The 576,716-nt window shown below is 39.0% G+C and overlaps 4 protein-coding genes across 11 annotated transcripts; 2 read left to right on the forward strand and 2 right to left on the reverse strand.

The window, feature by feature from the left end:
* Positions 1-55,776: 55,776 nt before the first annotated feature.
* Positions 55,777-184,374, reverse strand: LOC136857228 (1-acyl-sn-glycerol-3-phosphate acyltransferase gamma). Of its 5 annotated transcripts, none has more exons than XM_067135707.2 (8): positions 184,290-184,374; positions 170,460-170,654; positions 141,862-142,034; positions 130,793-130,954; positions 125,654-125,844; positions 113,797-113,938; positions 81,754-81,973; positions 55,777-57,120 (listed from the first exon to the last, which is right to left on the reverse strand). In XM_067135707.2, exons 2-8 carry the CDS (start codon positions 170,641-170,643, stop codon positions 56,936-56,938), a joined length of 1,257 nt encoding a protein of 418 aa, XP_066991808.2. In that variant the 5' UTR covers positions 170,644-170,654; positions 184,290-184,374; the 3' UTR covers positions 55,777-56,935. The 5 variants fall into 5 exon arrangements, with proteins under 5 accessions (XP_066991808.2, XP_066991804.2, XP_066991806.2 ...); XM_067135703.2 differs by lacking the exon at positions 184,290-184,374 and adding an exon at positions 184,088-184,248; XM_067135705.2 differs by lacking the exon at positions 184,290-184,374 and adding an exon at positions 183,870-184,015.
* Positions 61,868-69,191, forward strand: LOC137500362 (uncharacterized). The gene is made up of 4 exons (XM_068227142.1): positions 61,868-61,979; positions 62,080-62,211; positions 68,743-68,954; positions 69,044-69,191. The coding sequence occupies exons 1-4, from the start codon at positions 61,910-61,912 to the stop codon at positions 69,152-69,154; spliced, it is 525 nt and encodes a 174-aa protein (XP_068083243.1). The 5' UTR covers positions 61,868-61,909; the 3' UTR covers positions 69,155-69,191.
* Positions 184,320-336,270, forward strand: TyrRS (Tyrosyl-tRNA synthetase). Of its 4 annotated transcripts, none has more exons than XM_067135700.2 (12): positions 184,322-184,415; positions 219,743-220,022; positions 225,016-225,231; positions 225,471-225,646; positions 238,014-238,135; positions 260,572-260,712; positions 284,364-284,549; positions 291,112-291,327; positions 291,900-292,016; positions 323,966-324,116; positions 327,018-327,156; positions 332,959-336,270. In XM_067135700.2, exons 2-12 carry the CDS (start codon positions 219,771-219,773, stop codon positions 333,067-333,069), a joined length of 1,827 nt encoding a protein of 608 aa, XP_066991801.1. In that variant the 5' UTR covers positions 184,322-184,415; positions 219,743-219,770; the 3' UTR covers positions 333,070-336,270. The 4 variants fall into 4 exon arrangements, with proteins under 4 accessions (XP_066991802.1, XP_066991801.1, XP_066991803.1 ...); XM_067135699.2 differs by having other exon boundaries at positions 184,367-184,505; XM_067135701.2 differs by lacking the exon at positions 219,743-220,022 and having other exon boundaries at positions 184,320-184,415.
* Positions 336,271-343,513: 7,243 nt separating this feature from the next.
* Positions 343,514-471,246, reverse strand: LOC136883154 (sperm-associated antigen 6). Its single transcript, XM_068225097.1, has 10 exons — positions 471,116-471,246; positions 460,097-460,353; positions 431,191-431,586; positions 424,109-424,282; positions 423,871-424,023; positions 405,636-405,782; positions 392,879-393,037; positions 367,571-367,716; positions 354,882-355,046; positions 343,514-343,885 (listed from the first exon to the last, which is right to left on the reverse strand). The coding sequence occupies exons 1-10, from the start codon at positions 471,138-471,140 to the stop codon at positions 343,831-343,833; spliced, it is 1,677 nt and encodes a 558-aa protein (XP_068081198.1). The 5' UTR covers positions 471,141-471,246; the 3' UTR covers positions 343,514-343,830.
* Between the last annotated feature and the right edge of the window lie 105,470 nt (positions 471,247-576,716).

Here is a 576,716-nt window from a genome sequence, read left to right on the forward strand (position 1 = left end):
ACAGTTGAACACTGTGCTCCATTGTGGATGAGAGTCCTAACGTAAAGAAGAAACACTCAAGCTCAATACATCTTTTGAAAACCCTCTCTTGGTGCATAAGAACTACTCCACTATACTGGCTCCCAATATTCTGCCACATAGCACCACCTGGATTAAAAAGACCAGATCCACTGTTAAAGGAATATTTGAAAATAATCCATCCATGCCGACATTTCCTGTTTGACAATAAACTGGCTTTGTTCCAGAAATCAACCTCTTTACCTAGCCCGACATCTTGCTGATAGTAACTTCAGCACTGATGTCAAATGGCATGACATCTGGAGTAAGAATGGTCTTGCTAAAGTATGTGACCTTATCAACCCTGCAAAAAAAACCCAAGGGGTTTTACTCCCACAATGTGAGTGGATGTGATCGAGACTCTTTCAAACAGGCCACTGAGGATGTGCTTACTACCTGCACAAATAGGGTAAGCAGTCAATCCCAGGCTGCGATTGTGGAGCATCAAAGCAAACCATCCAACATCATCGTTGAGTGCAAACTGAGAGCCTACTTGGGTGATATGAGTGATTTTTTTTTTAGTGCTACACTGTCGGATCTTGATTGGATAACTGGACTGGACATTAGAATATAAAAATTATTTGTTAAATAATGCAGTGATTATAACTCATATCATTTTTAGGAAACAAACTGGAAAAGTCAAGGTTTGACTGTGAATACTCCATACACAGTAAATCCTAGTTCTCCGAATTAGGAATTGCATTGCTTGAATTGCTAACCAACTGACAAAAAAGAAAGTCTTGCCTACTGCACTGTGCCATCATGTGGTGTGTTTCAGGCACGCTGAAGTATGTTAATGTTAATTATGCCAACTGGATGGTTCACAATCAACTACATTATATATAATTATTGCAATTGGACAATTTACCCAATTTGAGGCACACACAGCAGTATTCCATCCATCCCAAAATTACATGCTAAAAAAAAATATCTGAGCAACCAATAACTGCAACAAGTCTTAAGTTACCCAATTTAAAAGCCTAAGTTACAACTAAAATAATGCAAGGCCTCAAAAGATAATGTGGGATCCTGTCACACCAGCAGTCAACAATGATAAAGGTCACAACAACATAAGATTAAGTCATGTGATTTGCTGACAATGCATCCTTACACATTACATATATGTCCTCTGTAAAAAGCTGGAACTAATACAAAAACACACATTATCTGTCTTTATATTTCCACTTTGAATTTATCATACACTTACACATATATTTTTATTTTTTGTACATTAGAAAAAAATCCTCTGAGCTTTGATAAACTAATTGTGATATGCTTCCTGTATTGTTCACACTGAAAATAGTAGTACACAAGAAATTAAATAATACTCAGTTTGAAAAATACTGGACTTGCCTAGAAGCTTACTTTGCAGTCAGTGATGTAATAGCAGGAACAAAAGAGGTTATAGCTTGAAATGTTCAAGAGGTCAATTATTTATTACATACAATTTTACATTTAATGTTAGTGTTACTACATCCAGATAAAACAATTCCAATCCTTTCTCAATACTGCAACAAGCTCAACCATCAGCCTCAATACATATACCAACTAAGGTAGAATTTTAATTATTGAAAATGAAACTAGTACTGATTTTTAATTGCCTAGTGTTACTTTAGTGTGCAACAATAAAGAGATCAAGCAAAGCTGACAGAATATTTTACAGTAACAGGGCTTTTTTCTTAAATGTAAGTTTACCAGAACTCTTATCATCTAGTTTCAAGGCACAAGAAAATCAAAATAAACCAAGTCTTTGAAACTCTCATTCTTTTACTTTTGACAAATGGATGTTATATACTGTTCAAGAAATGAAAAGAAAACACAAATGCACAGGTGAAAAAAAGGTTAAAAATACCTTTATTTTCACAATACAGTAGCTTCCAAATTATGCTCATCACCCTGGTGTTGCCATCTTCACGAGTTCACTTTTACTCTGCGTCTGTTGCTGGAAGATTGCCTTTTAGGAATCAGAAACTGACGTATGGTAAAGGTTAAAAAATTTGTAGAGATGGCCCAACCAATTTGATTAATTATATTTATAAAATATTCATTTAGGCACCACTGGAGTCCTAAAAGTTTACTGGAATTCATTCCAGACAGTTCTGGAAAAAAAGCCCTGCACAATACTAACCCTGACACTGATTTAGTCTATCTGACTGACATGCATTTTACACGATGAATAACAGTATAAACATCATATGGGAGCAACCACATTAATTGTATTCAATGTTACTCTATGAATAACTATGTCTAATGTAAGATAGGATATTTCTAAACAGAAAAGTGTAGTTAAATCATCTGGGCTATAGAAACAGAGCCAAACATCTATAATGAAGCAAATAATACCAAAATATAAATTGAGATATAAAAATAATCCTGTTTCATGACACTACTGGAAAATGGTTTGAAGATATAAGGTACCTGTCAATGATGGTATTAAAAAATATTAATAATTTGGGGAGGTTAGTTATTTCACTAAATCGCCTAAGCCCAATGGCAAGGTAGGTACTCCAGGATACAGGTCAAGAGCCTGTTATGGCTGAACAGTATCAACTCAGCAGTGTTCAGAATTTTAATGAAATATGTTAGCACTAACAGAAGGGGCACAAATAACTCAAATACTGATCCCTATGATATTTCAGCAATAATATAAAAAATTACTGCACTGAAAAACCAATTTGAACTAAAGAGACCATAGAGTTAGAAAATAATTAATAATCATCAGTGGAAAATCATATTCAAAAGGTGGTGGCTTACGTATAGTATTTCCATGAATTATTCTCTATTTTGAGCATGATGGTGGGTTCAAACACTTTCTTACACACTAAGCCCTGCACAATGTAAATACCTTGCTCTGATAAATGAAAAAGATCTCGAACTTTTAAAAACTTAAAAAAAAAAATGTATCTGACCTTACATTCATTAATTCGTAATGAAAGTTCAAATATTCAACATTTTCTCAACTTTCCACATTACTGAACCAAAAATGTTAATTCTTTCACTGCAATTATCTCATTCATGCAAAAAAGTATACTTAATGCAGCAGAGCTCAAGAATTTTTCTTCGAACTATAGAATTTCCATCACTACTATATTTTGGGCCGATGTATGAATCATTGATTGTAGGTTCTGGATAACTGTAGCATTACTGTATTATGAAACACTCCAATTTACAGTAGTTATTCCATTTAAAGTACTGCTGAGAGCAGCTATAATTTAAAAGCTTGTGTATTCATAACTTTCTCTTGAGACATTTATGATTATCTGCAGGCAACAAAAACCAGAAGGGATGGATTAAATCAACAGTTACATAATATGTTGTTCCCAACTTGTTTTAATGGTTACAGACATCTTTGAGTGTGTCTGGCAATCACTGAAATATGTATGAGAGAGAGAGAGAGAGAGAGAGAGAGAGAGAGAGATGTATGTGTGTTATGTGCGAAGCAATAGAGTTTATATAATATGACAAGGTAGATTTCTTTCTGATCCTCCATCTGTTACAATATCAGAAAGTTTTTGAGGAGCATGTATAATTGTACACCATACCAGGCAGTGGCAGTTGGTGATAATTTAGCTCATGGTGACGACGACAATAATAATAATGGAGCTAAATTCTACCAATTGTATTATGATTCATTGTACTTGCATTATTGGTTATCAACAGACAGTTCCCTAGTAAATGACTTTGAAATACAGTGCACATCACTCAAAGTGATACTCTCCTTCACATTTCAGTCATCACCCAATTGGTCAAGCTGAGAAATAGTTGGACGTACAAAATAAATTTGCACTATCAGACCTGGTGTTTACAATATTAAGTTAACCAATTACCTTGTTTGTATGATATACACAGGCCTATAATATATACATGTAAAATGAAAATATGCCTACTGCATTTCAAGTTAAAATTATTGTCTGAATTTAGTCTACCATGATGGCTTGATTAAAATGTATGATAATTGAAATCCATGCACTATGTATCAGTTTAGCACTTTGTACATAATGTTTAATTTTGGTATGGGCCTACCTAACTTCACTTTCATTTTATCATCATAGGATAATACCGTATAGAAATTGAACTTGTAAGACTAGTGTCTACCAAATTAATAATGAAAAACAAATTAGAAATGCATACGAATCGCATTGCTGTGACCAGGAGGCACTGTTACACACTACTGCCTGAGCACGAGCTCTACAGGCAAGGGTGCATATGCGCCAATACTTTCTTGCCATGCCAGAGATATCAGACAGCATATCTGTAGTCGCAGTCGCTCGAGTGAGAACTGTTGTGTAGGGAAGCTGTTACTGAAGTTTTCTCTCTGCTGTTCAACAAAATGTTGTATACATTTTAGTTCCAAAGGGGGACGAGCGTTGCTTTACGTCCGTAGGTGAAACCTTAAATTACCCTACACGTGTCCCCCGGGTGGTGCTAAGAAAGCAACGGCGAAGAGATGCGATCGAACTGTCTGAAAAGACCTCTCGGTCATAATGCACAGAGTAATGAAGAAATCGGTCCTTATCAGGACCCGGAAGCCTATAGCCGAAAAATCGGACCTTCAATTCGAATATGCCATCTTAACATCGAAGGCATCAGCAGAGCAAAATGCGAGTGTCTAGCTAAAATTCTGAAAGGTCAACAGATTGATGTCATTGCGCTACAAGAAACTCATACAGCCAATGAAATGCAACTAAGAACAAGAGGCAAGATCCCAGGCTTCAAGTTAGTGGCTCACAATAATCACGAGATGTATGGCTTAGCTACCTATGTGAGAAACAATATTACTAACTACGCAGTAGTCGACTGTAGCTCAAGTGATGACATTTTCACTGTCACAATTAAAATCAATAATCTAACGATAATGAATGTATATAAGCCACCAAACACAATGTGGCCCACTCCTCCTCTACCATCCTTACAACACCCAACCGTAATCATAGGGGACTTCAACAGTCATCACACATGTTGGGGCTATCAACAAAATGATCTAAATGGGGAGGCAATTGTTGACTGGATGGATATGGAAAATCTTAAACTAATCTATGATGCTAAAGAAAAAGGAACCTTCTTCTCTGCCCGATGGGGTAAGGAATACACTCCAGATCTTTCCTTCATAACCCAATCCCCAAACTCTCCAAACCAGATACTTCGCTCAGTTCTCAACAGTTTCTCTCATAGTCAACACCGGCCTGTCATACTCCACATTGGCATGTATATTCCTGTCATTCGATCTTATCCGAAACCTAGATGGAACTTTAAAAAGGCTAATTGGAAAAAATTTAAAGAACAAACTGATGCAAATATAAGATGGATTAAGCCAACCTTTAATAACTATGACAGATTTGTTGGAGTTATAAAAGGTGCTGCTCGGCGCTGCATTCCAAGAGGATGCCGTAAAGAATATATTCCTGGATGGACTGCAGAGAGCGAGAGCCTTCTTAAGGAATTTGAGGAAAATGGCAACAATGAAACAGCCACAAAACTTATTCAATCACTGAATGACAATAGAAAACAAATTTGGAACGACACTGTGTCATCTCTTGATTTTACCCACTCAAGTAGAAAGGCCTGGTCTCTCATTAGAAAGCTTGACTCATCAAAGCCAGCTGGCAGGCAGAAGCTGAGTGTTAACATTAATGATCTAGCCAAACACATGATCTCTATCTCAAAGATCAATAGAGATAAACAAGTTGTAAGGGAAATCCGGTCAGCACTGAAACATAAAAGGCAATTAGCAAAACAACAGTCATCCCAATTCTCTTGTCCTTTCACAAGAGAGGAAACCCTAGAAGGCATCAAGAACATAAAATCCGGGAAAGCAGCAGGTATAGACGGCATCTATCCTGAATTCCTGCAACAATCACTTGGCTCACCAAATTCTTCTCCAATATTTTGGAGACAGGTAACCTTTCTTCACTATTCAAGAAGACCAAAGTAATATCGATCTTGAAACCCAACAAAGACCCTCTGAGAGTGGAAAGCTACAGACCCATTGCACTGCTAAGTGTTACTCTAAAGCTCCTGGAAAGACTAATATACAATAGGATCTCAGAAACCATCAATAATCTCCTTCCCACAGAACAAGCTGGCTTCAGACCTGGAAGAAATTGCGCTGACCAAATTTTTGCATTGACCTCTCATATTGAAAATGGATTTGAGAATCGGAAGATTAGTATGGCTGTCTTCTTAGACTTATCAGCAGCCTATGATACTGTCTGGCGAGAAGGGCTTCTGCTAAAACTTATCTCTGCCATCCCCTGTGTCAAGCTTACTAATCTCATTGGCAATATGATTAGCAACAGAAACTTTCAGATCTTTTCGGATGATGCAGTAAGCAAAACCTACAAACTGAATGATGGACTTCCACAAGGATCTGTTCTGGCACCCTTACTTTTCAACCTCTATACTGCTGACTTACCAGCAACTAAGTCCAGGAAATTTATTTACGCAGATGATATACTACTGGTTAGCCAAACACCAAGTTTTCCAGAAGCTGAACAAATTCTTACAGCAGATCTAGAAAAGCTAGATACATACTTCCAAAAGTGGTGTCTCCGTCCAAATCTCCAAAAGACTGTTATATCTGTGTTTCATCTCAGAAATAAATTTGCCAACTACAAGCCTTCAATAACATTCAGAAATCAATCCTTACAACACTGTCCCTTCCCAAAATATTTAGGTGTCACATTAGACAGATCCCTAACATATAAACATCATATTAACAACACAGCCGCCAAGATTCAAAGTCGGAATAATATTCTTCAAAAATTAGCCGGCACATCTTGGGGCGCAAACAACCAAGTGTTGAGATCTACTGCTCTAGCTCTTTGCTATTCAGTTGCTGAATACTGCGCTTCAATTTGGCTGAACAGTGCTCATACTGCGAAGATTGATGCTCAACTAAATCAAACAATGCGCATCATAACCGGTTGTATTCGCTCTACAAACGTGGCCTGGCTGCCTACACTCAGTAATATTCCTCCGCCTTGCTCAAGAAGGTCTGAAGCTCTTCTAAAACTGTGGAAGAAGACCAGCCAGGACTCCAACCTCCCCGTTCACCAGGATATTACTCAACCTGCCCCTCCTCGACTTAAGTCTAGATCTCCACCCTGGCGCACTGCACTTACACTGGAAGAATCTGGGTTCTCCATCACGAACGCCTGGTTACACCAATGGCAGCAGTCTTCTGTTCGCAATCAACATCTTATGACTCTACCTCATGTTCAACCTCCTGGATTCCATCTACCCAGACGTCAATGGAGGACTCTAAACAGGATAAGAGTCAATCAAGGAAGATGCGGCTATACGCTTTATAAATGGGGCTGGCAGAAGTCTTCTGGGTGTGATTGTGGAGCTACCTCACAGACCATCCACCACGTAATTGCCGAGTGTCCACGGAGAGCATTTCAAGGTCCTTTGGAGGACATTCATAACGCAACTGAGGAGGCCTTGAAATGGATCAATGGACTTGATTTGGAACTATAGGCTTCTGCTTGTATATATTGTGTATATATTGTATACTTATTTATATAATCTATCTGTGCACATCATACGATAAATAATAAATAAGTTCCAAAAGACTACTTTCTTTACTTCTGCATGAATCTAGGGAGTGACTTGTCACCATGACACTATCCCTAGTGCTTGCCCCTGATAGCAGATCACTTCAAGACTTGTAAATTCAAGGCAGATTAAACCGATCGAAGGATCTCAAGATAGGTTGTTTCTTGCTGCAACCTTCAGACAAGCTAGGTGTTTCTTGTAAAAAAACCATATTATTCAATTATTTATTTATTCATAATTCTCAATTTATGGGTTTCCAAAGGACAAAGTATACCACAGATCAAAGGTAAAATATTCTCAAATTCGAACTGCCATTATTAGAGAAGTCTTCCTCGTGGACAGACGTGTTTCCTCTTCTGAAGACTCGGAGGAACGTCTCTACAAAATATGAAGAATATCTCCTAGTTTTGACATTGCAAAAGCTACATTATAATGTCTGTCTTACTACACTACATAACTCAGGAGAAATTACATTATAAATTTAAAAAGATAAAAAATTTGGCCTAGACATTTATTGCTAGATGTAAAGACTATTCCTTTGAAGTTGAAGAGAGCCTCTTAAGGCTAATACATTATTTCCAAGATGAAAAGGAGAAGAAAATTGTTGAAATAATTTTGGCATGGAAAACCACAACCCATTAGCAGTCCAATGACTATGATACACTTTAAATTGTATGCGGGTGTGAAAAGGTCTGCAGTTGGTTCATAAATTTCTTTCTTGGCAGACTACTGTCGACAGGTTTATATGCGCTTCAAAGCGCACTGTGGGATCAATGATATAACAGACTCTTTGGACTTGATCAACGACTACTATTATGTCCACTCTTTGTGTACTACAGTTTTAAGCTACATGGTTTCGGCCTCACTATAGTGTCTGCAATGGTTGCCATCTTCACGTCTGCCATGGACAGTCCTCGGTGGAGCTATATTTACATGTTATAATTCTCATATTTTGGTCTGTATTGAAATGTACAATGAAGTCAAATAAATATTAAAGTTTATTTATTCCACCTATTCAATACATAAATAGAGATTTTAATTAAGAATTAAATCTTGAATAAAATTATAGGGACATGTTTTGCCATTTTGAACTTCTTACACCTTCTCTTGTCTCCAGCCATTTGTTTGCACTGGTGCATTCCTGATAGAGAGCCACATCTTTTCCATAGGTTTGCAATTGGCACCATTTTTTGTCATCTTCAGGTCTTAGGATTGGAGGTCTTGACATTTGTGACATCAATGATACATAACTGATAAACTTTTGTTTTTTTGTCCACTTCTAAGTCTCTGATTTTATTATGTATTTAATGTTTGATTTGGACAGTATGTTACTAGAATTATGCTGCTTGAACAAAATATTCTATTGCAACTTGTAGTATAACCCTAGTCCTTAATATTGTATCTGGTGTATCAATAAGAAGCTGTAAGATTTCTTTACAGGTATATTTTATCATTCTGGCCTAGGTTACAAAACATTACTTTTTGGAATTTTAAGTTTATTAACATTTTGAAAAACACATAAAACAGATAAAGTACCCAGATTTTTAAAGAGCACTTCTAGAGAAAAGATCTTTCAGGTCATTAGCCATCTTACCCTCATCTAAAATCAACTTATCAGAAAAATCAATCCCTAGGTAGTGAATTTGCTCATATAACTGCAAAGAGCATATCTTAATCTTTGGGTTGATGTATAACGGTCAGCTATTAAGTTTTCTATTGATTATGTTTATTATATAATAATTTAGTGTGGCTATTTCTAGCAGAGTGCAGCCCTTGTAAGGCAGACCCTCCGATGAGGGTGGGCGGCATCTGTCATGTGTAGGTAACTGCGTGTTATTGTGGTAGAGGATAGTGGTTATGTGTGGTGTGGGAGTTGCAGGGATGTTGGAGACAGCACAAACACCAAGCCCCTGAGCCACTGGAATTAACCAATGAAGGGACCCTCTGAACCGAAAGCCAGTATGCTGACCATTCAGCCAACGAGTTGGACAAGGTTAAATTAATTCCTTGGAAACAATGAATTGCCATACTTGTAAGGGTTGTAGCATTTTCTTTGTTTTTTCCTATGATTACTGTGTTGTGTTTAAAACAAAGTACTGTGATTTTTGGAAGACCTTCCATTACTTCATAGCCATATTTTTGAGCAATGGTGTCTTGGAGATAATTCCTCTAATATGATATCTGTGGATAAGTTATGAAGTATGAAAATACAGTTTTTCATTTTCTTGCCTGTTTAAAAAGCATGGGGGAAGGATTGTCAAACAAGGATGAGTAATTACATGTCATTGTCTCCTAGAAATTTAGATTATTATTCTACACACTACAATCAGGATTCTTTTCATAAATATTAATTTCCTTGAACTCCACTCCTTTATCAGTTAGACCACAAGAAAATTGTGATATTGAAGAGTAACATAATGGACTGGTATTTGTTCACTGTATTTTTCTGCATTACTAGTTTATTAGTTAACTGAAAACTTTCTTTGTGAATTATGGTCTCAAATAAAAATTAGCTGTTAAGTTTTTGAAATAAAGTACAGTGAAACCTGTTGAGAGATCACCCCCTCTTAAAGACAGATTATTAAAGGAACCAACTTAAAATCCCATACAGAACTTTTTTTTTTAAACCAACCATTACTAGGCATTTTCTTTGTCTAACTTCTTTTGAAGGATCAGTTCTCAGTGAAATTTGGAGGAGTATAACATGCAACTTATGACTGGCAAGTCCTTGCCAAGTTCGTGAAGAGATGAGAGATACACTATCACAGTTTTGTTGTGTTGTGTAGTGTAAGAGTCTACATTCCATATCTGCATGAGTAATCGACAAAGTAGGACATACCTAATGAACTCAGGAATTCCCATGATCGTTGTTTTTCAGAATTAACCGTTGGGAACAGTTTTAAAAGCAAGGGCGAGAGGGTGTACATCATAATTCATTTCTTGCGATGTGCTGTGATGGTAGAGATGTCTAGGAATGTGAGAAGCATGTTATCTCTTTAAGATCACATAAAAATTATCCATGATAGCGGAAATGGAGTTATCAGAAAAGAAATCGGCCAAAAAACTGAAATGTAGCAGAACTCAGATCAATTCCATTTTGAAATTGAAAGAGCATTTAAAATGTGTGGACAATTTGAAAAATGAAATAGATTTTTTCCTTTTTACTAGTGGTTTAACATCGTACTAACACACTGGAAGTTTTTGTTGACAAGGATGAGAAAGGCCATGGCCTTAATTAAGGAACAGTCCCAACATTTGTCTGATGTGAAAAATGGGAAACTACAGAAAAGCATCTTTAGGCCTGCCGATGGTGGGATTCGAACCCACCATCTCCCAAATGCATTGAAATTGTTACAAAAATGTTAATGAAATGAAACAAAGTTCAATTTTTGAATTTTTTTTAAGGAAAAGGTTAAGTACAAAGTTTTTACTAGTTTGTATATTGGAGTAAAGTACTGTAGAGTAAAAGTAGAGTGCATTAAACTATACTTTAAGTCACTTACATTTTGCTTCCAAAATAAAAAAATAAAAAATTGGCACTGAACCCTTTTAAGTGACCACCCCTCTAGAAAATAATTTCTTCCTGAACAGTGAATGGTTGCTCAATACTGGTTTCACTAAATTCCATTAATTTCTTCTTTCTATATAATGTAGTAAATTTATGTACTTTAGTAGGTATTGCTGGTTTCAGCTCCTTACTGCAAATTTGTAATCAACATGTCAGTTTCTTTGAAAATCTTTCATTTAATAATTCACCAGAAAAAACCTAGAACAGATATTTTAATGGTATAATACCCTGTACAAAGCATATCTTGTACCTCTCTTAACTTTATGAACCGGAAGCAACACTGACTGGACCTGCCAACATTTGTCTCCAGGAAACTTACAAAAAGACAAGAAAGGATGCAAAAGAAACGAAGACAGCAACTTGGATTGGAAAGGAACCTCACTGTTACATTAGAACTGAAGAAATTGTTATGGTTTGGTCATGTGAAGAGAATGGCTATAAAATAGGGAGGATCCCGTGAAAATACTTTGAACAGACTGCCACAAGCAAAAGACCTAGATAAAGACTTTGAGAAAAACAAATATTACAAAGTCAGTGAAAAGCAATGTGTGAGAGTCATGATGTAATGTATCAACAACTGTGAATGGCCAGAACAAACTAGATGAGGTTACTGTATAACTACACCTGGCTTGCTGGAGCAATGAAGCGATGATTACCACCATAAAAATAAACAATTCAACACATTCCAAAACAATGGCAACATACATACATGCATACATAATCATTATAGACCATTATGCCTTTCAGCGTTCGGTCTGCAAGCCTCTGTGAATTTACTGAATGTCGCCACAATCTTCTATTTGTAACTAGTGCTCCAGCTTCATTTAGTTCTATACCTCTTTATCTTTAAATCATTAGAGATTGAGTCTAACCATTGTCGTCTTGGTCTCCCTCTACTTCTCTTACCCTCCATTATTCTCCTAGGTAACCTATCCCCCTCCATTCGCCTCACATGACTCCATCACCAAAGCCGGTTTATGCATACAGCTTATCCCTGGAGTTGATTCCTAATTTAGCCTTAATTTCTTAATTCCAAGTACTCTCCTGCCACTGTCCCACCTATTTGTACCAGCAATCATTCTCGTTATTTTCATGTCTGTTACTTCTAACTTATGAATAAGATATCCCGAGTCCACCCAGCTTTCATTCCTGTAAAGCAAAGTTGGTCTGAAAACAGACCGATGTAAAGACAGTTTCGTCTGGGAGCTGACTTCCTTCTTACAGAATACCGTTGATCGCAATTGAGAGCTAACTGCATAAGCTTCGCTTCACCTTGATTCAATCTCTTACTATACTACCATATTTGGAGAATACACAACCTAAATACTTGAAATGATCTATCTGGTCCAGCTTTCTATTCACAAGCAGACATTCAATTCTCTTGGATTTCTTACCTACTGACATGAATTTAGTCTTCAAAAGGCTAATTTTCATACCATACTCATTGCAGCTATTTTCAAATTCCAGGATATTAGACTGCAAGCTTTCAGCACAATTTGCCATTAAGACCAAGTCTTCAGCATAGGCCACATATGACCACCACATAACTGAATGCCTTCCTGCCACTTTATACCTGTCAGCAGATGATCCATATAAACTATGAACAACAAAGGTGAACCCCTGTAAGTACCCTGAACCAAGAAGTCATTCTACCATCAATTCTCACTGCAGCCCAATTGTCAACATAAATGCCTTTCATTAATCTACCTTTAATCCCATAGTCCCGCAGTATGGCAAACATCTTTTCCCATGTACCCTGTCACATGCTTTCTCTACATTAGTGATGGGCGGTCTGAGACGAGGTCTCAAGATTTCTCGAGAGTAGTGCAGGCACTATTTCTCGTGAGAAATTTCGAGAGATCTCAAGAGCGTTGTCCCTGCATTGTGTGGCAAGCAGCATGTTGTAAGCCTACAGGTAGACAGAGCTGAATGTTGTTTGTGCCGAGTATGCGAATAGCAAACCACGCGCCTTCTCCATTCTGTTAATATGTGTCAGCAAGCAACTACAGTGTTAATTTTTACCAAGGTCTATTTTGATGCAGTATAACATAATTCCATTCTGACATTGTATGCTGTGATAAGTACACGAATGGATAGGCTAAGAACAGAAACTGACGGCTTTCTAGGTACACCTGCCTGGATACTAGAGGCGTGCATTATTCAAACTCGAGACTAGGCAAGATGTGCCTTGCTGCATATGTAACCACCATTACGCATGAGTGGAATGTGTGATCTGAAATGCCTGAGTTTGCTCCAATTCTTTTGACAGGTAGGTGTACATCGTTATCAGACCCCACATTCAATATCATATGACCACCGCTTGTGTTTACTGATATTTTGGTGACTAAGGAAATAATTTGAGTCATAATTAGGTACTTCAGCATAGGACGGAGCAATGTGTAATTGTGTCTAGTTGTACGCGACAACTTGAAGACTATGTCCGAAGCGCGTCGCGGCTGTCTGTTATTTTGAAGAGGTGCCACATTGCAAGCCCGCTGTGTTTGTTCAAGAGAAGTAAAATATGTTGGCAGAAATATTTCTGGGATGATCTGGCACTTTATAACACATACTAACAATGAAGGGTAATCGTCACAAAATACCTCTGGCCCAGTCTGCATCACAAGAAATTACCCTGTCGACAACAACTGCGAAGTATCCAGGTAGGTGTACATCCTATCTATATTCATTCACAAATTATACAGGGTTATTCAGCTAAGATGTCCACCCGAAATACGATAAGCCGTGAACAGTTTAAGATACTGACATTCTGTTTTCATTTTTGTTAACGGTATTAAGGGGTTCATAGTTGAACCTGCAGTACTTTTCCAGGCTTTTGACAAAATTTATTGGCTTAAGTGTTTCCATATGAGAATGTTATTTCATGCAATAACTGCTGATGATATATTATCAAGTTTACACTCGTAGTTACTGGGATGTTGCACAACTCATAGCACAGGAGAATCGGTCTCGAGATCTGTGACGTCAGTCTCAAGAATTTTGAGCGAGTGTGTTGCTCATCACTACTCTAGATCTACGAAACACAAACAAAACTGTATATTCCTCTCGTAGCATTTTTCAGTTACCTGGTGCATAATGAAAATCTGATCCTGACAGCTCCTCTGTGGTCTGAAACCACACTGGTTTTCATCCAACTTCCTCTCAACCACTGATTGCACCCTCCCTTCCAAGATGCCTGTGAATACTTTGCCTGGTATACTAATCAGTGAGATACCTTGATACTTATTGCAATTCTTCTTGTTCCTTTGCTAGAGTAGCTAAAATTCTTACTGAAAACAGTATAGTTCCTTACATTTGCAAAGTAAGAGTAACAAATTTTAATTAAAGGATTCCCTTTACATTGCTCTTGAATATTGATGGCTAACAAGCCTGCCTGAGAAGCATTATGAATAATATCTATATTATCACAGCAATATACAAACATGAAAATGAACTTTATGAATTCATGCAATGACAATGATGTATTAATAATTGTGCAGCCTAATTGGGCAGATAGATATTCGACTTAATTGTGCAGATGAGGTGATACGAGGTGATACCATGAGGTGGTACCATTTTGGTGGCCTGTGTATCACTTTCACGGTTCTGATTGCACCTATATAGCAGTGAAGCAGAACTTGATCAGATGGTTTCTAGGACTGTAGAATTTTGTAAGGTAGACATGGAGACAGCACCAGATTAGCATACCAATAATTTTGATAAAAAGTGCCAATGATAATTCCCTCCCCTTCAAAGAAAAACCCGTAATTAATTCATGGAATAATTTTACCTATACCACTTAACTGTTTAATAAATTCAAGTTGCTAATTAGTACTAACAATAATTTCTTTAAGAATCAGGGAAAGTGTTGCAAAAATTAGTTTCTAAGAATAATCTTATTTGCTTTACATCCCACTAACTACTTTATTTTTATTTTTATGGTTTTCGGAGATGCTGAGGTGCCAGAATTTAGTTCTTCAGGAGTTCTTTTACGTGCCAGTAAATCTACCGACAAGAGGCTGACATATCTGAGCACCTTCAAATACCACCAGACAGAGACAGGATCAAACCTGAAAAGTAAGGGTCAGAAGGCCAGCGCCTCAACCGTTTGAGCCACTCAGCCTGGCAAAAATTAGATTCTATCATGCGCACTCACCAATCAAGTCTTTACACATCCAAAATCAATCTGATCACCCTATTCATACCCTAAAGATGAAATTTTAAAGTTCAAGTAGAGACAAATATAAAATAAAGTGGCATTTGCACACAATATCATCAGTAACATCCAGGCTGTCTAAGCCACAAAAGAACTTTCATGCTGTTCGCTAAACAATATTTTTTCCAGACTGACTACAGAAATAATGCCTTGACAAAGTAAATTATGAAAACACTATTTGAAAGCAAGTCACTAATTTCTCTGAATTTCACAGTAGCATGATGTTTATCATTTTATTAATAACAATGGATAACACCCACCCCACCACCATGGCCAGCAAGTATATGGAGGGCTGCAGTTCACAATCTCAGATGAAAGTTTTATAAAATTTTTGTTTCTTAGAATATTTCCAGGTACAGTACATCATTGGTATTCTTGGCATAGAAAATGGAATGGTACAGCAATCTCAAAAAGTCAAGAGCATTAGGGTGGAAAGTAATACCGAAAACAACTGATACTTATAAGCCTACGTATTTATGTAATTAACAAACTAATTACTTTCCACCTCTAAGGCACTTCTCTTTTTAAACAAGTGTAATTCCATCATTCCACAATATAAACAGAAATTCTGAAGCAGATACATGAGTTTGATGGAATCCCCAACAAGTGAAATGATCTGACATCAGTACAGAAAGACAAAGATTGCAAGAATAATATTTTGTACATACAGGAGTAAATACCCTGCATTTTACACAAGTAGTAAATATCAAATAAAACAGTCTCCTTAGTACAACAAAGAAGTTTACTATCTTCAATGGAATTATTTTAAAAAATGGCATATACTTTTCCAGGTACAGTATGATATCAGCTATCCTCAGCATCAGATAGACATTGCCATAGGTATTTCTTCAAAGATTCATGTAAGTTACAAGAACATTTATATTATCTTTCCTAAACTTGGAACAATGTATGCATAAAACCAACAATGCAACCATGAACATTTCTGATAATGACTGGTTTTAAACTTAAGTTTAATCAGAAATTTAAACACCGACCAAGTTATATTATTTCAAGTTGTATATTATTATTTTACAAACTCCATTATCTTATTCTTTTTATATAAAAATACAGTGGTGACCAAGAGAAACAATCTCTTATCAGAAAACAATAAAATACTGGATAATACTTTTTTTTCTTATCTCTCAGCAGATACTCCATAAGTACCGTACTTAAAATCCAATATGCAAAACGAGCTCTTAAAATTGAATTAAAATAAACAGTTAATTTGACATTAAAAGGAAAATAAACCCAAGCAATAGTTTGGAGACCATTTTAAAACACAAGTGAACAATCAACTGATAGGGCACTTATAGATTTCAGTCATTTAATAACCTGCATGTATGTGCAAACTGTATTCAGTGAACGAGTTCCTACATGACACTAATAACAGAAATGTTTAAAAAAAATGCTATTTGTTTTATGTCGCACGGATGCAGAGGGTCTTATGTTGATGACTCAACTGGTTTCAGTGCATTTCAAGTCCTATTCAACTAAAGAATAACACAAACTTACTGGATAACTATGTACTCTTTTAGTACTTAGAAATAAAAACCTGTAATATAATTATCACTACAGTTATGGAGAAATAAACTGCTTTATTTATCAGTTAAAACAGTTTTTGGATCACTGTTGGATAAGAAATTGATGTAGACAAGGACAGGATTATCATTTGAGTACAGACAGTACAAATGCTGATTAATGTTCACATTTAAGAGGCTTAGTATCAAGATCATTAAGGCACAATGAAGAAAAGTACTCAGCCTTTGAAAACAGAGCTGTTGAGAAAATATGAAGGATCATCTAGAGCGAAAGATGGAAATGGAAGGCAACCTAGCTGCTTAGAACCTGATAGCATCCAAAATGGGGGGAAAAAAAAAAAAGTAGACCAAGGTCACTTGAATACAAAAACATACAAGATGATCCTAACACTTAGACATCCATATTTCGATGCAGACCTTGTCCACGACTATGAAATAATTCTTTATGAAACGCTACAGCATGATCACTTTTTTTTTTTTTGATTTGTTGTTCTATTATGTTTCTGTTCATATATGCAGCTGTTATTTCAGTGAGTTTGTATATCTAATCAGGCGCATTGCGGCTGATGTGATATTTGTATATGGCTAAACAATAGGTTGTCTTTACCTTTATCATTTCATAAAGGATCCCAACACTAAAAAGGGGTATAGAATACTGTGATTACCACAAACATCTTTGTGATAGTAAACCCCTGGTATGGAAAAGCAGACTTGCATGTAACATATTCTTACCTATAGTCCGTCTCACCATGTTTGAGAGTCGGGGTATACAATATTTTCTAGGTTTGGTTTTAGTATAACACACTCCCTATATAAACATCTGTACAAAAGTTAACGTACCGAGCTTGATAGCTGCAGTCGCTTAAGTGCGGCCAGAATCCAGTAATCGGGAGATAGTGGGTTCGAGCCCCAATGTCGGCAGCCCTGAAGATGGTTTTCCGTGGTTTCCCATTTTCACACCAGGCAAATGCTGGGGCTGTACCTTAATTAAGGCCACGGCTGCTTCCTTCCAATTCCTAGGCCTTTCCATTCCTATCGTCGCCATAAGACATATCTGTGTCGGTGCGACGTAAAGCAAAAAAAAAAAAAAGTAAAGTTAACATACCAGGCGAGTTGGCCGTGCGGTCAGGGGCATGCGGCTGTGAGCTTCCATCCGGGAGATAGTGGGTTTGAATCCCACTGTCGGCAGCCCTGAAGATGGTTTTCCGTAGTTTCCCATTTTCACACCAGGCAAATTAAGGCCACGGCTGCTTTTTTCCAACTTCTAGGCCTTTCCTATCCCATCATCGCCATAAGACCTATCTGTGTTGGTGCGACGTAAAGCAACTAACAAAAAAGAAATGTTAACGTGGGCCAATGACCTTACATGTTAGGTCCCTTTAAACCACAAGCATCATCATCATCAAAACTTAACGTTGCTGAACTTACATAGTTTAGAAGAAATTTAACAAGCCTAACATATGATTCTCTTGCTTGTTATTAGCAATATAATTTGAATATTCCTTATTCTTCCCACATGTATATACAAATATGTTACATCTCCCAGACATAGGGAGGCAAGTCACCTGACGGAAGAGTTCGCAGAAAGCAATGATCAGTTTTGCTAACATTGCTCCTTGAGCCCAGCTGCTCAACGATTGCTGGTCCAAAGCACGTGTCCACTTTACTTGTCTGCTTGTTCTAAGTTTATTGCGAATAAAAATTATAGACAGCGTTTATCATTTATACTGTTTAATTGCTTTTTAATGCATGATCAATTATCTATTTTTGGATTTGTTGTTCTATTGTTTCTGTTCACATAGGCAGCTGTTATTTCAGCGAGTTTGTATATCTAATCAGGCGCATTGTGGCTGGTGTGATATTTGTATATGGCTAAACAACAGGTTGTCTTTACTTTCAGTCCGGTCTAGAAAGTCAAGAATAACGATTGAGAGGATTAGTTGTGCTGACCACATGACACCTCATAATCCTCATAATCTGCAGGCCTTCAGACTGAGCAGCAGTTGCTTAGTAGGCCATGGCCCTTAGGGGCTGTTGTGCTATGCGGTTTGGTTTTTGGTTTTACCTTCAGTCTCTCTGCTAAAAGCCTCACTGCGGAAAATCAAATCGTTCTATCTCCTCAGTGATTAAAAAAATTATTGTAATAATGAGGATTATTGCTCAAGCGAAATAGTCTAATGAATGAAAGAGAAATGTTTTGGAACATGTAGTATTTCAGAATACACGTGCTTACGATTGCTTTCTTTGACTCTCAAACATGAGGAGACAGACTGTACAGACATTAAACAATGGCTGTAGATGACTAACTTCATGGCTCTTCTTCATTTGATGGGTTAAGTTTTAAAGTAGATGGAACAGAATAACTATCTACTGTACAAACCCTAAAACTGCCATCAGTCCCACTCAGAACAGCTGCAGCTTATAAGAAAAATGGATAGGGATGAAATAAATAAGAACCGTGTATGCCTACAGAGCAATCAAGGCAGTCTCTATGCAGCAGCAGTTGATTTATAAGTTTTATATTTGTACACCTTATTAGACCAGGTTACAGTCTGTAGTCAGCCAGCCCTCCCACTATATGGGTAGGGTATTTTCAGCCAGCATACTTTAGTAGGGAGACCCTGCCATGGAGGGATTCAACTAAAATAATGCGCTTTATGCAACAAAAATCTTCCAAATTCATTTTATAATACCACTGAAAAATCAAGAAAGTGAAACTGCAGTGGTAGGATATATTAAATGAAATTTAAATATAACTTAAAATTACTTACTATGCTCTGAAGGTGGAATTAAGTAAATGGTAGTTTCCTCAGTATAAAATATACAGATTACCAGGATTGTTAAGACAAGGAAAATATTACATTTTGATGATAAAGAAGGAAAATCTTCTGAAATGTACATATCTCTATAATAATCTTTCTTCTCTTAGCTTTCTTTTATTTTATAGAAATAGTCTGAGGTGGTGATGGGCAGTCTGAGATGGGGTCTCAAGATATCCTACGAGAAATCTGAGAGATCTTGAGAGCGTTATCCCCACAGTGTGCGGCGAGCAACGTGTCGTAGGCCTACAGATAGGTATACGGAGCTGAATGATATTTATGCCAAGTATGTAAACAGCCAATCACAGGCCTTCTCCATTCCGTAAATACGTGTCAACAAGCGACTAGGCCATTCATTTCTTTAATTTCTACCAAGGTCTATTTTGAGGCAGTATAACAATTGTTGACTGAATACAAAAACCGAGATAAGTGCCAAAACAATCAAATTCCATTTTATTGCTAAAACTTGGGCTATGTGCCTATGCCTGTAAGATAAAAACTGGGCTGTGTGATATTCAGTCTGCAAGTAGTTCAAACTTTAGCCACAAGAATTCGCCTGGGTCTAAGTGCCATCTGCTGTGTATCAAAATCTGGGCTATGTTGCTTTTTTCTTTTTTTTTTTGCTAGTGGCTTTACGTCGCAGACACAGATAGGTCTTATGGTGACGATGGGATAGTAAAGGGCTAGGAGTTAGAAGGAAGTGGCTGTGGCCTTAATTAAGGTACAGCCCCAGCATTTGCCTGGTGTGAAACTGGGAAACCATGGAAAACCATCTTCAGGGTTGCTGACAGTGGGATTTGAACCCACTATCTCCCGGATGCAAGCTCTCACAGCTGCGCGCCCCTAACCACACGGCCAACTCGCCCGATCCCGAGCTATGTGCCAAGCGCCATGTGACTGGTTTGATATAGATGTTGATTCCCATAGGGAATCTGAAATATTTGTCCTGAATGAGTAAATTTATAATACCAATATAAATGGTCCGTTATTGGACATTATAAATTTTCCAGCTAACTCATTCTTGGTTGCCAGCGTTTCGCCCTCGTGTGCTCGGGTGGGCTCATCAGTTGGCACCCAGCACACCCACCAATACGCCGGCTAGTGCATACCGTGGAGGCCACTGCGAAGGGTAACTGGAGCCACCGGCAATGCCAATGCACTAAGAGACTTTGTCTCATAACTAAAAATTGATGCCTGCTTGGCCATCAGATGATATAGATGTTGATTCCCATAGGGAATCTGAAATATTTGTCCTGAATGAGTAAATTTATAATACCAATATAAATGGTCCGTTATTGGACATTATAAATTTTCCAGCTAACTCATTCTTGGTTGCCAGCGTTTCGCCCTCGTGTGCTCGGGTGGGCTCATCAGTTGGCACCCAGCACACCCACCAATACGCCGGCTAGTGCATACCGTGGAGGCCACTGCGTAGGCTAACTGGAGCCACCGGCAGTGCCAATGCACTAAGAGACTTTGTCTCATAACTAAAAATTGATGCCTGCTTGGCCATCAGATGATATAGATGTTGATTCCCATAGGGAATCTGAAATATTTGTCCTGAATGAGTAAATTTATAATACCAATATAAATGGTCCGTTATTGGACATTATAAATTTTCCAGCTAACTCATTCTTGGTTGCCAGCGTTTCGCCCTCGTGTGCTCGGGTGGGCTCATCAGTTGGCACCCAGCACACCCACCAATACGCCGGCTAGTGCATACCGTGGAGGCCACTGCGTAGGCTAACTGGAGCCACCGGCAGTGCCAATGCACTAAGAGACTTTGTCTCATAACTAAAAATTGATGCCTGCTTGGCCATCAGATGATATAGATGTTGATTCCCATAGGGAATCTGAAATATTTGTCCTGAATGAGTAAATTTATAATACCAATATAAATGGTCCGTTATTGGACATTATAAATTTTCCAGCTAACTCATTCTTGGTTGCCAGCGTTTCGCCCTCGTGTGCTCGGGTGGGCTCATCAGTTGGCACCCAGCACACCCACCAATACGCCGGCTAGTGCATACCGTGGAGGCCACTGCGTAGGCTAACTGGAGCCACCGGCAGTGCCAATGCACTAAGAGACTTTGTCTCATAACTAAAAATTGATGCCTGCTTGGCCATCAGATGATATAGATGTTGATTCCCATAGGGAATCTGAAATATTTGTCCTGAATGAGTAAATTTATAATACCAATATAAATGGTCCGTTATTGGACATTATAAATTTTCCAGCTAACTCATTCTTGGTTGCCAGCGTTTCGCCCTCGTGTGCTCGGGTGGGCTCATCAGTTGGCACCCAGCACACCCACCAATACCCCGGCTAGTGCATACCGTGGAGGCCACTGCGTAGGCTAACTGGAGCCACCGGCAGTGCCAATGCACTAAGAGACTTTGTCTCATAACTAAAAATTGATGCCTGCTTGGCCATCAGATGATATAGATGTTGATTCCCATAGGGAATCTGAAATATTTGTCCTGAATGAGTAAATTTATAATACCAATATAAATGGTCCGTTATTGGACATTATAAATTTTCCAGCTAACTCATTCTTGGTTGCCAGCGTTTCGCCCTCGTGTGCTCGGGTGGGCTCATCAGTTGGCACCCAGCACACCCACCAATACGCCGGCTAGTGCATACCGTGGAGGCCACTGCGTAGGCTAACTGGAGCCACCGGCAGTGCCATTTATATTGGTATTATAAATTTACTCATTCAGGACAAATATTTCAGATTCCCTATGGGAATCAACATCTATATCATCTGATGGCCAAGCAGGCATCAATTTTTAGTTATGAGACAAAGTCTCTTAGTGCATTGGCACTGCCGGTGGCTCCAGTTAGCCTACGCAGTGGCCTCCACGGTATGCACTAGCCGGCGTATTGGTGGGTGTGCTGGGTGCCAACTGATGAGCCCACCCGAGCACACGAGGGCGAAACGCTGGCAACCAAGAATGAGTTAGCTGGAAAATTTATAATGTCCAATAACGGACCATTTATATTGGTATTATAAATTTACTCATTCAGGACAAATATTTCAGATTCCCTATGGGAATCAACATCTATATCATCTGATGGCCAAGCAGGCATCAATTTTTAGTTATGAGACAAAGTCTCTTAGTGCATTGGCACTGCCGGTGGCTCCAGTTAGCCTACGCAGTGGCCTCCACGGTATGCACTAGCCGGCGTATTGGTGGGTGTGCTGGGTGCCAACTGATGAGCCCACCCGAGCACACGAGGGCGAAACGCTGGCAACCAAGAATGAGTTAGCTGGAAAATTTATAATGTCCAATAACGGACCATTTATATTGGTATTATAAATTTACTCATTCAGGACAAATATTTCAGATTCCCTATGGGAATCAACATCTATATCATCTGATGGCCAAGCAGGCATCAATTTTTAGTTATGAGACAAAGTCTCTTAGTGCATTGGCATTGCCGGTGGCTCCAGTTAGCCTACGCAGTGGCCTCCACGGTATGCACTAGCCGGCGTATTGGTGGGTGCGCTGGGTGCCAACTGATGAGCCCACCCGAGCACACGAGGGCGAAACGCTGGCAACCAAGAATGAGTTAGCTGGAAAATTTATAATGTCCAATAACGGACCATTTATATTGGTATTATAAATTTACTCATTCAGGACAAATATTTCAGATTCCCTATGGGAATCAACATCTATATCATCTGATGGCCAAGCAGGCATCAATTTTTAGTTATGAGACAAAGTCTCTTAGTGCATTGGCACTGCCGGTGGCTCCAGTTAGCCTACGCAGTGGCCTCCACGGTATGCACTAGCCGGCGTATTGGTGGGTGTGCTGGGTGCCAACTGATGAGCCCACCCGAGCACACGAGGGCGAAACGCTGGTAACCAAGAATGAGTTAGCTGGAAAATTTATAATGTCCAATAACGGACCATTTATATTGGTATTATAAATTTACTCATTCAGGACAAATATTTCAGATTCCCTATGGGAATCAACATCTATATCATCTGATGGCCAAGCAGGCATCAATTTTTAGTTATGAGACAAAGTCTCTTAGTGCATTGGCACTGCCGGTGGCTCCAGTTAGCCTACGCAGTGGCCTCCACGGTATGCACTAGCCGGCGTATTGGTGGGTGTGCTGGGTGCCAACTGATGAGCCCACCCGAGCACACGAGGGCGAAACGCTGGCAACCAAGAATGAGTTAGCTGGAAAATTTATAATGTCCAATAACGGACCATTTATATTGGTATTATGTGACTGGTTTTGTAGTTACTTGGACAAATTCATATTTAATGGGATTCTTAGGTGTTAGTGACTTTAAACGTAGGCGACATGGTTCGTACACAGCTCCAGAAGAAAGTTTTCGGCAGGCAACTTTTTACTTTTCACTTCCTAGATGGCTAAGGGGAACACACACAGGTATGTAAAAGAACATTCCTTGAAGTTCACGGTATCACGAAGTGAAGAGTCGAAACCCTAGTTGCAGCAAAAAAAAGCGGGGTGACTTTACCTATATTGAACGTAGGTAACAAAACTAAAGAAAATACACTGCTCAAGATGTAAAGCTAACATTTGATTAATCGTCGCCATAAGACCTATCTGAGTCGGTGCAACGTAAAGCAAAAAAAAAATAGATCATATTGAAAGTGTATCGAAAGAAGAAACCCACTTTACCAGGGCCAGGAGTTCAATTTGTTTTTAAGTGACGACTTGAACTGTAACAAGTTGCATACAGCTTTTAGAGAACTTCATCATGATACTACAGTTCAGTACCGGTTTTACATAGAAACAGGGAGAAAATACTTTCCAAACCTAAGATTTTGGAAACTGAGAAAGACACGTGTAACATGTGAGGTTTGTTAAACAAAATACAAAATGACCAGCAGAACAAAGAACTAGACCAAACCTCACTGGAAATTCACCATAGGAAAGCAGAGCAAGCCAGAAAAATGGTGAAATTAGATCACAAAGAATCAGCTGCTCCCGTAAGTGATACCTGTACAATTTCAGTCGACTTGCAGCAAGTGTTTTCTTTACCAATATTAACCCACTGCCAAATGTATTACTTATGAAAGTTGTGTTGTTTTAATCTGGGTTTGCACATGGCTGACAACAATCAAGGATTTATATTTATTTGGGATGAGGGTCTGAATGGCCAGGGAGGCAATGAAATTGCCAGTTGCATATTCATAGGCATTAAAAGTAACATAACAAACATGAAAAAAATAACCGTTGGAGCGACAGTCATGGGGGCCAAAATAAGAATAATATGCTATTGTTTCTTTGGATATATTTGGTTTCTAAGAATTATCCCTTTCAGACCGTGTACGCACAATTGTCTGGGTTCGTATTTTATTTATCCCTGACCGTATTTGACATTTTTTCGGCGCTAGACCAGACTGCAGTGATTATGCAGGGCACGTGGCGTGTTTTTCAATTGTTTTTAGTATGCGCTTGACCACCAGGGCGAAGGAAGAAGAGTTTAAAAAACACAGTTGATCGGCGAGATGGCGGGAAGCAGTAGTGCCAAAAGTAAGTATTCATTTATTTATTTATTTATTTATTGCGTTTATATTAATCTAGAAGTACACCTCCAGTTTTCTTTCAGGTCTGAAAGGGCAAAGCTGATGAGGTTCAAAATAAGTATGTTGTCAAGAAAACGAGTTGAGAAATGTGAGGTGCCCTTGGATGTTGTCAGACTTTTCTGTACTGCTTGCACAAAAAAAAAAAAAAAAAAAAAGCATTTATAACAACTTTGCTGGATGAAGAAAATTTTTATGACCAACGCAGCAACTAAAATTTACCTTAATACAACAACTTAAGAAATTTCTAAGGTTGTTTGGGTCAAAGTCACCAAGAAAAATCTAAGAACCATATACACAAAACTTTCAATGATTTTGAACTTCGCGCAAAAACAAAAGTGTTTAAAAAAGGGATAAGGAATGAAACTATAAAAAACTTTGAACTGCCATGGTTGGGAATGACATCAAGATAGAAGCCTGAAAAGAAGGAAGATCTGAAAAAGATGACTCCATACCTAAAGGAAGAAAACAAACCATTTTACAATGAACTACCACATTAGGCATGGTTTGAAGAACACTGTTATTAAAATTTTCAATATTTGTATAATAATTATTATAGCCTAAAGAAAAGTACTGTACACTACATTATTTTCAAATTAATTATTAATTTTTCAACAACAAAGTTTTCAAGAACACTATTTTTTACTTAGGGCCTATTAAGACTTGAGTACTTGTTTTTTATGTTTTATGAATAAAATTCATTTTAAAAATGTCTCCTTTCTTTACTGAAATGATATCCATAACCTGTTGTTTGCTAACTATGCTCTTATAAATTTTGCCTTTTATTATTGTAATGCTTTAGGGCACTAAGCCCAGTTTTAAGGGAAAAGGAGTTGGAACATATCTCATTATATAAAACGTTCAGACAAAAGAGGTAATTACATGAACAATATTCCTTGGGTAAAATAAGCTTTCATAAGTGTTTATAATGTAAGTGCTTCTGACTTTTTAATGCTGTTTTGGAAGAAAAATAGAAAACTGTTTCTGTTTATCTCAGAATTTAGAATTTAGCACTTAGCTCGGATTTTGTATTCAGTCGACAATTATAAAGGATATGCATTTTGGCATTGTATGCAGCGGCAAGTGCAGAAATGAGTAAGCTAAGTAGAGAAACTGACGGCTACTGTACGTGTTGATCGTAATCACTCATAATTTATCAGACTCCATATTCAATAACCATTTGACCAGTGCTTGTGTTTACAGACATTACGGCGACGAATGAAATAATTCCTTAAATTGTTATAGGGTATTCACATCACAATTAGGTACTTCGGTATATGACTGTGCAATATGTACTTGTGTCTATTGTACACGACAACTTCAAGACAATGTCTGAAACGCAATGTAATTCTTGGATGTGGGATTATTTTGAAGAGATGCAACATAGCACAGCCCACTGTGTTGTTTGTTCAAAGGAAGTAAAATACGTCAGCAGAAATACTTCTGGGATGATCTGGCACTTAAAAACCATTATCACTGAAGGAGAATCATCAGAGAACACCTCTGACCTGGTCTGCATCACAAGAAGCTACCCTGTTGACAATAATTGCGAGGTATCCCGGTAGGTGTACATCCTATCTTCAATTATTAACTAATTATACAAGGTTATTCAGCTAAGATGTCCACCTCAAATAACTCTCGAACCATATAAGATACTGATATTCTGATTTCATTTTCATTCATGGTATTAAGGTGCTCCCAATTGAACATGCAGTACTTTCCCAGAATTTTGATAAAATTTATCAGCATGCACATTTCCATCTGAGAATGCTATTTCACACAATAACTGCTAATGATACACTATCAAGCTTATGCTCATAGTTAATGTGACGTCACACGGATCAAAGCAATGGAGAAATGGTCTGGAGATCTGCGACATTATTCTCAAGAGTCTCGAGCGAGAACATTACCTGTAACTAGTCTGAGGTGATATACTGAATATTCTTCAGGTAGGCAGAAATCTAGTGATAAAACTTGCATTAAAATGCTGGTTTTATTGAAAGTACCAACACAAAATTCTTCTCTGAATATCTACTTATGAATTATACCTTGGATCAACAGATCACAATAATTGGAAGACCACTGGGGAAAATCCACAAAAATTCTAGTTAATACATTGAATTTAATACAGTGTAACCTGAATCTCCCCACGATATTCTAGCCAATCTTGTCAAAAACAAAGGTACAGTAAATTCAAATAAATTTAGTCACAAAATTCTGTGATTTCCAATAAGGGTAAACCTTTCACTCTCCACCCATAGGGTTGTTATAGCCTAAATTCTTCTGGAACAGTACTGATTACGATCAGCTGTCCCGGAGTCTCTAAAGTGCTCTTTGGAATATATAAATGCCCTAGACTTGATCAAAATTGAAAATAAATACCAGTTTTTGCTCCATGCAATGCAACTTTAAAACGTTACCATGAATTTATGCACATCTCCTGATTGTATTAATGAATGTTGAAATTTCCTCACCTGAGACTAGGAGTCGCCTTTTTCGACTGTAGCTCAATTTGTTCTATGTCTCCCAGGGACTAATGCTTTGGATGAGTGTGTCTTCGCTTGCAAATGTATTTTTGTGTGACAAAAGGAACACAGCTAGATAACGACATGATTATTTAAAACTTATTTTTTAGCCTTGTTATGAGAGCAATTTTAAGAAAAGATTCTACAGGACAAAAGATACTTTATGAAATCCAGTTTCAGCAGTACTCCTATTGAAAAAAATTAAAAGACAAAGATAAGTCCAGTCCTTCTTTGCTCTCACCAACAAAGTAAGAGTGTTTCCCTGCAGTTATTGTTGTTATTATTATTACTGGTATTAAGTTACTGAAATATTAAGTGTTGAGGAAAAAGTTATTTAAATTATCTATAGGATACTGGATACCCATCAGTTCCACTTACACATTTTTTTCTCATTAAACAAAAGTATTTTTACATGTCCTGGATTTTGACCATTTTAATATACCAACCCTATCCCCCAGCACTGCTGCCTCCTACCCCTCCAGTTCGTCTAAACTGAAATTGCAATTATTTATTTCCTTTTTGCAATCGGCTTAACGTCGCACCAACACAGATAGGTCTTATGGCGACGATAGGATAGGAAAGGCCTAGGAGCAGGAAGGAAGCGGCCGTGACCTTAAGGTACAGCCCCAGCATTTGCCTGGTGTGAAAAAGGGAAACCACGGAAACCCATCTTCAGGTCTACCAACAGTGGGGCTCGAACCCACTATCTGGCGGATGCAAGATCACAGCTGCGCGCCCCTAACCGCACGGCCAACTCGCCCGGTAAACTGAAATTGGAAGTGAACAGTAATATCCAAACGAGACTTATACAGAACTTCAACTCTTACCATTAGAATCAAACAGACGATACAGATTTATTTCTAAGCCAAAGTAAAACATCAGGATCCACTAAGAACACATATATCTGATATATTTTGTTGACAGACGGATCCACTATCCATTAATATTTTATAAACTCCACATTATTTTATTCTTTTTATATAAAAATACAGCAGTGGACTCAAGTTATCTTATAAATTAGAAGTAACAGACATGAAAGTAGCAAGAATGATTGTTGGTACTAAGAAACGAGAATAATAGCACAAGGGTATTTGGAATAAGGAGATAAAGGGTAAGTTAGGATTCAACTCTACAGATGAAGTTATGCTTACAAACCAGTGTCTGTGGGAATCATGTGGAGTGAATGGGGAATGATAAATTACCTACGAGAATAATGGACTCTGCCATGGAGGGTAGTATTTACTTTGCCGATTCATACATTTATGTTAAATATTTTTATATAAAGTTGGCACATTTTCTCTTGTCCAATTATTTTTCTGGTATTCTGAGCTAGGCACACACGTAATTCTGGTATGAAGGTAACATTTTCTTGAATTCAATTTTTTCTGTATTTGATGTATGTGTATCATTACAGGAGTAGTAATCAACAAGACCTCTGATAAAGAGCAATGATCTAATGCCTGTTATTAATGATTCACCCCAAAACCACCAAACATACTCCATGAAGTCATTATATACCGGCATATAAAATAAGAGTTTTGTCTGTACATTGCTCAGAATTTGAAAAGAAAGGTATTCCTGTATTGGTCATGTCCACAGCAACAAGGAAATGCACTTTTTACTTTTCCGTAATTTCTGTCTGTCTGTCTGTCTGTCTGTATGTACACGCATCATGAGAAAACGGCTGAAGAGAATTTAATGAAATTCAGTATGAAAAGTCTGCTACAATCTAGGCTATAAATCATTTTATTCACGCTCAGTGAAATGGTAGTTTAGGGGAAAGCCTAAAATTTAATTCTCAAATATTTATATTATTAGTGGTCCTATCGACAAACACTATATACAATGATAAGATATCTATTAGGTTCAACCTTTTCAATACTAAGTCTGTATATATATTCGATATAATCATCGCCATAAGACCTATCTGTTGGTGTGACGTAAAGCCAATTGTAAAAAAAAGAAAAAGAAAAAACTATATAATTAAAGTTATACTGTATTACATTTTTACCATACCAGCTATGATAACAGAGATAGTCATGAATTTATATTTTTGTTGCCAAGTCCATATCAATGCCAAGCCACCAGAAAATGGGTTAACAGAATTTAATGAAAATCGGTATATAGAGTCGGGGAATAAGAAACTACAAGCAAAGCTATAAACAATTTTATTCACCTTGGATGAAATTGTAGTTTAGGGGAAGGTGCCTATATTTAATTTTTAAATACCTATATTATTGGTCCTATCGAAAAGTACTACATATCAAAAGTTACAGAGAATACAATTGCCGATTATTTATGTCTTATTCAGTTTTACCGTGCTGACTTTGATAAGAGTGGTATTTCAGAGTGGGAATAAAACTAAATGTGAAGGCCTACAATATCGAAAACACATAACAATGATCAACAATAACATTACATTGACCATTGTTTGTAGTGATGTTCTTTGTCTCCTATGCTGATACTCAACTCTGACTGATGGGATTACTGCTGCGTACCGAGTATAACAGCCTGGCTGAATATTGGCGGGAAAGAGCTGGGGAGTTAGAAAACTTTCTTCTTTACTATGCCATTCCTCAGGTTCATACATTTTCTAATATTGCTGGTACGTAACACAATGGTTCATCATAGTATTCCAGCTATTCGACCTCTACTCTGACATGTTTTGAATGAGCAGTGTGCACACGTAAGGTAGAGGATCACTTATGACCTGGTCTAGAATTACACATTTAGGCCTATTCCAAATTATAGCACCGCAATTAACTAAGTGACTCAAAATTCAACCCTGAAAAGAGCCATTTCTTAAGAAAAGCTTCTTCCTCTTCACGTTTATTAAATTCTACATTTATTTTATTCCAAATCAAGAGTGAAGAGGGGGTTTCTCCTCTGGCTTGAAGGAACATTTGCTTCCAAGAAAGATTTTTCCACCGCCAGTGTAGTGAACTGAGATTTTCTGGCTCATCGGGTACTCCTAGGAAACAGATTAGTAAAAGGGCATAGTTTTTGCCCTGGTATTCTCCACTATTAGATCCCCGCCCCACTGAAAAAAAGACAAATAGTGTTCATGGATCACAGCTGTTCACGGCTTGGTCATTCCAGCTCTGGAACTTTGGACTGTTAGATCGACAGGGTAGTACTGTTCGTTAAAAGTGAGAAAATCTGTGGTTTTTCATTTGATAGAGTATTTCATATGAAAGCATTGCTTTTAATCATGCCACTCCTACTGACATCATTGTAATGACCTATGTTCATTTCAGTTGAGAAACCACTAAGACAGTCTTTCTGAGGATTTAACAAGGCAGGTGGGGAGTGAGTGTCTGCCATTATAATGAAAACTCCCCAACCTGATTGTGACTGATGATAGGCAAGCAGGCCTTCCATTACAATGAAAATTCCCTAACCCAGTCTTCATATGAGAAGAGACGTTTGGTGACTTTCCCATCGCATTTCTAGGGTTTTTAAGAACTATGCAACTTTAATACAATATTGCTCACAATCTGTGCACTACCTAACCTAGAATTCTGTATACAATGTAGAATTCTGTAGCGAAGCACAGGTTCATCAGCTAGTATACTAATAAGATGATCCTGTTTTAACCAATGCTCCTTGCCAAGAATAAAATACGTTTGGAAGTTCTACAATTCCGTCTATATTCTCTGCATATAAATTACAAAATGTACTAAAATGCATGAACAGAACTTCATTCTATACTTGATAGCTATAAATAAATTGCATTTTATTTTGTAAAATTCTTATCCTCAGTTATGTTTCCACACATCTCTGAACTTTGGTATCTCAAAATGATAATGTCATGTCCCACTAACTACTATTATGGTTTATGGACATGATGTGGTGCTGGAAATGTTGTCTCCGAGTTCCTTTATATGACTACAAGGAGCATGTTTTAGCAACAAAATACAACTTGACTGAGCCATAATCTAACCCACCACCTTGGACTCAGAAAACCAATGTCCTGCCAACTGAGTGTCCACCTCTGTAGTGTAATGATCAGTGCTATTAGCTGCTGTTCTCGGGTCTGCATTTGATTCCTGGTACTGTCGGAAATTTAAGATCAGCAAGAGGGCTGGTATATGGTACATGCAACTCACCTTTATGGATGGTGTGCCTGAAAAAAGCTGCACCACCTTGGAATGAGGACACAAATTTACATTTACATGTCACCATCTGAGCCAATCAACTTGGTGTCTCGAAATCTCACACAGCAAGTTTTTCCCTACTGTATATTAAGATTTTATTTATGCATAGGCTATATGTTAGGGTGCATATGAATTGGAACACACTTTCATTTCCCTGTTGAGTGTTCAACTGTAATGGATTTTTATCTTTTCCAAGCACCTAATTTCTCAGTTTCCTTCATCATACCTGACAATTATATCCATAATAATAATGTCCTTTGAACATTGTCAAAAGCATCCTGCAATAGCTTTCACTGATTACATAAGACAGTTATAACTTCATTTTTGAATTATAAATTTGTTAATTTCACTATGACCATTTCCCGTTTACTTGAATACCACACTTCCACAACACAGATATTGTATACATAAAGAATAATGAAACTGAACTGTAATGTAATTTAATATGACGACACCCATTTAATACAAGATAAAAACATTTCTGGTGGATAAGAGTTATAATATTCTTTGAACACAGTTTTTTACACAAGGGATACTGTTTGGTTGCACAGTATTTGGAAGCTCCCAACAATATGTCTTCCTTCTCCAGGAAATTAGTTACATATTTCATATATAACTTAGCTAAAATTTAATCTAAGACAGCACAGGTACATCTACTATAGTTTTTGTACCAGGGGTAAACCTTCTCCGGCCAGTTAAACTGCGTGCCTTCTATAAGGACATCTATATAATCTAACTAGAACTGATGTAGTAATAGATAGTTTGGTTTTCAATTGTTAGATGTTTCTACTATAGGTTTAATCGCTCCATTTTGTGGGGTAAACTACAATAATTAATCCATAAAGAAATTTGTATTTTGGAGGTTTTTCAACCTGGTTCTTAGGATTGTTTTTTTTTTTTTTTTTTTTAATATGTATTAAAGTTGTCAACTTTCCTGCAGCTTCCTTCTTCAACAGCTATCAACCAATTAGAAATTTGTAAATATTTTCACTAGCCAATTAAAATGGGGGTGTGAACATCCAGCCTATCTCTAAAGAGTTCTGGAAATTATGAAAGCTGGGCACTTTAGGGCTGTATCGTCATCTTCATCGCTCCAGTTTAGCGAGTGCGGCATGTTCTTCGGCGGCAGGGGTCGCAGGTCGGCGTTCAGAAGGCCCAGCAACTCAAGATAATGGTAGAATTTTTTAAATATATGACAGCTCTATCAGATAGTTTGAGGGGAAGGTTTCAAAGCTCTTTTATCTATACTAACATATAAAGAGGTAAAGTTTGTTTGTATGTAATGGCTAATCTCAGGAACTATTGGACCGATTCTAAAAATTCTTTTACTAATGTAAATATTCATTATCCGTGACGGACATGGGTTGTATTTTTTTCAAAACAAATTGAGGCGGGGGGCACAGGGGAATATATAAAAATAATAGACTAATATAGGCAAAATATCAAATTTGCTGTACAAAGATGAGACAGAGCTCAATTTAAGCCTCTTGATGCAAAGGCCCCAAAACCAACCGTTATGGAGATATTGGCACCAAACTACCCCTGCTCTAGGAATCTGATAAAGAAATGAACTGTTGTAACCATGGCAATGTCAGCTCCAGGATTCTACAGCAGCGATATTATCTACAATATATCACAAAAACCTAACATGTTACAGATATAAAAATTGGTATTTGGAATCTCCTTTAAAAATAAATGAACACAAATTTTGTTTTCAAAAAATCCACTTAAGGGGTGGGGGTGAAAATTGAGGAAGGAGTTTAATTCTTTATAAGAGGATACATATATCTGAGAAACTTAAGATGTTACAATTGGCACTTGGAATCTCCTTTAAAAATAAATGAACACACTTTTTATGGAAAATCCACTTAAGGGGGTGAAAAGAATAAAAAAGCGGGTGAATTATTAAAATAAGTATCTTCTACTTCTACCGCTTTGCCCACATCTGTGGGGTCGTGGGTGCGAACATGTGGACTTCACTGTTTTACGGCTGGATGCCCTTCCTGACGCAACTCTATGTGTAACGATGTAATTACTATTGCATGTTCCTGTTGTGGTTGGTGATGTGGTGTGTTGAGTGAATATGGAGAGGAGAGTGTTGGGACAAACAAAAACAGTCTGTCCTCGAGCCAGAAGATTTAATCGCACATGATTAAAATCCCTGACCCAGCCCGGAATCGAACCCGGAACTCTGTGAACCGAAGGCCTCAATGTTGACCACTCAGCCAATGAGTGAGGCAGTTTTTGAAATTAGTCTTATCTACAATATATCTCATAAACTTAACATGTTACAGACGTAAAAATTTGTATTTGTAATCTCCTTTTTGTTTTTGGAAAATCAACTTAAGCTGGAGATCAAAAATAAGTGAAGGAGTTGAGTTCTCTTTATTCTAAACCTGGTGATTTAAATGTAAAATTTTTGGCGAGTCTAAGAACTCCGTTTTACTCCCTACTGGGAAATATGTAATGTAAGGGAACAAAGAGTGATTACCCTCTTGATTCCCATTCAACTTGGTATGGGGAGACTGAAGTTTCTTATCCTCTAAAATTCTTAAGGTATTTAATATTTCTCTTTTAGTCACCTAGGAGTAGAATAGGCTTAGTCTCTGTATCTTTGGGCCATAAACCCCATTAGGGTTTTAAAAACTTCTAGAAGGATGGTGGTGGTGGTGGTGAATTTTGTTTTAAGAGGAAGTGCAACGAGGTAATCATCCTCTTCTAGAAGGAGTGCAAGTGTTTCACCTCCTAGTCTTCTGTTCATGGCCAGTCATGTTCAACTCTTTCTTTTTACATTAAGGCCATTTAGTATGGGCACTCACTGCCCCTGTATATGTTTCGAGAACAGAAAATGAAAAACTGTTGAGCACAAGATGAGCCCAAAACAGGGCTAAGTGACTGTAAATATCTTAATTGAAGAGTGTCAGGTATAACATTGTGTACTGTATAAAAATTATGCCTCTGGGAGACTGGACTGTAATAACTTTTGAGTTCAGACTCCTAGGTTATGTAGATTAGTGGAGCAAACATGTTCTTATAAAATAGTGTACCTGTTCAAGAGTGATAATGTTCATCCCCTTGTATATTATGTTGATAATTCTCTAAAGTTTTGTACCTGATGTTTTGGACTTTTAAGTCATTGTTGTTGGAGCTGACGAGCTTGTTATAAGTTATTGGTCATTCAGATCTATATATATATATATATATTTTTTGCTTTACGTCGCACCGACACAGATAGGTCTTATGGAGACGATGGGACAGGGAAGGGCTAGGAGTGGGAAGGAAGCGGCCGTGGCCTTAATTAAGGTACAGTCCCAGCATTTGCCTAATGTGAATCATTCAGATCTAGTTATCACATTTTAAATTTAGAAAAAAAGGAAAGAATTAACATTTCGAATTTTGTTGTGTTAACTTATGCTCTAGTTAATTCACCCCGGCAGCTTCTTACTCCTCTGTGATCCAGGATATTCCTGTAACAAGTGATAGCAGAGCGTGTTCAATGGGCCTGGACAAAGCCCCTTTTGACAGCTTTCCTTAAAATTTGAAACTGAACACTGGAAATTTTTCGGTTTTTCCAAATTTTGACAAAATCTTTTTTTTCATCCTGTCTAGTTCTAGAGAAGTTATGGCTCCTTGGTATTTGCGCAAGAAAGAAATTTATGAACTAGCTTTTAGAAAGTTTCAGACTGGTGGCACGGTTGTAACAGATGCATAGAGACACAAAGATTCTTTGGATTTACCTATTACTATTCCTGTGTATGGAGAGAAGGAAGTTGGTGATGCTTTATCAATGACCACCACTAACATTGCAGACCTTGTTTCTGTTTTGAGTGTCTTTGAAGGACGTGAGCCCCCTGGTAACCAGCTTGAATGTGTTCAGGCTAGACTATTTCATTTCTATAACAGAGTAGAGGATTTATTGTCTCTTAAAATCAGTGATGAACATTCCAGTATGGCCAACTCCTTGGCTGAAGGCATTTCCGAGCTGTCCAGTAAAGTTAATCAATTGTCTGGGTCTGCGAGTGGGAAGAATGACTCTGCTGCCCCATTACATGTCAATATGGAAGGGGATCTGAACAAGTCCTCAGACAGTGGCGAATCAGTCTAGCAACAATAAGCTTCTGGCCCATGCGAACAAATTGTAAACCTAGTTGGCAATCCCTATCATCATTGCCATTTTTCATTAGTAATGCAGCTTTCGATTCCCCCCCCCCAAACCCCGGCTGCCCCTCCGATAATATCCACAAGTTGTAGCAGCTTACCCCAGCCATTAGCCATTTTACTTATTAAAGCGATTGCTAGATTTTCAGTTAACTCAACTAATGATGTAATAGCATTCCTAAGATTTCTAGTAGAATTTCAGGATCATGCCATGGTGCTTGCCCTCTTACATTCACAAATCTTGCAGATCATTTACCCTTACACTGTTTGGGTTCTATCAGATAAAGTTTTTAAGGCAATATCGGAAAGGGGTTCCATCGAAACCTTCCATGCCCTTTATCCCCAATTCAAAAATACTACTTCCGAGTCCAAAGGCTAGATTAAAACCTAGCAGACTTTATGCAGGATATTAAGTTTTATACTAGAGTTTTTGCCTTGCACTATTCTGAAGGTCAAATTGTACAAATCATCATTGAAGGGATCTCGCCATCTTGTAGATCATACTTGTGTTTCGCTACCCGTCTGCAAATGTTCAGGGATTTTAAGGCCATGTCAGTATCGGCAGAAGGAGTGAAATATGCAGATACTTGAATGGAAAATTCTAAATTCCCATGGAGGGAATTAGATATTTTTCACCAATAGAGCAGATACTCTACGAGTCGCTCGAGAACCACCACCATTTTCTAATATCTCTCTACCATCCCCTCGCCGAACCTTCTCTCCCCACAAATGTTATGCGTGGAGGTCGGTGGACCATCTAAGAAATAAGTGTCCTCTATTAAATACCAACAGACTTAAAAATGGAGAGTCATCTTCTCAAGGGTGTTTCAAATGCAGATTTTATTCACACAGCTGACTAAGAACTGTAACTCATCAAATACTACACCTTGTTCTACTTCGGGTTCTACCTCTGCTAATCTCAGCAATAGAAAATGACAAGGGTGCCTGGCTGAGTCCTCGCCCCTACCTGCATCTCAAGCCTCAGCCCAGTTTAAGTCTGTCATCGTATGTTTCAAGGAGGGAAGATCACTTAAGACCATCTTTGAAGGTCCCAAAGAGTGGCTCAAGATTGCCTCTGATACTCCAGGTTTTGTTCCATTCCTCAAAATTGAAATAAACAATGAACCTGTTACTGCCCTCTTAGATTCAGGAACTGTTGGCTCTATTATTTCAGGAGAATGGTATTCCAAGCTGAAGTACTGTTGTAAATTTCCTGAATATGTTTCTTCTGTAAAGTGTGTTTTGGCTAACTCTTCTCCCCTAGAAGTTTTAGGATTTATCCATGCCAAAATTTGTACAGTGGAACCTTGGATTGTGAGCATAATTCATTCCGGCAACATGCTTGTAATCCAAAGTGCTCGTATATCAAAGCAACTTTTCCCATAAGAAGCAATTGAAACGCAGATGATTCGTCCACAACACAAAAATATTTATTCGGATACCATTTCTAAAACAAAATATAACGTAAAATAAATTAAAGTGCACTTCTCCTTACAACAGAATCATTGTTGGTGAGATGACATGAGAAGAGTTAGTGTGTGGCACGAATTTTACGAACGGAATCACTGCTATCCGTTGGCTCACTGGAATTTTCTTTTCGTGCAAATTTAACGAAGAACCTGTCCAATGACTGTTGCTTTTGCCTCTTTTTGAGGATTTTACGAGAATATGACATTGTATTGTCATTGAACCGATTCATCGCTCGCACTACTACAGACTTATTCCGGTGGACAGCCTTATTCAGGTGGTGTTTTTCTAAAAAAAATTTTGTTTCCCCACATTTTGCACTTCTCCTGAATCTCAGTTGAAGTGAGAGATTCCACTGACTTTTACTCCTCCTCTTCCCTGGACGAAATCTCAATAACTTCCTCCTGTTCACGATGCAGGTCCATCAGTTCGTTGATGATCAGTTACTGGCTATATTCTTCCACCAGCTCTTGAATGTCCACGACATTCACCTCCACCTCCATGGTCTTCCGTAAGGACACAGTATCATTGACAATCGGGGGCTCATTGTCACCAACAATTCCCTCAAAGTCACGTCCAAGAACACAGTCAGGCCACAGCTTTTCCCAAGCGGAACAGAGTTCTCTTGGTGACTCCATCCCCGGCTTTATCGATGATCTTCAGGCAGTTCATGATGGGGAAATGATTTCTCCCTAAATCTCGGAGGGTAAGGTTTGTTTCTTTGGTCACTTCGAAGCATCGCTGAAATAGTGCTTTGGTGTATAGCTTCTCGAAGTTCGAAATGACTTGCTGATCCATAGGCTGGAGTGGTGGAGTGGTGTTGGGAGGAAGGAACTTAACCTTAACAAACTTGAATTCCTCCGGTAAGTCGTCCTCAAGGCCTAGGGGATGAGCAGGAGCATTGTCCATAAACAGCAAGAATTTCAGGGGCAGATTATGTTCTGAAAGGTATTTCTTCACTTCAGGACCAAAGACCTCGTTCAACCATTCAACAAACGAACAGGGGAGGGGAAAACATAGGCACACGTGACGCTCGTATTGCGGAACCTCACTCGCTTATCAAGTTACAATTTATTTAAAATGTTTGCTCGTCTTGCAAAACACTCGTAGACCAAGGTACTCTCATTCCGAGGTTTCACTGTATTTCAAAATATATGTGGAAATGTAAGTTATTTCTTGCTAAAAGTTTATCATGCCCTGTGATAGTAGGGGCAGATTTCATGTCACATTCCGGTATCGTGCTCAATCTTCAAAGTAAATCCTGCACATTCAAATTTAGAAGTAATTTCCACATACCTCTTTTGAAATGTAATTCTGTAGCATCATCTATTATTTCGCCTGCCGAGAGTGAGATGTCGTTAGACCTTAGGCACCTACCCGAGGATCAAGCTAGTTGCGTTTGTAAATTATGTCAGTCATTTTCCGACGTGTTTTCGGGAAATCTTGGTGCAACTAACTTAATTGAATACAAGATCAAGGTTACGGATTCGGTCCCCGTAAGATGTTCTCCATACTGGCTACCTCCACCTAAAATGAAGGAAATCATAGACCAAATGCTGAGGGAGAGTATCATTCGATCCTCCAAGTTGGCATATTCTTCACCCATTCTTCTGGTGCCAAAACTTCAAGGCGGCTTCAGCCCAGTAATTGATTACAGGGCATTAAATCATAAGGTTGTTCTACAATCAGTACCCCTTCCCAACTTGAATTCATGTTTTTCTTGGTTTCGTACGGCTAAGTTCTTCACCATCTTAACTCTTAACCAAGCCTATAATCAGATACCTCTGGCGGAAGGATCAAAACACCTGACTGCTTTCGCTACTGACTGGAATTTTGTATGTATACAACCGCATGCCTTTCAGGCTCCCCACGGGCGCAGCGGTTCTCACCAGGCTATTAGATAGGGTCTTCTCCAATATTAAATTTGAATATCTGTACCATTATCTAATGATATTTTCTCTGAGACTTTTGAAGAACACTTAGCTCATCTAGAGGAAGCTCTAAAACACTTTAGTAAAGCTGGATTGACGGTCTTGTTGTTAAAGGTATCGTTTGCTAAACCATCTATGTCCTTGGGGCATATTGTGTCACCTGATGGAGTTTCCGTTGATCATTCCAGAGCACATGCAATCTGTAACTTCAAGCCTCCCAATAGTGTTAAAGGGGTTGTTAGATTCATTGGCATGGTGAACTTCGCTAATAGGGCGGCACCCTTCCTTCTCCGCAGGGAAAGTGTCAAGTTTGAATAGGCGCCATTAGCTCTGTGTAACGCCCCGGTCTTGGCCAGATTTCTCCAAGAAGTTCATTATACAGAAGCCTCTTCATCTGTGGTCGCTGCGGTTCTCCTTCAGGAATCTGAACTCTGAAAGCGGCCAATTGCCTATGCGTCTAGAACCTTGTAACCTCAAGAGGCCAAGTACTCTATAAAAATTATTTGCCTTGGAAAAAATCAGTCTTTACCTTGAGCATGCTCAATTCGAATTAGAGACCGACAATTAGGCTCTGAGCTGGGTTTTGGCTAGGCTCCGTCGTACCGGGCGCATTGCCTGATGGGCAATTAGGATTTCAGCTGTTCATTTTGATGTGCGACATATCCGAGGATTCGAGAATGTAGTCACAGATGACTTAAACCGAATGTTTTCCAGTGTTTCTAACTCTGTTGATCCGGAGGAAAGACCTTCACCTTCTATTTCCACACCTCCTAGCGTAAGTGCCATTTTGACTGATGACATGCTATAGCAAAATACCAACGTGAAGATTCGCTGCTGGCTCCCATTATGGAACCCCTATCTTCTGGGGAACATGTCGTCCCTTATATTTTGAGGAATGGAGTCCTGTGTTGCCCTTTGAGGCACGATCAGAAGATGAAAACTGTTGTTCATGAGACGCGATTAGGGGGAGATCTAGGACGGATAGGCAGGATTGGGGAACTAGTTAAAGCATGCAAGTCTTGTTTGATTAGCAAGTCCACATTGTCTACTAAGGAAGGGTTATTGTCATCACACCAAGCATCTCGCCCTATGGAGTGACTGTACATAGATTACATCGGACCCTTCTCTCAATCTAAAGGGATTGGGAATAAATTCATTCTTGTGTGTGTGGATGGTTGCACACGGTTCTCATGGTTGTTTCCGACTAGGCTTGCCACTGCTCAGTCCAGTATTTCTTGTCTCAATACTATTTTTGCATCTCTTGGACCCTGTCAATGTATTGTTTCTGATAACGCTAAGGTAGTGATGGGCAGTCTGAGATGAGGTCTCGAGATTTCTCGAGACTAGCACAGGCATTATTTCTCGCGAGAAATTTCGAGAGCGTTGTCTCCACAATGTGCGGCGAGCAGCGTGTCTTAGGCCTGCAGATAGTCGGAGCTGAATGTTGTTTGTTCCGAATATGCGAATAGCCAACCACGGGCCTTCTCATTTTCGTAAATACGTGTCAACAAGAGACTAGGGCGTTCATTTATACCGAGGTCTATTTTGACGAAGTATAACATAATTATAAAGGATACGCATTCGGGCATTGTATGCACTGGTAGGTACACGAATGAGTGGTTTAAGTACAGAACCTGATGGCTACTGTAGGTACACGTAACTGGATACTAGAGGCGTGCCTTATTCGAACTTAAGACGAGGCAAGATGCGATATGCAACCACCATTACGCATGAGTGGAATGTGCAATCTAAATTGCTATAGATTATTTGCGTCATAATTAGGTAGGTACTTCGATATATGACGGTGCAATGTGAACTGTGTCGAATTGTACGCGACAACTTGAAGACGATGTCTGAAACGCAACGTAAGTCGTGGATGTCGGTTATTTTTAAGAGATGTCACATAGCACAGCCCACTGTGTTGCTTATTCAAAAGAAGTAAAATACATCGGCAGAAATACTTCTTGGATGATCTGGCACTTACAAACGCATAATATCAATGAAGAGAAATAGTCACAGAACACCTCCGGCCCGGTCTGAACCACAAGAAACTACCCTGCCGACAACGATTGTGAGGCATCCAGGTAGGATTACTTCCTAATAACAATTATTAACAAATTATACGGGTTATTCAGCTAAGAAGTCCATCTGACATAACTCGTGAACAGTTTAAGATACTGGCATTCTGTATTCACTTTCGTTAATGGTAAGGAAATCATAGTTCAACATACAGTGCTTTCATAGGATTTTGACAAAATTTATCGTCACACACGTTTCCATGTGAGAACAGCTGCTGATAACTATCAAGCTTACACTCGTAGTTACTGGGACGTCGCACAGCTCGCAGCACACGAGAATCGGTCTCGAGAGCGTTGCCCATCACCCCTGTTACACGTTCCACTCATGTGTAACGGGGGTTGCATATGTAGCAAAGCACATCTTCCCCGTCTCAGGTTCAAATAATGCACGCCTCTAGTATCCAAGTAGGTGTACATCCTATTTACAGTTATTCACAAATTATGCATGTTTATTCACCTAAGATGTCCACCCCAAGTAAAGTCGTGAACAGTTTAAGATACTGACATTCTGTTTCCACTTTAGTTAATGGTATTAAGGGGATCATAGTTGAACATGCAGTACTTTTCCAGGGTTTTGACAAAATGTATTGGCTCACACGTTTTCATAAGAGAACGTTATTTCACTCAATAACTGCCAACGATATACTATCAAGTTTTCAGTTGTAGTTACTGGTACGTCGCACAGCTTGCGCTACAGGAGGATTGGTCTTGGGATTCTCGCGAGAGTCTCGGGATCTGCGATGTCAGTCTCGAGAGTCTCAAGCGAGAGCGTTGCCCATCACTACGCTAAGGCATTCACCTCTCATTTATTTCGTAAGTTCTGTTTCGATCTCTCTATCTCACGTCATGATATCCGCGTACTTCCCACAGCCATTTCTAGCTGAGTGGGGTCATCATAATCTTCAATTTGCCCTTACTGCTTTCCACGACAAAGACCATTCTTGTTGGGACACTTCCTTACACTGGTTTACCTTAGCCTTTAACTCTGCTGTTCATGAGTCCCACAAATTTTCTCCAAGTTCTGTTATGTTTTTGTCCCAAATACTACTTTGTCAAATTTGTGGGCTATCAACGAGCTTTTGCCAGAGACAACAGATCCAGAGAACATTCAACATTTATGGAGAAAAGTTAGAAATAACCTTAAGGCCTCTCCTCTGAGCGTAAACTGAGGTATAAGAGTGGACAAAGACCCACCAATTTAGAAGCTGGAGATCAGGTTGTGGTTAAAAATGTTGTTCCCACGGGCAAGCTTGCCCCCAGATTTCATGGACCTCTAATTATTCTTGATTTTCTTACGCCTGCCACCTTCTTGGTGAGTAAGCCGAAAGAATTTTTAGGGTTCACCAGTCTCTAGTAAAACCTGTGTGAAGGCCTTTGCTTTTTCATTATATGCCACCAAGTGATGATGTTGATTTAATTAAATTTCTTTCCTTAGCATCTTATTAGTTCAAGTTTTATGTAAGCAAAGTAAGAATAAGGAGGCCTTCTTCCCCTTTTGGTTCTGAAAAGTTTTAAGTATTTAAGTTATATCCTAAGTTAACTTTCATTTTTTGTTAAAATCCTTTTGTCAAAACCTTCCCTTCGATAATTTCATTTCCATTCTGCCAAAACGGCCCCTGCCTTTAAACCTGAGTCAGAAACTCCGTGCACTTATCCTCCAAGGTCCCAACCTTACCCGCATCACATGTAACACATTTGTGAATCAGTTACTGTTCAATGTTACAGTGCCCTACTTTCACCTGAGATCACATTGTGTCAACCTATGAGAGATGCCGGCGCAGGGTATAGGCCCGCCTTGTTCCAGCATCGACTCCAACTGAACTGCCTCCTTGGGGCTGTCATCATTGGGAGTAGCTTGGAAGCTGAACTCCAACTGCCCACTCTATCCTTGGGCCGAACAATGCTACGTGGTCCTTGGTGACTATCGCCTTGGCTGCTCCCCTAAATATATGAAAGGATGGTATCTCAGGGTACCATGGGGATCCGGGCGACCCCATCCTGGCATCGGCGGTGGTGGCCACTCTTGCCGCCAACTCTGGGTGCAACAGCCTGGACTTCTACTACTTCGTAAACACCATCAAAACTACCTTACTTATATATAAAAATAAAAAAATTAGAATCGACACTCTTAAGATATACTCCAATATACGTTTTTCTCAAAATTTATGTATTGCAAGATTCAAGATTTCAAGTTGCTCATACTGTTGTAAAACCTTAGGGGGTGGAGGTCTGTACCGCGGGTACACCTTCTACAGCTAGTTAAACTGCGCACCTTCTATAAGGTGATCTATGTAATCCAACTTGAACTGATGTAATAATAAATACTTAGATTTTCAATTCTTAGATGTCTCTACTATAGGTTTAATTGCTCCATCTTGTGGGGTAAACTACAATTAATCCATAAAGAAATTTGTATTGAGGTTTTTCAACCTGGTTCCTAGGATTGTTTTTTTTTATGTATCAAAGTTGTCAACTTTCCTGCTGCTTCCTTCTTCAATACCTATCAACCAACCAAAAATTTGTATTTTCACTAGCCAATTAAAATTGGGGGTGTGTACAAACATCCAGCCTATCTCTAAAGAGTTCTGGAAGCTTCCCATCGAAATATTATAAACACTGGGCACTTTACGGCTATATCGTCATCTTGATCGCTCGCGTTTATCAAGTGTGTGATTTTTGGGGACAGGGCCCACAGGTCGAAGTTTGAAAGGCCCAGCAACTCAAGGTAATGGCAGAATTTTCTTAACATGTGATAGCTCTGACAGATAGCTTGAGGGGAAGGTTTCAAAGCTCTTATTTTATGTAAGATTTCTGAACCTGGTACTTTAAAAGTAAAATTTTTGGCCAGTCTAAGGACTCTGTTTTACTCCCTACTGGGAAATATGTAATGTAAGGGAACAAAGAGTGATTAACCTCTGTTGATTCCTATTCAACTTTGTATGGAGTGACCAAAGTTTCTTATCCTCTAAAATTCTAAACACTCTTTTGGTATTTAATGTTTCTCTTTTAGTCACTCCCGTGTAGAATAGGCTTAGCCTCTGTATCTTTGGGCCATACGCCCCATTAGGATTTTAAAAACTTCTAGAAGTAGTGCAAGTGTTTCGCCTCCTAGCTTTTTGTTCATGGCCAATCATTGCCCCTGTTTATGTTTTGGAAACAGAAAATGAAAAATTGTTGAGCAAAAGATGAGCCCAAAACAGGGCTAAGTGACTGTAAATACCTAAGTTGAAGAGTGTCAGATATAACCTTGTGCACTGTAAGAAAACTATGCCTCTGAGAGGCTGGACTGTATTAACTTTGGTGCTCAGACTCCTAGGCTATGTAGATTAGTGGAGCAAACATGCTCTTAGAAAATAGTGTACCTGTTCAAGAGCTATAATGCTCATACCCTTGTATATTATGTTGATAATTCTCTCAAGTTTCATACCTGATGTTTTGGACTTTAAGTCATTGTTGTTGGAGCTGACAAGCTTGTTATAAGTTGTTATTGGTCATTCAGATCTAGCTATCAAATTTTAAATTTAAAAAATAGGAAAGAATTAACATTTCGAATTTTGCTGTGTTAATTTATGCACTAGTTAATTCCTTGTCTGCCCATTCACCCCAACAGCTTCTTACTCCTCTGTGATCCACAATATTCCCGTAACAGTTTTTAATGCAGTCTTTTAGTTTCAAAAAAGTTTACTTTCATGGCATGTTGAAGACAGTAAGTTTTGAGTTTAAAAGTCAGTTTCAAATAAGATGTATAAACGTGAAATATTACAATTAACCCACAGTCATTTGCAACCTAATTCAAAATGTCAAAACTTATCAAGATATGAGGTCCTACAGATCAGCACGTTCAGGTAAGGATGATTGTAATTTATAAGCTTCAAATCCATATTGATAAATTCACACAAAATAAATTATTATTATTATTATTACTATTATTATTATTAAAGGTACAGGTCCGGTTTCGACCCTAACAGGTCATCCTCAGCTGGACATACATGTACATAACACATCGTACAATTGCAAACATTACCATATTTAGAAAGGAATATCATGTGACGGTAGCATGTCAGGTTGTACTCATGAGTAGGGCATTCGTCAAATTGCGCATCTGAGAAAAGTGAATATTTCTAAACTTAAAACTAACTTATAAGTGTTCATAAAATAAAAACATGTGCGTAAAACACTTCAATGCTTGTTTTTATTTTATGAACACTTATAAGTTAGTTTTAAGTTTAGAAATATTCACTTTTCTCAGATGCGCAATTTGACGAATGCCCTACTCATGAGTACAACCTGACATGCTACCGTCACATGATATTCCTTTCTAAATATGGTAATGTTTGCAATTGTACGATGTGTTATATGTACATGTATGTCCAGCTGAGGATGACCCGTCAGGGTCGAAACCGGTCCTGTACCTTTAATAATAATAATAATAATAATAAAAATAAAAAACAAGTATTGATTAGGTGGAGCTCTTCTCTCTTTACATTTGTCAGCTAAGGATGAACTATACAGTTGTAATCCCAGTCTCTTACATGCAGGAAAAGCAAAGAATAAATTATATCCATAACCAAATTAAATGAATGTATCATCCACACTTTAACTCACTAAACTACCAATCACCACACAAACTGGCAACAGTGAATACATCCCTCCACATAGGGTTGACGTTAGGAGGGTCATCCAGCCGTAAAACAGCCAAGTCCACGTGTAGGACACAGTTCGTACCCGCGACCCCACTAGCGCGTAAGAACAGAGGAAGAAGTAGAAGATGCAGGAAATTTAAAACTATGTATAATAATAATAATAATAATAATAACAATAATAATAACAATAATAATAATAATAATAATAACAACAACAACATAACCTCAGCTTCTGTGTGCAGGCATTGTGATCTATCTAGGCTGCTTGCTCGTCAATTTTGATGTTCTGTTTTACTCTACCAAATAGCAAAGTAAACAGAATTTCTCTTGGGCTTTCACTACTGAGTTTTACCTAATTAATTCTGTTGGGTTAAGACCAAATGTGTCATCAGAGATCTTCAACATGCCGACACTGAAAGACATGGAGTATTGAATTGACCTTTCTCCGCCCTTAAAAAAATCTGACTACCACTGCTGGGTTTGAACTTGTGATCTTGGAATCCAAAGGCCAGCACTCTTTTGCTGATCCACTGTATTAAAAAATGTTAAATGATGAACTCTTTTCAGTAAAACACAAATTTTATAGAGAGTACTCTATGTTACAATTATAAGGTAATAAAGCATAATGATCACAAACTTTAAATTCAGACTGCTTCAGTAAGTCAAAAACCAGCCTCTGTATAGAAACAAAATTTTCACAGCTGCTAAAATCAAATGAATGCTTTGGATAACTGAATCAACACTGGGCACATATCAGTGAGAGAACATCTTATATAGCAACTTACCATTGTAGCTATCTAAAAATAAACAACTGATGAATAGGGCATAAATTTCCTTACTTAAATTACACATCACAAACAAACAAAAACACAAAAGTAAAATTATATATCAATCTCCAACAACAGAAAAATATTGTAACAAATACTAAGATATTGAGCTAAGTGACAAGTAACAATTTGTTATTCCTAAATTAAAATAAGGATATAATATAAGAGTGAGAAAAATAAATTCTTTTCACTTGGAAGAAATGCAACACTACAGTATCCACCCCCCACCCCCACCCCAGAAAACAGGTATGTTCAGAATTCAAAACATACTAGTACTCATGATTTAACATTCAGCTGGCACTATTAGAAATAATGAAGATATCTAATCTTACTCCCATACAAAGGGAAGTTTAATAATGGTGTGAAGATTCTTCTTCTTTCTTCGAATGGGCCAACTAAGGACCACAATGTTCAACTTTTCTGCATGGAGAGGGACTTTATATTTGCCCAATACTCGCACATTCTCTGGCTATGCTTCTCTCTTCTTTCCTTTGTCCAAAGAGCACCTCTTTTCTACATGATGGTCTGTCCTGTAACGTCTTGTTTGATTATTATTTGTAAATATTATTAATAATGTATGTATTTAAAAATTCTAATCTTAAGTAACTCAAATAAGTAATTACTCAATTGTAAAAGATAGGCCACAAGTAAAATTTACATCACTGTAATTTCCAAGAAAACTTCAGTCATAGGCTTTTATCGTAACATCTATTGAATTTTAATCCAAAACATCAGGACAAGCACTACTGTCATAACACAGCCAAGAAGCCATGTTCAGTGATAAGTTTCACAGAGAAAATCTTCAGTCATAAAATCTGAACGTTTTTACCATAGCAGCCTACAGGTTGACCACTGTTAGCACTGTTGACAAACTTTATCGTTAAAATGACATTATGATAGTAAAACATGCGTTTGAAGCAGTGTTAACGAAGCAAAGTGACATCCGCGATGAGCATGGTGAAATAGTTGTGGAGGCATCTGCAGAACAGCCACCAGTGAAATCAACATAAAATCTCTCAGCTGAACTTGGCATATAAGACATATACCATTTTGACCACTGTCTTAACGAATTGAGTGGTGCCGCTATCTGCACTTGGCACCTTGCTTCTTCAAAGATTTCAAGAATCCATTGGGAAAGTGATTACAATAACAACATGTTTACAAAAGAGTGGGCAATTTACCAAAGTTACAAAAATAGAATCTCTCTATTTTAGGCTAAGGACAGTCCCGATTTCTTGCAGAAAACTGAGAAGATCCATCATATTTAAAAATATATAGGGGCCAGAAAGACTGCAAACTACATTTTGGACCACATTTGTTCGATGGGCCTATTAATGAGCTGCCACAATGGCTCTATCCACTGCTCATAGCAACCAGAATAGCAGATACGATAATCCTTTGCATCTTTTGCTATTAGGGTTCAACGATGCTTTAATGATTTATTTCCAGATACGTGGACTGAGGGAGGATAAATGCAGTATGGGTCCCCAAGACATGGCCATGAACAGACTTGTGCACTGCAGACAAAGTTTTATGGGGTTTTATTAAATCTGTGAACAGTGCTACTAACAATGGATAGTGACATCATATTCAGTTGTGTTATGATAATGCTCATTTTAACATTCTGGATAAATAGTGTCAGCGTGTTATGATATAAAGCAAATGACTATCTGTATTACTTATGGAATAACGGTAATGCCATAGCACCACTTATAGCTCATTTTCTATCCATTTTCAAAGGCTAAGGGATATTTCAATAAATCCTCTTTCCATAACATCACCACTCTGATAAGAATTTATTTCTTACACTGCTATGCTCTGGCCTCCAGTGATGATAGCTTTCATTGGTCATGTGGCAAGATTGTCTCCCAACAGACTGACCAACTGCCTGTTCATATGGTGAAACAAGAAGGTCCATACAACACTGATGACAGAGTCTGAGGAGGGCATAAAAGAACAGGGGCTGATAGAATTGCAAAACTTTTTTTTTTGCTAGTTGCTTTACGTTGCACCAACACAGATAGGTCATATGGCAACGATGGGACTGGGAAGGGCTAGGAGTGGGAAGGAAGCGGCCGTGGCCTTAATTAAGGTACAGCCCCAGCATTTGCCTGGTGTGAAAATGGGAAACCAAGGAAAACCATCTTCACGGCTGCCGACAGTGGGGTTCGAACCTACTATCTTCCGAATACTGGATACTGATGTAGGATGCTAAAAGGTTTGTTTTTTTCACCTTAAACATCAGGACGCACTTGGTACTAAAATTTTTTTATCCTTGCACACCAAGCTGCTCTTGTGTAATTATGTATATATTTGTAATTCTCAACTGTTCAATTAGATAATGTAATTACTATACAGTTACCAACCATTGACATTAGTTTTTATTACAAGCATTTACGCTGAATGTTATAATGTAATTATTTTTAAAACTTTATCTCAACTGTTCAATTGAACAATGTAAATACTGTATAGTTACCAACCTTTGACATTAATTTTTGGTTACAAACATTGACGCCGAACACTACACCTTTTCTCCCTTAATTGTATAATGTAAATATTTTTAAACTTTTTATTTTCCTATGATTGCGTCAATTGTTTCTCCAGAGCACCACTGCCGAACTCTACTATGTTAATTTTATGCACTGGTGCTGACTTTTCATCTATAAACCTATATGTTCAACCATCACTTTTTTACAACTATTTCCCATACTTAATTTTTGTATGTGTATTAATAATATGTATTTATTTGTGCATGTCAACTACTAACCAGGTACCTGATTTTTTACCTTGAGGTGATAATTTGACTGATGATGCCCTCAATGAAGGGCGAAACATGTCTCAAGTGGAATCAATAATAAATTCCTAATTTATAAAATTTGTATGTATTAAGGTGAAAAAACAAACCTTTTAGCATCCTACATTCAGTATCTTCAATACGGAAACAATGATTTTTATCACTTGCAACTGGATACTGGCCGCACTTAAGCGAATACAGCTATCAAGCTCGGTGACTTGATAAACAGACAGGCTGTTAGATCCTGAAGAAATTCTAGGTTTTTAGAAAAAAACACTGTAGATAAAAGGCATTCCCTGGTCAGAGAAAGGAAGGAGCTACGTTGGGAGAAGATATGAAAATACTGGGCAAAATCAAAGCCTGACAGTTGAACAAGCGTGGACTCGAGCAGGTCTATTCAAAATAATAACAATAATAATAATTACACTAATATTACATAGCAAATTACACAATGAGTAGAACACTTCTTGTAACTCTAACCGAACCCTAAAACCCACCCACGAAACTGTAAACATGCCACAGATACCAACCTTCTAAACACTTTACCCAGAATACTGGTTTATACATAACTCAGTTCTGCATAATTCTGTTTTATGTAGAAATTTCTCCAGGTCTCAGCGAAATATAACTTAACAATATATTAATTATACCTCATTTGTACACAACTCATTTATAACTAATTTGGTGTTATACGCATACATTTTTGTTAAATGCAGTTCATTTGTACGTAACTAAGTTAAAATAATGTCACTAACATATGCATTTCCTCTGATCAAAACACAGGGGAATTAGAAACGTGATGCATTCGAGTCGGCATTGTTGGCAGCGGGAATAGTCTGAGGGATCCAGTGATCTAGCAAAGGTCGAGGAAAGGGACTAAGCAACAATTACTAAAAGAAAAAGGTTATTAGATACTTGGTTTGCATGAATCAGAGGCAACATAATGCCATAGACGTATGAATTTCCTGTTACTAAAATACAGGTGAATTAGAAATGCGATGCATTAGTCAGCACTGTAGACGGCAGGACATTAGTATCAGATATCGCAGGAGTGCGGCAGTCTAGCAAAGGTCATGGGAAGTAACCATTCAGCATAAAGCTAAAGTAGAAAAATTAGGAGACACGTGTTTGGGACATAAAAAACTAACTGCAAGCAGGTTACGAAAACAAAGCACATTAAAATGATGCACCGAGCCAACATTTGCTGTACTGAGTAATAAAAACCAAGGTTATATCAGTAGAAATTGTACGCTGGTGACAATCGGCCATGGAGAATGGAAAGAGAAAAGTTACAATGCTGGACGAGAAAGTAAAATTTATACGTGAAGTAGACAATAATCCACATAAAAACAAACAGCTGGAGATTAAGGAACTGCTTATACCTCACCTTGCAAAAATCAAGAATGCTGATTAATAATATTGCAAGTCTTTAATATTATTCCTGAAAACAGAAATTTAAAAAAATAATTATATAACATATCCAAACCCGATTTGTAGGCAACTCTTAACTATGCCTAAAATCTGCTCTTCACCTTGATATACGTACAATTCAGGTTCAACTGTAATGTGAAAACAAAATTGCAGCAAAATCCATAGGTACAGTTACAACACATGGATACTCATGTTCTCTGTACAGATTTTCGATAATTAGAACAAAAAGTTCTACAATTATAATTTAAAAATGCGAAGTTTACTTCCTTTTCTTAAAGAAAGTCACAGAAAGAAAGATAATGGTAACACCTTTCTCATTTGAGAACTGAAGACTTAATTGGGATCATTAAATCACAATATAACTGACACCTTTTAACTCATCGTGGCCATAAATATATGTGCGTTATAGGTTTCTTACAACTGCAGTCATTTATACAATGATAAAAAAGAGCAAATATTTATAAACAATAAATTCTTAAAATCAGAAGTGTTCCTTAAATTGATAGAAATTTGCAATTTATTTGTACATTGCATACCCATTCATATCTTACACCCCAGAAATATATAATTGTTATAACTTCATTATTTCTTTAATTCTGTAATTTTCTTTGTTACAGTATTTATCAAATCTGAATTTGGTTTAGTCAAAAGAAGGGTAAATGATCTTGTCTGTAATACTGATGACATTTCTAATTATTCTCACCTTTACTTTAAATATCTGAATCATTCAATTTAGAGGTCCAAAATTATAGAACCAGTGTAAAAAAAAAAGACAAATATGTATCAAAATGAGGAGTTTCTAAATAATGCAAATACTTATACATCTGCTTCTATGAACATTAACTAAGCGTTCCCCCCCCCTTATGAGCTACCATCACCCCTGACTTTTTTAAAAATTGTGCCATCAGTACACAAGGTAATAATATTAAGAGGTTTCTGAGCACACATTAGAGTACACAACTTATTTCTCTTCACAAAGTGGACTGCAGCTCACACTCAAACCTTGAGAATTACTGGAAAGACTTTTGTCTAGTGTTCTATAATATCATGACAAATTAAAACAAAATATTACAGATACTGTCACAAACTACATGCATATTATGTTGAAACATCAATAATTCCTTCAAGGAATGTAATATTTCAGTTACAATTTTGGTGAAAAATAACTATGTTAACAAACATTTTGTTAGATGGTCGCTATTCCTAGCACTCTAAATGAAATCAAGGAATTATTTGTATGGTACAGTCCAGCCTCATGCAGAAAGTACATTTCTAATTGCTAGCAGAGGTGAAATGTTAAATATTTCCAGTTAATCTTTTGGGGCATCTTTCATAATAAACATAAGGAGAAACTTTACAACAGAACACAGTTTTTCACAAAGCATTATATTCGTAAAGTCTTCAGTCCACGTTACACAGCTGTATGATAAGCTATAAATATTATTAGACCGGAAAGTATTGGAAAAACTATAACCATTGCATGCAAAAAGAATAGAGGTAGGAAAGAACTGCTGTGTAAATTGCTACATGAATGAAAACAGGTTGAATTTAAATGAAATTACTGTATATTTGAATATGCTTCGCACTGTGCTCTGTATACACGATACAGAACTTGTAATGGATATAAAATAATATTAAGAGGACAGAACAGCAAATTAAAATAAATAAGAAAAATGTATACAGTGTTGTTAAAGAGATTATTTCAATGTGTTTTCATGACAATAGCTGCTCCAGGAAAGCTTTTTAAAATGGTTCTGGTCATTAATTGAAATATCCCTTTTCTGCCACTACTATAATATTGCATTATTAAAGATGAGAAATGGATTCATGGCATACATATTAGACTAAATCTCTTCAAAACTTTTAAAGTAATTCTCTTGAATTTTATAAAGAACAGAAATGCAACTTTGGAAACAAAGTCATACTTCAACACAACTTTTTGACAGTGTATTGATAAAAAAATACTTAAAAAGTTCTCTCTTTTATATTACATTGGTATTAATATTACATATCAAACAACTTATTTCTTTTTGTGACAATGACAACAGTAAAGTTTTTCTCCAACTACAATATACACAGATTTCCTTTATGATTTTAAATTGCGAGATTAAGATAGGTTCCCAGGAATCAGAACCTTGCTGCTTTTGAAAACAATAAGATAACTCGCATGAAAAATAAATTAAGCTGAACTTTAAGTCACCTCATATATGTTACAAAAGAGATAACTTGAAATACTTATAATTCAAAAAGGACATATACTAAATTTCATCATTGGAGAGAACAGGAAATAGCCCGAAAATGTTGATCCTCTGACCCAGGTCCGTGAATAGAGTATTCCGAAGAATAGGAGAGCATTAATCTGTCAGAGACAGATATATGAAATTAGCAAGATGAGGCATCTATAGTGTTACGGGTGAAGCAAACTATTTGTAGCTGTTGTTTATGAATGAAAAATAATTGTATGCAGGCTGTGCTACTACTACTACTGTAGTCATAAACTCCTAAAGTTGCTTGTTTCTAGCAACAAAGTTGAATGGTGAGGTAGATGTTTTAAACAGTGATGCCTAATTAACATTCACTTCAATGAGGAGAATTCTGGGAAGGACGATGGGGAAAGTGTAATGATGCAGAAAATTGCTTGATCAAAACAATGCTTTGGTTATGAATTTTGATAGATAGGTTTAAGTTCTAATTTTTGAGCGAAAAAGAGATAATTGTATATTTATCCCAAGTGTAAAAAAACTAAACAAACAGAAAAAACCAGAAAAGCATACTAAGAAAATGTCTATACATTATAAGTATGAAATGACAGGAAAAAAGCCAACAGTAAAATTAAGTACTGAGGCAGAGAACTTTATTATTATTATTATTATTATTATTATTATTATTATTATTATTCAGATCCTGTATATATGGAGCCGCTCTGGAACATACAGTAGTTATAACATACATGTATTTAGAGATACTACTAGTATATCAAAACCAGCCATACAACAAATTAGACTCATGACTGTCTTCTGTATTACCGGTATTAAATAAATTTACTAAAACTAGCAGGAATTTCTACAGTGTGGCAAGTATAATTTATTTTAATGTAGCAATATACTGAATTAAGTAGTTTGCAATGTTTTGTTATTGATATTCTGGTCAGCTAGGCGATAGTTGAACGAACTAATACTCAGCAAGCAATGGCCACAAGATTCCATACATGGACTTAAGCATCATCCACACATTAACATTTGTGGCCTGGAAAAGGAAGGGGAATCTTGTCAGCTGTATTAGTCTCTCTGGGGAAAACATATCAAAATTGAGATTTAAAATGATGATTAAGGGTTTGCTAGTTTGCATTTCCATCGGTAACTTCCAACAGCAGTAAAGATCATTTAATGTATCCGTTTTCCTTTTTTTTAAAAATAAAATATGAAAGGAACTTATTGTCAATACAGCAATAAATTTCTTATTATAGCTGTTCTAATGATGATAACAGATCCATATTAAACCTCTCTTTCAAAAGGAGAATGTTCTAATCAATGATGATTAGGAACAGTTACAAATATATAAGAAAATAACTTCAATTAGTTTTCTCAGCTGATTGAATAAAGTGAAGAAAAGTTTCAGGTTAAATCATAAAAATGAGTGACAATGCCATAGGGGTTAGACATCAGCACATTTACAAAATTTTACTGCTAGAAAAAGGCTCTATAGACTGAACAAAACTCTACACCCTAACAATGTAACCTCTTTTAGGTAGAGAGACTGTATCAAATAGTCTGTAGTATAAGAAATCCAAAACTATGAATAAGACCACTATGAGAAAAAAAATATTGACTACATCAATCACTTAATACCTATTTTACACAGCTGCGTTTGAAAAGAAATCCTGAACCAAGCCCTTTCTTTTAAAGTACTTGTTTAATGTGATTTAGGTCTGGTAATCAAATGAAAATTGTATTATTGAAGAGACTGATCAGATGATATCCACCAAACGAGAGTCTTAAAATGAGACTGCAGTTCACATGAATTATGTTGTTTGTGTCAGTATTTGTGCTGAAGAACATATTCCATTTCTGCCAGGATATTCTCTCTAGCCAAGATTACATGCCTTTAAAAGCAGGTTGCTTACTGTATACTCATACAGACTTTACTCGCAGAATAAAAATACTTCAAAGATGGCAGAACACTGACCGTCTATACCATGGTTGTATCTAATTTGCATGTCATTACTTTCTTGAGGACACAAAATTTCCAGCAAGTATGTCATAATTAGGTATGGCATAATATACAGAACATAAAATAATGAAGAATCTATAAGCATACTAGTTTGAATTATGTTATGCACATTCTTTAAGTTAATCTATAACAAATGACTAGCAGATTAAATTACTTTTACTGTATCATGTGCATAAACATTTCAATCATTGTAAAAGGTGTTCAAAAAATATAGTTTGTCATACACAAAGGTTTATTAGAAATGGTCCCAAGTAATCTGAATATAGATCACTTTCTGTGCTACAATGGGTTGAACACAATTTTATGAATTCTTACTTGTACTAATATACAGTACCCATACATGAGCTCAGTTTTCCTTCTTTCCCACCTGTACCAGTTAATATCTGCAGAATTAAGTTAAATGATGTAATTATTGTTTGAGAGGCAAAACAATGAAACAGCCTCCAAATAAAAGATTTTAGAGAAAGAATATGTGATATTGTGACAGCAAACTTCTTGTCCACAAGTTCAGGAAAGACTTGAAATAACAAAAGTAAACAACGGGGAAAGAAAATTACCAGTCTAATATGCAACTGCAGTGTAGAGACGTTCAGTGAACCAACTACGTACACAGGCTACATATCCAGAATATAATTAATTTTAAATGCAAATATATAGCATCATGGAGTTTATGACAGTTCTGATTGATTTATTTTTAAATTCTAGAATGACTATATGCCTACAACAAACAATAGAAATTATGCTATACTCTATATCAGTAACCAATGTGTGAAAAATAGGTCACTTCTACCAGGCATTTTTCTGATCTTCATTTTATACTCCCAATTCCAAAAATAAAATAATAGCCTGGTATATTTAAGAATATACTCATACGTATGTTGGCAAGGACAACTAAAACAAATGAAAACAAACAAAACAACTATACATTAAAGAAAGAAAAAGATACGGAGTTTCAATGAAGACCCATGTTGGAACCTTTGCTGATCACTAGAACACATCTGGACTATTTCAAACTTTTTTTTAAACAATAAAGGCAATTCTAACAATATCAACAAAACACATGTTCAGTCAATTCATGACCTCTGGTCATTAACATACCTTTCTTTGGTAATAATTAATCCATGAAATACAAAAAGTAATATTGAAATCTAAACTTCCTTTATCATATACAGGTTCAACAAAAACTGATTTCTCCCTATAATGATTAACCTGAAGTACATTACTGTCTCCTCTTCAACACCATCTTTCAGCTTCAACACAGTACTTAAAATAAAGACATACAATCAGAGATATGTGCCAAGAAACAGTTGCAAATTGGCAGTAACTCTGTAACGTCCATAACACAGTCTCAGCTGCCGTGCAATAAATTTGTTTTAGTCAGCAGGTTTCTGGTTAATAGTTTCACCAACAGAGTTTGAACCAGCAGGCTTCCGGTCAGTGGTCGGTGTGGTGGCTGGTGTAGATGCTGGTGAACTTGCTGGTGTTGCAGTAGTTTTACCATACGAAGAAGCTTTACTGATCTTTGTCATGCCAATCATTTTTGACAGCAATACAAAAACTGCAACAAAGAAATACCATTAATCAACATTAATTAAGATAAAGTTGCCTCTATACTAAGTACTAGATAATATTATAATAGCGTCCGAACAATCACGGATCTTAAAAGTAAATTATTTGTCTACTAAAATGTCAACATCATTATGCTGTGTCTTTTTTTTCAAATTAGTTCTGATGTGTTGAAAATATGTTTTAACCAAAGTGTAAATCAAGCTGCTGCTTTCTCATCTATCAACATGCTTGGGGGACTGCAATTTCAAAACTACCCATGCTCTTTTGCATCACCTCTAGCACTAGCTTTCTGATGCCCTTGAAATACTCATATTCTGTAGCAATATTGTTGAAGCTCTGACACTGGCAGATGAATTATCATCTGCTGATTCCTTGGTCCTTTTATGTTTGGCAAAATTTCAGAAAAAATCCTATGATGTTTAATTCTTTAATTCTAATTGCTTGTATATTAATATAATACAGTACATCGAAGAACTAATTACTACTGGATTTACCGGGCGAGCTGGCCGTGCGGTTAGGAGCATGCAGCTGTGAGCTCGCATCTGGGAGATAATGGGTTCGAACCCCACTGTTGGCAGCCCTGAAGATGGTTTTCCGTGGTTTTCCATTTTCACACCAGGCAAATGCTGGGGCTGTACCTTAAGTCCACGGCCGCTTCCTTCCCATTCCTAGGCCATTCCTGTCCCACCGTCGCTATAAGACCTATCTGTGTTGGTGTGACGTAAAGCAACTAGCAAAAAAAAACTACTGGATTAACAATTAACAAACAACTCTTTTAAAAACGATGCAGTATTGCCAACACTTAGGCCTATGTTAAAATTTAAAAAATAAAATAAAAAACCATAAAGTCCACATCACCATGATGTATATAATATGATGGAAAGTCAGGAAGCAGTTATGGGACAATTCACATGGAGTGCTGTTTATTAAAAAAAGCCAAATTAACCTAGTGCCAGGTTAAGAGAGGTCATCGTGGTTACCTGCGGTTGTACTAATGCAACTGGCTTCAAACATTTCTAGTAATAACCAATAATTAATATTGATGGCTCACAAGGGGAACCTGCCAAGTATAACAACCCACTTTGCCAGAAACTTCGCTCAGTTAAAGAGGGGTCGAAATAAGTGAACACGTTTCAGCTTATCCATAGACACACTACCATTTCCGAGAAAATGACTGTCAAAATTTCCGACGTGCTTTATGTGCCTATTAGCGTGTAGCAAGTTGGACCGACCCAGTGGCTTTCTCTGCGGCTTCACATTTTTGCGTCCCGTGTTCAAATCCCGATGAAGTGTGGGATTTTTGTTTCATTTATTTACTTTTGTCCAGTGACGATTACTACACCAATGGTTTTGTTCAATGTATTTTAAAATTTCATTGCCCTTTTTCATCTATTACTGTTCTGCCTGGTAAATTAAATTTAAAACAACTGTTCTACACTCATTGCATAGCAAAGCGATATAATGACTAGATGTGATGCAATAAAAATCCATGCATTAATTCATAAACAATTGCAAGCTCCAGTTTTTGGAAAAATGATCTGTTACTGTGCGTGGTTTGTCGCAAACTTATTGCCAACATGTGAAATCTTCAGTAATGTTAACGACATTTCTTTCTGGAGTGACATTCCCACCCAGAAATGTAACTGTCAAACCTGTCTTTGTGTGATGCTCGTGTTGTGCAAAATTTCTATTTTGAATGTTTCTACGATGAGTATTGTCCAAAGGAATGCGCCATATCTCTCTGAAGCATTAACAACTCAACGTGGAGTGCCGTACACTGCACGCCGACTCCCAACGCCCTCTGTCATGGAGTGACGTACAATGCACCCACGTAATAGCTTCTGCTTTGTGCTTCTATCTAGCGAATAGTTCTTGAACTATTACAAATGATGTAAGATAAGAAGCATTGATCTTCTATTTGGTGTGTATACCTATCGAGTTTTTTATTATGTATATCGCATCTGAAAAAGCAACACGTTCTGTTGTTGATATCATGGCAGCTAAACATTTTCTGGTGACCGCAAATTCAAAAATGAACGATATTGTACCGAATGATGACACTGATGTTGCTTTTGATACGTGAGAAATTGATGCTGATGCTTGTCGTTTTAAGGGGCCTAACATCAAAGGTCATCGGCGTACGAAATGAAAGAACAAAAATTGCAAAGGCATCCACTGACCAAAATAAAAATAAAATATGGCATGAAGAATGAATGGATGGACAGGAACTCAACAAAACACAAAACAAACAAACAAAAACCAGTGGATCGGACTCAATACAGATCGAAAATAACATTATTACCGACCAAGGAACCACTTATAAAGCACAATGATGCTTGGTGTCTAAAGGGGGTGCAAAATCCACGTCTAAGGCCCCACAGAATGGTACATGTCGCGAGTAAAATAGAACCATGGTATGTGTCATGTTGGAGTATTAATCAGAAGTAGCGAAGACTCGCGGTGTTCCACAAAAGATGGTACTACTCACAAGTATTGCAATACGTACAAGTAACGCAGACCTATGGTGCGTCTCACACAATGGCCCAACTCGGAGTCAACGCAAACCGAGAAGGTTCCCCCACATAGGTGTACTAAACACGGGCGCCGGTATTCCCGTGGTGTTCCTCACATAGTGGGTACTAATCACAGGCAACGCAGACCCACGGTGCTGCTCATATAGTGGCACAACTCACAGGCTACGCCTAGACCCGCGGTGTTGCACACATGGGTACGACGCACGGGTACTGGAATCCACCAGGCCAGGCTTTTACTGCTACTAATCACAAACCTATTTCGTACCGAATTTAGTGGTACTACTCGCAAGTACAGGCAACCTATGGTGTTCCCCGCGTGATGGTTCGATTCAAAATTAGTTTCATGGTTCTAATTCAGTCAGCCCTTGGTCGCCCCTTATGACAGGCAGGGGAGACCGTGGGTGTATTCTACATGTGCGTCCCCCACCCGCAGGGGGTACGTGAGAAATTATCGTCCATAATGTTATTGATGGTGGGTTTGTGTGGAAAGACATGAATAATTACAGAGGGCAAAGGGACATGTTTATGGTAGATTATGGGCCTCAGAATGATGCAAAGAACTGCTTATATCAGTTTCAGTTGTTTTTTTACTGTCATGTTCGTAAAGATGGTAGTAGAACAGGCAGATATTTATGCTCAACATCACATGCGGTCACAAGCTATGTTATTTCCATTCCGATCGAGGGTAAATGTATGGGTCCCAATTACTGTGGAGGAAATGTATAGTCCCGGGCGTGTAAGGACGTACCCTACGGGTGCAACCTTACCCTTTCTCCCCTGTAATATCAAGGTATTGATTTATAGGTACTTTTCTTGCTGTTGGGTCTTTTTCAGTGTCGGTAACCATACAGTTTAGGGACCCTACTTGCCGATACGACGTCTTACTGTTACCGTTAATCTGGGACGTTGGCAACGTTCAGTCACTGTTCTAGCGTGAATTGCGTGTTGCCACCACATTGCCTTTAAAGTCACTAGCGATACATTTGCGAGAATATTTAAAGCATATTTTCTTTCTCTGTGGGATTGTAAATCTATTTGGCTAATACCAGGTAAGTAGAATTGTGGCATGTTCGGATAATGTATTTAATAACATAGTTTGTGTGAAATGATGATCACATCATTTTATTAATTACGTTCCTATTTCATCCCATACTTATACGAACAGAATTCGATTGGGATGTCTAAGAAGGAAGAAAAATCTGCAAAAACTCCTCCGAAAAGGAAACCAAGGTTACGTCCTTTACAAGCATCAGGTCAAGAAATGGTTGTACATTGCTACGAGCAATTGAAACAAGAAGACGACGAAGAAGGTATCAATGTACAATATAACTATTTATAATAGTTTATTTAAATCCGCCTTGATCAATACACTCATTAAATGAAAGAAACATTATTTATTAAACCATACATGTTTCGGGAAATCTCAACCATTCCCTTCATCAGTGGTTAGATCAAAGAAGGTATCAGTCGTAGTGATACGAAGCTAATGGCAAGAGTTGCATTATTAACTGGGGTAAGTGTTCGTTTTTATCTTGTTTCTATGATAAGTTTCTGGCATAATGACAATCAGTTGAAATGGAGCAGTATTTCATTCTGAACCTAACCTAACCTGATCATGTAGGCCTAGGCCTATACCATGTCTTGTGTCGACTTCGATACGGTTTGTAGACTTAACCTTTGTGTATTCATGTTGACTTACGGTATATGTGTATGTAATATATTTCTGTGTGTGTATTCTTACAGTGTAGTTTCGGTTTAGTCCGAAAAATAATAGGAAATTTCAAGAAGGGAGTTGAATTTTCTACACCAGGTAAACGCCGAAAGCGTGAACATCCAGTGACCGGCATAGACAGTTTTTCTAAGGAAGCGATAGCAAGGTTTATTTATGATAAATTACATAAAGGTAAGGTGACTTCATAAGGAATCTATTGCAACATTATTTATAGAAATTGGCACGCAGGTGAGATAAGCTCCCAGAAATGTTTTGTGCGTGTATTGTCATACAGCTCTTTTGAGTCCCTTGTAACTCTCTTTTTTCTTCCCACAGGAGAAGTCGTAACTGTAAGAAAGGTTTTCGACCACATGAAAGCAAATTATGACACTTATTTGTACAAGGGCTCCGAAACATCATTAAGAAGAATTTTGAAGGCCATGGGGTTTGTGTGGAGTAAAGGTGATCCCTATGCGTATGTTAGAGAAAATGAAGACATTTGTTTTAAGAGATCCTGTTTTCTGAGGGAATACATGCGTAATAAGGACAGTGAGAAACCAAAACCTGTTGTTTTCTTGGATGAGACTTGGATTTTTATGAATGGTGAATATATATGTTATATATTACATTTTATATAAAAAAATCTTGGAATAATTTATCTTCATCAGGTGTCTTTGGTTTCAATTGTGCATTTGTCTTTCAGGGTCACCCACATACTCCTGGAATAAACCACACAAATCTGGACATGATGTTCAAGGAGTAATTCGTCGACCTGTGTCTGAGGGAGGAAGACTGGTTATTGTTCATGCTGGAACGAAAGATGGCTTTGTACCTGGTATGTTCTTACTTTATTTTACTTCATTTTATTGTAGTGAGGTGATCTCTCTTTACATAGTTATGAGGGTATTTAGGGTTTGTAGTACAGATGTAGGGGGGGCACATAAGTCTCTGATAAGACCCCAACTTAAGTACAGTTCCTGTGTATGAGACCCTCACTGGGATTACTTGGTTTGAGAATTGGAAAAGTTCAAAAGACAGAAGCACGATTTGTTGTGGGTGATTTCTGACAAAAGAGTAGCGTTACAAAAATTTTGTCGGGTTTGGGCTGGGAAGACTTGGGTGAAAGGAGACAAGTTGCCGGACTAAGGGCCGGTTCTACCATCTGCTGGTAAAGTGGCTGGCAGCTGCCCGGGAGGTAAACTACCTGGAGGTGTAAATCGGCTGGTACTTTGGCTTGCGTCCAACCACCTCTGCGCAAGCGCTAGGTAGCTACCCGGAGCTAGACACCGATATACGAGGTTGGCTAGACTGATTTTCAGCGATTTCTCGCTTTCGAGTGTGGTGCTATCTATCGTCAGATGCATGAAACCCATTTCGATTGTCTTATTTCCCTGTGCTTGCGTCTGCTGATTATCACCAAAAAGCCTAATAAGCGGAGTCATAAGAGTTATGGACAACGATTCATGTCAAGCTTTCGTGATTTTAATCTATGATCGTCAATATCAATACCTAATTGGGATTAAAATCTCGAGATTACATTTTCTTACGCCAGTTATAACCTGTCATGCAAGGCAGCGTTTTTGAAGGGTATTCTCGTAGTAGACTGGTCAATCAAATCAATCAATACTGATCTGCATTTAGGGCAGTCGCCCAGGTGGCAGATTCCCTATCTGTTGCTTTCCTAGCCTTTTCCGAAATGATTTCAAAGAAATTGGAACTTTATTGAACATCTCCCTTGGTAAGTTATTCCAATCCCTAACTCCCCTTCCTATAAATGAATATTTGCCCCAGTTTGTCCTCTTGAATTCCAACTTTATCTTCATATTGTGATCTTTCCTACTTTTATAGACGCCATTCAAACCTATTCGTCTACTAATGTCATTCCACGCCATCTCTCCGCTGACAGCTCGGAACATACCACTTAGTCGAGCAGCTCGTCTTCTTTCTCTCAATTCTTCCCAACCCAAACATTGCAACATTTTTGTAATGCTACTCTTTTGTCGGAAATCACCCAGAACAAATCGAGCTGCTTTTCTTTGGATTTTTTCCAGTTCTTGAATCAGGTAATCCTGGTGAGGGTCCCATACACTGGAACCATACTCTAGTTGGGGTCTTACCAGAGACTTATATGCACTCTCCTTTACATCCTTACTACAACCCCTAAACACCCTCATAACCATGTGCAGAGATCGGTACCCTTTATTTACAATCCCATTTATGTGATTACCCCAGTGAAGATCTTTCCTTATATTAACACCTAGATACTTACAATGATCCCCGAAAGGAACTTTCACCCCATCAACGCAGTAATTAAAACTGAGAGGACTTTTCCTATTTGTGAAACTCACAACCTGACTTTTAGCCCCGTTTATCAACATACCATTGTCTGCTGTCCATCTCACAATATTTTCGAGGTCACGTTGCAGTTGCTCACAATCTTGTAACTTATTTATCACTCTATAGAGAATAACATCATCCGCAAAAAGCCTTACATCCGATTCCACTCCTTTACTCATATCATTTATATATATAAGAAAACAAAGGTCCGATAACACTGCCCTGAGGAACTCCCCTCTCAACTATTACAGGGTCAGACAAAGCTTCACCTACTCTAACTCTCTGAGATCTATTTTCTAGAAATATAGCAACCCATTCAGTCACTCTTTTGTCTAGTCCAATTGCACTCATTTTTGCCAGTAGTCTCCCATGATCCACCCTATCAAATGCTTTAGACATGTCAATCGCGATACAGTCCATTTGACCTCCAGAATCCAAGATATCTGCTATATCTTGCTGGAATCCCACAAGTTGAGCTTCAGTGGAATAACCTTTCCTAAAACCGAATTGCCTTCTATCGAACCAGTTATTAATTTCACAAACATGTCTAATATAATCAGAAAGAATGCCTTCCCAAAGCTTACATACAATGCATGTCAAACTTACTGGCCTGTAATTTTCAGCTTTATGTCTATCACCCTTTCCTTTATACACAGGGGCTACTATAGCAACTCTCCATTCATCTGGTATAGCTCCTTCGGCCAAACAATAATCAAATAAGTACTTCAGATATGGTACTATATCCCAACCCATTGTCTTTAGTATATCCCCAGAAATCTGATCAATTCCAGCCGCTTTTCTAGTTTTCAACTTTTGTATCTTATTGTAAATGTCATTGTTATCATATGTAAATTTTATTACTTCTTTGGCCTTAGTCTCTTCCTCTATCTCAACATTATCCTTGTAACCAACAATCTTTACATACTGCTGACTGAATACTTCTGCCTTTTGAAGATCCTCACATACACACTCCCCTTGTTCATTAATTATTCCTGGAATGTCCTTCTTGGAACCTGTTTCTGCCTTAAAATACCTATACATACCCTTCCATTTTTCACTAAAATTTGTATGACTTCCAATTATGCTTGCCGTCATGTTATCCTTAGCTGCCTTCTTTGCTAGATTCAATTTTCTAGTAAGTTCCTTCAATTTCTCCTTACTTCCACAGCCATTTCTAACTCTATTTCTTTCCAGTCTGCACCTCCTTCTTAGTCTCTTTATTTCTCTATTATAATAAGGTGGGTCTTTACCATTCCTTACCACCCTTAAAGGTACAAACCTGTTTTCGCATTCCTCAACAATTTCTTTAAACCCATCCCAGAGTCTGTTTACATTTTTATTTATCGTTTTCCACCGATCATAGTTACTTTTTAGAAACTGCCTCATACCTGCTTTATCAGCCATATGGTACTGCCTAACAGTCCTACTTTTAAGACCTTCCTTTCTATCACATTTATTTTTAACTACCACAAAAACAGCTTCATGATCACTAATACCATCTATGACTTCAGTTTCCCTATAGAGCTCATCTGGTTTTATCAGCACCACATCCAAAATATTTTTTCCCTCTGGTTGGTTCCATCACTTTCTGAATCAGCTGTCCTTCCCATATTAACTTATTTGCCATTTGTTGGTCATGCTTCCTGTCGTTCGCATTTCCTTCCCAATTTACATCTGGCAAATTCAGATCTCCTGCTACAATCACATTTCTTTCCATGTCGTTTCCCACATAGCTGACTATCCTATCAAATAATTCCGAATCCGCATCAGTGCTACCCTTTCCCGATCTGTACACTCCAAATATATCAAGTTGCCTATTATCTTTAGAAATGAGCCTTACACCTAGAATTTCATGTGTCTCATCTTTAACTTTTTCGTAGCTTACAAATTCTTCTTTCACAAGAATGAAAACTCCCCCTCCCACCTTTCCTATCCTATCTCTACGATACACACTCCAGTGCCGTGAGAAAATTTCTGCATCCATTATATCATTTCTCAGCCATGATTCAACTCCTATTACAATATCTGGTAAATATATATCTATTAAATTGCTTAATTCTATTCCTTTCTTTACAATACTTCTACAGTTCAACACTAACAATTTTATGTCATCCCTACTTGATTTCCAGTTCCCTGTTCCCTTATCACCGCTCCCTAGGCCATCCCGTTTCCCTGAATGTACCTCCCTATTACCCTTCCAAACAAATTTCCTAACTTATACGTACCACTGCGGTTTAAATGAAGGCCATCCGAGCGCAGATCCCTATCTCCTACCCACCCATTAGGATCTAGAAATTTCACTCCCAGTTTCCCACATACCCACTCCATAGTCTCATTTAAATCCCCAATCACCCTCCAGTCAGTATCCCTCCTACACAGTATTCCACTAATAACAATCTCCGCTTTCTTAAACTTCACCCGTGCTGCATTTACCAGATCCCACACATCTCCAACTATGTTGGTACTTATATCAGCTTGCCTTACGTTGTTGGTACCAACGTGAAACACTACCACCTTCTCCTTCCCCTCCTCCCTCTCTTCTACTTTCCTCAACATCTGCCTCAACCTAATTCCTGGATAACATTCTACCCTGGTTCCCTTTCCTCCACACACTTTCCCCACGTGTCTAACGATGGAATCCCCCATGACCAGAGCCTCAACCCTACCCACCTCATTTGATCCCCTCCCCTCCTGGTCAGCCCTATCTTTCCTGATAGCTGCAGAAGCTACTTCCTCCTCCCTTTTCTCCTTCCCATGACCCTGTTCCACCTGTCTTTTCCTATCCTCTACTCTACCGTTCCCTTTCCTACCTTTTCCCTTCCTCCTACTTCCATGCATCTCAGCAACAGTTCCCTGTCCCTCATCTTCCCTCGCTCCGTAATAGAAGGTACGCAGGTTTTCATCGTATTTCTAATTTACATTTTAAAGTGTATTTTCGTTCCCTGCCGTTGTTCTTAACTCTCTTTTACGCACTTCCATATACGTATATATACACACACATCTTCTGCAGGCTTCTGTGAATTGATTAAGTATCTCCGTGATGCTCTATTTGCAACTAGTTCTGTGACCTCGTTTAGTTCCAGATGCTTCCATTTATTGATAAAGCATTTCATTTTAATTTTTAACTTTATGAAGATAAAGTTGGAAGGTACTGTAAATGTAAAGAACTAATCGGGATAAATATCCATTTATAGGAAGAGGAATTCGGGAATGGAATAGTTTCCAATTTCTTCGAAATAATTTACAAGCCTATGTAAACAACTAATAGGGAATCTGCTACCTGGGCGACAGTCCTATGTGCTGTTAATCATAACATCACTTGCTATAGGTAGCATACATATAAAGCAATTTTCCTAGTAGACATAATATTGTGATAAGAACGTATGAAAAGAAGCATACAGATTAACACAACGCTAATAATGGAAATAAAAAAGATTCATCATAATAAAGACTCGAACCTACACACTTCGTATTACGAAGCGAATGTGTTAACCATTACGCTACAAAAACGCTTGGGTTAGGTAGGATACATACAGTAATATATATCTCGTGTCCGAAAACTGAAAAAGTAGAAAATTAAAGCCCATTTGAAATGATTTCTAAATAGATTTTGATTTTACGTCCTTTTAGAGTTTCTTTACGAAAGCTTGACGTATAAAATGTGTTCCCTGCGCTACCGATGCGAGAGGCAGGTGTGACCGTTGCAACTAAAGGGAAGCATTAATGTTCAAAATCCTGCAATACAATTATCGATCACTGTTACAGTATACTGCTTTTTTCAGTATACTAAGCTAATTTGAGTTGCATATCACCAGAAATACAGCTAATAATGTTCAGCTCTCAGAACTTACCCGGCAGGTAAAGTCTTATTGGGCCCTCGAAGTGGCCGAGAAATTACGCGCCGGGTAACGACGATTTATGCTGCCGATAGCGCTACCTGGGAGTGGTCGGACGGAAACATCCTTTTACGCGGAGGGCAAATTACGCGCACCTTTACCAGTAGGTGGTAGAACCGGCCCTAAGTGGTATCTTCCGAGCTGTCGGTGGATAGGTGGTGTGGAATGACATTGGTAGACGAATACGTTTCAGCGGTATTTTAAAAGTAGGTAAGATCACAGTACAGTGATAAAGTTGATGAAAAGTGGGGCAAATATTTAGTTTTTTTTAAGAAGGGAGTTAGGGATTGGAGTAATTTACCAAGGGAGATGTTCAATAAATTTCCAAATTCTTTGCAATTATTGAAGAAAATATTAGGCCTATCTCTGAAACTACATCTTCCACCTGGGCGACTGTCCTAAGTGCAGATCAGTGGTGACTGATTGATTGAAATTGACTGGCACTAGATCTGAAGTGGCATTATAACTTACCGCTCATTGAGCTCTGTACGTGGTTTTTTATTTTGACTTCTCCACTGTTTAGGGATCTCTTGGTTATTAAAAAGACTTGCAGGTATTCACTTTAGGCCAATGATTAACCTTAGGGAGGTACTTCAATCAAAACTTACTCAGTGTATTTTCATATAATATTACTGGATATTTGTATCAGTAAATTACTTGTATTGTAGGCCTATTTATTATGTTTATTCTGCATTCGACAATCTCCACCTGAATCAGTGCTTGATACCTGACTGTTAAACACCTTCCAAGCTTCTTTTTTCTTACTGCCTGATATAGGTTCAGTGTTCGCAGCAATTACATTTGTTCTAAGGTATTGAAATGGGTGTTTATACTTATATCTTTAATGCAAGTGATCGTGGACTTCTAATCCAGATATAGGCCTACTAATGGAGATACATTCATGAGAGATGTTACGATAAAGTAGTGTAAGTAGTAATTCATTGACTTCATCATCAGGTGACTTTGCTACATAGTAGTTGGTTTCACTTAAAATCAGACAGCTTTTTGTATCATTCAACAGAAATCACATTTTTTATTAATAGGCCTATCCTTGAAGAGGGGTGATCTCATATTTTTAGGGAATACTTTTTTTAGAAGAAATAACTTCATACTAAAACTGAAAATTCTTACAGGTGCTGATTTGATATTTGCTACAAACTTGAAGAGAAATCAGGATTACCATGGTGCTATGAACAGCGAGAAATTTCAGATGTGGGTGAAGACGCAATTAATCGTAGGATTAAGAAATATAGGACCCTGTGTTATTGTAATGGATAATGCACCATATCACTGTAAGCTTGTTGAGCATCAACCAACAACGAAATGGAGGAAGGATCAATTAGTGGTAATTATACTTAATTGAATATTTCCTTCTACTGAATGATGTTTAATGATGTTACAGAAATTAATTTTTATTTTTCCTTTAATTTACAGTCATGGTTAAGGCAGAATGGAGTTTCTCCACCAGAAAATGCTACAAAAGATGAGCTGCAAAGGTTGTGTAATATGAATCGAAGTCACTTAAAGAGGTACAGAAGCACGTAAACATAAGTTTAGATAATGTTGTTTACACTCGTGTATTTGACTTTCATGTATGCATAACAATATTTCTCTGTTTCTTTAAAACCAGGTACATTGTTGATGAGATGCATCACAGTGAAGGCCATACTGTCTTACGACTTCCTCCATACCACTCATTTTTCAATGCCATCGAATTTGTATGGTCTGTGGCAAAACAGTATTATAACAAAACAGTGGCTTCAAGACCTGGTCACGGATTGGACAGAGCTACAGCTGTGTGGAAAGAATCTCTTGATCAGGTAGGCCAAGTGGAAATGTTATTTATTGGATATAGGCAAGTGGAGTTTATAATGTACTTGTCAGGTTGTGATACTTCAATATATCTTATAGGTGACAGCAGAGATGTGGAGAAATGAAGTGAAACACACTGAGAAGAAGATTGTCGAGTTCTACAATAATGAGGTGAGAGGTCTTCCTGAAGTGGAGGAACTAGTCATTCATCATGGAAGCAGTGAATCAGAGGAGGAAGATGAAGATGATGAAGAAGAAGAAAGGGGAGAAGCCGAGGAGTTAGCTGTACCATTGTAAGAGCCATTCCATGAGATTAAGAATGTTATAACTTTGCTGGGAAATAATACATTTCTGATTGCCCCGTCCTTTCTGATATAATGAAGTTACATTTCAAAATTGTAGGAATTGTGTATCTACAAGTTACAGGGCGGTATAGATGTGCAGGTGGGGATCAGTGTCCAATCGGAGTGGAATTATCTAGAACTGCTGTGGCGCAATGTGAGGAGGAGCGGGCGAGGGGGGGGGGAGAGAGAGGGAGACAGCACTCTGTCACCAATACATGATGTAAACATTGTACACCTGTTAAAATACTGACATAACTCAAATTTTATACATTATCTAATAGTTTTCCACAGTTCTCTGAAAGTCACAACTCACATATACTATATATATATATATATATATAGAGAGAGAGAGAGAGAGAGAATTACATATAAAAATACCTGTGTCCACAATAAGTAGCCCACATATTAAATATAAATCAATTTGCTTTACGTCGCACCAACACAGATAGGTCTTATGGCGACAAAGAGGATAGAAGAGATAGGAAAGGGCTAGAAGTGGGAAGGAAGCGGCCGTGGTCTTAATTAAGGTACAGCACAAGCATGTGTCTGGTGTGAAAATGGGAAACCACCTAAAACCATTTTAACGGCTGCCGACGGTAGGATTTGAACCCACCATTCCCCGAATGCAAGCTCATAGCTACGCGACCCTAAACGCACGGCCAGCTAACTCGGTCATCTTTGAAAATGGTCTTTTTCTATCAGCAGAGGCTTTTTTAAAATCGTCATATTTTGTATAGGCTACAGGAGATGTACAGTAGCCCACTGGTTTTCTGATTAAACATAATTTATTTAAGCTATTGCATCAGTCTACTTACATACTCATTGTCCACGTACATCGGTAACTTCGTGATTCGATTATTGAAGTATTGTGCAATGATGCGACATACAAACTAAGAGAATACCGAGTGGTTCTTCCAAATATAAAACAGACAATTTCGAGTGGTCATGAGCATGACTCATAGTCATAGGCTAGGCTAAATAATAATGTTATTGGCTTTATGTCCCACTATCAACTTTTAGGGTTTTTTTGAGACGTCGAGGTGCTGGAATTTAGTCCTGCAGGAGCTCTTTTATGTGTCAGTAAATCTACTGACACGAGGCTGAGCACCTTCAAATACCACCGCACTGAGCTCGGCCCTGCCAAGTTGAGTTCAGAAGGCCAGCGCCTCGACCGTCTGAGCCACTCAGCCAGGCGTGGAGGCTAGAGAGCTGAGTTTAAGTAATTGTCGAACGTCAACTAGTTATAAAGATACTGATTGATTAAACTAATACAGTAATTAGAATAACCTAATTGACTACCTACTTACAACCTAGGTACTTTGGAATTGTGTTCTATCTTTTTAACACTGCAAATAAATCCATGTATTGTTTAAAACTCCCTGTAAGAAGAGGACAGTGAATGCGAATAGGTATTATTTTCAAATGAGCTGAGCTCGAGAGTCCATTATAGCATACAATTTTTTCAGTGTACCATGACTCTGGATGTATTGCTTCAGAGGAAGTTCGGCTCCCCGCCAATGTCCAGTGTACCGATAATGAACCGTGTGTGTGTTGTGTCTCACCGATCCGTGACTGCGTACGATTCTTTCAGTGTGCCATGATTCACTGTGGCTCGCTGCAGCGAAAGCTCGACTCCCCGCCAGTGTCCAGTGTGCCTATAAGGAGCCGTGTGTGTCGTGTGGCTCACTGAGCCGTGATCGTGCATGATTTGTGTGCCGTGAGCTTGCCGTTCCTGTGAATCGATTCACTCGGACACTTGAATGAATCGATACACTGCTTCGAATCATGCACTCAGTAGCCTACACTAGTAGAGGTACATAGTACATTACCATTAAGATAGATAGCATTGCAAAGTAATTAGTCTTTACCATAATAATAATAATAATAATAATAATAATAATAATAATCGTATGGCCTCAGCTACCATGTGCAGACATTTCAAGTTGACGCCATCTGGCTGTCCGCTCGTCAATTTTGACGTTCCGTTATACTCTAGGCCCACTAGATGGCAGACCGAGTAAACCGAAACTCTCTTGGGCGTCTGTGGCTGAGATTTAATTAATTTTGTCGGGTAAACACCAAATGTGTCACCAGAGATCTTTTACATGCCGACATCGTACGACATGAAGTGTCGAATGGACTTTTTTCTGCTCTTCAAAAATCCGACTACCTCTGCCGGGTTTGAACCCGCTATCTTGGGATTCGGAGACCGTCACTCTACCACTGATCCACAGAGGCAGCTGTCTTTACCATGAAATACATCGTCGTCGTACATGACTGAATTACTATCAATATATCTTAGAGAAACTGTAATGTACATGAAACCGAAATTGAGTTTAATTTCCACGATACATTCTTCCTATATAAAGGAGACCATGTAGCGTATCCACCTTCACTTCAGCCACATAAATATTCAGCAAAAATTGCAAAATCACATTAAAGGACAAATACAATTTTTTAAGTAGAAATAGTCTGGAACATAGATTAGTGAGGTTGGACATCCTGCCCGTCATCATTCAGGAGTCGCTGTTGAACATACTGTACTTGTCAAAACTAGTAAGTTTCTATTTTACACAATAATAGTGAAATGTTGATGAAGACGACATACACCCAGCCCCTGTGCCAGAGAAATTAACCAACGGTGGTTCAAATTCCCCACTCTGTCGAGAATCAAACCCACACCCTGTGACCAAAGGCCAGCACGCTAACCATTTAGCCATGGGGCCAGACAATAATAGTGAAAAAGCATGTTCACTGCAGCTATTGTTGACTGGATATTTCTTCTCTTTAAAGAACAGTGAGTACCACGAATTAATATCCTGTTTTGTTGATTCCTGTAAACTTTGTATGTACGGTTTTGGTTCGCCAGTTCCTAGCGTATCTACTGAATGAAAACTTTGTAGACCAATGGATTCAGTTTTATGTTTATTGCCTTCAGTCATCACGACGGTTTTTTCAATGACAATAGTCGCTCAATTACAAATCCTGTCGAACCTAACCTAACCCTGCGACAATCTGTGGTTTTCGATGGATCACTACCTAACCGGTCATTATAATTTGTTTTTGGTGGATCACAACCAAACCTGTCCCTATCAGTGGTTTTCGGAAGAATACAGTGGTTTTGTCACAAGTCAATACAGACTCTTAAATCAATGTGTGAAAATGGGAAAGTGTAGAAAACCCTCTTCAGGAATGCCAATCTCGAAGTCCATAGTCTTTTTAGCGTTGTCACACAGCTGAAATTCACTTTAGAAGTAATTGTAAAAAGTCGTATATAGGCTCTACAGATACATAGTACATTACCAATTCCATCTCGATTGCTATGATACGCACACTGCATAGCAATTTCGCTCTATAGATAAATGATATAATAGTGAAAAAAATTTGTTTAAAAAAAAATATCTGTCTGGCATGAAGGTCCAGAAGGAAAATACTTTCATTGGAATTCTTATTTATGTGCTCACCACCCTAGTAGGTTTAAATAAACCTTATAAATACTTTGTAAGACCCATTCTCGAATATGGATCTGCATGTTGGTTTAATAAATTCCCTAGAGAAAGTTCAAAGAAGAGCGATGCGTTTCGTAACTGGGAATAGAAGGAATACCATTAATTGGGAAAGTCTTGAATCTAGAAGAACTAGAGCTCGCCTGTGTGGTCTTTATAAGAGCTATACGGGAAGGGCTGCTTGGAGTTGTATTAGGAATAGGTTAGAACCTCCCTCATACTTATCGAGAAATTATCATAAGCATAAAATTAGGGCCAGAAACCAGCATACGGATGTGGGCAAGTTTTCCTTCGTCAACAGGACCATAAGGGATTGGAATAAATTACCTGCGGCAGTCTTTGATAGATTCCCTTCTGGTATCGAGTCATTTAAGAAGACCATTTGTGTAAAATGAAAAGTAAAAGTTGTAAATTACGGGCACTGAATTTGTGATTTTCTGCTTGGTTTTGATTGTGAAACTGGGAGGCTTTTTCTTGTGGTATTCTCTTTCCAAGGAAGTGCTTGCTGTACTCATGTTTTTGTAATTGTTGTTGTTCTTGGTTAATTAACAATGTTTTTAACTTTATTTTATCATCACTTGTAATGTTAAGCTAGTAGTAAGCTCAATCTGTAGTTCTGTAAGCCACAGTGGCAAGTATTAGAAATAATTAAATTGTGTATGAAACTGTACATGATGCTGGATTTAGAATGACTAGTAGTATTTCTTGTAATATTTTTTTCCATGGAATTCCTTTTTGTACTTGAATTGTTGTAGTTGTTGGGTAGTATGATTTAACTTTATTATCACTTGTAGTGTTAAGCTAGTAGTAAGTTCAATCTATAGTATTGTAATTTGTAGTGTTAAGTACTGGAAATACTTAAGTTGTGTGTGAATATGTATATAATGACACTGGATTTAGAAAGTTAAATTGGTAGTATTTCTTGCTTGTTGTAATGTTGTTGTTGTAGGGTAATTACGGTTTAACTTCACTTTATTATCACTTATAATGTTAAGCTAGTAGTAAGGTCAACCTATAATATTGTAAGCCAAATTGTTAAGCACTGTAAATACTTAAGTTGTGTGTGAATTTGTATATGATGTTGCTCGATTTAGAATATTAAACTAGCAGTAATTCTTGTTATATTTTCCTTCCATATATCTGCTTCTTGTACTCTTGTTGTTTGTTTGTTTGTTTGTTTGTTTGTTTGTTGTAGTTTGTTAATTATGTTAACTTTATTATCACATTACTGTAAGTGACCGTTGCCACTGGGGTATTTCCCATTTGCAATTTATTAATAATAATAATAATAATAATAATGAGTGACAGGGGTTTAACGTAATTTGGAAGGAATGTTTTGCGTATGATAAATGAGTACCAGTTAACTATTGGGGGCAAAGGCGGTCATGCGTTGAGCTAACCACTCCACCCCACCCCACCAAGTGCCAACGTCATGGATAGTGGAAAAGCCTTCACCTTCCCCCCTTCCAATGGCTTTCATGGTTTGTACGGAGATGACTTTGCTTTTTGCTTTTTAAATATTAGTATTCATGTTTATTATGTTTGTTTATTCATACCCCTGCTTTGTAATTCAGTGACCATGGAATGGCTCTAAATGTTGTAAATTATATTTATATTTACTTGTATTTATTTCCTTTTTCCTTATTGCACACGTTTGTTGTTGTTATTATTATTACTACTACATATCGCTTAACATGTAAATAAACTAATATTTAATGCAGTAAATAATGCTTATCTCTTCGGATTCATTTCTTCGTTGCATATTCGTTTTGCTATGACAACATGACTTCTTTATGATATAAATAAATATAAAATAAAAGTATTTCTTCCCAAACATATTTGTTATACGTGCACCAATCAGAGAACCAACTAGGGAAGTACCTCTTACTAAGGTGCATAATGTTTTTGCATACATGTATAATTGAAGAATTGAAGATCCATATACAGATAAGTGGGTCGCCCATGTGGTAGGCCTATTACGCGTCATAGGAAACTGAGTGAACTGGCTGTGCAGTTTGATCACATTGCTGTGAGCTTGGTTTCAGGAGATGGTGATGTATTCGAACCCCACAGTCGGCAGGTCTGAAGTTTTTTTTTGCCCGTCATTTTCATTTCAGGCTAGTGCTGTGTCTGTACGCTTATTTACATTTTAAATCCTAGCCCTCTTTCCTATCCAATTCTTGCATCACAACCTGTCTTCCATGTGATTTAAGCCAATATATATGTAAAAATCTGGTAATGTTGTTTGACTCATAGTGCTCCTGTACATTGGTTTCCGTAATGTCGAAAGCTTGAGATACACCAACTTGTAAGCTGAAAATATGTTTAAAATGCCAAATGCCGAAAACCGTAAAAGTTCTTAGTGGGATGTAAAGCTGTTAGCATTATTATTAAAAGGAAGGACATATGTCTTATGTGGTAAGTCCTTGAACTTGCAGAAATCGCAATGAATTATACAATCTATATTCCCTCCCCCCTTCCTTTAAGAATGCAGTTATAGTAATGCATACATCAGAATAAAGGCAGGAAATGTTTAACATTAATTTAAGCGAGTGAAGGAGAGAATGTATGACTAGCTCAGGTTGGCGGATTCAAGTTCGGCGGTATTTGAAAGTGCTCAAATACTCCAGCCTCATGTCTAGATCTACTGGTACATAAAGAACTCTTGCGGGACGAAATACTGGCACCTCGGTGTATGTGAAAACGATAGAAGTAGATAGTAGAACTAATATTCAATTCTGCAGTGAGCTTGAAAGCTGACCTAATTTCCGTTCACGTAGCTTGGCACATTAGTATTCCTATATGTTTCCTGATAACCGTGAAGATATAACCAGCCTGCAGGCTGAAAATATGCCCAATCTCTCTCCTTAGGCTACTGGTTACCAGTATTGAAGAGAGAAGGAAATGTTCGCGCAAAAGAAAGGGAAGTCATTGGACTTTCGAAAATCACACTGCAAAGACTTATTAAACAAATTGCATCGTTTAACACGCCCCTCTTTTCAAGAATATGGTTATGGTACGCCTAATGCATATCAAAATAAAGACAGATATATGTAACATTAATTTGAGTGAGAAAGGGTGTTTATTTCCTTAATTTCTCACTGAGCGTGGAAGCCGACTTAATTATGAATATCTTGTTTTATTTCATCTTAACTTTTATAATTTACTAGGGTAGGGAAACATTTATTATCGGTGTTTACATTGAGGTTAGTTTGTTATGGTTATGTCTGGTGATTTTAATATGTAACCAGGCAGGTTGGCAGCAGTGATCAGCCATTACAAAAAAGAGAAAAGAAGAGCATCGGGCGGCGATATTTACTTTCTGGGGTATTTCGTTACGTGGCGATTACTATATGTAGTTTTTGCATTGTACATGTTAATGAGCATAGTACAGAAACCTATATTGAGATCATATTTCTCAAAAACCAGGAACTAGCTACACTTACATTTGGTTCAGTCACATTCCTTATTCTATTTGAAAGCATTACAAGATTTCTTCACTTCATTGATCTTAGGTAGTTGCAGTAACTTACTATGTTTGTGTGTTTATGCATTAATAACAAATTGAAAATTTTGGTAAAATTTATTGAACCGTTCATCCGTTTTGCCCATTTAACTAAAAGCCTGCACTCATAGCATGCTCGGTGATCTACTCCTCCCGCAGCACAGGGTAGCCAGGTAGTGAAAGTTTTCCCACACCGTGAGGTTAATATAAGAATGAACTTACAAATTATAAGAGAGTGTTCATCACCTGAAAGTAAACATACATTAAATTGTAGCTCAGAAAAGCAATTCAACTTGAAATATGTTTCCTACATAAAGTAGAATTATGATTTCCCAATATGATAAAATTTAAAGCAAAATTCTTGTATTTATTTTTGTAATTTTTTTTTAAAAGATGTTTACGACCATTAGAAACCACAATAAGCAACATTTACACATTTTAGAAGCTTTCTCTGCAGCCTAGTATCATTGCATTCTCTCCCCTCCCCACTCTCTCTCTCTCTCTCTCTCTCTCTCTCTCTCTGACACCTGTCTCCTTTCTGCTGTTCTTCACGAAAGCCCTTGAAGTTACTGATCCGGTGTCCGTACTTTGTTCTTTGTCTTCACAGCTTAGTCCAATTTTTTCAGATCCTTCCTGACCTCCCGAACCACTTATCACGTGTTAGGTCTATTATCAAGTATGGTAAAAATTTTCTTAGTCAACCACTGGTCTTCCATTCTAAATAGGTGGCCACAGAACTTGAGTCGTCGCTTCTTGACTGATTCCATCAGTTGTTCGGTTTTATGATATAGTTCCTCTCGTCCTCGCAACCTTTACTGGGTGGTAGAATAATACTCTGCCTATCGTAAGAGGCGACTAAAAGGAACCTCAGGGGCTCTCAACTTGGAAGCATGGGATGGCGACCACGGGGCCCTTAGCTGAGTTTTAACATTGCTTCCACTTGTGCCAGGCTCCTCACTTTCATCTATCCTATCCAACCTTCCTTGGTCAACTCTTGTTCTTTCTCAACCCCGACGGTGTTAAAGTACTGAAGGCCTAGGGAGTCTCACTTTCATGCCCTTAATGGCCCTTGTTTTCCTGTGGCCGATACCTTCATTTTTTGAAGTGTCAGATCCCTTCCACTTTTTCTCCGATTAGTGTTATATAGAGGATGGTTGCTTAGTTGTACTTCCTCTTAAAACAACTATCACCACCACCACTACCAGTCTAGCCACGATCTTTGGGCCCAGTATCTTTCGAAGGATTTTCTTCTCAAACTTCACACCTTCTTTCAGACCAGCCTTTCCAGTAACTCTGAGGCATTCCATAGAATCATTCGGGTTTAATCACCGTGTTGTAATGTCCGAGTTTAGCTTGCATTGAAATTGCCTTTTTCTTGTACACGTGTATTCTACGAAATGCTGCGGCCATCCTATCTCATCTACTGTTAGCTTCTCTTTAATTAGATCCCATCCGCAGTCACACCGAGATATCTGAAGCTGTTAACTCTTTCAATCTTACCATACCTTGTCTTTAGTTGTTGGGGAGCTGTAGGGACATTAGTCAAGTACTTTGTTTTTTCAAAGGTGGTCCTAAGCCCAGCCTTTTCAGCTTCTTGTGTCAGATTTATCTGTTCTACAGCTGTATCTGTGTTTCTACAAAGGATCACTAAATCATGAGCAAAAGATAGACAGTTTATCTTGACACAGTTCTTTGAACCTCCAATGTATACTTGGTTCATTAAACCTTTTTTGTTAACTTCTTTTTCCCATTCACAGATAACCTTCTCCAACATGCAGAGTCAGTGATAGTCCATTGCCCTGCCTTACTCCTGTTTTAATTTCAATCTCCTTGAAAAATTCACCCACGCATTTTACTTTAGAGTGAGTGAGAGTTGGGGTCTGCTTGATAATTGAATCTTATGCTTTCTGGAAATCTACAGAGAAGACTACCAGATCTTAGAGGTGTAACTTTACATGACTCTTTTCAAACTCCATAGCTGTTCAATGCATGATCTTCCTTTTTTGAAACCACCTTGGTATTCACCAAGTTGGTGATCCACTAGTCTGGTCTGAAGGGCTTTTGAGAGTATCTTATATGCTATAGGTAAAATACAGATGCCACGATAATTGCTGACATTGTTTCTTCACAGTTTTTGTGTAATGGGTGAATCAGTGCCATTTTCCACTCATCGGGGATGTTTTCAGTCTCCCAAATCTTTATCAATTCATGGACTAAAGCCTGGATGGTTATTTCTCCACCACTTTTCAGTATCTCCTGTTATGGAATCATCCCTTCCAGTTTTGTTGTTCTTCAGTTCCGTGACTATCTTCCGAATTTCATCTTTGTTTGGTGGGACTGAACTGGTTTCTTTGTTCTGGAAGAATTTTTGGCCATTTATCCCTGGTTCATCACAGTTGAACAGTTCATCAACATAGTTTGCTAGGATCTCACAGCTTTCTTTGTTGCTCACAACCAATACTCCAGCCTTTCTCTGAAAGTTTAAGCTTTGTGCCTGATAACCTTTCAAGTTCCGTCTGAAGGTCTTATAAAAGTTCTGACTTGTTTTTCTTGAATTCTGATTCAATGCCTCATATTTATTTCATTAATTTGTTTCTTTTGGCTTGTCTGAAGGTTTTAGCTGTCTGTTTCTGCACTTCTCTGTAAGTATCAAATTTATCCTTCGTTTTATCAGCATACCATGCTTTGAAGGCCACTGTTCTTTGATCTATAGCTGATCACAATCTTCTTCTTGTTTCTTCTTTTCTTCATGGGGCCTGTAAATATTAGTTCCTAATTAGCGTTGACCTCTAAGATCTTTTGCTACTATGTTTTTCCTTCATTCCCACCTAGATATACCTGCTCCCTTCACAAAATTGCAGGTTGTTATTGGATCTTCTTGGATTTATTCTCTCTCTTCACTTGGTAGTCCTAGATTGGAGAGTCTGATTCTACCCAGCGCCTCACATTCGAAAAGTATGTGTTCAGCCGATTCCTCTTCTTCATTGCATTTCCTACATATGTTGTCTCTTATTATAGTACTCCAATTCTATGTAGGTGTTTTTTCAGATGGCAGTGTCCTGTCAACATTCCTACTACCCATCTTATATTTTCTCTGCTGAATTTCAACAGTTCTTTAGTATGCTTCTTGTTTGGTCCTTTTATCAGTTCCTTTGCAAGCCTGCATCCTGGAGTATTTTTCCAGTTTTCCATTTGTTTATTTTGTACCCATTTCCCTATGTAGTATCGAGCTTGTTCATAGGAAATCCCGCATACAGGTTCTGGGCCTACAAAATGTGTTTCTATCCCTTTCCTGGCCAGTTTATCTACCTTTTCATTTCCTTCTATATCTGCATGCCCTGGTACCCATATTTTGACAATGTACTTTGAGAGCTTCAGGAGAAGTGAGTGGCAATACCAGACAATTCTGGATATTATGTGGACTGCCTCTAGTGCTTTAATGGCTGCTTGGCTGTCCGTAAAAATGAAAATTTTCTTATTCCTATGGTTCATTTTCAGATTTTCTTCAAGACATGTTGTGATAGCTATCATTTCAGCTTGAAAGACTGTAGTGTGTCTGCCCAGGCTCATCTGGATTAATCTCAGGTCTTCCCCCATTGACCCCTCCTCTTGGGCCATCCACAGTCTTTGAGCCATCAGTCCACCACACTATATCTTCTTTTTTCAGTATTCCATTTGTTGATATCCCAGTCTTCTTTTTTTATTATCTGGGTTTCAAATGTTTTTTTTAAGTTGTACTTTGATATCATATGATCAGAAGGCAAGTGTAGAACTTCCTCTGTTATTACTCTGTTAATTTTACCATGTCCTAGATTGGGTCTTTGTGCATTCCAGCACTCTGATTGTGCCAATCTATATGAACTCATTCTAGCCTGTCCTTTTATGAAACTGCATAAAGATGGGAGGTCTAGTAAAGTATTCAAGGCTTCTGTCGGTGTAGTTCTCATAGCCCTAGTTATGGCTATGCATGCCATTCTCTGTAGGCTATCCAATCTACTGCCAATTTTTCCTTGACTTACTTTCTGCCACCAGATGATTGCAGCATAGGCTATCAATGGTCTAATGATCATTGTGTATATCCACATTGCCATTGATGGTCTTAGGCCCCATGTCCTCCCAATGGCTCTTTTACATGCATACAGCAAGTTCTTGGCCCGGGTTATGTTCCTTTCTATCTATCACAATCTTCATTCCACCATTGTGTTTGCTTGCTCATCGAAATGGTGGCATTTTCCTTGCAGTATCAACCATATTTTTCTGGATTTCCTCCCAGGTTCCCATTTTTCTTTCTTGTAGAAGTTCTTGAAAACCACATTCATTTTGTAATAGCTTTTTATGGTCAATCTTTATTACCTTCTGTTTGTTTAGTCTTCTCTTATTTAATGGAAGAGGACTATATTTTATGCAGTTAAGAAGTGGTCCGAGTAAGGGTTAGCTACTTGCTGTACGTCTAGTACATTCATAATTTCTCTAATATTCCTCCGTGAGATTGCAACACGATCTAGGTGAAATTCACCAAAATTATCCAGAGGAGAGCGCCATGTTTTCTCTTTCTTGGGAAGTCTTTTGAAGTATGCAGACATAAGTTTATTTATTTACATTTTATGGCCTTCAATGGACCACTAAAGAAAATTTCATAAGAACTGGTTCTTCAGTTTTCTATCAGGCCAAAACTTCTTCATTCTTTCAGATCTTAACTTTCTTTCTTCACCTGAAATCAGCTGTCCCATTGTCCATCTGTTGATTTCTTTGCACCTGGTTTGTTTGAAAGTTTGTTGATGTTGGTCTATTTGTCTCTTTAAATCTTCTAATCTGTAGTTCTCTCATATCTTCCTCTATTTCTGTAATCCATCTAATGTTGATCTTACTGTTCCATAATTTTTCAAATACTTCTCCCAATGATCCTGTTATCTGATGTCCTAAGTATTGTATATTACTAAAATTTAAAAATTAAGAAAAAATGTAAAGACTACTTACAAATTGCTATTATAGCTACACCAATCGAGAAGTACACAGTGGAACCTGAGGTAAGCAGCCGGATCAAGTAGTACATGATTGGTACTAAGACTGCTATGCTCCACCCAGCTGTATTTAACAGGCTGAAATATCGCCGTGGCAAGCGAAATGGTTCCAAGCGTGGCACACCACTCTCCGCAAAGAAGTCACCAGTATGGTAGAAACTATCTGACATCCGGTCCTGAAAAGAGAATTTATAAAGAATCAATTAATTATTATTTAATTTCAAATATCCTTCTCTCAACAAATTCTAACACAAATGTTAATGAGGATTATATAAAAATGGTTTAAACTAATATTCGTTTAAAGTCAAAACTTTAAAGTTTAAATACAAATGACCTCTACAGTACTAGAGAAACAAAAAAATTTAAATATAGTGCACTCCCAATAATTCGTGATAATTATGCACAACAGACTTCTGAAGATTATAAAAAAAATCAGAAATTAACTGCAGTTTATTTTTTCTTCCTTCATTTAATGCCTTGTATTTGGTAGTCTCATAGGTTTGACAACTATGTTCTATATAATAACCCACAACTATTCTTCGTATTTATATCATCCTTCACTTGTGAAGAAAATAAATTTTAATATATGAAATCCTGCAAGATATCCTCCCTGCTACCTTGTCTGTAATGTGACATTTCATCCTGGAATGTAATTTGCTGTTAGCAGAATTCTCATCACAGTGAATGGAAATGTGAAGGCAAGGAGCTAACACAGAGGTCACACGATATATCATGTGGTGGTCGAGTTGACTGATAATTAGGTGTATGTCTAATTTAAATTAAACATTTTTTTACCAACGGATCTCTGGTAATGGGATCCCTGTAAAGTGTGAATGAGTTTCAAAGTTTGCAGTCAGTTAGAAATGATGTTATTTACTATTTCAGTGTGAATTTCAGGAATTTGGATAATGTAGTCTTCTTATCATGGAATATAGTCTTCATAAAGAAATAATACTGGATAGGAATGATTTTCTGAATTTAATTTACATGGATTAGAGTACATGTACTAAAGAAGTAGGGATCTTCAATATGTCAGAGAGAAAATTTAGAATGTCTTCACAAGGCACTCATGCAGATTTGTTATAGAATGGAATTTATGAATAATGCACAAAGACAATTCTTTGTGAAAATAAGGGATCTACGATAATACAGATATATGAGAATTAATGACGAGATATTAGTGTCTTCAAAATATGTCATGAATTATGCAGAGGTAATTTGATTACGATTATGTATGAGTCTTCAATATTAACAATAAGTATGATTGTATGTGGATAAGCGAGATGTGGATATAGTTTGCAAAATGTTTTCTTTATTGTGATACATGGGTGTATTCCATGTTATTAATGTAGTATACAGTGCAATTGAGTCATGCAATGTTTGTGTATCTATGGAGATCATTTGTACCTGTGACACAGTGAAACCTCAGTGTGTTCCTCATTACAAAATTTTCTTGCTTAGCACATACTAAATTTGAAGTCCCGATTTATGCCATATTTAATCTACATAAAAATACCTTGCTTCACAAATTTTTGCTTTACCGCTTAGTACGATCACATTTTTCATAGCCCTGAAAATGTTCTTTGTCATCCCTTGTGAAAGGAACATGATTTCCAACACAGATAAAAGCCCTCATCACAGGAGGCAGGTTGGTGAAAGTTGCATGAAAACAGGAAAAGGCCTTGAATTTCTGAACTTTACAGGGTAAAATACAACTTCGGGGAGCAAGCTGTTAGCCTTTAAAAAAAAAGATCAGTTATGATTGCCAGTTTTTAGTGATATTGCTGAATAACCCAGTAAGCCTGTTTGCGTTTGTATTTAAGATTCCATTCGGAAGTTAGAAATTAATTCTGATGAGTGATACAGTTAAGGGTAGTGAATATTTGCCCACCAGCCTTCGGGATGAGGTGACAAAGAAAGAAGATAGCCTACTTACGGATTACGAACATAATCGTGTGAAGTTGATTAGTGTGGTTCATATTTGTCTTGTGGTAGCCCAATTACAGATTCTGACATTGCTTACTAATGAAGACAAAATTAAAATCCAGGAAGTGGACAGGCATCCGCATGTTTTAGCGGTGGCGCATTTATTGAAACTTGCACCTCAAGTTTTGACTCTAGTCGATCAAAGTGTTATCTCATTCAAGGTGGCAGTCTGTCATTCTCTCGGACATGGCCGACTTTAACCTTCAAATGATTCGTTGTCAAACAGTGTGACCAGAAAACAATGCTTAAGAACCTACTGGTCCAAAATATAAGGTTTCAGCTGACATTTGTTTCAGAATGACTGATCTGCAATAATAGGCTGATACTTTTATGGGCACCAGTGCAAATGTTTTCATATTTGTAGTCTGGTGTTTTACACACCTTTTAGTACACTTATTTAATAAGGCCCACTGAAAAAAGGTTTTTGTGTTTGTTCTCTCATCTCTTTCATGTCTTAATACTCTCATCTTTAAAAAGGGTAGATAACCTATATATTTCACTGTACCCGTACACACACTACGCAAAATGCATGCATGCGGAAAAACATTGCGTTTCCATTTCCCTGTTGGATAGTTTTTATTTGCATATTCAATAGTACGTCTTCTCACCTACCACGTTCTGTTTCATTGCCCTTGCAGAAATGTCTTAATGAGGTTTTACTGTATTCTATTATGGTTGGACAGATGTTCATTCTTGAAGGTAACCCAGACTATGCAAGTGACGTGTGAAGATAAAGGGATCATCCTACAGGTGTACTAATTCACAATATGGAATATGATAGAGTTATCTAATATGTAATTCTACACTGAGAGGAATTTTCAGTATACTGTATTTGTATTTGGACACATAGTGTATGCTGACTGCAGATTGTCATATTTCACCTCTCTCTGATTGTGGAGACAAATTGCACATTATAAATCTCATTCCATAGGACTAGATAAATACACACAACACATCCCAGGATTTGTTCTCGTTACAATTTATTAAATTAAATGAAGTTAGCTGTACACAAAGAAAGTGTGGGTGGACAATGGTAATCTCACAATCAATTGCAAGGGTCTTGTTAAAAAGATAGACATTGACTCATTCATTGAACCACGATAGGTCGATCTTTGCCTAACAATGAACACAAGCAATATATATACATATTTTTAAATATATATATTTTTTATATGTAGTTCAGAACTTTTATACACTTGCATGGATTTGGAATTGAATATCTCATTAATTACTACTATAAAATCATATCAACACTTTTTTCAAATACAGCATCAATCCTAACAATAACAAAATCGTGCATGCTGTTGGTTGAGAACTGAATGTACAGTATATTATTCCCTTCATGAAGTACCACTTAAGGACAAACTGTTATTGTTTGGCGATTTCAATATTAGGAGTGATAATTGGCTGTGGGAAAATGTGATTGGCAAACATTGTATAGGAAAATGCATCACCAATGGGTTACTGCATATCGGCCTATGTGCTGAGCATGACCTGTTTGTGACCAATACTCAGTTCTGACTACCTAACCATTTTAAAACCATGTGGATTCACCCACACTCTAAAGAGAGGAACCTGCCAAGTTAAAAAGTCTGATTTGCTAGAAACTTCGCTCAGTGAAAGAGGTTGAAATAAGCGAACACTTTCTAGATTATCCGTAGACACTCAACTGTTTCCGACATTCTTTATGTGCCTACTAGTGCGAAGCATGTTCAAATGACGCGGTCTTTTGCCTCAACCTAACACTTTTGCGCCCCATGTTCAAATTCCGATGACCTTTTCTTCATTTCATTTATTTACTTCCATCCATTGACTATTACTACACGAATGGTTTTGTTCAATGTATTTTGAAATATTGTCTTTTTTGCCTATTAATGTTCTCTCTGGTTAAAGGAATTTTAAAACATTAATTACTGTTCTACACTCACTGCACAGCAAAGGGATATGACGACTAGACGCCATGCAATAAAACTCCACGCCTTAATTTATTCATAATTAAATGCATGCACCAGTTTTGGGAAAAATGATCCATTATACGTGGTTTGTCGGAAACTTATTGCCAACACGTGAAATGTAATGTTAATGAAGTTTCTTTTCTGAGTGACATTCCCATCCAGAAATGGGACTGTGGCAAACCCGCCTTTGCGTGATGCTCGAGGTGTGCGAAATTTCTATGTTTTGTATGTTTCTGGGACCAGTATCACCCAAGGGAATGCACTGTATCTCCCTGAAGCATTAATATGAGAATGAACTCACAAAACATTGTTTGTTTGTCCAACCCTTACCCTATTGCTCTACGGGGTCGGGTATGAGGTGAGATGAATATGTCGTGGCAGGTTTTTATGATCGGATGCCCTTCCTGACGTCAACCTCGATGCTTGCTGCTGATTATGATGCTTGTTGTTTTAAGGGGCCTAACATCTAGGTCATCGGCCCCTGATAATACGAAATGAGACGAAATGCCATGACAAAATAAAAATTCAAATCCTCCATTGACCAGAATTCAAAGCGCGAGGACGAAAAATGAACGGATGGATATGAAGTTACAATCAGTGGAGCGGACCCGCAATGCCTCAGTCTCAGAAACTGATGGAAAACAATAGTAATACCGACCAAGGGACTGCTTCTATAGCTCAATACTGAATCGACCAAGGGACTGCTTCTATAGCTCAATACTGAATCGATGATCCTTGCAAGTTAAAGGGGTCCAAAATATAGACCATCGGCCTCTCATAATAGTACTTATCGCTTGGAAAGTAGAAACATGGTATGTGACATGCTGCGGTACTAATCAAAAGTATCTTAGACTCGCGGTATTCCACACATTATGGTACTACTCACAGGTAATGAAATTTGCACATGTAATACAGACCTATGGTGTTTCACACATAGCGGCACCATTTACAGGCAACGCAAACCTATGGTGTTCATCACATAAGTGTACTAACCACAGGGACTCGTACTATCCCGTGGTGTTCCTTATATAGTGGGTACTAATCACAGGCAAGCCGCAACCCTGGTGTCGCTCATATAGTGCTACTAATCACAGGTACCGTAAAAGCCTGACCGCACGGTGCTCCCGATTGCTACTAATCACAAACCTATTTCGTACCTAACATAGTGGTACTACGTGCAAGTAATAGCGACCCATGGTGTTCCCCGCGTGGTGGTACTAATCACAAGTAGTTTCATGATTCCAATCCAATCATCCCTTGGTCGCCTCTTTTAGTCGCCTCTTACGCCAGGCAGGGGATACCGTGGGTGTATTCTTCGTCGGCGTCCCCCACCCACAGGGGTTTGTGTGTTTGGTCCGCGAGATGTATTTTATTTCCCTCAAGTCGGCCGGTAAGCCGGTTAGGACCCCCCTATCCGCCACCTGGGACGCGCCACGTGGGAGTATCACCTCTCCCCCTGCTACGCCAGCGTAGTAGGTTCGAGGACGTCAACCTCATCAGAGAAGTTAATGAGATGAAATGAGTAACGTAACATATATGATAGTACGGAGAGGGTGAAACCCTGTGCCGGCACATAGCCTACTCCTGTCGAATAGCACCAAGGGGTCTGCCCAAGGCTTAACGTCGCCATCCAACAGACGAATCACCATCAACAGTGTCATAGGCCTCACTCCATATGAGCACTGCAGAGAGGTTTGGAATTTAATCCAGGCTTTTGGCACGCAATCTAGTGATTAGAAATTACATACCACCACCTCTCCTACCCTGCCAGCCAACATTCTGATGGTGAACATTTTTTCGAACAATGGGACTCGAACTGGCTAACCACGTGTCAGACCATTTAGACTTCAGCGCCTTAATCATCACGGCCACAGGCAGGCTGAACTTACAAAACATTGTAATCCCTGAAAAATAACATGTACAGTATACATAATAAATCCATAACACTTATTGTGAAACAGAGTTGTAATTTTACAATCAACATAACACTCTTGTATCTATTAACTTGTTAAACATTCGTGTAATAATATTGTCAATGGACATAAGTAGATAAATGAAAAAGAAAATCTTCGAGAGTTTAATACAGTCATAAGTAGAGCCCGGAAGTTAGGCAAAATGCCTTTTTTATCTGACTGGATACACTGAAGAATCAGATAGAGATAAATATGTTTTCATGCATTTAGGAAGTGTAGAGACAATTTTTATTTTGCCTTTTTTGATCATTATGCACATTTTTTCTGCAATTTACATATTTTAAAAAGCACATAATGAATTTCCGTACATCGAAGACAAAAAAGTTGCATAAATGAAATTATATATTGCCGTCACAAATATCTATTTAGAATATTGTTCCCTGTAAATCGTTTATTTGTTTTCAGGCATTCGAAAGCTTTTCTCAACCCATTCATTTAACCTCTGTAAATAGCAGAACCTTCATTAGTGAAAGGAATGCACAAGCATAATGAATACCAGGAAAGAGAGGATGAAGGAAGTACGTCTCTTCTCCTTCCTCACACCCCTTTTGCTGGTATTCCCGATTTCGAAATGATAAGATAATGCAGAGGAAGGGAGGAAATCACTTCTGTCTAACAGGTCAAACATAAGAGAAGCCGTTAGTCTACTGCTGAACTTGTTAAAGGCAACTCGGGTGTTCGCGCTGACTTATTTATCATGCCAAAATTTTCATCGTTGCATGGTAAATTACATGGCTATGTTCGCGAATTTGGTTCAGATACACTTTCTACTGATGGAGCTATACTATTTTGCAAAATCTGAAAACTCTGTTAATCACGAAAAAAGTATTTTGTAACTCAACATTTTGCAACAACGAAACCTACGTCTAGGTTGAATATTGTTGGCCCTAATATCAGTTTAATATCAACAGCAGTTACAACATCCAGCAGGCAATCTCAAGTTTTCCCTGGATCCATGTTAAGCTTTCTTGAACTCCGGAATTCCGTTCTGGAAACTGGAAAATCAATCTCTCAGGACGTTTCTGCAGAAATACACTAAAGAAGTTCTGTCAGAATCCACATTAATTAAAACGTATTTGAATATCTCCTTTGAAGAGACCCTGCAAAGGATTCGAAGCAGAGTTGCAAAAAAGAAGATCTGGATCTCCATTGATGCAACTACGGATGCAATGGGACGTTACATGGACAACGTCATCATTGGAACTATGGAAGCAAAGCAAACTGACCTATCATCAGTATTTCTTTTGATGACAGAAGAGATGGAGAGAGCAAATGGTTCCACAATGGCACAGTTGTTCACAAATTCATTAATGTTATTCTGGCTGGATGGAATATGGCATGATGATGTCCTACTTTTTGTCACAGATGCAGCACCATACATGAAGAAAAAAAAAACAGCTACAGCCTTGAAAGTTCTCTTTCCTAAAATGCTCCACCTCACATGTCTAGCACATGTCACTGCACAGAATTGCTGAAGGGATAAGAAGTTTGTATCCTCATGTGGATAAGTTAGTTTCGAATACCAAGAAAACCTTCCTAAAATCACCCTCCCGAATCCGGGTTTTCAAGGACGTGGTACCATAGCTCCCTTTACCTCCACAGCCAGTTCTCAGCAGATGGGGAACCTGGATCTCAGCAGTCATATATTACAGCAACAATTTGGACAAGATACGTGAGGTACTTCATGCCGTATAAGTAGACGAAGTTGCTTCAATTCTCGAGGTAAAAGAGTTATTGGACCATGAAGAGCTCAGGAGTGATCTGGCATTTATAACAGCACATTGTAGTGTGATACCGGAAGCAATCTTGAAGTTGGAGAAAGATGATTCGCTGGTATCGTCTATGGCGATCTTCGAAGATGCAGTAAATCAACTGCTGCAAGCACCAGGAGAAAAAGGAAGCAGTGTTAGTCAAAAGTGAAAACGTGTTCCGAGTGGTAATGTGGACATTGAAAAAATGAACATTCGTGATGTTCTGAAAGGTAAAAATTCTGTTTTAACTGCCATGTGTCGTTCCAAAATAGCTTGTTTCAAATTTGAGCCAATCACTTCAGTGGAAGTCGAACGTTCCTTTTCCATGATGAAAAACATCCTTTCTGACAAGCGTCTGTCTAGGACAGTTGATACTTTGAAAAAGCACCTTGTTGTTGCTTGTGACCAAGGAGAGTAAGACTAAGTAGGCTAATTATGTGATAAATTGATAATAAAGAAATGAATGAGTATTTAAAATACATATTTTCATTAATAATGAGTGAGATTCCTCTCTGCTTTCACTCGTAATAAATGCCTATTTTAATTACAGTAGTGCCTATTTTCAGTATTTCAAGTGCCTTTTTGCCTGCCTATTTTAACCAAAAATAAATGCCTAACTTCCTGGCTCTAGTCATAAGTTATGAATTTCATTATGGTCCGTATTGACAATGTATCAGTATCGAAGGGTAGAAAAAGATCCACCTGTTCAATAGCATTTAATTAATGATATATTAATATTGGTACTAGTTTCAACCTTCCCATATTAGGTCATCTTCAACCATGATCAAAATTGGAAATAGCATATATATATATATATATATATGAGCTTCAATGAAATATTACAACTGGTATGTCTTAAGTAAAGTTTTAATCTAAAATAGTGTGGATGAAATGTCAGAAAACACAGTTAAAATTGGAATTAAAATAACTCAATTTAACTGTTGTGAATGGTGGTGTTGGACTATGCCGATGTCCTTATAATAGATAAGTATTGAGTCTTTAATATTGATCTTGGAGCTGATATTCATCGTTTGTGTGTATTGCGGACCCATTCAATCTATAAATTATGCCTTGTGTGTTGAGTCATCAGTCCATAGACTGGTTTGATGCAGCCCTCCATGCCACCCTATCCTGTGCTAACCTTTTCATTTCTACGCAACTATTGCATCCTACATCTGCTCTAATCTGTTTGTCATATTCATACCTTGGTCTACCCCTACCGTTCTTACCACCTACACTTCCTTCGAAAATCAACTGAACAAGTCCTGGGTGTCTTAAGATGTGTCCTATCATTCTATCTCTCCTTCTCGTCAAATTTAGCCAAATCGATCTCCTCTCACCAATTTGATTCAGTATCTCTTCATTCGTGATTCGATCTATCCATCTCACCTTCAGCATTCTTCTGTAACACCACATTTCAAAAGCTTCTATTCTCTTTCTTTCTGAGCTAGTTATCGTCCATGTTTCACTTCCATACAATGCCACGCTCCACACGAAAGTCTTCAAAAACATCTTTCTAATTCCGATATCAATGTTTGAAGTGCGCAAATTTCTTTTCTTAAGAAAGCTCTTCCTTGCTAGTGCTAGTCTGCATTTTATGTCCTCCTTACTTCTGCCATCGTTAGTTATTTTACTACCCAAGTAACAATATTCATCTACTTCCTTAAAGACTTTGTTTCCTAATCTAATATTTCCTACATCACCTGCCTTCGTTCGACTGCACTCCATTACTTTTGTTTTGGACTTATTTTCATCTTGTACTCCTTACCCAAGACTTCATCCATACCATTCAGCAACTTCGAGATCTTCTGCAGTCTCAGATAGAATGACAATATCATCGGCAAATCTCAAGGTTTTGATTTCCTCTCCTTGGACTGTGATTCCCTTTCCAAATTTCTCTTTGATTTCCTTTACTGCCTGTTCTGTGTAAACATTGAAAAGGAGAGGGGACAAACTGCAGCCTTGCCTCACTCCTTTCTGCATTGCTGCTTCTTTTTCAAAGCCCTCAATTCTTATCACTGCACACTGATTTTTATACAGGTTGTAGATAATTCTTCGTTCTCGGTATCTGATCCCTATCGTCTTCAGAATCATAAATAGCTTGTTCCAATCAACATTATTGAATGCCTTTTCTAGATCTACGAATGCCATGTACGTGGGCTTGTCCTTCTTGATTCGATCCTCTAAGAACAAACGTAAAGTCAGGATTGCTTCACGTGTTCCTACATTTCTTCTGAAGCCAAATTGATCTTCTCCCAACTGAGCTTCAACTTGTTTTTCCATTCTTCTGTAAATAATACGTGTTAAAATTTTGCAGGCATGAGATACTAAACTAATGGTGCGGTAGTTTTCACACCTGTCAGCACCGGCTTTCTTGGGAATAGGTATAACAACATTCTGCCGAAAATCGGATGGGACTTCTCCTGTCTCATACATCCTGCACACTAAATGAAATAACCTTACCATGCTGGTTTCTCCTAAGGCAGTCAGTAATTCAGAGGGAATATCAATTCCAGGTGCCTTGTTCCTATTTAGGTTACTCACAGCTCTGTCAAACTCTGACCTCAAAATTGGGTCTCCCATTTCATCAGCATCAACAGCCTCTTCATGTTCCAGAACCAAATTATCTACATCGTTACCTTGATACAACTGTTGGATATGCTCCTGCCATCTTTCTGCTTTGTCTTCTTTCCCTAGAAGTGGCTTTCCATCTGAGCTCTTAATATTCATGCACCTAGATTTCCTTTCTCCAAAGGTTTCCTTGATTTTCCTGTATGCAGCATCTACCTTTCCCAGGACCATACAGCCTTCGACATCCTTGCACTTCTCCTTCAGCCATTCTTCTTTAGCTACCTTGCACTTTCTATCCACTTGATTCTTTAATCGCCCGTATTCTTTTCTGCCCTCTTCATTTCTAGCATTCTTGTATTTTTGTCGTTCATCAATCAGGTCTAGTATCTCCTGAGTTATCCACTGATTCTTAGTTGATCTTTTCTTCCTTCCTAACATTTCTTCAGCAGACCTACTGACTTCACTTTTCATGACTCTCCACTCTTCCTCTATTGTGTTTCCTTCAGCCTTTTCATTTAGTCCTTGTGCAACATGTTCCTTGAAACAATCCCTCACACTCTTTTCTTTCAACTTGTCTAGATCCCATCTTTTTGCATTCTTTCCTTTCTTCAATTTCTTCAACTTCAGATGGCATTTCATGACCAACAAGTTGTGGTCTGAGTCCACGTCTGCTCCTGGGAAAGTTTTGCAATCCAACACCAGGTTTCTGAATCTCTGCCTGATCATAATGAAGTCTATTTGATACCTTCCAGTGTCTCCAGGTCTCGTCCACGTATACAGCCGTCGTTTGTGGTGTTTGAACCAAGTATTGGCAAGGACTAAATTATGATCAGTGCAGAATTCAACCAGCCGACTTCCTCTTTCATTCCTTTGTCCCAATCCAAATTCTCCTACTGTATTACCTTCTCTTCCTTGGCCTACCACTGCATTCCAGTCTCCCATCACAATTAGATTCTCGCCACCTTTTACGTATTGTATTAAATCTTCTCTCCTCATATATTCTTTCAATTTCTTCATCATCCGCTGAACTAGTAGGCATATAGACCTGCACTTTGTGGTGGGCATTGGTTTGGTGTATCTTGACGACAATCATTCTTTCACTATGCTGGTCGTAGTAGCTTATCCGCTGCCCTATTTTCTTATTCATTATTAAACCAACTCCTGCATTTCCCCTGTTTGATTTAGTGTTGATAATTCGGTAGTCGCCTGACCAAAAATCCTGTTCTTCCTGCCAACGTACTTCACTTATACCAACTACATCTAACTTTAGCCTATCCATCTCCCTTTTCAGATTCTCTAACCTACCACAACGATTCAAACTTCTAACATTCCACGCTCCGACTCACAGAATGTCAGTATCCATCTTCCTGATGATCGCCCCCTCTCATGTAGTCCCCACCCGGAGATCCGAATGGGGGACTAGTTTATCTCCGGAATATTTTACCCGGGAGGAAGCCATCATCAGTACATCAATCATACAGAGAGAGCTGCATGTCCTCGGGAGGTAGTTACGGCTGTAGTTTCCCGCTGCTTTCAGCCGTGTAGCAGTATCAACACAGCTAAGCCATGTTGAGTATTATTACAAGGCCGTATCAGTCAATCATCTAGACTGCCGCCCTTGCAACTACCGAAAGGCTGCTACCCCCCTTTCGATGAACCATTCGTTAGTCTGGTCTCTCAACAGATACCCATCCGATATGGTTGCACCTGCGGCTCGGCTATCTGCACCATTGGGACACGCAAGCCTCCTCACCGCGGCAAGGTCACATGGTTCGCAGAGGAGGAAATTATGCCTGAATTAATAGAATATATGATTAACAGTTTATATAGCTTTAAAGGGGATGTTCACTATTTGAATAAGTGACGTTCCCATCAGATGAAATGATCTTTGTTTGAATTCAGTGCCTGAAAAAGAAAAAATATTTGAAGTGAAATTTGAGAAAAGAAGTGAAGCTACAAGATCGAGAAATAATATACAGCTATACGAGACTCACTCCCCACGCTCATAATTTATGTGCTCTCGGCAGGGACATCAACACTAAACCGATTGCTAGGACGAGCATAGACAGAGCTTATGATGGCATGGGTTGGAGGAGGGATGTATGAAGAGAGGTGGGTGGGGGCAGGTAGGTGGGGATGAGTGGATCGGTGGACTTGACGTTGTCTTTTTTACGTTTATACTTTTCATATATGTGAATGACTATGTCAAACAGAATATTAGAATTTTCATACATATCCCTAATATTATAGTTAGGATTCAAGTACTGTTCTACAGGAATGTAACAGTTCTCCAATATGTTGAGCATGGTACCCTTTTTATCCACTTTCAATATGCTTAAATCTTGGCAAATTGATGTTAAACTATGCTTAAAGTCTGCCATGTGCTGTGCCATGGCAGAGAACCGACTGTATCTTAAAGTATTAACATGTCCCATGTATTTTATTGAAACACTACGGCCTGTTTGACCAACATGTTATTTTGCAGCTATTACACTATAGTATGTAGACACCTGATTGAGAAAATTTATTAGCTTAATAGTGTGTGTATTATAGAAATTGAAAAAAAAAAATTACTGTTATTAATTTTAAAAGCTATTTGTTGATTGATTTTCTTGAAAATATTAGCAATTTGATACATATTTGCACTAGTGAACGTACAAGAGGAATAAGTTTTTTTGTCTACTGATTATCTCTGGTTTAAGTGGAAATTTGAAATTTTTTGGTTGTATTGATGATCTTATAGACAAATTGTGCATTATACCCATTAGATTTAGCTATTGATCGTATAATTGTTGGACATGCTTATGAATGGTCGGTTGTGGAGAAAGCTCTTGCATTATTGCAATGATAAAGGAGTTGAAACTTATTGAAATTGTTTAATTTTGTGTGTGTGTGATCCATTTAATGCTATTTACATATTGGTGTTGACTGCTTGTTGGTAGAAATTGGAAGTAGTGATATTTATTTGAATTTTATATCAAGTAGTTCAGTTGGTGTTCAATAGATTACGTTTTCTAGGTTAAGTAGGCTAGTTAGGTGTATTTTGTTTTGAATGTAGGTTTGGGAAACAATTTAGGTAACATTTTTTTTTTTTTTTTTTTAAATCTGTAGGTTCGCTGATTTAATACTTACAAAGGCAAATTGTCATAAGGAGCTGTAACTTCTGCAGTTTTTCCGGGATTTCTTATAGATATCCGTTCAAACTATCATTAAGGCAATAATTTATTCAATTAAATAATGATACACCTGTAAACTTCAATTTTAAAAAATTAGGAGAGAATACACTGTATTTCACTGGATAATTACTCAACAGTCTTTGGATTGTTGACGATTGTTTGCTGCATTCCGACGAGATCAAAGAGTATATGGTAGTTGAGTAAGCGAATACAAGTATCAGCCGAATACTGTATTCCGATAATTTGTAGTTCTAAGTCACCGGCATACTTTGTACCTTCGTTCATTATCGAGTGAAAGTTAATAATCAAATTCCTATAACCCAATAATATTGTTCAAGTCCCTGGCGTAGTTTTGACAGAAGTTTTTCTTGCAGAGATTATTGTAGACCTCTTATTTTTCAGCATTTAAGGACACTTATTTTCCATCCTGCATAATAGGGAAAATAATAGTAATCCACCAGCCGCAAAATCATTAACGACATTACCGTTGAGAATTTTAGTGTAGATACATTAGATAGTATCTTGCCTGCTGTATTCATGTGTGTCCATTAGAGCATAGTAGGATAATATAGTACTAATAATAAGCTGTCTACGCATTTAGCTTTGTTGGTAATTTGAGTAGTTCATGCGAATTTCAAACTTGCAATTTTCATTTCTGTTTGTGCTTAGTAGTAACATATACTGTAGTAATTAGGATACGTCTGAATGTAGTTTAAAATTATTGTAGTGGATTGTAGTATCTTATTAGAAACTAGCGTGCTTATTCTATTATTGTAAAATATTTGTGTAGTATAGTAGAAGTGTCTGTAAAAACACTCTTGCCAGAATTCTGCTGTAATTAGAAGAGGCTTAACTGCAGTTTAGAATTGTGTAATTCTCGTGTATTCCTTTCGGTATTCAGTAACTAATGGCAGCTTTTATCCTGTTAGGGTGGTGTAAGATAAAAGTATAGTACGACTAGTATTTTAGTATATTAATGACCCTATTGTCGTGTGATCTTTGTGTACTATCCTTGACAATATTTCTTTCCTTTAATTTTTTTGCACATAAGTTATTGTATTTTTCCTTTTCTTTTAATTTAAGGACACTTATTCTCTGTTCCGCATAATAAGAAAAATAATAGTAATCCACCAGCTGCAAAATCATAACATTACAGTTGAGAATTTTAGTGGAGGCTAAGGAGTGCAAGTGTAGGAACTGTGGGTGTCACTGGGCGGAGTATGAGGGAGGAGTAATAATAATAATAATAATAATAATAATAATAATAAGAACAACGTTATTTGTTTTACATCCCACTAACTACTCTTATGGTTTTCGGAGACGCAGAGGTGCCGGAATTTAGTCCCACAAGAGTTCTTTTACGTGCAAGTAAATCTACCGACACGTGGCTGGCGTATTTGAGCACCTTCAAATACCAACGGACTGAGCCAGGATCGAACCTTCCAATTTGGGGTCAGAAGGCCAGCGCCTTACCGTCCGAGCCACTCAGCCCGGCTGAGGGAGGAGTTGGAGAATGAGGGAGATAATTAGGATTCTCTAAGACGGGAAGGAAGGTAGGCCTCCCTCAAACAATGTACAGGATACAGTAGGTGAAAAAGAGGGATGGGAAGGAAAGGGGAGAATTGCAGAAGACAGGTGGTGTAATGTTCTAAGGGGATGGAGATTGATAGGCTAAGGGTTCTATTCAGGATCAGAATTTAAGATAGGAGTTTGAGAAATTGATACGAGTCACTGCAGGCAGAACAGAGGGAAGATGAGGAAAAGGGAACTGTTGCTGAAAAATGTGGAAGTAAGAAGAAAAAAAAAGGCAGGAAAGGGAAATGTAGAGTAGAGGATAAGAAAAAGACAGGTGGAACAGGGACATGGGATGGAGACAAGGGAGGAGGAAGTAGCTTCTGCAGCTGTCAGGAAAGATAGGGCTGACTAGGAGGGGAGTGGATCAAATGAGGTGTATTGGTTTGAGGCTCTGGTCAAGGGGGATTCCACTGTTAGACATGTGGGGAAAGTGTGTGGAGTGAAGAGAACCAGGGTAGAGTGTTATCCAGGAATTAGGTTGAGGTAAATGTTGAGGAAAGTAGAAGAGAAGGAGGGAAAGGAGAATGTGGAAGTGTTTCACGTTGGAACCAACAACGTAAGCCAAGCTGGTATAAGTACCAACATAGTTGGGGATGTGTGGTATCTGGTAAATGCAGCATGGGTGGAGTTTAAGGAAGCAGAGATTGTTATCAGTGGAATACTGTGTAGGAGGGATACTGACTGGAAGGTGATTGGGAATTTAAATGAGATTATGGAGCGAGTATGTGGGAAACTGGAAGTGAGATTTCTAGATCCTAACGGGTGGATAGGTGATAGTAATCTGTGCTCAGATGGGCTTCACTTAAATCACAATGGTACGTACAAGTTAGGAAATTTGTTTAGAAGGGTTATACGGAGGTACATTCAGGGAAACGGGGTGGTCTAGGGAGCGGTGATAAGGGTATAGAGATCTGTAAGTCAAGTAGGGATGACATAAAAATGTTAGTGTTGAACTGTAGAAGTGTTGTAAAGAAAGGAATAGAATTAAGTAATTTAATAGATATATACTTACCCGATATTGTAAGAGGAGTTGAATCATGGCTGAGATATGATGGATGCAGAAATGTTCTCACGGAACTGGAGTGTGTATCATAGAGATAGGATAGGAATGGTAGCAGGGGGAGTGTTCATTCTGGTGAAAGAAGAATTTGTAAGCTACGAAAAAGTTCAAGATGACAAACCTGAAATTCTAGGTGTAAGGCTCATTTCTAAAGATATTAGGTTACTTGATGTCTTTGGAGTGTACAGACCAGGAAAGGGTAGCCCTGATGCTGGTTCAGAATTATTTGATAAGATTATCAGCTATGTGGGGAAACTACATGGAAAGGAATGCGATTGTAGCGGGAGATCTCAATTTACCAGATATCAATTGGAAAGGACACCTGATTCAGAAAGTGATGGAACCAACTAGAGAGAAGAATATTCTGGACGTGGTGCTGGTAAAACCAGATGAGTTCTATAGAGAAACTGAAGTAATAAATGGTATTAGTGATCACAAAGCTGTTTTTGTTGTAGTTAAAAATAAATGTGATAGAAAGGAAGGTCTTAAAAGTAGGTTTATTAGGCAGTACCATACGGCTGATAAAGCAGGAATGAGGGAGTTTTTAAAAAGTAACTATGATCGAAAGATAACAGTAAATACAAATGTAAACAGACTCTGGGATGGGTTTAAAGCAGTTGTTGAGGAATGTGAAAACAGGTTTGTACCTTTAAAGGTGGTAAGGAATGATATATACCCACTTTATTATAACAGAAATAAAGTGACTAAGGAGGTGCAGATTGGAAAGAAATGGTTAGAAATGGCTATGGAAGTAAGGAGAAATTGAAGGAACTTGCTAGGAAATTGAATCTAGTAAAGAAGTCAGCTAAGGATAACACGATAGCAAGCATAATTGGCTGTCATACAAATTTTAGTGAAAAATGGAATGGTATGTATAGGTACTCTAAGGCAGAAACAGGTTCCAAGGACATTCCAGGAATCATTAATGAACAAGGGGAGTGTGTAGGTGAGGATCTTCAAAATGCAGAAGTGTTCAGTCAGCAGTATGTAAAGATTGGTGCTTATATAAGGATAATGTCCAGACAGAGGAGGAGACTAATGCTAAAGAAGTATTAAAATTTGCATATGATAACAATGACATTTACAGTACAATAAGATACAAAATTTGAAAACTAGAAAAGCAGCTGGAATTGATAAGATTTCTGGGGATATACTGTACTAAAGACAATGGGTTAGGATATAGTACCATATCTGAAGGACTTATTTGATTATTGTTTGTTCGAAGGAGCTATACCAAATGAATGGACAGTTGCTATAGTAGCTCCTGTGTATAAAAGAAAGGGTGATAGGCATAAAGCTCAAAATTACAGGCTAGTCAGTTTGGCATGAATTGCATGTAAGCTTTGGGAAATCATTCCTTCTGATTATATTAGACATGTTTGCGAAATTAACCCTTAGCACTCTTGCGGTGGGCCATGCCCGACAACAAGAATATCCCGCATAGGTCCTATAATTTTCTTCCCTATGTAACTCCTTTGTCGGGTTACAGATGCACGAATTACAGGTACAGTAATCTACTGCCATCTTTCAACATCGATTTGAAGCCATGTATAACTATAATCTCTTTGAAATCAGGCTTTGTGGGCATTCTTTGAAGATCATGCAAGTTTGTAAATGGACGCTGTTTAGCAACATGCCGACGGTCGAGCAGAATGAGAAAGAAATAGCCACACTTTTAGATGAAAGCAACGATTGCAGCGACAGAGTAATTTTTCAATAAAGTGGTGAGGAAGATATTGCAGAACTACAGTCGACTGTGTTGGTAAGTTGAGTGATAAAGATCCCGATAATGAGGAAAGTATGCTAAACGGCAGTGCTGGTACCTCTACTAATGGCTGGAGGGAATACTGTAACACGGATTTGGGGACTTCAAAAGAACCCCATTCACAGGTACGTCAGGTTATAAGCCATCGCAAGGGACTAAACCGAAGAGTGAACTTTACCTTTTCCATTTATTCATGACTGACCAGTTATTTTATTACATGTAACTAATCTCATGTTCAGACCTGTATTGAAATTTGCTATAATTTGCATACAAATTATTTTTTATTTTTCTATTCCACCTTTTCAATACAATTTCAGCTCCCATACGCTATTATTCACGCAATAGCTGTTAACAACGCTACATCTCCAATTTGATTTGATAACGCTGTTAATAAACTCGCATTATAAGATTTAACATTTTGATAATAAATAACCAAACAATAAGAAACAAGACCTAATCCGTCTCATTCTAATAAAATTCTAATTAAATTTGGTCTAATTAAAAACATTATTGATAGAACGTTAATACCAAAATAATAAATCGATTAATAGTTAAATCACCATGTATATATTCATCGCTATAAAAAATTACTAAAGCTGAAAAAAATAATACAAACCCTACAAACAGAAGCGATATCCAATCAAACAATAAGGTCATGACAATTGAGCTTCTAGTCAAATTTAATACTTCTCACTCAACAAAAATCACTAAATCATATATAATAAAATCCCATTATAATTGAAATTATTACCACAACAAACAAAAATAGAAAACTCAAAAAACATACAATGACCATAAAATGGTTTAAAGTAGTTGCCTACATCATTGGAATCACAAACCAACATTTTTATATTAAACTATTTCAGCAGGCAATGGTATGATGATAAACGGGGTTAGAAGTCAGGTTGAGAGTTTCACAAATAGGAAAAGTCCTCTCAGTTTTAATTTGTATTGAAAAGGTGGAATAGAAAAATAAAAAATACAAATTTGTATGCAAATTATGACCAGTTATTGTCGGAAATTGTGTGCGACATTGGAAGTAAGCGGGGACATAAAAAAAAAAAAATTATTTGTTATGTACATTGGCGAGTAAAACTATTCTGACTGGATTGTTTTTATCAAGTTTTAAATATACTTCTCTCTCTCTCTCTCTCTCTCTCTCTCTCTCTCTCTCTCTCTCTCTCTCCCAAAAACGCTTATATTGGCCCGGGTTATGAGATATTAAATGGTCACTTTGTTAATGATCTCACCTGCCTATATTAATAGGCCTAGCAACCACCATGAATATTTCTTAACTAAAGTAAACTCATTTCCTCATTTTGAGGTGGTGCAGGGTTTTTTTAAAATTTATTATTTTTATTTTAGACAGGCCCCCCCCAGGGGTAGTCAGTTGCATGTACCATTTTTACTGAAAATAACCTTCCTGACATTCGGAAATCTCTGGCAATATGGTACGGGGAATCAAACTCAGGCTCCTGAGAACGGCAGCTAAATGTGCTAACCATTATGCTAGTGGACATTCTTAACTACAAAACACAGGCATATATCTTCGGCATTCAGGCAAAATTGACAAAGTCCATTTTTTACGAATTTGAGTTAAATGCACTATTGGGGTGAAGAAAACACATTCTACACAATGGCGTGGTTGTTATTATAATAGAATGAATCATTTTGGGGGTACGGGTACCCTACACTCTAATGTGAAATCCATTATTGAAGATTGACGTCCATGCAAAAGTGACTAAGAGGACTTAATTGTAATATTTAAATATTTCCTTCATAAATGTGTACACAGTTTAATCTAATACAAGTAATTATTCTTCTTCAATAATGGGATAATAACATTATGTACATTGTTCTGAATCCAGATGATTATAGGTTTTTAGGTTGTTATCTGTGTGATATAGGCAGAAACAAGGTGTTACACACAAAGCCTTTTCACAGTCAGGACACCAGTATGATTCCTTCCTCTTCCCTTGGGACTAACACACAACACACCTTCGGACAGGTTTTTACCTTGACGCTGTGCTGGAAATATCTTGCGGGAAGCAGCGGCTGAGGAGACGAGATGGCCTTAGCGATTTAGAAAGTCTATCCATAGTTGGTGACTATCTCACCAAGTGCCAATTGGAAACAGAGTCTCTGAAGTTTTCCGCCTTGTTTCTTGTAGAGGACATAGGAATTTTGGCAAACCATATCAATCAAGTATCGGAACATCTTTTGATAATACTTCCTGAGATGTTCGAACACTTTTATAAGCTGTGAAGTTGACTGTCATTCTTATCCACCCCTCCCATATTCTTATTATAGTCCAGGGCTACAACTGGTTTCTCAATAACTCCCTTTCTCGAGTTCATCTTCATGAAATCATCATGGAAAGTGCTTACAAGAGTGACATCACGCTTATCTTTCCACTTCATTATCATCTGTTTCTTTCGATAACCTGAAACTCTTTCGCCCTTCTGTAATTTTGTCTTCTTCACAAAGTCTGGAAACTCCTTTTTATTAGTCCTCATGGTATCTATAACATCAGATTTCCTTTCACAAAGCTTATCTACCAATGTCGGGCTAGTATACCAGTTATCAAGGTACAAACAATATCCCTTGTCTAGTAACTCATCACTGAGTTCAAGAACTATTCTCTCAGTTGTACTCTCTTGGATGGTTCTGACCATATAAAGTATTCTTACCAGTATACACAGCAAATTTCCAAACATATCCAGAACTACACTCACACAATTTGTAGAGTTTCATGCCAAATCTGCTGCGTTTCGAGGGTATGAACTGTACCCAGCTTAGTCGTCCTCTCCAGAGGAGAAGGGATTCATCAACACAAACATTTTGTTCAGGAATATAGATGGAGGAAAATTTATTTAGGAGATGGTCGAGGAATGGCTGCATTTCGTAGTTTCCTATTGTGGAGCTGAGGATCAAACTTGGAATTATCTACAAAGTGAAGAAATTTCAAAAACAGGTGGAATCTTTTTTTGGGTATAATTTTGGAGAAATAGGGAGTAGCTATACTTGCACGTTTTGTGAAGTAGAGACCATTTTCTGGTTCGTGAACAACACCCTGTAGAAGGAGAAGTCCAAGGAGAGTTTTCATTTCAGCAGCCTTTGTGTCTTTCCAGCTTCTCGCTTGGGATCGTGGTTTTAGGTTAGGGTTAGCAGCTAAAAATTGGCTAGCATACAAGTTAGTCTGTTCAGCTAATAACTGAAATATATCATCAGCTACGAACGCGCTGAAGTATTCTGCGACATTGTGCACGTCACTGAAGTCTATATTTCTATTTACACCCGCAAAAGCAAACGTTGGTCTTGGGGCACCATTCGCAATGAAGTGAGCAGGCTGAGTTACATTTTGAACGTCGTTCGCCTCACTTGGTTCGTCTGGAACAACTTCACTTTCACTTTCAGGATCACTTTCACTGTCGTCTTCGTCAGTATGAATCCACTCATCATCATCATCAGATAAAGAAGATACCTCATCATCACTCTCCGCTTCTAAAACTGTCGAAATACCCGCACAATCAAGCCGATCTACTTTATGTTTAGAAGCCATGCTTCGTGACATAAATGGCTGCACGGGAACTTCGTGCAAGGCACCAAAACAAATACATTTCACTAAGCTGTGACAGCTCTAAAAAACAATACACAGCGTGATCTCGTGGAAACGATATCAACTAATGCGATAGATTCCATGGACACACCATATGCCTTAACCCTCAAAATAAATACGTGATAAATTTTATGATTGACTAATGCCGTCATACCCACTGTAGAAGCCCAGGGCGAAAACCCATTTAAAACCCATTTATCTCAAAACTATGTTTTTTGGACTTAGTAACTTCTGCCAGAATGCCAACAATATACATGACTGATGCGTGCTTGCAATGCGCAGGTCGGACACGAAACTATTCACCTATGTGTGCGACGTCATCAGAGCTGTAGTACGCCTACACTATGGAGGCGGACATTTCGTAACTACGAAACACAAATGTACCGCATGACTTCGATGCATGTTTTCATTGGATTCACAATTACGTATTTATTTATTTTCCACCTAGTCGATACAATGATTGCTTAAGGCAATTTTTAATGGTCAAAAGTGGTACATTATCAACATCTTCAGCCACATAACACTGTTTAGATGAAAAATATATAAAATTGACAAAGTAATGCTTTAGAGGAAGTGTCCTTAAAATGAACATAAGATTGACAAGATTAAATCCTCTAAAGCATTACTTTGTCAATTTTATATATTTTTCATCTAAACAGTGTTATGTGGCTGAAGATGTTGATAATATACGAAACATGTACCACTTTTGACCATTAAAAATTGCCTTAAGCAATCATTGTATTGACTAGGTGGAAAATAAATAAATACTTAATTGTGAATCTATTGAAGTGCGATACGGACCATGACGCTGATTTTATGTAAAGCATGTTTTCATTGCGTGGGTCATATGGATTAAACTATTCACAAAGTTGTGCGATTTCATAGAGCTGCAGTAAGACTTGCGTCCGCTTCGAAGCGGGATTGTTGTTGTCCTCTGACGAATTACGCTGGGCGGTCTTGTATGCTATTTTTTTTTTTTTTCATTTTCTTTGTCTCAAACCAAGAGGGGGTCTAATACACAAGTAAATACAGTAATTGCAATTCGTTGGGATTTAGATTCCAATGTAAAATTGATATGTGGCTCTAGAGCCTTTAAATTATTTAAGGTAAAGGCCACATTTCCAGGATCTTGATTCAATACAGCCAGAACATCACCCACACAGCGAGCCCAGTAACATATTATTGAATGCGGCTTTGTGTAAGAGTTTTGTATATTCCAAAATATGTAGATACATTTCTGCCAAGGTCCACAGAGGCTGGCGACCCCATGGCCAAACTATTCTGTTGGTAAATAATAATATTATTAAAACAGAAGTAGTTGTTTAGGACCAATTTCAGAATGGACATAAATTCCTGGATTTCTTGTATGGATAAAGTACTATACATTTATTGTATATTATATCTATGGTTTTCTTTTACAGGGATACTCGTTCTTAATATTGTAAGAGTGGACTGTATGGTGAGGATGAACTTCAAAAATTTTCAGATTGTCAATTAACTCTAAAGTGTTTTTAATGGACTTTTCGGCTAGAAACCTGTAATTTTCCTTTAAAAACTGTTGTACTAATGATATATCTGATAGGGATGTCAGCCTTGTGGATCTAGGGTTGTGCTCTAGCTTTGGAGAGTCCTGGGTTCATACTGATTAGTGCTTTGTCACTTAGGAGGAAAGTTAAGACTTTTAAGCAGTTGTTTTAAGTTCTTTTGAATTTTAGTTGTATGACCTTTTTTGATAATGATGAAAGTTTTGTCGGAAAAAAAGTTTTTCGTTTTATTTATGCAATCCTCTTTACTCATGACGATTTGAACATGGGGAGTTAAAGTGCGCCACTGCATCAGTTGAACTTGTTATGCAACTAAAAGGCACATAAAGCACATCGGAAACTTCAACGGTCATTTTCTTGGAAACGGTTAAGTGTCTACCGATAAGATGAAACGTGTTTGCTTATTTTGGCCCCTCTTTCGCTGAGCAAAGTTTCTGGGAAATCTGCTTTATACACTTGGCGGGTTTCCTTCGTAAGCACTAGCATATTCTTTACAATGTCATCACCCAGCAATATGAAAAAAAAAAAAAAGATGTTTGGATCATCAAGACCACAAGAAATACTGTACTGATGACTGCTGGACAGATCACAAACTTCTGAATGCCAACTCAGAATCTCTTTCCATCTTAAATGGCCTCTAAATCGCTCAAGAGTGTCCAGAAGGAAGTTTGACATTCACAAACTTTAAAACTGATCCATTGCTACACAGTTCTAGAATGCGATCTCCGAGCGGCTGGCATCCAATCCAACTACCACAAATGCCACGGAGCAAGAACGGTCAACAATTCAAAATGCTCACCCTGAGTCAGCTAAGGAATCTATTGATTTTGAAGAAAAGATGATTCAAGACTTGTTTGAGGACAACAACGCCGAAATTATGAGCCTCATCAATGCCAAACATCTAGCTCATATCCCTTCAGCATCAATCCCCCAGGTTGAAGAAAGCCTATTTTCAAGATCTTAAACAGAAATGCCAAACTTGTCAAGGAAATGAACAACTGGTGGTAGCAGAAAGCTCAAGAACTTCAAAGGTTATCTGATGCCAAGGACCTGCAAAACTTCTATGTAGGGATTAAAGAACTACAGTATATGGATTAATTTGTTCTTCAATAGGAACTCTGTCAGCTGACAATGCTACAACCATTACTGATGGCAAGGGCATCTTGGATGCTGTAAACGACACTTCTCAATCTTAAATCTCAACTCTAGCACAGCTAAGGACTTTCTCCAAGATGTGCCACAACAGCCTTCACAGCTATGGATGGCAATGCCACCATTATACACAGAATTATGAGGCTCTTAAACTGAAACCCAGAAAAGCACCTGGACCTGAAAACATTCCAGTGGAGCTGATTCAAGGGAGAGGCTTATCCTTAAAGACAAGACTTTTCACACTAATCCTTTCAATATGACTTACTAAAAGGATTGAAGAATGCTACTATCATCTTATTGAAGAAAGAAGATCGCAGTATATGTGGCAACTATCGCTGTGTATCCCTATAGTTCATAGCTGCCAAACTTCTTGCAAGGGTTCTTAACCATCTAGAGGTTGTCTCTGAAAAGATACTCCCTGAGTCTCAATGCAGTTTCCGCTTCAAGATGCATAAATGTAATGATCATCTGTGGACAGCAACTCCTAGAAAAATGCAGAGAAGAGCAGCAGCATCTCTACTTAGTGTTTTATGATCTCAAAAAGGTCATTAACAGTCCCAAAGTTTGCTATGTGGGCAGTGTTGAGATTCTTTAGTCCCTCTGAATGCTTTATCAGTCCGGTTCGAGCCCTCTATGTATTGTCACGTTCTCCATCAGAAAAACACCTCTGATACTTTTTGTATCACAAATGGACTGAATCAAGGGTGTATACTTGGCCCAATGCATTTTGCTCTGTACATGGCTGCTATGCTTTCTGATTCATCATATAATAAGAACTTTATGGAAATCTCTTCGACTTGACTAGACTATTCACGTCACTTAACTCACGTGGCCAGAATAATAATATGGCATCAGCTACCATGTGCAAGCTTTTTAATGTGAGTCCACCTGGCTGCTTGCTTGCCAATTTCTATGTTCTGTTTTACTCTGGGCCTACTAGATGGCAGTGTAAACCAAATCTATCTTGGTAAGTCTACGGCTGAGTTTTAATGAACTTTTTTCATTCTGAAAAATTGAAGTAGTATCATTCCAGTGGTTTCTATGACAAATAGTTCAGTTTTCGTATTCAAACAGCATCAACTAACCTAACTCAACCTTTTATGTATCATGAAAACATATTTCAAGCGCTAGTAGAGTAATAATTAACTTTTCAACTATAAATCTACATGGAAACAGCCTTTCCAAAATTTAACCAGAAGCGAGAAAATACAGCGAAACCTCAGTGGGTTCCTCATGAAGACAATTTCTTGTTTAGCACGTCATAAATTCTACACCCCATTTAAAGTTTTATTAAATCTATATAAAGCTACTTCAGTTACAGTGTCACAAATGTTCACTTTTACCGCTTTTTCTTATCCCTGAAAATGTTCATCGTCCCTTGTGAAGGGAACATGATTTCCAACAGAGATTAGAGCCCTCGCCACCACAGGAGGCAGGTTAAGGAGAGTAGTGTGAAAAAGGGAAATGGCCTTGAATTCCTGAATTTTACAGGGTAAATTATACCTTTGGGAAGAAAGCCATTAGCGTCACGAAAGTTCAATTTTGCTCTCCAGTTTTCACTGATATTGCTGAATAACCCAGTGAGAGTCTGTTTTTGCTTGTATTTCACATTCCATTCAGAAGTCAGAAATTTATTCTGTGTTGAGTGATACAGTGAAAGTCAAAGTCATTCCCTCGCACATGGCAAAGTTTAACTTTCAAATAATTCATGGTCGAAGAGTGTGTCCAGAAAACAATGTTTAATAACCCACTGGTTCAAAGAAATCTAAGGCTTAAGGTGACATTTTATTTTAGAAAGAGTGTGATCTGCAATTATGTGCTGATTCTTAAGGGCCTCAGTGCAAATGTTTTTACATTTGTTGTCTGGTATTTTATGCACTTTTAATACACTGTTATTTAATAAGGCCCAGTGAAAAAGTTTTCGTATATATACTCGTCTTGCTTGTTGTTTTAAGGGGCCTAACATTGAAGGTCATCGGCCCGTTCTCTCGTCTTTTTCACGCCATTTAATACTCTCATATTTCACTGTATACGTACATATATGACGTAAAATGCACGTATGTCAGAAAAAAACCCCAAGTGTTTACATATCCCTGTTGGATAGTTTTTGTGCGTGTATTCAATAGTCCTTTTTCTTACTTAATACATTCTCTTTTCTTGTTCCCTGCAGAAATGAGGTTTTACTGAATAAACTAACCTCTGAAATCAGTCATCCACTCTGCACAATATTTTGCGATTATCATATAGCATACTTAATTTCAGTACATAACATTAAAAGTAAACAATTGTTTACTTCAGCCTTTATTTCTAACGAGTTAACTACTGCTATCGGCCATGTTATTTATGCATTTATTATGGAAGCATGTTCTCTTAAGTTTCAAATTGGGTTTATAGAAGAACAGCCAACGAGTATTACTAAGACTCCGGCATCGCCTTCGAATATAGATGAGAGCTCACTAGTGCACATAGTAAGAAAACTATACCGAAGATGATTGATCGCATTCAACATAATTGCTCGAGAGCATAAATATCAATAAATGACAAAAATAACATAGCTTAAGCGCTCATAACAACTGATGCATCAGTGATAGGGTTCTCGTTATAACCGAAGGATAACACATAGTATAAGATAGGAATTTTTAGGGGACAGAAAAAAACCTGTCGTTTCCATGGAGTTCTCGCTATATGCCAATACTCGCTATAGCGCACTTCTACTGTAATTGGTCCATTATTGAAAATGATACATTTTCCAGCCAACTCGTTCATTCCAAAAATGGACCAATGAGGATAATACCAAAAATAAGGTCTCGTGTTTTTTTATAAATAGAGAACTCTGTTCGTGTGGCTGTTGGTCACAATATTGTGAAGGGTGTTTTCCGTGCTCACATATAAACATGCGCACACCGCACTGAGGCACTCAGTCTTGGCTTGGCAGCCGTTGAGAATGGAGCTCCCATTGGATATTACTGTCAAGTACGAAGTGCGTGCAGTTATTTGGTTTTTGAACGCAAAAGGTACTGAACTGATTGAAATCCATCGCCAATTGACGGAAGTGTATGGCGAGTCTTGCATGGAAGTCAAAAATGGTCGTAAGTGGTGTAGAGAGTTTGCAGCCAGTCAGCTTGAAATTCACGTTGAACAAAGGAGCGGGAGACCGTCAATTTCCATCGAGACAGTCGTGAAAGTTGAGCAAATCGTGCATGAAGATTGGCGAATCACTCTGGATCATCTCTGCACTTTGGTTCCTGAGGTTTTCCGAAGCACTGTCACAGAATTTTAACGGAAAAGTTGAAATACCAGAAAGTGTGCGCAAGATGGGTGCCACGCATACTGACTGAAGACCACATGCGGCAACGAGTTGATTCTTCCCACACATTTCTTCAACGCTTTTGCAGCCGAACAGGACAACTTTTGGACTCAATTGTCACGGGTGACGAAACCTGGGCCTTCCGCTTTACACCTGACACCAAGCAACAATCATGCCAGTGGCGGCATCCCTCTTTGCCAAAGCCATGGAAATTCAAGCAAACACAGTCTGCCGGTAAAGTCATGACAACTGTGTTTTGGGATCGAAAAGGGGTATTTTTTAAAGATAAAAATTTCATTGTTTCGTATTGAAAAGTATCACAGTTAAAATTGAAATAATAAAAAATCTGATAAAGGCAACACTACTGTCATAATGGAAAAAACTGACTACTTAGATAAAACTAAATTTTTTCAATGACTCTTCTTTTCCTATAGTAAAAAAAGACCCAACCACGAAAATCCAACGCCTACTCAAACAAACTTTAAAAAACACTTCCTTTCTCCTCACAGATCAAGAAAAAGCTAAATTAATAAACATGAACCCAGGCCTACCCACTGTCAAAGCCCTCCCAAAAATTCACAAAACTAACATTCCCATCCGTCCAATAATCAATTACAGACCCAGTCCCCTATACAATACTTCTAAATTCAACCAAACATTTTTACTAAAAAACTATTGATTTTTATCCAACAAATCTATCAAAAACACTTCTGAACTAATCAACAAATTAAAGAACTTTGATATCCAACCAAATTTTTCTCTCCATTCTTTTGACATTGTAAACATGTACCCAAGTATTCCAATTTCCAAATTACTCCCCATAATAAACAACAACCTAAACAAATTCAGTAACCTGAGTAAACTTGAAATTCAAGACTTCATGTCTATTTTAAAATTGGTTCTCAACAATAATTATTTTACCTTTGATAACACCATTTATCAACAAGATGGCTTGGCTATGGGCTCACCAGCTTCAGGCATTCTTGCTGAAATTTACCTTGACTTCTTAGAAAACACAAAAATTAATGATAATTTCTCTAACATCATCTTTTGGGCCAGATTTGTCGATGACACATTAGTAATTTTAAATGAAGAATCAACCAACGCAGCCTCTACACTTCATCTCAACAACATAGACTCGCATTAAATTCACCCTCAAATCAGAAAACAACCAAACTCTTAATTTTCTAGACTTAACTATCACTAGACATCCTTCTTTACCTTACAAAATTTTCAGAAAACCTACCCAAACAGCAACTACAATACGACAAGATTATTCGCACCCTCAAGCACATAAACGCGCTACTTATAACAGCTTAATTTTTCGTGCCTTCAACACCCCTATGTCTAAAAAAGATTTAAATAATGAATTAAACACCATCCGTAACATCGCTAAATTCAATGGCTTTAACAACTCCTTCATAAACCGTATCATCAACAAATTCAAACACCGTCCTAAAACCACGTTACCTAAAGGCATAACAAAACCAACTGCATTTTCCACTTTCACTCAAGATGCTTATAAAATAACTAATGTTTGTTTAAAAAAAAAACATGAAAATTTCTTTTAGAACTAACAATAGAAATTTTGATATTTTACGCAACTCTAAATCACTAAATAAATCTACTACTTTTTCTAAATCTGGAGTATACAGATTCAAATGTAACAACTGCAGCTCCTCCTACATCGGCCAAACTGGCCGCAACTTCAATATCAGATACTCCGAATATATCAATGCTATTAAATACAACAGATTCTCCGCCATAGGACAACACATACAAGACTCCAAGCATAATTTCACCAATATTGAAAAAGACATGAAAATACTTAAAATAATTAACAAAGGCCCCCCTCTTAAACACTACTGAAAATTGCTTTATTCACCTTGACCAATACTTCAACCCTAATTTCAATTTAAACGACATTTCTGAAAAACCCAACATCCTTTTCAACTTCCTAATTCTTCTTCTCAAAAATTCTAAATTTCAAAACCCCAATTCTATTTTCCATGCCTTACAAAGTTCCTACCCACATTTTCTACCTCCAATAACTCACCCTAAACTACCCTTCCTTCATCTTCATATCTTATCCTTCCTCAACACTGTTTAACTTCAATCTCTTATTCTTCTCTTATTCCACTATTCCTCTTCCTCTAATTTCTCCTATCTTTTCTTTTCACCTAAAAAAAAAAAAGAACTGCCACCTTCATTTAGGTTCTTCTCATTCAAATTTAACTCTTGACTTGCGCCGACTTTGACTGCTTCAATCACGATCTGAATTTTTTAAATTTTAAATAATAGCGCACTGTGCATATGTTTTCATTTGTTTCCGGTATTGAGCTTTTCACTTTATTTTTTCTCTTCACAATTGTTTTTTCACGTCAACTGTTCCAAAAATTCTACAGGATCACAATTACTTATTCAATTATATTGAATTTTATTACATGTATCTATATATACCTACATTCCCGCAACCGAAACAAATACTGGATCTTTAAGCTATTCTTCATTTTACGTTGGCGTTTGAAACCACATTGCCTGATGTTGAATATATCGCGCTGATCACCGGGAACTGGCAAGTTACTTCAATTGATCTACTCATCTTCAGCTTCAGCACGACTATGGATCTTCATATGTGTTAAATTGTGTTATGACTTTGTGCCTAACAGTGTATACAAGCTAGCTCATTTACCGTTCTCCGCTTTTCATTATAAGACTTTGCCTAAAACTGCGTGTGCCATACTGCCGCTCAGAAAATTGCGCACCGTTTCTTGTAAGTGACTTACATTTTACTTCTGAATTTTGCAGTGTCTACCCCCGTCATTTTTTATATCGCCTCTTCTACTGATCCGGAGTGAACTTGATTTTTTATTTTATTTTTTCTATGCATTATTTTTCATGTTTTAATCAGCTGATGATGACCTGGACTAGGGTCAAAACCGGTACCACTTCTACTTATTATTAAATAAGAATGTAATCACTGCATTTCTTATTCTTTGGTATTGAATAGGTTGAACCTCTTTATTTATTATTTCAATTTTAACTAAGGGACATTGTTGGTCGACTTTATGCCCGCCGGGACCACAATTAACCCTGACAGGTACTATGAGACCCTGAAAAAACTCAGACGGGCAATTCAGAACTGGAGAAGAGGAATGTTCAGCAAGGGCGTAAACATTCTCCATGATAACGCTCGCCCGCACGTCGCCCAGCAAACCGTTGCTTTCCTGCAACAGTTCCAGTGGAACATCACCCACCGACCCACCCTATAGTCCCGACTTGTTGCCCAGTGACTATCACTTGTTCCCTAGTTGAAAGAACATTTGGCTGGAAAGCGATTCAGCACTGACGAGATGAAAGATGAGGTTCACAACTTCCTGAACAGCATGGCGGCGAGCTGGTATGACATGGGCATACAAAAACTGTCACAGCGTCTACAAAAACGCATCGACCGAAATGGTGATTATGTAGAAAAACAGCTAAATGTTCAAGCTGTAAAATGATGTAAATAATTGCAGAAATAAACAGGTCTATGTATTTATGTTGTTTGAGTCATCAGTCCATAGACTGGTTTGATGCAGCCCTCCATGCCACCCTATCCTGTGCTAACCTTTTCATTTCTACGTAACTATTGCATCCTACATCTGCTCTAATCTGTTTGTCATATTCATACCTTGGTCTACCCCTACCGTTCTTGCCACCTACACTTTCTTCAAAAACCAACTGAACAAGTCCTGGGTGTCTTAAGATGTGTCCCATCATTCTATCTCTTCTTCTCGTCAAATTTAGCCAAATCGATCTCCTCTCACCAATTCGATTCAGTATCTCTTCATTCGTGATTCGATCTATCCATCTCACCTTCAGCATTCTTCTGTAACACCACATTTCAAAAGCTTCTATTCTCTTTCTTTCTGAGCTAGTTATCGTCCATGTTTCACTTCCATACAATGCCACGCTCCACACAAAAGTCTTCAAAAACATCTTTCTAATTCCGATATCAATGTTTGAAATGAGCAAATTTCTTTTCTTAAGAAAGCTCTTCCTTGCTTGTGCTAGTCTGCATTTTATGTCCTCCTTACTTCTGCCATCGTTGGTTATTTTACTACCCAAGTAACAGTATTCATCTACTTCCTTTAAGACTTCGTTTCCTAATCTAATATTTCCTACATCACCTGCCTTCGTTTATTTATAAAAAAATAGGAGAGCTTATTTTTGGGATTACCTTCGTATATTGAAATTAAGTACTTTTACCTCATTGACCCAAAAAATGCCCAGCCGTGATATTCTTCTCCCAAGCATTTACATACCATTTCACTGCGGAAAGGACTTTCATCCTGTGGATGTTTTACTGTTGAAATTACAAATTTAACAAATGCAGTGCAGTAGAGCCTTGAATTAGGCCCAAAGAAAATTAATCACATGCAAATTATCAGGAGTTCACTGCATATCATTAGAAGAACATTAATATAAAAGTAATGCAGGCATAAGTATTTGCTGACCTTATCCGAGTAGGAAAGGAAATGAAAAATATGTACTGTCGGAAAAACAAACTAACTAGTACCAACCTTCCTCTCATACAGTTGATGTAGCCACTGTGCACACTCCTCATCCCCTTCTGGGACTTCACTCAATGGGATACGCTCAACAAACATGTGGGCCTCCACCTTCTTACCCATGAGCAAGTCATTAACAGTTGGCTCATGCTTCCTGTAGCAAGTAAAAAATTGACATTCATGAGGATATATCCACTTAATATAGTACAGTAGTATGTGGACAAAGCAGAAAAGCAACAGAGTTAATTTTTGGACAAAGCAGAAAAGCAACAGAGTTAATTATTAATAGCCCTTCAACTTAACAGTCACTTCCGTGAATATCAAATATCGCCATCATCTGGCTCGGTCCAGATTCAAATCTATAAAGTTTCTTCCAAACATCACAGCCCTTTGAGAAATCTCCAGATACAGCTAGGCGTTACTTGAGGAAATCTAAGCATGAAGACTGGATGAAGTTGAGTAAACAACTTTCTGCTGGTCACAACAGGACTGGGATGTGTGGAGATCACTAAACTGCTTATGAACAGGAGTCTGCAGGTCTACCATATTTACCCAATTGTAAGCCGACCTTTTCTTTTACAATTTTCTTGGTTCAAAAAATTACCCTCCCGCCGGCTTAGAATCGGTATCATTAACATGACCAGTAAAGTAGAAGACTCCCTTTATCAACACAATACAAAAAAAACTCTCAAAAGATAATGCCAAAAGCTGCCATAAGTAGGTTTTCAACATCACATAGATTCAAGCCCAGTTTCATCAACAGCTGTTAAATCATGTTGCTTGTTAACACCTGTTAAAATTTTAATGTGTCAAGACGTGGACAAGATGTGGCATTTCTTTTAAACTTTTTCCTGAGAAATGTTAGCACACACTTTAAGTCTTGCAAGGGATATGAACAGTGCGAATCTAAAAGGCAGTAGCAGAACCAACTGATTTTTGAAGGTGATCTAATGTGATTTTGACTTTGAATAAAGCTGTAAAACATGGTATATGAAATCAGCATAAACAGGCTATCTCAACACCTGAATCACAATCCCCAGCTAAGAATGGAAAATCAGCTTTTACAGACCTCTATTATCCTTCCCATGCTGTTCAAGAACCCTTTGTAACTTTCCTCCACTTCAAACTGTGCTCTGAAATGGGGAGTTATTAAATATTATACAATTGTTTATAGAACCTGGTCAGAATTACTCTGTGATTTGGAGGTTAGGATTATTAATCAAAAGAATATTAATTAAAAAGTCATCATCATCATCATCATCATCATTTTACAGTTCCAGATTCCTGCTACTGTTGGCGAGCCTCTTCTACTCTGTCTTATTGAGATATGTTCTGTTATTAACAATTTCCTCCTGTTTCCTTCCCCGATCTGCAATGTCCATCTTTATGATGACATCGATGGCCATCCAGTGGGTTCTTGGTCTTCCCACCATCTGTTTTTCTGCTACATGTCTCTCTAAGTAAATATCAGCTGTTTTTGTTGGTTCCATCCTCATTACCTGCTTAAACCACCTCAATCTGGACATGCTGACCTGATCTAACAATGTCTCAATCCCAGCTTCTTTTCTAAACTTGCCCAGTTTTGATTTTTGAATTGTAGACCTCGGGAACTTCATCTCAAATGTCTATAAACTTCATGAGTCATCCTTAGTGAAGGTGTAGGTTTCGATACCATACATTAAGATCAGTATGAAGTACTGACTGAACATCGCCAGCTTTGATTTTGTAGGTACTTTGGGATCATAGAGGAGTGTTCGTACTTGCTGGTAAAAGTGAGAGCTCTTCCTCACTCTACTTGCCACCTCCTTTGGGGCTAGTGTGCCTCCAGAAATTACACTGCTTAAGTGTATATAGTTTTCCACACTTTCCAGTTGATGGTTTCCTAGCATGATGTTTGCTGGTTGTCCACCTCTGTTTACTGCCATGACTACTATTTTGGCTTTGCTTATCTTGAGACTGAATTTCTGGAACTTAACCTTCCATTGACTGAGTACATTGTACTTATTCCTTAGTTTCTCCCCAGATCATATCATCAGCAAAAGCCACTACATTTAGTTCACCAGAGGTTTCTTGATGTTCTTCCTTATGTCATCCATGATGGTGATGATAAACCTTGCTGGACTCCACTTTTGGTCTGGAACCAGGATGAACGTCCGTCACCAAATCGCACACAGCTGGTACAGAGCTCATACAGCATCTGAACATTCCTCAGCATTCCCTCCGGCGCATTCCTCTTTCTCAGGCATTCCCAAATCTTCTCTTCCAATGCTGTAATGCGCCCTCTCATTATTCAGGGAAACTATAAACAGATCTTTGCCCTTCTCCCAATATTTCTCCATTAACATACAGACACTAAAGACAAGTTCTGTTGTGGACCTATTAGGCCTGAACCCATACTATTCCTCTTCTCACGGTGGCTCTAAAATGACTCTCAACCTCCTCTCGAAGATTTTCCCAAAATCTTAAGCCCACGAGAAAAGGAGCATTATTCCATGCATGTTGGGAGCATTTTCAGCAATTTCCTTTCATAAACAAGGAAATAACAATACCCTTGCTCCAATCAGCAGGTATCTTGTCATCCTTCCAAACTGCATTTAGACCGAGCTCGATAGCTGCAGTCGCTTAAGTGCGGCCAGTATCCAGTATTCGGGAGATAGTAGGTTCGAACCCCACTGTCGGCAGCCCTGAAAATGGTTTTCCGTGGTTTCCCCATTTTCACACCAGGCAAATGCTGGGGCTGTACCTTAAGGCCACAGCCGCTTCCTTACCACTCCTAGTCCTTTCCTGTCCCATCGTTGCCATAAGACGTATCTGTGTCGGTGCGACGTAAAGCAACTAGCAAAAAAAAAAAACCTGCATTGAGCACCCTGTGTAGCCACTGTAAACCGTAGACTCCAGTTGCTTTAACCATGTAAATGTTGACTTTGATTTCTAGGGATGTCAATGTTGACTTTGATTTCTTGGGATTTCCCTTTCAACATCTTAAGGGCTGCTTCTGTTTTCGCAAATGTAATGGGAGTTTCCTCTGTATAGGTTTCAACAGCAGGTTCTTTTGTTCTCTGATCTGCTTCTGTCCTGTTCAATAGGTGATCAAAACGATTCCTCAGAAACTCTCTGATGTCCTCTTCTTTCCTGGTCAGGCTTCCATTGGGATCTCCAATTGCTTTTATGGTTTCAACTGCGTTCTTTTTGTTTTTAATCCCTATGAACAATAGTTTCATATAGCAGTCTTCCTCCAGTTTTTGAGCAAAGTTCTCCCAGAATATTATCTTCTCTTGTAGTACTATTTTAACTCTCAGTTTGTCCCGGTAAACTTGCTCGAGGTCTCCAATCTTACTCTCATCCCTGATCTGTTTTGGTGTGGATTTCTCTCTACCTCATTCTTCATGTGATATGTTTCTTTCGTTTGAGGATCTTACGCTTTCATTCCATCAGTATGCGCACATCTTCCCACAAACCTCAACTGCTTCCTTTATCAGAGGTTTTTCTACCTCACCACACTTCACATCTGTAAGCAATTTTCTTATGCAGTCCTCTTTCCTATCTGTTGTAGTTTCCACACCTTAGGTAATTTCCTAGTTGATACACACTCACTGTAAAAAAAGAAAAAAAAAGAAAAAAAAGAAAAGTGAAACGTTGCACATTTCAGACAAAATTTAATGTCAGTCCATTTGAAGCCTTGTAAAAATAAAATATGACATTACAACAATATGACAATATATCACGAATTAATTAGCCCATTTGAGAAGTTTCAGCACAATAACTAATAAAGATTATTGACTGTGACATCACAACAGTCCACCAACATGAATTTGGATATGCTGAAACCTGGAACTTTACACCATTTCGTACGCAGTCCAGTTGCCCACATGTTTTCAACACATTTCCATTGCCTCAGTAACAGGTATTACCGCCTCTAGCTGCACTTACAGCTGTGATTTGATCAAGCATGCTCAGGATGCAATCTCGAATGTTCTCTTGAGGTACGAGCTCCCATTCTGCCTGAAGCGCAGCCCAAAGTTGAGCCAGTGTGTCAGGGGAACGATTCCTAGCACGTCCTCCAAGCATACCCCAGACATGCTGTATCGGTACTACAAGCAGGCCACACCATGCGCTCAATTCAGACTTCATCCACGTACTCACGTACACAAACGGCGAAGTGTGGATGTATTAAAGAAACAACTTAAAATACAGTGAAACTCCGTTAAGAAGTTTTTCTAGGGACAAAAAAAGACTTAAGTAGGAAACTTCTTAAAAGGGGTAATGCCCGAAAACTTATTCTGTACTTTGAAATACATGTGAAATACACAAAACAGATTTCCTTGTTTGTAAACAATACTGAAATAGGCTGATATATAAGAGCTGCTAAAAGAAAGCCACGATATAAATATTATATTATCATGACATGTATTTTTAGAGATAAAGTAAAATAACTGAACATACTGTAATATAAAAATACTTGATAAGAGAAGGGAACATATTACATAGGCCTACAACCTGTGACAAAGTTCGGTGAATGAAGTCAGAACGTTTGATCTGGCAACACTGGCGACACACAACTATGCACCTGCATAGCAGCAGGTTTTGATCACCTGCTTCCAACGTTGTTCAGTTGAGCGTCGTGTGTGTGTTGTGTAAGACCTGTTTTACAAAGTGCGTGTTTAGTGCATTGGTTCTGAACTGCGAACAGGAACATGAATGACCATAAGATCAAAGTAGAGTTTTGTTTTAAGCTTGGCAAGACACCGAAAGAAACGCATGCGATGCTGGTAAGTGTTTATGAAGTTCAGGCACTGTCCTATAAGTGTGTGTACGAGTGGTACGCCCGTTTTCGAGGAGGCCGGGAAAGTGTTTCAGACAACCCCCATAGCGGAAGACCAGCGACCGCCATCAGAGACGAAAACATTGAGAAGGCGAGGACATTAATCACAAACGATCGTCAATTAACTGTGCGCATGATAGCGGATGAACTGCAGATCAACCGTGAATCTGTGCGACAAATCGTTACCCAGAAGTTAGGGAAGAGGAAAACGAGTTCTCATCTTGTGCCACATCACTTGACTGACAATCAGAAGCAGGCACGTTTAAAGGCTTCACAGGATTTTGTCGAAACGGCGAATGCGACACCAAATTTCTTGAACTTATTCTCACTGAGGATGAAACCTGGTGTCTCAGGTACGACCCTGAAACGAAACTGCAAAGAATGGAATGGCGTTCTCTGGGATCCCCTAGCCACAAAAAGATCAGAGCCAGTCACGCATCAAAATGATGCTCATCACAAGGAATTTCCACCTGAGGGAACGATGTTGAATGCTGCAAGGTACAATGAAATTTTGACTTGTTTCATGAAACATCTACGCAGGGTATGACCCCAGTAGCACAATAAGGTTCATGGTTTTTTGTCCACGACAACGCTCTCCTACACACAGCCAATATTGTCAAACAGTTCATGGCAAAAAAGGGGGTGGTGCAACTTGAACATCCCCCATACTCGCCAGATCTCAATCCTCCAGACTTCTTTCTATCCCCACGACTCAAACTCGCTTTGAAAGGAAAGAGATTTGACGATATTCCTGACATCCAATGAAACGAGACGAGGCTTTTGAACACCATCCCAAAGGAAGCCTTCCTGCAAAGTTTCCAGGACATGTATCGCCGATCTCAGCAGTGCATAGTTATGGGAGGGGACTATTTCGAAGGAAAGTAAGGTCACTGTTGTGCACTGATCATCTATGTAGATAGTACAGGACTATTCACCGAACTTTATTGTCACAGGTCGTAAAACCTTGCACAAGAGTGTAAGAAGAAATACTAAGAACATCAAAACGGTACATGGTAACCGTACATCATGCAAATTCCAAACTGCATTAGACATTAAATACAACACAAGTCTAGGCTCCTACTTGGAAAAGAAATTGTCCAGGGTTGACTGTTTTATTGTTTTTACTGCTTTCTTGAAGTATAACCTCTCTATTTCCCACATTGCCTTCCATGTGTTCTGAGGTACACTAACTGAACCCTCCAAAAACCGCCTCAGTTTTTCAAGGCAGATGCTTGCCTCACTGCAAGATGGTCTTGGGGAATTCTCTTCCTCCACTTCTTCTTCTTCCTCCTCTTCAATCTCCTCATCTCCTGCCCGAATTTCCTTGCAGATCTCATCGATGGTCTGCTCCTCGCAAGTGATTACCATATTATCAATGGCAGTGAAGTCCTCAAAACTACTGGTAATCTCCATCTTCTCGTATAATTTTCCAGCACCCTGGCTCTTCATCACCAACTTCCATAACAATGCTGTTGGTATCACCATCAAAGCCTGCTTTCTTGAAGCAATTTGCTATTATTACAGGCTCCACTGAATCCCATGATGAGGCAATGAAATGCATTATGTCCAAAAGAGATGGTTTGTAGATGGGTTTGCCTGCTTCCATGCGTAGCAGCATACGATGCACAACTGATTTTCAATATCTCTGCTTCAATACCTTAATGATTCCTTGGTCCATGGGCTGTAGTACCGATGTAGTATTCGGTGGAAAAAATTCTACCTTGATGTTCCTTAAATGGGGCCCACCTTGGGATGAGCAGGGCAGTGGTCCATAAACACCACAATCTTCCTGTTCTGGCTCCCCATTTTGGTATCTAATGCCTGCATATACTCTTCAAACAGGAAACTTTTCATCCAAGCTGACTTGTTGCTGGTGTACTTGCACAGTAAAGTCCTGACATTTTTGAAACAACGGGCTTCCTAGACTTCCCTATCATCAGTAGAGGCAGTTTTTCACTTCCTTCCATATTAGCACCAACCAATACCACATCTCGCAATTTACTTAAAAAATTCATTCAGGCATTAAGGGGTTAATTTTCCCCTGTGGCAAGATTCTCCCTTCAAAACTAGAGATTTATCCAGAATAGCTGGTAAAAAAGTGAGATCTCAACGAGATTTAAAACGTTGCAAGGTTTGTAACTGTTTTTTTTTTTTTTTTTTTTTTTTTTTAGCAGGCAGAACTGTTTCCTTCCATGCTCCCCTTTCCTCCGCACTTACACTCTCTGCTTCACCACAAATTGTTTTGTAAAAGATATTGGCTTGATTTTTAAAGCGGTCCAGCCATCCATTCGACGCGCTTTAAGGGCATTACCAAAAATTCATAAACAAGAAATTCCTATTAGATGAATAGTTCATTTTAGAAATAGTTCAGTATACAAGACGGCCAAATTTATACAAAGATTTTTAAAAGAACACTACGTTTAATAGCCAGATGCACCTAATTAATACTACTGACTTTTGTAACAGAATCAAAAACATCAAGCTAACAGACAACTACATGATAAATAGTTTGGATATCAAAGATATGTACTCCAACATTCCTATTATAGATACTATAAAAACAGTAAGAAAGAATTTAATGCACACAGCACGTTAAGTAAGGTGGAAAGTGAAGAATTTTTAATATTACTAGAATTTACTTCGGAAAATAACAATTTAACTTTTGACAATGAAATTTACTAACAATCTAAAGGTCTAGCAATAGGTTCGCCGCCTTCAGGTCTTTTAGTGAACATATTCATGGATTACATGAAAAAAAAAAAAAAAAAAGTGGATAAAATAGATGGATTGATTACATGGTTAAGATACGTCTATGATATATTATCAATGAACAATTAGACTACACAACCCAGCATTTTCAATCTTTCCTTTTGCGGCAAGAGGTGTGATAGGTGATCTTAACTAATTTTGGGTCGCTTAACACGAATCCGTTGTCCGTTTCAACGTATCACGTCACGTTTTCTCGCAATGGATACTCCAGGAAATTTATTAATAGAATAACAAAATGAAAAATGAACCAAAACACAAATTCAGTTAAAGATCGAAAGGAGAAAAAGAAATCTGCAGTTCTAACTTTTTATAATAAGCACTCTTATAAATTTGATAAAATTTTCAGAAAAAGGAACATCAATGTCTGATACAAAACTGATAATACTAACATGATAATTTTCAATTCAGATAAAAATGAGAATAAATGTATATTTAATAAGTCAGTAATTTACAAATTGACATGCCAAACACGTAGCCAGCGATATATAGGAAGAAATAGTTTGGCTATAAGATACAAAGAACATGTAAATGCAGTCAAACATAAAAGATATTCGGCAATGGGAGAGCATATGGTTGAAAAGAATCATAAATTTACACTTTTCTAATGACATGGAATTAATACATTTGGCGAAACGGGAAAATTCATTAATGCTTTAGAAAGTTTAGAAATTTATCTTGCTAAAAAAAATACTTTGAATCAAGTTTAAATGAAACAAGAAGTACTGATGAAAACTCATTGTATAAACTAGCATTTATAATCATTTAAGAAAAAGAAAAGATCTTAAATTTATTTAGGTATTCCCATTCAACATCAAAAATATCAAAATTTTATGCAATAATTTTCATAATATTTCACTAACGTTTGGTTATTCATTCAAATGGTGAATTAGGCTATAATGCTTCTTTACATTGTGGGCTAAACAAAAGATAGTGCTATTTTGTTCTTATTCTTTGATATGACTTCAATGATGAAGGAAATGCATAAAGTTCCTGAAACATTTATGAATGAAAAAATAATTTTCAATTATTAAAAGTGTATTGACAAGGTGGACCCAACAAACTATTTTAAATAGTTTCTTTAATAGATTTAGACAAGTCAACACAGGATCAAATCAAATACCTATTATGGTTATGTTTATCAACAGAAGTGTGGTTGAGCATTGTCAAGCAACAGGATAAAGATCTTGCCAATGACAGGTGCAAAAGGCACCATGTGATCCATTTAAAATCTCCTCTATGTATTAATAGGTAGGCAGACTTTCATTCCCAACGAACACAAGCTTTGTAAGCACAATCGCAGAGCCTTCATTGAATGGTGTCCTTGCAGAGCAAGTACAGGGTGAATAATTTTCCCTGGACCTTCTCCATACTCTCCCTCTTCCATCCGGTTCTCTCAAACAGCATCTGGATTCAGCACTGAGCTCCACTGCTCCACAGTCCAGTTTCGATGGGCGCTGGCGAATTGCATCCGAGAGGCACGGTGCTCACGTGTAAGGCAAGGTTCTGTAGCGGGCCTTTTGGACTTTAAATACGCTTTGTACAACCTCCTCCTTACTGTCCTTTCACTGATGTTCGTGCCCCGTACTTGCTGCAAACGATTTCTGGCTTCCACAGCTGTTGTGTGTCCATCATGAAAAACTTGTATTAAGAGAAAGTGACCATCGCACTCAGTATTGCTTCTCCTACAAGCAGAATCTGGCTCCTGGTGTAAATATTGTCTTCTACTTATCTTTTAAGTTTTCTGTACATATTAGAATAAGACGTGCCTGTAACGTCTGCTACATAGCGTATACTGCACCCATCGTCCACTAATGCCATGCCCCTTGCTGCATTTTCAGGTGAAAGAGCCATTATGACCTGACTTAGAAGCAAGACACGCCACAATATCCACAAAAATGAACGGCACGAGAATTCAGAGCAATAAACCTTTAGAGAGCTATTCTTGTCCAAAGGCGGGAAATGGCAGTATCAGTGTTGTCATGATCATAATCTTTATCAATTATTGTGCTGAAACTTCTCGAATGGGCTACCATATAATCTCGAATACCATCCGCACTTTTTTCTCGAAAATATCGCTTCTAAAAATTGGGTGCAGGTCTTATTTAAGTCTTTCATTTTGCGGCGCGATACTTCACGCGTCTTAAGGAACATTACGTTTTTAGTGTACTTTAGTTTTAAGGGTTGGCACTAGATTCAACCAAATCTTCCGACAGCATTTATTTGACAATAACATATGGCTGTGTGTGTAACGTATTGTTCTCTCTTATGTCAATCAATCAATCAATCAATCAATCAATCAATCAATCAATACTGATCTGCATTTAGGGCAGTCGCCCAGGTGGCAGATTCCCTATCTGCTGTTTTCCTAGCCTTTTCCTAAACAATTTCAAAGAAACTGGAAATTTATTGAACATCTCCCTTGGGAAGTTCTTCCAATCCCTAACTCCCCTTCCTATAAATTAATATTTGCCCCAGTTTGTCCTCTTGAATTCCAACTTTATCTTCATATTGTGATCTTTCCTATTTTTATAAACGTCACGCAAACTTATTCGTCTACTAATGTCATTCCACGCCATCTCTCCGCTGACAGCTCGGAACATACCACTTACATGTTATAATTCTCATGTTTAGGTTCGTACTGAAATGTACAATGAAGTCAAATAAATATTAAAGTTTATTTATTCCACCTGTTCAATACATAAAAAAGATAATTTAAAAAAATTATAGGGACATGTTTCGCCCTTTAATTATGGGCATCTTCAGCCTTAATCTCAAACTGAAAGTTGATTAATCAGGTACCTGATTGTAATTAACTTGCATATGAATTTGAAGGAAATGTTGGAAATGTGCGAAATGGTTGACAATAGTTATGAAATTCTTAATATCAGGCCTTAATAAAGTCTAAAATACAAATATTTGTAAAATTATACACTTTCTTGAATGTAGTTAAGAAATTCTTGAAATGAGGCCTTAATGAAGTTTAAAATACAAGTAGTCGTGAGTTTATACACTAGAGGAAACTTTTGGATCTTAAACAGATTGAATGTGACTATAATAATCACATCAAGTGGGGTTTATAATAAATGTGAAGTGATAAAACTGTAGTTTTCTAGAAGCATGAGATAAGAAGAGTGCTTGAAGGTAAGTTGCTGTGTTAAATGTTAGCAGGAAGGAACGGCTGTAGTCTCTTGTGTAGAGTCGTAAGGGAAGTTTGGATTGAAGTCTGTAACAACAGGAGATTTACGTGTTAAAGAATGATTTTGAATGAAAGGAGAGAGTAAAGAGAAATCGAAGTGTGTAAAACCACTTACCTCTTTTTTAACGTTGAAACTGGTTGACGTAAAGAAGATTCGGAGAGAAAACGTTGTGTGTAATTTCTTTTATTTTCAATTGTAATAGTATTAAGTAGTTGCTATGGTAGCGTTGAAATGACTGATATTTAAGTTACTAGTGTTATAGATGATGTGAGATTAATGGAGGAGAGGGTCGAAGCGGTGTGCTAAGTTTATGTTATTGGCCGTGGCAGGTAATGGGAAATGAGTTCAATTCTTAGAACAATATTAAGAGAAACGATATCATCAGTATCAAGTGGAATTCAAATATAAGTTAGGACCAGTCTATAGTCTATTGTGAGGAGAAAAATTAGCCTTCCTCTTTAATTACGATGCGGGAGCGAGGGAAAGTGTGCCAGTAAACATCCAAAATTATAAAGTTCAATAAGGACTCAGTTAATTTCGCTAAAAGGTGTTCTGTAAATGGTTGATGGTATAAAAAAACAAACTGTAGCATTAATAGTTTGGTGAAGCAAAAGTTTAGTCCTTTCAGAGTACGCAAGAGTGAGGGAGAGTGTTTGATGGTAAGTAGGGTTTTTTTTTTTTTACAGAGATTTGCTTAGAAGTCTGCAAAAAGGAGGAGAATTTAGTATTAAAAGTATGAGATTATAGAGTTTAAAAAAAGTCACAGTCACTGGTTCCTCCCTAGTTTGTCGGGTCTGGTAAAAGTCACCCAACCCTCAGTCAAACAGTCTCAGCCGAAGTAGATGGAGACCCAGACTAAGGTGGTAGAAAATGATCAATCACAGTGTAATTAGAAGAAACCTGGATTGGAACACAGTTTAGCAGGAAGAATGGTGGTTAGATAGTGGAAGACAGAAAGGTGCCACAAACATTCCAACCTGGCAGGAGCTGGATGAGAGAAATGGAGATTCATAATCTACACACTAGTTTCTTATTGACCAAAACACCATTGTTTCAATATTACTTAATGGTTTATACTCACTTTTTAAAAACAAGCTGGACATCATAAATAGCACCAACTTTCTCTCGAAGAAATGGCATACTGTAAGTAAAACCTTTAGTTCGAGGTGTAAGGTGATGCTTCAATTCTGGCAGACCTTTCTCATGAGCAAACAGGCAACTTGCCTCATGCTTCTCTACTGTAAATCGTGTGCCTTCTGCCATTAACAGTAACTGGAAAACAAATAACATTACCATTTAAACATAAGACTGCTTAAGTTCTAAAACTCCACATATTCAATCAATATTGTACACTATCTGTCTGGATAGTCCAGGACTGATCTTTATAACAGATAAGTGGCACCATCTGTTAAACACAGAGGAATCGTATAGTGGGAACTTTCAGTTGAGTATGCATGTGGTCAAGTCAGTGTTTGTATTTCTTACATTGTTACAAAGTTGTGATAGAACAGAGAGCAGCATTAAATATTAATTTCAAAATGGTAAAACAGCAATGAGAATTTACATCTTCAGAAGTTGATGAAAATTGCTTATGGTGATAAGTAGAGCCAGGATTTTCAGGCAAATGGATGTTTTTAAATAAGCTGGTTACACTTCTCGAACTTTGCAAATGTTTGTTTTATGACAACGATTCCAAATAACCGTTCTTTTTCCGTGCATGTTTGCAGGTTTTGGTCTTTTTAAGAGAAAATGCATGCATAATGCATATTTTGAAGATTTTGGATTTAATAGCGAATATTTGGACGTTTATATCACATAATATGGCTTTTCTTCTGACTTCGGCGTATATATAATGTTAAGTTACATGATAGTGTCTTATTAATGTTGATTTGAAAAAAAAAAGACCATTTTTCCATGTTACATGTCTATTATTGATATACAGAAATAGAATGTATTCCATGACATCCTACATACCGTACAGATCTTATAATCCAATTTACCACCAATGAACTTAATGCCACTGATTAGACTTAATATCACTTAGCTGAATTAATATTTTCCGGTTTTAGGTCATAGACAGTTTTCCAGTAGATGCACAAGTGGAATTGAGCAAAAATAATCAGCAGCAAGACTTAATGTATATAAAATAAAATTTTGGTAAATTGCCTGCTGCAATAACAAAGTTGGTAGCTACAGGTCTATCCCTTGTCAAATATTCAGTTGTTATTGAAGACGTTCAAACGTGTCTTCAATCATCGCACGGAGAAGTAGCTGCGACAGCTAGAGGTAAGCAGAACAAAGCGACCCGTCAAGTCCTGATTTAGATTTCGTCAAGCTTATAAGATACATTTTGTGCGGTGAAAATGCAAAGGATTTACAATTTGACCTCGCGTTGTCCCGAATGTCTTCATTTAAGTATGCACCTGTCACTTGTGACGTAGAAAGATTATATTTTCTGTGTTTAAGAATGTACTGACAGATAAACGGATGAGCTTAAGTCAAGACAAGTTGGAAAAATTAGTTGTACAATGTTTCAAGAAGAACTAAAAATATAACCATGTGGAACTGAACTTTGATAGTGCATATTTTCCACGTTACTGTGCATGTTTTGCTATATGGTAGTGCATGAATGGATGCATATTTCGAGATTTGATAGTGCATGTAAATCTGGACTGTAGTGATAAGAGTTTATCATGTTTGAAAAAGTTTGAATGACAAGAGATTCAAAGAACCAAGTATCGCTTGAGATGGTGCAAGGTTGGAGCGCCCCACCATGAGTTCAACAGATGTGAATGTCTAAAGAATTCATGATCTCTTCGTCACTGATAGTCATGTTACCTACAGAATGATAGTAGAAATAGTAAACATTTCTAAAATAGTCGTTCATAACATTTTACACAGTGTTTTGTAAATAAAAAAGCAGTATGCAAAATTTTCTTCCTGCAGCTTCATTATCAAAGACAAGCATGACATAACATCTGTTGCAACTTGATTGAAATGGCTGATAACAGTTTCTTTCTAGGAAAAATAATTACAAGGGATGAATCATGGCATTTGCAATCACTACAAAACGGAAAAGTAATGAGTACTATAGTTGAGCAGTGATGAGCCAATGGAAATGCAAGAGATAAGTTGAAGACAAAGGTCATGTTAATTGCATATTTTGATGCAGAGTGCACGATTCACAAGGAATTTGTTCCCCGGAACAATAATGTATCTTCTCATTACTATTTGGGTATACCGGAATGCTTCAGCAACAGAATCTGATGAGTTCAATCACAACAGTGGACTGAGGACAATGTGCACCACCCAGGTGGCTGAAAATGTGGTGCAGTTTTAGGAACAAAAGCAAATCTCAATAATCCAGCATCTTCCACATTCACCAGATTTAACTACTTGTAATTTTTTCAGTTTACACAACTCAAGTTGTGCATGAAAGAATACCACAACAATATTAAAGACATAGACCAATGGGACATATGAAATGAAGAGGACTTCATCAGAATCATTTCCAAATAGTTCCCAATCCAGTTCAAGAGCAACTGAATTAGAGATAACTACCGTTCTGGCAAAATGATGCTGTGGTCGGCCTGGTAAATGCAACAGTACGGTGCAGCACGTTGACTGCAATGTCGCCCGACCTCGTACAGGTCGTGCAAGTTAACAGTTAACCACAAAATGGGCAAGACACGAGATATCTGCAGATTATTAGTGCCAGTCATATGGGTCATTTCATCTCCGAAGTCGCGCAAGCACTTGCCTTTCAATGGCCACCGTGTTAAGAGTGTTCCACAAGTATGTGGATTTGGGGAATACCAAGACCACTAAACTAAATTACCATAGAGTGTAACGTGCTGATGACAGTCACCATCTGCTAGCTTGGATTGTAAGAGGTGATGGACGGGCCTCGAGTGCAACTCTGACAAACCGGCAAGCTCGTTTCACATTGCACGAGGTTCATTTTGGTTCCTATTGAATTGGGACTGCTCCTTTGCATCTCACCTCAAGATATACCCTACAACTCTAATAATACTCAACCTTCGCTGTGGCCTTTTTTTTGAACAACAATTCCCTCTGCACACCTTCTACAACCTAACAGAAACTGGACTTTGTTTATAATCTGACTTAACCAATTTTAAATGTGCAACTTCGTCAACTAGAGCTGTTTTATTCTGTTTCAAGATAATAGTCGACTACTAATGTAATTTTAAAGATATCACTGTCACTGTTTATATAATTTTGTCACATTCAACTGTTCATATATTACCATTTTATATATATCATAGGTTATTTCAACTTTCATCTCACCGAATCACTCTGTTTTAGAAATATAGTTAACATTTGTCTTGGCTAGGCTGATGATGGTCCTTATAGGACCAAAACTAGTACCTTATAATATTGTAATACCGAGCTCGATAGCTGCAGTCGCTTAAGTGCGGCCAATATCCAGTATTCGGGAGATAGTAGGTTCGAACCCCACTGTCCACAGCCCTGAAGATGGTTTTCCGTGGTTTCCCATTTTCACACCAGGCAAATGCTGGGACTGTACCTTAATTAAGGCCACGGCCGCTTCCTTCCCACTCCTAGCCCTTCCCTGTCCCATCGTCGCCATAAGACCTATCTGTGTCGGTGCGACGTAAAGCAAAAAAAAAAAGTAATGATTTTATAAACATTGCATGATTGATATGTATTGAGAAGGTGGAAATAACAAGATTTAGCATTTACTTTATATGTATACCTTAAACAGCATTAATTCATTCACTTACCTAGCTGCCAATTTGATGGGGGTGGGGAATCTAACACTCATCTTACATAGCCATTTATTCAATGGTCTGATGCACTTTAAAAATAAAAATAGTCAAAGGCATTCCTTTTCAGTTTTGACTTTATAACAGTGAAGTTCTTTAATCTGTCGACACTAATTCAGGATAAATAAAATTACAAAAAAATAATTTTTTTTTCCAGGTATAATCTGTTATTAAATATTTTCTTTTTTCAGGCAGCTACGTTCAGTTATTAAATGTTCTCTTTACAGGTATTTTCTAATTTAATTTTTCATAAATTAGTTTTGACAGACTGAAGTACCTCACCATTATAGGCATTATGCAAGACGCTGAATTATCGATGATAAAAGCAAGTACTTTTGGTATAAAATTCAACAGATGGTGCTAATAGTCTTCGTGCTTTAAGCAAATCACTTGCAGTTCTATTTATGTTTTTTATTCATCGGGAATACCTGCTATATTTGAAGGTCCAACGCAGCTATACTTTTGATATTTCAATCAATGAAAATGGTCGCATATGAAGCTACAACTTAGAGAAAAGCAGAAGATATTCTATTGAATAGTAACTGAAGAAGTCTATAATGCTACTTTAAATTCTAGTGATTCTAGCGGTGTAGATACTTTGTCTATTCATAGTGATGTGGGCGATAAAAGCACGAGTGATGAAAAAATGTAAATACTGTGAGTGGTGAAGGCCCAGGAACCTTAAACAAAAAGCAGAAAATAGATGACCGGAAATACAACTGTTTGTCCATTGAAAAATATTCCATGAAAAGAGCAATTTACTGAAATTTCTGGGGTGAATTTCATTTTAGATAACATTGATCTGATGTGAAAAAATGTTTTAGGTAAGTTTATCGATGAAGACTTCTCGCAAAGCGTGTACAATGAGACAAACAAGTACGTGCACAGTGGTTCGAATTCTGACTTGGCCCACTTCTTCAGGCAGATTCCTCCTAACCCAGTGAACCAAAACCTCTGAAAGCAGTGTTGAGTGATTGCAGCAAACAAGACCGGTGCAAATAGGTGGCAGTGCGAAGAGTGCGAGGTAGCTTTTCACATGCCAGAATGCAGTACATGATCCTAATAAATCAAGGATGTCTAGATGTCCAGCCTTTCAACCCCAGCCAAAACCCATTACGAACCACAAAGGCATCCATGACCCCATAAATTACTGGAATAAAGTGAAGAGCATTCCCCACCCCACTCTCCCTTGAATAGTTCTCTCAATGAATGATGAAAGAGGCTAGATACCATGTGAATTTTCTGGTGAAAATTTCACTCCAGAATCAACAAGGATTTGAACCTCAACCATCTGGGTGGAACACCAGCAGCTAAGCCACTGTACTAATCATGTGCTTGGGAACAATCTGAAAAAACCTCTTCAATAAGTACACACAAGTTTTTTTTTTTTTTGTATATTATATAAGACTTACCCATATTGTATCTGGATATTCTACAAGTTCACGAATCTGCCGTCCAATAATTTCTTTATCTTTCTCCCAGCTACGTTCAAGGAATATGCTCTCTCCAAACTTCCATGCCCAACCCATAGTTGGAACATACTGAATTGATTTCTTGGCATACGTTTTGCAATTCTAGAACACACAACCAAAAATGTAGCAACAGTAGTTCAGGAATCATAACACAATTTAATGAACATGGAATGTGAATAGAACCTATATTGCAAAACTTATTGTGTTAACCAAGATTTGGATTGTGTTAAAAATGTTAATTTTTATAATTACTGAATTATAATTCACTTTTTTTGTTACAATATAATTGTAGCCTGTTAATTTTTAACATGATTACTGCTTTGATTCTTGTTTACCTACCAATCAACAGTTTCTACTGTATTATCAGACTACTACTCTCCACATCTTTGTCTCACCATAATCTGGACTTTCCTTTCACTTCCAGAGTTGTTTGGGTGGTCCTGATTTCTTCCATTATGTGTCCAGATCACCTGTCTTATCTGGATTTCATGGTTTAGCTAATTATCTTGTAACACCTGTATATATTTCTTGTTTCTGATCTTCCTATCATAATATGCACGAACTTCATATCTGTAACCTCCAATCTGCTGCTGTTCCCTACCACAATATTCCAAATTTCTGCTCCTACACAAGTCAAATAGGTCATGCAAAGAGGTTATTTGTATTCATTAGCACTTTATCTCACAACAGATCTCCAAAAAATACTTTCTAAGCTTGTTGTATCCAAGTGCTAATTTCTCCTTCTGTTCTTTCTGTTCTAATGTGTTCATTGTCCAGGTACACAAAGCTTTACATTTCATTTGTAGATTCTTCACTTATTGTTATTTCTATCTGTAATACCCTTCTCTTATGATTTTAATAGCTAATGTTTTGCAGCCGCTGATTTTGTTATTGACTTTGACTGCGCCCAAAAAACTTGTTGGGGGTAGAGCAATACAAAGCTCAATCTTTATAATTAAACAGAAAAGCTTTTTCTTATCCTCTAACAGGAGTATTCAAGGAGGCACATTTCTGTTTCATTATAAAGATTGAGCTGTTTATTGCTCTACCCCCAACAAGTTTTTTGGGGGCATTGACTCAACGCTCAGGAAAGTATAATCGTGTGAACTTTTGACATGCAGCTTGATACTGTGATTTTAGCCAAGGACATTCTAATAATTTTTATGTTTGGACAGACACCTACATTGATATCCTCTTTTTATAACTTGTAAGATCAATCAGGATCCTGATTTTTCACCATACAGGTTTGAGTTTGAGGCTGATGATGCCCTTAATACGGGCGAAACATGTCCCTTAACATTTTATAATAATATTTAATTTCTAAAAAAGATCTCTTTGCACTGAATAGGTGGATATTACAAAAATTATGTATTTACGTACATTTCAATACGGACCTAACATGAGAATTATAACGTGTAATGCACTTTGCTCGAGCAGTCTGTTCTTTTGCAACATATTCAGGGGAGAAATCACAACCAGAGTTAGTGCCCGCCATTTCTGCATCAGATTCAGAAGAGGGACAAATGTTCTGGACGCTGGGGTACTGGTGTATCAGGGCCATGAGGAACGGGTAAATTTGCAGATCGAATATTGCTTGGATACACAATGTTACCTTTGTTGCTGCTGTTAAATCCCTTCACATTCACAGAAGTAGCAGCAAGTACTGTGGTCTGGGGGTTCTCGCCACACCATTGGAATACCGAATGGCAATGCAGTTCGCTTACCGTTCACCCATTGCAGTAACTGCTCTATATAGGTTCTACAAGCCTTATGTGGTGCCCACGGCTTGTCTTGGCCTACAAGTTTCAAGCCAAATTAGGCATAGTAGGCATTTCTCACAAACTATTATACTGTGCTGCTGTCCTATTGGTACGAAACTTCCACATACATGGCAGAATGTATCTGAATTGTTCTTGTAGCCACGTCGTGGCATGTTGATAAATGTAAGTTCAATAGAAATATTAACACTATAGGCCTATATCACTCATATATAGAACACTTATGAAGACAAAAATCTCTTTTCACTAGCAAGCAAAACAACTCGGACTGTCGCGGATGAAGCAGAACGAGAGAATGACGCCACTCAGCCAAATCCGCGCATTGCCGGCTATGTTGTAAATAGTTGCTGGCTCTACAATCTGAGCGTGATAATACAGGATTACGAGATGGCTGGAGGACGTCGAATTAATAAAATGAAATAAATTAATAGAAGAATATGGAAATCTAAATTAAAGCAACACCCTTCCTAACAACATAAGTACATTTTTTTTACTTTACAAATGTAAAAATTGAGTGTATCCTCATAAGTCAGTACATAATTATATTCCATCATTAGATGGAGTAATCAAATTCAAATATGTTTTGGCTCGTTTGAGCCATCTTCAGTGAAAAAAAGGGGGTTTGAAATAATTTACGTAATACAAGCTAAAAAATGCCAAAAAACATAATGAAGGAACAAATGAAAAAACAAACGAGAGCCTAGATGGAAACAATCTTAGGTTAACACAGTTTTTAGTTTCAATTACTGTATGTTTTGTATTAACCCGTGTTTCACTGAATTTTATTGCAGTGAGTTGTTTTTTGCTCCACATGATGATGTAAATATAGTATATTGTGCTAATTTTGTTTCCATCGAGGCTCTCCTTTCTTTTTCCATTTGTTCCTTTATTATGTGTTTTAGCATTTTTTAGCTTGTATTATGTAAATTATTTCAACCTCCCCCCTCCCCCTTTTTCACTGAAGATTGCTCAAACGAGCCGAAACATGTTTGAATTTGATTACTCCATCTAATGGTGGAATATATGGTGTATTGACTTAGGAGGATACACCCAATTTTTACCTTTGTAAAGTGAAAACCGTCAATACGGAATGATTTTAATATCTTGTAAAAGACGTGCATGTAATGAAATAAATGTAATATAGGATTTTTGAGAAACTGTGATGTGATGGGAAAAAATTAACATCGGATCCTGATTCTGGATGCAGAAGTCATCCTAAAAAGCAATACAGGATGGTGGCAATGAAACCATCTCAGGACAGTGTAATCTACAGTTCAGTACATCCTCAAAAAAGTTAATGGGCACTGGTATAATAGGTTTCACTAGAATCTTGAAAGTACTTAACCTACAATTCTGTAATGTCATAATAGAAGTTGATGGACACTGGTAATAGTAATAGTGGATTTATTGAACGTCGCAGGCTTCCGCCCAATACATAGTTCAAATCCAAAATAGCCGAAGCAATATACCAAAAACCGACCAGTAATACCACTCTATACTTAAGTGCAATGAACAAACAGCAGAAGATATAAAATAAAGTAAAATAAAATTAACTGCAATCTGGCACAATACGCACTGTCAAATGGTCCACGGTCGATTCCCATCTGGAGATCCATTAGCCCTAGTAATGAATCAACTTGATGGACAAAAGAAACTGACATATACTCAAGTGCAATAAACAAATAGCAGAAGACATAAAATAAAGTAAAATAAAATAAAATGAATGGCAATCTGGCACTAGCACCTAAAGGGCACTGCCCTATTTTTCCTCTCATGACTGACACAGCAAGTCAATGCACATTCCATAATTGCCTATACACTCAAGACCTACAACTTGTTGTGCCAGTCATCACACTGCGTCAACTGCTGAGTCTGTGCCCAATATTTTACCCATGTCACCACGTTGACCATTGTTCTGCTTTCATGCTTTCACAATGACATCACTCTCCAACTTATCATATTACAGTATAAATATGTTTAATTCCAATGTCACTGTCTCCAAAACCTCCTCACACTTAACAATCCAAATCAACTTTATTTAAAATGACTCCATATAACACCCCACCGATTCTAATAACTCCTCTTACCAGTCAGATATTTGCCTACCCTACTCTATTCTACTTCCTGGTTAATAAAATCATTCTTACTTTCACTTGTAGTTCAAATCTACTTAACCATAATCACACCTAGCTAACAAGCACAATCCACAACCTAACAATTTCTACTTACTCTTAACAAGCCAGACAGTCTTTCCTTATTTACAATCACTCCAAATAACACCCCACCAACTCCACTATCCTTCCAACATACTTAACAACTGAATTCACTACACATTTCAAATCCAATTCACTCTGCATTTCAAATCCTCACAGCCACTATACCTTCCTCATTCTTAACCAACCAAACCATCTTTCCTTATATTACCACCATGTCTTCATCCACTGTTCCCTTACTTACTAACTTTACTTGACTTTTTACTTCTTGTTACTATGCCCTCATAATTTTTTTTTCATTCCCCACAGATCCCTTAAGCCCTGCTCCTCCCTTTGTTCATAAACAATTCTATTCTCTCCCTATCTGACCTTTCCTTTTCAGCCTGCACGTCCATTCCTTCACTGTGTTCACCTCTTTGCCTTTCCTCTTCCCTGGCTCTGTCCACAGCTGCTTCCCTACAAATTTCAATTCCCACCCTGTTGTTGATGGACACCAGTACAATAGGTCTTACTAGGATCTTGATTGTGTATAAGTAAAAACATAGTTGAAATATGGCTTGAGATGCGATCTCTTGTCTTAAAACTTTAAAATCATGTGTGGTAATATCTGAAAATCATCTCTTGAGCTGAACTAATTTCTTAAAGCTCTGTTATAATGCTCAAATGCAGTGTTACAAGGAGGTAAGTGGTTTATTACATTCTCTCATGGGCATGATATTGAGTACTGTCAATAGAATGTTTGTGTGACAAACACTATCACATCTCAAGCCATATTTTAACTATGTTTTTATCACTATCAATTGTCAATATGCACCATAATGAAATTCATATCCTATGTTATGGTTTTTCCTACACACAATTAAGATTTTAGTGAGACCTATTGAACCAGTGTCCAACTTTTATTATGACATTACAGAATTGTAGGTTAAGTACATTTAAGATTCAAGATTCTAGTGAGATCTATTATACCAGGGTCCATTAACTTTTATGAGGATATTACTGAACTGTAGATTATGTACCTTTAAGATTCAATCCACTGAAGATGACCCAAAATAGGGTCGAAACATGTATGGCTGATAATGTAGAAACAACATCTTCATAGATGAAGTAAATAATGTATTGAATAGGAGGACTCTATTAAACAATTATATTGTACAAATGTAAATAATGTTAATATTCAGATTTCTGCCATATTCTATCTTATAATTAATTTTTTAAAATCTAACTATGCAATTCAATATACCAGTATGTGCCTGCGGCTTTGCCCGCGTTAATTCAATCGCGTTAGATATTATGTTGTAAAAGTTGCTTGCTGATGATGCTGACAGATTCATTTCTTGGAGCAAAAATCGCTCTTCCACACAGCCATGAGTGATCGGTAAAATACTGTGCCCACGTATATTAAAAATTTCAGATCTCTATATCCCGTAGATTTGGATGGGCATCGCACACATATACAGACAATTCTGGATATCACAGACAGAATGAAAATGGCACCTTGACTGATATTTTTACAAAATTGGCTTAACGTCGCACCAACACAGGTAGGTTTTATGGCGATGATAGGATAGGAAAGGGCTAGGAGTTCGAAGGAAGCGGCCATGGCCTCAATTAAGGTACAACCCCAGCATTTGCCTGGTGTGAAAATCGAAAACCATGGAAAACCATCTTCAGGATGGAGTTCGAATCCACTATCTCCCAAATGCAAGTTCACAGATGCGCGCCCTTTCCGTATGGCCAGCTCCCTCAGTTTACTATTCCTTTTTTATCTATCTTATGAACTACAGTGAAACTCTGTTAAGAAGTTTTTCAAGGGACTGCAAAAAAAAAAAAAAAAAAAAAAAAAACTTAAGCAGGAAACTTCTTAAAAGGGGTAATGCCCAAAAACTTATTCTGTACTTTGAAATACATGTGAAAAACACAGCCAACAGATTTCCTTGTTTGTGAACAATACCGAAATAGGCCGATATATAAGAGCTGCTTACAGAAAGCCACAATATAAAAATTTGATTATCATGACAAAATTTTTAGAGATAAAGTAAAATAATTGAACATACCATATTATAAATACATTTGATAAGAGAAGGGAACATATTAAGTTATATAAAAACGTTGCAAGGTTTGATTATTTTAGCAGGCAGAACCATGTCCTTCCACACTTCCCTTTCTTCCGAACTTGCACTCTCTGCTTCGCAACAAATTGTTTTGTAAATGAAAACCAAAAACCCCATGGCACTACAGCCCTTGAAGAGCCTTGCCCTACCAAGCGACCGCTGCTCAGCCCGAAGGCCTGCAGATTACGAGGTGTCGTGTGGTCAGCACGACGAATCCTCTCGGCCGTTATTCTTGGCTTTTTAGACCGGGGCCGCTATCTCACCGTCAGATAGCTTCTCAATTCTAATCACGTAGGCTGAGTGGACCTCGAACCAGCCCCAGGTCCAGGTAAAGATCCCAGACCTGGCCGGGAATCGAACCCGGGGCCTCCGTGTAAGAGGCAGGCACGCTACCCCTACACCACGGGGCCAGCTTTGTAAACGATGCCGGCTCGATTTTTAAAGCGTTCCAGCCACCCGCTCAACGCGGTAAAAGGTACCCATAATTTGCATGAGGCTTTCTCCTGCACAATAGTCCCACTGAAAGGTATGTTTAAACTTCGCTGCTGTTTAAACCATATTAGCAGAACTTGTTCTATTTCATCGTACTTTTCAGATTTAACTTCCTTACAATTTGCTGAAGTATTCCCTGCAGAAGCAGAGATCTCTTCTTTCTTCGCTATAATACCGTTCAAAGTAGACGGCGGCATCCCCAGCTCCTTTGCCAAAGCAACACGAGAAATTGTAGATGACGCCACTTTCCTTATAATCTCCACTTTGTCTTTTATTGTTAGTGCCATTCGCTTGATCTCTTTCCTCTGAGTTGCGCTCATTTTCACTTAAAAAAAAAAAGCTTGTACGTTGATATTACAAGTACAACTAACTTCACCGACTCCTATTCATACTAATTACGACGCTACACTATGCTTGGCAATCCGTAGCTTAGGCTTACAAGAAGCAAAGACAAGACGTGTACTACAGTTTGTTAGCATGTGCTTTCTATCTTCCTCACACCCCTGACACCTGCTTCAAGGATAACGGCAGCAAATGGAAAATCTAGCAACATACTCGTCTTAGATTCTTAGAACCTAGGCCTAAATCGCCCCTGCATTCCTACTGGTTGTCACGGCAACGGGCGTAGTTTCTGGCTGTTTCACAAGTACCGCATTGCCAAGCCAGTATTGAGTTTATTTTCCCGCTTCAATCCTCTTCATGCTATAGGTAATAAAAAAAAGAAACACAGGTTCGAAGTTGCAGAAATTAGTGCATGGAAATGTATCTGGGGTATTACGTGGTAGAGATAAAGGCGCAGTAGCAACGCTAGCACATCTAAACGTAAACAGTTTCTTTCCCTGCGAGAATTTTATTTCATGTCTCCTCATCCTTGTGCTACATTCTAATAATGCGATGTAATAATTACGAGTGACACGATAATACAATGTTTAGCTCGTATAAAGGTAAAATTAAAAATAACTTTCAATTTTATGCCAACACGTGGTATTGCAGTGCCTGTGTGTGCCTCCCTCAACACCCAGTTGGCTATCAACATTCGTTCAACTTCGTAAACGATCGGGATCTTTCGGCCAGCTGTTTGGCGGCATGTGCATCAGCTGGCTGCTGGCAAATCGGCTGTTTCCTGCATAGAGTCGCGAAGTTGTTTTTATTCACCTCACTAATATTAGACACGGAAAATCTTATTAGTTTAGTTCAAAAACGTAATTTCCTCTACGGCAAGGCCCATAAGTATTATTGCAACAACGCAAGACAGAATGCCTGGAAGGAAATAAGCAAGGGAATGAAAAATCAGACAGGTTAGAATATTCAGTTTTGTGGTAGGTTAACAGTAATGTTGTGGACAAATGCACTTTATGGTTTTAAATTAATGTTTAGGCCACCTCGATTAATGACTTCACCCTGTCGCGGCCCGCAAATTACTGCATTAAAGTTTTATCAAATCATCCATTGCATACTTTATGTTTCTTACGTAGAATCCCGTTCGATTTTATTCCGCTAGATGGAACGGTGGAGTGGAAATTTTGACTGATGGGTTCGATTCGATTCCACAAGTCGAGAGTGAGCATCTGCTGTCCGTGTTGTCATAGCGTGACGTCATATGGCCGCGGCAGGCCCGCACATGTTCCGTGACACCAGACACACACCGCGAGCGCGCGAACGGTCTAACACAGGGTGCAACTTGCGGAGACTGGAGGGTTCTAACCATGGGCTGCTTTGAGCGGACGTTTTCTATCTCAAGGGGCTCTAAAATCTGAACTGTTTAAGCGGGAAATATATTTACAACAGAACACTTTAAACGGGGAAAAATATACATATATCTTAATGCAACTGATCAAGGGACCAAGAATATCACACTTCTTAGGTGGGAAAACTTCTTATGCAGGAACTTCTTAACTGAGTTTCACTGTATATGTTTCCTCTGAATAAAATAAAATATAAGATTGAGTTAGTTGAAAGAAAATACAGTTCACGTTTTATTGTTGGTATAGTGAAATCCTCGTATTCCCTGACATTTTAGTAAATGAAATGAATATCTGGTAAATAAATAATTAAAATGATTAAAAGTAGTATAAACTATTAATGAAAACTCGTATAAATATTCATCGGACAATATACATATCTTCAATACGGATAACAATGATTTTTATCACTTGCAATATGCATATGTTAAACATTTCAGATCTCTGCATGCTGTAGATTTTCCTGGGCATTGCACACATACAAATACTTCTGGATATTACGGACTGAATGTGGCTCTTTTGTGTCTGGGACTGAAAATGGCTCCTTGACTTCTGGTCTCTACATAATTTATGTACGCTGCCTAGCGACAGTGAATCTATGCATTTAATCTTGGTGACAGCATGTTGGATTGTCATATCCCAATACACGTTTTACAATGGTTTTTCGTTCGTAACTTACCAACGAAACCGAAAATGAAAATTCCGGCTTCGAGGTACATTTGGATGTATGTCTCAAGTATTATTACAATATTATAAGTCCACCTGTTCAATACAATACAATATGATCCACTATTTCATATGGTCAAATATTTTTTATACATAATACATAAAAGTCAAAAAATATTTGACCATATGAAATAGTGGATCATATTGTATTGTATTGAACAGGTGGACTTATAATATTGTAATAATACTTGAGACATACGTCAACTTCAATACGGAACCAAAATGAGAATAGTTACTTGTACATTTGGATTCCATTCCATCTACCTATGTTAAAAATTTCAGATCTCTGCGTGCTGTAGATTTGACTGGGCATCGCATGTGCATTGGCACACACTTCCTTTTATTATTATAGACTAGAACAAGCTTGATTATGTGTGATATCTGTGATTTTATAAGTTTGTTATGTTATGGCAATGAAGTGCTTTAGTGAGTAGTTCCTTTAAGGGTCACATGTAACTTATTCTATGGAAATAAAGTAATACTAATGTACTAGTTACTAGTAATTAGAAAGAAAATATTTTGAATGTTTTAACTCTATACGCAATTTGTATCAAACTAATATTCTGAAAGGATTTAGAAAAGGAAGATCACGCGCAGAACAAATATTTAACCCGAAGAGCATTCTCAGAATAGGAGCTTGGAGAAGCCAGAACACCGTGGTAATATTTGTTGATTTTAAGAGAGCATACGATTCAATTGATAGGCAGACGCTATTTAACGTCCTAGAGGAATTCGGAATTGACAGGAAAACAAGAATGTTAATAAAACAAACCCTGACAGAAACTTTCTCAAAAGTCAAATTCTTCGGTGAAATGTCTGAACCATTTGAAATAAAAATGGGAGTCAGACAAGGGGATGGCCTATCACCAATTCTCTTTAACAATGTTCTAGAAAAAAATCATTGGAACCTGGAAAAAGCTTTGGAAGTGAAAGGAATAAGGGGAATACATTTAGGGAGGAAAGAACAGAACTTAGAAATTATGCGTTTGGCTTTCGCAGATGAGCTTGCCCTCTTGGCTCACAACTGAGAAAATGCCCAAATTATGCTGAATACTCTACATGAGATCACTAAGAAAACTGGTCTCAAAGTCTCGTATGAAAAGACAGAATATATGGAATATGGACATCAAGGGGAGATACACTTAGAAGTGAAGCACGGAATTGTAAAAAGAACTGAGAAATTTAAATATCTAGGGGAAAGGATAGAACCTAATGGATTGGATAAAGAGGTGAATATGGAAAGAATTAGAAAACTAGAATTAGCTTACAGGTTAATCCACAACAGATATAACAAAAGAGCAGTATCTTACAAGGCAAAACTTACGACACTACAACACAGTGGTGAAACCAGAGGGAGTCTATGCTTCAGAGAACCTGATAATGAATAAAAAGAGAGTTTCAAGAACTCGAAAAAAAGGAGAGGAGAATCCTAAGGAAAATTTTAGGACCACGGAAGAATGCAGATGGAGAGTGTAGGAACTGAAAAAAATGATGATCTTTACAAATACACCAAAAAAATCACTGCCACCATGCGAAAGTGAAGCCTAAAATTCTATGGGCATCTAGAAAGAATGGATGAGAAACGGCTAAGAAAATATTCAAGTACATCACTGGACTGAAAGCTTTTGACGAAGTGGGTTGAAGAGGTAAGAAGAGATTAAGTAGAAATTGAACTTACAATGGAAATGATTCACCACAGAAAAGAATTCAGAAGCCGAGTGGACAGCATTAAAACATTCCAGGAGAAACCACCAAAATGTAGACCCAAATTGGTCATATCTGAGAAAGAAAAGAAGATTAGAAGTGAAAGGATGAGGAGGAGGAGGAGAAGGGGAGAAAGCCTTAGGTTCAATGCAGTCCATAGGCAGCCAAATTCAGAAACAAAAAGAAATATTCTGAAAACTGAACATATGCACATCACCATTATCAAAAAGAATGTCTTACCCCAAGTAATTTCACACGCTCACAGAAAACCCATCCAACAATCCAATCAACCTCATAACGATGATTCATAATAAGGTAACCGTGCTCCTTTCCATAATGTTTCTTGAAGTCATCCTTGTCTATATACAAATAGAGATCAGTGTCAGCCCACCACTCTGCCATGAACACAAGCTCTGAAACAGAATTGGAAAATTCTTGGACACAGTAACACACACAACACTTCAGAATAAATATTATAAACAGATTAATCACTAAATGTTAGGTTCTGCAGCTACTGAACTGAAGGACTTTCCTGTTTCTAGTAGAAAATTCAAGCCTGTACTCCAGAGAGATAAACACATTTCCAGGTAAACCTCCCAGCAATGTCTCCTAGGTTGAAACATACAATTTAGGAAGTTAGATCTTATAAATCTTATTACCTCGAATTACACGTAGGAGAGCTAGAGAGAAGAGATCATTGCCAGTGCCGAGGACCAACCCTTCAACCCTGATAAGTATGTTTACTTTCATAGTAAAATACCACAAAATAAGCAACATTTCCAAAATAGTTGTCTGAATGAACACTGCTATTGGCTGAAAGTAATTCACACTCCCAAAATCCAACAGATTGCATTACAAATTGGGAAACATTAAAAAATCCTGAACGATTAGCCCTAAGGTCTGACGAACAGTGTGAGGCCATGCTCCTTTCTAGAGACTCCCTACTAAGCACTTCAGGTGTTAGACCAATGAGTTTTGTCACTTGTCACGACATGCACAGACCAATAGAGAGCACTTTAGTAACAGCTTGCAGCATTATACAAACGACTCAGTAAGGTGCTAATAATAAGAGATCGTCCTCTGTGCCCAGTGCAGCATACACTCGCGATGCTAGCCAGGGGATAATAGTGAAGTTCTACTCATTTACACAACATTTTTGTTTAGTTTACAGATTTCATCTCAAAATTGGAGAGGTGAACAAATTCACTTAAGATGTGTATTCTCTACTACAGTAGTATAGTAAGGAAATCAAAACAAGGAGTAGCAAAGCTAATGAAGGAAGTCGGCAATAGTGATCAGCAGGAAAACAAGTTATCCTTCCAGGCCAATTTTGATGTATAGGAATTGAAAAGCTGAGTAAGACTCTTAATACCTTATGCATGAGGTGGCATTTACAAACATGAAAGTAGTGGGAGTGATAGCAATGCACACTAGTGTAAACAACAGTTGATTATCCCAATATTTAAGTTCCATAAAACAACCACCATCATCAATACAGATTTTACAATTTCGGTGAAAAGGGGCATAGAACCACAAGAGCAAATCTGCACCGTTCGGAGCAAATACAGAGTTTTAGAGGCATTTACTTAGTGTAAAATACATCTAAAATACCTCAGCTTATTCAACTATGTTTTACACCCACAGTGGGTTTGAGAGCTGTGATAAGTGATAAATTGTAAAATTTATTAAGTGTACAAATAGATGTGATATTCTTGATTTCTAGGCTCAGGGAAAAATGAAGGCTGAGAAGGCTCAATATAATACACAGTTCAAAAAAATTAGGGGAACATGTTTTTGAACGTATGCCATGCTCCACAAAACAATACCTCACACCAAGGTATATTACCAACTAAACCTTTATTCTTTACCGTTGAAGTATACAAAAGAACATTGATGGATTCATGTTCATTTTCAGAACACAAACCAAAATGTCCAAATAGAGGCGAAAACAAAGTAATAAAAGTCCTTCAGGGTGGATTTTTATCACAGCTGGAGAGCTTCAGTATGATGCATGTCCTCCACAAGCATTTATCATACCTTGGCACCTACGTGGCATGCTCCGTATAAGTCAACTGAGGTCACGTTGCGGTATCGGGTCCCATTCTTCAATGAGAGCCTGTTCAAGGTCCTGGAGAGTCTGTAGTGGAACAGGACGCCCGCAAACACTTCTGTCAAGCCTATTCCACACATGCTCAATGGGATTAAGGTCGGGACTCACTGTTGACCATTCCATCTCTTGAATGTCCAGTTCTCACAAGACAGCTCTGGTGATGCATGCTACATGACACCTGGCCAACACTGTGTGCAGCAACCAACACATGCTGTAGCAGTATCTGCTCGATGTACCCTGCAGTAGTAAGATTACCACGGACGATGACAAGATCCGTAAGGCCATCAATACTGATGACACCCCTCACCATCACAGAACCTTGTCCGAATCGGTCGCCTTCCTGGACAACATTTGGCATGCACTGCTCATTACCACGTCTCCATACACATTGACGTCCATCACGCTGTGTCACGGGAAATCTGGACTCGTCTGTGAACAACACAGGTCTCTACTGGCGAAGTTGCCAGTTGACGTGGGTACGGGCAAACAGAAGGAGAGTTGTGCGATGTTGCTGCATTAAACAGGGCACTCGAACAGGACGTCTGGGTCATAAGGACACTTCTCTCAACCTGTTCCTTACTGTTTGGTCAGGCACCATGACTCGAATGACCCTCCTGAGGTCTTGCAGTTCTCTGTCATCCTGTGGGGTTGTCAAGCGTCCACGACCTTGTTAAACTGTCCTTGTGAACTGGCCTGTCTCAATGTAGTGATTCCACAAGCGTTGAATAACTGACGGAGAGACAATGAGATCCACAGCAACACGACGAAAAGTCCATCCTTCCTGGATCAAAGTGACGGCCCTTGTGACTTGAACCTCATTAAGATGTCTCATGGAATGTGCTGGTTTATGTACAACATGCTCAAACGACCACAGTAGTGTGTGCACCTCACGACGACATACGGACGCACCGCTATTCACATTGTTTTGAGGGGTCACTTGAAAGTTTAATGCATGGCTATGCCTACAGATGAAGTATAACTTCGATTTGACATACCCTGAGTAGCTAAGGACTTAAGGTATGCTGTACGACCAGTGCAACGCCATCTACCAAATTAACGTTCACATACCAGATGTTACAAAACATGTTCCCCTAATTTTTTTGAACTGTGTATATATAAATCAGGATTGTAGGAAAAACAAGGAGTAATATGACTAACCTACAGACCCCTTTAATAAGATGTGACCAGGTGTGAGAATGTCAGATAAGATTTCAAGTACATTAGTTGGGGTGGTGGCTGATGGTTAATGTTTTAAGAGGAAGTACAACTGAGCAACCATCCTCTATTAATACTAATCAGAAGTAAAAATGGAAGGGATCCAAAACTTCAAAAAACGAAGGTACTGGCCAAAGAAAGACAAGGCCCACCAAGGGCATAAAAAGTAAAGACTCCCTAGACCTCCACGCGTAATGCAAGTGGTGGTGGTGGTGGTGATTTTTGTTTTAACCCTCAAATGCACAGCACTGTATATGTGCAAAGGAGAGTTTACTTGCTTGTTATACTAGTGTATTAAAAAGTATCTTATGATTTTTCTTGTTAATCACTTGGAGTGGTGTAACACTTTAAACTGCTAAGGTAAAACAAAATGTTATTCACCTCGGAGAACTCGTGAGGAAGGACATACCTAAGATTGAAGTCTGGCAGTAGCTACAATAATCGTACAGCTTTTCTTATACCGGTATGTAAAACATTCAAAATTCTTTACATTTTGACTGATCCAAATAAATAAAAGTATTTTGACAAATAATTTTTTAAAATATTTTTCTGATAATTTTGGAATAAAAAAACATATTTAAAAGAAATAATAAATTGCGCACCATAGGCACCATATCTGCTTTGTCCATATAGGCTATTGTTACGATGGGCTCGCCACACCCAAAGGCATTTTATACTGGGACACAGTGTTGGAGTGGTGGAAAGACCGAAGAAAGTGGAGAGGAACCATATTTGCCCCTACCCGGCTACAGCTGGATAAAGGGAAATGATGATGATGAATAAATTGCGCATTTAAAGCTTAAGAGGAAGTACAACTAGGTAATCATCCTCTGAACAAATCAGCGGAAAAGAAATTTAAAATAAAATTATATATATTCAATGAAGGAATTTGGAAACGCAGTACAAAATAAAAAATTATTGAATTAGGCCGAAAAATTACTAACAAAACAAAAGCAGTTGGGTTTGGAAAACAGCAGACTTGACGAAGGGAGGTCTGATAGGATAGATGAAAATTTAACTTCGTGGTCAGTGATAACACTAAAACTGACACCAATGAATGTAATGGGAAACATAATGCTACACTATGATACTGTTTTGAAAGAGAGAAATATTTTGTATGGCAATTTCTCTTACAGTAAATGTCACAGAACACCATTATTTGTGTTCTTTCAACAAATTTGGGTAAAAATAAAACTATATTTAAACATATCTAACAATATAGAGAGGTTCAGTGATGAATACAATCTACTTTTAAACATTTCCATAAAAAAATGAAATGCCTATTGGACACGCATCAAATCCCAGTAATCTGCATTTAAGAAAATAAACCTGACAATTCTCTAATGTAATTTAGGAATTTCAGAGATAGCAGCAAATAGTGTGGTACATGAAAACCGGTAAGAGTAAACCAAGTGATGATAGCAAGATTGTTACTTTTTAATTCACTAATGGTCTTGCAGGGATTGTAATGTAATGGATTATCAGGGTTCTTAAAACTAAAAATCATTACTCAGAGAGGTAGCATGTTTTACTTTCCAATAAATTTCTTAAACTACTATTTAACAGTTATTTACACCAAGGCACTACAAATTCCAGGCACCAGATCGCCATGACTAATAAAATTCTTTTTTTGGAGTCTTTTTTTTTTTTTTTTTTAATAATAATAATAATAATAATATGAGAAATTTATTTTAACTCAACCTATTCAATACAGTACAAGATGTTAACGTATTAGTTAAACATCGTTAAAAATTGTTGAGACATGTTTCGCCCCTTCTGTGGGGCATCATCAGTCATATCAAATACCAAACCGGAACAAGCTTCGCAACTAGATATACAGAACATTTTAATGCCCAGGAACACAACAAACACTCAGCAATGAGCATCCATATGAAGGACACAGGTCACAGTTTCACCACAATCGAACAAGATCTCCAAATTTTAAAGACTAGATAAAGGCAGACTCATGACATAGTTTGAAAATTTGTACATTTTCTTGGACCAAAAATACAATAGTAATAAAAACTTAAATGATCCAATAGACAACTGAAGCCCTCTTTATGAACAATTAATAATTTCGTTCAACAAGTTAAATCTGAAAGACAAAAGATTAGTTGACGTTCTCAAAACAACCTCTTCAAGCACCCCCACTAAGCCGTTCTACTTATCACGCCCCTGTTCTCCCTCCAATACACACAACTCCTTCCCATGCGTCAATCACAGGCCCACAGCCCCGCCTTCTCAGGCCCACTCCCCTCCACCACAAAGTCACACGTACAATACGAGGAGCAAGACATTAGTGACAGCCAGTGCTTCAAAAACCTCTTAGCAATAAGGTAACAGCCCAACAACAATTAAGGTAAGTTTTTAACTTCAGTCTCAATTCTCCAACGCATTCATTCTTTCTCTTTTCCCGTCATTTCACTCAACTAATTAAGGACTTATCCTTCCTTTCAGATTTTGACATACGTAAGGCAGCTCAACATTAATTACATCGGACAACGTTTTGACTGTTGTCCATTCAACCAATACAACTGAAACCCCATACTTCAACAACACAAACACACGGAGAAACTTAAAAACACTAGTCAATTGAGAAGATTTAACGACATTTCAATCGCCCTCATTCAAGCCATTATTTTTACTGTTTTCAACATGTTTTTTTTGTTTTGAATCAAATATCAACTGTTGTTTACATGCACTAGGCACTCCGTCTTCATAGAGAGTGTCCAACGGAGGTGATTAGCCCATGGATACTTCGACCAACTATTTTGTCTGAGTCTAAAATATAATTAGTCAACAAACATCGAAGTTCAATTACGACGTAATGCAACATTTTTACATGAGCTGATCATAAATCACATACAAAATTTCACATCTTGAAGCCATTTCTGATTAGACTGCACCAGGACCGTAATATTGAGGTCTGGAGTAAAAAATTTCCCATGGAAATTAATACAAATTTGGAATGTTTTTTCCACATTTTACAATGTAAAATACACGTACAGTAAATTGCAATTATATGTATTCTGCATTCATTCTCAACATTTGTACGTAAATTTTAAACTGTCTTCGAACTTAGCACCAAATAAGACTAACTGCCATTATTGTCAATGCCTTGTTTTGAGTGAAAATTCACCAACTTGTTCACTAGTGTAACATTTTAAATTAATTTTGATATTTTGTTAATGATAAGATCTTGTAAATGTTTTTTAATGTATTCACTCAGGTAACATATTTTTATAAGTTCCAACCAGACGTCTGGTAGAATTTTGAGGTGTTTGATATAACTGATGATGCCCCACATAAGAGGCGATACATGACTCAACGATTTTTAACGATGTTTAACTAGTACGTTAACATCTTGTACTGTATTAAATAGGTTGAGTTAAAATAAATTTCTTATATTATTATAAATTAAGAACTGGCTGAGTCAGCAAAGAGGATGCATCTGGATGTGCTAGGAGTAAGTGATATTCGGGTAAGGGGAGATAATGAGGAAGAGATAGATTATAAAGTGTACTTGACGGGTGTTAGAAAGGGAAGGGCAGAGTCTGGGGTAGGGCTCTTTATCAGGAATACCACTGCACGCAACATAGTTTCTGTTAGGCACGTAAATGAGCGAATGATGTGGGTAGATTTGTCAGTTGGAGGAATTAGGGCAAGAATTGTGTCCGTGTATTCACCATGCGAGGGTGCAGATGAGGATGAAGCTGACAACTTTTATGAAGCATTGAGTGACATCGTGGTCAGGGTCAACAGCAAGGATAGAATAGTGCTAATGGGCGATTTCAATGCGAGAGTTGGGAATAGAACTGAAGGATACAAAAGGGTGATTAGTAAATGTGGGGAAGATACGGAAGCTAATGGGAATGGGAAACGTTTGCTGGACTTCTGTGCTAGTATGGGTTTAGCTGTTACGAATACATTCTTCAAGCATAAGGCTATTCACCACTACACATGGGAGGCTAGGGGTACCAGATCCATAATAGACTATATCTTAACCGACTTTGAATTCAGGAAATCTGTTAGGAATGTACGAGTTTTTCGAGGATTTTTCAACGATACAGACCACTATTTGATCTGTAGTGAACCAAGTATCTCTAGGCCTAGGGTAGAGAAAGTGAAATCTGTCTGCAAACGAATAAGGGTAGAAAATCTCTAGGACGAGGAAATTAGACAGAAGTACATGGATATGTTAAGTGAGAAGTTTCGAACAGTAGACAGTAAAAAGGTTCAGGATATAGAAAGTGAATGGGTGGCATATAGGGATGCTGTAGTAGAAACAGCAAGGGACTGCCTAGGAACAACTGTGTGTAAAAATGTGAAGTGAGAGCAGCCTGTAAATGTAAAAAGAAGGCTTATCAGAAATGGCTCCAAACAAGGGCCGAGGCAGACAAGGATTTGTACGTAGATGAAAGAAACAGAGCGAAACAAACAGTTGTTGAATCCAAAAAGAATTCATGGGAAGATTTTGGTAATAACCTGGAATGGCTAGGTCAAGCAGCAGGGAAACCTTTCTGGACAGTAATAAAGAATCTTAGGAAGGGAGGGAAAAAATAAATGAACAGTGTTTTGAGTAATTCAGGTGAACTCATAATAGATCCCAGGGATTCACTGGAGAGGTGGAGGGAATATTTTGAACATCTTCTCAATGTAAAAGGAAATCATCCTGGTGGTGTTGCAAACAGCCAAGCTCATGGGGAGGAGGAAAATGATGTTGGTGAAGTTATGCTTGAGGAAGTGGAAAGGATGATAAAAAAAGGTCCATTGTCAAGGCAGCAAGAATAGATGAAATTAGACCTGAAATGGTGAAGTACAGTGGGAAGGCAGGGATGAAATGGCTTCATAGAGTAGTAAAATTAGCATGGAGTGTTGGTAAGGTACCTTCAGATTGGACAAAAGCAGTAATTGCACCTACCTATAAGCAAGGGAACAGGAAGGATTGCAACAACTATCGAGGTATCTCGATTAGTATACCAGGCATCTTGGAAGGGAGGGTGCGATCAGTCGTTGAGAGGAAGTTGGATGAAAACCAGTGTGGTTTCAGACCACAGAGTGGCTGTCAGGATCAGATTATCAGTATGCGCCAGGTAATTGAAAAATGCTACGAGAAGAATAGGCAGTTGTGTTTATGTTCCATAGATCTAGAGAAAGCATATGACAGTACTGAGGGAAATGATGTTCACTATACTGGAGGACTATGGAATTAAAGGTAGATTATTAAAATCAATCAAAGGCATTTATGTTGACAATTGGGCTTCAGTGAGATTTGATGGTAGAATGAGTTCTTGGTTCAGGGTACTTACAGGGGTTAGACAAGGCTGTAATCTTTCACCTTTGCTGTTCGTAGTTTACATGGATCATCTGCTGAAAGGTATAAAATGGCAGGAAGGGATCCAGTTAGGTGGAAATGTAATAAGTAGTTTGGCCTATGCTGAAGACTTGGTCTTAATGGCAGACTGTGCCAAAAGCCTGCAGTCTAATATCTTGGAACTTGAAAATAGGTGCAATGAGTATGGTATGAAAATTAGCCTCTCGAAGACTAAATTGATGTCAGTAGGTAAGAAATTCAACAGAACTGAATGTCAGATTGGTGATACAAAGCTAGAACAGATCAATAATTTCAAGTATTTAGGTTGTGTGTCCTCCCAGGATGGTAATATAGTGAGATTGAATCAAGGTGTAGTAAAGCTAATGCAGTGAGCTCACAGTTGCGATCAGCAGTATTCTGTAAGAAGGAAGTCAGCTCCCAGACAAAACTATCTTTACATCGATCTGTTTTCAGACCAACTTTGCTTTACGGGAGCGAAAGCTGGGTGGACTCAGGATATCTACGTTAGAAGTAACAGACATGAAAGTAGCAAGAATGATTGCTGGTACAAACAGGTGGGAACAATGGCAGGAGGGTGTGCAGAATGAGGAGATAAAGGCTAATTTAGGAATGAACTCGATGGATGAAGCTGTTCGCATAAACCGGCTTCAGTGGTGGGGTCATGTGAGGCGAATGGAGGAGGATAGGTTACCCAGGAGAATAATGGACTCTGTTATGGAGGGTAAGGGAAGTAGGGGGAGACCAAGACGATGATGGTTAGACTCTGTTTCTAACGATTTAAAGATACGAGGTATAGAACTAAATGAGGCCACAACACTAGTTGCAAATCGAGGATTGTGGCGACGTTTAGTAAATTCTCAGAGGCTTGCAGACTGAACGCTGAAAGGCATAACAGTCTATAATGATAATCTATGTATGTATGTTATAAATTAAGATTCTTTCAATACGGAAAAAATGATTTTCATTTCTTTTTTTGACCCGAGTATTTATCACCCCCTTTATATATTTAATTCCCAGTCTGGTATCACTGAACTATTGCAAAGCGCATGTAATAATACACAACCCCTTGACACTCCATATAATTTATCGAACTCTGTTGAACAAGAGAAGGAGGTTAGGTAACAGTGGGCATCATTGTTATGTACAGACGATTTCTGCTTTGATATTAATGTTATTACGATTTTAAATAATAATCAAGGTCGCGTAGCCTCCATGGGTCAGACGGAAGCACACCGGCTTCTCACCATTGGGTTCCGTTGTTCAAATCCCGGTCACTCCATGTGAGATTTGTGCTGGACAAAGCAGAGGTAGGACAGGTTTTTGTCTGGGTACACCGGTTTTCCCTGTCATCTTTCATTCCAGCAACACACTCTAATATCATTTCATTTCATCTGTCAGTCAATCATTGCCCCAGAGGAGTGAGACAGGCTTCGGCAGCCGGCACAATTTGTATCCTCGCTGCTAGATGGGGGCTTCATTCATTCCATTCCTGACCCTGTCGAATGACTGGAAACAGGTTATGGATTTCCATTTTAATCAAGGCCGCATTATATAAGCAATAGAAGAAAAATTAATGTTAAGTACGAATGTTTGGGTGTGGAGAAAACCTCTCGTAAAGAAGTAACTAACGTACTTCTCATGCAGATAGTTTCTGAAGTTTTTCTGAAGAAACTATCCGATGCTCGGGACCTGAGGAACTTTTGCGCAGGAATAACAGAGCTGTATGGTCTATCTCGCTCTTCAACAGGTACACTGAAAACTGCTGACAACTCTATCACTCTTACTGACAGCCATGAAATCCTGAAGCATTGGAAGGAGCATTTCTCCACCTTCTAAATCCTCCTTCCACTGCTGATAAAGACTTTCTTCATGATGTGCCTCAACAGCCTGAACAACCATGGATGGCAATTCCGCCAACTTACCAAGAAGTAAGTGCAGCACTCCATCTGAAACCCAGAAACGCACCTGGTCCTGATAACATCCCTCTGGAGTTAATTCAAGCTGGCCGTCAATCACTCAAAACTAGGATTTTCACTCTCATCCTAAAAAATTGAGAAGTCAGAGAAGTACCTGGTGAATTAAAAAATGCCACTATCATCACATTCTTGAAGAAAGGTGATCGCAGTGTTTGCGGCAACTATCATGGTATATTGCTACTATCTACTGTAGGTAAAATTCTTGCAGGAATTCTGCTTAACCGCTTCAGTCTCCTCCCAGAGTCCCAATATGAGTTTTGAACTTCCAGAGGAACAACCTATCTGATCTTCTGTGCAAGGCAACTTCAAGAAATATGTAGAGAGCAACAGAATCCTCTCTTCTTAGTCTTTTATGACTTGGAAAAGGCACCTGACTGTTCCAAGACCTGCTATGTGGGCAATACTGAAACACTGGCTGTCCTCAGAGTTTTGTTGATCAGGTTCAGGCCTTCCCATGATGGCATGACCAGACAAGTTTGCCATCAGAATAGGATCTCTGATGAATTTCCTATAACTCATGGACTGAAACAGGAGTGTGTGCTTGCTCCAACACTTTTTGCATTATATTTGGCTGCCATGCTACACGAATCTTCTACAAACAACCCAGGTGTGGAGGTTAGGTATCGTTTCGATGGAGGACTTTTCAGCCTAACAAGACTTTGCTCCCAGAGGCTCACCCAGGTTACAAAGGTAACCAAAATACTGTATGCAGATGATGCTGCTGCATCACCTACACTCACACCAGAGGAATTGCAACTGTCAGTTTCACCATTAATGTTCAAAAGACCAAGGTCCTCGGCCAACCTTCACCTGGCACAACCCTTCCACATTTCAACATCTCCATCTCAGATAATCCACTGAAGCAAGTAGACCACTTTTCGTATTTGGGTAGTATCCTTTCTGCGAGCTGTAACTGTGAGCAAGATGTGGAGAAGAGAATTCGTGCTGCCCATGCAGCATTTGGACGAGTACCACACCTCGTGTTCATGAATAAAGACGTGACTGAAGATGAAACTCATGGTGTACCACACTGTTGTCATCACAACATTACTATATGGTTGGGAAACTTTCAGCCTTTACCGACGTGACTTGAAAGTTTGAGCGCTTCCGCCAAAGAAAACTTCACTCCATCCTGCGGATCAAAAGGGAAGACCATGTCACCAACACTGTTCTTGAGAAAGCGCATGCCAAGAGCATAGAATCATCAATCATCCGCTTAGATGTATTGGCCATGTCCGTCAGATGAGTGATACCAGATTTCCACGCCAAATCCTGTATGGTTAACTTTGTTCCGGCACCAGATCTCGTGGAGCCCCCATGAGACGCTACATGGACCAGCTTAAGCACACTATGAAGATGACTGGTCTCAATGAACGAACCAGGACACGCATGCTCAAGACTACAATTTGGCGCCAGACCATCCCTGCTGCTGTCAATCTGTCTGAAGGGGATCGACGCAGATGTGAAGAGGCCAGGAGATAAACACAAAAACTCTGTGCAGCACCACCACCATGCCCTCCTCCAGCAATTCTGTGCAATATGTGTTGATGTTTATTCCATGCTAGAATTGGTCTGTTCAACCATCAAAAGTACATCCACAGACAGAGGTGAATTATTGGAAGAAGTTAATTATTCGGAAACGAGTTAAACCCGATGATGACTTCTCATGTAAATGACACGAATAATATCCTGTGATGCTTGTTTACTATCAAAGTAGAATCTCTTTAGCTACGAACTTTATTATTTTAACAGAGCTGCTATTGTAAAATAAAACAAAACGTACTCTCGCAGAATTTATTTCCATATGTTGACAGTATACAAGCTCCTAGACATATGCATGGGCATAAAAGGCATGATAAGGATGTCTTGTAAAGTATGGGTTGCTCTTTTAATCCATTTTTTAAGACAGATATGTTCAAACTTTAACATGCCAGACTAATACATACAAAGGAATTTTACAACTTGATGTTGCTGACAATATTCACTTTGCTATTTACAATTTACAAGTTGCTTAGGATGGAATCAAAATATAAGTATACAACAATTGCCTAGTTTAATAAATTTGTACACATAGTGGCAAGTCTTATTTAGTTCAGCGCTCTGCTGTCTTTACATTTTGTGGTAATCTGTTGTGTATAAAACTATAAAATTACAATACCTATTGTCATTACTACCATTTATTATTTTTTCAGAAGGCTAGATGCCAGTATGTTAATGATGTAAATACTAGAAGTACCTGGCTCTTAGATTTAAAAACATTTCTCATGGCCTGATTTACACGTTCAGAGTTTTCTGTTAGTCACAACTTTTACCCACAATCGTGGTCAAACACACTGTACTCCGGCATGTTGAAATCCTGTTCTTCAGCACAGCTTCTCACAACGCAATGTCGTTCCGGAACATCTCATCACATGCCACACAATCAAGACTGCCTTTATTCCATACAGTTCTCGCAACCCCCTCAAACTTGCCCACGATTGTTGCAACACTGGCTCGCTCGAGACTGACTCTATGCTCTCACTTGTGCTCTTCATATAAGCCTGTGGAAGATTCTCATACTTTGTTTCTAGATCATTCTAGGCCCTTTCATCGTTAATGAGCCTCCAGCTGCTTCTAGGAACTTCCTCATTGCAAGACTCAACAAGTCACAGGTGCTATTGTTCTGAGCACCACTGGTTGTCCACACTGTCGCCACCCCATTAGTATTGTGCCCCTCTTACCAGCAATGTACCCTCTGCTGCCCCCTGCACTTTTGACCTTCATTGTTACAGTAAGTTCTCTACTGATGTACACATATATTTTCAGAATTTAAACTTTAATATGTCTTAGTCACATGTGTAAGAATGAGTGGGAAGTCCACTCACAGTGCACAACATCGCCCAGTGGAGCGGGTACAGACAGACACCAATCTCCGGAAATACTTGCTCCAGTGTGGTATGCTTAAAGATTGAGGGGCAATACTTTATGTACTCTGAAATCAGCGAGTTACCTCTGCAGTTCACTCACAAGGAATTAATAAGGGCTATGCATGCGATGGACTGTTTTATGGATGTTCCAGGAAGAAAGAAGACCTATAAAAATCTTTGTGATGATATCTGTAATTATAAAGGAAGTTTTTGGCTTGAAAAATAAAATGCATTGGATGGCGCAGTATTTTCTGGATGAAACTGATAAAACAAGAGGTGGTACGCTTAGCAATGAAGAAGATAATTGTTTTTATTACTACATTGACAAACCTGATTTTCAGAGTGGCATGGCTGAAGAGTAGGTGTTAAAGTGCAGTATCCCTTATAATTTCCCAAGTTTTGATTGTAATTCAAGCCAAAGCTAATTACTGGATAAAATTTTTAACAACAATCCAAGCTCTGCAGGCTGCCAAAATTCAGTGGCAGGACAGGTACATGGTACAGGGGCTGTTAATTGTACACATGTTCTTATAAAAATCTGCATCAGCATTGTAATGAGTTTATTAATAGGAAAGAGGTATCCAGCACAAAAGTTAAAGCCACTTGCAATGCAAATGAGTTTACTAGTGTGGAAATCACTTGACTGGTTCAGTGCAAAATTCCTGAATTTGATGACACTTGGGATTTTTCTAGTGAAGTAGTTTGTTCCAAATCATTTTTACAATAAACTTGCTTTTCGTATTTTGGATTCTTTTAGACATCTTCAGATAATTCTGATAATTTGAAATTTATTTGTTTCCTGGATGATCACCTGAAATGCTACTGCTTTTGTTTATTTTAAACTAACATCTGGTAGCGGAGATTTTGAATATGGGATGGGTTGCGACTTTAAAACTTTAATGAAACCTGCCCGAAATTCAGCATGAGTCCTCCTGACTGTCCGGCTCCATGGCTGAATGGTTACCGTGCTGGTCTTTGGTCACAGGGATCCCGGGTTCGATTCCCAGCAGACGGGAATTTTAACCATAATTGGTTAATTCTGCTGGCACGGGGGCTGAGTGTGTGTGACGTCTTCATCATTCCATCCTCATCTCGACGCGCAGGTTGCCTACGGGTGTCAAATCAAAAGACCTGCATTTGGTGAGCCAAACTTGTCTTCAGACACTTCCGGCACTAAAAGCCATACACCATTTTTTATTTATTTCCAGGGTGATTAAAAATTATATTCTGAAAACTATAACCTGCTGTTAAATGCACGTATAACCTTACCTCACCAAGCCTTAATTTCGGGGTGCTGTGTGTTGGCAAGCATCAGTTGTCATTCAGAACACTGAGTAACGACTAGTGCAATGCAACGAGATGTTATGCATACCATTTATCAGTCGAGTGTTTTTCCCCTCTTCCAATAACAAGCAGGAACTCCAAGTAAGCACTTCACTTCTATACACATTAACACTAACCTCCATCACAATAACATGCAGTTACCTACATATGGCAGATGCCGCCCACCTTCATCGGAGGGTCTGCCTTACAAGGGCTGCACTCGGCTAGAAATAGTCACACAAAATTATTATCCCTTATCTGTGTAACAACCGACAATAAGTCGGGATGAAAAGATATTATACACTAGCATAAATGGAAAGTGTTATACCATGAAGACCTTAACATAATATAAAATTTGTTGTGTGAGCAAGTATACTGGTAATTATGGAATGAAGATGAGCATGAAGAAAAGCAAGACAAATGTTACTGATAAGAAGAGAGGTAAGGTACTGCAACATTGGGGACAAAACCTTGAAATTGTGGAAAGCTTCACATACTTCAGAAGCAAACTGATACAATATGTACATGGATATCAGTAAAAGGACACTATAGGGAAATTCCTTTCACCAAAGTGAAAGGAACTTAATCTGGAAGTACCAAAGAAATATAAAGCAGATGTACAGTAGAAGTTTGTTATAGCGAGAATTCATAACAGCGAAAAATGTACTCGCTATATCGGATTGTCGTTATATCCAATTTTTACTAAATGCATAGTATCTTTTCATCCTGACTTATTGTCGGTTGTTACACCGATGATAAGGGATAATGTGCATAACAGTGAAGTGCTTACTCAGAGTTCCTGCTTGTTATTGGAAGAGGGGGAAACATTCAACTGATAAATGGTATGCATAACATCTCTCTGCATTGCACTAGTCTTTACTCTGTAATCAAGTAATCACTTGTAATATCCAATTTTATCGTAGAAGTCTGGAAAAATTCCCACACACATTACAATCGGTATGTAATGTCAATCCGTTTGTTTAAAACACAAGTTTTCGCAGATTTTCATACTGCGGCCTACTTGCAAGTTATTTTTCTAATTCCGCGACAACGTGAGCGCGGATGTTCAATTTCATTCTGAAGAATTGGAGTAGTATCACTACAGTGGCTTCTGTGGCAAACTTTTCAGTTTTCTTATTCAGAGTCACCTAACCTAACTTAACATCACATGTATCATAGAAACATATTTCAAGCACAATTGGAGTAATGATAACTTTTCGCTACAAATTACTCGGGAATAGCCTTCCTGAAATTTAACCATATGCCAGAAAATACAGTATATTGCACGTTCCCAATTATGGCGATTTCTCACTTAGCACATCGTAAATTTGAAGTCCCAATTCAAGTCGTATTAAATCTATTTAAAAATACCTCATTTATCGTGTCACATAATTCATTATTATTGCTTAGTACGATCGCATTTTTTCCCAGCCCCGAAATTGTTCTTTATCATCCCTTCTGAAAAGAAGGTGATTCCCAACACAGATTAGAGCCCTCGCCACAGGAGGCAGGTTGGGGAAAGTTACACGAAAACGGGAAATGGCCTTGGTTTCCAGAACTTTAGAAAGTAAATTATAGCTTTGGGAAACAAGCCATTAGCCTGAGGAAAGTTCAGTTTTGCTCTCCGGCTTTCATCGATACTGCTGAATAACCCAGTAAACTTGTTTCCATTCAGAAGTTAGAAATGTATTCTGTGTTGAGTGATGCAGTGAAAGGTAGCAAATATTTGTCACGTGATACACTAAATAAGATATAAGTAATAATAATAACAACAACGTAAACGTTTCCACCTTTTCAATACTACAATATATTCACAAAATTACAAATTACACGGTACTAGTTTCGACCCATCTAGGGGTCATCATCAGCCGTATTGGAGCAAAGATCATTTGTGGCGAAATCCTAAGAAAATGTTATTTTAAAGAATAACAAGTGAAATGAGATGTTATGGTAATAGTTAATAATACAAGGAATATACATACTAAGAGGTTTTTAACAAAGAATAAAGTATAAATGGGGTGTTGTAAAAATTATAATCATGGAAATCAGTAAGTTCTTGTACTGAAATGAAATATGGCTTAGGAAGAGGGCTTAAGGTGGGGCTGAAGGGTGCGGGAGAAAGTGTAACTGTCTTGGAAAAGTACCTTTGATTAAATTTAGGATTGAGTTTAGGTTGGCTGCATTATTGTTTCTGAGGAAAGTGATAAATAGATCGAAGAGTATGTTGGGTTTCTCTGAGATTTCATTGAGATTGTGACTGGCATTAAAGTATTGGTCCAGGTGTATGTAGTAATTTTCCATTATGTTGAGTAAAGGACCCTTGTTTGCTAATACGAGGATGTCCATGTCTTGTTCAATATTGGTGAAATTATGGTTATAATCTTGCATGTGTTGGCCGATGGCTGAAAACCTGTTCTTTATCATCCCTTCTGAAAAGAAGGTGATTCCCAACACAGATTAGAGCCCTCGCCACAGGAGGCAGGTTGGGGAAAGTTTCACGAAAACGGGAAATGGCCTTGGTTTCCAGAACTTTAGAAAGTAAATTATAGCTTTGGGAAACAAGCCATTAGCCTGAGGAAAGTTCAGTTTTGCTCTCCGGCTTTCATCGATACTGCTGAATAACCCAGTAAACTTGTTTCCATTCAGAAGTTATAAATGTATTCTGTGTTGAGTGATGCAGTGAAAGGATTAGGAACATAATCGTGTGAAGTTGACTAGCGCGGTGCATATTTGTCTTGTGGTAGCCCCGTTACAGATTCTGAAAACATCGTGAAATTGTTTATTAACAATGACAAATCCAGGAAATGGACAGGCATCTGCATCGTTCAACAGTGGTGCGTATGTTGAAACTCACACTGTCGAGTTTTGACTGGAGTCGATCGAAGTGTTGTCGCATTCAAGATGACTGTCAAAAGTCATTTCTATCGAACATGGTCGAGTTTAACCGCCAAATAATTCATGTGATATAGATGCTGATTCCCATAGGGAACCTGAAATATTTGTCCTGGATCAGTGGCACTGCCGGTGGTTCCAAGTAACCTATGCAGTGGCCTCCACGGTATGCACTAGCCATTCGTCTTGGTGGGTGTGCTATTTACCAACTGATGACCTCAACTTAGCACACTGGGGTGAAACGCTGGCAACCAGGAATGAGTTGGCTGGAAAATAATTCATGGTCGAAGAGTGTGATCTGCAATAATGCACTGATATTTTACGGCGCCCCACTGTAATTATTTTTATATTTGTTATCAGGTATTTTACACACTATTTTTTAATAAGCCCCAGTGGGAAAGGTTTTCATATTATCTCCCTTCTTCTTCTTTACCCTCCAGGGTCAGTTTTTCCCTTGGACTCAGCGAGGGATCCCATTTCTACCGCCTCAAGGGCGGCGTCCTGGAGCTTCAGACTGTCGGGGATACAACTGGGAAGGACGACCAGTACCTTGCCCAGGCGGCTTCATCTGCTATGCTGAACAGGGGCCTTGCGGGGGGATGAGAAGATTGGAAGGAATAGACTAGAAAGAGGGAAGGAGGCGGCTGTGGCCTTAAGTTAGGTACCATCCCGGCATTTGCCTGGGCGAGAAGTGGGAAACCACGGAAAACCACTTCCAGGATGGCTGAGGTGGGAATCGTACCCACCTCTATTCAGTCGACCTCCTGAGGCTGAGCAAACCCCGTTCCAGCCCTTGTACCACTTTTCAAATTTCGTGGCAGAGCCAGGAATCGAACCCGGGCCTCCGGGAGTGGCAGCTAATCACACTAACCACTACACCACAGAGGCGGACTCATCTTTTTCGTGCCTTTTAATACTTTACAATGGCGAAAAATGAAAGTATCCTCCTATTCAATACATCATATATTCCGTCATTAGACGGAGTAAACAAGTTCAGACATGTTTCGGCTCATTTGAGCCATCTTCAGTGAAAAAATTAGGGGGGTTGGAATAATTTACATAATATGAGTTGAAAAAATGCTAAAAAACATAATGAAAGCGCAAATGAAAAAACAAACAAAAGAGAGCCTAGACGGAAACAAAATAGCACAAATATACAATATTTACATCAATATGCAGAGCAAAAAACAACTTATTGCAACAAAATTCAGTGAAACAGGAGTTAATTTGAAATAATAATTGATACTAAAAAACTGCGTTAACCTAAGAAACAAGGGAATGAGAAAACAAATGATGCAGATGGAAATGAATAATAGTAGCACATGGTGAGGTTGTGGACCTCATAGTTTACAAATTATTAGTTTATAAAAACGACAAAACAGTTTTGAAATCACTGTCAAAATCCTAGTGGAAACCCATCACATCAAAATGGTCAGGAGGAGAGCGGGAGCAAACATTTTGAGAGAAACCAAGCCTGAATTAACCTGCAGGCGAAAAGCCTGTGATAAGGAGAAAAAACACCTTAAATTTAAGGCTTCAGAAATAGCAGCATTCTTAATATCTTCTCAATCTAGCGGTCCCTTTCTTCATTATTGTTTCATAATGTTGGCTGGTGTTTTGCCTTATTATAGAGGGGTCGGAAGGGCCGCATATAAAAAAATATGAGAAGCTGTGTTAGGTAGAAGACAGATGCATAGTAAATTGTAGTAATCTAGTGGAAACCGTCAATGAAGTTCTAATCTGTAATGGAAAAAATGAGGTTGTATGAGAAACCCATGTTTCCCATACCTCATTTTTTCCATTACAGATTAGAACTTCATTGACGGTTTCCACTAGATTACTACAATTTACTATGCATCTGTCTTCTACCTAACACAGCTTCTCATATTTTTTTATATGCGGCCCTTCCGACCCCTCTATAATAAGGCAAAACACCAGCCAACATTATGAAACAATAATGAAGAAAGGGACCGCTAGATTGAGAAGATATTAAGAATGCTGCTATTTCTGAAGCCTTAAATTTAAGGTGTTTTTTCTCCTTATCACAGGCTTTTCGCCTGCAGGTTAATTCAGGCTTGGTTTCTCTCAAAATGTTTGCTCCCGCTCTCCTCCTGACCATTTTGATGTGATGGGTTTCCACTAGGATTTTGACAGTGATTTCAAAACTGTTTTGTCGTTTTTATAAACTAATAATTTGTAAACTATGAGGTCCACAACCTCACCATGTGCTACTATTATTCATTTCCATCTGCATCATTTGTTTTCTCATTCCCTTGTTTCTTAGGTTAACGCAGTTTTTTAGTATCAATTATTATTTCAAATTAACTCCTGTTTCACTGAATTTTGTTGCAATAAGTTGTTTTTTGCTCTGCATATTGATGTAAATATTGTATATTTGTGCTATTTTGTTTCCGTCTAGGCTCTCTTTTGTTTGTTTTTTCATTTGCGCTTTCATTATGTTTTTTAGCATTTTTTCAACTCATATTATGTAAATTATTCCAACCCCCCTAATTTTTTCACTGAAGATGGCTCAAACGAGCCGAAACATGTCTGAACTTGTTTACTCCGTCTAATGACGGAATATATGATGTATTGAATAGGAGGATACTTTCATTTTTCGCCATTGTAAAGTGAAAACCGTCAATACGGAATGATTCTAATATCTTGTAATGCCTTTTAATACTCTCATGGCATCTTCAGAAATGGTACATGGCCTATATCTTTCTCTGTACCCGTTCATACACGACGTAAAATGCATGCATGTCGGGAAAAAAAAAAAATATCAAGTGTTTATACATTCTTGTTAGGTAGTTTTTATTCGTGTATTCAATAGTATGTTTTCTCGCTTAACGCATTATCTTTTCTTGTCCCCTGCAGAAATGCGTAATGAGGTTTTATTGATTAAACTAACCTCTGAAATTAGTCATCTACTCTGTGCTGTATCTTGAGGTTTATCACATTCTTGCTTAATTCCAGTACATAGTTTAAAAATTAAGCAATCAGTTACTTCAGCCTTTATTTCTAATGAGCTAACTACTGCTATTGGCCATGTTATTTACGCATGTATTACGAAAACATGTTCTCTTTTATTTCTAATTGTGCTCAGAGAACACCAGTCGACGAGTACTACTAAGCGACCCCGATATTGCCTTTGAGTTCAAATGTCTGCGAGAGAGCTCCCTAGTGAACATAGCGAAAAATCTATACCGAAGATGATCAATCACATTCAATATAATCGCTGGAGGGCATAAATATTGATAATGGAAAAAATTCTGCATGCTTAATCGCTCGTAATAAGGGATGCGTCAATTATCAGGTTTCTCACTGTTAACGAAGGATAGTACACAGCTTAATATAGGGATTTTCAAAGGACAGAAAAAGCTGTCATAACGGAGTTCTCGCTATACGCCGTACTCGCTATAGTGGTCTTCTACTGTATATATAAATCCAGGCCAGTAAGGTGAAATTTTGAAGTATGATAGGAAAGACAAGAAAGGACAGGACAAGATGAGGACGTCAGGAAAATAATTGCTAGGGGCTTTTACGTCGCACCGACACAGATAGGTCTTATGGCGACGATGGGATAGGAAAGGCCTAGGAGTTGGAAGGAAGCGGCCGTGGCCTTAATTAAGGTACAGCCCCAGCATTTGCCTGGTGTGAAAATGGGAAACCACGGAAAACCATTTTCAGGGCTGCCGATAGTGGGATTCGAACCTACTATCTCCCGGATGCAAGCTCACAGCCGCGCGCCTCTACACGCACGGCCAACTCGCCCGGTGGAAAATAATTGAGTAGATAAGCTTTCAGATAGAATGGAGAGAAATAAATAGACAATTTAGACATGTTAAGTGGATGGAAATGGGAAGGATACTAAAGCTGATGAACAATAGGTTGACCCAGACTAAGGCGGATGGACTAGATCAAGAACAGTATACGAAAACAAAGAATCTGAATTGGAATACACAAATGAGGAATAACTGCAGAACAGGAAAGTTCAGAAAATTCATCCACAGTGGGTTACAAGACATGTTATGTCTTTCAGGATTACCAATTCTATTTTCCTATTCCTGTACTTTCTGATGCAGTAGTAAAATAGTCCAGTCCAGACAAATGGTGGAGAATAATGGAACTGTAAAAAAAAAAAAAAACCTGCCAAAAAGATTTATAGTTTTATGAAGCATACTTTCTTGCCCTGCCGGCATTGCATCCATTGAGAACCTTCACCACCTATGGGCTTGTATGGTCAAAGTTAAGAAATAATTTAGTGAAGATTTACAAATGTCTGCATGTGACAAAGGGCTAAATTGTGATGTAGTTAAATGTTAATACCATCTTACAGTAAAAAATTGTTCATGAAAGTAATTTCTCATATTATAATAAAACATTATAGGTAATAAATTTCATATTATTCCGTATTGATGATGATGACGATGCTTGTTGTTTAGAGGGGCCTAACATCTAGGTCATGGGCCCCTATGGTACGAAATGAGACGAAATATGATTACAATTTAAAAGTAAAAAATTTATCCACTGACCAGAATTCAAAACGTGATGAAGCATGAAATGATGAATATGAATTTAAAATAATCAGTGGATCTGACGTGAAATGCCTCACCTTCACAGAAACAGTATTACTGACCAAGGGACTGTGTCCAAAGCCCAATCCTGAATCGATGATGCTTGTCTAAAGGGGTCAATATCCATGTCAACCGTTCCACATAATGGCACTTATCGCTAGTAAAGGAGAACCATGGTATTTCTCAAGTTGCAGTACTAATAAAAGGTAGCATAAACTCATGGTGTTCCAAACATTCTGGTACTACTCACAAGTATTGGACGTCGTACAGGTAACACAGACCTATGGTGTTCCTCACATGATGGCACAACACATAGGCAACGCAAACCGATGGTGTTCCTCACCTAGGTGTTCTAATCACGGGCACCGGTATTCCTCACATAGTGGGTACTAAGCACAGGCAATGCATACCCACGGTGCCGCTCATATAGTGGTACTAATCACAGGCAACACCCAGGCCCGTGGTGTTGCTCACAAGGGTACGACGCACGGGTACTGGAAACCCACAGTGAACCCCTCTCTGCTGCTACTAATCACAAACCTATTTCGTACCTAAATAGTGGTACTACTCACAAGTACAGGCAACCCATGGTGTTCCCCGCGTGATGGTACTAATCAAAAGTAGTTTCTTGGTTCTAATACAAACATCCCTTGGTCGCCCCTTTTAGTCGCCTCTTACGACAGGCAGAGGATACCGTGGGTGTATTCTTTGTCTGTGTCCCCCGCCCACAGGGGGTACATAAAGAGAAAGAAGAAAAAAGTAGTGATCCGTCACTTCGAAACATGAAGTAATGGACAAAGAAAGGCAAGGGCCACGAAGGGCGTGAAAATGAAAGACTATCTAGGCCTTGAATGCTCTAATACCGTCGGGGTCGGTAAAGAACAAAAGTTGACCAAGGGAGGTCGGACAGGATAGATGAAAGTGAGGAGCCTGACACAAGCAAGTGGAAGCAATGCCAGGACTCAGCTAAAGGCCCAGTGGTCGCCAACCCACGCTCCCAAGTCGAGAGCCCCTAGGGCCCCCTTTAGTCGCCTCTTATGTCAGGCAGGGGATACCATGGGTGTATTCTTCATCTGCGTCCCCCACCCACAGGGGGTAGCGTGTTTGGTCCACGAGAGGTATTTTATTTCCCTCAAGTCCGCCGGCAAGCCGGTGAGGACTCCCATATCCGCCACCTGGGACACTCCACATGGGAGTATTACCTCTCCCGCAGCTACGCCAGTGTAGTAGGTTCGTGGGATTCCATATTGAAGAGCAATATAATGTAAAACAAAAGCTAAATATTGAATTCTATTCAATACTATTTATTGTAAAATATATATATATATATACACACACTGTCTAAAACCGATGTTCAACCGGTCATGTTTAAACACTGCCGAGAGCACTGTTTAACCTCAAATGAGAGGAGTGAATCACAATCAGAGGTTATGTATCATGAAATATGGAATATGTATTATTTTGAGACGATTCTGGGAAGAAAGGTTAGTCCGACGGCCTCTCTGTGGAAGAGTACAATCATAATTTTATAGAAATATTGCACACGACAATGAAAGGAAAATTAATGGCTGCTCTAGAGAAGCAATAATGAAAATAATTTAAATGAACCGTTGAATGAAGAAAATGCAATGTACAAATTAGCATACAGTCATATAAGGAAGGAGAGAAAGAGAGAGCGGAGGAAATAGTTCCGGTCATTGACACGCTCCCCCTCCCTCCAATACATTATGTAACCGGCAGCATAGCGACAAGTAGCAGCTTGCTCCTTAAGGTCACTGACAGCAAGCAAAGGAGCAAGGACATGTTTTTATGGTTCAAACTAGTGTAATGTTATTTTAATTTGTGGATAAATTTGCTAACCAGCTGAAACTGAAGTAAAAATAAAAATATCTCTAAACGTTTGGTTTGATGGTTGTTTATTTTAAAGGAATTTAACGGTTAAAATGGCTAGCATGGTCAGACGGGATTAAGAGGAGATATTTCCGATTTATGTGAAAGGTCTCAGAAATATAGCAGTAAGTTAATCGACAATATTATTGGAATAAATAAGGTACTTTGTATTACAGATCAGAAACTTAAATATAATGTTTTCTTTTTTAGGAATTAAAGAAAGGAGAAATTTCAAGAAGAGAGCAGAAAATAATTTAAATTCAACATATTGTGACTCAAGAGATTTATTTTATGAATTGAAAATTATTCTATTTTAAAGTGTTTTACTAAATGACAAAGTAAATGTAAATTTAGACAAAAATTTTTTTTCTTTTTTAGATGTAAATAAGGACGTAAGTTCCAAGAGCAGAGCATTAAATTTTAGCGTACAGTGATATAGCGACTAATTTAATAGGTTTTATTTTACGATTTGAAATTTTCTATTTTAAAGTTTGTAATAAATGACATAGTAAGTAAGTTGAAACACAAAGAAATATTTTAACAATTTCAAGATTTATATATAATTGTTCTGTTGATAACTCTCTGTACAAATGTATCAAGTTCAAAGATTTAGTTTTCATGTTTTGGCACCGCTGAAGAAGAGAGTAGTTAGCTCTCAAAACATGTATGGTAATTAAGTATAATAAAATATGTAAAGTACTGACAAGGCGGAAAGGTGTTCTATAGAAATTCATCCTTCTTTGTCATTGTCCAAGTTTCTGTTCCGTCAGTTGTTATGGGTACGTAACACATCTTGTACATGGTTTCCTATGCTCCATTGGCACATTTTTGTCGCATGTTTCTTACACTATAATAGAAAGAGCTTCCAGCTTGAATTCTCTTACTAATTTCAGCATGCAGTCGAGCATTCTTCATTATTTCACACCTCCGATATTTGAACGTCTCCACTACTTCCAGGGGCTTGTCTGCAAGTCTAATCTGACCTTTTCCTTCTTTCTCCCCTCTAGTCATAAAAAGAGTTTTACTCTTTTCTACACTTATTTTCAAACCACATATTTCGATCTTCCCATTCCCCACATCCACCTGTTCTTGACCGAGCTTGATAGCTGCAATCGCTTAAGTGCAGCCAGTATCCAGTATTCGGGAGATAGTGGGTTCGAACCCCACTGTAGATGGTTTTCCGTGGTTTTCCATTTTCATACCAGGCACATGCTGAGGTTGTACCTTAATTAAGGCCACGGCTGCTTCCTTCCCAGTCCTAGCCCTTTCCGGTCCCATGATCACCATAAGACCTATCTGTGTCGGTGCGACATAACGCCAATAGAAAAAAGCCTGTCTTGAACATTCATGTCCTCTTCTCCCCAAATCACAATAACATTTGCAAATAACAACATGTTCATTTCTTTTTTTTTCTAAAATTTTAAGGACACTTCCTCTAAAGCATTGATACTGTTGTCATTATATGAATTTTTCATGTAAACAGTCTTATGTGGCTGAAGATGTTTATAATATACGAAACATGTACCACTTTTAACCAATAAGGTGCCTTGAAATAAGGTGGAAAATAAAAAAGACCTAGTTGTGATTCTGTGTAAGTGCAATACGGACCATGAAGCTGATTTGATGTAATATCCCGGCTTGACGAAAATAACAATACTTCTGGGCTACAAAATACAATAATTCATGCTTTAAACAGGATACTTCAAAGAAATCATATCTACTTATATCATAGGCCAATGACTTGTAGATGAACATAACAATCAAGAAGAAATCCATGTTAAACAGCAGCAGGCATGGCGAATATTAGTTTGGAGCATACACGACAGAATTTCCTTGATAAATTAAGCAGATATGCGATAACTTAAAAAGGCTTTACACAATAAAACTTGTGTAACACAACACAGGCAAGAAATATGATACACACTGCAAATCACACGCTAGTTCAGCTTTAAAATAATAGTTGTGACCTTTTTAGCTTCCTTTAAAGAGTCTTGAGAAAATGTTTTGTCATAACAGGAACCAGAACTCCTGGTCTTCAAAATAGAAATAGACTCCAGAGATTCATTGGACATGCATGATCTGAACTCTGTTCTATTTTTCTTCACAAGGCTAAAAACACGTTCACATTCTGCATTGCTTTGGGGTATGGTGGGAATAGAGAGCATTACTCTAGAAATTCGGTTATACTTAAGAAGGCCATCAGCTCCATGAATTCTTGATATTTGTGCCCAACTGGAATCACTTGCAACATCTTGATTTGCAGCTGAAGTGGCATCTACCTGAAGAACTGTGAATGCCTCTGAAGCTCATTCATCACCTCATCTGTGGTTTCATTCTCTTCATTGCATAACATGATAGGAAACTTTTCCGAGAAAAAACGAATGGAAGAAAACTGTGCATCTTCAATGCTGTCTAACCTAGCAACTTGAGCATGCTTTAACATAATCATCCTTGAGTGGAAACTTGTTGACAATGTAGTCACAGGCAATACAAAAGTAGATTCTCACTGATGAAAAGAAAAGGGACTTATCTGTATCCTGGAAATCATTCACTATGTCCGAAGTCTGAATGCCAATAACTCATCACTTAAATCGTTTCTTCCACCATGTGCAATATTAATATCACACTCCCATACCGTGCAAAAGGCAAATTTTTCTCCCTTTCTTGATTTTAGTATGCATGGAAAATCAAAAGAATATGATTCTTTAAATGTCTGAAAGTACTGTTTCTCGTTGGATTTATTCATGATAATGTACAATAGGAATGTAGCATATGAAAATGTCCAAGAACAAATGTCTAGATATGTACTGAAAATCGAAATGAACTTGATCACTGAACGTCACATAAAATTATAACAAACACTCAAGGCAGTCAAACACTTCATTAAAATATGTCAAAGCACACAAAGTCTTAAACCATTAAATGAACACGACGCCAACCTCGTCAACAAAGAATATGCACATGGTAAAAAAGCACACACACGCACGTGGAACGAATGTAATTCTTCTTCTTCTTTATAATTAAATGGGCTTTGCTAATAGCGGTATACCGTCACTGGAACGAATGTAATTAGTCCAACGAATACAGGAAACTGCGAAGTACGAAGTTATAACACAAAAACTCTAACAATTAAAATATGTCAAACTTAAAAGGCCAAAACTTTCAAAGAACACCAACTTTGTGAACAAAGAACAACACTCACGTGGTCAAAAATACCAATCATATCAAAGAATGAGTTATCGACTATCGTGGACTTTCCTTCGACCAAGACCGAGCGTGCTTCAACCCATGCAAACAATCGAGTGTAAGGAAGTGGAGCGATTATCTAATGTTTGTTTCAAATTTTTGTCCGCTAAGTCCGTCCTGGGCACCAAGGGTATCATTTCCCTTTGAAATTCTTGTATGCTTTTCTCCTTCAACTCCTATACTTTAATTCTTTTGTTTTAATAAAACATTATATTAATAAAATAAATTCTGAAGACAAACACAGTAAATTAATTACAGTGCATCTTTTCATAAGCCTGACTAATATTCTGCACGTTTATTAAATATAAATATGTAGGTTTCATTGACAGGTTTTATTAAATGGGTGTTCTTTTGTGTTGGGATCAGTTACCATCACCTTCTCACCAATATATCAAAGCACCTGGATTGCTAATAAAAGAAATGAAACAACTAGAACTATTTAATACGTTAGATAACTAAGAGCTACAGAAATTACAAATTACAACCTCTCCACCAGTACACATTCACAACATGAACCAAACCTAATGCTTTGTTAGGAGGGCAATCTATTTGAACATAGCAGTGTATGAAGAAGTGGAGATTTATTTTTTGGGTCATCATATTTGTCTGTTTCTTCTGTTGCTCCCTCTTCTGTCGTATCTCTTTTCAAGCTCTTTCTTGATATGTCACCAGTTTGTTCCTTTTTATTACTTATATTGATCAGGTGGGATCCTTTCTTCCAGTGTGTTTGTCTTATATTCCTAGTATTTACCACCTCTTTTCATCTTGATCTGTTTGTCTCTTCCTTTTTTCGATCTTTATCAATCTTTCTTTATGCTACATTTTTCACATACAAGACTGATCTGTAAAGACGGCCCCTCAATAAACATTGGTATCCACCCTCCTGATGAAGCTGGAGAGCCAAAACAAGCTCACAAGGGTCCAAAAAGAATCGTATATGGAAAAACTGGGGATGAGGGAAAACCCACCTCTTTGAAGACAGTAGTGTATGAAGATACACCACTTGTTGTTCTTTTGTGGTTTTATGTTTGTCCTTGTCTCCTCGTTCTGTTGCTCTCACTTCTCACACTGACCTGTCATTGTATTTAGCATACTGTATGTTCATTTTCAAGTTCCTGCCTTCTGTCTCAATTACAAGTGTGTATGGAATAATTCTGGCTACCTGAGCAGAATGTGGTGACTTCAGATGAGTACTAAACTAGTGCCAGCAAACCTTTATTATGGTAAATCAACATGCATTACACATTCATTTTTTTATGCCTATATTACATACACAATGAGGAAACAACATCAATAGGTTAAAAAAATAAGGTTATGCTAGCATTTTGTTTACTGAGGTTAATCTATGAATCAGTCAACAGAACTTACGGCAGTACAGGGAGTATGCAACATAGTAGTTTATCTTGCGGAACAAGTATCTGCTACAAGGCCTTAAGCAAAAGTAGAGTACGCACTGCACCAAATTGATGATCACACCAGAGACAAAGAACGTGATGGCAAGCAGCAAGTGAGCAACAGGTGAGCGCTTGATACGTGCTACAAGTGCCTCCATTTTACAAGTAGCTAAAACATAAAATTTTAAATTCTCATATGAGCATATGAAACAATACATATATAGAAGGACAGCAATAGAATCAAGATTACTTATGAGAAAATTTAAATATTACAATTACTTCTGATTTTCTATACAAAATGCATCTTTTACCAGTGATAATATTAAGGTGTGACATCCTCTTTTAAAAATATTAGAACAATCACTGCATTATTTGATCTACCAACAAAGTACAAACTTAAAATATGAATAAACTTTGAAACATTGTCCCAAATATTCTGGTTTCATAAGAGAAAACTTGTACACACAAAGAAGATTAGATCCCATGATCACTGTTAATGATAATTCATGAGTGAAGCTTACAGGATATAGAAACCTCACAAATTCAGAAATGGAAGCACAGAACTGGATTAAATTAGTTTATACAAAATATTGTTCATTTTGTTATAGCAAAAAAAGAACTCTTTGAAGGGAACTCTTAAATAATTTAATTTACATGGGGAGAGAGGAAGGAAGGAAGAAGAGGAGAAGGCTGCTATACAGCTGAAATTTAAAAAAATGAATATAATTCACATATCGATAACCTGTGTAAAATATCAATCTATAAAAATAGATGTATTATAGGCCTGCTGGGTGGCCCTCCTGCCCCTTAATGTTTCTGGAGATATGCAACCCAATGAACTCTTACATCACAGCCAACTTAGAACATTGGTACACAATCTTATATATTGCCAAAGCACAATATACCGAGTACTGTAGAGTTCATGCTAAAAAAAAAATAGATTAGATCATTAGCGCCAATGTTATTTCAATGATTTAAACCAGCGATTCTGAAATTGAGGTACGTGTACCTATGTACCCCTGGGGGTTCAATATGAACTTTCTTCTTTGATTATCTGAGGAACACAATATCTGATGCAGCACTACAGTACTTTCTAATGTTTGTAAGAACACTATGTAATATGTGACATTTTATTTTCTCGCTTGCAATCAAAGCAGTCTAGCCATGATTTGTTAAGAGTGGCTGAAAATACACAGTAGTTGTGAGTTTATAATTATAATGTGTGTGTGTGTACTTTTCTCACATCAACCAAGAGGAAGAAATGAATAATGATAGAATGCATTGAAAAGCAGACTTAAAACAGAAAGTATGGTTGCTTCTGATGAATACAAAGATTGTGAAAAAGTTGCAGAGCCAGCAGAAGCTGAATCCTTTTCTCATAGGAGTATGTGTTCTGAACCGAAATCTCAACATACTGTCAGAAAGTATGACCCTGCGTTCTTGTCTTTAGGATTTACTTATGGAAGAAGCGAGTCAAAACCACAACCCCTTTTTTGTTGTTTGCCATGAGGCTCTTTCCAACAATTCAATGAAGCCATCTATATCAAAAAGACATTTTCATACAAAACACAAGAACCTGAAGAATAAGTCACTTGACTTTTTAAAAAGAAAAGCTCATCTAAGGTAAACAACAGATTAGCTCATTTTCATCTGTGAATATGAAGGGTCTTGAAGCGTTGAAGGTTGGATTTTGATCACTACACTACCGATATGCTCGACTACAAGCGACCGGCACATTGCTGGCTCTGCCATAAAGACTACATACGTGATACTCGCTAGAAAAGTCACACTAAACTTGGGTCTTTCCACCTCGAAAGTTAACCCTCGACTGGCGTTGTGGGGTCTTTAAAGATACCAGTGACTTTGTACAGCCCTGGCGCTCCTTCCACATTCCATAGCTATCGCCTTTCACTGTAGCTGTCACTTAGTGCAAAGTCAACTGCTATCTTGAGTTGTAGCTTTTAGCAAATATTGGTTTTCTCAGGAATTTGATTTAAATATTGTGCAATGCCGTTTACGACCCCACAACAGCATTTGTGTTACGAAGTTTGCCGTGACTTAAAATTTTGTAAGTGTTCATATTTCATTCGAAGTGCGTGTTTGATACTTTTTCTTCGTGTAAGCCTTGCTATGGCTTCCATATCTCACCCTAGCATGTCAGTGTGTGATCCTAGGATCCCCGGATGCGCAGATGGCCTCTCGTGATTTTCTTCATCATCCTAAATATTTTTGGAATAAATTCTTTCATTGTACAGACATCGCTCAAAAACGACATGCCTGTCACTAGCTTTCAGTTTCTGAAAACATTGGACGGACAATTAACTGAACCCTACCTCAATGAAAGACTTGTCAATAACCAACTTCCGAAAGAACTGCGAAGGGTAGTGTCAAGAATTTTTAATAAGGAAACTGTTGCATAGGTGGAATCATCCAATCAAAACTCAAAAAGGAAGTGATGTGCACTGTGATTATTATATCACAATTTATAATCTCAGTGAATAAACAATATTAATGATATATTAGGAGACTACTATAACATAAAATATTCAATATTAAGATGATAAATGAGAATTACTTCTTAAATTTAATACCTTCAAATATTATCACAGACTTGTCACTTACCACTCCTCTTCCACTCCACACTGGCGCTCTTCGATTTGGGGGTGTAATGATGTACCCAAGTCTCATCACACGTGACTGTTTTGTCCAAAAAAGTGTCACCTTACTCTTTATACCATGTGAGAAGTATATGGGAAATTCCAACTCGCATAGCTTTTTGTTCTTCATTCGGCAAAAATGCCAGAATTTTGTCCTGCAGAAGTTCTTTTACATGCCATTAAATCTACCAACATGAAGCTAGTGTAATTTGAGTATCTTCAAATACCAACAGCCTGATAGGGACTGAACCTGCCAATGCTCTACCAGGTGAATCACTCACCCTGGCAATGGAGTAGACTGGAGAATGATCTTGGGTTTAAAAAAATAGTTACTCTTCTTCATTACGTTACAAAGTAGGGTAAAAATGATTGGACAATGTAATATGAAATTAATGGTGCAAGCCAATGATTTGATTTTGTGGAGAAATTGTGAAAAAGAAGTCCAAGAATGAAGAAATAGTTATACTATAGGCCTACAGACCTAAATTCATAACATGTGGAGTAAAGAAACCACAGTGAGTAAGAAGTTTCATTTAGTTAGGAGGAGTACTTTGAGAAAAGGTAAAAGTAAAATAAAGGGACAGAGAAGATGATGATGATGAAGCTTGTTGTTTAAAGGGGCCTAACACCGAGGTCATCGGCCCCTAATGGTACGAAATGTAATGACATTCCCAGAAACTAGTATTAAACAATAGTATTACTGACCAACAGACTGCTTCTGAAATGAAAAATGAATCGATGATGCTTGTAGTCTAAAGGGGTCCAAAATCCAGGTCATCAGCCACTCAAAATGGTATTTATCGCTAGGAAAGTAGAACCATGGTCTTTGTCATGTTGCGGTACTAACAAACAGTAGCGTACACTCGCGGTATTCCACACATTATGGTACTATTCACAGGTAATGTGATGCGCACATGTAACAGACATATGGTGTTTCTCACAATGTGGCACCATTTACAGGCAACGCAAACCTATGGTGTTCCTCACTAAGATTACTAACCACAGGGACTCTTACTATCCCGTGGTGTTCCTCACACAGTGCGTACTAATCATAGGCAAGGCAGACCCATGGTGTCGCTCATATAGTGGTACTAATCACAGGTACTGTAAAACCCAACCAAAAGCACACACTGTCGCTACTAATCACAAACCTATTGTGTACCTAACAGTGGTACTAGGTGCAAGTAAAAGCGACCCGTGGTGTTCCCTGCATGATGGTACTAATTACAAGTAGTCTCACGGTTCCAATTCGATCATCCCTTGGTCGCTCCTTTTAGTCACTTCTTACGACGGGTAGGGGATATCATGCGTGTGTCCTTTGTATCTGCGTCCCCCACATACAGGGGGTTGTGTGTTTGGTCTGCAAGAGCTATTTTATTTTGATCACGTCCACTGGCAAACCAGTTAGGACTCTCCTATCCGCCACCTGGGATGCGCCACGCCCCCTGCTATGCCAGCATAGTAGGTTCGTGGATGACAGAAAAGAGGCAAGGGATTTTTCCATCAGGATGTCTCATTTAAAGCAGAAAGGTCTCAAAGAATAGCAAATTAATTTTGTACTAGTAACTATGTACCCAACTTAATGTATGCACTGAAGATTTGGGTATGAAGGAAAGAAAGAAAGAAAGAAAGAAAGAAAGAAAGAAAGAAATAAGATAGGTCTCTGAAATGAAGTTTGTGAGGAGCAGAAATGAAGCGACAATATTGAACAATATTGGTGAAACAAACAAGTGAGAGAAAACCAGTAAGTTTTGACAATGAAGAGAAACCACCAAAAAGAAACTTTAGGGCCACTGACAGTGGGGTTCGACTTCTCCATCTTCCAAAGCAAGCTTACAGTTACTGTATACGATCCATATTGCACAGCCAACTAGTTTGGTTGGCAGAACTGGCTTGGGATACACCCTGATCTATCAGACAAAATAGAAGGTAACTGAAATGCAGGAATTAAAAAAGAAAAAGGAAAGAATAATGAAATTACTGAATCAATCATCACATAATAATAATAATAATAATAATAATAATAATAATAATAATAATAATAATATGTGTTACACATTCTGTTGATTACTTATTAAAATATACCCAAAAAAAAAAGTTCTGTAATGTAGCAGTAAATTTTTTTTTTGCTAGTTGCTTTACGTCGCACCGACACAGATAGGTCTTATGGCGACGATGGGATAGGAAAGGCAGTGGCCGTGGCCTTAATTAAGGTACAGTCCCAGCATTTGCCTGGCGTAAAAATGGGAAACCACGGAAAACCATCTTTAGGGCTGCCGACAGTGGGGTTCGAACCCACTATCTCCCGGATGCAAGCTCACAGCTGCACGCTCCTTACCACACGGCCAACTCGCCCAGTAGAATGAGAAGAAAGGTGAAAGGACTATTATAAGAGCAATATGGCTTTTGAAATGGAAGATCAACACAGTCACTAGATCAGTCTATAGTATGAGGCAAGTAATGGAAAAATATTGGGAATATGGATGGTGATGACTGATGACATTTCTTGATTTAGAAAAGGCTTAAGATAGTGTAACCAGAGCAAAAGCATGGAAAGTAATGCAACAGAAAGGATCTGAAAATCAAATGACAAATATATGCAAGGAATGTACAAAAATTGTTGCAACAGTGTCGGGAAAACAGAGTGGTTTTGGAATGAAAGTGGACTATGACAATGAAGTGTGCTGTCCACCACTGTTATTCATAATGATTACCAGTATGGATGAAATTGTGAAAGAAACAAAGGTAAAATATGGGAACAGGGAGCTGAAGGTAATGCCATTTGGAGATGGTGTGATGTGTGGAGCAAACAGAGAAAGTAAAAGGGCAACTCGACTTGCTGAGTGAAGTTATTGAAAATTATGGAATAAAAATCAGCGTGAAAATGAGTAAGAATGGTGTTGTCTACAGGAGTAAGGGAAAAGAAAGGAATTATGTAAAGGGGAAACCTTCAATTGTTGAAAGCTTCAATTTGGGAAGTGATGGAGATCGGTAAAAGGATTTAACATGGACATGCACTTTACCAGTGTGTGAGAAACCTGGTGAGGAGGAAGGAAGAACCAATGAAGTGTAAACACGTGATTTGTAACATCTACTACAGCCCAATACTGACCATATGTAGTAGAGACCTGACACTGTCAAAAAGAAGAATGAAATCCACACTAACGAAATGAAATTTCTAAGAAGTGTGATAGGAAAGACAAGAAAGGACAGCTAGGAAATCAGAGTGGAAAAGCTTTATGACAGAATGGAGAGGGATAAATTTAGATGGTGTGGACATGTTGATTGTTGTTTAAAGGGGCCTAACAGCTAGGTCATTGGCACCTAACAGTACCAAACTATAATTAAAACAAAAAAAATGTATCCACTGACTAAAATCTAAAACAAATTATGTTGAAAAATGATAGTGAATCCAAAAGGATCAGAGGATCCAATTCACAATGCCTCATATTCTGAGATGATTCTTGTTGTCCAAAGGGGTCCAAAATCCAGGTCACTGGCCCCTCATAACTGTACTAATTACCGGTAAAGCAGACTCATGGTATTCCTCCCTTAGTGGTACTAATCAAACGTAATGTAGACCCATGGTATACCACAAGACAATGGCACCACTCTCAGGTAACACAGGCTCATGGTGTTCCTCACTTGGTGGTACTAATCATGAGTGGACATGTTAAGAGGATGGAAGAGGGAAGGATACCAAAGCAGATAAAGATGGGAATGTGCCATAAACATTCCAACCAATGTGAGCTGGACAAAAGAAATTGATGATACATACAGTACATAATCTTCTACACTAGTGTCCAAAAGTTAAGCATAATCACTAAACGAGGTCATACCGCCTGATATTGTCAGACGGCTTGCTGAACAAACGGAAGTTGACTCGCACACCATATGTCGCACAACTTGTAAAAAAACAAAACAAAACAAAAAATCCAGTGTCAGAAAGGTTCTGATAGCTAAGGTACACCTTTGACAACAACTAACAAAACTTGGCAAAGTCTTCCACAACAAAATATGTTGTTAGTAGGGTGTATGGTTACCCTAACAGCCACACATGCTTCGCAGCGACATGGCATGCTCTCTATCAGATGGTCCAAGAGCTCTCGTGGCAGTCGATCCCATTCCTCCGACAGCGCAATGCGAAGGTCTTGGAGGGTCCTTGGTGGAGGCTGGCAGGATGAAATTCGCCTCCCCAATGCATCCCAGGCATGTTCTATAGGATTCAGATCCGCAGAACTCGCTGGCCAGTCCATGCAATGAATGTTTTCCCCAACCAGAAATTCATCCACAAGAGCAGCGCGATGCGGTCGGGCATTATCGTCCATTAAGAGGAAGTCAGGACCAACCGCACCTCTGAGGAGTCAAACATGTTGTTTCAGTACCTCATCCCTGTATTTCTGAGCGGTAACAGTGTTCCTCGGACCACCCATGAAGATGTGCAAGTTCGTACGGCCATTCAACATGATGCCACTCCACACCATGACTCCACCGCCACCATACTGGTCCCATTCCACGATGTTCCTGTGGTTGTATCAGCTACTCTGTTCTCTCCAGATTAATGTGTGAAGGGAATCGTTCTGCAAACTGAAGTAGGATTCATTTGTGAAGAGCACTTGCCTCCATTCATTCATGGTCCAGTTTCGATGCTGATAGCTCCACAGTAAACGGGCCCATCTCTGTGCTGGAGTGAGCGGGACGCACATCACTGGACGTCTGGCAAACAGCCCTGCTGTTCTGAGCCTCCAGTACACAGTTTGCCGGGAAGTGGCAACCCCTGAGACAGCTGCAAGCTTCACCGACAATTGTCTTGCAGGTGCACTCTGATTTTATCGAGCGGTTAAGGCCAGATATCGGTCCTGTTGTGGGGTGGTTACCCTTGGTTGACCTGGTACTGGCCTACGACTAACATCTCCTGTGTCTCGAAATCGTCTCCAAAGCCTGGAAATGATACTTTGTGGCACATTCAAGAATACGGCAACTTCGGACTGTGACTGGCCTGCTTCCAGGCGGCCGAGTATTCTACACGGCAAAACGGGGTCCAAATGGCGTTGTCGTGCCATTATGTTGTCATGTTTACCACGAGGCTACACTCCGCACACTATAACAGGGCAAACACGACTGAGGGAATATGGGGCGCAGGCACTGGCTGTATTTACCTTGCGGTTATGCCGCTAGTCAAAGCAGGGAACACGCCTTTCCTAAACTGTACAGAGTGAACATGTAAGGTTGGTAGGTGCATATGTCGTGCGATTTGCGGCCTATTTCCTGTTTCCCTGCTTACTCGTAACTTATGCTTAACTTCTGGACACTAGTGTATTATGATAATTCACTGATGTAATGACAACATTGACTTTTTGCAAATCAACAGATTTTTAAGTCTGTCTGTCTCTCTTTCTGTACCCTTCACAGGGTGTGGTGACCTGTCATATGTGGTTGCAAAGTTTTTGCCATGCTCTTCTATCTTGTGCTAGATGCATCACTTGATTTAGAAACCTTCCAACCAACTCCATCTGGTCAATCCACCTTGCTGGAGCCCTTCTTTGGGTCCTTTTTTCCGTGCACTTTGTGCTCTACGATCAGCTTTCCCAAAGCTCCAGTCCTCCTTGATATGTGGCCAAAGTACCTCAAAACACGCCTGACTAATCTTCACGAGCCTCTGCTTGACCCTGAGCTCTTTTAGGACAGAAGCATTCGTCTAGTGCTCGGCCCAGGATACATTTAGAACTCTGCGGTATACCCATATTTCCACTGCTTCAATCTTCCTCTTGTCGGCTTTATTAATTTTCCAGGTTTCACCTGCTATGTGGCATTGGGGAAAACCAGAGCATTTAGCAATCTCAGTTTCGTGTTAGTGATGGCTCTGTCTTTCCAGATCTTGGTCACCTTCCCCGTCACATTACGTGCCACTGAAAGGAGTCTCGTGATCTCAACCGAGCAGCCCCAATGGCTTGTTATCAGGGCTTTGAAATAAATGAATCTGCTCACCACCTCAAAACTTTCTAATTGTCTCAGGTGTGGCCAGTTGTTTGCCCAGTCCACAATCATGACCTCTATCTTGCCAACACTGATATCCATTCCACACTCCCCACTAAGTATGAGAAACTTACTTCCAGAAAAGTTAAAATTATAAGCTAAATCTGTCACTTGAAATGAGGTTTTGTTACCCTTAACAGTTATAGTGTACAGGAACATGAAAACAAAGAATATTCAGGGAGGAAAGCAGAAGAATTACAGCCTATTTCATTCATTTTGGGAATAGAGAGTTTTGGAAAAGGAATCAAAATAGGATACATGAAGAGGGAATTATAAACCTTTTAACTTTTTAGCCATATCAGGAGATGATTTGAAGGCATTGCTGTACACCGATGTGTGCTGAACACAGTCTGCATGCTATGCATGAAAACAGACAAGAAGATGAATTTAACAAATGTAAAACAATGTAAAGAAATAAATGAATACTGGATTAATGCCACTATATATATATTTAATGAAGCCAAGCTTTCAGCCAAATTGCATTGGCCTTCATCAGGGCACGTTAAGTTCTGCCTCAGATAGTGAGCAAAGAAATTTGAAGGAACGTGGAAGTCATGACCGTGCTATCCATGGCCTAACCCACTAATTTGACTCAAGGATTGTCGTGCTGTGATTCACCGCCCTCTGTCGACAGTTTCGTGACTGCGTCCCGCTGTTCCATGGTGGTATTATGCATGTATTTCTGCAGTACAGCTCTCCATGTATTTGATAATTTGAAGCCGTCTTCCCTGTTGATGTTATCTGGACGCAGCTCTCTCTCTATGGCTTCCCTTACCAGTCAAGCATATAAGTCTTTTACAGGCGCGATGACCTTTGCCTGGTCAAAGAAGATTCCATGGTCTGTACCTACTGTAGAAATGTTCTGCTATGGCAGATTGTCTTATGGCATTCTCCATGGAGGATGTAAGAGTGACATTCTTTACCGACCTGATGTGTTCTTTCACCCTGGTGCTGACAAGCCTTTTCGTCATGCCAATATATGAGCAGACACAACCACATGGAACTTCATACATGCCCAGTGTTTCAGTGTGTTTTTTTTTAATGGTCGAAACAGGGATTTGAGCTTCCAGTGGTGAAAACAATCACAGCACGATGATCCTTGAGTCCAATTAGTGGGGTAGGCCGTGGATAGTACGGTCATGACTTCCACGTTCCTTCAAATTTCTTTGCTCACTATCAGAGGCAGAACTTAACATGCACCGATGAAGGCCAATGCAATTTGGTTGAAAGCTCGGCTTCATTAAAATAAATATATATAGTGGCCTTAATCCCTTTAATCCAGTATTCATTTATTTCTTTACGTTAATACAATGAGCCACGAAAACCTATGTTCATTACTTAAATGTAAAACGAGTTTATTGGAATGTATTTATATACGGAAATACAAAACATCATTCAAACACAGGGATTTGAGGAACAAGAAAGGAAACCCACATGATCAGCATGGTTGGAGGACCGGAGACGTGCACAATCATTGAAGATGAACTACTGGGCAAAAAAGAAGGTTGAAAAATGTTGATCCCGCGTGGTTCTAGGTGACCCATTTGTGAAGAAGAAAGGCATATAAACAGTTATGAAAATTAACTTGAAGGATTTTGAAAAAAAAAAAAAAACCTCAGACATGTAAGAAACTTCTGAAACTTTATACAAGTTACCCACATAAAAATTTTAGTGATTATTTTTACGTCCCAAATACTTTTATGGTTTCTAGAGATGGAATGTTTACAAGTCATTTTTTGCAGTACCTGAACAGGAAAAATGGACAATAATGCAGAAAAAAAGAAAAAAGTTTGAAATCCACTTTCTGCAGTTTTAATCTGTTAAAAGGACAGATTTGTGGAGTACTTTTAAATTGTAATGTTCCATTTTTATTTATATTACATGTGCAAACATACTTTTTCCAATGAAGCAGCCCATAATTGTGGGAAGTAAAAATATATTTCAGTAGATGGCGCTGGTCTGCATGTTGCTCCTACGAAAACTTTCCACTAAGTTTTGGTAGATGACTGCAGGCATTTTCCTCAATTCCTCCTGTAAATGTCGCACAGTTCTGTAGCCGTTTTGGAGCGGTCTGGCCTGGCTGTTAACGGATCCCAGAGATGTTAATTTTGGTTTAGACCAGGGCTTTGGGCTGGCAATTTGATTTCATTCGCTCCCACTTCGACAAATTGCTTGGTTATGACTTTCAATTTATGAATGGGTCTGATAATGCCTGACAGGCTTTGGCATTTGAGGACTACAACCATTGGACCCCAACCAAACCACCATAAACAGGCCCTCACCACAATGCCTCCTCCACCAAATTTCAGTGGGAACAATGTATTCTGGTAAGTAATGCTCACCCGGCATTCACCACGTCCGTAAACGTCCCAGACTGCCACAATATGTATCGTGATTTATCACTCCACTGTTCTGAAGTTCAAAGGCACCATTGTAATCAGTGGCAAATGTTCAGTTTACAGTAGTAGTTCTTGGTCTATGTGCAGCAGCTCGCCCAAAGAATCCAAGTACAAACACCTCCCAATGAATGGTATGAGTACTGGCATTACTTCCACATGTGACTTAAAAGTCTATAGACAGTTGTTAACGAAGCTTTCTGGTTTTACTTCACTACACATTGAATACATTAACGGTCGTATCTGTTAGAATGTTTTAACTTCTCTGGTTGAGGTGGAGTATTTATAACTTCCTGGTGTTTTCATTTCACCACATCACTCACCTCTTGAACATGGTATCTGAGACTTGCCAGAAATCTCACAGATGGAATGACCGAATTTCTGGGTACCGATAATCCTGCCCCTTTCAGTCTCACCGAGCTCTCGTCGTACATCCATTCAACCGCTGTGAACCACAACATGCTTGAGTGATATATTGGATAAGTCTACTTTCCTTTCTGAGGGTAACCAGTCATTAATAGTGTAAAGTTTCCTTACCCAGATCGCGAAAGACAGGTTGAAGATCTAACATTGCTTGGCTCGGATGACGTCGCAATGCACGAAATAACAGTATAAAGATAATTTAAAAGTCACCACCTTATCAATACACAGATTTATTTACTTCAAAATTGGTAAATTAGGTCAAGACCGGTTTCCCTGCTTGACAACACAAATGGAGTAGCTCGGTTTATGCTATACGATATTTAAACAAAGGACATCCTCCAATGGTGACCTTTAGAAGAGCCGAATATTAACTGAGAGCAACTTTGAGTCAAACAAGAAGACCTTGTATGAAAACTGCTAAATATAAGAGTTTTACTCCACTGAGGCCATGGTGAACAAGACTTGGGCGGATACAAACCAGGCGCTGCAACACTTTGTGACCTCAATGGCTGTGCATGGATTCCATCACAGGGTTTGCAAATTGAAGTCTTTCCACGACCCAAGTAAAATGTGCTTGTGAGAACTCTGCGATAATCATTGTGATCGTCATCACGTTGTTAATTGCAAAAAACTAACTAAGTTGCTCATTGCGTTCTGTACGTCTGATTGTCTTTAATGCACAATTTGTGCACTATAATAATAAAAAAGTTTTGCAAGAATTAGTAACACTGTTTCAGATTATATTTAACATTAGTACAACTTTCTCACCAATCTTATCTTCACAACTGAGTGTTGCAATTACCTGAACTTGTCATGAGTGGCACTATTATGGTCATGGCTGAAAAAAAAGTTTTAAAAAAAAAAATCTTGGTTTCTTTGGTTTAAACTAGATTTAAATTCAAATATTTAGCTTAGACCTAATTTAAATCTGAGGCAACTTATTAACTATCTGGCCCTATGCTCATTCTCACCTTGAAGTAATAAGATGTGCTCTTGCTCAAAATTATATTTTCTGAAAAATTAAATCCCTAATCACAAATTATGGTATTTTATTTTGAGAACTCCCATCACCAGTGTGCTGACTTAACAGATACTATATGTCACTTTAATATTACAATGTTAATAAACTAATCACAAAATAATTAGTAACTTCTTATTAAATTAATACTAAAGCAATATTAAAACAAACTTTCTGTTCAGTGGGTTTACATTTTCACTTCAATGTTAAATAGGTAATGCTAACCCATTAGACAAAGGGATTCTTTCCATACTTCCTGAAGAAGCTTGTGATGTAAGCAACTCTTCAATTATGGGAAAAACAGTAATTAAATTCATCAATGTCATTCTCTTTACTTTTCCCCTAAAATCCGGCACATGTGCTTGAAGATTAAATGGGAGAAATTTCCAAGTACAAATCAAACAAGTTATTGAAAATAGTATTTCCACTACATCTGCACCTCATTGTTGACACCACCCTATTTTCATTTAACCTACTGTACATACAAACACCATTTAAATTGCAAACATTAAAAAAAAAAAAATGCAATCAACTATTTACATAAATCCATTCATTCTAGAGCATGCTCACACCAGCTCTTCCTACCCCATGCAATTGAATCCCTTTTTAAAACTAGGAAAAGTTTTTTGTAATAGCTCACAATAAACTTCAAAAGAAGTGTTGATAGATGAAAGTGTCTCTGTGGAACTTCAATGTCAATCTTAAGAATGATGAGCACTGTCTTACCTACAACCGGTACGAGAGCTTATACAGGATTACTATAAGCGTATTCTACTATTAATCACATTATACAACACAAAAAGATAAGCTTCAATTGGTATGTTCAGAGACAGGTCATCTCATAATCTACAGACCTTCAGACTGATCAGCTGATCAACGCGATACTGAAGAAAGCTAAACCAAACGTTAAAATTAAAACAAGACTTCACTTCACTATAAAATTTAAATGTTAAAGTGCAAAGAATTTCCTAATTACACGTAGAGAATAACTATATTATGAAGACAGTAAAGTGGGTTTGGCCAAGGAATGGTCAAAAGTGTAGTGTTTATTATGATAAAGACTAACACTCACGTATTAAAGCGATCCTATCGGCCTTCCTAGAGTTTAAAAATATATATTCCCAAACATTGGTTTTATCATACGAATTATCTGGAATGTATACAGTGTAATCAATATTAATTGAAGAAATAAAGGGTAAAATTGAAAATACAACTTCTAATGATGATATGACGGTTTTCCCGTCGTTATTGTTTTATCAGTGCTGCCCTCTTACCTCAATGCTGCAGCCAGTATTGAAAAATGAAGAAAAAGAAGAGCAAAGAGCGAAAGTGAGCAAATTTCGCGACACGTGTTGTGCCTGCTGTTGTCGATGTCAAATTAATTTGCGCGATAGCTAATGGTACGTCTGCTACCCAATTGGCCTTTGGTTTGTTCTATTTGACAGTTCCTGTGTGAACTTAACTGGAGAATTGATACAGCTCTTTAAGCGGTATGTGACATCATTTATGATGTATCAGATAAGTACCATATCGTCGTTGAAGAAACAAAACCTGAAATGTCACAATACACTTCCTATCTGTTATTTCCCTTAAGACTGGCCATGCCTCCCTATCACATCTGGATTTGCAGTTCATCAGAACAATTTTCGTTGTGTTCATTTTCCTATGCCAATATGTAAAGGAAAATGAACCTTACTGAAACGTACTATAGGGATGTGTGTTTTCGTGACGTATTTACACACTCCTTCAGTATAGCCTACTGTATTTAAGGTTCATATTTGGTGCTATTCTTCTAAGTGCAAATAAGGTTCAGTTTCCTTTACACCTGCGCGTAGGAAAATGAACACAACGAACATTGTTCTGATGGACTTCATATCCATATGTGACTGGGAGGCGTGACCAGTTTTAAGGGATATTGTCTTTTCACCGACGATTTTCAGGATTGTAGGGCATGTTGTTTCCAACATGACATTAATGTTTTTTCTTTACGATGAAGCCTGCTTAGGACCACATTTCTGTTTCAGTTCATCCTTCCTTTTTGTTTCCTCCTCCCGTTTTTCCTGTATTCCTTCATATTTGCATTATGAATCATTCTTCTCTCCTCAGACCACTTTGGAATGGGTTTCCTTTTCATTCTTCCATTCTTAAAACTTTCTTTTAAAAAATCTTTCTATAGTTTCCTCTTCTAATTTTATTTCTCTCTAAATCTTTCCTGACCTCTTGTATCCAGCACGTTGTTGACTTTTTCTCCCAAAGGTTCTTTAATATCTATTTTGTCAAGCTGTTATCCATTCTATAGATAAGTTCAACAAATAGCAATCTCCTTTTAATTGTTTCTGTTATATTTTCTATGTTCTGGTACATTTCCTTATTATTTTGACATTTCCATTGTTCTGTTGTTTTCATTCGATCTAAGATGTTTCTTCTTTCTAGTACTTCCAGTTTATCTAAACTGTAGTTCAAAACTAGACATTCACATTCTGGTTTCACCACTCTATTGTAGTTCCTTATTGTAAGAATTTTACATATGCATTTTTTGTTGAATTATTTCTCCCAGATATTTGAATAGTTCATGTACAAACCAGTACGTCTCTGTATATTATTAATGTACCAGTGAACGAACATGGGTTAGGGGTAGCATGTTTGCCTCTTACCCGTAGGCTCCGGGTTCGATTACCGGCTAGGTCAGGGATTTTTAACTGGATCAGAGGGCTGGTTCGAGGTCCACTCAGCTTGCGTGATTATATTTAAGGAGCTATCTGATAGTGAGATACTGGCCCTGGTCTAGAAAGCCAAGGACCGAGCTCGATAGCTGCAGTCGCTTAATTGCGGCCAGTATCCAGTATTCGGGAGATAGTAGGTTTGAACCCCACTGTCGGCAGCCCTGAAAATGGTTTTCCGTGGTTTCCCATTTTCACACCAGGCAAATGCTGGGGCTGTACTTTAATTAAGGCCACGGCCGCTTCCTTCCCACTCCTAGCCCTTCCCTATCCCATCGTCGCCATAAGACCTATCTGTGTCGGTGCGACGTAAAGCAACTAGCAAAAAAAAAAAGAAAGCCAAGGTGCGGCCGAGGGGATTCGTCACACTGACCACACATCATCTCATAATCTACAGACCTTCGGGCTGATCAGCGGCTGGTCGCCGGGCCAAGGTCCATCAGGGCTGTTGTGTCGTGGGGGGGGGGGGGGGAGGGGTGAACAAACAAACAATAATAGGTCTACATTGGTGAAGTAATTATATACTACTCCCTTAAACAACAAATTAATAAATTAAATTATTCAAAATTTATGAACTTAAACATAGATGACAAAAAATAACTAATGCCAGTTTTCAGCTCATCACATCATCTGTAATTGGGACATCCTTTAGGTGATAAATAAATATATTCTAAAAATATTCTATTCCATATTCAGCTACATATTATCATGGATAACCACATGGTCATTAACCCTCTTTGGACCTAGGTTAGACTGTTTATCTCCTAAGACCCCCAGACAGCCGAAAAGTCTCCAACTAGGGACACTTGTAGCTGGAATACATAGCACTTGCTTTGTTACGATTGCTCATCATCATCATCATTGTTGACTATCTCCAGTTGCCCGGGTGTGGTGTACAAGCCTCTTCTATCTTTGTCTGTCTGTGAACCACTCTTCTCTCATAATCTTCTCCCAATTTTGTCCTATCTCTTCGACATCTTACTTCACCAGATCTGTCCATTTTCTGGTCTTTTTCCTTTTACTTCCCTATCATATTCCCTTCTTGCAGTCCTGCTTGCACTCATCATTCTTACATGGCCAAACATCTTCAGTCTTGCTTTCTGAATTCTCTGTAGTAGGGAGTCTCCTATTCCCACCTCCTCTCAGACATTTTAATTCATGAACTTGTCCTTCCTGGGGTATGAGAAGGGTTATGGGGAGGGGCATTCTGGGAAATGGGGTGGCCTAGGGAGCGGTGATAAGGGAACAGGGAACTGGAAATCAAGTAGGGATGACATAAAAATGTTAGTGCTCAACCGTAGAAGTATTGTAAAGAAAGGAATAGAATTAATTTAATATATATCTACTTACTAGGTAATTGTAATAGGAGTTGAATCATGGCTGAGAAATGATATAATGGATGCAGAAATTTTCTCACAGAACTGGAGGGTGTATCGTAGAGATAGGATAGGAATGGTAGGAGGGGGAGGATTCATTCTGGTGAAAGAAGAATTTGTAAGCTACGAAAAAGTTAAAGATGACACACATGAAATTTTAGATGTAAGGCTCATTTCTAAAGATAATAGGCAACGTGATGTCTTTGGAGTGTACAGACCGGGAAAGGGTAGCGCAGACGCTGATTCAGAATTATTTGATAAGATAATCAGCTATGTGGGAAACGATAAGGAAAGGAACGTGATTGTAGCGTGTTATCTCAATTTACAAGTAATCTTGAAAGAGTTTACTTGATCTCGATTTACCAAATGTCAATTGGGAAGGTAATACTAACAACAGGAAGCATGGCCAACAAATGGCAAATAAGTTAATATGGGAAGGGCATCTGATTCAGAAAGTGATGGAACCAGCTAGAGGGAAGAATATTCTGGATGTGGTGCTGGTAAAACCATATGAGCTCTATAGAGAAACCGAAGTAATAGATGGTATTAGTGATCACGAAGCTGTTTTTGTGGTAATTAAAAATAAATGTGAAAGAAAGGAAGATATTAAAATCAGGAATATTGGGCAGTACCATATGGCTGATAAAACTGGCATGAGGAAATTTAAAAAAAGAAAAAAATGAAAATGAAAACTGCCATCAATCAATCAATACTGATCTGCATTTAGGGCAGTCACCCAGGTGGCAGATTCCCTATCTGTTGTTTTCCTAGCCTTTTCTTAAATGATTTCAATGACATTGGAAATTTATTGAACATCTCCCTTGTTAAGTTATTCCAATCCCTTCCTGTAAATGAATATTTGCCCCAGTTTGCCCCCTTGTATTCCAACTTTATCTTCATATTGTGATCTTTCCTACTTTTAAAGACGCCACTCATACTTATTCGCCTACTAATGTCATTCCACGCCATTTCTCCACTGACAGCTTGGAACATACCACTCATTACTAATCATCACTCTCATTTTTGATCCGTATTGAAAACAGCGATCTCACTTAGTTTACAAAAGAGTACATTTATTGTTCCACCTATTCAATACAATCAGTACCACGTTATGTGGTTAATTAGACATAGAAAATCTGAATATTATGGGGACATGTTTTGCCCTTCTTATTGGACATCATCAGCCATATTAATTTAATCTTAAAACAAACATTGTTTAAAGGACAATGACATTTATGAATTGTAAAAATTGAACTGTGGTTTCTTATGATATTTACTTTACAGAATAGTGGTTATAAAATATGATGTTGGGACATACAGCACATGCTAAAATTATTGTAAACTAATTTAAAATCTTGTCTAAAGAAAATTTGTGTCAATATAAAGTTCTAAAAACTGCATATGTCTGGTACTGAAGTGGATCCTCTTCGTTATTTAAACTACATTCAGACGTATCCTAATTACAATACCGGTACCGTATGTCACTACTAAGCACAAACAGAAATTGAAATAGGTAGTTTGAAATTTGCATGAACTACTGTACTCAAAGATTATTAACAAAGATAAATGCTTAGACAGATTATTATCAGTACTATGCTGTAATAGATACACACACAAAGATACACACGAATATAGCAGGTAAGATAGTGTACAATCTAAATATACCGTATCTGCACTACAATTCTAAACTGAAATGTGGTTACATGAATTTTACCGCTGGTGAATTACTATTATCTTCCCTACTATGTGGGACAGAGAATATAAGTGTCCTTAAATGCCGAAAAATAAGAGGTTGTCTACAATAATTTCTGTCAAAACTATGTTGGGGGGCTTGAACTGCAATGTTATTACGATAGGCCCTACAGGATTTTTCTTTATTTCTTTCTTGAAGATGTTTCTTTGGCTTTAAGAGGAATTTAATTATTAACTTTTAATCGATGTAACTTGTGGAAAACTGTAAATAAAAATGTAAACAGACTCTGGGATGGGTTTAAAGCAATTGTCGAGGAATGTGAAAATAGGTTTGTACCTTTAAAGGTGGTAAGGAAGGGTAAAGATCCGCTATATTATAACAGAGAAGTAAGGAGACTAAGAAGGAGGTGCAGGTTGGAAAGAAATAGTTAGAAATGTCTGGAATTAAGGAGAAATTGAAGGAACTTACTAGGAAATTGAATCTAGCAAAGAAGTCAGCTAAGGGTAACATGATGGCAAGCATAATTGGCGGCCTAGTGAAAAATGGAAGAGTGTGTATAGGTACTTTAAGGCAGAAACAGGTTCCAAGAAGGATATTCCAGGAATCATTAATGAACAAGGGAAATGCTGGGCTGAGTGGCTCAGACGGTTGAGGCGCTGGCTTTCTGACCCCAACTTGGCAGGTTCGATCCTGGCTCAGTCCAGTGGTATTTGAAGGTGCTCAAATACGTCAGCCTCGTTTCGGTAGATTTACTGGCACGTAAAAGAACTCCTGTGGGACTAAATTCTGGCACCTCCGCGTCTCTGTAAACCGTAAAAGTAGTTAGTGGGACGTAAAGCAAATAACATTATTATTATTATTATTATTATTATTATTATTATTATTATTATTATTATTAACAAGGGAAATGTGTATGCGAGGATCTTCAAAAGGCAGAAATATTTAGTCAGCAGTATGTAAAGACTGTTGGTTACAAGGATGATGTCCAGATAGAGGAGGTGACTAATACTAAAGAAATATTAAAATTTACCTATGACAACAATGACATTTACAGTAAGATATACAAAAGTTGAAAACTAGAAAAGCATCTGGAATTGATAAGGTTTCGGGGGATATACTGAAGACAGTGGGTTGGGATATAGTACCATATCTGAAGTACTTATTTGATTATTGTTTGCTTGAAGGAGCTATACCGAATGAATGGGGAGTTCCTATAGTAGCCCCTGTGTATAAAGGAAAGGGTGATTAGACATAAAGCTGAAAACTACAGGCCAGTCAGTTTGACATGCATTGCATGTAAGCTTTGGGAAAGCATTCTTCCTGATTATATAAGACATGTTTGCGAATTTAATAACTGGTTTGATAGAAGGCAGTTTGGGTTTAGGAAAGGTTATTCCACTGAAGCTCAACTTGTAGGATTCCAGGAAGATATAGCAGATATCCTGAATTCAGGAGGTCAATTGGACTGTATCGCGATTGACCTATCTAAGGCATTTGATAGAGTAGATCATGGGAGACTACTGGCAAAAATGAGTGCAATTGGATTTGACAAAAGAGTTACTGAATGGTTGGCTATGTTTCTAGAAAATAGAACTCAGAGAATTAGATTAGGCGAAGCTTTATCTGTCCCTGTAATAATTAAGAGGGGAATTCCTCAAGGCAGTATAATTGGACCTTTATATTTTCTTATATGTATCAATGATATGTGTAAAGAAGTGGAATCCGAGGGGTTTTAGTAAGGATGTAAAGGAGAGAGCATATAGGTCTCTAGTAAGACCCCAAATAGAGTATGGTTTCAGTGTGTGGGACCCTCATCAGAATTACTTGATTCAAGAACTGGAAAAAATCCAAAGAAAAGCAGCTAAATTTGTTCTGGGTGATTTCCGACAAAAGATTAGCATTTCAAAAATGTTGGAAAGTTTGGGCTGGGAAGACTGGGGAGAAAGGAGACGAGCTGCTCGACTAAGTGGTATGTATAAATAAAATTCTTCCAAGAATAATATTCACTATGTCCACCTGTTCAATACAATTAGCCTATATTCTGTAGTTATTAAATCCTACATGAATTACATATACTAATTATGTACGCGTTTCACCCTACTTTTGGGCATCTTCAGCCTAATAATAATCTTAAGGTCAAGTCCTTAATCCTATTAAACATTTGAACTTAAAACTAAACACAGTGGTCTTATGCTTTTTTTTTTTTTTTTTTTTTTTTATAACAAAAAGTTGTGCTTTAGGTGATGCTTACATACTGTAGATTTAAAATGTGTACATTAATTAAAACCGGCTTTGGACAATTTTTAGTCAATGTTTGATAGTTTTAATTGCTTCCTTGTCACAAATTCTGGGTTTTAATTAATGTACACATTTTAAAACTATGTAAACATCACCTTGGAGCCACCGGCAGTGCCAGTGCGCTATGAGAGATTTTGTTTCATTACCAAAAATGATGCCTGCCTGGCCATCATATGATATAGATATTGATTCCCATAGGGAACCTGATATATTTGTCCCGAATGAGTAAATATAAATGGTCCGTTATTGACATTATAAATTTTCCAGCTAACTTTCCTGGTTGCCAGCGTTTCGCCTCAGTGTGCTAAGTTGTTGGTAAATAGCACGCCTACCAAGACGCATGGCTAGTGCATACCGTGGAGGCCACTGGGTAGGCTACTTGGAGCTAGGCTACTTTGTCTCATTTCATCTTCTTCTTTCCCTTTGTGCCGTTAGGTGTCGGGACATTCCAGCCATTTATTAAAGTTTCTTCTGTCATGCACCATTCTCTGAACCTCACCCAGGGTCTTCCCTCTCTTCCTGATCAGTCCCAAGATATACTCCTCCCGTTCAATCCGTGGCCTCCCTAGTGTTCTTCTTCCTGTTGGTCTGGCTCGCCACACCTGCTTCGCTTTCCTTTCATCTTCCATTCTATCTAGGTGACCAATCCAGCCCAATCCTCTCCTCTCCATGACCTCCATTATTGGCTCCTGCTGAAGCTCATCGCTCACTGTGGCGGTTCTAATATGGTCTCTTTGAGTTTTCCCGGCAACTTTCCGCAGATATCATCTCAGCGGCAACCAAACGACTATGCAAAGTCCAACTCTCTGCACCATACAGGAGGGTTGGCAAGTATATGGCATGATATACCCGCATTTTTGTGTTTCTAATAATTTCTTTCTTCCCTATGATTGTGTTGTTTATACGATAGTAAACTTGATTAGCTTTTCTAATTCTGTTTATTTCTGCCTCTAATTTTCCATCCTCTCTGAAAATGGTGCCCAGATACTCAATTTGTTCTACTTGCTCAATATCCCCATTGTTCCACTTGATCTGAAGCTGTACTTTTTCTCTTTTGGTGAACTGCATGACCTTGATTTTGCTCGCATTCACTTCCATCCCACGGTCCTGGAAGGCATAAGCCCATTCAATAAGAGATCCTCCTCTTTTCCAGCCAAAATCAGAATGTCTTCTGCATAAACCAAGGATTGGATATATATTGGTCTCATGTTCCAGTTGCCAACCTTAATTATTTTAGTTCTTCTTTTACACTGCTTAATGACTTGGTTCATGAAGATCACAAAGAGAAGAGGGTTCAAGCTGTCGCTCTGCTTTACTCCCTTCACCATTTCAAATTCCCTAGAGCATTCACCAGCTATTCTCACCACTCCTTGGACTGTATTGTACATGCTCCTAATGCGGCATAAGAGGGTCTTGGTTACCTTTTCATCTTCAAGTGCTGCCCAAAACTGTTCCCTGGGGACTGAGTCAAATGCGGCCTTTAGGTCAACAAATGCAGCTAGAACATCCTTCCTATGACTAAGTCGTTTCTCTGTAACGGTTGTTAGTGTGTGTATATGGTCGTGTGTTTGTCGACTTGGCCTGAAAGCACACTGTTCTTCTTCCAACTTTTCCTCTACTTCTTGTCTCTGCCTCCTCTCCAGTATGCGAGAGTATATCTTTCCGGCCACACTGGAAAGAAAAATTGCTCGATAGTTTGCACAGTCCAGAGTGCTGCCCTTCTCATGGATAGGAACAACAAGTCTCTTTTCATTTGGGATTAATATTTCAGGTTCCCTGTGGGAATCAACATATATATCATCTGATGGCCAGGCAGGCATCAATTTTTGGAAATGAGACAGTCACTCATAGCGCATTGGCGCTGCCGGTGGCTCCAAGTAGTCTATGCAGTGGCCCTCCACGGTATGCACTAGCCATATGTCTTGGTAGGTGTGCTATTTACCAACTGATGAGCCCAACTTAGCACACTGGAACAATTAAATTGATTAGCTTTTCTAATTCTGTTGTTTATTTCTGTCTCTAATTTTCTATCCTCTCTGGGGCAAAACGCTGGCAACCAGGAATGAGTTAACTGGAAAATTTAGAATGTCCAATAACAGACCAACTATATGAGTATTACAGTATCCAGTATTCGGGAGATAGTGGGTTCGTACTCCACTGTCAGCAGCCCTGAATGTGGTTTTCTGTGGTTTCCCATTTTTACACTAGGCGAATACCGGGGCTGAACCTTAATTAAGGCCGCAGTTGCTTTCTTCACACTCCTAGCCCTTTCCTGTCCAATCATCGCCATAAGAACTATCTGTGTCGGTGTGACGCAAAACAACTTGTTAAAAAAAAAGTTATATAGTGCATTGTAATGGCGTCTTTTATAGGTGTCAGTCCACAGTTCTGCAGTGGTCGAGAAATAATTGGTCTCCTCACTAGCTTTAAGGACTAGAAACTGTCAGTTCACGAATATAGGTAACTCGTGAAGGCATAACATCACGAATATTCAAAGCACTATATTTGTCACCTGTTGGCCGTGCGCGTAGAGGCGCGCGGTTGTGAGCTTGCATCCGGGAGATCGTGGGTTCGAATCCCACTGTCGGCAGCCCTGAAGATGGTTTTCCGTGGTTTCCCATTTTCACACCAGGCGAATGCTGGGGCTGTACCTTAATTAAGGCCATGGCCGCTTCCTTCCCATTCCTAGGCCTTTCCTATCCCATCGTCACCATAAGACCTATCTGAGTCGGTGCGACGTAAAGCCCGTAGCATAAAAAAAAATTGTCTCCCATATTAGGTAATGTCTGACCTAAATATGCGGAAAAGAGTAGAAATGTGTGCAAAATACATTAGATCATTTACCACAATCGAGGGAGTGGGATTATTGAATTTAATAATAATAATGTTATTTGTTTTACGTCCCACTAACTACTCTTTTACGGTTTTTGGAGGCGCCGACGTGGCAGAATTTTGTCCTGCAGGAGTTCTTTTACTTGCCAGTAAATCTATGGACATGAGGCTGATGTATTTGAGTACCTTCAAATACCACCGGACCGAGCCAGGATTGAACCTGCCAAGTTGAGGTAAGAAGGCCAGTGCCTCAGCCGTCTGAGCTACTCAGCCTGGTGTCCTTCCTTTTGCTTGGATGTTGTTTTCTTTCTTCAATAAGCAGTAGGGGATGGGGGGCATTTTAAATATATTTTCAGCTTGCAACTTGGTGTATCTCAAGATTACAACATTAGCGAAACCCAGGAAAGGTACAGGGGCGCTAGTGAGTCAAATAACATTACCAGATTTTACATATATATTGGCTTAAATCACATGAAAACTGGTTGTAAGGCAAGAATGGGATAGGAAAGAGGGCTAGGACTTAAAATGAAAATAAGCGGTTGTTGCCTTAGTAAAGGTACAGCTACAGCATTAGCCTATAATGAAAATGAGGGAACAAAAAAAAAGAAAAAACAGGTAGCCTACGCAGTGACCTCCACGGTATGCACTAGCCAGCATCTTTGTAGGTGTGCTAGGTACCAACTGATGAGCCCAACCTAGCACACGACACGGGGGCGAAACACTGGCAATCAGGAATGAGTTAGCTGGAAAATGTATAATGTCCAATAACGAACCATTTAAATTGGCATTATAACTTCAGACCTGCCGACTGTGGGGCTTGAATCCACCATGTCCTGAAAGCATGCTCACAGCAATGTCATCAAACTGCACAGCCAGTTCACTCAGTTTCTTATGACGCATAATAGGCCTACCACATGGGATTGCTCTCTCCCAAATTACACAGTTTCAACTTCTTCCACAAGGCGACCCACTTACCTGTATATGGATCTTCAGTTCTTCTATTATACTGTACCCGTAAAAATGTGTTCATATCTTTAAGGCGCTTGATATTAAATGAACGAGCATGAGTCTTAATCTCGGTTGTGGCTTTATCATTGGAGCTGGTACAGAGAGAGGTATAGTTATCAAATTGAGAGATTATTTTGATAAATTGAGTTTATTGATCATCAAAAGCAAGTTCATATCACCTTCATACAGCAGCGTGGAAATGTCGTGGCTGGTTGGTACCTCCAAGTCCTGGGATGGTGCTGGACATCGACTGGGCAGGGACCACACCTGCTCAGATGAGGAATTCTGGAACGTCTGGAGGTTCTGGAAGTGTCTCGACGTTCTGGAAGTCTCGACGTTCTGGAATGTCCCGACGTTCTGGAATGTCTCGAAGATTGGTACGTGCTCCTGGGTTCGATTCGAGACGTAATTCACACCTGAATTTCCTGTACGGCACTCCACACATTCAGGGCACTGTCTGAACAGATATGACTTTTTTAATTATGATTACTGCAAAAACGTTCTAGAATAATCACTCGAAGAATAAGTACTGGTAGAAATGCAAGTTCATAAGGCAAGCTCACTGTAAGTCAGGATGTTCTAGAGAATTACTGTTACTGCAGTCCTAAATGCACAGTTCTGAAGTCAATGAACTGAATAAGTAGCACTCGGAAACTGTCCTGTTGCATTAATAAGCGAAGTGAATAGCCATTAAAGATAGTAATATTTGAAAGAAAAAGTCTGACTTCATAAATTATGGATCACTCAAAATACTGGAAAGTTCTAGGCTTTCTGGAAATGCGATATGCGTATTCCAAATTGTCACAGTCTTTAAGAATCAAAACATAAGTCCCCGTGCAGCACTTGGAAAGCATTGCATATTTCACAATTAAACGTAATGTTTAATGTCCCCTAAGTTCAATGTTCCAGAAATTGATTCAAAAATATAAGTTCGCGTAAGTTCAATGTGATACACAACACACGTGAAAATTCAATCGTCGTCGAATAAGTAAGTCCTTATGTGGCACTTAGGAAAAAAACAAAGTTCCAATGTGTAGAAATAACAAAGTTCCAATGTGCAAAAATGTTAAAGTCCCAACACGACACTCGAAGAAAATAAAGTTCCGTGACAATGTTCCAGTATGTCACCTTAAGAAAATAATAAAGTCTTATCGCGACACTCGGCGAAAATAACTAAGTTCCAATGAGACGTTTCAGAAAAAAAAACAAAGTTCTTTAAGAAAAAAACAAAGTCCAATCACGACACACGACAAAAAAACAAAGTCCCAATGTGTCAATATGACAAAGTTACAATACGATGCTCGCAGAAAACAAAGTCCCATTCAGGCACTTCAAGAATATGGCAAAGTCCTGATACAACACTTAGAGAAATACCGAACTTGGATATCGCAGACTGTCGACTAGAAGTTCGACACACACAAGACTTCTCTTGTCACCCGTGTCACAGAGACGGCGGAGTGACAGACACTGAATTCGTAGGTCGGGTGGTCTTCCTTTTATACACGTTCGCATGGAAGTGTCTAGAACTCGGGTACTATCTACCCTTATAACTTCTATAATACTCGGTGGATTTTCTTGAAATCTGAACAGATGATGTCTATTGTAAGGGCCTTTAAGATGGCAGTGTCAAAATAGCGATAAATTAGCTCAAAGATGTACTTTTGAGGACGAGCTGGATCATTACCATATATGGTAGCGGAGAGCTGGCTTACGGCGGCCACGTCACTCGCTGGGTACGTCACTGCGTTCGGCGGGCTGCCTACCTTCCATCTCGCGCGAAGTTCAACAAACATACTTCGAACTTCTGTCGTAGCGGTGTTCCCGGTACATGTCCCCCCCCTCTTAGGGCAAAGAAAATTCGACAAGGATTTTCTTTAGGCTTCTCTCTCGAAGTATGTTTTTAGGCTAGAAGCATTATATATTCCCTCGGCGGTTCCATGATGTGTGTTCTTGCTTATGCTCTGCATCTCCATACTATGGAATAGGGACGTTTTATATAAGTGGAAGTATCCTTGACATCTAAATGATATTTAAAATCTCGGATCTCTCCGGGTTTATCATTGAACACGTCCGGATAAGTTTCGAAGATTTCCTTGACTGAATCCGCAACATCTTTGTTGGCCACTGGGTCTTCAATCACACTGATTACGGAGCTGACATAGTCTGGACCGTCGTCGTACATCTCATCTATTAGGGGTACATCTTCGACGGGTCCCACTTCTTCGGGATCACCCTCTTCATCTTCAACTGGTGCAGCATCGCTATTTCCACCATCGAATTCTTCTTGCGGGGTATCTATCCCTGGTATCCAACCGTCGTCTCCTTCGATCAGCTGTAATTCTACAGGGTCAACGTTATAAAATGTAATGGCATTTGCTGTGTAATCAATCACTCCTCCATATTTGATGAGAAAATCCGATCCAAGGATAACATTGAATTTCATCTGAGAGATTACTAGAAAAACATGCTCAAATTGAACATGTCCCACGACGAATTCCATAAACGTCTGTAGTTTACATTTAATGCACTTATCTGGAATAATCCCTTTGATCCTAAGTTGGGAAACAGGCATCACAAGTACATCACGACTCTCCTTTATGGCTTCTAATAGTCTGGCTGAAATAAGTGAGGCTTGAGCTCCTGAATCTACCAATGACATAACTTTAATATTGCCAACCCTAATGGTGATTACTGGCAAGCTACGTTGGATTCTTGGCCTAGACGGTGTCATGTTTTCATGGAGTAGTTCCGCGTCCTCTACGTGCCAATAATGTACCTGAGTTACGCAGAGCGGCTCTTCCCTCCTTCCATTTTCAGGCAATCTTCTTAAGAAAACATTGGAGTTTTTTTTGCACCCGTCGTGTTAGGGTTCGGGACAGGCGTTTCGTTTTTCTTACCAGCGGCTTGCTGATACTCTAGCGAGGCGGCTCCTTCTTGATCCTCGCCCTTTCGCTGTTCTTTCAAGTACTCTTGAGTATCTCGCCATCGTCTATTCAATTCATCTCGATAAGAAACCCTATCCTCTACTTGTTGGGCCTCTGTTGGCTTTTTCCATGTTAATCTATTTTGGTATGGCGCTTTCCCTCGGTCCGGCCGTCCTTTATACCCTCGATATCGGGTAGGTGTGTTTCGTGATGTAGGCCGTTCCTCTGGTACTTCCGGATCTGGACGTCCTTGTGTCACAATAGCGACAGGACTGGTAGTCATTTCTTTAGTCTTACTCCCTTTCGGTAAAGATTGAGCGTGGGCTGTGTCCAATCTACGAAGTATCCCATCCATTTGTTCTAAAGATTGTATGTTAGCAGCTACCAAAATCTCCTGAACTTGGGCTGGGAATTGCAATGTGGTCGCCTGGATCAGCTCTTGCTCAGGCAATGGTGGATCCAAAAATTGCATCTTCTTAAGTTGCCCGATAAAATAATCTGAGTAACGGGATGTGTTTATAGAAGTATTGTACTTCTTAGCATACAACTGCAACTTAATTAAATGTTGCGTCTCTGAATTCCAAAAACGCTTCAATAGAGCTTCCTTGAATTCAGAATAAGTGTTAAAGCAAGATTTAAAAGCGGAAAACCATGATAGAGTGCGTCCCTCTAGTAACTTGGAAACGACACGAAGCTGTCGATCAGGACTGATTTTATTTTCTTGAAAATATTCTTCAATGTTGAGTAAAAATTCCCTAGCGGTGTATTCCTCCTTCCCAGAGAATTTAGCAGGTTTTTCATCGGTCATTCGGATGATAGTAGTAATGTTTGCGTTTTCATTAGTTTTTAATAGACTAGAAGAAAATAAGGGAGTATCCTTCAGTTCTAAATTAGAGACTTTACTACCAAGGGTTTCTATCTGTTCTTGTAGTTCTGTTTTAACATCCTTCACCTGTTGTTTAATAGTATCTTCTACTACCTTAACTTCTTCTTGGAGATCCTTTTTTAATTCGGATACGTCTCGACATATACGCGTAACCTGAGTGTGTGTAGTATCTAATTGAGATGTAAATTTTTTATCAAACTCTCCCTGTTTACTCTTTATAAGACTGACTTCATTGTTTACTCTTTGAATGTCATTTTTAAGCGTATCTCTAAGGTTCTCCTGAATAGAGGCTATTTTAACCTGGGCTAATGATAATTGTGAATGTGATTCCTGTAACTGAGTTTTTAAGCCTTCCATCTCTTTAGCAATTGCCTGAGAAGTGGGGAGAATGGCTTTGAAGTCATCTTTAAGAAGAGCTACAACTTGGGTTTTAATTTCTTCTTTCATGACCTCCATGTTACTTTTCAATTGGTCATTGATTTCGGAAAATTTTTCATCTACCCTAGCGTTGGACTCTTTAAATTTTTGTTCAATGCGAGCACCAGCCTGAGTAAGTCTTTGTTCTAGGGCGGCATTCGCTTCTACAAACTTCTTATCTACTTCAGCATTAATTTGAACTACGGATTCCCTAAGTTGACGTTCAAGGTTAGAACTAGATTCGTTAAGTTGTTCTTTGGTCTCGACGATCCTACGTTCAAGATTAGAATTAGACTCATTAAATCTGCGTTCGAGATTAGAACTAGATTCGTTAAGTTGTTCTCTCAATGACTGTTCAAGATTAGAGCTGGACTCAGTAAGTCGGTGTTCTAAGTTTTCATTTGCTACTTTCATACTGAGCCTAAGGGCTTCAATCGCTGCCATAATCTCCTCCATTTTATTAAAATATATAACGCTAGTACCAAGTACAGAAATAATGATTGACACACTTCAAAAAAAAAAAATTGAAAGATTTTCGAAACTTGCATTCAGTCAAAAGTTCAAAGTTTTAAGTCCTAGTGCCAATGTTTCAACACACATTAATTAAACCAAGTCTTTGCAAATCACCTCTACCAAATCACTTAAATTATGCACTTATACTTCAGTTAAGTTAGTGTCCACTGAAATTTGAAAACACTCCTATTTTGATTGAATTTAGTCACCATAGTTTGAGCTGTATGTAAGTCTTTCATGTTAAGCTCCAATGAAATCTGCCCCTAAAGGTGGGCGCCACGTATACTACCTCCTCTCTGTACCCGTAAAAATGTGTTCATATCTTTAAGGCGCTTGATATTAAATGAACGAGCATGAGTCTTAATCTCGGTTGTGGCTTTATCATTGGAGCTGGTACAGAGAGAGGTATAGTTATCAAATTGAGAGATTATTTTGATAAATTGAGTTTATTGATCATCAAAAGCAAGTTCATATCACCTTCATACAGCAGCGTGGAAATGTCGTGGCTGGTTGGTACCTCCAAGTCCTGGGATGGTGCTGGACATCGACTGGGCAGGGACCACACCTGCTCAGATGAGGAATTCTGGAACGTCTGGAGGTTCTGGAAGTGTCTCGACGTTCTGGAATGTCCCGACGTTCTGGAATGTCTCGAAGATTGGTACGTGCTCCTGGGTTCGATTCGAGACGTAATTCACACCTGAATTTCCTGTACGGCACTCCACACATTCAGGGCACTGTCTGAACAGATATGACTTTTTTAATTATGATTACTGCAAAAACGTTCTAGAATAATCACTCGAAGAACAAGTACTGGTAGAAATGCAAGTTCATAAGGCAAGCTCACTGTAAGTCAGGATGTTCTAGAGAATTACTGTTACTGCAGTCCTAAATGCACAGTTCTGAAGGCAATGAACTGAATAAGTAGCACTCGGAAACTGTCCTGTTGCATTAATAAGCGAAGTGAATAGCCATTAAAGAAAGTAATATTTGAAAGAAAAAGTCTGACTTCATAAATTATGGATCACTCAAAATACTGGAAAGTTCTAGGCTTTCTGGAAATGCGATATGCGTATTCCGAATTGTCACAGTCTTTAAGAATCAACCCCGTGCAGCACTTGGAAAGCATTGCATATTTCACAATTAAACGTAATGTTTAATGTCCCCTAAGTTCAGTGTTCCAGAAATTGATTCAAAAATATAAGTTCGCGTAAGTTCAATGTGATACACAACACACGTGAAAATTCAATCGTCGTCGAATAAGTAAGTCCTTATGTGGCACTTAGGAAAAAAACAAAGTTCCAATGTGTAGAAATAACAAAGTTCCAATGTGCAAAAATGTTAAAGTCCCAACACGACACTCGAAGAAAATAAAGTTCCGTGACAATGTTCCAGTATGTCACCTTAAGAAAATAATAAAGTCTTATCGCGACACTCGGCGAAAATAACTAAGTTCCAATGAGACGTTTCAGAAAAAAAACAAAGTTCTTTAAGAAAAAAACAAAGTCCAATCACGACACACGACAAATAAACAAAGTCCCAATGTGTCAATATGACAAAGTTACAATACGATGCTCGCAGAAAACAAAGTCCCATTCAGGCACTTCAAGAATATGGCAAAGTCCTGATACAACACTTAGAGAAATACCGAACTTGGATATCGCAGACTGTCGACTAGAAGTTCGACACACACAAGACTTCTCTTGTCACCCGTGTCACAGAGACGGCGGAGTGACAGACACTGAATTCGTAGGTCGGGTGGTCTTCCTTTTATACACGTTCGCATGGAAGTGTCTAGAACTCGGGTACTATCTACCCTTATAACTTCTATAATACTCGGTGGATTTTCTTGAAATCTGAACAGATGATGTCTATTGTAAGGGCCTTTAAGATGGCAGTGTCAAAATAGCGATAAATTAGCTCAGAGATGTACTTTTGAGGACGAGCTGGATCATTACCATATATGGTAGCGGAGAGCTGGCTTACGGCGGCCACGTCACTCGCTGGGTACGTCACTGCGTTCGGCGGGCTGCCTACCTTCCATCTCGCGCGAAGTTCAACAAACATACTTCGAACTTCTGTCGTAGCGGTGTTCCCAGTACAATACATATACGTAAGAACATTATGTATCTTAGTAAAAGATACTTCCCTAGTCTGTAGTTTGATTGGTGTAGGTATAACAAATCTGATGATGATGCTTGTTGTTTAAAGGGGCCTAACATTTAGGTCAACAGCCCTTAATGGTACAAAATGAGACAAATTGTAATGACAATTTAAAAGTACAAAATCATCCACTGACCAGAATAAGAAAAACATGATGATGATTAAGAATGAATGGATGGATATTAATTTAAAACAATCGGTGGATCCAATTCAGAAACTATCATAAACAATAGTATTACTGACCAAGGGACTGCTTCTAAAGCACAATCCTAGTAAAGTAGAACCACGGTATTTGTCATGGTGCGGTACTAATCAGAAATAGTGTAGACTCACGGTGTTCAACACATTACGATACTACTCACAAGTATTCTACTTTGTACAGGTAACAAAGACCTATGGTGTTTCTCACATAATGGCGCCACTCATAGGCAACGCAAACCCATGGTGTTCCTCACCTAAGTGTACTAATCACGGGCGCAGGTATTCCCATGGTATTCCTCCCACGGTGCCGCTGATATAGTGGTACTAATCACAGGCAGCACCTAGACACGTGGTGTTTCTCACAATGGTACTTATCACAGGTACTGGAAAACCCATACTCTCAGCTTATGTTGCTACTAATCACAAACCTATTGTGTACCTAACATAGTGATACTACTCACAAGTAAAGGCGACCCATGGTGTTCCCCACGTGATGGTACTAATCAGAAGTAGTTTCATGGTTCTAATACAATCATCCCTTCGTTGCCCCTTTTAGTCACCCCTTACAACTGGCAGGGAATACCGTGGGTATATTCTTCGCCCCCCCCCATGGGGGGTGTACAACAAATCTATTTGGGAAGAAATACTTTTATACTGAATCTACATCATAAAGAAGTCATGCTGTCATAGCAATATCAATATGCAATGAAATAAAGCATAATTTACTATATTAAATATTAGTTTATTTACATTTTAAGGGGTATGCAGTAGTAATAATAATAACAACAACAAAAGTGTGCAATAAAAATAAATATACGGTAATTTACACATCAAGAGCCATTCCATGGTCACTGAATTACAAAGCAGGGGGTATGAATAAACAAAGATAATAATAAACATGAGTACTAGTGTTTAAAAAGCAAAGTCATCGCCGTCCTCCCGATGGTATCACCACCTTGACAAAGGCAAAATACATTTTGCTGGGTGTTTTGGAGGCTTACGTGTTCAAATGATCCTTAGAGCTACGCCAGCGGGAGCATATGCTCCTGGTAGGGCCACACAAGCTGGTCAGGTCTAAGCTGATGATCCAGGCTAAGAGTGATACCCTGGTCCTCCAGGTTGGGGGTTGGTGCATGGGGCTAACAACTTCACCACCACAAAAGTATATATTGTTCAGAAACCAAATAGAGATAACCGGATGGTCCTAAACTTACGATGACTAAAGCGTGCTAAATGACAACGATATGGATATATTGGAACATGGAATGTGAGAAGTATCTTTCAGGCTGGGGCTAGTAGAAAATTGGAGGATGAATTACTTAAATACCAGATAGATGTGACAGCATTACAGGAGATAAGATGGAAGACAATCGAGGTGGCAGATCTACAGCACTACATTTTGTTCAATAGTGGGTAGGAAGAAAATAGAATAGGAACAGGGTTTATGGTCAAGAAATCGATCAGTCATAATATGACTGAATATGAAGCAATAAGCCTCAGACTATGCCGATTAAGATTGAAAGAGAGATCTGCCATCATATCACTAATTAGTGTCCATGCCCCAACAGAGGATGCCGAAGGGGAAGAGAAAGAACAGTTCTATGAAAAAATGGAGCAGGTATATGACAAATTGCCCAGGTATGATGTTAAGTTGTCCTAGGGGATTACAATGCCAAAGTAGGCAAAGTGAAAGAAAACCAGCCAGTGGCAGGATATCACAGTAAACACCAAGAATCCAATGAGAACGGATGGAATTTGATTGATTTTGCCTTTAGCAAGGAGGTGGTGATTAAGAGCACATGTTTTCCCCATAAGGAGATCCATAAAAAGACATGGATATCACCAGATGTTCTCACAAAGAACCAGATAGACCCTGTGCTGATAGATGCGCGACATACCTCCAATATTATGGATGTGAGAAGCATGCGTAGTGCAGATCACATACTAGTGAAGATCAAGTTCCAAGAAAGCCTGGCAATTAAACTCAGGGACAGAGCTGAGCAGAGCAAGGTCTATAATGTAGAGCTGTTAAGGGATGAGAAGAAGGAGGAAGAGTATAGAGACCGGCTGCAAAGAAAACTACAGAAGGGCATAAACGGGAATGTGGACATCAATAAAATGTGGGAAGAAACCAAGCTAGCAATAAATACAACAGCGCAGGAAGTACTTGGAGAGAGAAGGAAACAGAATAGAAATAAATGGTATGACGAAGAAGTGGGTAAGGTTCCTAGAAGAGAGAAATCTGGCCCGACAAAGAATGCTACAGAGACTCACTCGAAATTATATGGCAGTTTTTAAACAGAAACTGTGAATAGCAAATACATTGATAAGGAACAAGAAAAGAATAGAAAAAAGGGAGAGATTGGATGAAGTGCAGAAGAATTTTGAAAATAAACAAGGCAGAAAATTCTTCCATGGGGTTGGACAAGTAAAGAAGGGATATCAACCTAGAGTGAATATGCTTAAGGATGAGACTGATTGTTGGGAAAGAACAAATTCTGGAAAGATGGGCAAAACTCTTGAAACGTTACTTTCTGTCAGACCAATAAATGAACATAAAGAAGGATCAGGTAGTATGGAAACTTCAGAGAGAGATGAGTGTGAGGGGTAAGAGAGGAACGATGAGAATGGAGATGAGGATGAAGACGATGTGGGATCACCATCGGTTGAAGAAATAAGTGAAATAATAAAACAATTGAAGTACAGTACAGCCCCAGGGAATGATCTCATAACTGCAGAAATGGTAAAACTGAAGAAGTGTTGATGAGGAGAATACATGAGATAATTAATAATAATAAAGAGGAAAAGCGCACAATGTGCAGGAAAAAAACAAAACAAATAGTTAATAATAGTTATTAGGATAGTCACTGTCCCTCACTGCAAAGCATTTTCAATGAGCACTTCCTTTCACTGCATATCATTGCGTGATATCGATCACAGCTTCTGTTGCACAAACACAGGTGACTTCTAGATCGTGATATTTACTGGTCATGCACACCTTGAAGTGGAAGCCATGAACGGCATAGCGTGTTACTAAATGTCTCAGCTCATAGTTCCCTTGTTGCCAATCGCTGTAGATCATAGCGTCTGTAGCGTAGAACTCTGACCATATTTCATTTTTCTTTTTCCAAAGCACTTCCATGAGGTCTTTAAATGCAGGAGTTGCTGGCAAAAGTAGCTGTAATTGTATTTCCTCAATGAAGAAGGCTCCCTGGTGAGCTCATATAGATAATTAAAAAGGTATGGGAAACAGGTAAAATGCCAGAGGACTGGACACTAGCAAATATACGTATGCCCTATACATAAGAAGGGGTCACGCATGCAATGCAAGAATTATCGAGGTATATTCTTACTGAGTACAGTGTACGAAATCCTGTCTACAGCCATAACAAAGAGAGTTAGTAGTAGAGCAGAAAGAATTATAGGGGAGTACCGAGCCGTTTCAGACCTGGAAGATCGACGACGGACCATATTTTCACCACGAGAATGACTCTGGAAAAGACATACAAATACAACGTTCGACTAGGACATCTTTTTATATATTTTAAACAAGCCTAGACAAAGTAAAGAGACTGACATTATTGGAAACAATGAAGTATTTTAAATTCCCACAGAAGTTAATAAAATTGACTAAGATGACCCTGGAGAACAGCAGAAGTCAGGTAAAAGTACAGGGAAGTCTGTCAAGATCTTTCAGAACTGATGAGGCCTAAGGCAAAGAGATCCCTTATCACCAGTGTTATTTAATATAGTGCTGGAGAAAGCTGCAAGATCAATAACTACTAATCCGGGTGGTAATATTTACAATAGACTCATCCAAGTTTTGGCTTATGCATATGGTGTGGTGATAACTGCTAGGAGTAACGAGGCACTTACAACTGTCCTAAAGGAGCTGAAAGATGCGGCTGGATCTTTGGGTTTAGAGATAAGTGAGGCTAAATCTAAATAGCCTATATGGTAACGAAGAGAAGTGGAAGGAACACCGAAAAACTCCAAGTGTATGATTACACCTTTGAAGCAGTATATCTAGGCTCAGTAATAACATCAGAAAATAAAGTTGAGACAGATATTGTAAATCGTATTAAGGCTGCCAACAGATCCTACAGAGCACTGTACCCTCTTCTGAGAAGTAAAAATTTTAAAACTGACTCTCTACAAAACAATAATTAAACCAGTACTTATGTATGGGAGTGAGGCATGGGTATTGACTGAGGCCACAGAGAGAAGATTAAATGTGTGGGAAAGGAAAGTACTGAGGAAGATATTTGGATTGGTGAAGGAGGGAGATTTATGGAGAATCAGAACAAATGAAAAATAAGATTATTGCATAAGGAGCTAGACTTGGTGACCTCAGTGAAAATGTGAATAAATTGGATGGCTGGGGCATGTGCAATGGATGGAGGAGGGAAGACTTCCATGGAAGGCACTGACAGGGCACCCTGGGGGAGAAGGAGAGGTTGGCCCCGGATGAGATGGCTGGAGGATGTGGAGACTGATCTGAGGACCGTTGGAGTCAGGAGGTGGCGTAGGCATGCTGAAGATCGGGACGACTGGAGAGCTGTGGTCAAGGAGGCCAAGGTCCTTAAAGGACCGTAGAGCCATGGAGTAACTAAAGTCATCTCCGTACAAGCCATGAAGGCCTTTGGAAGGGTGAAAGGTAAAGGCTTCCGTTATTCGTAACTTTGGCACTTGGTGGGGTAGGGTGGTTAGCTCTATATTCATATTGAGCATTGGAACTTGCTCACTGACTTGAAGCTTGCTGCCCCCAAGTTTTTCCAGCCAGGTGACACTGAGTTATTAATAGGCACAGAACATTTATTTTCATTATTGAAACTTGGTTGCAGAACTCGATCACCAGATTATCCTATTCTTAAAGACACTGAACTAGGATGGATTATTGCCGGACACTACCACCAGAGGGAAGAAAAATGTCTTACTCTAATCATATGTTTTTTGAAGTCACAGGACATGTTAGATACCCACCTCCAGCAGTTCTGGGAAATAGAAGAGCTTACATCCCCAGTCATGACAAGAGAAGAGAGAGCCACAGAAAGGCACTTTACAGAGAATACCACTAGGGATTCTACAGGTAGATTTATAGTTCGCTTACCCCTCAAGCAGAAACCTGAAGTTCTGGGAAACTCCTTCAATCATGCCATGTCAAGACTAACTCAACTAGAACTGCGTTTCAGTAGGCAGCCCTCACTTAAGCACGAGTACTAACTTTCTTCATGAGTAAGAGGCCATGGGGCAAATGGTTAAGGTCAGGGAATGAAGGTGGAAGCTATTATCTACCCCATCATCCAGTTTTTAAGCTTAGTAGCTCACCTACAAAAACGAGGGTTGCATTTGTTACATCTGCTAAAATATCTAACAATATTTCATTGAATGATATAGTAATGGTTGGAACGAAAATACAAGAGGATCTTTACTCTGTTATTCTAAGTTTTAGAATGCATACCTTTGCCTTCACTGCAGATATTGCTTGAAGTGTATCGGCAAGTCATGGTTCATGCAGATGATAGGAACATTCAGCGGATTATCTGGAGGGAATCAAATTAAATTAATTCCTTTCAGAATAGCATTAAATCATGATAAACACACATGGTACATCTTTCTTTCACCATGCAGTTAAGTGGCACACAGGCTGACTAGGCTGATGCTAGAATAACGATGATACTCCGTCATTTTTATTGTCTTTATGAAACCAAGTCTCAGCATTCAGCTTGCAAAACTTTGAAGAAATGTTCCCCCTCAAAATTAGTCCAATCTAATAGGAACCACAGCCTTCAGCAAAAGTGCTGAACATATTTTTATGACTTGTTTTCAGGTAATTCATTGATAATTGCATTGTATTTTAACAAACACTAACCTATACTTTATGTGTTACTACATACAATATTAAGATTTTTCAACTATAGTCCATTAACAACAGATCTCAATTTAACACCACAGTGTATTTTTATACATGTAAAATGTGTGTTATGGATGCTGTATATTTTTATAATGGTGTTTTTTGACTAAACTCTATTGGTTTAGAGGAGGTGACTAATACTAAAAAAGTATTAAAATTTACATATGATAACAATGACATTCACAGTAAGATACAAAAGTTGAAAACTAGAAAAGCAGCTGGAATTGATAAGGTTTTGGGAGATATACTAAAGACAAGGGGTTGGGGTATAGTGCCATATCTGAAGTACTTATTTGATCATTGTTTGCATGAAGGAGCTATACCAAATAAATGGAGAGTTGTTATAGTAGCCCCTGTGTATAAAGGTAAGGGTGATAGACATAAAGCTGAAAATTACAGGCCAGTAAGTTTGGCATGTGTTGCAATGTAAGCTTTGGGAAGGCATTTTTTCTGATTATATTAGACATGTTTGCAAAATTAATAACTGGTTCGATAGAAGGCAGTTCGGGTTTAGGAAAGGTTATTCCACTGAAGCTCAATTTGTAAGATTCCAGCAATATATAGCAGATATCTTTGATTCAGGAGGTCAAATGGACTGTACTGCGATTAACCTGCCTAAAGCATTTGATAGGGTGAATCATCGGAGACTACTGGCAAGAATGAGTGCAATTGAACTACAGATAGGGAATCTGCCACCTGGGCGACTGCCCTAAATGCAGATCAGTAGTGATTCGATTCGAGAAGAGTACTGAGGTTGGTAAGGAACGAGTTAGTTACGCGGTATTGACTGTCATCATCATCATCATCATCAGTTTTTCACTCCAGTTGCCCGGGTGTGGTTTACGAACTCTCTCCACTTCTGTCCGTCCATGTACCACTCTTCTCTCAAGACGACATCCCAGCCGACTCCTCTTGTTCCTATGTCCTCTTTCACTTGGTCCAGCCATCTCTTCCTAGGTCTTCCTACCGGTCGTATTGACTGTGTAGTTGTAAATTTATCTGTCGGGCGATCCAAGCACCATCATTCTAGATGCACCGAGCTTGATAACTGCAGTTGCTTAAGTGTGGCCAGTATTCACTATTTGCTAGATAGTGGGTTCGAACCCCAATGTTGGCAGCCCTGAAAGTGGCTTCCGTGGTTTCCCATTTTTATACCAGGAAAATGCTGGTGCTGTACCTTAATTAAGGCACGACCACTTCCTTCCCACTCCTAGCCCTTTCCTGTCCCATCATACCATAAAACCTATTTGTGTCGGTGTGACGTAAAGCAACTTGTACAAAAAAAACTAGATGCATGCATAATAACGTGATAAATTTTGATCAGAGCACATAGACAGGACCAGGTACCTAGATTATTCAGTGTCTCTCAAAGTTTAAATATATCTTGTTCTCTTTCCCCTACAATTTTCAAAGGTAATGCTGTTATATCCGAAAGGACAGGTCAGTTAGAAATGTATTATTTCCCAGCAAAGTTACAAAACCCGTAATCTCGTGGAATAGCTCTTACAACGGTACACCTAACTCCTCAGCTTTCTTCTTCTTCCTCCTCTGATTCATAGTATTGCCTTCATTGTGCAGAATCTCATCAACAATATACCTGGTTAAAAAAAAAAAAGAAAGAGAAATATTGTTATGCATGTATGAAAGTAAACAACATTAGCCTATCTAAAGTTATGTTTAGATGCTACTGTACCTCTTTAAGTGACTTTGATTCATATGACACATCTTTTGCAACTCTCTTCCACTTAATTCAGTAGTAGAAGATATTCAATCTATTATAATTACCACTAATTGATCCTTCCTCCATTTCGTTGTCGGTTGATGCTCCACAAGCTTACAGTGATATGCTACATTATCCATCACAATAAACAGGGTCCTATATTTCTTAATCCTGTGATTAATTTTGTTTCCACCCACATCTGAGATTTCTCACTGTTCATAGCACCATGGTAATCTTGACTTCTCTTCAAATTTGTGGCAAATATCAAATCAGCACCTGTAAGAATTTTGAGTTTTAGCATGAAGTTATTTCTTCTTTTCCCTAAAAATATGAAACCACCTTCTACAGGGATATTAACAGACAAAAATTGTTATTTCTGTTGAATGATTGAAAAAGATGTCTGATTTTAAGTGAAAGCAATTACAATGCAACAGTCACCTGATGATGAGGTTAATGAATTGTTACTTAGGCCATCTACACACGGAGCTACTCATTAGTAATTGATTGGTAACTGAAGTTTCCGGCTGATTACTTGAGTGTCACTTCCTGTGTATTTCAATGGAAAGCCACACACGGCGCTACCAGTTAGTAATCTGTTAGTAACTAGTTTGTAATCAGTTCCAGGTGACTCACGAAGCCAGTCACCAGCGAGTTTAGTTTCTCAGTTCCCAGTGATCAAGTTCCTTTTTACGATGGTGAGCAAACAAGTTTTCAACACAAAGTTAGTGGGGGAAATTGAAAAACACTCTGTACTGTACAATTGGACACTGAAGGATTACGCAAGAAAGGACATTATGGAGAAAGGATGGAATTATTTTCTAAGCTTTTAAATTTTTTGTAAAAATAAAGTTCACTTTTCTTACCTGAGAGTTATTAGCACTCTTTCCTCAGCACTCACACATTCCCTCATATTTGTATTTCGCTGTGGAATGGCAGGCGCAGTAAGCTGCACCAAGTCCATATAAGTGTCTTTGGTCATTCGATAAAAAATAAATTTAGCATCCGTTTGTTCGAACTCCTTTACTGCTATGAATAATCTGCAGTGGATGTTCTTTTCAAGATATGGGCGAACCCAATACCTTCTTCTATTTTTTCTCCTGAAATAATGAAACACAATCATGTCTTCTTCGTCACTTGAGTTAGTGGTTGACATTCAAGCAAAGTTGAGAAGCGATCTAGCGAGTCCGCACCAAACTTTACAAATGGCTGATCAGGAAGAATCCGTCACCGTACAGTAGCTTCGTGTGTGGAGCCGAGTCACTATTCAGTTACTAACCAGTTTGTGACTCCGGTTACAAACCAGTCATGTTTCTAATGAGTAGCTCCATGTGTAGAGGGCCTTACACTACTCTATGCTAAAATTGATCCTGTATTAGTATATCTAGTATATTGATAGAGTGGTTTAACATCAATATGGTATATCTAGATTAGAAGTCCATGATCACTTCTATTAATGATATTACTATAAACACTAATGTTTAATACTTTAGAAGAAATGTAACTGCTACGAACACCAAACCTATATCAAGCACTAAGAAATAGGAAGCTTAGAAGTTGTGCAAATAGTCAGTTATACACTGATTCAGGTGGAGATTGTCAATACGGAATGAACCTAATAAATAGACCTGTAGTACAAGTAATTTGCTGATACCAATATCCAGTAATATTACATGAACATACACCGGAAAAGTTATAATTGAAGTGCATCTCTAAAGTTAATCGTTGGCCTAAAGTGAATAACTACAGGTCTTTTTCATAACCAACAAACCCCTTAACAGTGAAGTCAAATTCAAGAACCACAGATAGAACACAGTGAAACAACAGGTAGGGAATCTGCCACTGCCCTAAATGCAGATTGAAGCTGTAAGTTAAAATGCCACTTCCTACATCATGCCAGTCGATTTGAATCAATCAACCAATCATTACTGATCTGCATTTAGGACAGTCGCCCAAGTGGCAGATATTACCTAGTAAACAGATTAGAAATCTGAAATGAAACCACGTTGTAATAATACACATGAGCAAATATATTGCATACACATATGCCGTAAGTCAAGAAGAATACAAGAAGGCTGGGTCTGTAAACCGTATCGACGTCGAGACAAGACATGTTTAGGTTAGGTTAGGTTCATAACAAAATATTTTCCATTTCAACTGATTTTCATTGTCAGAATCTTATGATAGAAACAATATTAACATTTAAATGAACACTTACCCCCAATTAATTGTGAAACTCTTGTCATCTATACACTGAAATGAAATGTATGGCTTTTAGTGCCGGGATATCCCTGGACGGGTTCGGCTCGCCAGGTGCAGGGCTTTTTATGTGACGCCTGTAGGCGACCTGCGCGTCATCTATACACTATGCAATAGAATGAGATTTCACTAGTGACTATTCTAATTTACCTTAGACTTCACTCAATGAAAATAAAAAAATCTATTTTAATAGTATTGTAAAAAAACATTTTAGTGATTGATAGCAATGTGAAATCTAATATGATTTTCATTTACTTTATTATCAGCTCATATAATTTGATGTATTTTAACCTCCATCAATACGGATATAGTGTTTTTAGTTCATTATCTTAATTATTTGAAATTGTTATAAGCTTTTACACTAGTTTTATGGTAATTAATCTTCACTAATATGAACATTAGATTTTAGAAAACTACTATACTTTGAAGTCACTCGGTTCGGGGCTCTGACCAAACATTAGGTTAAGTTTATTGTGGCTGAACATGACGTACAAGTTCGTGGGGCCCTCCATCGGTAATGCTGGAATTCAATATGGTGTTGGCCCACCCTTAGCCTTGATGACAGCTTTCACTCTCTCAGGCATACGTTCAATCAGGTGCTGGAAGGTTGTTTGGGGAATGCCAGCCAATTCTTCATGGAGCGCTGCACTGAGGAGAGGTAGCGATGTCGGTTGGTGAGGCCTGGCACGAAATATCTATTATAAAAATTGTAATTGAAATCAATGAGTTAAACCACCTCTCCAATACTTATCAGTCCTTATATGTAGGATACAATTATTACAACTGGTGTTATAAGTTGGGACATGTTTTGCTTAACTGTCGTAAGCATCTTCAGCCATTCAGCCAGTCGGCGTTCCAAAACATCCCAAAGGTTTTCTGTAGGATTCAGTTTGGGACTCTGTGCAGGCCAGTCCATGATAGGGATGTTATTGTCGTGTAACCACTCCGCCACAGGCCGTGCATTATGAACAGGTGCTCGATCATGTTGAAAGATGCAGTCGCCATCCCCAAAGTGCTCTTCAACAGTGGGAAGCAAGAAGGTGCTTAAAACATCAATGTAGGCCTGTGTTGTGATAGTGCCACACAAAACAACAAGGGGTGCAAGCCCCCTCCATGAAAAGCACCATAACACCACTGCCTCCGAATTTTACTGTTGGCAATACACACGCTGGCAGATGACGTTCACCGAGCATTCCTCATACCCCCACCCTGCCATCGGATCACCACATTGTGTACCGTGATTTGTCACTCCACACAGCGTTTTCCACTGTTCAATCGTCCAATGTTTACGCTCCTGACACCAAGTGAGGCGTCATTTGGCATTGACCTGCATGATGTGTGGCTTATGGGCAGCCACTCGACCATGAAATCCAAGTTTCTCACCTCCTGCCGAACTGTCATAGTACTTGGAGTGTATCTTGATGCAGTTTGGAATTCCTGTATGATGGTCTGGATAGATGCCTGCCTATTACACTTTATGACCCTCTTCAACTGTCAGCGGTCTCTGTCAGTCAGCAGACGAGGTCAGCCTGTACGCTTTCGTGCTGTACGTGTCCCTTTATGTTTCCACTTCACTATCACATCAGAAACAGTGGACCTAGGGATGTTTAGGAGTGTGGAAATCTCATGAACAGACTTCTGACACAAGTGACACCCAATCACCTGACCACGTTTGAAGTCCGTGAGTTCCGCGAAATGCCCCATTCTGCTCTGTCACGATGTTTTTGGGGGTGTCCAGATACTTTTAATCACGTAGTGTAAGTATGTAATATATGTAATAAACTATAAAAGTAGTTAGTGGGAGGTAAACCTATTATTATTATTATCATCATCATCATCATCTTGTTTTACCACATGTTTTTGCATTCGATTGTATATCCACAACTTGAATAAGAAACCCCGTATACCTGCAGAAGCTAGTGGATGTCTAGCAGCACTCTTAATTTTACAAAGCATGCTGGCTTTTAATTTTCTTTTGTTGGTTGGAAATGGTTTCTGTAGTTCTGTTGAAGCTGTCAACCCATGTTTTCTTACATTGCTGGTGTATAGTAGGAACATGTTTCCATTTCCTAGCATATTTTTCTGTGGTGGAAACATAATATCTGTGATAGCCATTACCACATAGGGTAGAATTAACATAATCTGTTTATTCCAGGAAGTTTCTATCACTGCCATTAGATCCCAATCCGGCATCTGCAGGAGATCTACCTTGCAGGCTTAGGGCCACTTCACACTAGGCAACAGAAATTGGCTACCAGCTGCCCGTGCTTGTGGAACATTGTTTTAAATGGAATTCTTCACACTGGGCTACTCTGTAGCCATGTTACTCTCCCTCTGTTGCGTTCCATTCAGAATTCCGTTCAGTGTCACTTTGCATTTCAAGTTTTCATTACATATTCTCTTTCAAAATACTATTACTTTAAAAAAATTAAATTAAAATTATATTCAGTACGGTATGAATGATCTATCTAGACAAGTGAACCAATAAACAGATTGAATTATACAAATTATACGACCATCTGGGACTTAAAACTGTGATGAATATAGTATTAAAGTTGGGATGAGAAATACATGGTCTCTAGTAATGACCAGCATCTCCAAATTGTATGAAAGTTAAGTCTATTTTTGCTTTAGCTTGTATTGCTAAAACATTTCCCAAAAAGCCAGCACTGCCCTACAGTCATCAGTGTTGGCCTTGAAGTGCCAGCTGGTTCAGTATCGTCTCAGTTGGCAGGTAGCGTACAGCAGTTTGAGGCCACTGGGAAACATCCTTCAAATCTACTTAAAATAACACATCTGTCACTGTCTCCATTCTATCTTTATGCAACGTTTCAATATCTACATCAAACTCTTCCATAAAGAAGATTTTTAACAGGCTGTCACTTTTAAGATTTATTTATTATTCACATCCCACTCAGAAGGCTAGCGCATATCTGGTGATGAACAAGAGTACCACTAGGCGACAGGAATTGGCTGCAGAGTAGCTCATGTGAATTTCTTGCCTTCCACAGTCTGAGTTCTCCTGTTGCTCTTGTTATTGTCGAAAAGAAAGCTTCATAGGTTTCATTCACATTCTGTGTTGAAAGATCGTTTGGAAGAAAGGATTTTTCGATAAACTGTTCAATGATTTATGTGGTGATGGTACCAAGTTTTTTAGTTACTTCAGAATGTCAAAGAAATCCTCCGATGAACTGAACTCTGTACGTGTCACAGGTGGACTTTCTTGAAACAAGTGCTGCTACTAAATATCTTTCCTCCTAACAACTTCAGTGTACCCGGGTATTTAAAGTACTATGAGAGTGTTTTAGGTCTCTCAGGAAAGTATCCTTAAATTTAAAAACCATCACTACTAGAGAAGTCTTCCTCGTGAACAGATGAGATTTTCTTCTGAAGCCGTGAAGCCATCTGCCATGTTGTTATTATTCTCATTTAGGGCCATTATAGACCACATCAAGTAACTATAAGGTATTTCTGGAAGCCTTTTTTGCAGTCCAAAAACGGTGCGTTCTTTCTCTGGCCGCTTGTCTTCTCTCTTCTGTCCAGCTGCTGTTCTGCTTTTGCTCATCGTGGAAGCCCTTAAAGTTGTTAATCATTGATCTGTATTTTGATCGGTTAGAGATGTCCTACTGATTCACTCCCATGCTCTCGAGCTCCTTCCTTACTTCCTTGAACCATTTATCCGAGACGTTTGGTCTGTTGTTCAACACATTCAAAATCTGCTTCGTTAGTCGGGCTGTATCCATCCTGAACAGATGTCTATAGAACTTCAGTTTGTCGTTTCCTTATTGACTCCATCAGCCGTTCATTTTCCCTGTGTAGCTCTTCTCTTCCTCGGAGTCTATACTGTCCTTCTGTTATCTTAGAACCCATTATTTTGCAAAGGATCTTGCGCCCGTACTTCTCTGCTTTTCTCAGTCCAGCCTTTCCTGTCATTCTGAGGCATTCACTTGCGTACAGAAACTTTGGTTCGATCACTGTGTTATAGTGCCATCTGCCATATGATAAATGAATAAATAAGTAAATACATTAATTAATTCCAAAATATGAGACAGAAGAAATACAAGAACCATTACAATCCAGGGCAAATACCTTACTACATAAGAAAATTATGGCATTTAACAAGCAAGGTTGTAGTTTTACATGACTGTCGGCATCAGGATCATAGCCTCTGGAGCTCCAGTTTATCGTAGAATACAAATCACACGTATATGACCCAAGCCATGGCCATCTTGGTGTGAAGCCAGTACAAGATAATCACATTTAGTTAACACTTTCAATACAATTAATCTCCTGACAAGAATTTTCACTTGTGTCGATGACCTAGTTGTTAGGCCCCTTTAAACAATAAACAAACAAGAATTCTCTCTGTCTTTTTTTTTTTTTAAATGGTATGTGCAAGCTTTAACTTGATCAGCTCTAGCTGTCCATTGCACATGGTGCACCATCATGTCTATATGTCGCACCCCATGTTCTAGAATGTGACTTTAGGACTGATGACAGAAGTTCCTTTTGCAGAGAAAATTTGAGTTGAATGCTTCATTTTATAGATAAAGGGATTCCTCTTCGAAGTGTGAGCGAGTGGGGCAGCACATGCAGTCAGGGTCATGATGCAACATATTTAAGGAAGAAACTCGTTTGCTTTGTGTTTTTGTTAAAACTACAATATTTGAAATGGGCTTTTGGATTGAATTGAAAAATTAGAATAAGGAAAAAATATATAAATTTTGCGATTTATAGCAAAATGATTGAAAATATGTATTTAATAAAGCTATATTTATTTACACAAAAGTCTGTTCCCTATTATAAGTATTCAAGCTCTTTAAGAAAATCGACTGTGACAAGTCCATTGCAACAGTGGAGTGGTAAGTAATTTAATGGTTGAATTTTCCTAAAGAGCTTAAATACTTCTAATATTCACAATAAAAGAAATTAGATTAAGGTTCTCTTTTGGGAACCTTCTTCTCCTTCTTCCTCTTTAAATATTTCATAGTTTTATTATTTGGTTTTCAGTGTTTCTTCTTTCTTTGTGAGTTTGGAAACTATATCTCATTACAGCATGCTTTTTTTCTTTCATTAGCCTAGTGGTGTAGGGGTAGAATGCCCAGAGGCCCAAGGTTCAATTCCCAGCCATATCAAGAATTTTTATTTTTATCTGCATCTGAGGGCTGGTTCAAGTCCACTCAGCCTATGTGATTACAATTGAAGAGCTATCTGACAATGAGATAGCGACCCTGGTCTAGAAAGCCAAGAACAACCTTCGAGAGGATTCGTCGTGCTGTAATCTGCTTGTTGTAATCTGCCGGCCTTGGGGCTGAGAAGCAGTCACTTGGTAGACCAAGCACTTCAGGGCTGTTAAGCCATGGGGGATGGGGGTTACCTTTCATTATATACACTGATGAGCAAGTGAATTAGGGTAGGGTCTAGGTTGCACAGATCCCTCTTGGTAGCTTCTCAGATGTGCTCAATAGGGTTGAGGTCAGGCGACCCTTGGGATTAGGCAAGTATTCTCATGTCTATGGAGTGTTCAATGAATCGATCGGCCACAGTTTGGGAGCAATGCGATGGTGCACTGTCTTGCTGTAGGTAAAGGTTTCCTGCAGGTCAGTGCCTTGAGCTGAACAAATGGGTGGAAAAGATCAGGCAGCAGGCTCCTGTAATGTTGATAGATATACCAGAGGTCCCATTTCATCCCACGTGGACAGTCCTCATACGAGGATAAGTCACTACTGGCTGAGCTGTAACTACTGCTGGGTGACACACATCATCGTGTACCAGCTGCTCATCTGACTAGGCGACCCTTTTCCATACATTGGAAGTCCAAAGGCAGTGTTCCTTTGCCCACGTCAGTCATTGTGCCTTCTGCAGTGAGCAGAAGTACCCCTGTGGGATGGTGACTCCTGTACCTATTGCGAGGAGATGGTTCTGAATGCCATAGTTGATCATGCTTAATTGTTGTTCAGCATTGAATTTGCTAGTGGTCTGCTGCAATCTAGGCCCGTCTATCACTTCTTGCCATCCGAGCTAGCTTATGGTGACCTCGGTCATCAACACATTGATCTCCACAGCAGTTGACCCTTGTAGTAGTGGTGGTGGTGGTGGTGGTGGTAGTGGTGGTGGTGGTGGTGGTGGTATTCCCTGAATTCATGTACTCACAGAACACTCTTGATATGGTGGCCTGTAGAAGGGGCAGTGCCTTCACGACTTCAGAGATGGAATAACCCCCATACACCTGGTACCAGTAATCTGGCTGCAATCAAATGTGCAGAGATCTCGTGTCTTGCACATCCTGCGGTCAGCTGTTACTCACTTGGCCAGTATGAGGTCTGCTGGCATCTCAATCTTGTGTTACGCATATTGTTACATTTATTGGGCTGATCACTGCGCCATTTATCCAAAACGGCAGCTGTCTAATTCAATTGCTCACCAGTATACGAGGGGGGATCAAATATAAACGGGATATTATTTTTTATTCAAATTCGTTTATTGAAAAACACAAGGCAATTACAATTTATTTTTCCATATAGTTTCCTGCTTTGGAAATCCATTTGTCCCAGCATATGGGCAGCTTCTTGATGCCCTCATTGTAAAAAGAACAGGGTCGTGTCACCAGCCAGTTGCGCACAAAGTCTTCCACACTCTCATCATCTTCAAATCGTTGCCCTACTACAGCTTCTTTAAGCGGTCCAAACAAATGGAAGTCTCAGGGCAACAAGTCCGGGCTGAAAGGAGGATGATCAAGTGTAGTCCAGTGCATTTCCTGTAGCTTGGAGACAGAGCTGCAGTATGGGGCTGTACATTGTCTTGGAGGAGGATGACCTATCAAATCGGTTGGTCTTATCTTTTGCAGCGATATGCAACCCTCACCTTGTTTAACAGCTCGCAGTAGTAAGCAGCATTGATTGTGCGTCACTCATGCAAAAATTCAATCAGCAAAATGCCTCGCCGATCAAAAAAACAGTTGCAAGAACCTTGCCAGCTGACAGTTGAGTCTTGGTTTTCACTGGTGCTGCGTCCTCTCTCCTCCGCCTCTCCTTACTGGCTTGTTTGGATTCGGGAGTGTAGTGGTGGACCCATGTTTCGTCGCAGGTGATGATCCAACTCAAAAATGCATCACCTTTCTCCGCATACCTTGCTGTAAGCCTCTGAGAGACCTCGAAACGTCTCAACTTCAGATTTTTGGTCAAAGGGCAAGGGACCCATCTGGAACACACTTTACAGAACTGTAGGTCATTTGTGATGATTGCTTGACAGCTCCCATAACTGATTCCGACTTGTTTTGCAATTTCTGATACTCTCACCCATCGATCGTCGCCAATAATGTCTTTAACCGCACAAATGTTTTCGTCCGTAATGCTGGTCCAAGGACGGCGATCGTGTTGCTTATTTTCCACATGTTCTCGTCCTTCCTTGAACTTTTTATGCCAGGCAAACCCACACGTCCTTGACAGTGTTTGATCACCGAACTGTGCAGTCAATCTCCGACAAATTTCCGCCGATGTAACTCCTTCATGAGCAAGAAATTTTATAATTATGCATTGTGCAAGGGAGGGGTGCACCTGTTGCTCCAATATCGTGAACGTTACTGACGAAATGGTGGAAAATATCTAACAGTATGCTCCCCCCACTCCTAATGGTCCCGCCTAAGCATATCAGAAGCGTGGGGCCAGTCCTACCAACTGTTCATGTTCAGGAACAAAAGTCCCGTTTATATTGGATAGACCTTTGTATTAACTAACTATGTGCTCTGTTCTGAGACTTGATGTTGAATTATTAGTTTTGACAAATAATGCTTTGTTCTGTATGCTTCAGGTGATGGGTATTGCTTGTGGTATGTGGGATGGATGACCATGGTTTATTTGATGAGCTAAATCACCATCTCGAAAACTACAGCTATCTGGATGGATATTATCCCACTCAGACAGACAGTGTTGCCTTTGAAGTGCTCTCTATATCCAATAGTGAACAATCTCTGCCACATCTCTGGCGTTGGTATCATCATATAAGCAGCTTCACTGTAGAGGAGAGACACCAGTTCCCTAATTCTACTCAGAATCATCTGAAAGTCAAGTTTTTCTCTGAAACTGTAAAGGTGAATACTACATCTATTGCATGAATTATGCGAGTTCTGCTTGTGTTATGAATGGAGTGTAATTGACAGTTAAGAGTTGAATTTTTGGAGTGATCAGTCCTGAATGTCAGAATGTTCGAGTGTATGTAGACGCCTGATGTTGATACTTCAAGAAGTTATTAGTGGGGAAACTTATAGAATTAATTCTTAAAAATAAATTACTTTGTAATATTGAACAGAGTTTTTCACTTTCTTTTCTGCCATATTGATATTCTGTGACAGTTCTGTCAGGACATTTTTCGTTCATTTCCTCATTTTACACAAAATGAACTTCATAATTATATTCAATGTAGTATATGTTTCGTCCTCCTTCAAGAACATCCTCAGCTACATTTGACAGTATATCATAGTTAGTAAAGTGCAGTCCCTCATTTTACCACCAGCATTGAAACCTCTGTTTCTTTTACTGCACTCCATTTTTACTATATTGTTTCGTTCCTAATAGGTAGAGCCCTGCGCGGATATACAAAATATTATCTGCATCCGCACTTCTTTCATCCACATCCGCGTACGGTTATCCGCATCTGCAAATGGTTATCCACGGATGTTGTACATGTTTAACTACAGTATATTACACCACCCAAGGTATTGAAACGGATAGATCTGTTAACATAATGCAATAGGCCTGATACCTGTCACCAGAATCCTTATAGTTACAGGATTTCTCTGCGACAACTACCGATGTATTGACTTTTGTTCCTTCCTTCCATTAATTGCGGGCAGGAACCAGTTAGGCTTAGGTCAGATTTATGGCTTTATGGTCTCAGGACTATTTATATATCACCATTCTCCCATACTAATGTCAAGGGTTGCCTAACCACAAGCAAAAATAAGAGTATACCTGATTGAAAACCAATAAACTTCATTATTCAGAAATTTAGAAAAATTATCTGCACTGCCATACAGTTTGCATCTGCCAAGACACTAACTTTGCAGATATCCGCGTCCGTGCAGGGTTCTACTAATAGGATGAACACTTAGTAATACCTATTTTCTTGGTTTGATGTACAGTTTGTTTGGGCCCCACCCAGACGCAAACAGTGGAAAAGTTGTGGCTCGAAGAGGATTATCTTTCTCAATTCTGATGAATGCTAATTGTGAAAAATGTCTTGTTTCTTCTCTCTTCACAAATGTACATAGATTTACAAAGTAATTAAAACAGAATGGTGTATCATAGCAAACATGCAGGGCAATAGAAACATCAGATCATCTTTAAAAAATTACATTCCGTATATGAGAAATCAATAGCTACTTGATTTACACTCTTGAAATTGCTGACTCATATGCGAACCATTTACTTAAACAATTGTCAAGCATACTGCAACATGGAGATATACTGTAAGTGCCATTTTGATGTAGAAAAAAGTAATGCAGTCTTTTTAACTTATTTTACTTGTAAGCCTGTCCCTTAAACTACTTCTCAGTATAAGTTTCAAGCATATTAAGGCACTTATATTGTCATGAAACCAGCTTCTGAATTCCATCCTTATAGAAATCTGCCGCCTGATGTGCCAGCCACTGCAGCATGTTTGTTTTTGGGTGGTCATCAATGTTGTGGCACTGATCTCCTAAATGCTGTTTCAAGTGCAGGCACAAGTGGGAGAGGATGATCAAATTGTTCCCAACCAAATAAAGCAATGAAGTCTCGGGTTCGATTAGCCGTGTGAGATCGCGCATTGTTATTATGAAGCAAAAGAATCCCCTTTGTGAGCATGCTACACAGTCTTTTTTGATTGCTCAATGGAGTATATGTAAGGTCTCACAATAACTTTACACATTTCTTGTGTCACCCTGGTGCAGAAATAAACAAACAACACACCTTGCCTATCTGAAAACACAGTGCACATGAGTTTGCGAGCTGAAATTGTTTGCTTGCACTTCACGTTCTTGGGTGATGTTGAGTGTCTTCACTCCATGGATTGCTGTTTTGATACCGGTGTAACATAAGCCACCAAGGTTTTGTCGCTGGTGATCATTCGGCTTACTAACGTATCACCTTCATTACTGGACCGTACTGCTCAAAGTCAAAGCACTGCCTACTTGCTTGGTTTTGTGCACCTCCATCACCATCCTCGGTACCCAGTGTGAGCACAGCTTTGATAATCTAAATGTCCTACCACAATTTCATAAAGAACACTCCTTGAAATTTCAGGCAGCTCATAACGTAATGACAAAATTGTAAAGCATCTGTTTTCTCGAACCTTTTGCGTCCATCAACTTTCTGTACTAAGTTTTCAGTAATGACAGATGGCCATCCATTATGCTTCTTGTCGTGGACATGGTCTAACCCATTTTCTTACTATTCCTTCACTTGTATTGTGTTCTCCATACACCACTAATCTGCTGATGAATTTCAATGGCTTTCATATCTATTGCCTTTAAAAAATGAATCACAGTGTGTACTTCACACTTGGTGGAACCGTTAAATTGTCAGAGGCGTTTTCAATATGCAAACAAACTTAAATATGGGCAAATGCTTCCATAATGGCATTTGTTGCTAGCCTACGGATGTAATGTACGTACTGAGCATGCACGTGCCGAACGATGACCGAAGTGCTGCAGCGGCCATATATAAAAGTGGTACTTACTTAAATAATATGCTTCGTATATATCTTATCATGTTTAAAGAAAAGCACACAGTCAGGGACTTTGGGATGGGGTGTCAAATCATCACTCTCTTGGTCTTCTTGTTAGGCATTTTCCATTATCTTCCACAGTCCAACTTCTCGCTATGATAAATGATGTATGTGCTCAGAGTACATGTCTACACCGTCATAGTTTGCTTCCCTAATCTTATCCGTGATTGGTGTAATTCCATATTGAGTGCGTCTGTCATCATAGTGATATGATTATAGACTGTTAGGCCATACTGTATGTTCAATGAAGCTTTCTTGTTTCCACGACATCAAGTCATGCACCATACAGAACCATTGGATGAATGACTGAGTGATCAACTTTAACTCACTTGAAATCGTCTGCACACATAGCTCATCAGCCGTAGGCTGCCCCTTAACTCTTTTGATGCCATACTAAAACAAATGCTGTGCTACAAATCCCAATATGATGTTGATGAAAATGCACCCTCTGAAAAAAATCATTCTTGTTCTCATATTTTGAAAATAGAACTGCTCTTTTCTTCCATAGAACACAGATGAATAGGGAACATGTGAGGACACTTTAATTGCTACCAAGTTTCATTTCTTCCATTTAAAGATATGTGAATTTAGACTTTAAAAAATATTTTTAATTTTAGATTTTATTTAACTTTTGTCTTTCCCAGTGTATTTGTATAATGTTTATGATTCATTTGTAAAAATTTAATTTCTAATACATACTTTTAATATTTGATGCAACTTTTTTGTGAATTTTGAGATTTTACAAAATTGTAGACACATAGATTATAGGCAGAGGGCTTAAAGGAATATCCTTACTGTTATCAGAAGATCAAGAAAAGTCATCGTCATCATCATCAGCTGATAAATCACTCTCCAATTCAAAACTTAATATTAAAACATCATGTATTTCATAATCTTCCTTTTCATGTATTTATCGTGTACACTATCACAAGTATTAGATGTAAGTAGACAGAAAAGCAAACGAGCAAGTGACACAAAGCAGCATAATGCAGTGCTATCGTGCATGAAACTTGCTGTATGTCTTAAGATTTTATAATCTTGGATGTTAATGTTAACCAATATTTCTAAAGAGTAGAGGCTAGCTATATTACTTATGCTGCTATCGCGTTGTAGGATTGAAGATGCAGACAAAAGAAAAATGCCTATGGCATTTTTAGTGGCAGCGTCCTTATGGGGGAAGTGTTTATTCTCTGAATGAATGTATATATGCTGAAGTACCAATTGGCAGTGATTGTTGAGCTGAGGTATTGGAAGGCCTTTGTCTTGAGCAGGTTGAACTAACTTGAATGGTATCCATATCATTCCGATCTGTCATCAGGAACTCTATCTCAGTCATAATCACCACTGATCTGCATTTAGGGCTGTTGCTCAGGTGGCAGATTCTCTTTTCCTAGTGCTAAGACATAGTCTGAACACTTTGAGTCAGTTTTTCCAGGTTTGCTCTTGTACTAGAAAATCAGTCTTGTCCACGAAGGCCACATCAAGAATAGCTAAATATGGGCTTTAAATTCTCATGGTGTTTCTTGAAGAGCAAACAAATGGTGTCGATAGCACCATCGGCGTACAGCAGGGTCCAAAATGTTTTCAGGTCATGATGTCATCAATGATTAGAATAAAAAGCAGAAATGAAAGTGCAGGCTGATATGGACACCTTTCCAGATGGGAATGCTATTTTATAACCCAGCAGCTAATTGCACTCTGCTGTTAGGATCGTGGTGGAGCAGCTTCACCCATTCTACTAGCTTCTCAGGGACATCATGTTTGCAAAGAAAGAACCAGATCAGAGCATATGTTACATGGTCATGTGCCTTTTCCAGGTCAAAAAAAGCTGGGTATATGGGCTTTAAATTCTTGTGGTATTTTTTGAACAGCAAGCAAATGGTGTAGATAGCATCAGTTGTCTCACAGCATTTTCATTCTCTGTATCCTGTTGTCCTAAAGACCATCGTATGAGAAAGGGGATATTGTGTTAATAATAAAAACATTCAGATGGTAGCCAGAACATTCAGCAGGGTTACTTTTGTGTTTCTTTATTAGAAATGTCATGCTCTATGTCCATTTGGGGGTGTTAGTATGTTCCACTGTAGCAGATGACTGCTCCATGAAATGCCATGCATGTTACTCCATGCTGTCAGCTTAAGATAATAGCTGCTTCATTCATAGAAGTGTGCATGCATTTATACTGATATCCATAGGAAAAATTACAGCTTTAAAGTTCACTCTTTATCACATTGTTAGAGATAGAGAAGGGGTAACAGGTCTAATAAATTATTGTAGTTTTCTGGCTCAAACTTGTCTTATTCTGTCATATGTTTCAGATGCCAGCAAGTGCAGGTGATTCCCTGAGTTGGGAGGAGAAGAAAAAACTCATACAGCGTAATTTACAAGAGGTTCTAGGGGAAGATAAACTCGTAGCTATTCTTAAGGAACGTGACTTAAAAATCTATTGGGGCACTGCCACTACTGGTCGTCCTCATGTTGCCTACTTTGTACCGATGTTGAAGATAGCGGACTTCTTGAGGGCTGGCTGCGAGGTAAATGAAGTGAATTAGGTGAAGATAGCATTAATTTTGATATAGACGTTCTTGTGAAGTAAACCTTCGTAGATTGTGAACAGTTACATTGCAAGCAACTGAAAAAAAGGATACAATTAGACTAGCATTTTGTTAGCATTTTTCTGGAAATCTGTATTAGTGGTGTGACTTTCGTGGCAGTGATTATGTACAGTTTATTAAGGATGTTGGTCTCTTTATTAATGTTTTGTATAATGTAGGTGACCATCCTGTTTGCTGACTTGCATGCATATTTGGATAACATGAAGGCACCATGGGAACTTCTGACCCTGCGTGCTCAATATTATGAATATGTTATCAAAGAAATGCTGAAATCAATTCAAGTGCCACTGGATAAACTTCGCTTTGTCAAAGGCACAGACTACCAGTTATCTAGGTAAGAATACAGAATTGGTAATGTCTGTAATCTATCATGTTCTGGGTTAAATAAGCCAAGAAAAGGAGCAAACAATGGCCTTATCTTTTTGTTTCTTCCTTTGTTCTGTGTTTATCTGGCTTTTTTCTTATTCCACACTTCCCACATTAAGATGGCTTCTAAACAAGTGTTGATTCTTGCCCTCCTTTTGAAGCTTGGAAGCAGAAACAAGCTCGACGGAAGCTAAGAAATGGGTGTAGAAGAATTGGGATTGATAAGAGAAGAATCTGTCTGCGAGGGGCATTCAATATATAATGTAATGCGTTTTATTTCTCGGCCAATTTCAGTTTTAAAAAATTGTAATTTTGTTTGGGACATCTTTGAATATTCCCGCTTTGTCTCGTAGAGTTTCATTAATTTCTAATAGGTAACAGTGCTATAACTAGCCTTCAAAATGGCGTCTGTACGGAGGTGCGTACCAAACAGAGAGCCGTTATTGATTTCTTTTCGTGGAAAACCAGGGCATCACAGATATTCATAGGCACTTGCAGAATGTCTGCGGAGACCTGGCAGTGGATAAAAGCACAGTGAGTTGTTGGGCGAGGCGTGTTTCATCATCACAACAAGGTCGAGCAAACCTGTGTGATCTGGACTGTTCTTCCTCATCCACCCTACAGTCCGGATCTTGCGCCTTCTGATTTCCATTTGCGGAAAGCACTAGGTGGATGATGGGAATGTCATCGATTCAGCACGGTGTTGGCTCCGACATCGAGCAATTGAGTGGTACTATGCAGGCATACATACCCTCGCATTATGGTGGCGTAAGGCCGTAGCATTGAACGGAGATTATGTTGAAAAATAGGGTATTGTAGTAAAAGGATTATTGATAAACTAAAAAATATTGCCGAAGAAATTGCTCCTATGAAAAGAAGAAAGAAACACGCCTGGTGGAATGAGGAATGTGATATGGCAATACAGAAAAGACACAAAGCATACCTAGAATTTTCACCTGATCCAAAAAATAAAACATGCTTAGACAAGGTTATTCCACCAGACTTCCATGAGGTACTTCAAGCGATTAATTGGCTCAAGAATTATAAAGCTGCAGGAGAAAATCAAGTGGTTGCAGAACTGTGGAAGAATGCAAATAACCAAACACTTCAAAACCTACACAAACACATCATAGACATACGGAACTCTGAAAAACTGCCTGAAGAATGGAATACAGCTATAATTCATCCAATACACAAAAAGGGGGATAGACTGGATCCAAATAATTACTGAGAGATCTCTCTACTTGATATCACATATAAGATCCTGTCTAGAATTATCCTCACAAGAATTCAAGAACAGCTTGACCAGGAACTTGGGAGAGTATCAGGGGGGATTTCGACCTGGAAGAAGTTGTCCTGACCAAAGAACTTAGAAGAATCAAAAGAGACCATCAAAAAGAAAACCTATGGATTATGAACCATCAAAGAATGACAAACAAAAAGCTAGTTATCACTTTTGTTGACTTCAAGAAAGCATATGACAGTATTCATCGTGAGTCATTACTTAATATCCTTAAAGAATTTGGGTTACACCAGGAACTCAATAATCTCATTGGTGTTACCCTCAAGAACACTAGAGCAAAAGTTAAATTCCGAGGAGAATTGTCTGAATCATTTGAAATCCGGACTGGACTTCGACAGGGGGATGGTCTCTCACCAATACTGTTTAACTGTGCATAGGAGAAAGTCGTGCTTGAATGGTCTGAGAAATGTCGGCCAAACATCAAGATTGGCAAAAATATCAAACTCAATTGTCTAGCATTTGCAGATGACCTTGCGATATTTGCAAGTAGTGTGGAAGAGGCTAAACTCCAAATTGAAGAATTAGAATGAATAGCAGCAAAAATTGGATTACAAATCTCCTTTGAAAAGACGGAAATGATGCCATCCTTCAAAGTGGAAACATCACCTATCACACTGACTAATAACAAACAAATTAAGGTGGTTAATAAATTTAAATATCTTGGAGAGATTATAACTTGGAACTTAAAAGAGAAAATATCAGTTGAAAATAGAATTACCAAATTAAAACAAGCACAGCACATTACTTGGCCAACCTACAAGAAGAAATCTCTCTTGATAAATGCAAAATTACAACTCCGTTATTAAGCCTGAAGCAACCTATGCTAGTGAAACCTTATTCAATTTGAATACGAAATCAACTGCAGATAAATTACAGAAAATAGATAGACAAATCATTAGAACAATTCTAAACAAAAAGCACCTCAAATAGATGGACAATGGCGATTACTACCTAATAAAGTTGTATACCAGGAGACGTGAGTCTAAAATAGATACAGTGCGGAAAAGAAGAGTTGCTTTTTTCTGTCACAGAGACTAGGATACTCAAACATTTATTCAACTACTTTTGAAAAAGTAAAACTAAAAATCACTGGTTCAAAGAAGTCCGAGAAGATTTAAATGAATTAGGCTTGACAATTCAACAAATTGAAAACAGAGAAGAGAAGAAAGAGAATCCTGAGAAATAATGATGTGAGACTTAAACCGAAGACCTATACACGCAAACAGTACAACATAACTGACGTGGAACGGGCAGTCAGGTCAGAGAGAATGAAACATTTCTGGGAACAAAGAAGAAACATAAACCAAATTTGTAACTAATATTCATAAGACTTGACTGTATATAGATTGATTTCAGTGCTCCAATGTGGGTGTAAAATAAATAAATTTTTAAAAAAGGATTGAGAATAACATGGTATATTTGAATCCTCGATAAAACAAAATAAAAGTGTTGCATTATGTATTGAACTCCCTTCGTATTTGAAGATGGCAGTATAAGATTATGTGGAGAATGTCCCTGTCTTTTTGTGTTTTCCTTCTATTTATCCCTTTTCCTATACTGACCTGTCATTGTATTTTTCCTGTTATATGCTCCTTCAATGTTCCTATCATTCTATATATGACTTGATTGCATGCAATTGTTCCTTTCTATTACTTATGTTGGGATATTTGTCCACCATCTCCTCCTTTATAACATGTGTTCTGATTGTGAGTTGCCTAGAGCATTATTTATTCAACATTTCATCATTCTTTTCACGGTGGATTCACTGTAGTTCCCCTAACATGGATACAATCAACAGTTGCAAGGCTTGTTTAGAACAAGGCCCATTTATAGAGTTACGTCATGCCACTAGCAATAATGAAATCTGTGTTGCCGTTTGACATGGATGAATCTGACAACGAATTAAATATATTTTGCAGGAGCCTTAACATATGATCTCCCTTCTTTATATTTCCTAAGGTACAGCTCCAGTATTTGCCTGGTGTGAAAATGGAAAACCACAGAAAAGCATCTTCAGGGCTGCTGACAGTGGGATTCAAACTCATTATCTCCTGAATGCAAGCTGACAGCTGTAAGCCAAACCATGCAGCCACTTGCTTGGTCTCTGCTAAGATATTTGTGTGTTTAATATCCATTATATAGCTTGTTCAATTGCAGCTACCTGCTAATACTGATTTCTGTGAAAACATATTTTCTCGATTCCTGGTTGTTTGTGCATTCTATTTCATTGGTGACTACAAATGTTTAAAGTTTTCCTTACGACACCTGTGGAAATGCAAACTCATAGATTTATGTCTTTCAGTTATATACAGCCAAAATTGGTTAGGACATTTTTATGGGAACTGAAAAAAAATGTCAAAAAGAGGGAATGTGTTAAAAAAATCAAAACATAATTATGCTGTTTAAGTTTAGGTTTGAATGTAAAAAAATAGTTACGATGAAAACAAAGAAATAAGTGTTTAGAATTATAATTAATGAAATAAATAAAGAAATAATACATTTTAAGAACACCAACATAGTAAGACATCAAGGAAAAACATTCTTAGAAATGCAAACTATACGTACACTTTGTTTACAATTATGTTTAAAGTTGTCATAGGAATGTCAAACATCTAGGTGATTTGCACTTGTTTCATATGTGGATTAGCATCTACAGTACCTTCTCAATAAACTTATGTTTTTCATCATTTGTAAACTGTCCAGCTTTCTTATTCTCCGTAACTGATAGTCCTTCAAACCACTATGCGTAAGTACAGTAGGCCTAATTTATGTACATTGTTACACAATTCGCTTACAAACGCAAAATTAAGGACAAACACCTGAGCTGTGTACGTAAGTACAGTAGGCCTAATTTACGTACTTTGTTAAACAATTCACTTACGAACGGAGAATTAAGCACCAACATGTCACACAAGCTACTGTTGCGTGATCTAAACAAACATACGCCCACATCAAAGAATGGCTTGAGACTGACGCTCCTTGCAGGCTGTAGGCTGACACGCTAAGGCCTTGAAATTAAGTTCTCTACCAAATCCTTACCCAGGCCCAAGGTTAGTATATAACAGGTTGCCCACAACAGGGGTTTCTGTGTTCGGAGGGCTTCGGCTACGCTCTGTTATGACGTCAGCCAGTTACTGTACCCACTGCCAAGGTTTGTAACCTTGACCACCAGTCTTGCTAAAAGTCCCTGCAGTAATATTGCATGCGAGTGGTGTGTGAGTTTCTTTAATATGTGCAAGTGAGTTGCAGTTTTGAAATTTTATGATGCTTTCTGTGACTAGTCCTTGTGGTGAATAGGTGCTTTCTTATGCCAGTGTTATTTTGAGTTTGACTTGAATTGATTTGTCTCGGGTTGCATATAAACGTGCCTGGTACGAGGTGTACGGTTGCTGTGTGCAATAACAGGTGGGTGAAAACCAGGAAGGAGCCCTCCAAAAGTCATATCAGGTACTTCAGTTTCCCAAAAAATGAGGAACTAAGGAAGAAGTGCATCCAAAGATGTAGGCGTGATGGAAAGTGGAACGCAGATTCGTGCCAAGTGTGTTCTGAGCATTTGGCTGATACAATTTTTGAAAGGGATCTGAAGGGCGAATTGTTAGGGCTTCCTCCCAGACGTGTGCTTAACAAATACGCTGTTCCATCTAGATATTTGGGTGTTTTGCATAGCAGAGAACAAGTGTCATATGATAGACTAAGAAGGAGGAAAAGGAGGGGCAATAGGAAAATAGCTGATGAATTGTCAAAAGATTCAGATCACCGGGCGAGTTGGCCGTGCGTGTAGAGGCGCGCGGCTGTGAGCTTGCATCCGGGGGATAGTAGGTTCGAATCCCACTATCAGCAGCCCTGAAGATGGTTTTCCGTGGTTTCCCATTTTCACACCAGGCAAATGCTGGGGCTGTACCTTAATTAAGGCCACGGCCGCTTCCTTCCAACTCCTAGGCCATTCCTATCCCATCGTCGCCATAAGACCTATCTGTGTCGGTGTGACCTAAAACCCCTAGCAAAAAAAAAGAAAAAAGAAAATTCAGATCATAACACAACTATTGCAAGTTCACCACATCCTCCAGCCACTCCAGGTCTGTGATAAAATACTATGGCTCTGATTGAAGAAATTGAAAGATTGAAAAAACAATGGATTACGAAAGAAAAACTAACGATGTCCTTAAAGTGAAATTAGTGACAGCGGAAAGCAAAGTACATCAAAACCACGTATCTACTGTATAAGTAATTGGTGTAAGGAGTTCATTAAATGTTGGAGGTTAAAAAGTTCTGTTCAGAGCATCCATACAAAACTGGCAAATGGTTTGAAATGAATTTTTACTAAAAATCAAATAAAGATACTCATGAACCAGCAAAAGCGCGTTAAGTGGACTGATAAAGACATATCGGCGGCTGTCACTTTAAGGTATCTAGGGAAGAAAACTTTCGTTTATATGAGACAAAAACTGCATTACCCTCTGTCTGGACTTTCAGTGCTGGAAAAATGGGCTTCAGAAACTGACATGCAAAACGGAAGTGGAAGATATTCTGCGTATGATGAAGATTGCTGCTGTCTCGTATAAAGACCACAAGAAAATTGCAGTCCTCCCGTTTAACGAAATGCACGTTAAAAGTGCTTTTGAATATGATCCCCTGAAGGATAAAATTATAGTCCTCAGTTCACAGTTGCAAGCTGTGATGTTGAGAGGACTGTTCAAGAATTGGAAGCAAGTAATTTACACTGATTTTGAAAAAAGATGACAAAATAAATACTAGACAGTTTGGTTTCTTGTTTCTTGGAAATAGGGTACAAAGTAAATGCATGTGTCTGTGACATGGGCACAGTGAATCAAGGCTTGTGGATGCCTTATGGAATCAATAAAAAAATAAATAAATAAAAAACATGGTTTCTGAACCCACAGTGTCAGAAAAAGTGTACTTCTTTGCAGATACCCCTCACCTGTTGAAACTAATTAGGAGCTGGTTTCTCGACAACGGCTTCGAATTTCGTGATGGTAAAGTTGTCCAAATAATTAATGAAAACAAAAATTCCACCTAATCGATACTTTCTCTTTTATTTAGCCTTAGGCTATTTAAACAGACATTAAAATTAAATTCAGAACATGTTTTGAATGCTTTGCATTCATCATCAGCTGTTTACAATAAGCATAGGTAAAAATAGCTAAGAACGATCTCACAATTTACTTTAAAACCTTAAAAACAAGTGTTAGTCGTGCGCATGTGGGTGGATGGGGGAGGGGGGGGTTTGGGAGGGGAGGTTGCATTGAAGGCGATTGTTAGTTGGACTATAACTTATTATTAAAAACTTAATATTAAAAACACTGATTGGGCTAAAAATTATAATTTCACTATGAGTCTTGTGAGTTTATCTATAAAATCATTAATTGTAGAAACTTGTAGATCCTTTGATGAAGTATTTCTGTAGAACAGTTTGTAAAAAGTTTGTCTTCTTAAGACGGCATCCGGTAAAGTTGTCTCGAAGGAACCTGTAGAAGCTCTGGTTAAGAATGACAGCCACGAAATTAAAACATGCCACAAAATCGATGTCAGTCATCTAAACTGTTGGGGCACAGAAAAGATGAATGTAAGAAAAGCTGCAGAATTAATGTCACACAGTGTAGTTACAGTGTTACGTCATTTCAAATTAGGAGATGATGCAACTCTTGCTGAAACCATGAGCGAATTCTTTGAAACTGTTAATGATTAGTACAATCTTATAAATTTCTACAATCCAACAATTTTCTAAAGTCCCTAGCAAAAATGTGTGTGGTCTTGAGTTAAAACAAGACAAAATTTTTGGCCTTATTAACAGTATGACCTGCAAGGGGAAAAAAGTTAAGCAAATGTTCCAAAAAGCTATCTTTGTGACTATCTCCTCCTTGAAATGTCTGATCTCAGAAGTTCAGAATCTAGGAATGAAGCACATTTTAACCCACTGGCTGAACCAAGATTCACTCGAGAATTTGTTTTCCCAGATCTGTTCTTGAGGAGGATTATACAACGACCCTTCACTGCTGAACGCTCTTTATCATCTTCGGATGATTATTCTCAGAAATAATGCTGGTAAAATAGAGAAACACAAGAACACGCAAACAGAAACCTCTGAATATCTCCTATTACAAATGCTGAGGAAGTGCGGAATAACATATCGTGGGTTAGAATATTCTCCTGCTATAATAATAAACTTGTGTCCTCAGCTCTTTTCAGGCACACCCGCATTGGTGGTGAGCTGCATGTACCATTTCAACCACATATCAGCCCTCCTGCCATTCTTAAATTTCTGGCAGTACCGGGAATCGAACCCAGGCCTCCGAGGATGGCAGCTAATAACACTAACCATTACACTACGAAGGCGGACATTCTCCTGCTGAAAGCTATTTTGAAGAAGGCAAATATGATACTGTTCCAACATTTGCCAGTGAAACTGACACTGAAATGGAAGCCGAAGGTTTTGAATTCCATTGCAGGTTGGATGGCTAAAAAACACGAAAGCACTCATCCACACTTAAGTTCCCAAACAGACATAGGAGGAACATACGACAGTACTATTGTTTGGGGTTCTGGGTTCAAAGTCTGTCATACGGTGGTCTTACAGAGCCGACGACTGAGTGGTCACAAACTGTACGGGATATGGAGAAACGTTTCTGTTCATATCACGGATTTACAGTCTGAAGAGGGTTGGGAGTAATACAGAACCTAGTTTCTTTAATAAATGCCAGTGATCCTAATTTAAGTAGTAATCTGGTAGCCACATTTGTGAAAATGAGGGCATATGCTCGTGTAAATTTTTTAAACAAACGTGAGGTAAAAAGGAAAAAGCGGAAGTAAATGTGGAAGCAAATATTGAAGGTCAAGAAGATAAAGGAAATGAAGAAACTTACCAGTTAAAGTAAGATTAATTTTATCATGATAGAACTGTTTGTTCGTTCTTTTGTTCGCTTACTTGTTTATTAGTCATGTTTAATGCTCAGTTTTATTTAACTCAGATTACTTTATTGGATTTCAGTAACGTATTGTGGCCACTAAAATCCTATTAGCAATAACCACGGTCTTGTGACACAATTAGCTCTTGTATTGTACATTATTGTATTCGTTATCTACTATTTACAGTCAGTTTGAGCAGGTATAGGGGACAAAAGATTTAATAATTGTTTGGTTAAAACATATCGCAATCACTAAATTCCTTTTGAAAGCGCTCCCGTGACCAGAGACCAGGTATCTGTGTGACATCCCGCTTGAATAGCCAATGACCACAAGCCAGCTGTTGCGGGTGACCTGTTATATATTAACCTTACCCAGGCCAGTCATTGCTGGTGCATCGTGCGTGTAACATGGCCGGGAACGTACTAAAGAGTACGTAAATGTGCTATCCAGGTTTCTTTAGCATGTATTTAATAGGACATGGACTGGGACTTTGGAATAATAACGTAATAACCAGGGAAATGCGTTAGACAGTTTTGACTGTAATTGCAGTTCATCTTCATTTTGTCTGAGTTAACCATTTTGGGGTTAATAGGTAAACACTAGAAAATGCATGTTACTGTGAATACCCTTACAGTACTGTAGCTGTAATTAGAGAACAATGAATATTGTGATATTCGCTCTCAGCTGATACATCTGGTTATGTCCCATTGGGAGATGGAGTGGCAGGCCATTCCACTTCCCAATAAGCTGAGAGCAATAAAAGGAACAACGAAGGTACGGAGGACTTCCCTTCGGGCTTCACGGAGGGAAGCCGTGGTATTATGTCTTCTTCGGATCGGCCACGGTATCATGACTCTCTCGCATCTTATGAAAGGAGAACCCACTCCGGTGTGTACCTGCGGCGACCATCTTACTGTGGTACACATCCTTACGGAGTGTATGGACCTGGTCGATCTTCGCCGTAGACTTAACCTCCCGGGTACCATCTCCCTTATCTTGCGAGGTGACGAGCAGTCAGCAGACCTCGTCATCCGCTTTATGAGGTATAGTGGTCTGTTTTATCGTGTCTAATGATGTCCTTTGTCCTCGTGTATTTGTGTCAATTGCGCTTTTATCCCATTGACTTCATTTTAATTTGTGTTGCATATTTTAATGTGTTGTTTTAACGTCTAATGTAAATTATGTATATATATCTGCACTACCAAGCAATGCCTTATTCCTTTTTTCCCTGTATTTTCTCTTATTTATTAGAAAATAAGGCATTGCAAATTAGATCCACTGCTGTTTTAATCTCATACTCATTTTTTTATCACCTTTTTTTTAAAACTCTTGTCAGTGGATACATTTTAAAATTTTTAATATCGTGTATCATGTCATCCATCTCGTTCAATCAGGGGTTGATGACCTTCGATGTTAGGCCCCTTAAAACAACAATCATCATCATCATCATCAATATTGTGATAAAATCTTTGTTTTAACTACATGTTACTTTGTTTACTTTCAGTTGTTAACATGGGGCCATTGCTTCATCAGTATTCTTAATGTAAACAATATTGAACCTGGCTAGAAATAAAGATGTGTCTTAGTCCAGAATTTTAAGTGGACTCCAAATTTTTCACAGCCAGTCCACTACACAATAATTCAAGAACTGGAAAAGATGCCTTTCTTTATTATATAAAATATATATATCATTGGCCACCATCTCAGATGGATAGGGCACATCCGTCGCATGAGTGAAACCAGGCTTCCTTGTCAACTCTGGTATGGTGAACTCTGCTCTGGCACAAGACTTCATGGAGCCCCTTTGATGTGTTTCAAGGATCAGCTAAAGCATACTATGAAAAGAGCTGGAATTAACACTCAATCCTGGGATATGCTTGCTGATAATCGTACACTTTGGCGCCACAATGTTCCCACATCAGTTATGGTGTTTGAAGAGGAACGATGATGATGTGAAGAGGATAAATGATAAGCACAGAAGCTCCATCAAGCTCAGCCCCACCATCCCCCAGCCATTCTATGTGATCTGTGTGAACCTACGTTGCATGCCAAGATTGGGCTACTAAGTCATATGAAACATATTCACAAAGCATTGTGAGTGTGAAAATGTAAACTGCTGAAGAATACGTTCTCTCGGATACGAGTTGCAGCCAACGACGATGGCGATATATATAATTATTATTTTCCAGAAGTCAAATAAGTCTACAAAATATAGCACAAAAAATAGGACTCAGATATAATTTGAAAAGACTGAGATAATGATAGCAGCCACTAGTAATAAATCACATAACAGTAAATAACAGGAAAGTAAAAATAGTGAAGCAATTTAAATACCTAAGAGAATTATAACATACAGCTTGGATGAGAAACCTGCATGGCAAGAAAGAACTAAAATGACCAAAGCTCAAAAATTTACATGGTCTACTTACAATAAAAAAATGTCTGGTGATCGAAACAAATTAAACCATTACAAGGTGGTGGTTCAACCACAGGTGACATACGGAAGCAAAACTCTTTTTAAAGAGCCTTAGAGAAACAGAATAGACAAAATCCTAAACGTTGAGAAAAATAGTGAGGACATGCATCAATAAAAAATATCAAAAAGATGGCCACTGGTGGATAGTGTCAAATGAAGTGGTGTACAGAGAACTTAAGCCCGTCACAGATGCTATACAGAAGAAGAGGATCTTTTTTTTCTTTTTGTGTGCCATGTTATGAGGACACCAGAAACCAGATTGCCAAGAAAAATTATAGAGAAACTATGGAATCGGAGGCAACAGTAGGATGAAAAAAGGAAACTAGAGAGGATATGGAAGAACTAGAAGTAACTCTGGACGATTTGCAAAACAAAACAGAATTTAAAGAAACTGAAACATAAAAATAAGATTTAAATTAAGATGATGATGATACTTGTTGTTTAAAGGGGCCTAACATCGAGGTCATCGGCCCATTTAAATTAAGAATAATAATAATAATAATTGTATGGCCTCAGCTACCGTGTGCAGACATTTCAATTTGACGCCATCTGGCTGTCTGCTCATCAATTTCGACGTTCAGTTTTACTCTAGGCCTACTAGATGGCAGACAGTGTAAACCGGATCTCTCTTGGGTGTCTGGCTGAGATTTTAATGAAGTTTGTCGGGTAAACACCAAATGTGTCACCAAAGATCTTTTACATGCCAACATCGTACGACCATGGAGTGTCAAATGGACTTTTTTCTGCCCTTCAAAAATCCGACTGCCTCTGCCGGGTTTGAACCCGCTATCTTTGGATCCGGAGGCTGACACTCTACCACTAATCCACAGGGGCAGCTACAACATAGAATGAAAATGGTATTTACAGATAATTGACCTTTTTTCATGAATTATTAAGAAAAGAATATTCATTTAGGACATATTCTCTATGGAATATTGTACAAGTGTTTCTTTGACGACTGCTTTCAATTGTAGAAATAATTTATATATTTTCTCTTGAGTTTTTTGTTTGTTTTAATGTTGTCAATCTTATGTTTATTTTAAGGACACTTCCTCTTAAGCATTACTTTGTCAATTTATATATTTTTCATCTAAACAGTGTCATGTGGCTGAAGATGTTGATAATATACGAAACATGTACCACTTTTAACCATTAAATTGCCTTAAGCAATCATTGTATCGACTAGGTGGAAAATTAATAAATACTTAATTGTGAATCGAGAAAAGATTAGAGCGAATGAAAAGCTACTGGGCAATTCGGAAAGAAAACCTGTCAAAGATGATGACCAGAAAATGATTGACTCAAGTGGTCCAATGAGGCCATAAAAGAAGTTGCCTCAATAGATCAGTTTATTCATTCATCTTTAATTGTTGCCATGCACATGGTAATGAAACTTGTATGTAGTCATATTGCTACAGTGGTATGAGCCGAGAAAGCCTGTAAGTCCTGTTGCTATGCTGGCAACAGATAAAACCAATAGTATGCTTGTTTGCACCTTGTCATACTCCTTCCCATGACTGTGTTGCACTTTTGTTCATTGTAGTGGTTCATATCTAACCTTCTCATCTTTTTATTGATATAATCCTAGAAATAGATGTATGGGATATCCAAGTGTGTTTCTTATTGTTATAGAGAATACACGCTAGATGTTTACCGCTTGAGTTCTGTGATCACTGAGCATGATGCTAAGAAGGCTGGAGCTGAGGTGGTGAAGCAAGTGGAGCATCCCTTACTCTCTGGCTTGTTGTATCCTGGTAAGAAAATTCATTGTGAAAGAGAATAATATTTGATAATAAAATTAAGCTAAGGCAGAATGCATATAACATTATGTATGTGGAAAGAGAAGGTAGAAAGTGTGAGCAGTTTACTAGGCACGGATGCAAATAGTCACAATGTCATATAAAATGTCATCTCCTTTTATGCTCTTCTCTTTATGCCGTTTATATTATTATTGTTTTGACCTTTATAAGTACCTGTTATCCTGAGTGATAGGATGGAGAAGAATAAATTGAGATTGTTAGAACATGTTATGAGGATGGAAGAGAGAAGGATACCAAAAGAAATGTTGGAGGCTAAGATAGAGAGAAAGTGGGAGGGCCAGGGCAGGATGGATAGACTCTGTCAAGAACAGTACAGAGGGGTCCAGAAAAATGTAGATACTCTTTGACAGCCAATATTAATAGAACAAAATGACATACCATTACAATTATTGCACAGGGAGGGAGGTTATTTTACGTGTTCAAAGTGACCCCCATTAGCAGCCAAACAACGTCGATGCCACTGAACTGCTGACTGAACAACAGCTGTCAGTGTTGCTGGTGTGATAGCTGCACAGGACACATTGATGGCTTCTCGTAGCTCGTTCAGTGTAGCTGCCTTCTGTCGATAAACTTCACTTTTCAAGGTCCCCCATAGGTAGAAGTCAAGAGGTCTAAGGGCTGGAGTCTGTGGTGGGTACTTGACAGCTCCTCTTCGACCTATTCATCGTCCAGGTAGATTTTCATCCAAGTAGGCTCTGACATCTCTGTGGTAGTGAAGCGGAGCGCCATCCTGTTGTAGATCTTTCATTTCCAAACACCTCTCGGATGGCAGATAAAATTGATGTTTGCAGCAAATGAAAATACATCTCACCAGTTATGGTACCTTCAAATAAGAATGGGCCAATCAAACTGCGCGATGACAGACCACACCACACATTAACACCAGATAGATTAACATGTTTGTCCACATGAATGTGAGGATTTTCAGGAGCCCAGTACATGCAGTAGTGGCAGTTTACAGTACCGTTCAGTTTGAATTGCGCCTCATCAGACCAGGTAACCATCCCTGCAAACCGTTCATCCTTGCGAAGTACCACTTCAGTACGGCCTTGCGTTGCGCAAACAACACTCTTACTTCGTTCATTGTTGCATTGTCATCTGCTGGAAAACACGCGCCAAGATTGTCGCGCCATTCATGTGACCTTCATCATCTGTTGAGAAAAGAATGTACTACACTACACGCGCAAGAATTGCAACAATATGTCATTTTGTTCCAAAGATATTAACTATCAAAGATTGTCTACATTTTTCTGGACCCCCTCTGTATATGGAAAAGGAGATTGGAATGGAATACAATTACTGAAAGGGAGTATTGGAAGGAGAGGCAATGGTTGAGAAGTACCATCAACGCCCTGAGTGGCAGGAGCTGGACAAGTGGAAATGATGATGATGAAGAATTAGAGAGTATATAAGCCTGTAAAAGGAGCAAACTGATTTAGACAATGTGTCACTCTGGTGGTCATGGTTATTAAGGCATCATATCTTTATGGTCTGGCACTGTGGTTATCTGGTTTGAGTCCTGTTGGTGGAAAAACAAATTCACCATCAGAATGTTGGCTGGTAGGGTAGGAGAGGTTGTGATAAACATTTTCTAACCACTAGATTGGATGCCAAATGTGAGGGTTCATTTCCAGACCTCTCCACAATCGTTCATATGGAGTGAGGGCATAGAGTGCTGCTGATGGTGATTCATGCATTGGATGTGGGTATTAAGCCTTGAGCATATCCTGTAGTGTTATGCATGATGAGTAGGCTATGTGCCAACAGAGTTTCACTTTCTGATATTTGATGCAAAGAAATAGCTGATAAACATTCCAAATTTGACTTTGAATGTATCAGTTTATTCTCAGTAACCTCAAAGTCAGATGCGTCACTTTCATCTTCCAACAAAATTCGCACTACTTCATTACTAATTTTCCATAATGAAATGAAGATGCCACATTTAGACACACACTGTACTAAAAATGCATATCATCAATCAAATAACAATATGTACAGAAATAAATAACTTCCACTGAACAGAAAACTATGAAATAAAATTAAATAGAATAGAAAGCAAAGCCTGTGAAGGTTTCTTTACAATCACTACAGAAATGGCGCTCACTCAGATTGTCGGAAATTGTGCCCAAAGAGGTCGTAAATAAGAAACTGAACTCATGGCTGTTATCGAGAACGACAAGAAGTTTTGCCACAGGCGATGGGCCTCAGAACCTGGAAGTGTCTAACTAATATCTTCTGTGTAGGTAAACGAGTGGGCAGGTCCTCCACCCAACCCTTTCCCTCTGGGCCTTTAAGGGGATCACAGGGACATGGGTGGGAGAACGTTAGGCACCTCCAGAGAGCTTCACACCCCCGCCCACTAATGACACTACATTCGCGGCACTGCTGTGACCCTGGCGTGAAAAGTAACTTGAATGAAGCATGCATGAGGTAGAATGCCTACGCTGGCAGCCAGGAATGAGTTAGCTGCAAAATTTATAATGTCCAATAACGGGCCATTTATATTGGTATTATAAATTTACTCATTCGGGACAAATATTTCAGGTTCCCTATGGGAATCAACATCTATATCATCTGATAGCCAAGCAGGCATCAGTTTTTGGTAATGAGACAAAGTCTCTCATAGTGCATTGGCACTGCTGGTGGCTCCAAGTGGCCTACGCAGTGGCCTCCATGGTATGCACTAGCCATGCGTCTTGGTGTGTGTGCTGAGTACCAACTGATGAGCCCAACTTGGCTCACGGGGGTGAAACGCTGGCAGCCAGGAATGAGTTAGCTGGAAAATTTATAATGTCCAATAACGGACCATTTATATTGGTATTAAGAAGTAGAGTGGCATATCTGTTGTTGAAGAAATAAGAAATACAAACATGTCGAATATTCAACGATGCCACTACAGCAGGATATAATACCTGGCAGCCGGGAGTGAGTTGGCTGGAAGATTTATAGTGTCCAATAGCGGACCATTTATATTGGTATTATAGATTTACTCATTCGGAACAGGTGTTTCGGATTCCCTATGGGATACAAGTAACTATTCTCATTTTGGTTCCGTATTGAAGATGAGGTATATAAAAAATATTATAATAATATTTATGGACCCACCTGTTCAATACAATACAGTTAAAATTTATACATAATACTTAAAAGTCATAGATACATGTTTCACCCTTTTTTACGGGCATCATCAGCCTATCTCAATCTTAGTAGAAAGATCAGTCAAGCTAGTGTTGCTGGAACAGTCCGACGTACTTAATGCTGGAACAGTCCGAGTACTAACACGCATTGTACAAGTAAAACTCGATCCTTTCTTCGAACAAATATTTCAACAAATATTTCCCACTTGACCGTCTTTTGGAGCCAGTTGATTACCGTACCAACATAGCTAAACATTGACATCAGCTAGCTTTGACACCTCAACATTTTATCAGTAGCAACGTCTCCTATCTACGACTTTCTGATAAATCAACTGTGTATATTTTAACACATTAATAAGTTTACACTTCTATTTTAAATAATTGACATTGATTTTCCTATCTTGAACTCAAGTTATGGGAGTGGAACAAATATTCCCCTTGGATGATTGTGCTTTTACACTCAAGGCCGACATAGTCCTAATGGTGTATAAAAGGAGGATACATTTTAGTTTTAAACGCTCAAATATTCGAGATTAACCTCATCATAATCATCAAAACTGTTAATTCACAGTATATTTTTTAACATACTTTCTGTGCATTATCCTCATTTTAGATGTTATAGTATAACATTTTATGAGATCATTGTTCAACATTTTCCTATGGGAATCGGCATCTATATCAACTACAGCAGGAACCAAAGTGTGAAATATTCAACAGTTCTAGCGTTAATGATAAAATCTAATTTTTTCAAAATTTTACATTAGTGAATAAGTGATTGTGTTGTAATGTGAAAAATACAACTGTTGAACTAGTAGATCAGGCCTTATTGGTGCATTAGTATGCAAAACCTTTTGGACGCATTTTTTAAAATGATACTCTAGAGTAAATAAACACTCAGGTTACCACCAAATATTGTGGTCAGGCTTAACTTGAGCCGCCATTAAAGGTGGCGGATGAGCCACGTCATATTGATACCATTATCTCCATGATCCCTGGTCCAGTCTTTCTGTTTATTTTTTTATTTTTTATTTTTTTTAATAAAAAGAAATTAAAATTACAATAATTGTTACAAATTTTTTTATATGTTTGCAACTTAAAGTATTTTTTATATTAAGAGTATACTGAAAAAAATATTTACAATTAGTTTGAGTTTTTAAATTTATTACATACATTCCTAGTACATACAAATTTTTTATTTAAACAGTAAATAAATTTTTCAGTCCTTAGCAATACACATACACATAATGGAATACAGTTCATTTGCTTCTTTTTACAGCTGAAACTAAATGTCAAGCAGAGAGACCGGCAATTGGATGGTGGTACTATGTAATCAGGTGCTTTTTTTTTTTTTTTTTTTTTTTTTGTAGAAGTTCATTGCTATGTTTTCCATAACCAAATTCCTTCCAGACTAGTGGCTTATATAAGTAATTGAAAGAGTTCTTCCATATGTACTTTTGGGCTGATGCACGTAAAGCATGTTGATGTAAAGAATCTGAAGTGCACGGAATTCTGTCGAATGACAAACGAAGTCCCACATCTCGAGATATGGATTTACAGGAAGTATAATTTAAGATTTCATAGCGGAGTACTAAGGCTTACGAGCTCAGAGAAGTGATGACAGCAAGCACAGTGCCCGCAATGACTAGTGGACGTAGTCGGCTGAAAGAAGCATTACGATTATACCTGTAGAAACAAAACAAAACTGAACTCTCAGGCTATATACATGCTCAGGAGAAATAAATACATAAATAAAGCAAACAAATAAACTAGTAAATGAAACTGAACTCGCCAATATTGACAGACAGTTTTGACGGTTATCTCCTTGACCTGCGATGCAAGCTTCACATCTTATGAGATTTTGAAACACTTTACAGTTCATGAACACTGATGGATTTTGATTTGTAATTCTTCTGCAGTTCCAGAATTATTCCTGTAAATTTTTTCTATGAGAGTTCCTCTTAGATAAAATTCGCATGTGCTTAAATTTTTTTTTGCTAGTTGTTTTACGTCACACCGACACAGATAGGTCTTATGGTGATGATGGGACAGGGAAGGGCTAGGAGTGGGAAGGAAGCGGCCGTGGCCTTAATTAAGGTACAGCCTCAGCATTTGCTTGGTGTGAAAATGGGAAACCACGGAAAACCATTTTCAGGGCTGCTGACAGTGGGGTTCGAACCTACTATCTCCCGAATACTGGATACTGGCCGCACTTAAGCGACTGCAGCTATCGAGCTCAGTGTGCTTAAATCAGGTGAATGTGGTGACCATAGGCCTTTACTAATGATCTGATCATCATCGAACACTTTCTGCAACCATCACATAGAGTTACGCACCGTATGGGTCGTTGGAACATTCTGCTGGAAATAGCCGTACCTTTTTCTTCCTCAGTCATTTCAGCAAAAAATGGTTAGAGAATTCTGTGAATATAACAGTCGGAAGAATTGTGTCCTGAAAAAATATCTGACCGATAATTTATCGGGTACTAACAGCACACCATACACCCACCTTGACATTGTGTAGAGGACATCATCATCATCATCATCATCATCATCATCATCATCATCATCATCATCATCATCATCATCACTATCATCATCTGCAGTTTCTAGCTGTTGGCCAGGTCTGCTTGGAACATAAGCCTCTCCATCTCCTCTTGTCTTCCCACCACTTCTCCCTGATCGCTCTTGCCCAGTCCTCTTCTCTTCTCTGTACACACTCTTCCACTCCTTTTATCCACCTGTCTCTTGGTCTTCCTCTCTGTCATTTTCCTATTATCTCCATTTCATGCATCCTCCTCGATATTCTTTTCTATGTTATTCTCTTCATGTGTTCATACCATCTAAGTCTAGATGCCTCTATCGTGTTCTGTAGTGGCTCTTCTTTTACTATATCTCTAACCTTCTTGTTTCTCATGTTATCTATTCTTGTCACTCCTGTCCTGCTTTTCAGAAATTCCATTTCACTTGCCTGTATCCTACTTACGGCTCTTTGCCTCATTACTCAAGTTTCTGCTGCATACGTCAGAATAGGTACATATTACGTCCTGTATATCATTCTTCTGCTTCTCTGATGGACATCCTTGCTCCAAACCAGGCTTCTGACACTTTTCAGGAATGCTCCTGGTTGTCTTCCATGCTCGATTATTTCCTTATCGTTTCTTCCACTTTCCTCTATGATACTTCCCAGGTACGTGAAACTCTAAGCCTTCCTAAGATGTTCCCCTCCGAACATTATCCCTCTCGTAGCTCTCTCCTTCTTTGTAGTTGTGATCACTGTGTCGCTCTTTTTGGCATTAAATTTCATTCCATATTGTTTTATCTTCTCTTCCCTTGCATCTAACTGTACCTGGATATCCTCTTCCTTTTCTCCCCAGACTTTACAAGTCATCAGCATACATCATCACTTTCATTTTTCCTTCCCTAATTTTCCTGCCACTTTTGTCATTAGCTCGTCCATTACTGCAATGAAAAGCAAAGGTGACAGAACACTTCTTTGTCTTAATCCACTCACACAACTGACACTACCGTGGTCCATCTCCCTCGCTCTTTCTACAGGGTCTTTTTTTAGCTAGTTCCGCAGCACCACTCAGAGCACGGCACGGCTGGCGCAATGACACTCGGTCGTCAGCCGGTATAATACGCGCTTTTCCTCCCCACTACTCACGGCAATTCACACTTGTAGAAATCCATTTCTAGTGGAACTATTAGTCTAAAACCTACCTGGCATTATATTTGATGTTCAAAATTTTGTCTCTCAGCTGTCAAACATGCCTGACACCTCGTAAGTAGGTTTGCAGACACTCGGTGAATCTTAGCCCGTGTGATGTTCGAAGTAACTTGTGTAATGTTGTCTTGTCGTTCTTCTCTTGTGTGAGGCTTGTTCACATTCACTTTCCCCTTCAGCATCCCCCACAGGTAATAATAACAGGGATTTAAATCAGGAGATCTAGGGGAATAATTAACCACACAATCTTCGGAAACTTCCCGTATTATCTCCATGGACTGATTAGCAGTGTGTGTTGTCGCATTCTTGCATAAAGTAACCATTACTCCTTTCTTCTTCCATCAGCTCTTGAAAGAATGGTCCGAGAATGAGGTCTATATATCGATCAGCATTTATTGTTTTGTGGAAAAATATAGGCCCTATAATTCTGCGAGCACTTACTGCGCACCAAACTGCTATTTTTACTTCATGAAGTGGACGAACATGCAGCTGGTGGGGATTTCTGCCACCAGTAGCAGTTGTTGTTTTGACTATTTGCATAGCCACTTAAGTGTAGCCACTGTAAAATAAAAGTTCTAGGTCAACATACCCATAGTGAACTGACTGAAGCAACCAGTTATAATACCGAACCCTAGCAAAACTGTCAGGTCCTCTTAAATATTGGGCAGGGGTGGGTTTGTACGGTTTCGCTTTTACCAGTTTTGTTCTGTCGTAGAGCCAGCTGTAGCTGGCCCTATAATTAGTTTGTTGAGTTCCTGTTTAATATTGGTTGTAGTTGCACGATGTTTTATTCCTTTAGAAGTTTTAACAATGTGTGAAGCAATGTTGTTGGGTGTTACGAGACTATCTTCTCATACGATACGACTAGCTCCTCCTAATTTTCATAGCAGAGACCTTGCTTTTCGGCTGGATACTTTGAAATAGATTTTCTGAGTAGTGTCTATCCACTTCTGTCGGCGTGCAGCATCCAGGTTATGTATCAGTTCATCTGCTATTTCTCTGTCACCACTACTTTGAAAATCATTATAGAGTTCTTCGCATTTCTTGTCCCAGCCTGGAATATATTCTTTACGATATCCTCTGGGTATATGCTTTTTTTGCTGTACAGATAACGGCTCCAACAAACCTGTTATAGTTATCAGCAGATGGTGAGATACAGTCTAGACATTTATCAAGGTTTTCAGAGAAGGCGTTCCAATCAGCTTTTTGTAGATTCCATCTGGGTCGTGGGATTGAGGTTATCAATGGGATATTTGTACCAGTTTCTACTATAGCTGGACGGTGTTGGCTATGAGGGAAATCTGGTAGAATGTTGCGGGTAGTGCTGACAAGGTGATGTTTATCATCAGCTGTGACAAAGCATAAGTCTGGGTCGTATTCCTGTTTCCAACGTCCTGACCGGAAGGAACTACGGTCTTTAGCATAAAAAATAAGATGGATATTATTTTCATCTGCCCAGTTTACTAAAGTCTCACCATTGGTATCAGATACTCTATATCGCCATTGCGTGTGGTGACTGTTAAATTCCCATATAAAGACTGCAGGATGTTGGTACATCTGAACAACGTGGATTGGCCAAGGGGAGCTTGGTGGTTTGTAGATATTACATATGATTAGTTCCCCAGTTTTGATTGTCATTCGTGGAAGTTGATAGCAGATTCCGGACGTATGTGGCTACTCCGTAGGGATGATGATATGTTGTGCCAATGATGTCATATCCTGGTATTTTCCCCCTAGAACAAAGTTGATCTTCATTATCTGCATGAGTTTCCTGTAAGGCAACCACATCGATATTATGCTTCATCAACATCTTTTGTAAGATTTGACATTTGGTTCTACTAATGCCCTCAATATTTAGTTGACATATTTTAATATTTGGTCCAAGTTTTCTAGATTTTTGGCCCTGCAAAGGGCTTTTGATATAGTGTTGAGTCATCATCTTATTCAGTTTGGTACGTATTTGTTGTGTAGCCAGGAGATCTGGAAAGATTGTCTGGCAGCCAGTTGTGTTGCTTTCTTAACACCACCCAGGGGACACGTGTAGGGCACTTTAAGTTAAAACCTATAGACTTGAAGCAACGTCGACCCCGCCCTAAAGATGGCTGGCTAAGTAAGGACAGAAGGTGTAAATAAACAATTATTTAAACTCTGTGGCCTAGGCAACACATAAAATGTAGGGTAGAGTTCCCATCTGCATCATGGTTTCCATGGCTGTGTAAAATGGCCAACATTTAGGGCAGTATGATTGATAGAAAAAAAGAGTAATAAATTGCCCCTCTAACTAGCGTTTACTATGGATATTGTAGGAAAACAAGATGTCAGACACTTAGGGTACACAAAAATAGTAAAAATATGAACTTAATATCGCTTGTAACAGATTGTAGTCGCAAGATAACAACACTACATGGACATCACTTATAAACACACCACGGATAGCTCTTATAACCACAACTGAGACATTAGTTCTTAATAAATCCGTATACTTCTCAGCACATCTTTATCTGATCTTAATTCACACAACATCACCCCCGAAGTGGTTGCAGCAGCAATAAAGGATATAAAACCCGGTAAAGCTCCTGGCTTTGATGGCATACTCCCCGAGTTTCTCATCAAATCTGGAAAATATATGAGGACATGGCTAGCAAAATTCTTCACATCAATGCTAAAAACAGGAAATATACCTCAAGAGCTTAAACATGCCAAGATAATTGCTCTCCTTAAACCAGGAAAATGTGGAGATCTTGTGCAAAGCTACCATCCAATTGCATTACTTAGTGTTATATATAAACTCTTGGAAAAAGTACTGATTAATAGGATTGGCCAAACAGTACTTTCGGCGATCCCTGTAGAACAAGCTGGCTTTCGTCCCAACCGAAGTTGCACAGATCAAGTTTTGGCACTCACGTCACATATTGAAGCAGGCTTTCAGAAGAAGATGAAAACATCTGTGGCTTTAATTGATTTATCAGCAGCCTATGATACCGTCTGGCAGCAAGGCCTACTCTACAAGCTGATGAAGATCATTCCATGGCAACAATTTACGAAGCTTATTGATAACATGATTGGAAACAGAGGATTTCAGGTTATTATGGGAAACAAAACCAGTAGCCAGAAATTGCTCCAAAAGGGTCTCCCTCAAAGTTCTGTTCTAGCCCCACTGCTCTTTAGCCTTTACATTGCTGATATGCCAGAAACTGTCAGCAAAAAATTTGGATATGCTGATGATTGGGCCATTGCGACTAGGCACACTCACTTTGAACCCATGGAAGAAACTCTAACATCTGATTTGTCTGTGCTTGCAGAGTATTTTCGTAAATGGAGGCTTCGACCGAATGCATCAAAAACAGAGCTGACTTGCTTCCATCTCAACAACAGACAATCCAATAGGACTCTGGAAGTCTACTTTGATGGTACACAACTTGCCCACAGTAAGGAACCAACATATCTGGGAGTCAAACTAGACAGGGCCCTGTCGTTTAAATCACATCTCACAAAAACTGCTGCGAAACTGAGAACAAGAAACAACATCATACAAAACCTTTGTGGAACCACATGGGGATCATCCACCACAACTCTGCGGATGTCTGCGTTGAGCTTGGTATACTTTGCGGCGGAGTACTGTGCACCAGTATGGTTGAACAGCGCTCATACTAACAAAGTTGATGTCCAACTTAATAGTACTATGCGCATTATTACTAGAACAATCAGGTCTACTCCCACCATCTGGCTGCCTGTCCTAAGTAACATACCACCCCCTAACATGCGAAGGAAAGTAGCTTTGATCAGAGAATACAACAAGATCCTAGTGAACCCTGGACTACCGGTACACTCTGACATCTCAGACCTCAAAATCAAACGACTTCGTTCGAGACATCCACCTCTTGCAGCCGAGATCAATCACATCGGGTTCAACATCACCGATTCCTGGAGGGAAGAACGGATGCAAAATGCTCCAGCTACATGCCTGGAAATGCCATGCATCGATAAGACAGTTCCAGGGTTTGATCAACCTCGCAAGGTGTGATCAATGCTCAACCGACTCAGGACGGGACACGGAAGATGTGGAGATTCACTTTTTAAATGGCGAATGCTGTCCTCACCGGTATGCGACTGTGGTCCACCGCGGCAGACTATTAAATACATCAGGGAGGAATGCAGCATCAGAGCATATGGAGGGCCATACGAAGACTTCTTGATGGCAACCCCAAAATTTATTGAGTACATACAAGATCTAGATGTTTGTTTGTAGTTTGGTTCATTGGTTATTGTTGTTCATTTGTAATAATGTATTTGTATGCCATATGCTAAATAAATAAATAAATACCAGTTTTGTTGCTTTGTGGGTAGAAGATAATGACACATTAGCTTGTATGGCAAAACGCTACAGGGATTTTGTTGGAGTTCTTTTCAAGAGAGCTCCTATTTTGTCAAGCTTTTCCTATGTTAAAACGATTCATCTCCTGTGTGATTTCTTGTTAAGAATGGGATAATAGAGAAGTAAAATTAAAAATCCATCTTTTCAATACTATTATAACTTATTTTTAATTTTACTTATATATTATTCTCGGTTTAATACGGACTTAAAAATGAAATTCTTAAATTTAAATGCTAAGATGGACCCGGTGGTTTGGAACTTCTTTACTAATTTACGTACTGTACTCCTGTGGCCAGGGAGGAATGAATGAATCGAAAGGGGCTTTCTGTAAAAGAAGAATGCTTCGCATAGCACAACACAAGAAACACACGCTGTTCTACTGTATACATCACTCGTTAAAAACACGATTAGTATTCCTACAGAAACTACGCAATTTTAAAGTGAACACATTGAACACGCTACCAATACTGCAGATGTTGAACTGAACTATTGCTGTGAAGCAATGGTTATCGCTTCCGTACTGCATTAGATTATCTTAGCCGGTCATGAAGCAATATATATGTCTCGGCAAATGAGTCACCCGGCCGTGCTATTGCCTTCGGTGTATGTTTCCCTGATGCACGGAACAAGCCATAAAAAAGACCCTGTATCTGATCCTATTATTCTCTGAATTGACTTCTAGACCGGGGCCGCCATCTCACCATCACATACTTCCTCAGTTGTAATCACATAAGTTGAGTGGACCTCGAACCAACCCTCAGGACCAGGCAAAAATCCCTGACCTGGTCGGGAATCAAACCAGGGCGTCTGGGTGAGAGGCAAGCACGCTACAACTAAACCGTGGGCCCGGACACTATTAATTAGCCAATTGCAAAATCGTTTTCTTGCAATGACATCTGTAGGCTGTATGTTATGGACTGAATGAGTCCAGTAAGGTCGTAAATGTAATAATTTTTTTGCATTACGCGCCTACAAATTAGAAATACCAGTTTCCTGATTTACTTTTCAAAGTGACTTATGTAGACTGACTTGCAGTCTTGCCTCTATATCTTCTAATCTCTCCTGCATGAGAGCTATTCTCCTTTGCTGTTTTTTCCTTAGTTATGGAACCAGTACCATGACACTTGTGAATAAGTTGTTGCACATAATATTTTCATGGTACTGGACAACCAGGGAATTGTCTACAGAATTTTCGAAGCCACCCATTAACTGGTTTCTTCTTCTTGTGCAAACAACACTCGGCGAAAAAATTTCTTGTGCTGTATAATACTTAACCATCATGATAATAACCTAGTAACATGCCTGAAAACTCCAGTAGTTACTAGTGAACTGCTACGTCAGCTCTCAAGACTTCTTATCCACCCATATGGCGCTCCCTTGGGGATTCCCGCAGCCTGTAAGCTGAAGTGTGAAGTATTAAACTAAACTCCCTATATAACGTGCTTTGTCTACTATTAGTCCAGATTTATTTATTAGTTTTATAATTGTTCCAGAGCTGTTGTATGCGAGTGTGAGGGAGATAGTCCATTTCCCAGTGGCTTAAGGACATCTTATGTGTAGGGTTCTTTAATTTAATTGTAGGCCTTTTTCCTTGGAGATATTTTGCTAGTTGTGTTGCACCCAGTAAAAGCATGTAGTGCTGCTAGGGCATTTGTAATTTTTTCTCCCAAAGAATCAGACACTAAGTGGCAACCTATTATTCTTGATTTTTTTAGATGAACTTGCTAACTTTTATCCATAGACCTGAACAGTTATAATTTTTTGATTTTGGCCAGAAATGAATGGCCAAAGCAAAATCGTCAGTATCTGAACTGTGAATCATTAGCTCTGATACAGGGTGTACAGCATGAAAAGCATGCACGTATCTTCTGGTTTCTGTTCCAGTATGATATGAAGTTCGAAAACCTGTGAAGTCATGGATTTTGAAACATTTAGTTTCATCATCATATCCTCCAGATATTGCAAACTCATGATTTTCATTCAGTAGAATGTAGTGATTTGACTTTTGCATAGGAATCTCACAAATTCTTGTTGATTTGAAGAGCAACATACAAAATTCTTGATATTTTTAGGTATGTGAGTGGATGGTTCTAAGATTTTTCAGTTCTACAGGACTGGGACAGGACTTTCATTTCCATATTCTTCATAGAAATGTCATCATATCTGTTGAAAACTATGTCAGTTCTTTGTACATTAGGTCTGAAATAGAAAGAAGTTATGTACTTGTAGAAAGCTTCTGCAAAGTTCCCAAACATTGTGTATTTATGCAGTTAAATGATGAACACAGGAGCCATCCTGTCAAATATATGGATCATACAGGGACTTGACAAAAAACATAGTCTGCATCACAAGCACAATTAACTTCATTTTCAATAACATTCATAAGAATGTGCTTGTAACGCTTTTTTTTTCCCCCATGAACTCATGCATATAAGTCAAGGCATGAGGATATTCCACTACTTCATAACTAGCAGTTAGTGTTAGTTACTGAGTGCATGATTGGAAGCAGTGTATCAATTCATTCAAGTGTCCGAGTGAATCGATTCACAGGAAAGGCGAGCTCACGGCACACGATTCAGCTGACTCGCAGTGGACAGTGCTCAGTGGCGCACTCACGGCTCACTTGCGGGACACTGGATATTGGCGGGGAGCCGAGCTTCCGCTACACCGAGACACAGTGAATCATGGCACACTGAAAGAATTGTGCGCAGTCACAGCTCAGTGAGACACAAGACACTTATCGGCACACTGGACACTAATACCAATATAAATGGTCCGTTATTGGACATTATAAATTTTCCAGCTAACTCATTCCTGGTTGCCAGCGTTTTGCCTCCCGTGTGCTAGGTTGGGCTCGTCAGTTGGTACCTAGCACACCTACCAAGACGCTGGCTAGTGCATACCGTGGTGGCCATTGCGTAGGCTACTTGAAGCCACCGGCAGTGCCAATGCACTGTAACGTGCTACTGCCATAACCTCTCCATCGACGTTCTACGAGTTTCTGCAAACTTCGTCGCATGTACATCTCCACATACTCTACAAGTTTATGTTTCTACAAGACTATAATGCTATTATTATTGTCTGCTCTGCTTATCAATACTTCTTCCTATCATCAGAATTACCTTACTTTGCTCACCTGTCGTTACCCTCCGACTTTTCTCGACACACTGACCGCTGTCTTTCTGTCTGCCTCGCACCTACTACGTCATCTGCTACGTCACTTGATCTTTCTCGAATGAACTAGTCTTCGCTTCCGGGCGTGTATATATTGGACTGCTTGGCCCGTCTTCGGCAGACTGGCATCATCCTTTGTAAATAGTGTGTGTGTGTGGAGGGACTACGGACCTCGCACGGCTTGCCGTGTGCTGTGCCATTTTCTTCCCTACGAGCTGATGGAATTATTCTGAAAGGACTTTGGTGAGCTAAACATATCATTTGCTAAACTTGTTTTTGGAAACTTTAATACTCGGCCTGTTTTCGGCATGTTGAGTGATGGCATGCTATGAAAACTTTCAAGGCCTTGGTTTTGAATTTAATTTATTGCCACCTTCAAAACTGATTAAGTTCAAATGATTCTTAGTGCTGAATACTTGGTGATGTGGACTGAGCCTAAACATCGTCAAACAGAAAATTTTCACAACTTTAGACGATTCTAAAAAAATCTATTGGCAGATCAGACATTCTCCAGCATTACGCAGTCAGAGTTTCCTTTCTTCTCATCCTCACTTGTCCTTATTGTACTGATCCTCCTTTTTACCCTACCCTTTTTTCTTTTATTAGGTGTGTATGCTTTTTATATTAGGGCGCCCTGGAGGCGTATTTGGGTTTTTTTTCTTGTGGCCAAATATTTTCTTGATCTTCATGGTAAAAACTGTACTTGTTGCCTCGAATTTTGGTCAGATAATAATATTTAGAAATATCTTCTGAGGTGATTGTGTGTGTGACACCTCTCTAATCAAAATATAAATAGTAATATTTGTGAAAACTGGTTTTGGTCGAGATTCACGCTGACACAGTGATTCTATTGTAACGATTTTTTTTTTTTAAATTTTTTTGTCCTAACTTATCTGAGGGTTAGTCCCCTTTCTAAAACGGGGACCCGAGCTGTTCTGTCTTTGTAACCAATGCCTGGGCTATTTTTCTCGGACTATATTTTCTTGTTTAACAAGGTGCATATTATATATATATATATTGGTCAATTTTATTCTGTAGGTTTTAGCTTAATTATCCCTTTGATAATTTTGGAATGTGTACCCTTTTCAACTCGCCGATTCAGTTACAATTGCTTACGTTTTCCATACTACCCCCAGTTAGGAGCTTTCGATCTTTTCTTAGCTTTTCCATTTCTTTTTTGGCGTTCATTACACAAAAAGTGGAAGAAATGTTGATATCAATATAAGTCAATTTCCAGCTGTCTCACGGAATGACAATGAATAACTGATTATAGTCCCGCCTCTATCGCCCTTCCCCTCCCCCTCCCTCCCACTTAGAAACTCCGCCTTTCTCTGCACTCGTGCAGATTCGCCTTTACCTTCAGTTAGTCCGTTGGTTCCTCTCTGACACATCTAATACTGGCTTGGCATCCGAGGTGAGTCTTCTACTCTTTTATTAATAATATACATTCCTGGCTTACGTAATTCTAAATTCGCGGATTATATTTTCTTATAGGTTCCGTCTTGGTTCAAGATCTTTCTCGAACAACCTATGTACTCGCAACTCAAAGCAAAAGAATCTCTTCAATATCATCACAACAGAACTGCACTTAACCCAAATGCTCTATCCACTAATATGATATAAACATACAAAATTAGAGTACAAAAAACTTATACATAGAATTTACCAACGGACATCCTATATGCCAACATCAACGTGCAGTGACATCCAATCTATTAAGTCCAAGCGCAAGCCACATTCGAATACTTTCTAGGTTTTACTGTACATACTTTTATGTAGAAACACTCATAACTAAGCATGTGTCTACTTCTTTTATGTTAAACATGGCTACAAAGCCTTTATAAACATAACCCTACTGTTCAACAGACAAATATGTCACTAAAAGCTGATTATTATACTTCACTTTCAATACTTTCTTTTTTAAAAACTAAAATACTAAGGTTCACCTTATAAAAACAATCTTTTATCGCACTGACTGTCAGCTTATACTGTATATGTATGTATGTATGTATGTTGGGTAGTCAGCCCGAAGGCTGGTTTGATCCTCTGCAGCTCTGCCAACAGCTGTCATAAATAGCCTAGGCGTCACTGAAGAGGCGTACTAGGGAAATGAGGAGTAAGGTAGTTTCCCGTTGCTTTCCTCACCGAGCCAGCTGTTGCTATTACATATCAGTCTGCCAAGCCCACTGAAATGCATGCACCAACCAACCCTATGAGCGATATTTTCACACCATTCATAACAGGGACTGGCTGCATAAGGAATGGTATTACTAGCATCACTCATACCTCAGTCAATTTCATATTGTCAAAGCGAAGGATGAGACTGAGACAGGTCAATGAAAGTAACAAATCTGATATAGCCCATACCAGAAGACATAGTGCACTGAAAACACTACATCTCGCCAGCAAAGGCATTATATATGTATATACTTTTAATTATATTCATGTTTATATTTAATACTATTAATGTAATATTACTGTAGGAGTCATGATTAATGTAATATATCTTTGTATAGTTGTCCTGGCTGATGATGACATCAAACATTGTCGAAACCGGTACCAAATGTAAATAAATGTGATGTTTTAAATGTAAACCTTCACGAAATATATTGTATTGAAAAGGTGATATTAACTTTCCCATTTCTCTATTGTGAATCTTGATTCAATACGGAACCTGAAGAATGAAATTCTTAATGTTAAATGAATAACTAAGTTGTAAAAGAAGTGATGGTTGGGTGTATGTTTGTATAATAATGTGTTACTGCTTAACAGACTTTTGAAATTGCGAGTTTATTATACATTATCTGCCTCTACAAAGATATTAGATCTTTCTCAAATTTGAGTATAAAAAGGGACATATTCCTTGACATAAAAAATGGTATAACTTGAAAACCGTACTTTGTAGTTGAATACGCAGAAATATGCCTAATAGAAACTTTTTTGATCAAACCTTTCGTTTAGCTACAAAACAGGTTTTCCTTTCTCCTGAAAAGTAAGGATTTCAACTCGCCGATTCAATTACAATTGCTTATGATTTCTGTACTATCCCAGTTAGGAGCTATTGATCTTTTCTTAAGCCTCTTTTTTTTTTTTTTTTTGCGTTCATTACACAAGCAAGCTGAAGAAATGTTGATATCAGTATAAGCCAATTTCCAGCTGTCTCACTTAGTGTTGCCACTGCCTTTTCGATATGCCGTGCTACTGTGCGACTTTCCGAAAAGTTTTGCTCGTAGATAACCTGCAGAAGCGATCATAAAGGTGGTGAATGTACGAAATATGCCAGTGAACTGCAGGAAGAGATTCCTACGCCTTGGAAGGAGTGTATACGTGTTGTATAGTAATACAATGCGTATACCTCGTTTATTAATAAGAAAAATGTAAAACGCTTATACAGGATTTATTCTCTGTATAACTAAACAAGAGTTAAACAACTGTATAAGGACTTTTTATTAGTAAGATGGAATGTCTTTGGTATGGCTAGTATTGAAATATATGGCTTATGCATTAATAATGTGTATTTAGTTTCTGTATACAGAGCGGTAAAGCGAAGCCTCCATGGCCCAGATGGCAGCGCGTCAGCTTCTCACCGCTGGGTTCTGTGGTTCAAATCCCGGTCACTCCATGTGAGATTTGTGCTGGACAAAGCAGAGGCGGGACGGGTTTTTCTCCGGGTACTCTGGTTTTCCCTGTCATCTTTCATTCCAGCAACGTTCTCCGCTATCATTTCATTTTTATCTGTCAGTCATTAATCATATCTCCAGAGGGGTGTGACAGGCTCGGCAGCCGGCACAATTTATATTCTCGCCGCAAGATGGGGGCTTCATTCATTCCGTCCCTGACCCAGTCATTGACTGGAAAACAGGTTGTGGGTTTTCTCTTCTCATATAGAGCGGTAAAGTATGCTAGCCAGGAGGAATACACATTGCAGCACTTGAAATCCATTAACCGTTTCTCCCAGTATAGTGTAAAAACGTAGTATGGTATAAAAGTATGAGTTTATTTATTAATTTAGTTATTGACACTTTCGTGTCCAGTCATGAGTCCACCATTGACGTAAAGGTACGCGAGACAAACAGAAGTACAGGTAAGGAAGGACGGAGGGAGGCAGGCACATCTACCTGCGACTCAGACAGCGCATGAAGAAGCGAGTATCAAGGGTCAAGGTCGAACGAACATGGCTCGCCTCGCCTTTGAGAAGCAAATGCGGTCAGAATCATACTCGACAAATATGAACCGAGCATAGAGCGTGTTTTGCATGACACTAGCACAAACATAAAAACAAGGGCATGGTCATACAACATATTACGCTGGTCTTCAGGTGTTACCTTACCGAAGTCCACAAATCCATCTATGAACAAAGAGGACCCATTAAAGTGTACATCTTCTCTTAGTTTCACCTCATCAGAAATGACAATCCCTGTCTTTTTATTCTCATCCCTTTTTTCAATGAAGTAGTCGTTAATGGTGTCAAGAGCATTTTTATTTACATCACATGACAACCTCCTTAGCACTTCAGATGGAAGGGGCAGCAAACCATGTTTCAGGCAGTGTCTATAACCCCTGGGTGATTTTATGTGTAGCAAAAAGAAAGTCACTGTCATACCTCATACCTTTGGGATTCTTTTTCTGACACTTTTGCAACAGTGTCCACAATAATTTTTAGGTTCTTTCTTTACAACATAGTGTCCACAATAATTTTTTTGTTTCCTTCTTTACACGGACAGGCGTCTTGTCCTGAAAGTCTGTTTCATCCTACCAAGTTCACTTGCAGAACAGAAACTTTAGCACTCTCTATCTTAATTGTTTTGTTTGCCTTAGCCAAGTTCCGTTTTAGGTTCCTTAATTGTTTTAATTTTAACACTTCAGATTTAGAATCATCTGTCAGAAGAAGGTTTGCATTAACATCTTAGTAAAAAATTTCGAACTAATGAAGTAAGTGTTATGAAAATGCATAAATGTAAAATTATATGAGTTTTCATTTTTATACTTTGCCCTTTTAACCAAAAGCATGAAAGATCAAGAAAAGTGCAATACACTTTTTTAGTGTTTTTAATTGGCCATCATTTAAAAATTTAAAAAAAATTGGACGGAGGATCATGGAGATAATGGCGTTGACATGACTTTCTTTTGTAATATCTGAAGCTATCTCATTTCAGATTCAGCTCTGTTAATTTATAACTGTTAGGTTCTTTAGTCTACTGAAACTAATTTTGAGTAATAAATTTATAAATTTCCTGAAAAAAAAAACATATGGTAATTATTTCTTCTTCTTTTTTTTTTTTTTTTTTTTCAAGTACAATACTGTCACTATATGTGTCACTATGTTTTCTTTTTCAGGTAATCTATAAATTTATTGCTCAGAATTAGTTTCGGCAGACTGAAGAACCTGACATGGCTCACCTGCCATCTTTAAAGGCTCAGGATAAACCTGACCTCAATATAAGGTTTCTACATACTCTAAAGTGTCATAATTAAGAATTAACAAGAAACTGCGCCTGAAAGGTTTTGCGTACTCATGCAACAATATGGCCTCGCCCATGGATGTAATATTTTATATAATGGTAGGCAGTTATAAATTATAGTACCATAAATTCCTGAATAGGCCCATTTTTTAATATTGTCAGTTAAGATGTTCACATTACAACCTCTAAATTAAGAAATTGAGCTGTTAACAATTACGATTGATGTGTGTATGTTTTATAAACTGGCATATTATTAGATTAAATGTTGTGCATGTCAGGAACAATTTAAATATTGTGTGTATGTTTTATAAACTGGCATATTATTAGATTAAATGTTGTGCATGTCAGGAACAATTTAAATATTGTAGTTGACTGAGATCCTATCTGTATATTATGTTTTTAAGGGGCTTGGAATTTTGCGAGTTGTATTTTGGAAGGAAGGAAGTACGGAGCATTTGAGTTATTTTATGACTCAGAGGGAAAATTTTTCTGCAAGGAGAGATGCACTGAATGCTTGGGTTGCATGGTTGAGCCTACAGGTAGAGAGAAGTAGGAACATGTAATCAGACGCTGTTTGAGTCATGGAGGTGGAACATGTATCTGGCATGATACAAATCTACAAGGCAACTCGAATATCATTAAGTAATGAGAAATGTGGGAGAACAAATGGGGGCTTATTTTAAAGTGCTGAATTGAAGGACATAAAGGTATTTAAAATGAAAGTGTAGGGGGAGAATTGTGTAAAGTGTAAAGTCATGTTTTTAAAAAAAATGCTATTTGTTCGGGGTGTCGACCTAGAAAGATCTTTTACCCCTACTTGCACCATATGTTATGAACATGCGTGTATTTGGAAGTTGCTAAAGTGTTGAATGTGAGGAAAGGAATGTTAAGAACGACACAAACACCCAGTCCCCAGGCCAGAGATATTAATCATTTACAATTAAAAACCCCTGACCCAGCCAGAAATCAAACCCCGAGCCATCAGGGGACAGGCGGACACATTGCCCCCTACACCGCGGGGTCGGACTAAACATATTTAATAAATGCTGTTCTCGGATTCTGTTGATTATTCTTTATGGTATGTTATTTTGGAATGTTTGTATGAATATATATATTTTTCAATGTTTGCTTGTTGATTCTTTATGGAGAAATACTCTTGACATGTTATTCCTCATTGCTAGTAGTAGTAGCAGCAGCAGTAGTAGTAGTAGTAGTAGTAGTAGTAGTAGTAGTAGTAGTAGTAGTAGTAGTAGTAGTAGTAGTAGTAGTAGTAGTAGTAGTAGTAGTAGTAGTAGTAGTAGTAGTAGTAGTAGTAGTAGTAGTAGTAGTAGTAGTAGTAGTAGTAGTAGTAGTAGTAGTAGTAGTAGTAGTAGTAGTAGTAGTAGTAGTAGTAGTAGTAGTAGTAGTAGTAGTAGTAGTAGTAGTAGTAGTAGTAGTAGTAGTAGTAGTAGTAGTAGTAGTAGTAGTAGTAGTAGTAGTAGTAGTAGTAGTAGTAGTAGTAGTAGTAGTAGTAGTAGTAGTAGTAGTAGTAGTAGTAGTAGTAGTAGTTGTTGTTGTTGTTGTTGTTGTTGTTGTTGTTGTTGTTGTTGTTGTTGTTGTTGTTGTTGTTGTTGTTGTTGTTGTTGTTGTTGTTGTTGTTGTTGTTGTTGTTGTTGTTGTTGTTGTTGTTGTTGTTGTTTAAATTTGAGGGATCCTCTTGTGAACTCTGACCATACATTTACGAGCATTTAGGGATAATTATTATTAATAAGTATTGCAGTTATATTACAATTAACACCCAAGGGTGAGGCTAATAAAAGCAATAGTAAATATTGGTGTATGACACTGTTTAACCAGTATTTTCATTATCCAATCAAGTGTCCAGTCCAGAGCAGGCCAGTTGATCGGATTCTGTTGATTATTCTTTATGGTGTGTTGTTTTGGAATGTTTATATACTCACTCACTCCGTAGGCTTCTGAGGGACATGAAGTTCCTGTGCCGATCTCGCAATCCTCTTCCATCCTTTTCGATCTTGAGCCTGCTCTTTCCGGTTATCAGTTTGGAGGGTCCGGCATACCTTGTTGATCTCCTTCTTCCAGGTGCTTCGGGGTCTTCCTGAAGGTTTTTTCTTATTAAGAGTTCCCTTGTATAGATCTACTGGTGCTCTGTTATCCTGCATCCTCAGTACATGTCCAGCCCAGCGCAGTCTGTTGGATTCTGTCACACCCATTATAGTGTGTTGGTGAGAGAGGGTGTAAATCTCATAATTAGATCTTTTCTGTCAGCTTTGAGAGATAGGATCGAACCATGGGCCAAATATTTTTCTATAAACTTTATTCTCAAAGACTTGCAACTGCTGCTGCTCTTTCTTGATTATACTCCATTTCTATATGTTTACTGTATATGAATATATTTATTTCTCCAAGTTATTTCATAATTTTTATTTATGTCTCTTGAATAGAATACAAGCAAAATATATCAACAGTGTACTAATAATTACCTTATCATGAATTGAGCAGGTTTGCAAGCATTGGACGAGGAATATCTACACGTAGATGCTCAGTTCGGAGGAGTAGATCAGAGAAAGATTTTTACTTTTGCTGAGAAATATTTACCACAGTTGGGATATGCAAAGCGTATACATCTCATGAACCCTATGGGTAAGTATTACAATATAAGACTGTAGATTTCTGCTGGTACTGTATTTTGAAAATAGTGTGTGTTCAGAACAGAACGTTAAAGTAAGTTTCACGCGTAATTTTATCCTATAGATTTACTACCTCATGAATGTCTTTTTCAATTTTTGTAACCATGTTGCTGTATTATAAATAGATCTTGGTTTATTAGTAATTTCTTTTGAGATCACCCAGTTTGTTACAGTTAATATTATTACTGTTTGGCTTATCTATCACTCCTTTTATAGTAGATGCTGGTTGACTTAGATAACTTGGTGGAAATCTTCAGGGACTTGCTCCTTGACCGAAGGGTCAACATGGTGTTTTTTGGTTCAGAGAGTTCTGGGTTTGATTCTCGTCCATGCGGGCAGATTTTATCCACATACCTCATCGACTGGGTGTTTTTGTTTGTCTTGATACAAACATACTCACAACATACTATTTTTCAAACCATCACAGAAACACCAAGTAGTGAAGGAATATATCCCTTCATGTAAGGTTAGAGTCAAGAAGGTTGTCTACCCGTAAACTAGGCCAAATTTACGTGAGCGAAACAAATAATGTCCATGACCCCACCAGGATGTGAGGAAAAGTGAAGAAAGAAGAAGAAGAAGAAGACAATGACTTGGTGGAAGTCTTCAGGGAAAGAAATCTTTACCTGAGTAATTTAAAATATATATATATATCGCACTGCCACTAGAATAGTGATACAACTCAAAGATGAAAAATGCCGGACTAAGTGGCTCAGATGGTTGAGGTGCTGGCCTTCTGACTCCACCTTGGCAGGTTCGGGCCTGGCCCAGTCCGGGCTCAGATACATCAGCCTCATTTCAGTAGATTTACTAACATGTAAAAGTACTCCTGTGGGCTAAATTCCAGCACCTCGCATCTCCAAACCTGTAAAAGTAGTTAGTGGGACGTAGAGCCAATAATATGATTATTATCAGAAATGAAAGCTTTCGAGAAAACACAGTTTAAAAGTTTAAAACACCATATCAAGCCATTCATAATATTTTATCAGACTATTTCTACATGATAAAAAGCCTCCGTGGCTCAGGCGGCAGCGCGTCGGCCTCTCACCGCTGGGTTCCGTGGTTCAGATCCCGGTCACTCCATGTTATATTTGTGCTGAACAAAGTGAAGGCGGGACAGGTTTTTCTCCGGGTACTCTGGCTTTCTCTGTCATCTTTCATTCCAGCAACACACTCCACTATCATTTCATTTCATCTGTCAGTCATTAATCATCGAAGTGGGTGTCTAATCCTATGAGCGAGTGCGTCTTCAAACTCTTGATGTGAAGTGCCATCTCAAAAAGGCTAGGCTGATGCCACCATATACGTACTCCATTATTGACGGTGCACTCTGCACAGTGCAAATGAATGTTCAGGACCAAGATTGGATTAGCTAGTCACATCCTTGCTAACTCAATAAAATGATGATAATGCCAGGATGTCGCTGTTAATGGATACATCGCGGAGGACATCAACATTGTACGTGTATATATATTTGTACTGAATTGGACTTCTCAAATCTGAGATAGAGGCAGTGGAAGTAAACTAAAACACATCAGTGTGCTGGGCAAGGAGGGGTTTAACTCTTAAAGTGCCAAGATGCATCGGCACTTACATTCTGTACGAAAAATGCCAGGATGCTGATTCGATCGGCACCCTCTTATAAGTGGTGTAGTTATGCAGTAAGGCGCTAGATTGCGCCACAAATCAAGTAAAAAGAAGGTAGATTGTTTGTAATTCCTTCTTATGTCATTAGATGGCACTGACATAGCTTCATTTTTGCTTGTTTACTTGTCAATTGTGAGTGTATGATGTGTGAGTGCTTGACGTCTATGATCCAATATGGCAGCCTCCTTGTTTGTTTATGTCTGCGTGTTGTGATTTTTTTCAATAATTTTACGATCTAATTGACGCATATTGTGTTTTTTATCATAATATTTTAAGTTTATTATTATTTCTACTTTAGTTATAATTACTTAGCAAATTATTTAGGTCGTAGTAAAGTTGTAAATAGGACATTTATCACAACAAGGCATGTTGTCACATAGGCCCAATTCGGGAGAAGAAATTGAAGAACTTTTGGGTTGCTTTGACGATGTAAGGAACTCTAATTTTAGCGAAAGTGATTATGATGTTTTTGGGGTCTTCAGATAGCGCACCAGAGAATGATGGAGCCGTGCCATTGGCTAATGGGCTTACAATATTTCGTGCAATGTCAAAGAGTTACAGTGACAGTGCTAATGAAAATGACAGTGACAGTGAATTAGATGATTCTTGGACTGAATGCATATTCCCCGAAAGTAATGTTGTCTATCCCCACCATTTTTATTTATCAAATCCCAGGGCCAAAACATGTAGGCCTAACTCAACCTGATGCTCCACCCATAGAATATTTCAATGTGTTCTTTATACTTTCATTCCTGACACTATTAGTTGATTTTGTATGTTGTTCTTATCTTCTGAACTGTTCTGTAGTAACAAATACTGCTATTAGACACAGTTCTCTCAAATGATTACTGTTACACTCGCAAAATTCATAAAATATCCAATCGTTGACAAGTTACATTCTTGGTGTCTTTCTCTCCACATGTTCAATGTTTTTGGAAATCAGTTTATAAATTGGAAATTAGACCTACATTAACAATATAAATTGGTAGCCTATATATGATCCCAGGTAAGAGTTATGATTAAATATCTTCACTTAGACACTTTGGATTTAGTGTAAAATGTGCTAAATAATTTCAAATTATGTTTTTCCTTTTTTAAATAAAAAATAATAATATTTTTGGTCACATCTTTCCACAAATTTTTTTTTTGAAATGCAAGTTACATACATACATATATACATACATTATCATTATAGACTGTTATGCCTTTCAGTGTTCAGTCTGCAAGCCTCTGAGAATTTACTAAACGTTGCCACAATCACAATGAAGTATTTATTTATTTTCCACCTAGTCGATACAATGATTGCCTAAGGCAATTTTTATTGGTCAAAAGTGGTACATGTTTCGTATATTATCAACATCTTCAGCCACATAACACAGTTTAGATGAAAAATATAAAATTGACAAAGTAATGCTTTAGAGGAAGTGTCCTTGAAATTAACATAAGATTGACAAGAAATCTTGTCAATCTTATGTTAATTTCAAGGACACTTCCTCTAAAGCATTACTTTGTCAATTTTATATTTTTCATCTAAACTGTGTTATGTGGCTGAAGATGTTGATAATATACGAAACATGTACCACTTTTGACCAATAAAAATTGCCTTAGGCAATCATTGTATCGACTAGGTGGAAAATAAATAAATACTTCATTGTGAATCTATTGAAGTGCGATACGGACCATGAAGCTGATTTTATGTTGCCACAATCCTCGATTTGCAACTAGTGTTGTGGCCTCATTTAGTTCTATACCTCTTATCTTTAAATCGTTAGAAACCGAGTCTAACCATCGTCGTCTTGGTCTACCTCTACTCCTCTTACCCTCCATAACAGAGTCCATTATTCTCCTAGGTAACCTGTCCTCCTCCATTTGCCTCACATGACCCCACCACCGAAGCCGGTTTATGCGTACAGCTTCATCCATCGAGTTCATTCCTAAATTAGCATTTATCTCGTCATTCCGAGTACCCTCCTGCCATAGTTCCCACCTGTTTGTACCAGCAATCATTCTCGCTACTTTCATGTCTGTTACTTCTAACTTATGAATAAGATATCCTGAGTCCACCCAGCTTTCGCTCCCATAAAGCAAAGTTGGTCTGAAAACAGACCGATGTAAAGATAGTTTCGTCTGGGAACTGACTTCCTTCTTACAGAATACTGTTGATCGCAGCTGCGAGCTCACTGCATTAGCTTTACGACACCTTGATTCAATCTCACCTACTATATTACCATCCTGGGAGAACACACAACCTAAATACTTGAAATTATCGACCTGTTCTAGCTTTGTATCACCAATCTGACATTCAATTCTGTTGAATTTCTTACCTACTGACATCAATTTAGTCTTCGAGAGGCTAATTTTCATACCATACTCATTGCACCTATTTTCAAGTTCCACGATATTAGACTGTAGGCTTTCAGCACAATCTGCCATTAAGACCAAGTCGTCAGGATAGGCTAGACTGCTTACTACATTTCCACCTAACTGAATCCCTCCCTGCCATTTTATACCTTTCAGCAGATGATCCATGTAAACTACAAACAGCAAAGGTGAAAGATTACAGCCTTGTCTAACCCCTGTAAGTACCCTCAACCAAGAACTCATTCTACCATCAATTCTCACTGAAGCCCAATTGTCAACATAAATGCCTTTGATTAATGTTAATAATCTGCCTTTAATTCCATAGTCCCCCAGTATGGCGAATATCTTTTCCTTCGGTACCCTGTCATATGCTTTCTCTAGATCTACGAAACATAAACACAACTGCCTATTCCTCTCGTAGCATTTTTCAATTACCTGGCGCATACTGAAAATCTGATCCTGACAGCCTCTCTGTGGTCTGAAACCACACTGGTTTTCATCCAACTTCTTCTCAGCGACTGATCGCACCCTCCCTTCCAAGATGCCAGTGAATACTTTGCCTGGTATACTAATCAGTGAGATACATCGATAGTTGTTGCAATCCTTCCTGTTCCCTTGCTTATAGATAGGTGCAATTACTGCTTTTGCCCAATCTGAAGGTACCTTACCAACACTCCATGTTAATTTTACTACTCTATGAAGCCATTTCATCCCTGTTTTCCCACTATACTTCACCATTTCAGGTCTAATTTCATCTATTCCTGCTGCCTTATGACAATGGAGTTTATTTATCATCCTTTCCACTTCCTCAAGCATAATTTCACCAACATCATTTTCCTCCTCCCCATGAGCTTGGCTGTTCACAACACCACCAGGATGATTTCCTTTTACATTGAGAAGATGTTCAAAATATTCCCTCCACCTCTCCAGTGATTCCCTGGGATCTATTATGAGTTCACCTGAATTACTCAAAACACTGTTCATTTCCTTTTTCCCTCCCTTCCTTAGATTCTTTATTACTGTCCAGAATGGTTTCCCTGCTGCTTGACCTAGCCTTTCCAGGTTGTTCCCATGACTTCTTTTTGGATTCAACAACAATTTGTTTCGCTCTGTTTCTTTCATCTACATACAACTCCGTGTCTGCCTCGGCCCTTGTTTGGAGCCATTTCTGATAAGCCTTCTTTTTACGTTTACAAGCTGCTCTCACTTCATCATTCCACCAAGATGTTCACCTTTTCCCATCTTTACACACAGTTGTTCCTAGGCATTCCCTTGCTGTTTCTACTACAGCATCCCTGTATGCCACCCATTCACTTTCTATATCCTGAACCTGCTTACTGTCTACTGTTCGAAACTTCTCACTAATCATATCCATGTACTTCCATCTAATTTCCTCGTCCTGGAGATTTTCTACCCTTATTCGTTTGCAGACAGATTTCACTTTCTCTACCTTAGGCCTAGAGATACTTAGTTCACTACAGATCAGATAGTGGTCTGTATCATAGAAAAATCCCCGGAAAACTCGTACATTCCGAACAGATTTCCTGAATTCAAAGTCTGTTAAGATATAGTCTATTATGGATCTAGTACCCCTAGCCTCCCATGTGTAGCAGTGAATAGCTTTATGCTTGAAGAATGTATTTGTAACAGCTAAACCCATACTAGCACAGAAGTCCAGCAAACGCTTCCCATTCCCATTAGCTTCCATATCTTCCCCATTTACCAATCACCCTTTCGTATCCTTCAGTTCTATTCCCAACTCTCGCATTGAAATCGCCCATTAGCACTATTCTATCCTTGCTGTTGACCCTGACCACGATGTCACTCAATGCTTCATAAAACTTGTCAACTTCATCCTCATCTGCACCCTCACATGGTGAATACACGGATACAATTCTAGTCCTAATTCCTCCAACTGACAAATCTACCCACATCATTCGCTCATTTATTTTCCTAACAGAAACTATGTTGCATGCAATGGTATTCCTGATAAACAGCTCTACCCCAAACTTTGCCCTTCCCTTTCTAACACCCGTCAAGTACACTTTATAATCTCCTATCTCTTCCTTGTTATCTCCCCTTACCTGAATATCACTTACTCCTAGCACATCCAGATGCATCCTCTTTGCTGACTCAGCCAGTTCTACTTTCTTTCTTCCATAAGCCCCATTAATATTGATAGCTCCCCATCGAATTCCATTTCGTTCACCAAGCTGTTTCCAAGGAGTCCCTCGCCTGTCAAGTGGGAGTGTGGCTCTCTTACTCCCATAGGTCCGAGGCTTGATTAAAATGTTCTGAGCTCGGTAAATTCATGAAGCAGGATGCTACCCTACTTGCATATAGTCCAAGTGAGGATCTCTCCTCTAACGGGTTATGGACCACCGTTGGATTGTATAGTCCTAGCCGCCTGAGCACAAGGAGGGCCAGGACTCAGAATATGTCCGAGATGCCCACTCCCATTCCATAGCAACTGGTATCCCGACTCTCAGAACCACTTACTAGGCCACTCAGCCGTTGCCCATGGTTCACGAACTAGGACATGACTACTGTAACCCACAAACATGAGGTATGTATGTATGTATGTATGTATGTATGTATGTATGTATGTATGTATGTATGTATGTATGTATGTATGTATGTATGTATGTATGTATGTATGTATGTATGTATGTATGTATGTATGTATGTATGTATGTATGTATGTATGTATGTATGTATGTATGTATGTATGTATGTATGTATGTATGTATGTATGTATGTATGTATGTATGTATGTATGTATGTATGTATGTATGTATGTATGTATGTATGTATGTATGTATGTATGTATGTATGTATGTATGTATGTATGTATGTATGTATGCATGCATGCATGCATGCATGCATGCATGCAAGTTACATGCTTATATTCCTTGGAGTATATCAAGCTCACATACCAAATTTTATCTCCATATCTTTTAAACTGAGACATAAATAAAATTGTTTATACAGTGATGCAAAATCCATTGAAACATGCTTGTCATTCTATGCATATGATGACATTTTATGGGTTGGCATCCAAAGGATTAAAATATAGCAGCGTTGCTTAAATGACCTGGCAAGAGGTTTGAGTATAACATTGAAAATGAAATATAACCATTGACAGTACAATATTCTTCATAACGAATTATGAGTGAGAGTTACAATAAAATGACATATCAGTACGTCAAGCTCAGCTCTGTGTACATAACTAACATGACTTGGTAAACACCTGGCAACAGAGAGAGAAAATTGTTTCTTACTCGAGACTTCAAAATGCATTTTCAGTTTTAACCAAAACCAAACCCACAGCACTTGACAACTTGAAAAGGCTCTGGCCTGCCCAGTGACCGCTACAGATTATGAAGGGCCATGTGGTCAGCACGACGCATCCTCTCTGTCGTTATTCTGGGCTTTCGAGACCAGGGCCGCCATCTCACCGTCAGATAGCTCCTCATTTCTAATCACGTAGGCTGAGTGGACCTCAAACCAGCCCTCAGGTTGAGAGAAAAATCCCCGACCTGACCAGGAATCGAACCTGGGGCCTCCGGGCGAGAGGCAGGCACGCTACCCCTACACCACGGGGCCAGCATTTTCAATTTTAAGTAACTCATATCCTTCTAATTTTGGTGAGGATAATTCACACACACCCAATATTATGAAGGTGAGAATAATGAATGTCATGACTAGGGCTTGGATCGATATGCTCAATAAAATCTCCACATATGCTCGAAAACCATGCGTTATATGCTCGATAGATATGCTCGAAAAACCCAATATATCCTCCTGAGACCCGGGACTTGGATTTTTGCAAGATTTGACTTAAACTAGGTTCTGGGGTTAAGGAAAGATTTAAAGCATATTCTGATTTTTTCTGCACTGATAGTTCTCACTAGTTCCCACAGATGTCACCATGTGCTAGAAATGCAGCAAGTGACAATACAAGAGGCCACATCATGCCTCAAACCTAAGGTATAGTATACTATACCGGGGGTCTCAGGAGGATATGCTCCATAGATATGCTCGAAAAAACATTATATGTGGTTAAATATGCAGGATATGCTTGAAAAACACCGTTGAAAACTATAGAAAGGAAAGTGAAACTAAAAAAAAACCAATAACATATCTTTATATACGAGCTTTATTTTCTAATTGTATGTATGATACACTGTGATATACTCGCATTCAAGTTTCAAGTATATATATATATATGAGAAGTTTTCTTATAAAAGTTACAGTTTAAAAGTTCATTTACAAGAATTAGGCGAGTCATTGAAGTAGATCTGCATTGCTCTGTACAACAAGAATTTTTTCTATGTTTTCAGTTTTGAATGATTTTCTTAAATCAGTCAATAAAAGTTTCAATGATGAGAACGATCTTTCGACGTCAACTGACAAGAGAGGTAAATACTTGAATGATGCTGCTTCTTGTGCAGAGTAGTTCGGAAAATCCTCTGACGGTGCAGACTCGCCACGCAGCATTCTCTCCAAGTCCAATGCTGCACTCCAACCGGGATTTCGAGCCAGCACGAACTCCAATTTTTGTTTCACGGTTTTCTCAGTCTCTCCAGGCCACGAGTCGGCTTCTTGGATGACTCCTTGTATTGTAGCAACCACTTCAACCAACTCCATCCCTCGCGATTCCAACTTTAGGATGGCCTCAGGAATGATGCTCATGTAGGCTTTTATGAAAGTCAAGGATGGCATCAAGCCCTTCATTTTAAAAGCAGCCTTAGCTTTCACGATGTACTTGCTGTCCGCCTCATCAAACGTATTGATCACCTGGAAAAAATATAAATGAAAAACATTAGCCGAGGAGAATAACTGAGAAAATTACAAAATTAGGCGCCGTATGATGGAGTAAAGATAAAAGATATGGAAATAATGATAGAGAAAACCTCAAAAATGAGAAGATTTTAAACATTTCAACTTGTCTTACCTCTTCAATTGCCCTATGATTTTCAGCGTAATACAATGCAGCCAATATCCAAGTTCCCCATTGCGTCAATATGGCTCGGGAGGTAAAGGGAGCTCTGGATGCATCATCTTGAGGGCACAGACGTGAGAAGGAGCCTCAACGAAATTTTTTTTCACTGAGGAAATGACACTGTTCACGCTGGGCAGTTTTTCGCGCAGCTCCTCAGCAACTCTGTGCATTGCATGGGCAAGACAAGTAACATGTAACATCTTCGGGTAGAGAAGCTTGAAGCTCTTCCCAGCCTTAATCATGTAGGGAGCAGAGTCAGTCACCAACGCGAGTACTTTGTTTACCTCCTCATCTGAAAAGGTTGGCCACAGCAAGCCTGAAACAGGAATGCATGAAATGAAGGGTGAACCGTTCAGTTAATGGGATTCTGACATGTCGTACGACTGTAAGAGATATTTAATTATCAGAACTATCAGAGTCTTCACTGAGCATATGTAGAATGCATTGAAATTATAGCCAGACTGTACTTATTCTTCTTTGGCAAAACGCTCAAAAAATAAATTAACAAAAATATACTTACGCAGAGCTGCTTGCGTTGTTCGCACCATGGTACCATGGTTTGTCACATCTAGCTCCCTGCACAGAATTAGGTGGCCCTTCCCCGGTTCACTGGGACTGAGTTTTCCAACAATAATGTTGGCCATGTATCTTCCACAACTGTCTGTGGTCTCGTCGATAGATAACCAAATTGGGTGGCTCCCGATGTCGTCCCTGATTGCGTGTAGAACCTGGTGAAGAAAGTACCTGAATGAATATTCTTCGTGGAATAAAGGTATTATCAAGAGATTACCTTCATTACGACAGAGCCAGATCCATGTTAAAATTACTTCTAAATTGTTTAAACGAGAATGCGGAATACGGCAATCGTGCATGAATTCATACCTTTTCATACTCTGAAGAAACGTAATTTTTACGTAGGGTCGACTCATGAGGCAACTCTCTTCCTGCAAAGTCCTCGAAGAGAGCTCTAATCTCAGCATGTTCGACCTTGTAGAGGGGTATGTTGGCACTTAAAAACGCCCTACAAACTCTGGGAGAGAACTCGTCCAAGTGCTGTTGCTGATTGAACAAAGGTTTTATCAGCACTTGTTTCTTCGATTTCCTTTTTTTTAATTCTTCAACTTTTGCTGAGTGCCCACTTGTGGCTTTATGTTGAGAAAATTGAAAACCCTTCGAAATCTTGATCTGAAAATAAAGAGGTAGGTACGCATAAGTGAGAAAAAATACATTGAATGAACAAAAATAAAGCACTGTGGACTATGAAATTATTTTCAAATATTGCTGTAGAAATACGAGCACCCTCTCAACGATCCCATGAAAAACCAGCAAATCCAAACGTCAATTTCCGTCTCGGACATGTAAAATATGAGGATCTAACGGGTCTACACTCTGAATTCTTAGACTTCTCTCTACTTACCTAGTAGGTAAGCACCGTATGCTGCACATACGGCTTACTTGAAATTTCAACCGTTTGACCAGCAATATCTTTAAGAACGTAGATGTGAAAATGTCAATAAGAACTTGCCTCTTTTTCGCACATTTTGCAGAAAAGAATTTTCTCGTCAGAAGAAAACAAGTCAGGGTCTTCCTTTGCACATCGTCGGAGTAAAACACTCAGAGATTCCTTAACTTTAGGCATCGCGTACTTGGAAATCACAAGAACTCAATAGGTACGTACGGATACGATTACGAACTGAGAACTGAGAGTAGAATGCAGAAATTTCACTTGACTGGGTCGAATCTTCCACCATTTCATGGGAAAAGCCACCTAAACAATACTGGTTCCCAAAATAGGCACACCACTAAAATACTGTACCTCACATTTCAAAGTGAAAGGATGCTTGGGGCTTCCAGAGCTTATCCGACGAGTCGCACTCTAATCCAGCAGAGGCCAATTAGGGCGTGTGAATGACGTCACTAAAGGTTAAAAACCTGCGGTTCTATTATTTGCACCAGATAGGCTTTTCAATAATTATTTCTGTTTTAGAACCTTAAGGATGGTCAGGGCCTGAATTCGGGGGGGAATTCAAAGAAAAATAAACTATTTAGACAAAAACCACAAGAATATGCATTTATATGCTTCTATTCTGAAAACAGCGGTTTTATGCATTTATATGCTCGATAAATTTAAATTCTGTTGGTCCCAGAGAGATGAAAATACTAACGAAAGGCTTCTTTCAATGTGTACTATTCAGGAAAAAAATATGCTAATATGCTCGAATCCGGGCCCTAGTTATGACCCTGGCAGGAAAGTCAGAAGAGTTGATTGACTTTGTGGAGAAAGAGAATGGTGCAATGATGCGACTGAGTGAGGCCAAGTGGAAGGAAAAGAGAGTGAAGAAGATGGGTAGAGAATAAACCCTATACTGGAGTGGAGGAGGTGCAGCTAAGAGTGGAGTAGGAGTGACTGTTAACAAAATCCAGGATGAATATATGGATAAAGTAGACAATGTTATTGGCAGAATAATCAGAGTACGACTGAGAACAGAAGGAGTGAAAGACTTTATCCAAGTTTATGCATCCCAAACTGGAAACAGTGAGGAAAATATAGAGGAATTCTTGGAGACACTAAGAAGTAAGCACCGATGTGGAAGTGATAGTCATGACAGACCTCAATGTGCAGGTTGGAAATGACAGAATTGGGAAGTAAGAAGTGATTGGTCCTTTTGGATATGGAAAGAAACAGCAAGGAAGATAAGTTGATTGATTTTTTTGAAAGAAACTAAATGATTGTGGGTAACACTTGGTTTAGAAAGAAGAATAGTAGATAAATCACTAGATATGGCTGGGGTGAAAGGAGAACAAAAACAGTTATTAATTATTTTTTGGTTGAGAAAACAAATTGTGAACAGTTAATGGATGTAACAACCACTACCATATGAAGCATTTGATGGGGACCACAGGATAGTGGTAAAAGAAATTGAAAATAGGTAAAATTGTGAGAGTAAAAGTATGGAAATTAAAAGCTAATGGAACTCAGCAGAAATTTCAGGAGGAATCAAAACAGCACATCTATATATAAAAAATGGAAAGTTTAGAAGAAGAATGGACCAGATTTAAAAAGACATTTGCAAGCCGTGCAGAGAACATTTGTGGTAGAACTTCATGGAGAGTGGAGGAAACGGATGCACCTTGATGGAATGGAAAGGTGAAGGAGGTTGTTAAACAAAAGAAGAAAGCATGGCAAAAATGGAATAGAGGTGGGAAAGAAGGAAGTAAATTTAAGTATCAGGAAATTAAGAGTAAATGTAAAAAAAATGGTACATGAGGAAAAGAAAAAATGTTGGAAGAGATTCACACAAGATTTAGAAAAGGATGTTACTATATATGGATAGATAAAAAATCTACACAAAACAAGTGAAGGAAGAGTGGAAATGTAATAACAGACTCACAGCAGATATAGAATAGGTGGAAAGATTACTTCGATAAACTTCTGAATGTGAGAAATAATACAGAAGAGAGTGTATTGGTAAATGAGGATGATCCAGAAGCGAGATTGCAATGGCAGAGGTGGTTGCTGTTAAACAAATGAAAATAGGAAAAGAACCAGGGAGGGATGAAATATGTGCGGAAATAATAAAGGCAGCAGGACCTGTTGGTCTACGTTGGTTTTGTAGGCTGCTAAGGTGTATATGAAGGAAAAAGCAAGTACCTGATGGTTGGTGTAAAGGTGTAGTAATACCAGTATTTAAGAAAGGCGGCAGGAAGGTATGTGATAGTTATCGAGGAATTACACTGTTGTCACGAGTACCCAAAATAAGGCAGAGAATAATAGAAAGGAGGGTGTGAGAGGAAGGGTGGAAAGAAATGTAGAAAAAGAACAAATTGATTTAGAAACCAAACTAGACTAAGAGAGGGAAGTGTATTGTCTCTACTTATATTTATAATGGTTATGAATGAAATTTTAAAGGAAACAGCTTTTGTGATATTGATAAAACATTATTCAAATTATGCAACTTTTCAAAATACCCCATGCACAATACTAAGAAAGTTAGTACAATTATTAAATTATTTTCTGATGTGTTGTTCCTGTACAAATTAATGTAAGCATTCATTTTAACAGTTTTATATTATTTACTGTGATATAGTAAATTTTCTGATACAACTTCTTTTTTCTCAAGATGATAATATTTTTTGAAGTTTGAAATTTTTTTCTGAGCAATCCACTTGTTCAACAGCAAAACTACTGCTTGCAGTTGTAGAACATGCATCAAAGGACATACATAAGAATTTACAGCTCATTTGCACTAAAACTGTTGTGCAAGGAAGAAATTCTATCTTCAAAAATAGAAATAGGAGAAAAATGCATTTTTATGAAAACAAGCAGCTTTTACACTATGTCAGCTTACCTTATCAACTAGAAATGTCCTGCACCATAAGTAACACCTTCCTTCTTCTTGTTTACAGCCTCCTTTTTCAGTTTCTGAACCTTTGTCTTGCGATAGGCTGTTTTTCTCTTTTGAGAGGTTGACCGGGCACTTTCATAAATCCTGCGACTGTCACGTCTCTTCACAATTTCTTGTGTTACATGAGGGACTTTTGCTGAGGACCTGAGTTCAGTTGCAGCAGTGCATCCCATATTAAATTCTGCTACAGCATTACAAACAGCAATACTCAGTCTTTTCTGCGAGATGAAAATCTCTTTCGGACACTTCCGCCAGATTAGAGGATGCAAACACTCATTCTGATTTTGTGTTGCTCCTCGAACACATCGGGACAGTAACTCATCAGATGCCAGCCTCTGATAGATTGGAATTATTTTTAGTACTAATGGTTTTGATAACTTGATGGACGTTTTATCATGGCTCTGCGCTTTATGCCTTGTGCCATACTTTTATTATGGAAGCACCAGGAATCAGAGCCTTTGGGACATTTGCCATGCTGTGGTTTCACATCTGTTGACATGCAATGACTGAGAGTGGCATATATGGCTCTTTTTATGTCTACTACACTAGGAATATGATTAACAATTGCATTTCTGTAGTAGCTGGTAAGTTTTGTAATGACAGCATTGGTAAGTGCTCCTTTTCCATGACCACCTAGCTGTACTCCTTTTGTCTTCCATGACTTCACTACTTGTCTCAAGCCTGTACCCATTCTCTTTGCAACATGGTTGATACATTCCTCCTTCTTGAGTGTTACCTCAGTACCATAAACATTTTCACTCACAAGATGATTGAAAGTTTTAGAGTCACTGTCTGAGAGCATTGTAGTATAGCGCATCTTACAATGAGAAATGGAACGCTTCCAAAGAATATCTGCAGCAAACATTTCCATGGCTACAGAAGAACCATCATAATTCTTATTGCATTCCCCACTAGATTTATGTCCCTCAAGCCATATGTGATATTCTGGGGATAGGATACCAAGTTCCAAGGCAGAAATGCTGCACAATGCACAATACTTGGACACAACCTCGTAATCTATCACCAGACCGGTTAACAAATCTATGACTATGCCTATACCATAAGCAGAAGTGTGCCCACGCTTACGCCATGTTCCATCATATGAGACAGAAACATCAATCAAAGTCTCACTGTCCAAATTTGACTCAAGAGTTTCATATGCCCTATGCACAATTGCAGTTGACTGTGATATAACACTTTCTCTTTTATAGAGCTACTTTCCTGTGCCAAAGCACACAGATGACTTGTGAATGTCCTAGAGTCCATACCTGACATTCCTAGAGCAGCACAGGACTTTTCCATTCCCCTATGCCCTAAACCTAGGTCCAAAAATGCATCCACAGTGCTCCTATTTATCTGAAATGGAGGCCTCTGTGATGTAGTCTCCATTTCAACACGAGGACTGGTATATGTCTGTGTTGGACTAAACCCACAATCTGTACATTTCACACATAATTTATGAGCTAGACCATGTCTCTCTCTCAGTTGAACAGTTAGAGAAGATTTACTGCACTCACTACAGTTTAGTTTATTTACCAACTGACCCAAAGCACTAGTATGTACCAAAATGTACTCACCACTACACGTTTGGGTATTGGAAGAACTTGCAGGATTAGGCTTATTATCAAAATACATCATCTTCTCCTCACTTTTAGTAGGAGTAACATCCACCCCTTCACTAGTATCACTTACTTCATGAAGGTTAGTTGTGTTTTCATGTAAATCACATTCGTGACTACCTATCCCATTTCGTGATCCCCACTTACCGGCAGCTCGTTTCAATTGCCATTTCCCGTTTCTTCTTATTCCTACTTTTTGGTTTACGCCGATGTGAACTAACGGAATGCATTTCAGTAAACACAAAAACACTCACACAGATAGTAAACAAATGCACGTGTATTAGTCCTCAAACCAGAGCATGAAAACCATGCGTTTATAGTGGAACATCATATATCAAAATCAGTGTTAAATATTTCAGAACTAGAGGGTTATTGATATGTTATTCTTATGGTAACACATTAGAATATGTAAGGTAAAAATATGCATGTATAAAGCACCATGCATCAAACAAATCCTGAATTGATTTTTAAAATATTGTTTTATTTTAGTATTTATATTCATTACGTAGTACTACTAGTAATAGTTTTCATCAGTGGTACTAGATAGCAGACCAAATACAGTCCCCTGATACGCGGCGGGAAGAAATTTAACTTAAATAGCTTGGAAATTAGAGAAAATACACTAGCTGGGCAAATCTGTCAGAAGAGGGTGTTTAAAGGTCCACGCACCGGACATTTAAAACCTGTGGTAGACCTTTAAAAATGGTGGAGTGCCGAAAAAAATATCGCTAATCGTTCCGCAAAGGTTAAAGGTGTATTTATAATGAAAAATCAGAAAATCGATTTTTCAACTATTTTTAGCTAAAATTCACTCCCCGTGTCCCTTAAGTATTAATATCTCAACTATTTCGTCAAATGATATGAAATCGGTACATAAATACTCAGAATTAAACAGACTCTCCCCTGTGGTTCTGGTCTAGATTTCTACTGTCTCATTGAGGCAACCTGGGTTTGATTTTTGGCACTGACAATAGTTTAGAAACATAAGGAATCTTGGAACAGGGTTAATCATGCTTCGTGACGACAATTAGGGAGCTGCTGTGAGTAGTATTTAGAAACAAAACTGCAATTCCTGTCCTCCCGTCGTCTTCAGATGAGCATCAGCCGCTTTGTTCTCCAAAGGCCAACACAGTACAAGTAACTATTTCAATGAATCATATCAGTGTTTTCTGGACTTGTAGGCCGTGGTCCAGCAGCATGTGATGTTCCCAACGTTTCACCGAAGAACTGCGTTCGGCATTGTCAAGGGTGATATAGATGTTGATTCCCATAGGAAACCTGAAATATTTGTCCCGAATGAGTAAATTTATAATACCATTATAAATGGTCCTTTATTGGACATTATAAATTTTCCAGCTCATTTTCCAGCTAATGCTTGAAGCTGTTGGTGTGCTTCAGGACTTCAGTGGCTTCTCCCTGTAGCCAGGCATGGTAAGACACAGTAGTTGACAGTACTTTGGTGTCGCTGTACGGTATGTCATGGCCTGCTAGCAGTGAGTGTTCAGCGACTGATGATCTATCTGCTTGTCCCAGCCAGCTATGTCTGTTGTGCTCCTTCAGTCATGTGGCGATGCTGCATTTTTTTAGTGCCTGTGTACGGGATCTTGTAGATACCTGCTTGTCTTTGGCAGACCTAAGGAGTTCTTGGATTTTCTTCGTTAGCCTATATATAGTTTTAACCCATGAGACTCCAGTAGCCTCCCTATTCTGCCAGTTTTTCTCCCAATATATAGCAGAAAGGCTGTAGCTGCTGGCCACTCCTCTTCTTTATCACTAGTTGTTGGACGTCTGGAATGCAGTGCTTGCTGGATATCTTTATGGCCGTACCCGTTAGTGAGTAGGGCCATATTGAGGTGTCTGAGCTCCTCGTTTAAGTGCTGAGGTTGACAAATTCTCCCAGCACGGTCTGCTAGCGTCTTAATCACTCCGTATTTTTGTCGTGGGTGGTGGTTGGACATCTTCTGAAGAAAAAATATACGCAGTACAAATAACTATTTCAATGAAATGTGCTACATTACAGTGAAAAAATATACTGTAGGAAATAAACTCACCTAGTAGCTGCTCTTGGTGTGATATATTTTGAAGCATTACGGAATGTGCAAAGCTACTTCGCAAGCCTCACACTCCCATCTGCTCGTACTGATCTTTTTGATGCACACACTTGACATTGCCTTGAAGGATTTTGTTTCACTTTATTGGGTGGAATCTGCCTGGGGAAGTGTGCCCACCGAGCCGCTTGTAACCTCAATGGGGTGTTAGTAGATTGACGGCCTCTTATTGCATAGTCTGGTAAAGTGATACTTTCTAGTGTCTCCTTGGCCACAAGAAGCCTGAATTGATTGTATTTGAAGCTTACTTTAGCCATTTTCTTGTGTATAAGCATTGAACATTACCTTGTCAAGAAGATAAATTTTCTTGATGCTTTCAAATACCGTTGCATCAATGGAAATGAAGCCAACTGCTGGTCCTTTCAATCTACTACACCCATTCCTTTGTTATAATGGAGAACGGCATTTGGTTTCACAATTGATTCATTTGTTCGCCGATTCTTCTTTTCTGTGTTAGTCATGTCGATGTCACTGTGCATGGTAGACAGTATTGAAACTGGCTTCTTATTTTGCCACTTGATGACAATCATCTTATGACTATACTTTGCAACAGCTTCGCCTTTCTTATTCTTCTACTTTGCAAGTCTTGAAGCATTTGTTTCTAAGTGTGCCCTGAACGTTAGTTTTCGCTAATAATAGCTTCTCAGCTAATACAGGTGACTATACCAGTTATCTATATACAATGAATAGCCTTTGTTTAGTAGGAAAGCCATAAGTTCTGAAACACTAGCCTCATTTGAAGGAACATTGTCATCATTACCTACTTTTTTCCCTGTGTAGATACGGAACTGATTGCGGTATAAACTGGATGATTCACATAATTTGTAGTACTTTATCCATAACCGTCCCTTCTTAGATGGATAATATTGCACAAATGTAGCCTGTCCCAAAATTTCACTAAACTCTTATCAATTGTGATGTCTTTGTCCAGAATGTGCAGGGTCTGAAATGTACTGTTCAGCTGTTTGACGACAGGCCTTATTTTGCGTAAATGATCGGTGTTGTTTACGAAGTGAAAATAATGTCAAAGTATTACAAACCTTTTATATGGCATATCAGTTCTAAAGAAAGGTGTTTCAGTTGATTTCCTTGTGCTCCAGTAAGACTGAAGATTATCTTTCCTAACCTGCGATTGCAGAATGCATAGTGAAATATATGCCTTTATTTCATCAACAGTTGCATCATACCACGTAAAATCTTGGCTGTTACTTGTGTCGTCAGTATTGATAAAACTGTTTGCTTGTCTCATCACACATGCTTTGCCAGAAGTCATCACACCGGACGAGTTGGCCGTGCGGTTAGGAGCGCGCAGCTGTGAGCTTGCATCTGGGAGATAGTGGGTTCGAACCCCGCTGTCGGCAGCCTTGAAGATGGTTTTCCATGGTTTCCCATTTTCACAGCAGGCAAATGCTGGGGCTGTACTTTAATTAAGGCCACGGCCGCTTCCTTCCCATTCCTAGACTTTTCCTGTCCCATCATCTCCATAAGATCTATCTGTGTCGGTGCAATGTAAAGCAACTAGAAAAAAAAAAAAAAAAATTCATCTCAGAGAAATTGATCTAGAATGTTTTTAGCCATAAGTTCAATGTATTGAAAAATAGAACTTACCCCAGGAATTCCCGTAAATTGCACTTTTGTAGGAATATCTTGTAATAGACACACAGATTTCCACTTCCACTCTTCTACTTTCTGGTTTTTGTTACAGTGCACGGCAACATTTACAGTCGCAATATTTACGTCTGCTTCATCACTCGTGTCATTAACTTCGCTACGCACAGATAAGGTGTCTTCATCACTACATTCACTAAAGGAACTTTCAGATATATCCTAATCTTCATCACAATCACTATCTGGTAAAATATCCACAACTTCCCGCTTGGTTATAGCTTTGCACGTGCTCATCTCTACTGACTGAATAATTGGAACAACAGCTGTTCAGCTATCTTCAAATACAGCGGTTATTCACCAAAAAATAAAGTAAATACAGCGATAAGAGACTTCCTTGTAATATAAAGAAGCATTTTACTGTTGAATTAATAATCAATTACTTCACTCTTTTGCCGATAATACAGGGCTCTGCATTGCCCCATCGATTCAACGGTTAGGTAAGCCAAGGAGTTAATGTATGCATCAGAGACTTGGACATTGACAGCAAGAGATGATAGTAAAATTCAGGCCAATGAGATGAAGTTCCTGAGGAGCATGGTAGGGAAGACAAGGAGAGATGGCGTAAGAAATGTTGAGGTCAGAAAAGAAATAGGGGTAGAAAAACTGAGTGATAGGATGGAGAAGAATAAATTGAGATGGTTTGCACATTTTATGAGGATGGCGGAGGGAAGGATACCAAAACAAGTGTTGGAGGCTAAGATAGAGGGCAAGAGCAAGATGGATAGACTCTGTCAAGAACAGTATAAGAAAAAGAAGACTGGAATGGAACAAAATTACTGAAGAGGAAGGGTGGAAGGAGAGGCAACAATGGAGAAGTACCATCAACACCCCGACCTGGCAGGAGCTGGACAATGGGAAATGATGATGATGATGATGATTTTGATGATGATGATGATGAATTCACACACGGCTTATAAATCCTGGGTAAATCGCCCTCATGTTCCCATTATCCGAAAAAGGAAGTAAAGATCCGTAAACACTCGTATGGGTTATGTGACTGAGTTCTAATAACGAAATTGAGAAAAGTGAAATATCAAAGTTCAGTTAGGATGAGCATACATCATGGTACATAAATGAAGTTCACATGCTGGTGTAGCAAAGTCCAGAATTTAGGTGGAAACAAGAAACTTCTTTACAGAGTAATTAAAAACAAGCGAAATAACCTAGAAGACATCAAGGTAATAGAGCAGGACAGTGGATCAGTAGTACGAGAGGAAGATGGGATCAGGAGAGAATTCAAGACCTTCTTTGACAAGCTCCTGAATGGAGAGGCATCAAATGTAATTCAAAACAGAGAAGAATGTGGAAAAAGTGAAGAGCCCAGTAAAAATATGGAGCTACCAATCACATGGTTGGAGATAGAGAAGAGCCTTAAAAGTATGAAGAAAGGGAAAGCTGCAGGAATAGATGAGTTAAGTGTGGACATGGTAAGAGCAGAAGGAACCCCAGCAATCCAATGGCTATATAGACTTCTAAATGTAGTATGGCAGAAAAGTACCATCCCAGAAAGGTATAATTGTACCTATATTCAAGAAAGGCAGCAGACGGAAATGTACCAACTACCGTGGCATCACTCTACTCTCTCATGGACTAAAAATTCTGGAAAAAATTATAGAGAATAGACTGCGAGAAATTGTAGAATCACTTTTAGAAGAGGAACGATATGGCTTTAGGCCTGGAAGATCAACAACAGATCTTATATTTGCTGTCAGAATGCTGATAGAAAAACATTGGGAAAAAGAGAAGCCTTTATATCTACTGTTCCTTGACATCGAAAAGGCCTGTGATAGCATACCAAGGGAGCTTATTTGGGAGTGCCTGAGAAAGCTTGAAATTCGAGACAGCCTAATTTCAAAAGTTAAGGTGCTTTACGAGAAAACCAGAAGCTGTATACATTGTAATGGATACCATATTAAAGGCGCTAAAAGAAAAGGGGCAACAAGAAATAAAAGCTTTTGCATTTGCAGATGATGTAGTAATTTGGGATAACTCAGAGAAAGATGTAGAAGAGAGACTGCAGGGTTTTGAGAGATATGGATTAAACATCAACAAGGCTAAAACGGTGGTGTTGAAGATACAGAAGGATGACAATCAGCCATAAATAGTGCTAAATGGCACTAAGCTGGACAGTGTCACAGAATTTAAGTACGTAGGTAGTATAATGTCCAAGGATAACGTAGCTAAATATGAAGTAAATAGTCGAATCAGCAAAGCAATACATTTTTACCTCCAAGTAAGACAGCTACTATGGGATAAACAAGTACCACTCAAAACTAAGATGACACTGTATAAATCATACACCCCTATCCTCACATACAGCCTGGAAACCGCTACATTAACAAGAAAGGACAACTCGAAACTCCAAGCAGCAGAAATGAAGTTCCTACGCTCAATGATCCAGAAGACCAGGAGGGATAAAATCAGGAATGAAAAAGTCAGAGAAGACGTAGGACTAGAAGACTCCTTACTCCAGAAGATCCAAAAGGCAAGACTGAAGTGGTTTGGTCATGTGAAAAGAATGAGTGCCAACAGGTCTGCAAGAAAGGAGTATGAAAGAGAAATCAGGGGAAAGAGACCAGTGGGTAGACCTAGAGAAAAATGGACAGACTTAGTGAAGAAGGATGTAGAGGAGAGAGGTCAGGATTGGGAGTGGATTGTGAATGAAGAATGGTTCATGGACAGAACAGAATGGAAGGGGCTCGTATACCACACCTGGGAAACTGGAGTTGGTCAACGATGATGATGATTTCACCAGGCTCACCTTCTCTCTCTCCAGCAGTTAAAGTGTGTCTCAAATATGAGTTTGTATGACCCAGTGTATATAGGTAGGTTGAAGAGAGAGCGGGAGGGAGGGATGAGGTGATAACAACACACTTTCACCGAGCCAATAGATGGCTGATCAAACCTGCAAGAACTCTTGAGGCTACAAGAGAAGTTTGTACATGATGTCAGCAGAAAGCCGAAGTATAGAATCCCTTGTTCGGTTGAAATGCTGCTGGCAAGGAATGCAGTTCAAATACTGTTGTTGAGAATGATGAAAAATGATAAATGATGCGGAGATGTTCGAAGGTAGTTGGTGGATACATCGTAAGTCCATAGCATTACAGATTACAGTCTTGAAAAGTGTGCTGGGGTTTTTAGTCATGTGTGCTTAAACTTCTGCCTCAGGGACTGGATGTCTTAATGTGCATTCCTATTCATTTACACACAAAGCATTATACTGTACTGCCATTCACCCAGAAACACACAATGGTGGAATACTTCTCTTCACTTAGAGCAGGATATTCCAAGTGGACATCTCCCGTGCTGGGCCCTCAGTGCAGGAAGCAAGCCTGAAGAAGAGAGATACTGAGAGTGGGAAAGAGATGGAGGAGGGTGAGGTGTATGGATGGTAGATTGTGCAAGACGTAGAAAAATTCAAGAATTACAAAAATCAGCATGTAAAAACAAATTCAACAAGATAAAGCTCCTCTTTTTTCCGCGATGACACCTTGCATTTCTTTGATTTTATCCACTTAGTGATGTCAGGGAAAATTGCTTGAGCAGCATGAGTGCACAACCCTACTTCCAAAGTATCATTAGACATACATGTCTTAGTTTTACTTTTATTCAGGTTCATGACTGAGATTGCGTGTTTGCTGAGTTATGTAGAGCCAAACATATTAACTAATTCACACACCATTGCATGGATATGCAGGAACTCTTTTCTGTTCCATGTTCTTATAAAATGCATGGAGGCTTCCTGAATTATTTTTCAAAATTGTATTCATTGAAGCCTTATTAGATCTCTTTGAATTTGACTAGAGCCTGATGAAAATTAACAGAATTAACAGAAAGTGCATTGTAAAAATGTTTAATGCAGGTGACATTTTTTCGGTATTTCTAGACTATTGTCAAATTGTTTTTTTCTTCTTTTTTTTCTGCAAGTGGCTTTATGTTGCACGACACAGATAGGTCTTATGGCGACGATGGGATAGGAAAGGTCTAGGAGTTGGAAGGAAGCGGCCGTGGACTTATTTGAGGTACAGCCCCAGCATTTGCCTGGTGTGAAAATGGGAAACCACGGAAAACCCTCTTCAGGGCTGCCGACAGTGGGATTCGAACCCACTATCTCCCGGATGCAAGCTCACAGCCGTGTGCCCCTAACTGCTCGGCCAACTCGTCCAGTTCAAATTGTTTACGAGCTTCACAGTTACTATCAGAGTTACAATCAGGCAAGTCCCATGGTTTTAAAGATCGGAATTCCTCAAAATCTTTCTCTTGTAATTGTTTTTCAAAGAGTGGATGTTCCATTTTAAAAGCATGAATTTGGTCCCATACAGCACTGTTAAACACATTTTTGCCTTGCAAAGACACGTTTAATTCACTGAAATGGTTTGTAATGTCGGCTAAAGAGGCAAGGTCAGTAACCCAGTATGTTTGTTCTTACATTGCAACAGTTGCGGCAAGGTCAGCCCTGGGCAGACGTGGGGCTGTGTCAGGGCACTCTAGCTCTCAAAAGTCGAGTTAGGGAAGGATATCTGGCTGTAAAACTGGGCTAAATCCACATACATGATACAAATCATACCTGTAATCCCACCAGGAAAGGAGAAAAGTGGTAAAAGAAGAAAGCAATTACTTAGTGAAAGTTTTCAGGGAAAAACATCTGTACATGTCTAATTTAAAAAAAAAAAAAAAAACTTTAATTGTAGTTATCGTATATTTAAACGTGCTTCTATTGAATGATACTGTACTTCTCAACAGACAGTCTTAAAAACTTTAAATCATTGCTGTTCTTTATTCTTTTTCAGTACCAGGTCTTGCAGGTGGTAAGATGTCATCATCAGAGGAAGATAGTAAAATAGATCTGTTAGATTCTGCTCCCGTAGTCAAGAAGAAATTGAAAAAAGCTTTCTGTGAACCTGGAAATGTAGCTGACAATGGATTGTTAGCATTTGTGAAGCATGTTGTCTTTTCACTCCTTAAGGATGGGGAAGGTACGTATTTAGTCTCTAATTGCACCCATTAAAGGAACTATTCAACATGTGACCTGACTGTCCTGTATTCCAGCTATGGCAAACTGAAATGCCACCAGAAAAGTTAAGGCTGTTGACATGACAATGGCAGGTTCAGCAAGTTGTACAGAACATAGAAGTGCAGATGACTATGTCAATTGTAAAACTTAGCACTCTTCCAAATGTTTTTGTTTAGTAAATGTAATCATAAGAAAGCAATTAAGGGCAAAAAGTTAGAATATTATATATTTTAGTTCATGCTATATTTAAATACTGTAGTAGTAGTAATATAATAATAATAATAATAATAATAATAATAATAATAATAATAATAATAATAATAATAATAATAATAATAATAATAATAATAATAATAATAATAATCTTCTCCCTCTTCCTTCTAACGCTTTTCCCACGGCACTGCAGGATCTGCTACTTTTCATGCCATTCTCCATTAGGTCTTGTTAAGGGAATCGCCAGGTCCAACACCTTCGATCTTCATATCGTCCTTCATATAATGAAGCCACCCTTTCTTTGGTTGGCCGTGTGGTCAATTTCTTCCTGGGTTGTACTGGACAGCTGTTTTAATTGTTGATCTCAAATTAAAACTTAATATTATATACATAACAATATTTCTAAATCTACAAAAGAGTTTGTAAACTATCAATCAATGTCACAGTAAGCAAATCTATATACATCACTTCAAACAGGTCCGACTTGTTGGCTGAATGGTCAGCGTACTGGCCTTCGGTTCAGAGGGTCCTGGGTTCGATTCCCGGCCGGGTCGGGGAATTTAACCTTAATTGTTTAATTCCAGTGGCCCGAGGGTTGGGTGTTTGTGCTGTCCTCAACATCCCTGCAACTCACACACCACACATAACACTATCCTCCACCACAATAACACGCAGTTACCTACACATGGCAGATGCCGCCCACCCTCATCGGAGGGTCTGCCTTACAAGGGCTGCACCGGGCTAGAAATAGCCACACGAAATTATTATTATTATTACTTCAAACAGGTAATACAATTCCTAAAAGTAAACATTAAGTAAAAGTACCCGTGCAGAGCTGGGCACTACAGCTAATAATAATAATAATAATAATAATGATGATGATGATGATGATGATGATGATGATGATAATAATGACAGAGGTTATAACACTTATTTTTGTGTTTCACTTCCAAGCACAACAGAGGATGTGATTTATGTTTGGTGTTACAGTAATAAAAAACACAAAGTGATCAGTATATCATTTATTTTGGTTTCAAATGCTAAAGAGAATGTTTTTTTTAAATTACTATTAGCTGCAATGAGGAGTGCAACAGGCTTCAGCGGCCAGCACAGTTCCTATCTTCGCCGCTAGATGGCGGCTTCATTGATTCCATTCCTGACCTGGTTGAAACTGGAAACAGGCTGTGGATTTATTTCTTTTATTTCCCTATGCATCCTTTCCTTTCTTCTTTCTTCATTCCACTTCCTGCTCTATTAATCATCTCCTAACTAATTCAACCCCTCGCTATATATAATGCTTTTAAAAAAAAATTCTTTTACCTGCTTTAGTCATTATTTGTATTCTGTTCCACATCTATTTTATCTTCTATTAACATCTTTGTTTCGCATTGAACTGGGTATTATAATATCACTTACAGTTCAGATCATTATAACATTTAAATTTATACCTTACGCCATCTCAAGAACTACCTGAGCTCTTATCTTCAAGAAATCACATGCTGTGTAAATGCTATTCTCTGTTCTAATATTGCACTTTTTAACTTTTTTCTTTTCACAATTGTTTTTTATGGCAACTGTTCTGCATCTCCAAACCTCAATTATCTGACATACGAGATTTTATAAACCTTACTATATATTTCTATTGTCAAGTATATTACACTATATTATACAATTTCAGGCCTAGCAACGTTTACAAACTTGATCCTAGAGCTATTTAATTTTTCATCGAGTTTCATAAACATTTAAAAACACAGTGCCATTAGCACATGTTTTACTGCTCTCCAAGAACTTATCTCTGCCTTCGTTTATATGATTGATCCTCGACCTCTTCAAGATTTTAAGAACTTTCAACATGCACTGCTACTGCCAAAAAATGATATAATACTTCATGACTTCAACTAGTGGAAAATTTATACATCACCTATTATTTTCCTGTGCATTGTTTTTTACATTGTTTCGACCACTGTTCCGGGTCATTAGCCGATCACTTAAAATATAAAAGACAATGCACCTTGTCTTTTATTATTATAATAATAATAATCGTATGGCCTCAGCTACCGTTTTGCAGACATTTCGATTTGACGCCATCTGGCTGTCTGCTCGTCAATTTCGACGTTCCGGTTTACTCTGTCTGCCATCTAGCGGACCTAGAGTAAACCGGATCTCTCTTGGGCGTCTATGGCTGAGATTGAATTAATTTTGTCGGGTAAATACCAAATGTATCACCAGAGATCTTTTACATGCCGACATCGTACGACATGGAGTGTCGAATGGACTTTTTTCCGCCCTTCAAAAATCCGACTACCTCTGCCGGGTTCGAACCCGCTATCTTGGGATCCGGAGGCCGACACTCAACCACGGATCCACAGAGGCAGCTTTTATTATTATAAAACCAAACATAAATTAGATCCACTGTTGTGCTTGGAAGTAAAACACAAAAATAAGTGTTATAACCTCTATTATTATTATTATTATTATTATTATTATTATTGTTATTGTTATTATTATTATTATTATCCTCACGGTGGCAGCAATAGCCCCAATAGACCTACTTGCATTGGAGCGACATGAAATCTGGCGAACCCAAGGAGAGCTGGGAAAGAAATGTGCAAAGAAGCGTGCCTTCAGTCAACGGATGAGGCGATGGCAACTCAGATGGGAAAGTGACCCTCGAGGCAAATGGACCAAGCGACTGATACCACGCTTGGATATCTGGGTCGAAAGGGCCCATGGCGAAGTAAATTACTACCTCATGCAGCTTCTAACAGGACATGGATATTTCCCGAAATTCCTGCATAAATTGGGCAGAGCGAGTGACGCAGCATGCATATACTGTGATGACATTGGCGACGTATTTCACACCTTTTTTGTATGCGGCCATTGGACGATTCAGAGAAGATGTGTGGAAACTGAACTAGGAGAATTGACAACAGATAATATTATTTCGGCGATGCTGCTAAACCAGGAATCCTGGGATCGCGTGACAGTGTACGTGGAGAACGTCCTTCGTCAGAAGAAGAAGGATTTGGAAGCATATAAACGTTCGTATAGGAGAAATGAAGAAAGAAGGCGTCTGAAAGACAAAGCACGATATCACCCTGAAGTAATGCGAGAGCGGTTCCGGGGTGATGACACAAAGGGTGTGTGGTTTTTAGTGGGTAAAAATCCCACACACTTGTGGGGTGCGGACCCTTCACAAGTGTCTTTTGAAGATTTTCCACAATCCCTCGTAAAAAAAAAATATTATTATTATTATTATTATTATTATTATTATTATTATTATTATTATTATTATTATTATTATTATTATTATTATTATTGCCCAGCTCTTTACTTTTAGGAATTGTATTACCTGTTTGAAGTGATGTATATAGATTTCCTTATTGTGACATTGATTGATAGTTCACAAACTCTTTTGTAGATTTAGAAATATTGTTATGTATATAATATTAAGTTTTAATTTGAGATTATTTTCTTTAATGTTAAACTATTCTCTGAGAAGTAGTTGAACCTTTCAAACAAACTAAAGTAAGTGACAATTGTATGTATCTACACGCTGTGCTAGTGATGGAAAGCTTCCTGTCCTTCCTACACCACTTCTCACTTGTGTCACCGCTCCTTCATGCATTACCTTCACCAGTTTTACGTATTTTTCAGGAGATCCTTTCAGTTGAAGGTACCTCCATATCTCCTGTTTGGGTACCCAGTCATATGCCTTCTCATAGTATATGAATACCATGTGAAGGTCAGTCGGTACCTCCCTGTATATTTCCATTAGTTGTTTCAGTGCAAAGATTACATCCTTTGTACTATGTCCTGGCATAAACCCAAATTTTTCATCACCAATTAAATCCAAGCAGTCTTCCTTCCATGTCCCTTTCCCATACTTTTGAAAGATGTGACATCAGCTTAATCCCTCTGTAATTTCTACAGTCCTCCACATTTATAGATTGGGACAAGGATGCTACTCTTGCACTCCACTGGTATTTTTTCTTGTATCCAGACTTTTCTCTTTAAATCCCATAATAGGTCAATCGTCCTCTCTCCCAAGCTCTTTCCACACCTCTGGTGTTACCTGTTCTACACTTACTGCCTTTCTATATTTCATTTTTCATAGTGCACTTTCCACTTCTTCCCCGGATACTACTTGTACCATTCCCTCATTGATTCCTCCATCCTCAAATTTATCCCTCGGGTTTTCCTCGTTTAGTAGTCTCTCGAAGTACTCCTTCCATCTTAGTAGTACTCTTCCATCACATTATATCACTACTCTCGCCTCATCCTTTATCTGTTTCACTGATGTGATGTCTTTGGATGTCTTATGTTGCGCCTTACCTATTTGAATCATCTGGTTGACCCCTTAATTTCTATCTAGGTCTGCATATGCTCTGTTTATTGACTGTGCTTTTTCCTAACCACAGCTTTTTTTTGCCTGTTCTTTTGTTAATACATATGCTTCTTTGTCTACCAAACAGCCTGTCCTGTCCCATTTTCAGCATCCTTCTTAAGTTTCACCTCCTTCTGTACATCTCTATTCCACCACTGTGCACTGATGGTCCTCTTCCAGATGTTACTCCCAGTATCATTTCTCTTGCATTGGTTCCTTATAAATACTATTATTGATCTTCCACCACTCCTGCACATCCTCCAGCATCCTTCATCCTTCAGATGCTGTCTTCTACCGTTGGGCCCCCGAGAGTTGGAGTCTGACATTTGAGCGGCGAAACAAAACAGTAACTGTGAAGCACGTTGCGTTTTTATAGTTACCTCCATCTGCGGCATATCACCTTTTCATACAGGCACAGTATTTAGTAAAACATGCAGGCCTAATGCAATTTAATAAACATGGACCCGTTCGTAAGCTCATGCTAATAACTCCAGCATTTAAGACAGAACATGTCATTGCCGATAAATATGAGATTTGATAATCACTAACAAAATCATCAGTTTCTGACAATAATCTCAAAAAATGCTCATGTTAAATACAGAATAGAGCTGTACAACTAGCCACTGATTAACTTACAAACAAAACAAAAATACTAACAATGAAAAAAATATTCAGAAAACAAACCCATAAACACATAAAGCAGCAACAGCTAACACAGCTAACACAGTTCCACTCCGAATAATACCACAAAAGCGACTGAGAGCAAGCCAACCCACGTGGCATAGCTTCCTTAAATGTTGTGTCACTGTTTTTGTTGCCATAGACAGACCATTTTCAAGCAGCATTAGTCAACTTTTTCTCGTCGGTGGTGCTAAAGGTCTGACTCCTTAGTATGCCCATTATGTAGTGGGTTTGACTATTCCTGATCCCACTTATATATATATCACAAATTGCTCTTCTTTCTTCTAAAGAAAGGTATTAACCACAGCAAGGTTAAAAGGTTAAAAGCCCCTTTCTTCATTTCGTTCACCATAACACCAGCCTCCATGAATACTTCCATCTCACTACTCTTCTGCTCATTGTGTCCATTGTATGTCCTCCTATTAGTATGTGCTCCCCATCTGGTATTCCTATCGGTACACCAATCCGAGTCCCTCCAGAATTTCTCCTTTTCCTCCACCAAACATCCAGTTTTGGGTGCATACACGCTAACAATTGTAGTCTCATGCCCATCAATATTCACCCTGATACTCATAATCTGGTCGTTAAGTCTGTTAACTTCAGAAATCTCACCTTGTAGATCTCTATCCACTATAATTCCCACTCCATTTCTTGTGCGTCCATCAGCACTGCTATAAAACTGCTTGAATCCTTCCGCTAACTGCATTGCCTTTTTACCTTTCCACCTTGTTTCTTGTACACACAAGATTTTCACCTTTCTTCTGTGCATATGTTTACAATCTCTCTGTTCTTTCCATTCTTTGGTCCAGTATTTAGAGCACTTAATCTAATCCCAACCTCCTTCTTATTTACAAAATTCCTCTCCTGAAGATCCGATCGAGAGGCTACTCTGGAACATTTATTTTGTGAAGCTGTCATTAACATGGTTGTGGCAAGAAATTTTTATGGCTGGATGCCCTTCCTGATGGCAAGATTTGGGGACAGAGACTAAGCAAACAAAATTATCTCCTCTTATTGGTATAAAAACTGTGAAAGTCTGTACGCAAATCTTTAAAAATAGTTTACAGTTAAAATTCCAGAAATATTAAAAGTAATTTTTGGAATTGTTCTTGTTTAAAAGTCATTGTAGAATTTGATTTTGCTAACTTAAATTGTTCCTTGTAATCTTTTATGGTATTTAAAACATAAGAAGGCTTTTATTCTCTGTTATACATCAATAAACCCTCAATCTTGTGTTTTGCAGAATATAAAATTTCTCGAGCCCCTGAAAATGGAGGTGATGTGTCATTTGCTACTTATGAAGCACTGGAAATGGCTTTTTCCAAAGTGGAAGTACACCCTGCAGATCTGAAGGCGAGTGTGGAAGTTTATTTGAATCAGCTGCTTGACCCCATACGAAAGGCATTTCAGAAACCTGAACTCAAAAGTTTGGTAGATAAAGCATATAAGCCTATTCAGAGTAAGTTTAATATTATTTTAACCTCTAGGGGTTTGTTATTTCCCCCTCCTGTTCCCTTAAACTTAAGAGCTATTCTTCATTATGATGCAATTGCTTTATTTTCTTCTCCATTTCTTGTTATGTCTGTTTTTGGATTTCAGCACGTTTACTTCACTGGCTATTTGGGAATCCATATCATATTGCAATTTCTTTATTTATATTTATTTGTTTATTTAATGAATTCAATAATTAATTATTAAACCTCTGTACAAAGGTCTGTTGCCACTGGACCATATATGTGTTTTTTATTGTTATCATAATTTCTTCGAGTTTGGTCTACTTTGGACCACGGTAAACAATTGACTTGCTGGTTAGTCCATTTTTCTTCTCCCAGAACTTCATTAACTTTGCTGTGGTTATAATAATAATAATAACAACAATAATAATAATAATAGTCTAATAATAATAATCCAAGAGATTCATTCAACCATCTCTTCTCCCATCAAAAAATTGAAATAATTTATGGGATGCATTATGGTAATTTTTTATTTATTTTAATGTTGAGTACCTATTTCAGTGTTTGTGGTTTACAGAGACTGCAGCTACAGATGAGTTACTACCCCATCGGCTTGATATTCGGGTGGGGAAAATAGTAGAAATATCTCGACACCCAGATGCAGATGCTCTGTATGTGGAGAAGATTGATGTAGGTGAGAACTTCGATATTATTTATTGCAGGATAATTTATAAAGTGGAGAGTACTTTTTATGCTTGAATGTTAATAATATTTTTTGATTTTTATTAACAACACTTATGTAGGAGTTTTCTTCTTCTTCTTCTTCTTCTTCTTCTTCTTCTTCTTCTTCTTCTTCTTCTTCTTCTTCTCCTTTTTTTGTAAATGGGTCACCTAGGACTACTTGGAAACAAAAATTTGTTTTGTCATCATTTTTGTCCCTTAATTCTTTATTCTTAAGGACTGTAGAAGTTTCTGTTTCTCTGACCATTTACCTCATATAGGTTCCTGTCCTTCTTCCTCAAATCACCATGTTTGGACTGTAATTCTGATTTCATTCCGATCTAGTAGATATGGTGATCCTAATCCAATAAAGCTTTGAGCTTGCTTCCGGGAGATAGTGGGTTCAAACCGCACTGTCAGCAGCCCTGAATATGTTTTTCCATGGTTTACCTTTTCCACACCAGGCAAATATTGGGGCTGTACGCTTTATTCCCACTCCTAGATTTTTCCTATCCCATCATCACCATGAGACCTATCTGTGTCGGTGCGACGTAAAGCAAAAAAAAAAAAAGAAAGCTTGGTCTAGAGGACTTGTTTTGCAGAAATTTGTACATTTTATGGCAAAATCTGGTAAAGTCCCTTATTTCTAAATGCCCTGTAAATTGGATTCATCGCAGTCACATCATATCTGTGATTTTGGAAACACGATATACTGTATTTCAAATTAGGTTTAGGGTAATGAATTTGATTTTTAAATCATGACCCTAAGATTTTTCTCATGATTTTTTGTTTCTTAATCTCTGATTGTTCCTTTAATCCTTTTTGTTGTAGATTAAGGGTTTCTGAAGCATATAGTGCCCTCAGTAATGCCATTCCTTGTACAGCCAGTTCCTGCTATGAATGGTATGAAATTGTTGCTCATAGGGTCGGTCGGTGCATGCATTTCAGTGGGCTTGGCAGGCTGATGTGTAATAGCAATGTCTGGCTCCGTGGGGAAAGCAACGGGAAACTACCTCACTCCTCATTTCCCTGGTACGCCTCTTCAGTGATGCCTGGGCATCTATGACAGCTGATGGCAGAGCTGTTGAGGATCCAACCAGCCTTAGGGCTGAAGACTGAACATACACATACATAGTGCCCTCTGCTTTAATTACTGTTATGCAATGTTGAATCCTACTGTTCCAGAGGAGGCATTGTTTGTTGTAAGCAGTTTTTGTTAGTTTATTAGTTTCCATCTTCTAAATTCTTTATATGAGGCGTCTAGTATCAAAACCGGCCAAGTCACAAAATTTACGAAAATGAGTTAAGGTTATAAATTTGAAGTAGAAGTATAACACTATCAGGTGAAACAAGAATATGCTTTAAAATCGTCCATGTCTTCATGTTATAGAGCACTGAAATCTCGGTCGTGCAACAGAATCGGCCAAGTCATGCAGCCAGTGAATTCAAAACCGGCCAAGTCAAGGAACGAGCGACAATCTTTATGATGCAGCATCATTATCTGGAATCTTGTGTTGTTACATTAAGCAACAATGTGATAATATCAGTAGGCAAAATTGTTCCTTGTAATGTATATTCTTTGAAGTCATAATATTTTGCTTTTGTTCGTTTGCAACACTGATTTACGTATTTGCGGGCTTCTTACCGTCATTGGCGCCAAAGCAATCCCATTTCCGGTGTGCTCGTATTTTGTCATTGTATGCTGTAACGTGGATATTGTTCCGAGTGTTGAACTGAAAGATTTACTTTCATACCTTGTGAAATTGTACAAAATTGCAACAAAAACGGCCAAGTCAAAATTTAAATTAACAAAAAAGATGGGTTAATTATGAGTTAGATTTCTCAAAACAGCGGAACTTAAATATTAAACCATTAAGGATATAACTGTGAAAAAAAATATTTTCTGACCATCATTGCTTTGTCTCTACAGGTTTTTCGTCCGTATTGAAAAATATGCCTTGAGTGACTTGGCCGGTTTTGATACTAGACGCCTCATATTATGGATTTCTTTTCATTATCATTCTCTGTAATTCATTCACCTAAGTATTTAAATTTCTTCACTCTGGAGATCCACTAGTTTCAATGTTAATTTCCCGCAGCACAGTTTTGCTGTCAGCCATAAACTTAGATTTTCATATGACAGTGATGTACAGTTTTTGCTGCTTGTTCTTGTAGTATAGCAAGTTGTTTTTATGCATCTGGGATTTTTTTGGCAATTAGTGCCATATCTTCGACATTTGAAGTGGCTCTAATTACTGACAAAATGCGGGAGACCCTTCTAAGATGGTATGGTCACATACTGCACGGCAGTAGTACCTCAGTTGTGAAGATGGCACTAAATTTGAACCCTGAGGGGCGTCGACTATGGGGACGGCCTAGGAAGAGAGGCTTGACACACCTTGGGAGGACATGTGCTTGATGGGCATTACTCCAGTTGACGCCAAGGATCTGAAGCGATGGAAAGTGAGGTGCAGAAAAGTGAACCATGCAATTACGCGGGATAAACGCTAGGGAGATGAAGAGTGTCATATCATCAGCAAAGGCTAGACAGTCAGTTTTAATCTTTGGTCCTAAACAGTGAGATTGTGCACCTGTTTTCCTCCATTCTCTGACCACTTTTTCAAAAACACAGTTGAAAAGTAATGGGGTGAGTCTGTCCCCTTGTTGGACTCATGTGTTTATTTGAAATCCATGACTACATCCACCCATAAACTTTACCTAACTTGTTTTGGTGAACGTTTCCTTGATAATATTTCTTGCTTTTTGATCAAGTCCAAATTCTGGTAAGACATTTGAGAAGTGATTTACGATTTATGGTGTCATATCCTTTTTTGAAATCAACAAATGTGATAACATAAATTTTATTGACTATTTTACGGAAATAAGCTATTGAGTTTTTCAAGTTAAGAATTTGCTCTAAACATGACCTTCCTCTTTAGAATCTAGCTTGGTATTCAAAGAGTTCTTGGTCCTCTTGAAACTCAGCCTGGTTCAGGAGGATTTTAAAAATAATTTTATAAGTTATCTACAGGAGAGAGGTCAGTCTAATTTCTTTTTTTTTTATTGTGTATTGCATGTACGATTGCTTGTTTCCAAACCAAGAATTTTTCAGTTTTGGCAAATTTCCAGTATAATTTCATAAAGTTTCATGATGAAATCACCTCCTGCATTTTTCCATAGTTCTGCAGTTATTTGGTCTTCCGCTGCAGCTTTGTTGCTTTTTAGCAATTTCATGACTTTCTTAATATTCTAGATACAGTGGAATCTTGATTATAAATTCCCAGAAACTTTCCAGGATTATTCGTTCAGATTACGTAGTCCCACGAGCATCCTAATTAAATCACTTTGTAAAAATTCCACGTTATCCGTTGCTCGAAGAAACGATTTCCTGGATCAACCATCGAGAAATTTCATTCCCATCAATGTTAAATCCTCGATAAAGCGTTTTTCAATAAACTGTATCTCACGAATGGACGGCATTAACATCCCATCATTCCGATAATTAGAGCAAGTACTGTACTGGAAAAGCGATTGGCAGTGAACTTCCATAAGGGACTATCTTAGCATCGCATTTGAGTGGCATTATTTAGAGAATCCTCAGAAATCATAACGTCTGTATTATGTCCAGGGTTAGATGTTCATTTTCTTATTTTTTCGATTGTATTGCCAAACAATTATACTACAATAGATCAAGATCTAAAAAACTCTACAACGTGAACAAAAAGGTCCACCACTCCACATTTTGGAGAATTTTTAGATCAGTATGGATCAATATAAGTACCCAGCCCTCAACTTAAATGAGACGAATGAAAAAAGAATGTAATATGGGAAAATTTTATTCCAATCATTTGTAGTAAAAAACAGGAACATAAGGACTCACAATTACAGTAGAACCTCAATGCATCGTTCCCGGAACTGTCGTTTTCCCGTATCCATCGTTCAATTTATTTGGTCTCAAAAATGTTCCATGTAAACCAATGTTAAATTCCCCCACATCTATAGTTCCTCAGACTATCTATCTTTTTATCGCATCGATCATTAAAAAAGTATTTGTCCTCGGACACAATTTTCCCGCATGGATTGATCATACGTAAGAAAAGTATATGCAAAATTTTTTGAATTTAAAGAGACAGCTGAACTCTTAGCTTGTGATAGCGGCAACCAGTTATACAAAAAATGGTTCATGTTTGTGGGTTACTGTAGTCACATCCTAGTTCGTGAACAATGGGCAACTGCTGAGTGGCCTAGTAAGTAGTCCTCAGAGTCTATGGGGTGGGAGTGGGCATCTCGGACATATTCTGAGTATGTGAGCTTGATATACTCCAAGGAATATAAGCATGTAACTTGCATACATACATACATACATACATACATACATACATACATACATACATACATACATACATACATACATACATACCTCATGTTTGTGGGTTACTGTAGTCACGTCCTAGTTCGTGAACCATGGGCAACGGCTGAGTGGCCTAGTAAGTGGTTCTGAGAGTCGGGATACCAGTTGCTATGGAATGGGAGTGGGCATCTCGGACATATTCTGAGTCCTGGCCCTCCTTGTGCTCAGGCGGCTAGGACTATACAATCCACCGGTGGTCCATAACCCGTTAGAGGAGAGATCCTCACTTGGACTACGTGCAAGTAGGGTAGCATCCTGTTTCATGAATTTACCGAGCTCAGAACATTTTAAGCAAGCCTCGGACCTATGGGAGTAAGGGAGCCACACTCCCACTTGACAGGCGAGGGACTCCTTGGAAACAGCTTGGTGAACGAAATGGAATTCGATGGGGAGCTATCAATATTAATGGGGCTTATGGAAGAAAGAAAGTAAAACTGGCTGAGTCAGCAAAGAGGATGCATCTGGATGTGCTAGGAGTAAGTGATATTCAGGTAAGGGGAGATAACGAGAAAGATAGGAGATTATAAAGTGTACTTGACGGGTGTTAGAAAGGGAAGGGCAAAGTTTGGGGTAGAGCTGTTTATCAGGAATACCATTGCACGCAACATAGTTTCTGTTAGGAAAATAAATGAGCGAATGATGTGGGTAGATTTGTCAGTTGGAGGAATTAGGACTAGAATTGTGTCCGTGTATTCACCATGTGAGGGTGCAGATGAGGATGAAGTTGACAAGTTTTATGAAGCATTGAGTGACATCATGGTCAGGGTCAACAGCAAGGATAGAATAGTGCTAATGGGCGATTTCAATGCGAGAGTTGGGAATAGAACTGAAGGATACGAAAGGATGATTGGTAAATGTGGGGAAGATATGGAAGCTAATGGGAATGGGAAGCGTTTGCTGGACTTCTGTGCTAGTATGGGTTTAGCTGTTACAAATACATTCTTCAAGCATAAGGCTATTCAGCGCTACACATGGGAGGCTAGGGGTACCAGATCCATAATAGACTGTATCTTAACAGACTTTGAATTCAGGAAATCTGTTAGGAATGTACGAGTTTTCTGCGGATTTTTCAATGATACAGACCACTATCTGATCTGTAGTGAACTAAGTATCTCTAGGCCTAGGGTAGAGAAAGTGAAATCTGTCTGCAAACGAATAAGGGTAGAAAATCTCCAGGACGAGGAAATTAGACAGAAGTACATGGATATGATTGGTGAGAAGTTTCAAACAGTAGACAGTAAGCAAGTTCAGGATATAGAAAGTGAATGGGTGGCGTACAGGGTTGCTGTAGCAGAAACAGCAAGGGAATGCCTAGGAACGACTGTATGTAAAGATGGGAAAAGGCGAACATCTTGGTGGAATGATGAAGTGAAAGCAGCTTGTAAACGTAAAAAGAAGGCTTATCAGAAATGGTTCCAAATAAGGCCGAGGCAGACTGGGATTTGTACGTAGATGAAAGGAACAGAGCGAAACAAACAGTTGTTGAATCCAAAAAGAAGTCACGGGAAGATTTTGGTAACAACCTGGAAAGGCTAGGTCAAGCAGCAGGGAAACCTTTCTGGACAGTAATAAAGAATCTTAGGAAGGGAGGGAAAAAGGAAATGAACAGTGTATTGAGTAATTCAGGTGAACTCATAATAGATCCCAGGGAATCACTGGAGAGGTGGAAGGAATATTTTGAACATCTTCTCAATGTGAAAGGAAATCATCCTGATGGTGTTGCGAACAGCCAAGTTCTTGGGGAGGAGGAAAATGATGTTGGTGAAATTATGCTTGAGGAAGTGGAAAGGATAATAAATAAACTTCATTGTCATAAGGCAGCAGGAATAGATGAAATTAGACCTGAAATGGTGAAGTATCGTGGGAAGGCAGGGACGAAATGGCTTCATAGAGTAGTAAAATTAACATGGAGTGTTGGTAAGGTAACTTCAGATTGGACAAAAGCAGTAATTGCACCTATCTATAAGCAAGGGAACAGGAAGGATTGCAACAACTATCGAGGTATCGCATTGATTAGTATACCAGGCAAAGTATTCACTGGCATCTTGAAAGGGAGGGTGCGATCAGTCGTTGAGAGGAAGTTGGATGAAAACAGTGTGGTTTCAGACTACAGAGAAGATGTCAGGATCAGATTTTCAGTATGCACCAGGTAATTGAAAAATATTACGAGAAGAATAGGCAGTTGTGTTTATGTTTCGGAGATCTAGAGAAAGCATATGACAGGGTACCGAGGGAAAAGATATTCGCCATACTGGGGGACTATGGAATTAAAGGTAGATTATTAAAATCAATCAAAGGCATTTATGTTGACAATTGGGCTTCAGTGAGAATTGATGGTAGAATGAGTTCTTGGTTGAGGGTACTTACAGGGGTTAGACAAGGCTGTAATCTTTCACCTTTGCTGTTCGTAGTTTACATGGATCATCTGCTGATAGGTATAGAATGGCAGGGAGGGATTCAGTTAGGTGGAAATGTAGTAAGCAGTCTGGCCTATGCTGATGACTTGGTCTTAATGGCAGATTGTGCCGAAAGCCTGCAATGTAATATCTTGGAACTTGAAAATAGGTGCAATGAGTATGGTATGAAAATTAGCCTCTCGAAGACTAAATTGATGTCAGTAGGTAAGAAATTCAACAGAATTGAATGTCAGATTGGTGATACAAAGCTAGAACAGGTCGATAATTTCAAGTATTTAGGTTGTGTGTTCTCCCAGGATGGTAATATAGTAAGTGAGATTGAATCAAGGTGTAGTAAAGCTAATGCCGTGAGCTCGCAGTTGCGATCAGCAGTATTCTGTAAGAAGGAAGTCAGCTCCCAGACAAAACTATCTTTATATCGGTCTGTTTTCAGACCAACTTCGCTTTGCGGGAGCGAAAGCTGGGTGGACTCAGGATATCTTATTCATAAGTTAGAAGTAACAGACATGAAAGTAGCAAGAATGATTACTGGTACAAACAGGTGGGAACAATGGCAGGAGGGTACTCAGAATGAGGAGATAAAAGCTAATTTAGGAATGAACTCGATGGATGAAGCTGACAGCATAAACCGGCTTCGGTGGTGGGGTCATGTGAGGCGAATGGAGGAGGATAGGTTACCTAGGAGAATAATGACTCTGCTATGGAGGGTAAGAGAAGTAGAGGTAAACCACGACGACGATGGTTAGATTCAGTTTCTAATGATTTAAAGATAAGAGGTATAGAACTAAATGAGGCCACAACACTAGTTGCAAATCGAGGATTGTGGCGACGTTTAGTACATTCACAGAGGCTTCCAGACTGAACGTTGAAAGGCATAACAGTCTATAATGGTTATGTATGTATGTATGTATGTATGTATGTATGTATGTATGTATGTATGTATGTATGTATGTATGTATTTATTGTACCAGGAAAAGTTGATTTTAAAGAGCATGAGGTCTATCAAAGGGGTGCCTAGTCCTTAGGAGGTGGTACAGAGAGGGAGGATCACAAGGCGAAATAATAGATATTATATCTTTCTTTCCTTTATTCAGTCTCTGGAAGGCCACCCTATTATGTCGCCGAATCATAAAATTTTAATAGAAAATAAATTCCAAATTCAACAATAGAATATCGAAATTCAAGTGAAATTCAACTGAATAATACCTTTCCTCAATCTGTTATGTCCATTATAACTTTCATTGCATATATCAATAAATAAGAATGTTGTAAGTAAATAAGAAACCCTAAAGTCTTTCTATCGGCACTTGCGATATCAGATTACACTTTCTACATGAATTGCGTAAAGTAAATTTGGTAATTCCTTCTCGAGAACATATCAAACTCAAATATGAAAACACTTGAAATCAAATCTAGTCTTCTTGTATAAAGTTCTGAGTATCGTCCTACTCTTTTGTAAATTATTGTACACTTCATGAAAATATTGTGTGTTAAGAGTTTATGATATACTTCCACTACGAATAATGCACTCAATTGATATTTCAAAGTTCCAATAAATGAGAATATACGAGAGCACACTGTTATTTGAAAGTCTGTCTTGCAACTAAAATATTAATTAACCCTCCGTTAAACGCGCGCTCTGTTGCAACACCACTACACGCGCGCGGACTGACAGTCCGCGACTGTTTGTAAGCTTCCATTCCTTTCATTTCAATTCTGTTTCCAAGAATTCCTTATTTCTCTCTTTTTTCAATCTGTCTTATACCGTAATTACTTTATTTTGATTTTATTTATTTTGATAAATGTATATATAATCTACATTTACCAGAACATGTCAGTCCTTTAGTATAAATTAGAAGTTATCAACCGCAAATCACGGGACTTAAGAAAACTAATTGTAAATTAACAATAATTGGTTCTTAATTTGCTTCTTGGAATAAAATTGTAATCGTTGCATTCTATTAATTGATATATATCGCACGGAAGAAGTCACGACGTCGTGATATTCTTGCCATGGAGTAAGTGCAATTCATTTCATCCACCTTATCAACGCCCGACTTCGTGTCATTGTAGAAGGTAATCATTGAGGGTTTTCATCCATTTGAATTGTCATCAACAGAATGGTATTCAAGGAAAGTAGATAGAACCAATATAACTTTGTCTTTTCTTGACATGTATGACACAAGGGTGTATATATATATATATATATATATATATATAGCGATTCGTGCATGTTACGATTTCTTGAAGCATTTTGTCGGTAAAGAACATGCATTCTTTGCAACTCCTACTACTCCAGGCAAGTGTTTTATAATGTTATGTTCAGGTTTCCTGGCCTTTCTATTGGCAGGCCGATGATTCCACTTGGTCCCTTCCTTTCCAACATATTATATTTCATGCTGCTCACTTTCAGTCACGTCCTCTTCACACGTGGACTGTTCGCTCTAAGAATTATGATCACTATCGTTTACGACGTCTCGATCACTGTCATCACTCGCACCAACTTCATCGTCGTCCAACCACTGCTCGATTTGATCCATAACTCTCGGAATCAACTCCTTGGAAAAAGGACGCAAAATCGTTATTCATAGGTCATTTTGTATTATCATGTTTATCCCATTGTAAATAATTACAAGTAGAAAATATATCAAAATGAGCCCACTACTACACTTGTAGGTAGTAAAAGTATATAATTTTATAATAAATAGTAAGGGAAGAATGGATGACTTACCAAAAGAGTGAGTAAGATTAACAACTCACCAATACATGCCTGCGGACTCAGACTCCGCAAGTCTGCAGTTGACAATATAAACTTCTGTAATTGACAGCTTGGCGATTACTCAGACATTCTCGGGCCGTCACGGCCTTTGTATTGTTGCAGAAGGAAGCTACAAGAAGGCAGCCCGTTCTGCCTTGTATTTTCGGCCTATGACACCAAAGAATAATAAAGTGCGGACTCTCACTCCGCGGCGCGTGTAACGGAGGGTTAAGTGAACTTTTAATGTTCTTTGTCAGTAATGACACTGTTTGTAGAAGTTCTGCTCAAAGTCAGAATTGAATGGAAAAAGCACTGATATCACCTGATATACGCCTTCTCGTTGAGCTCGAACAGTTGAATACTGCTCTGCAAACAGCAATCTGGAACTCAGCTGTCAGCAGACACCAAGATGTTCCATAGTACCACGTCCCTGGAACTGTCCCGCATAGTACCAAATCGACGCTGATCTCCGTTGTTCTACGCCGATCTCCGTCGATCTCCGTCGTTTTCCGTCAATCTCCGTCGTCACGAGTCAGGATTTCTCATGTTATTAAAAGAGTGGCTTTAACACAAGAAAGTCCAACTGACTAGGTTGAAAATGTGCACCATTCGATTTTGCACTGTTAGAACTGATGACTGTTTCATAAATAATCACCATTCACTCGATGAGAAATACGTCGGAGCACTGTCTATTATCGTAAATCACGATAATGAGTAATACACTTCACTGCACAGTTCATCTAGACACTTACGGCTCACTGTTCGTATAGTCAGAATAATTATTAATAATCTTGACCATGATGGTCGGGATTGGATCCGTATTGACTTAGTAACAGTAAATATGTTGGAAGATAGTCCGCCTAGTCAATACTATTCATTTATTTACCTTTCACCTTAACATCTAGTACATGTTTCGAGAATATTATGCATTCTTTTCCTCAGCTAGTGGATTAAAATTCAGTATACAATAAGACCTGACTAAAATACTTCAAGTTTTAATGCAATTTCATTCATTCTTAACTCAACATTTTTGAACTACGCAAGGCAACTTCAAGGACACTGTGAATTCATATCATCACAAGACGTTGTATTTAATTAGACATTACTATATTGTGTTTTTAATTTGTACTTGACAAAATGGGATTTTAATTCTATGTTTGTACTATCCAAAATTTTTAAGTGTCACATTGTCATACTCATTGTTTTTAATTTTTAATGGGGGCCCCCGTATTTTAGTCAGGTCTTATTGTATACTGAATTTTAATCCACTAGCTGAGGAAGAGAATGCATAATATTCTCGAAACATGTACTAGATGTTAAGGTGAAAGGTAAATAAATGAATAGTATTGACTAGGCTATCTATATATCTTCCAACATATTTACTAGTCAGAATAACTTTCATTTGAAGCACAGTTTATTATGGCTCACCTTCACAGCAAAGAAATAAATAAATGGCTCTCTCTCGTAATATCTCGTAATGTTAATTCTCACTAACACAGTTCTACAATTATTCATGTATAAGTCCTATACTTCACTGAATTACGAAGTTCACTACACAGTCTATCCACACGTGTTGTTTTAAATGGTACAGTCTGTTTCGGCACAAATTAAAGTGTTCTAGGCTCTGATAATACTCAAAATAGTTAATGTGTTGTGACCTACAATCACGATATTTGCAATTGAAATAGTTCAAGATCATTACAATGCGAAGTAGCCGTGCTCACTTCAAGTTGGTTAGGGTTATTCATACGAAAACTAAGATATTTGTCAAGTTCAAATATCGGTGAAATATTACAAGTCTTTATGACTTTGATGTTACACACACGTTAATTTTCTAAGTCTGAATGTGTGACGAATTGCAAGTCCCACAATTTATAAGTTACACACTGTTATTCGCAGAAACTAAGTGTCAACTTGCCGTCAAAATTTTCTAAGTATTACGATGTCCGGCAGTAGGAATACTTAGTTCGACTCGTCGCGTGCAGCGTGACATGCTAGCCAGCTGTGAAGGATGTGAACTGAATTGCTGTGGTCTGGCCTGCTGCTTATATCCCGTACGACTCAAGGCTGCTTGCCACATCACGGAGGGGAAATGTGCTTATATCTCTTGAATGCCTCGATGGATTTTATTGAAATTAAGACATGTTTACATTTAGAACATGAGCTACACGATGATATATGTCTCATTTCCATAACTTAATCGGCTGAAAAGTTAGACATTTCCTTCCAGCACATTCGATAGAGAGGTGTGCAACATGTGATAGTGACGTCACCCGCAGGTTCCTTGCTCGTGACGTGTCCAGCTCGCCACGAGGAACTTCATATTGCGCTAGCACAAGATGTTGGGCATACGAATAGATATTATCGCCGTCCCTTTTCCATATGTTCCGGCAATTATAAAACAATGTACAGGGCTGGAACAGTTCCTGGTACAGTATGTATGTTACACAAAAATGTACGGGCGATTAGGAGTTGCTAGTCTTGAGCAGCGATCTCGTAGGCTGGAGTGGTGTGCGCAAGGTTATTCATGCGCAACATCACTATGAGCCTTCTGGCGCCAACGCTTCTCCTCAACCCACTAACAGGCCCCTAGAAGTATTATTATTTATAAGAATTAAAATGGAGGCAGTGTAAAACTCAAATTTGCCACCATTTTCTGTGTTGCTATTGGAAATGAGAAAATCACGCAGTTTAAAATAGTCACGGCGTGCTCCGGGTACGTTTTAATTTGTCACAGGGTTATTAATCGCGTCGTACCTTGTGATGTGTGTGGGATGCTTAAGGCTTGTTGACCACTTTGTTGCCCCTGCCCAGTTGTCTTGTTACGAGCTGAACCTAACCAAGCCAGACCAATAATCTTTTCAGCAGCCTGGTCTTGAAACTAATTCCTAAGTTGGCAGCCTCCATTAGCCCGCTGTGACATTGTCCGAGGTGTGCCATGTTGAATTTCTAACCTCTGTGACATTGTCTGAGCCCCGCCATGTGGGATCTCTAACCTACCGTTTGCGAAGGATCTACGGAATCTCCAAAGTACAGGTTATCACCATTATATCCACATATATCATTAATTTGCATTAAGAGAACTGGCCTTGAAGGTTTTCCAATTGCTATGAGATGTAAGGAAAAGTGAAATGAAGCGACGTAAAAGTCACGTTTTTATTTTCATCGCGTATGTCACGATTGCAATATTTTGATACCAGTATGTATAATATGAGTGTGTCTGGCTCCATAGCTAAATGGTTAGCATGTGTTGGCCTTCAGTTCAAGGGGTCACGATCGGATCGGGGATTTTAACTTTCGTTGGTTAATTCCGACAGTTTGGGGGCTGTGTGTGCGCGCCAACTTACGCATTAAGATTCAACGTTAGTAGAGCCGCATTTTCATAAGCACGTGGATAGCCTATCACCCGGGTTTGGAGGCCACCGGCATAATAATAATATAATAATAATAATATAATATATAATATAATATAATATATAATAATATAATATAATATTCTTCCGCAAGCTTCGCCCCATTTCCCCACTCCACTTCCTTGCAGCAACACATCTTGCGACTCGACTGCGGGAGCAAGTCAGTTGAGAGCTGAACTCATAATCAGAGAACATGGGTGATACAAGCGGGCCAACTAATGTAAGTTAATTTTCGTTCTTCATTAATCTAAATGTTGTTGCTGTTAGTCACCACTTTTCAACCTTAACTCGATTAGTATTATCCATTTTACAGACTAAAATCAGACTGTTCAATAATACTTATGTATATCAGCCCAGGTCGGATCACAAAAACTAAGCCATCGGTGTACAGATACCAGTTGAACCACACCAAAGGACAACAAAAAGCATTGAAACAGAAAGACTTCCATCTCAAGACTGTTTTAACTATCAACATTTCACAGTTACAGTTTTTTAACTTTCATCAAGCTTTTTAAAATACTTTTAAACTAAAATTTCATTTTGTGTATTTCCTATAATTTTAATGCCTCATACGTCTTACCGAGGATGACCCAATGCCGGGTTGAAACATGTCTATTTATGTGTGAACTTTCGTCTTAATTGGACGTAAAAATATATAGTATTGACTAGGAGTGTTAAAATAATTGTGTACAATTTTGTAAGAAATAAACAAACAAACAGGTTTTCAGCACTTCCCTCAGAGCATTGTATAGTCACTGGGCTTTCAGGCAGGAATCGAAACTGCTCCTTCTTAAGTATTTTAATATTATTTACTTAGCGTATGATGAATGTAGTATTATATACAATATGTACAACAACCATCTCAAGTTCATAACTAAAGATCCACATCAAAAGTTGAGAGCCAGAAAAGAGCTTCACTTGAGACACAGTGTAAGTCCTATATAGAGCCTCTATAAGCATGCAAAGGACACTCAAATGCAGTGTGATCCACTGTCTGCTCTTCTTCTCCGCAGTCACAATGCGGTGATGTTTTCCATCCCCATTTGAAGAGAGTGGCACCACATCTACCTTGGTCGGTCCTAATTCGGTTTAGCATCCTCCACTGTCGTCTGGGAAGGAGAAATCCATATGGGCACTTGCAGGGGTTCTTAATGATGTGATGATGTGGTAACGAGGATTGCTGTTTTTTCCAGGCATCCGATACATTAAAGGAGGTGTCCTGTAGATTCATTGTAGTACGCCAAGAAGGGTGTCTGGATTTCAGTCGTTTAGCTGGAGAAACTGCTATGTCAGAATGAATAGGGGACTGAGGATTTTTTTCTACTTTCTTCCATAAGTTAAGCAGGGACCGTGATCTTCGTGGGGATGGAGTTGGTATGTGGCTTAGGGTGGAAGCCAGTGTGTGTTAGTTGGTCGAATGCACCCTGTAATGACAGGCATTGCTTGGTTCAGCTGGGTGTCTACTAATCCAGTGTGATCACTGTTAAGCCAGGTGGAGGATCAATATTCAGCAATGGAATAAGAGAGCAAGAGCAGTGGATTTCAAGATTTGAGCATTAGCACCCCAGGATGTACCCGCCAGCTTTTGAAGGATGTTTTTCCTGGTCTTGAACTTGGCTGACACATTACAGAGGTGATATTTGTAGGTCAAGGACCTGTCCAGGGTGACTCCCAGATATTTTGGGTTGCTAAAGTACTGCTCTTCTTCTTAACGATGTGATGATGTGGTAACGAGCATTGCTGTTGCCATTGTACCCAGCACTTCTATTCCACAAGTAGAAGGTAGACACAACAGTTTTCTTGTGGGTTTCGTCTAAGTTGGTTCTGACGAAAGTAATCGTCTAGAATCTTTAAGTCTGATGGAGGCATTGACTCTGACTCATCGAAGCGATGGTATTGGGCGACTAATGCGATGTCATCTGTGTAGATGAATTTTCTGGATTTTGTTACTGGGAGGTCATATGAGTATTTTTAATATTATCGTATAAAATTATGTTATCAAGACCAGAACAGATGTTGCTCCTTTCATACATATAGGCATGAGAGGTCTTGGAATTGCCTATTACTCTTTTGGTCTTAATATAAGACTGGGAATTTTATGTTTTTTGTTAAAATGTCATAAAAACCGCATTTGTTTTATTGCGCAACGTTGCATTTAAAACGTTTGTATTATTTCCCACTAGTACCGATTTGTGCAGCGAGCGCATTTTCCAGCTGAGTTCAAGGTGTGAATAACTGTAATTTCTGAAGTTTTGATGGGTTTTTTTTCCGATTTGAATGTGATTAGTGACAGGCGGAATTGAATATACCGTAATGCATTCAAGAACTTTCAAGAATCAATACTTATATTCGAAACCATATTCACGAGTTTAACATAAATTACCTTTAAAAGTCAATGTAGGCCTAATTTTTGCGGTACAAGCACTTATGCTCTTTGGGTACAAGATTTCCAGAAACTGACTACGATCAGTATACCAGTGACTAAATTACAATGGAAGATTAAAAAAGAAGGAATTTTGCCATTGTGTTGGATTATTAGATTAGCGATTTAAAAACTATGCGTGGTCGATTGTTGTTTAGATTGTCGTAATTCAATTTTTCGAAGAGTTTGGCGGATCAAGGTCGCTGAATTGAAAGAAGTTTTCATGGGAAACTGACGAGGTTTCCCCGGTAAAACTGGGGTGGGCTTGGCAGACTGATATGTAATAGCAACGGCTGGCTAGGTGAGGAAAGCAACGGGAAACTACCTCACTCCTCATTTCCCTAGTACGCCTCTCACTGTACTCATGTACCGGTAATTAATGTTTGAAGCCAGCCCTGCGGTCTAACTTGCTTGCCTCACCCAGAGGGCCCAGGTTCGATTCCCTGCCAGGTCAGGCATTTTTATCTGGATATGAGGGCTGGTTCCAGGTCCATGCAGCGTATGTGATTACACTAGCCTGCAAAATAAAACTTTTTTTGTGCGGTAAAAACGAAACTAGGTGGGTTTTATTAATTTCTTAACGCAAAATTCGAGAAAAAAATAGTTTTGGCGAATCACGTCTGGTTTGGTGGCAATTTTACAAAATATTATTTGGTTCTTACATAAAATTGTTGATACTTAGTATTGATTAAATTTGATGTATTTATGTAAATTTCAGCTTGCAAAACGTAATCATATTTTTCATGCATTGAATACACATAAAATGCTGCTTTGTAAGCAAGTAGATAGTATGTATTATATTTTTAATGTATATTGAAATTTGTGAAACTGAAACATAAAGCGCCTATTTAGTTTCGACTGTACAGTTGCTTTTAAATTAATATAACCGTACGTTGAATAAAAATTACATGGTTAAACATACATAGTTTTGTTACTTACATTATGTGCAGGTTAGATTCACTCCTCCGTCTTTTCCCGTTTTCCGTGGAATTTCCGGGTTTTTGAAGTTATTGAATGATCTCTAGAAGGGTCGTCTCGTGTAATCGACCAACAGTAATCGGCCATCATATTCACATCCTAACGTCCCTGATAGCGTCGTTCTGCATCATTGAGATCCTGGTGAAACCTTTCACCTTGTTCTTCACTGACAGCTCCTAAATTTAGAGGGAAATAATCCAGATGCGAAGCTAAGAAATGAAGCTTAAGGCTCATATTACAACCAAGTTCCTTAAACTTTACCAACATTTTCCTCACAATTTCTTTGTATTGAGGGTCCTTAATTATGCCAAGGAATTTAGTCACTACATCTTTGAATGCGTTCCGTGCCTCTTTCTCAATTTTGGTCATCGTGTCTGTGAAACTTTTATCCTTCATCTGTTTACAAATCTGTGGTCCATCAAATACGCCTTCTTTGATTTTTGCATCTAATAATGAGGGAAATTTAGTGGATAAATATTGGAAGCATAGACTACTTTTATCTAATGCCTCGACATACAGTTTCATCAATCCAAATTTGATATGCAAGAGTGGAAGTAGAATTTTTTCACGGTCAGTAAGATTTACATTCAAGGCATTTTTGGATTCTGGTTGTAGTTGTTTCATTTCTGTCCAATTCATTGTATCCCAATGTTTATCCCATGCCCTGCTATCCCATTCGCATAGGAAACAGGGACATTTTGTATAGCCTTTTTGTTGTCCCAGCAACAATCCAATGATCTTCAAATCACCGCAAATTTGCCACCCATGCTCATGATATTTAATTTTTTCAAGCACCAACTTTAAGGTCTCGTATACTTCAGACATTTTTGTGGAGTGTGCAAGTGGACGGAAGCCAGAACATTTGTATTATGAAGCAAAACAGCCTTTAACCTTATTTTGGAAGAGTCAGTAAAAACACGCCAGTTACTAGGATCATACTCTTTCTCTCCCAATCGACGTAGAAGATTTGAAACATCCATACAAAATACAAGTTCATCTTCTTGAGTATAATATTTTCGGACTGTTATCTTTGAAAGGAAACTGCTTTATCAGTCCATCATAAACATTGCATAAGAGCTGGGGCTTTTAACACGTCTGATTATTCAAGTGGTCTAAGATGAAAGACAAACTCTCAACTGTCTTATCTTCAATCATTCATACCTCGCGGTCTATTGCATATCTGGGGGAGTTTTTTATGAATTTACCAGGAAATCCCCAATTACAAAATGAAAATTTAGACAGCAATAAACCTATAATAAAATGCAAACAATAACAAATCAAATCACATAATTGTATTCTAAAAAATGTTGCGCGAGGACATATCTCAACATTACATCTTACGAGTTCATGCAGATACTAAAACACCGAATTGCGTCAAAACTAGATGTGATAGGAAAAAAATAGCATCATTTTCGGAATCAGGGCAGCGATTTCCATAAGAATTACATATTTTCTATTTTACCGCAAAATCATGTCGGCTAGTGTTACCTTTAATTGAGGAGCTATCTAATAGTGAGATGGTGACACAAATCTAGAGAGCCAGGAATTACGGCCAAGAGGATTCGTCATACTGAGCTTGCGTCACCTCGTAATCTGCAGGCCTTCGGGCTGAGCAGCGGTCGCTTGGTAGGGGAAGGCCCAGTGGGGCTGTGGTTTGGTTTGGTTTAGGAGTGTTTGTAAGATTATAATTATACGTATAGTATTTCATTTTTGTGACTTTTAGCCAAATTGTTGATGGTTTCCATTCTTTCCTACATTCTCAGTTTTCCCATTCTTTCTTTTTTCGTGGTCCCTCCAAAAATGGAGAATTGAGATTCCACTGTATTTGTTCGAATTGAATCTGCATTCCTTTAGGAAAGTTTTCTGGAGGTGATTCACATTTAATAGTTTAGAAATGTATGTTGTGAGGATTTCACTGTTAGTGCTATTAGTGTAGGCAATTTCTCCATTTTTATTGGTAAAATGGAGTTATGATGGGGATTTCTTAGTCAATTTTTGTTTGAAAGTTCTGTGGTAATTTTGTGAGTAATGTTTCTTAAATTCTTGTTCTATAGTTTGCAATTTTACTTCTTCCCTTTTTTTTCTTAATGATTTAGTAACGGTCTTTCTAATATTTTGAAGCTCTTGAAACGTGGTTGGATTTTTGTTGCAAGACTAGTTATGCCAGGATTGTTGTCTGAGCTGTATGATTTGTGATATCTCAAGCCAACTGTTTTCAGTATCAACTGAGTTAATTTATAACTGTTAGGTTCTTCAGTCTGCCAAAACTAATTTTGAATAAAATTTAACTACCTGAAAAGAAAACAAATGGTAACGAAATTATACCTGAAAAAGAAACACCTTAATTAAAATGGTATGACATTGTTTCTTCTTGTTTCCGAATTTGGCCGCCTATGGACCGCATTGAAAGAAAAATATTTAGAAATGTAGAAACATTTATGTTAAATCCTTAAAAGCTTGAATTTGCTAGAGTAGAGGAAAATGATGACTTCATTAAAAAAAGTTTCAAATTCAAGAGGCAATCTCCAGTTGGATAAAGTTGAAATACAAGGTTTGGAACTTTAATAGAGGCTACTATTAAATTACAGTACACTCCCGATAATTCGCGTGCAGATAATTTGCTTTGCAGTTAATTCGCGGGTCTCGGAGAGTTATTTTTTAAAGTATTAATTCTTACACCCACTAATCATCACGCTGAGTAAAATTGTCTCTGCCTAGTTTAAAAGAATTTTAATGCAATGCGTGAAGACGAAATCATTGATATTTGAGGAGACTGAACTTCATTTCTCTACGATGTAGTAGTAGGCCTATATGCACACTGCTGCCAGAATGCTGCAAACTTTGGAAACAAATGAGCATGTTGCTGCACGTGGAACAGCTCAGATTACCATAATCTTGGAAGCAGAGACAGTGAAAGAGGAATGCACTTAGAATTTACCCTTCCTTTCCCCACAGCCCAAGGTCACTGAACTGTAAGCCAAGTAAAGGGTAAGTGCGCCGGCAGCGAGTGTTGTAGGCTACTGTACTTGAGAAGTATGAACAGAGTGTGGAAGTCTTTTCGAAGTTTCAAATAAGTCAGTAGTAAGAGTTTTCAATCTGAGTGGTTGAGAAATGAAATCTAAAAGGTTAACTGTCAGTGAAAAACTGAAAATTATAGAAAGACTGGAGAAAGGCGAGGCGTCATCAAAATTAGAAGAAAATGAACAGTCGTCTAAGAAACAAAAAATGATGACGGATTTTTTTTTCATTAGATACGAATGTTGGCATAATCCACATGGCATTTTGTAATTTTTCTCTTGTGTGTCTTACAATACAATGTGAAGTGTTAAAATTATTTTCTGCTTGTTCATAAAATACATTTGCCTGATGAATCTCTGGAACAGTTCTGAAGCGAATGCCATGAAGTGGCTCCTTTATCTTTGGGATCAAGTCAAAGTCACATGGGCTTAAGTTTGAGGTGTATGGTGGATGGTACAGTAATTCCCAGCACCATCAACTGAACAAATCAGCCACAGCTTGCACTGTATGTGGCCGAGTGTTGTCGTGCAAAATGATGGGTGGGTTCTGTAAAAAGTGTTGCCGCTTCTTTTTCATTGCTGGTCGCAGGTTGTGTTCCAAAAATGAACAGTAAAACTGCACATTGACGGTCTGCTATGGAGGAATGTAATGTGTTAGGATAACACCATCAAAGTTTTACACAAGAATAGCCACAACTTTTTCATTGCTGGGGTTCTGACAAACTTTTGATCTTTGTGGTAACTCATAATGACACCATTCATTCAATTGGTGTTTCAGTAGTGGCTCGTACAATTTGGCTCATGTCTCGTCCAGCATAATGATACGGCGTAAGAAAGTCTCTCCTTCGCGCTCATAACACGCAAAGTGGTTACGAGCAGCGTCGTATCATAACCATTTCTGCATTTCTGTCAAATCATGTGGAACCCGTCGTGATACAGTTTTTCTCATGCCTAGGCTTCCTTAAGAATTTGAAGCACAGTCATATGCGCTAATATGGTGTCTCGGGCCAACTCACGAATTGTATGGCGTCAATCATTGTTCAGTAATGCCGCAAAAGCATGTACCTCTTCACTAACACTAGGACAATCTGTTCGACGCATGTCTGCCACATTTTGGCGTCTCTTGTTGAAAGCATTTACCCACCATGCCACTGTTCTGTAAGGCAATGCAGATTCCCTGCAAGCCTCCTCAAGACCATGATGACACTGTCGTGCTGTACGACCTCTGGCACATTCAATCTTTATCCAACTCCAATGTTCCTGTTTCTAAAACATTGTAACAACACTACCTTAGATCACCATCGAACATGAGGCTCTTTTCCTTTCACCAGTTCGTATGCGCATGATGTGGGGAGAGTTTATGCGCTCTGAGGTAAGATAGGTATGTAACTAATGTATGCTATCAGCTACATTCTTAGGTTATGTTGCATGGCGTCTCTACAGCATTGTTGCCACTTTTAAAACTACGAGCCCAGGCGAGTCAAGATAGCGTCCCTACCCTGTACTGGCATGATTTAGACTCAGAAAAAATCATGGTTCTGTCAGTTTTGGCAATATTAATAAACATTTTCATATACATATTCTAGAAAAAGTGGACTATCACATGACATCAATTCAAGAATGCTCACCTTCAGCATTGGAAAGGAACTCAGGCAAAAATGTTAGTACATTCTGATATCGTTGTTCACACACTTGAATTTCTAATTCACTCAGAAAATTTTGATAGTTTCCAGTCACTGAACAGCAGAATTACACATTGTTATTCCCAATACCTAGCTTTGGTATAGTAACAGTCAAAACATTCTACTATGCAAAGACCTACGTCACAATTACAGTGATTGATATACGGTTGTCATCTTCTTCACAGTACGGCAGATGTCGTGTTTGGACTTTTCGTAGCAGACCTTGCATTTGTGCTATGCATGTTCTCCTTTCTTCACGTTCACTGCAGGTATTCTGTGTGGAAAATGATCTTTGCCTACTAGCCTTCCTACAGTTGATGCTCGTGGTTCTTCAGTAATTTCAGCCCCAACACTACTTACCAAATCATCCACTAAACACTCACAAAATTTCGAAAGGGGAAGTTTTATGAACAAGCCTTACAGTACAGTATATAGGCATTCATTATGGCAAGATCAAACAGATGGAAGAATAATTTTTTCCACCACTTGATCGACTTCCTTGTGAATGCATAATATGCCAGCAATTGGATGGAATTTGTTATAGTCCACTACTGCTGATGGTTCCTGCTTGCTGCGGGTATTTCAGTCATGTCATCCATCATGTGCAGTGCTCAGCATGTACACATCTCAAACATCTTGCCACTTTATTGCTAGAAGGTGTTCTCTCTGCAATGACATTTTTTCACCCTTTCTTCAGTTTTTCGCAAACTCTGACTTTGTTAAAAATTAAATAATTGAAAAGGAGGTTCAACCTATTCAGTATTCAATATTCAGTTATTTAATTTTTAACATTAATAATTTCAATACGGAACAATGAAGTTTTTATCTTTAAATAAACTCTGGCATTCCTTTCAGATTTGCCATCACGATGCCAACTGCTTTAGTCTGACAGTCCTACAGATATTGGGACTTGAATACCATCTGTCCATATACACTGTGCTCCCCCCCTCCCCGGGTTTTTTTAATGATTCGTATTGTCTGTCCACAACATTGAAGGAAGAATTGTAATCTTCCACTGTGACATGGGCTCCAGAATACACTTCCATGTTGCACACACAACCACTCCTTGCTTCACACAGTTGAAAGATCTTGATTCCATACTTCTTTGGCTTTCTTCTTATAAACACACAAAAAATATACATCCCCAAAACGGACATATTGCTTTGTTGATTGCCAGTGATTCGTCAGGTTAATACATGGCCATCCAGCTATTGCGCTCCGAGAGCGCGCCCGCGCTTGGGAAGCACTGGGCAGTCAGACTAGCGCTCCTTCCCCTGCCACCACTACAGTGTGGCAGCGAGGAGACCTGAGACAGACGGACGATGTTCGGACCGCGCTGACTAGATACGTACGTACAGTCATGCGGCCGACGGCTTTTGTGGGTTTGTTGATATCATATGATAGTACTGTTTTGCCATAACAAATATACCCCATATATAAATCGAAAGGAACTCCGATGTATGGAAGATGCAGGAAATGAAATCAAGTACTAAGTAAAGAATAATGTGATTTATTTAAAACTGAAATTTGAACATATCTGGGAGGAAAATTCAACAAAATTTTACCAAAATGAACAGATACTACAGACGTTGAGTGACTTTTGCTCAGTCATTTTTACGAGCTTTTAGTTTTGGAGCAAACAATCTTCTCCAAATTGGGCACAATATTTCTGGACACAGCTATTCTTAAACAATTGCGCAAGTTTCTGTCGCTCATCGTTGCACGATGTTTACTTTCGGTAAGCTTAAGGACCGAAAAGAAACGCTCACAAATGTACGTTGAGCCAAATATTGACAGAACTTTACATGCATGTTTATACAAAAGGGGGTATTATTCTTGCGGAAAGCCACTGTAAAATTCTTCTAAACTTCGTGACATTAGAAAGCGGTCTTTAAGACGAACATTGCACTGCAGTTCAGTGAACTCTAATTGAAATAGCTGTGGAGCACTGTCTGCACTAAGAGAAAATGGTCGAACAAATACATCTAACACGGCTTGCAGTTCTGATAATTCTGAAAATCTTTTGTCAAACTCTTCTTGTAATTGGTGAATTACCTGCAAGTACTCATCAAAGTCGACACCTTCTTTCACTGTTTCAAGCAATGGAAAATGTATTGTGTTCCTAGCACGCAACTGGTTTTCCCACAAAATTAATTTTCTTTTGAACGCTTGAATTTTTTTCACCAAATCGCAGATATTGTGCTTTTCACCTTGAAGCGAAGTGTTCAAAGTATTCAGATGGGCAGTAATGTCGCTGAAAATTGCCAAGTCCGCACCAACTTAGGATCACGCAAAAGAACTTCGGGCCGCCCTTTCATGTCACAAAGGGTATCTATTGCGTTCCGCAAGCAAAAAATACGATGAAGCACCTTCGCCTTGCTCAGCCATCTTACTTCTGCGTGGTACGGGATATCCTGATACTCCGCTTCGATGTCATCCAAGAACTCTTTGAATTGACGGTGCGTGAGTCCATGGGAGCGAAGAAAATTTACCAGTCGCACAACTGTTCCCATTATGTCTTTAAGCTTGGCGACTTTTGCACAGATTGCCTCCTGATGTATCAAGCAATGAACCGCCGCCATTAGGGTACTACCGCTCTCAGCCATTTTTAATTTTACATAGCTGAGGAACCCTGTGCATAGACCATGTAAAGCAGGAGCTCCATCCGTTGTTACACTCATCAACCGCTCCCATTTTAATCCCATTGACTCAAAAACACCCTCCACTGCTTGGAAAATATCGAAACCGGTAGTTGTGTCTTTGAGGGCTACCAAGTTTAGGAAATCCTCGGTGACCCGAAGATCGTCATCCACCCCTCGAATGAAAATAACGAGCTGAGTTGTGTCCGCAATGTCGGTTGATTCATCGAGGATACAAACTTTGCTGCCTTCTCCATTAATTGCTGTTCCATATCAACGGCCATGTCGTCTATTTTGCGAGCCACAGTTTGAGGAGAAAGAGAGACTTTGTCAAATTTCTCAACTAGCTCCATAGGACAAATACATGCCGCCGCGTCCTTTAGGCACTCCTTGATTAAATTCCCTTCCGTGAAGGGTTTCCCAGCCTTGGCAATTCGCAGCGAACATTTGTAGCTTGCTCGTAAAATGGGTCCACCAACCTCACTCTCCTCAATCTCCTGTCAGACAGAGAATACAGCAAGTCACAATTTTAGTGTTCTTCAGATAATTCAATCATTTCTTCATTCCCGTTTGTAAACAAGCATTTTGAAATTAAAACAATAATACTTACAAAATAGTGCTGCTTGAAATTTTCTTTCAATTCTTCCAACTGGCACCTGTCAAATCACCGTAATCATCCCTGTGGTTGGCACTGTAGTGCCGTTCCAAATTGTGTTGCTTTAAACACATTAAATTTCGGTGGCACACTAAACATTTGGCATGCCCTTTGTAAGCTGTACAGAAAAATTAAATTTCCCATTCTTCTTTAAAGGCTGCTGCTTCACCACTCCTTTTTTTTTTTTGTATGATGTTCAGTCATGACAACTGTGAAACATTTAGTTACACTCTGTCAACAAAGCGCATTGGACTAGACTAGCGACTGATGGATCGGTTGCTCGCTCAGCCAGCCAAGCTCCTCCCACCACTACCGAAACTACTGTACCTTCCCCATAGCGCTCGGAGCACTGGCTGAGAGCACGGCCAGAGCGCTAGCGCTCGGGGAGCGCTGTTTGGATGGCCCTGGGTTAATAACTATTCCGAAAACTTGTTTTCAGGCAGTCTAGTATTGGTGGGATTTTGAACAGGGGATCGTAGCCTTTGTTTCTGCTTATCATTGTCGTTCAAATGCAACATTGTCAGAATAGCAAGAAATCGATCTCTCGATATTCCAGTGGACTTCACATAGTCAGCATTTAGAATCGATGTTGTGCTCCAATAGTCTCGGAGAAAAAGATTTACGAATCAAACACATATGAATCACTATTGCAAAAAATAACCTTAGTTCATTCTATGTCACTGGTTTCCCGTGTACACTGATTTAGGTTTCAAAGGGCCTTCTTGCTTCTTTAGATTTATTTGCTGTAGGGCATATCTCTTACTTCCAACTTGGATAACATTCAGTACATAACTGCCAAAAAATAAACCAAGGAAATTAGAGGTGAAGATTCTGCAGAAATACCAAGGTTATTAACATTCAGTTCTGGTGTGCCAGAAAAAAATGGACCTGTTCACAGGAGCAATATTTTGTTTCTATTGTGTTCCCATGCTTCTCACCTCCTTCATCTTTTTTGACTGGTTCTTCTGGTGATGAATCTGATAATTCATCATTCTAGGGGCTTCAGTATTTTCATTTTCTTCTTCACAATCACTTTCATACAAATCAGAATCTGAATTGTTTACAAGTTCTGTAATTATCTGTTCACTTAACTGTGGGCTGTATGCATACGTAGGATTTCCTTTACTTGTCCTAGATCCGGGATCCATATCTCAATATACAGTATCAGTTGAGTACTTGAGAGATGATTGCAAACTGTTGACTCACTACACTTTCATTATCACTAGAAAACGTGCATAAATTTGAGCTTATCTAACTGGAGCACGCAAGGAATACATATTTCAGCAATTGGGTAATAATCTAGCTGAGGGCACATGGCTACAAAACATTGTCCCTAGGTTGCACCATCAATCACTTTCGATCGATAACACCACCTATTGATAGTAAAGGAAATCTACAACATGTTAAGGCAACAACTCATTCAATAGTGTGAATAGCTTTTGAGTGACTGAATTTCAAATTTTGTGGTAGTAGTATAACTAACAACGGCACTCAGGCGCACACCACGTGGTAGTAATATTACTACCAGTGGATGCATAGTATTAAAGTTCCAACCTTGGTAAACATAAAAATATCAGCAGAATCAGGCAGCAGAAACGAGAATTGTTTGTAGCATGATTGATAAGACATGGAGGGAAAGAGTCCATAATGAGGAAATCCAAAAGCAGGCTCAAGTTGTAAGAATATAAGACAACAATAGCATCGCAGCAGTTGAGATAGCGACACATGGATGCTAACAGATTACTGGACGTCGGATTTGAAGCCAAAACCTGTTTTGTTCCTTAAGAGAAAACTTAAAACGAAGTTGTATTTACATGATTTTTGCATTTATAAGGTTAAAAACGGTGGTTCTACAGTGCCTAAAATTGCCTAAATGCTTATATTCCTATAATTCATATTTCTTATCCCTAAATCGATTAAAATGCTTTCATTTTAATCCAAGAAGCTAATATATTTGCCGATTCGTTTTAAGTATCTTGAACAGTATATTCTTGAAATACTTTTCAAACAAAATCTTAAAATCAGGAAGCTGTAAACCTTACTCCCCAGAAGTCCTTAAGGACCCCCTGCAGTACTCAACGCCTGTAGTTTGTGCCACGAGTGTTCATTGACGTGCCGAAAACACGATAGCGTCAGCTTCCAAGTCGTCTTTAATTAAAATGTTCCAGGAGATTCCCCACTTCACATTGGATGGTAAAATTGTATTCTGTGACGTTTGTATCAAAGAGGTGAGTGAAATTTGTTGTATATTTGCCCCTAAAGACTTACCAATTTAGTAAAATAAAAAATGGCATTTTAATTGGTAAATGTCTATTAAAATAAGTAAAATTGAACCTGCCTAAAATATATTTTTAGAACCTATTTTTTAACGTTTGAGAGTCTGTTAAAATACGCAAAATTGAAGCTGCCTAGAACATATTCTAGAACCTATTTTACCGAGCATGATAGCTGCAGTCGCTTAAGTGCAACCAGTATTCAGTATTCCGGAGATAGTGGGCTCGAATCCCACTGTCAGCAGCCCTGAAGATGGATTTCTGTGGTTTCCCATTTTCACACCAGGAAAATGCTGGGGCTGTACCTTAATTAAGGCCACGGACGTTCCCTTCCCACTCCAAACCCTTTCTTTTCCCACCGTCACTGTAAGACATATCTGGGTCGGTGCGTCATAAAGCAACTTGGAAAAAAACATATTTTTTCACATTTGAGGACCTATTTTAGGCACCTAAAAATTTGAGATTACCGAAACAAACGTATAATTTAAAACTTGGAGACAAAAGACCAAGAGGGTGACCTAGACCAGTGTACAAGGACATGGGGAAAACTGACATTGAACAGGACATAGTTTGGAAAGCATCGAAGAAAGGGAGAGATTCAGAGACCGGAACTGGTGGAGAAACTTCGTTCGCTGACCCATCGCTTAAGATGGGACGACGTAGGATATGATAAGAAAATTTTGTGCATCGTTGTCTTTATCGTAGTTAGTCAGCATTCTCCTTCTTCCATAGGTGGTCAGTGTTCTGTAACGTAGAGTGTAATCAGATGAGCGGTCGGTAATTGCAGATAGTACCTGCCATTTGCCACTTATCTAGGTAGAGTTAATCCTTACTCTGAGTTCGTCAGTAGTCAATCAATCAATCATTCACTACTGATCTGCATTTAGGGCAGTCGCCCAGGTGGCAGATCCCCTATTTGTAGTTTTCCTAGCTTTTTCTTAAATGATCGCAAAGAAATTGGAAAATGATTGAACATTTCCCTTGGTAAGTTATTCCAGTCCCTAACTCCCCTTCCTATAAACGAATATTTCCCCCAATTTGTCCTCTTGAATTCCAACTTTATCTTCATATTGTGATCTTTCCTACTTTTAAAGACACCACTCAAACTTATTCGTCTACTGATGTCCTCCCACGCCATCTCTCCACTGACAGCTCGGAACATACCACTTAATCGAGCAGCTCGTATCCTTTCTCTCAAATCTTCCCAGCCCAAACTTTGCATCATTTTTGTAACGCTACTCTTTTGTCGGAAATCACCCAGAAAAAAATCGAGCTGCTTTTCTTTGGTTTTTTTCCAGTTCTTGGATCAAGTAATCCTGGTGAGGATCCCATATACTGGAACCATACTCTAGTTGGGTTCTTACCGGAGACTTATATTCCCTCTCCTTTACATCCTTACTACAACCCCTAAATACCCTAATAACCATGTGCAGAGATATGTACCCTTTATTAACAATCATATTTATATTAACACCTAGGTACTTACAATGATCCCCAAAAGGAACTTTCACACCATCAACGCAGTAATTAAAACTGAGAGGACTTTTCCTATTTGTGAAACTCACAACCTGACTTTTAACCCCATTTATCATCATACCATTGCCCACCATCCATCTCACAACACTGTCGAGGTCACCCTGCAACCGCTCACAATCTTGTAACTTATTTATAACTCTGTACAGAATAACATCATCTGCAAACAGCCTTATCTCTTATTCGACTTCTTTACACATATCATTGATATATATAAGAAAACATAAAGGTCCAGTAATACTGCTTTGAGGAATTCCCCTTTTAATTATTACAGGGTCAGATAAAGCTTCGCCTACTCTAATTCTCTGAGTTCTGTTTTCTAGAAATATAGCCACCCATTCAGTCACTCTTTTTTCTAGTCCAATTGCACTCATTTTTGCCAGTATTCTTCCATGATCTACCCTATCAAATGCCTTAGATAGGTCAATCGCAATACAGTCCAATTGGCCTCCTGAATCGAGGATATCTGCTATATCTTGCTGAAATCCTATAAGCTGAGCTTCAGTCGAATAACCTTTCCTAAACCCAAAATGCCTTCTGTTAAACCAGTTATTAATTTTGCAAACATGTCTAATATAATCAGAAAGAATGCTTTCCCACAGCTTACATATAATGCATGTCAAACTGACTGGCCTGTAATTTTCAGCTTTATGTCTATCACCCTTTCCTTTATTCACAGGGGCTACTATAGCAACTCTCCATTCATTTGGTATAGCTCCTTTAACCAAACAATAATCATATAAGTGTTTCAGATATGGTACTATATCCCAACGCATTGCCTTTAGTATATCCCCAGAAATCTTATCAATTCCAGCTGCTTTTCTAGTTTTCAACTTTTGTATCTTACTGTTAATGTCATTGTTATCATAGGTTAATTTTAATACTTCTTTAGTATTACTCACATCCCCTAACTGGACATTATCCTTGTAACCAACAATCTTTACATACTGCTGACTGAATACTTCTGCCCATAGTGTGCCGATCAATCTCTCTTGATTCTTTCATGTCCAGAATAAGAGATAAAATATTCTTAAGGATTTATGTGATGTGAGAGAGAAACTGTCCGGAAATGTAAAGTTTTGCAAAGATTTTGGTTCCCTCTTTAGAAACCCAGCAAAGTATTTATGATACACTTTTTGTTTTGTCTTTTATAATAAAATTATACAATATATACACCACATCCGAGCTAGAGGTATTAAAATAACAACAGCTTATAATTTTGAGAACTATAAATCTGTAAGCAGTTTATCACAAAAATAATTTATTCTGTTATCACCACCTACTCAATACAAGCCACGTGCCAAGTGAGTGAAATCTACGTAATACTATATACACTTCTCAGGGACATGTTTTGCCCCTTGTTAAGGGCATCATCAGCCTGTAGGTAACCTTAAGGTCAAATGTCTGAAACATTGTCTTCATACAAGTATTACACTGAAAATTACATTACACATTAAAAATTCTTAAGTTAACATGTTACAATTATAATATTTAAAAAATGTCACATTACACACTAAGAGTATTGAGATTTGATATGTCTATACTCGTGAAATTGAAAATGAAAACTTAAAAAAAATGTTTAAATGAAATTTAAGAATTTTAAGTTCATTGAGATAGTAACAGTCTTGAGTAAAGATTGTAATCTTTTTTGGGTACATTAATCCCAAATCTTCTGTATCTGAACTTGATAAAAACAATGTCCATTAGTTATAAACAACAGCTGGATATTTAAAAATAAATTACATAAGTTGAGTGTTGTGATGTTGTAAATTTGAAAAATGTTGTATGTTTTCTGTAGCGTAAAGCGGTGTCACTTTCCAGATTTAGGCTGTTGCTTAATGTTGAACTGTGTCTTGACATTACGAACAGTCGTGTGTGAATATTCTTACTTGTAGATGTGATTATTAACCTCTGAGAGGGATATTGTCTGTAATGAGTTGAAAGAGAAGTTAAAATTAGTATTTTGAAGCACGCGTATTGACAAGAAATTTCAAGTAGTTAATATGTCAAATGAGAAGCAACTTACTTGTCAAGGTAGTGCTAAGTAGATCTGACTGTTCCGGTAGCTCCTGCCTGACTAACATTTCTATTCCTGGTGTTATATTTGTGTGGTAAAGGAGGGGTGGGGTTTAGAGGGGGGGAGGAGGGTTACGTTGATCTTTAAGGGCCTGTGTCGTTACTAGAGGGGCGTTAATAAGGGTACTGTGGGTAGACCTGACGTTTGGTTTGGTGGATGAAATATTTGGATGAGGGGATTTAAAAAGATTTGGGATTTTATTCTGCTGTGAATACATGATGTCAATTCATTTGGGTGTTAATTCGTATAAAGGATTTTTATTTTCTGTTACCTCATTTAAATTATAATTGTTATTATAGGTTTTGTCCAAAAGGATGTGTAAATTTTCTATTTCGTTCATTAACTTTCCTTCACTGATATATTTAATAACAGTAAGAACCTTTTCTATAGTTGTAAAGTGGTGTCCTGTCTCAGTCATGTCTCAGTCATGTGCTGGCTCATGCTCGAGTACTTGTTGTGTTTAAAGGCGTTGCAGTGTTGCATGTATCTCACAGAAAAGCTTCTCCCAGTCTGTCCAACATATGAAAATCCACACTGTGAACATGTTAATCTATATACACCAGATCTTGAGTAAATGTTGCTATTGTAACTGACCTTATTGTGGTTAAGAAATATATTTTGATTGGTGTTGACCATCGTGAGCTATATTAATACTGTGCTTCTTAGGGCTATTGGTGACCTGGTGGATCGCGGCATTATTAAAAGTGAATGTAGCGAATTTGATTTTTTTTTTTTTTTTTTTTTTAAGGCTTGTCTGGGATGAGGTTTGTGGATAATTTAGTTTTTACTTTGTTGATTAGATGATTGACCATGTCAATTTTGAAATCGTTAACTTTGGCAAGATTTCTTATATAATTCAATTCAGCCTTTAAGTTGTTAGAAGAAAGGGGAATTTTCAGAGCTCTATAAACCGAGCTATAGAATGAGGCTTGTTTTGGGGCCTTAGGGTGTAGGGAGGTATTCTTAATTTTCTTAATGGTAGTGGGAGAGTGTGTAGGTTTTCTAAAGATACACAAATCAAATGCATTATGAAAACGTGTGACCGTTATGTCTAAAAAGTTTAGGGAATTATTCATCTCGTCTTCTTTAGTAAATTTAACGTTAGGGTCAATTTTATTTAAATGATCTAAAATCTCATCACTACTGGTGATGTCCTTGTCAATAATTGCGAACGTATCATCCACAAATCTTAGCCTCAAACATATGCCTTTTATCTGTGGTAAAATCTTTGTATGCTCTATAGCAGGGGTTTCCGCGAGAGCTTGGGAAGAATTATGTATATTTCTTAAGAAATGTGAAGAAAATGTTCCAAACAATATTTCATAGCTCTTTCAAAGAGTTAGTCCAAGTCAGGACTAATTCATTATTTAATACTATTTCCTGTTTTTAAGTATTCACTTGATCTGAATAGATTATTTTAAATGTAAAACCCTCTTTCTTGCGAGAGCATATATTTTTGTATGGATATCATTTTAACTTGCATGTATATCTTGCCACAATTAATATAAAATCAATATTTATACGTATTTTTGTACACCTCTAGTCTGGTCATGTTATATATAGTATCAAATCACCTTAAACAGATCTCGATTGTTGCATCAATCTCTATTATATAGTCAGAATTGAGGAAATGCATGATCTGTTGCAGGCGAAGCTGCACCACGTACTATAGTTAGCGGCTTGGTGCAATTTGTACCTGAAAATGAAATGCAAGATCGCCTTGTAGTGGTATTGTGTAATTTGAAACCTGCCAAAATGAGAGGGATAGAATCTGCTGGAATGGTTCTCTGTTCTTCAAGGTAAGGTTTTTATTCTACAGATAAACTGAAGAAATTTTGTATATTTTGTAATGTGTATTCTGTATCCTCATGGGTTAGTGCTGTATTAATTTGTTTGGTAAGCTTATAATATGATTCATGGATTCTCCAATTCCTATTTTTTTTTTATGGATATTCACTTTCCATAAAAATAGAGCAAAATACATGCACAACTCTTGTTGTCTTTGTTTTTAGTATACAGTAAAACCTCATTAATTCAAAGTCATTGGAACACAACTATCGAACTTCGAATTACGTGATTTTGAATTAACCGTCAACTCGTAATTCAGAAATGCCAACCTTTGCCGCGTCACAAAATATTCTAAGGCCCGTTACTGCACACATTTAACCCTGATTCACAGTTTAAACTTTTCAAATGCCATGGAAAGAAGCTATTTCCAAAATGTATCCACCAGTGTGTATTTACATTATTCAAATAATGCACTTGGATGACTCACTGACAGACATAACCTCACACAATGAAAGAAAAAAAAGAGCATGATTCAAAGACCGGGAGAAATCTATGTTGGCTCCCCTGTGCAAGTGCTTTATTCATTGGATTAATGTACTGTATGAATTATAGATGCCTGTAGTTGCACGGAAAGTAGCCAAAAGTGCAGAAAGTGCAATAAGAACAATCAAAGATTTTCAAATTTCCCAACCACCCCAAGCCAAGCAAAAGTTACCTTGCAAATTTGGTAACAGTTTTTTATTTTTATTGGAAACATAAAATTCTGAAACTCATAAACAATGTATATTGTGTTAAAATTTGGATTTGATCAGATAACGTGCTTTTGAGAAACAATTTCCTAAACTGGCTCTTTTTGCATTCCACCTGCAATAAAAAATATTAACATATAAGTAAAAAATTCCAAATCTACACGACCTAATGTGAAATGAGACAAGGATGTGTTATTGGATTTTCTGTAGACCTTTTGGTATATTAAACTCTTGTCCTTGCTCCTTTCAGGTACACCTCCAATGGAAATGATCTGCAGGTACCATTTTAATCACATACTAACCCTCCTGCCATTCTTAAATTCCTGACAGTACCAGCAAATAGCACTAGGGTCTCCTAGGATGGCTGCTAATAGTGCTAACCATTGCACTAAGGATTAATGCGTTAACAGCCTCCAAACTCGAGTGCACGTCATATTTTGGTTGACAGTAATTCACTTGTTTCCTCAAATTTCTTAATTGACATGTGACCTCTTCTCAGCTATTTCGGCCAGCAATATTCCCACAATGCAGCATTGCTGTTGCTGCCATTCTGGTAAAATAACTTCACTAGCAGTGCACAGACTCTTTTCTCAGTAGCCACCGGGTTTCACATGGAAGTTTTCAACCTTCTTAATTATCGACAAACATTCCCTTCACAAAAGGAATCATCAACATGCATCGCCAAGCAACAACCAGGGAACTAACACAGCGGTTACTCAGTGACTCCGGAAGAACATACCAATGTTAGAATTATGGAAAATTGCATGTTCAGACTACTTAAAATGCCATATTTTCACACAGTGGCAAAAATCGGAACCAGTTATTTGTTTTCCATAAGTCGCAGGCGCATTGTGTTTAATTAGCATTTATGAAGTTTAAGACTCCTACGGTCACGACAGCCCGCGCTGTACCATTCTGAACACCGTCAGTTTAATTATAACCACCCAGTACTTCTGTGGTTCAGTGATTTAATGTAATAACAGTAAAATAATATTAGATTGTGTCAGCTGCTGAAATGCAAATATACAGTAGTGAGTCAAAACCAAACTTCTATATAGATTTATTAGAATGCTGAGAGAAGGTTTTACAAGAAAAACAATACTTTCTCTAATTGCTCTATATTTTGCAGTTGCTATTTAATGTCATGTTGGTTTAGCTGTGTAATATTATGTTTGCTAAACTTGTTGCTATTAGTCTTCAATTCATTCTTACCTAGTCTTCATCTGCATTAGGAAATATGCTTAACCCTCTAGCCAAGGACCCATGGTACCCCCTCTCTAGCTCCATAGTTCATCACATTCGTTGTTCCTTTAGAAAGGTGTATTTAGAACATTATCTGATTGTGTGAGGAAAGCAACAGGGAACTACTGTATCTCGGTCCTGATTTTCCTTGTACAACCCCTTCACACCTAGGCTATTTCTGACAGCTGATGCTTGATTTGTTGGGAACCCAACCAGCCTTCGGGCTGAAGACTCAGTATACATATAGGAGCACCAAGCAGATTATTAAGATCAGAATAAAGGACCACGAAGGTCACACTGAGAAATTTGCTGTACAAAACTTAGAGAAATTTATATTGATGACCTGGCTATCATGTTCCATTCCACACTTGATTATGTCATTATTTTCATTTGACACTCCATTGTTATATGATATTGCACATAACACATTTGAAGTTTTCTCAACAAAATTAATTGAAATCCAGCCATACATTGCCCAAGAGATTGGCATGCAGGGTCATATATTTAAAAAAATATCTGGGGCTGTACCTTAATTAAGACCACAGACGCTTCCTTCCCACTCCTAGCCTTTACCTGTCCATCGTCGCCATAAGACCTATCTGTGTCGATGTGACGTAAAGCAACTTGCAAAAAAAAAAAATGCATATCAGAATGCTTACACATGGTAGCCGAGGCCATATGATTACGATGAGCGATGAGTAGTAGTATTTTTCAACAACTTTAATCATAAAGAAGAAGCTTTGCATTAAAATCCGAAATCTTTGTCTAGTAATTAAAGAATATCTTACATAAGAAAGTAGTCTAGTTGCCAGAAAATATGGCTGATAATCATGTAGTTTGATGCCATAATAGAGCAATCCTCATTTACTCATGTTATCTTTTCTATACCCATCTGTTGTTGTCTTCTATGTTTGAACTTAGGGATGAACCCAGAGCAGTTGAGCCACTTATTCCACCTGAAGGCAGTAAACCTGGTGATCGTGTGGTGGTAGATGGCTATGAAACAGGAACCCCAGATGATGTTCTTAATCCCAAGAAAAAAGTGTGGGAAAAGCTGCAGGTGAGAACCTATCATTCTTTGAAAATGGTAATTTGACTGTTAAATCGTATGATCACCAACATGTGTAAGTGCTGTAAAACAACAGAGCTCTGATAAAATTAGAGCTAATTGGGTCTGATTCTACCTCAAATTATAAAAAACATGGATTACCTGGAAATAAGAACAAATCAAGGATAATGCATGGGATCACTGCAAGTATCCAGGTGTTAATATAAGGAAAGATCTCCATTGGGGTAATCATATTAATGGGGTTGTAAAGAAGGGTTACAGATTTCTTCATATGGCTATAAGGTTATTTAGGAGGTGTAGTAAAGTCTTCAAGGAAAGGGTGTATAAGTCACTGGTTAGACCTCAATTAGAGTATGGTTCCAGTGTATGAGACCCTTGCCAGGATTACTTGATTCAAGAACTGAAAAAGATCAAAAGGAAAGCAGCATGATTTGTTCTGTGTGGCTTCCGACAGATGAGCAGTTTATAATACCAATATAGTTGATCCGTTATTGGACATTATAAATTTTCCAACGGACCAACTATATTGGTATTATAAATTTACTCATTCAGAAAAAATATTTCAGGTTCCCTATGGGAATCAACATTTTTATCAAACGAGCAGTTTTATGCAAAGGTTACAACCTATGGGCTGGGAAGACGTGGGGTAAGGAGATGACCTGCTGGATTTATTGGTATGTTTGCAAGAAATAAGCTTCATTTCCCATATCAAAACTTATTTACATTAAGTCAATAAAAGTAAATTTCCACCCATTTGATACTACAGTAGAAGTCCGCTATAGCGAGGATTCATAACAGTGAAAAATTTACTCGCTATATTGGATTGTCGTTATATCCGATTTTTTGTAAAAGCTGGGGAAACCCCCATACACATTAAAGTCGGTATGAAACGGCAATCACTTTGTTCAAAACTTGTGTTTTTGCAGATGATATCCACACTTTGGCTTGCTTGTTTGTTATTTTTAAACATCCGATACTACGTGAATGTATATGTTTAATTTCATCCAAGACAACTGTGAATGCAATATGACCCCCACTTTTTTCTTTCAGAATTTTTAAATCAGGCTTAAAAAGTACTTCGTAAAATCATATAAATGCCTTTCTTGTACAGTACGCCTTTTTAGACTATCTTTGTCTTCATGCCATAGTGAAATAGTGGCTTTAGTTATGCCTTTTTTTGCGGCTGCACAATTATTCTTTATATCTGCGGGTTTAATAACCATTAACTTAAAATTGGCATCCTATTCTATTCTCTTCTCTATTTACAGTTGGGCCCACGAGAGTTGAAGTCTGACATTTGAGCGGCGAAAGCAGTAAGTAGGAAGTACGCTGCTTTGTCATACTTATATCGAACTGAAGCATATTACCCTTTCATACAGGCTGAATATTTAATCAACTATGTTGGCCTAATGGAATTCAATAAACCTTGACCCGTTCCTAAGCTCGTACTAATAATTCCTGCATTTAAGACAGGACACGTCATTGCTGATAAATATGAGACTTCATATTCACTAAACTGACAATAAACTCAACAAATGCACATATTAAATAGAGAATAGAACCGTTCAACCAGCCACTTACAAAAAAACTTACAAAAACTTACAAACTTACAAAAAATAAACTAACAATGATAGCATCCTTAAATGTGCCATCTCTGTTATCATTACCATAGCAACAGACCATTTTCGAGCAGCGTTATTCAACTTTTTGCGCTAAACGCCAGACTTCAACTCTCATGGGCCCAACTATAATATGTGCATTTGTTGAGGTTATTGTCAGTTTAGTGAATATGAAGTTTCATATTTATTAGCAATGACGTGTTCTGTCTTAAATGCCGGAATTATTAGTACGAGCTTAGGAACGGGTCAAGGTTTATTGAATTGCATTAGGCCAACATAGTTGATTAAATATTCAGCCTGTATGAAAGTGTGAAATGCCACAGTTTGATATAACTATAACAACGCAGCGTACTTCGTTGTTACTGCTTTCGCCGCTCAACTCTCGTGGACCCAACTGTTAGAATTCAAAGGCTTGCATGTTTTAATGTCATACTGTCAATTTGAGAAACGTTTTTGTAGAGGCTAATAGAAAGTCGTTCTCTCTTCACTATTTCCCTATATCCAGTGACGTTACACAGAGGCACTGTACAACCGGTTGCTGCAGCTAGCGATGTAAAATAAAGAGGCAGTCAGTTATTGTCAACAAGTTTTGTCTGTGCAAACGCGCGGGGGTGAAAAAAATGCAGCGTGGTTACCGCGGTAGTTGCCAGTGGTGTTCATTACTGTTAAGTCGCGAATGCAAGACGACTCTTGATTTTTCACATGAGATTCTGAGAAAAAACCGTCATCTTGGATTCGGAGAAATACAGTATCACTCCAGAGGCTTCTGTGGCAAACATTTCAGTATTCTTCTTTAAACAGCGTTAACTAACCTAACCGTATATGTATCATGAAAACATTCAAAACACATGTAGCAAAATGATAACCTCCTCGCTAAAAATGTACATGGGAATAGCCTTTCCAAAATTTAACTAGACACGAGAAAGTATAAACTATCCTCTGAAATCATTGATGCACTCTGGCTTATCTTGAGGTGTATGACTTACTTAATTTCAGTATATAGACCTAACATTAAAATTAAGAGATCATTTACTTCAGATTTTATTTTTAATGAGTTAACAAGTGCTATCAGCCACGTTATTTACGCATTTATAACGAAAATGGGTTATCCTCTTTCATTTTTTTTTAAATTTTCTTTTTAAAGAGAGAACAGCAGTCAACAGTTATCAGCTCCACACCTCCATCATCGCCTTCAAATTTTGATTAGAGAGCTCGCAAATGCGCATAGTGAGAAAACTATACCGTACCAAAAAATCGATCGCATTTTGCGACAAACGTTTCAGTTTTCTTATTCAAACAGCATAACATAACCTAACTTAACCGTACTATACATATGACGAAAACATACTTCAAGCGCTTGTAGAGAAATTATAACCTCGCTATAAATTTACATGATAATAGCATTTCCGTAATTTAACCAGACGTGAGAAAATGTTAACTAACCTCTGAAATCAATGATGCACTCTGCCATATCTTCTTACTGCATTCTTACTTAATTGCAGTATTTAGCATTAAAATTAAAAGATTGTTTATTCAGCCTTTATTTTTAACAAGTTAACTACTGTTATCGGACACGTTATTTATACATTTATTATGAAAACATGTTCTCCTTTATTTTGAATTTTCTTTACAGAACAGCAGTCGATGAATATTACTAATCAACTCTGACATCTCCTTCGAATGTCGGCGAGAGAGCTTGCTAATGGACATAGCGAGCAAACAATACCGAAGGTGATCGATCGCACATAACATAATCGCTGAGGTGCATAAATATCAGTAACAGAAAAAATCGTGCACACTTAATCGCTCGTAATAACGGATGCGTCAGTGATAGGACTCTCGCTGTAACCAAAGGATAATACACAGTTAAATATAGGAATTTTGAAGGGGCAGAGAGAAATTGCCGTTATAACAAGGTTCTCGTTATATGTCGTAGTTGCTATGATGGACTTCTACTGTATGTATTTGCTTTAAGCAAATTCATTATTTGTAGAACATGTTTCATTCCTTAGGAACATCTTCAACTGCATAACGCTGCTTAGGTCAAGTTACATAGAATTTTCTTCTTATCAAAAAACCATCTTAAAATAGTACTTTTGTTATGCTATTTTAACCCTTTTCAAGTGGAAAAGATTTTGCTTGTGAGCCTAACTATTTTTTTGTAAAAAAAAAAAAGTTTATTCTTAACACACATGAAAATGCAAATATGTAAGTAGTGTAAGGTTTTTTAAGTCATCATACTTGATTTCAGGAGGTCAGTTTGTAGGTATCCATATAATCTCGAAAAAATAAATCCTTAACTGCTGGTTATAGTGCAAAAATGGCACAAGGCCCAACACAAAGTAGTCTCGATTAAGATCACTAAACAACTGAGCTGTAGTTCACTTTCTACCCTACTTCATAATTCGCTATGGCTACTGCTTTAAAAATTGAACTGGCAAATTCACTAATAAACATGTGCAGTAACAATCTAACTAGAATTTATGATACAATTTTATACACATGATGTTGAGTCTTCCCTGACAGTTCAGAAACTTTCATTTGTGTGATACATTCAAAGCATGTATCAGGGTGTAAGAATGGCTTTGCTGTGCAAATTTTACAATGATAAATAGTCTCTTTTCTTACTTTTTGGGCCTTACAGACAACACAGGCACACTCCTGGCATCTATCGGCTATTATTTCAACCCTAAGAGGAAACATACGGTTCCAAAAGCGTGTAACTCAAAATTCTGGATAAACACGTCTATCGCTCTCATGGGGGTAGACAGGTTCCGGATAAAGACGTGTAATGCTTGGCTAGGGCTAAGATGGTTTTTTGATAAGAAGAAGAAAATTCTATGTAATTTCACCTAAGCAGTCTTATGTAGCTGAAGATGTTCCTAAGGAATGAAACATGTTCTAAAAATAATTAATTTGCTTAGAAAGCAAATGCATGTAGTATCAAACAGACGGAAGTTTATTTTTATTGATTTAATGTTAGAGGTATGTTCCGAGCTGTCTGGAGAAATGATGTGGGATGACCTGGGTAGATGAATAAGTTTCCATGGAGTTTTTAATAATAAAGAGAGATCATAGTATGAAGATAAAGTTGGAATTCAGGATGATAAATTAGGAGAAGTATTTGTTTTTAGGAAGAGGAATTAGGGATTGGAATAATTTTCCAGGGAAATGTTTGATAAATTTTCAAGTTTTTTTGAAATAATTTAAGAAAAGACTAGGTGAACAATTAATAGAGAATCTGTCACGTGGGCGACAGCCCTAGATGCAGATCACTGGTAAATGAAAAAAATGAGGGAGAGAGTTGGACTGACCTGTACAACTCTTTCATGATTGTGAGGAATAGCAGCCTTGACAATAAAGATTAGAATGAGATTGTTTTCTTTCACTTGAGTGTAGCTTGCAAGCAATAGTTTTGGCATCCTTTATAATAAAATCCTCCAACACCATGGTAGTTCATGGAGAAGGGTATGCATTTGAATCATTATTTGCATTACTTGCTCTGTAGAAAAGTTTCCTTTACTAGTCTTCAGTACCTTATATCTAACATATGAAAAGGAATACTGGCCCATGAACTCTTTGTATCTATTGATAGTACTGAAATAGTCTTGTGTATAGCTGACACGCTGTTGCACCAGGAGCACTGTTTTGATTGCTCTGGCTTACACTATTGTGATGAAGGTTGTGAGATGGTCAACTACATTTTTACCAGTTATTTCTTGGCACTTGGAAGGAGATAATCCTTCCTTAACTTGTATAATGCAGTTTGTAGTTGTATATGAGAATTAAAATCATGTAAAATTGGGAAAGTGCAGCTTTGACAATGAAGGTTAGAATGAGATTGTAGGCTACACTCAAGCAAAAGAAAACAGTCCATACTTATGGCATTCTTTATAATAAAATCCTCCAATGCTGTAGTAATTCTTGGAGATGGGTATGCATTTGATCATTAATGTACTACTGGCACTGTAGAAAAGTTTCCCTTTACTGGTCTTCAGTACCTAATATGCAGCATGGATAAAGGAATACTGGTCTGTGAACTCTTTGTATCCATTGGTAGTGACAGTTTATTTATGTAAATGTGATGTCATCAGTTTGCATTTGTTTTGTGTGATCTTCCCAGTGATGAGTTGTCTTCTTCCTTCCTAATTGTATGTTATGCTTAATCTTCTAGGTGGATCTAAAAACAAATGCAGATTGTGAAGCTCAGTGGCAAGGAAACCTGCTGCTCACTTCCTGTGGTAAAGTCATATGCAAGTCATTGGCGAACTGTCCTATCAGATAATCATAGTGGTTTAATAATTGAAAGAATTATTTTAGTTAGAGGAGATTCAGTATGGTTGTGTTCTATTTTCTCGGACTTGGTTAATACTCCGTTTATTGATTAAACAGTTCTGTACTCAAGTTTCATGAATCTGGTGCTCTTGTGTTTAAGGAATATTGATGTATTCTGTGTAGAATTTTCATTTCTGATATTCCATCTCCCCTAGTGTAAGCATCTGCTAACACAATAAATGAATAAATTACATGTAAATTTAATGTAGGGCATTTTAAAGGCTGCCTCTGATCTTGCTCTGTTCAATTACTGCATTGATATATGTAGAGTGATTCAGTCTCACAGTGTAAAAGAAGCTTATCTACCTGTTTCCTGAAAACTTTGGGTTCCTTTCTTGGCCAATCCAAGAATTTGAATTTTGGACCGAGTGGTGGAACAGGGTTTACTTAGTTTCGAAATACCAACTGAGGAGGTGTCTCGAATAAGAGATAATGAACCCGGTCATGAATACCAAGTAATACAGCTGAAGATGTAGTCATGCTGACTACGTGACACTCCAGTATCTGCAGATCAGCTAGCTGGGCAGAGGGCAGGGCAAGACCCTTAATGGGATGTATATGCCACAGGTTTTATTTTAAAAGAACATATACAGTGTATATATATATATTGATATTAAGGCAGTATGTGTGTTAAATCACAAAGTGGCTGCAGAGCAAGTGGTCTGTGTTTGGAAGTTCACTCCATGTGAGCATTTATTTATGTATGTTGTATGTATGTATGTTGGAGGAGACCATGTTGTTAATAACATCCACCCCTTCATGTGCTGGGCCAGGCTGAGTTGTTGGAATGATAGAGCACTGGCTTTCTGAGCCCAAGTTGATGGGTTCAGTCCTGACTCAGTCCAGGGGTATTTGAAGATACTCAAATACGACAGCCTCATGTCACATTTACCAGCACATACGATAATTCCTGCAGGACAAGATTCTGGCACCAAGGCATCACTGCAAACCATAAAAGTAGTCGGAGGGATGTAAAACCAATAACGTTAGTATTCTTCTTGTGCTGGACTGTCCCGAGAGTGTTGGAGTTAATACCAGTATACCAAGGAATGACATGATTTTTATTTATTAGTATTGCAAGCAACATTTTTTGTTACAAATATTAAAGATACAACTAAAGCAAATGTTATAGGGCAATACAAGTGTGTATTTCAGCACTCAGAGTATTGCACTGTTTGGCCATAAGCCTGTATATTCCATTACCAGATTTGATGATAATTTTCTATTCATTCATTTACCGAGCAAGTGGCCACGAGGCTTGGGTCACGTAGCTGTCGACTTACGTTCGGGAGATAGTTGGTTCAAATCCCACTGTCGGCAGCCCTGAAGATGGTTTTCCATGGTTTCCCATTTTCATACCAGACAGATGCTGGGGCTGTATCTTAATTAAGACCTCGGTTGCTTCCTTCCCACTCCTAGCTCTTCCCTACCCCATTGTCACTATAAGACATATCTGTGTCCATGGAGCATAAAGCAGATTGTAAAATAATTTTGAAAATATTTATTCATTTACTTTCTATAACATCACAGCTAACCCATATTACAACCATTGAGTGTTATAGGCATGTTACAAGAGACCCAGATTGTTTCCAAAGTTATTTTCTTTCTTCTTCATTGTTAAAACTTGTAAATTTTTCGGATATTTTGCTGCGTACACTCGTGCCGTTGTACAATGTAGGAGGTTGTCAGAGGAAAGTTTGTGGATACTTCTTTTGTGCACAGTAAATGCAAAGTAGAGGAAGAACAATGATAGAAAATTCCTGTGTGAGCTGGGTTATTTTAAAAAAAATCTGTTTTGGAAATGGAATCAAACTAGTAAACTCAAGTGTCAACGCATATTGGTTAACACATTGAAGATGGCCATATTTGAATGTGCTACTCTCCAAAAATCACAGGATTTATGATAGTTTTTGAAATTTTTCCAATGCTATGAAAGCAATGATTGTAAAAACTTCTGTAATATTTAGAAATATCACCCTTTCCTTTACAGAAAAATGAGTTTTAATTATCATACTAGTACAGCAATTCTTAAATATATATTTATGAAGATAATAAGTTCTACAAACAGACAAAAATTTGGATGAGGTGATGGATGCCAGTTAGATCAATATTTTGAAATTTTGACAAATATCGAAGGCATGTCTAGTAAAACATACCGATACAGATTCTAATCTGTTAAGTCAATTGACACGGGTATCCTTGTTTACAACTAGTAATTTGCTTTCCCAACATTCGTCACTTGACAGCGGCTCGCATCGAGTTGCTGCATTTTGGCATCTGTACACGGGAAAAAACTCAAGTTTTTAGGGAGCGGCATCCTATATTACAGAACCCACTTCACACCAATTTGAAATTAGCTCATTACCTAAGTTTCAGAATCATTGTGTTCACTTGGTGTATAATTGTTATCCTCGTCCTCAATTTCAGAACCAGTCTCTTCCATAGCAACATCCAGTATGGACTCACCTAAATTTCGTACACTTTAATTAGACATCTGGTCTGGAAAGCCAAGAATAATGGCCGAGAGGATCCGTCGTGCTGACCACACAACACCTCGTAATCTACAGGCCCTTGAGCTGAGTGAAGGTCACTTGGTAGGCCATGGCCCTTCGAGGCTGTTGCGCCATGGGGTTTGGTTTGGTTTAATTAGACGTGCTAAATATTCACAAGAATGACATAAACAAGCCTACCTCTCGAACATACACTCTTCCTGTCCGCACGCAAGTAGTTTGCTGCTCATTTCACAGCAAAGAGTGAACGATGACACAGCCTCAGGTTGTGTAGAACACGACTTTATTATCAGTGCATTGAAAGCATCCGGCTGTATTTCGATGAAGTCGCAGCTCGCTGAAACGGTGATTACTATTTTCAGCTCCAGTGAAATCATGCGCCCGTAGATTTTCCAAGCTCCTTCAGCAGCAATGAAATAACATGCCCATAGTTTCTACACACGGTGACTTCAATGTGCTAACCTAATTATCTTGTTCATGCAGACATGAAAAACATTTTGCAGTTGCATTGTGGTTGATTATTATAGTTCAAGTGAAAGAGAGTCATCATTATTGGTACATCTGTCAGCATTTAATCTGCTTGTTTCTGTAAACAGAGTTGAATTCCTCTAATTAATAAACGATGTTTATAAACTTTGTCACCTTTGTCTTTTTAATTTACTTTTGTTCACTTGAAATATGCTGGTTGCTTTACATGGTAATCTATAAATAATTTGCCATTGTTCACTTGAAATGTGCTGCTTGCTTTACATGATCATACCTTCTGATAATCTATAAATAAAATATGATTATGGTAATTAAGAAGTATGGCTTTGGAAATTGATATTAAACTACCTTCAGTTAGAGAGGTATTAATTTTAATTATGGTTAATACAGACAGACCCTCCAATGAGCACGAGCGACGTCTGCCGCTGTATGCAAATTACATCTGTATGGTGGAGGGAATTGTGCTGTGTGAGTTGTAGAGCAGAGCAAACACACATTCCGTGAGCCACAAGAATAAACCAAACTTCACAACTCAGCTAGGAATCGAACCCCGAGCCCTGCAGTCTTGAAGACCAGAATTCTGTGGATCAGTCGTCGTATGTCAGCCCCAGGATCCTAGTATCAAGGATTTGAACCCAGCAGAGGTGGTTGTATTTTTGAAGAGAGAGAAGAAATTTCTGTGTGATACTCCCATATCGTAGAATGTCTGTATGTAAAAGATCTGTGGTAACACGTTTAGTGTTTACCCGACAAAATTAATTAAAACTCAGCAGTAGGTCGCCTGATAGAATTCTAAATTATTTTCTGTCTGATAAAGTATTATGGAATATCAACATTGACATGCAAGCAGCCTAAATGGGTTCATGTTGAAATTCCTGTTCAAAAACAGTCGCCTCCAAAAATCCAAGATCAAGACACTGTTGATTGCATTTATCGACAGCAGTGACGTGATCCACCAGGAATTCGTACCAGGGGTCAGAATGTCAACATCACATTCTACTGTTCTACATTCTACGACAGTGTTTTGAAATGGTTGCAGCTATGCATCCTGCATGTTCGGTCAGAGTTGTACTAAACTGGAAAGTTGCGTCTCCTCCTTGTCAGCGCCCACCCGCACACTGCAATCTGTACGCTCAACTCCTTGGCTAAGCAGCACGTACATCCCCATCAGTGAGCACGAGCAACGTCTGCTGCTGTATGTAAATTACATCTGTATGATGGAGGGAATTGTGCTGTGAGTTGCAGAGCAGAGCAAATGCACATTCCGTGAGCCACAAGAATTAACCATATATGGTTCATCCCACAACTCTGCTAGGAATCGAACCCCAAGCCCTACAGTCTTGAAAACCAGAATTCTGTGGATCAGTCATAGTACTACCCATTCTCGAACATCGACTGTACTATCTGGATCTGGCACCTGCAGACTTCTTTTGGATTCCTTGCCTCAAGGGAAACCGGAAAGGCGTGCGACCAATGTTCCGATCGATTCCAAATGACACCTCAGCTGCCATTTTCCAGCAGCTGTATACATGTTTCCAAAAGTGTATAGTGGCCTGTGGAGAGAACTCTGAAGGTGACTAAAGGTATTTTGTTTGTAACTTTTTTTGTGGTGTCATTCACTAAACTTTTTACATGCACCTTGTAAATAAATAAATAAATCAATAAATAAATTGAGCCAATTAGTGTTGTAGTAGGTTTAACTGCTTTAATGAAAATACCAGGCTGATATCAGACATTGATCTGTTAGTAAAAAGTCATTCGTGTAACATCTTCAGGAATGACGCCTAACAGCCCGTAAAAGAAACTCTCTTTTGGCCTCAGATCTTCAATATATGAATTTATTGTACTGGTACTCTCTGTCTTTGCCGCAACTTGATATTTGTAATGACAAAATCGATCTTACTGACTGACCTCCTTGCACCCTAGATTTCAGGCTAATCGAAACTGTTTGGGCTGAGACAAAGAGCATCATGAGCAGGGCCCGAATTTTTATGACCTAATAAATTCTGAAAAAAATGGCCTAAAAATCCCTCAAAGAATTACCTAGGAAGAGCAAGAAAATGACCCAAGAATATGGAGGAAAAATATATAATTTACCCAAATAAGTAAATATGAGTTAGCATTATCCACATTAACTTTGTTTAGTATTTAAGTGAGTACAGTACAATTAATAAGTGTCATCAAATAATAATAAAAACACAGGAACACGTAGGAGAATAATATTTGTCCTTACAGTTCTTATAAGATAAACAACTGAAAATCTACAAGTCATCCAGTGATATTCTGGATACCTCATGTTTGTCACAACCCCATATGTAGCTGAATGGTAAATCTTTTGTCTGCTGCCTCTTTCACTTCACATTTTTCTCAGAAGGGTATCTGCGACAGCTAAAACTTTATCTTTTTGGCATTCTAACATAAATAAAACTTGCATGGTTAAAACGAAGCTAACCAACCTGTATATGTACAGTATGTTAGTGCTCAGGTACTTCAACAACCTGGTACCTACTGCAATTATAATACCTCCCACTCTCATTGCATGTCCATCCAGATTAGAAGCAATGTCTCGTTGCTCTGTAGGGATGTGGATTTCCAAAAATTCACATAAGGGTTGTAGAAGGTTACTTTATTTCACAGTTTTTGACCTGAGTACTGAACCTTTTGAAGTTTGAGTATTCTAGTTTATTGAAAGCTCGGATGATATTCAATATGATTACCTAACGTAAATGCATAATAAAAGCTAAATAATACTACAAAGAAAAATTACTGAAAATGAAAACAACATGAAACAAAATTTGAAAAATGACCCAATTTCTGTAATCAGGCGGCCACAGTCAGGATTTATATAGAAGTTAGCAATGTGTATAATGCACCAGTTAAAAGATGACATGTCTTCGAAATCCGGGCCTGGTCATGGGGGAGAGCTGGTGTGACTCTGTCCCAAGATCCCAATGTGACCTTTGTAATTAACCTTTTATGCTTGGGAGGAGGTTGCTGAGAGCGAGCAGTATGTTGATCATCTTATGGCTTTCCTTCTTCACAGACTTCAAGCGGTAATCGAAGCTGAAAGCCTTCATATGAGTTACTAGATGAGCTTGCATTGTGGTTCAGTTTCCACGTAAAAATATATGTTCTGGCTGCTGTAAAAATATCGTCGGCAGTTGTTAATTCACAAAGGTGAGATATTCTTATTCCACTAGTGGTCAGTTGACTACTTCCCCCATGGCATAATCCAATGGTTGGTAATGTCATATGTAATAATAATGTTGAACACGAAAAAGGTAGAGAATAGGATTCGAACCTTAACTTACAACTACAGTACCTGATACCATCCATCCATTTTACAGGCTAAGCTATTATTCCTTTGCCCAGCCCTTTGATAAAACAACATACTTCTACTATATTACAGCTGTCTTTGTTATCTGTCTCTTGTCTTCAATTATATGAATCAAAGATGAGGCCATTTATCTTGTGCTTAGTGTAATAAGGAACCAACATGTTTTGTGCATTAAACCAAAAAATAATGCATCTAATTAAGAACAAGTAGGTAATAACAATAATAAAAAGAAATAATACACTTTCTGTCTGTGCTACTTCTTACCTAGCTTTTAATGTTTCAAATACTGTTATACATATTGCTATGCAAAGAAATTAAATGAAATGAGGGAATTAAGATAACTGTTGCCAATATTTTTAGTGCAATTGTGCTTGCAAGTTGTTCTAGTTAACAATAAAAAAGGGGTAGTGAGCACTGGTGGGGGATTTAAACCACCGCAATTTATACCCTGTCGCCCATATACAGTACCTCTACCGACTAAGCTGCTACATTCCACTGTCGGAGCAGCTAGTATAACCTCAACTCAGCAATGATGATGGTGTAGGTTAGGTTATGTATTAAGGAAAACGACTTGTTTAACTGGTAAACAGTTTTTCATGTGTGTTTCAAGTATGCTCAGAAAACTTGTGCTTGTGCTACTTCAAGAGAACTCTGGAACAATAACTTACACAAGACGCTTGTGTGTTAATTCTAGAACACTCTGGATATCTTGTGGTAATAGGATATTGTGACAAATCCAGAATTATCTGTATTGTGCTGATTCAAGAGAACTTTAGAATAGTGATGGGCAGTCTGAGACAGGATCTTGAGATTTCTCGAGACTAGCGCGAGTCCCTGTTTCTCTCAAGAAATGTCAAGAGATCTCGAGAGCGTTGTCCCCGCACTGTGAGGCGAGCAGCGTGTCGTAGACCTACAGGTAGGCGGAGTTGAATGTTGCTTGGACCGAGTAAGCGAGTAGCCAACCACGAGTCTTCTCCCTTACCGTAAATGTGTGTCAGCAAGCGACTAGGCCATTCATTTCTACTGAAGTCTATTATTGATTCAGTAGGTATAATGTAATTATAATGGATACACCTTCTGGCAGTGTATGCAGCGGTAAGTACACAAATGAGTAGGCTAAGTACAATAACTGACGGCTAGGCCTACTGCAGTATACTTCGTTATCACTCTTAATTTATCAGACCCCACATTCAATATCCATTTGACCAGTGCTTGTGTTTACTGACATTATGGTGATGAAGGAAATAATTCCTTACAATGTTATAGAGTATTCTCTTCATAATTAGATACTTCGGCTTATGACTGTGCAGTGTGTAATTATGTGTAATTTTATGCAAAGTCGTAGACATGGGATTATTTTTAAGAGATGCCACATAACACACATTGCACGGTTCCAACCGTGCAGCAGTTTGCTCAGTCCTGTATGGTTTAATGTCACGTAAAGATAACAGTGTTGTCTCTCAGAAGCTGTCGCATATTCGTTTTTCCTTTACCCAACAACAACTACAACAAGAGTACAATATGTACTTGTTTTAATGTAGAAATGTACAGTTCATTAAGAGTGCATTTATAGAACATCAAGACCACACCATTGACACTTCACAAACAAATTAGACTCTTATAACTTCACTTTGACGCAAGTTTTATCACAAATTGTATCATTTAAACTTGGAAATAAGTCGTGTTTAAACTTAGAGATAAGTAGTGTTTTAACATTGTATGTTATTTTACCAAAATTAAAGTTCTTCAGCACCTGAAGATGACCTATAATACAGGCCAAAACCGGTACTGCAAAATGTATTAAATACATCAAAATAAATTTTCAAAAGTATTGATAAGGTGGGAAATCCAACTTTAAAATTGTGATTGTGAGAATATAGTTTATTGCTACTGTAAGCTCACCACATTAACTTGCACCTTGACTCAGTTTCGCTTAATATACTACCATCCCAGGAGAGCATACATCCTAAATACAGTACTTAAAATGATCCACGCGTTCCAGTTTCGTACTCCCAACCTGACATTCAGTCCTTTCAGGTTTCTTTCCTACTGTCATGACTTTCGTCTCAGAAATGCTGATTATCATATCATACTCGCTACACTTCTTTTCTAGTTCCAATATATTACATTGCAGGCTTTCAGCATCATCATCAGTTCAGTCTACCATTAAGACTAAGTCATTGGAATAGGCCAAACTGCTTACTATATTTCCACACAAGTGAATCCACCCCCACCCTCCTCTGTGCCTTTTATATGTTTCAGTAAATGATCCATGTGTTCTATGAACAAAAAGAAGATGAAAGATTACAGTGTTATTTAACTCCTGTAACTACTTGAAAACAAGAACTCTTTCTACCATCTATAACTACACTTATGTTCATAAAAACCAGAACACCTTGAAAAACTAGAGAGACGAAGTTCATATTCACCACAGGACATGTGCATTAGTATGATCTGAGCAATGATTAGCATAAGAACCATGTCAGCCCCCAGATTCAAGGTCCACATCAATATCTCGGAGCACCACCACCGACTGGTAAACTGTGCCTGCGGCTCTTGTTGTCGCTATAAACCCAAGGTAATGGATCGTTGTGACTTGAGCAGACGTGCAGGATGCCTCGCAGATGTGTGCGAAAATCGTACTGTCAAATGAGTGAGTTTGAAAGAGGGCGCAGTATTGACATGAGAGAACATGATGCATCCATCCAGGAAATTGCTGCCCGTGTGGGGTGAAGTGTGTCGGCATTGCAACGGGTGTGTACAGAATGGTTCACAGAAGGCCATAGAACACGACGAGATGGATCTGGTCGCACCACCCAGACCCCCCCGAGAAGATCGATCATCCGAATGGCATTGGAGGACAGATCTGTGTCCTCCTCGGCTCTGGCACAACAGTGGAATAGTGTAACATATTGTACACTATCGGGAGTGACAGTCCTTCGCTGTTGATTGCGGTCTGGGGTACGGGTGCGCCTTTCACTTCTCTGCGTACCTTTGACTAAAGTGCATAAACATGCTAAACTACAATGGTGTATGGAATAACGTCACTGGGGACAGGAATGGCAGCAGATAGTGCTTTCGGGAGAATCCAGTATCTGTTTGTTTGAAAATGATGGCCGCATTTTGGTTCGCCGCAGACAGGGGGGAGAGGCATCAAATTGACTGCATTCGCACAAGAAATACAGCGCCAACTCAAGGTGTTATGGTGTGGGGTGGTATCGGGTACAACCACAAATCATAGTTGGTGCGTGTCCAGGGCACTGTGACCAGTTTGACCTACGTGAATGACATCTGCGGCCCGTAGCCATACCCTTTCTGCAAGACACCCCAGACACCATATTTCAGCGGGACAATGTGCGACCAGATATTGCTGTATGAACACATGCCTTCTTGTTGTCATAGGATGTCAGACTGTTGCCCTGGTCCACCAAACTTGTTGCCAATCGAAAATGTGTGGGATATGGTGAAACGATGGGATCTGCGCTGTGACCCAATGCCAACCAATAAAGATGAACTGTGGAACCAGGTGAATGCAGCATGGATGGCTATACCCCAGGACGCTGTATGCGCCCTATACGCGTTGATTCCATCATGAATGGAACAAGTCATCAGTGCCTACTAGGCAACAGGACGCATGCTGAACCTAGGTGATTGAAATGCTAATCGTTTCTGCAGAACATACTAATGAACATGTCCTGTGAATATGAACTTACTATCTCTAGTGTTTCAAGGTGTTCTGTTGTTTATGAACATGAGTGTATTACAATGTATGAAACTGAACGTACAACTTACTCTGCAATCTTTGTTCCTCCTGATTTCTATAAATCCAGAAGTGATGTATTTTATTTATTCATCCTAAGAACTAAAGTGTTAATCATTCTCAAAGAACACGTTGAATTCTGCAGAAACGTTTTGATTTGGACAGTTTAATTTTCATACATGGTGAGACAAAATTTCAGCTGCGATTTTGAAAAATTAAAATTCCAACTCAGAGATACCATTTTAACATACTGAGTGAGAGTGAAACCCCAGTTTACTCTTGTTTGTATCACAGGTGGCATTACTGCAGTTCAGCTGATCAGGTGTTGACTGAACAATGCTATATGTGAAGTTTCATATATACAGTATATAGTACTACGTTATTTTGACCAGTTGAACACAAGGAACATCATTCAAATTTTGAAAATATTGGAACTTTATAGTCATTTTATTAGGTTATTGGACAACATATTAATGCGAGGAAAAAAATAAAGCATGTTGTTTCCAAACACCTAAAGCTTCATGGCTGGTAGTGAGATGACTGTTTAGCTTGGAGAAATCTCATGATCAGCCCTCACCTACACGAATTCCTGGAGGAACACTTTGATGACTTTTGTTATTATTTTCCAGACTCCACTGTAATCTCATCTTCTGGTTCTCGGATGTTGCTGAATCTATCAAAAAGAAATAAATTTTGTTTCATATAAAGACAATTCTCATGACACTAATCAAAGGTGATAAGTGTTCAAAGAATATTCAATTACGTTTCATGTACATGGTTGCAAAAAAAATGACGTTTTAATTTTGTGTTACATTTCAAATAGTCACGTGCAAATTGCTTATGAATATGAACCAATGTACATTGTTTTCTTGTTGGTATTATCCATATACTTTTCCCTTGTTCAGTCAAGAACATTGCATCAGTAGTACTGCCTTGTATAAGAACACTGGAGACAACGTACTCATTTGTTAACCCATGGTTGGTCACGCTCAAGTTTGTCACACGGCTGAATGTAACATTCACCATTGGATTTATTGTAGTTACTTGTATTTATTTCTCTTGTTTTGTTATATTAGATCTAAGATTTAATTTTGTCATACTGTTGGGTACAGTTTAGGGTTATTATTAGAGGACAGGAAGAAAAACACTGAAGTAGCAAACTTATAGATTATGTGAAAAAGTAGTGTACAGTAGTTTTTGTTGAATGTACTCAACTAAGTATTATGTACAAATTTGATCATTTTTGAAGATTTGTTATTACCAGTCTTACAACAATCTACCTTCATCAATAATATGTTCTTCACACAAAAATGTTTATCTGAGTATTTGCAGCAAAAGAATGCAAAATAGTATCATGAAACTGCCAAAGCAAAGTATTTCCAGTGAAAGAAAGCAAAACTAGCTAACATTTTGATGATACTACTCTGTACAAAGTGGACCTTTGGGCTGCTTGACAGTGTAGTACGTGCGCACATCAGCCATTGACAGTACTTGTAAGCCATATTTCGCTAGCTTTCTCAACATGAACTGCCTGAAACTACAGTGCCCATGGAAGCTCACCAACATTTTGTCGACAGTTACATGTTTTGAAACACGGAAAATGTCCTGGCAGTGCTTCACGAACCCCTGAAAAAATTCCCTGATAGCCACATGCTTATCTATTCTCTTCCTCTCGGCCCTAGTTGCTCTGTCATTGGACCAAAGTGCACACAGTAACAACAAATAAAAACAGATACATCTCATCACAACGTGAAAATATTCAGGAGCTGTCCCATCTGTGGCCCAGGGATTTTGAAGATTGTGATGAAAAGTTTTCATGACATCCACTAAGGTACAATAGTCCAAGAAAACCTTTAATTTCTACATTCATCTCTAATACATCCCTTGAGCAACTCTAAGTCCTTATTTTCTCTAGCTGCACATTTGTGTATTTTATGGTATAATCTAGCATTTCATCAGGGAAGAACAACTTCCAGCACTCCACAGTGGTATTGGCACCATTCCCTCCACTTCTTACCCCTGGTGGATGAAGAACTATGTTCCACTTTTTCCATCCCAGTTTCTTGAGTGACCAGGAATTTTCCAACACCACCGAGCTCGATAGCTGCAGTCGCTTAAGTGCGGCCAGTATTCAGGAGATAGTAGGTTTGAACCCCACTGTCAGCAGCCCTGAAAATGGTTTTCCGTGGTTTCCCATTTTCACACCAGGCAAATGCTGGGGCTGTACCTTAATTAAGGCCACGGCCAGTTCCTTCCCACTCCTAGCCCTTCCTTGTCCCATCGTCGCCATAAGACCTATCTGTGTTGGTGCGATGTAAAGCAACTAGGAAAAAAAAATTCCAATGCCCTATATTCTCTGCAAATAACCTCAGCCACTGTGGGTGGGATTAACTTCCAATAAGTACCCAGGGGAACCTGACCCCTATAGAGCGCGTCCCCAGGTGGCGGATAGGGGCCCCTACAGTATGTAGGGCTGGTTGAAATACCCAATACAACGCGTGGACCAACAGGTAGCCCAGTTCCTGGGGGCTTTACAATATTGGGACACCCTCCCTCCTGGGGTCATAAACATGGAGGGCCCTTGCCCTGGGTTATGGGTGAAGACCTCAACGGCATCTACGGCGGAGAAGATGTGCTTTGGTACAGTGGAGATGGCGGAAGAGGCAGCCCAGGTACTGGGGATTATATAAGTACAAAATCGCCCAACAGTTAAGCAGGCGGAAGAGGAACCAATATAATAACCCTGGTTCCCAATGGCTGTGCTAGCGGAAGAGGCTATGCCAAACAGACTGGCTACAAAGGCGCAACTCAAATTTTGTGGAGTCCACGGCAGTTTGTTGCAGTTCCGGTGCTTGACCCCACATGTCTCATGCTATACGTGCCGCGGTGAATGGCTCTGGAATCATAGTGTGTGGGCCACTTCCTGGCAAGTTGTAGTCCATCTTAAACAAAGTCACACCAATGGAAATTTCACTTGCTATTCAGAAGTCCAATAGTGATGGGATAAGGATGGCGGGAGCAGGTTTTGGGTGAAACTGGGAGCTTCTAGTCTGGACCTACACATTGGTAGTAGATGTGTGATGGTCGCCTTCCTGAGAACTTGTGACTAGTCAGGGATCCAGTCCTGCATCTATGACCGGGCAGGCCTATTTAGGATCACCGCTGCCCACCCCGAAGTATGAAGACCCTAGAAAATGTGGGCCAAACATCGGTAGTCACATTCAAACCTGCCTGGGAAACCACACTCAGAGGGTCACCCCAATTCATGTGGTCGAAATCAATTGAAAATGAGGAACACAATTTTAACTGTAGGCACGTGGAATGTCAGAATGCTACTTGACCTAAAGGACAAAAATAGGCCCGAAAGAAGAACAGCTCTTATTCCCCCTGAGCTAGCAAGGCTAAACATTGACATCGCTGCTTTGAGGTGAAGGACAAATCAGTGAAGCAAGTAGCAGATACACCATCTTTTGGAAAGGAAGGGAGGAAGGAGAAAATCATATTCATGGTGGTTGGTGTTGGTTTTGCGGTCAAGACAAAGTTAGTGTATGAACATCAACTCACACCAATTGCAGTAAATGAAAGGCTTACGACTCTGTGTGTGCCTCTTTCTAAGGATAGTGCCATTACATTTATTTCCATCTATGCTCCTACTCTAAAAGATGAGGAAGATACAAAAAATCAGTTCTACCAACATCTGAACACAGTTCTCACCAAGATACCTGCAACAGATAAGATCTTATTGCTTGGCGACTTCAATGCTAGAGTTGATGTTCATACACTAACTTTGTCTTGACCGTAAAACCAACACCAAACACCATGAATATGATTTATTTATTTATCATATGGTTGGCTATGGGAAGTTGTCATGGGAAATCAAGATGTTGGGAATTGCAATTCAAATGGTCTATTACTACTTGGCCTGTGTGCTGAACATGAACTGTTTATCATAAATACACAATTCCGACTTCCCAACCGCTTCAAAACTACATGGCTGCACCCTTGATCCAAACACTGGCACCTCACTGACTATGTCATTACCAGGCAATGCAACAGAAGATATATTCTGATTAGAAAGACTGCTAGAAACATTGATGACTGTTGGACAGACCATAAACTTCTTCTTAGTTGACTCAAGATTACTATTAATCAGAAACCGCGTGTCCATCTCGTGCATCCTTCCAGAAGAAAATTCTACACTGTTAAATTTCAGAATGAGGCTGTTGCCTCTCAGTACTAGAATTCCATTTTAAACCACTTGTCACACAACTCAGTCAACAATAATGATGTAGATTGTGAATGGATCACACTACAAAAAATCATCAAGCAATCAGCAGAATGTGCTATTGGCTTTGAGTAAAAGAAAAGACAAGACTGGTTTGATGATAATAATGAAGCCAAAATCAACATTATCAATGTCAAGTTTGATGCCTTTTTATCCTCCGTACAAGATCCATTTTCTCAGTTGAAGAGATCACGTTTTCAAGAGCTGAAGCAGAAATGTCAGACCAAAATTAGGGAAATAAAGAACAACTGGTGGCAACAAAAATCCAAAGAACTACAAAACTTCTCTTCTCAGCCTCAAACCTAGAAAGGCTCCTAGACCGGACAATATTCCTCTAGAACTCATTCTTACAGGAGGACTACCTCTCAAAATGAGGCTCTTCTCTCTGATCCTAAGGATATGGGAAACCAAATACGTACCTGCCAACATGAAGAAATCTATCATAGTCACCATCTTCAAAAAGGGCAATCGAAGCATTTGTGGTAACTACCGTGGCATATCCCTGCTGTCTATAGTAGGTAAAATATTCGCCAGGATCCTGTTGAGTCGGCTTCAAACTCTATCTGAAAAGTTAACTCCCCGAATCGCAGTGTGGGTTTCGCACATCCAGGAGAACCACTGCCATGATCTTCTGCGCAAGATAGTTGCAGGAAAAGTGCAGAGAATGAAAGAAACCCTTGTTCTTGGTGTTTTATGACCTGGAAAAGGCCTTCGATACTGTGCCTAGAGATGCTGTGTGGATGGTGTTAAGGCAGTTTGGCTGCCCGAACATTCTGTTGGACTCGGCTGGGCTCTTCATGATGATATGGTTGGTCAGGTTCTCTATCAAAACAACGTGTCAGAAGACTTTCCTATTACTAATGGACTAAAGCAAGGTTGTGTGCTCGCACCTACACTGTTTGCCTTGTACCTGACAGCTATGCTTTATGAGACATCTGGCAACAATGCAGGTGTAGAAATTAGTTACAGGCTTGATGGAGGGATTTTTAATCAGTCAAGACTCCGCTCTAAAAGACTTGCCCATCTCACCTGGGTTACTGAACTGCAATATGCAGATGACAATGCTACTCCAGTTCATTCTCCAGAGGACTTGCAGTTGTCAGTCGATTGCTTTAAGAGTGCTTATGAGCATTTTGGCCTGTCTATCAACATTCAGAAAACTAAGGTTTTAGCACAACCTACTCCAGGAACTCGTTTGCCAGACTTCAACATTACCATCTCAGATACATCTCTGGAACAAGTAGACTTCTTCCCTACCTTGGGAGTATTCTCTTGTCTCGTTGTACCTCGGAGATGAATGTAGAAAATAGAATACGAGCTGCTCATTGTGCTTTTGGATGTCTATTCTGCAAATTCTTATCTAATAAAGACCTAAATGTATCCACTAAACTGATCGTGTACCAGGCTGTCGTTGTCTCCACTTTATTGAATGGATGTGAAACATGGACTCTATACCATTGTGACATCAAGAAATTGGAAAGTTTTTACCAGCGGAAGCTTAGGATCATTATGAATATCAAATGGGAGGATTATGTCTCCAGTGTTGTAGTACTTGAAAGGGCACAGATGAACAGTATAGAGGCTTCCATCATAGGTCACCAGCTTATATGGATTGGTCATGTCCAACGCATGGATGACAGTAGGCTACCCCAACAGATACTATACAGTGAACTCAGTTCTGGCAGGAGGCCACGTGGTGCACCTCTGAAACGCTACAAGCATCAGCTCAAAAAAGCCTTGAAGAGCACAAACATTCACCCCAGTAATTGGCACACACTTGCTGAAGATCGTCCTCGCTGGTGCGCAATCACATCCACTGCTTATTGCAGTTTGAAACTGAGCATCGAAGACTGCAAACAGGGGTTCGTCTTAGAAGAAAACTCAGACAAACTCAACCACGTCCACTCCCTTCTCAGGTGTGCCAAATGTGATCGCATGTTATATGCAAGAATTGGCCTGATGAGTCATCAACGTCATTTGCACAAAACAGATTGTACATGAATTGCAAGTGAAAAACATACACTCGGATATGAGTAGTGGACGACGATATTCTGTGGTTCAGGATTTGTATTAAAATTGAAATTGCCTTCATCCACCGAAATTTCACTCACACTATAATGGATGCTTTTCTGTGGAGCTTCATTATCGGAGTAATCCATCTTGTGACTCATATTTACATGAGATAAATTATCATCAATGTCTGGCAAGGTGACATCTTTATCGTATGAATCGTATAGCCACTTGGGTATATCACTTTCTTGAACACTCATAATATTGACCAATAAACTAATTATTCAGTTCTAACCAAGAGCAAAGCTTGCTAGCAGTGTAACTGCACTCACTTGAGAGACACAGCAATGAATGTGGCTGTCTGCAGATATTTGTTTCACACTTGGTGTCTAACAGTGTGTGTTTATTGCTTTGTAATACTGCAAAGGGAAGGTAAATGGGAGTTCAGGTTTCTAGCCCAATAACTATTGATTTCAAAGATACAGTAGAAGTCCGCTATAGCGAGTACGGCATATAACGATAACTTTTGTCCGTCCCTTCAAAATTTCTATATTAAACTGTGTATTATCCTTCGGTTATAGCGAGAATCCTATCACTGACGCATCCGTTATTACGAGCGATTATGCACGCTCAAATTTTTTCCGTTGCCGATATTTATGCACCCAGTCATTATACTGCATGCGATCGATCATCTTCGGTACCGTATGGTTTTCTTGCTATACCCACGAGTGAGCTCTCTCATCGACATTCGAAGGCAATGTCGGATTCGATTAGTAATACCCATCGACTGCTCTTCCGCGAGGAAAATGAGAGAACCTGTTTTTGTAATAAATGCGTAAATAACGTGTCCGATAGCCGTTTCTAACTCGTTAAAGATAAACGCTGAATAAACGATCGCTTAATTTTAATGCTAAAAACCGCAATTAAGTAAGAATGAGATGGGCCTACACCTCAAGATATGGCAGAGTGCGTCATTGATTACGAGGTTAGTTTATATTTTCTCGCGTCCGTTAAATTACGGAAAGGCTATTATCATGTAAATTTATAGCTAGGTTATAATTTCTCTACTTCCGCTTGAAGAATGTTTTTATCATACATATAGTACACATAAGTTAGGATATGTGACGCTATTTGAATAACAAAACTGAAACATTTGCCACAAAATGCGATCGATCATCTTCGGTACAGTAAGTTTTCGCGCTATATATATTTGCGAGCTTTCTTGTCAACATTCGAAGGTTTGCGAGCTTTCTTGTCAACATTCGAAGGTTTGCGAGCTTTCTTGTCAACATTCGAAGGCGATATTGGAGTCGATTAGTATTACCCGTCGACTGCTGTTCTAAAAAAAAAATTCGAAATGAAAGAGGATAAGACGTTTTCGTAATAAATGCGTAAATAACGTGGCCGATATCAGTTGTTAACTCGAAAAAAAAAAAAAAAAAAAAAGCTGAAGTAGACGATCTCTTAATTTTAATGGTGTACTGTATACTGAAATGAAGTAAGAAAGTGATACACCTCAAGATATGGCAGGGTACTATCACTGATTTCAGAGGATAGTTTATATTTTCTCGCGTCTAGTTAAATTTCGGAAAGCTATTCCCATGTCAATTTTTAGCGAGGATGTTATCATTTCTCTACATGCGTTTCAAATGGATTTCCATGATACATATACGGTTAGGTTAGGTGACGCCGTTTGAAAAAGAAAACTGAAATGTTTGCCACAGAAGCCTCTGGAGTAATACCGTATTTCTTCGAATCCAAGACGACATTTTTTCCTCAGAATATCGTGTGAAAAATCAAGGGTTGTTTTGCATTCGCTGGCCTGATAGTAATGAACACCACTGGCAACTACCGCAGTAACCAAACCACGCCGTTTCTTTTCACCCCTCCCCCTCGCTCACACACGAAACTTGTTGACAATAAACGACCGCCTCTTTATCATAGGCCCAGGCCTACACCGCTAGCCACGGCGACCTGTCATACAGTGTCTATGTGTAACGTCGCTGGATCTCGGAAAATAGTGAAGAGAGAATGACATTCTATTGTCCTCTACAAAAACGCATCTCAAATCTGCAGTATGGCATCAAAACATGCGAGCCTACGAATTCTTAGAAAGACCACGGCTATCAGTAGCAGAGTTATAACGCGTCTGCTGTACCTGACGCTTAGTAAAATTGAGTTTTATAGACAGCAGGAACATTTTCGTGATGGATCGTCGTATTGTAAAGATACGTGGAACAAGTATTGCCGGAAAATTTTCAACGGGTTCTCGTCGATGTTATGATGCCAATTTTAAGTTAATGGCTATTAAACACTCGAAAATATATAACAATTGTGCAATCGCAAGAAAATACGGCATATGCCTAATTAAAGCCCATATTCGGCGTTACCGTGAAGACAAAGGTAGCTTAAAAATGCGTACTGCCCAAAACATGCATTCAGTGGCCCAGAACAAGGACGCTTTAAAGTTGAAGATAAAATTGTGAGGTATGTGCACAAAAATGCATGGGCGGAATTGCCATACCACAGCGCAATAAACTCGCTCGTTGACTTTCAAAGTCCGTGATTAAGACCTATACATCGCTAGCCGCTGAAGATGGCCGAATCTGGCAAGCAAGACGTGCGTGTAGCGGCAGCCAGTTATATCTGACGCTGAGTGAAAGTACCGGTAACAGTTTTATAGTAAGCAAGAATATTTTCCTGGTGGATCATCGTATTGTAGAGACGCGTGGAATGTGTATTGTCGGCAAATTTTCAACGAGTTCCCTTCGATATTATGATGCCAATTTTAAGTTAATGGTTATTAAACCTGCTGAAATAAAGAAAACATAATTGTACAGCCGCAAAAAATACGACATAATTAAAGCCAATGTTCGGCGTCTACAGTCAACAAATGTGTACTGTGTAAGAAAAGACATTAATATGATTTTAAAAAACACTTTTTAAGCCTGATAAATTTTTTTGAAGGAAAAAGTGGGAGTCGTCTTGGATTCGGAGAAATACGGTAATATATATTTTTCAGAATGAAATTAAACACACAATTTCACGTAGTATCGGATTTCGAAAAACAGCAAACAAGTAAGCCGCACTGTGGATATCCACAAAAACTTTTCCCGACTTTTACAAAAAATCTGATATAACGACAATCCGTTATAGCGAGTAAATTCTTCGCCATTGTGAATTCTCGCTATAACGGACTTCTACTGTATTTGAAAACGAAAGTGAGCACAGTGTTCACCCCGCGACCAACCGCAGGTTAACAGATTGTAAATATTGTGAAAAAGTATTCTGTATACATCTACACTATATTTTTCTGGTGTAATATTATATTTTATTTCCACTTACAATATACATCGCCTGTATGAGATATGGGTGCACCCCAGGATTTTACTGTGGAACCAAGCTAGTGGCTATGCAGTTAGTGCCGCGTAGCTATCAGCTTGCTATCACTGAGAAAATTACAATCGGAACAAATGAAAAAGTACTGGCTATATTACAAGAACCAAACAGTACAACCTTCAAAGAGAAAGTGAACTTGGAACATCTCAAGTCGTCCAATCTGGCCAATAAAATTAATAATTAAATACGAACGTTGATATATCCACTGTTACACTAATCAAGAAAATTTTCTTCCCAAGAATTCATCGGATAAAATGAGGGGGAAAATATACACATATAAAACTACAGCATGCATATGTATTTCAACTTTTTTCCTTAAAAATTTCATATAACAAAAAACTTTTCATCCACAGTAAATTTTGTTTACAATTTGCATTACGTCGCTCTGACACAGAGAGGTCTTACGGCAATGATGGAATAGGAAAGGGCTACGAGTGGGAAGGAAACAATCGTGGTCTCAATTAAGCAACAGCCCTAGCATTTCCCTGGTGTGAAAATGGGAAACCACAGAAAATTATCTTCATGGCTGCCGATAGTGGGATTTGAACCCACCATCTCCTGAATGCAAGCTCACAGCTACACGACCCTAACCACATGGCCAGCTCGCTTTGTGATGCAAGATTTATACATATAATTACTGGCTACATACCTCAAAATGTTTTGCATCCTCTATCTAGTATATCCTATTCAGATCTGATGCATCATATGAGATACATTGCATATTGCAATCTGTCCAAGAAGTATTGAGGCATTTTTGAGCTTGTGGTATCATATGTTTTTCAGATACCACACTTTCATCTTTTTCTTCTTCTTCTTGTAAATGACCACTAGTGTTCCCAAGAGTAGGAATTCAAGGATACTAATAAATTATTAAATTATGCCGTAGAGGAGATACATCTCTTGGCCATTCTGTTGCAACGATGACTCTTTTTCATAGAATCATATTGTATTGGAAATTTATACCTTTATTTTCGAGCTTGAGGAGGTATAGTGGGAATATCACTAAGGTAATGAATTCCTGTTGTTGCCCAAGATACAAAATTAGAGTTAATATGAGTGAAAGCTTACGAGGATTCATGTAAATTTAAAAGGAGAGTCCAGTTAATTGGATATGAATTTTAATTTCTTACTAGCTTACCTTTCTAATAACATTTATATAGGTATCATTGATTCAGTAGAGTATCACTGATCCAATATACACTTTATCACTAACACCAGGGTAAAAAATGCCACAGGTTTCTTCTCAGGACTTAAAAAGGATATAGTTCATAGCACTTAATTCTAAAAGGCAGGTGGAGAGCGAGTGTCTGCCATTATAATGAAAAGTCCCCAACCTGATTGTGATTGATGGTAGGCAAGCGGTCCTACCATTACAATGAAAATTCCCTAACCCAGTCTTCATATGAGAAAAGACGTTTGGTGACTTCCCCGTCGCGTTTCTAGGGTAACGTTAAGAGCTATCCAATTTAATACAATCTTGCTCACAATGTGAACACTCCCTAACCTAGAATTCTGTATACAGTGTAGAACCCACTATTTCATATGGTCAAATATTTTTTATACATAATACATAAAAGTCAAAGGTACATGTTTCACCCTCCTTACGGGCATCATCAGCCTATATCAATCTTAAAAATAATACATATACTTATAAATTATAGGTTAAAATGTTGAAAAATGATTTCGTAAAACATTATACAATAACATCTAAAACAACGATAATGCACCAAAGTATGTTAAAAGAGAGTGAATTAACAGTTTTGAAGATTAAAACGTGATTAAACATGAAATTTTGAGAGTTTAAAACTAAAATGGATCCATATTTTTATAATATCATTAAGACTGTGATGGCCTTGAGTGTAAACATAATCATCAAAGGGGGATGTTTCTTCAATTCCCAAGTGTACAGTGTAGAACTCCGTAGCGAAGCACAGGTACATCAGCTAGTTTAGTAATAAATTAGTTTCTAACTTACTTTTGTTCTTTTCCAAATTTTTTTTCAGGTTTAGGAACTTTCATGCCCAACATTGCTTGATCTGCTTCACTTGGCTCTTTGCTTAAATCATAATGACTGGGGACTTGTGGGGTGTATTTCTCCAGTTGCTCCAGGAAGATTTGTGGGTAACCAGGAGAATAATATCTGAAAGCAATAATTTCATGACTGTTAGTAAGAGGAATAACTTGCAAGATTCATCATAAAAAAGTATTTAATAGCTGTTGTTAGTACGATTTTGCAACAAAACTGAAAATGGCCCAAAAGAGTTATGACAATTGAGCATTAAAACTTTGATGTGTAAAATGTAAACCCTTGTGTTTGTTGCACAATATCCTTACCACACAAAGTCATGAACATACAGTAAAACCTTGTTAATCCATACCCTGGTAAACCAGATTTTGCTTAATCTGGAAAAAAAAAAAAAAAAACAAGCAAAAAGAAAAAGAAACCCCTTAGGAAATGCAGAATGTAATGTTTGAAAAGTAGCCCGAAGTGGGTAATCGCATTTGTCGTTTAGCTCTGTAGTAGTTAAGGGGACTGACTACTGAAATGTTCAACTTCTACAATTTTGCAGATATCAGCATGAAGTTTTGTGAACACATTCTTGAAGTATTACCTATTATACCAAGTTTCAAAGCCCTGGATTGATTCAATCTTTTTTTAAATTTTTATATTTAGTTATGAGTTACTGAAAAGCATTTCCTGAGATGCACTTTTGGTTTCTATGACTTCAAAATACTTAAAAAATGTATTTTTCCTCAAATATATATCAGACCATAAATTTTTGAATTTCTATAGGAAAATAATATACTGTCATAATCAAATGCATGTAACATTGCTTCCAATCAACAAATAAAATTCTTTATAAGTATGTTTTGTTAGTTGAAGATATTACTATAACTCCAGAAAGTTTCATATCAATCAGACAAAAAAAGCAGCACATGGAGCTTTTTGCAGGAAGCAAAGCACTGAAAAAATGAAAGGTAAGACATAGGCATCTGAAGTTTTGAATGTACCTATTATTTTTTAAAGATTATGAGGTAAACAGTGGAACATCATAAAGCGCTGACACCATACTACTGTCGTTTGTCAAACCTTGGAGCCAAAATAAAACGGAAACAGCAAAATACTGCCAAAATTTGCAATAAAGTGCCATCAGTGTGAGGTGGGTGTGGCAGACACACCCACACGGCAGCCCATTAACACGTTCGCGGCCGATGACGACACATATGCGTCATGACTCCACTTTCACTCAGTGCTGATGACGACACACGTGCGTCACAGTCTGCGCCAAATATTAAAGCTCGTATTTCCGCCAATATGTATGTAAACAAACAGACCTCTTATCTGTGCATTGTTATGGTGTTATTAAACATATGCGCCATCCGGTCATCAGATCAATTGTTAGTTACAATCCCTGTAGCCAATACAAGTCGGCATACGTTTCTGCGATGTCAAGGAAGAACAGTGAAGTTTCAGGACCTTCTCTCCAGAAGAAACCCCGTCTTAAGGTGCGTTTTCCAAGGTGTGATTGTAGCCGCACGGCGACAGCAGTCTCCATTTCCGCGCATGCGCAGTTTGAATTTGATCTGCGACTCGCTGCGATTGCGGCTTGAGCCGCCACACTGGTGCAGTGAGCAGTGCTGGCGGCCGCAGTCGCTGCGACAGAAGTGACTAATTGCTCAACACCTCCTCCGCAAGCATTCTCCTCTGTCAATCAAGGGCCGATAAAGGCCGAGCCGTGCTCAGATGTAAACAGTCGTGATATCTTGTCAAGATTACTGGGTCATAATTTATAGGAATGAATACACAGTGTAATATGTACTTTTAAATAAAATGCAAATCCCACTCTGCATTATCATTTTTATGCGTTTTTATTGATTCTTCCATTCCCTAGATTACACCGATGGAATGGCATGTAAATAATTGACATATTGGTGCAATTAATGTTGTCACTCAATTAAGTTGCGGGCTTATTAAACTTGAGGTTTACCGGGCCAGTTGACTGTGCTGTTAGGGGCGCGCAGCTGTGAGCTTGCATCCGGGAGATAGTGGGATCAAATCTTACTATCGGCAGTCCTGAAGATAGTTTTCCGCGATTTTCCATTTTTACACCAGGCAAATGCTGGGGCTGTACCTTAATGAAGCCATGGCCGCTTCCTTCTAGCTCCTAGGCCTTTCCTATGCTATCGTTACCATAAGACCTATCTGTGTCGGTGCGACATAAAGCCACTGGCAAAAAAATCTTGAAGTCTATAACGACCACAGATTTACTGATCGTTATGTCTTACTGTAAAATCACTTATTCAGCTGAGTTAAACACTGTTAAAATAAGATTAAAATATCCGTACCTGAAAGTGAGTGCAAGTTTCTCAGCTGGGCATATAGGCTTCTTGTACCGATTGCACGTGGTTTTCAAAATTTCACGTTTTAAAAGTTAGAGAATATAACTAAACATTCAGTCTGAAATACTTCCTGAACTTTATCTAATCACTTAAAAGATGTTAATTAAATTGTTATAGCATCCTTCCTCAAAGGGGATGCAAATATACTGTTGACTTTCCTTCTTTTCGGGCCGAGATACCACATTAACAATTATTCTTCTTCTTCTATTCAAATGTTAAAGAAAGCCCTGCCACTAACGAAATTGCCCGTGCTCTCGTCCATTTCTGACGGACAGGACTGCGCGACTGGCGGCTGGAGTCGTGTCTAAGAAAATACCCCACGTGCCCGTCGCTTGCGGCTGCTGTCGCCAACGTATATGGCGACCCCAGTCGTTGCGGCTTTGGCCGCCGTGGCGGCTACAGTCGCACCTTGGAAAATGCACCTTTAGCAGGATAAACAGGCGATGATGATAGTCTGGAAGCTCTCCTGAACGCCAGTGACAGTGACAGCATTGATAGTGACGATAGTGATGACAGTGTGAAAAGTGACTGTAGCCACCTGAGTGAGAATCTTTATCATGGATGTGTGTGTCGAGTGTCTACTCCCAATTCTCACATTACAGAAGATGTGGAAGACGTAAGCAATATCTCATCTCCAAATCTCCTGCCAAATAACATGGGCAATATTTCAAGGGTCATTTCTTGGAGTTCAGATTCGTCCTCAATGAAACAAATAAACTTTATTGGTCGGCTGGGAATGAAGGTTCCACTGCCAAGTGACACGAAACCCATTGATTATTTTCGCTTGCTTGCAGATTACAACTTGCTGAATAACATTATAACTGAATGTAACGCATTTGCAGAAGAGTTATTTTTGCGAGGAAATGTCACTGAAATGTAGCACACTGTTTTGACTAGTTACATTGTACAGCTTATGGAGTAGGCCTATACATTGTTCACACAGCAATAATAAGGTTCTACTGCACAGTATCTTTGTGTGAAATGTTCAAAAACTTATTTTTCTGTTGTAAAGAAGTTCTACGTTCGAACAAAACATTATTTTCCTCGTTTCACTTCATTACCAGTCATGACACACATGCTGCGTCAAACGGCACCGAAGGCGAAAAACTCATTGGTAGTGCCGCTGATGCAGCGTGTGCGTCATGGCTCGTATGCACATAAATAATATTGAAATAATTAAAATAATAATCTAAAATGCATAAGGACATGGAAATGAAGTCCTTTAAGCAAAAAAAGTATCACGGTACCACGGTAATGGTTGCCGATATCCGAGCGGCCGCGAACATGTTAATATGTCCGTATGGCCTTAAAAAATAGTGGATCTTGAAATATTCTGCTATTTTCTGATAATAGAAGGATTGGTGTTATTTTTTAACAATAATTCCAAAAATCGATTATTTGTAAGGAAATTTCCGCCATCGATCCCCTTAAGATTATTTGCTCTTTGTTGTGAATACATACTGCAGTCAGTTATTAAGCTGTTGCTTTAAATGCATCCTGTTCTCGTTCAGTACTGTACTTAAGTGAATTTTAATGTATTATTATTATGCCAAGCAGTAATCCCTTTTTTGGACAGAACCACAAACACAAGGGTCTTTCTTTCTGTTCAGGAAAAAATTGCAATAATATAAAAACTTGGACAGGTTGCTTCCATGCCTAATATCTGTGCAGAGTACAGAATCACAAAACAGATTGTCTCTGATATTAAGAGTGAAAGTAAACTGTTGTCACCTCCGCTAAAATTAAAAAACAAAATTTAAAAAATTAAGTGAAGTGAATGAAAAAGTCTGCAGAGCAAATCCTGATATGATGCTTATGTACAAGTGATTTAGATAACTATGTTTGAGTGGACTGGCAATCCGAGGAACTGAAATTCAAGCTGCTATGGTTGTTAGGCATACATTTTCAGTGAGTTCAGACTGGCTTTTCAGATTTCCAAGATGCCATAATATAATAAATAATTGCCTTAGGCTTATGGCCTTTAAATGTGCCATAAGAGATGTGTTTTATTGCTCTAAAAGGAGCTTTAATGCAGTTTTTACTGTTCTTGTTGGTTATTTCAGTTAATGATAATATAGATGTTGATTCCCACAGGAAATCTGAAATATTTGTTCTGAATGAGTAAATTGATAATACCAATATCAATGGTCTGTTATTAGACATTATAAATTTTCCAGCTAACTCATTCCTGGTTGCCAGCATTTCGCCCCGTGTGCTAGGCTGGGCTCATCACTTTGTACCTTGCACAGTGCCAATGCAATACTCATTCGGAACAAATATTTCAGATTCCCTATGGGAATCAACATCTTTATCATCTGATGGCCAAGCAGGCATCAATTTTTTATAATGAGACAAAGTCTCTCACAGTGCATTGGCACTGCCAGTGGCTACAATTAGCCTATGCAGTGGCCTCCATGGTATGCACTAGTCAGCATCTTGGTAGGTTAAATATCTGTAGGTTCGTTGGTTATACTTACAAAGGCAGATTATCATAAGGAATAGTACCGTAACTTCTGCAGCTACTTCTCCGGTATTTCGTATAGATATTCGTTCACATTATCACGAAGGTAATAATTTACTACATTAAAAATCACGATACGCCTGTAAACTTCTATTTAAAAAGAAGTTAAAGAGATTACATGGTAATAGTTAACAGTCGTTGTATTGTTATTGATTATTGTCGCTCCTCATGTTCAAATATTGCATTGTTGGCTACAGTCGTGAACAAGGGTGTAGTGTAGACAAGTAAATATAAATAAAAATCAGCTGACCTTGTATTCCATTCATTTGTACTTCTGAGTAGGTAGTTAAAGTATCCGTAATTTATATTTCGCTCCCTCGATCTTTCAGTATTTATGAGTGGTTAGCTAATAATAATAAAGTTCATATATCCCAGTAATTGCAGTTCAAGTCCCTGGAGGAGTAGTAGTAGTAGTTTTGATAGAAATATTTGAGAAATTATTGTAGACAACCTCGTATTTTTCAGTAAGCCTAATTAAGGACACTTTTATTCTCCGTCCCGTGGAGTAGGGAAAATAATAGTAATCCACCAGCTGTAATAATCACATAACCACATTTCACTAGAATTGTAGTGAGGATAAGGTATAATACATTAGATAGTATCTTGCCAGTTATATTCGTGTTTTTCTTCGTGTACGGCAATCATTTCGATACTTAAGCATTTAACCAAACACAGTGTAGTGTAGTGTAGATACGTTGTAGTATAGATACAGTATATTTAGATAGTGCCGTACCTTGCCTGCTTCTTTCGTGTGTATCTATTAGACCGTAACACTAATAATAATTTGTCTAAGCATTTAGCTTCATTGGTAATCTTTGAGTACAGTAGTTCTTGCAAATTTCATTTCTGTTGTGCTTAGTAGTGACATACGGTACGGTACCGGTATCGTAATTGGGATACGTCTGAAAGTAGTTTAAAATTACTGTAGTGTACTGTACAGTAGTATACGAGTAATATCCTATTAGAATTTAGTGTGCTTAGTTTATTATTGTAAAATATTTGTGTAGTACTGGTGTAGTAGAGGTATCCGTAGAAACTCTCACTAAAATACTGTTGTTGTAGCCTAATTAGGATAGGCTTAATTCTAGTTTGGAATTGTGTAGTTCTTGTATATTACTTTTGATATTCAGTAATTAACAGCAGTTTTTATCCTGTTAGGGGTTGTAGGATAAAAAAAATAGAGCACGACTAAGTAGTATTGTAGTGTAGTCGTATATTAATTACCTTATTGTTGTGTACTATCCCAGACAATATATCCCTCCCTTCATTTATTTTTTGCAAATAAGTTATTTTATTTTTAATTTCATTTTTTTCCCGTAAAGAATGGCTGAGGAGCGCGAGTGTACTTACTGTGGGTGTGGCGAGGCATTGAGGGGTATGAGGGAGGAGTTGGAAAGTTTGAGGGAGATAATTAGGATTCTCACAGAAGACAGGAAGGAAGATAGGACTCCCTCAAACAATGTACAGGTTACAGTAGGTGTACAAGAGGGAGGGGAAGGAAAGGGAGGAGTTGTAGAAGACAGGTGATCTAATGTTCTAAGGGGAAGGAGATTGCAGGCTAAGGGCTCTATTCACGATCAGAATTCAGGACAGGTGTCTGTGCGAAATCGGTACGAGTCACTCCAGGTAGAACAACAGAGGGAAGATGAGGAACAGGGAACTGTTGCTGAGATGTGTGGAAGTAGGAGGAAGGGAAAAGGCAGTAAAGAGAAATGTAAAGTAGAGGATAGGAAAAGACAGGTGGAACAGGGTCATGGGAAGGAGAAAAGGGAGGAGGAAGTAGCTTCTGCAGCTATCAGGAAAGATAGGGCTGACCAGGAGGGGAGGGGATCAAATGAGGTGGGTAGGGTTGAGGCTCTGGTGATGGGGGATTCCATCGTTAGACACGTGGGGAAAGTGTGTGGAGGAAATGGAACCAGGGTAGAATGTTATCCAGGAATTAGATTGAGGCAGATGTTGAGGAAAGTAGAAGAGAGGGAGGAGGGGAAGGAGAAGGTGGTAGTGTTTCATGTTGGTACCAACAACGTAAGGCAAGCTGATATAAGTACCAACATAGTTGGAGATGTGTGGGATCAGGTAAATGCAGCACGGGTGAAGTTTAAGAAAGCGGAGATAGTTATTAGTGGAGTAGGAGGGATACTGACTGGAGGGTGATTGGGGATTTAAATGAGACTATGGAGTGGGTATGTGGGAAACTGGGAGTGAAATTTCTAGATCCTAATGGGTGGGTAGGAGATAGGGATCTGCGCTCGGATGGCCTTCATTTAAACCGCAGTGGTACGTATAAGTTAGGAAATTTGTTTAGAAGGGTAATAGGGAGGTACATTCAGGGAAACGGGATGGCCTAGGGAGCGGTGATAAAGGAACAAAGAACTGGAAATCAAGTAGGGATGACATAAAATTGTTAGTGTTGAACTGTAGAAGTATTGTAAAGAAAGGAATAGAATTAAGTACTTTAATAGATATATATTTACCAGATATTGTAATAGGAGTTGAATCATGGCTGAGAAATGATATAATGGAAGCAGAAATTTTCTCAAGGCACTGGAGTGTGTATCGTAGAGATAGGATAGGAATGGTGGGAGGGAGAGTGTTCATTCTGGTGAAAGAAGAATTTGTAAGCTACGAAAAAGTTAAAGATGAGACACATGAAATTCTAGGTGTAAGGCTCATTTCTAAAGATAATAGGCAACTTGATATATTTGGAGTGTACAGATCGGGAAAGGGTAGCACTGACGCGGATTCGGAATTATTTGATAGGATAATCAGCTATGTGGGAAACGACATGGAAAGAAATGTGATTGTAGTGGGAGATCTGAATTTGCCAAATGTCAATTGGAAAGGAAATGCGAATGACAGGAAGCATGACCAACAAATGGCAAATAAGTTAATATGGGAAGGACAGCTGATTCAGAAAGTGATGGAACCAACCAGAGGGAAAAATATCCTGGATGTCGTGCTGATAAAACCAGATGAGCTCTATAGGGAAACTGAAGTAATAGATGGTATTAGTGATCATGAAGCTGTTTTTGTCGTAGTTGAAAATAAATGTGATAGGAAGGAAGGTCTTAAAAGTAGGACTGTTAGGCAGTACCATATGGTTGATAAAGCAGGCATGAGGCAGTTTCTAAAAAGTAACTATGATCGGTGGAAAACGGTAAATAAAAATGTAAACAGACTATGGGATGGGTTTAAAGAAATTGTTGAGGAATGCGAAAACAGGTTTGTACCTTTAAGGGTGGTAAGGAATGGTAAAGACCCACCTTATTATAATAGAGAAATAAAGAGACTAAGAAGGAGGTGCAGACTGGAAAGAAATAGAGTTAGAAATGGCTGTGGAAGTAAGGAGAAATTGAAGGAACTTACTAGAAAATTGAGTCTAGCAAAGAAGGCAGCTAAGGAAAACATGATGGCAAGCATAATTGGCAGTCATACAAATTTTAGTGAAAAATGGAAGGGTATGTATAGGTATTTTAAGGCAGAAACAGGTTCCAAGAAGGACATTCCAGGAATAATTAATGAACAAGGGGAGTGTGTATGTGAGGATCTTCAAAAGGCAGAAGTATTCAGTCAGCAGTATGTAAAGATTGTTGGTTACAAGGATGATGTCGAGATAGAGGAGGAGACTAAGGCCAAAGAAGTAATAAAATTTACATATGATAACAATGACATTTACAATGAGATACAAAAGTTGAAAACTAGAAAAGCGGCTGGAATTGATCAGATTTCTGGGGATATACTAAAGACAATGGGTTGGGATATAGTACTATACCTGAAGTACTTATTTGATTATTGTTTGGTCGGAGGAGCTATACCAGATGAATGGAGAGTTGCTATAGTAGCCCCTGTGTATAAAGGAAAGGGTGATAGACATAAAGCTGAAAATTACAGGCCAGTAAGTTTGACATGCGTTGTATGTAAGCTTTGGGAAGGCATTCTTTCTGATTATATTAGACATGTTTGTGAAATTAATAACTGGTTCGATAGAAGGCAATTCGGTTTTAGGAAAGGTTATTCCACTGAAGCTCAACTTGTAGGATTCCAGCAAGATATAGCAGATATCTTGGATTCTGGAGGTCAAATGGATTGTATCACGATTGACCTGTCTAAAGCATTTGATAGGGTGGATCATGGGAGACTACTGGCAAAAATGAGTGCAATTGGACTAGACAAAAGAGTGACTGAATGGGTTGCTATATTTCTAGAAAGTAGATCTCAGAATATTAGAGTAGGTGAAGCTTTATCTGACCCTGTAATAATTAAGAGGGGAATTCCTCAAGGCAGTATTATCGGACCCTTATGTTTTCTTATATATATAAATGATATGAGTAAAGGAGTGGGGTTAAAAGTCAGGTTGTGAGTTTCACAAATAGGAAAATTCCTCTGAGTTTTAATTACTGCGTTGATATGGTGAAAGTTCCTTTTGGGGATCATTGTAAGTATCTAGGTGTTAATATAAGGAAAGATCTTCATTGGGGTAATCGCATAAATGGGATTGTAGATAAAGGGTACAGATCTCTGCACATGGTTATGAGGGTGTTTAGGGGTTGTAGTAAGGATGTAAAGGAGAGTGCATATAAGTCTCTGGTAAGACCCCAACTAGAGTATGGTTCCAGTGTATGGGACCCTCACCAGGATTACCTGATTCAAGAACTGGAAAAAATCCAAAGAAAAGCAGCTCGATTTGTTCTGGGTGATTTCCAACAAAAGAGTAGCGTTACAAAAATGTTGCAATGTTTGGGTTGGGAAGAATTGAGAGAAAGAAGAAGAGCTGCTCGACTAAGTGGTATGTTCCGGGCTGTCAGCAGAGAGATGGCGTGGAGTGACATTAGTAGACGAATAAGTTTGAATGGCGTTTATAAAAGTAGGAAAGATCACAATATGAAGATAAAGTTGGAATTCAAGAGGACAAACTGGGACAAATATTCATTTATAGGAAGGGGAGTTAGGGATTGGAATAACTTACCAAGGGAGATGTTCAATAAATTTCCAATTTCTTTGAAATCATTTCGGAAAAGGCTAGGAAAGCAACAGATAGGGAATCTGCCACCTGGGCGATTGCCCTAAATGCAGATCAGGATTGATTGATTGATTGATTGATTGATTGATTGATTGATTGATTGATTGATTGATTGATTGATTGATTGAGGTACCAACTGATGAGCCCAGCCTAGCACACAGGAGCGAAACGCTGGCAACCAGGAATGAGTTAGCTGCAAAATTCATAATGTCCAATGATGGACCATTGATATTGGTATTATAAATTTACTCATTCGGAACAAATATTTCAGATTCCCTATGGGAATCAACATCTATATCATCTGATGGCCAAACAGGCATCAATTTTTGATAATGAGACAAAGTCTCTCATAGTGCATTGGCACTGCCAGTGGCTACAATTAGCCTACGCAGTGGCCTCATGTCAATTTTTACTACGGCTAGGGAACACTCCAGTCTCCACTTCGTACCCTAGCCGTGACAACAAAGCACAATCAGGCCAAGACACCAAACTGGAAGTCGGCCTCCCACCACTATGCCCAACTGTATCCTACCTGGCGTAGATCTTGCCTACACAGACGATGTTCTGTTCCGATACCTGAAAAATGAAGGAATCCCGATTATAAACCTCCGGAGAATACATCAGAACTACATGCCTACTGACCGAGTACTCCTCCAACTTTCTTCAGAACGAGCTGTCCAGACAGCAATAAGATATGGAATTTTCATCAACGCCAAGCCGCACTACGCCGAGCCCTGCCCACCCCAACTGGAAAACGAGTTCGGACCGGACCCGCGAACCAAGCCACCTTGCCAGCCACCTCCAGTAAGGACACCCCCATACATCCCACCACCCCAGCCATCAACCCATCCCCTCACTACCCTAGTCACTACCATCACCAGCTCCCGAGTCCGAGCCCAATAGAACAACCCTGCATCCACCAGCTCCAGAACTTCATACCAGCTGTGTCATTAGAGGAGTGAATCCAGCCATCCCACCAGAACTAATAAACCAAGAACTTCAACGAGCAGGACTACAACCGAAGAAAGTAAGCAGAATCTACAACGCAACAGGACCCACCTACATGATAAGAGTACAACTCCAGCTCCCCGAAGAAACTCACCGCCTGACCGAAAACGGAATCCAGCTCTTCGGGAAGCACCATCGGGTGGAAGCATCACGCTCCCCTCCGCAAAAACCCACCCACCCCAATCGCAACCCGACCCAGAACCATACCCGTCTCTCTCCCCCTACCAACTCACACAACAACTCCCAGCTCCTTCTACTGCTCCTCACCTCCCTAGCAAACATCACCTCCTTCTACCATCAAGTCATCCCTCTATTCCTTCCAAACAATCACAACCTCATTAGAATTTAAGTCTATCTATGTAACCAGCCAATGTATGTAAACCGTAAAATAATTCCAATTAATGTATGTAACCACAAAGATATCAATAAAAAGCAAAAGAACGGATACTGCACCTTAGCCAAGAGGCCAATCCCTCACTTCAACAAATCCAAAGCTCCTTATTTTTAACATCAAACCTCTCCAAATCCCCGAACCCCGCCAAATCTCCTGGCCAGAGAGAAGGCGTAACCTTCTAGGTGGCCCGCCCCTTCCCTTCGGGAAGGGGAATGAAAACTTCCCCCTTGGTCCTTGGTCCTCCACGGTATGCACTAGTCAGTGTCTTGGTAGGTGTGCTAGGTACCAACTGATGAGCCCAGCCTAGCACACGTGGGCGAAACGCTGGCAACCAGGAATGAGTTGGCTGGAAAATTTATAATGTCCAATAGCGGACCATTGATATTGGTATTTCAGTTAATTCGGACTTCCCTTAACCTGGTCAACTTATCCCCCCCCAGTTAGTCCAGAATAATGAGTTTCTACTGTAGTAATAATAAGAAAATATGGCCTCAGCTACCGTGTGTATGCATTTTGATCTAACACATCTGGCTGCCTGCACGTCAGTTTTGACAGCCTTTTTTATTCTACTAGATGGTGGCAGAGTAACCTGGATCTCCCTTAGGTGATTTATGGCTGAGTTTTCTTTAATTTTGCCGGATAAACATCAGATGTGCCACCAGATATTTTTTTACATGCCGATCTTGTACGATGTAGAGTGTCGAATGGAATTATTTCTGCCCTTGAAATATCCAACTAACTCTGCCGGGCTTCGACCGTCGATCTTGTGATCTGGTGGCTGACACTACTTCTGATCCGCAGAGGGAGCTGTGAACATGATGAAATATACTACTACTTGATCCAAGTTCGTCTTCCCTGGCAGCTAGATAAGTGACATGGCAGTTTCAACATGATAGTTCACAACTTTGTTTCTAATTTTATCTTCACCTTGGTACAGAAATAACTTCCAGAAAGAAAAAAAAGTTTTATGCTGGGCTGAGTAGCTCAGAGACAGTAGAGCACTGGCCTTTGGAACTTAAGTTGGCAGGTTCAATCCTGGCTCAGTCTGGTGGTATTGAAGTTGCTAAGATACGCCCCCCTCTAAAAAGCTTTATATTAATATATCAAGTTTTTAAATGTCAAGATCACATTATACTACCTTTGACCCTGAATATCTAAAAGAAGTATGTGTTTACTTTTCTCTGGGAAGATGTACTGTAAAGTTAAATCCAGTCTCTCTTTGGTGTAAGTTTCAATTTGGAAATGCTTTTGATAATAGGAGTGAAGAAATGAAGTCATTCACTCAAAGTTTGGGTTGTGCAAATTTTAGCTCATTCATACCTGACAATTTCTTCTGGAAAGCAACCATTGATGATGTTTATATATTCTTTCACCTTTGACTTTTCATCTACTGGATAGTGCTGTAATCTTCTTAAACAGCCGAGAGTTACAAACTTGCGCCTTCCCTCCAGGTCATGAGGTAGAATCTAGAAAATATAACGAAGATTATTCATCCCTTGTGCTACATAATGAATACAGTAGAAATACACCCAGCAAAAAAAAACTCTATATTTTATAATTTTGCAACTCGGCCGGGCTGAGTGGCTCAGACGGTTCATTTAAAGTCAAAAATGTCATTGTTCCGTATTGAAGAATATTACAGTTAAAATTGAAATATTTAATGAAGAGATTCAACCTATTCAATACAAAAGAAAAGAAATGTAGTGAATTACATTCCCATTTAATAATAAGTAGAAATGGTACCGGTTTCGACCCTAGTCCAGGTCATCATCAGCCAATTAAAACATGAAAAACAATGCATAGGAAAAGGAAATGAAAGATTAAGTACAGTCCGGATCAGTAGAAGAGGCGATATAAAAATGAACGGGGGTAGACACTGTAAAACTCAGAAGAAGTAAAATGCAAGTCACTCAAAAGAAAACAGTGCGCAATGTGCGCAGTTCTCTGAATAGCGGAGAACGGTTAAATGAGCCAGTTTTTAAACACTGTCAAGCACAAAGTCACATCACAATCGAACACATACGAAGATCCATAATTGTGCAGGAGGTGAAGACGAGTAGATCCATTGAAGCAACTTACCAGCTCCCGGTGATCAGCGCGACACATTCAACATTAGGCACTCTGGTTTCAAACGCCAAAGTAAAATGGAGAATAGCTTGAAGATCCAGTAATTTTCCTCGGTTGCAGGAAAGTATTTATTATAGATAAATATAATACAATTCAATATAATTGAATAAGTAATTGTGCTCCTATTGAATACTTAGAACAGTTGACGTGAAGAAACAATTGTTACCGGGCAAGTTGGCCGTGCGCATAGAGGCGCGCGGCTGTGAGCTTGCATCCGGGAGATAGTAGGTTCGAATGCCACTATCGGCAGCCCTGAAGATGGTTTTCCGTGGTTTCCCATTTTCACACCAGGCACATGCTGGGGCTGTACCTTAATTAAGGCCACGGCCGCTTCCTTCCAACTCCTAGGCCTCTCCTATCCCATCGTCGCCATAAGACCTATCTGTGTCGGTGCGACGTAAAGCCCCTAGCAAAAAGAAACAATTGTGAAGAGAAAAAAAAATAGTAAAAAGCGCAATACCGGAAACAAATTAAAACGTATATGCACCGTGCGCAATTTTTTAAAACTAAAAAATTCAGGTCTTGATTGAAGTAGTCAAAATTGGCGCAAGGCAGGAGTTGAGTATGAACGAGAAGAACCGAAATGAAGGTGGAATTGATTTTTTTAATAAAGAAAAGATAGAATAAATTAACAGAGGAAGAGGAATAGTGGATAGAATAAATTAACAGAGGAAGATGAATAGTGGAATAAGATAAGAATAAAAGAAATTGAAATTAAATGGTGTTGAGGAATACAATAGATTCTCCGCCATAGGACAACACATACCATGGTTTCACCAATATTGAAAAAGGCATGAAAATACTTAAAATCATAAACAAAGGCCCCCTTTTAAACACTCCTGAATTTGCTTTATTCACCTTGATCAATACTTCAACCCTAATTTCAATTTAAACGTCATTTCTGAAAAACCCAATATCCTTTTCGACTTCCTAATTCTTCTTCTCAAAAATTCTAAATTTCAAAACCCCAATTCTATTTTTCATGCCTTACAAAGTTCCTACCCACATTTTTTTACCTCCAATAACCCACCCTTCTAACCCACCCTAAATTACCCCTCCTTCATCTGTCTCCCTATCTTATCCTTCCTCAACACCATTTAATTTCAATTTCTTTTATTCTTATCTTATTCCACTATTCCTCTTGCTCTGTTAATTTATTCTATCTTTTCTTTATAAAAAAATCAATTCCACCTTCATTTCGGTTCTTCTCATTCATACTCAACTCCTGCCTTGCGCCGATTTCAACTACTTCAATCAAGACCTGAATTTTTTACGTTTTAAAAAATTGCGCACTGTGCATATACGTTTTAATTTGTTTCCGGTATTGCGCTTTTTACTATATTTTTTTCTCTTCACAATTGTTTCTTCACGTCAACTGTTCTAAGTATTCAATAGGAGCACAATTACTTATTCAATTATATTGAATTGTATTATATTTATCTATATAATTACTTTCCTGCGACCGAGGAAAATTACTGGATCTTCAAGCTATTCTCCATTTTACTTTGGCGTTTGAAACCACAGTGCCTAATGTTGAATGTGTCGCGCTGATCACCGGGAGCTGGCAAGTTGCTTCAATGGATCTCCTCGTCTTCACCTCCTGCACAATTATGGATCTTCGTATGTGTTCGATTGTGATGTGACTTTGTGCCTGACAGTGTTTAAAAACTGGCTCATTTAACCGTTCTCCACTATTCAGAGAATTGCGCACATTGCGCACTGTTTTCTTTTGAGTGACTTGCATTTTACTTCTTCTGAGTTTTACAGTGTCTACCCCCATTCATTTTTATATCGCCTCTTCTACTGATCCGGACTGTACTTAATCTTTCATTTCCTTTTCCTATGCATTGTTTTTCATGTTTTAATTGGCTGATGATGACCTGGACTAGGGTCGAAACCGGTACCATTTCTACTTATTATTAAATAGGAATGTAATTCACTACATTTCTTATTCTTTTGTATTGAATAGGTTCCATCTCTTTATCAATTATTTCAATTTTAACTGTCATACGGTTAAGGCGCTGGCCTTCTAACCCCAACTTGGCAGGTTTGATCCTGGCTCAGGCCGGTGGTATTTGAAGGTGCTCAAATACGACAGCCTCGTGTCGGTAGATTTACAGGCACGTTAAAGAACTCCTGCGGGACTAAATTCCGGCACCTTGGCGTCTCCAAAGACCGTAAAAGTAGTTAGTGGGACGTAAATCAAATAACATTATTATTATTATTATTATTATTATTATTATTATTATTATATTATTTTAACTTGCAGAATTTGATGATAAACATACAAGTAAAACAGCTGTGTAGTGGAATTTCCTAATTATATAATAATTCAGAAGAAATGTTGTGTGCATAGAAATTGGAGAGATTTTGGAAGAGATCAGAAATTGAATCTAGATCTTTAAAAGATACCAGAAAGTCTTCCCCTCTCTCTATTTCCTCTGCTGGTTAAGGTCGTGTACAGTCACTTTGTGTGAAATGTGCTATAGGGCTATTTCTGAAATTTCTGCTTCCATAATTATTGCAAATTACCCTAATGGCTAAGAAGAGAATTTTATCTCGTCTAATATTTTCCTTTACCCAGAATTGTTATGGACAAGGTGTGGAAGGAATGCAAGGATTTGATAGTGCCTTTTATTTTGCAAGTATTTTCACATTGAAGTGACTAAAATTAAATCATTTGCTAATATTACTAGAACTAGGAAAAAGGACTGTTGGAATTTTTTTTTACTAGTTGTTTTACGTCACACAGCCTCAGATAGGTCTTATGGTGATGATGGGATAGGAAAGGGCTAGGAGTGGGAAGGAAGCAGCTGCAACCTTAATTAAGGTACAGGCTCAGCATTTGCCTAGTGTGAAAACAGGAAACCATGGAAAAACATCTTCAGGGCTGCCAACAGTGGGGTTTGAACCCACTATTTCCTGAATGCATGCTCACAGTGCACACCCCTAACCTCATGACCATTTCGCTTGGTTGGAAAATTTTACAGAATAATACAAAGAATCTTGGTTTGAGTAATGATTTGACATCACTATGTTCTTGCGGAGGAAAACATACCACCACCAGGCTTCACACAAGCAGAAGTGAATGTTCTTACATACTGCTGTTGCCTGATATGTGATATGATAGTTTTCTCAATATTTAGAAATACACTTAAGAAAATGGAAATTGCAACACCATGAAGGCATTGGTCATTTGTGTTGATTTGCAAGATATGGAACAATGCTATGTAGGTATGTAAACGATCAAAGTTTCAGACCCATTGGATTGTTGCTACAGGTCTCCCCACGTGATTGGTTGCGGAGGAATCAACTCCAATATACGGACTCTGGTGTAGCGTAGTTGACTTGTAGTCTGTGCAGTGAAGTGTTCCCCGTCAAACATGCCTCGACGACAGAGAAGAGCGTGCTATCAACAACTGTCGCCATTTGAGAGGGCTCGGATAATGGGCTGTGTGGGGTTGGATTATTGCTAAGGACTGTCGCTGCACGTGTTGGCCGACAGGCATCCGGTACAACGTGTATGGCAGCAGTGGTCAAATGAAGGTACCCACACTTGTGGACCTGGCACAGGCCCAGCGCAACAGACAACTGTGAGAGAGGATCGCTGCATCATTCGGATGGCCCACATGGAACCCCATGCAACAGCAGCGCAAATTCGAGCAGCTGTGACACCCCATGTTACACAACAAACAGTTGGTAATCGCCTGCGTGCAGCTGGCTTACGAGCCCGTATCCCTGCAGAAGGTGTTCCATTGACCCAACAACAGCAACGTGTAAGGCTGGCCTGGTGTCGAGAAAGATCAACGTGGGTCGATGAATGGCATAGGGTCGTCTTTAGTGATGAATCACGCTTCTGTCTTGTCCGCAGTGATTGCCGCAATCGTGTGCGCCGACGTACTGCGGAGAGGGGCCGCCCAGATCTTATTGTCGAGAGGCACACAGGGCCAACACTAAGCATTATGGTCTGGGGAGCTATTGGCTTTAATGTGAAATCACAATTAGTGCTTGTTGAGGGCACTATGACTGCTCAACAGTACGTTGATAGGGTACTCAATCCAGTGATTGTCCCTATGATGGCGAACATTGCTAGTGGGATGTTTCAGCAGGACAATGCCCGGGTTCACCCTGCACGCATCTCCAGAGAAGCTCTCCACGGCATCACACCCTTAGAATGGCCTGCCAGATCCCCGGACCTCAGTCCTATTGAGTATGTGTGGGTCATGATGGGTCGACATCTGGCCAACCGTCCTCAGCCACCCACAACTCTGGAACAACTGACCCGTGCAATGCAGCAAGCATGGGCCACAATTCCTCAGGAAGCGATCCAGCGCCTTATTGACTCCATGCCTCGATGAATTCATCAATGTATTGCAGCTCGTGGTGGGAACATCCTGTATTGATTGTTGTCCAAACTTGCGGTCAGAGGGACCTGAAAGTGTAATCATCGAAGTAAAACCGAACACTCATCCTGCATGTTCAATTGTAGCACCACTCCTTCTGGGTGTTGCAATTTCCATTTTCTTCAGTGTATATTGTTCTAAAAAAAACCTACTACTTTTGTTCTTAATAGATAAATGAACATGGTGTTATTTGCTGATGATTTTGGATTTTGTAATTTAGGAAAATGATGACTAAGAGGTTCAGGAACAGCTAGATACAGTAAATGAAAAGATCGAAGACCATGTAATGAATTTCAGTGTGAAAAAGGGCAAGACACTCGAAAAAAGAAAGTAAAAAAGAAAAGTCATATTAAACTTGGGGGAGGGCAAAGGTCTGGAAAAGAATTCAAGCTGGAGGATGTTTCTATTACAGAGTACAAAACTAATTATGGGATAAGAAAGTGCCAATGAAAGATGTATAAGATGTTTCATATACCCATAACAGCACATAACAAAAACCTATTCGATGACAAAAAGAGATGAGAGCCGAATATAGATGGCAGAAATGAAATTCTCGAGAAGTACGATGCAAAAAACAAGATGACAAAGTGCGGAATGAGGAAATGAAAATTCACAGCCTGTTTCCAGTCATTCGACCGGGTCAGGAATGGAATGATTGAAGCCGCCATCCAGCAGTGAGGATAGGAAATGTGCCAGCACCCCTCTGGCGCAATTGTAAATGACTGACAGATGAATTGAAATGTTATTGGAGAGTGTTGCTGGTATGAAAGATGACAGGGAAAACCGGAGTGCCCAGAGAAAAACCTGCCCCGCCTCCACTTTGTCCAGCACAAATCTCACATGTGGAGTGACCGAGATTTGAACCACTGGGAAGAAATTAAAGGTGGAAAATTTAAGTGATAGAGAAAAGCAGACTTATTTGGTTTGGACTAATAAAGAGGATGAAATGATGAAAAAATATCAGAACAGATGATGGAAAGGCGAAGAGGCCATATTTGCAATGTGCAATATTGCTGTAGCTGGAAAGTGGGAATTGATGATGATGATGATGATGATGAGTCTGGAACAGGTGGTGGTGGTGATTATTGTTTTAGGATTAATTCCAGCTGGACAACCATCCTTTATTAACATTAATCAGTAGGAAAATGGAAGAGATCTGACACTTCGAAGAATGAAGGTATTGGCATGAGAAAGGAAAGACCTGCAAAGGGCGTGTAAATTAAAGACTTCATAGGCCTTGCAAACCTAATACCATCAGAGTCAGAAAAGAACAAGAGTTGACCAAAGAAGATCGAATAGAAAATATGAAGGTGAGGAGCTTGACACAAGTAAGTGGAAGCAATATCAGATTCAGCTAGTGTACTCATGGTCGCCAAGCTACGCTCCCAAGATGAAAGCCTCTGGTTTCCCCTTTAGTGGCCTTTCACATCAGGCAAGGGATTCCGTGGATGTATTCTGTTGCGCCCATCTACGGAGGGGGGAGCTTGAAAAAGTATCTGTTCTTTGTAACAAGTGCTAAGATATTTTTCAAATCCTTCTGAGTGGTTTTTTTTTTTTTTTTCCAGAAATTGATAATTATTGTCAACAACATTTTCTTTCCTAACCTTTTCCTGATAGTTTTCATTCCTTGCTTTTTGTCATATATTCTTTATCTGTAAATGAAATGGGAGGATTCACATGTACTGGGTAAAATGAAATGCTAAGATTTGAAAGAAGAGTATTCACTCTGCTCAACTCTTGGCGAAGAGTTACTGGTTGTGTGGTCTACTCCATTTCTTTAGCAATTGCTTGATAAGACAGACTTTGACTCTGGCCAGACTTGTACCACATCCAGAAAACAGTATGCTGCAAAACAAACTTTACTGAAATTATAAACATGCTCTGAACATCAAAATATATCATTATAACATGCAAGGTGATGACAGGAATATGCATCTAACTGCATTGGTACAACATGTGTTTAAAATGTGCACCTTCATGTCTCGCAGTTTGTTCATAATGGTCCTATAGATTGTCGAACATGTTGATGAACACATGTTGCCACAAAGAAAGGGGAAAAAAAGAAACAGTATCTTCTCTTGTAATTCAGGAACTTTCCTAGGAAGGTCGTTTGACTGAAAAATGGATTGTTTTAGCATGCCCCATATGTAGGCATCTGGGGGCATGAGATTTGGGGAGTGGAAATGGTACAGGAATTCCATTCAGTGGGAAAATGAGCTATTTCCAAAGTGTTGTTGCAGAAGGGCAAGTGACCCTCCTGTGGTGTAGGTTGTAGTTCCATCGTTCTGCAATCATTGTCATTGCAGTGGCAGGTTTCCAGTGACATTCAGTACTCTTTTTTGTTGCATACTGTATAAAGAAAGCACTGTATCAATGAATGAAAAAATATAGCATATTAAATTAATTGATAACTTGGGGACCACTGTTAACAAATTAAAAGCCTTCGCAGAAGAAGTTGCTCCCATTAAAAAACAATAACATGCATGGTGGAATGAAGAGTGTGATATAGCAATACTACGCCAGCATAAAGCTTGGTTGAATGACCAGCAACAAAAAAACTGAAAGTTTTAGGGAAGAATTAATCAATGCTAGATGATTAATGGCCAAAGAAACCAGGAGGGTTAAAAGGAACCATCGGAAGGAAATATTAAAATCTATTGATGAAGCTTTCAATCACCATAAAACAAGAGACTATTATAGGACATTTGAACACTACCAAACAATTATACTCCATCTACTCTTCTGACAAAGGATATGAATGGAAAGGTGGCCCATAATGATTATGACAACGGGCAATAATTTTGGCTGAATACTTCAGAACACTACTTAGTAGTGAACCTGAAGATTACTTTGAATTTGATCTGTATCCCAGAAATAAAACACCTCTGGAAAAGATCATACCACCGGTTTACAATGAAGTGCGTGCAGCTATTGATTCACTTAAAAATTTTAAAGCGGAGAAAATCAACTAGTGGCGGAACTTTGGAAGAATGCAAAGTACAGACTATTCGGAATTTACATAAACATCTCATTGACATATGGAATACCAAAAAATTGGCTGAAGAATGGAATTTTGCAATTATACACCTACTACACAAAAAAGGCGAGTGATTTGATCCCAGTAATTATCAAGGAATTTCTTTGCTGGATATCACTTATAAGATTTTTTAAAGATTTTATATTCCAGAATTCATAAACAACTTGATAGTGAATTTTGTGAATATCAGAGTAGTTTTCGTCCAGGACAAAGCCGTCCAGATCAAATTATCAGTCTCAAATGGATTATAAAACCTCAAAGGATTAGGAGCAAAAATTTAGTGATCACTTTTGTTGATTTTCAAAAAGCTTATGATAGTATCCATCGTGAATCATTATTGCATATTGTACCGGGAAATGATTATGGGGCCAGAGCATGGGAAGGATCTCAGGTTGTGTGCGGTTACTATTGGAACAGGTACAGAGAAGGCTAATTTCGCAGGGCGAATAATAGATGGTAAGTAAAATTTTTGACAATATTTATTGATATTCTCAAGTAAATCACCCTGCTTTTGATTTATCAAAATTTAATTTTCAATCGATCTTTTCAGAATGCAAAAATGAAATATATGTGCTGTTATATTCTGAGACATCCACTTGTTGTTAATAATGTCCAAAATGAATACCAATTTTCTGAGATCTCAAACACCCTACAATTCATCTAGGATCTCTTATATAGACTCAAATTCAAAATAACACTTTGCACATAGAACTTCATTTAACCACTTGTTGATTTATCAAATTTCTAGATTGCATAGAAATTAAGTCCATCACTAAACCTAAAGTTTTTCTAAGATTATTAAACATAACATTAACTCACACTTCCATTAATAATCTGATAGTTCAAAGAAATATTTTCAATCACTTGCTGAAAACTCCTACAGTTCATCTAAACCAATTATATAAGACGGTAAAATAGTGCACTTGTTTTATGGCAAGCCCTATAGTTCATCTAAGTAAAATGACTTCAATTTACACAAACGTTGAAGAGAAATCTACAGTTCAAAATAACACCTGAAGTCTTCTTGAATAACCTCCTACAATTATTATAAACAGTAGGATTAGAATCCACACGAAGCACTTTTCCTTAGCACTTTGAATGATTTGAGTTCTTTATTAAAAAGTCAGTTAGTGTGTAAGTGAAATTACTCACTCAAAAATACATGAAATACACTTATATCACGTGCAATCTGCTCATAAGGTAGATGAAGTACTGTCCTGCGGCTTGGTGACTGGAACTTTCTGCAGCGTGTAGCCTGAACTCGAACTCGGCACCAGCAGCATAACATGTTTCATCCCATGAAGACACCACATTATCATCCCTCGTATAAACCACAATCAATTCCTTGCTGGATTCCACGAATATCCCATGAAGAAACTACGATTAATCCCACTGTGGAGATGACCTTCTATGTAGTGTAATATCATGACACTTCACCAAGATTTCCGATGTTCTTTTAAAGAGAAATGTTGAAACACGGAAGGTTCAATTGGCACAATATAACGAGCTGTAGGACTCTTAATTATCATTAATGAGTTGTATTTTACACTGACATAAGTCTTAATGCACAGTTTGTACTCATACTTTTGTACTACGATATTAAATACGTGACTCAGAATTTCAGTCTATGCTACAGTTTGAACCATAAGTCAAGTTAATGCAGTAATGACCTGAGGTCGTTTTCGAAATGGAAAGCACAGTCTTTCACTCACAGTTTATTAAACATAAAATGAACACTCTCACAGTTAATAATAATCACTGATTATGTCTTAAATTCAATCGTAGAATAACTATCATGATTCGTGAAACACTCGAGAAAATGCAATTAATATTACTCCTATAACAGTCTCTTGAATATCAATGTTCACAGCTTAAGAGGTTTTTATGAATGAGTTTGCATGACACGAGTTCGTATGACCTAATATTGCCATAAAATGTCCTTAACATTCAGTTCGTTTCTTATGGTAATAATCGAAAGTTCGAGAAAATACGTGAAAAATAGTCACATTTAGTACTATTAATTATTGAATATTTGAGTGGAATGGTATTTCAAACAGTTCACAATCATAATTGTATACGAGAAGTGCGTCTCACAATTAGTGTTGTCATAAATTGAAAGTTCAGTTTATCACGCACAATTTCCTAGTGTGCTGTCACTGTCAATGATCACGACAAAGTTAAAAAATATGAGAGATTAACAAAGTCCACAATACTGTCGAATGGTAAATTAAATACTTGTATTCTCAATTATACTTCAATGCACAGTCTTTATCATAAATTCACTTAGTTAAGACACTCCTGAATCTTATACAATGAAAACTCAGTTTGAGAAAAATTTACAACATCTCACACATCAAAGAAAGGACAATAAGTTCCACCTTTTCAATACTATATATTGTGTGAAAGTTTTACATTACAGTTAAAACATCACAACTTTTGTACATTCGGTACCGGTTTCGACAGGTTCCCCGTCATCATCAGCCGAGAATAATTAAACAAAGACAAGTATAGATCATGATTCTTATAGTGTATTACAATGGTGGATTAAAAATATACATTATATGATTAAAATAGTATATATATATATATATATACACACAAATTAAAGGTAAGTAAAATGGGAATGGTCATTATTCTATGAGGTGTACACCTTAATATTTCTAATTAAAAGGTTAATTTGTTAAAAGAAATTTTGTTCTTGTAATATATAATTAGGGCCTATAGTGAAATTTGATTGTAGGCTTAAATCTGTAATATTTTAACTTTTTGACCAGTCAATTCATTGAAGTTATGTAGCCATGTTTGACACATTAAAAAGGTAAACAAACATTTAGTCGAATGGTGTTCCACATAAAATATGTACAATAAAATTCGATTGGAGCTTCAACCTGGACTTAAGAATGGAAGAATTATATTAATGTTCAATGCAAGCAGAAATAGATGAGTTAATTTTTTTTCACTATGTATTGATGTTGATAGTTAGAATGTCCATTGAACAGTTCAATATGTTGATTTGTATTCTGGAATGGTTTACATTATTTTGAGGAATAGTAATTGAGGTTCTTGCTAAGGTGGTACTTGAAGATCTTGTGTTGTAAGTTGTGAATACATAAATGATTTAGAAAGATCCTGATCCAAGTCGGAACCTATAAGAAATAAAACGCTATTTAAAGTTATATGAAAATTGGAAGGAGTAAAATTCGTGAAATATTAGCAAAATGAAGGACTCACCTCAGGTGCCAAGTTGGTAGTAGATGTATCGGAGTGGAACTAACAGGCTGAATGTGAAGAGACGGACCTCAGAAGGAAGCAAGGAGGGGCGGAGTTACTGAGCGAGGGGAAGAGGGAGCGCGGTGGAGGTGGGACTATAATCGGGTGGGCGCGGACGGCGGTAGGAGTAATATGTAAGCGTGTTATGGATTGTTTTGAAGATAGATCGATTTTGGGGGATTTTAAGATTGTTCAATATTTTGATAAACGTATCAAATAAAATCGTACATTTGTCGGATAAATCATTGAGATTAAAATTTGAATTATGGTACTGATCAAGTGAGATGTAAAATTGTTCAGTGAAATCAAGTATAGGACCTTTATTTATTATTTCAATGATGTCTATATCGTGGTCTATGCCATAAAATTTGTGTTTATAGTCGTGTATATGTTGGCCTACTGCGGAAAATTTTCTGTATTTAATTGCATTTACGTGTTCTGTATATCTAATTTTGAACGATCTACCGGTCTGTCCGAGGTAGGTACTGAGGCAGTCGTTACAATGAAATCTATAGACACCTTACTTTTCAAAGGGGTTGCAAGGGTTGATTGAGTTAGAGTTGTGTAGAATGTCTAGGTTTCTATTATTAGTTCTGAAGGAATGTTAATATTCTGCTTCTTAAATATATTTGTAATATTATGGATATTGCGGTTATAGGTAAAAGTTGAAAAAGTTTTTGATTTAGTAGTTTGTTTAATTAGGTTCAATTTTGGGCGATGTCTGAATTTGCTGATTATATTTTCTATAAAATTCTTATTGTGGCCATTATGAAATGCGATATTGCGTATAGTGTTTAATTCTTTAGTAAGGTCTGATTTTGACAGAGGAATATTGAATGCTCGGTGTATTAGGCTATTGTAGGTAGCCCGTTTATGATTAGGAGGATGAGTAGAGTCCTGTTGTATTGTCACAGCAGTATGTGTGGGTTTTCTATAAACTTTATATTTAGAGGAAGATGGGAGTCTGGTGATAGTGAGATCTAGAAAATTGATGGTATTGTTGACTTCGGATTCTAGTGTAAATTTAATGTCTGTGTCGATAGTGTTAAGATGTGTTAGAGTGGTAGCTGCGTCTATAGTACGCTGGTCCATAATAATAAATACATCATCGATGTACCTGGACCAGAGATGTATGTTGATAAATGTTGCATTATTGTCTATTTTTGTATGTTCTAAAAAATCTAGATATATTTCTGCTAAAATGCCGGAGGCTGGTGAACCCATGGCTAGCCGGTCCTGCTTGTATATTATTTTATCGAATGTAAAGTAGTTGTTATTGATTAAAAGCTTCAAGATAGACATAAAGTCAGCTATCTCAAGTTGACTAAGTTGGCTATGGTTGTGTAGATTTTGAGGGATAATATGAAGGAGTTTTTCTGGTTTAATACTAGTGTACATATTAGTAACGTCAAACAAGTGTAAAGAGTGATATGGTTGAAGTGTAAAGTCATCTAGTTGTTTAATAAGTTGAAGTGTATTCTTTATAGATTTCTTGGACTGAAAGGTGTAGTGTTTTTTAAGGAATTGTTGAGTGAATTGTGCTGCTTTATACAAAGGACTAGGTCTATAGTTTACAATAGGGCATATTGGGACATTAGTCTTATGTATTTTAGGTTATGCTTTGACAGTGGGAAGTCCTGGGTTCATATGAATTGGTTTACTTTTTTCACTGTCGGTTAAGAGAAAGGATGTATTTTTAAGTGTCTGTTTTAAATGCCGTTGGATGGCTTGTGTTGGATCTTTGTTAATTATTGTAAAAGTGCTGTCTGTGAAAAAAATCTTTAGCTTTGGATACGTATTCTGTTTGGTTCATTATTACAGTGGTGTTTCCTTTATCTGCCTTCATAACGATGGTATGAGTCTTTTATTTTCTTTTTAAGTTGAATGATCTTATTTCTATCTTCAAGTTGTGATTTGGTGATATTCAGGGTTGGTGATATAAAAGTTTTCTTTAATTGTTTATTAGCTTCGTGTCTGAGTTCATCTTGTATGTAGTAAGGCATCTTTTTTATCGCTGCTTCTGTTTCTATTATTAGTTTCTTAGCAACATTTGATGGGTTGTAATTAGGCCAGTTATGTTTAGGGCCCTTTGATAAAATAGCGATCTCTTCGTCATCGAATGTTGCATTAGATAAGTTGATGAATGGGGGACATAAAGTCAGCTATCTCAAGTTGACTAAGTTGGCTATGGTTGTGTAGATTTTGAGGGATAATATGAAGGAGTTTTTTCTGGTTTAATACTAGTGCACATATTAGTAACGTCAAACGAGTGTAAAGAGTGATATGGTTGAAGTGTAAAGTCATCTAGTTGTTTAATAAGTTGAAGTGTATTCTTTATAGATTTCTTGGACTGAAAGGTGTAGTGTTTTTTAAGGAATTGTTGAGTGAATTGTGCTGCTTTATACAAAGGACTAGGTCTATAGTTTACAATAGGGCGTATTGGGACATTAGTCTTATGTATTTTAGGTTGTGCTTTGACAGTGGGAAGTAATGCAAAAAAGTAAAGTAAAGCTCATTATTATATGAGCCTGAGAATTAAAATAGGAAAATTAATCAAAGACATAGACTTTATTAAGAAATGCATTGCTCATAATTTGACTCCTAATTTTCTAAAGAACAACAACAAGAGAAACGTTTTACCACATCAACATAAAGTCTACCATAAAACTAACAAATTATGGCTCAAAAATGAATTTAAATTTCTACGTAAGAAAAAATCACTCTTAAATAACCGATTATATGAGGCTCACCTCGAAGTTGCTACGTTGTTATCAGACTCACAATGGAATATTTTCCAAGAGAAAGTCTACAGTAAGCTATCCACTTTACTTATCCAAAAACAGTCCACTTTAAATAACAAGTTTCAAACTCTCCTTAACAAATCTTCCACAACCAACAAACCATCTAATAACCCGATCAGCCTAGACACTGCCAGTCACCCCATAACCGAATTTCATCCCCCATTCATCAACTTATCTAATGCAACATTCGATGACGAAGAGATCGCTATTTTATCAAAGGGCCCTAAACATAACTGGCCTAATTACAACCCATCAAATGTTGCTAAGAAACTAATAATAGAAACAGAAGCAGCGATAAAAAAGATGCCTTACTACATACAAGATGAACTCAGACATGAAGCTAATAAACAATTAAAGAAAACTTTTATATCACCAACCCTGAATATCACCAAATCACAACTTGAAGATAGAAATAAGATCATTCAACTTAAAAAGAAAATAAAAGACACTCATACCATCGTTATGAAGGCAGATAAAGGAAACACCACTGTAATAATGAACCAAACAGAATACGTATCCAAAGCTAAAGATTTTTTTCACAGACAGCACTTTTACAATAATTAACAAAGATCCAACACAAGCCATCCAACGGCAGTTAAAACAGACACTTAAAAATACATCCTTTCTCTTAACCGACAGTGAAAAAAGTAAACCAATTCATATGAACCCAGGACTTCCCACTGTCAAAGCATAACCTAAAATACATAAGACTAATGTCCCAATATGCCCTATTGTAAACTATAGACCTAGTCCTTTGTATAAAGCAGCACAATTCACTCAACAATTCCTTAAAAAACACTACACCTTTCAGTCCAAGAAATCTATAAAGAATATACTTCAACGTATTAAACAACTAGATGACTTTACACTTCAACCATATCACTCTTTACACTTGTTTGACGTTACTAATATGTACACTAGTATTAAACCAGGAAAACTCCTTCATATTATCCCTCAAAATCTACACAACCATAGCCAACTTAGTCAACTTGAGATAGCTGACTTTATGTCTATCTTGAAGCTTTTAATCAATAACAACTACTTTACATTCGATAAAATAATATACAAGCAGGACCGGCTAGCCATGGGTTCACCAGCCTCCGGCATTTTAGCAGAAATATATCTAGATTTTTTAGAACATACAAAAATAGACAATAATGCAACATTTAACAACATACATCTCTGGTCCAGGTACATCGATGATGTATTTATTATTATGGACCAGCGCACTATAGACGCAGCTACCACTCTAACACATCTTAACACTATCGACACAGACATTAAATTTACACTAGAATCCGAAGTCAACAATACCATCAATTTTCTAGATCTCACTATCACCAGACTCCCATCTTCCTCTAAATATAAAGTTTATAGAAAACCCACACATACTGCTGCGACAATACAACAGGACTCTACTCATCCTCCTAATCATAAACGGGCTACCTACAATAGCCTAATACACCGAGCATTCAATATTCCTCTGTCAAAATCAGACCTTAATAAAGAATTAAACACTATACGCAATATCGCATTTCATAATGGCTACAATAAGAATTTTATAGAAAATATAATCAGCAAATTCAGACATCGCCCAAAATTGAACCTAATTAAACAAACTACTAAATCAAAAACTTTTTCAACTTTTACCTATAACCGCAATATCCATAATATTACAAATATATTTAAGAAGCAGAATATTAACATTCCTTCAGAACTAATAATAGAAACCTAGACATTCTACACAACTCTAACTCAATCAACCCTTGCAACCCCTTTGAAAAGTAAGGTGTCTATAGATTTCATTGTAACGACTGCCTCAGTACCTACCTCGGACAGACCGGTAGATCGTTCAAAATTAGATATACAGAACACGTAAATGCAATTAAATACAGAAAATTTTCCGCAGTAGGCCAACATATACACGACTATAAACACAAATTTTATGGCATAGACCACGATATAGACATCATTGAAATAATAAATAAAGGTCCTATACTTGATTTCACTGAACAATTTTACATCTCACTTGATCAGTACCATAATTCAAATTTTAATCTCAATGATTTATCCGACAAATGTACGATTTTATTTGATACGTTTATCAAAATATTGAACAATCTTAAAATCCCCCAAAATCGATCTATCTTCAAAACAATCCATAACACGCTTACATATTACTCCTACCGCCGTCCGCGCCCACCCGATTATAGTCCCGCCTCCACCGCGCTCCCTCTTCCCCTCGCTCAGTAACTCCGCCCCTCCTTGCTTCCTTCTGAGGTCCGTCTCTTCACATTCAGCCTGTTAGTTCCACTCCGATACATCTACTACCAACTTGGCACCTGAGGTGAGTCCTTCATTTTGCTAATATTTCACGAATTTTACTCCTTCCAATTTTCATATAACTTTAAATAGCGTTTTATTTCTTATAGGTTCCGACTTGGATCAGGATCTTTCTAAATCATTTATGTATTCACAACTTACAACACAAGATCTTCAAGTACCACCTTAGCAAGAACCTCAATTACTATTCCTCAAAATAATGTAAACCATTCCAGAATACAAATCAACATATTGAACTGTTCAATGGACATTCTAACTATCAACATCAATACATAGTGAAAAAAAATTAACTCATCTATTTCTGCTTGCATTGAACATTAATATAATTCTTCCATTCTTAAGTCCAAGTTGAAGCTCCAATCGAATTTTATTGTACATATTTTATGTGGAACACCATTCGACTAAATGTTTGTTTACCTTTTTAATGTGTCAAACATGGCTACATAACTTCAATGAATTGACTGGTCAAAAAGTTAAAATATTACAGATTTAAGCCTACAATCAAATTTCACTATAGGCCCTAATTATATATTACAAGAACAAAATTTCTTTTAACAAATTAACCTTTTAATTAGAAATATTAAGGTGTACACCTCATAGAATAATGACCATTCCCATTTTACTTACCTTTAATTTGTGTATATATATATTGAACCCTTTAGGTCCTTATTGAGGGATACCTACCTTTCTTACCTATCAGCAAAGTTCATGAGATCTGTCTCTTGGGTCGTGTCGGGTTCTTCGTCACTTGCTGAGGTAAAGGTAGGGTTCAGTAATTCTAATCTATCTACTGGAATGAAAGGTCTGTTTAAAAGATTCCTATTTATTCAGGAAATTTTGAAGCCTTCTTTTATGTCAATGGTATCATAGAAGTCAATTGTGTCCACTGGACATAACAATCAGTTTTACATAAACGTCAGAACACTGGTGTGAGACTTTAACGTAACTGCCTGATGGGCATTCTTACTAGAAACCATTGTCTAAATTATTAATCATTTAAGAAAGGAAAGTCTGGAAATCCTTAAATTCGGCTTCCATGTGAGACCACATGTACCATCATAGTGATTCGTTATGGTCCAGCCCTCGTAACACGAACTCTGGACTCTGGGTGTAATTAAGGCCGTCCAATCGGTGTGTGCCACACAGTGGTTCTACGGCATGGACCCTTAATTGAATCGATGTGACCTGCGTCTATGTCATGGACCGACATCTAATCTTCTAAGTTACTTTAAAGTCATTGTGGATGATGACCGCAAGGAAAGGATGCTACAATGGCATATGGCCCTAATCTGAGTCACTGAGGTTGATGACCCCCTGACCATCCAAGTTTCTAGGCTGAAGGCTAGACACAATTAAGTTACATCGGTTGATGACCAAAGTTCCACTTTACTATCCCCAGCACATTCACTGCTCAATCAATCAAAGTTCAATAATTACAACAATAGCAATGCTCACAAACTTTGTGGCAGTAAAATCCATTTCCTTCGGATATGTCCCTTTAATCATTACTTTATATTTTAATATTCCCCAGAAAAACAAACTAAAATTTCCAGAATGCATCTCCAAGTTATTCGCTTGATTAAAGTTATTTTAAAATGCGGTTTCACTGAATTTAATAATTAAATAAATTTAAATGATTTAACGAAATGTTAAAGATCAGTAAATTTTATCTCCGCGGACTCTGGTTTCTTCACAAATTTCTACGCAGCTGTGATGTAAATTCAATATTGCGATGTTTATCTGGCTGGAAAAGAATTTGTTACATAATTCATGTCCAGCTATATATCTTGTCTTGTGATCTCACACTTTTAAAATCTAATCTAGTCCTAACCGTTATTAACACTTGGATATCCTAATAATCTACGTACAAACCAAACAACTCGCCATATAATTACGATGTCACATCTCGTCATACCATTATGAATTTTGCACACCCCTCACAGACAAACCGATCATCGCAGCCATCGCTCTATATTTTGGACAGCCCTGAACTTGGTTACTCTGTTCCTTATACTCAAAGTTCGTGATTTCAAATGTTCATTACGTCCCCAATTACAGTATTTCACAATACTCAGAACATTACCGGCTATGAATTTCAACAAAATCCAGCATTTTTAACGTTTTCCCTGGCCGAGAATTACAATCTCAATTCCACACGGGTCCCGTTATTATCCCCGCTGAGGTCTCTCATCCCCCGAGTTCGCTTGGCAGTTACACGAAACACCTGGTTTATTCACAGTTGACTGGCTTCTCAAAATGCTCCCTTTAAACTCTGCCGACATAATTAAACAAATACGATATTCTAACCAACAAAATGCACAGGTTATGCTTCAAGATGCCCACACTAATTATACGCGTCGCCAATTATTACCGCTATGGATTTCTATGAATTTCTTTCTATTCTCAACATTATAAAATATTCCTCGGGCTATCATGTCCTGGCTTCAATGACAGGACTCTAACCTGATTCGCACATCTCATCTCAACTCATATAAAACATTCCTCGGGCTTCCGTGTCCCGGCTTCAATGACAGGTCCAACCTGATTCACAAATCTCATATCAACAAACTAACCTCTGTTTCCCAGCTCCACAATTATCATCGACAAAGAACTGGAATAAAATCCTTACTAGAAATCTCGACGTCTAATATCGCACAATGCATTAATCATGAATAACTTCGCATAAATGATATCTTATTTAATAACTTGATTTTTTTATGAACAAAGTGACTGAAACATTCTACTAGATCTTTTTATTGTCAGTCAGACACAGTTTAAAAATGGGCATAAAAAAAACGTTTCTCTCTGTGACCAAACTCATCACCCTAGGTTCTCACCCGACAGCACGCTTCCACTCGATTGAAAATGAGTAACCATGGATTATTATTATTAACGTCAAATTGCAGACAGAAAAATTTTACGTCGAATGAACATCTTAATTTGACATCACAAAATATAGGCAGTACACTCACACGGATGACGATCTACATTGGACGTGATATCACTTCGGAACCCTATTCAATAACTTTTTACAACATTATACGGCACTCGCAAGACTTCAAAAATTTATCCAAGTGGAAAATGAAACAAATGACTCTTTTAGTCGTATTCTCACATTTACAAAACTTAGTAGGGGGACCACTGCGTCGTATATCCCCATTCAAATACACTTTTAGAGATCACGAGACAAGATATAAGAGGTAGTAAGATGGAAAGTCACCTACCTCATGTCGTCACGCCAGTGTTCGTCATAGGGCTCACCTACGACCCTGGCACTTTATTTAGCCATTTTTACATTCATGGCTTCACAGTTTATTATTATTTCTTCAGGTTTCCTGGAATAAAGCATTAAAAAAAAGAAAATACCCTTCACTTGTTTGTAGAGCGCACACGATGGACTATAATTGTTTCCGTACACGAATTAATTAATCACATTAGAATTTATTCAGTACTTTGACCGTCCTATCTGGTACAATTATTTCACTCAAGAAAACTGTCCCCTCATGGACTCAAGACCTAGCCACACTGGCTGAAATCTGCAGTTGAACTCAGTCTACTTTCATTGTTTGATTTCGCAGAGCAGCTCAACAATTTTTCGTCCGCTTTGTATCACAAATGCCGGAGGAGGAGAGTTCGTCATGGCGTCCCTTCATATTTATAGCAGTTACCCCCTCTCTTCGGATATCTCCCTTTGCCACCAAGAAAATTTCTATAAATTTTCTGACTTACCTAAACTGTAATTTCAAGAGTTTTGAAAGTGACTACATGCTTGCTACATTTCTGGTGGAAGTGTTCATGGACATTTAAAAATTTTACGGGTTCGATTTGTGAGATGATTGACCACCTTTGATAGGCACTATATTTTTTTGACTTGGCTTGGGTCGCCATGTACACGCGCTTTGAAATAGTTCACAAAAATGACTTGAGATTCTTCCACCGTTGACACGTGTGGCTGACGTCACGTACCCCAGAGCGTGGGACCGAAGGTAATCACCCCCTCGTCACGTGTCAAATCCATGCTATCAAGAATCCAACTTTTAGTTTAATTGTTACATTATGCATAATGTTCTTAGGGCACAAAGGTCATGGGTTCAATATATATATACTATTTTAATCATATAATGTATATTTTTAATCCACCATTGTAATCACACCATAAGAATCATGATCTATACTTGTCTTTGTTTAATTATTCTCGGCTGATGATGACAGGGAATCTGTCGAATCCGGTACCGAATGTACAAAAGTTGTGATGTTTTAACTGTAATGTAAAACTTTCACACAATATATAGTATTGAAAAGGTGGAACTTATTGTCCTTTCTTTGATGTAAATCTTGTTTCAATACGGAACCTAAATATGAAATTCTTAACGTTAAACATCTCACACGTCACGACGCAGTTGAAACTTCACTTACTACAACGTCACACAAATTCAAAGTTCTAGAATATAATTTTCATATCTCTCGTGAAGCATGATGGAGCATTATGATGCTGTCTAGTCATGATCAAGTCGCAGAGTTCAAGACACACTCACACTGACTGTACCCTCGGGTCGTTGACCTATTTATATCCGGCTGGAAACAAGCTCTCTGAGTCAGGCGACAGAGGGGTGGTTATACATTCCAAACTTCAATTCGTCATATCTTTTAAACCACTAGGCGGATTAATCTCAAATTTGCAATGTCGTACATTTAAAATGTGAGCTACGAGTTGGTGTTAGTCTGATATTTATTGGTCAAGTCGTTGAGAAGTATAAAAATTATTTTGAGACGTTTCTACAGGGAGGTGAGATACGTGTGGTGCTGATGTCACTTGACCTTGCCCCCTCTCATGCTGTCTTCCTCACACAGAGCAGTAGAGACGAGAACGTTTCTCGTACAGCTGTTCGGACATCGTAACTTAGCCATTCTTTCATGAATAAAGATTTTATAACACATATGTTCCTGGTACAATATCCTTACTGAATTTGGTTTACATTGGAAAGTTGTTAACCTTATTGCAGTCACTCTTAGAAATACAAAATCTAAAGTTAGGTTCAGAAATGAAATCTGAGCCATTTGAAATTCATACTGGTCTTCGACAGGGAGATGGATTATCCCCGTTGTTGTTTAATTGTGTGCTGGAAAAAATTATGCATGAATGGAATTTGAAGAAATATTCAACTAAATTGTCTCGCATTTGCTGATGATCTAGCATTATTAGCAAGGAGCACTGAAGAAGCTAAATTTCAAGTAGAGGAATTGGAAGGAATAGCAGCGAAGGTTGGGTTGAAAATTTCTTTTGAGACATCAGGAATGATGTCATCTTTTCAAGTTGACACTTCACATATTATGTTAAATAATACTCAGGAAATACTGTAAAGGTTGTAGGCAAATGTAAATATCTTGGTGGGATTATAACTTGGAATGCTAATGAAAAAGCATCCATAGATCCATAGAGACGAGCACAACAAATTACCTGGCCGAGTTACAAGAAACTGTCTCTTTCGATTAATGCTAAATTTCAACATTAATCTCCATCATTAAGCCAGAAGCAACATATGCAAGTGAAACATTATTTAAACTGAATGCCTAATCAACAACTGACAAACTGCAGAAAGTTGATAGAATAATTTTTCGGACAATTATTAATAAAATATACCAGATTGATGACCGGTAGAGACTTTTGCCAAATTCAGTACTTTACAAGGAAAGTAAATCGATCATGGACACAATGCGAAAATGGAGGATTGCATTCTTTGGACACATATACTGCTTACCAAATACTAGACTCCTGAAACAACTTTTTGATTTCTTTTGGAATAGTAAAACAAAAAACACATGGTTTAAAGAAATACAAATGGATTTAGATTAATTGAAAATTACTAAAGATCAAATTGAAAATAGAGAAGAGAAATGGATTCTAAATAACAAGTACACAAGACTATCACTAAAAATATCATAGTGTAAGCAGTATGTTATATCTGCAGGAGAACAGGCTGCAAGATCATCCAGAATGAAGAAGTTTTGGGAAAGGAAAAAGTTGTCAAGTGTTGAAAGCTGAACTTATTCTTTGAAGACTTCATTGTAGAAGGTTTGATTTTGGTGCTCCAATGTGGGCGTAAACAGTGTAAATAAATAAATAATGAAAAAAGAACTAATAAGCTTTAAACCTTGGACAACTTTGTGAGATACTGTTTCTTGTGTACTAAAACAGTAGGTTTTTGATGTTGGGCAATATCGTCTATTAGTTACAACCATCATCATCATCTACATCATTCAGCAATCACCTGCCCAAAGACCTCGTGCTACCTTATAAGTTGCCTCTTCCTCTCCTGTTCTATAGCTTCTCTCTTCTAGTTTCCCACAGTGCCCAAATGGTTAGGTCTTTTTCTAGCTCATTCCACCATTGCTGCCAATGGCCGTAGCCGTGTTGAAACACCGGATCCCGTGAGATCTCCGAAGTTAAGCAGCATTGGGCGTGGTCAGGAGTTGGATGGGTTGCCACGCGCTGTTGGTGGGGGGTAAGGGAATGGAGGAGCAGAAAGGAACTGGCCACCCTACCGCACGTAAACTCCGGCTCAGAAACACCTCTGCGGAGGTTTGGACCTGCCTTCGGGCAGCATAACCCTTACCTTACCACCATTGCTGCCATGCACATTTTTTGTGTTCCCTCAATTGCAGCCCAGGGCATTGCCTTTTCAGGTGTCCCTGCTGAATGACCACCCCTTTGTACCCGTCCACTTTTCAGGATGTTTGTTATTTGGTATGTGCCCATTACACTAGAAGTTTCTTCGTTTATCTCCAGCTCCGCTCCCCTCAATCTCTCAAAGGCAAGATTCATTGCATCACTCTCCTTTCAAAGAGTCTTGGTTGGTCTTCCTAGATGTCCAAGTTTCAGATCCATGCAGCACAGATGAGTGAATGATGTTGTTAAAGATCTTGATTGTTCAATATGAAAGGACTTTGGATCTCGGTATACAGTATTTTGCAATCTAAGGAAATGCTTATTTCCTGCCTGTATATTCTCCTTTATGAAAGCCTCCATGGCTCAGGTGGAAGCACACTGGCCTCTCACCGCTGGGCTCCATGGTTCAAATTCCAGTCACTCCATGTGAGATGTGTTGGACAAAGCAGAGGTGGGACAGGTTTTTCTCCAAGTACTCCGATTTTCTCTGTCATCTTTAATCCAGCAACACTCTCCAATATCATTTCATTTCATCTGTCAGTCACTAATCATTGCCCCAGAGGAGTGCGACAAGCTTTGGCAGCCGGCACAATTCCTATCCTCGCTGCTAGATGGGGGCTTCATTCATTCCATTCCTGACTTGGTTGAATGACTGGAAACAAGCTGTGGATTTAAAAATATTCTCCTTTATATTGAAGTTGACTTCACTGTGTGTGGTGAACTATGCTGTTAGGTATTTGAATTTATATTCTGATTTTAAGCCAATTCTGCCTGTAGGTAGTGGAACCTGGTCTTGCTTGGATCATAGTATCAGCATGTAAGTTACAACCACAAATTTCAGTAATAATGCAGAATGTTCTATTAGTTGTTGTACTACATTGAAATATTAACAGTCCTACTCACTGTTATTTAAATAATGAGTATAACTGAGAATGCTCCACTGTCCTGCCACATAAGTGTTCAAATAATCAATATGCTTATCACACTAGATGTAAATAAGTATAACAAGAACAGCACATGGTATAAATGAATTATAAATAATGGGTAACAGGAAACTACTACTGCTACACAGTCTGACCACACTCATTTTTGAACAAACAAACAATATAAGTGACATAACAGCCTGACTCTTTGGTGAATGGTCAGCATTGAGGCCTTCAGTTCAGGAGGTACTGGGTTCAATTCCTGACAAAGTAAGGGATTTTTATTGTGTCTTATTAAATCTTCTGGCTTGGGGACTGGGTATTTATGCTTGTTCCAACACTTTCCTCTTCATATTCCGACATCACAAAACACTGCCAACCATCACAGAAACATGCAATAGTGATTACATCCCTCCATAGAAGGTTGGCATCACAAAGGGCATCCAGCCGTTAAACTGTCCAAATCCACATGTGTGACACAGTTCGCACCTGTAACATAACAAGTGTGGGGAAAAGCGGCAGAAGAAGAAGAATATGTGACATAACAACTCAGTCCTATCTCAGTACTTTTTCATCATTAGCTGTTACTTGTTTCTGAAAATAAATTTTTTCCCCTAATGAAGAGAACCGCGGGTGTCTCCAGCAGTAGAGACCAGTAGGGTTCTGGGAGAATACAGCCTGTCCTTCCCGTTAGCTTGCTATGCATGCCTCACTTGAGTTTTCCGTAAACTCTTGTTTGGTGGTCACTGTATGTTCTGAAGGTGTTTAAAAAACACTCAGTGGAAGAGACCGTACCTCATCTTGATCTCTGCAAATTCCATATATTTAAAAGAAACAGGTTAATTTGATTAATAACTCAAAAGCTGGTTCTGTAACTGTCAATTTTTTTTATCTGCAGGTGTGGAAGTCTTAATTGGCAAAGTTTTTTTTCATTTGTGCATAAAGTATGTTCTATTTCCACATAATAAATACTGTAAAATCTTCTTGACTACTTAATATGATTTTGTTCTTTGTTCACACATCGAATTTTCCCGAAGATAGTGAAATTGCATCTTACCTTACTAAATTGACGCACCAAGTATTTCATGATAACAGGTGACACATCACGGAAGAGAACATCGAGGTCTTCCACTTCACTACATTGTGTAATAGCCAGTTTGACTGCTTCTTTGCTCTTGATCCGTAAATCATTGCTGTTCTTCGGATTCTGATAAAGCTGAAAATCATTTATACAATTAGTATTGTTGTATTACTAAAATAGATAGTGAGGTTTATTGAATGAATGTCATGTATTGTTTGTTTGAACAATTCAATCATAACATGAATAACATGAAAAAATTCATTCTACTGTCAATTCCTTTTATCATTTATGTATCTTTCTCCTCTTTGTTACTGCACTTGCTGCCCTGCCCATTATCGGGAGTTTGAATTTGGACATTTATAAGTTCTTACTACATCGTGCTAAGATAACGGTGTAACTTAGTGTCTTCTCATCAGTTAAATTTGATCCTTTTCTGAGGTGTAAGGAAAGAGGAAGCTGATTTTGTGATTTGACTCCAAGAAGCAACATTTAGCTGTTCATGAGAAATATACCCTGCACAACATCTGAGGCCATGGTATAGTGCTATCATCTCTTTCTGTAACATGTTTGGTCACAGAAGTGTGATGCCTTTACATAGTGCAGCATATCACACTTAGCCCACTCATGATCAGCATGCTAAGCCTACTGCCGTGTTGCTGAACCTCTCTTGTTGGACTAGTTTCCCGAGAGGTTTCCTCAACAATGGTTTTAAACAACCATTAACATCATCAAGCTTTTGCTCTGTTAAAAGATAATGTCTTTGATTTATTTTCTTACTACTACTACTAAATATTTTCATTCCTCCCCTGAAGGGGAAGGCGGGCCTCCTAGACGATGACCAGGAGATTCGTTGTGGTGAAGGAGATGTGCGGAGAAGGTGAGAGGGTTGGTGGCCGTAGTCTATACTAGGAACTGTTTCAGCATTTGCCTTAGTGCAGGAGAATGGAAAACCATTCTCAGAACAGCCGATGGTGGGGACCAGCCCCTCTCCATCTCCCGAATGCAGAGGCGTAGGGCCACAGAAGAGCCACGACCACCCCTCCTCTGCTCGGTTGTTCGGCCGGAGTGCAGAGCCGTCGGACCAGCCAAAGCCCTGTGCAGTACTGATCCTATACTTTTTCATTTTACTACTTTTCTATGGAATAGTTTTAAAATGAATAAGTTTGCAACAACTCTAAGAATTTGTTTCTCTATCACAGTGAATACCTGCTTCATTTTAATAAAATTACAATGGATGCCCATCTTATTTGACCTTGGGTTAAGCAGCCCTGGGGATTAATCTCGCTTCAAGTTTCGCATGCTTACAAGTGCCTGTGTTGCTTCCCATCATGCCCCACTTGTGGACAAGATGCAACTTGCTCATAATGCTTATTGCTTACAATAACGGAAGCCATTTTTAGTCAGTTTATAAGCCTAATATGTTTCAAAATATTGTTTAAAACATCTTAAATTAAAGTACAGTAATAGTACTATAAATTGCTGGATAGGCTCTATATTTTAACACTACTTGGTTTAACCGGCCATTTTGTTATCTGACCAACAGTGCGGTCTTGAGCAAGCTCTCTACTGTAAAATAAATAAGGGAAATTCTTGTTTACTAAACTTCTAAAATTCGAAGGCTGTAAATAAAGTAGTTGCAATATTGATAGAATGCAATATTTAATTAACTAACAAGTACAATGGCATTACTCCTTCAATGTAGTCACCCACAAAGTATATTACCTTTTGCTAAATGTTGGGAAGCTGTTGGGGACCATTGGCAAGACGTTCTCTGTCGAAGACAGCAATGGAGCACCCTACTACGCGCAGTAGAGATGCCACGTCAGAAAATTGGCTGCCTCGAAGGGGTTCCTTCAACTTCGGAAACAGGTCGAAGTCACAAGGACTCGTGTCTGGTGAGTACAGAGGCTGTTCCAAGACCTCCCAATGACACCGTTGCAATAAGAGCTTGGCATTGTTTGTGACATGACAATGTGTGTTGTCATGCAACACGTCAGGGCGATTGTCTCGCAATAAATATGGACATTTGCGCCACATAGCTGGACGCAGATGTCGCTCCAGAAATCGGTAATAGTAGTCACTGTTGACGGTTTATCCCTCAGGCACAGCATACGTAGGAATAACATTATCGTAATCGTATTCCACAATCAGCATAAGCTTCATCCGACTGGATTCCTGTTAAAATTTCTGTGGACGTGGTGAACTTGGGTGATGCCATTCATTCAATTGATGCTTTAATTCAGGCTCATAGGCTCGTGCCCATGTCTTATCAAGGGCAACGCTATGCTTCAGAAATGCATCTCCTTCATTGTGGTATCTGTCCAGGTGGATGCCAGCCAGACATACTGGTGCCATTTCTGTACATTGGTGAGTTGGATGTGGAACCTACCGGGACATAATTTTCCTCAAGTTAAGACATTTCGTCAGTATGTGCCACTCCGCTTGATGATTAAGACCAACCTCTACAGATAATTCCAGGACAGTCCATCGATGGTCTACAGAAATGAGACCACTCACGATGTCAATCTGATCTTGAGGAATGGACAGCCAACCTGTGTGGTACATAACAGCAGTCTCATTCCGGCCCACATGAAACGCCTCTACGCATCGTGCAACCGTCCTATACGGTAATGCATTCTCGCCACAGGCTTCACCTAATCCTCAATAACATTCTGATGCCTTTTTGCCATGGGCAACCTCGATTTTAATCCACAAATGCTGATCACGTTTTGAAAACATGCTTTAGAGCGGTGAAATTGACACTCTTCACTTCAACACCACACAGCAACGACATTCCCAACTGGATGCCCGTTAAATGCACACTACACATTGACAGCAGCACCATCTGACCACTCCCATATCCTATTTGTGTATGCCCAATCTCCTGCGAGTGTCTGGACTTCGTTGCCACTACTTTATTTACAACCCTCATACATTTCAACCCCCCCATTCACACACACACACATACAGAAGTGAAACATAACACTACATGCTTTAAACACAGTACTCAAGAGCTATCTATCTGGTGGCCATGTTAATATAACCTTTCAGTTTTTCAGTCTGTCAAAACTCAAAATATAACACTTAGAATACTAAAAAATACCTGTAAAATAAAATCTCATTAGTAACATGATGACATGTTTCACTCTACAAGAACATCTTCAGGTTATCTATATATTAAAAAAGTTATGAAAACTAAAGTCAGTCAGTCCGGCCATTCTATCCGGTCGATTTCCTTCATTCCTTTTTTAACTGAAAGGTATTCACACACAGATTTGTCACCAGGTACTATAAATCTCTTAACTTCCACCTTCCTCAAATTATTTGATCTTTTCAATTTTTTGTCTCTTTGAAGCAATCATATCTTTGGTTCTAATTAAGGTACGGAGTTCATTTTGGCCTAAGAACCCCCAGTGGATCAAGCTCTTTCATTTCAATTCTTAACTATTCAAATTGGTTGATTCTGAGAAAAGTTATGAGTGCACATTCAATTTGATGTCTCATTTCTTCAACGTTTTTTTCTTATTGAAGCAATCATATCTTTCGTTCTGATTGAGGTACGGAGTTCGTTTTGGTCTAAAAACACTCAGTGGATCAAGCGCTTTCTTTTGAGGTAATAACTACTTAAATTGGTAGATTCTGAGAAAAGTTATGAGTACATCTGTCTACATGACGAAGATCTTTGAAGGACTTTTAACAGTTTGGCGCGTAGTGCTGTTCCAAGGAACGTTTAATTCAATTTCTTTGTGTGATGTATTTTCAAGTGTTTTGTTGACATAATATTACATTCTATTACCACAGCAGATCATGTGCTTTATTTCATTAACACGAAACTTTGCAAATACACCCGTGAGGATAGTAACGAACAACACCATACTTTGTACATTGCGGGCGGAGCCAGTGGGAAACTTCTAGTGTTAAATTACTTTTAACCATGTGTATAAATGTACAATATTGTTTAAGTTGCATACACTTGTCAATGATTGTGAGTTGGTGACATAATAAACAAGAGTGACAAATTATATTGATATAGGAGTCCGTTATTAATACTTACGTAAATATGAGAAAGTTTTCTTTACTTATTTTAAAAACCAAAACCAGCTCTGGCTTCAAGTTCATTACCTCCAGCTGCAATGGAACAGCTGGGCTTGGTATTATAAACATGTCTGTAGGGGGGACATCTCTGTTCGGTAGAAAGAAAGAGAGAAGTGCTACGAGGCTATAGTCTGTTTGTCTTTACAGGTGTTAGAAAATGTTACCCATTTATCCATGCATTGTATGGCATACAATAGCTAATAATTATAGAAGAAATATGGTAAAGAAACACACAGAAATATGTTACAAAAAAGCATGTGGAATCTTATTGGGAGAAGTAGACTTTGCAGATTCTTAATCTGTCAGTTCTCAGATTTCAGTGCCTCAGAAATTTAAAGCCTTTACACGACAAATTATTAATTACATTATTCTAAAAATGGGTATCAAAAACTAGTCATCATCATCATCGGTTTGCCCTTCCAGCGAGCCGGGTAGGGTGTTTGAAAACAAGCGTCTTCCAAAGTTGCCTATTCAAAAACATTTCATTGTCCAAGACAGATTCCCAATTCCATCCTCTACTCTCCACGTCTTCCCTCAGTTGGTCCATCCATCTTCTTCTTGGTCTTCCAGCTGGTCTTCTACCTGTTATTCTCTTTTCCAAATAAGCACATGGTAACCTTGTGCTATTCATTCGTTTAACATGCCCAAACCATTTAAGTCTAGATGACCTAAGTCTTTCCTCCATCGATTCATTTAGACCTAGGTTAGATCGGATCTCATCATTTTTCACATGATCAAGTCATGTTTGTGAAATTAATAACTGGTTTGATAGAAGGCAATTTGGTTTTAGGAAAGGTTATTCCACTGAAGCTCAACTTGTAGGATTCCAGCAAGATATAGCAGATATCTTGGATTCTGGAGGTCAAATGGACTGTATCGCGATTGACATGTCTAAAGCATTTGATAGGGTGGATCATGGGAGACTACTGGCAAAAATGAGTGCAATTGGACTAGACAAAAGAGTGACTGAATGGGTTGCTATATTTCTAGAAAATAGATCTCAGAGAGTCAGAGTAGGTGAAGCTTTGTCTGACCCTGTAATAGTTGAGAGGGGAGTTCCTCAGGGCAGTGTTATCGGACCTTTATGTTTTCTTATATATATAAATGATATGAGTAAAGGAGTGGAATCGGAGGTAAGGCTTTTTGCGGATGATGTTATTCTCTATAAAGTGATAAATAAGTTACAAGATTGTGAGCAACTGCAACGTGACCTCGAAAATATTGTGAGATGGACAGCAGGCAATGGTATGTTGATAAACGGGGCTAAAAGTCAGGTTGTGAGTTTCACAAATAGGAAAAGTCCTCTGAGTTTTAATTACTGTGTTGATGGGGTGAAAGTTCCTTTTGGGGATCATTGTAAGTATCTAGGTGTTAATATAAGGAAAGATCTTCACTGGGGTAATCACATAAATGGGATTGTAAATAAAGGGTACCGATCTCTGCACATGGTTATGAGGGTGTTTAGGGGTTGTAGTAAGGATGTAAAGGAGAGTGCATATAAGTCTCTGGTAAGACCCCAACTAGAGTATGGTTCCAGTGTATGGGACCCTCACCAGGATTACCTGATTCAAGAACTGGAAAAAATCCAAAGAAAAGCAGCTCGATTTGTTCTGGGCGATTTCTGACAAAAGAGTAGCGTTACTAAAATGTTGCAATGTTTGGGTTGGGAAGAATTGAGAGAAAGAAGAAGAGCTGCTCGACTGAGTGGTATGTTCCGAGCTGTCAGCGGAGAGATGGCGTGGATTGACATTAGTAGACGAATAGGTTTGAATGGCGTCTATAAAAGTAGGAAAGATCACAATATGAAGATAAAGTTGGAATTCAAGAGGACAAACTGGGGCAAATATTCATTTATAGGAAGGGGAGTTAGGGATTGGAATAACTTACCAAGGGAGATGTTCAATAAATTTCCAATTTCTTTGAAATCATTTCGGAAAAGGCTAGGAAAGCAACAGATAGGGAATCTGCCACCTGGGCGACTGCCCTAAATGCAGATCAGTATTGATTGATTGATTGATTGAAGTCGGGTCTTTTGGAGGGCAGTTTTAAGAAATTTCATTTCACAGGCTTGGATCCTACTACAATCCTTTTATGTAAGTGTGCAGGTTTCCAGAGAATATGTAAGGATGGGAATGAAATAGGACTTGTTCAGGGTCATTTTTGTTCTTTGTGGGACCTTCTCATCCCATAGTAGGTGTCTAACGATACTGCAAAAGTTAGAGCCTTTGGTTACTCTGTTTGTTATTTCTATCTCAGCTCCGTTATTACTAGCTATTATGCTTCCTAAATAACTGAATTGGTGTACTACTTCAACTTGGTGGTCCTGTATTTTTATGTTGCATTCTGTATTATGTTTGCTGATTTTCAATGCTAGTGTTTTTGATGGGTTCAATTTCATTCCATAATCATCAAACTTCTTACACCATGCATTCAGATTATTTTGTACTCCCTCCTCTGTTTCATCCTGTATTGCCACATCGTCTGCAAACACCAGAGCCTGAAGATCTTTATTACCTTTTTCTTTTAGTTCCTTTAAAATGGTATCCATAACTGCTATGAATAGAAGAGGTGATAAGGCACTTCCCTGTTGTACTCCTTTGGTTGTATTGAACCATTCAGAGTGACCATCTCCAATTCTGACACAGCTTTTACAATTAGTACAGTATATAGCATTTGGATCTTCCTAATAAGGTACTCCAGTACACTGAGTTTTCTAAGACTTTTCCAAATAGTTGACCTAGGAACATTATCATACGCCTTTTCAAGGTCCATAAACACAATAATTAGGTCTTTTCCTCTTTCCCAGTGTTTCTCTGCCAACATCCTCAAAGCAAATATCAGATCTGTTGTGCTTCTTCCAGTCCTAAAGCCATGTTGTTCCTCTTCTAAGATAGGCTCTAGTATATCCCTTACTCTGGCTTCAATGATCTTCTCCATAATTTTAAGGCCGTGTGATAAGAGGGTAATGCCTCTCTAATTTTCACTTTTCCTTCTACTCCCTTTCTTAAAGATAGGAACTATCACTCCTTTTGTCCAATCTCCAGGTATTTCGTTATCCTTCCATATTGTTCTGAGAACTCTATACAGCCACTGTATTCCTGGCGGACCAGCAGCTTTAATCATGTCAGTTGTAATTTCATCAGCTCCTGCTGACTTACCACTTCTCATCCTATGGAGAGCTTGCTCTACTTCTGTCCATGTAATTGGGATATCTTCCTCTATTGTTTTCTGTCCTACATCCTCAACAGAGATCTCTTTAGGGCCATTTAGGAGCTTGTCGAAATACTGCCCCATTGTATTCGTGATATCTTTCATATTACAAGTTGTCCATTTCATGACCGTATCGATGTTTAATCAAGAAGTAAGTATAAATAACCACCCAATCGATACCTTATTAATGCCTCAGGCAAAATTGAATAAAATTAAAACTTACAGGACATGCCTCGACCAAGCTGAGGAGGACCAGTGGTTGGTCGAGGCATGTCCTGTAAGTTTTAATTTTATTCACTGTAAGTTTTAATTTTATTCAATTTTGCCTGAGGCATTAATAAGGTATCGATTGGGTGGTTATTTATACTTACTTCTTGATATCTTTCATATTGCGAACTATATTCCCACCCGCTGTCTCCAGAGCTGTAATTGCTTCTTTATCTGATCTTTTACTTTTTACTATTCCATATATCATTTTCATATTCCCTTTACTGTCTTCTCCCAGTTTAGTTGTAAATTCTTTCCAACTATTCTCTTTTTCTTCCCATACAATTCTCTTGACTTCCAACTTTCTGTATCTATGTTCCTTTGCCATCTCTTCCAATTTATTGTTGTCTATTTGGTCGCTGTTGATTCTTCTGTCAAACTTAGCCACATCAAGAAGTTTTTTGGCTTTATTTCTTTTAACTATGGCTTCTTTCACTTTATCATTCCACCAAGATGTTCTTTTCTCTCTCACTCTTCTGCTTGTTCTTCCACATATTTTATCTGCACTACCAAGAGACTTGCCTTAAAATCATTCCATTCTTCATTACCTTTCTTTGTGTCTGTTATTGGTATTTTAGCTCTGATTTTCTCTTGAAACTGCTGTTTGACTTCCACATCTTTCAATTTCCAGTCTTTAATTCGTGGTTTTTTCTTCTTGTTTACTTTAATAATAGGTTTGGTGACTTTTAGGTCTGCAATGAGGAGTCTATGGTCACTATCTAGGCTCTCACAAGGTATCACTTTTACATCATGCACCTTTTCTCCACTTGACCTATCTGTGATGATAAGGTCTATCACTGATCTATACTGACCATCCCAGCTGTATCTCGTTATCTTATAGCTATCCCGTTTCTGGAATCACGAGTTCTTCACCAGAAGTTGGTTTCGTGGACATAGATCAAGCAGAAGCTCACCCTCCTCATTTCTATTACTAAATCCATATGGACCAATAATGCCTTTATAACCTGACCTACCAGTTCCTACCTGGGCATTAAAATCCCCAATTATCATTATGTTCTCTTCATCAATGATGTCCTCTAGTTTTTCTAGGAAGCTTGCTTTTTGGTCATCGCTACAACCCTGCTGGGGAGCATAAACTTGGATTACAGTTTGAGTTTCTCCATTTAGGCATATTTTAGCTTTGATTAATCTCTCATTGATGAAAGAGACATCTGTTACACTATCAATGTCTTTATGGAGTATAAAACCAACTCCATTCCTCGCCACTGCAGGATTACCACTCCAGTATAATTTATATCCATCCTCTAACATTCTTGTGTTGCAACCTTTCCATTTAGTTTCACTTAGCCCTAGGATGTGAATATGTCTATGGTTCATTAAACCCGTGATTTTGTTGCATTTTCCTGTTAGAGTCATAACGTTTAAGGTTCCAATCCGGAGCTTGTTTCTATGATCGGTTACCTATAGACTTCAGCAAAAAGGTAAGCTAAATATAAGCTAATGGGTTCATACCCCGTGCATCTTGAATGAACATCAGACATGACGTCGTCATTAGTTCCAAGAGTACTTGAAGTATTGTCGACATTCAGAACATGTTTCTTTCCGAGGCTCGTTTTCGTTTTTAAAGCTACTGCATTGTACTCCTGTACTGACTTGCTAGGCCTAATGTACTAGAGGATTTTCTTTCAGGGTGGTCTCCCTTAGCCTTTGGCAGTCCCCTGCCTCACTGCAAGGCAGCAGCTGATGAATTTGTGTTATTTCCCACACAAAGGTCTCATCTTATCCAACCTTCTAATGGAAAACTCCTCTGCTCACAGCTATTGGTTTTCCCTTAGTTTGCCTGGTTTGGTATTGGCCGCCAGACCCTCAGCCAGACAGTCGCAGGTAGTACCGTCTACTGTCGCATACGATAGCAGAATATATTCTGACCTGACAAATCCAAAAACTAGTACACAATACAAAACTTTCAAGTATCAGTTCTACCTAAATACTGCACATAACAAAAGTTGCAGAAAATTCGTGATCACAAATTCATGTATAGCAGCTGCAACCCGTTTAGAGCTGAGGGTGTCGCATCAATGAGGTCTTGAAACAATCCGTGATACTTCCTCAGCGGGCAGTCCATCACAAGGTGTTCTACAGTCTGTTCCTTAGCTACACAGTCACAAGCAGGAGAGTTGCAAAGTCCCTATTTATATATGGAAGCATTGCATCTGGCGTAGCCTGTTCTCAGTTGGTTCAATCTAGTCCACATTTCTCTCTTTAGATTGAATCTTGTAGTTTTCTGGTAGGATCTGGAAAAACCTTGGTGGTTAATTGGTGCTGAGTTCCAAAAACCAGGCACAATTCTTCTTTGATGTAGAAGTCATCTCATCTACCTTGCCAAATGGGGCTCCTAGACATCAGCCAGCTTGATGGAAAATTATTTTGGGCTACTTGGATTGGGAGACTTTGCAGATTGATGGGAAAGTGTAGTTTCTTCCATTCTCGTACTGCCGCTTCCTGTCATCTTGATTGTGGTGGTGGGATATTGCTGATGGTATGCAGCCAGGGAATAGGAGTAGATTTCAGTGCTCCCATGATAATTCTCATAAATTCATGTAGGTGTACATTGGTCTTCTTAGTACGGACACTGCATTGCCACACTGGGGCACTTTACTCAACAACAGGATAGACAAGGTTGAGGGCTGTGGTGTGGAGAGAATTGACAGCCAGTTTCTTCATGATGTTGCAGGTCTTAAGTTTGTGACTGCTGTTTTCCAAGTGTTTTCTGAAAATCAGGTAGTAGTCCAAGGTGATAAAAGTTGTGCTTTACCCTCTGTTGACAAAACTTCACCTTGAGCTGCTGATTTGCCAATCAGTTGTTTAGGTGGAAAGTACATACTTTGGTGTTAGATGGGTTTGGACAGAATCTCCACTCCTTGTATGAATTCAAGGTTTCCAAGTCCTTGGATAGGATATCCTTCCCTTCTTCTAACATTGTGGTTTGAACAGCTAATGTAAGTTTAAGTTATTGGTATAGCAGAATTTTTGTTGTTGATGCTGTTTGGCATGTCACTGGTGTACAGGTTGTAGAGTAGTGAAGATAGCACAGATCCGTGAGGCAAACCATTCTTTGTTATCAGTGACTTGTGGGGGGCATGATTAGCTCAGTGGCTTAGCTGCTGGCTTCCCACCCGGAAGGCTGAGGTTCGAAACCCGGTTGATCCTGGGTCGAGATTTTCATCTCAAGAATCATGTAGCGTCAGGAAGGGCATCTGGTCTTAAACCCCCAGCCAAAACCAAAATGAGCCTGGGAGGCTCCAGCAACCCCAGAAATACCTGGGATAAGCTGAAAATCTAGCGTTCGTAGATCTAAAAAAGGCATTTGATAATGTTTATTGGACCAAGCTATTTGAGATTCTGAAGGTGATTGGGATCAGATACCGAGAACGAAGACTTATCTGCAATCTGTATAAAAATCAGTCTGCAGTGATAAGAATCAAGGGCTTTGAAAAAGAAGCAGCAATCCAGAAAGGAGTGAGGCAAGGCTGCAGTTTATCCCCCCTCCTTTTCAGTGTTTACATAGAACAGGCAGTAAAGAAAATCAAAGAGGAATTTGGGAAGGGAATCGCAGTCCAAGGAGAGGAAATCAAAACCTTGAGATTTGCCGATGATATTGTTATTTTATCTGAGTCTGCAGAAGATCTCGAGAAGTTGCTGAATGGTATGGACGAAGTCTTGGGTAAGGAGTACAAGATGAAAATAAATAAGTCCAAAACAAAAGTAATGCAGTGCAGTCGAACGAAGGCAGTTGATGCAGGAAATATTAGATTAGGATATGAAGTCTTAAAGTAAGTAGATGAATATTGTTACTTGGGTAGTAAAATAACTAACAATGACAAAAGTAAGGAGGACATAAAATGCAGACTAGCACAAACAAGGAAGAGCTTTCTTAAGAAAAGAAATTTGCTCACTTCAAACACTGATATAGGAATTAGGAAGATGTTTCTGAAGACTTTCATCGGGAGCGTGGCATTGTATGGAAGTGAAACATTGACGATAACTAGCTCAAAAGAAAGGGAATAGAAGCTTTTGAAATGTGGTGTTACAGAAGAATGCTGAAGGTAAGATGGATAGATCGAATCACAAATGAGATAATGAATCAAATTGGTGAAAGGAGATCGATTTGGCTAAATTTGACGAGAAGAAGAGATAGAATGAGAGGACACATCTTAAGACACCCAGGACTTGTTCAGTTGGTTTTTGAAGGAAGTGTAGGTGGTAAGAACGGTAGGGATAGACCAAGGTATGAATATGACAAGCAGATTAGAGCAGATGTAGGATGCGATAGTTACATAAAGACGAAAAGGTTAGCACAGGATAGGGTGGCATGGAGAGCTGCATAAAACCAGTCTACAGACTGTTGACTCAACAACAACAAGCTGAAGAAAGTTTAGTATTGTGAATGACTTGCTTATGTTATGTCCAGTACTGACCTTGAAGGAGCGATGTGTTAATATGTTCTTCATCAGGGTTGTTAATTTCTTACAAGGCATGCATCTTTTTTGAGTTTAAGCTGCAGTCTGTCTAGCCATACTATATTGCAGTCAAATCAAGAAAAGCTACTATGTTTCTAGCTTTGCTTGGAACCCTGATTCGACATAGGATGTCAGAGTTAGTACCCGTTCACCTGTTAGAAAATGAATGCATGATAAGGTTTTTGGAAGCAATTAATGTGCGGTAATGAATTTAAGAGCTTTGTATGACTTGGTTTTTAGTGGTAATATAAGAACCTGCAAAATGGTCTCAGGTGGTGAGCTGCTGCCTGAATTCATAGAATTTAGTACACATAGGTACAAGATAACCCACACTCCAGATGTACTTTGCATCAGAGTAACCTCCAGTGGGATTAATTAAGAGCAAATTAAAAGAAGTGTGAAATGTTATTTTATCAAAATTCGAATTAATTTAGTAGCATGAAGAGGGGGAAATTTTTCAGGTGTGTGTGTAATCAGTGAGGTTAGTTTGGTTGGCTTTTTTTTTTCTTTTTGTGATGTGTAATTCTATTCCCTCCTTTATTTTTAATGATTTGCTTGATCTGATGGCTTGGCAGGTGCCTCCTAAGGATCATCTGAGAGCAATAATATTTACTCATAATCTATCCTATAATGTACTACTATTTAGTATAATTTTAAATAAGAAAGTTTGTAAAACTCACATCAAGCAGTTTTTTCAGTACTCCAGCTTCTGACAAAGCCCGAACATGCTCAGGACTGTGTCGACCTATGTTTCCCAGTGTCCATGCGGTAGCAGCCTTCACAGTCTGATTCTCTTCATCCAGGATTCGTGACAAGAATATTTCACCCTGCAATGTTTTGAACACATGAATGTGCAATAAGTATCTTCAATGGCAATGTATTTTATATTTTAGAAGCAGCACATGAATAAACAGATAGTATAGTCATTTCTCTTCCATACGGGGTTAGTATACTCCTTGTCAAAATACCGAAGTAAATTGGCTTCTCTGTACTATATGTAGTTTTACACTCCTCCCTATACCTAGAAAGAGAGTCTCCCAGATCATCTCCAGTAAAGATCCAGGAAGGGAATTGGAAAAAACAAAAAAATAATAGGTTCTTTTCTTCTGCACCTGATAAGATTTTGAATGAAACTGCTATTAGTAACATATTGTTGAGATGATGTAATGTTACATGCTACTAGCATACTCTTGCTTCAAGCTAAACCTCTGTTTAGTACCTGTGCAACAGCTTTATCATCATCTAATTGGTCTGACTCGCTGGCTGAATGGTCAGCGTACTGGCCTTCGGTTCAGAGGGTCCCGGGTTCGATTCTCGGCCAGTCGGGAATTTTAACCTTAATTGGTTAATTCTAATGGCACGGGGGCTGGGTGTATGTGTTGTCTTCATCATCATTTCATCCTCATCACGACGCACAGGTCGCCTATGGCCGTCGAATAGAAAGACCTACACCTGGCGAGCCAAACCTGTCCTGGGATATCCCGGCACTGAAAGCCATACGACATTTCATCATTTAATGGTATGTCACATCATATTACTAATTTTTAACGTCTAGCATTTGGTTCTTACAGTCTCTGTTATTCGTTTCTCTTATTTACAAGGAATTATTTTTTATGTATGTACCGTTTGACATAGGAAAAACAGTAATGCAATTATATAACAACTTTTTACTACTTTTAAGCTTGTACCTTAAACTACTTCTCAACATAAGTTCCAAGCACTTATCATATCGTGAAACCTGCCTCTTAATTCCATCTTCATAGAAATTTGCTGCCTGATGTGCCAGCCACTGCAGCATGTTCATTTTAAGGTCATCATCACTGTCGTGGCACTGACCTCCTAAATGAATAATGATGACGTCTTTGGTACGATTAGCCACGTGAGGTTGCGCATTGTCATGAATCAAAATAATCCCACTTGTGAGCCTGATAAAATTTTTAATGAAACCGCTATTGGTAACATATTCTTTTCAGTCTTGAGATGATGAAGCTGAACCTTTGTTTAGTACCTGTCCAACAGCTTTATCGACATGTCAACCCAGTCCTTCCGATGGTGTGTCACATCATAACACAAATTTTTAAGATCTAGTGTTATGTTCTTACAGTCTCTGTCATTCGTTTCTCTCATTTATTTCATCTTGGCAGCATTTTGATAATGATGATGCTTGTTGTTTAACGGGGCTTAACATCTAGGATCATCGGCCTGGCAGCATTTTATCTCCATGACACACCTACGTGGATTAACATATTTTAAATAATTTGTAATCACTGATGATTGACCTTAGAGTCTGAAAATTGGTTCTGAAAAAAAAAATTATATGCTGATATGACTGTCAAATTTTAATAATAATTATAATGTTTTCATTGTGTCGATATATTTACTGGCATGCTGACACTTAGGATATTTCCATACCTCTAACTAGAACTGAATTGACTTTGTAGAAGTGCATATAATGTATAGTTTAGGAATGCACTTTTAAAGATTTTTCTCCATCAATAAATGAAATTGAATGAGAGTATTTTTATAATAGAACAGAATTCAAAATGCTTTTAAATATGATTTTCATTCTCTTACTCTTACATATTCTTTAAACACTGAAATATACTCTTTTGTTGTTTGGGTCGTCAGTCCATAGACTGATTTGATGCAGCTTCCATGCTACCCAATCCTGTGCTAAAGTCTCCATTCCTACATAACTACTACATCCTACATCTACTCTGATTTGCTTGTCATATTCATGCCTTGGTTTACCCCTACCAGTCATATCACCTACACTTCCCTCAAAGACTATCTGAACAAGTCCTGGATGTCCTAAGATGTGTTTTATAATTCTCTCTTCTGGTCAAACTTAACAAAATCGTTCTCCTCTCAACAACTCAGTGTCTCTTCATTTGTGATTCAGTCTACAGTATCCATCTCACTTTCAGCATTCTTCCTTCAAAAATAACTATTCTCTTCCTTTCTGAGTTAGTTATTGTCCATGTTTCACTTTGTTCAATGCCATGTTCTTCAAAAACATCTTTCTAATTCCTACACCAATATTTGAAGTGAGCACATTTGTTTCTTTAGAAAGGCCTTCCTTGCTTGTGGTAGTGCACATTTTATGTCCTCCTTACTTCTGCTACCTTTAGTTATTCTACTACCCAAGTAACAATATTCATCTATTTCCTTTAAGGCTTAATTTCCCAATCTAATATTTCCTGGTTCACCTGACTTTGTTCGTCTGCACTCCATTACTTTTATTCTGGATTAATTTACTTTCATCTTGTATTCCTTCTCCAAGACTGTGTCTATACCATTCAGCAATTTCTCTACACCTTCTGCAGACTCAGATAGAATAACAATATCATTAGCAAATCTCAGATTTTTGTTTTCCTCTCCAAGGTTTGTGATTCCCTTTCCAAATTACCCTATTTCCTTTACTGCCTCTCCTGTATAAGCACTGAAAAGGAGAAGAGACTAACGGCAGCCTTACCTCTCTCCTTTATGAATTGCTGCTTTAGTTTCAGTTCTCAACACTGCAGACTGATTTGTACTGATTATAGATTATCCATCTTTCTGTCCGGGTCCATGGCTAAATGGTTAGCTCGCTGGTTTTTGGACACAGGGGTCCCGGGTTCAATTCCCGGCAGGGTCGGGAATTTTAACCTTAATCGGTTCATTTCGCTGGCACGGGGGCTGGGTGGATGTGTCATCTTCATCATCATTTCATCCTCATCACGCAGGTTGCCTACGGGTGTCAAATAAAAAACCTGCATCTGGCGAGCCGAATTTGTCCTTGGACACTCCCAGCACTAAAAGCCATATGCCATTTCATTTCATCCATCTTTCTGAGTATCTGATCCCAATCACCTCCAGAATTTCAAAAATCTTTGTCTAATCAACATTATCAAATGCCTTTTATAGGGCTTGTTTATTTTAACTCTATCCTCTACATAAAGTCAGGACTGCTTCATGTGTTCCTGCATTTTTTTCTGAAGCCAAACTGATCTTCTCCCAACTTAACGTAACTTGTCTTTCTATTCTTTTGTAAAGAATAGTTTTAAAATTTTGCAAGCATGAGATACTAAACTTAATGGCATGGTAGTTTCAACACTTGTCAGTACCTGGTTTCTTGGGAATAGGTCTAACAACATTCTGTCTAAAATCAGATGATCTCTTGTATCACATCTTACACACTAAATGAAATAACCTCACCATGCCGATTTCTCATCAGGCTGCCAGTAATTCTGAGGATATGTCATACATTCCAGGTGCCTCATTCCTATTTAGGTCTCTCAAAGCTCTCCTGAATTTTGATCCCTTTCCATCATTTGACGCAATGTAAATATTGGTTCAAATGTGGACCTGCCTCTTCTGAATCCATACTGGTGTTCTGCCAATTTTACCATTACTCTGTCTCTTATTCATCTATCCAAGATTCTTTCAAGGATCTTAGCTGTATGAGGTATCAGTGTCACTCCTCTGTAATTTTCACATTGCTTCCTGTCTCCTTTATTGACAATTGGTATAATGACCCCTTTCGTCCACTCTTTTGGAACAGTCTTTTCTCTCCATATCAAAGAGTTTATACGGCCACTGTATGGTGACCTCATCAATTCCAGCTGCCTTGCCTTGTTTCATTCTTTTAGTGGCCCACTCAATCTCTGCCATGGACACCTTGTTTTCCTTATCTTCCATCTACACTAAATCTGGTTCTTCGATTTCTCCTTGTACCGAGGTATTTTGCACGTTGTAAAACTGTTCAGTGTATTTTCCCCACCTCTGCAATATATCCTGCTTCTGTGTCATCACTTCCTCCTGTTCATTTCTAATGAAATTAGCACCTTCACCTGGGTTTTTCTTCTTTTTAACCCACTGGAATAAGATCTTTTTGTTCCCAGTTGTATCTTCTTGCAGAGATGCAGTGAATTTTTGCCAGCATTTCTTTTTCTCTTCTTGAACCACCTTGGAGCACTCCTTCTTGCAGTGCCTGTATTCTGTTTTGCATTCTGTTGTTCTGTTTCTCAGCCATCTTTTCCAAGCTTGTTTCTTCCTTTTAACTATATCTTTTACCCTGTCCTACTTTTCCTATAATTTCAAAACCTTCAACATCCTTGCACTTCTCTTTCAGCCATTCTTCCTTAGCTGTCATGCATTTTCTCTCTACTTCATTTAATCACCTGTATTCTTTTCCACTCTCCTAATTTTTTGCATTCCTTTACTTTTGCCGTTTGTCAATCAGGTCAAGTATCTCCTGAGTTATCCACTAATTTCTAATTTCTTCAGCAGCCCTACCGATCTTATCCTTCACGACTTATTATATTGTGTTTACTTCAGCCTTTTTGTTCAGTCCTTGTGCAACATGTTCCTTGAAACAAACCCTCACTCTCTTATCCTTCAACATCTAGATCCTATCTCCTTGCATTCCTTCCTTTCTTCAATTTCTTCAACTTCAGATGGTACTTTATGACCACCAAGTTGTAGTCAGAGTCTAAGTCTGCTCTGGGAAGGTCTTGCAATCCCAACATCCGATTTCTGAAATTTTGCCTAATCATAATGAAGTCTATTTGATACCTTCCAGTGTCTCCAGGTCTTGTTCATGTATCATGTGTGGTGTTTAAACCAAGTATTAGCAAGCACTAAATTATGATCAGTGCAAAATTCTACCAGCTGACTTCCTCTTTCATTTATTTGTCCCAGTCCAAATTTTCTTACTACATTACCTTTCCTTTCTTAGCCTACCACTACATTCCAGCCTTAGATTCTCATCTCCATTCACATATTGTGTTAAATTTTTCTCTTTTCATTATTCTTTTGATTTTTTCATCTGCTGAACTAGTAGGCATATAGACATACACTATTGTGGTGGATATTGGTTTGGTGCCTATCTTGACTACAATACTAGTATGCTGGTCATAGTAGCTTAGCTGCTGTCCTGTTTTATTTGTTTTTCATTATTAAACAAATTCCTGCATTTCCCCTGTTTGATTTTGTGTTGATAATTCTATAGTAATCTGATCAAAAATCCTGTTCATCCTGCCAACGTACTTCACTTATATAATTTGTATTATCTGAAGCCATTTCTTTTCATTTTTGACTCAGTTGTTTTATAACTGTTCAGTTCTCCAGTCTGCAGAAACTAATTTTTTTTTTTTTTTTTTTTGCTAAGGGCTTTACGTCGCACCGACACAGATAGGTCTTATGGCGACGATGGGATAGGAAAGGCCTAGGAGTTGGAAGGAAGCGGCCGTGGCCTTAATTAAGGTACAGCCCCAGCATTTGCCTGGTGTGAAAATGGGAAACCACGGAAAACCATCTTCAGGGCTGCCGATAGTGGGATTCGAACCTACTATCTCCCGGATGCAAGCTCACAGCCGCGCGCCTCTACGCGCACGGCCAACTCGCCCGGTGGAAGAAACTAATTTTGAGCAATAAATTTATAAACTACATGTAACAGAAAACATAAATGAACAGTATTATACCTTAAAAGAAACAACTTAATTTTTCATGTATACACTGGCAGAAAAAATATCCAAACACCATGAAATAAGGAATGTAGAATATGGAAATTTTGGCAGTATATTTGTTGAAGTAACATATTTAAGTGATTAAAGGTACAAGACAACAGGATAATATCCGTACGAGAAAAGCCATCGCAAATGCGCCATGCTGGTCCATTAATAAGTGGTGTAATCGCCTGAGTGTTGAATGCAGGCATGCAAACGTGCATGCATTGTGTCATTCAGGTGTCAGCTTGTGGGATGGAATTCTATGCCTGTTGCACTTGGTTGGTCAATGCAGGGATGGTTAATGCCGGTTGTGGATGACGCTGGAGTTGTCGTCCAATGATGTCCCATACGTGCTCGGTTGGGGACAGATCGTGGGATCGACCAGGCCATGGCAACATGTCAGCACTCTGTAGAGCATGTTGGGTTATAACAGCAGTATGGGGGCATGTATTATCCTGTTGGAAAACACTCCCAGGAATGCTGTTCATGAATGGCAGCACAAAAGGTCGAATCACCAGATGGACGTACACATCTGCAGTCAGGGTGAGTGGGATAACCACAAGAGTGTGATGCAAGTGTAATAGACTAATATAACTTGGAAACAATATTCCTTAACCCATGGGTAAATAATGCAAATATTGATTGTTATTATTATTATTATTATTATTATTATTATTATTATTATTATTATTATTTTGACTTATGAGGTATGGCTGTGAAGTGTTTAAATCCATTTACAGTAGTATTATTTACATTGTTATGGTCAGACTTTATTTGGTATAAATCATGATCATATTATTTGTGAGGTTATGTCATGAAACATCTTTTATATATATATATGAGTTTATTTAATGTAAGAACACATAATTAATAGTACATCATTTATTATTACCTATATATATGATGTATAATCCAATGTAACATTGTGCAACACACTATAATAAGTTCAGAACAATGCCATGCATGACTAGATTTGCGTAGAAACTTTCTTACATTTGTAAGTAGGCTATTGATGACTCTTGAATCTACGAGAAGATATGTTATGTCATATTCTTCTAGAAGCCTGGCCAGGCAACGTATATAAAGAGTCAGTCTTGTGAGTGAGAGGGGAGTTGTTTTGATGAGACTTGTGTGGAAGTCGTGTTAGCGAGTGTTTGAAGTCAAGTATGTGAATTGATTTTGTTGGATTGGTAGTTGACATGCATATGTTGCAGTTTCTTCTTATTCTTTCGTAGTAGTGTTTTGTTTTATGATGGCAGCTTATTAGCTTATTAGTTTGTGAGTGTGAATTTGTGTAAATAACCTGTAAATAAAACAGTGTACACAAGCGATAGCATTTTGTGGATACATCAAGTGCTCCTGCTGTCATAGGAAATTGCTCCCCAGACCAGAACTCCCAATGTAGATCCAGTATATCGACGCCGCAGACAGGTGGAATGCAGGCGCTCACCTGGCTTCCTTCTAAACAACACACAGCCATCACTGGCACCAAGGCAAAACCAGCTTTCATAGGTAAAGACAACGAACCTCCACTCCATGCTCCAATGAGCTCTCACTTGACACCACTGAAGTCGCAAACAGCGGTGGTTTGGGGTAAGTGGAATGCACTCCGCAGGGCATCTGGCTCGGAGCTTTCCTTCAAGTAACCAATATCAAACAGTTCGTTGCGTCACTGTGGTGCCAGCTGCCACTCAAATTGCTCTTGCACACGCAGTCCGCTGCATCACAGCCATACGCCGAATACGGCGGTCCTCCCTCTCGGTGGTGCCATGGGGACGTCCGGAGCTCGGTCTTCTTGCGAGTGTTCCTTCTCGTGACCACTATCACCAGAACACAGGGACAATGGAGAAACTCCTGCCAAGTTGTTCTGCAGTAGCGCGGAAGGTAAATCCACCTTCATGTATCCCTATTATACGGCCTCGTTCAACCACAGTGAGCTGTTAATACTGGCCCCTTCGTCGTCGTAAAGGTATTCTTGACCCACTCATAGACACTCCATCCAATCTCGCAGGTAACTAACGCTCTTGCACAGTACAGCCCGTATTTAAAGCAAACCTGATGTGCAATGTCATGGGGCCGCTACTAGCGCCACACTAGTGCAATTTGCGGTAAATTTGAATTTACGTCATCTTTCAGATGTATAAACACACCTACCAACGTTTGTTAATCTAGTGCAACTCCTTCTTGGTGTTTGGATATATTTTTCCAACAGTGTAATACTGTTACTACATGTTTTCTTTTGCAGACAGTTTATAAATTTATTACTCAAAAATAGTTTTGGTGGACTGAAGAACCTAACAGTTATAAATTCACTTATATCAACTACATCTAATTTTAGTCAATCCATTTCCCTTTTCAGATTTGCTAACCTACCACAATGATTCAAACTTCTTAACATTCCATGCTCCAACTTGTAGAATGTCAGTATTCATCTTTCTGATGATTACCCCTCTCATTAGTCCCCACCCACAGATCCAGATGGGGACTATTTTACCTTCAGAATATTTTACCTGGGAGAAAGCCATCATAATGCATCATTCATTCATACAGAGAGGGCTGCATATCCTCAAGAGTTAGTTTCAGTTGTAGTTTCCTGTTGCTTTCAGCCATGTAGCAGTATCAACATAGCTAAGCCATGTTAAATATTATTACAGTCAATCATCCAGACTGCTGTACTTGCAACTTCCAAAAGACTGTTGCCCCACTTTTCGATGAACCATTTGTTAGTCTGGTCTCTCGACAGATACCCTTCCAATATGTTTGCACCTATGACTTGGCTACTTGCTTCATTGCGACATACAAATCTCCCCACTGCAGCAAAGTCAAATGCTCTATGATGTTATATTCTCAAATTTATTTTTTTCTTACAAAAGTATTTGTGCTTATATACTCTTTCACTAATAGTTAGCAATGCACTACTGTCAAACAGAACATGTTTGTAAATAATTATTATTAGTAATGATACATGATCAAAACAAAATATTCATGGTCTGTTTCAGTCCTACAGTGCTGACGTAGAATTTCCACCTCTTAACCAGAAGACTTAGGTTTAATTCCCAGCTAGTTTCAAGGTGTTTAAGCCTGGTCTGAATGTTGGGGCAGGGTTTACTCAGCCTTGTTATGAGATCATACTGAGGAGCTATCTGATAATGAACAGATCCAGATGAGAGATGTACACATTCCACTTTTAACTTGTCCATGCTTACCTGGAGAGCAGGCAGGCAAGCTAGTCACACGTAAACAGTACTGTAGTAAAGGCAGGCTGCTGCATTCCTGTCCAGGTCAAGCTCAGCCCAACTTGGGCAGACTACAGGTTTTCTTCTTTCTACTGTGCTGATCAATGTAGCAGTTCATTTTACTTTTGCTTTTTCATTGTTTTGATATGAGACTTGCATGAATACAGATAGGAATGGGGTTACTTGCCTGAATTTATATAGGACTCATCAACATACGGTATTCTTTCATTTTAAGTAATGATTATCTATATATTAAAAGAGTTTACTAAAAAACAGCTTTGGTGAATCCGTCCGTTCTATTGGACCGATTTGCTTCATTTTTGTTTTATTCTCTCCGGAATTACCTGTCGGTGAATCATAAGACATTGATAGGTCTCTAAGTTCAGCCAACTTTGAGTAATCATAAAATCAAATCATTAAATGATCGCTCCAATAATTGCAGGTGAAGGCTTACCCTAACCCGCAATACATTCTGTACTTAGCAGGTTGCTAAGCGACTAACACTTTCATTATTATTATTATTAGGTTCGTTACGACCCCTGAGGATCACGAGTGACTTGTTCGGTACATCTTCTTTCTTCCCAATACCTCTTCATTCTCTCACTCCTCCTCTTTCTCTCGGCTTCCGTGATCTGAATCTGGATCCTGGTGTCTGTCCATCTGTGACCTTCCACGAGCTTTTTGTATTTGGACCTATCCTGTACTGTCATCAGTGGATATTTTTCCTTTATGCCAATAGTCTCCCAATCTTCTCTGACTTCATTCATCCACTTATTTCCAGTTAAGCAGGTTGCATTCCATATCTTCTTCGTCAGCCTACTGTCATCCATCCTCATGAGATGTCCAACAAATCCTAACCTTCTCTTTCTTATCACACTCGAGATTGGTTCTATACTCGCATATAGTTCCTGCCTTGATCTGTGTACCCAAATTTCACCTTGCTTTTTGGTGCCCCATATATGTCTCAAGATTCTTCTTTCCTCCTTCTCCAATTGTATGCAAGCTCTCTTGCCTAATGTCAGCGTTTCAGTTGCATATAATGCAGCATTCCTGATGGTTATCATGTAGTGTCGCAGTTTGGCATTCCTCGAGAGGTTCTTCTTTCCATATGTAGTCATGGCTGCATATCGTAGTTTCAGCAGCAGTTGAGCTCTGTCTGTGGTACTTTTGTTGCTTTGTACTTTACCCGTGATGTTCTCACCTAGGTACCGGAAGCTGTCGACTCTCTCTACCACTTGGCCTTTTACATTCCAATCGGTCTTCGTATTCAGTACCTTCGTCTTGTTGTAGGCTATTTTCAGACCAACGTTTGCTGCAGTTTCTGCTAGATTTGCTAGTGCCAACTTTGCTTCTTCTTCCTTCTCATGTAACAACACCATATCATCTGCGAAGGCAAGGCAATCCACTATGACATTGTTTTTGATCTTATATCCAATATGTATACCTTCAATTCCCATGGTTCTATTCAACTGTCTCCACTGCTTCACCACTTCATCCAAAACTAGGTTAAATAATATTGGCGACAGTCCATCCCCTTGTCGGACTCCTGTCTTAATTTCAAAGCTGTCTGACAACATACTCCGGTATCTTACCCTAGCAGTTGTATCCTTCAATGTTTCCCCCACCAATCCATGTGTCGTAGAATCCTATCCTCTGTCGCGTAGGATGTTCAGTAGTGTGTTCCTGTCTATTGAATTGTAGGCTTTTGCGAAGTCTACAAATGTAACTATTGTGTCTTTTCCTTTCCTGTGTCTGTGTTCTATGATTCTCTTTAGTCCAAAGATCTGTTCTACACAGTTTCTCCCTTTCCGGAAACCACCCTAGTATTCTCCTATGGTCGATTCAAGCTGTGCTTCCACTCTGTTCAGCAATAATCTCGAGAGTATCTTGTACCCAATATTTAGCAGTGAGATACCTCTGTAGTTATCCAGTATTCTTTTGTCTCCTTTCTTATGTACTGGTATAATTATGGCTTCTTTCCAGTTGCTAGGTATCTTCTTATTTATCCAGATGTCCATTATTATTCTGTACGTGCTTTCTTCCATTGCAGGACCACCCCATTTGATCTCCTCGGCGCATATACCATCATTACCTGCCGCTTTGTTGTTCTTGAGATCCTTGATTGCCTTCACAACTTCTGTTTTGGTGGGTGCTCATCCTTGGTTGATGTCTCTGCTATACTGTAGAGTAATGCTCCCTGTGGGTGCTTCTTTGTTCAGTAGATCTTTGAAATATCTTGCCATTTCCTCGCATACATCTTTTTCTCCTATTTTCAACTCGCCATCTTGTCCTTTCACAAAAGGTTCTCTCGCCTCATAACCCTTTATCCTACTCTTCATCTCCTTAAAGAAGGATCGTGATTTGTTTTTCTTAAACGCATGATCAGCTTCTTCCAGCCTCTCATTCCACCTTTTCCTTCTGGCATTCCTGATCATCTTGGCAGCCATCTTTCTCGCTGTCTCGAAAGTTGACAGGTCCTCTTCCTTCTTGGTAGTCTGTCACCTTACCCACATCTTCCTCCTGTACTCTACCGCCTCTTCACATTCTTCTGTCCACCACTCATGCTTCCTTCTCTTGTTATTAGTGGCCAATCGTTTGGATTCTTCTCTAACCTTATCCTTTAAGTTTTCCCATTTACTCTCCACTGTCAGGTTCTTCATGTACTGATCTTGGTTTTTGTTCAGCAGTTCTCTGTCGATCTGGTGTGAGTTTGTGTTCGTGTTTCTCCTAGTTCTGTTTGGTATCCATCTACATTTGATTTCAGTAAGATAGTGGTCAGACTCCATCCTGCTGTTTTTCCTGACTTTGGTGTTCATGATCTCTGCATGGTTTTTGTCTCGGATCGCTACGTGGTCTATCTGCCTTTCACCAATTCTATTGCCCGGACTTACCAAGGTTGTCTTTTTACTCGCCTTGGCTTTGTAGTGTGTGGTCATGATTCTCATCTTGTGTCTTTTGCACAAGTTTGCAAGCCTTTCTCCATTCTTATTTGTTCTCTTGTGTGCAGGGTAATCCACTACAGGGCCTTTGAATCTCCTTTCAGTGCCTAGCTGTGCATTGAAATCCCCCAGCAAGATCGTGACACCTCTCTTGCTTGCTTCCGTTACTACCTTATCCAGTGTGTTCCAGAAGTTCTCTGTCCCTGCCTTGTCTGTTTTGTTCTTATCATTTGTGGGGGCATGTGCATTGACAAGTGTATAAGTTTTATTGCCAATTTTCATCATCAAGTATGACAGTCTCTCATTCACACCCTTCCAGTCAATGACACTACTCAAGAAGCTTCGGTCTACTATAAACGCCGTACCAAACATAAACGGCTGTTGCTTCATCTTGATACCTGGTTTTCCCTTCAAAATTACATATCCTTCTGATTCCACCGTATCTTCATCTCTGAATCTCGTTTCTTGTAGAGCCAGTATGCCGATTCCATGTTCTCTCGTTGCATCTAGGACTTGTTTCAGTTTCCCCACTCTGATCATGGTCTGTATGTTGATGGTTCCCAATTTAAAAGTTCTCTTGGGTCTGATCTTTTGTGACCGGCGTATTGAGGATGTGATTTTCACCTCCTTAGTAATGTCATTGCATGCATCCATGTTTGATTACTACCTGTGAAGCCAGAGAGTATACACTTCCTCTGACGATGGAAGAATATTATTCTGTACTAGATACTCTTTGATTCCCTGACCTTCCCTAGCTTCTGAATATACTCAACAGTTGAAAGAGCGTTCCTAATAACTTACATGCTGCTAAGAGAGAAAAGTCTATGTACAAACAGACCTCATCATGACATACACTGCAGACATTATCTGGAAACACCTATGGTAGGATAGCCTAGTTACACTACTAGACAGAGTGAAGGCCATGTTTCTTTAAAAAGTTTTCTGACAAAAAATGTTCCTTCGAGACTAACATATGAGCTCACAGGACAACTGTTCTATATATAAGAACTTTGATTTAAAATACCATACATCAAGAACTCCAGAATAAAATAGCGAATATATGAATAGAATTTTGACTAACAGGTGTGTTAGCCTTGCGGTTATGGGCGCGCAGCTGTGAGCTTGCAGTGGATAGTGGATTCGAACTCCACTGTCAGCAACTCTGAAGATGGTTTTCCATGGTTTACCATTTTCACACCAGGCAAATGCTGGGGCTGTACCTTAATTAAGGCCACGGCCACTTCCTTCCCACTCCTAGGCCTTTGCTATCCCATCATCGCCATAAGACCTATCTGTGTCGGTGCAACATAAATCAAAAAATTTTAAAAAATAAGATGTTTTACTAAACAGACGGCATGATGTCATCAAAATGGATGAATTCTGAGTACGAACTGTGGCATACCATAATGCGCTTCTTATTAAACTTTCATTTAAAAAATTGAAGAAGGCAGGCATGACTACGACAGGCATATCAAGATGAGTTATCTCACCTATTTATAACAAATGCTGTGAAGCAGCATGGGTCCTCTACTTTATTATTATGTTAGTCTTTACAAAGTTATGTTTAAATGTACTTTCTAATACAGACATTTTATGTAACTAATTAACAAATATTTAACTCCATAAAAATGATTTACCTAAGTAAATGTCCACCTCCATAGCGTAACGGTTAACGTTATTCACTGCCGTCCTCAGTGTCCCAGGTTCATTTTGCGGTCCTGCCAGATATTTTAAATCTGGCAGAAAGACCGGTATGTGGTTAAAATGGTACATGCAGCTCACCTCCAATAGAGGTGTGCCTGAAAAGAGCTTTACCACCTCGGGATGAGGACATGAGTTTACTTTATCTAAATAAATACTGCTTGCTTGTTGTTTAAAGGGGCCTAACATCTAGTAAATCAGCCCTAAATAAATACCAGGCTCTCTGAACAAAAATATTTCAATATTTAAATAAACATAATTAAAATAGAGGTATTAGGGCTGAGTAGCTCAGACGGTAGAGGTCTGGCCTTGGAGCCCAACTTGACAGGTTCCCTCCTAGCTCACTCCAGTGGTGATTGAAGGTGTCAAATACGTCAACCTTGTGTCAGTATATTTGCTGGCACATTAAAGAACTCCTATAGGACAAAATTCCGGAACTTCAGCATCTCCAAAAATCATAAAAGTGGACGTAAAATCAATAACATTATTATTATTAAAATTGAGGTAAATATAAATGTAATTATATAATGTATTACGGAACTACCAAAGGGAATAGTTGCCTCTGTGGATCAGTGGTAGAGTGTTGGCCTCTGGATCCCAAGATAGCGGGTTCAAACCTGGCAGAGGTAGTCGGACTTTGAAGGGCGGAAAAAAGTCAATTCGACATTCCATGTCGTATGATATCGGCATGTAAAAGATCTCTGGTGACAGATTTGGTGTTTACCCGATAAAATTAATTAAATTTAAGCCACAGACGCCCAAGAGAGTTTCGGTTTACTTGGTCTGCCATCTAGTAGGTCTAGAGTAAAACGGAATGTCAAAATTGACAAGTAGACAGCCGGATGGCATCAAATTGAAATGTCTGCACACGGTAGCTGACGCCATACGATTATATTTATTTTACCGAAGAGGATTAGAAACAAGGAGATACATATTGTAGGTACTTTTAAAGATAAAAATTTCATTGTTCCGTATTGAAATTATTGATGTTAAAAATTAAATAACTGGAAGTTCAACCTATTCAATACATTTCTATTTAAATGGGACCGGTTTCGACCTTAGTCTAGGTCATCATCAGCCATAAAAAACATGTAAAATGTTTAAGAATGTTGGAGGTCAGTTTTACACTGTTAGGCACAAAGACACGACATCACATTCTGTTCTGCACAAAGTCACAACATTAACAATCAACTTGCGAAGATCAAAAAGGCTTGAATTCGCAGACGAACAGATCTGTAGAAGAAAGCCGCCAGCTCCCGGTGACTACGTAGCACATTCAAGGTCACGCGCTGCGGCCAAACACCAAAGTAGAGTGGAGAAAGTTTCGAAGGTCCAGAACCTGTCACGGCTGCGGGAAGCCAAGTGCGTATATAAAAGTATACGATGCCAAGTAATATAACCGAATGAGCACCCGTACTCCAGCTAAGATCTTGGCTGGAGTACGGGTGCTCATTCGGTTATATTACTTGGCATCGTATACTTTTATATACGCACTTGGCTTCCCGCAGCCGTGACAGGTTCTGGACCTTCGAAACTTTCTCCACTCTACTTTGGTGTTTGGCCGCAGCGCGTGACCTTGAATGTGCTACGTAGTCACCGGGAGCTGGCGGCTTTCTTCTACAGATCTGTTCGTCTGCGAATTCAAGCCTTTTTGATCTTCGCAAGTTGATTGTTAATGTTGTGACTTTGTGCAGAACAGAATGTGATGTCGTGTCTTTGTGCCTAACAGTGTAAAACTGACCTCCAACATTCTTAAACATTTTACATGTTTTTTATGGCTGATGATGACCTAGACTAAGGTCGAAACCGGTCCCATTTAAATAGAAATGTATTGAATAGGTTGAACTTCCAGTTATTTAATTTTTAACATATTGTAGGTACTGTACAAGAAATTCATCTTAGTGTACTTCTTGAACTAAACTCAATACTTTTGGAAACCTCTTCCCACGAAAACAAATAATAATTGTAAACTTCAACACATATTTTTGCCATGTAATTTTGCCACTTGCTTCCTTAGTTTGTGATCTTCCCATACATATTGCATTGTAACCCATGGCACTACAGCCCTTGAAGGGCCTTGGCCTACAAAGCGACCGCTGCTCAGCCCGAAGGGCTGCAGATTACGAGGTGTCATGTGGTCAGCACGACAAATCCTCTCGGCCATTATTCTTGGCTTTCTAGACCGGGGCCGCTATCTCACCATCAGATATCTCCTCAATTCTAATCACATAGGCTGAGTTGACTTCAAACCAGCCCTCAGATCCAGGTAAAAATCTCTGACCTGGCCAGGAATTGATCCCAGGGCCTCCAGATAAGAGGCAGGCATGCTACCCCACAGGGCTGGCTACATATTGCATTACAATATTTAATGCATGGTCTGTGTATATTACAGTGAAACCTGTACACAACGGAATCTCATGGTACTACGTTTCTTTTCTGCTGTGCACAGGTTTCCATTGGGAACAGGTAAACATGATATCATTGCACTTGGGTATTGTGTACTGGGGTTCTGCACAGTAGTCTGAGGTGTTTTCTAGTCATTTTGCTGCTTTGTGGACCTTTTACGATAAACAACAAACCACTATATGCTGCAACACACAAGAGAGACACTACTATAAATTTCCTTTTCACTGCCTTTCATATTCTCAAGGAAGTTAAATTTCTCGTGACTATTATAAATTGTTAAATATACAAGAATTGATTTATGGACATAACTTGTAGGATGGCCAATATTATTTATTTCCTTAAAGATTCAAAGAAATTCAAACAAGTAATGCCAGACTCAGTAGCTTAGACGGTAGAGCACTGGTCTTCTGACTCCAAGTTGGCAGGTTTGATTCTGGCTCAGTTTGGTGTTATTTGAAGTGCTCAAATACGCCAACCTAGTGTCAGTAGATTTACTAGCACGTTAAAGAACACCTTAGGGGCAAAAACTGACACCTCGGCGTCTCCAAAAACATCATAGTACATAGATATTGGGAGATGTAACTAATAACATCATTATAAATTCAAAAATTTGTAAACTATTCAGCTATCATCACGAATGAAACATTACATAGATAAAATTTTATATTTTCTGCTGTATACCGAGAAATGTTTTTTGTTTCTGCGTTGGGCTGGTTCCACTAAGTACGGGTACTTTTTGCATATATTTTAGTGTTAATTTTAAGGGGGCATGGAATATTTCCATTTACATCAGGTTTCCGCTATGTGCAGGTTCCGTTGTAAACAGGTTTCACTGTACTGTGAAGTCATTAAGACTTTGTGCATCAAAACATGAACATTTTTCAATGATTAAATTCCCCAAGCAACTGAAGACCCTCATGCTGTAGGCACACATGGCGAGTATGTTCAGCAGTTTTCTCACTACTCAGGAAACCCGGGGAAGCATTTGGGAAGTATTTTCCACTACCACAGTATATTTTAATCACCAATAAACCCTTCTCACAAGTACCTACTGACCTTATCATGTAAGTACACTAACATTCAGCAGCACACTGATGTTGCATCGATAGTAAACTCCACATAGACTCTTTTCAAGTACGGCAGTTAAAACTGGTTCCACAAAGCTTGTCAGGCTTAAGGAAACCCAGGCTGTGAGTGTCATGCTCAGTATGTGTGCACTCTTGCTTTGCTGACATGCAAGCTAAACTGCTTTGTTTGAAGAGTAACTTGGGGTAAGCAAGCCTGAAGTAGAACTTGTACACCTTTAATTCAGCCATGAAAGTCTCTTCAGCTTATCCCAATTACTTCTGGGAGCATCCTCCCCTCCTCCCTATGCTTATTTAGCATTTTAGCTTGAGGTTTAAAATCAGATACCAGATACCACATTATTCTTTTTGAGTGAAAATTCTAACCCAATGTTCACCAGGAGTTGAACACTGGCTTTCAAAGTGGAACGCCATCAGCTATTAAACTGCAACAATCAGGCTCACATGACCAGACCTAGCAATGTTAAACACTTACCACTCCAATATCTGCAGGTCAACTGGCTTGGTAGCAGTTGTCATTTACAGGCCTCAAACCCTTGATGATGTCATAAGAAAAAATTCCATGGAGTAGAGCACTGTAAAAATTCTCTGGGTATATGTGTTACATTTTTAATATAGATGGTCAAAATAAATCATTTAGTGCTATTTTCCGTGATATGCTGCATTCATATCTGAGAAAGGATCGTTATACCACAATTTAATTACACTTAAAATATAAATTATGGAACACATGTGGAAATTTTGCTAAATCAATAACAGAAAATTATACTGCAGCCACTGCATTAGGCTTTCAGTGTCAAAACTTTGCATTTAAATGCAATATATCCATAATGGCAAAATTTTAAAGAGGAAAGAAGCAGTCCCTTGATGATAGAAAATTATCAGGACATGAAGAAAATAATGAAAATTCAGGATATTTTATGTAGAAGATAAACATAAAAACTGATAAAATAGTAGAGTAAGTGAGCCATGCAATGGCTGCAAGCAAGCCCTCTAGATGAAATGAATAATATATGCAAGTTATTTTAAGACAAAAATATCTCATATTTACTCATACCTTGCTCTTAATGATATTTAGGGCGGTAAATGCTGATTGTCCTGCCATATTACCCAGTGCAACAATTGCTGGAAGACGTGTTTCTCCGTGAGACTGAGTTATCATTTCAAGAAGAGCTGCAGCACCTGAGTTATTTGTCACCACCTGGGACATCTATAAACATAACAGGTTTTAAAAAAACTATAGAATACAATTTATTAGAAAATTGGGGACCCTAAGGACCATCTGTCATACAAACCTCAAGAGAATGCTTTGTAATTTCTCGTATAACAGTTGCTGCATTCTTGCGCACGTCTGCATCTGGATGGGCCATGTGATTGAAAATTTCCAATAGTACATCTGAATCTAGTACGTGCTCTGCAAGATCTGATCCATGTCTTGCTATGTTACCCATTACAGCCAGCAACTGCCTCTGTAACATTTATACAAATAATCTTGAATGAGTTGTTTCATAGATATGACCTCAATTATAATTCTAGGAACTGTTTCCAATATATAATTCAATTGAACTGATAAAATACTTCTTTTTTTTTTTTTTTTTTTTTTGTTAAGAAAGAGCAAGCATATCCTCTTCTGTGAATAATTATTGAAACGGGTAACTTATATGTGGTTAGAAGGATGACTGAGGTTGTTTGTTCTGGGCCAGTCCCGGAAGAGTTACCATCCTTCCTACGTGCTGCGTGTCGATAAATGAGAGGGTGATCACCATTACACCATTCCTGCATACTCGTAGAAAAGCCATTAACTTCGATGAATGGATAATCAGATTGAAACACATATAGAAAAACAATAAAACTTACCCCATTACAGTAAGCGTTGAAAATTCTGTCCCTCAGCCTGGAAGCAGATGTTGTAGCATGTGATAATATTCCGGTTTACTCTCTGCAATTTAGCCTTATGAATCTTCAAAATTTTTATGTAAATCATGTGTAAAAATCTGTAGCACACGAAAATATGCTGTTCATGAATCAGTGAATCAATCATTGATCTGCATTTAGGGTTGTCACCCTATCAGTTGTTCACCTAGTCTTTTCTTAAATGATTTCAAAGAACTTGGAAAATTTATAGAACATTTCCCTGGATGAGTTATTCCAGTCCCTATTTCCTCTTCCTATAAATCAGAGATTCTTACGTTGGGCATTTCATCCCATGGGCACAGAGCATTATAAGCGGGCGGGCAGGCGATGAGCGTCTTATTCAGCCACAGTGGCATTGTGGTTACGTTTCAGACCATGATGGTCAATGCCAGGTGAAGGCCTGCTAATCAGACTTGATCATTACGGCAATACCGGAATGCAAGCTGGTGGCAGAAACTAATGAAAAAGAAAAGGCCTTGCCAAAGGTATGATATGGAACGCCACTACAAAGCGAAACATACTCATCCGCATGATACTGTTTTAGGGGATGTTCAAATAAAAATGGTTAAAGATAGATTTTAAATACTATATTCAGAAACTCAAAAGGACAGGGAAAGTCACAAAACACTGGAACACTATGTAAAATCAAGCATAAAACTTTTAGAATCATGTTTAATGTTTTACTGAATGGATGATAGGGATTTTACTTCTCGTAGTGGAAATTCTGTCATTCCCATCCAAAAAATTGTAAATTGCAGCTTGCACGCTTCAACCCTGTATCTTTGTACAGTAGCTCAAAAAAATAGCATATGGTGTTGTACTTCATAGAGTAGTAAGATTAGATTAGCATGGAGTGTTGGTAAGGTACCTTCATATTGGACAAAAGCAGTAATTGCACCTATCTATAAGCAAGGGAACAGGAAGAATTGCAACAACTATCGAGGTATCTCATTGATTAGTATACCAGGCAAAGTATTCACTGGCATCTTGGAAGGTAGGGTGCGATCAGTCATTGAGAGGAAGTTGGATGAAAACCAGTGTGGTTTCAGACCACAGAGAGGCTGTCAGGATCAGATTTTCAGTATGCGCCAGGTAATTGAAAAATGCTACGAGATGTTTCATAGATCTAGAGGAAGCATATGGCAGGGTACCGAGGGAAAAGATGTTTGCTATATTGGGGGACTATGGAATTAAAGGTAGATTATTAAAATCAATCAAAGGCATATATGTTGACAATTGGGCTTCAGTGAGAATTGATGGTAGAATTAGTTCTTGGTTCAGGGTACTTACAGGGGTTAAACAAGGCTGTAATCTTTCACCTTTGCTGTTCGTAGTTTACGTGGATCATCTGCTGAAAGGTATAAAATGGCAGAGAGGGATTCAGTTAGGTGGAAATGTAGTAAGCAGTTTGGCCTATGCTGACGGCTTGGTCTTAATGGCAGATTGTGCCGAAAGCCTGCAGTCTAATATCTTGAACTTGAAAATAGGTGAAATGAGTATGGTATGAAAATTAGCCTCTTGAAGACTAAATTGATGTCAGTAGGTAAGAAATTCAACAGAATTAAATGTCAGATTGGTGATACAAAGCTAGAACAGGTCGATAATTTCAAGTATTTAGGTTGTGTGTTCTCCCAGGATGGTAATATAGTAAGTAAGATTGAATCAAGGTATAGTAAAGCTAATGCAGTGAGCTCGCAGTTGCGATCAACAGTATTCTGTAAGAAGGAAGTCAGCTCCCAGACGAAACTATCTTTACATCGGTCTGTTTTCAGACCAACTTTGCTGGGTGGACTCAAGATATCTTATTCATAAGTTAGAAGTAACAGGCATGAAAGTAGCAAGAATGATTACTGGTACAAACATGTGGGAACAATGGCAGGAGGGTACTCGGAATGAGGAGATAAAGGCTAATTTAGGAATGAATTCGATGGATGAAGCTGTACGCATAATCCGACTTCGGTGGTGGGGTCATGTGTGGCGAATGGAGGAGGATAGATTACCTAGGAGAATAATGGACTCTGTTATAGAGGGCAAGAGAAGTAGAGGTAGACCAAGACAATGATGGTTAGACTCAGTTTCACCGGGCGAGTTGGCCATGCGTGTAGAGGCGCACGGCTGTGAGCTTGCATCCGGGAGATAGTAGGTTCGAATCCCACTATCGGCAGCCCTGAAGATGGTTTTCCGTAGTTTCCCATTTTCACACCAGGCAAATGCTGGGGCTGTACCTTAATTAAGGCCACAGCCGCTTCCTTCCAACTCCTAGGCCTTTCTTATCCCATCGTCGCCATATGACCTATCTGTGTCGGTGCGACGTAAAGCCCCTAGCAAAAAAAAAAAAGACTCAGTTTCTAACAATTTAAAGATGAGAGGTATAGAGCTAAATGAGGCCACAACACTAGTTGCAAATCGAGGATTGTGGCGACGTTTAGTAAATTCACAGAGGCTTGCAGACTGAACGCTGAAAGGCATAACAGTCTATAATGATAATGTATGTATGTATGTATGTATGTATGTATGTATGTATGTATGTATGTATGTATGTATGTATGTATGTATGTTGTTGTAAATGTTCCTAGCTGACATTTATTTTTCAAGAACAATTGAACAATTGAACCTATCGGTATAATGTGTGTTGTGGCTATCCACATGGTTCTTATCTATGTGGGAAGTGAAATATAATTTGATAAAATATTAAATGTGAGAAAAATTCAGTACCATGCAATCATTCTCTTTTGAGTGACTGTGCATTTTAACAAAAATTGTAATATGTCAGTTTTCTTTGAATGGGTAAATATGGGGAAAATAAAATCATATCTGTTAATATAAAGAGTAGTATAAATCACACACAAATATTTACAATAATAGGATTTTCTTTCGATTATAGTGTCTTTCTTTAGGGTCTACTCCAATCAACATTTATGCGAGAAAGCTCTGTAGTCACAATCGAAAGGCCCTCTTCCTTTGCCATACCACATGTGTTCACTCTCTCACTTGACTGTGATGTATGCTTGATATATACACTGTCCGCAGTTACATCAAGCCTGCCCAGCCACACTGGGCTAGTCTCAATGGACGCCCAGCTGAGCACCTCCGCTATAAATCAATATTTGCCCCAATTTGTCTAATAGAAATCCAACTTTATCTTCCACCTTCAATGTTTTATACTGTGAAAAGCTCCCCTCAAGCTTATTCATCTACTAATGTCATTCCACACTATCTCTCCACTGACATCTTGGAACATACCACTTATTGCAAGTTTCAAACTTCATGTTCATGATCCGTATTGATCATTATCTGACTTCAGTGGAGAGAGAAAATATCCTTAAATAGGTTCACCTTATCAATATGCTGCATATTTACACGAGGTATATATACATAATAAAATTATTAAAAAATCAGGACATGTTTCATCCCTATTTCGGGCATCTTCACCTGCTTAGAAAAGATTAAACCACTAAAATTATCTTCTTAGGCTATGTTCATATAAGTTCTTGAAAAACAGTTTTTTCTTCAAAAAGGTGTGAAGACAACATCGCCTGAAAGGTTTTGTAGATAACAAGTCTGACAACATTAAACGAGCATGAATAATAAAAAATGAATAAAACACAATTCTAGAAGTCTCTTTGAGACTTTGTTGAAGAACATATGATTAGAACACAACATAAACACTGTGAGAAATCGTCTCGTTTCCGTTATTCTAGGGGGCTACACTTACAAATAAGTTATGTTGTTGCTTGTATCTAAGTGCTTACAATAAATTCATGAATAGATATAAGATATTAAGTGTTAAAATATATGGAGAAGGGGGAAGACTCATTGCCAAAAACATCCTATGTTTCTTAGCATTTACGTGTTCCAAATACCTGGTGGAAAAACTTCTATCTGTTTGCCCAATGTAAGAAGCCTTAAAATGAGCACAGGTGAGTCTGTAAATCCTGGAGCTAGAATAGAAATATTTGTTGGAGTTGATGCTGTTATGGCTGAAAAATATGCTCTGATTAGCTTTGTGGGTTGAAAAGGACACTTGGAATTGTTGTTTTTCAAATAAATTTGAAACTTTGTTGATGCTGGGGTTGTTGTAGGTGAAAGTGGCATGTTTTTCTTTTGTTTGTTGGGAATTAATTTAGATGATTGTCTATTTTTTACTTTGTCAATGATTTTGTTGACAACTTCGACATTAAAGCCATTGAAAATGGCCATTTCTTGTATAACTTGCAATTCCTTGTTAAATTCTCTCCAAGATAAAGGACGTTTGAAGGCACCTTATATGAGACTATGATATGCTGTGAGTTTATGTGCTTTAGGATGTAAAGAGTTGTTCTTTATTGTAATAGTTGAAAAGGTCAGTTTTTGATTCACGTATATAAATCTATTGTCGTCACAAATGATGTTGGCATCAAGGAAGTTTAGAGGTTTATCTATTTAATCTTCAACTGTAAACTTTATATTAGGGTCCAAAGAGTTGAGGTCTGGAAGAATGTTGGTACTGTTGTTAATCCGTTGGTCTATAATGATAAAAGTGTCATCAACACATCTAAGCCATAATTCTAAGCTGTGTATTTTTTTTGAAGATCTTATTTTTTTTTGTTGTTGTTTTTTTTCTTTCAAGTGGTCTAAATAGATGTCAGCTAGCAAGCCTGAAGCTGAGGCTCCCATCAGTAAACTTATTTGTCGATAAATTTTCTGATTAAAAGTTTTGTAGTTTTTCACAAAAGTCTACAGAATTTTTCAAAGGAAATTTGTTATGGAAACTATAATGTTTTTTTAAGTAAACTATGAATAAATTGTGAAACTGTATTGATAGTGATAAAAAGTAAAGAAAAATATTATTCAAAACAAACTTTAGGATTTTTATAAATTGATCTATTTCAAGTTTACTGAGGTGGCCTTGGTGTGTAAGATTGTCTTTGATATGTTGATATTTTCTTTTGTTGGTATATTTGAATACATGCTCATGATCTCAAATGAATACATTACATGGTAAAATAAAAGTTCAACCTTATGTAGTTTTTCATAAAAGTCTATTGAGTTTTTCAATGGGAATTTGTTATGGAAACTATAATTATTTTTAAGGAAACGATCAATAAATTGTGAAACAGTATATGTCAAATTATTTTTAAAGTTAATTATGGGTCTGATGGGAACTCCAGTTTTGTGCAATTTGGGCAAGGACCTACAGTAGGTAGGCTACGATTTATAGTAATAAGTCTTTGTACTTCTTGTTTATTTAAAAGAAAGGAAGAGTTTTTTAACAAGGTCGCAAGGTTACGTTCAATGTGGATAGTGGGATTTTTTGTTGTGAGTAGGAAAGAACTTCAGAAAGGAAAATTTCTGTTTTTTTTAATATTGCTTTTATACATAATGACTGTGGTACATCCTTTGTCTGCTTTGGTAATGATGATGTCATTGTGTTTTATTTTGTTTAAAAAGCCTTTGTTTTTCTTGTGAGTATTACAAGAAAGGGCATTATTGATGTCATTAGCTAGTACGGGGGCCTTCTTCTTTTTTTTTTTTTTTTTTACTTCATGTCTGAGGTCATTTTGTTGTTCGGCGGGAAGTTTTGATAGAATTGACTTGGTTTCTGTATTGTTCATTATAATGTTGGCTTCTGTATTTTTGTTGGGCCAATTGAACTTTGGATCATTGTTCAATATTTCCATTTCTGAGTCAGAAAATAGAGATTTTGGAAAAGCTTACTGTATGTGGTGTATTGTTAACTGACTTGTGGGTTGTGGTGTCTGAAACTTATTTTTTTTGGGGGGGTGGGGGGGGGCTAAATACTTTAACCGCATAATTTTGTTATTCAAGATGAATTGCTTCTTGTTTAAAATGATCTCCATTTTTCTTTGTACATGGGATTAGAAACCAACAACAGGGAAGCCTCCAAGTCTAAAATTACAAACTTCACAATTTGGCAAGGAAAGATCATGGGCGGAAGAAAGGAGAACACAGAACGAAGGAATGAGGGTGCACTGGGTGTATATCATAGTTCAAAAGTAGTTGTAATCAAATTAACATGGAAAAGAAGAAGAAAGGGCCTATCTAGCAATTTATAATAAGTTAAGGTACAGTAGTTTAAACAATATTTTGAAACATATTAAGCTTATAAACTGACTAAAAGTAGAATGTGCTACTTTAAGTGATAACCAACAAGTGGGGCAGGTTGGGAGGCATTGTGGGCACTTCCAACTGTGGAAAACCAGGAGAGACCTTATTCACTGGGCTGGCCGTAACCCAAAGCTGGTTTAAAAGGCATCATCCCTGTAAACAGTTTCAATAATTGAGAGCTCTGAAAATTTTATGATAATCCTTGAATTTGATGTCTGCAAATTCTGTGTATCTCACTACAAGTCTTACACATCTCTGTAAATTTTCTTACACAGAACTAATTGTCCTGTATACAGAAAAAAACAGATTCATTGATTGAGTACTTAAATTTTGTAATATAAGCACTAATACTAACCTTGAATTTGATGTCTGGGTCTTCCATATGTTTCACCATATGTCTTACAATACCAGTATCAACTACCTGTTGAGCAAGGCTGTAGTTATGTTTGGTGATATCACACAAGGCTGCTGCTCCAACTTGCTTTAATGTTAACTTCTTGTCATATAAACAACTCAGTATGGAAGGTAGCGCTCCAGCATCTACTACATTTTTTGCAAGGCTGGTGTTGTGTCGTGCAATATAACCTATGGCCCATGCTGCTGCTTCCTTGATTTCTGTATTACTGTCTTGCAGACCTTGAATTAAAGCTGTCAGTCCACCATTATCAACAACTCCCTGAGCATGCTTCGCAGAATGTTTAGCAATGGCTCGTAAAATGAACAATGCTGCTTTCTTAAAACATGTTTGTTGCTGTAAAAAAAAAAAGTGAGAAATGCATAAATTTGATATGGGTAGAGCTAGTGACTGTTAATAGTTTTTCACTGTATTTTTTTTTTTTTGCATTTTGTAGAGTACAGTATTTAGCTGATAAACTACAGAAGAATCATCAGGATATTCATCAACAAAAGACAGCAAATAGACAGATAATGGCAATTGGTACCGGAGTGGTACACCGGGAAAGTACTCGCTAATAGACACAATGCAAAAAAAAAAAAAAAAGGAGAGTTGCCTTTTTCTGCCAATAGAAACTAGGCTAATGAAACAACTATTCAACTACTTCTGAAAAAATAAAACCAAGAACAAGTTATTCAAAGAGATCCAAAATGGTTTAGAAGAGTTAGGTATAACACTGCAACAAATTGAAAGCAGAGAAGTGAAGAAGATTCTGAGGAATAGAGATATGAGAGTTAAATTGAAACATTTGAATGAAAACAATACACCATAACTGACAAACATGGATTAGTCAGGTTGGAAAGAATGAAACATTTTCGGGAGCAGAAAGGGGCGCTGAAAGCTAAATCTATAGGTAATACTTCGAAGATTTAAATGTATGCGGACTGATTCAAGTGCTACAGTGTGGGCTTGGATGCCCTTCTAGACATCAACCTCATCAGAGAAGTTTTAATGAGATGAAATGAATGTGGCTATTTCTAGCCGAGTGCAGCCCTTGTAAGGCAGACCCTCCAATGAGGGTGGGCGGCATCTGCCATGTGTAGGTAACTGTGTGTTATTGTGGTGGAGGATAGTGTTATGTGTGGTGTGTGAGTTGCATGGATGTTGGGGACAGTACAAACACCCAGCCCCCGAGCCACTGGAATTAACCAATGAAGGTTAAAAACCCCAACCCGGTCGGAAATTGAACTTGGGACCTTCTGAACCAAAGGCCAGTACGCTGACCATTCAACCAACAAGTCGGACAGATGAAATGAATGGCATGATATATGATAGAAGATAGGGAGAGAGTGAAACCTGGTACTGGCACGTAGCCTACTGCTGTTGAATAGCACCAAGGTGTCTGCTCAAGGATTAACATTCCCATCTGATGGACAAATCAGCAGAGGTTCGGAATTGAATCCAGGCTTTTCACATACAATCTAGCGATTAGAAATTGTACACCATCACCTCACCCTACCCTGCCAGCCAACATTTTGATGGTGACATTTTTTCAACCAATGGGAACCAGCTAACCATATAGACTTGATGCCGTAATGATCATGGCTGCCAGGCAGGTTCAAGTGCACCAGTGTGGGCATTAAATATGTAAATAAATTAAATAAGTAAATAAATAAAATAAATAAATAATACTAGAACCTGCCCTAACGGACACCCTTATTCATTGGACACCTCCCCATATGGATATTTTTCCACAGAACCGATTTTATTTTACACAAGATGTGTGTTAAATAAGCCTCATTTAAGTGGACACCTCAAATTACGGACAGTGGAGATCGCCATTAATTTCATCCACTTGTCTTAAGCGGACACTTTACATGTTCCAGGACATGTTCTTTGGACAGGGTAATGCTATTCTTTATCTCAAAATCATTCTGAAAACATACAGGAATTCCTTTTGTATGTTTGTACTACTTCATGTCCAAAGAAAGCAGAAAGAAAGGTACATAGGAATGCTGAATTAGCCTTGATGTTAATTGTTCTGTACAGGAATCATTCCAAAGCTTCTGTTAGGGTCGTCTTTTGTACATTCTGAGAAATCTAGTCACCCAGGAATGCCACCAGTGGCTGTTTAGTCACGAGTTACCAAGGGATTTTCCAGCATATGTTGCATCATTCTATTCATAACTCATATTGTTGCTCATAAGATCAAGATCAGGTAGTTCAGTTAAACTTGACAAGGAAGAGATTTTCAAGTGCTGAATGTTAGAAATACCATAGCATTTCGATCGCCCGGTAAACATGAGGAGGATGAGCAGGGAAGGGACCGCTATGGTAGTTGTGAAGGCCCTTCAGGAACTCTGAAAAGTGGTGGCAAAAGGGGCTCTGGTTAAGTCCAATTTCACCCGTATTGGCTAATTTCTTTATGGAGCATTTTGAGGAGGAGGCTATTGCTTCGGCGCCGGTCAAACCTATGATATAGTGGAGGCATGTTGATGATGCATTTGTGGTCTGGACAGAAGGTCCTGAGAAACTTCATATATTTCTAAACCATCTAAATAAGCAACATCCTTCAATAAAATTCACTATGGAGATGGAGTCGGACGGATGCCTTCCTTTCTTGGATGTTCTAGTAAGAAAGAAACTGGACGGTTGATTAGGAAATACCATCTATAGTAAGCCTACCCACACAAATTGCTATCTTCATGCAGATTCTTACCACCATCCAGCACAAAAACAAGGCATTCTCACAACACTCGCCAAGAGGGCGAGACGAATTTGTGAGCCATCAAATATCCAAGTGGAGATGGGCACGCTCAAAGTCACGCTCAAGGGTAATGGTTACAGCGATTTGCAGATTTATAGAGTCCTGCATCCCAGAGAAATGACCAAGCAAAGCTCACACAAGGAAGAAGTGAAGGGATCTGCCTACTTGCCTTACATTCACAACACCACAGATTGAATTGCCAAGGTCCTCCGCAAACACAATATAAAAACCGTGTTTGGCACTGCCACTAAAATTGCTCACAGTCTGAGTAAAACCAAGGACAAATTATCCCCACTTTTACATCCTGGGGTATACAAAATTCCCTGTACTTGCGGTAAGGTATACATCAGCCAAACATGCCGGTCCATTGGTAACTGTATCAAGGAACATGAACGTAATATTCGTCTCAACGAACTAGACAAATCAGCAATAGCTGAGCATGCTCTATCGTCGGGTCATGATGTCATGTTCCAAGATGCTCAAACTCTTACCCACACTAGACACTACAGGTCCAGGATTATACGGGAAGCTGTGGAAATATGTAGAAATCCTAACAATTTCAACAGGGACACCGGCTATCAATTAAGTAATACCTGGTTGCCAGCCATTAAGAATTTACGTAGGTAGTTCCCTTCCCTGTCCCTTCACTATTGTTATTTCATCTTGGTGTTTTCCAAATTCGTACGTTCCTCATCGCCAGATGTTTCATTCCAGGCTTGTGTCAATATCATACACCTGTCCATGTTATATGTAACGTACACATGGTATGTGAACCTCTTAGACTGATTGTGATGGTTCGGTCAGCTTCCGCTTCGAACGCTAGCGCTGTGCCATGTTCTGGGAGCCATCTGGTGGTGAATGAATGTACCATTTCCACTTCCATTATTACGTCTAAATTTAAAAGGTCATTGTTTAAGAAGCCTTTCTCGTGGACAGTCAAGATTTCTTCTGATGATGCAGAGCCCAGTTCTCTGCGAAATGTAAAGAATTTCACCTTATTTTCTTGACACGGCATAAGCCCAAAAGCCTATACAGTATCATGCCTATAAGTATGGGCCGTGAAAGCATCAATGGCAACAATAACTACCTCAACCTTCTGTCCACTCTCTCGGCTAGCAGGAAGGAGGCTAGGCACTGCCAGACGTAAGTGGGGATAGAATAAAAGGGAGAACTGGGGAGAGCTTAAATGCATCACGTGTTTGTTGCGGAGGCGAGCGCTACCGTTCTAGGGTTAAAGGAGCCTCCAAATGTACTCTTACTGCACATCTTTTCTGGTATTATATATACTGTCCCCTTCAAAATTGGCAAAATCATTTATTGGAAAGCATTTATTTCTACTGTATGTTAAAATATTATTTATGAACCAGGAAGGGAGTTTTAACACGTCGAGTTGACTGAGCGAGATATGCCAGGTGGTTGGGAATTCCACTCAAGGCCAGGCGAGGGGAGAACGCAGAGACAGCTAGCCAAATAACCTTGGAATCAGCCGTGAATGACACGTGACCAGGCTGAATGTGTGTCAAGTGCTCGATCGATAATTGTGAAGGCGCATGACGTCTGACTATGGCAGCCAATCAAGCGATTAATTTGGTGCTAAGTTAATAAATTAACCAATCGCTTATGAGGAAAAGACGCACCCCTGTCTTAAGACAGTGAATAATGGATTTTCCTAGGGAAAATTTACACAGAAATTTCTACCTCTGAACACGTCTTGTGGAGGATTACTCTAGCTTCAACTGCGGACGGAAGAAGACGTATTTCGCTTACTGAGAAGAATTACTCGAGCTTCGACTACGGGCAGAAGAAGACGCATTTCGCTTGCCAGGGAACTTCGTCATTCAGAGCCTACAACTGGTTACAACTGCAGTTCAGATGTTTGCGGACTCCATCTATAATTCAGCAGACTCTAAAAGTTAAGTTTCCTTGTCATCTTATCAGACATCGGTGTGAGTTTTGGACCTTGTCTTAGACGTGATTTTTAGTTTCAGCTTCACAAGATTTCCACTGAAGAGGTCACCGGTTCGAGTCCGAGTCAGGATGTCAGTCTTCTTTCTTCATGAACGGTGTGATTTCCAGCGCGCCAGCATGTCTCCAATGCACGAGTAAAATGTAAGGCAGTCCAGACGGGCGTGACGAGGATCGATGGTGCGTAAGGTGATAATGCACTAGGTCATCAGCCCGAGTTCTACAACCGACAGTCACCACCAAGTAATATTTAAACTTTGTTATTCTTTCTTTCCTTTTGTAAAGTAATTGTAATGACATAGCCTCTACTTATTTGTTTAGACATTTTCTATTAGTTAGAATTTTTCCGTCTCTTCTTTCTTGGTGATGGTAGATTGAGGATGAGTGAGTATTTGAACCTATTAGTTTGTTTGAGTGGATGTCTTCGAGAAGTGTTTCAACTGTCCCGAGTTCGTCGTGGCAGGAGAAATAAGTGTAAATTGACCCCAACGTTAAACTTGGACTATTTGAATATTTTTTTGACTTTTAATGAGATCAAATGGGACAGAAATTCCGTGGATTCTATCATGTCAGAGTTCATTCTTCAATTATGCGACATATGGTTGAGTTTTGTGTGCAATAGAGTCATCTGAAATATTATTGTGTAGTAGCTTCCGCACGTATGATCTTGCGCGGCCAGTAATAATAATAATAATAATAATATTAAAAATAATTTAACTAAATTACCGCGTAAAAGAACACCTAAGGTCATGAGCATAATATTAGTTATTATTGAAAATGGTTGATGTGCGCTCATTATTGTAATTTAGGCCTGGGAAATGGCAGTATCTGACCGATACAATTTGTTATATATTTGCTGTGCTGTGATGATTAGTTGATTGATTGATGGATATTATTGAATTCAGCAGTCGAGCTGTGCATCCATTAATGAGTCAATGATGGAATAAATATGTTACTTGATGTAATGTGTTCGTTATGAGTGCAGATTAATCGAGAATCACAATTATAGGGGAGAAGTAAAAATAAATGTCGTAGCTCATGAACCGCGTGCGCGGAATGTTTATTCTGGCCTATGTTTAAGCGATTTATCGATGATTTTTTGGATGATTTTGTGTTCGTAAATTTTCTCTAAACGTTGTCGTATAACTGTGTTCTATAATTAAGTGATAATCCTTGTTCTGTCACATTTCCCAGTTGATGAGAGGAGGTCACCACGATAGTGTCATCGTGAGAATAATTTTCCTAACTTTGTCTAAACATAAAAATTAATAATCAAGGGCTAGCGTTCGTGTAAATATGTATATAATATTTCCGTGTATCTTTGTGTGAGTGTAATATGTGTGATTTGACTGTGTTTTGCTTAATGTAAGTTTATAATCCATATTTGTGATGATGCTCTTCATTATTTTGTGGAATTTTTGGCCGAATTTACGCCAACTTTAGTGGTTCACCATTTGAATGAATTCAAACCTTTAGTAAATTTTATTCGTTTTTAAGGAGGAATAGGATCTTATTTAACAAATACACATGAATAAGTATAGGCCATGTCAGTGGATTGAACTCACAAAGTCGAAAATTGTAAGAAGAATTTAATTAATTGTTTCAAGTAACGGATAAATGTAAATTGACATGAGGTCAAGTTCCGAGCTATTATGTGAGAAGCAACTACTAAATAATTATAAAGTTGAGTTTATTTATTAATTTAAAGGTCAAGAAAGACGACTTAACTATAATTTTATAAGAGAAAATTTTTATTTAATTTTCAAAGAGAAATGAAAATGATCATTTTCAAATTTGTTTAAAATCAAATTCATGAAGGAAGGAAATTTATTTTCAAATTATTAAATTATCAGAGAGAGATCATCTCAAATTAATCATTATTAATTATTTAATTAATTTTTCACTAAAAATATGAATATTATATTTGCAGATACAGGCATTTCCTGTTTCGTTTACCGATGAAGTATCTATGTGACTACGACATAAAAGAAGACAAATCATATAAACAAAATACCTAGATTTTGTTAATTATTGTATAATTTATGAAGAGCAGTAGTTGTAATAAATGTCTAAAACCTACTTAGCTTTCTCTCATTTGCCACTAGTTCATTATCTATCCCTGCACTTTAAAATTTTCGCACAGCCGATAAGCGAACGATCTGCACCCTGGAGATCTTCGCTCACCGGCCGAGCTGAGCCCGGCATGACGGGTGCAGGTATAGATTTGGCGGCGAACGTGTTAAGGCCCGATTTATTGGCTGTACCAATAAAGAACTCGATCTTGTAGTCCAGAATTTGGATGCAAACAAGATGCAGTGGCAAATTAAAAATTTTCGGTTTTATTTTGTGACATTTATTAGCCCAAATTTTTGTGGCGAACTACGCTCATGTTAAAGGTTAGGAAGGGCCTTGGTGCGATATTATAAACAAAATCTGGATGATATTTTCAAAATTTATCCCTTTTGCGGCAGATTTCCGCATAGTTTGGACTTAAATTATAAGATATTATTTTATGCGATAATAATCTTCTTTTATGACTGTGAATTCAATCCACACGTGACTGTCGATCGGAACTCGGGTATTAGACCATCGAACCTGGTCCGTCCAATGTCTGAACTGCTAGTTGTCTCAAATTAGAATGGGTACTGTTACTATGGAGGATCTTCGTAGGCTCCTAGAGGTAGTGACTGCGGACTTGAAGGACAGTTTAAACGAAAACAATAACTTATTGAAACAGGAGTTAGCTGAAAACAATAACTTATTGAAACGGGAATTAAATGAAAACAATAACTTACTGAAACAGGAGTTAAAACGTGAGTTAGGTGAGAACAGTGAACTGTTGAAACGTGAGATTAGTGAGAATGTGAATGCTCAGTTAGGACTTAAGCTAACGGAGAATAATGCTCAACTAGAACGCAAATTAACCGAAAATAACACTCAGTTGGAACTTACACTAACAGGAAAATTAAATGCAGGACAGGACAAACTCAAACAAGATCTTAAGGGTGCCCTAGAGGAAATTCAAGCTAGGACGGATGAAAACTTAGGGAAACTGCACATGGACGTTAAATTATTTAACGGAAAACTAGCGTCAGTCCAGAGTGAGTTGGTGTCCGTTAAGCAAAAATTCTCTAACCTGAAAGGGGAAATCCAGGCCGGAATCGATAGCTCCATGTCAGCTATGTCAAATGAGTTTAGCGAAAGGCTAGCCAAAGTACAGACAGGAATACTGCATGGACTAGATCAATACAAGGACGAAGTAAATGGAAATTTTAGGACCATTGAAGAGAAAATTAGTGACAATGCCGAGGACTTGTCTGCAACTAAAACCGCATGGAGCAGGAAGTTCACTGAAATCTATGAAACGGTAAAACAGGTGGAGAAGGGCGTAATAGCCGAGATTAAGGTAGCCCAAGTCACTAATTCGGAACGACTCGAATACTTTTATGAGACAATCGAGGAAACCCAGCAGAGTCTTGAAACAATAAAAACATCCGTGGACAAGGAGATAAGTGAAGTTAGAGCCAGCTCGGAAGTCTACAAACAGGAATTACAGGGAGAAATACAGGAGCTTACCAAGGAGCTGAAGCTACTCAAGTTACAAGGAGAGAGTAATAATATTGTAGCTAATTCTTTAATAGAACGGCAGGGACAACTGGAGAAACGTGTATCTGGGGAAGTTCAATTTTCAACTCCCAAGACCGATGAAAGGGTAATTCTAAACGTTCCCGTAAACACCACCAACCCATTTTTAGAGCCTGTTAGAGGGGAAACAAGTCAACTGAACACTTCTGGTCAAACCCAAATCGTAAATATAATACGATTGCATGAGGACCACCCAAAAAAATTCAATAATGTAAAAGGAATAACCCCCAAGAGTTTTATTAACGAATTGCAGGAGTTCTTCCGAGACAATAAAATCCCTGTGGAACGTCAGCTACGAGTAACCGAGAGATACCTGGAAAACTCAGTGTTGACGTGGTTCACAGCCTTCCGATACTCGTTTGACGATTTTGAAGGCTTTAAAAGGGCATTTTTAGAAAAGTACTGGAACTCAGATATTCAGGACCAACTTAAGACAGAACTATACGCTAAGAAATATGCTCAGTCTACACCCACGCGCTTCTCAGAATTTTTTTCAAGTCAATTACGCAAATTGCGTGAGCTTGACGCGCCACCTACAGAAACTGAACTAATAAAGGTCATCGTAAGACAACTGCCTGCGGATATCCAAAGAATTATGATAGCCTCGAACGTCCAGACGGCAATTCAGGCAGAGGCTATTCTCAGACAGTTAGATATGACATCTAGGGAACCGTCTCGGCGAAGTACAAACCCAGAGCAACAGGTGTTCCATGCAACTGTCAATCGATCAGACGACAGGAACCTTACCAGCCAAGGGAGAAACCGGAGTCGCGAAAGTGAAGAAAGACCGCCCAGGGATCGTTCTCCAAGACCAGGCTATAGGAACGAAAGAGAATGGAATTACTACCGGCGGAACAATCGGAGAAGGCCGTATGAAAATAATAGAGATCGCTGGAGAAGAGAACCCGACGACCACAGACTCGAAACCCGGAAGAGGAACTGGAGACAAGAAGAGCGGGAAAAATATCTCCGCGAGTTACAACAATCCAACCAAGAACGACGCAAATGGCACCGTGCTATCCACGACCAAGACGTCAATCCTGACATGGTCGGCGCCGAGAGCCTAGAATATCAGAGAGCTAAAGAGAAGGAGGAAAGGGAACGTCCTGAAAGAGAAGAACAGAGTCAGGGCGCTATTAAAAAAAAAACAATCCCTGAACTAACGGGAGATAGCCGGAATTCTAGCCCTTGTATTGACAATACGACACGAGAATGAATATGTTCTTTTAAAGAAACCAGCCATTTCGGAACCTACCAGTAAATTCTACGCGAAATTCGCACCTCTTTTCGTGGGTCCCTATAAAATTATCCGAGTATATGGGAATAATGCCTATAAAATTCAAAGTCTTGATAAGAGCTATGAGGGAATTCATAATGCCTCAAATTTACGAAGCTACAACTGCCCTAGACCAGTAAATAATGCCCAAGTCAACACTATAATGGAAGAGGAAATGTCATGGGATACAAGTGAGGATGCAGTGTACCACCATGCATCGACCCAAGTCAACCTGCAAGAAGAAACCTGTGAGGAATGTCAAACAATGCAGAACACTATAATGAATCAACTTCGACTACTGGGCGCAGCACTAGAAGCGGACAACAGGAGGCTACGTGCCGGAACAAGAGCTGAAAATATGGCTTAGAAGTGTGACACATGTTTACCACTCAAATTTTTCAGGGAACATGTTAAGGGTCTATTTCCAGCATTAATGATTTCATCTTCCGACTAAATCATTAACCAACCAAGGGAGATGATGTCCCCTTCAAAATTGGCAAAATCATTTATTGGAAAGCATTTATTTCTACTGTATGTTAAAATATTATTTATGAACCAGGAAGGGAGTTTTAACACGTCGAGTTGACTGAGCGAGATATGCCAGGTGGTTGGGAATTCCACTCAAGGCCAGGCGAGGGGAGAACGCAGAGACAGCTAGCCAAATAACCTTGGAATCAGCCGTGAATGACACGTGACCAGGCTGAATGTGTGTCAAGTGCTCGATCGATAATTGTGAAGGCGCATGACGTCTGACTATGGCAGCCAATCAAGCGATTAATTTGGTGCTAAGTTAATAAATTAACCAATCGCTTATGAGGAAAAGACGCACCCCTGTCTTAAGACAGTGAATAATGGATTTTCCTAGGGAAAATTTACACAGAAATTTCTACCTCTGAACACGTCTTGTGGAGGATTACTCTAGCTTCAACTGCGGACGGAAGAAGACGTATTTCGCTTACTGAGAAGAATTACTCGAGCTTCGACTACGGGCAGAAGAAGACGCATTTCGCTTGCCAGGGAACTTCGTCATTCAGAGCCTACAACTGGTTACAACTGCAGTTCAGATGTTTGCGGACTCCATCTATAATTCAGCAGACTCTAAAAGTTAAGTTTCCTTGTCATCTTATCAGACATCGGTGTGAGTTTTGGACCTTGTCTTAGACGTGATTTTTAGTTTCAGCTTCACAAGATTTCCACTGAAGAGGTCACCGGTTCGAGTCCGAGTCAGGATGTTAGTCTTCTTTCTTCATGAACGGTGTGATTTCCAGCGCGCCAGCATGTCTCCAATGCACGAGTAAAATGTAAGGCAGTCCAGACGGGCGTGACGAGGATCGATGGTGCGTAAGGTGATAATGCACTAGGTCATCAGCCCGAGTTCTACAACCGACAGTCACCACCAAGTAATATTTAAACTTTGTTATTCTTTCTTTCCTTTTGTAAAGTAATTGTAATGACATAGCCTCTACTTATTTGTTTAGACATTTTCTATTAGTTAGAATTTTTCCGTCTCTTCTTTCTTGGTGATGGTAGATTGAGGATGAGTGAGTATTTGAACCTATTAGTTTGTTTGAGTGGATGTCTTCGAGAAGTGTTTCAACTGTCCCGAGTTCGTCGTGGCAGGAGAAATAAGTGTAAATTGACCCCAACGTTAAACTTGGACTATTTGAATATTTTTTTGACTTTTAATGAGATCAAATGGGACAGAAATTCCGTGGATTCTATCATGTCAGAGTTCATTCTTCAATTATGCGACATATGGTTGAGTTTTGTGTGCAATAGAGTCATCTGAAATATTATTGTGTAGTAGCTTCCGCACGTATGATCTTGCGCGGCCAGTAATAATAATAATAATAATAATAATATTAAAAATAATTTAACTAAATTACCGCGTAAAAGAACACCTAAGGTCATGAGCATAATATTAGTTATTATTGAAAATGGTTGATGTGCGCTCATTATTGTAATTTAGGCCTGGGAAATGGCAGTATCTGACCGATACAATTTGTTATATATTTGCTGTGCTGTGATGATTAGTTGATTGATTGATGGATATTATTGAATTCAGCAGTCGAGCTGTGCATCCATTAATGAGTCAATGATGGAATAAATATGTTACTTGATGTAATGTGTTCGTTATGAGTGCAGATTAATCGAGAATCACAATTATAGGGGAGAAGTAAAAATAAATGTCGTAGCTCATGAACCGCGTGCGCGGAATGTTTATTCTGGCCTATGTTTAAGCGATTTATCGATGATTTTTTGGATGATTTTGTGTTCGTAAATTTTCTCTAAACGTTGTCGTATAACTGTGTTCTATAATTAAGTGATAATCCTTGTTCTGTCACATTTCCCAGTTGATGAGAGGAGGTCACCACGATAGTGTCATCGTGAGAATAATTTTCCTAACTTTGTCTAAACATAAAAATTAATAATCAAGGGCTAGCGTTCGTGTAAATATGTATATAATATTTCCGTGTATCTTTGTGTGAGTGTAATATGTGTGATTTGACTGTGTTTTGCTTAATGTAAGTTTATAATCCATATTTGTGATGATGCTCTTCATTATTTTGTGGAATTTTTGGCCGAATTTACGCCAACTTTAGTGGTTCACCATTTGAATGAATTCAAACCTTTAGTAAATTTTATTCGTTTTTAAGGAGGAATAGGATCTTATTTAACAAATACACATGAATAAGTATAGGCCATGTCAGTGGATTGAACTCACAAAGTCGAAAATTGTAAGAAGAATTTAATTAATTGTTTCAAGTAACGGATAAATGTAAATTGACATGAGGTCAAGTTCCGAGCTATTATGTGAGAAGCAACTACTAAATAATTATAAAGTTGAGTTTATTTATTAATTTAAAGGTCAAGGAAGACGACTTAACTATAATTTTATAAGAGAAAATTTTTATTTAATTTTCAAAGAGAAATGAAAATGATCATTTTCAAATTTGTTTAAAATCAAATTCATGAAGGAAGGAAATTTATTTTCAAATTATTAAATTATCAGAGAGAGATCATCTCAAATTAATCATTATTAATTATTTAATTAATTTTTCACTAAAAATATGAATATTATATTTGCAGATACAGGCATTTCCTGTTTCGTTTACCGATGAAGTATCTATGTGACTACGACATAAAAGAAGACAAATCATATAAACAAAATACCTAGATTTTGTTAATTATTGTATAATTTATGAAGAGCAGTAGTTGTAATAAATGTCTAAAACCTACTTAGCTTTCTCTCATTTGCCACTAGTTCATTATCTATCCCTGCACTTTAAAATTTTCGCACAGCCGATAAGCGAACGATCTGCACCCTGGAGATCTTCGCTCACCGGCCGAGCTGAGCCCGGCATGACGGGTGCAGGTATAGATTTGGCGGCGAACGTGTTAAGGCCCGATTTATTGGCTGTACCAATAAAGAACTCGATCTTGTAGTCCAGAATTTGGATGCAAACAAGATGCAGTGGCAAATTAAAAATTTTCGGTTTTATTTTGTGACATTTATTAGCCCAAATTTTTGTGGCGAACTACGCTCATGTTAAAGGTTAGGAAGGGCCTTGGTGCGATATTATAAACAAAATCTGGATGATATTTTCAAAATTTATCCCTTTTGCGGCAGATTTCCGCATAGTTTGGACTTAAATTATAAGATATTATTTTATGCGATAATAATCTTCTTTTATGACTGTGAATTCAATCCACACGTGACTGTCGATCGGAACTCGGGTATTAGACCATCGAACCTGGTCCGTCCAATGTCTGAACTGCTAGTTGTCTCAAATTAGAATGGGTACTGTTACTATGGAGGATCTTCGTAGGCTCCTAGAGGTAGTGACTGCGGACTTGAAGGACAGTTTAAACGAAAACAATAACTTATTGAAACAGGAGTTAGCTGAAAACAATAACTTATTGAAACGGGAATTAAATGAAAACAATAACTTACTGAAACAGGAGTTAAAACGTGAGTTAGGTGAGAACAGTGAACTGTTGAAACGTGAGATTAGTGAGAATGTGAATGCTCAGTTAGGACTTAAGCTAACGGAGAATAATGCTCAACTAGAACGCAAATTAACCGAAAATAACACTCAGTTGGAACTTACACTAACAGGAAAATTAAATGCAGGACAGGACAAACTCAAACAAGATCTTAAGGGTGCCCTAGAGGAAATTCAAGCTAGGACGGATGAAAACTTAGGGAAACTGCACATGGACGTTAAATTATTTAACGGAAAACTAGCGTCAGTCCAGAGTGAGTTGGTGTCCGTTAAGCAAAAATTCTCTAACCTGAAAGGGGAAATCCAGGCCGGAATCGATAGCTCCATGTCAGCTATGTCAAATGAGTTTAGCGAAAGGCTAGCCAAAGTACAGACAGGAATACTGCATGGACTAGATCAATACAAGGACGAAGTAAATGGAAATTTTAGGACCATTGAAGAGAAAATTAGTGACAATGCCGAGGACTTGTCTGCAACTAAAACCGCATGGAGCAGGAAGTTCACTGAAATCTATGAAACGGTAAAACAGGTGGAGAAGGGCGTAATAGCCGAGATTAAGGTAGCCCAAGTCACTAATTCGGAACGACTCGAATACTTTTATGAGACAATCGAGGAAACCCAGCAGAGTCTTGAAACAATAAAAACATCCGTGGACAAGGAGATAAGTGAAGTTAGAGCCAGCTCGGAAGTCTACAAACAGGAATTACAGGGAGAAATACAGGAGCTTACCAAGGAGCTGAAGCTACTCAAGTTACAAGGAGAGAGTAATAATATTGTAGCTAATTCTTTAATAGAACGGCAGGGACAACTGGAGAAACGTGTATCTGGGGAAGTTCAATTTTCAACTCCCAAGACCGATGAAAGGGTAATTCTAAACGTTCCCGTAAACACCACCAACCCATTTTTAGAGCCTGTTAGAGGGGAAACAAGTCAACTGAACACTTCTGGTCAAACCCAAATCGTAAATATAATACGATTGCATGAGGACCACCCAAAAAAATTCAATAATGTAAAAGGAATAACCCCCAAGAGTTTTATTAACGAATTGCAGGAGTTCTTCCGAGACAATAAAATCCCTGTGGAACGTCAGCTACGAGTAACCGAGAGATACCTGGAAAACTCAGTGTTGACGTGGTTCACAGCCTTCCGATACTCGTTTGACGATTTTGAAGGCTTTAAAAGGGCATTTTTAGAAAAGTACTGGAACTCAGATATTCAGGACCAACTTAAGACAGAACTATACGCTAAGAAATATGCTCAGTCTACACCCACGCGCTTCTCAGAATTTTTTTCAAGTCAATTACGCAAATTGCGTGAGCTTGACGCGCCACCTACAGAAACTGAACTAATAAAGGTCATCGTAAGACAACTGCCTGCGGATATCCAAAGAATTATGATAGCCTCGAACGTCCAGACGGCAATTCAGGCAGAGGCTATTCTCAGACAGTTAGATATGACATCTAGGGAACCGTCTCGGCGAAGTACAAACCCAGAGCAACAGGTGTTCCATGCAACTGTCAATCGATCAGACGACAGGAACCTTACCAGCCAAGGGAGAAACCGGAGTCGCGAAAGTGAAGAAAGACCGCCCAGGGATCGTTCTCCAAGACCAGGCTATAGGAACGAAAGAGAATGGAATTACTACCGGCGGAACAATCGGAGAAGGCCGTATGAAAATAATAGAGATCGCTGGAGAAGAGAACCCGACGACCACAGACTCGAAACCCGGAAGAGGAACTGGAGACAAGAAGAGCGGGAAAAATATCTCCGCGAGTTACAACAATCCAACCAAGAACGACGCAAATGGCACCGTGCTATCCACGACCAAGACGTCAATCCTGACATGGTCGGCGCCGAGAGCCTAGAATATCAGAGAGCTAAAGAGAAGGAGGAAAGGGAACGTCCTGAAAGAGAAGAACAGAGTCAGGGCGCTATTAAAAAAAAAACAATCCCTGAACTAACGGGAGATAGCCGGAATTCTAGCCCTTGTATTGACAATACGACACGAGAATGAATATGTTCTTTTAAAGAAACCAGCCATTTCGGAACCTACCAGTAAATTCTACGCGAAATTCGCACCTCTTTTCGTGGGTCCCTATAAAATTATCCGAGTATATGGGAATAATGCCTATAAAATTCAAAGTCTTGATAAGAGCTATGAGGGAATTCATAATGCCTCAAATTTACGAAGCTACAACTGCCCTAGACCAGTAAATAATGCCCAAGTCAACACTATAATGGAAGAGGAAATGTCATGGGATACAAGTGAGGATGCAGTGTACCACCATGCATCGACCCAAGTCAACCTGCAAGAAGAAACCTGTGAGGAATGTCAAACAATGCAGAACACTATAATGAATCAACTTCGACTACTGGGCGCAGCACTAGAAGCGGACAACAGGAGGCTACGTGCCGGAACAAGAGCTGAAAATATGGCTTAGAAGTGTGACACATGTTTACCACTCAAATTTTTCAGGGAACATGTTAAGGGTCTATTTCCAGCATTAATGATTTCATCTTCCGACTAAATCATTAACCAACCAAGGGAGATGATGTCCCCTTCAAAATTGGCAAAATCATTTATTGGAAAGCATTTATTTCTACTGTATGTTAAAATATTATTTATGAACCAGGAAGGGAGTTTTAACACGTCGAGTTGACTGAGCGAGATATGCCAGGTGGTTGGGAATTCCACTCAAGGCCAGGCGAGGGGAGAACGCAGAGACAGCTAGCCAAATAACCTTGGAATCAGCCGTGAATGACACGTGACCAGGCTGAATGTGTGTCAAGTGCTCGATCGATAATTGTGAAGGCGCATGACGTCTGACTATGGCAGCCAATCAAGCGATTAATTTGGTGCTAAGTTAATAAATTAACCAATCGCTTATGAGGAAAAGACGCACCCCTGTCTTAAGACAGTGAATAATGGATTTTCCTAGGGAAAATTTACACAGAAATTTCTACCTCTGAACACGTCTTGTGGAGGATTACTCTAGCTTCAACTGCGGACGGAAGAAGACGTATTTCGCTTACTGAGAAGAATTACTCGAGCTTCGACTACGGGCAGAAGAAGACGCATTTCGCTTGCCAGGGAACTTCGTCATTCAGAGCCTACAACTGGTTACAACTGCAGTTCAGATGTTTGCGGACTCCATCTATAATTCAGCAGACTCTAAAAGTTAAGTTTCCTTGTCATCTTATCAGACATCGGTGTGAGTTTTGGACCTTGTCTTAGACGTGATTTTTAGTTTCAGCTTCACAAGATTTCCACTGAAGAGGTCACCGGTTCGAGTCCGAGTCAGGATGTCAGTCTTCTTTCTTCATGAACGGTGTGATTTCCAGCGCGCCAGCATGTCTCCAATGCACGAGTAAAATGTAAGGCAGTCCAGACGGGCGTGACGAGGATCGATGGTGCGTAAGGTGATAATGCACTAGGTCATCAGCCCGAGTTCTACAACCGACAGTCACCACCAAGTAATATTTAAACTTTGTTATTCTTTCTTTCCTTTTGTAAAGTAATTGTAATGACATAGCCTCTACTTATTTGTTTAGACATTTTCTATTAGTTAGAATTTTTCCGTCTCTTCTTTCTTGGTGATGGTAGATTGAGGATGAGTGAGTATTTGAACCTATTAGTTTGTTTGAGTGGATGTCTTCGAGAAGTGTTTCAACTGTCCCGAGTTCGTCGTGGCAGGAGAAATAAGTGTAAATTGACCCCAACGTTAAACTTGGACTATTTGAATATTTTTTTGACTTTTAATGAGATCAAATGGGACAGAAATTCCGTGGATTCTATCATGTCAGAGTTCATTCTTCAATTATGCGACATATGGTTGAGTTTTGTGTGCAATAGAGTCATCTGAAATATTATTGTGTAGTAGCTTCCGCACGTATGATCTTGCGCGGCCAGTAATAATAATAATAATAATAATAATAATATTAAAAATAATTTAACTAAATTACCGCGTAAAAGAACACCTAAGGTCATGAGCATAATATTAGTTATTATTGAAAATGGTTGATGTGCGCTCATTATTGTAATTTAGGCCTGGGAAATGGCAGTATCTGACCGATACAATTTGTTATATATTTGCTGTGCTGTGATGATTAGTTGATTGATTGATGGATATTATTGAATTCAGCAGTCGAGCTGTGCATCCATTAATGAGTCAATGATGGAATAAATATGTTACTTGATGTAATGTGTTCGTTATGAGTGCAGATTAATCGAGAATCACAATTATAGGGGAGAAGTAAAAATAAATGTCGTAGCTCATGAACCGCGTGCGCGGAATGTTTATTCTGGCCTATGTTTAAGCGATTTATCGATGATTTTTTGGATGATTTTGTGTTCGTAAATTTTCTCTAAACGTTGTCGTATAACTGTGTTCTATAATTAAGTGATAATCCTTGTTCTGTCACATTTCCCAGTTGATGAGAGGAGGTCACCACGATAGTGTCATCGTGAGAATAATTTTCCTAACTTTGTCTAAACATAAAAATTAATAATCAAGGGCTAGCGTTCGTGTAAATATGTATATAATATTTCCGTGTATCTTTGTGTGAGTGTAATATGTGTGATTTGACTGTGTTTTGCTTAATGTAAGTTTATAATCCATATTTGTGATGATGCTCTTCATTATTTTGTGGAATTTTTGGCCGAATTTACGCCAACTTTAGTGGTTCACCATTTGAATGAATTCAAACCTTTAGTAAATTTTATTCGTTTTTAAGGAGGAATAGGATCTTATTTAACAAATACACATGAATAAGTATAGGCCATGTCAGTGGATTGAACTCACAAAGTCGAAAATTGTAAGAAGAATTTAATTAATTGTTTCAAGTAACGGATAAATGTAAATTGACATGAGGTCAAGTTCCGAGCTATTATGTGAGAAGCAACTACTAAATAATTATAAAGTTGAGTTTATTTATTAATTTAAAGGTCAAGAAAGACGACTTAACTATAATTTTATAAGAGAAAATTTTTATTTAATTTTCAAAGAGAAATGAAAATGATCATTTTCAAATTTGTTTAAAATCAAATTCATGAAGGAAGGAAATTTATTTTCAAATTATTAAATTATCAGAGAGAGATCATCTCAAATTAATCATTATTAATTATTTAATTAATTTTTCACTAAAAATATGAATATTATATTTGCAGATACAGGCATTTCCTGTTTCGTTTACCGATGAAGTATCTATGTGACTACGACATAAAAGAAGACAAATCATATAAACAAAATACCTAGATTTTGTTAATTATTGTATAATTTATGAAGAGCAGTAGTTGTAATAAATGTCTAAAACCTACTTAGCTTTCTCTCATTTGCCACTAGTTCATTATCTATCCCTGCACTTTAAAATTTTCGCACAGCCGATAAGCGAACGATCTGCACCCTGGAGATCTTCGCTCACCGGCCGAGCTGAGCCCGGCATGACGGGTGCAATACTTACGTCAACTAGTATCATTTTCAGACTAAAATTGCCACCGCAAAGTTTAAAGTGGCTAAACTCGTGTATCAACAATGATGAAATATCTTATCTTTATGGCTAAATGAACTTCTGAATTTGCCTAAGCAATATATTTTTACTATAAAGCTAAAGAAATTCTTTAGCTAACTAATTCTTTAGGAGGGTTATATTTAGCCATGAATTGTTATGTGACAACAGTGATAAGTTTATTTCTTCACTGGAAACCTGACATTATGGCATCTTCACGATTTTTTAAATAAGCAAATCACTGCAGCAAAATTTGTGAGAAATGATACCATAAGTTTAGTGAGAACTAACCAATTTGAGAGCAAGCCACAAAATGTTGAAATTCAGTAATCACATCATAGTTTTCAAGAAAAGCACATAACAACAAATGTTTCAACAAAGGGAGAGAATGCAATTTAAAAAATCAAAATGGTTATTATAATAAAGCTAGCCTAATTGTAAAGGTTTCAAACTTTTAATAGAGATGAAAGGGGTATTTATATTCTACAACTTTTTGTTGGTATGCTAAACTAGTGTTTTTATTTATGCCGGTATGCTGTACTGGCCCAACTATAACAATATGATAAGAGGAAAGCTGGATAATGACAGGAAAAAGATAAAGATGAATACAGTTGGTAAAACAAAGATGGAGAAATGCTGATGAGGAGGAGGTAATCCCAGAGGAAGAACTGGATTGTCACTGGGTGATTAATGAAAGTTAGTTTGCACCAGACTCAAAATAAAGAAAATAAAAAGCCAATGGCGCGTCAGCCCCGAAGGACCAATGCCTATCAAGCAACGGCTGCTCAGCCTGAAGGTCTGCAGATTACGAGGTGTCGTGATCGCACAACTAATTCTCTCAGCCATTATTCTTGGCTTTCTAGACCGGGGCTGCTATCTCACCATCAGATAGCTCCTCAATTATAATCATGTAGGCCAAGTGGACCTCGAACCAATCTTCAGAACAAGGTAAAAATCGCTGACCTGGCCGGGAATCGAATCCAGGGCCTCCGGGTAAGAGGCAGGCAAGCTACCTCTACACCACAGGGCCAATAAAATCTTTGAATAGAACATTATAAATCTTAATCTGTAAATAGTAGTGTTTAAAGATTAATAAATACAATAATAAAGAGTACAGCAAGTTTGTAGTTTTATAGCATATTGTGAAAGACTTAATAATTGATTTGGTGTATTATTTCATCATTTTAATTGGTGATATAAAGCACCAATAAATTTAAGGCAACATGGATTCAGACATACTAATATACAGAGTTCAAAAAAATGAGGGGAACATGTTTTGTAACATCTGGTATATGAACGTTAATTTGGTAGATGGGGTTCCAATGGTGGTACAACATACCTTGAGACATTAGCCACTCAGGGTATGTTGAATCGAAGTTATACTCCATCTGTAGGCGTAGCCATGCATTAAACTGTCAGGTGAACCCTCAAAACAAAGTGAATAGCGGTGCGTCCGTGTGTCGTTGTGAGGTACATAGACTACTGCAGTCATTTGAGCACATTGTACGTCAACCAGCACATCCCATGAGACATCTTAAAGATGTTCAAGTCACAAGGGCCCTCACTTTGATCCAGGAAGGATGGACTTTTCATCATGTTGCTGTGGATCTCAATGTCTCTCCGTCAGTTATTCACCGCTTGTGGAATCGCTACAGTGAGACAGGCCAGTTCACAAGGAGGGTTGGACAAGGTCATGGACGCATGACAACCCCACAGGATGAATGATATCTGACCATCTGTGCATTGCGGCGTCGTTCAGCAACTCCCAGACAACTGCAACAAGACCTCAGGAAGGTCACTGGAGTCACGGTGTCTGACCAGACAGTAAGGAACAGGTTAAGAGAAGTGTCCTTATGACCCAGATGACCTGTTCGAGTGCCCCATTTAATGCAGCAACATCGCGCAGCTTGCCTTCTGTTTGCCCATACTCACGTCAACTGGCAACTTCGCCAATGGAGACCTGTGTTGTTCACAGACGAGTTCAGATTTCCCCTGACACAGCGTGATGGACGTCAACGTGTATGGAGATGCCGTGGTGAGCAGTACATGCCAAATGTTGTCCAGGAAGGTGATCGATTCAGACAAGGTTCTGTGATAGTGTGGGACGGCATCAGTATTGATGGCCGTACGGATCTTGTCATCGTCCGTGGTAATCTTACCATTGCGGGGTACATCGAGCAGATAGTGCTACATCATGTATTGGTTGCTGCATACGGTGTTGGCCCTGAATTCGTACTCATGCACAACAATGCCAGGGCTCCTGTAGCATGCATCACGAGAGCTATCTTGCGAGAACTGGACATTCATGAGATGGAATGGCTAGCAATGAGTCCTGATCTTAATCCCATTGAGCACGTGTGGGATAGGCCCGACAGAAGTATTCGTGGGCATCCTGTTCCACCACAGACTCTCCAAGACCTCGAACTGGCTCTCATTGAAGAATGGGACCCGATACTGCAATGTGACCTCCGTCGACTTACATGGAGCATGCCACGTAGCAAGCTGTGATACTGAAGCTCCCCAGCTGTGATAAAAAACCACCTTGGAGGACTGTTATCACTTTGTTTTTGCCCCTATTTGGACATTTCCGTTTGTATTCTGAAATGAATGCAAATCCATCAGTGTTCTTTTGTGTACTTCAATGGTAAAGAATAAAGGTTTAGTTGGTGTGTGTGGAGTGAGGTATTGTTTTGTGGAGCATGGTATAGTTCAAAAACATGCTCCCCTAATTGTGTATATACCCACAAGTAAATGTAAAGTATCATACAGTATTGTAGCCTGACTTTCATTATTGATTTAAATAGGTTGTCTGACTTTGAGAGAATGTTTTATTTCAAAAGGTGGTGTATGTTTCTTTAATGTGCTTCTATTGGTATAATTACATTATCTGCCTGAAATAACAGTGAAATCTTTCAAAGAAAACTTCTTAGATAAAACGTGCCCAGTCATATATAAAATGTAAAATTTGCAATCTATTAAATTTCCAATTATCTAGAAACTAAATTTCTTGACTTGCACCGCTTGACTTTTATCTGTCCAATTATAATTCTGATTGATTGATGATATTGAATGGTCTCTATAAATACCATGTAGCAACTATAAAGGTGGATGGTGATCTCTCAGACATTTTCAATGTGACAAATGGAGTAACTGAGTCGCCTGAAAGCAAAATGGATAAACTCCACTCCAGCACATTTCGAGAAAATGGCAAAAAAACACCACCACCTCCCATTAAGGCTGTTGCTTACGAAATATAAGCATAAAATCACAAAAATGTTCACTGATTATTAGAACAAGTAATAATACTCAAGTATTATTATTTAGACTGTTATTGTTGTTTTAAAAGTGGACTTTATTCATTTTGCATGTTAGCAGTATGGATTTTACTCGTTTTGCTACTATTTATTAAAAGCACAAAATACAAGAAGACATAATATCCACGTTACTTTCACTATGGTTTAAGAGTGCCCTGGGTAGACATTTAAACACACAGTTCAGGAGCTTCCTCTGCTGCACTGCAAAGTTCATTTTCAACATTTTCGTTGACATCTGACTGACGACTCTCCCAAGAGTCAAAGAAGTCAACGTAGAATTTCGGTGATGGACTCAACTTCCAATCAGAGCCAAAGTGTAATTCAAGGAGCCTATTCACATCTGACACTTGATTCTTGTTGACTGAAGTAGTATTCTTTCGAACATGTGAAGGGTTTATAGCCGATACATTCTTCTTAGTTTTCATCAGGGATCTGTAGGTTCCAGTTCTATGATAGTAAAAGGGCTCCCCATCCACAAGGACCATGAGATGAGACGTTTTTGATCGTCTGAAAAAGTAGCGCTTGCGAGGTGCGAATTTAAAGTGCTATTGTTGAATAGGTTTCATTTGCTCTGTTGCCTCTTGTTTCCAGATAAATATATCCATGCCAATCCCTGGTTGACTAATGGATCTTCGATTACTTCTCTCTTCTTGAATTCTTTTTCACAGAGACCGAATAACCAATCAGGGGGAATGAAGGAATGACTTCTTACTGGAAAAATTAACTGTACCTCCTCTACGTCTCTTGGTACCACCTTTGGAGCATAGCTATCATCGTTCTATTTTTATTTTTCCCCCTTCTCACATCTGTCGGCGAAAAGCTTTATCTTCTTAATGTTCGTTAAGTCCAAGTTCTGCAAGCAGTGATAAACGCAAGATGCCACCTCATTCGATCCTTTCGGGTAGGTCCCCTCAGTCCATATGTAGCTGAAACAGTTATCTGGTGTCATTGTGCTCTTAGAATTTCCAACAACAATAGAGAAATAAACAGGTAGAGTTGGCGCCGATAGTAAGTTTTTATGATCAGGAATTTTGGGATATGACAAATTCTTCTGACACAGTGTAAGTACAACTGGTTCACTTTCTCTCAGTAATGAAAAAAAGGCTTGTGCCCTTTTCTTGTGAATTGCCTTGCTAGCTTCCAGTGAAGACAGCTTAATAGGATCAGTTTCCCGCTTAATTCTCTCTGAAAATTCAAGACAAGTGGAGCACACATCGAGCCTGAGTGATCCAAATCCTAGGTTAAACTTACGATTAAAAATGTAACGAAAGTAGGAGTTCTTCACTTTCACACTGTCAGCTTGGGCGTTGTAAGCATTAACCAGCTTTTGGATATTCAGATCAGAACTAAGGTAACTCCTATGAGTGTTACTACGACAGTAGTGGGATTCAAGGCACTTGAGTGAACTAATATACACAACGACTCCTTTCTTCTTGTTGGTGTACTTCTGAGAAGAGTGATCGCCACCTATTTTCTTCCGGATGACAGTGGTCTTTATCCGTTTTGCATCTAACCTGAGTTTTTAAAGGGGAAATACTTTAGGATTTTATGGCTTTTGCTAGTATATTATTTCATGCTTCAGTAGACACATCTTTTACCAATATATTTCTACTAATATCTCATTTTTTGTAAAACGTGGACTTTTTCCGTTTTGCTTTTAGGCGACTCAACTCAAGGTTGTATATTATCACCTCAACTCTACAACATCTATGCAGAGTGTGTCTTCAAGAGAACTCTGGATGACTGGAATGGTGGAATCTTGATTGGTGCCAGAAAAATTAGCAACCTGCACTTTGCAGATGAGAAATCTCTTATCGCTGGAAGTGAAGGGGAACTTACTGACCTTGTTTGTAAGAGTGAAGAATGTTAGCCATCAATTATGGTCTAGAGATAAACGTGAAAATGACCAAACTAATGGTAGTTGATCGGCAAGGTCAAATCCAACTTACAGAATGTTTAAAGGACCTGGAGATAGTGAAGGAATATGTGTACCTGGGGTCAGTCATCAATGACATGGGAATCTGTGAAAAAAAGATCAAAAGTTATTGTCCTAGATTGAGCTGCAATGGTTGATCTCAGTAAGATCTGGCAGAACCAGGCAAAACAAAAGCTACGAAGATGCGCTTGGTGGAATTATTAGTGTTCTCAGTCCTCGTGTACAGCTGTGAGATCTGGACCATGAATGCTAGAGACAGAAGGTGAGTTGATGCCTTTGAGATGTGGTGATGGCAGAGAATGCTACATGTACCCTGGGAAGAAAGAAGAACTAATGTTTTCATTATGGACGAATTTAGCATCAAGAAACGTCTCATTATCCCATCTGAGTCAGTGTTAACTCCACTTCTTTGGCCACATTTTCAGAAGAGAAGGAGAAAACTTGGAAAAGACAATTTTTCAAGGCAAAGTTAAAGGCAGTAGACCATGAGGAAGATGGTTAAATCAAGCGAAGAAGATACTTTTTTTTTTTTTTTTTTTTTTTTTTTGCTAGGGGCTTTACGTCGCACCGACACAGATAGGTCTTATGGCGATGATGGGATAGGAAAGGCCTAGGAGTTGGAAGGAAGCGGCCGTGGCCTTAATTAAGGTACAGCCCCAGCATTTGCTTGGTGTGAAAATGGGAAACCACGGAAAACCATCCTCAGGGCTGCCGATAGTGGGATTCGAACCTACTATTTCCCGAATGCAAGCTCACAGCCGCGCGCCTCTACGCGCACGGCCAACTCGCCCGGTGAAGAAGATACTAGCCTACCTCTTCAGATCATACAGCTGAAAACCACTCTGGTTAGAGGCATCTCGCCAAGGCTGCAATGCAGAAATGATAAGAGTTATGAGGACACGACATGTAGCAAAGAGCAAAACAACTAATGATGAAGAAAATTAAAATTCACTGCCTCAACTGGGCTGAAGTTTTCAAATACCTTATCCTGTATACATTGCCTTCTATTTGACTCTCCTCACTAAAGTCTGTTTTCTTTTACTGACTTTAAACTGACCAATATACAAATGTTTGCCTAAATCTTGGATACTTCCTTTGAAAATGAGATATCAACTTACTTTCTAAAATGAAAGCTATAAAGACCATTATTTTGAAACCGAGGTACATTATTATTGTTATTATTATTATTATTGAATATCCAGTTACAAATCCTATTTTACAAGTAGTATAATAGGGCTATAGATAGTGAGACTAAGTTAATACATGCCAATTGCATTTAAAATGGAGATGACTTATAAATGAGGTGGAGAAATTTAACAGACACTTTATAACAGCATATTCTCTGAAATACCATAGTGAGAGGTGCTTGGTATTCAATATTACACATGTTTAAATGCATTAATAATTCATATCTACACCTGTCAAAAATTGGACACTCAAGTAAAAGATGAGGAACAGTTTGTGGCATTTCACAGGTTCTGAATATTGATTTTAAACATCTCGAAGTACGATCCAAACTTTTCACGTCCTGTCAGAAACTGAGTTATAATACAGTATGTTCATGTTGCAATAACCTACTTTGTAGTCTGTCTTGAATATTTGTAAAGAACAAGTCCCTTGTTAGCCAGCCGTTTATGCTGGTGATCCATTGGTTGTTCCACATATCTTATGTATACTCTCTCAGTTCCTTTATAACAAGAGACACAGGCACTTTTCATATATCAACAGAGTGTCAGAAGAAGTAGTAGTTGCTTTGGCAAGTTCATCAGCTCTCTCATTTCCTTCTACTCTGTCATGACCTCGGACCCATTTCATGCAGATATGTTTACTGTAGCCTAATATGTGTGATATTATATTAATAGCTACCGGATGAAAGTAATATTTTTCTTGGATTGCTTTTAAAGCTGCCTAAGAATCACTCAGTATTTGCAGAGCACAACTGTGTATTTTAATCCACGTAACTGCCTGTTGTATAGCACACAGTTCTGCTTGAAACACTGAACATAAGGGAGATAGTCTAAATTTTTCAGCATACACCTCATTGTTATTCTGTAGCACTACAAAAGCACATCCTACAAACCAACCATCCTTTCCTTTGCTAATCCAGGATCCATCCATATAAATATTGGAATGATGTTGTGTGTTGCACGTTTCTTGCACAAGATTGACAAATTTACTTGGATGACCTGCTGTCAATGCATTAGTTTGCAGCTCAGGAGTAACCCTTAAGATCCTATCAGGATACAAAACACTTGTTTGTATGTGTTTGTTTGTTTATTTGTTTGTTTGTCTGTTTGTTTGTTAATGTGAGCTCAGCTTTGGCAATGGCTGTTAAATGTAGAGGTGGGATTCCCATCACAACAAGGGCTGCTTTCGTGGATATTGTATGGTGTGCACGAATAATTCTGAGTACAAAATGTCAAAATGCTGATTCTTGTGTTAATAACTTCTGTTAATGTTATTCCATTGTTTTTACTGTTAGTTCTTATAGTACCTAATTTGAAAGACATTATGTGAAAGAAAGATATTAATTCTAATGAACATCCACTATTCCTTAATGGAAGTTATATATTATGTGTATACCTTAGTCCTGTTTCCTGATATGGGGTTGGGGATGGGGTGAGATGAAATTATATGGCATGTTTTTACCGGCAGATGTCTTTTCTGATGCCAACCTCAGTTGAGGAGCTAATGGAGATGAATGATGATGAACGAAGTTGGGTAAGGAGATGGAAGAAATCGGCTCTGGCCTGTGAGTACTAGGAGTATCAAATGTAAATAAGAATTTAAAATTAGCGGCTCCAGTAGCGAACAAAAATGGGTGGGGTTTTGAGAGAATGTTGGTGGGGATGTCCAGAGTAGGGGTTTTGATGTGTCACACATCACAGAGCGACCGCTCGCTTCAGTACACCATGAGTGAGCAAGGATTACACAAGTCCATTGCGCAGCGCATCATCAAGTTTCTGGGAAAGAAGGCACCAAAGCTTTGGACATTTTAGGAAGGCTCCGTGCACAGTTTGGGGACGCAACTCTTTCAAAGACCCTTGTGCCATCATCAATGATCCACTGGACCTTCGAAAATTGTCTGCCTTCCGGGTTCCTTGTCTCCTCACCCAGGAACAAAAAAAATCCGTCAGGATATTTGTCGGGGGCATCTGAATCGCTACGAGTAGGAAGGATATGATTTTTTGCGTCGCACTATGACTTCTGATGAAACTTAGGTTCATCAATACAACCTGGAGTCAAAACAAGCAAGCATGGAGTGGCGGGAACGAGGTGCACCTGTCTAGTCAAGGCCAAAACACACCTTTCTGCTGGAAACGTGCTTGCAACTGCTTTTCGGGACTATGCAGGTATTTTGCTTGTGGATTTCTTGCATGAATGAAGGACAGTGAATGTAGCCTATTACTGCCATCTTTTGGTCGAGACAAAAGTTGCATATTGGAACAAACATTGCCGGCAACCGATCCGAGATGTTCTTCTTCTGCACGACAATGCAAGGCCACACACTGCTGTTGTAACACAGGAAAAACTGGAGGAAATGCATTGGACACCTCTGGATCCCAGTCCCGACTTGTTACCATATGACTACCACTTGTTTGAACCACTGAAAGAAGAACTGAGAGGAAAACAATTTCATGATTATGCAGTTATAGAGGAGTACATGCGCAACTGGCTGCACACATGTTCTTCTTCTTTTTTCGAAGATGGCATAAAAACTTTGCCAATTTGGTGACAAAAATGTGTCTCGAATTCAACAGACTATATAGGAAAATGAGGTGCTTGTAGTGTATATATTGATGGACTCAATGAAATTGTAAAAAATGAATTCCAGTTTATATTTGATTCACCTGGTGGGGACTGTCCCAGCATTTGCCTGGAAATGAAATGGGAAACCACAGAAAACCATTCTCAGCACAGCTGACAGTGGGGTTTGAACCCACTCTGTCTCCCAAATTCCAAGCTTGGCTCCATAGCTGTAACACATTAACACATGTGACCACTCTTAATAGAATTTATATAATTCTTACTGTCACTGATCAAATGACCTAGATCGGTAGCCGCACTCGCTTAAGTATGGCCAGTATCCAGTTTTCAGGAGATAGTGGGTTCGAACCCCACTGTCGGCAGCCTTGAAGATACTTTTCTGTGGTTTCCCATTTTCACACCAGGACTGGGGCTGTATCTTAATTAAGGCCACGGCTGCTTCCTCCCCACTCCTAGCCCTTTCCTGTCTCATCGTCACCATAAGACTGATATATGTTGGGGCAACGTAAAGCAGCTTGTAAAAAAAAAAAAATGATGAAACGGCATTATCTTTATCACTCAGAGTGAATGATCAAAATGTTTCCATATCACCTTTATTCTACCCAGCATCTCATTATAAATACAGTATACATTTAAAAGAAAGAAAATGGGAAAATAATTATTGCATTTGCATTTTATAGTTACCTGATGGAAGAGTTGAAGAAGTTCAGTAATAATTCTTTTGTCCAGAAGTTCAAAGGCAAACTTCTCACTAGAATTACCAAGACGTCCTATAGCAACAGCAGCCATTTGTTGCACAGCAGGCACACTATCTGTTAACAGTGGGCGCAGCAATTCCAAAGCTCCTGATTTCTCCAGATATTCCACATTATGGGGACGAGATGCCAAGTCAGCTACGCTGGTCACAAATTCTACTCGAGCTTTCTTGAACTGCTCAAAAGCTGCAATAATTAGTTTTGTTACTCAAGCAATATTTTTACAATTGTTACAAGGTTTATTTATTGTAGAATGGATGAATGATCAGACTGGGATATCAGTCACAGGAATATCAAGGTAAAATAACCAAATGACAGCAAGATCAAGCTGGAAAATTTATAATGTCCAATAACAGACCAACTATATTGGTATTATGACAGTAAGATCAGTTGACAAAAGGCCCTAACACCCATGGAAAACTTAGCAACAGACCAGGAAATGAAGAAAAGTTTGCAGTGAGATTACAGGATGTACACAAATGAGTAGGCAGTTCAGAATGGAAATGCCAATAAACTATGTAACTTTACCAAGATGCTCTTGCAGAAAGGCTTCCTGAGAAACTGCCGTGTAAGAAGCAGAATCTTGAGTGAAAAACAACTGAGCAGATGGAAGGAACAGTTCAGTTAGATACTTAATAATGGTATCAGTTACCTATTAAGGAGCAAAGAGTCAGCAGTATCAAGTAGCAGACCAGACACTCTGCCATTGAACTGAAATTAAGATAGCACTGACCGGGCAAGAATGGGAAGGCACTAGTATCAGACACTATTTAACCAAAAGCTGATATAGAGATCACAGTTAATGTGCTACACCCTGATGAAAATATCTGGCGGAAGGAAAAATGCCAGTTGATTGGAAGTGATCGTCAAGTTGTCAGAGAGAGGGGATACCACTAACTTCAACAACAGAAGAGGTATCACACAGTTTTGAAATTGAGAAAGATGCTGTGTAGACTCATCCTCAATTGGATCAGAGGGCTATTCAGAAAGAACAATGGATTTTTGGCACACGTATCAATTGACTCCAGATCAACTGGAAAGAATCCCCAAGAAGTTAATCAGCAACATTATGAAGACTTTGAGTGCCAATGTTTCATAATGGAAAACAACCAGACCTCATCCAGATGAACTCATGGTATGGCAAGGGTGTAAACCTATTCTTTTTTCAGTGCTGTTCTTTCTAGTGCTGGATATTGTAGACCTAATGAAGGAGGAAAAACAAGAGGATTCTCTTATAGGTGTGCAAAATGATGTGTAGACTCGTTCAAACAAATTTATAAAAAAATGGGTCTAGCTCACTATTTTGAAGTCTAAACTTGCACAGTGCCTCTTGCTCGAGCACTCTGGTTAATGTGTGTTTGGAGAAAACAAATTCTAAAAAATGCTCAACTTAACTGAACAAATGAATCTACCACACTGTCCACGTTGTCTGATTACAATGAGCAGAATGTCTCTCAAGCAGCTCAGAAACTAGGAACTTCAAATGCCTCACTCATTGGTACACTGTTGCCACATGCATTGGTTCTTGAGACATCTCCTTTGTGCTAGAACTACATGTAACACATCAGTCAATCAATCGTCATTGATCTGCATTCAAAGAGCTTGGAATTTTATCCCTTAGTAAATTATTCCAATCCCAAATTCCCCTTCCTATAAATGAATATATGCTCAATTTGTCCTCTTGAATTCCAACTTTATCTTCATTCTATGACCTTTCTTAACTTTAAAAGCTCCATTCAAGCTTATTCATCTACTAATGTCACTTCATGCCATTTCTCCATTCATAGCTCAAACCATCCTGCTTTGTCGAGTTGCTTGTCTCCTTACTCCCAAGTCTTCCCAGCCCAAAGTTTGTAACATTTTTGTAACACTACTCTTTTCCAGTTCAGCAGTTCTTGTATCAAATGATCCTGCTGTAGGTTCCATACACTGGAACCATACTCTAACTGGGGTCTCACCAAGGTCATGCCTTCACATTGACATCGTTATCCCACCCCTAAATACTGTCTTAGCCATATGAAGAGACCTGTAACCTTTACTTACAGCCTTGTTTAAGCAATTTCTCCATTGAAGATCTTTCCTTACTGTATATCAACCCCCAAGTACTTACAGTGATCCCTGTGAGGTACATTCACCCCATTGACACTGTAATTAAAACTGAGAGGACTTTCCTCTTCATGAAACTTACAAACTGACTTTTCATCCCATTTACCTGTTTGCTGTCCATCTCATAGCATTGTCAAGGTCATTCTGTGGTCTCTGACAATTCTGTAACTTATTTACTACTGTATATAGTACAACATCATCTGCAAAACACTTTATTTGTGATTTCAGTTCTTTACTCATATCATTTATATACATAAGAAAATAAAAATATACAATAATACTGTCCTGTGAGACACCCCCTCCCCCTCATAACCTTTTAACAAAAATGTTATTGCATTTACATCCTACTAACTACTTTTACGGCTTTTAGAGACACTGAGGAGCTGGAATTTAGTCTCGCAGGAGTTATTTTATGTGCCAGTAAATCTACCAACATGAGGCTATGTATTTGAGTACCGTCAAATACCACCGAACTGAGCCAGGATCGAACCTGCCAAGTTAGGGTCAGAAGGCCAGCGCCTCAACTGTCTGAGCCACTCAGCCAGGCACAACTCATTTGTATTGTTGGCAATTGGTAATAAATTATATGATCAAGTTCAAAGCATCTTTTCCGAAGCGCAAAGTCTGCACACTTAGTTGACTCACCAAGAGTGACACAACAGGTACAACTTGACATGTGACTGCTGCGTGTAGTATTTCTCAGGTGAGAAGAGGCGTACATATCAGTACAGACAAAAAAAAATGTCTGCTACTCTGACATGAAGTTAATTTCTTTCAGGAAGGTAATGACAAGTGCTTTGAGTAGGGGTGATGATGAGAGCTGAGTAGCTGAGTATCCAGATGCCTGTTACATCGGATATGAATGTCTGAAATCTGGCTACCCGTTTACCCATTACATCTAGTATCAGTCGTGCCTGATGAGAAGCTGCTTGCTTGTATTCCTGGCTATATGTTTGAAAATATTTTCCATGCGAGATTGGGCATCTTTTGAATGGTGAAAGACACACAGAAAATTAGCTCCACTAGCTAAAGTATATCTGGGATGTCCAGCATCTTCTGCTAGTTCAGAGAGAATGATTTTGACTGCAGGAAATATAAAATGTAGACTTTCATGACCACTAAATAATAGGCTATAGTATTTTGGGGATATTGGGTCATGCTACAATTATTGTAGGTTGACGCGTTTTGATCTTGCTATGAAGATCGTCTTCAGAGCAAAACAAATGAAACCAATCAAGACAATTATCACTCCATAGTCACTAAACTTGAAATTATAGACCCTGCATTTGGTAATATTACTGTAGCTTAAAAAGTCAATTCATCTTTTCAACAGATTCATCCACTGATAGGAATATTTGAATATTGGACCATTATGTTTTTTTGTTAATAAAAAGAATAATGTTTGGCCATCAATTTTAAGAATAGGCCTAAAGAAAAGACCATACCCTAAAGCAAGGCCTCTAAATGCCCAAAATTTCATGTGTGCAAATCGGGGCGCAGAGACTCCGTGCACTGTGCATCGGTCCGACTCGGCTCAACTCGGCTTGACTCGGATGGTGTAGTGCGCTGCAAGTTACAAAGCGTTTGATACTAGATGGCTTGTTTATCAGTGAAATAGATAAGTGCAAGACAACAACATAATACTGTAATCAAGCAATCTGTTTCGAAGAAAGCAAAGACTTCCGAAAGTCCATTTCAATCGAACTGGGAATCTTTCATATTTTTTTGTCAGTCATGACGATAAAGCTAAATGCTTAATCCGTGGAACAATAATTATATGATAAGTCAATCAAAAAAATCTATTTTCCAATACAAAGGCTTTGCTCAAATTCGACGAGAATTTATCGAAGGAAGATTTTCCTAAGCTGCATCGAGAAGCAGCTAAGATTATTTCTATGTTTGGTTCCACATGCATATGTGAAAGGTATTTTTTCCTGTTTTGACTTGTACAAAAACTAGATTGCGTGCAACTAGGCCTATTTCTGACTGTAATTTAAAGAAGGCTCTCAGAATTGCTGTCAGCCGGTCTCTTGTTCCAGGCATAACTGGTATCATTGCAAAGATAAAGGAAAAGAAGAGCTAGAGAAGATAAATTGTCTGCTCAAACCAAATTGAAAGAAGAGTGTGTTAACACCGGTAACATTGTCCCATACAACAATGTCACCGCTCACCGCACATAAACATTTCGCAGTGAGGGGAGAATCAGCGGGGAAGGTGGAGAAGGCGATGGCAGTGCATGGGTGCATGCACCCTGAGAGGCCCTGCCCTAGAGTCTAAAGAAATTAAGTCTTTGATTGATATACAATTATTTCAACTCATTCAGTGAGTGGAGGGACTGCCTAGCTGAGGCAGTAAAGAGTGCTCGGTTCACCCGGAAGAACATAGGATCAATTTCCCACCAGGAAGTTGAAAAATTTAAGAAACGAGATTTCCACTTCTGGAGCAGAACATGATCCTGAGGTTCTTTCAGCTACATCAGAAATGAGTCCCAGATTAATTCTTGGAATTCCTGGGAGCAAATGTGGCCGGGCATAGGGTTAACCACTCTATCTCACTTCGTGTTGAGGCTACGGAAAGTGGAAACCTGTACCTTAAACTCCTCCAAGGGCCTTCATGGTCTGTATGGAGATGGCTTGCTTTTTGTGGAGTGGGATGGGAAACCCGTTTAACTATTCCCCATAAGTAAATCCTTCCCTTTCAAACTGGGAGGGGAGCGAGTTGAGCGTGCGGTTAGGGCGAGCAGCTGTGAGCTTGCATCCGGGAGATAGTGGGTTCGAACCCTACTGTCGGCAGCCCCAAAGATGGTTTTCCGTGGCTTCCCATTTTCACACCAGCCAAATGCTGAGGCTGTATCTTAAGGCCATGGTCACTTCCATCCCACCCTTTTGTATACCATCATCGCCTTAAGACCTATCTGTGTTGGTGCAACGTAAAGCAAATTGTTGTGATTCCCTCTTTAAACTGGTGGATATCTTCTCTCCTGACCTTTTTCATAGTTATTTTGGAATGGTACCACTGTGAGTTACTCCCAGTTGTACGACAGGATGCCCTTCCCAACGCCAACTTTATGTGTAGGGAAATGCATGTGTCTGTTGTGGTTGGAAGTGTGACATATTGAATGTAAATGAAAAAAGATGTGTTGAGGCGATCATAAACACCCAGCCTCCGTTCTAGAGGTATTAACCAAATGGGCTGAAATTCCCTGCCCAACCGGTGATCATACTCAGGTACCCTAGAATCAAAAGCTGTGACACTGACCATTCAACGAGGATATGCAAGAGAAAAATATACACAAACTTTTTTTTGCAAGTTACTTTACATCACACTGACATAGATAGGTCTTATGGCGACGATGGCTTAGGAAAAGGGCTAGGTGTGAGAAGGAAGCGTCCGTGGCACAAACTAAGCATATAGAAATAAGAACAATGCTGCTGGTTAATTAGACCTAGGTCCTTTATTTTACTGTTAAAAAAAAAGAAACACTGGTATATCAATTTACAAATGCTTTAAAATAGCCGGCCTGTCAGATCTATGGTCAAATCTGTTTCCATTCACTCTCTCACAGCATGATTCGCACATATCTTCAAGTACAGTGATGCAATAAGGCGTGCCGAGCTGAGTGATTCCAACTTGGCAGGTTCGATCCTGGCTCAGTCCGGTGTTATTTGAAGGTGCTCAGATATGTCAGCCTCGCGTCGGTAGATTTACTGGCACGTAAAATATCTCCTGCAGGACTAAATTCCGGCACCTCAGCGTCACCAAAAAACGGTAAAAGTAGTTAGTGGCATGCAACGCCAATATAACATTATTATTAGTGCCTATTATTATTATTATTATTATTATTATTATTATCATCATTGTCTGACTCATTGGCTGAATGGTCAGCATTGAGGCCTTCAGTTCAGAGGGTCCCGGGTTCGATTCGCGGCCGGGTCAGGGAATTTAATCATCTCTAATTAATTGTTCTGGCTCGGGGACTGGCCTTACTAAGGTACAGCCCCAGCATTTGCCTGGCGTGAATATTGGAAACCACGGAAAACCATCTTCAGGGCTGCTGACAGTAGAGTCCTAACCGCACGATAAGTAGGTCTACCCGAGTAATGCTGGTACTCATTCCTTAATTCATTCAAGCCCACACACAAACATTATTTATGTGGGATTCGCTGTTGTTTATTGTTATGTAAAGAAATGTCCCCATAACTGTGAACAAAATGTTTACTACTACTAATTAGGCTACCTGTTACGCGAGTACACAATTATAGGTGTAGCTTCCTGACATACAAGTAGCCTAACAATGATGATATAGTGACATATCCTTGACTCATATACAGTACAGTATAATAATCATGACCATAAATAAGTAAAGCTGACAGGAAATGGATATAGCCTATTTGGAAGGTGTCTTCCAGGGTCCCTGGAGAGAAGTCTACAGAACTCAGGAACAGTAGCGGTGAGTGGTGTGGAGAAAGCATTACATTTTTATTCCATTTTAGCTGACTGAAACTAGGAATCATAGAAATTATTGTTAAAAAACAATTTGTACAAGTCCTGTTGTCTTATCAACTAATTCTTTCCTTAATTTTCTTTAATCATTAGCGGAAATGAGCACAAAATGTCGTTCGTCACGGCTAACAAATTTGTGTAGCTCTTCAGCATGTAGTGGACGCTTTGCATGTGCTGTGAGGATTTATTTTGGGGTGGGGGTGGGGGCGATGCCTGCTCGCCCCCACCCCATGTGGCAATCATCACTAATCTACATTGCCTCCCACATGCTATTATTTTCTAAGGAGAAAAGAGATGCAAGTAGGAGTGGGAAGTGATACAAGGAGTATCTGTCTGTTTCCATGTCAAATGTGCTACCAAGGCCAGAGTTTGTATTGGGTAGGTGGTGTTGAGGCGGGGTATTAAGGGTCAGGGAAAACCACATAGGCGGAAAAAGAAAGAGCCTACAGGTAGAATCTGACAAATTTTGATAGCATATGCAAGGATGTGGTTTCTGGACAGGTCCAGGTGATTTGTGTTAATTGAGAAAAGGTATCATGCACCAGTCATGAGCCATATTCTCGCCAGTCCAGTTATCAGGGGATCACTCCATCTGGGCACTGCCGTGACTAGCGCGGGCCTTGTCGGTTGCAGAGCCATGTGCCAATAGTCACTAGGGCCTGCCGCATCGCTCCATCCCCTTGGGGTCCCTTGTACTCAGTCTCCAATCCTGGAGAATGAGGCCAAGCCCGCCAAGGCGGGGGGCTTCCTGGATCGGGGTGGGACATGATGCAGGCCTCCTTCCTCTCTGCCTGCGCCACGGCCGGTAAACAGGGCAACTGCGATGCGAGTTCGGCTGGCCCCCCGTGCAGTTGGCATACACTGGCGCCTCATTAAGTACTGCGCAGGCCGTGTAGTAGTGATTACCCCCACAAAATTTGCACCTCACTAGGAGCCCACACCTATCCTGATGGTGGCCCCACCTCAGGCAGCGGGAACACTGCAAGAGCTGCTGAGGGGGACGTTTCGGTCTCACCTGACTGCTGCTACCTGCTGAGGTCCTCTCCTGATTGGCTCCTCGGTCGACTGCAGTCCTGGGCTGCGTTTGGGTGGCCCTCTCCTGGTGGGCCGGCGACGTCGATTTCTTCTTTCTGGTGCGGGGGCGGCACCTACTTCCTGCCTGGAGCGGTCTCTTCTTGGCTGGAGAAGAGTCCTCATCCTGGTGGCCCTCCTCCCGGCCTTGTGACCCAGGTGTATCGAGCGGCCCCGCTAATGCCGGCTTTTCTCCCTCCTCCTGGCTGGCGGCGTCGTCGTTGCCGACACCTGATTGCGTTCCCTGTCCTGTGGGGTGCACATCAATGTCTGCAACATGACAGACTCGCTGGCAGACCGGGCCTAAGCAGCGGCCTTTGAATGAAAGGGGGCGTCCTCCTCTACTGCTATGCTGCCGTCCACCGTCTGGAACGCCTTCCTGGATTGCGCCTTGGTAGTAGTCCCTTTCTGGTTGACCTTGGCCTGCGTCCAACTCACAGACGCGGACCTCTGGAGAGCGGTCTGCGTCCACTTTACAGAGCCGGTCGCTCGGCCTGGGGCCAAGGGGTGGCGTGCTCCACCTCCGTGGTGGCGTCGCTGGTCTCTGGCATGGATGGGACGACCAAGTCGGTACTAACAGCCTTATTCCGTGTCCATCTGTTCTTCTTGGACGTCTGGGTGGCAGCTGACCGGGTCTCCATCCTGAGGGCACCGGCGTTCACTCCTGGTGCGCCGTCCCTCCCTGGTAGTCGGACGACCTCGAACCGGACAGAAAGCTCCTTCGCCATGCTTTCCAGGTGCTCCAAGCTGTGGTGCCGGACGATCAGGCCTCCCGGGAGAAAGCTCTCGATGTACCAAGAAGGGGATACCTTTGGTACCCCGGTAGAGGGATTGCGCATCATATACAGGACTATGTCCCTTTCTATGGATGCGTCGCACCCCTCTCTGTAGTACACAAGAAAAGCCTGATTCTCCGGGGTCGCTCTGGTCTCCCGGAACTCGAAGCCATCGGGGGGGGGGGGGGGCGTACACCCGTCCCTGTAGGCGTCCCACTCCGTCTCGTTGTCTGCTGTTGACATCCTGGTCCTCTTGAAATAAATCTCCTGAAAGATTCACCCGCTTTCCGCATTTGTCAATCTGGCAATCTCTGTAGTGTCTGTTAGTTTCTTAGTGTGTAGTCAAATACTAAATTATTGTAAATGTATAATCACGCCGTACTTCTATTTAATTGTAATACATGTGTGATATTGTCCCTTTGGTGAAAGTTTCATTGTAGAGTTTTGCATTGTAATCTCATAAAACTATTATTACCACAGTTAAATTGTTAAACTGTCAACGCTCAGAGAGCATCAAAACTTACCATTTTGTAGCTTTTTTCCAGCTTTAATGTTTATGCACCACCCCCAACCCCACCCCGGCCGCTATATCCCACAAACCCGGGCACATTTGTTGTCTGTACATGTCTTGCCCTCTCTCCCCACTTCTAATTCCCAATCGCCGCCACTGCTCAGGAATCACTCGGAGTGGCCATTTTCTGCATCTGCTGATCGTAAGCAGCTGCATATATCCTGTCCTAGTGCATGGGTATTATGTAGAGAAAGATTACAAGTACGTTATCATTCCTGTTAAAAGGAAAACATTTCTAGGAGGGATGGATTGCTGAGTTGCTAAGACTTAGAGCGCTGGGTTTCTGAGCCCAACTTGGCAAGTTCGATCCTGGTTCATTCCGGTGGTATTAGCATACTCAAAGTTCGGCTCCATGGCTAAATGGTTAGCGTGCTGGCCTTTGGTCGAGAGGGTCCCGGGTTCGATTTCCGGCCGAGTCGGAGATTTTAACCTTTATTGATTAATTCCAGTGGCTCAGTGGCTGGGTGTTTGTGCTGTCTCCAACATCCCTGCAACTCACACACCACACATAATACTATCCGCCACCACAATAACACGCAGTTACCTACAAATGGCAGATGCCGCCCACCCTCATCGGAGGGTCTGCTTTACAAGGGCTGCACTCGGCTAGAAATAGCCACACGAAATTAAAAAAGCATAGGCCCTACTCAAATACGTCAGCCTTGTGTCGGTAGATTTACTGGCACGTAAAATAACTCCTGCGGGACAAAATTACGGCACCTCAGCATCTCCGAAAACCGTAAAAGTTCGGTAGGTAGTTAGTGGGGCGTAATATCATCATTATTATTATTATTATTATTATTTAAATTGAGCGCATTTAATTTTAGGTTGAGAAAAGTGCAGACACCACTAGAGAATAATGATGAATATTTTGTTTTCAAGGTGCCAAGGGCGGTCCCAATGCTAAGCGAATACTTGCCGTAAAATTTCTCTCTCAGGTCTTTTACGTACCGTACTGGTATCGATTGTTACCTCCATTGTAACGCAGTAAACCGAAATACGACGGCGGGAAGTTTCATAAGGAGAATGGAGAAGGTTCACAACCGTATAGTATGTTCTTCCAGCCTGTAAGGCTAGCTATAATTACGAGGTCTCCTCCTTCACTATACAAACAAGCTTCTTTACCATGTTCATTTATCGGAACAGGAAGGCTCCTGTCAACATTGATGTAGAAACAAGTTTTATTTTCTCATCGGCGTATTAGGCCTAAGCCAATCTCATATACAGAAATACATAATTGTGAGGATGACTCAGGCATCAATGGGACATTTTTGAAACACAATCCGGCCTCTGTGCCTAGCTACGAGGCCCTTAAATACACAAACGCGCTTCTTCGCTATGTTTGCTTTTTTGAATAAGTGGGCTCCTTTCACCCTTCTTCTACTGATGTGTTAGTCTAGGTTTATGCTAATGAGAAGCAAGTGTCATTTTTTCAGCTCAATACTGAACCGATCCGGTAGATACGTAATAAACAACTATTCCCCTATATAATAACATATTGTGAGAATGATTGAGACATCGATGGGATATTTTTGACAAAGTACCGGTACTGCGTTTATGGTCAGTATCTGAAGGGGAAGAGGGGAACAGGTTGCCCTGCCTCACGTACATTCCACCTCACAATGTTTCCTTGGTGCCTACTTCTGGCGTAAATGAGAGTTGATCGTTCAACAGGGCCACAGCAATCCAGAAACCATTACATCTATCTCTAGATTCCAATTGTCCTCAGAAGTCTTGCTTCCACAGAAACCTAACGAAGAGCAGACTTGTAAAAAGTATGTATCCATACACTGCATCTAGAAGTAATATTATAGAGGTGGATAAGGTAATTTTTGCCCTAGTATTCTACATCAATAGCACAAAACACTGTACTACACTTTCTTTAGTCTGATAATATGAAGGATTGAAGGTCTTGTCTTACCATGATAAACATGTCTGCCAGACATTTCGTTGCCGCTGAGTATTTGTTGCCTATCAGTATCATAATACCCAGCTTCTTTTCGTTTCAGCTAAAAATTTCAGTAAAATAATCATGTTGCAACCTAGCAGCATATTCACATAACAGTCAGACTGACTGATTATTCCGTTATTGTGCCCTAGCTCTTGCATTGTACCTCTCTATTCCATGGTTATTGAATCAACATCTTAATGCTCCCACACACCAGAGCGATCGCGGTGGCGGTGGCGGCCGCGATGGCGGTGGCGGTCACGGTGGCAATCAAGTCTTTTTCCCACCAAACAATGCAGTGGTAGTGATCAACATGAAAAATCGTGTAAAGGCCGGTCTCCACTGATTAACATTTAACAACGACATGTTAAATGTTAAAAGTGTTAAATGTTAACTGGTGACACCATTAGCATGTTAAATGTTAAATGTCAAAAACTGTTTCATTTAACATTGTGTCCACACTTAATAAACATGTTAAACTTGACATTCTTTGTTTATATACAGGTTGTTCATCATATCAGTTTATGGTAATACATTTAGATGGTGTCTAGTATTTTTAAATAAGGACAATGGACTCAGATGAAGAGGAATTGGCCTTTGTTATTGCCACTGTTGCTTCTTGTTATGATTTAGAAATGCAGTTTTATTAGGCACATTTTCTCCCCTCACTCTGCTCATTGCTTCAAAAGCAAACCACTTTGAAGTATAAACTTCGTCCGCTCCCGACTACCGAATTTTCTGAACTTTCTGCAATTCTCGACTGTACTGGGAGTGGAGGGACGCTAGTTTTATTTTTTCGATTTACTCGCGGGAACAATTATAGATATTTTCGAGTTCCAGGAAACTGTCGGCTTTCTTCGCTTTATATCTGTATTCCTCTGATGAGACATCCCACAAATAAGGCCTTTCTATTATATCATTAATTAAGTCCAGAGTAATCTCCTTGCTCTACTCCATTTCTGACTATACATTTTAGTATAGTGCAGAGAGAACGACCTTAGCCTACAAGGAATACAAAGCCTGCTCACTCGCAGTGTTCTCTTCAGAAAGTGTGTCCGCCTGGCAGTGCGCGTCTTGACCGCTGCAGCGCTAATATACCACCTCACATCAGCACTCAGTAGCATTGGTAACGGGAGTTAAAACCAGCACAAATTTATCTCTACACTATACTTCCTGTATATTATATACGTTACTGAGCAGAATGAAGTAGAAAATAATAAATGTTCACCTTTTACCCCTAGGAGTTCAATTCAGCTGTGGATTTTCATTTCAGATAACACGTAAAACTGTCGCAATTTATGTCTGGCATTTAAAAGGATATAAGGTATGCACTACTACTAACGCACCGTAGATTTTCAGTGAAAAGGGACGACTATTTTCCTTGATATTTTCTTCTCGAGAAGTATTCTCGGCGATACTCATCTGTCATGTCATTAGCGCAGTTAGTGACAGAGGAGTGCAGAAACTTCTGCAGTATTATTCTGCTTTCTTCCTCAGGATGATCACTTTTCCCACACTGTAGAATAGGATTTTTAGCAACACGTGGCAACAGTATTTCGGTTAATATTCGTGCTATTTTTGGACTACCTAGCGTTACCGATAACATTTCGTCCCTTACTTGCCCCAGTTTCATCAGCAGTGAAACAAGACTTGGCTTTGGATACCTGAGACGTGAGACCACCTCTGTCTTTGATTTTTATTAATGACGTTAGTCGAGATAGACTCTGGATACTACTAATTTTATCAACACACTCTTGACATGGCATGTGGTCTTCGACAACTCTTACCAAATACCCTCCAATATATGCCATTGCAGCACTCGACGGAGAGGTCACTAGGGTTCCATAACTTATCCTTGGTACCACTTACACAACAGAATAAGGAAATTATTATCATCCGAACAGGAGCAATAATAATAAGTAACCTAATTTTTGCCGTCAAATGGTCTGCGTATTTACTGTACCATACCTTGTCTGCTTATTGCTTTAATCCATAATTCGCTAGTTGACTCTTGGCAAGGGAATTCATGGAAACTAGTTCCAAGAACTTTATTTCTAGAGCCTTGTTTGCAACGCGGTACGCAACAGTACACCATTTTAATATGATTGACGCATTTTGACAATACCCTTTTCCAATTTGGTCAGTGTGTGAATTAAGCCGAAAGTGTCAGGTTCCAATTCATCCTCAATTTACAAGAATTTACCCGTTTCACGTCGGATGGTAAAATTATATTCTGCGACGTTTGCAGCAAGAGGTGAGTGAAACTTGTTTTATATTTCCCCATAACGAATTATTATCAATTTAGCAAAATCAACACGGTGTTTTAAATAATGCATATTAAGATAGATAAAACTGCAGCTGCCTAAAAATATTGTAGAGCCTATTTGAGAGTCTGTTTTAGGCAGCTACAACATTTTAGCACCTAAAAATCAGAGGTCTAGTAATCACTGTATCAACAAACACGGACACCTGTCCCCGAGCCAGAAGAATTAATTAGACGTGATTATAATCACGCATTCGGCCGGTAATCGAATACGGGACCTTCTGAACCGAAGGCCTCAGCGCTGGCTATTCAGCCAAGGATTCGGACAAAAAAAAGTCATTATTGAGTTTCATTATTTCTATCAATATTAACATTCAACTTTCGTAGTAAACGTCACCAGTAAGCATACAACGTGTAGAAATACCGCCAACGGAGGTGTTCATGTGAGGTTGAATTGCAGCGCCTCTAGCGGCAAATATAACATCCACAGGGCGGACAGCTATGGGTGGCTATTGGGCAGGCTTTGTATTCCTTGTAGGCTAAGGAACGACACACGTGCGTGTACTGTATTTGTAGCTTATAACAAAGAGAAGGAGTGTTGCGGAGTGTTGTAATTATAATCCTACTATATGAGGAGCACGTCGTTTGCGTCGTTTATGTTATGTGTTGGCATGGAAACATCATGGAAGTTGCCGAAGCTGTGCCGACATCGCACGAACAACGAATTGACTTGACATGTTTTCCACTTGGAGTGGAAAACACGCCAACATGTTAAAAGTGTTAACTCAACATTCTGAGTTAACATGCAAAGTCAATTGGAAGACACAATCACAGTATACATGTCCACTGTAACATGTTAAATTTAACATGTTGGTGTTAAGGCCGGTCTCCACTGTTTAACATTTAACACTAACATGTTAAATTTAACATGTTACAGTTGACATGTATATTGTGATTGTGCCTTCCAATTGACTTTGCATGTTAACTCAGAATGTTGAGTTAACACTTTTAACATGTTGGCGTGTTTTCCGCTCCAAGTGGAAAACATGTCAAGTCAATTCGTTGTTCGTGCGATGTCGGCACAGCTTCGGCAACTTCCATGATGTTTCCATGCCAACACATAACCTAAACGACGCAAACGACGTGCTCCTCATGAAGTAGGATTATAATTACAACACTCCGCAACACTCCTTCTCTTTGTTATAAGCTACAAATACAGTACACACACGTGTGTCGTTCTGTCTGCACTGTACTAAAATGTATAGTCAGAAATGGAGTAGAGTAAGGAGATTACTCTGGACTTAATTAATGATATAATAGAAAGGCCTTATTTGTGGGATGTCTCATCAGAGTAATACAGATATAAAGGGAAGAAAGCCGACAGTTTCCAGAAACTCGAAAATATCTATAATTGGTCCCGCGAGTAAATCGAAAATAAAACTAGCGTCCCTCTGCTCCCAGTACAGTCGAGAATTGCAGAAAGTTCAGAAAATTCGATAGTCGGGAGCGGACGAAGTTTATACTTCAAAGTGGTTTGCTTTTGAAGCAATGAGCAGAGTGAGGGGAGGAAATATGCCTAATAAAACTGCATTTCTAAATCATAACAAGACGCAACAGTGGCAATAACAAAGGCCAATTCCTCTTCATCTGAGTCCATAGTGCTTATTTAAAAATACTAGATACCATCTAAATGCATTACCATAAATTGATATGATGAACTACCTGTATATAAACAAAGAATGTCAAGTTTAACATGTTTATTAAGTGTGGACACAATGTTAAATGAAACAGTTTTTGACATTTAACATTTAACATGTTGATGGTGTCACCAGTTAACATTTAACACTTTTAACATTTAACATGTTGTTGTTAAATGTTTATCAGTGGAGACCTGCCTTTAAATGTTAAACAGTGGAGACCGGCCTTAAGGACAACATTTGGAAGAAACATTACTTTTGGCAGTAGTTGATGGTGAGGAGGACATTTCTTAGGCCAATCCCGGTAAAAGTGGAAACAACGACCGTACATCTATTGTAAAGGCCACATGCATTCTACATAATTATTTGCGTTCAACAAACTCTGATGTAAGGCTCGAGCATGTACCACAACCTGAAGAAGCACTGAAGAAGCACTAGTGGAGGCTCTTGGAAACCTACAACTACAAGGAAGGAGGGCAACCAATTTATCTACTCGGATAGGCCTACGTGATAGATTCGTTACACATTTCAATATGTAAAAGGCTGTACTTATATTCCATTTATTGTAGCCGTCCTTTATGAACATGGCAGACGTATTTACAAGAACAATACCGGTATTTGTATAATAAGAACTTTTGTCTGTTGTCAGAATATAAAGATGAAGAAAAAACTATTGCAGTGTTTAAGTAACTTACTTTACGTGATTAACGTGCGTAATTGTTCTTGTTAAAGCGATTTTATATATAACTATGCATTACATATTATATAATAAGAATTCGATGAAAAAAATATAATTTGGGAACTTACCGCTTGTTCTTAGTGATCTGCCTACTTGTTCCCAGACTTCATCCTTCTTTCGTATATTTTTGTAATCAGGACGCGACAAGTCAAATTGCTCTGTTGTACTCATTATACTCGTTCATGCCAACACACAGCGACGCGGGCAGCGGACAAATTCGACAAGCAGCATCTGATAGCTACCGCGGAGTAAAACGCTCCACTGTTCGGTACGCTGCCCGCAAGATCGCTGCATGTATGAAAGCGTCCATAAGTTCAGCAGAAAATATTTTACCGCTACGGCCATCGCGCCCGCCACCGCCACCGCGATCGCTCTGGTGTGTGGGAGCCTACCTGACCTCCCTTGGTCAACTCTTGTTCTTTTCCGACCCTGACGGTATTACGTATGGAGGCCTAGGGAGTCTTTCATAGAAGGCAGTTCGGTTTTCTGAAAGGTTATTCCACTGAAGCTCAACTTGTAGGATTCCAGCAAGATATAGCAGATATCCTGGATTCAGGAGGTCAAATGGACTGTATCGCGATTGACCTGTCTAAAGCATTTGATAGGGTGAATCATGGGAGACTACTGGCAAAAATGAGTGCAATTGGACTAGACAAAAGAGTGACTGAATGGGTTGCTAAGTTATATTTCTAGAAAATAGATCTCAGAGAATTAGAGTAGGCGAAGCTTTATTTGACCCTGTAATAATAAAGAGGGGAATTCCTCAAGGCAGTATTATTGGACCTATATGTTTTCTTATATATATAAATGATATGAATAAACAAGAGGAATCAAAGGTAAGGCTTTTTGCGGATGATGTTATTCTGTACAGAGTAATAAATAAGTTACAAGATTGTGAGCAACTGCAACGTGACCTCGATAATGTTGTGAGATGGACAGCAGGCAATGGTATATTGATAAACGGGGTTAAAAGTCGGGTTGTGAGTTTCACAAATAGGAAAAGTCCTCTCAGTTTTAATTACTGCGTTGATGGGATGAAAGTTCCTTTTGGGGATCATTGTAAGTATCTAGGTGTTAATATACGGAACGATCTTCATTGGGGTACCCTAATCACATAAGTGGGATTGTAAATAAAGGGCACAGATCTCTGCACATGGTTATGAGGGTGTTTAGGGGTTGTAATAAGGATGTAAAGGAGAGGGCATATAAATCTCTGGTAAGACCCCAACTAGAGTATGATTCCAGTGTATGGGACCCTCACCAGGATTACCTGATTCAAAAACTGGAAAAAATCTAAACAAAAGCAGCTCGATTTGTTCTGAGTGATTTCCTACAAAAAAAAAATAGCGTTACAAAAATGTTGCAAAGTTTGGGCTGGGAAGAATTGAGAGAAAGAAGAGCTCCTCGACTAAGTGGTACCGTATGTTCCGAGCTGTCAGCGGAGAGATGGCGTGGAATGACATTAGTAGACGAATAAGTTTAAGTGGCGTCTTTAAAAGTAGGAAAGGTCACAATGTGAAGATAAAGTTGGAATTCAAGAGGACAAACTGGGGAAAACATTCATTTATAGGAAGGAGAGTTAGGGATTGGAATAACTTACCAAGGGAGATGTTCAATAAATTTCCAATTTCTTTGAAATCCTTTAAGGCTAGGAAAACAACAGATAGGGAATCTGCCACCTGGGCGACTGCCCTAAATGCAGATCAGTATTGACTGATTGATTAAACATTCATCAATCTTCCAACACAACGACTTATACTATATAGACTGGCTGGACGGGCTCATAGAGCGCTCCTAGCTGAGGAAAGTGGTAACCTTATTCAAATTTGGTAGGTCATCCGTCAGTTCCCCCTGTGGGTGGGGGCGGTGGAATAACACCCACGGTATCCCCTGCCTGCCGTAAGATGCGACTAAAAGGGGCCCCTGGGGCTCTGTACTTTGGAGCGTGGATTGGCTTCCACGGGGCCCTTAGCAGAGTCCTGCCATTCCTTCCACTTACTTGTGCCAGGCTCCTCACGTTCATCTATCCTATCTGACCTCCCTTGGTCAACTCTTGTTCTTTTCCGACCCCGACGGTATCACGCATGGAGGCCTAGGGAGTCTTTGATTTTCATGCCCTTCGCGGTCCTTGTCTTCCTTTGGCCGATACCTTCATTTTTGAAGTGTCGGACCCCTTCCAGTTTTCTCTCTGATTAGTGTTATATAGAGGATGGTTACATAGTTGTACTTCTCTTAAAACGATAATCACCAACCAACCACATCCACCAGTCTATGTAGTATAATCAACGAGCTAGAATAACCAAGACCGACTCCAATCCTCAAACCGTAATACAAAAATAACACGGCGGCCGAAGTAACCGGACTTTTGGTATTGGCTACCACGAAAATATCACGTACATATTATACAACCGGCGGTAATTTAACGTGATAAATGTAACATCATAGGGAAAATCTCTTTTTCACGTATGAAAACTCTTCGCCAACAAGTACGCACCACATATAATCAACTAGAATCCACTGCCTGCTCGATCTGCATCCGATGGCTGTTTATACTGCCTGCTCATTACAACGTTTTAACATGGCACTAAATGAAACACTCCGTTTACAAATACCCACAACAGGTGGCAACACCAACCGGCTCCAGACCTGTCAGAATGAAATAGCGGGAAATAGGGTAGTACTGTACTTGTTTTCAGTGAAAATGGTGTACTGCTGCGTGCCTTTTTGCAAATCAAAGAAAGGGAAACCAGAATGCTGTGGTATTTCATTCCATGAAATACCTTCAAGTACGGAATTACGTCGAAAGTGGTTAAGTATTATATCCAGGGAAGGAAACAGCAAGGGAAGTAAATGGATTCCTTCTGACTATTCTGTGGTTTGCAGTCTACATTTCGTAAATGATGATTTCAAAGTGATCAGCAAAACGCGAAAATTAAAAACAGAATCTGTACCCAGCCTTTTCCCTGCTTATCCAGCTTATAAACAACCGCTCATTTCAGCGAAGAGGAAGAGAAGGGAATCAAGCACAGATATGTCTAAAGGCCGGTCTCCACTGTTTAACATTTAACACCAACATGTTAAATTTAACATGTTACAGTTCACATGTATATTGTGATTGTGTCTTCCAATTGACTTTACATGGCAACTCAGAATGTTGAGGTTAACACTTTTAACAATGTTGGCGTGTTTTCCGCTCCAAGTGGAAAACATGTCAAGTCAATTCGTTGTTCCCACCGCCGTCTCAATCTCTATATACTGCCTGCTCTGTGCCACGAGAATTGCGTTTACAGCGACATTGCAGATGGCAGCACTTACTGCACCCAGAGAACATGTTGGTTAGATGAGAGTTGGTCCGTAACATCAATATAAAATGAAAAATAATCTTTAACATGTTACTAATTGAGAGGATAATGCACATACAGAAACTAACATTCGACATTTGAGCTTGGCTTAAGATATAGAAATGTAAAATAATACAGTAGATATTATATTAGGATCATTCCATGCTGCATGGTACATGCCAATTTCAGAATTTTCTCGACACGAATAACGGAGCACCTTTTCCGTACTTTTCTTACTGTTATTTACCAGCAGTGGGCGCAAAACAAAATTCTATCACTATTTCGCTGACCCTTTGTTTATGACCAGTTTTCAGGATACATTTTATAGCACATAATGCAGTGCGTGCGTTCGTCATGTCATTAAATCCACCACCCAATCTCACTGAACTAAACAGATCAATTGCGTCTCCAGAAAATCATCTAGCGAGAACATAAAATGACCGATTTTGTAACAGATAAGAGACACATTCCACTATAGATTTCACAGTTAGCGAGACAGCATCTGCCGTCTCATTAGTGAGACACTTCAGTTTTTCACGTTTTGATTCCAACCGAATTATTTTAACGTACTTGATAAAATTATCATTCAACCATTGTAGGTATTTTATCTGCTTGTGAATAGAAATGCACAAAATCTAGATTGTTTTTCCGAAAGGCATTACAGTAATCATTTCTGAACTACAAGGGATAGATCGGAGACTTCTAAGCCTTTAACGAGGAAGTAGGCAGCAGGACTAGATAACATCTCTGAAAGTCGGATTACAAGAAAACACAACAGTTTATTCGCGAGAGCGTGAGATTTTACAATATCTGTGCCGCATACACTTTCAACATTGACCACACAAGCAAACTTGTCACTGGTTCGGTTCTAGAGGAGCCATACCTAATTAGCCATTTAATCAGCGATAAGTTACACTCCTGTCAGTTGGTCTGAGAGTTTTACATTCTGCTCTAAGTCTTTCCTTGGTATATCCCGACAAATACAATCAACATTTTCCATTTACGCTACCTGTCCAGAGTACTTCGTGACGGAGCTGACACAAGACCAGGAGTTCTGCCATATTCATAACCGTTTGGGATACCATTCCCCACGCCACGTAGTAGCGCGTGATTTGTTCTGACTGCCCGGATTTTGGCTTGCGAAAATTTTGGATTTGAATTTTAAAAATGCTCGTTTTTCCATTATATTTGGCTGCTTCCTTTACTTCTTTCAAACGATCAATTTCCGGGTTGTCTTCGAATTGTCTCTGTAGTCTTTTAACTTTATTATGGTTAGTCATCAGCTGTTATCGCAGTCTCAGAATTCTTGATCGTAGCCTCTAATGTCTGATTTTCTGACCTCTGCTGTCATTCTTACTCGTTAGAATATTGACTTCGATTGATACTATTTCCTGCGGTTGAAGAGCATGTTTCATCTCAGATTTCTTCCGAAGAAATATCTCGTCGCTGTCTGGTCTTTCGTGGAGCTATTTTTCTGGTTTGAAGGTAATGGGGATAATTCGAAGACCGACTAAGCAAGCTCTCTGGCTTCAATATATTTTTATTTTAGTTTTATTTTTTACCTCCATCTCTAAAATTGAGGCTTCAAACACGGAAATAATCGGATGGAATCCATTGATTACCCTTGGTTTATCCTTGCCTTGATATAGCGTTAAGCCAATTTTACCAAAGTTCTTTTTTTTTTTTTTTTTTTTTTTGCTAGGGGCTTTACGTCGCACCGACACAGATAGGTCTTATGTGGACGATGGGATGGGAAAGGCCTAGGAGTTGGAAGGAAGCGGCCGTGGCCTTAATTAAGGTACAGCCCCAGCATTTGACCAAAGTTCTTTACTTGGGTGGATAACAGGAATCCTCACACCTGAAGAATTTGGATTTCCTGCTTTCATATACAGAGAAGAACACAACAATTAATCATTTTACAACCAGGGACACACACATAAATGCTTAATGCAAACGCACTCGAACACAATAACGTGGGTACGGAGATAAGTTGGGTGCGTTAGCTGGCGCTCCTAGCGGAGGTTCGTGACACTAAGAGCTCACGCTGAGAAGCACGTTAACCGCATAGCATAGAGCAGGCAGTATATAGGATTGAGACGGCGGTGGTTGTTCCTGCGATGTCGGCACAGCTTCGGCAACTTCCATGCTGTTTCCATGCCGACACATAGCCTAAACAACTCAAACAACGTGTTCCTCATGAAGTAGGATTATAATTAGAACACTCCTCAACACTCATTCTCTTTGTTATAAGCTACAAATACAGTACGCGCACGTGTGTCGTTCTCTCTGCACTACACCGAAATTTATAGTCAGAAATGGAGTAGATCAAGGGGATTACTCTGGACTTAATGATATAATAGAAAGGCCTTGTTTGTGGGATATCTCATCAGAGGAATACAGAGATAAAGAGAAAAAAGCCGACAATTTCCAGGAACTCGATAATATCAATAATTATTGTTCCCGCGAACGCATAGAAAAAACTGGCGTCCCTCCGCGCCCAGTACAGTCGATAATTGCAGAAAGATTAGAAAATTCGCAAGTCGGGAGCGGACGAAGTTTATACTTCAAAGTGGTTTGTTTTGGAAGCAATGAGCAGAATGAGGGGACGAAATGAGCCTAATAAAACTGCATTTCTAAATCATAACAAGAAGCAATAGTGGCAATAACAAAGGCCAATTCCTCTTCATCTGAGTCCATTGTCCTTGTTTAAAAATACTAGACACCACCTAAATGTATTACCACAAATTGATATGATGAACTACCTGTATATAAACAAAGGATGTCAAGTTTAACATGTTTATTAAGTGTGGACACAATGTTAAATGAAACAGTGTTTGAGATTTAACATGCTGATGGTGTCACCAGTTAACATTTAACACTTTTAACATTTAACATGTTGTTGTTAAAAGTTAATCAGTGGAGACCGGCCTTAACAAGAGCTCTTCAAACATCTCTGCAGAAAATGGTAAGCGTTATATAAGGTTTGAAGTATTACATACTAATATAATTTCTGGGGGACAATTGTACTGTTGATATGAAGGTACAAAACAGAATAATATGCTGTCATATATTTCATTACGAGTCGTTTGTTAGTAGTATAAAACCCTGTCAATATACTGTTCTTCTTATATTATTATTATTATTATTATTATTATTATTATTATTATTATTATTATTATTATTATTATTATTATTATTATTATTATTATTATTATTATTATTATTATTATTATTCATTACGCAGGTAGGCCCTATTTAGTTGTTTCGGTTTTACAGGTATGACTAAACTAATGTCAGGTTCTTTCTCTTTCCAGTCGAATCTTCGTTTACGGATACAGAAGTAGGCCTAAATACTAGTAACAACGAACCGTGTGACGTTGGTTGTCAAGTTGATACATTGGATGACAGCAGCATGGAAAGTCTAAAGAGAACAAATAAAAGGCTTCGTGTTGCGCTATTCAGAATGAAGAAGGCAATAGTAGATCTGGAAGAAAAATTACACCGATCAAGTAAACAGCTTGAAGATTGTAATACGCAACTCAAACCCACTGAACACTATAAAGAAAGCTGCAGGTAGGAGTGTTGTAAAGGCCATGTATCTTCAAGATCAAGTGAATAACTTTCAGAAACTGGGCCCAGTATGGTCTGAAGAAACTATACGGCATTGCATTTGTTGGCGGATTGCTTCTCCGCAAGGTTACGAGTATGGGCGGAGATCAAAATTAATACTGTCACCTTCACGTAGTACATTAGACAGGTATCTAGGGACGGTGAAGTGCGGAGCTGGTATTTCGCCACTAATAAAGGAAATACTGCAAGCAGAAGCAACTAATTTGAATGATCTGGAGAAAGTTTGCTCCCTTATTTGCGACGAAATGGCAATTAAAGAGCACAGTGGCGTATCCTGGAATCTCCACTGAGGCATGCAACTAGTAACACATTGTATTAAGTAAATTTCAATTCTACTCCCCCTAATTACACGTAGGTGAACTCGACCCTGCGATTCTTTTTGCGAAATTCCTCGGCGACGTCACTGTATAAGTCCTCACGTGTTTTCATCTTAACAAGAAGATCTTTCTCTACAGACATCATTCCTAATGCAGAGAGACGACTTTGACTTTGAGAATTGCGGACGAAAGATTTTATTCGCTTTAGGGCCGAGAAAGAGCGTTCTACAGATGATGATGTAGCGGGAATAGTAGTAATCAATGTGCACAACTTATAAAGTTTGGGAAGACCGCTGAGGAGACCACTGGTCAATAGGAATTTCTGGATTTGAGTCACAGTCTTATCTTTGAAGTGTTCAGAAGCGAGCATTGCCCTCAATTCGGATTTAAGTCGTACTATATCAAAATAGTTTCCATAAACTTCAATCAATTTACTGAATTACCCTTCAGGAAAATCGCCAAAGAAAGTGAAAATTTCTTACAATCAAGCATTTCAATGAAGGACAGATTTAATGAACAGAAGCGATACTTTAACTGTGCTTGAATAATATCGTGTATTTCCAGGTAAACCTCATGTACTCATCTTTAACCGAAAATGAAGTTTCATCCTTTATTCTCTTTCTTAGTGGATCAAATTTCTCTTCTGTTCTATCCCAGAGGTTATCAAATCCACTGTTTCGCATTATAGATACTTTAGTTTCTAAAGAATCCACTTCTCTGGTGCAATATGCAATGTCTAGGCTCTTAGATTGAAGGATGATATATGTAATATCAGTCAATGAAAATATTTCATTAAAAACGTTCAGAAGAAAATTGAATTGAAATTCTATTAACTTCGCGAGAAACTCGCTTGCCTCATTAATTGTATTGTCATCCCAGTTCCCAGGTTCCTCCAAAATACTTTCGAAAAGCTCTTGGAGAGGAGCACTATATTCCGCGATGGTCTGTACTAAACGGCTGGAATAGTTCCACCTTGTTGGAGCAAGTTTAAGAAACCTTTTCTTGAGGATACTGTCCAGCAGGTTAGTTCTCTTAGAAGAACTGCTAAAAAATGTCGCAAAGCCACTCATCGTTGCGAAGAATATACGACATTCTTTTGTCATGAAACGGCTTGAGAGAAGACTAAATTAAGCTTGTGAGCATAGCAGTGGGTGAATACAGCCTCAGGAACTACTTTTAATTTAGCATGCATACCATTCAGCTGACATGCAAGCACCGCCGCTCTATCGAAAGTCTGAGCAACTAATTTTTCGTGGCAGTCAAAGTTATCCAGACACTCAATCGCAAGTCTCAGCAATGCATTCGCTGTCCTGTCAGAACTCACATTATAGAAACCAAAAAATATTTCAACATCACCATTATGAACGTATCTGAGGACAATAGATAACTGTGAAAAGTTCGAAACATCAGAAGTCTCATCGATCACAATTCCTACGAATTTAGCTTCCCAAACCTGAACCTTTATTTCAGCGGTCATTACGATGCAGATGCTTTGAATTAAATCGTTCTGAAATGAAATGGCGTATGGCTTTTAGTGCCGGGAGTGTCCGAGGACAAGTTCGGCTCGCCAGGTGCAGGTCTCTTGAATTGGCACCGTAGGCAACCTGCGCATCGTGATGAGAATGAAATACACCTAGCCCTCGTGCCAGCGAAATTAACCAATTATGGTTAACATTCTCGACCCTGCCGGGAACCGAACCCGGGACCCCTGTGGCCAAAGGCCAGCACGCTAGCCATGGAGCCGGACAAATCGTTCTGAATGAGTGGAAACAGTCCTGTAAATGCACTCGCTTTTGTGAAGTGACTAATTTTTCATCAAACTCGGCTAACAATTTAATTAGTTCTATGTAATTCCCTCTGTGCCAACGGCCGTAGCCGTGTTGAGACACCGGATCCCGTGAGATCTCCAAAGTTAAGCAACATTGGGCGTGTGGTCAGGAGTTGGATGGGTTGCCACGCGCTGTTGGTGGGGGGTGGGTAAGGGAATGGAAGAGCGGAAAGGAACTGGCCACCCTACCGCACGTAAACTCCGGCTCAGAAACACCTCTGCGGAGGTTCGGACCTGCCTTCGGGCAAAATAACCCTTACCTTTACCTAATTCCCTCTGTTGTTGGATTCACTAGCCTCATTGTGCCCACGGAATGGTAACTCTTGCTTCCCCAAAAAGCATGTCACCGCAATTAGCCGCTTCAGAATTTTCCTGTTTTTCTTAACGGCTTCGTTGTGCCTTAGAACATTTTCCTGCTTCTGCTTATCCAACTGCAAATCTATCCTAGTTTTACCAAAGGTACCTAAGGATATCCATGCGTAGATATGACAATCGTTTTTTTGCTGTTCCAAGGGGAATTTTCAGTAACAAACAATAAGCAAGGCCAACAGAATAATTTGTTGAGTGACTCAGAGCCAAAGAGCCAAACAGTTTTACTGTAAGTTTCTGGATTGAACGTGCGAACACAATTCTCGTTTTCTGTTTTTACATTTTTATTTAAATTTGCTAGGGAAGAGAGAGGTCTCCCGGCTTTAATTATTTGAATCTTTTCATCAAACGAACGGCCAGTAAATGGCTTTTCAAACATATTTACAATTATATCCGTTTTAGACTCATCCATCGTTAATACCACACATGCAGAGAATATAAAAAAAACCACACCAAAAACGACGAATAGCACAGGGACAGCACACATAGAATGCTAGTTGCTTTACGTCGCACCGACACAGATAGGTCTTATGGCGACGATGGGACAGGAAATGGCTAGGAGTGGGAAGGAAGCGGCCGTGACCTTAATTGAGGTACAGCCCCAGCATTTGCCTGGTGTGAAAATGGGAAACCACGGAAAACCATTTTCAGGGCTGCCGATAGTGGGGTTCGAACCTGCTATCTCCCGAATATGGATACTGGCCGCACTTAACACATAGAATGAACTCACTAATCAGCAAAACACACAATGAATTAACTCACTAGTCAGCCACAACTCAAGCACTGGAGGTAAGTCACCCCACTGGCATTTGTCAGTTTCGTCAGGTTGGGTTCTCGCTAGGGGGTAATCCGTGGGTCCCGTTCGCAGTAAACTTGGATATGACGACTTCCTCCAAATTGCTAACAGATGGCAGAGAGTAGCACGTGTATGGGGTGACAAAGTGTGACCAAGTTTCAATTGCAGCGACTTCATTCGGAGGGTTTCAGAACTATGTATGCCACCGAATGCAATTTTAAGATTGAATGCCTTACATCCTTTACTCCTCCATTTGCTGTCTCTTTCTTTCAAGAGTGGAATAGATGGCGAGACTACACCAGCACCACACGTAGTAAAGCAACGGAACTAGTACAATTGCGCGGAAATTTTGAACTTCTGAGAGATGAAATCGTTAATATTTGACTTGAAACAACGTAAAATCATACTTTTGACAGTTCTTTGCTTTATTGTAACGCATGCAATGAATGCCTTGCATTCAAGGAGAATACGCCCCTGAAAGAGCGGCTGCTATATAATAAAGAAGAGGACAGATTCTATGGACTGGTCGAAGCAGAGGGAGTCTATAACGAAGAAATTGGAACAAACCCTCAACTCGCCAACAAATTATTGTGCTTTGTGATTCATGGGTTGACGAAGAAATTTACGATTCCGGCTGCCTACTTCATGGTGAAGGCATTACAGGGACATGAGCTTTTCCACCTGGTTCAGCAGGTTTTGAAAGCTGTCGAAAAATGTGGTTTCTATGTTATTCGTCTGGTGACGGACAAACATAGAACAAATACTTCAATGTTTATGAAATTTGGTGACGGAGAATTGAAGTCGTGTGTAGTTCATCCATGCAACGCCATGCGACAACTATATTTGTCTTTCGATTATTGTCATATTATTAAAAACATCAGATCTCAGTTTCTTGAACATGATATGGCAGACAAAGACGGCATTATCACTTCATCTTTCCTAAAGGAGCTGTATCGTCTTCAGAAGAATCTCGTAGTGAAACCGCTCCAGAATTTAACGAGGAAGCACGTCGAACCAAGTTCTTTTGAAAAGATGAATGTACTCTATGCTGTGCAAGTGTTCTCGCCGCCAGTCACAACAGCTCTGCAGTTCCTGATGGAAAACTCATCGCGCCTGACGGCAAGAGTCGATTTTTCGGAGGCTGGACCTACCATACGATTTATGAAATCTGTGTATAAATTCTTCAGTGTCCATGACACCAGCGATAAAACACAGCACTTGAGGCAAAATAATCCGGACAAAATGATGTTCTTTTCTCCAGCAGACGAGCGTCTCCAGTGGCTGAAAGACGATTTCTGTCAATATCTTGAAGGGATACAAGAAGCGTCCAAAGCTCTCAATCTAAAGGGAATTACCAAACAAACACATCAAGCTATTCTTTTTACTGCTTTATCTACTTCTTCGTGCATTGTTCATCTTCTATAGAATTGATTTTTTATGTGCCGACACGGGCCTTTTCAGGAGACCCAGCTGAAGCCATGTTTAGTGCTATAAGAATGGGAGGAGGGTGCATTGACATGACTGACTCCCGGGCTGCTCAGAATTTCATAAAGAGAATTCTGAAATCCAGAATTTTAATGTCCACCGATGGTGCTAACGTTATCCACAAGGAAAATTCAAAATTTTCTGCCTCAGTATCTTCTCCCGGACTTGACGAAACAGAACCAGTGTTGCGCCCTGAGTATGTACTTGATTTACTGGAAGATATTCGTGAGCCTCCGAGTCAGTGTGTGTCACTTTGGAAACTGCTTCCCAGGCATTAGTTTGTGGTTATTCAGTGCGTGTAATCGAAGAAAAAACAGAATGCAGCACGTGCTTGAATAACGTTTCCACCTCAGTTAACGCTTCCCCATTGATGAACTTAATCAGACACTCGGATAGAGGAGGCCTGCGCTATCCCCAGCAACGATTTATTGGCCTAATTATAGGGCTACAGAAATTTGTTGAGGCGGCTCTTCCGTACTGCAAGAAATCTGCAAGTCTGCTCCAGACTATAAAAAACTATGTTCTACCTTCTTTGTGCCAGTGTAACATTTTAAAGTGTTTTAGTAACAATAACCACCAGGAACTTGTGTCGGAAGCTGTGGTTGCCAAATTCGTGAAACCTCTACTTAGTTATATAGGGAAGTACCATACAGACAAAGTTTCCAGGTTTTCTTGTTCGTCGAAACATCTTTCTCGAAAAGTCTTGAAGCTATAACTCTCTAGAGCACCACTTTATACGTAATTTTTCTGTTTCTTTCAGATTTTAAATTTCGCTTGTGTGCTTATCTAGTTGTATTCACGCGATAACTGGGTACGGTTGGTGCTGCCATCTAGTGGCAGATCGTTTGTAAGTCGTGTTACACGTTTGAATATGGAATGAGCCAGCATTATAAACAGCCATCGGATGCAGATCGAGCAGGCAGTGCTAGAATCACATACTATCTGCGCACTTTTTAGCGATAGATTTACACCCTAGTGCTGAATCGGTCGACTTCGGTTATCTTTCGAGATTCGTATTGGCAACCTATGAAACACAAACTAAGAATCGCTTATCATCGCTGTGCGACATCTGGCGTACACTTTACGTACTCGTACTGTTGTTGTTTACATAGCAAAGGCAAACTATAGAATTCATGCTAGGAACACGTTTCGCATCGGGAAATATTATATAGTATTATATATTGTGTGTGTGACACAGATATTGGCGTTAAGATAATAAAGGTTTAGAAAATTCATATCGATCGATCATATTATCGATTCAATTCAGATTTCATTTCCATTCAGTTGGAAGTATTTACCGGAACCGGTAGTGCTACCTTCTTACTCCTCTCCAAGTACAAAAATCTATCATTAAAAAGTTTGCGTACAGTACATTCTTCTACAAAAGAGAACATGCTGATTATTTAGAAATCACAATTGGTCAAATAACATTTTCTCGTAGACTTCACTTCGCTGGATAGATGAAAATACATTATTAAACTGTTAAAATTTTATTTATAACATCATTTTGAATGTTTCAATATAAATTAAGGGGCGAAATTCCTCAATTTATTCGCTCTCATGGGAACTATTTTGACTACTTCTACCACTACTCGTACTATTAATCTCCTTCACACAATATACCCATATTTTAAGATCTGAGGATTGGAGTCGGTCTTGGAATAACCTTAGCCTACAATGGAATACGAGGCCTGCCCAATAGCCACTCATAGCTGTCCGCCCTGTGGATGCTATATTTGCCGCTAGAGGCGCTGCAATTCTACCTCACATGAACACCTCGGTTGGCGGTATTTCTACACGTTGTGTGCCTGCTGGTGACGTCGTATTGTTAAAATACGTCAATTATATTACAATGGTGAACTGTTGCGTACCGTTTTGTAAACAAGGGTCTAAAAATAAAGTTCCTGGAACTAGTTTCCATGAATTCCCTTGCCAAGAGCCAACTAGGGAATTATGGATGAAAGCAATAAGCAGACAAGGTATGGTACAGTAAATACACAGACCATGTGGCGGCAGAAATTAGGTTACTTATTATTAGGCTATTGCTCCTGTTCTGATGATAATATTATCTTCGATATAAATCTCCTGGCTCGAGAGACGGTGTCACCGTCTAGGAAGCCCACCTCCCTCTTCAGGGGAGGAATTAAAATATTTAGTAATTACATGATCCGCCAACATTAGCATATTATTTGGGAAGGTATAAGCAATGCCAAACACCTAGCGTGTCATGGCCATCGTATTTGGCACAAATATTGAAGTAGGTACCTCAGGACTTGCAGGTTCTCTCATACTTCCATTATTTCCGTGGTATACTCTACATGAAGCTCACATTGAGAATTGCCAGTGTCGAAACTGTGATTTGAAACTTGGAATATTCGAAGAGTGCAGCTGCCCATTCTTATCATGGAGCGTAAGTTAATGTGCTCGTCTATGCAGGAGAAAGAAGAGAGGAATAGTTATGGAACGTAAAGTGACACAGTATACAAGTAGTTTCCTATAAGCTTCTAAATGGTTTTCTTATTTTTCGGAACAAAATAAATAAAATGTGTCTTTTCCAACTTTTGCAACCATTAGTTAGTGAACAAATCGCACACGCGAATGAACCGGCACCACGAATCCTGAGTTAGCAAGAAATTTTTAAACACAACTGGAAAGCATCGAAAAGGAAGCCGAAGGAGCACCATGCGTTTCTATGTCGAGTGCTGCAATGGTATATATTGGAGGGTATTTGGTAAGAGTCGTCGAAAGATCACATGCCATGTCAAGAGTGTGTTGATAAAATTAGTAGTATCAAGAGTCGATCTCCACTAACGTCATTAATAAAAATCAAAGAAAGAGGTGGTCTCGGGTATCCAAAGCCAAGTTTTGTTTCACTGCTGATAAAACTGGGGAAAGTAACGGACGAAATGATATCGGTAACGCTGGGCGGTCCAAAAATGGCACAAACATTAACGGAAATACTGTTGCCCAATTTTGCTAAAAATCATATTCTACAGTGTGGGAAAAGTGATCATCCTGAGGAACTAAGCAGAATAATACTCTGTCACTAACTACGCTAATGGCATGACAGATAAGTATCGTCGAGAATATTTCTTGAGAAGAAAAACAATTTATGAGAAGAAAATATCAAGGAAAATGGGTAAAGACGTTCCTTTTTACTGAAAATCTACGGTGCGGAAGTAAAAATATCTAGTGCAGACCTTATATCCTTTTAAATGCCAGACATAAATTTCGACAGTTATGTGTGTTATCTGAAATGAAAATCCACAGCTGAATTGAACTCCTAGGGGTAAAAGGTGAACATTTATTATTTTCTACTTCATTCTACTCGGTAATGTGTATAATACACAGGAAGTATGGTTTTTAACTCCCGTTAGCAATGCTAGTGAGTGTTGATCATTGAACTGTAGGTAATATTGGAACGCTGACTGTATGGGAGCGAAGTACAGCTTCCGGGGCGACTAGTTGTACGGCATGGAGGCATGACTGACGTATACGTACATGCGATGAGACAAAGGTATCTTAGCGAATTTTAAACATTTAGGCGGAATATCTCTTGCAGATTTCACCTGATTTACGATGAAATACATATTTCAGAGGATTAACAACAATTTGAAACTGAAAATGGCTTGGAATATTGGATAAAATGAAAGTATATTCTAGGCCTGTTTATACTCAAACATTTTTTCTTCAAGATCACAAGACAGTAAATGTGTATACCTACACTAAAACAGTACAAACCCCTGGCGCAACAGCCTCGAAGGGCCAGGGCCTACGAAACGACTGTTGCTCAGCCGTAAGGCCTGCAGATTAGGAGGTGTCGTGGGGTCAGCACGATGAATCCTCTCGGCCGTTATTCTTGGCTTTCGGGACCGATACCTACACTAGAATGGCAATAAAATAGGCGCCATACACACGAAACATATGCATAAAAAATTATAGCTTAGTTAGTTTAGACGGGAAATATCTGCGAATGGTGGTCAATTGAAAATACATTGTAATCAGGTTTTGAACCATATTTATTATCAGGACAAAGGCAGCATACGCATGCGTGTATATATACATATACAACTTCACACTGGAATACACACTTAATAAACACAATATATACACGTTACAAAATAATCAATCACCACTGATCTGCATTTGGGCACCAACCCAGGTGGCAGATTCCCTATCAGTTGTTTCCTTAGTCTTTTTTGACATGATTTCAAGGAAGTTGAAAATGTATTGAACATCTCGCATTTTGTTCGGGTCCAGCATTTCCTTCTCACAGTTATAACTGTTGCCTACGAGATACACAAGGCCGGGAAATACAGCACACTAGACTCGTCCTCGAGATACTTCCGGCAAGTGCCGCTAGAGTTCTCTTTACTGATCTGTCTCGCCCACTCATTGTAACAGGTTCGAATATGAAAAACTATAAAAATTCATTAAAACTAGTAATTTCAGAAGGCAGCAAACAGATATGAGATCAAAGATAGACCAAGAGCAATTGTTTGACTAATTTTCTACAATGTATTTCTTAAAATATGCTTAAACGAAATAAGTAATTCACGAAAGAAGCAGAGAAATCTGATAGCGAGTTTGTCACTTCTTGTCGATTCCTTTAATTGTGCCTCAGAGTATACGATACGCAGATCGAGATTGCGGTCATAAATAACTTTGGGTTTAATCGCCCTTTTACCAGTTATCAGCGATCCAATCTTTTCCTCCACACATCTGATATTTTGACATTCGTATTGAAGCCGCTGTTTGGTGAGCGATGTTATGCCCGTTACGCAAATATTTAGCGTCGTTTCACCGTATTTCTCTTTTTTCTTCCCGTAAAATTAAATTTGTGTTCGCCTCTGTGGTGTAGTGGTTAGTGTGATTAGCTGTCACCCCCGGAGGTCCGGGTTCGATTCCCGGCCCTGCCACGAAATTTGAAAAGTAGTACGTGGGCTGGAACGGGGTCTACTCAGCCTCGGGAGGTCAACTGAGTAGAGGTGGGTTCGATTCCCACCTCAGCCATCCTCGAAGTGGTTTTCCGTGGTTTCCTATTTCTCCTCCAGGCAAATGCTAGGATAGTACCTAAATTAAGGCCACGGCCGCTTCCTTCCCTCTTCCCTGCCTGTCCTTTCCAATCTTCCCATCCGTCCACAAGGCCCCTGTTCAGCATAGCAGGTGAGGCTGCCTGGGCGAGATACTGGTCATCCTCCCCAGCCGTATCCCCAACTCAAAGTCTGGTGCTCCATGACACTAGTCTTGAGCGGTAGAGGTGGGATCCCTCGTTGAGTCCGAGGGAAAAACCGACCCTGGAGCGTAAACGGATGAAGAAAGAAGAAGAAAATTAAATTCTAACAGGAAATTACCAATTTTAGCATGCCTTTCAATTGGTTTGTTTTTGGTCAAGTTCAGATACCGTAAAACTTTTTTTCTGATTTCATTACCCGTATCCTACTTCTCAATTTACAGATAATTTTCTGTAATCTGGGGCCTGTTCCACGAACGGGCTCTGCAACTTTTCACTTTTCACTTTGCACTTTTCAGTTCAGATTTTGTTCCACCATCACTTATCAGATTTAGCTTGCAAAGTGAAAAGTGAAAAGTTAGGAATCTTTTCACTTTTCAAGCCTGTTATGTTCCTCAATTGGTACAGAAATGCAAAGTGCAAGGAAATGAAGTGAAAAGTTTTCATAAATCTTGCAAAGAGGTGATTCCCTTTTCATCTGTTAATTAACAAGTATGTACCGTACACTAGTTTCTCGGCGTAGAATTTTGTTTAGTGATATAAACACGTTACGACGTGAGGTTTTGTTAGCATCAAGTGAGGACAGTGATGAAGAATCCAATAATAGAACGTACAAAGACGAGATTAATTTTCATAACCTCACTTCGACGGACTTTCGCGAGTGATTTCGTATTACCCCAACACAGGCTGACTATATTCTTGAAATGATCGGTCATTTATTGAAACATGCAACAAAAAGAAGTAAATTCGTTTCCGAAAAAGAACAAATTCTTATATGCTTATATTTATTGGCTAGTAAATGGTGCCCAGCTGCACGGTGTAGCAGCAAGGCACGGGACATTAAAATCAATTTTTTGCAGACCTATTACCAAAGTCGTAGATGTTATAGTAAATGTAATATTTCCTAACAGTACGTTGGCCTGATAATCCACATAATATAGCGACGGAATTTCGAATGAAGGGTGAATTTCCTTCTGTGTGTGGATGTGTTGACGGTACTCTCATTAACATTGATGTGTGCCATCATTTGAGAGGTTATCTTTAAAGTTGTCAAAAAGGATGTCACGTTTCTCCTTGACAACTTCCAGCACAGCAAGCTTCTTGTAATACCTTTCTTTCCCATGATAAAAACTTAAACAGTGCCACAATTATACCGTCAAGTTCGCCGCGAAAAGTAAAGCATTAAAATCATAGAGTAATAGGCATATACAGTTTGTTCATGGAATAAACTCGATCGGATTACTCATTCGCAAAGACTTTTCACTTTGCGAAGAAATTGAAAAGTACAACCTAGATCATGGTGTAACATAAAGACTTAGCACTTTGCAAGAATTGAAAAGTGCAAAGTTGCAAAGTTCGTTCGTGGAACAGGCCCCTGGTATTTAATTTTCTCATCCGTATATTTTTTAGATTTAACAGAGACAATCGTAGACTTTCCTTGATATAGAAACGGAACTTGTACTCCTTTTTCGTTTGTGGCTGACGTATGAAGATATGGTATGTTCATCGTTATCTGAATCGGAACTTTTACTAAATTTTGATGGCTATACATCATTTTTTGGGAGCTGGACGCTTCCTGCGTTTGACATTTTCCTGTTTGTGAACAGGATACACAATTCAAACAGAAGGAAATTTGATTGCTGTGCTTACACTGAAATCTGTTTTATGAGAAGAATTGCTAAGTACCTAAAGAGATCCTACTATATCACCTTGCCTAGAAATAGTTTGCTTCCAATTCTCCCTTAAACCGCACTCGGAAGGGAAACTGTGGAACGTCAATTTTCATGCTTTTTTAGTGTCAATCGAAATATAGAGAGGTACACAACAGTGCACCTTCTTTTCAACCTCACAGACACTCACCGACAGAAGCAATATTCACAATTAAATTGCACAAAATCAGCACAGCATCACAATTACCAAAGTATTTGCAATTACTCCGCATATCACAATGTTAAAGTCCGCCGAGAACAGAACGGAAACCTGACATCTAGTGGCCAAACCGTGAACACGGTCGGGCTGCTTTTTCAACGACAAATTAGTAGCTATGTCCCGGCCTTGTATATCTCGTAGGCAACGCTATAACCCACTTTTTTAATATTTCCGGACGTTTCCACGGAAATCTGCAATTGAAGTTATAAATTCTGCAACGATATCATTCTGACTATAACCTATAAACTTACGACATTTAGTATGCCTTGATTGTATCACAAATTTCACGTACGGTCAGATATTACCAAAAGAGTCCATCAAACACAACACATAAGCTAACTTCCAGGCTCTGTATCTGTATCTGTATCTGTATCTAGTCTTAGCCTACAAGGAATACAAGACCTGCCCAATAACCACTCATAGCTGTCCGGCCTGTGGATGCTGTATTTGCCGCTAGAGGCGCTGCAATTCAACCTCACATGAACACCTCGGTTGGCGGTATTTCTACACGTCGTATGCTTACTGGTGACGTCGTATTGTTAAAATACGTCAGTTATATTACAATGGCGTACTTTTGCATACCGTTTTGTATACAAGGCTCTAGAAATACTTCGTGGAACTGGTTTCCATGAATCCCCTTGCCAAGAGCCAACTAGCGAATTATGGATTAAAGCAATAAACAGACAAGGTATGATACAGTAAATACGCAGACCATGTGACGGCAAAAATTAGGTTGCTTATTATTATTACTCCTGTTCTGATGACAACAGTGTCATCTTCGATATAAATCTCCCGGCCCAAGAGACGGTGTCACTGTTTAGGAAGCCCGCCTCCCTCTTCAGGGGAGGAATGAAAATATTCAGTAGTTACATGATCCGTCAACAATAGCATATTATTGGGAGTGGTATAAGCAATGACAAACTCCTAGGGTGTCATGGCCATCGTATTTGGCACACAAGTAGGTACCTCAGGACTTGAAGGCTCTCTCATACTTTCATTATTTCCGTTGTATACTCTACATGAAACTCACATTGAGACTTGCCAATGTCGAAACTGTGATTTGAACCTTGGAATATTCAAAGAGTGCAGCTGCCCATTCTTATCACGGAGCGTAAGTTAATATGCTCGTCTGACCAAGAGGAAGAGAGGAATAGTTGTGGAACGTAAAGTGACACAATTAATAAGTAGTTTCTTTTTACCTTTCAGTTTTTCGTGAAAAATAACCAGACGAGGAATAAATGGTTTCCTATAAGCTTCTAAATGGTTTAATTCTTATTTTTCGGAACAAAATAAATAAAATATATCTTTTCCAACTTTTGCAACCGTTAGTTAGTGAACAAATCACACACGCGGATGAACCGGCAGCAACGAATACTGAATTAGCAAGAAATTTTCAAACACAACTGGAAAGCATCGAAAAGGAAGCTGAAGGAGCATCATACGTTTCTATGTCGAGTGCTGCAATGGAATATATTGAAAAGGGTATTTGGTAAGGGTTTTCGAAGACCATATGCCATGTCAAGAGTGTGTTGATAAAATTAGTAGTACCCAGAGTCCATCGCCACTAATATCATTAATAAAAATCAAAGACAGAGCTGGTCTCAGCTACCACATTCAAGTTTTGTTTCACTGCTTTGCCAAAAATAGCACAAACATTAACCGAAATACTGTTGCCACATGTTGCTAAAAATCCTATTCTATCGTGTGGGAAAATTGATCATCCTAAGGAACTAAGCAGAATAATATTGCAGAAGTTTCTGCGCCCCTCTGTCACTAAGTACGTTAATAGCATGGCAGATAAGTATCGCCTAGAATACGTACTTCTTGAGAAGATACACAATTTATGAGAAGAAAATATCAAGGAAAATGGGTAAAGTCGTTCCTTTTCACTGAAAATCTACGGTGCGATAGTAAAAATATCTAATGCAGAACTTATATCCTTTTAAATGCCAGACATAAATTTCCACAGTTATGTGTGTTATCTGAAATGAAAATCCACAGCTGAATTGAACTCCTAGGGCTAAAAGGTGAACATTTAGTATTTTCTACTGAATTCTGTTCAGTAACGTATATAATATACAGGAAGTATAGTGTAGAGGTAAATTTGTGCTGGTTTTAACTCCAGTTAGCAATGCTAGTGAGTGCTGATGTGAGGTGGTATACCAGTGCTGCAGTGGTCAAGACGCGCACTGCCAGGCGGACACTGTTTCTGTTGCTGTTTCTGAAGAGCACTGCGAGTGAGCAGGCTTTGTATTCCTTGTTGGCTTAAGGAATAACATAGAGGTGTTGTTTGCCTGATATCAGCGCTCCCTGCTGATAAAGGGCAGTCATGTTAACGGTTGTCAAAACAAAGCCCAGATTGGTTGCGCAGTAGATGCATTTAGGGCAGTCGCCCAGGTGGCAGATTCCCAATCTGTTGCTTTCCTAGCCTTTTCCGAAATTATTTCAAAGAAATTGGAAATTTATTGAACATCTCCCTTGGTAAGTTATTCCAATCCCTAACTCTCCTTCCTATAAATGAATATTTGCCCCAGTTTGTCCTCTTGAATTCCAACTTTATCTTCACATCGTGATCTTTCCTACTTTTATAAACGCCATTCAAACCTATTCGTCTACTAATGTCATTCCACGCCATCTCTCCGCTGACAGCTCGGAACATACCACTCAGTCGAGCAGCTCTTCTTCTTTCTCTCAATTCTTCCCAACACAAACATTGCAACATTTTTGTAACGCTACTCTTTTGTCGGAAATCACCCAGAACAAATCGAGCTGCTTTTCTTTGGATTTTTTCCAGTTCTTGAATCAGGTAATCCTGGTGAGGGTCCCATACACTGGAACCATACTCTAGTTGGGGTCTTACCAGAGACTTATATGCACTCTCCTTTACATCCTTACTACAACCCCTAAACACCATCATAACCATGTGTAGAGATCGGTACCCTTTATTTACAATCCCATTTATGTGATTACCCCAGTGAAGATCTTTCCTTATATTAACACCTAGATACTTACAATGATCCCCAAAAGGAACTTTCACTCCATCAACGCAGTAATTAAAACTGAGAGGACTTTTTCTATTTGTGAAACTCACAACCTGACTTTTAGCCCCGTTTATCAACATACCATTGCCTGCTGTCCATCTCACAACATTTTCGAGGTCACGTTGCAGTTGCTCACAATCTTGTAACTTATTTATCACTCTATAGAGAATAACATCATCCGCAAAAAGCCTTACCTCCGATTCCACTCCTTTACTCATATCATTTATATATATAAGAAAACATAAAGGTCCGATAACACTGCCCTGAGGAACTCCCCTCTCAACTATTACAGGGTCAGACAAAGCTTCACCTACTCTAACTCTCTGAGATCTATTTTCTAGAAATATAGCAACCCATTCAGTCACTCTTTTGTCTAGTCCAATTGCACTCATTTTTGCCAGTAGTCTCCCATGATCTACCCTATCAAATGCTTTAGACATGTCAATCGCGATACAGTCCATTTGACCTCCAGAATCCAAGATATCTGCTGTATCTTGCTGGAATCCTACAAGTTGAGCTTCAGTGGAATAACCTTTCCTAAAACCGAATTGCCTTCTATCGAACCAGTTATTAATTTCACAAACATGTCTAATATAATCAGAAAGAATCCCTTCCCAAAGCTTACATACAATGCATGTCAAACTTACTGGCCTGTAATTTTCAGCTTTATGTCTATCACCCTTTCCTTTATACACAGGGGCTACTATAGCAACTCTCCATTCATCTGGTATAGCTCCTTCGACCAAACAATAATCAAATAAGTATTTCAGATATGGTACTACATTCCAACCCATTGTCTTTAGTATATCCCCAGAAATCTGATCAATTCCAGCCGCTTTTCTAGTTTTCAACTTTTGTATCTTATTGTAAATGTCATTTTTATCATATGTAAATTTTATTACTTCTTTGGCCTTAGTCTCTTCCTCTATCTCGACATTATCCTTGTAACCAACAATCTTTACATACTGCTGACTGAATACTTCTGCCTTTTGAAGATCCTCACATACACACTCCCCTTGTTCATTAATTATTCCTGGAATGTCCTTCTTGGAACCTGTTTCTGCCTTAAAATACCTATACATACCCTTCCATTTTTCACTAAAATTTGTATGACTGCCAATTATGCTTGCCATCATGTTATCCTTAGCTGCCTTCTTTGCTAGATTCAATTTTCTAGTAAGTTCCTTCAGTTTCTCCTTACTTCCACAGTCATTTCTAACTCTATTTCTTTCCAGTCTGCACCTCCTTCTTAGTCTCTTTATTTCTCTATTATAATAAGGTGGGTCTTTACCATTCCTTACCACCCTTAAAGGTACAAACCTGTTTTCGCATTCCTCAACAATTTCTTTAAACCCATCCCAGAGTCTGTTTACATTTTTATTTACCGTTTTCCACCGATCATAGTTACTTTTTAGAAACTGCCTCATACCTGCTTTATCAGCCATATGGTACTGCCTAACAGTCCTACTTTTAAGACCTTCTTTTCTATCGCATTTATTTTTAACTACCACAAAAACAGCTTCATGATCACTAATACCATCTATTACTTCAGTTTCCCTATAGAGCTCATCTGGTTTTATCAGCACCACATCCAGGATATTTTTCCCTCTGGTTGGTTCCATCACTTTCTGAATCAGCTGTCCTTCCCATATTAACTTATTTGCCATTTGTTGGTCATGCTTCCTGTCGTTCGCATTTCCTTCCCAATTTACATCTGGCAAATTCAGATCTCCCGCCACAATCACATTTCTTTCCATGTCGTTTCCCACATAGCTGACTATCCTATCAAATAATTCCGAATCCGATCTGTACACTCCAAATATATCAAGTTGCCTATTATCTTTAGAAATGAGCCTTACACCTAGAATTTCATGTGTCTCATCTTTAACTTTTTCGTAGCTTACAAATTCTTCTTTCACCAGAATGAAAACTCCCCCTCCCACCTTTCCTATCCTATCTCTACGATACACACTCCAGTGCCGTGAGAAAATTTCTGCATCCATTATAGCATTTCTCAGCCATGATTCAACTCATATTACAATATCTGGTAAATATATATCTATTAAATTACTTAATTCTATTCCTTTCTTTACAATACTTCTACAGTTCAGCACTAACAATTTTATGTCATCTTAACAATTTTATGTCATCTCGCGTTGGGCCCAAAAACAAAGCGAGTTGGCGCGAGAACATATATACAGTATGTTGAGGTGACAAGGAGATTGTGCATGCTAATTTAATTCCGTAAGTTTTCGTAAGCATTACTTATTACGACTATGAGTACCGGCCTTAGAGGTCCTTTCAGTAAGGTACGTCAGATGTAACATCTACTGCATCCATATCATTTCTCAGCCATGTACAGTAGCAGGAGTTGAATCAAGACTGAGAAATGATATAATGGATGCAGAAATATTCTCACGGAATTGGAGTGTGTATCGTAGAGATATAATAGGAATGGTAGGAGGGGGAATATATATATTCTGCTGAACAGTAGTGGCGATTGGGAATTAAAGGTAGGGGGGAAAATGTACAGCCAAGAAAAAGTACATGGGTTATTGTGATATACGGGAGGGAGGAAGACGGCGTGGTGTATGCATGTAAACTGAAAAAACCTCCAAAGTGGGAATTATTTATGATCTCTGAGCTAATTTCTACAGAGAGGTAAATGTTTTACCAACTTATGTGTGGCAATAATTTGAGATTCTGATTCAATAATAGACTATACAATAAAAATTTCACCAAAGAAACAATATGTACATCTTTTACAATTATATAGAAGTACGGCGTGATTATGCTATTAATATCATTTAGTATTTGCCTAGGCCTATACACTAAGAAACTAATAGACAGTAAAGAGACTGCTAGACGGACGAATGTGCGCAGTAAGTCGATGAATCATACCTCAGCGTCCATGATCTTGGCAAAAAATTATACCCCTGGTATCCTTTCTCACAGCATATGCAAAGTCCCCACTACTTGCTGTGACGCTATGCAAATCAATTAGCCACGACGAGCGACATTTTGTGCGTATTTCCGCTAATAATTAACGAAAATAAAGTAAAGAATTAGCTGATAAGAAAACAGGGCTTCTACAAAGCGCTTTTATAAAAAAATACTCCTATATTCCTAGTTTCAGACGGCTAAAATGGAATAATTTTTCTCCCCCCTCGCCCCACTTTGTCGCTACTGCTGGTGAAAGAAGAATTTGTAAGATACGAAAAAGTTAAGGATGAAAAACATGAAATTTTGGGTGTGAGGCTCATCTCTAAAGATAATAGGCAACTTGATGTCTTTGGAGTGTACAGACCGGGAAAGGGCAGCCTGACACGGATTCAGAATTATTTGGTAAGATAATCAACTATGTTGGAAATGATATGGAAAGGAATGTGATAGTAGCAGGTGATCTCAATTTACCAAATGCCAATTGGGAAGGTAATGCGAACGACAGGAAACATGAACAACAAATGGCAAATAGGTTAATATGGGAAGGACAGCTGATTCAGAAAGTGATGGAACCAACTAGAAGGAAGAATACTGTGGATGTGGTGCTGATAAAACCAGATGAGCTATAAGGAGAAACCGAACTAATATATGGTATTAGTGATCACGAAGCTGTTTTTGTCGTAGTTAAAAATAAATGTGAAAGAAAGGAAGGTATTAAAATTAGGACTATTAGACAGTACCATATGGCTGATAAAACAGCCATGAGGGAGTTCTTCAAAAGTAACTATGATCGCTGGAATATGGTTAAAAAAGACTCTGGGATGGGTTTAAACCAATTGTTGAGGAATGTGAAAATAGGTTTGTACCTTTAAAGGTGGTAAGGAATGGTAAAGATCCACTATATTATAACAGAGAAGTAAAGAGTCTAAGAAGGAGGTGCAGGTTGGAACGAAATAGAGTTAGAAGTGGTTATGGAAGTAAGGAGAAATTGAGGGAACTTACTAGGAAATTGACTCTAGCAAAGAAGTCAGCTAACATGATGGCAAGCATAATTGGTGGTCATACACATTTTAGTGGAATATGAAATGGTATGTATAGGTACTTTAAGGCAGAAACAGGTTCAAAGAAGGACATTCCAGGAATCATTAATGAACAAGGGGAGTGTTCATGTGAGGAACTTCAAAAGGCAGAAGTATTCAGTCAGCAGTATGCAAAGATTGTTGGTTACAAGGATAATGTCCAGATATGGGAGGTGAGTAATACTAAAGAAGTATTAAAATTTTCCTATGACAACAATGGCATTTACAGTATGATGCAAAAGTTGAAAACTAGAAAAGCAGCTGGAATTGATAAGATTTCTGGGGATATACTAAAAGCAATGGGTTGGGATATAGTACCATATCTGAAATATTTGATTATTGTTTGGTTGAAGGAGCTATACCAAATGAATGGAGAAATGCTATAGTAACTCCTGTGTATAAAGGAAAAGGTGATAGACATAAAGCTGAAATTTACAGGCCAGTCAGTATGACATGCATTGCATGTATGCTTTGGGAAAGCATTCTTATTGATTATATTAGACATGTTTTGCAAAATTAATAACTGGTTTGATAGAAGGCAGTTTGGGTTTAGGAAAAGTTATTCCACTGAAGCTCAGCTTGTAGGATTTCAGCAAGATATAGCAGATATCCTGGATTCAGGAGGCCAAATGGACTGCATTGTGATTGACCTATCTAAGGCATTTGATAGGGTAGATCATGGAAGACTACCGGCAAAAATGAGTGCTGTTGGACTAGAAAAAAGAGTGACTGAATGGGTGGCTATATTTCTAGAATATAGAACTCAGAGAATTAGAGTAATCGAAGCTTCATCTCACCCTGTAATAATTAAGTGGAGAATTTCTCAAGGCAGTATTATTGGACCTTTATGTTTTCTTATATATCAATGATATGTGTAAAGAAGTGGAATCAGAGATAAGGCTGTTTGCAGATGATGTTATTCTGTACAGAGTAAAAAATAAGTTACAAGATTGTGAGCAGCTGCAGGGTGACCTCAATAGTGTTGTGATATGGACGATGGGTAATGATATGATGATAAACAGGATTAAAATTCAGGTTGTGAGTTTCACAAATAGGAAAAGTCCTCTCAGTTTTAATTACTACGTTGTTGGGGTGAAAGTTCCTTTTGGGGATTGTTACCGTGTTTTTGCGGTAGGTAGAGGTGAAAGAAGGTGCGGGCTTGAACGGGTCTCAAACTACGAAATTAAAGTTAATGTAAAATTTAACAAGGTTATATTTTCGTTCCAAAATTCAGAAATAACACGAAAGACAGGTACAGAGTAGCAAGGCAATAAAAGTACAATTACAATATTTACAGGATTTGGGCTTCGAGCCCCAACCTCATAATTCTTGAGCCATTAGCCCAGTTTTACCCCAAACACAAGTTTCAACAGAGGGGCAGAAAACCCCATTCATGCCTAGGAGCACTTGCTCCAAATTACACAGTAAGGCCTCCTTGAGGCGCGCAGAAAACAAAATTTTCAAGAAAGAGCAACTTGCTCTCAAATTTTAGGCCTGTCAAAGGCCACACCTAATTCCACCTTCAAGCTGTCCTCTAAGGACATATACACAGGGGTAAAATACCCAACCTACTGAGGTCTATTAAATGAGAAGAAGGTTAATTACATGACCTCTAAAATAACAACTTGAGAGGAGGCAAACTGCACTCCTAATGCATTTGTTTTAAAAACTAATCTGGCTCTAGACCACAAATGCAAGGGCTAATCCCATACTACTGAGGTGACTTTAGAAAAGAACAATTTACTTTACATTAAGGAAGAATCGGTTGTGAGAAATAAGTTCACCTCAAAACAAAATGAGTGGGAGCTCGAGAGGGTTAAGCACTCTCTATCCCAATTAGTAGCTTTAAAAGATAATAGATGCTAAGAGTAGTTACATTTTAGGAAAAGGTTACATGGTAGAAACGCTTCGGACCCACCCCGAGAGTTAAACTGCTGAGCTAGCAAGAAAAGAAGTCATTAAAAGGCCATTACCTTGGTGTAGAACGGCTGCCCGAAGAAAGAGGCGCTTCCCGCCCCCTGCTAAGTACTTTACACACTGAAAGATGGAACAGAAGTGGCGCAGAGACCCTAAAATCAGCAGTTTATATACTCTCGCGGAAAGTTCGAGGCGTTTCAAGTAAGAAAACACCCGCCCACAATCACTTTATTGGCTAGGGTACAGCAACATATCCCCTTTGGAGAAGATACACCTGATTGGTTAGAAATTAATTTTAAAAATTCGGGATTGGCTAAATACAAAACAAGGGGAAAGAAAGGGGTATACAGCCAACTTAAACAATAACAGAAAGAAATTTAACAAGAAACAAACTTTTGAAATAAAAATGTTCTCCAAAAAAAACAGTTCTTTCACTTCGCACTAGGGTGCACTATTGTTGATCTTCAGTAGTGTCCTCTAGAAGAGAAAGTTCCCACATCTTACAATAGGGAAACAAAAATGCGTCGAAAACGACCCAGTTCAGAAACTACAACATTTCCCAGTAGTGACATCTTCAGAGAAACTTGAAAATTAATTCCGTAGATAAAGTTCAGACTTCCTCCAGCAGAGGAGTTTCAATTGGCGCAAATTTTAAATTAGCGGCGTGGAGGTGTACCGCCCGGTACAGACCTCCCCCCCCCCAAAAGTTCCTCCAAGGGGTAACACAGAAGAACATAACCTTTTGTTTGAAAACCAGGTCCAAGTTATGATGTTGATATGGAGATTAATTGCAGAAGCATTTATCAAAATTGTTGAAATTTGATTTGATCCAGTTTCAAAATACTTGTAGTAACTGTTGAAGTAATGTCTTTATGTAGGAATTGAATTCAGAAGAAAACTTTTAATACTTGAAAGTGAAGAAAAATTTTCTAAGTCCACCAAATATTGCAGTAGAATTCCCAAGTGTAGTAACTGCTGATAGTAAATGTCAATGTAGTTGATTAAATATTTCGATGTTGATTAAGTTGGATGGCCAGACCGGCCGTTGCAGCTTGCGTCCAAAGGTGGCCGCTCGGACCCCTCAAGTACCCTGAGATACCGCTCGCCCGCACTATGAGAGGAGTAGTGGTGTTGAAGCACGCCGCGCCCGCGGCGAACATATACAGGCTGCGGGCCAGTTACTGGTTGTGCGCCGCACATCAGCCTTGGCCGGGAGGAGGACTCCGGCTCGCCGTACACAGGTTGGCCTCACTGGGGAAGGGCGGGCCCGTACACTGCCTCAGGAGCGGTACGGCGCCGCGCTGCTGCGGGGGCACTGAAACATTAAATCTCGACGGCAGAATTTTGTTGGACCATCATCTTTATTGAGGGCACCGGCTTTGTGGGGAGGTTGAGGGGCCAGCGGCGTGCAGATATCCATGGCATTTTATATAAGCAAGCCACTGTGTATAGTGGAGCAGGGGACGGGAGCGTGGTAATGGCCGTGGCAAGGACAGGATGGCAGTTCAACAGATCGGGGGAGGTTTACGAAAATAATTACGCATAAGGGAAACAGATTGCAAGGGCAGAAGGCCTAAAAGAGAAATCTCTCAGAGAAAGAGAAAAAAAATATAACCTTCCGATTTCTTTCAAAATAATATGAAGCAAGTTAACACAGAAATTACACCGGTTTCACCTGTGACAGGTGAACCCTAAATATCCTCTCGGTGGCTGGATTACTTAATAACAACGTAACCGGCGTAAGGAAATCGAGAATGATACACGGCCCATGAAATCTGGGGGCAAGCTTGCCCGCGGGAACAAAATTCTTGACCATCACTTGGTCACATACCTTCAAATTGGTGGGTCTCCGTCCACGATCATATCTTTCCCTAACCTTTTCATGAGACACCTTAAGATTGGCTTTAGCTTTCTTCCAAAGCTCTTTGATATTATCCGGATCTATTGTCTCAGGTAGAATGTCACTCAGAGACCAGAGGTTAGAGAGCGGCGTGTTGGGAACAAACTTGAACATCAAAGAGGCTGGAGTAAATTTATGTGATTCATGAACCGCCGAATTCAAAGCAAAAGCTAACCAATGCAGGGACGTGTCCCACCTGGAATGATCTTCATGATGATAGGCAATAAGCGTGGACCTGAGATTACGGTTAACCCGTTCAGCCAGAGATGGTTGAGGATAATAAGCAGAAGTAGTTACATGAGAGATGGACAAGTCAAAACAGAATTTACGAAAAAGATTTGATGTGAACGCCTTAGCATTATCAGACACAATATGTTGGCACGGACCAAAAGAAGCAAAAATAGAATTTAGGCAAGTAATGGTGGACTGAGCGGTAGCCAGCTTAGTCGGAAATAACCAGGAAAATCTTGTAAAACCATCTACGCATACAAAGATGAACTTGTAAGCATTTCCCGTCGACTGGGGGAAGGGTCCTACATAATCAATATACAGGCGTTCCATGGGGCGCGACGCTTGATGGGAAGACAAAAGGCCTACCTTGGTGGACATGGTGGGTTTACTAAGCAAACAAGATTTACAAGCTTTTACTAGTTCACGGATTTCACCGTCCATACCCTTCCAGATGAACCTTTCACGAATCTTCTCACGAGTTTTAAAGATGCCTAGATGCCCCCCTAATGGGGTCTCATGATAATACTTGAAGATCATAGGTACAAGAACAGCTGGAACGACAACTTTCATCATCTTATCATGCCTCGATGGGCAACATAAAACACCATTCCACAGAACATAAGGGACGACATGTTCCCCAGAAGAAAGGGTTTCCATTATCGGAGCCAGCGTCGGATCTTCACGTTGGTATTTCTCGATATCCCTAAAGAGCATGGGAGCATCTGTTAAGATGGCATTAACATCAGATAGTATGGACTCGGGAGGTGATGAACTGTCGACCGGTTCATGGGTCTCGACGTCGTTGGAAAACATACGGCTGAGTCCATCAGCGACAACATTTTCGGTACCTCGGATATGCCTAACATCAAATTGGAAGGCAGAAATACGGATGGCCCAACGGGCTATACGACCAGTACGACGCGGCCTACCTAAGACCCAGCTTAAGGCTTGATTATCTGTCTCCAGGTCGAATTTGACATGTTCCAGATAGAGACGGAACTTTTCTAAGGCAAATAAGACTGCCAAACCTTCGAGCTCATAGATGGAATACTTGGCTTCTTGAGCCGACAAGGTCCTAGATGCATAGGCGATGGGTCGCCTCCCTAGTTCAGTCTCTTGAAGAAGGACTGCAGCTACTGCTGACGACGACGCGTCGGTTTGGACGATGAATTTCTTTGAGAAATCAGGCATAGCAAGGACAGGGGCATTACAGAGAGCTAATTTAAGATCTTCAAAAGCGGCTTGTTGAGAAGGTCCCCACTCGAATTTGATGCCTTTCCTACGAAGAAGGTTTAAGGGCGCCGCTCTATTAGCGAGTTAGGAATAAACTTCCTAAAGAAATTCACCATACCAATGAACCTGGCGATACCTTTAATGTCCTTGGGAGGTTTAAAATCACGGATGGCCTTTGTTCTAGAATGATCGACGGCAACACCATCAGGTGACACAATATGCCCTAGGAATGACATAGAGGGCTTAGCAAAGGCAACCTTGGACAACTTGACAGTTAACCCCGCCTTACGAAGGCGATTGAGAACTTCTCGCAGATGATCTAGATGTTCTTCAAAGGTCTCCGAAAATACGACGACGTCATCCAAGTAGTGATACAACTACTCAAATTTGATGTCGGAGAAGACCCTATCTAGCAGCCTAGTGAGTACAGCTGCTCCCGTGGGGAGCCCGAAAGGCACGCGGTTGTATTCGTATAAATTCCAGTCCGTGGCAAACGCTGTAAGATGTTTAGACTCTTCCGCAAGGGGAAATTGATTGTAGGCCTGATTCAGGTCCAAGATAGTAAAGAACTTGGCCTTACGAAACCATGAAAAACAAGAATGAAGGTCAGGAAGGGGCACAGATTGTAACACCACCTTCCGATTGAGAGCCCTATAATCAATGACAGGCCTGAAGCCTCCTTGGGGTTTCGGGACTAGAAAAATAGGCGAAGAATACGCCGACTTCGAGGGCCTAATAATACCATCCTTCAACATCTGATCGATGATTTCTTTCAGCGCCTTCATTTTTGGTGGAGAGAGCCTATAAGGTGGAAAACGGACAGGAATCGAATCCGTGACCTCAATTTTGTATTCAATAAGGTCAGTAACACCAAGAGTATCAGAGAACACCTCTGGAAACGACTGACACAACTTACGAATACTATCAGCCTGCTCCTCAGGTAGATGTCTAAGGTCTAACAACATCTCATCCTGGGTAGGCGAAATAGATGAACATGATGCAGAATTACATTTTAACAAGGGGATTTTACAATTGGAAGCAAATTTGAATGTGCACGACTTACTCTGAAGATCGAGCACAAGACTAGTGTGAGAAATGAAGTCAGCTCCCAATATAATGGGGCAAGACAAGTGCTTGGCCACAAACAATTTGATTTTCCATGTAAATTTAAAAATACGAATTTTGACCTGTAAAGAACCTAGAATTTCTAATGGAGATGAATTAGCCGAAACATATTGAACAGGAGATGAGCCATAGTCAGGTAGTTTACAAACAGATTTCAATTTTGAATACCATTGGTCCGAAATAATTGAACAAACAAGGCCTGAATCTAATAGACCTGTTATAGGCTCGTTATTTAACTCAATCTTAAGAAAAGGAACAGGTGCGGGGGAATCCGCCGCGATCCTAAGACACTCTTTGGGGCATTCAAAAGATGGATTTGCAGATTGAACGTTCCCTGAATTTTCGATCTGTTTACCAGGGGCTGAGCCTCGGAAAGATGGATTAGTCGACTCAGCCGAAAACACTAGTCATTTTTTATTATTGGCATTGGTGGAATTTGCACCAGAAGTTGAGCAGGAGGGGGTGCTATTTGAATTTGGGCAATTTTTGGCGATATGTGAGAAAGCCCCACATTTAAAACAGCCTTGTGACGAGCCAGCTCCATTATTTGCCCTACTAGATTTGATCAATGGACACTTGTTCCGAAGATGGTCAGGCGACCCGCAAGCGTAACATTTACGGAGTGTGACTGATCGGCGAGGTGGAGGCCGAGTATTACTAAAAGAAGGCGGGGATTCTTTCGCGACACGCAAAGAATCGGCGTATCTAACTCCTTCCGCTGAGACGGCCAATGCTTCAAGTTCAGAGAAGGTTTGCGGGCACGCCGCGAAACACAAATATGACCTATAGGATGGTGAAATTTAGTCTACAATAGCCTGTACAATCTGATCTTCAGGAAAATGAAGAGCAAACACCCTAGTATAAAACTTAATGTCTTGTATGAAATCAGCCAGATTTTCATCCAATCTCTGTACTCGATAATAGTACTTCTGAATCAGAGATGACCTCGCGCGGGCAGGAATAAAATTTGCAAGCAAGTGTGCATGAAAATCTTCAATAGATGACTGTTCAGCTATGGCTCTTAATATTTTGTCAGAGAGAATACCAAATGCATAAGGATAGATGATTTGCAAAATTTGACATGGAGAAAGAGAAAAAACCAGGGCATGATCCTGAAATTCAACTAAAAACCTTAAGAAGGAAATAACTTCGCTGGTGGTGTTGACAGAAAACTTCGAGATACCTCTGAGCAACATTGCCAATGGATGAGGCAAACTGCTGAACCCAGGTGGCATAGTCGGTAAAGGTTTAAGTGGCAAATAAGTTAATTCAGAACGTACATTATTCAATGAGTTACGGCGTTCAGAATCGTTGTCCAATGGGGCAGAGATAGTTTGAGCAGCAACGGTTATCCTATTGACTTCTCCCTGAGGAGGCTCTTCCTCGCTACCTGCATTCATCGTGGTGGGTTGATCGATTTTGGGAGGAACTTCCCCAGTTAACAATTGGGTAACCTTACTGGATAATTCAGAAATAGTTTCAAGCAACATACTAGCTTCCTTCCTCTGAACGTCATTCAACTTCAGAGACAACAGATCGTTAACTCTATTTGAAAAATGATATAGCCTGGCTTGCACACGCTTAATTTGATTAGGAGAAGGATCATTTTCATCAAAAAAACTAACTACCGATGCTAGCCCAGTAGTATTCTCGGTGATCGTGGAAAGAGAGTCGTCAATTTCTTTCTCTCCCAAAGTGGGGATGGAAATGGGCAAATCAAGGGACTCTCTAAGCTTGTTTGTGTCTACCGCAACCGTGCCTCCAGATTGCACATTTCTAATAGTTAATTCATAGATTAACTCCTCCTTGCGCAAATAGTTAAGATGGAGAACATCGCGAGGGCCAGGCATGATGACAGAACAATTTGGAAAAAATCAGAAAATTCCAGCAACTGAGAAAATTGTTAGAGTTCGGAACAAAACAATATTTAGCCGTCAAAAGGGGCTAAATTGAGACCCATTCAACCACGCTCTGCTACCACTTGTTACCGTGTTTTTGCGGTAGGTAGAGGTGAAGGAAGGTGCGGGCTTGAACGGGTCTCAAACTACGAAATTAAAGTTAATGTAAAATTTAACAAGGTTATATTTTCTTTCCAAAATTCAGAAATAACACGAAAGACAGGTACAGAGTAGCAAGGCAATAAAAGTACAATTACAATATTTACAGGATTTGGGCTTCGAGCCCCAACCTCATAATTCTTGAGCCATTAGCCCAGTTTTACCCCAAACACAAGTTTCAACAGAGGGGCAGAAAACCCCATTCATGCCTAGGAGCACTTGCTCCAAATTACACAGTAAGGCTTCCTTGAGGCGCGCAGAAAACAAAATTTTCAAGAAAGAGCAACTTGCTCTCAAATTTTAGGCCTGTCAAAGGCCACACCTAATTCCACCTTCAAGCTGTCCTCTAAGGACATATACACAGGGGTAAAATACCCAACCTACTGAGGTCTATTAAATGAGAAGAAGGTTAATTACATGACCTCTAAAATAACAACTTGAGAGGAGGCAAACTGCACTCCTAATGCATTTGTTTTAAAAACTAATCTGGCTCTAGACCACAAATGCAAGGGCTAATCCCATACTACTGAGGTGACTTTAGAAAAGAACAATTTACTTTACATTAAGGAAGAATCGGTTGTGAGAAATAAGTTCACCTCAAAACAAAATGAGTGGGAGCTCGAGAGGGTTAAGCACTCTCTATCCCAATATGTAGCTTTAAAAGATAATAGATGCTAAGAGTAGTTACATTTTAGGAAAAGGTTACATGGTAGAAACGCTTCGGACCCGCCCCGAGAGTTAAACTGCTGAGCTAGCAAGAAAAGAAGTTATTAAAAGGCCATTACCTTGGTGTAGAACGGCTGCCCGAAGAAAGAGGCGCTTCCCGCCCCCTGCTAAGTACTTTACACACTGAAAGATGGAACAGAAGTGGCGCAGAGACCCTAAAATCAGCAGTTTATATACTCTCGCGGAAAGTTCGAGGCGTTTCAGGTAAGAAAACACCCGCCCACAATCACTTTATTGGCTAGGGTACAGCAACATATCCCCTTTGGAGAAGATACACCTGATTGGTTAGAAATTAATTTTAAAAATTCGGGATTGGCTAAATACAAAACAAGGGGAAAGAAAGGGGTATACAGCCAACTTAAACAATAACAGAAAGAAATTTAACAAGAAACAAACTTTTGAAATAAACATTTTCTCCAAAAAACAGTTCTTTCACTTCGCACTAGGGTGCACTATTGTTGATCTTCAGTAGTGTCCTCTAGAAGAGAAAGTTCCCACTTCTTACAATAGGGAAACAAAAATGCGTCGAAAACGACCCAGTCCAGAAACTACAACATTTCTCAGTAGTGACATCTTCAGAGAAACTTGAAAATTAATTCCGTAGATAAAGTTCAGACTTCCTCCAGCAGAGGAGTTTCAATTGGCGCAAATTTTAAATTAGCGGCGTGGAGGTGTACCGCCCGGTACAGGGATCATTGGAAGTATCTAGGTGTTAATATAGGAAAAGACCTTCATTGCCTGCTGTAATTTCTTGATGGATACAGTACTCTTGCATCCATCTCTTGGCACAGGCCAGAGTAAAGTGTAGTTTCCACCAAAGTTCCAGTCAACATCCATGGCTGTGACAATATGGAAGTTGCTGGGGTATGGGTAGTGCTGGGTAATGACATTCGGAGCATGACTAGTGCATCTGAGTGTTATGAAAGGTGCTGCTCATAGGGTCAGCTGTGCTGCAATAGTACTTTCTGACCCAGTGAGGAAAGCAATGGCAAACTACCTCACTCTTCATCTTGCCTAGTAAGCCTCATGTTGATGCTTCCATTGGTTTTTGGTGGTGCTATTTGAGGATCCAACCAGCCTCTGGGCTGATGACCTAACAGACAGATTGGGGTAATCACATAAATATGATTGTTAATAAAAGGTACAGATCTCTGCACATGGTTATGACGGTATTTAGGGGTTGTAGTAAGGATGTAAAGAAGAAGGGTGTATGTCTCTGGGAAGACCCCAACTAGAGTATGGTTCCAGTGTATGGGACCCTCACCAGGATTACTTGATTCAAGAACTGGAAAAATCCAAAGAAAAGCAGCTCGATTTGTTCTGGGGGATTTCCGACAATAGAGTAGCGTTACAAAAATGTTGCAAAGTTTGGGTTGGGAAGACTTGAGAGAAGGGAGACGAGCTGCTCGATTAAGTGGTATGTTCTAAGCTGTCAGTGGTTAGGTGGCGTGTGAGGTCATCAGTAGACGAATAAGTTTGAGTGGTGTCTTTAAAAGTAGGAAGGATCACAATATGAAGATAAAGTTGGAATTCAAGAGGACAAATTGGAGCAAATATTCGTTTATAGGAAGGGGAGTTAGAAATTGTTATAACTTACCGAGGGAGATGTTCAATACTTTTCCAATTTCTTTGAAATCATTTAAGAAAAGGCTAGGAAAACAACAGATAGGGAATCTGCTACCTGGCGACTGCCCTAAATGTAGATCAGTAGTGATTGATTGATTGATTTTCTCGCAATCTGATATGCATTTTGTAAGTCAAAATTTCAGATTTCTCAAAAAACTGGTTGTGATTAGCTTAAGCACAACTGGGTAAACCACCCTTTCTTAAAAACCAATCAGAGAAGAAAAAAAGGAAAATCGAGGGTATTGGCAAAAGAAAGAATGGCCACGAAGGGCGTGAAAATGGATGATTACCTAGGCCTCACTAACCCGATACCGTCGGGTTCGGAATAGAGCAGGAGTTGAACAACGAAGAAGACAAAGAAAACTAGTGGGTCTAATTTTCAAGGGATATTCATTTTTTATTTATTCTAAACTAGCGAGACAAGACACCCGTACTTCGCTACGGTATTATACTGAAATATATAATTGAATGCTTAACCTTTTATATATAATCCGCCGAAATTCGATATCTGACTCGTTTTGTGAGAGAATCCGCCAATATTCGCGATATGACTGTTTTCTGAGAGATTACGGCAAATTTATTCCCATTTTTCATTCTTTTTTTCCAGTAATCGATTTCGTTCTTCTCGGGCTAGGTTCAGGTATTCCGCCCGGTCAGTTGGGTCCCTAAATCTTTGCCATCTTTCCTAAAAGCATTTTTATTATGGATCAAATCTTTGAGGAGTTCCAGCATGGTGTCGTCTTAGGTGCCTTGGCGGTACTGAACCCGCGGCCGGACTGCATTCGTAGTCATTGCCCGGCCAGGACAGGTTTCCAGCGCGGCCCGCGCATTTTGACGACGGTTCAGAATTATTATTATTATTATTATTATTATTATTATTATTATTATTATTATTATTATTATTATTATTATTATTATTATTATTATTATTATTATTATTATTATTATTATTATTATTATTATTATTATTATTATTATTATTATTATTATACCGGGAGGTACACTCAACCTCACACATTTAAAAGAAGCGCCTTAAGGAACACTCTCTATCGAACAAATCTTGAAACAGCTAATGCATAAAGTTGGGACATTGACTAGATGTCACTAATGAATAACTGAGTAATACGTTATTTTAAAGTTTCCTAAACTGATTAGATTTATTTTTGTTTTGGTGTACATCAAGAAGTTTGAAATTTCCTCCATAGATGTCTCTACAAAAACTGAGGTTATGCACTCAGTTGCAAGGTGGATGAATGAGTGATTTGAAGAAGTTTTGTGTTTATAGGTTTTCTCAACTAAATTGACTTTAATTTATTTTGGTACATCAAGGTTTGCAACACTTCCTTCTCATCCCGTCAGCTTTGAGTCTGGCCAATTACAAATTTTCTGTAATTATTTTTCAGCCAATCACAGGCTTCTTGTAGGTTTTTGGTTAGCCAATAAAAATGAGGGGGTGTCCCAAATTAGTCCAGAGCCTTCTCGAACCCTCCCCTCGGGTATGAAAGCTGCGGATTTCTCAAGCTACCTTGTCTTATTGCTCGTCGAATTACTGAGTGTTTGTGTTAAGACAGCAGGCAGGCAGAACATCAACCCAACTAATGGTCACCAGTTTTACATCTCTGGTGCAAGGTGGATGAATGAGTGATTACCCGAGGGGAAGGTTCTAATTTCTAACTATGTAACCATCCGTTTCCTAAAAATGTGAACTACTTATGGCTAATGTAAAATTTCATAAAAACGTAAAATGTAAATTCGGGGATAGAGAGTGCGTTACCCTCTCGAGTTCTGATATTCGTGTAATAATGAGTGGTGCCTTTGGAAGGACTTAAATTGTAACGGTTGGAGCAAAATACTCTGGATAATTTGTGTCTTGGGAGATTTCTCTCCTTGTCTACCTAAATACTGTATTAGCGACGTTGTAAATTTGTAAATTTAGAGCTCGAAGCTCAAACCTTGTAATGTATCTATCTGTGGGTTTTTTAGTCTTGTAATCAAATTTATTAGTGTACCTGATATCTTGTTCTTTTACTAAGCGAAGAATTTGGTTTGTTAATATTTGATTTCCTGAAAAGAAAGATAACCTTTATTTTAAAAATTTAATGCATTTTGACTTTCTTAGATAGACCTATTCAGCCCGCACCTTCTTTCACCTCTCTGCGTTCTAGAGATACCCCGGAACAAGTGTTAGCAGAGCGTGGTTGAATGGGTCTAGATTAATTCCCCTTTGACGGCTAAACGTAGGAGCCGTTCCGAACTCTAAGATTCTCGGTTGTCGTGAATTTTCCCAATTATTAACCTTTCCTATCAACATGTCTTGTCCTCGCGATGTCCTCGCTCCCGTGTACTTGCGCAAGGAGGAATTGATTTATGAGCTCCTCATTAGAAAGACAGAATCTGGAGGCACTTTTGTGGCAGATATTGCCAAACTTAAGGAGTCCTTAGAACTGCCTATTTGTATCCCAGTTTTTTGGGGAAAGGAAATTGATGAGGCTCTGTCCACTATCACAGACAATACGACCGAGCTAGCGTCTGTAGTTAGTTTTTTGAACTGAGCGATCCATCTGCGAACCAAGTTAAGAGAGCACAGGCTTGACTGTTTCATTCCTATAATAGGGCTAGGGACCTATTGCATCTAAAGTTAAAGGATGATCATGCTAAGGAGACTAGCAATATTTGATTGAACATCTGTCAGATATGTCCACTAGAGTCAGTCTCTTATTGTCTGGGGCTGCTACTCCCAAAACCGACCAAGTCGCTTTGATAAACTTAGCTACTGAGGAGGATTCTAGTAAATCTATTGAAAATAGGAACTCAACAAACTCAACAACTCAACAAACATCTGCCCCGATTGGAAACTGAGTCTGGTCATCCAAGAAAATTTCACCTTTCTTTTTGAATAGTGTTGTGTTTGAAACTTCTCAACCTCCTATGCCGTCACCTATCATGTCACCCGGTTTCAGTAGTTTGCCTCATCCATTGGCTATGTTGCTTAAGGGCATTTCACAATTTTCAGTAAACTCAACTAATGAAGTCATTTCCTTCCTTAGGTTATTAGAATTTCAAGATCATGCGCTAGTGTTTTCCCTCTCATTCTAAAATACTTCAAATTATGTACCCTTATTCTGTTGACGTCCTATCGGACAAAATAGTCAAAGCCATAGTTGATCGATCATCTGGAGAAGACTTCGACGCCCACCTACTGGCTAACTTTATTCCGGCTAGCGCAACGCCGTCATTAATACAACAGTTGTAATTTAGAGTACAGCGATTGGATGAAAATCTTGCAAAATTTATCCAATATATTGAATTTTACACCAGGGTGTTCGCTCTTCATTTTCTGAAGACCAAATAGTGCAAACTATTGTCGAAGGTATTTCTCCGCCCTATAGGTCGTATTTATGTTTCGCATCTCGTCCCCAAACCTTTTTTTGAATTAGAGGCAACGGCTGTGTCAGCCGAAGCAGTATGGTACGCCGACAACTTACGAGTTGCTAAGGAGCCCCCTCCGTCTTCTAACAGTTCTCGGCCTCCACCTCGCTGATCTTTCACCACCCGCAAATGTTATGCTTGTGGTTCAACTGAACATCTTCGCAATAAATGCCCATTGATAAAATCTAGTGGGACTAAGAACGGAGCTGGTACATCTCAAGGTTGTTTTAAATGTGGTTCTTTTACTCACCCGACTAAGAACTGTACTAATTTCAATTGCGCACCATCTTGCTCAACTCCTGGTGCTACATCCGTTAACCCAGATAACAAGAAATGACTAGGGTCATCGGCTGAGTCAGCACGTTCAACTTCCTGGGCTCAGCTCCTGTTAAACCCAGTAAAAGTTCTGTTAAGGATAAAGGTTCTTCTAATTTATCATTTGAAGGCACTAGAGAATGTCTTAGGATTGTGGAAGAGATCCTTGCATTCGTGCCATTTCTGAAAACTTAAGTAAACCATGAACCCGTCACTGCTTTATTAGACTCAGGGCGTGTGTGTTCCATAATTTCGGAAGAAATGGTATTCTAAATTAAAAACCTGTTGTTAATTTTCTGACCTTTGTACCTCTTCCGTTAAATGTGTTTCGGCTAACTCCTCTCCATTAGAAATTTTAAGTTCCATTTGTGCTGAAATTCGTATTTCAAAATTTACCTGGAAAGTGAAATTGTTGGTCGCTAAACAATTGTCTTGCCCTGCAATATTGAGGGCCGATTTCATGCCATCTACTGGTCTTGTTCTCGACATTTAGAGCAAGTCGTGCACCTTCAAATTTTCTAGTAATTGTAATATTCTCCTTTTGAAGTGTAATTCTGTGTCATGCTCATCTGTTTCGCCTACCCAGGGTGAGATGTTGTTAGATCTTAGACATCTACCTGAGGAGCAGCTGAAAGTATTCGAAAATTGTGTCAGTCCTTTTCTGATGTATTTTGTGATACTCTTGGCGTTACTGACCTTATCGGATATAAGATCGAGTTAACAGATTCTATCCCAGTTAGGTCTCAGCCTTATAGACTGTCCCCTCCTAAAATAAAGGATCTTAAGGAAATAATCGAGCAGGTGTTAAAGGATGGTATCATTCGACCTTCTAAGTCGGCGTATTCATCGCCCATTTTTCTTGTGCCTATGCCCCAAGGTGGCGTCAGGCCTGTGATTGATTACAGGGTTTTGAACCGTTACAATCTGTGCCCCTTCCTGATCTTCACTCTGGTTTCGAAAAGCCAAGTTCTTTACCATCCTTTATCTTAATCAGGCATAAAACCAGATCCCTCAAGCAGAATAATCGAAACATCTAACGGCTTTCGCCACGGATTGGGATCTGTACGAATACAACCGCGTGCCTTTTGTGCTCCCCACTGGAGAAGCTGTTCTTACGAGACTGCTAGATAGGGTCTTATCGGACATTAAATTCGAATATTTGTATCACTACCTCGATGATGTCGTTGTGTTTTCTGAGACCTTTGAAGAACACCTAGATCATCTAAAGGAAGTACTCAATCGCTTTCGTAAGGCTGGGTTGACTGTCAAATTATCTAAGGGAGCTCTTGCTAAATGTTCCATGGCGTTCTTAGGGCAAATTGTGTCGCCCGATGGTGTTTCCATTGATCATTCCAGAACACAGGCTATCCGTGATTTGAAACCTCCTAAGGACATCAAAGGCATTGCCATGTTTATAGGCATGGTGAATTTCTTCAGGAAATTTATTCCTAACTTCGCTAACAGAGCGGTGCCCCTGAACTTATTGCGGAGGAAAGGCGTCAAATTTGAATGGGGACCGTCTCAGCAAGCAGATTTTGAAGATCTGAAATCAGCTCTTTGTAACGCCCCTGTATTCGCCATACCAGATTTCTGTAAGAATTTCATTGTTCAAACAGACGCCTCGTCATCGGCTGCTAACGCTGTTTTCCTTCTGGAAACGGAACTCGGAAGGCGACCCATTGCCTATGCTTCTAGGACCTTATCGGCTCAAGTAACTTCGCTAACAGAGCGGCGCCCCTGAACTTATTGCGGAGGAAAGGCGTCAAATTTGAATGGGGACCATCTCAGCAAGCAGCTTTGGAAGATCTGAAATTAGCTCTTTGTAACGCCCCTGTATTAGCCATGCGAGATTTCTCTAAGAATTTCATTGTTCAAACAGACGCCTCGTCATCGGCTGCTAACGCTGTTTTCCTTCTGGAAACGGAACTCGGAAGGCGACCCATTGCCTATACTTCTAGGACCTTATCGGCTCAAGAGGCCAAATATTCAATCTATGAACTTGAGGGTTTGACAGTTTTGTTTGCACTAGAGAAGTTTCGCCTTTATCTGGAACATGCCAAATTTGACTTAGAAACGGATAACCAAGCCGTAAGTTGGGTGTTAGCTAGGCCTCGTCGTACTGGTCGTATAGCCCGCTGGGCCATGTGTGTTGTGTTGCCCTTCGAGGCACGATCAAAAGATGAAATTGGTGGCTCCAGTTGTCCTTGTGCCTATGATCTTCAAATACTACCATGAGACCCCATTAGGGGGCATTTAGGCAACTTTAAAACTCGGGTCAAGATCCGAGAGATGTTTATTTGGAAAGGTATGGACGGTGAAATTAGAGAAATGGTGAAAACTTGTAAATCTTGTTTGCTTAGTAAGCCCAACTTGTCCACTCAGCTAGGGCTTTTGTCATCGCATTTAGCGTCTCGCCCCATGAAACGCCTATATATAGATTACGTCGGACTTATCCCACAATGCAAGGGGAGCGGAAATAAATTAATTCTGGTGTGTGTTTCACGGTTTCACGAGATTTTCTCGGTTATTTCCGACTAAGCTGGCTACCACTCAGTCTACCATTTCTTGCTTGCATACTATATTTGCTTCTTTTGGTCCTTGTCAATATATAGTTTATGATAATGCTAAGGCATTTACGTCTAACTTATTCCGTAAATTCTCTTTTGACCTGTCTACTCACACGTAACCACTTCTGCTTATTACCCTCAACCGTCTTTGCTGAGCGGGTCAATCGTAATCTCAGATCTGCCTCAATTGCATTTCATCATGAAGTTCATTCCAGGTGGGATACTTCCCGGCATTGTTAGCTTTTGCTCTAAATTCGGCGGTTCACGAGTCCCACAAGTTCACTCCAGCATCTCTCATGTTTAAGTTTGTTCCTAGTACGCCGCTCTCTAATATTTGGTCACTTAACAACATATTACCAGAGACAATAGATCCCGATAATCTTAGAGATCTATGGAAGAAGGCTAAAAGGAATCTTAAAGCTTCCCATGAAAATGTTAGAGAAAGATATGATCGTGGACGGAGACCCACCAATTTAAAATTCGGAGGTCAGGTCATGGTTAAAAATTTTGTTCCTGCGGACAAGCTTGCCCCCACATTCCATGGGCCGTGTATCATTTTAGATTTTCTAGCCCCGGTTACATTATTGGTCAGTAACCCAGCCTCAGAGAGGATATTTAGGGTTCACCTGTCTCAGGTGAAGCCAGTATACAGTCATTGGTGTATTACTTTAGACACTAAATCTTGGCAGGATTTGAAAGTTATTTTTCTTTTAAGAAGGATCTTAAAATTAATTAGATGATAATATGGAGGCCTTCTGCCCTGAACATAGAACTGTTATATTAGGCATTTGTACAAACTTCCCCTCCACTTAAAATCCCTGTTGTCCATTACCTAGCCCCCGTCTCCCTAAATCCATACACCACTGATACACACTCACCATCAAAGGCGCCCGCCCTTCTACATCCTGCAAAAATAAATATAGTACTGTCAAGCTCCATCAAAACAATCTCTGTCGCCAAGACACATATTGTTTCAGTGCCCTTTCAGCCGTCGGCTCCCGTGTCTCAACATCTGGCGAGAGATACCGGAGTGCGGAATGGGCCCGCTCCACTCTAGTTAAGTCTCATTCTCAGCGGCGCGCCGGAGCTCCCATCTTTCCGGCAAGGGCTGAGGTGCGGTAACTCTGCCGCCAACCCATCTGGGGATTGTACATCTACATCTAATCTGCGGCGACCATTACCACGACTACCCCTCTCATAGTAGCGGGAGAGAGGTATCTGGGGGTACTTGGGGGGATCCGGAAGACCTCCCCCGTGTATCAGCAGCGGTGGCCGCTCTTGCGGTCAAACTTGACTGTGTCACTCAAACTTCTACGACTGAAAGAAATCTTCAAAATTAGTTTTCCAATTAATATAAAAAAAACTTTCAGCAAGAAATTTCTCATCCGTGAAATTCCAACAAATGCTTTTCTTTTTCAAAGTTCTACTGTGTCACCCCACGGAAAGACCCTTGGGGGGGGGGGGGAGATCTGTACGGGGAGATACACCTCAACCCCGCACATTAAAAAAAGCGCCTTAAGGAACACTATCTATCGAACAAATCTTGAAAAAGCTAATTTATAAAGTTGGAACATTGACTAGAAGATGTCACTACTGAATAACTGAGTAATACGTCATTTTAAAGATTCCTAAACTGATTGGATTTATTTGCTTTGTTTTGGTGAACATCAAGAAGTTTGAACTTCTCTCCATAGACGTCTCTACAAAAACTGAGGTTATGCACTCTGGTGCAAGGTGGATGAATGAATGATTTGAAGAAGTTTTGTGTTTATAGGTTTTCTCAACTAAATTGACTTTAATTTATTTTGGTACATAAAGGTTTGCAACACTTCCTTCTCATCCCGTCATCTTTGAGTCAGGCCAATTACAAATACTCTGTAATTTTTTCTGCCAATCACAGGCTTCTTGTAGGTTTATGGTTAGCCAATAAAAATGAGAGGGTGTATCCGGATTTAGTCCAGAGCCTTCTCGAACCCTCCCCTCGGGTATAAAAGTTGCGGATTTCTCAAGCTACCTTGTCTTTTTGATCGTCGAATTACTCAGTGTGTGTGTGTTAAGACAGCAGGCGGAGTGCCTCATTCTTCGGCAGGCAGAACATCAACCCAACTAATGTCCACCAGTTTTACATCTCTGGTGCAAGGTGAATGAATGAGTGATTACCCGAGGGGAAGGTTCTAATTTCTAACTATGTAACCATGCGTTTCCTAAAAATGTTACCTACTTCTGGCTAATGTAAAATTTCATAAAAACGTAAACTGTAAATTTGGGGATAGAGAGTGCGTTACCCTCTCGAGTTCCTCTTCAATTTGTCTAGAGGTGACTACGATTTTGTAACTGTTTTTATTCCTGTATAGCATTAATTAACTTGTCCTTCGAGTCATCTCAGTAGTTTGGGATTTGCCTCTGCATCATCGGGCCACAAGCGCAAGTAGGGTTTTAAAACTGAGTGTTCAAGGATCGCAAATGTACTTCTCCATACATTTTGAGTTGGGGCCAGTAATTTAATCTGTTCTTCATGGAGGCCCAGTAGTATGGTACTAGATACCCCTGTATTAACTAGATTGTAAATTGTGGGTTGTGCGTAGAGAGGTCAGATTGTAAAGTTTTTTGTAAAGTTGCCTTGAGTAGGCTATAAGAGTTGGGAGCACAGCCTCCTCGGTTGAACTGACAGAGCACGTAAGCTCCTTTTTTAATATTTGTGTAATAATGAGTGGTGCCGTTGTAAGCCTTAAATTGTAACGGTTGGAGCAAAATGCTCTGGATAATTTGTGTCTTGGGAGATTTCTCTCCTTGTCTAAATACTATATTAGCGACGTTGTAAAGTTGTAAATTTATAGCTCGAAGCTCAAACCTTGTAAATCATCTATTTGTGGGTTTCCTAGTCTTTTAATCGAAATTATTATTGTACCTGCTATCTTGTTCTTTTACTAAGCGAAGAATGTGGTTTGTTAATATTTGATTTCCTGAAAAGAAATATAACCCTTATTTTAAAATGTTTAATTAATCTTTGACTTTCGTAGATTGACCCATTCAGCCCGCACGTTCTTCCACTCCTCTGCGTTCCACAAATACCCGGAACAATTATTATTAGTAGTAGTATAATTGGATGGTTCTGCGGCCACCTCCACCTCCGGCTCCCAGAGGCCTCCTCCACCTCCACCACAGCCAGAGGCCTCCCAGAGGCCTCCTCCACCTCCACCACAGCCAGAGGCCTCCCAGAAGCCTCCTCCACGTCCCGCGGGAAATTTGAATTTGTAAACAAAGCCACGTGCTTTTTGACAGCTATCATCGACAACAACGCATCGCTAACCTCACTGCTGCCATCTTGACGGGCCTAAACCTCAGTAGTACCAACTTAACCTAACTAGCGCGAAATTGAATTGGTAAACAAATCCACGTGTTTTTTGACAGCCACGTGCTTTTTGACAGCCAACAACGTATCGCAAACCTAAGTACTGCCATCTTGACGGGCCTAAACCTTAGTGCTACCAACTTAACCTGACTAGCGCGAGATTTGAATCGGTGAACAAAGCCACGTGCAGCTGTCATCCGCCATCTTTAATCCAGAGAGCACCGTGCTGCCCTCTTTATCGTAGTAGATGCAAATTCGTCACCTGTCATCCGCAGTGCTGCTATCTTAACGGGCCTAAAGCTTAGTGCTACCAACTTAACCTCACTAGCGCGTGGTTTGAATCGGTAAACAAATCCACGTGCTTTTTTGACAGCTGTCATCCGCCATCTTTAATCTATAGAACACAGTGCTGCCCTCTTTACCTACTTACCTTTGAAATGTGGTGGCGGATAATTTGAAAAATGCTTTTTTTTTCACAGCAGCCATCTTTAATCCAGAGAGCACCGTGCTGCCCTCTTCAGCTAGATACCTGTGGTGGCAGGCAATTCCACGTGACAGCAGCCATCTTAATCAAGTGAGCACCGTGCTGCCATCTTTGTGGCGGTGGCAAATTCCACGTGCTTTACAAACTCTCGTGCTTTTTTCCGACAGCTGTCATCCGCCATCTTGCATCACAAACCTCAGTGCTGCACTCTTTTGCTAGATACCTTTGAAATGTGGTGGTGGCAATTTGAAAAATTCTATGTGCTCTTGTTTGGAAACAAAGCCACGTGCTTTTTTGACAGCTGTCATCCGCCATCTTTAATCAATAGAGCACTGTGCTGCTATCAACGGGCAATTTCGTCAGCTCTCATCCGCCATCTTTAATCCACAGAGCACGGTGCTGCCCTCTTTATGACATGTAGTAGCGGGCAATTTGAAAAGTTCTGTTACTTGTCATCCGCCATCTTTAATCAAGAGAGCACCGTGCTGCCATCTTTAGCTAGATACCTTTGAAATGTGGTGCCGGCAAATTGAAAAATTCTACGTGCTCTTGTTTAGCAAGAAAACTCACGCGCTTTTTGTCAGCTGTCATCCGCCATCTTACATCGCAAACCTCAGTGCTACACTCTTTAGGTACATACCTTTGAAATATGGTGGCGGATAATTTAAAAAGAAAAATTCTACAGCAGCCATCTCTCGACGCTAATTGCACAAGATGGTGGCTATACATGACTCCTTAAAGGTGCTTATGCAAGATGGCCACTATACATAGGTTCTTATGAGACGCCCTTGGGATGCTTGCGCAAGATGGCGGTTATACAAGGCTCCTTATGAGACTCCCAAGAGATGCTTGCGCAAGATGGCGGAAGCAAGATGGCGGCTATACACGACTCCTTATGAGACGCCTGAAGGTTGCTTGCGCAAGATGGCTGCTGCTCTTATGAAGAAAGCTAGTTTAGAGGCTAACGTGTCGTGCTAGTTCGATTCATTAAATTTGGGGCTTAAATGCAAAATGTTAGAAATCTCGAAAACGGTGCATCGTAGAGCAAAATGGACAAAATTTTTCTGCCCAATACCTCGGTTCGCAGTATGGAGAACATGATATCATAAGAAAAACATAGTCTATTGATGAGATCAACGGTTCGGTTCCTACTTAGGCCCTTTGGCATTCGCTCTGTTTTAGCTTGTATTGAAGCAAGTCTTCGTAACATGATCAGGTCTAGCTATGGTAGAGAGTATAACGTGCCGTGCAGTTTCGATTCATTAAATTTGGGGCTTAAATGCAAAATGTTAAATATCTCGAAAACGGACAAAAAAATTCCACCGAATACCTAGGTTTGCAGTATCAGGAACATGATAGCATAAGAAAAACATAGTCTAATGATGAGATCGACGGTTCGAATCCTACTTAGGCCCTTTGGCATTGGCAGCTATCTAATTCTACAAGATGGCGGCTATACATAGCTTCCTATGAGACAGCTTAAGAGCGCTTGCACAAGATGGCTGCTGCTCTTATGAGACGCCCTAGGGGTGCTTGCGCAAGGTAGCAGCGACAAGACGGTGACTATACACAGCTCCTTATGATACGGCCTAGAGGTGCTCACACAAGATGGTGGCTGCTCTGATGAAGAAAGCTAGCTTTGCATCGTGCAGGTATCTTTACAGCACTAAACCTCATACCTTTGAAATGTGGTGGCGGGTAATTTGAAAAATTCTACGTGCTTTTTCTTAACAGCAGCTATCTTTAAACAATAGCGGCTGTACATAAGCTGTTAAGGCCTCCTCTTATGTCAAGGCATAGCTCTATCGGGATAGCTAGAGTAAGCACGTGCTGCAGTGATGACGTCATTATGCATGTTTAGACTTGCAAATCACAAAAGAAACGTAGCAAGACTAGAATCGAACACTGCACTCTATGCCGTTAACTTTATCATGTGATCGGAACATTGATTGAAGTGTTTAGAACACTAAATAAGTGATCAAGGCTAAAACAGAACACTGTACTCGATACAACATTTGTTTAGAACATGTCAAGGGATACCTTTGTTCTAAGAATATTAGATTACCGCACATTCCTTGTAGGGCTAATAGGCTAATAGGCTAAAGGGCTAATGGGCTAAAGGGCTAATGGGCAAAAGGGCTAAAGGGCTAAAGGGCTAATGGGCTAAAGGGCTAGGGTGCCTCTCCTCTCTTTATCCGGGCTTGAGACCGGCTCTACAACTAGAGGCGGAGTTAACACCCTAAGTAAGGGAGAATGTTGGGAAATAATCTATATGAATATAGCTATTCGATTGACAATATACTACAGATGGATGACTTAGGTGAGGGTAAGCGCTTACTTAATAATACCTACACGACGTAATTCATGCTCTATTTCAAAAATATCTTCTTTGTACTGTGTGTAACCAGCATCATGATAGGCTCTTAGCAGTTGTAAACGTTTTACGAGTACGTTGGGGTCTTTACAGTATCTTATATCTACATAGGGTAACAGAGGCTTGTTGTGAACTTTGAGTCTATATGCAGACAGTTGATGTGTAGGGACTTGTTTTGATGTAATACGTGCTTCAGCAGTAGCGTTTCTAGGCACAAACTTAACTTGATTCGATAGCGATGAAGCGTTGAAATTTCCTTCTTCTTTACTTTGCATCTCTTTGTGAGATGTTCGCACTCCGACAGAACGTGTAGTAGGCTTAGGAAATGAAATAAAATCATCAAGCTGTAATGGCAATGAAACATTAAGATTTTCTTCTTCTTCTACTTTCCCTTTACAACTGTTTCGATCAACATCATTATCCTTATTATCATAATCATGATCTTGCCTCTCTTTATCTTGAAGTTTGTGCTTAGTAACAGAACTTGTAGCAGGCCTAGACAACAAGGGAGAATTAAAAATCTCTCGCAGAGGTGTACTTTTTAAACATAAATCAGTGTTCGCTTGAATATGGTTGAGCTCTTTGCATTTTGTTCCCGATGAAGCTACATTACACGCGGCTTCATGACGTTGAGCGTTGTATGCGTTCTTGAACTCTCTTCTACAATGTTTGCATTGAAAAATTGTCCTACATGATATCTCATGACGTCTCTTGTGATAGCTTCGGGAAAATCCTTTTCCACACTCTTCGCAAATATACCTAGAAATAGGTTTTTCCGTGACGGATTTTTATCTTCTGCTAACAGGTTCTTCTTTAAATCTACTTGACATTTGTTACTCTCTACTTCGATGATGCGAACAGCTTAGCGATTAAGAGTAAACTAACACAAATGCGTATAACCAAGGTAGCAACAGTAAGGTTTAAGCCCATCAAGATGGCAAGAGTGAGGTTAGCAATGTTCTGTTGTTGGATTTTAAATTCCGCAGTATCACATGCATAAGGTGGCAGCCTTGAGGTTTACTGCCGTAAAGATGGCAGCAGTGAGGTTAGCGACGCTCTATTGTCCTTCAAAGTGAGGTTAGGGTCCGTCAAGACGACAGCTGTCAAAAAAGCACGTGGCTTTGTTTGCTAAACAAGCGCACGTGGCTGTGACGTCACGGTCACGTGGTATGCTGCGTCAGCATGCAAAGTTCAATGTCTACACCTACGTAGTTAACATTCTGCTATGTTCACAAGATTTTTTACACATAACTATTCTTTATGCTTTAAGTTCATGTACATAGGTTATGTTAAGATAGCAGCAGATACAAGCGATGGTCACATGCTCTAGTAGAAGATGCATGCATTATCAAAAGGTGGTGTTTACACGCTTTTAAACCTTGCTATTCTTACCGCTGCCATGTTCACAAGATTTTTAAACATCGCTATTCTTTGTACTTTAAGTTCATGCACATAGGCTATGCTAAGATAGCAGCACAAACACACGCGAACTTTGTACACTCTAGTGGAATAAGTTTAGTACTGCGTGCATCATGGATACATGATGTGTACACGCATTTAAACATGGCTATACTTAATGCTGCTCCTTTGTTTACAAGATTTTTATACATTGCTCTTCTTTATGCTTTAAGTTCGTGCACACACAAGCGATAGTCGTACGCTCTAGCAGAATAAATTTATTACGATAGTCAATACTTACATTATCGATAGGTGATGTGTACACGCTTTGGAACATAGCTCTTCTTTGTGCTTTAAGTTCGTGCACATGGGTTAGGGATACACAAAAGCGATTGCTTCATGCTCTAGCGGAAGAAGCCTAGTACGATAGTCGATGCATGTAAAATCGATAGGTTATGCGAAGATAGCGGCACACTTACACGATTTTAGCACAATCTAGTGGAAGAAGTTTAGTATGATAGTCGTTTCATGCAAAATCATTAGGTAATGTGTACACGCTTTGAAACAAGGCTATTCTTTGTACTTTAAGTTCATGCGTACAGGTTATGCTAAGATAGCAGCACAATCTAGCGCTAGAAGTTTAGTACGATATTTGATGCATGCAAAATCGATAGGTGATGTGTACACGCTTTAAAACATGGTTATTCTTCGTACTTTAAGTTCATGCGTATAGGTTAGGCTAAGATAGCAGCACAGTCTAGCGTAAGAAAGTTAGTACGAGAGTCGATGAATGCGAAATCGATAGGTGATGTGTACACGCTTTGAAACATAGCTATTCTTTGTACTTTAAGTTCATGCGTCTTAGTTATGCTAAGATAGCAGCACAATCTAGCTGAAGAAGTTTAGTACGAGAGTCGATGCATGCATCATTGATAGTTGATGTGTACACGCTTTGAAACATGACTATTCTTTGTACTTTAAGTTCATGCGTACAGGTTAAGCTAAGATAGCAGCACAATCTAGCGCAAGAAGTTTAGTACGATATTTGATGCATGCACAGTCGATAGGTGATGTGTAGACGCTTTAAAACATAGCCATTCTTTGTACTTTAAGTTCTTGCGTATAAGTTAGGCGAAGATAGCAGCACAATCTAGCGGAAGACGTTTAGTACGAGAGTCGATGAATGCAAAATCGATAGGTAATGTGTACACGCTTTGAAACATACCTATTCTTTGTACTTTAAGTTCATGCGCATAGGTTAAGCTAAGATAGCAGCATAATCTAGCAGAAGAAGATTTAGTACAAGAGTGATGCATGCAAAATCGATAGGTGATGTGTACACGCTTTGAAACATGGCTATTCTTTGTACTTCAAGTTTATGGGTATGGGTTATGCTAAGACAACAGCACAATCTAGCGGAAGAAGTTCAGTACGATATTCGATGAATGCAAAATAAATAAGTAATGTGTACACGCTTTAAAACATGGCTATTCTTTGTACTTCAAGTTCTTGTGTATAAGTTATGCTAGGATAACAGCACAACCTAGCGGAAGAAGTTTAGTACGATATTTGTTGCATGCAAAGTCGATAGGTAATGTGTACACGCTTTGAAACATGGCTATTCTTTGTACTTAAAGGTTATGCGTATAGGTTATGCTAAGATAGCGGAAGAAGTTTAGTGCGATATTTGATGCATGCACAATCGATAGGTGATGTGTACACGCTTTGAAACATGGCTATTCTTTGTACTTTAAGTTCATACGTATAGAGTATGCTAAGATAGCAGCACAATCTAGCGGAAGAAGTTTAGTACGATAGTCGATGCATGTAAAATAGATAGGTTATGTGTACACGCTTTGCAACATGGCTGTTCATACTGCTGCTCTGTTCCCAAGATTTTTAAACATAGCTAATCCCAATACTGCTCTTAACGACGTAGGGCTAAGGATTGATTACTTGATTGTGACGTCACAGCCACGTGCTTTTTTGACAGCTGTCGTCTTGACGGACCCTAACCTCACTTTGAAGGACAATAGAGCGTCGCTAACCTCACTGCTGCCATCTTTACGGCAGTAAACCTCAAGGCTGCCACCTTATGCATGTGATACTGCGGAATTTAAAATCCAATAACAGAACATTGCTAACCTCACTCTTGCCATCTTGATGGGCTTAAACCTTAGTGTTGCTGCCTTGGTTATACGCTTTTGTGTTAGTTTACTGTTAATCGCTAAGCTGTTCGCATCATCGAAGTAGAGAGTAACAAATGTCAAGTAGATTTAAAGAAGAATCTGTTAGCAGAAGATAAAAGTCCGTCATGGAAAAACCTATTTCTAGGTATATTTGCGAAGAGTGTGGAAAAGCATTTTCCCGAAGCTATCACAAGAGACGTCATGAGATATCATGTAGGACAATTTTTCAATGCAAACATTGTAGAAGAGAGTTCAAGAACGCATACAACGCTCAACGTCATGAAGCCGCGTGTAATGTAGCTTCATCGGGGACAAAATGCAAAGAGCTCAACCATATTCAAGCGAACACTGATTTATGTTTAAAAAGTACACCTCTGCGAGAGATTTTTAATTCTCCCTTGTTGTCTAGGCCTGCTACAAGTTCTGTTACTAAGCACAGACTTCAAGATAAAGAGAGGCAAGATCATGATTATGATAATAAGGATAATGATGTTGATCGAAACAGTAGTAAAGGGAAAGTAGTAGAAGAAGAAAATCTTAATGTTTCATTGCCATTACAGCTTGATGATTTTACTTCATTTCCTAAGCCTACTACACGTTCTGTCGGAGTGCGAACATCTCACAAAGAGGTGCAAAGTAAAGAAGAAGGAAATTTCAACGCTTCATCGCTATCGAAACAAGTTAAGTTTGTGCCTAGAAACGCTACTGCTGAAGCACGTATTACATCAAAACAAGTCCCTACACATCAACTGTCTGCATATAGACTCAAAGTTCACAACAAGCCTCTGTTACTCTATGTAGATATAAGATACTGTAAAGACCCCAACGTACTCGTAAAACGTTTGCAACTGCTAAGAGCCTATCATGATGCTGGTTACACACAGTACAAAGAAGATATTTTTGAAATAGAGCATGAATTACGTCGTGTAGGTATTATTAAGTAAGCGCTTACCCTCACCTAAGTCATCCATCTGTAGTATATTGTCGATCGAATAGCTATATTCGTATAGGTTATTTCCCAACATTCTCCCTTACTTAGGGTGTTAACTCCGCCTCTAGTTGTAGAGCCGGTCTCAAGCCCGGAAAAAGAGAGGAGAGGCACCCTAGCCCTTTAGCCCATTAGCCCATTAGCCCATTAGCCCTTTAGCCCTTTAGCCCATTAGCCCTTTAGCCCATTAGCCCATTAGCCCTTTAGCCTATTAGCCTATTAGCCCTACAAGGAATGTGCGGTAATCTAATATTCTTAGAACAAAGGTATCCCTTGACATGTTCTAAACAAATGTTGTATCGAGTACAGTGTTCTGTTTTAGCCTTGATCACTTATTTAGTGTTCTAAACACTTCAATCAATGTTCCGATCACATGATAAAGTTAACGGCATAGAGTGCAGTGTTCGATTCTAGTCTTGCTACGTTTCTTTTGTGATTTGCAAGTCTAAACATGCATAATGACGTCATCACTGCAGCACGTGCTTACTCTAGCTATCCCGATAGAGCTATGCCTTGACATAAGAGGAGGCCTTAACAGCTTATGTACAGCCGCTATTGTTTAAAGATAGCTGCTGTTAAGAAAAAGCACGTAGAATTTTTCAAATTACCCGCCACCACATTTCAAAGGTATGAGGTTTAGTGCTGTAAAGATACCTGCACGATGCAAAGCTAGCTTTCTTCATCAGAGCAGCCACCATCTTGTGTGAGCACCTCTAGGCCGTATCATAAGGAGCTGTGTATAGTCACCGTCTTGTCGCTGCTACCTTGCGCAAGCACCCCTAGGGCGTCTCATAAGAGCAGCAGCCATCTTGTGCAAGCGCTCTTAAGCTGTCTCATAGGAAGCTATGTATAGCCGCCATCTTGTAGAATTAGATAGCTGCCAATGCCAAAGGGCCTAAGTAGGATTCGAACCGTCGATCTCATCATTAGACTATGTTTTTCTTATGCTATCATGTTCCTGATACTGCAAACCTAGGTATTCGGTGGAAATTTTTTTTGTCCGTTTTCGAGATATTTAACATTTTGCATTTAAGCCCCAAATGTAATGAATTGAACCTGCACGACACGTTATACTCTGTACCATAGCTAGACCTGATCATGTTACGAAGACTTGCTTCAATACAAGCTAAAACAGAGCGAATGCCAAAGGGCCTAAGTAGGAACCGAACCGTTGATCTCATCAATAGACTATGTTTTTCTTATGATATCATGTTCTCCATACTGCGAACCGAGGTATTGGGCAGAAAAATTTTGTCCGTTTTGCTCTACGATGCACCGTTTTCGAGATATTTAACATTTTGCATTTAAGCCCCAAATTTAATGAATCGAACTAGCACGACACGTTAGCCTCTAAGCTAGCTTTCTTCATAAGAGCAGCAGCCATCTTGCGCAAGCAACCTTCAGGCGTCTCATAAGGAGTCGTGTATAGCCGCCATCTTGCTTCCGCCATCTTGCGCAAGCATCTCTTGGGAGTCTCATAAGGAGCCTTGTATAACCGCCATCTTGCGCAAGCATCCCAAGGGCGTCTCATAAGAACCTATGTATAGTGGCCATCTTGCATAAGCACCTTTAAGGAGTCATGTATAGCCACCATCTTGTGCAATTAGCGTCGAGAGATGGCTGCTGTAGAATTTTTCTTTTTAAATTATCCGCCACCATATTTCAAAGGTATGTACCTAAAGAGTGTAGCACTGAGGTTTGCGATGTAAGATGGCGGATGACAGCTGACAAAAAGCGCGTGAGTTTTCTTGCTAAACAAGAGCACGTAGAATTTTTCAATTTGCCGGCACCACATTTCAAAGGTATCTAGCTAAAGATGGCAGCACGGTGCTCTCTTGATTAAAGATGGCGGATGACAAGTAACAGAACTTTTCAAATTGCCCGCTACTACATGTCATGCAGAGGGCAGCACAGTGCTCTGTGGATTAAAGATGGCGGATGAGAGCTGACGAAATTGCCCGTTGATAGCAGCACAGTGCTCTATTGATTAAAGATGGCGGATGACAGCTGTCAAAAAAGCACGTGGCTTTGTTTCCAAACAAGAGCACATAGAATTTTTCAAATTGCCACCACCACATTTCAAAGGTATCTAGCAAAAGAGTGCAGCACTGAGGTTTGTGATGCAAGATGGCGGATGACAGCTGTCAGAAAAAAGCACGAGAGTTTGTAAAGCACGTGGAATTTGCCACCGCCACAAAAAGGGCAGCACGGTGCTCACTTGATTAAGATGGCTGCTGTCACGTGGAATTGCCTGCCACCACAGGTATCTAGCTGAAGAGGGCAGCACGGTGCTCTCTGGATTAAAGATGGCTGCTGTGAAAAAAAAGCATTTTTCAAATTATCCGCCACCACATTTCAAAGGTAAGTAGGTAAAGAGGGCAGCACTGTGTTCTATAGATTAAAGATGGCGGATGACAGCTGTCAAAAAAGCACGTGGATTTGTTTACCGATTCAAACCTCGCGCTAGTGAGGTTAAGTTGGTAGCACTAAGCTTTAGGCCCGTTAAGATAGCAGCACTGCGGATGACAGGTGACGAATTTGCATCTACTACGATAAAGAGGGCAGCACGGTGCTCTCTGGATTAAAGATGGCGGATGACAGCTGCACGTGGCTTTGTTCACCGATTCAAATCTCGCGCTAGTCAGGTTAAGTTGGTAGCACTAAGGTTTAGGCCCGTCAAGATGGCAGTACTGAGGTTTGCGATACGTTGTTGTCTGTCAAAAAGCACGTGGCTGTCAAAAAACACGTGGATTTGTTTACCAATTCAAATCTCGCGCTAGTTAGGTTAAGTTGGTACTACTGAGGTTTAGGCCCGTCAAGATGGCAGCAGTGAGGTTAGCGATGCGTTGTTGTCGATGATAGCTGTCAAAAAGCACGTGACTTTGTTTACAAATTTAAATTTCCCGCGGGAGATGGAGGAGTCCTCTGGGAGGCCTCTGGCTGTGGTGGAGCCCGAGGTGTAGGTGGCCGCAGAACCATCCAATTATACTATTATTATTATTATTATTATTATTATTATTATTATTATTATTATTATTATTATTGATGTTCTGGACCCCGCAGCAAGATGCAAGACCGCTACTTGGCGGTAAATTACATCTGCTGCCATTGTCATTGCTGACAATATGACCAGCACCATTGTCGCGCGCAGCCAAGTGCGCGGGAATTCTGGCGATATAAATTATATACTTCCGTGCATTATTGACCTTATTATACAGGTGACTAATTGCACGGTCAATATAATTCCTATCGTTTATTTCAAATGTGTTTAAATTTTTACTTATATTTCAGGAGAATCTACTTTAATCTAACTTTAAGTTCTCCAAAAGAAAAGATGGCTCTTGAAAATGAACCCAGGAAAGACTAAAAATTATCGGTCTATAATCAGAATGAATTACATTATGTACAGTAAAATCAATTGGTCGCAACTCCTTTTTCGACCCACAGCCGTTAAGTTGATTTACCGATTACCCCCTCCCCCCACCAAATGAGATGGCGTGTTTCTTTATGTTTAAATTAGACTCCAAATACCAATGTTCACATCTCTTACCATCAGTTTTGAGATACAACCTGTGACAATAAAGTTCGGTGAATGAAGGCAGAATGGTCGATCTGGCAACACTGGCGACACACAACACTGCACCTACGTAGCAGCAGGTTTTGGCCATCTGCTCCCAACGTTGTTCAGTTAAGCATCGTGTGTGTGCCGTTGAAGATCTGTTTGACACAGTGCGTGTTTAGTGCGTTGGTTCTGAACTGCGAACAGGAACATAAACGACCAAAAGATCAATGTACAATTTTGATTTAAGCTTGGCAAGACACCGAAAGAGATGCATGCGATGCTGGTACGTGTTTATGAAGATCAAGCACTGTCCTTGAAGTGTATGTACGAGTCGTTCGCCCGTTTTCAAGGAGGCCGGGAAAGTGTTTCTGACAACCCCCGTAGCGGAAGACCAGCGACCGCCGTCAGTGACGAAAACATTGAGAAGGTGAGGACATTAATCACTAACAATCGGCGATTAACTGTGTGCATGATAGCGGATGAACCGCAGATTAACCGTGAATCGATAGTCAAGGCATTAGCCATGAGGAATTTCTACCTGAGGGAACAACGTTGAATGCTGCACGGTACAATGAAATTTTGACCCGTTTCATGAAACGTCTACGGAGTGTACGACTCCAGTACGCACAAGGTTCATGGTTTGTTGTCCATGACAACGCTCGCTCACGCACAGCCAATATCGTCAAAGAGTTCATGCAAAAAAGGGGGTGGTGCAACTTGAACTTCCCCAATACTCGCCAGATCTCAATCCTCCAGACTTCCTTCTATTCCCACGACTCAAACTCAATTTGAAAGGAAAGAGATTTGACGATATTTCTGACATCGTGACGAAACGTGACGAGGCTTTTGAACACCATCCCAAAGGAAGCCTTTTTGCAAAGTTTACAGGACATGTATCGCCGATCTCAGCAGTGCATAGTTATGGGAGGGGACTATTTCGAAGGAGTGTAAGGTCACTGTCATGCATTGTTCATCTATGCTGATAGTACAGGACTATTCACTGAACTTTTTCACAGGTTGTATAAGTATCCCCATAAAAGGAATTCACTTGTTTCACTTCCTTTCACTCTACCCCCCGTTAAGTGAATTTTCTGGGAAAAATCCTTGTTTCTTTATTAGTAAAGGATCTTCTAAATACCAATTATCACGACTGTAAATTCTTCAGTTTTTGAGATATGTGTCCTCATTAAAGGAATTCAACTCCTTTTCACCCCCGCTCCCCAAGCTGATTTTCCCCCCAAAATGCATTTTTCTTTGTTTTTAAAGGAGATCTAAATACTTATTTTCACGGCTGTAACAACTTTAGTTTTTATTAAATGCAAGTATCCTCTTACAATTAATTCAATTAATTTTTCAATTATTTCAGCCCTCCCCTTCATTGGATTTTCAGAAATCAAAGGTAGATTTATATTTATTGAACCTCACAGGTTTCCATCCAATACATGGTTCTAATTTGGTATTGCCTAAACGACATACAATAAGAAAACATCCAAATAAAGTAAACTGACAATAAAGGGCAATCATTCCCCATATGCACTGTCATATGGCCATGAACAACTCTTATTAGTGATCCATAGACCTTGGCATGCAATGGGCATAAACGATAAAAAGACAGGGTAAATAAACGAAACAAAATAATAATAATAATAATTGTTACGGAGATATCCGTGGTAGGTAGAGGTGAAAGAAGGTGCGGGTGTGAATGGGTTTCAAGCTACGAAATTAACGTGCAATGTAAAATTAATTTAAAATTTAACTAGGTTATATTTTCTTTTCAAAGACAAGAGATAACAATCATAACAGGTACAGAGTAGCAAAAATGTAGGTACAATATTACTGGGTTCGGGCTCAGTGCCCTTACTTCATAACTCTTGGGCAATCAGCCCCGCCTTACTCCCAAAGAAAATTTTAGCCAAGGGGCAGAAAACCCCATTCATGCCCAGGAGCACTGGCTCCAAACATTACACATAAAGCCTGCACGAGGCATTCAGAAACAAATTTCAAAGAGCGATCCGCTCTCAAAATTGTAAGCCTATCACAAGGCCACACCAAACTCTACCTTCAAGCTGTCCTCTAAGGACGTATTTACAGGGGTAAAATACCCAAACTACGGAGGTCTATTACATGAAAAGAAGGTTGATTACATGACCTCTAAAATAACAATTTGAGAGGAGGCGAACTTGCACTCCTAATACACTTTGTTTTTAAAACCTAATCTGGCTCTGGGGCCACTAACGCAAGGGCTAATCCCATACTACAGAGGTGACTTAGAGAAGAACACTTTACATTACATAAACGAAGAATAGTTTGAGAAAATAAGTTCACCTCAAAACAAATGTGAGTGGGAGCTCGAGAGGGTTAGCACTCTCTATCCCAATATGTAGCTTTACAAGAAAAAGATGAAAAGAGTAATTACATTTTAGGAAAAGGTTACATGATGGAAATGCTTCGAACCCGCCGCGAGTGTTAAACTGCCGACCTAGCAAGAAAAGAAGTTATTAATAGGCCATTACCTGGTGTTGAACGGCAGAAGAAGAAAGAGGCGCTTCCCGCCTCCTGCTATGTACTTAATACACTGAAAGATGGAACAGAAGTGGCCCGGAGACCCCAAAATCAGCAGTTTATATCCTCTCGCGGAAGATTCTAGGCGTTAGGGGAAAGAAAACACCCTCCCACAAAATCTTTATTGGTTCGGGAAAAGAAACCCCTACATAGAGGAAAAAGAAACACATTATTGGTGGAAAATTAATTAAAGAAATTCGGGATTGGCTAGATCCAAACTAAGGGGAAAAAGAGGGGTATACAGCCAACTTAAACAATGACAGAAGGAAATTTAACAAAGAACAAACTCTTGAAATAAAAATTTCTCCAACAAAATAGTTCTTTGACTCCGCACTAGGTCGCACTATTGTTGATCTTCAGTAGTGTCCTCTAGAAGAGAAAGTTCACACTTCTTACTTCAAGCGAAACAAAAACACATCAAAAGTGACACAGTTCAAAAACTCAAAATTTTCCACGTGGTGACATCTTCTGAGAAAGTAGAGAATTAATAGAATAGATAAAGTTCAACCTTCCTCCAGAAGAGGAGTTTCAACTGGCGCAACTTTTAAATAAACGGTGTAGAGGTGTACCGCCCGGTACAGACCTCCCCCCCCAAAAGTTCCTCCAAGGGGTAACACAGAAGAACATAAGCTTTGTTTCCAAAATAAGGTCCAAGTTTTGATGTTGATATTAAGATTAATTGCGGAAGCATTTATAAGATTTTAGTAATTTGGTTGGTTGCAATTTCAAAAGTTTGTTGTTGCAGGTGCAGTAAAGTTTTTCTGTTGTAGTAGTTGAATTTCTGAAGATAAACCTTTAATGCTTAAAAGTGAAGAAAAGTTTTGCAATGTCCACCAAATATTGTTGTTGAATTCCCAAGTGTAATTATTGCTTATGGTGACTGTCCATGTAGTTGATGTAGATTGAGTCGGATGGCCAGACCGGCCGTTGCAGCTTGCGTCCAACGGAGGCCGCTCGGACCCCTCAAGTACCCTGAGATACCGCTCGCCCGCACTATGAGGGGAGCAGAGGTGTTGAAGTACGCCGCGCCCGCGGTGAACAGATACAGGCTGCGGGCATGTAGTAGGTCGTGCGCCGCACATCAGCCTTGGCCGGGAGGAGAGCTCCGGCTCGCCGTGCACATGTCGTCCTCGCTGGAGAGGAGGGGGCCCATCCCCCTCCCCAGTCGCTGCACGGTGCTGCGCGGCTGCGGGGGCGCTGAAACATAAAGCTAGGCGGCAGAATTGTGTTGGACTATCATCTTCTTTGAGGGTACAGGCTTGTGGAGAGGTTGAGGGGCCAGCGGTGTGTAGATATCCATGGCATTTACTATTATGAAGCCACAGTGTAAGGTGGAGCAGGAGACGGGAGCGTGGTAATGGCCGTGGCAAGAACAGGATGGCAGTTTAACGTTTCGGGGCAGGTTTTACACAAGGGTTACATCTAAAACCAAAATATTACAGAAGGGGCAGAATGCCTTAAAAGTGAAACTCAAAAAAATATAACCTTCATATCCTTTCAAAATAATATGAAGCAAGTTAACACAGAAATTACACCGGTTTCACCTGGGACAGGTGAACTCTAAATATCCTCTCGGTGGCTGGATTACTTAGCAATAAGGTAACCGGCGTAAGAAAATCGAGAATGATACAAGGTCCATGAAATCTGGGGGCAAGCTTGCCCGCGGGAACAAAATTTTTGACCATAACCTGGTCACCTACCTTCAAAGTGGTGGGTCTCCGTCCACGATCATACCTTTCCCTAACCTTTTCATGAGACACTTTAAGATTGGCTTTAGCCTTCTTCCAAAGATCTTTAATGTTATCCGGGTCTATTGTCTCGGGTAGAATGTCATTCAAAGACCAGAGGTTAGAGAGCGGCGAGTTGGGAACAAACTTGAACATCAAGGAAGCTGGAGTAAACTTGTGAGATTCATGAACCGCCGAATTCAAAGCAAAAGCTATCCAATGCAGGGACGTGTCCCATCTGGAAGGATCTTCATGATGATAGGCAATGAGTGCGGACCTGAGATTACGGTTAACCCGTTCAGCCAGAGATGGTTGAGGATAATAAGCAGATGTAGTTACATGAGAGATGGACAAGTCAAAACAGAATTTACGAAATAAATTAGATGTAAAAGCCTTAGCATTATCAGATACAATATATTGACACGGACCAAAAGAAGCAAAAATAGAATTTAAGCAAGTAATTGTAGACTGAGCGGTAGCCAGCTTAAACGGGAATAACCACGAAAATCTTGTAAAACCATCTACACATACAAAGATGAATTTGTTGGCATTCCCCTTTGACTGGGGGAAGGGTCCTACATAATCAATATACAGGCGTTCCATGGGGCGCGATGCTTGATGCGAAGACAAGAGGCCTACCTTGGTGGACATGGTTGGTTTACTGAGCAAACAAGATTTACAAGCTTTTACAAGTTCACGGATTTCACCGTCCATACCTTTCCAGATGAACATTTCACGAATCTTTTCACGAGTTTTAAAGATACCCAGATGCCCTCCTAATGGGGTCTCATGATAATACTTGAAGATCATAGGTACAAGAACCGCTGGAACAACAACTTTCATCAACTTATCATGCCTCGAAGGGCAACATAGAACACCATTCCTCAGAACATAAGGGACAGCATGTTCCCCAGAAGAAAGGGTTTCCATTATAGGAGCCAGCGTCGGATCTTCACGTTGGTATTTCTCAATATCCCTAAAAAGCATGGGAGCATCTGTTAGGATGGCATTAACCTCGGATAGTATGGACTCGGAAGGTGATGAACTGTCGACCGGTTCGTGGGTTTCGACGTCGTTATGAAACATACGGCTGAGTCCATCAGCAACAATATTTTCGGTACCTCTGATATGTCGTACATCAAATTGGAAGGCAGAAATACGGATGGCCCAACGGGCTATACGACCAGTACGACGCGGCCTACCTAAGACCCAGCTTAAGGCTTGATTATCTGTCTCCAGGTCGAATTTGACATGTTCCAGATAGAGACGGAACTTTTCTAAGGCGAATAAGACTGCCAACCCTTCGAGCTCATAGATGGAATACTTGGCTTCTTGAGCCGATAGAGTCCTAGATGCATAGGCGATGGGACGCCTCCCTAGTTCAGTCTCTTGAAGAAGGACTGCAGCTACAGCTGACGACGACGCGTCCGTTTGGACGATGAATTTCTTCGAGAAATCAGGCATAGCAAGTACAGGGGCATTACAGAGAGCTAATTTAAGATCTTCGAAAGCGGCTTGTTGAGAAGGTCCCCACTCGAATTTGATGCCTTTCCTACGAAGAAGGTTTAAGGGCGCCGCTCTATTAGCGAAGTTAGGAATAAACTTCCTGAAGAAATTCACCATACCAATGAATCTAGCGATACCTTTGATGTCCTTAGGAGGTTTAAAATCACGGATGGCCTGTGTTCTAGAATGATCGACAGCTACCCCATCGGGTGACACAATATGCCCCAGGAATGACATTGAGGGCTTAGCAAAGGCAACCTTGGACAACTTAACAGTTAACCCAGCCTTACGAAGGCGATCGAGAACTTCTCGCAGATGATCTAGATGTTCTTCAAAAGTCTCGGAAAATACGACGACATCATCCAAGTAGTGATATAAGTACTCAAATTTGATGTCGGAAAAGACCCTATCTAGTAGTCTAGTGAGCACAGCTGCCCCCGTGGGGAGCCCGAAAGGCACGCGGTTGTATTCGTATAAATTCCAGTCCGTGGCAAACGCTGTAAGATGTTTAGACTCCTCGGCAAGGGGAATTTGATTATAGGCCTGATTCAAGTCCAAGATAGTGAAGAACTTGGCCTTTCGAAACCATGAAAAGCAAGAATGAAGGTCGGGAAGGGGCACAGATTGCAACACCACCTTCCGATTGAGAGCCCTGTAATCAATGACAGGCCTGAAGCCTCCTTGGGGTTTCGGGACTAGAAAAATAGGCGAAGAATACGCTGACTTAGAGGGCCTAATAATACCATCCTTCAACATCTGATCGATGATTTCTTTCAGAGCCTTCATTTTAGGTGGAGATAGCCTATACGGTGGAAAACGGACAGGAATCGAATCCGTAACCTCAATTTTGTATTCAATAAGGTCAGTAACACCAAGAGTATCAGAGAACACCTCGGGAAACGACTGACACAGTTTGCGAATACTATCAGCCTGCTCCTCAGGTAGATGTCTAAGGTCTAACAACATCTCATCCTGGGTAGGCGAAATAGATGAACATGATACAGAATTACACTTTAATAGTGGGATTTTATAACTAGAAGCAAATTTGAATGTGCACGACCTAGACCGGAGATCGAGCACAAGACCAGTGTGAGAAATAAAGTCAGCTCCCAATATAATGGGGCAAGACAATTGCTTGGCCACAAACAATTTAACTTTCCATGTAAACTTAAAAACACGAATTTTGACCAGTAAGGAACCTAGAATTTCTAATGGAGATGAATTAGCCGAAACGTATTGAACAGGAGAAGATACATAGTCAGGGAGTTTACAAACAGATTTCAATTTAGAATACCAATCAGCCGAAATAATGGAACAAACACTGCCTGAATCTAAGAGAGCTGTTATAGGCTCGTTATTTAACTCAATCTTAAGAAAAGGAACAGGTGCGGGGGTATCCGCCGCAATCCTAAGACACTCTTTAGGGCATTCAAAAGATGAATTTGAAGGCTGGTCGTTCTCTGCATTTACAACCTGTTTACTAGGGGCTGAGTCTCGGGAAGATGGATTAGTCGGCTCAGCCGACGCCACTAGTCACTTTTTATTATTGGCATAGCTGGAATTTGCACCAGAAGTTGAGCAGGAGGGGGGTGCTATTTGAGTTTGGGCAATTCTTGGCGATATGTGAGAAGGCCCCACACTTAAAACAGCCTTGTGATGACCCTGCTCCATTCCTTGTCCCACTTGACTTGATCAGAGGACACTTATTCCGCAGATGGTCAGGCGACCCACAAGCATAACATTTACGGGGATTGACTGGTCGGCGAGGTGGAGGCCGAGTGTTACTAAAGGAAGGCGGGGGTTCTTTCGCCACACGCAAGGAATCGGCATACCTAACTCCTTCCGCAGAGACGGCTAATGCTTCCAGTTCAGAGAAGGTTTGCGGGCACGCCGCGAAACACAAATATGACCTGTAGGGTGGTGAAATCCCTTCGACAATAGCTTGCACGATCTGATCCTCAGGGAAGTGGAGAGCAAACACCCTAGTATAAAACTTAATATCTTGGATGAAGTCTGCCAGGTTTTCATCCAAGCGCTGTACCCGATAATAGTATTTCTGAATAAGGGAGGACCTGGCCCTAGCCGGGATGAAGTTAGCTAGCAAATGGGCATGGAAATCCTCAATAGAAGATTGCTCGGCAATGGCTCTAACTATTTTGTCAGATAGAACACCAATAGCATAAGGATAGATAATTTGCAAAATTTGACATGGGGAAAGAGAAAACACAAGGGCATGATCCTGAAATTCCACTAGAAATCTTAAAAATGAAATTACGTCACTGGTGGTGTTGACGGAAAACTTAGAGATACCTCTAAGCAACATTGCCAATGGATGAGGCAAGCTGCTGAACCCAGGTGACATAGTCGTTAAAGGTTTCAATGGCAAAGAAGTTAATTCAGAGCGGATGTTACTCAATGACGCACGGCGTTCAGATTCGTTGTTCGATGGGGCAGAGATAGTTTGAGCAGCAACGGTTATCCTATTGACTTCTCCCTGAGGAGGCTCTTCCTCGTTACCTACATTCACCGTGGCGGGTTGATCAGTTTTGGGAGGAGCTTCGCCGGTTAGCAATTGAGTGACCTTATTAGACAATTCAGAAATAGTTTCAAGGAGCGTATTAGCTTGCTTCCTCTGAACGTCATTCACCTTTAGAGACAATAGATCATTAACTCTATTTGCAAAGTGATACAGCCTGCCTTGCACACGCTTAATTTGATTAGGAGATGGATCGTTTTCATCAAAAAAGCTGACTACCGATGCTAGCCCAGTAATATTCTCGACAATCGTGGAAAGAGAGTCATCAATTTCTTTCTCTCCGAAATTGGGGATGGAAATGGGTAAATCAAGGGACTCTCTAAGCTTGTTAGTATCTATTGCAACCGTGCCTCCAGATTGAACGTTTCTGATAGTTAACTCATATATCAACTCCTCTTTGCGCAAGTAGTTAAGGAGGAGAACATCGCGAGGGCCGGGCATGATGACAGAACAATTTTGAAAAACTCAAAAAATTCCAGCAACTGAGAAAATTGTTAGAGTTCGAAGCAAAGCAATGTTTAGCCGTCAAAAGGGGCTAAATTGAGACCCATTCAACCACGCTCTGCTACCACTTGTTACGGAGATATCCGTGGTAGGTAGAGGTGAAAGAAGGTGCGGGTGTGAATGGGTTTCAAGCTACGAAATTAACGTGCAATGTAAAATTAATTTAAAATTTAACTAGGTTATATTTTCTTTTCAAAGACAAGAGATAACAATCATAACAGGTACAGAGTAGCAAAAATGTAGGTACAATATTACTGGGTTCGGGCTCAGTGCCCTTACTTCATAACTCTTGGGCAATCAGCCCCGCCTTACTCCCAAAGAAAATTTTAGCCAAGGGGCAGAAAACCCCATTCATGCCCAGGAGCACTGGCTCCAAACATTACACATAAAGCCTGCACGAGGCATTCAGAAACAAATTTCAAAGAGCGATCCGCTCTCAAAATTGTAAGCCTATCACAAGGCCACACCAAACTCTACCTTCAAGCTGTCCTCTAAGGACGTATTTACAGGGGTAAAATACCCAAACTACGGAGGTCTATTACATGAAAAGAAGGTTGATTACATGACCTCTAAAATAACAATTTGAGAGGAGGCGAACTTGCACTCCTAATACACTTTGTTTTTAAAACCTAATCTGGCTCTGGGGCCACTAACGCAAGGGCTAATCCCATACTACAGAGGTGACTTAGAGAAGAACACTTTACATTACATAAACGAAGAATAGTTTGAGAAAATAAGTTCACCTCAAAACAAATGTGAGTGGGAGCTCGAGAGGGTTAGCACTCTCTATCCCAATATGTAGCTTTACAAGAAAAAGATGAAAAGAGTAATTACATTTTAGGAAAAGGTTACATGATGGAAATGCTTCGAACCCGCCGCGAGTGTTAAACTGCCGACCTAGCAAGAAAAGAAGTTATTAATAGGCCATTACCTGGTGTTGAACGGCAGAAGAAGAAAGAGGCGCTTCCCGCCTCCTGCTATGTACTTAATACACTGAAAGATGGAACAGAAGTGGCCCGGAGACCCCAAAATCAGCAGTTTATATCCTCTCGCGGAAGATTCTAGGCGTTAGGGGAAAGAAAACACCCTCCCACAAAATCTTTATTGGTTCGGGAAAAGAAACCCCTACATAGAGGAAAAAGAAACACATTATTGGTGGAAAATTAATTAAAGAAATTCGGGATTGGCTAGATCCAAACTAAGGGGAAAAAGAGGGGTATACAGCCAACTTAAACAATGACAGAAGGAAATTTAACAAAGAACAAACTCTTGAAATAAAAATTTCTCCAACAAAATAGTTCTTTGACTCCGCACTAGGTCGCACTATTGTTGATCTTCAGTAGTGTCCTCTAGAAGAGAAAGTTCACACTTCTTACTTCAAGCGAAACAAAAACACATCAAAAGTGACACAGTTCAAAAACTCAAAATTTTCCACGTGGTGACATCTTCTGAGAAAGTAGAGAATTAATAGAATAGATAAAGTTCAACCTTCCTCCAGAAGAGGAGTTTCAACTGGCGCAACTTTTAAATAAACGGTGTAGAGGTGTACCGCCCGGTACAATAATAATCAAGGAAAAGGAAACATGATTCTCCTTGGACATACCATGAGGTCTTTCGGATACTCCGGAAACGTGACCCCTAAGATGCAGGTCACCAGTAGTCGTCTTCCGCCCCTCATGGTACGTCCAATGTCAGCGATCTTCTTGCCCCTCCTGTCTCGTCACGCAAACCTTTGCACATTTCATTTCTCACTTGACCCACTCTGTCTAGCTGAATCAAGACTTACATCACCAGCCGCTTATGTTGCAATTTAATCCTTACACTACTACACACTGTTACAGTTATCATATCTCATCGTGTTAATCTCATTTAAATACCCAGCCATTCTCCACATTATATTTGCCACTACCAACTCCATAAAATAAACACAATCACACTTCCTATAAACAACCACCACTTGTCAAATCTCCTCCCTCTCAGAACTTAAATTCTGCCATTACGTATTCCGCCACTTCGCCATAAACATTTCACCTCATCCTCACACACTCTCTCTCTCTCTCTCTCACAATGACACATCACCAGGACACATTTCACTAATACTTTCACCTGGCAACAATTACATAATACTTCCCAAACACATTTATCCATACTTTTGCCAAAAACCACCAATCACTTACCAAATACAGCTTACTCAAAATACCAACACCTACCTCCATATACCATCAGCTCCACCTCATTCTCATCCTCTCTCTAACCATAAACACATAAAACACATCAAGGCAATTATTCAAACAAACACCACTTCTCAGTTCTCATCCCTCTCAACACTTAAATCCTGCCATTACATACACCACCACTTCTCCATCTCCAAATTTCGGCAATGAATAAGAATACCAAACCATATTCCACATACAATTTGCAATCACGCCCACCAAACCAAAATTTACAAACGAACACCACTTCTCAATTCTCATCCCTCTCAACACTTACATTCTACCACTACATATACCACCACTTCTCCATCTCCACATTTCAGCAATAAATAAACATACTTCATATACCTATTATACCAACACATACCACCATCACCACCAAGTTCACTATATAGGCACACCAATTATAACTTCAACTCCACCTCATAAAACCCTCAAGACAATTATTCAAACAAACACCACTTCTCAGTTCTCATCCCTCTCAACACTTAAATTCTGCCATACATATACCACCACTTCTCCATCTCCAAATTTCAGCAATAAATAAAAATACCAAGCCATATTCCGCATTTACCATTACATATACCACAACTTCTCCATCTCCACATTTCAGCAATAAATAAGCACACTTCATTACCTACCAAAAACTCCATCTAACTCCGCAATAATTCACTTACACTTAACAACCCCAATCAACTCTAATTATCTTGCCCTTAATAACTTACTAACTTCATTATAGTTTTTGCTTCTTGTTACAATACTCACATCACTTTTTTTTAACTCCCGACAGGTCCCTAAAGTTTCTGCTCCTCCCTCTGCTCCTACTCAGATCGAGTCTCTCCCAGGTTGCCTCTGACCTTACCTTTTTACCCCGCGCTTCCCTTACTTCACTGCTTTCATTTCCCTGCCCTTCCTCTTCACTGTTTATGGTCACATTTTCACTTGGCACCTCTCCCTGACGCTCTTCACACAGTACACTGTTACTTTTGGCATTAACATTACTGCCTTCCCCCTCTTCTCCCATATCACTATCTTTCACTTGCCTATCTTTCCCACTGATCACTACACTTCTCTCTGTTTCTTCGTCTTGTTTTATCTTCATTTCTAGGTCCATCAGTCTATTCACAGACCAGATTCTACTCCAGCTGTTGCTTGACACCACTTGTTCCTGTCCTCTGATGAATGCTCTCAGCCCACGATGTCTAGCTCGTATCATATGTTTTCTAAGAATTTTTTGGTTCCTAACCACTTCAGTCCCCATGTCCCTCTTGATTCACGTTTATTCACTCTGTATGTTACCCGCATTGCCGACTACAATATCAGCCATCAACGTAGAAAATAGTTGTACTTTGATAGGCCTGTTGCCTCTAATTCTTCCCACTCTCTGCACATCATCTATGTCCACTTCACTAAAATGGCACAAGTAGGCGGTCCTCTGTGGATGGGGCTGATAAAATAACATACATGATATCTCCTGCCTGTCGTAAGAGACGAACAAAAGGGGCCGCAGGGTCTCTAACTTGGGAGCGTGTGTTGGCGATCACCGGGCGATTAGCTGAGCCCTGGCATTGCTCCCAATTACTTGTGCCAGGCTCCTCACTTTCATCTGTCCTATCCGAACTCCCTTGGTCAACTCTTGTTCCTTTCCGACCCCCAAGGTATGAGGTTAAGAAGTCTTTAAGTTTCCGTCTTTCCTGGCCGTTCCCTTTCTTTGACCGATACCTTCAATTTTCGAAGTGTCGGACCCCTTCCAATTGTTAATAGAGGATGGTTGCCCAGTTGTAGTTCCGTTTAAAGCAGTAATCGCCACCACCACCAGGAGTAACCTGAAGAAATCTACACTCAACTACGGGTCCCGTGGTCGCCAACCCCCCCCCCTCACACACACACACACACACACACTCACTCTCTCTCCTCCTAGTAGCCTCTTACGAATATCTACAGGAGGATTCTCGAATAAGGTAAGGCACAAGTGGGTTCAATATGATATTTTCCGTTACTATCACCTGCTTTCATCCAAAAACTAAGAGAAAAATGAGTCCAGTTGAAGGGACGCTAAATACATGGCAGTATAATTTACTTCTTCTTCTTCTTCTTTAGTCGCGGCACAATTCTTCGGATAGTGTTAAGAAGGTTTGGTTACCTAGTTGTACTTCTCTTCAAAGCAATAATCACCGAGCGAGTTAGCTGCGTTCCGTAGCTGTTAGCTTTCAGTCGACAGATGGTGGGTTCGAAATCTACTATCGGCAGCCCAGAAGATTGTTTCCCGTGGATTACCCATTTTCACACCTGACAAATGTTGGGACTTAATCTTAGTAAGGCCATGGTTGCCGCCTTCTTAGTCGTATTCGGAAAACCTATCTGAACTGAATTGGTGTGACGTTAAACCACTGGAAAAAATAAAGCAATAATGAACACTGTCACCTCGACGTTAATTTGACTGTCCAGATTAATGCAGCTGAGTATGACAACTTCGAAACTACAATCGCCTGGCAACACGGACAATAGGACGAACGCAGTGACAAAATATAACAATGAGAGATCTCTGTGGAAATGAAGAGCCTCGCTCTTCGGATCCGTTCCGGACTCCACATGATGTGCCGCATTGAATCATCATTATGCGGCTGTCTCACACTCCGGACCGGTTCCTTTCTCATCGGCTGGGGTCTTCTCGTAAGTAAAAACTCACATAGAAATTACTCTTGGTCACTGCTTCTTTATGGGGCAAACCAGTGGACTTATTAGCTGCTCGTAACATTACTTGGAAGGAGTAAAAGAACTGCTCCGACTCCATGAAATATGAAGGTATTTGGACAAAGGTCGTGGTGGATGTGATTGTTGTTTTATCCCCGGAACTGCAAATCCTCACAATTTTTTACTATTTGAGAAGTGTCGGAACAAAAACCGATAATTCTGATGTCCGTGGTGCTTCGGGCTGTTGTACGCCGCGTCCGAGGTTAAGTGGCCGACGTTTCACTATCATTTCAGAAGGCTTTGTCAAGGCTGATTGGTAGCGAAGACGCAGCACAACAGCCCGAAGCGGACACCAGCATTAGCTCCGGCCGCGAAAGTCTAAGATGTATGTATGTAGCCTACGTATGTATGTCCAACCTGTGTCACGTTTCTCTACGGGGTCGGGTATGACTTGAGGTGAGCATGATCAAAAACCGATAAATCCGCGTTTGCTGCATTTACGTTTCCGTGGTTTAGAGAGATTTGGGTTAGACCCATTTTTGATGCTGCAACCACGTTTAATCAAAACTGAATAAACGCGCCTCTATCGTCTGGCGGACGAGCTTTTCTTTGTTACGGCAGTGCGCATTGCAATTTGTACTAGTCAAGTTTTTCTTGCTCTTTTCTTTCTTTTTTTTTTGACGAGAGAAACGAAGGCATTTGATAGGGCAGGTCATGGGAGACTACTGGCAAAAATGAGTGCAATAGGACTAGACAAAAGAGTGACTGAATGAGTGGCTACATTTCTGAAAAATAGAACTCAGAGAATTAGAGTAAGGTGAAGCTTTATCTGACCCTGTAATCATAAGAGGGGAATTTTTCAAGGCAATATTATTGGACCTTTATGTTTTCTTATATATATAAATGATACGAGTAAAGAAGTTGAATTAGAGATACGGCTTTTTGCGGATGATGTTATTCTGTAGAGAGTAATAAATAAGTTACAAGATTGTGAACATGACCTCGATAATGTCAGGTTGTGAGTTGCACAAATAGGTAAAGTCCTCTCAGTTTTAATTACTGCGTTGATGGGGTGAAAGTTCCTTATGTGGATCATTGTAAAAACCTACGTGTTAATAGAAGGAAAAATTTTCATTGGGGTAATCACATAAATGGGATTGTAAATAAAGGGTACAGATCTCTGCACATGGGTATTTAGGGACTGTAGTAAGGATGTAAAGGAGAGGGCATATAAGTCTCTGGTAAGACGCCAACTATAGTATGGTTCCAGTGTATGGGACCCTCACCAGGATTACTTGATTCAAGAACTGGAAAAAATCCAAAGAAAAAAAAGCTCGATTTCTTCTGGATGATTACCGACAAAAAGTAGCGTTACAAAAATATTGGAAAATTTGGATTGGGAAGACTTGGGAGAAACGAGACGAGTTGCTCGACTAAGTGGTATGTTCCGAGCTGTCAGTGGAGAGATGGCGTGGAATGACATTAGTAGACGAATAAGTTTGAGTGGTGTTTTTAAAAGTAGGAAATATCACAAAATGAAGATAAAGTTGGAATTCAAGAGGGCAAATTGGGGCAAATATTCATGTATAGCAAGGGGAGTTAGGGGTTGGAATAACTTACCAAGGGAGATATTCAATAAATTTCCAATTTCTGTGCAATCATTTAAGAAAAGGCCATGAAATGAAATGGCGTATGTCTTTTAGTGCCGGGAGTGTCCGAGGACAAGTTCGGCTCGCCAGATGCAGGTTTTTGATGTGACCCCCGTGGGCGACCTGCACATAGTGATGAAGAGGAAATGATGATGAAGACGACACATACACCCAGCCCCCGTGCCAGCGAAATTAACCAATTAAGGTTAAAATCCCCGACCCTGCCGGCAATCGAACCCGGGACCCCTGTGACCAAAGGCCAGCACGCTAACCATTTAGCCATGGAGCTGGACAGAAAAGGCAATATCAACAATGGATGGCTTCATCACTTTCAGACTTGCCCCTACAGAAAACATATTTGTCATTTTCAGAACATTCAAATTGTGAGGAAGGCGTGAGTGGAGCTCTTCGGAAAGTTTAAGTGTAAATGTTATGCATCTTTCATGGACGGTCTGCTCAAAATCTGTTTAAAGTTTCTGATTTTGTACACAAGACTCAAATCTGAATCCTAAGATAAGGTCGAGGGTCCAAGTAGTCTTGGATCGAACTAACAAGTGGGTCAATTTTAACGGTCGGAATCAATACTCGTCTGCCTACAGATTCCACCAAACTCGTTAAATCACTAAACAGCTTAGTGGGATCCACATTTTCCGACTGAAATGCTTTGTTGGTAATTTGAACTTCCTCAAGAATTGGTTTTAAGTAGAGAAGGTACAAAAGATTTTGAGGGTCTTTGTACATTGAGAAAAGTAGTTCAGCAGGGTAGCAGTTATATTTCTTTCTTGCAATTTCGAAATGCAGTTTAAGTTCAATCCATTGATCGAGAATGCGAGTTACAGCTGGCTCTATGGAAATCCAACGCATGTTACACGCTTGAGGAATTTTAAGCGGACCGTTGCCACATTTTATAACCTGATAAATTTCCTTGTAAGCTATCTGACGTGAGTTTGACTGAGGTAAACAGTTATGAGTTTCTCTAATCATGAAATCTAACGATCTAAGCAGAGTTTCCTCATACGCCGCACTTACTGCTAACTGCAAAGAATGGAAAATACATCTAAATAAGATCATAATTATTCTGATTCCCGAATTTCTGCTTTAATTTAGTAAATACTCCATTATTAACTCCAGTCATCTGTTTCGAGACCAATGAGATTTTTAGCATTTATATTATAATGGAAGATAGCCCTTTAATGCCCTCGGCTATGATGTCAGCACTCCCAGACTTAAGTTCTACAATTCCAAGAAAAGTAGACATAACTTTATCAGGACTGCGTCTAAAGTAGCCCAAGGTAACAGCTAGAAGTTTCATAACAGAAATATCAGTCAACTCGTCAATTATTAAACTGAATTCCTCATTGCCAATGTCCTCAATAAGTTTCACGAAAACGAGGAACTAGAACATCTGTTGTTATGTCGCGGCACTTAGTTCGTTGCAAATGAAGAGTTGTGACAAATGATCACTGGATAGAATAGAACAGTGTTCCGAAACGAACATTGCTAGTTAACTTTCAGCCTCTCGTATTCCATACGATGTACTTGTAAAAACAAAATCTATTGTTCTTTTGTCGCTAGCATACGAAAGGATTTGCGGCTCTCTTGTGCTTGTCCCTTTGTGCATGTAATTTCAAGTCGCTTAGAATAAATTTAAGTTCACATTTACAGTATTTGGAGTACGCTCGAGTATTAACGTGAGGTACTCCGCTGAAGCCACCCTTTAAACTCCTCCAACGATTCCCACTCATTTCTGTATTCATGTGTGCATTTCGGCGGCATATTTAGCTGTAGGAAAAAAAAGCTTTACCATTGCCATCAAAACACTTCACTGCAATATGCGGACCAGACATCACTACTTCACTCGTCGAGTCACACAGTACCCCACGAAATGTGACTTCCTAGTCTATCCTGTTAACTGATGCGGAATGAAGTCGCGGAAGAAAATCAAACGTAACCCCCACTCCCTCATAAAATCTTGCTCTTAGCAGGCGGAATGCCCCACTGTCGGGTTACCATCGGCGAGACTCTAAGGAAGAGATGCATTCGTTCTACAAAACATTATAAACAGCCTATTGTCACCCTACTTTGAAAACCTTTCCTTATATCTGAGTAATAAACACGGCTGATGTGTTGGTGTCAGTTATTAAGGATGGTTCGCTGTTTTGTATAGACAGGATGTACAGATGGTTTTATTGGGGGAGGGGAAGAGGGAGGGAGTAGACCACTCAGGTTTACTGGTGGGTGGGGGATAACGATAAAGCTCTTGTCGGCGGATTCCTAAACGCAGAGTTATGTTCTGCAGGGTACTGTTCACATAATAGAAAGAATGAAACCAGCAATGATTTCCTCAGCGTACGTGAGTGTCACGATGGTTTGAAATCTAGTCCAAAGTAAACTAGTTTTATTGAGGAAATGAGTAATTTCTCAAAAGTCTTAGAGCGTGAGAAAACTGATGTAGGTAGATCCTACTGCTTTCCTCGCTGCACGTGGCGATGACTATTGTTTGAAATCTTGCCCAAAATTTCGGTCGTCTAAATCGTTTTATTGAGGAAATGAGCAAAGTCTCACGGGTCTTTCCTCGGTAGACGTGGGGGTTACAGTGGTTTCAAACCCACTTCCCATGGGAATATGAGAAAATACATTTATAAGAGTTTAAATTCGGAGTAGAATAGTGGCAAGGTCTGTGTAGAAGGACTCGGCACAACGGTTTCTAACGGAGGGAGCACTATAAAATTGGACTTTATTGTATTTAAAAAGCGATAATCATAAAGAAGCTAGGATACCGCTAAAATCAAGATATTTTGTAATTAAAAAGTAGCTAATATCTAACTCGAAAATGTTGTAGCAATCGAACAACAAAAAACGCTAGATTTAGCTACAAAATAACTAAGTTGGCAACACTGACTGCAGTCCCTTCGTCCATCACCTAGACAGTGGTAGGTTATAGTAAATACAGTAGTAGTCTCTACTGTATTTGGTTACGGTCATAGGAATTTTCACCCTCAAGTGTGGGGACGTGGGCAACGACCTGTCTAAAGGGGGTGGAAAAGGTAAGAAACATTCACTTTGTTCCCTGGTGGTAATGATGCTATACCAGCATTGAACAATGAGGGATACATAAGTGGCAGGTTGTTGTTCTTACAGTGAAAAAACGCCGGTAATGGCAGGCTTATACTGATGTGAGTTTATTATACACCTCAAAAAGTTTGGACTGTTGTGGTATTAGGAACGTATGTAATCAGTTTTGTTGTAAGAGGTAGAGAACAGTAGAGTACTGTATACACACAAGTAATTCAATTAATTGTTTACAATACAGCAGTTACCGCTACCTACGTCTGCGTTGAACCTTGGGTGAAGTATGCCATTTTAGGTGAAGACTGGTAATAGTGTACTCGAACTTTAGCTAGTGTTTCCTTGATATGTGCAATAGGTATTTCCTAGTTTGACTGAGCCGGAATTGAAGGACTTTATGGAAATTGGCAGATTAAAGCAATGGATATGTGCCCTTTCTATAATGATGGCTGAATTAAAAACAATTTTTGCTGCAAAAACACATTGTTTGCTCAGATAATTTGGACACACTGTGTCGTTCTACAATAATAATTTGAATGATGACAGTCAATCAGAATCATCGTCAATCACACGAACAGTTGTACACGCAAGTATGTCGTTGAAAAAGTCTAGTAATTCCCGGGAATGTACATTTCTAGACGCTTTAGGTCATTCATCCTATTCCCGTCAATAGGAATTGGTTCTTCGTTGGCTAGTTCGTTAGGAAGCTAGACGTTGCTGTCTAGTTTCAAATGGAAGGTGTTTTCAATAAGGCCGCTGATGAACTGTTTTGTCCGTACGGTTCCCGAATCTTTAGCAGGGTAAAGGAAGTGCATGAGTAATACTGGATGGAAACGAATTTTTTAATTTGTAAGTGCTCCTTCCTTGAAATTCATTCGACAGTCCTCCCCTCTTATAAAATTTCGGCCACCATGCAGTAAAATTGTTATATATTTCTTACGCTTTTTACAGCCACAAGTACACTCAGAAACTGCATTATTACCATTAACAAATACATCGCAACTGGGAAATATCCCGGTGGTAATGAATGATCACGTACAGCAGTGTGATAATAAAGTTAAAACATAATTATCCAACAACAAAAACAACTACAACTACAACAAGAGTACAACAAGCAATTTCATGGAAATAAAATATTACAATGAATACTACCAATTTAACATTTAAAATCCAGCATCATCATATACAAATTCACACACAACTTAAGTATTTCCGGTGCTTAACACTACGGCTTACTATACTATAGGTTCAGCTTACTACTATATTAACAATACAACAATGTCGCATACAAATTCACACGTACCTTAAGTATTTCAAAATGTTACACTATGACTTACAACAACAACAACAATAACAAGAAGAGTACAACAAGAAATTCCCTGGGAAGAAAATATTGCAAGAAATACTACTAGTTTTAACATTTTGAATCCAGCATCATCATATAAAAATTGACATACAACTTAAGTATTTCCAGTGCTTAATACTACAGCTTACAATACTGTATGCTGAGCTTACTACTACTTAACATTACAACACCGTCATATACAAATTCACACGTATCTTAAGTAAATCAAGATTTTTTACTATGACTTACAGTAGATTGAGCGGCCCAATTACTAAATATATTGTCATTAATGCTTTCACGGCCCGTACTTAAAGACATGATACTGAATAGGCTTTTGGGCTTATGCCGTGTCAAGAAAATAAGGTGAAATTCTTAACATTTCGCAGGGAACTGTGTCCTGCGTCCTCAGAAGAAATCTCGACAGGCTTCTTAAACAATGACACTTTAAATTTGGAACGTATAATAGAAGTGGAAAATGGTACGTTCATTTGCCACCAGGTGGCCCCCAGGACGTGGCAACGCTAGCGAATGAATGGTGGTGAATGAACGTAACATTTTCTACTTCTATTACACGTTCCTAATTTAAAGTGTCATTGTTTAAGAAGCCTTTCTCGTGGACAGTCGAGATTCCTTCTGAGGACGCAGGGCACAGTTCCCTGCGAAACGTTAAGAATTTCACCTTATTTTCTTGACACGGCATAAGCCTAAAAGCCTATACAGTATCATGTCTTTACTAAACGTATTCTTAGAATCTTAAAAACAGCACGTTCATATATAAATTCACACATACCTTTAATAACTCAGGTGCCTTATTACTACAATTCACAGTGTATTAAAATTGATATAGAAATTTACACACAATTTACAGAATGCTGGAGTCTACCCTTGAAGCATCTTACATTTTTGGGAAAAGGCTCTAAGACAGCTGCATTCTAGTCATCAAATCCCCGATTTACGAACGAATATTTACAACAGTTTTCTGGGATCTAGCCTACTTCATGTGGATCACCGCCGACTCAATCCTATATACTGCCTGGTCTATCCTATGCGATTAACATGCTTCTCAGCGTGAGCTCTTAGTGTCACGAACTTCCGCTAGGGGCGCCAGCTAACGCACCCAACTTATCTCCGTACCCACGTTATTGTATTCCAGTGCGTTTGCATCAAGCATTTATGTGTGCGGCTCTGGTTGTAAAATGATTGTTGTGTTCCTCTCTGTATATCAAAGCAGGGAATCCAAATTCTTCAAGTGTGAGGAATCCTGTTATCGCCCTCCCCCCCAAGTAAAGAACTTCGGGAAAATTGGCTTAACGGTATACCAAGGCAAGGATCAACCAAGGATAATCAATCCGATTCTTCTCGTATTTGTAGCCTGAATTTTAGAGAAGGAGATGAAAGATAAAACTAAAAGAAAAATATATTGAAGTCAAAGAGAGTGCCTAGTCGGTCTTCGAATTATCCCTATTACCTTCAAACCAGAAAAATAGCTCCACGAATGACCAAACAGCGACAAGATATTTCTTCGGAAGAAATCTGTAATGAAACAAGCTCTTCAACCGCAGGAAATACATTGGATGACGAGTAGGAAATTCATTTGAACAACGATGTAAGTTCAATCCAAGTCAATTTTCCAACGAGTAAGAACGACAGCTGTGATAGAAAATCAGACATTAGAGGTTCCGATCAAGAATTCTGAGGCTGCGATAACAGCTGATGACTAACCACAATTAAGTTAAAAGACTACAGAGACAATTCGAAGACAATCCAGAAATTGATCGTCTGAATAAAGTAAAGGAAGTAGCCAAATAAAAAGGAAAACGACCCTTTTTAAAAATCAAATCCATAATTTTCGCAAGACCAAATCCGGGCAGTCAGAACAAATCACGCGGTACTATGTGGTGTGGGAAATAAAATCCTCAATAGTTACGAATATGGCAGGACTCCTGGTCTAGTGACAGCTTCGTCACAAAGTACTCTGGACAGGTAGCCTAAATGGAAAATGTTGATAGTGTTTGTCGAGATTTCCCTATTAGTGAAGGAAAGACTTAAGTTGAATGTGCAGAAAACTCTCAGACCAACGAAGAGTGATCGTCGATTATATGACTAATTAGGTACGGCTCCTCTACGACCGAACCAGTGACAAGTTCGTTTGCGCGGTCAATGTTGAAGGTGTATGCGGCACACATATAGTAAAATCTCCTGCTCCGCGAATAAACTGTTGTGTTTTCTTGTAATCCGACTTTCAAAGAAGTTCTCTAGTCCTGATGCCTACTTCCCAGTTAAAGGCTTAGAAGTCTCCGATCTATCCCTTTATGTTTAGAAATGATTACTGTAATGCCTTTCGCAAAACAATCCAACTTGGTGCATTTCTATTCACCAGCAGATAAAATACTTACAATGGTTGAATGATGATTTCATCGAGTACGTTAAAATAATTCGGTTGGAATCAAAACGTGAAAAACTGAAGTGTCTGACTAATGAGACGGCAGATGCTGTCTCGCTAACTGTGAAATCTATAGTGGAATGCGTGTCTTATCTGTTACAAAATCGATTATTTTATGTTCACACTAGATTATTTTCTGGAGACGCAATAGAAGCTCTATTTAGTTCAGTGAGATAGGGTGGTGGATTTAATGACATGACGAACGCACGCACTACATTATGTGCTATAAAACGTATCCTGAAAACTGGTCATGAACAAAGGGTCAGCGAAATAGTGATAGCAATATTTTTGCGTCCACTTCTGGTAACAGTAAGAAAAGGACGGAAAAGGTGCTCCGTTACTCGGGTCGAGAAAATTCTGAAATTTGTATGCACCATACACCAGTGGGATAATCCTAATGTATCTACTGTAACAGGTAAGATTTTATATATTTTACGTTTCTATATATATTAAGCCAAGTTTAAATGTGAAGTGTATATTTATTTATGTGCATTATCTTCTCACTTAGTAACATGTTAAGGATTATTTTTCATACTAGCCAACTCTCATTTAACCACCATATGCTCTGGGTGCGGTAACTGCTGCCATCTGCAATGTCGCTGTAAACGAAATCTCGCGGCACAGAGCAGGCAGTATATAGAGATTGAGACGGCGGTGATGTGGATAATCTGGCCTGCGTATATAACAGGTCTTTTCTAGTCGACTGTTCAACTCTCCCCAAGCTGGCTTATTCGTGTAGGCATTATACATGGCACATAACCGTGTTCGTTTCCTTCTAATCCCCAGTGTCTCCCACCCAAGTTTTTCTATCATACTTGCCACACTACTTCTAGGATTGAAATCATTAAGCACGAATCTTGCAGCCATTCACTGTACCATCTCAAGTTCCTTGTTTGGTATGGATTCCATACGGCTGCTCCATACTCCAGGACTAGCCTAATGAGTGATATATATCCCTCACGCTGTGGTATTTTCACTTCCTACGTATCTCATTTTAGATCTCTCTTTACGTGGATTCCTAGGTCCGATCCAAGACAATGCTGAAAGTCCCCTTGCCTATGTTTCTTTCCCATTCTTATGAGACTGCATTTTCGAGAATGTGCCCACCTTGTGATGTCCAGCTGGAAAATATTTGTCATAGAAACCCTTGGAATTTAAAGTGGTCATCTTTACTGTGCTGGTATACTTTTAATTTATCCTCATTATCTAGTTTAGAGTTTAAGGGATATCTAATATTTAATTCTGCAGCAGAATGGTCGCTAATTCCTGGTACTGCCATACAACTAATGCGTAAGTCATCGGGTCTTACAAGATAAACATCTAAAGTTTTGTTTCCTCTAGTACGAAACTTTACTAGTTGGGTAAATCCACCATCCCTAATTAGCTTGTTTTCCGTGACCAGAATGTAGCCCCTTCCCATAGCCTCGCCAGACCAGTTTATGCCCGGAAGAGTTAGGTCACCTGCAATTATAAAACATTTCTGCATATTGTTGCCTGTACACGTAACATCATACAGCCTATCGAGTACCAAGAAGTTGTTACCAGGCGCCTTATATTCTATTATTTGAATGCGGTTGGTATTCCCTTGATCCGTGATTTGCACACACAGCATTTCGTGATCCTCTCAACTCATTTTAAACAACTACCGGTACCTATGTTCTTTCGCACACACAGATAAATACTCCGCCACCTCTAGACTCTCTGTCCCTTCTGTATATAATGAAATTACCTTGATTTACTTCGCTACTATTTGTATTCCCATTCAGCTATGATACTGTACAAATGACAAAATCCACAGGGTTATGATTCAGTAAGATTCCAAAATTCAATAATTTTATTTTGCACGCTTTGACAATTCACATGCAGTATTCTTAGAGTCTTACCTCCATAGTCTACAATCCGTGGCTACTCATTGCCCGTCGTCAGCCCTCCTCCGACTCCAGTCTTCATCATCCTTCCCGGCACAACTCAATGACTCTCTGGTGTAGGTTTCCTAACTTGTAGGAGCCTCGCTTGCTCAGGCGCAGTCCGTCTCGTGCGAAGTCTCGGTCTATCCAGCAATCCGTCTCCACTTACACCAAGTCCAGCTGCTGACACACCCAGTCCATTCGGTCGTTCAAAGACTTTAACCGCCGTTGAGGTACGTCCTTCCTTCGCATTCTTCGCGTTCTTAAATTTTCCTTAGTTGCACTCGCCAGTTCATACACTTCTCCCATTAAATATTCAACTAACACCTTTATCCAAAGATCACTGGTCGCTACATTCACCACTAACGCTTGCACATCGTCGCTATCTTCCACTCTTTCAACCTATTGAGACAGCTGTTCAGTTTTTATTCCCGGATAACACAGTACCTTTTTACCAGTCCTCCTTGAAATATCACCACTCTAGCGTATGGTCGAGTCACCCATGATGGGTACGTCACGTGAATGTTTTATGATCGAATCTCTTTCTTGCTTTGGTTCAACTGTAGGAATATAATCAGGTATTGCATCCTTGTTCATTTTTGTGATATTTTCTATCTGTGCTTTCACTGTTTCTTTGAATTTTGCAAGCTTCCGCTCTACATTCTCTACTTTCAAGTCTCTCGCCTTGATTGCTTCTCTCATATTTTCCACAGTGTCACAAATTTTACAAAACCAAAGGTTGTTCGGACAATCTTCTTTCTTCACCTTAGCAAAGCCGAAGTGGAACCACTTTAAGCACATCACACACTTGATTCTATTCTTTAAGTTCTTGCTATACGTTGAGCATTTCTGTAATTGCCGCCGCTTCTGTGGGGGCCTGAACATCACACTCCAGTGCAGGTCCTGGGTTCAACTCAACACCACCAATAACCAATAAGGCCGCTATAACAACTGCCAGGAACCACAAGTTACTAGGTCCGGAAAGACCACACTGTCGCGGGCAGGAAGGCCTTGCTCGTGCCGCATTCCTATACTCGCCCGGTAAATTTCCAACGCCCAACTCATGGTAAACAAATTCACTTCAGAGCGCTGGAAAAACACGTTCGTCCAATTCAACAGCTCGCTCACTACTTTCACTACAACACTACATCATGTATCGTAGATGTTACGCTAAGTGAAGTGTCAAAACTGTGGAGAAGGTACCGTGAGACCAATGATGTGACTGACACACCGAGGTGACAACGCCGCATTAAGATTGGCATATCCGTGTAACAGGGCAGGGGAGACATTTTAACAAATTCGGATTTGATGACTTCTTGAAGGTAACCGGGTCGGTGTATCTGCACAAACTGTACGCAATCGGCTGCATAGTGCCCAGTTAAGGTACTTCCGACCGATTCGATGTGTTCTACTAGAGAATCGTCATCGTGTTGAAAGGAGATCAGATAGGCTATCCAACATCTTTAATTGGGAATTGGATGAATGGCGTAATGCCATGTTTGTGATTAAACACAGATATCACGTTGGCCAGATACCCGACGACAAAGGGTGTGGAGACGTAGAGGATGCTGTGATAAATAGGCCACCAGGATGTTCAAGAGATGCATCCAGTTAGAGATGGTGGTGTAGGCTAATGTTTCAGTGCTAGGAATATGTATGGCCGCCATACTCCTTTAATATAAATTCGAGGGATAATAACTGCCTTGTGGTACACAGATGAAATTCTTCGACCATTTGTGCAACCTTCTAGAGATGAATATGGTGTTAAATTAATTTCCGTCGACGACAATGCACGCCCTCATTGGCAAGGAACTTCATGAGATGGGCGGGTATTATTATTATTATTATTATTATTATTATTATTATTATTATTATTATTATTATTATTATTATTATTATTATTATTATTATTATTGAATTTCCAATGAAAATAGAAGGGAACCCTATTGTACAACAGCATATTACGGCTATAGTTTAACAATTACACACAATTTGCAATAGATTGAACATTATGATGAAAGCTTATTAAAGATGCAGTGGATGAAAGTTAAAAAATTATTATAACAACATTGTTTTTTAAATATATGAAATAGAGGTTTGTTCTAGTGTTGGCTACTGAATGCATGATTCGAAGCAGTGTATCGATTAATTCAAGTGTCCGAGAGAATCGATTCCTAGGTACGGCGAGCTCACGGCTCACGATTCAGCCTACTCCCAGCGGACCGTACTGAGTGGCGCACTTACGGCTCATTAGCAGGACACTGGACGTTGGTGGAGAGCCGAACTTCCGCTGCTTATGTATTTATTTGCAGTCAATGTAAATGTATCATATTCATTTTAGACGCTAAACAAATTGTATTTTACAATTCCTGTATATGAGCCTTTGGCTCGTTGGAATTAATTAATAAAGTAATATATATATAAGTGCAGCTCAGTGAGACACAAGATACACACGGCTCCTTATCGGCACTCTGGACACTGGCGGAGAGCCGAGCTTCCACTGAAGCGAGACATACAATGAGCCATGGCACACCGAAAAAATCATATGCAGTCACGGATCAGTGAGACACAACACACACACGGTTCATTATCGGTACACTGGACATTGGCGGGGAGCCGAACTTCCTCTGAAGAAATACATGCAGAGCCATGGTACACTGAAAGAATCGTATGCTATAATGGACTCATGAGTTCAGCTCATTTGAAAATAATACCCACTTGCATTCACTGTCCTCTTCTTACAGGGAGGTTGAAATAATAGGTGGATTTATTTGCAGTGTTAAAAAGGTAGTTAAAACATAATTCTAAAGTAACTAGTAAGTAAGTAGGCTATTAGGTTATGCTATTTATTCGTTTGATGAATCTTAGTATTATAACTTATTTGACATTTGGCAATTAATTGAACTCGACTCTAGCCTGCCCTATGACTATGTCAAGCTCATGACCACTCAAAATTACCTATTTTATATTGGAAAGAACGGCTCAGTATTCTTTCAGTTCGTATGTCACATCGTTGCACAAGACTTCAATATTATGTGAACAGGAAGTGAGCCGACTGACGCAATAACTTAACCTACAGTATGTTGAATCAGAAAACCAGTGGGCTACTGTACATCTCGGGTAGCCTATACAAAATATGACGATTTAAAAAATCCCCTGCTGATAGAAAAGTACGTATTTTCAAAAATGACTGAGCGAGTTGGGCGTGCGGCTAGTATCGCGTAGCTATGCGCTTGCATTCGGGGGATGGTGGGTTCGAATCCCACCGTCGATTTTCCGTATTTTTGCCCATTTTCACACCCGGAAATGGTGGGACTGTACCTTAATTAAGGCCATGGCTGCTACCTTCCTAATCCCAGACCTTTCCCATCCTGCGTCCCCGGAAACCTTCGATGTATTAGAGTGACTAGCATTTTTTCTAAGAAAAGAGTTCATGGTATGAAGACCAGATGGCAGCAGCGAGCACTGAATGCTGTTGCTGCTGTCTTACTAGTACCTACTACACAGATGCAGTAGGAGCGGTGACACTAATGTGCCGTGAATCGGATCACTGTATCGATTTAGTAACGTGAACGGAATCAAATGAATCGATTCAGTAGTATGAATCGAATGTCCAATCACTAGTTTGTTCAATTCAGTGTCACAAAAGTTCAGGTGACGTACTAGGGTATGTTTTGGTATTTCGAGAGCAGGACAATCAAAAATTAAATGCTATATTTTTAGAGGATTCACAGAAGCATAAGTAATCATCTGAGACAATGATGTTACGTCGCTCGAAATATGATTTAAATTTGACAATGCCAGATAGAAATTGTGTAAGCGCAAAATTAGGCACGGACACTTTGCACTATAATCGATGCTGGATCTCAGGAAAGAACAGTTCTCTCGTTACGGATCCTTTTGTGCTTGTGGTCCAGATGTCATTCCATTGAAGAGATGAGTGACTTCTAAGCTTCCTTTTCAGGTAACATATCGCAGCTTTATCATATGATACTTCCATCGCAGATTTTGCGCTTCTTTTCTAACAGGTCTGCTTTCTCATTTCCAGTTGTCCCCGTGTGTCCTCGAACCCAGCATAAACACACGTGGGGGTCATTCTGGACTATGGATCTTATATAAGCAGCTATTGGATTTAAATTATACTTGTCATTTATTGCGTTTAGTGCTGCTTGTGCACTGTATACCTTTGCATTTTTGTCATTATCTATGCTCCAGTGCACCGCTGACTTTATGGCCCAAAGTTCAGCTTGAAAACTGAACAGTCTGAAGAAGGCTTATGTTGTTCTGAAAATATTTCAAGATCGTTTTCATATATCACGAAGGCACATCCAACTTGGTCATATTCATTATTGTCCGGTATGCGTGAGCCGTCTGTATATATTATAGAGTCATTAGAGCTTGAGCAACTATCGCTGACAAGTTTCTTAAAGGTACTAGTATGTGTAGATTGAAAATAATTGCTCTGTTCCTCCACGGTGATATTGATAATAGGCAGTGATAAGTATCTATTTTTCTTGAGTAAAGCAAGCTCAGCCGTACAAATTGCAGTCAAAAATAATGGTTCAATTCCTGCAGTAATAAGTGCAGCATCAGTGGGCGTTGTGAGGTTGGCGCGGGAAATTCGAAGAGCAAATTCTCTTTGAAGTTGTCTGAAATTGTTCTGAGCCCATTTTTTCAGTATAAAGCGGAATGAAGAGGAATAGTATAAAATCAATGGTATAAATGCTGTGTTGTAGGTTAATCGCAGTACGTCAGAATTGAGTCCCCATGAAGGCCTGCAGGCAACAGTTATACCTTGTAAACAGACTCTGGGATGGGTTTAAAGAAATTGTTGAGGAATGCGAAAACAGGTTTGTACCTTTAAGGGTGGTAAGGAATGGTAAAGACCCACCTTATTATAATAGAGAAATAAAGAGACTAAGAAGGAGGTGCAGACTGGAAAGAAATAGAGTTAGAAATGGCTGTGGAAGTAAGGAGAAATTGAAGGAACTTACTAGAAAATTGAATCTAGCAAAGAAGGCAGCTAAGGATAACATGATGGCAAGCATAATTGGCAGTCATATGAATTTTAGTGAAACATGGAAGGGTATGTATAGGTATTTTAAGGCAGAAACAGGTTCCAAGAAGGACATTCCAGGAATAATTAATGAACAAGGGGAGTGTGTATGTCAGGATCTTCAAAAGGCAGAAGTATTCAGTCAGCAGTATGTAAAGATTGTTGGTTACAAGGATAATGTTGAGATAGAGGAAGAGACTAAGGCCCAAGAAGTAATAAAATTTACATATGATAACAATGACATTTACAATAAGATACAAAAGTTGAAAACTAGAAAAGCGGCTGGAATTGATCAGATTTCTGGGGATATACTAAAGACAATGGGTTGGGATATAGTACCATATCTGAAGTACTTATTTGATTATTGTTTGGCCGAAGGAGCTATACCAGATGAATGGAGAGTTGCTATAGTAGCCCCTGTGTATAAAGGAAAGGGTGATAGACATAAAGCTGAAAATTACAGGCCAGTAAGTTTGACATGCATTGTATGTAAGCTTTGGGAAGGCATTCTTTCTGATTTTATTAGACATGTTTGTGAAATTAATAACTGGTTCGATAGAAGGCAATTCGGTTTTAGGAAAGGTTATTCCACTGAAGCTCAACTTGTAGGATTCCAGCAAGATATAGCAGATATCTTGGATTCTGGAGGTCAAATGGACTGTATCGCGATTGACATGTCTAAAGCATTTGATAGGGTGGATCATGGGAGACTACTGGCAAAAATGAGTGCAATTGGACTAGACAAAAGAGTGACTGAATGGGTTGCTATATTTCTAGAAAATAGATCTCAGAGAGTTAGAGTAGGTGAAGCTTTGTCTGACCCTGTAATAGTTGAGAGGGGAGTTCCTCAGGGCAGTGTTATCGGACCTTTATGTTTTCTTACATATATAAATGATATGAGTAAAGGAGTGGAATCGGATGTAAGGCTTTTTGCGGATGATGTTATTCTCTATAGAGTGATAAATAAGTTACAAGATTGTGAGCAACTGCAACGTGACCTCGAAAATATTGTGAGATGGATAGCAGACAATGGTATGTTGATAAACGGGGCTAAACGTCAGGTTGTGAGTTTCACAAATAGGAAAAGTCCTCTCAGTTTTAATTACTGCGTTGATGGGGTGAAAGTTCCTTTCGGGGATCATTGTAAGTATCTAGGTGTTAATATAAGGAAAGATCTTCACTGGGGTAATCACATAAATGGGATTGTAAATAAAGGGTACCGATCTCTGCACATGGTTATGAGGGTGTTTAGGGGTTGTAGTAAGGATGTAGAGGAGAGTGCATATAAGTCTCTGGTAAGACCCCAAGTAGAGTATGGTTCCAGTGTATGGGACCCTCACCAGGATTACCTGATTCACGAACTGGAAAAAATCCAAAGAAAAGCAGCTCGATTTGTTCTGGGTGATTTCCGACAAAAGAGTAGCGTTACAAAAATGTTGCAATGTTTGGGTTGGGAAGAATTGAGGGAAAGAAGACGAGTTGCTCAACTAAGTGGTATGTTCCGAGCTGTCAGCGGAGAGATGGCGTGGAATGACATTAGTAGACGAATAGGTTTGAATGGCGTCTATAAAAGTAGGAAAGATCACAATATGAAGATAAAGTTGGAATTCAAGAGGACAAACTGGGGCAAATATTCATTTATAGGAAGGGGAGTTAGGGATTGGAATAACTTACCAAGGGAGATGTTCAATAAATTTCCAATTTCTTTGAAATCATTTCGGAAAAGGCTAGGAAAGCAACAGATAGGGAATCTGCCACCTGGGCGACTGCCCTAAATGCAGATCAGTATTGATTGTATTGTATTGTATTGTATTGTATGAATTTGCTGGCTTTGTTTTACAGCCCATGAAAATGAGCTCTATAAGTGAGGTGTTTCCTAAATACAGGAGATGATCTTCTTTCTTCTAGTGACTACCATAGCTTTGGTCTTTGTTGGATTAAACTGGAGTTTGTTGTTCTCCCCCCAATTGTGGAAGATATCAATGGTTGCATTTGCACGTGCATTGAGTTCCTGTACAATGTCAGCTTCGATTAGAAGAAGGGCGTCATCGGCGTAGGCAATGGCATCACACCCTGTCGGAAGAGGCTGCCGCAGGAGGTCATCATACAAAAGTTCCAAAATTCAAGGCTGCAATTGGATAGGCGGGTATCAACCATGTAAATCTGTCATCTAACTCACCGGATATAACTTTTATTAAGCATGCTTGGGGCAGGTTGAAAACAGCTGATTTTCATCGCACACAACCTCCACAGACATCGATCAAGCACAGAGACTTCCAGACCTCATTAGAGTTGCTCAAACGAAATAGGACCTTCTTCTACTAGATGCCATCAATATACTGATTACAAACATGCTACACCGTCTCAGAGATCTACCAGAGGAGGTCATACACGGTACTGATGCAGAGCGAAGAAGGGACAACCTTTAAAGATAACAACACACACTGTAACTTTTCACTGTTACTGGTCACTTGCTTCAGGTATTGAAAAAAAATTGAGTTTGCAAAACTTTACATTTCCCCACATTGGGGGATCCAGGATTCCATAAAGGGAGGGACTGACTTAAAGAAAATACCATACCACAAAGAAAAAACGAGTAATTAAGACATTTTACTTCCGCAGTGATAACATTTCTTATTTTAAGGAAATTGTTACAGTAATGTAAACGCTAATTAAGGTAACTTATTGATATTTATTTCACCACAAAATTCCCTTAAATAATGTTAAAGTACTACGTAAACTTTACTATGTACAGTTACATATTGGCAGTGCATGTCAATCAACATTTGGCCAGTTTGAAATGTCCAGCCTTCGTGGTTTTGACTCAAGAGATCTTCAGCATTTATTGCCCTTTACTTAAGGACGTTTGCTAATGCAAGGCCATCAAGCCGCTTCACTCCCATTGTACTTGTAGGATTTTAGCTTACGTAGGACCGAGAATCTTCACTCTGTAGAGGCTGTCATGACTGACAGGTCGGCAAATATTTGTAGCAATAGTCTAATATTGGGAAAAAAATTCTTCATTACATAGAGCTAATATAAGCAAATGTTTACCTTCTATTTTCTTCTGCATGAGACGTTGTCCAATTATCTCTCCATAGTGATATTTCTGCTCTTAATTCAGCACTTGTTGCTGTGCAACCTGCTTCATACATCTCTGCTGCTTTAATAATTTCGCCTACTGAAACTTAGAAAAATGACTGGGAATACCCCTTCTAAATGGGTCACTTTGTTAACATGACCACAAAGTCTTATTAAGGGGTCGACAAAAGGCAAGCATAGCCTACTACCGCCCTGAAGTTTCTATTCTTCAGGTTCCTTCTTTGAATTTGCCTGCCACTAATAGGCTACATAGGAGATGGATTTCTTCACCCATTAAAGCAACCATGTCACTTGCTGCAATAAAAATACCTTCACACGTTTTATCGGTATTTTTTATCATTATATTCAAACTTCCTATTATTGTGCCAGTGCAAGACAACGCAAATGATAAATATTGTTCAGGATCTTGCAAGAACTCGCTTAGTCTCACAGTGAGGACCAGGGAGTGAGCAGCTGCTTCCAAACAAAAAAAAATTTTTTTTTCAAACCCGCGCCTTAGGCAAAAGCAAGACATTAACACAGTTGTTATTAAAACAGTGTCAGTTTTGCACTTTATCTCAACGCGCACCTGCCGCTGGGTTATAAAGTCGCCTGAAATGTGACGGTCATCCCACAGATCATTTTAATGAATCAAGCAAGCACCTTTGACAATCTACCTTGAATTTCTTAAGAGAAGTCACATCCTTGATGTTGGCAGTGTTTGTTATTAATAATTATCTAATAAATGCTTTTCTGGATTCATCAGTGTTTGTTCCGAAGCTCCTCGTTTGTCACGTAGGCTATTTATCTATGACTGAATGATGCCATCTCTCCTTACTAAAGTAAGCTGGAATAAATAAATAAATAAATAAATAAATAAATAAATAAATAAATAAATAAATAAATAAATAAATAAATAAATAAATAAATAAATAAATAAATAAATAAATAAATAAATAAATAAATAAATAAATAAATAAATAAATAAATAAATAAATAAATAAATAAATAAATAAATAAATAAATAAATAAATAAATAAATAATAACAATAAGGCTGATGTTGGGAATTCCTGACGATCCTGAATTGAGATATTCATCTCAAATATCACGGGGCGTCTGGAAGGGCATCCAGCCTAAACCTAAATGAGCCTAGGAACTCTAGCGACCCAAGAAATATGTGAGAGAAAATGAAAAAAGTTTTTCTCTGTAGTTCCTACAAATAAAACAACTGCAACTGAGACCTCCAATACGCAATCTTATGGTAGCTTAATGTGACAGACTGGTTTAGAATGATTTTCTCCTGTACAGTCAGCGCTGAAATGTCAATTTTAATTTGTAACCTATGTTCGATTCACCATATTTTATTAGTCTTTCCGCACAACGTCCGACAATCTCAAGCCTATTATCTGATATTTATGTTGATCATGTTTTATGTTCTAGGGCACATATCCATAAATTCGTTCACGATGACTTTTTATATGTTGCTTTTTGTAACATCAAAATCTTCATTTGTATGTGCAGACTATGGCAATGATCACCTCTTTGTCAGAGTTGGCGAATCCATGGACCCACAAAGCATTCCACGTGGAATACAGTAAAGGTGAGTCCCATAGCTGACAGAATTTAAAAAAATGGTGTTTTTTCAACTTCTTGATAATTGCATATATGTCAAGTCTAAAACCCAAAGGCTGGTTGACCGTTTCCGTCTAGTTTTATTTTCGTGGGTTTCATTTCACTCCCATCAATTCACAACAATTCGCACTTAATTTAACTCTTGATTTACCCACAACCAATTATTATCTTCCATTTAAGACAAAAAATATCATAAAATTCGATGGGTGCGATACGTTCACTTAACCTTGCTGTTTCTCATGGACTAGCTTTCCGTAGTGAACATGTTCAGGGTATGGTTCCAAAACTAATTCTCCACTACATATGATACCGGTTCTATTTCTGACAAAAGGAAGTATGGAAAGAAATGCTAGCTTGAACGACCACAAAACACACGGAAAATGTCAAAGATATCCATTTAACTGACTGCTGAGGAGAAGTGCCGGTAAGATTCATGATTAAGCTGAGCGTGTTAATACATTCCAAAATGATTTATGTAGGAAGTTCATGTGGGTGACGTGTTTGTAACAATTTATGTGGCAGTCTGTAGAGGTTACAAAATATTGTGTGGAATGTACACCAAACCAGTTAATATTTCTTTAAGGTTATAACTAAACATTGTAACTGAGTCTCGTATACAGTCAGTTTCGTGGTGAATCACTGAAAGATCACTAGCTGAACCTACCGAGGTAGGTAGCAATCTTACAACGGGGGGAGCCAGAGAGTACAGATGAAGCTTCGCCCAACCAAGACCGACTCCAATCCTCAGACCATAATATTAAAAAAACATGGCGGCCGAAGTAGCCGGATTGCTGGTATTGGCTAACACGAAAATATCACGTACATATTATATAAACAGCGGTAATTTAACATGATAAATGTATCATCATAGGGAAAATCACGTTTACACGTATGAAAACGCTTCGCCAACAAGTACGCACGACATATAATCGACTAGAATAACATATATTCTACTAGAAAAGAGCCCAACAAAGTGATTATTTAGAAATTTCAATTCGTCAAATAACGTTTTCTCTTAGATTTCACTACGCTGGGTAGATGAAAATACACTATAAAACTGTTAAAATGATATTTCTAACATCATTTTGAATGTTCCAAAATAAATTAAGGTGCGTTATTCCTCGATTTATTCGCTCTGATGAGAACTGTGAAACATAATTTGTTACCTTAGTTTTGAAGTGGTGGACAGTTTCTTAAATTCAGTATCCAATGAATGGGAAGTACACCCGAAATAATAATGTTATTGGCTTTACGTCCTCTAACTACATTTTTTACGGTTTTCGGAGACGTCGAAGTGCCCTCATCGTGCGTTCACACATATTCCCTTTCGGATTCCTAATTGAGGAAAAACATGTGTGATACCTAACTCAGTCATCGCAGCCCTCCACTTCTTAGACGTAAATTGCGATCCACTATCTGACAGTACCCTCCTAGCCGTTCTTGTTCTAGTTCTGTGGTACTCCGATGATAGCTGCGTCCAATATTTTATAGACTCATTCCCCTTCCGCCGGGTCTCTGCTCCCTATCCAATCTCCTTTCTTCGCTGCTTCCGAGCCAATCTATTTTTTTCCATCCTTTCTCTTCACCAGTGCGGTAGGCGTGTGTCCACAAGGTGTACATCTCCACGTCAGCATCACGATTAGTCTGGTGTGACTGATTTCCGCCATTACGGTGTCTCGCTTGGAATTATCTATGGTGACTGTTTACTTGTCTTCTTTGTTGTGTGTGATAGTTTGTGTGCTCTTGTGTTCTGCTAGTACTACCTAACGCACCGAATCTTGCTAACAATTGTTTCATGCCCTGAAGCGACTCTACTTGTTGCATACAGCTAGCTTCACGGATTTTGTCAGGAAAATGTCTAATTAACAGTTTAACAATATCTTTCTCGGCTGACATGCCATCTACGTTCTAGAGATCATAACGTGGGCCAGGAAATATTCTGTCATGGAGAGACCTTCGTGTGGTCTAAATTTACCGAAAACAATACGCTCTCTTTCTCTGCTTTGTATCGCTTCACTCCAAAATATTTCCGTGAAATATATCTGGAATTCCACTATACCAGTCAAGTTGCTTTTATAAACCGCAGACCATGCTTTCGTTTCACCAATAAAAGCATTAACAGTTATCTCTAGCGCGTCTACCCATTCCATGAAACCTTCGTCTATACGTTTTTCGAAACGTTTCTTAACCGTGTTTAAGAGGTCTACAGAGTTCGTCTGCCTCCCATTGAATTTTGGTAGTTCCGTTTCATATGTGAAACTTGTACCATGGCACTGATTTCCTATATTGCCTCTTTACGTATTTGTGTCTCCGACCTAACAATACGTTCATTCATTCTTTTCTCCCTTATTTCCACGTCACTCGCAATGTGTTCCTGTTTTTCTTTCATCACTTTAATTTCAATTGCGTTTTCCTCCGTTTTCCTAAATATCTCATTACATCTTTTTGCATTACATTCTACATTACGGCACAGATCATCGTGTTGTTGTTGTATTTGAACTTTAATTTGACTAACTTCTCCTACTTGTTCAAGAATTTTGCTGTACATTCCTGTGATCTGCGGTTTTACTTCGCTCCTAACTTTACATTTCTCTTTCTCTACTAATTCCTTGACTTCACTACTATGTCCCCTTAACTTACTTTCTACTTCTTTTTTCATGTTGGCTACGTTTCGTCTCCTGTTCCTCTAACCGTTTCTCGAAAAGTTTCTGCTGTTCTTGTACCGGGGGATACTCCTCAACCCCGTGCATTTAAATGAAGCGCCTGAAGAACGATATCTAACATACAAAACTTGAAATACCTAGTGCAAGAAGTTGGGAGGTTGATCAACAGATGTCACTACTAAAGTGATAGAGTAATGTGTTATTTTATGGTTTCATAAACTGACTGGATTTCTTTTTTTGGTGTATCACAGTTTGCTACAACTATTTGAAGAAGTTTGGACTTTTTTCCACAGATGTCTCTATTTAAGAACTGATGTCATGCACTCTGGTTAAAAGTGGAATAACTAGAAATTTAAAGAAATTTTGTGTTTATAGGTTTTCTAAATTGAATCTATTATTCCTTATTTTGATATTTCTAAGGTTGCAACACTTCTAGCCTTCCCGCCGACTCGGAATTTCAACCAATAGGAAAATTCATATATTTATTTTTCTGCCAGCTATAGGCTTCTTGTAACTTTTCGACTGTCCAATAAAAATGAGAGGGTGTGTCCGGATTTAGTCCAGAGCCTTCTCGAACCTTCCTCTCGGGTATAAAAGCTGACGCCTTTTCGAGCTAACTTGTCTTATTGATCGTCGTATTACTAAGTGTGCTTGTTAAGAGAGGAGGCGGGGGTCCTCATTCTTCGGCAGGCAGAACACCAGCCCAGGTAATGGCCACCATATTTCTACCTCAGTAGTTATCTCTGCAAGCCGACCCGAGGGGAAGTTTCCCCATCTTTAGTAATGTAACCGTAAATTTTCTAAGATGTAAACTTTTCTTTCTTCTCATGTAAACGTTCAAGTTAGTCAAAAGTACTTAATTGAAAACCGGGGATAGAGAGTGCGTTGCCCTCTCGAATTCCCTTTCAATTAATCTTGATGTGACTACGACTTGTAACTGTTTTTCACTTGTAAATTTTAAATTAACTTGTCCATCTACTACCTCAGTATTTTGAGATTAGCCTTTACATCATCTGGCCGCAAGCCCAAACAGGGTTTTAACTTGTGTTTTCAAGGAGTACAAGTGTATGCCTGCATACTTTTTGAGTTTGGGCCAGTAATTTAACCTGTTCTTTTCACGAAGGCCCGGGTAGTATGGGTACTCGATACCCCTGTATCATTTCTTAAAACTGTTACAGTCTTGTCAAATGTAGGTTGTGCCTAGAGAGGCCAGAAATTGTAAAGTTCATTGTGAAAAGGTAAAAGTTAAAAGTGGCCTTGAGTAGGACGTAAGAGTTTGGGAGCGCAGTCTCCTTGGTAGAATTCGTAAAGCATGTAAGCTCTTCCTTGTAATGTAAACTGGGTGCCAACTTGTAACCGTTGGAGCAAAGTGCTCTTGAAAATTGTGTTTTGGGAGACTTCTCTCCTTGTCTACCTAACTAAAAGCAATATTAGTGATGTTGGGACCTTTGTAAATTGTGAGCTTGAAGCTCAAAATTGTAACTTACTAATTATTGATTTTCCTGTTTGTCGATTTTGTACCAAACTAGCTCTGTACTTGAAATCTTGTTCTTTCACCAAGTGAATAGTTTTGTTAAAGTTTTATATCTGAAAAGAAATATATCCTTTATTTTAAAGTTTTAAATTAATCTTTGACTATCGTAGACAGACCCATTCCCACCAGCACCTTCTTTTACCTCTGCGTTCCACAGATAACCCTGGAACAAGTGGTAGCAGAGCATGGTTGAATGGATCTAGATAAAGCCCCTTTTGACGGCTAAATGTAGAGTTCGCTCCGAACTCTAAGAATTTTCTCGGTTGCTGGAAATTTTCTAAATTGTCTCAGTTTTCTTTCAACATGTCCGGTCCTCGCGAAGTCCTCGCTCTCGGGTACTTGCGCAAGGAGGAATTGATTTATGAGCTTCTAATTAGGAAGGTCTAATCTGGAGGCACGGTTGTGGCAGCTATTGCTAAACTTAAAAGAGTCGTTAGAAATTCCTATTTGTATGCCAGTATTTGGGGAGAAAGAAATTGTTGAGGCTCTATCCACTATGAGAGACAATACCACTGACCTAGCTTCTATAGTTAGTTTCTTTGAAGTGAATTATCTATCTGCCAACCAACTTCAAAGAGTGCAGGCTAGGTTGTTTCATTTCTACAATAGGGCTAGGGATCTATTGTCTCTAATATTGAAGAAGGATTATGGTAAGGAAGCCAGTAACCTATTGGAACACCTTTCTGATATGTCCAATAGAGTCAGTCAATTGTTGACCCGGGTCGCTACTCCTAACGCCGTCTAAGTTCCTATGGTAAATTTATCTACGGAAGAGGATCCTAGTAAATCTATTGAGAGTACGAAATCTCTTGCCAGTCAGCAAAACATCTGCCCCACTAGAACAGAGTCTGGTCATTCAAGACAACTTCCACCGTTCTTTATGACTAATCCTCTGGTCGAACCTTCTTCACCTTCAGTGTCGCCACTTATTATGCCACCCGTTTTCAGTAGTTTTCCTCACCCATTAGCTAGTTTGCTTAGAGGCATTTATAAGTTTTCAGTAAATTCAACTAATGAAGTCATTTCCTTCTTAAGATTTTTAGTGGAATTTCAAGACCATGCCTTAGTGTTTGCTCTCTCTCATTCCCAGATACTCCAAATGATTTACCCATATTTTGTAGGTGTCCTCTCGGACAAAATAGTAAACGCAATAGCTGATCGATCATCTATAGAAGATTTCCACGCCTTCTACTGGCTAACTTCATTCCGGCTAGAGCCATGCCATCGTTAATCCAAAAGAACTACTTTAGAGTACAGCGGTTGGACAAAAACATTGCCGACTTCATTCAGGATATTAAGTTTTACACCAGGGTATTCGCTCTTCATTTCCCTGAAGACCAAATAATGCAAACGATTGTCGAAGGTATCTCTCCGCCCTATAGGTCGTATCGATGTTTTGCATCTCGACCTCCAACGGTTCTCTGAATTAGTGGCAATGGCTGTGTCAACCGAAGGAGTAAGGTACGCCGATACGTTACGAGTCGCCAAGGAGCTCCCTCCGTCTTCTAACAGTTCTCGGCCACCACCTCGCCGAACGTTTCCCACTCGCAAGTGTTATGCATGTAGATCAACTGATCATCTTCGAAATAAATGCCCGTTGATAAAATCTAGTGGAACTAGGAAAGGAGCAGGTCCATCTCAAGGTTGCTTTAAATGTGGCTCCTTTTCTCATCTTGCCAAGAATTGCACTAATCCTAACAGCACACTATCTAGCTCAAGTTTTGGTGATATCTCCACTAACCCTGATAATAGGAAATCACTAGTGTCATCGGTGGAGTCAGCATGTTCACCTTCCCGAGGCTTAGCCCCTGTTAAACCCAGTAAAATTTATATTAAGTGTGAAATGTCTTCTAATTTGTCATTTGAAGGCCCCAGAGAGTGCCTCAGAATTGCGGCAGAGACCTCAGGATTTGTGCCATTCCTGAAAATCGAAGTAAATAACGAACCAGTCACGGCTTTATTGGACTCAGGAGGCGTGAGTTCCGTAATTTCTGAAGAATGGTATTCTAAATTAAAAACTTCTTGTAAATTTCTGGACTATTGTATCTCCTCTATGAAATGTGTTTCGGCTAACTCCTCTCCATTAGAAATTTTAGGTTTCATTTTTGCTAAGTTTCGTATTTCCAAATTCACTTGGAAAGTGAATTTGTTTGTTGCTAAAAAATTGTCTTGCCCTGTAATATTGGGGGCTGATTTCATGTCTAATACTGGTCTTGTGCGCGACATTCAGAGCAAGACGTGCAACTTCAAGTTTGCTAGTAACTGTGATATTCCCCTTTTGAAATATAATTGTGTATCATGTTCATTTGTTTCGCCTACCCAGAGTGAGATGCTGTTAGATCTTAGGCATCTACATGAGGAATAGGCTGAAAGTATTAGAAGGTTGTGTCAGTCCTTTCCTGATGTATTTTCTGATACCCTTGGTGTTACTGACCTTACTGAATATAAGATCGAGTTAACAGATTCAATTCCAGTTAGGTTTCCGCCTTATAGGCTGTCCTCACCTAAACTGAAGGCTCTTAAGGAAATCATCGATCAGATGTTATGGATGGTATCATTCGACCTTCTAGTCGACGTATTCATCGCCCATTTTTCTTGTGCCGAAACCCCAAGGTGGCTTCGGGCCTGTTATTGATTACAGGGCTTTGAACCGTAAGGTGGTGTTACAATATGTGTCCCTTCCTGATCTTCACTCTTGATTTTCATGGTTTCGAAAGGCCAAGTTCTTTACCATCCTTGATATTAATCAGGCATATAACCAGCTACCTCTAGCAGAAGAATCGAAACATTTAACGGCTTTCGCCACGGATTGGAACTTGTGTGAATACAACCGCGTGCGTTTTGGCCTCCCCACGTGTGCAGCTGTTCTTTCTAGACCACTAGATAGGGTCTCCTCCGACATCAGATTTGAATATCTGTATCATTACTTCGATGATGTGGTGTTTTCAGAGACCTTTGAAGAACACATAGATCATCTGAAAGAAATCCTCAATCATCCTCGGAAGGCTGGGTTGACTAATAAACTATCTAAGGTAGCTTTCGCTAAGCCTTCTATGTCGTTCTGAGGGCATATTGTGTCGCCCAATGGTGTTTCCATAGACCACTCCAGAACACAGGCTATCCGTGACTTTAAGCCTCCTATGGACATCAAAGGCATTACCAGGTTCATAGGCATGGTGAATTTCTTCACGAAATTTATTCCTAACTTCGCTAACAGGGCGGCGCCCCTGAACTTACTGCGTAGAAAAGGCGTCAAATTTAAATGGGAGCCGTCGCAGCAAGCCGCTTTTGAAGACCTGAAATTAGCTCTTTGTAACGCCCCTGTATTAGCCATGCCAGATTTCTCTAATATATTCATAGTCCAAACAGATGCCTCTTAATCTTCTGTTGCAGCTGTCCTTCTTCAGGAAAGCGAACTCGGAAGACGCCCCATAGTCTATGCTTCTAGGACCTTATCGGCTCAAGAAGCCAAATATTCTAGCTATGAACTTGAGGGTTTAGCAGTATTGTTTGCCCTAGAGAATTTCCGTCTTTATCTGGAACATGTCAAGTTTGAATTAGAGACGGATAACCAAGCCTTAAGTTGGGTATTAGCATGGCCTCGTCGTACTGGACGTACCGATATATAATCCTATCCAACATCCGCAATAATTTCCACCCCTTTCTAGGGAACCTTCTTCCTCTCCCAGCGAAAACCCGAGAAAGCGTAAGTTTACTCAGGTTATTATGCTATCACCAAGACCTACATCCACTCCAGGGTATGATAAAGCTGCACACATGGCTATTATTAGAGATCCACCCATTCCACATAACTCGCCTGTGAGTATCAACGCTCCCCCAAAACCCATCGCCCCTGCAGTCCCAACCCTCTACTTCTACAGCTAATGCATTTTCCCCTATCACCCCCTCCGAACATACGGAACAACCCTGTTTATCGCCAAAGGGTCCACCTTCAGAAAGATATCCGTAACATCATTCTTCTTTTAATCCAAGCCTTAGGTGATCATCCCTCAATCAAGAATGTCATCTATCAACTGCGAGATCGATTATGTGAAATTTTTACTCTTTATGATCAACATAGTTCAATGGAACGCTAGGAGTGTGCTTAATAAAAAGTGTGAAATTCAATTGATTATTAATGAAACCTGTGCTCATATTATTGCTCTGCAAGTAACATGATTCTCAGACCAGTCAACCTTTTCGTTAACAGGATATAATCAGGTGCGTCATGATGGCCCCGGTTATGGCGGAGCTGCCTTTTTGTCCATCGTTCTCTCCCTTACCAATCCTTCCCCATTAAATATCCTATACCTCACACCTTCATTGTTTGTATTACTTATAACCAGTTACACCTTATCAATCTTTATTGTCCTCCTGATGTTCATATCACAAGCACACAATGGGCACAACTGTTCCATCAATTTGGCCAGTTACTGAATGTCCTTTACTTAGGTGACTAGGTGCCTGGGGTGGAGCTAATGATAACCCTCGTGGTTCATATCTTATTTTATCTTTTCAAAATTTCGATTTGACTCTTCTTAATGATGGTTCTTCCACGAGAATTGCTTCCCCTGGGTCTCCACCTAGTGCAGTTGACCTTACTTTTTGCCGTTCACATGTGACACCCATGCTTACTTGGACAACACTGTCGGACACTTTCACCAGCGATCATTACCCCATTTGGGTTACATACGGTTTTGGCCGACCTGTCCCCCCCCCCCCATGCTCAACTGCCTGTCCCTGCTAGTAATATCCGATCTTTACGGCATTTCGATGATCAAACTTTTTCTCATACTTACAATATCACGTTCGCCATTCCTCGGCTCACACCTTAACGTATCAATCTCTCGTGGCACTTCTCCCCCAGTATCTTGATACTTATCATCCTTGTAAACCTTTTGTTACCTCCGCCCCCCGTCCCTTTCAATATATTCACCGGTGGGATAACGAATGCCATCAACTCATTATACTGCGTAAACTTTTATTCCGTACTTATCGACAATCCTTTACTCGTCTGAATTATCTCAGGTTGAAACACCATATTGCTAAAACTAAATTAATTTTAAACAAAAAAACGTCGTGCTGCGTGGAAATTATTTATATCTTCTCTCTCTTCGCATATTTCTCCCGTCCAATTATGGAGTGCCATCCGGACGTTGTCACGTTCCTCCTCACATAATATTCGCCGAATCATACCACCAGATATACTCATCTCCTTTCTCCATTTATTGACTCCGGATTATGCTTTACCTCTATTTTCCCCTCCCTCGTATCCCGCAAATTCTCAAT

Source organism: Anabrus simplex, chromosome 1, assembly GCF_040414725.1.
Source record: "Anabrus simplex isolate iqAnaSimp1 chromosome 1, ASM4041472v1, whole genome shotgun sequence".
In the NCBI taxonomy this organism is placed as follows: Eukaryota; Metazoa; Arthropoda; class Insecta; order Orthoptera; family Tettigoniidae; genus Anabrus; species Anabrus simplex.

Bases quoted from the DNA above. Each gene is read 5' to 3' on its own strand.
- LOC137500362 (XM_068227142.1), top strand. From the start codon at position 61,910: ATGCGTAATAAGGACAGTGAGAAACCAAAACCTGTTGTTTTCTTGGAT. The intron at 61,980-62,079 runs GTGAATATATAT...TTTGTCTTTCAG, and splicing joins GACTTGGATTTTTATGAATG to GGTCACCCACATACTCCTGG. The intron at 62,212-68,742 runs GTATGTTCTTAC...AAATTCTTACAG, and splicing joins GAAAGATGGCTTTGTACCTG to GTGCTGATTTGATATTTGCT.
- LOC136857228 (XM_067135707.2), bottom strand. From the start codon at position 170,643: ATGGAGGCACTTGTAGCACGTATCAAGCGCTCACCTGTTGCTCACTTG. The intron at 113,939-125,653 runs GTGAGTATAAAC...TACTTGCTACAG, and splicing joins GTCCAGCTTGTTTTTAAAAA to GAAGCATGAGCCAACTGTTA. The intron at 81,974-113,796 runs GTTGGTACTAGT...TTCTCTTTTCAG, and splicing joins ATCAACTGTATGAGAGGAAG to GACCGGATGTCAGATAGTTT.
- TyrRS (XM_067135700.2), top strand. From the start codon at position 219,771: ATGGATGACCATGGTTTATTTGATGAGCTAAATCACCATCTCGAAAAC. The intron at 238,136-260,571 runs GTAAGAAAATTC...TGAATTGAGCAG, and splicing joins CTCTGGCTTGTTGTATCCTG to GTTTGCAAGCATTGGACGAG. The intron at 284,550-291,111 runs GTACGTATTTAG...TGTGTTTTGCAG, and splicing joins ACTCCTTAAGGATGGGGAAG to AATATAAAATTTCTCGAGCC.
- LOC136883154 (XM_068225097.1), bottom strand. From the start codon at position 471,140: ATGTCTGGCAGACATGTTTATCATG. The intron at 405,783-423,870 runs GTATGAGTAAAT...AAAACATTGCAG, and splicing joins TAAATATCATTAAGAGCAAG to GGTGAAATATTCTTGTCACG. The intron at 367,717-392,878 runs GTAAGATGCAAT...TATATTTTCTAG, and splicing joins TGGTGCGTCAATTTAGTAAG to ATTCTACCTCATGACCTGGA.